The sequence below is a fragment of the Grus americana genome, chromosome 23, assembly GCF_028858705.1.
Source record: "Grus americana isolate bGruAme1 chromosome 23, bGruAme1.mat, whole genome shotgun sequence".
Lineage (NCBI taxonomy): Eukaryota > Metazoa > Chordata > Aves > Gruiformes > Gruidae > Grus > Grus americana.
The window spans coordinates 430,923-968,351 of NC_072874.1; the positions used below are offsets into that span (position 1 = coordinate 430,923).

At 55.3% G+C, this 537,429-nt stretch overlaps 38 protein-coding genes, 1 long non-coding RNA gene and 3 other non-coding genes across 128 annotated transcripts; 26 read left to right on the forward strand and 16 right to left on the reverse strand.

The window, feature by feature from the left end:
* Positions 1–4,613: 4,613 nt before the first annotated feature.
* On the reverse strand, positions 4,614–12,696 carry LOC129195843 (CYFIP-related Rac1 interactor A-like). 5 transcript variants are annotated; one of them, XM_054802428.1, is made up of 13 exons: positions 12,529–12,696; positions 9,680–9,764; positions 9,065–9,145; positions 7,685–7,764; positions 7,056–7,177; positions 6,873–6,978; positions 6,559–6,695; positions 6,301–6,378; positions 6,059–6,175; positions 5,869–5,948; positions 5,653–5,779; positions 5,359–5,429; positions 4,614–5,242 (listed from the first exon to the last, which is right to left on the reverse strand). In XM_054802428.1, exons 4-13 carry the CDS (start codon positions 7,755–7,757, stop codon positions 5,179–5,181), a joined length of 975 nt encoding a protein of 324 aa, XP_054658403.1. In that variant the 5' UTR covers positions 7,758–7,764; positions 9,065–9,145; positions 9,680–9,764; positions 12,529–12,696; the 3' UTR covers positions 4,614–5,178. The 5 variants fall into 5 exon arrangements, with proteins under 5 accessions (XP_054658403.1, XP_054658404.1, XP_054658405.1 ...); XM_054802429.1 differs by lacking the exon at positions 9,065–9,145; XM_054802430.1 differs by lacking the exon at positions 7,685–7,764.
* Positions 12,697–16,314: 3,618 nt separating this feature from the next.
* On the forward strand, positions 16,315–20,530 carry HPCAL4 (hippocalcin like 4). Its single transcript, XM_054802394.1, has 4 exons — positions 16,315–16,443; positions 18,286–18,455; positions 18,599–18,814; positions 19,090–20,530. Exons 2-4 carry the CDS (start codon positions 18,294–18,296, stop codon positions 19,285–19,287), a joined length of 576 nt encoding a protein of 191 aa, XP_054658369.1. The 5' UTR covers positions 16,315–16,443; positions 18,286–18,293; the 3' UTR covers positions 19,288–20,530.
* Positions 20,531–22,687: 2,157 nt separating this feature from the next.
* On the forward strand, positions 22,688–34,468 carry NT5C1A (5'-nucleotidase, cytosolic IA). Its single transcript, XM_054802399.1, has 6 exons — positions 22,688–22,909; positions 28,927–29,094; positions 29,932–30,061; positions 30,360–30,482; positions 30,927–31,111; positions 31,391–34,468. The coding sequence occupies exons 1-6, from the start codon at positions 22,805–22,807 to the stop codon at positions 31,754–31,756; spliced, it is 1,077 nt and encodes a 358-aa protein (XP_054658374.1). The 5' UTR covers positions 22,688–22,804; the 3' UTR covers positions 31,757–34,468.
* Positions 34,469–39,645: 5,177 nt separating this feature from the next.
* On the forward strand, positions 39,646–42,547 carry LOC129195894 (uncharacterized). The gene is made up of 3 exons (XR_008573989.1): positions 39,646–40,192; positions 40,852–41,017; positions 41,922–42,547. It is a non-coding gene; the product is annotated as an uncharacterized LOC129195894 (long non-coding RNA).
* A 4,997-nt stretch (positions 42,548–47,544) lies between these two features.
* Positions 47,545–56,927, forward strand: HEYL (hes related family bHLH transcription factor with YRPW motif like). The gene is made up of 5 exons (XM_054802724.1): positions 47,545–47,925; positions 51,639–51,705; positions 52,165–52,248; positions 52,734–52,815; positions 54,291–56,927. The coding sequence occupies exons 1-5, from the start codon at positions 47,846–47,848 to the stop codon at positions 54,956–54,958; spliced, it is 981 nt and encodes a 326-aa protein (XP_054658699.1). The 5' UTR covers positions 47,545–47,845; the 3' UTR covers positions 54,959–56,927.
* A 3,831-nt stretch (positions 56,928–60,758) lies between these two features.
* PABPC4 (poly(A) binding protein cytoplasmic 4) lies at positions 60,759–75,335 on the forward strand. 3 transcript variants are annotated; one of them, XM_054802534.1, is made up of 15 exons: positions 60,762–61,877; positions 67,849–68,042; positions 68,362–68,477; positions 68,957–69,096; positions 69,364–69,458; positions 70,065–70,202; positions 70,803–70,898; positions 71,400–71,672; positions 71,917–72,004; positions 72,178–72,297; positions 72,842–72,969; positions 73,606–73,699; positions 73,819–73,949; positions 74,038–74,137; positions 74,997–75,335. In XM_054802534.1, the coding sequence occupies exons 1-14, from the start codon at positions 61,685–61,687 to the stop codon at positions 74,122–74,124; spliced, it is 1,893 nt and encodes a 630-aa protein (XP_054658509.1). In that variant the 5' UTR covers positions 60,762–61,684; the 3' UTR covers positions 74,125–74,137; positions 74,997–75,335. The 3 variants fall into 3 exon arrangements, 2 of the variants coding, with proteins under 2 accessions (XP_054658509.1, XP_054658511.1); XM_054802536.1 differs by lacking the exon at positions 67,849–68,042 and having other exon boundaries at positions 61,711–61,877; XR_008573990.1 differs by lacking the exons at positions 71,400–71,672; positions 71,917–72,004; positions 72,178–72,297; ... (3 more) ...; positions 74,038–74,137; positions 74,997–75,335 and adding an exon at positions 70,552–70,671 and having other exon boundaries at positions 60,759–61,877.
* On the forward strand, positions 70,519–70,651 carry LOC129196003 (small nucleolar RNA SNORA55). The gene has a single exon (XR_008574013.1). It is a non-coding gene; the product is annotated as a small nucleolar RNA SNORA55 (small nucleolar RNA).
* On the forward strand, positions 71,173–71,305 carry LOC129196002 (small nucleolar RNA SNORA55). Its single transcript, XR_008574012.1, has one exon. It is a non-coding gene; the product is annotated as a small nucleolar RNA SNORA55 (small nucleolar RNA).
* Positions 72,405–72,537, forward strand: LOC129196001 (small nucleolar RNA SNORA55). Its single transcript, XR_008574011.1, has one exon. It is a non-coding gene; the product is annotated as a small nucleolar RNA SNORA55 (small nucleolar RNA).
* A 625-nt stretch (positions 75,336–75,960) lies between the features above and the next one.
* Positions 75,961–79,799, forward strand: PPIE (peptidylprolyl isomerase E). The gene is made up of 10 exons (XM_054802264.1): positions 75,961–76,030; positions 76,104–76,202; positions 76,416–76,459; positions 77,097–77,123; positions 77,321–77,402; positions 77,988–78,088; positions 78,215–78,338; positions 78,421–78,606; positions 79,184–79,326; positions 79,420–79,799. The coding sequence occupies exons 1-10, from the start codon at positions 76,000–76,002 to the stop codon at positions 79,486–79,488; spliced, it is 906 nt and encodes a 301-aa protein (XP_054658239.1). The 5' UTR covers positions 75,961–75,999; the 3' UTR covers positions 79,489–79,799.
* Positions 79,800–80,302: 503 nt separating this feature from the next.
* BMP8A (bone morphogenetic protein 8a) lies at positions 80,303–93,739 on the reverse strand. Its single transcript, XM_054802263.1, has 7 exons — positions 93,305–93,739; positions 86,296–86,488; positions 85,721–85,869; positions 84,758–84,952; positions 84,017–84,096; positions 83,561–83,671; positions 80,303–82,170 (listed from the first exon to the last, which is right to left on the reverse strand). Exons 1-7 carry the CDS (start codon positions 93,720–93,722, stop codon positions 82,021–82,023), a joined length of 1,296 nt encoding a protein of 431 aa, XP_054658238.1. The 5' UTR covers positions 93,723–93,739; the 3' UTR covers positions 80,303–82,020.
* A 756-nt stretch (positions 93,740–94,495) lies between these two features.
* Positions 94,496–238,666, reverse strand: MACF1 (microtubule actin crosslinking factor 1). 35 transcript variants are annotated; one of them, XM_054802251.1, is made up of 102 exons: positions 238,410–238,665; positions 202,898–202,959; positions 202,011–202,100; positions 200,985–201,089; positions 199,258–199,335; positions 197,409–197,501; positions 190,921–191,087; positions 189,619–189,731; positions 189,420–189,526; positions 188,814–188,933; positions 188,613–188,708; positions 188,232–188,359; positions 188,034–188,127; positions 187,185–187,339; positions 186,772–187,048; positions 186,199–186,327; positions 185,841–185,918; positions 185,541–185,702; positions 184,836–184,940; positions 184,156–184,251; positions 183,661–183,786; positions 181,374–181,526; positions 180,746–180,900; positions 180,247–180,373; positions 179,616–179,799; positions 179,120–179,289; positions 178,660–178,838; positions 178,342–178,480; positions 177,669–177,862; positions 177,329–177,491; positions 176,935–177,018; positions 176,717–176,824; positions 175,970–176,068; positions 175,638–175,790; positions 175,451–175,539; positions 174,888–175,023; positions 167,711–171,796; positions 166,499–167,368; positions 165,850–165,999; positions 165,246–165,461; positions 164,990–165,139; positions 163,953–164,186; positions 162,366–162,515; positions 162,040–162,273; positions 161,232–161,459; positions 160,310–160,831; positions 159,775–159,951; positions 159,146–159,272; positions 158,620–158,828; positions 157,933–158,250; positions 156,962–157,128; positions 155,690–155,846; positions 154,751–154,868; positions 153,235–153,297; positions 152,199–152,440; positions 151,587–151,716; positions 150,579–150,778; positions 149,375–149,870; positions 147,289–148,760; positions 127,686–127,847; positions 127,367–127,537; positions 126,259–126,425; positions 125,330–125,489; positions 124,566–124,892; positions 123,844–123,928; positions 122,694–122,935; positions 122,331–122,537; positions 121,409–121,528; positions 120,215–120,322; positions 119,630–119,848; positions 118,830–119,033; positions 118,028–118,036; positions 116,707–116,938; positions 115,764–115,990; positions 114,749–114,871; positions 114,542–114,643; positions 114,027–114,128; positions 113,747–113,920; positions 113,484–113,639; positions 113,130–113,327; positions 112,630–112,758; positions 112,136–112,309; positions 111,175–111,330; positions 110,830–111,036; positions 110,578–110,697; positions 110,179–110,348; positions 109,848–110,007; positions 108,970–109,164; positions 108,137–108,265; positions 107,913–108,056; positions 107,579–107,767; positions 107,119–107,236; positions 106,418–106,581; positions 105,061–105,223; positions 104,762–104,916; positions 104,433–104,507; positions 103,666–103,683; positions 101,277–101,394; positions 99,264–99,475; positions 98,552–98,662; positions 96,466–96,589; positions 94,496–96,097 (listed from the first exon to the last, which is right to left on the reverse strand). In XM_054802251.1, the coding sequence occupies exons 1-102, from the start codon at positions 238,627–238,629 to the stop codon at positions 95,838–95,840; spliced, it is 22,236 nt and encodes a 7,411-aa protein (XP_054658226.1). In that variant the 5' UTR covers positions 238,630–238,665; the 3' UTR covers positions 94,496–95,837. The 35 variants fall into 35 exon arrangements, with proteins under 35 accessions (XP_054658226.1, XP_054658203.1, XP_054658202.1 ...); XM_054802228.1 differs by having other exon boundaries at positions 163,959–164,186; positions 166,499–171,796; XM_054802227.1 differs by having other exon boundaries at positions 159,146–159,269; positions 166,499–171,796.
* Positions 238,667–245,813: 7,147 nt separating this feature from the next.
* On the reverse strand, positions 245,814–247,182 carry NDUFS5 (NADH:ubiquinone oxidoreductase subunit S5). Its single transcript, XM_054802459.1, has 2 exons — positions 246,827–247,182; positions 245,814–246,114 (listed from the first exon to the last, which is right to left on the reverse strand). Exons 1-2 carry the CDS (start codon positions 247,040–247,042, stop codon positions 246,010–246,012), a joined length of 321 nt encoding a protein of 106 aa, XP_054658434.1. The 5' UTR covers positions 247,043–247,182; the 3' UTR covers positions 245,814–246,009.
* Positions 247,183–248,174: 992 nt separating this feature from the next.
* On the reverse strand, positions 248,175–254,508 carry AZIN2 (antizyme inhibitor 2). 3 transcript variants are annotated; one of them, XM_054802005.1, is made up of 11 exons: positions 253,665–254,508; positions 253,056–253,170; positions 251,758–251,921; positions 251,484–251,657; positions 250,522–250,694; positions 250,285–250,416; positions 249,765–249,930; positions 249,483–249,645; positions 249,297–249,409; positions 248,799–249,013; positions 248,175–248,456 (listed from the first exon to the last, which is right to left on the reverse strand). In XM_054802005.1, exons 3-11 carry the CDS (start codon positions 251,851–251,853, stop codon positions 248,315–248,317), a joined length of 1,374 nt encoding a protein of 457 aa, XP_054657980.1. In that variant the 5' UTR covers positions 251,854–251,921; positions 253,056–253,170; positions 253,665–254,508; the 3' UTR covers positions 248,175–248,314. The 3 variants fall into 3 exon arrangements, with proteins under 3 accessions (XP_054657980.1, XP_054657979.1, XP_054657981.1); XM_054802004.1 differs by having other exon boundaries at positions 251,755–251,921; XM_054802006.1 differs by lacking the exons at positions 250,522–250,694; positions 251,758–251,921; positions 253,056–253,170; positions 253,665–254,508 and having other exon boundaries at positions 251,484–251,594.
* A 98-nt stretch (positions 254,509–254,606) lies between these two features.
* AK2 (adenylate kinase 2) lies at positions 254,607–262,045 on the forward strand. 2 transcript variants are annotated; one of them, XM_054802008.1, is made up of 7 exons: positions 254,607–254,765; positions 255,263–255,388; positions 257,261–257,371; positions 257,478–257,572; positions 258,270–258,342; positions 258,924–259,119; positions 261,218–262,045. In XM_054802008.1, exons 1-7 carry the CDS (start codon positions 254,652–254,654, stop codon positions 261,223–261,225), a joined length of 723 nt encoding a protein of 240 aa, XP_054657983.1. In that variant the 5' UTR covers positions 254,607–254,651; the 3' UTR covers positions 261,226–262,045. The 2 variants fall into 2 exon arrangements, with proteins under 2 accessions (XP_054657983.1, XP_054657982.1); XM_054802007.1 differs by having other exon boundaries at positions 258,924–262,045.
* Positions 262,046–262,125: 80 nt separating this feature from the next.
* On the forward strand, positions 262,126–289,893 carry RNF19B (ring finger protein 19B). 2 transcript variants are annotated; one of them, XM_054802003.1, is made up of 11 exons: positions 262,126–262,357; positions 264,065–264,227; positions 278,250–278,928; positions 283,355–283,560; positions 285,207–285,351; positions 285,817–285,979; positions 286,427–286,541; positions 287,071–287,211; positions 287,525–287,732; positions 288,525–288,656; positions 289,140–289,893. In XM_054802003.1, exons 3-11 carry the CDS (start codon positions 278,366–278,368, stop codon positions 289,606–289,608), a joined length of 2,142 nt encoding a protein of 713 aa, XP_054657978.1. In that variant the 5' UTR covers positions 262,126–262,357; positions 264,065–264,227; positions 278,250–278,365; the 3' UTR covers positions 289,609–289,893. The 2 variants fall into 2 exon arrangements, with proteins under 2 accessions (XP_054657978.1, XP_054657977.1); XM_054802002.1 differs by lacking the exons at positions 262,126–262,357; positions 264,065–264,227 and adding an exon at positions 264,362–264,452.
* A 1,129-nt stretch (positions 289,894–291,022) lies between these two features.
* Positions 291,023–293,254, forward strand: TMEM54 (transmembrane protein 54). The gene is made up of 6 exons (XM_054802591.1): positions 291,023–291,194; positions 291,815–292,008; positions 292,366–292,425; positions 292,604–292,792; positions 292,872–293,006; positions 293,162–293,254. Exons 1-6 carry the CDS (start codon positions 291,182–291,184, stop codon positions 293,252–293,254), a joined length of 684 nt encoding a protein of 227 aa, XP_054658566.1. The 5' UTR covers positions 291,023–291,181.
* Positions 293,255–293,296: 42 nt separating this feature from the next.
* Positions 293,297–297,340, reverse strand: HPCA (hippocalcin). 2 transcript variants are annotated; one of them, XM_054802425.1, is made up of 4 exons: positions 297,213–297,340; positions 295,297–295,758; positions 294,478–294,583; positions 293,297–294,191 (listed from the first exon to the last, which is right to left on the reverse strand). In XM_054802425.1, the coding sequence occupies exons 2-4, from the start codon at positions 295,672–295,674 to the stop codon at positions 294,094–294,096; spliced, it is 582 nt and encodes a 193-aa protein (XP_054658400.1). In that variant the 5' UTR covers positions 295,675–295,758; positions 297,213–297,340; the 3' UTR covers positions 293,297–294,093. The 2 variants fall into 2 exon arrangements, with proteins under 2 accessions (XP_054658400.1, XP_054658401.1); XM_054802426.1 differs by having other exon boundaries at positions 295,297–295,753; positions 297,213–297,270.
* An 8,261-nt stretch (positions 297,341–305,601) lies between these two features.
* FNDC5 (fibronectin type III domain containing 5) lies at positions 305,602–323,699 on the forward strand. Its single transcript, XM_054802596.1, has 6 exons — positions 305,602–306,040; positions 315,358–315,473; positions 315,777–315,975; positions 317,453–317,545; positions 321,005–321,138; positions 321,949–323,699. The coding sequence occupies exons 1-6, from the start codon at positions 305,962–305,964 to the stop codon at positions 321,988–321,990; spliced, it is 663 nt and encodes a 220-aa protein (XP_054658571.1). The 5' UTR covers positions 305,602–305,961; the 3' UTR covers positions 321,991–323,699.
* Positions 311,676–339,468, reverse strand: LOC129195917 (S100P-binding protein-like). Of its 2 annotated transcripts, XM_054802595.1 has the most exons (5): positions 339,404–339,467; positions 335,760–337,096; positions 335,443–335,537; positions 334,587–334,691; positions 319,265–319,377 (listed from the first exon to the last, which is right to left on the reverse strand). In XM_054802595.1, the coding sequence occupies exons 2-5, from the start codon at positions 336,957–336,959 to the stop codon at positions 319,278–319,280; spliced, it is 1,500 nt and encodes a 499-aa protein (XP_054658570.1). In that variant the 5' UTR covers positions 336,960–337,096; positions 339,404–339,467; the 3' UTR covers positions 319,265–319,277. The 2 variants fall into 2 exon arrangements, 1 of the variants encoding a protein (XP_054658570.1); XR_008573995.1 differs by lacking the exons at positions 319,265–319,377; positions 335,760–337,096 and adding an exon at positions 311,676–311,810 and having other exon boundaries at positions 339,404–339,468.
* Positions 339,469–339,593: 125 nt separating this feature from the next.
* On the forward strand, positions 339,594–344,818 carry YARS1 (tyrosyl-tRNA synthetase 1). The gene is made up of 14 exons (XM_054802699.1): positions 339,594–339,658; positions 339,741–339,805; positions 340,056–340,202; positions 340,309–340,484; positions 340,718–340,847; positions 341,148–341,228; positions 341,578–341,670; positions 341,860–341,995; positions 342,222–342,307; positions 342,644–342,779; positions 343,109–343,203; positions 343,340–343,533; positions 343,673–343,814; positions 344,043–344,818. Exons 1-14 carry the CDS (start codon positions 339,643–339,645, stop codon positions 344,151–344,153), a joined length of 1,608 nt encoding a protein of 535 aa, XP_054658674.1. The 5' UTR covers positions 339,594–339,642; the 3' UTR covers positions 344,154–344,818.
* A 310-nt stretch (positions 344,819–345,128) lies between these two features.
* KIAA1522 (KIAA1522 ortholog) lies at positions 345,129–369,147 on the reverse strand. Of its 3 annotated transcripts, none has more exons than XM_054802019.1 (7): positions 368,812–369,147; positions 351,183–351,338; positions 350,911–350,966; positions 349,595–349,712; positions 349,085–349,201; positions 346,063–348,969; positions 345,129–345,837 (listed from the first exon to the last, which is right to left on the reverse strand). In XM_054802019.1, the coding sequence occupies exons 1-7, from the start codon at positions 368,996–368,998 to the stop codon at positions 345,815–345,817; spliced, it is 3,564 nt and encodes a 1,187-aa protein (XP_054657994.1). In that variant the 5' UTR covers positions 368,999–369,147; the 3' UTR covers positions 345,129–345,814. The 3 variants fall into 3 exon arrangements, with proteins under 3 accessions (XP_054657994.1, XP_054657996.1, XP_054657997.1); XM_054802021.1 differs by lacking the exon at positions 368,812–369,147 and adding an exon at positions 361,424–361,659; XM_054802022.1 differs by lacking the exon at positions 368,812–369,147 and adding an exon at positions 352,842–353,212.
* Positions 369,148–374,037: 4,890 nt separating this feature from the next.
* On the forward strand, positions 374,038–382,234 carry SYNC (syncoilin, intermediate filament protein). 5 transcript variants are annotated; one of them, XM_054802039.1, is made up of 5 exons: positions 374,038–374,754; positions 374,844–375,094; positions 377,677–379,039; positions 380,317–380,441; positions 381,666–382,234. In XM_054802039.1, the coding sequence occupies exons 3-5, from the start codon at positions 377,684–377,686 to the stop codon at positions 381,724–381,726; spliced, it is 1,542 nt and encodes a 513-aa protein (XP_054658014.1). In that variant the 5' UTR covers positions 374,038–374,754; positions 374,844–375,094; positions 377,677–377,683; the 3' UTR covers positions 381,727–382,234. The 5 variants fall into 5 exon arrangements, with proteins under 5 accessions (XP_054658014.1, XP_054658013.1, XP_054658011.1 ...); XM_054802038.1 differs by having other exon boundaries at positions 374,038–375,094; XM_054802036.1 differs by lacking the exons at positions 374,038–374,754; positions 374,844–375,094 and adding an exon at positions 376,080–376,238.
* A 388-nt stretch (positions 382,235–382,622) lies between these two features.
* RBBP4 (RB binding protein 4, chromatin remodeling factor) lies at positions 382,623–391,346 on the reverse strand. 4 transcript variants are annotated; one of them, XM_054802049.1, is made up of 12 exons: positions 391,161–391,346; positions 390,076–390,223; positions 389,286–389,431; positions 387,837–388,010; positions 386,931–387,046; positions 386,611–386,771; positions 386,364–386,490; positions 386,174–386,251; positions 384,944–385,020; positions 384,771–384,828; positions 384,565–384,675; positions 382,623–383,723 (listed from the first exon to the last, which is right to left on the reverse strand). In XM_054802049.1, the coding sequence occupies exons 1-12, from the start codon at positions 391,174–391,176 to the stop codon at positions 383,658–383,660; spliced, it is 1,278 nt and encodes a 425-aa protein (XP_054658024.1). In that variant the 5' UTR covers positions 391,177–391,346; the 3' UTR covers positions 382,623–383,657. The 4 variants fall into 4 exon arrangements, with proteins under 4 accessions (XP_054658024.1, XP_054658026.1, XP_054658023.1 ...); XM_054802051.1 differs by having other exon boundaries at positions 390,076–390,220; positions 391,161–391,329; XM_054802048.1 differs by lacking the exon at positions 391,161–391,346 and adding an exon at positions 390,700–390,964.
* A 116-nt stretch (positions 391,347–391,462) lies between these two features.
* ZBTB8OS (zinc finger and BTB domain containing 8 opposite strand) lies at positions 391,463–397,470 on the forward strand. 9 transcript variants are annotated; one of them, XM_054802057.1, is made up of 9 exons: positions 391,463–391,732; positions 391,871–391,992; positions 393,063–393,245; positions 394,345–394,369; positions 394,949–395,070; positions 395,305–395,387; positions 395,801–395,853; positions 396,112–396,148; positions 396,842–397,470. In XM_054802057.1, exons 3-9 carry the CDS (start codon positions 393,158–393,160, stop codon positions 396,926–396,928), a joined length of 495 nt encoding a protein of 164 aa, XP_054658032.1. In that variant the 5' UTR covers positions 391,463–391,732; positions 391,871–391,992; positions 393,063–393,157; the 3' UTR covers positions 396,929–397,470. The 9 variants fall into 9 exon arrangements, with proteins under 9 accessions (XP_054658032.1, XP_054658035.1, XP_054658031.1 ...); XM_054802060.1 differs by having other exon boundaries at positions 391,871–391,977; positions 392,747–393,245; XM_054802056.1 differs by having other exon boundaries at positions 391,871–391,977.
* Positions 397,471–398,019: 549 nt separating this feature from the next.
* Positions 398,020–405,272, reverse strand: LOC129195723 (zinc finger and BTB domain-containing protein 8A-like). Of its 2 annotated transcripts, none has more exons than XM_054802024.1 (5): positions 404,259–405,272; positions 402,105–403,092; positions 401,024–401,193; positions 400,468–400,764; positions 398,020–398,645 (listed from the first exon to the last, which is right to left on the reverse strand). In XM_054802024.1, exons 1-5 carry the CDS (start codon positions 404,559–404,561, stop codon positions 398,559–398,561), a joined length of 1,845 nt encoding a protein of 614 aa, XP_054657999.1. In that variant the 5' UTR covers positions 404,562–405,272; the 3' UTR covers positions 398,020–398,558. The 2 variants fall into 2 exon arrangements, with proteins under 2 accessions (XP_054657999.1, XP_054657998.1); XM_054802023.1 differs by having other exon boundaries at positions 400,456–400,764.
* Positions 405,273–407,909: 2,637 nt separating this feature from the next.
* LOC129195727 (zinc finger and BTB domain-containing protein 8A-like) lies at positions 407,910–414,408 on the reverse strand. 2 transcript variants are annotated; one of them, XM_054802042.1, is made up of 5 exons: positions 414,253–414,408; positions 413,237–413,372; positions 412,088–413,055; positions 411,434–411,603; positions 407,910–411,026 (listed from the first exon to the last, which is right to left on the reverse strand). In XM_054802042.1, exons 2-5 carry the CDS (start codon positions 413,275–413,277, stop codon positions 410,694–410,696), a joined length of 1,512 nt encoding a protein of 503 aa, XP_054658017.1. In that variant the 5' UTR covers positions 413,278–413,372; positions 414,253–414,408; the 3' UTR covers positions 407,910–410,693. The 2 variants fall into 2 exon arrangements, with proteins under 2 accessions (XP_054658017.1, XP_054658018.1); XM_054802043.1 differs by lacking the exon at positions 413,237–413,372.
* Positions 414,409–421,776: 7,368 nt separating this feature from the next.
* ZBTB8B (zinc finger and BTB domain containing 8B) lies at positions 421,777–430,114 on the reverse strand. Of its 2 annotated transcripts, none has more exons than XM_054802054.1 (4): positions 430,037–430,114; positions 428,824–429,780; positions 426,001–426,179; positions 421,777–425,677 (listed from the first exon to the last, which is right to left on the reverse strand). In XM_054802054.1, exons 2-4 carry the CDS (start codon positions 429,767–429,769, stop codon positions 425,360–425,362), a joined length of 1,443 nt encoding a protein of 480 aa, XP_054658029.1. In that variant the 5' UTR covers positions 429,770–429,780; positions 430,037–430,114; the 3' UTR covers positions 421,777–425,359. The 2 variants fall into 2 exon arrangements, with proteins under 2 accessions (XP_054658029.1, XP_054658028.1); XM_054802053.1 differs by lacking the exon at positions 430,037–430,114 and having other exon boundaries at positions 428,824–429,274; positions 429,479–429,903.
* Positions 430,115–430,142: 28 nt separating this feature from the next.
* BSDC1 (BSD domain containing 1) lies at positions 430,143–438,059 on the forward strand. Of its 4 annotated transcripts, none has more exons than XM_054802047.1 (11): positions 430,143–430,203; positions 430,469–430,529; positions 431,244–431,360; positions 431,952–432,122; positions 432,232–432,286; positions 432,673–432,788; positions 433,177–433,245; positions 433,456–433,537; positions 433,729–434,268; positions 435,343–435,446; positions 436,036–438,059. In XM_054802047.1, exons 1-11 carry the CDS (start codon positions 430,193–430,195, stop codon positions 436,066–436,068), a joined length of 1,359 nt encoding a protein of 452 aa, XP_054658022.1. In that variant the 5' UTR covers positions 430,143–430,192; the 3' UTR covers positions 436,069–438,059. The 4 variants fall into 4 exon arrangements, with proteins under 4 accessions (XP_054658022.1, XP_054658019.1, XP_054658021.1 ...); XM_054802046.1 differs by having other exon boundaries at positions 430,164–430,203; positions 431,244–431,372; XM_054802044.1 differs by having other exon boundaries at positions 431,244–431,372; positions 435,343–438,059.
* Positions 438,060–438,338: 279 nt separating this feature from the next.
* Positions 438,339–439,758, reverse strand: TSSK3 (testis specific serine kinase 3). The gene is made up of 2 exons (XM_054802055.1): positions 439,421–439,758; positions 438,339–439,057 (listed from the first exon to the last, which is right to left on the reverse strand). Exons 1-2 carry the CDS (start codon positions 439,563–439,565, stop codon positions 438,396–438,398), a joined length of 807 nt encoding a protein of 268 aa, XP_054658030.1. The 5' UTR covers positions 439,566–439,758; the 3' UTR covers positions 438,339–438,395.
* Positions 439,737–440,579, forward strand: FAM229A (family with sequence similarity 229 member A). Its single transcript, XM_054802747.1, has 3 exons — positions 439,737–439,795; positions 439,912–440,049; positions 440,477–440,579. Exons 1-3 carry the CDS (start codon positions 439,737–439,739, stop codon positions 440,577–440,579), a joined length of 300 nt encoding a protein of 99 aa, XP_054658722.1.
* Positions 440,580–441,272: 693 nt separating this feature from the next.
* Positions 441,273–464,332, forward strand: KPNA6 (karyopherin subunit alpha 6). Of its 6 annotated transcripts, none has more exons than XM_054802033.1 (15): positions 441,398–441,497; positions 442,781–442,890; positions 453,518–453,744; positions 454,413–454,508; positions 454,799–454,898; positions 455,193–455,287; positions 456,352–456,483; positions 456,709–456,797; positions 457,840–457,939; positions 458,934–459,097; positions 459,926–460,004; positions 460,126–460,251; positions 460,839–460,966; positions 461,468–461,646; positions 462,656–464,332. In XM_054802033.1, exons 3-15 carry the CDS (start codon positions 453,523–453,525, stop codon positions 462,838–462,840), a joined length of 1,695 nt encoding a protein of 564 aa, XP_054658008.1. In that variant the 5' UTR covers positions 441,398–441,497; positions 442,781–442,890; positions 453,518–453,522; the 3' UTR covers positions 462,841–464,332. The 6 variants fall into 6 exon arrangements, with proteins under 6 accessions (XP_054658010.1, XP_054658007.1, XP_054658008.1 ...); XM_054802029.1 differs by lacking the exons at positions 441,398–441,497; positions 442,781–442,890 and adding exons at positions 443,849–444,549; positions 445,990–446,169; XM_054802034.1 differs by lacking the exons at positions 441,398–441,497; positions 442,781–442,890 and adding exons at positions 443,861–444,549; positions 445,990–446,169 and having other exon boundaries at positions 453,518–453,651.
* Positions 464,333–464,689: 357 nt separating this feature from the next.
* Positions 464,690–473,254, forward strand: TXLNA (taxilin alpha). Of its 4 annotated transcripts, XM_054802027.1 has the most exons (12): positions 464,690–464,961; positions 466,233–466,489; positions 467,309–467,647; positions 468,143–468,234; positions 469,201–469,371; positions 469,720–469,914; positions 470,086–470,205; positions 470,482–470,556; positions 471,083–471,175; positions 471,559–471,654; positions 472,072–472,444; positions 472,764–473,254. In XM_054802027.1, exons 2-11 carry the CDS (start codon positions 466,267–466,269, stop codon positions 472,420–472,422), a joined length of 1,755 nt encoding a protein of 584 aa, XP_054658002.1. In that variant the 5' UTR covers positions 464,690–464,961; positions 466,233–466,266; the 3' UTR covers positions 472,423–472,444; positions 472,764–473,254. The 4 variants fall into 4 exon arrangements, with proteins under 4 accessions (XP_054658002.1, XP_054658000.1, XP_054658003.1 ...); XM_054802025.1 differs by having other exon boundaries at positions 472,072–473,254; XM_054802028.1 differs by having other exon boundaries at positions 464,691–464,961; positions 466,233–466,384; positions 472,072–473,254.
* Positions 473,255–475,128: 1,874 nt separating this feature from the next.
* On the forward strand, positions 475,129–480,346 carry LOC129195749 (coiled-coil domain-containing protein 28B-like). 5 transcript variants are annotated; one of them, XR_008573956.1, is made up of 8 exons: positions 475,129–475,374; positions 476,528–476,682; positions 476,790–477,285; positions 477,660–477,803; positions 478,319–478,658; positions 478,864–478,982; positions 479,146–479,315; positions 479,440–480,346. XR_008573956.1 is itself a non-coding variant. In XM_054802119.1 (8 exons), the coding sequence occupies exons 2-8, from the start codon at positions 476,033–476,035 to the stop codon at positions 479,479–479,481; spliced, it is 1,113 nt and encodes a 370-aa protein (XP_054658094.1). In that variant the 5' UTR covers positions 475,262–475,374; positions 475,993–476,032; the 3' UTR covers positions 479,482–480,346. The 5 variants fall into 5 exon arrangements, 4 of the variants coding, with proteins under 4 accessions (XP_054658092.1, XP_054658094.1, XP_054658093.1 ...); XM_054802119.1 differs by lacking the exons at positions 476,790–477,285; positions 479,146–479,315 and adding exons at positions 475,993–476,187; positions 476,290–476,447 and having other exon boundaries at positions 475,262–475,374; XM_054802118.1 differs by lacking the exons at positions 475,129–475,374; positions 479,146–479,315 and adding exons at positions 475,869–476,187; positions 476,290–476,447.
* A 610-nt stretch (positions 480,347–480,956) lies between these two features.
* Positions 480,957–487,451, forward strand: DCDC2B (doublecortin domain containing 2B). The gene is made up of 8 exons (XM_054802748.1): positions 480,957–481,234; positions 482,862–483,080; positions 483,609–483,755; positions 484,203–484,242; positions 484,693–484,761; positions 484,925–485,114; positions 485,339–485,439; positions 486,790–487,451. The coding sequence occupies exons 1-8, from the start codon at positions 480,957–480,959 to the stop codon at positions 486,865–486,867; spliced, it is 1,122 nt and encodes a 373-aa protein (XP_054658723.1). The 3' UTR covers positions 486,868–487,451.
* A 365-nt stretch (positions 487,452–487,816) lies between these two features.
* Positions 487,817–490,544, reverse strand: TMEM234 (transmembrane protein 234). The gene is given in 6 exon segments (XM_054802123.1): positions 487,817–488,193; positions 488,916–489,008; positions 489,182–489,248; positions 489,679–489,830; positions 490,449–490,475; positions 490,478–490,544. Coding segments are annotated over 6 exon segments (468 nt in total). The 3' UTR covers positions 487,817–488,131.
* On the forward strand, positions 490,406–494,726 carry EIF3I (eukaryotic translation initiation factor 3 subunit I). Its single transcript, XM_054802121.1, has 11 exons — positions 490,406–490,545; positions 490,752–490,844; positions 490,968–491,055; positions 491,602–491,667; positions 492,055–492,204; positions 492,308–492,435; positions 492,713–492,823; positions 493,198–493,287; positions 493,636–493,709; positions 493,910–494,002; positions 494,309–494,726. The coding sequence occupies exons 1-11, from the start codon at positions 490,543–490,545 to the stop codon at positions 494,388–494,390; spliced, it is 978 nt and encodes a 325-aa protein (XP_054658096.1). The 5' UTR covers positions 490,406–490,542; the 3' UTR covers positions 494,391–494,726.
* A 266-nt stretch (positions 494,727–494,992) lies between these two features.
* Positions 494,993–500,159, reverse strand: LOC129195747 (myotubularin-related protein 9-like). 5 transcript variants are annotated; one of them, XM_054802109.1, is made up of 13 exons: positions 499,741–500,159; positions 498,863–499,143; positions 498,585–498,644; positions 498,220–498,328; positions 497,765–497,890; positions 497,462–497,635; positions 497,135–497,352; positions 496,836–496,997; positions 496,604–496,745; positions 496,285–496,505; positions 495,948–496,099; positions 495,748–495,811; positions 494,993–495,626 (listed from the first exon to the last, which is right to left on the reverse strand). In XM_054802109.1, exons 2-13 carry the CDS (start codon positions 499,057–499,059, stop codon positions 495,473–495,475), a joined length of 1,779 nt encoding a protein of 592 aa, XP_054658084.1. In that variant the 5' UTR covers positions 499,060–499,143; positions 499,741–500,159; the 3' UTR covers positions 494,993–495,472. The 5 variants fall into 5 exon arrangements, with proteins under 5 accessions (XP_054658084.1, XP_054658085.1, XP_054658087.1 ...); XM_054802110.1 differs by lacking the exon at positions 499,741–500,159 and adding an exon at positions 499,253–499,425; XM_054802112.1 differs by lacking the exon at positions 498,585–498,644.
* A 223-nt stretch (positions 500,160–500,382) lies between these two features.
* FAM167B (family with sequence similarity 167 member B) lies at positions 500,383–502,675 on the forward strand. The gene is made up of 2 exons (XM_054802122.1): positions 500,383–501,345; positions 502,065–502,675. Exons 1-2 carry the CDS (start codon positions 501,055–501,057, stop codon positions 502,326–502,328), a joined length of 555 nt encoding a protein of 184 aa, XP_054658097.1. The 5' UTR covers positions 500,383–501,054; the 3' UTR covers positions 502,329–502,675.
* A 1,349-nt stretch (positions 502,676–504,024) lies between these two features.
* LCK (LCK proto-oncogene, Src family tyrosine kinase) lies at positions 504,025–513,386 on the forward strand. 2 transcript variants are annotated; one of them, XM_054802115.1, is made up of 13 exons: positions 504,025–504,222; positions 507,316–507,422; positions 507,540–507,621; positions 507,706–507,796; positions 507,937–508,035; positions 508,174–508,277; positions 508,388–508,537; positions 509,624–509,776; positions 510,829–511,008; positions 511,431–511,507; positions 511,609–511,762; positions 512,240–512,371; positions 512,683–513,386. In XM_054802115.1, exons 2-13 carry the CDS (start codon positions 507,321–507,323, stop codon positions 512,883–512,885), a joined length of 1,527 nt encoding a protein of 508 aa, XP_054658090.1. In that variant the 5' UTR covers positions 504,025–504,222; positions 507,316–507,320; the 3' UTR covers positions 512,886–513,386. The 2 variants fall into 2 exon arrangements, with proteins under 2 accessions (XP_054658090.1, XP_054658089.1); XM_054802114.1 differs by having other exon boundaries at positions 507,540–507,796.
* Positions 513,387–513,935: 549 nt separating this feature from the next.
* On the forward strand, positions 513,936–529,941 carry HDAC1 (histone deacetylase 1). Its single transcript, XM_054802564.1, has 14 exons — positions 513,936–514,063; positions 518,168–518,280; positions 518,721–518,838; positions 521,847–521,921; positions 523,111–523,249; positions 523,877–524,018; positions 525,234–525,326; positions 525,601–525,709; positions 525,832–525,972; positions 526,444–526,552; positions 526,658–526,788; positions 527,545–527,691; positions 527,799–527,847; positions 528,233–529,941. The coding sequence occupies exons 1-14, from the start codon at positions 514,015–514,017 to the stop codon at positions 528,258–528,260; spliced, it is 1,443 nt and encodes a 480-aa protein (XP_054658539.1). The 5' UTR covers positions 513,936–514,014; the 3' UTR covers positions 528,261–529,941.
* A 1,940-nt stretch (positions 529,942–531,881) lies between these two features.
* On the reverse strand, positions 531,882–533,851 carry MARCKSL1 (MARCKS like 1). The gene is made up of 2 exons (XM_054802738.1): positions 533,658–533,851; positions 531,882–533,248 (listed from the first exon to the last, which is right to left on the reverse strand). Exons 1-2 carry the CDS (start codon positions 533,751–533,753, stop codon positions 532,625–532,627), a joined length of 720 nt encoding a protein of 239 aa, XP_054658713.1. The 5' UTR covers positions 533,754–533,851; the 3' UTR covers positions 531,882–532,624.
* Between the last annotated feature and the right edge of the window lie 3,578 nt (positions 533,852–537,429).

The following is a 537,429-nucleotide window of genomic DNA, read 5'->3' on the forward strand; positions in this document are numbered from 1 at the left end:
GTTAAACAGGAACTTGGAAATGATCTCATCAAGTTTGCAACAGATGAGTCTGTCCTAGTTAAAGCTGAATTCCCAGGGGTTTACACTGTGGTTTGGCAGTGGGAACTGGCCCTGCATTTGAATCTGAGTTGCTGAGCAGCAAATTCCTTGTGCCACGTCCATGAGGCACTTGGTCTCAGCAGCATTGTTCCTGGAGGATGCGAGCCCTGTCTGCACCACCGCTCTTCCCGGCGTGCCACTCTGGTGAAACCGGGAGGGTCTTTTCCAGGGCATTTGGCATTCTTCTTGGCAATGCAATCAAGATGGTTCCTCCCGGGAGGGTTTTGGGTTGGCAGAGCACAAATTTTTCCTTCGGCCACTTGCGATACACCATGTGGCGAGAACCATCTCCCAGGGCTCAGCCTGCGAGGGGAAGGGCTGCGTGGGTGGATCTGCCATGGCAGGCTCTGGGGATGCCTGCTCTGGTGGGGATTAGATTAAACCTCCAGTTTGTGTTCCTCAGCACTGAATTATTTCTGTAACGCTCTGTGGGGCGGCTGCCTTGGGCTGTTTGATAGGGGCATGGGGTGGCTTGGGAGCTTGGACTAAAGGGAATATGCAGGGAAGAGCTGGGAGTTTGGGTTGTCTTTTCTCTGGCAGCGTTGGGCAGAGCTGGGCATCAACTTTGAAATGCTGGGTGCCCCATTTGTGTTGCTGGGTCTATCTGCAGGGCCAGCTGAACCTCTTCTCCAGCCCAGACTTGTTTGCCATCCATGCTGACTCAAGCGTATGTGGATATGGGTTCAGCCCAGTGCTGGAGCACATGGCCAGGGGGTTGTGGCGTGGAACCATGGTCTCCTGGCCTGGATGGGTGAGGAAGCAGGCGAGGCCGGGTGTAAAGCCCCATTTGCCACCGATGTGCTGAGTGTGGTGGTCTGATAGACGGTGTGGACGTGTTGAGTCATCTCCCCAGGCCAGGCTGGATCATCGGGGCAGCTCTGTGAATGAGGGGTGGGATTATCTGCTCTGTCTCCTGAGTGCAGTCAGATGACCATACTGTTAGAAATGGATTTAATATCCTTAATCGGTTTAATATGAACTTTGTTATCCCCACAGAGAAATGTTATTCCTCTACCACAATAGCTGTTAGTCTGCCTGTTGTGTTCACGAGCCTGCTCATAACGGGCTGTGCTGTAGCCACTGTTGGGCAGGGTTTCCCAAGCCTTCCCCCTGCTCTGTGCCACCCACTGCAGCGCCTTGTTTTTGGGAGTAGCGGCTCCCACGTGTCCCAGGAGAACGGGGGTCTGGCACAATTCCTTGTTCATACTGTGTCTGGACTGGTAAAGGAAGGTGGCAGCGTGCCCTGGTCCTGCCAGCAGCAAGAAGCAGGTGAGTTTGCTTTCTCTGAGAGGTAAGGATTGTCAGTTGAGGACAGGGCTTTTTATTTATGTAGAGCTAGGGCCAGCATCCCTGCCATGGTTTGCTCTCCAAGGCAGAAGCTGGTGTCTGTTGCACCTCTGCCGTTTGAAGGACTCAAGGCACGGACTGGGGTCGAGCTTCTGCCAAGGATCGCACCAGTTCCTGGTGCCGGCACACGTTTTTTAGCTCCTGCTCCTGTTGCTCCGGGCCCTGCCCACCTCCCTGGCCCCCTGCAGAAGGGACAAACAATGCAAAATAGCTCTCCAGTCCGGCCAGGGCTCGCTGAGAAAGTTGTTGTGGTCTCAGGTTTCAGGCTGCTGTCAGTGCGGAGGTTTGGGGATGGGGAATGGCACTTCACTCCATCTGCCCTCCGCTAATCCCCAGACAAACGCAGCTCTTCCATCTGTGCAGCCGGAGCCGCCAAGCCCATCACACCAGCCACTTAATCTAAATGGCTTTGGCCAAAGATAAGGTCATTAATTACACTGGGATTAGAAAACAGTACAGGCCTGGCATGGCTTGGCTCGCCATCACAGACCTCGGCGCCCTGGCCCGGCTGAGCGTCGCAGCTGGAGGGCTTGAGCCTGAAGAGACCCGTGCCCTTGCTGCCACGGCATCGTCCCTGTGGTGCTGCCTGTCCTCGGGGGTGTCCCTTCACCTGGGTGCTGCTGTTTTGGCACAGCACTGGGGTGAGCTCCTGTCCCTGGCCACCGGCAGGGCTGGGTGCCAGGCGGAGTTGGGGACACCCTTGGGAGGAATGCAGGGGTCATGGCAGCCAGTGGTGCCCCAATCCTCACTTCTGGCAGCGGGAGGTACACGGGCAGCATCCCGCCATCTGCATCCCCATCGCTTACTGTCTCCAGCCTTCACCCTTCCGTGGCATCGCATGGAGCTTGGCCCCGACTCGCTGCCTGTGCAGGAAGGTTGGGCTGACCGAGCCCTGCTGCTCTTGCTTGCGGCCGCCATCCCAAGCTCAAAGCAGCCAAAGCCCCTTTGATCTCAGACCCAATGTCTGTCCCTGATGTTCGAGGACTTGGGCTTGCTTCTGTTTCCTCCACTTTTTGGTTCCCTTTTCTTACTGTGTTTTGGCTGTAAAATGCTTCGATCTGCTCATCCTGCTGGAAATTTCTCATTGGTGCGGTGCTGCCCTTCACTGGGGTCGGATGTGCCGCCTGTTCTCCCCACAGGGTGCTGCGTGGGGACAGTGGGGCTGAAGCTGCAGATGTGGCATGAGTTTGGCTTTAGCCCTCCCCTTGTAAGGAAGAGGCAGCACTGCGGGGGGCCAGGGAGGGACGTCAGGGGCGGCCGGGCTGTGGCTCTGCACCAGGAGCCAGCCGGCACCAGGGACCTGTGGCACAGCTGCCATCTCGCCTGGCACCAGTGACCAGCTGGTGTCCGTGCCCATGTTCACTGGTAGGTTTAAAGGGTCCATCTGTCCTTTAACTCCTGCTAGACGTCCTGGGTGCTGACACTGTCCCAGCTCTTCCCACCCCAGTTCCCACACTGCGGGGGACGATCCTGCGCCAGTGCCTTGGACGGGCTGGGCACTGTCACCTGGTGTCACCTGGGGACGGTGGCTCCTGCAGACACGCGGCAGCTGCAGCCACTGAACCAAGCTGTGTCCTGGCCTCATCTTCAGCTTCCAGGTGGGATCATTGTGCTGTGGAGCACCAGGGAGATTTAATGAAGCCCTGGGTGATTGGCTCAGCGAGAGGGAGCCCTTGGGGTCAGCAGGGCTGGCTGCCACCGCCGCCATCGCAGCGCTGGTGGGTGAAGGTAACTAATGGGGAAACTGAGGCACAGCTGGTGCACAGAGTTGCTCTGAGAGCTGCTGGGGCTGGGAGCAGGGCAGGGCGTTTCAGATTCTGTGGCCCATCTGGTGTCTCGGCGGCGTTTTGGGCGGGCTGCAGGGAAGCCGTGTTGCAAGAGCCTAAAAATAAAAGGAGCTGTTGGCCGAGGTTGTGCAACAGCGTGCGTGTCCCGCGCAGCGCGGGAGTTTGGCGGCTTTGGCGGCAAAGCCTGGGTGTATGTGGCTGGATCCTGGCATCGGGCCTGGGAAATGCCAGTATCCAAAGGGCTGGGGGCTGCCAGGTCTTCCCCTTTCTTTGTCCCCTTCTTGTGCTGCCCGTGAGCCCCTGAGGCTGCCATGGCTGGAGGGGGCTGGTGGGTACCTATGAAGGTTTGGGGACGTGGGGGCTGAGCCAGGCTGCAGCAGGCAGGTGGGCAGGATGGGTGTCCCTGTGTTGGCACCCTGAGCAATTCACTGGGGGGTCTGGAGGCCAGGGGGGGTCTGGAGCCCAGGGGGCTGCGAGGAACTTCCCCCTGTACCCTCCAGCGCACCCCCCAAGGCAGCAGCAGTCACCTGTTGCACAGGTGGGGAAACTGAGGCACGGGCATGCCACCAGGGAGGGCTCTGGGGTGCTGGTGCCACACACAGGGTGCCCGTTGTCCCCTGGCAGTGCAGGGGGCCGTGCGGGGCAGCGAGGGGGGCTGGCAGTGCTGGCAGCTGCCTGCAGCCGCCTGGCAGGAAAGGCCGCGGGAAGGAGAGCACCGTCCGGCTGGCGGGACACCAAACCCTGGGGGACTTGGCCCCGTGCCCCTGGAGCGTGGCCGTGGCAGGGGGAGCCCTGGGCTGTCCCCGTGGGGGGTGATGCAGCCCCCGCCAAGGGCTGGCACAGAGCCTCGTGCTGCAGGGTGCCCATCGGGGCCTCGCTGAGCTTGGGGGGGCTGCGGGTAGGGGGCTGAGGTCGAGTGGGTCTCCCCACGATGGGGCTGGGACGAGGGGGGCCGCTGGGGCTGCTTTGTCACGGTGCCACAGGGCCATCTGCCGGCAAAGGCACGGGCCCTCTGGCAGCCAGCCATGGCCTCCAGCAGCCTCCCAGTCCTCCCAGTCTGCAGCGGCTGGGGCACTGGGGCAGGAGGGTGCCCTGGATGGGCTGGCTTGGGGGCAGCCGGGGGGGGAAATGGCCCCACCATGGGAGGGGGCCAACCTGGTAGTCCCTCCAGGAGCTCCTGGTCACCAGCAGTGTCACTGTGGGGCTGAGACGTGGCTGAGAGACGCTTCCCAGGGCGTCACAGAGGGGAGACGTGGTCCCTGGGGGGGGGGGGCAGTCCCTGGGGTGTCACAGACGGGACCCACAAAGGCCAGGCACGGTGGTCTGGGTGCCTCCAGCCAGTGCGGCGCAGGATGGGACGCAGCAGAGATGGCCCCGATCTGGCCACAAACAGATTAAATGTCATTTTATTTCACACCCAAAAAAAAATGTAGAAAAGAAGAGGTGAGTGGAGATTTAATTGCTCATATTAAAAATCTACCAAGTGAGACTGAGCCGTTTCCACCAGAGTCAGTGCAGATCTGCAGGGATGCTTATTCCTCCTCCTCTGCAGCCAGATGCTCGGGGACGAGGATGGGGACGGGGCGACGCCTGCCCCTTTCCCCCCACCCCAAGGTGCCCCCGTGCCATGGGCGCTCGCTGCCACCAGCCCCATCGGCGCATCCCTGCCCGCGTCCATCCTGCCCGGCCCCAGCACCCCCAGCACGATGTCCCCACAGTGCCACCCCCACCTTGTGTCCAGTAATCGGGTGCTGATTTGGGGGGTGGGAAGGAGGAGCAGGACCGTATTTGGGGGTGGCCTTGGGCCTTTTTGATTTTCTTTTTGTATTTCTGTGTATTTCTTATTGTCCCTTTTCCCTCTGTAGAAAATGAGCGATATGGTCATGGGCGTAGGTGACACGGTGACGTGTGTGAGGTCGGGGTGGCTCTGGCGGCCGCCCTGCGCTCACTGCAGCAGGGCCCGGATCTGTTTGGATGTGGTGTCATCATTGAGGTGCCGAGTGGTGTACCTGGATGGAGAGGGGATGGTCACCCCACGGCACCCCAACCTGCTCTGCTGCCACCATCCCACAGCACCAGTGGGGGATGCCAGGTACCCCCCGTGTCCCCCAGCCTCCTGGCTCACCTCAGTGCGTTCAGGAGCCCTTCGGTGCTGGTTGAGGGTTGGTCTTTCAAGACTTTGATGCAGCCTTTCATCTGGTGGGGGGAGCGAGAGAGGCAATGAGCACCCAGATGTGCCATGGGGGGCTGCTTCCCTTCCTCCCCATCCTCCTCCTTGGTGCCTGAGGGGATGAGTTCCCCTCTGGACCAGCTCAGACAGAGATGTCCCCACAGGGGACATCCAGGGAGAGGGACGCCCCAGGCATCACAGCTGCACTGGGATGAGCAGGACGGCTGTGACCCCCCCATGGCCACTCACATCGATCTTGGAGGTCTTGGCGAAGGCCCCCACGGGGTGGACGTGGTCATAGAGGATGATGACGCCGACCATCACCCGCATGCAGAAGAGGAGGGTCTCAGTGTTGGTGAAGCGGCTCCGGTACTCCCTGTGCCAGGAGAGGGGTTGGCTGAGCCCAGGTGGGCGGCAGAGGGACCCAAGCACTGAGATGTGTCCCCCACCATGCGGGGTACTCACGGGGTCTCCAGCATCACCCTGCAGACACAGGCCATGGTGCTCAGGCAGTCGGTCGTGTCCTCGATCGGGAGAGTCTTGTTCTGAAACCCAACAGGTCCTGGCTGCTGTTTTCCCCTCCTGATCCCCGCACGGTGCCAGGGCTGGAGGGGGGCTCCCCCCTGCCCTGAGGGTCCCCCCCAGCCTCGCTCACCTCCGAAACGAACTTGGTGGTGGCATTGCTGAGCGTTTTGAGCATGGGGGTGGCCTCGGCATAGAAGAGGGACATCCTGTTGGCCATCTCGTTGTTCACCTCGCTCTCCGCATCCAGCTGCAGGGTGGGATGATGGGGGCCGTTGGGGTGGCTGACCCCCCACCCCAAGCCCTGCCCAGTCCTGTGACCCCCCCCCAGGAGAGGCCATCCCGGGGCTGGGGGGAATGGCATTGTCCTCTGACCTGCAGGTTGTTAATGCGATTTCGGCTGATGGTCCTTCTGTAGTAGCTGAAGTCATTCTGGATGGCGGGGTTGGTCATCTGCAGAGGGGAGTCCCGTGTTAGGGGCTGGGATGGGGGCCACAGCCAGCTCGGTGTGCTCAGGATGAGCTTTGGGGGTCCCAAGGGACTGTGCTGGCTCACAGCTTTTGCACGGTCCCAGTGTGGGGATCCTGTGGGCCCCCCAGCCCTCATCCCAGCTGGCAGGGCACGGGGAGGTACCTTGAGCTCATCGAAGCTGAGGGTGAAGTGGAGGATCTCGGCGAACTGCTTGGCCAAGGCTTGCTCCCGCTCGAGGTGCTGGGTTGGGGCGTACGGGGGGCTGGTGAGGGCCTCCAGCAGGCTCCGCAGGGCGTTCTCTGGGGACGAAGCACTGCTGGTCCCCGGCCCCGGCTGGGGAAACTGAGGCACGGGGCAGCACAGCATCCGCACCATGGCCAGGGCTCCCCTCAACCTGCCCCGTTCCTGCATCCGGGGAGGGATGTGGGATGCAACAAGGGGATGCGGGGAAGGGGTCAGGGGCTCGGGGCACTCACCCAGCCGCAGGGAGAACTCATAGAAGCGTTTCAGCTTGGCAACGAGGGGGCAGACGGCACTCCAGGCTCTCTCCTGCAGCCGCAGGTCCCCGGGGTTTTGGATGGCCTGTGGCGGGGAGAGCACCAGCAGTTGCCCCAAGCCATGGTGGGTGGGTGGGCAGCGGGTGCCAGGGCTGCACCCACCTCTCGGATCTCCTGCCCAGCGCCCGTGTAGGACTGCAGCTCGGCCAGGATGGCCTGCGCCTCCTCCAGCACGGCGTTCACCTGGTTCCACACCGCTGTCTCAGCCTCCGTTGGCTGCGCATCTGCAGGGCAGTGCCCCGGGGAGAGAAACCCGGAGGGCTCTGAGTGGGGCCCCAGGCGGCGAGAGCCGGAGCAGGGGGCCAGCACCCCAACCCGTGGCTCTCCCGCCAGCCCACAGCCCTTCCTGCCGGGTTTCTCCCCCCGGTCCGTCTCCTTGCCCGAGCTTGAGCCAAGCCGCAGAGGAGGGGCAGGTGGGGGTATGTCCTGGCTGCCCTGTGACCACGGTCCTGCTCACGGGGGTCCCCGAGCAGCCCCCAGCCCTGGGCTGGCCCCAACGGGCTGCAAAATGCCCCCGGGAAGAGGTGCGGAGCGATAGTCCCCGGCCATGGGTCTGCCCTGGTGGCTGCAGTCCCCCCTCCCCGGGGAGACCCCCGGACGGCAAAGGTGGGGGGACGACGTCTGGGATGGGCGCGATGCGATGGGCGATGGGTACAAGAACTCAAAATGGCGTGGATGTGGAACTCAGAATAAGTACGAAACAAAAAAGGAAAATAAAAATCCCATCTCACTTTCAAAGTCAAGGAAAAAATTAGGGCCTTGGTCAAGTTCGTTATAAGTCAACACTTTAAGAAGGTTCCCCATGTGAAACCTGCAAGAGAAGAAACAAGAGGAAAAAAGCATGATGGTGAGGTGGTGCTCGGGGAAGAGGTGCTGGGCTGTGGGCAGCGGCCAGCGGCAGCCAGAGCCCCTGTCCTCCCCCCGTTGCTCCCCAGGGGCTCGAGGAGCTCCCAGCCGGCCGTCGGTGACCCCGCGGCTGCTCCCAGCCCCGGGCTGCAGCCTCTTCCCCCCCTTGATGGTGATGAGCGCTGGCGGATGGGGTGATGGAGAGGAAGGAGCGAAGGGAGGAGAGAGATGCCGGGCTCCGGCGAGGAGGGCGAAGCGGTGAGTGAGTCCCCAAAGTCTTGGCTATGGGCATCCCCCCTCTAGCTGTGGGGCCAGCCCTGAAATTGGGGGTCCTGGGGAGCCCCCACAGCCCCATCCCCGGGGGCTGTGGAGGGGGCTGGAGGCAGGCGACGGTTGTGCTGCTTCAAAGGACCCACGAGGAGCTGGGAGGTCCCCTGCTGTGGGAGCAGGGTGGCTGCGTGACCCCAGCCCCACACCCCAACCCCGGCTATTTTGGGATGTGCCGGTACCGGAGGCAGTGTGGTGAAGTGCGTGTGGTCTCTCCCCGCTGGGGCGAGCGGTTGCTGCTGCACTATTTTTACCCCCCTCGATCTCGCTCTGAGCTGTGCCCCAGGAGGAAGAGGGGGAGAAGGAGGAAGGTGAGGCCACGGGGCTGCGCTGGGTCTGACACCCTGCTGCGGTGGCCACCATCTCCCGTACGTGTCCAGCCTGGGAGGTCCATGAGCCACGCTCTCCTGTCCCAGTTAGCCCAGGCCAGCGGGAAGCTGGGGCACGTCCCCAGGGCTGGACCAGGGTCCCCATTCCCATCCCTCGGACGCAGGCTGCGATCACTGCGCTGCCCCTCCCGGCAGGGCAGGCGGCACGGATCCTTCCCTCCTCATTCCCCGGCATCCCCGGCCTCCGGGCTGTCTCCACCGTGGCGGTGGCAGGAGACATGCCGCACGGCTACCTGATGCCATTGACTCTAACAAAAGCGGACATGTGTCTGAGGTCCTCGTGGGCCAGGTCCTGCTGCCAGGACACATCATCCTGCATCCCTGCCACTCGGCCAGGGACATCTCCCCGTGCTTTCAGGGATGGGACATTTCTCGGGGTCCCGCTCCCCTGCCCCATTCAGCCCTTCACGGGACGTGTCTGGGGCTGCCCCGAGGTGCCTGGGGACACAGGGCTGCTTAGGGACGTGGTGCCTGTCCCCGTCTTCCAGAGAGCAGCCGTGGCGGCGGCCCCGGCCCCCTCCCCGCACCCACCCTGCTCACGGGACTTACTTTCAAAATCCAGGAAAAAATGAGGACAGTTTTCTAAATCTTTGCCCAATACCTTTATCAGGTTGCCCATGGCCAGCAGACCTGAGCGAGAGAAACAGAACAGAGTGGAACAGCACCGGCGCTGCCGGCCGGACACCCCAGCATGCCCGAGCCCCCGCTGCTGTGGCACCTACCTGCACCCGTCCTGCCGGGCTCTGCACCCCGTGGCCCTGCTGTCCCCAGCCCGCACCCTCCCAGCTGGGGTGTGCGGGTGTGAGCATTCGCCGAAACTTGGCGGCTCTCCCCAGCACTTCTGCTGCTGCCGTTTGCCGAGGCGGGGAGGGAAGCGGGGTGTGGGTTTGCAAGCACTGTGCTTCCTGTGGGCGCCCCTGGCTGCACCACCTCCCCCAAGGCACCCCGGTTCCCCAGCCCCCCCGTGCTCAGCCAGGGGATGGGGGGCTGCCCCAGGAGACCCCCGTGGGGTTGTGCCAGTTCCCCCAGGTGATGGGGCTAGGCATCCCCCACGGACAGGGAAAGACCCCAATTGGGATTTCTGCCCCACAGACCCGGTTTGGGGGTCTGGTGCCCACACTGGAGCATCCCACCCACCCCATGGCCATGGCCCCGGGTCCTTACCTCTGTGCCCGGTGTGGCGGCGGCAGCTACGGCAGGAGCAGGGGCTGTGCCACCCACCTGAATCACTTCATGGGCCAGCAGGGACCTGCGGGCAGGAGGGCGAGAGGGTCAGGGTGCTCCGCTGGGCACCTCCCTGCCCCGGGGACCCACCGGTGGGTGACCAGGTGGGGAAGCACGGCCGGACACTGGGTCCCCCTGCCCCAGCTTGCAGCCCCACGTGCCACCGCCGGCCTTCACCTTATTTGCCTCAATTATTTTTTTATTGCCAACAGCCGGTGTCGCTGGGAGCTTGCCAGGCACCGGCTGAGCATCCCCTTGCCTCCGCACCCCTCGGGGGACCTGCCAGCTCGGGGACAACCCTGGGGCCAAGCCATCTGTCCCTATCCTCCTCAGGGACGCCAAGACCCCCCAGAATGACTTTCCCGGTGCCGCTGGCTGGGTTTGCTCTTTTCCGTGTGTTGCATGAAGATCCCTTTATGTCGCCGATGAGCTGCAACCCAAATCCTGCAGGCACCGGGATGCTCCCCTGGTTGCCCCATCCCCCACATTTCCTACAGGGATGGGGGGGGGGTGTCTGGGCTGGCCCCATAGTGTTAGTGGGCTCTGAGAAGCAGCCGTGGGATTCAGCAGGTTGTAATTAAGCGCTTGGGTTTAATTAACATGGCTGGGGAGGGGAGAGGGGCAGCTGGAGGAGGCAGCAGCAGTAGGGAGGGATGGGGCTGCTGCCCCCCAGCCCAGGGCTTTCCTGCTCAGCCCTGGTGCAGTCCTTTGGTATCAACAGCGATGGCTCTGTCTTCCCCCTCCTCCTTTTCCTCCTGGGCCCGGTAAGCAGTTGCTTTACACTGGGGCTCCATGGGATGCACCAGCTTGATGCCGAAACGCAAGCTGCTTTGGAGGAGCCAGGGCACCCAGGTTCCCCACCACACATCCCTGCCTCGGTTTCCCCACGTGTGGTGGGTGCTTGTACCCCACAGTGGGGCATAAAGATGCCCAGGTCTGCCCTGGTGCAGCGACCCTGGGGTTCATCCCACTGGGTGCTGGGGTGTTTTGGAGGGGTGCTGGGCCATGTGGGGTGGTACTGGAGGGGCCCTGGGGTGCCCCAGGCAGCCGGCCAGGTGGGAGATTCGCACCCGCTCTGCTGAGGGATTTGCATAAACGCTGTGATCAGCGTGCGGGCGTCCTCGTGCCCGCGCCACGGTTGTCCTTGGTGGGTGTCTTGGGGCTGGGGTTTGTCACCGCTGAACTCTGCCTGTGCCCAGGGAGGGGGCACAGACGCATCCCCGTGGTCCCCAGCGTGGGGATGCCCTGGCACGAGGCCTGAGCCATGGTACGGGGGGGATCGGTGCTGGGTGGGAAGACAGGGATTGCTGCAGCCCCCTGGCCTGGCGGGGTGGCTCTGCTCGGGGTTCGGTGCCGATTGGCAGCGCTTCCTTGGCCCAGGTACCTACGCCCCGTGGTGGCCCTTGACCCTGGGGGCCACAGCACATTCTCGGGTGGCTTTCAAGGACAGCAAGGGGCTCCCTCCATTGTGGGTTGCCCTTCGCTGCAACACCAAACCAGGGGAATCGCGCACCCCAAATCCGCCAGGAAAGACACCCCATGCTGGGACCGCTCTTGCACAGGGGTGCGCTGCTGGAGGAGAGCTGCCTGTGAGGGGCGCGGGGCTGGAGGCAGCGGGGTCCCCCCCCAGCCACACCCGAGGTGGCCCCGGGTTTTGTCCCTCCCTGCGGTGGCCTCCCTGTGCCCCTGCTCCGGTACCTGCTCCTCTTCCCCTGAGCATCCTGCCCCATGGGGACCCCATGACAGTTGTCATCTCCATGGGGACATCCCAGCCGACAGGGTGAAACCCCCCCTTCCTGCTTCAGGCAGGGCCAAATCCTGTACCCAGGAGCATCGCCCCCCCCAGCCGGCGGTGCCCAGGCTGGCCATGCTGAGGGGGCAGCAGTGCCCTCGGATCAGGCCATCCCTGTGTCACCTGGGGCTGTTTTGGGGCTGTGCCCCTTTGCTGCCAGTGCAGCATTGCTGTGGGCACCGCAGCCTGGTGCAGCGCCGCACCCCCAGCCGCGGGCTGGGTCCCCCTTCCCCTTGGCTCGGCTTTGCACCCCGCGCCCCCCCCTTACCCACTGGGTGCCCGAGCCAGCGTCCACCGCCACTGCTGAGCCCCTCCTGCCACTGCCCCCCACCCACAGCCGCACTGTCACCGCTGCAGCCGTGGCAGGGTCAGATGCGCGGTGCCTGGAGGATTTTTCATGGGGGCACCTTATCCCGGGAACCTGGGTGCCGGGGCCAGATCCTGCCCCAGGATGAGCGAGGGCACCCCCCAGCACTGCCCAGGGTGGGGTTGGGGCTTCCTGGGGCTGTCACCTCCCCCAGTCTGGTGACCTCCCTGGCTGGACAGAGGCATGAATCCCCCCTGCAAGGGGCTGGGTGCCCCCCAAGCGGGGCTGGTGGGGTGCCAGGGGGTCTCCCCTCTGCCTTGCTGCGGCTGCGGGCGAGTAGCAGGATTTACCGCAGGGCTGCCAGGGAGCTGAGCCGCAGCACCCAGCCGGCGCGGGTGAGCACCCAGCCATTGCCTCTGCACCCACCCAGGGCCACCTCGGGGCTGCAGCATCCCACGGGGGGAGGAGGGGGGAAGCTGCACCCACCCCATCACCCCCAGTCCTGGGGACACCCAGCAAGTGTTGGATGCACCGGGCTGGGGGTGCAAAGGGAGAACAGGGCCCCCCTGAGAGCGGCCGCTATTGTTTTTGGGTCCCCAAGGGAGGCAGCCAGCTGCTTCCACCGCCCCCCACCCTGCTCTCAGGCCTGGTGGCACCCCTGTCCCCGTCCCCGTGGCGGCCCTTGCTCACCGTGGCGGTGGGGATCTTGCAGCGTGGGCAGGCGGTGGCCACTGCTGGTTGTCTGCGGATGCTGCCGGAGCGCGGGGTGTCGGGGAAGAGCCGCCCGCCGCCTGCGTGAGCCGCCCTGCGCCAGCTGCCGAATGCACCACAAAGACCACCATAGCCCCTCGGCCCCCCCCCTCCCCACGCCACTGGTGACGGTGACGTCTCAAGTGTGAGGGAGACAGGGATGCTTAACCCCCTGCGTGCCGGCTGGCAAACCTCTGCAGCCTGCCCGGGTGAGGGGCCTGGGTCCCGCCAGGGTGCTGCTCCCTGGTTTTGAGGGACAGGTGACACCCACTGGGTGCCTGCCTGCCCCCCACCCCCCACCCCACCCCTGCCACCCCACTCTGGCGGAGCCAGCTCGGCTCAGCCTGGCTACCCGCCCTGAGCAAGGGGAGGGAAGCCCCAAATTCAAATTCTCCTTTGCTCCTGCCCCAGCCCATGGACAGCACTGCTTCCCCCCGGCCCCCCTCTCCAGGGAGGGGGACAGCCACCAAACCCACCCGGTGCCACTGCCACAGGGCCAAACCAAACGTGTGCCCCGGGAACCCCATTTTGGCGAGGCAACGCCAGCCATTCCCCCTCGGCTCCCCCTGCCCAGGGCCAGGAGGGGTTTGGACAGAGTTTTCCAGCACGGAGCTGTTCCCACGGGGTGATGCTCTGACCAGGGAGGTGGGAAGCAGGTGAGGAACCCCAAAATTGGAGTATTTCTGCTTTTTTTACCCTGCACTTCCTTTTCCCAGGCCAGTGCTGAGCATCGCGGTAGGGACGTCAAGCGGGACCCCCAGTGTTGTGGTGACCCCAGGTCTGGTTTGCCCAGCAGCACCCAGAGGTGCCCCCCAGGGACATGGTGCAGGTGACAGCAGCTCCTTGCTCCTTTACAAGGGCATTTCTGCGCAGCAAAGCACGGCATGGGTGCCCACCCTACACCCCCCCCGCCAATGCTGGCCAGGGCACCCGGCACCAAACCTCGGCCCTGGGGCACAGCGGGCAGGGAAGGGATCTGCTCCAGGAAGGCGAGCGGCGGGGGGAAGGCTGAGGCCGCTGGTGGGGGTACGCAGCCCAAAGGGAGGGAGTGGCAGAAGAAATGAGTGAGCAAGTGAGAAATCCCCATTTTGCTCCAAAACTCTCTGCAAACCACAACTCAACCCCCAACGCTGCCCACAGCGGGGCTGGCACTGGCTTCCCCTTGGGCACATGTACTTGTGGATGTGCCATCCACAGGGGGGCTGCGCCAAGGGAGAAGCCACCCAGAGCCCATCCCGATGTCCCAGCGTGTGCCCATGGCCCACCATGCTCGGGCCATGTGGCTGCTGCCCAGCACGTTGCTGGAGAATGGGGGATTTTCTGGGGTTGCACTGGCTGTGAGCGGTGTGCCCTGTCCCGAAGGGACGCTGTCCGTTCCTGTCCCCAGCCCTGCCCAGCTGATCCCACCCTGGGTGACGGGTCCTGCCCAGGACTGTGTCATGAGGACACTCATGGGAGAAGAGTGGGGGGGGCACAGAGGGGCTGGCTGTGCCACCGGCACCCCGAGCACGGCTGGTGTCACAGCCGGGTGATCCAGAAGCGGGCAGGACAAGGGCTCTCGGGAGGCCGGGAAGAGCCTCCTGAGCGGTGACTGCTGCTCCCCACGGCTCCCAGCGGTTTGGGGGGCTGATCCTGCTGCAGCAGCCCAGGGCAGCAGGGTGCTGTGGCTGCGGGCCCCCCCCCGTTTGGTCACTGCCCCCCAAGCCGTGCTGGTGCAGCCCGTAGCCGCTGGGGGAAGCTGCAGCCCTTTGCATTCGGCAGCGCCGCCGGATAACAAAGTTTTTAGGAACGGGTGAGGCCCTGGCAGCTCTGCACCCCGGGGACCCCAGGGCCAGGAGCTGGGGTGATACTGCTGCGGGAGTGGGGAGCAGAAGGCTGCCAGGGAGCCAGCACTGCCTGCAGAGCCGGGTCCCCCGGATAGCCTGCTGCCCCCCCTGCAATCCTGGGGCCAATGTCCCAGCTGAGCCTGGGCTCATGTTAGGGCTTGGGGTGCCCTGATCTGGGTGTTGGGCTTAGCTGGGTGCTCCAGCCCATGTTCTCAGGGCCACCAATGCCACCAGCCCTGCATGAGCCCGGGCATCTCCCCAGCGCCAGGACTCAGGGTGTCGCAGCTCCAAAAGTGCGGACACCCTGCTACCCCACATCTGCCCTTGTCCCCATTCCCTGTCCCCAGGGTGTCCCTGTCACACCCCAGCCTGGTGCTCCCGGGCTCTTACAGCCGCCCCATGTCCCTTCAGTACACCCTGTCCTATGAGCTGAGCTGTGCCGGTCTCAGCCATGGCAGCCATGCTGCATCAATTAAGCCCTCATTAATTTTTCAGTCCCCCTGCGCACCCTGCACGCAGGCAGTTTGCAGTGGTGCTAATTGATGTCTTCTCTACTTAAGCATGTAAGAACTGGCAGCAGGTTGCCCAGCCAGCACGGGGTGGGGGGTGTGTGTGGGTTCGTCCCCCCCCACATTCTCGGGGAGGCTCATGGAGAGGCTTTGGGGCCAGACAGAACCATGCGCCCAGTGCCCGGCAGAGGCTGCTGGAGTGGCCCAAAAGCCGTGGGGGTGAATCACCCCACCTTGGGTGGGGATCCAGCCCTAGATAGGGGCACAGTGCAGGGATGCCATGTCTGGCTTTGGGGGTCCCAGCCCTCCTGCCCGCAGGGTGGGTTGCTGATGGATCCCTGCAGCCGCACTGCATACACACAGGTGCAAATATTTGTGTCTTTTTGTAAACCAGCCCTCTCTCACCTCTGGCTGGGGCAGTTTCTGCAGCTTCATGCAGCCACCTCCACAGTGAGGGTGGGCACACCTGAGAGCAGGGCTGGGCCAGGGGATGCTGAGCCATGGGGAAGGGCAGAGCACCCCATGGCACCCCATAACCCCACTGGGGACCAGGATGGGGACCAGCCCTGGCTGGACGGAGACTTCATCCGGGCTCAGTGGCCACCAGCTGCAGAGGGGCTGCTGCGGGTGGGCCTGGTGGCACCGTGATCACAGCAGGATGGCCAAGGTCAGAGGGAAGCGCCGCCAGCAATTGCCATGGAAACTCTCCATTCGGTTCTGGAAATCAGAGCAGTTTTCTCAGCCCTTTCCCCTCTGTGCTTCAGCTGCAGCTCTGTCCAGCAAGGAGGACCGAGGTGTGTCCTGGTGTTCCCTCAGTGCAGGCAGCGCAGGGCCCTTCGCTGGGTGCCTGGCAGGGGGATGCAGGCAGCGTGGTCTCTGCTGGCCCCTGCCAGCCCTGAAGCACACCAAGGGAAGAGGACTTAGGGGTGTTTTGGGATGAGCCACCACCAGGGACAGGAGCCAGAGCCAGGTGAGTGGGGCAGAGTGAGGAAGAGGAGGAAGTAGAGAAGTAGCAACAGAGAGCGACAGGAGGGGCAGGGGCAGGGAGAGCAGGGGGGGTCTGCTCAAGGCTGGGGACCACACAGGCACCTTCAGGCAGGCAGGACTGGCAGCGTCCCTGGTGCTGAACCCAGCACCCCCCGCATCCCACTGCCAGCATCCCCCCTGCAACCTGGTACCCCCTCACCCCCCATCCCGGTCCCAGCGTCCTCCCCAGCATCCCCTCCACTCTCCCCTCCAGCATCCCCCAGGGTCCCAGCCCCAGTTGCCCTCCCAGCATCCCAGTACCCCCCCAGTATCCCACCTCGCATCTCTCCCCCGCGGCCCCTCCCGGTTGATTGACAGCACTCCCAGCCAATGGGCTAACGTTGCCGCCGGGGGGGGGGGCGGGCGGCCTGCGGCTACAAGAGGGGCGGGAGCGGCGGGGGCAGAGCCGGCGGGCTGGACCGTGGCCCCTCCGGTACCGGCACCGCGCCCCGCCCGGCTCCGCCGAGCCGCCGCCCGCCCGCGCCATACAACAGGTAAGGGCCGTCGGGGCCGTCGGTGCCCCCCCGCCCCGCCCCGCTCCGCTCCGGGGCTGGGACAGGTTTTCTCCCGCCGGGACCCGGTTCCCTGGCGCGGAGCTGCCGTCGGGGTAGGTGCCCGGAGCCGCCTTGTCCTCGGGAGTCGGTTCCAGCGGGTGTCGGGGCCAGTGCCCGGGAGCTGCCCCCCCGGGTGGGCAGAGCAGCCCCCGCACCCCCGAGGGCTGCTGCCCCCAGCCCGGCCGCCCCATCCATCCCCTGGGGCTGCGTCCTGCCCCCACTCCCTGCTCCCTCCCAGGGTGCTGGGCTGTCAGGGTGCTGCTGGGAGCTGGGTGCCCTGCACTGCCCAGGGTGCAGATCCGGGGGGATGACCTGTGGCCACCTGCCTCCGTCCTGGTTTGGGACCAGCAGCCAGTGACTGATGATGACATTGGTGCTTTGAGATGAGTGGTTTGTGTCAAGCGTGTGATGGCCCTTCTGGCTGCTGGCCCCAGCAGCTGTCCCTGCTGTCCCCTGCCCTGGCACGGCCTCTGGTGGGCCCTGGTCAGAAAAGGGACTTGAGGTCTATGGACTGAGGAAGACTCTGCTTGTGTCCCGGCCTCTTTGAGGGCTTCACTTGCAGGATAATGTGTGGTGATTCTAGCAAAGGTGAGAGGTTCCATCCACCTGCCAGCATGGCTGGTGGGAGATGCAGGAGGACACGAGCATGGCACATGGTGGGGATTAATTGCTCCCTGTAGGTTAGAGCCAGGCTGCGGTGCCGGGAGGGCTCATGCAGCTCCGCAGCTGAGCTTAGGATTGCTGGGGAAGTGTCGTGCTCCGTGGGTGTCCGGATGTTTCCTCGGCTCTGGCTGCCGAGGGGTGGTGGGTTAAGCGCCGCCGTGGCAGACGGCGACAGATGCTGGTGGGATGATGGGGCAGGAAGCAGCCTCTGCCTGTGGGATTAGCTGGGAGTGGGGCTGGCTGGGAGCATGAGGAGCCCCACGTTGCTGCAGGGGGAGGCTTGCACCCATCCCAGGGTACCCCGATGTCCCCCAAGCCCACATGGCTAGGAAATCAGATGCTCGGAAAGGAGATGGTGCTTGGTTGGGCTCCAGGTGAACTTCTACTCAACTTTATGGAGAGAGAAGCTCCAGTAGCTCTCAGCAAACCATCTGCCGCTCAGGCTGAGCGGTGCTGGCAGCCAAGGCTGCGTGGGAGCGGGCACGGCGTGTATCGGAGCAGCTCTGCGTCCTGCCCACGCAGCTGCGGGCTTGTCAGCACTCCAGCGCACTGGGCTGTGGGCAGCCCTGCGTCAGAGAGGTGCCTGGTCACAGACCCCATCCTCACCAAGGGCTGGCCAGGAGCGGGTTGGGCATTGCTGTTTCCGGCTGGATGCTGCAAGTCAGATGGTGCCGGTGAGGTCTTTTCCTGCTTTAATGACAAACTTGTGTTACCTCTTCTTTGTCCCATCCTTACAGAGGGCAGCTGGATATCATGGTCTAGTAAAGTGAATTCTGGGTCTTTGGTTGCTTTTTGAGTGTTTTTCTGCAGCGCAAAGGGAGCCAGCCTAGGAGAGGGAGGGGACTGAAGGCGATGCTGCTGGCTGCACTGGTGGGCTGCCCCAGGGCCAGCTCCTGCACATCTCCAGCAGCAAGGGCCACAGCTGAGCACAAGCATTGCGCCTGTCCTCAGTGCCACAGTCACGGTCACTGTCCCAGCGTTTGACGGTGCATGGACACTCATCAGCTCTAGTGTGGGAAGAAGCAAGCGGAGTCGGCCAGCTGCTGGGGTGGAGGAGGGCTGGGGAGCACCAGCCCTCCCCATGCCTGGTGTGTAGGACCCGTGTATTTTCCCTCCCAGGGGCAGCCATGGGCAAGCACAGCAGCAAGCTGGCCCCAGAGATGCTGGATGACCTGGTGAGGAGCACAGAATTCAGTGAGCAGGAGCTGAAGCAGTGGTACAAGGGCTTTCTCAAGGACTGTCCCACTGGCATCCTCAACCTGGAGGAATTCCAGCAGCTCTACATCAAGGTGGGCTCCAGCCGAGGGCTCGAGTGCTGCCTGCGGGGCTGGAGCACCCTGCTCTTGCTGGGGCAAGGGTGCTGCTTTGGGTGCAGCCTCCACACCGAGCTCCCTCTCCCCATTTGGATCTCTCTCTTCTCTCCTCCCTGCAGTTCTTCCCCTACGGAGATGCCTCCAAGTTTGCCCAGCACGCTTTCCGCACCTTCGACAAGAATGGTGATGGGACCATCGACTTCAGGGAGTTCATCTGTGCCCTGTCTGTCACCTCCAGGGGCACCTTTGAGCAGAAGCTCAACTGGGCCTTTGAGATGTACGACCTGGATGGGGACGGGAAGATCACGCGCTTAGAGATGCTGGAGATCATTGAGGTACTGATGCTTAAAATCAGCAAGGGTAACTTGCTTTTTTCCAGGCTTTTCACAGCTATTGGGTCCCTTATGGCACCAAAGAATGAGTTTTCCTGCCCAGAGTCTTGTCTGAAAGGTAGCTGGTGTGCACCTGATTGTAGCCATGCAGCAGCATAGCTCATGCCAGCAGCTAACTGGGTCCCAGCAGAGCAGCAATCCTGTCCCCTGCCTTGTCCTGGGACCTTCTGCTCATCCAACATTCCCTCTCTGGTACTTTGCTTCTCTTCTTGCTCCAGGCCATTTACAAGATGGTGGGGACTGTGATCATGATGAGGATGAACCAAGATGGGCTGACGCCCCAGCAACGTGTTGACAAGATCTTCACAAAGATGGACAAGGACAAGGATGACCAGATCTCCCTGGAGGAGTTCAAGGAGGCAGCAAAGAGCGACCCCTCCATCGTCCTCCTCCTGCAGTGTGACATGCAGAAATAGAGCCCTGGGGGCTCATTGCTGGACTGGCTGCAGCCAAACTCTGCTCCCTGTGATGGTTTCCATCCTTAATTACTGCTGAGTCCCTCCGTGCTCGCTTGGCCCCAGGCATGAGTCACGCTCCATCCCTCCTGCTACCCATCTGCCTCTGCTCTCGGCTGCATCCTGAGCAGCCCACAGTCCATGGGCTGTAGCTCTCCCTTGATGGGTAGAGCCTGCTCTGGGTATTGCCAGCTTGAGGTTACCCCCAAATCAACCCTCTCCCATCCTGGAGCTGGACTCCCTGCATCTGGTGGCAAGCATCCTGGCTCCCCAAGGCCAACTGCTCCCCCACCCCTGCTGCTCCTCCCTGCTTTCCCCCACTGTTCTGCCTGGCCCATTCCCTGATCCTAACTGAAACCAGCTCTTTCCCCTTTCTGCTGATCCCCCCTCATTGCTTGTGATGTCTCCAGGGAGGCTGAAAAGTCCCAAGTCCTGGCCCTGGTCTCTCCTTCACTGGCAATTCCCTACAAGGCTGCCCAGAGGGGCCAGGGCGGGCCCAGGGTGCTGGGAAGCTCAGGCAGGGTGCTGCACCCTCCCTGAGGGCTCGCTGCCTTGGCTTCTTCTGCCTGGCTTTAGCTTTTCCACCTCTGCTTTTCCTGCTGGGAACGACCAGGGCTGGTCAGGGGACTTTAGGGGAGAGAAGTGTCCAAGGCCTCCCCTGGATGTGGCCAGTGTCTGATCCCAGAAGCCACCTTCCACCCCATCACCTGTGTGAGCTGGCAGAGCAAGTGGGTGACCTCCACAACTGCCCCAGCAGCATCTTGGATGCTCTGTGGAGTTTCTGACTCTCCTGGATATTGAGGCGATGCCTCGGGTCCCAAATAAAAGGCAGGGGCTGCCAGACTTCTCTGTGGGCTGCCCTGGGGCAAGGTCACAACTGTGGATGTTGAAGACATGTCCTGGTGTGTGGTGCTACTGTGGGGACTTGGTGGGTCCTGGATTGGGGCTGTGGAGAGGTGTGGCTGGGTTCTGTACCTGCTGAGCCTCCTGGCAAGGCTCTGAGGCCACAAGAAACATGTCTGTCTCCTTCCACCCCCCATCCCAGCCTGCTGCCTCCATCCCTCCTGCTCCAGGACAGGAATATTGTGACAGATCGGTATTTAGTCTGTACATTGTGGTGTTGATGATTGTAATATCTGTTAGGAGATGGTGAAGTTGTTATCTATTTTTTTTTTTTAATGGAAAAATAAACTGTCCCACATGCGTGGTGTTCCCCCCACATGGCTTACTGGGGGGCAGCTGGCTGCTGCAGCTATGGGGACAGTGAGATGACAACACTGCCCTCCTGAGCATCGTTTATGGGTCTCATCTGAGCCTGTGACACCCCAAGGGATGGGGAAGCCCTTGGGGACAGTGTGGTGGTGCTCAGCCTGGGAAGCCTTGAGGATGGGTGAAAGTGTAACTTCAGCCACGCAGTCAGCTCTGGGGAAGGGAATGTTATCTCTTGGTGAGAATAGGACCAGACATCCCTGGTCTGTGCTGGAAATAGGTCTTAACCAGGAGCCTGGATCCTGGCTGTTCCCTTCATTTGGGACTGGGCATAGCCAGAGGACCTGGTGGCTTTGTCCTGGGCCCCATTCCAGCCAGCACCATCAGCAACTGGGACCTGCTGTCACTGTGTCTTTGTCATTTTTCTCAGCCTCCTCTTCTCCACCCCCATCTTCCTTGCATGTATTTTCCTCTGGCCTTTCTTCTCCATCAGCAGCCTGCAGAGACGGTGGCTGTTGCTAAGGAGCTCTCACCAACTTTAACTACTCTTCTCTGTAGTTAATCAGGCAGGGCTGGCTCCTCGGCAGCAGCGCTGGCTCCTGGCTCTGCGGTGCCGCTCACCCCCCTCCTCCTGGATCCAGCATGTGGGGAGATGTGTGGCTTGGCTTCTGCCCTGCATATCACCAGCATCTCATCTGTCCTGCAGCAGCCAGCACCTGAGCACAGAGATGGGAGGATGCCAAAACCATAGCAGTGTGCGTATTTTTAGGAGTGCTGCTGAGGGAGAGCTCTGCACCTTGGGTTTGGCTGCCATGCTCGCCTGGGCTGTCCAGGAGTGAGCGTGTGTCTTTGCAGCTCAGCAGTGCCTGGGGAAGGAGGGATGGGGCAGGTCATCCCTGCTCTGTGGGAGCCTGGGGACGTGCCAGGGCTGCTGTCCGAAAGAGCAGCAACTCAAGCTCGAGAAGGGACTCGGAGAATAGCTTTGGTGATCCTGGGGCCTGTGAAGCTCCTGCTTCCCTTGGGGCCACCCCAGAGGAAGCTCAGGCGGTTCCCAGGGGGGACCTGCAAAGGCCTTTGGGAAAGGGAGTCTTTGAGGCTGAAATGATGCTAAACTCCCAGAAGGGCATCCCAAAGGGTTTGGGATCCAGACAGCTGGGTGAGCCCTGGACCCAACCCTGTTCACCAGCACCTGGCCTCCCCTGGCTCTGCTCTCCCGGGTGAACCTCAGAGCAAGCGAGGTTGTGTTTGATCCCTCTCATGGCTATGGATATGGGGGCCCTCAAGGCTGTGGTCGGTAGGGAGGGTTGGTGTTCAGCTGCTGGCATGAGCTTTGGGCAAAACTCTTCTGCTGGCCTTGGTGCTGGGGCCAGGTGAGATGAGGTGGGACACTCCATCACATTCCTGGCTGCTGAGTTTTGGTCTCTGGGGCACACTCCCCACTCCCTGAGAGTCTCAGGGCTGGGGGGGGGGGGGGGTGTGTCCTGCTGGTCATGGTGCAGTTTTCATCCTGAACTGAAAGCTGGGCTCTATGCATAGCTCTGTGGCTGGACTCAATCCCACCAGCACTCGTGGGAGACCATATAGTGAAGAACATTAATTCAATATCCACACTCACTCCATTAGCAAGCACACAGCGCAGGTTTCCCTGGCATGGAGCAGAGTACGAGCATGCCAGTAACCCGCTATGCAGCCACCGCCACGGCTGCTCCTTCCCCTCCGGCTCGTGGTGCTAATCACCCTTGTGCCCTTCCAGTCACCCAGTCCCCGGCATCCATCGGTGTGAGGATGGGCAAACCCAGACCAAACGACACCCCCCACACCCCCCCCACCCCGCCCAATGCTCTCGGGACGAGAGTGAGCTGGTGTCTCCCGTGGGTGCCCTGTCACCCTGCTCCCGTGTGCCCCCGGCTCTCTGCTGATGGCACCTTCCTCCCCCAGCCCCTTCGCTCCCCGGGGCTGACTCTGCCCTGCAGTGCCTGCGGAGCGCTCCCGCCTCCATCCTCCGCCAGCACCCCGGTATTTAAGGGAGTGTTGGGAAGGGTGCGGCGGCGGGGCGGGTTCGGTCCCGGTCCCGAAGAGGTTAAGCCGTGTCCCGGTGGGCTGAAACCCCGGAGCTTCATGGGATGCCTTATAAAGCGCGCTCCGCCGGCCCGGCAGCGGCTCCGGGAGCTCCCGGTACGCGCGGACCCGCCACAGCCGCGCACGGACCTGCAGCAGCCCCGGAGCCGCCCGTGCCCCGGAGCCGCCCGTGCCCCGGAGCCGCCGCGCTATGGAGCCTCCGGGCACCGCCGGGGCGCCGGGCGCGGCGGGGCGGCCCTGGGAGGAGGCCAAGGCTTTCTACGATAACCTCGCCCCCAAGAAGAAGCCCAAATCGGTGAGAACCCCCGGGGTGCCGAGCCGGACAGCGCTCCCCACCCCGGAGGGAACCAGCCCCTCTGGGTGCCCCCGGGTGCACCATCTGCTCTGGTTGCCTCCCCCTGCATGCCCCATCTCCTCCAGGTCCCCCTGGGTCTCTCCAGGTGCCCCATCTCCTGTGGGTTCTCTGGGGTCCTCCTGGGTGCCCTGTCTTCTCTGGGTTCTTCTGTGGATCCCTCTGGGTCTCTCTGGGTGCCCCATCTCCTGTGGGTTCTCTGGGGTTCCCCTGAGTGTCTGTGTTCTCTTTGATCCCCTTCTCTGTCCAGGTCCTTGGGGAAGCCCCGTGTCTCTCCAGATGCTGCCAGTCCTCCATGGCATCCCTGGGTTGCCCTTGGTTGCCTGAGTTCTCTCCAGATCCCCCCAGTCTCTGGGTCTCCCTGGGTTCCTGCAGGTCCCTGGGGTGTTTCCGGGTCCCTCCTGGGCTGAGGTGTCCTTGCGGAGCAGCTCGGTGCCCTGTGAGCCACCTGTGCCAAGGTGGGAGACCCTGCCAGGGGCAGGAGGGGTGGCAGCGGTGGAGCAGGGGGACAACCCGGGGGCCGAATCCCTGCCCGGGGCAGCGGGGTGTTGCAGGGGTGTAGCCACCCCTGCCAGGCTCGCCTGCTCCAGGAGATTAGAGGGAAAGCCAGTGTTATCTAACCAGGGCTGAGCCTGCCGGGTTTAAACATGGGAGTGCCTGGAAGTGCTGCCGTATCTCAGAATAGCTGTGGCAGCGTTGGGCTGGCAGCCTGGCAGGGCTGGGGGCTGTGCCCTGGGAAGGGCTGGCCCTGCAGCCTGTGAGCCCACCCAGTCATAGCCATCCTCGGGGCTCTGGGTCCCCCCAAAGCGTGGGGCTCCAGCAGAGGTCCTGCCCACAGCGATGTCGGGAGCCCAGTGGCACCCGGTGCTTTTCGCAGTGAAGTTCAGTGTGTCTGACCTCTCCGGCGAGGGGAGATGGCCAAGTCCTTGCTCTGTGGACCCCTGTGCTTTCCCCACTGGGGACCTGGCTGCAGCCCCTGGTCCTGCCGACTGGCAGCGCTGCTGCCTCCCTGCTCCTCAGGGGAGAGGGACCGACTGGCTTGGTGGTGGGATGTGGCTGGTTGTCTTTCATGCTGTGCTTTCAGTCTCCTGTGGATGTTGGTCCAGGCTCTTCCTCCTCTTCTTGCAGTGAGCTCAGTGACCAGCACACCCGTCTTTGCTGTACAGATGGGGAAACTGAGGCACAGGGCAGCGATGTGGTTGGCTTGCATAGCAAACCAGTGGCAGAGCTGAGATCAGGCGCTCGGACCCTGAAGTTAGGCTGTGCCATCCACCCATGCGGGGCTGGGGCTGATGCCCGCGGTGCCTGCCCGGCCCCGTGCCCCTGTGCCGGCTCCATGCCTGCGGCCAGGCGGCTTGGCTGCCCTCACACACAGCTGGGCTGCCCTGCCCTGCCAGGCAGCTGTCACACCCCGTGATGGATGGCTGCAGAGCGCTTTTCTGTATTATAAATAATGCGTTTGGAAAACTCAAAAACATCTGAGCCATTGCCCTGAACTTTAATCTGATCCCGAACGGGGGGCTCGCGGCTGCCCAGGGCTCCCTTGTGCACATGGGCAATGGAGTTTGTTGTCGTCCGTCTGCGCCCTTGCAGGTGCCGGTTCTGTCGTCCTCTCGGCTGAATATCTCTGCCAGCCAGAGCAGGTACCAGTGCGGGAGCAGGCACGAGCCAGGGGCTGCTTCCACCTGGAGATGGGCTGTAAGATGGCAGGAGGCAGGGTGATTTTGGGGAGCATTCCTGGGGAGCCCATTTCTGGCTGAGGAGTGGGTTAAATGGGGCATCCCTGCAGCCCACGGGGCTCCCCGCTTTGCAGGGGTCTCCGTTCTTCCCACGCCCCAGCTCCCACGCCTGCTCCGGCCTCACTCCTGCCAGCTGGGGAGGTCAGCGATGAGACTTGTCACTCTTCAGCAATGCGGAAAATGTCCCCCAGCCTCTCCAGTGACGCCGCATGGGGAGGAGAGGCTGGGTCGGTGGGAGCTGGCCTTCTCCTAGCTCCACTTCTCTGGGTGCCCTGCTCGTCCCCTGCCCTGCCAGTACCCTGCACCTGCAGGGACCCATCCAGCTCACCAGGGTGCCTCATTTTTGGGATGCTTTAGCTGGGGTGGGGACCATGCTTGACCCTGGAGCAAGCCCTTCTCCCTTTTCTGTGTCCAAATCTCATGCCAAAATTCACCTCCAAGTTTTGAATTTGGCCACAAGGATTTGGTCTTTTGCAGCATCTAGGGAAGTGCCTGGAGCTGCCGGAGTTCCTCCAGGTTTTTAGGATCAAGGTGGGTCCAGCAGATTCAGCCTCAGGCAATGCAAAAGGATCTGCTGCATCAGGGGGTGTGGAATGGGGTCCCCACTGTGGCCCTTGCCGCAGCGCCAGCCAGTGGTGGCCTCCCGGGTGGCAGTGAAGCCACTGGTGTTGGGTGCCACTGTGGGCACCTGTGGCTGTTGTGGGTGGGAGGGCACGGCCCCGCTGCGCATCCCGGGAGCACATGGGATTTCCAAATGTCTGCCTCTAATCCTTGGGGGGCTGCTTAGGATTTACATGCGATTAGGAGAGTGATTTAAAGGCCTGCCAGCTGTTGGGTCTGCAGAGGAAAATGCGCCATTTCCAGTTGCTACTGGAATCTGCCTTTACCCCAAAACCGGGGTGTTTGGGTCTGGGATGGGTTTTGCACTGGAGCCTGCTGGAAAGGTCACTTCTGAGATGGGGTTTGGACCTCGAGGACCAACTGAAGCTGTGCTAAGGGCTGATGTTCCTCTTCAGAGGGCAGGACAAGTCCCTGCTCGTCCTTCCCGTGTGGCTGAGCCTGGGGATGGGTTGGGATGGGATCTTTCCCCCGTGCTGCCCAGCTCGCACTTCTGTTAAACACATCATTCATTGATGTTCAGGATGGGGCTGGATCTGACCTTCCTGTGGGAAGGGAGGAAAGGAGAGGAGCTCACCATGAATCCCCAGGCAGCAAATTCAGTTGGATTCAGCTGAGCAGAGCCCCACAGCCGCTTCCTGGGCTTGTGTTGGATGATGAGCTTTCATCAACCTTGGCCGACCTTGGATGCTGCTCTCAGGGTAAAACGGGGTTTGTCATTCAGAGTGCCCAAGCCCGCCGGAGCAGGACGCTGTGTTGGGATGGGGTGCTGCGCAGGCTCCACCACGGCTCGCGGGACTAAATGCATCCCGACGAGGACTGCGAGTGGGACCCCTCCCATGCACATACTTCCTGTTAAAAATGAAGTGTGTTTTCCCCCAAAACTGTGATGTTCCAAGGCAAAGAGGTGTTTGTTGGGTTGTTCACAGTGCTCTGACAGGAGGATTTGAGGTGCTGCGGTTCCTGTAGCACTGTGACTTTTTAAAGCCCATTTTTCAATGTAGTAAAGATCATCTGCAGTACTAGTGGGGATGGAGAAGCATCCAAACAACCCCGGGAGGGAATGCTTCCAAAGGAAACCTCCACTTCAAAGAAAATGTCAAAATACGGCTCCTTCTGTAAGGCAGAGCAGAATTGTCTTATTTTTTAAATGTCAGCATTTCCCAGAGAACAGCAGGGCTGTCCCAGCCCAGCCAGAGCTGGGAGCTGTGTTAGTGCCCAGGTGAGACTTTCCTGCAGAAAGTGCTCCAAAGGTGCAAATCTTCCTTGGCAGAGGCAAACAGGATTCGGCAAGTCCCATTCCCTGAGGCCGGGCTTCCCGCCTGCAGGCAGCTGGGGCTCCAGCAGCCCACGCTGGGGCAGAGTTAGGGCCCCAGGCTTACGGTTATTTTTATTGCTGTGTTTATTACCTCTTAAATTAACCTCCTGGAGGCTGATGCCTTTAAATGGCAGGGAAGGGACCTTGAGCAGCCTGTTACTGTTGCACAAGATGCCTGGGCTCCTGGCACCCGGGATGCAAGGTGTGTGTCGCAGGGAGATAGAGATGCAAATTTAGGCTGGGCACCCGGCTAGGCTCAGCTTATGGCCCTGCACATGCGTCTCACCCCCTTGACCATGCCTCTGTGCTGTGTGTGCTGCTGACCTACTTTCTCTGCTGGGGATCCTCCTGCAGGGCTGGCTGTGGAGGATGTTCTGCCCTGCGGTCCGACAGGGACCAGGGAAAAAACACCCGGCAGCTCTCCTACGTACCCAGATAAATAACCCAGCACTGCAGGGACTCGGGAGCAGCATGGAGCAGCAGGACTCCTTGCTGAAGGCTAATGACCGGATGTCCTAAGACCTTTAATAGTTATTAATATTTTCAGCTAATAAATGGCCCATGACACCAGAGTTATTAATTAATGAGATGGAGTGCCAAGACTTGGCCCGTGACAAGTTAATAGCTAACACCCCACCGGGTAGCTAAATGTAAGATAAGGACCTGGTTGTGGATCACTGGTGGGACCAATGCTGGTGTCGCTGATGAGCTTCTGCGTGGACCTGGGTGATCCTGCGTGGCCTGGGGATTGTTCACCTGCTTTCTCAAAAGAGCCGCTTCCAGATGGGACCTTATTTCTCTGCAAAAGCCATGGGAAAGGGATCCCTCTGGCAACAGTGATGTTCTCAGCCTGAGCTAATCTGTGTCTAGTCCTAATCGCCCACTGCTTAATCTGCTTGCTGGGGATTTTGGGTGCTGGTGCGGCCTTGGAGAGGTGTCTGGGACCGACCACGCTGCAGAGCTGGCCTCGGGCACCGCTGACGGGGATGTGTGGTGCTGGGAATGGCATGGGGGCTGCCATTGACTCACTCCTGGGTGCGTCTCCATGCTGGGCAGGATCAACGGGGCTGGGATGGGGCAGAGCGAGTCCCAGGGCAGACCCAGCCCTGCGGGGAGTGAAGATCCCCAGTGCGGATGGGGTACCTTGTCTTTGCCAGGCTGCTGTTGCTGTAAAGCTCGGCCCTAGGCAGGGTGGGAGCTTGAACTTTGGAGCACCTGGGTGTGTGGAGCAGCTGGCGAAGGCGTCGTCCTGCCGCTGGGCAAACCGCATTGCCGGAGGATTACTCACGGGGCAAGGTGCTACATGAGGATCCTGGAAATCACAGAGGAGCTGAGGGTGAGGTGTTTCTGAAGTGCTGATGGCCTGGATTTCACAGGCTCCCTGCGGAGATGAATCCCTGAGCGCAGCCAGAGAGCGTGCGGGCTGGGACTGCTCCCAGGGAGCATCCCCCGTGCGAGCGCCCCAGCCCTGTCCTGCTCCTGGGACTCGCTGCAGGCAGAGCCTGCTGGGGATGGGGCTGCCTGCGCCACTGTGCCTCCTTAGGATTTGCTGTTCTGAGAGCGAGGATTTCTTGTTGGCCATCAGTAATGAATTTGCTTTCATGCTTGCAAATGAGTGATGGGGATTAACACCCCTCTGCCCTCCAAAGGGAGAGGGAGGACGAGCGGGGGTCAAGATGAGATTGACTTTCATGGTGTCTCCTCTCTCACTGCCAAGTCCCACTAGAGGCCCCTTGTTGACTTCAGTGGATTTTGGATCAAGCCCTCGAACATTAATAATAATGACTCATAAATCATTGCTTGCACCACCTGTTTGTCATGTTTCCGCCCACAATAACTGTATCAAGTGTTTTTATAAGCTGAGCTGGCACGGGCTGTTTGTCACATCTGGACAGCATCGTGGGAGTGCGGATCTGGCCGAGCCACAGTGTGTGGTTTTTCCTGGCTGGGAGGGAGAAAGCCACACAAATTCCTTCTGCGTGGGGTTGAGTGGTTCTCCTGGGGTAGCACGTTGGGTCCGGATGGGTCCTGGGAGCCTGTTTGCAGTGGGAGGGCTTGGGCACGGTGCAAGCAGCAGAAAAAGGCTCTTGGGTATCCCAAATGTGTGGGGACGGTGCATCAGGAAGCATTGGAAGATCAGGGTTGCAGCTGCCCCATTATCCTCCAAATCGCTATGGAAGTGTCACCCACCCCGTGGGCTTTCATGCTGAAGGTTAACAGATACTTTCTTGGGCAGCGGGGCTGAGTGCAGGGGCTGCCTCCCCATTTTCCCCCTTTCCCTGCAGCCAAAGCCCGAGAATGCCATCACCATTGCGGTGTCATCGCGAGCGCTTTTCCGCATGGAGGAGGAGCAGAAGATTTACAACGAGCAAGGGGTGGAGGCCTATGTGAAATACCAACTGGACCATGAGAACGAGCCCTTCCTCCCCGGCGCTGCCTTCCCCTTTGTCAAGGTGAGCATCTGCCCACCTAAGCTGAATCTGCGCTGTGGTCCTGGCCCGAAAGCTTTGGGGAGAGGGGAGTGCTAAGGAGTGCTTGCGTGGGGAGGGATGGGAAAGGAGCTGCGTGGTGGAAGGGATATAGCCACAGAGCAAACAGAGGTCAAATAAACCTCCTGGCAAGTGATGCGCTTCTTCCAGGACTGAGGAAAAGCTGAATTTTCCAAATTGGCAACTGAGCCTAAGAATTGAAGAAATCATCTCATTGGATCATATTTAAAATTTCTCTTTAGAGAATTCTCATCTCTTTTTTTTTTTTTTAATTACAATTTATTTATTCTTTTAAATTGACTGAATTTAGCCTAGCTACAGAGTCGGCCAATTTCTAATTTTGACATGTTGAAAGGAAGCACTTCAAACTTCAAAAATATTTTCCAATTTCTGCCTCGGTTCCACTGGATTTAGTGCAGTTTTGTCTGCTGGCCCTCACTGAAGCAATCTCTTGCCCGTTCCCAATGAATAAACTAATCCACTTGGAGAGGAGAGACTTGTTCCATTCCTGATTGCTTGAAAAACACTTATCTGTAACTTTGAGCTAATTTATTCTCGTCTCCTAAGAAAAATTTGAAACCTTTTGTGTTTGAAAATAGAAGAGTTAGCTATGTGTTTTTTCCCCTGCAAATCAGTCTCTTTTTCCCAGCTAAAGCTGCTTGCTGATGTCAGCTTGGCTCAGGGTGTAGTTGGGGTTGGGCCACATCCCTGGTTTTGGTGAAGTGTTTTGCTCAGTGAAAAGGGGGTGAGGGCCACGCCGGGGGCTCACTGACACCCCACCACCACCCTCGGGCGCTGCAGGCACTGGAAGCAGTGAACGCGCAGCTGCGTGAGCTCTACCCCGACAGCGAGGAGCTCTTCGACATTGTCCTCATGACCAACAACCATGCCCAGGTTGGGGTTCGCTTGATCAACAGCATCAACCACTACGGTAAGCTCAGAGCAAAGCTGTCCTTTGCGCGGGTGCTGCCAGCTTTTGGGCAGCAGGATGAGGAGACGCTTTCTCCTGTCTCCTACCAAACGACAAGCTGAGCCCACTTTTCCCAGTTTTCCTGGGCTTTGAGTGGAAGCTGGCTGGTGGTGAAGATGCTCTGGCCGCCGGCAATGCTGTTTAACGGTGGTACCAAAATTAGCCCCCATCCTGCCGACTCTTGGGAGCCCATGGGGGAGCAGTGCCAAGGCTTGTTTGGGGGGCAATCAAGCTCACACTGGTGTCCGTCCGCCCTCAGATCTGTTCATCGAGAGGTTCTGCATGACGGGAGGGAACAGCCCCATCTGTTACCTCAAGGCCTATCACACCAACCTCTACCTCTCCTCCGATGCCGAGAAAGTGAGTGGGGCCATTGAAGAGGGTGAGTCTGGGGTCCAGCTTGGTGGGGGACAGCTGGGGGGGAACCTGGAGCCCTCAGGGGGTTGGTGCCAGGAGCGATAGCTCCAATGTCCCTGTGCCTATGCCAATGTGCAGCTAGGGTCTGCCTTGTCCCACATCCCATCCTTGATGATCCAAAAAGCCTCTAGTTTCCATAGGAATAAGGCTTTCCTCAAGCTCCACACCTCTTCCAAGGCAAAGGCACTGTTTTTCCCTGTTAATTTTATATGCAAAGGGAGGTTTTTCATCTGGGGATTTGTTTTTGCTGTAAAAGGTCTCGGGGCCAAGCTGCAGGCACTACTGGGTGCGTGCATTTCCTTGCAGTGTTTGCTTCCAGCCCATTGTGTTTTGCTGTGCTCAACAGATGAGCCATGAGACTGGGTCCTTGGGTAACTGTCACCTCTTGCCTTCTGCTTTACCTCCACAGGGATCGCTGCAGCCACCATCTTCAGCCCCAGCAAAGACCTGGAGGTGTCGGAGAACCAGCTGCGGGTGGCATTCGACGGTGACGCCGTGCTCTTCTCTGATGAGTCGGAGCAGATCGTGAAGGCTCATGGCTTGGACATGTTCTTTGAGCACGAAAAGGCTCACGAGAACAAGCCTCTGGCACAGGTAGTGCTGGGGTGCAGCCAGAAAAAGCCTCTGGGAGAGAGATAGTCCACAGGGATGCTCTTGCCTCTGGGAACAAGCCAGGGATCTGCATATGGAGTGTGAAATGGAGTGGGTCAGCAGCCTGGTACGGCTGGATTTGGCCCACAGGATGGCTGCGGCCGGCCCCTCGCTGTCATTTCTGGGGGCTTACGGGGAGAGGGGATCAGCCAGGATGTCTGGCTCTGCTGGGACTGGGTGCCTGGAGGTCTTGGGAGTGATGGTTTCTTCTTGCTTTGGCAGGGACCCCTGAAGGGCTTCCTGGAGGCCCTGGGGAAGCTGCAGAAGAAGTTCTATTCCAAGGGGCTGAGGATGGAGTGTCCCATTCGCACCTACCTGGTCACTGCCAGGAGCGCGGCCAGCTCGGGAGCCCGGGCCCTAAAGACTCTGCGCAGCTGGGGCCTGGAGACGGATGAGGCTTTGTTCCTGGCCGGGGCTCCCAAGGGACCACTGCTGAAGAAGATCCGTCCTCACATCTTCTTTGATGACCAGATGTTCCACGTGGAGGGAGCCAAGGAGATGGGCACCATTGCTGCCCACGTCCCCTACGGCGTCGCCCAGAAGCACAAGCGGCCAACGCAGGAGAAGCAAACCCCGAACAGCAAGTAGAGGAGCTGGCTACGTCCCGTGGCCCCTGGCGTGTTGCTTCACCCCGTGCACCACGCTCTGACCTGGGTTGTGGTCTGCAAGGCAGAGAGCATTTGCCACGGCGAGCACGAGGTTATTCCCCGTCGGGAGCCTTGTCGGGGGCACGGATGGAGGAAGGGGCTGACGAAAGGCTTCCTTTCGCCTCTGTTTTTGTTGAAACGTTGTGGTGTTGTCCCCGTGGGGCTGGAGGATCCCCTGCGCCGGGCAGCCCCGTGAGCCATTTCCCCATTCTTCTGCGCTTGCTTCAGGCAAAATCCTTCGAGGATGGATCTCGCCTTTTGTGGACTGTTTGTGCCAGGCAGGTTTAACCTATTGGTATTTCTTTAAAACCCCAGGTAATTTCCAAAGCCTTTGATTTCCAAAGCAAATGTTCAGTCTCAACTGTTGAACTGGAAAGTTGGGAGCGCACAAAACCCCTTCTTGCACTTTGAAACAAAATCTTGTCCCTCTTAACTAAAATTACATCATAATACTTTTCCTTAACAGACCCAGCCCCTCCTCCTCAACCAGAAAATCTTTCATGTCTTTGTCCTTTCACCAAGATTTTGTCAGCTGAACAGCTTTCCTTTCATGCACTAAAATTTGGAAAAAAAGGAAACAAACACTTATATATTAAAAAAAAATAATAATCCTGTTTCCTGCTTGGAGCTTTGGGCTAGTGTATTGTTGGCCCAGGTTTTTAAATTTTGGTTTCACAGTTGCATGAGTTAGCACTTAAAAATAATAATCTCTGAGGCATCCAAAGCCCAGCTCTTGTGTGAGCCATCCAGGGTCCGCAGACACATGCCTAGGGCTTGAATTAAGTTAAAAGCAGGCCCTAATACATTAGGGACATCATTTGAAGTCCATTTAGGTAAATCTGCAGAGAATTTCAGCCTGGGGGCTTTAATTAAGGGATTTTTTTTTTTCCCCCTTTCTAGACTGAGCCCATATGAGTTGATAATGTTTTTCTCCTTAGCTTCTTAAAACCTCTGGTGTTTCCTAAAATAGACATCTCTGCTAGTGATGCTGTGAGAGAGAACCAAATCTCCGATTAAAAAACAGGGAATCAATTGAAGAGCTGCTCCAAAATCGGTGTGAAAATCACACTGACATTTCTGCACAAAGCCTTGTCCCGAGGGATGCTCTCAGGAGAAAAATTTAAAGATTACTTCTTTCTTGTGGGTTTTTTTTCTTTCTTTCTTTTTTTTTTTTTCTCCATGGCTGGGCACGAAGGATGCCCGGCATTATCAGACAGCAGTTTTCTACAAACACCAACTCCATGGGCTGAAGTTTTCCAAGGTATGTGTGTGCCTCTGGCTTGACTTTGCAGGGAGGTTTCAGCTAAAACAGCTCAGCCCTTCCCGACAGTGAGGCTAGAGCTCAAGTTATCGCACTTTTGATGAATATATAAAAGCTAGTGAAGCCTTCAGTGGCTTGGGAGACTGTTTTCTCATTACACTAAATCCTGCTCTGGCAGTGAAAAGCAAATTGCACTTCCCCCCCCCCCCGAACTATTTCGCTTTGATAGACTGTTATTTGTCACGTCTGGGTGACAAGCACCTTAGAAGAAGGTCTGAAATCCAAACAAACAAACAAAAGTCTTGAAAGAAATTAGTATCTCAGTAACACATCTGTTAATATACAAGTTTATAAAAAGGTCCTGTCTTTTTATAATGTGAAGCCCAGATATTGGGATCTGAACGCTATCTCGGAGACCTTTTTGGCAGCTGGGAGGGGGAGAACAGCTTGGCCTCCCAGTAAACATTTCCAAGGTGTTTCCTGAAGATCGCATCATGGAAGCCCAGCCAAGCCCAACTTGCAAACGGGCTGCACCGGGGCTTCCCGCCAACGCGGGAGGTGATGTTGCAAGAGGAATAGGGCTGTCAGCAAGCCCTTAGGAACCCCCGGCCAGGGCAGCGTGCCCGTGGGATCGGATACAGGGTGTGAGCACAGCCACTGGGGATGGGGGCTTGCACCGGGTGCCATGGGGGATGCGGGGTGTTGGCAGGGCTGGGCTGTGCAGGGGGAGATGCCCTGTCTGAAGGTGCTGTTAGCTCCAGGGAAGCAATGTGTTTTGGGGCACGGATGTGGATCTCAGCAGCTTTCAGTACTGCTGTTCCAGGTCTCGAGATGCACAGGGAGCTGCGTGCAAGCTGGGGGGCACTGTGCGGGCAGGAGTTTTAGTGATGCTGCTTAGGGTCCTCCTGCTGCCAGGCAGCTTAGGGGCTCGCTGGGAGACTTGGGGCTCTGGAAATGGGTCCCAGGTGAGGTAGACCTCCTTTGGCACCTCCTGAGTCCTTCCAGTGTGGGGAGGATTTTCCATTCCTGCAACAGCTGCCCCATTTGCTCTTATCCACATGGCTTCCTACCTTTTTTTTTTTTTCTCCATCACTATAACTGGCGGATGTGGATTTAGTGCTTGTGTACTTTGCCTGTGTGCACATCTGTGACATCCCCTCGGGCTGGGGGAACGATGTGCTCCTCAGGACCGGCTGGGCACATCTCCCATCCCGATGGACCGGTGCGGTTGTGCCTCTTGTGCTGCGCTGGCCAACAACTGGACTTTCCTGCTGTGTGTTGTTGCTGTGGGTTTCATTTCATTGTCCTCTGGTGGTTTTTTTCTTGTGAATGGACTGCCATGTTAATGAAATCCCTCTGGGTGTTTTTCTGTAATAAACTGTGTTGGTCCCAGCCTGGCTCTCTGTGTTGCCATTCTCACAATGGGTATTTTGGCTCCCTGGTGCAGCCGACAAGAGAGTCTGGGGTCCCTGCTTGGGACCTCCCAGGTTTTATGGTGAAGGGGTGGGGGTGATGAGAAGGAAAAGGGCTTTCTCGCATTTAAGGGAATTCAGAAAATGTAATAAAAGCAGCTACCTGGGAACTGGAGACGTCTGGGAGAGGTGGGATTCCAGAGTTGAGAGATGTGCTGTGATACAGCTGCCTCCCCCTGCTTCGTGAACAGGCTTTTATTGTAACCTGGACTCGTGATGAAGTCCTGGATAAAAATACAATTTGGCAGAAGACTTCTGTCAACTTGATCTTCTCCCAGCCAACAGGTGGGAGGCAGCAAAAGCTTTTTAGAGGAGATTTATTGCTGCTGAAGTACTGGGTTTATCCGAATAGCGACACTGCAGTTCTGGTGTTAGCTCCTCCCTGCCAGTAAGGAGAACAGATGGGTTAAGGGGAAGCAAATTCTCCATCCGTCACCAAATACGGCCAAGGAATGTCCGTAGGCCCCAGGGCAGCACCTCTGCTGTGGGTGTTCGTCTAAGGGATGGATGGCCCTTGGTTGAGAGCATTCTTGTGCAGCCTTGTTTGCTGGGACGCCTTCCCCATGCCCATCCCCAACGCTGGATGTTCTTCCACCAGATCCCTCTGTGTTCCTCAGTGGTTGGTATTGGGGCTGGCGCTGCTTAACATTTTTACCGTTAACATCTTTGATATGGATAGTGGGATCGAGTGCACCCTCAGCAAGTTTGCTGATGATACCAAGCTGTGTGGTCAACATGCTGGAAGGAAGGGATGCTGTCCAGAGGGACCTGGACAGGCTGGAGAGGTGGGACCATGTGAACCGCATGAAGTTCAACAAGGGCAATTATTGCGTCCAGCTATGGGGTCCCCAGGATAAGGAGCTGTTGGAGTGAGTCCAGAGGCGGCCACGAAGATGATCAGAAGGCTGGAGCACCTCTGCTATGGAGACAGGCTGAGAGAGTTGGGGTTGTTCAGCCTGGAGAAGAGAAGGCTGCGGGGAGACCTTAAAGCACTTTCCAGTACCTAAAGAGGCTACAGGAAAGCTGGAGAGGGGCTGTTGCAAGGGCATGGAGTGACAGGACGAGGGGTAATGCAGCCTTAAGCCGAAGGAGGGGAGATTTAGATTAGATATAAGAAAGAAATCCTTCCCTGTGAGGGTGCTGAGGCCCTGGCACAGGGTGCCCAGAGAAGCTGTGGCTGCCCCTGGCTCCCTGGCAGTGTTCAAGGCCAGGCTGGATGGGGCTTTGGGCAAGCTGGGCTAGTGGAGGGTGTCCCTGCCCATGGCAGGGGTTTGGAACTAGATGGGCTTTAAGGTCCCTTCCAACCCAAACTGTTCTGTGATTCTATGGAAAAAAAATCAAATTCCAGCACCGATAAAGCCCATGCTGCACCAGTGAAGGTCCAGGTGGGCCCACCCAGCTGTGAGAGGTCTGAATGTCTACACCAAGTCTTCACACAAAGACCACTACAGCCCTTGACTCGCTATTGGTGACCAGCGTTAGCAGTGGGGCCAAGGAGTCAACGGGTCATGGAGAGACATGGGCCAAGGCCATGCAGGGAGGGAAGGGGGAGGTTTGTGCAGTTGGATCTGTGATGTCTTGTTATTGGTTTGCTGCAAGCCTGAGGTTTTGTTTCTGTTGCCTGTTTTCTGAGCTTTTTCCCTTCATCAGGCATCGAAGGGCTTTGCAATGAGCGTGCTTTAAAATAAAGAACATGAAGGAGGAGAAAGCGGAGGCAGAGCTGATGGAGAATTATGCTGCCACTCAGCTATTGTCAGCGCAGATGTTCACAAGGTAATCATGGCCTTTGAATAGCAAGAACCGCTTTTCATGACAAATCCAGGATTTAACCCCAAGAACTTGTGCGGCCTCTTGGTGAGGGTGTGTTGCTCCTGATGACCAGCTGCATGGCAGGGAGGTCGAGCAGAGCATGGACTCTGCTCTCCTGGTCCTCAAGTATGTAGGGAAAGTCATGACACCTCCCTGCCTCGGTTTCCCCATCACCATAACAGAGATCAGAATGATCCAGAGGTAACATCAGGTCTGGAGGGTGACTCCAGCTCCTTGCAGAAGATGAGCAGAAATCCAGGAATGCTCTCAAGTGCAGCAAAACCCTGTATCTCTGTGGTGATGCCTGCATGCCCAGCAGCAGGTCCCAGTGTGCAGGGGCCATGCAAACACAAAGCTGTCCCGACAACCCCACAGTGTTGGCCATGAGGGGTCTCAGGGGACTCCACCCTGTCCCTGCAGCGCATTTAATTTTACGTCCTTTCTGGAGTGCAGAATAGGAGCCAACAAATGTGAGCAGGGACCTGCAGCCATCCCAGGAGGCTAAAATGTCAGGGCAGGGGACCTGGTGACAGGGTGACAGAAACACCCGGAGTTGGAAGAATAGATAAGACGACCTGGCGGCAAGAGAACAAGCAAAGGGCACTCGCTATCAGCGCTAGCGGGGCCATGCCAGGATTTGGACAGCCTGACCATCTCGTTCCTTCGACACCGCTATTTATAGCAGTGTTCGCTGATGCCTCTGTCACTGGAGCCTAAAATGGTTCCCCCGTGTGCACCCGGGGCGGCTGAGATCAGCCATCCCGTGCTGGGGAGGCCACCAACGAAGCAGTGACTCAACGGAGCATGTGTGAAGCTGCTCATTGCCCTGCTGACGGAGGAACCCGGCATCTCCCTCTGCCAAGAGGCAGCTCCACGCTGGGCCAGCTCCTTGGAAGATGCACCAGACGGTTTCTGCTTAAGGCTTGGCCCCTCTCCAGGAAGAATCAGTGGGGTAGACCCACCTTCCACTCTGCTTCTTCCTTCCCCCACCAGAACTGGGGCTTGTCCAGCTCTGTCTGGGAGCCAGCAGTTTCCACAGCTTGATGTTGGTCCTTAAGGTAGCTGTGGGGACAGATCTGTGCATTGCCCTCGCTGGTGGAAATAACCCTTTGGTTACGGAGCTGGAGCAAAATGCAAGAGGGCAAAAAACTTGTAACTGCAGAGGAAATATGCCCTGTTCCCCGCCTGGAGATCTGCCTTTTAAAAAAACTGCTTCGTTTTCCCAGTTCTACCCCAGCCAGTGAGCGATGGAGGCGGAGATCTCTCTGTCCTGGTGTTTTCCCATTCCTGCAGCGAAAGCTTCGTTACCAGGGCTGCACTTCAAAGCTTTGCTGGCAGCGCTGTGCCAGATAGGACTGTGCACATAATCCCACCGAGGAGGAGAGGAGGGGGTCTCTGCAGCCCTGGGGCTACAGATGCCAGGCAAGTATGGCTGCACCCACCAGGGAGCGATGGCCAGCCCCACGCTGCTGCAAGTTTGGCACAACTCATGCCAAATCTTCTGATTGAATGACTTGAGGGGAGATGGGCATTAGTGTTTCAAAAAAAAAAAAATCCTCAGGGATAGCTTTCAGGAGTCCTGCACGCAGGATCGGACTTCTGCTTGTTTTCTCTCAGGGCAAATTGCATGGTTATCCTTTCTCTCTGTGGCAAAAAGGAGATGCAGAGCCCAGGACCAGCTTTGAATTTTTAAGCTTCACACGGTGGGAGCTCCCATCCCGTCGGCCGGCAGTACCCACGAGCAGCCCCGCAGCTGGAACCGGCCTGTGCTTGTGTCCTTGTCACCGTGGCCGTCAGCAGCAAGCAGGGAGCAGCGGTTCTCCCCTTGAGATAAAGCATTCAGGGATGGTGCAAGTCAGCATCCGCAGGCAGCGGAGTTGACACCATCCCACCCTGAAACAGGGACCACTTCCAGTCACAGCCACTAGACCACCACCTTCCAAAATGCTGCCCAGATGCGGCAAAGCCCTGAGCGAGGACCAGCAGAGTCTTTATCTGGGGAATCCTGTGAGAGGGAGGATAAATGAGGGAAAATTTGCTTTGATTGTCCAGTGAGGGAAACCTGGTTTTACCGGCCGCACACGGTGCTTGCTTCTGGGCTGCGTCTGTCGGGAGTTTGTGCATGGGTGGAAGTGGTCATGCGTGCTGGAAATTCATGTCTATCCTGGCAGGGATGCGTTTAGCCCTGGGAATGGCGAGCCTGTTTCTGCGGCCACGGTCACGGGGACAAGGACGGGGACTGTGACGGTTGTGGTGCCGAGTGGGTGCCACGAGAGGGCGTGAAGGGCTGCGTGGCCAGAGCGTGCGATGGCGGCAGGCGTCCCCCTCACAGGCATCCCCCTCCCAGGTGTCCTTCGTGGGCCAATGTGCTCCAAGTGGCATCGCCACCTTCCACCGTGCCGCCTGTTGCTCCTTCCCCTTCAGGTGTGTATTTGGGGAGTGTGTGAGCAAGCATCTGCCTCAGCACAGCCCCGGTGGCCATCTTAGCCCCCAAAACGGTCCCAATCCACCACCTCATGGGGTATGTCCTCCATGGGGAAGGGCAGCGGCTTGAAGCCCACCAAGCTGGGAATGGAGAGGTTTTCCTCAGCGCCAACTCCAGCATGGGGCACCATGTCTGTAAGTGCCAGTGTGGCACTGAGGTACAGCCACTGTCTTGGGCACTATGGTGCTGAGGCAGGACTGCCATCTCGGGTGCCACGGCAAGGCTGCCATCTCAGGCACCTTGTCAGTCGGGGTGACCAGGCTGGGGGGCCACCCTGCACAGCATGGCTGGGGTGATGGGGGTCTTTCCTTTCCTGCTGGCTGTATAAACAGGCCCCTGCTTCCTCGGCGGCTGGGCAGCCTCCTCCAGGTGCGGCTGGGAATCATTAGGAGCTCTCCGCGCCGGGCTGAGTGTGGGAACTGGAAGAGAAAGCTGGAGAGAGGCCTTCTTTCATCTCCCCACTCCCTCCTCCCCCTGTGTCTGCCAAGCCTGGCTTCCTTTTGAATCCTTTAGCTTGTGCCAAGCGAGAGAGAAGGGGGCGGGGGGGGGGGGGAATAAAGAGAAAAAGGGAAGGAAAAAAAAAACCAAACCCACAGGAATGTGTCCAGGGATCTGGCTTCATTCAGGCTGCTGAGCCCTGAATGCCCCGGCTCCTGCTTGGGAAGCCGGAGGGAGGGAGGCCGCGGCCGCCCCCACGATGGAGGCAGGGGGAAAACAAACAGGGAAGCGGCATTTGTGCGGCGGCTGTTACCACAGTGACTGACAAAGGGCTGTCTGGGAGGGGGCCATGGCCGCGTCCCCCCTGCCGCGGGGCTGGGGAGACGGGAGTGCCAGGTCAGGGCGCCCCGAGTCCCGCGGGGGGAGCGAGGGCTCTTGGCGTCTGGGCGAAGCCCGGGCCGCATTTCATCCCGGCGTGGGGACGTGGTGCCCAGACAGACGCCCTTGTGTCGGGCCCGTCTCGCAGTACAAAGGCGACAGGGCTGCTCGCAGGGAGGGCGCGAGGGGGAGGGCGGGAGGCTTTTCTCCGGCGCTTTGGGAGGATGGTTTTTTGACTCACTGCCGACTTTATTTCCAGCAAATTAATAATTTCCTCTCGCGGCAACAATGTTGGCCTGTGTGTGCGTGCGTGCGTGTGTGTGTCGGTGTCTCCCAGTGCCCTCCCAACCGCGTTTCCCCCCCTCCCTGCTGCGTACAGAGGGTCCGCGCTGCTTGCAGCGGACTTCCTCCGTCCTCATCCTCAGCTGGGCTTCTTCCAGCTGTGTGTAACTGTCCGACTCAGTCCAGCTGTGACAGCCGCCGCCTTGGGAGCATCCTGGCAGGAGCGCTGGGCCCTGGCTATGAACTGATGATGTGAGTGACGGAGATGGCGGGGAAGCACGTTGGGTGGCAGGGAGGGACGGCGCAGCGCTTGGCGTAAACGGGAAAGCGAGCAGGCAAGCAAGCACGCGGGGCAGCCACCAGCACACAGGGTGCTGGAGATGCAGGGTAGCTGCAGGACAAACCCAGCGCGCCGGACGGGAGCACCAGCCACCCCAGCTGCTGCAAAGCGCCAGGCACTTATTCTCGTGGTGGTATGTGTCACCCAAGAGTACTTGCATAGCTGTGCACGCTCACATGAGCCCATGCACACACGCTTGCCGCTCCTCACGGCGGCAGCCTGCTCGCGCACACACCTCCCTGCATGCCGTGGCTGTGCTCTGTGCACGCTCCCTACGCATTCGCTCCCATCACCCTGCAACCTGTTCCCACACCGCCCTGCCTGCATGGCTGCCTGGAAATGCGCAGGGCTGCCTGTGTGCCCGTCGCAGCACAGATACCTCTCTCTTGTGCGGGCACACAATATGGCACACGGTATCAGGAGATCTTCTGGGAACACAGTCCATTCCTCTGGCAGCATTGTGTTTTGTTCCTTATTTATATCCCCGGGGTGGTGCCACAGGTGGGCAATTGTTCCAGCTGACAGCCTGAAAGGCAAAGAAACAAGATTTAACTTCCTGCTATTCAATTAGAGAAAGTGAGCATTCATCACCAGCTGCTGGCTGCTGGCAGGAACAGACCCACCCGCCGCGGCGGGCGCAGGAAAAGCTCTCCTCCGCAGGAAAGTGGCCTGCCACCGTGGGCACGGCAGGCTCCCCGCACGGCCCGGCTGCCAGCGCTGCTCCAAAGAGCCTCGAGGTAAGGCTGGATGTTTCCCCTCCCATCCTGCACTGCCGTCGATGTTCTCTCCTGCGTTTGTTTTTGGGAAGGAGATTGCCTGTTCAAAGCAGGCGTGTAGAAAGCACTGGCGTGGGCTGGGGGGACGCTAAGCGGGGAGCAGCCATGCAAGGAGGGAAAGCCACGAGCTTGCAGTGCGGGAGGGAACAGCAGCACAGCGGCTTCCCCCAGGCCAGCCCCGTTGCTGCAGGTTCAGCCTCTGCCCTGAACTGCACAATCCCTGACCCTGGGGCCTCTGTGGCTGAGGGCTGGCGGCTTTGCGAGCCCTTTGGACGTGCACTTCCCTCCTCTGTGCTTGAAGCTTGTCTTTACCGAGCCAGCCGACACCGGGTGGTGTGTGGAGGGGCAGGGGATGATCCCCATCTCTACTGAATGAGGACCCAGAGCCTCCTTGTCCCTATTTCCCCACACATGTGTGCACTCCCTCATGGTATTTTCTAGGCTGGCAAGGGAGGAGAGAATGCACACTCGTGCCAGCTCCTTGCCTGGTAACAAGCCTGCTTCCATCTTCCCCTGCGCTGACTCTGAGCCACCCACGCAGCACCCGCTCACCAGCGCCTCGTGGAAACCCCTGCAGTGCCCGACTGCAGCAAGGAGCCACGGGGCTTTCAGGGGCTCCCTGGCAGCTCCACGTGCCAGGACCCCAAGGCCATTCCTGCTCCATTTCCTTTCCTCGCTCTTCCCCTCCTCAGGCCGATCCAATTGGAGAAGAGTCTCCCGCTGCCTCCTCTCCCGTCCCTTCCCCGTGCCATCTGTCCCCGGCACAGCGACAACTTCACAGCTCTGTGCTGGTGGTGTTTCTGCTAAAGGTCCTTTTGTGCACCTCTTAGCTGGCTCTCTATTTTTAATCCTTCTGTCTCCACAGGGACTCGGGGTATCTTCCAAGCTGGTTGTGATCATCAGGGATACAGTTGGAATCCGTTTCACATTGCTGCACCAAGCCACATGCACACGTATATGTTCACATGCCTACACGCACGCCGGCTGCCGTGCCAGACTTTGCAGCACTGTCACTCTCCCCTGCTTGAGAAGACAGGCGCCCCGTCGGGTAGGACCGAGCTGAGCACAGCACCTCGCACGAACATCGGTTATTACCCCAGACTAGGAAGGTAACACGCTGCAGCCAAGACAATCAACAGCAATTAGTCCTTTTGGGAACTCGATGTGAAATGCTGCAGAGGCTTTTCTGTGCGTGCCGATTGCTCTTCCTCCGGTCCTTTGGAAGTGATGCGAGTTGGACATGCCAAACCACTGGTCATGTCTGAGCAAAACTTGGTGCCTCGTGTCATTTCCATGCGGCTGGGAGGGCTGGGGGGGATGTCTGTGAATGTTAAAGGCACTTGTGTACCCAAGCAGTGAACGCACATGCTGTCATTACCTCTGCAATGCCATCTGGCCAGCAGCAATGCAGCTAGAACCAGGGCTGTGCGCAGAACATTTTACAACAGAAAGCAATTAACCGAATAAAGCCCTTTTTAAAATCCAGTAATTAAAAACAGTCCCTCCCCCTTGTTTTCCTTTTAAGCTGAAAGTTGCTGTTTACTCATTTGCTTTACAAAGTGTGCCTTGTTGTGGCTTCAGAAGAAATGAAAGTTTGAAGTGGTTAGAGAAGAAAGGCTTTGGGGCTGGTGCGTTCCAGGCAGGGTGGAGGGGCAGGGGCTCTCCAGCCTGGCTTGTTTGTATTTGTTCTTGTCTACTCACAAGATCGCTAAACACACATTTAACAAGTGGTGAAACTGTCTACCAGCCTGATCTCTCCCAGGGTTCATGAGAAGAGGCCTGGCACATTAGCCTTGCTGGGGGAAGGGGAGGGGGGGAACAGGCCTTTTGAAGGGTTGGTGTTTTGGGGCTGAGGGAGGGAAGGGCTCCTGGTGCAGGCCAAGTCGCAAACAAAGGCATTGTGTTCCCCGGAGCCCTGGGGACTGGCCCTGGGGGAAGGCCAGGGCCTGGCTTCACCAGCCATCGGTTTTCCCATCCCAGCTCCTCTTGTTGCTGTAGTCGGGTGCAGCCTTACGGCCATCCGTCTCCTTCCAGCACCCGGAGGCAGGATGGGGCTGGCACCTCCAGAGTGGGCTCAGCCTGCCCGTGACAGCCAAGGAGCCCACCACCGCATGGAGGGCTGCAGCGTTCATGCAGACCACCCCGTACTGCAGCAGCCCACCTTGTTGGCATTGCCATCTCCAGGTCCCAAACACGAGTGAGGAGCAGACCTGTGTCCACCGATGGTAAGTTTCTGGGCCCTCTCTGTGTAGCCACAGGGGAGCCCTGACCGCGGTTTGGGCTCCTGGACGAGCCAGTAACCCTGGCTGTCAGCAGGGCTGGTGCAATATTAATTATCACTCATCACTGCTTCTCTGTAAAGTGAGTGCCCAGTGCATTAGCATCATTATGGGTGGGGAAACTGAGGCATATCAAGGGCAGTCAGGACTAAAATGCTGGCGTCGTCTGACACTAACCGTCGGGATGCACTGCTGACTCTGGAGCAGGAAGGCAATCCTGTTCCTGGCTGTCCTCCAGCCCTGCTGACCTGGGGATGCAGTGACAGAGCCGCCTTATGCCTGGCATTCACGGCTGCGGGTCCCAGCCTTGCCCTGGATGTGGGCTCAGGGGGACAAGCACCATCTTGCAGGGCAGAAGCTCTTGCAGAGAGCACAGCACCTCCAAGGTGTCCCGGCAGGTGCAGCCTCATGGTGCCCCATCCCACGGGGTTTGCACAGCTACCCGAGCTGAGCCGCATTCCTGGCTGCGGCGGCAGGGCCGGGCGCAGACCTGCCGCGGGGCAATAGGCGTGAGGACACAGACAGCGGTGCCAGGGCAGCAAGGGTAGCACCGAGTTTCAGTCGGGCCCCGAGCAGATGCAGGATCTGCCCTGTCCCTGCCTGGGGAAGGGTGAGGCCATGGGTTTGTGGGAAAATGTTGTTTTTCCCTCCCCTGGACTGCCCCTAGCAGTCGGCTGGGCCGGCTCTGAATTGCGTGGGCCGGGGAAGTGGGGGGGGTTAACAATTGTAGCGCCTCTGGCTTGGAGCGGAGCCACGGCAAACAATCCTCTCCTGGCCGCGCTCCAGATCTGACAAAACATGGAGGTGATATCGTATTTGTACCTACACGCTTTCATCCCAAAAGCCCTGCGTGATTCTCCCGTCTGTGATGAATCCCTCTGCTTAGCCACAGAACAAGACAGCCCATCCACAGCACTGCAGCCAGGAATTCCGTCCAGCATCCCTGCGAGGCCTCTGCTTTTGAAATTACAGCTGTGGATCTGGCAGCCAGTGGTGGGACCTGAGGTTAGGAGGTGATGTTGACTGAAGACGTGCGGACAGGGCATTCCAGGCATGCACGGGGTTAAATCAGAGGTGTCAGTTCACGGGGAGGTAACAGATGTCCTGCTCTTCACTGCCTCTGGCTTTCCAGAAGCATTGCCCTCCCTCCCACATTCCAGCTGCTGCAGCTTTTCACAGCTGGCTGCTCTCCGGGGACATTTCCCAGAGCTGAGCAGGAGGGAGAGGAGGGAGCAGCCGTGGTCCCAGCATGGGAGGGGGGTTGGTGGCTGGGCTGACCATCACCCCCCCCCCCCCCCCCCAGGGAACTTTGGGCTGGAGCCCTTCACCCCCCCCAGGAGCGGGCTGGCACAGGCAAACCTGGGCAATCCCAGGTCCCTGGCAGGGATCCACCCTCAGCCCTGGCCTGGAGAGTTTTTCCTGCTGCAGAGAAGGGACATCAATCTTTGCAGCTCACTTATTCCTTGGCCTCCAAAGCAGGGTAGCCAATTAGTGCTGGGTGTGATGGATGGCTTAGCCCCGTCCTCGTGACACCCGTCCTCTGGAAACAGCTCTCACCACGCAGAGGCACAACTAGCCATAGTGGGGGGCGGCTCTCGCCAGCCTCCGGAGTTCCAGAGGGTCTCACAGGGGTCCCAGGGACAGGGACAGGCACTGCAGCAGTGCTTGCTGAGCTCCCAGAGACCGTGCAGGAGGGGAAACAGCCCTGAACGCTGGGCCGGGGTTGATAATTCAGGACCTGGGGAGAGATTTCCTCTAATAATTCCCTGGCTTGGCTGTGGCAAAGCCCATAGCTCTCTGGGGAAGAGGAGACCGGCTCTGCGTTGGTCACCCACTGTTTGTGGCTCTGCGCTTGGGGCCAGGCTTTGCCACCGCAGGAAAGCGTACTGTGGGAATAGCTTGCACGGACGCTCGGTGAGAGGCAAGCAGGCAGCAGAAACCCCATTTCTGCACTTAGACCCCATCTCCCCTTCCCCAGCATCGCCCCTCGCCCGCTCTCTCCCGTGAGACGTGGGTGATGCTTACTGAAACCCGGCTTCCCTTGCATGCAGCTAAGCCCATTTAATCCTTCCCTGTTGTCTCCATTGAACCGACCTGTGAGGGGTCTCAGCACCCGTCTCTGCTTCCGCTCCTGCTCCACCACCACGCAGCTAATCCTGGGGTGGTTCAGATGGCCCTCGCGATCCCCCGGGACTCACCAGGGGCGATTATAAACGACTCTTCAGGAGCACAGGCTGGAAAACGGATCCGATTACAGGAGAAGTGGGTTTCGGGGGGCCCCCACTCTGTTCATAATGAAGTGTAATCCTAGAAAAACATGTTGCCAATTACACTTCAATTGAACCCAGATAATGATGCTTAGACAAGGCCCAGAAAAGACGGAGTCTGGACAGTGAATTCCTTTCTAATGGAGAAGAAAAGTGTTCCTCCGTGGCAGGTCTGGGCTCCGCTTGGTTCAGGCTCATTGTGATATGAGCAAGAGCCTGAAATAACCAATCTCTGGATCCCATTTAAATGGTTTTATCAGTGGAAAGAGTATTAATCTCTCAAAACCACATGTTTATGGGAAGTTTAGTTTGGAGATGTACGTATTTTTAACTGAAATCACTTTGGAAAGGGAGGAGGAGTGGGTCTCAAAATTGCTAAAATAACACATTTCTAATTCTTCTAGTTCAAAGTAACTTTTCATTTTGAAATATAAGCTAATAACAGCTCGGTTTCTTGACCAGTTTTTATAGTGAAAATTAAAACAAAACATCAAAATTACAGAAACAAAGTGCTATAACCTAAAGCAAATGTTTTATTCTCATTTTTCTGGGGGGTTTACAAACACTTCTGAGACATCAGCTTTCCACTCCAACGCAGGATGGCTCGCTCGGGTCTCTGTTGTTTTAGTTTGGGAGTGAGGACGGTGTGGTTCAGTCTCAAAAAATGGTCACGGGGGCCGTGTGCGCAGGGCTGGGCAGGTGTGGGCAAAGGGCAGGCGGTGGCTGGGATGTGTAGCTGGCGTTTGGCTTTTACGGGAGCTGCTCGCAAGGTGCTGGGGGATTGCAGCCGTCCTGGGGTTGGCGGGTGCAGCGCGGGTGAGCTGGCAGAGATGGCTGAGGCAGATAGGGAGCACCCGACCACGCGGCTGGGCGCCTCCTCACATGGGAGACGGGTGGTGGGGTGGCTTGGCTGGCCTGAGCGGCGACGGGCTGTTATCGCCGCCACGGTCTTTGCAAAAAGGCTTTGGGAAACCCACGTGTTGCCAGATCTCAGGGCTGATATATATATTTTTTTTTTCCAAAATAAAAGGCATTATTTTTGTACTGTGAACCTCCACTTCAGCGCTCTCCCTCCTCCTCTTTCTCTCTCCCACACGCACACGTTTTTGCTGCCTTAGGGGATTTTAGCAGCGCAGGGCTCTGAAAAACAGACTCCTACCTCCTTCCCACAAGCTCAGGGAAAGCAAGATGCTCCCTAGATGCTGGGCTGCGGGTCAAAGTTTCCAGCATTATGGAATGAGACAAGAAAACAGCAATTCATCCTAGTGTCATAAAATCTAAAGTTGGGCTTTGGTCCGTTTGTTTTACAGGGTAGGTCTCAAATGCCCTGGCAGTGCCATGAGCTGGCACTCGAAGATGCTCCAAGGCTGTGGGAGCGTTGCAGGAGGCTGAGCTCCTGGCGGGACCACCGCAGCATGGTACCAGGGTGCCGGACCCATCCTGATGCCTCCAAGCATGGTGCCACCTCTGCCATCCCGGCCCTCGGCTGTGGCCGCTGATTAATCCCAGGCGAGGGCCCTTTGAGCGGCGTCCTCAAACAGCACCGCGCTTCAAATAAGCTGGTTTCCATCTGAATCATAAGTCTCCAAAAGTGCCTGCGCCGCGCAGAGCCGGGCAGACATGTGTGTGCGTGTGGGGCTGGATGTTGATTTTTCCCTGAAACAACTCAAGGCTTTATCAGTCCCATCTCTTTCCCACGGTTTTCTGTTGCCAGTGAGGTCACTGGTCCCTTTAAACTGGGGCTGAGGCCAATGTGCAGCGGGTGGAAGGGGGGCCGTGGGGAGAAGGGGGGCCGTGGGCTGAAGCGGGGGACATGAGACGGTTCACACAGACTGTTCCTTTTACAGGAAGACTTGGGATTTCGACCAGCGAGCGGGAGGAGGAGGCGGCGGGGGCGGGGGGGGGGCCTGGGAACCTGGGAGCGCCGGCGCGGCCGCGTAATCCGTCACTCCCGGGAGATGTCTCATTAACCCATTAACCAGGGAGGTTGGGGACGTGCTGGGAGGAGAGCGAGGGAGAAGCCGGGGGTGTGAAAGGCAGAGTGCGGGCAGGGGAGGAGCCGTGCGAGGCAGGCACGCACTGGGGCCAGCTCCTCCGCGCAGCCCGGGGAGGGACGGCACTTCCCCGAGGACGGCGGGGAAGAACTGCGGTGACCTCCGGGGACACGCGTGGGGTAGCAGCGTCGAGCCCACCCGCCTCTCCCCCAGCGCCCCGCGGGGAGCGGCCGCCCGGCGCCGCCGAGGATGAAGCGGCTGTGCGAGGAGAGCTCGTCCGACACGGAGTCGGACGGCACCATCGACGTGGGCCGGGAGGAGGAGTACAGGTGAGGACACGCTGCCCGCGGCAGCTCCCTCCACGGGGGACGGGTCCTTCCCACGGCGGCCAGGGCGATGGGACGAAGTTTTGGGTTTTGGGGTCCCTGCTGCGGGGCAGCTCGGCATCCTGCGGGGAGCCCAGGCGGGAGCGGGGTCCCCGGCACCGGGCACGGCGCTCGCAGCAGCTCCCTGCGAGGTTCTCGGGTCGGCGCTTTGCCGGGGCATGGCACGGGAGAGCTGCCGGGTCCCGGCTCCGCCGCGGACTCACCGGGAGTCGCCTGGCACCCCGGTTTAACCCCTTCGGGCTCGGCCGGTCCTGGGCCGGGCCGGGGGCAAGCTGGATCGCTCCAGCGTGCAAGTGTGGGCTGATGCTGGCGTTAGGACTGACCCCGCAAGGAAACCCAAGTCGTATTACAGGGATTAAAGCTGTGTTACGAGCTGATCGCATTCAAGAAAATACCTCATTAAAGCCAGAGCAATTACCGCCTTCTGCCCGGTGGGGAAAAGGGCAGCTCTGATCTTCGTTAGCGGGAGTCCGGTTGCTCCCCGAGATGGGGCAGTGCCCCCCCCTCCAGTAAAGGCACCCGTCTGCTGCCTGGGTGCCGCTGCAAGTCCCAGCGATCCAAGGTCTCCCAGGGAATGTGGGAGAAGCGAGGAGGTTTTTGCATGAGAAACGCTTCTGCTCTGCTGAGGCATTTGTAATGCACCAGCTGGGGCTTTGATCTTTATTACCGAGGGAGCCCGTGCAGTCTGGCCGGCGAAGGGTGCCCCGTTTTAAGCTGCGCTGAGTCTCGCAGTTCACAGGCTCCATCCCATCACTGCTCAGCTGCAGTTTCGGCTCCGGGGCTTTGCTGCTTGGTGAACTAGTGAGGACAGGACCTCTGCGTGAATCCCCAGCAATGTCCTCCGGCTTTGTACCACGTTCCCCTGGGCTGCAGCTCTGCTGGCAAAGGGCATCCCCAGCTGCCGCCTGCAGCCCGGGTTCCCATGCTGTGTCAGCCGTTCGCGGGCGTGCTTGGGCTCCGAACACACAGACAGTGCTGGGGATGAAGTAAGGGCTCTGTTATTTGTTCTCATCCAGAAATCAGCAGCTTTTGAACTTTCTTTTTTTCCCCCCAGTAGCCAAGTGTCCCTCTCCCTCTATGTTCAGCAAGGCCCCAGATGAATTCATTTCCTTTTGCTGCTTGGTATTCTGAGTGGAGAAGTTGCCCTGCCTGGTGCCGAGCTCAGGTTCGGTAGAATCAGGCATATCTGACACGTAATGTCCTGCACAAATTCACTGCCCCCTTATGCAGTTTCCAATTGCATCAATATTTAATGCACCTTCCTGCTGCGGACAAAATATATCCCACCTCTTTACCTCAGTGCAGCGCACTGAGCCTATAGTACCCCGATGGATGAAATAGAGGAATTGTTGTAATATTTTATTTCAGTGAAGAGTAACGATGAATTTCTGATCTCTCTCTGGTGCTGCTAATATGTTTGTCTTCTCAAGCTAGTCATAGAACTGGGTAGCACTGAGATCTGGTGGTATTTGTATACATTTGTGTTGTTGTTCATGTCACACAAACACATGGCCAAAAGAACTGTTCCTGCCCTGACAAGTTTACACCCTGAGTAATGCAGTCCCGCATGGGATGCTGGTGGATCGGGCAAAATGAAACACTTCCAGGTGGGGAGCGAGGATAGACTAGGGCAGAGGGAGGCAGTCGGGCGGTCTGGCCAGGGTTCCCAGCCCATTATCCATCGGTCTCGTGGTTTGGGCAAACCAGTTCCCCTGTAGAGCAGGGATGAGTCACTCCGGGTGTGAGGCTTGGTTCAGTGCGTGCAGCAAGTTTAGACTCTGGGGTCACTGCAGAAGTGCAAGATATTGCTTGGTTTGGGGCTGTTTTTTTTCTTTTTGTTTTGAGTAAACAGCCAAAGTTATGCTGTAAATTATAAAATCGAGAAATACAGAAATTTTAATCATCAGAGAATATAGTTATGGTATCTTTTATGTGGTTCGAATCTGTCAAACATTTTTAAAATACATTTTGCAGTAAACTAGGTCTTTATATCCACATCTGGAACCGTAGCTCACAGAGAGCAACGCGTTCGGACAGCTCTGCAAAGAGAGTTTCAAAATTCACTGCTACAGACTCCTTGAGTACGTACTCCGCGTTCCTGCACTGCCAGGCGAATTCAGTACCTACCCCCTGCACGTAAAACACCCCAGCGTCCGCGCAGAGCCCGTTTTCACATCATACGTGCATTTATGTATACTGGCAGCGCATGTTCGTACTTGTGAAGCCAGCCAGCACCTATGCCCAGAGAAAGCCCACCCAGCAGACATTCAAATAGGGTACCTGTATGAAGATGAGTGGAGCAGTCAGTAGAAGAATGTGTTATTTTGTCTGATTGTGTAAAACCACTTCTGAAAGCACCTTGCTTGGGCCTAACAAAATGCCTTTTTAATGGGCTGAGTTTGGGCTAGTTTTTGGCTTGCTGTGCAGACAGCACTGTCTCTGCAGAAACATCCTTAATAGACTGCTATTAAAGTGCTTCGTCAAACTGAAAAATATTTTGATTTGACAGGGTGAACCCAAATGCCCCTTTCCAGATTTGTATGCCTTACGCGGTCTCCGGGTCCCTCCAGAGCTCTGTGCTGGCTGGGGTTGCAGACTGCCGTCTCGCCTGTGTGTTAACATCCCTGCACCGAGTTTCGTAAGGCACAGACAGAGCCCCGAGCCAGTCCCGCTTTCCAGAGGCAGAAACCCTCCTCAGGGGAGGTGGAAGGTGGCCCAGCCGGCCTCCCCCCGAGCAGAGGGGTTTTCCTCCAAGGAGTTTCCCCACATCTGGTTATCCATCCTTACGGAGACTTCACCCCCGTGGGGACCTAAGGATTGAACTTTGCCTCCCCATGCATGTCTAGTGCTGACCTTTGGTGTTTTTAGCCTCACCCGTGCCCACCAGGCACAGGATGGTTTGTGGGAGCCTTCTCTTTAGCCTGTCCCCCTCCGTGTCCCTTGAGCCAGAGCTGGTCCCCAGGGCTGTCGGCCAGCAGACAAGGTCCCTGCTCCGTCACCTCCTGCTGAGTGTTTCCCCTTTCCAGGTCCTGGCCCCTCTCTGTCTGGTTCAGGGGCATCCATGCATTCAGAATATCATGGCCCACCCCAAAAACTGTGGTTTGTGAAGCGACTTTCCAGGAAGCCCTCAGAAACCACATCAACGCTGCCGTTAGCCTCACCCTGAGAAGCGACCAGCCCTTTGCTGCCGCCCTGGGTGGGAGCTCAGATACGTGTTCGTGCTATCGCAGCTCTGAGATGCAAAGCCCTGCAGACAGGGCAGGCTCAGACACGAGAGTCGGGAGGTTCGCACATGGAGGAAAAAAAGGGCCACAACTCCAGAGCTCGAATCGCTGCTTTTCCAGCCCCATGGCGATGCCAGCACGGGCTGAGATCGAAGGAGATGTGTGCCTGGTAGTGGATGGGCAGTTTGGTGCAGAAATCTGTCCCAGGCTGGTGGGAGACTCTTGGAGGGGAGAGAGTGGGATTTGAGTCTCTGCTTGGCTCCCTGTCCCCAATTCCTGAGCTCTGTGTTGTGGGTAAAAATGAGATGGGAACCACAGAAGACATTATTCAGGGGAGGGAAACTGCAGATGGCAAACGTGTGTAAAGCATATGTGCAACAGAGGTTTCATTCCAGCTAGCACAAGAAACGATTCCCTCTTTTTCCTTTCCAGCCATGTTTCCAGGTCTGTGTCTCCCACTACGACATCTCAGATACAAGCCAGGAAGAAGCGGAGAGGGGTGAGCCTCATTTGTGTTGACCAGGGTGGTTGTGCTGTGTCTCCCCGGGGGGTGAGGCTGGTCGCAGCCGTGTACCAGGGCTCCCCGTGCAGTGGGGTGCTGTTGGCACGTCCTTACTGTGTGGACACAAAGAAAAATCGACTTTACGCCATTCCCTGCTCCATCTCCTTCCTGCAGAACTCCCCCCACAGCCAGTTGGAGATTTTTTGCAGAGGTTTGGCCTCAAATCTGGCACAAAGGGGTGGGGATAGGGGTGGAGGAGAGCGATTTCACCTGTGCTTATTGCACCAGTCCGTTAATGTTTCTTTGCTCAGCTTTTGCACCCAAAACATTTACTTCTACGGCCCTGTTCAAAGCACCTCTCTCAACCTGCCATAGCTGTTAATGAGGGCTTTAAACCCGTGAGCAGTGGCCATAAATGACTCTGGTTTCTTCTCTCCGCTTGGAAATCTCCCGCAGATCATTGAGAAGCGGCGCCGTGACCGTATCAACAGCAGCCTCTCCGAACTGCGGCGCCTGGTGCCCACCGCCTTCGAGAAGCAGGTGTGTGTGTGTCCATGATTTCCACCCATCCTCCGGTGCGGGCTGCGTTTCAGCAGTGTAAGGGTAGGGCCCTCAGAATGAGAAAGTCTGGAGCATTGCTGTGTCTTTCTTATCATCATCACTTCAGGGAGTAAGTAGGTGGTGAAACTGGGTGGTAAAACAATATTAACAAATATTCAGGAGCCCCAGGGAGAATAAATTCAATCCAGAAAGTATTTTGTAGATATGAAGATGCACAGAAATGGGGATTTTCAATTTGCGTCAGGGGAATCTTGGGAAGGAGCTCCATTTTCTATTCGCTTGATGTGAAAACCAGAGCCAATGGAATGGATGGATGCCCTGCTCCAATCTGAGCACTCCTGAGCTTCAGGAAGGTTTCGGGGAGGAGGTCACGGGGAAAAACCCAGCTCCTGAGAGGCACAAAACCCTAGACCATAAAATGATGAATTGCTCTTTTTTTTTTTTTTTTCGCTCCCAACACACAGGGGTCTTCCAAGCTGGAGAAGGCAGAAATTCTACAAATGACAGTAGATCACTTGAAAATGCTTCACGCCACTGGAGGAACAGGTAAGAACTGCTCTTATAAGCATATGGGTGAGGCAAAGGTGAAAACTTGGAAGGAAAATTTCTCATCAGCCTCAGCAGCAATATCTTGGTGTGCCTTGCTGACACCAGCCAGCACCAAAATGAAGGCTGCCCTGCCTGCTTCTCAAGGGAAATATTTTTTGAGGAATTGCAGATGGATGTTTCCTGCCCTCTTGTTTTTCTTATGTCTAACATATGGGTCAGCATCCCATGCGTACATTTGGAAGACTAGGGTATGCGGGATAGCGAGTCCCAAAGACCCACAGGACGGCACCACTGCTGTTGTCACACACCCTGCTAAAAGCCAGACATGCGTTTAGTCCTGCTCAGAAATGGAGCCTGCTTCCAGAAAAATGATATTAAACTCTTTACCTCCTCCCTGGGATACATTTCTTGCAGAGGCTGAATTCTGCATGGGGACTCTGCAAATAAACAAGGCTTTTTTCCTTTTCTGTTCTTTTTTTTTTTTTTTTTTCCGTGTGTGTCTCTTGGTTGTTATAAGAAGAGAGAGGGAGCCCTGTGCAAAATTCAACAAAGGTCTTATTTGTACTGAGACCTCAGTACAGACCCTCTGTCCTGTTCCAGTTAACAGGATGGAGATCACAGCTCCAGTACAGAAGCCTCTGGCTTGCTTACCACCCATTTTTGGCTTGCTGGGGACATTGCTGGCATCCAGGCTTTGGTTCAGAGCTGTAACTTGGTCTGGAACATTTGTTTAGATATTCAGTTTGACTGCACTGCAACAAAGGGCTGTATTGTCACGAGAGACCCTGTCAAGCAAAGTGGTCCAGTGCTTCACTGTGCAGTGGCATTCTCTGCTTTATTGCTTATCGTCTCATGAAGCTGCAAGTAGGGAGCGGAAGCCTAAAAATCAACCATTGGTTGTATTTTATCTCGCTGATTTTTGTGGCTTTGAGCTTTCTCAGCCCAGCGGTTTTGGTTCTGCCACTGTCTTGTATGTCCTACAGCTGGACATATGTTTAAATGAAGTAAAAAGATTGGGACGCAGGCAGAGGAAAATGGTGCTAAGCTGTGCATCGAGGAGACACGGTATCCCCCTGTTCTGCAAGACTGGGGATGGTCCATTTGCAAAGAGGAACCCAGTGCCCATCCAGCCCACAGTCATGTCTCCAGCAGCGATAACTGATAGAGTCCAATAGGAGAAATTTCTTCCTTCCTGAGCACAGTTAATGAAACCTCTTACTCATCTCACATGCTGGAGTAAGAGGCTTCATGACCCTGGCAGTTTTATCCCGATGAGATAACCACAGATGCTATTCTCACGCACACAAACGTCCAGTCCTTTCGGACACCCACTTGGCTATCTGCTTCAGTAATATCACATGGCAGCAAAGTGCCTCAAGTGAAATACACAGTGCATTAGAGAGGGTAGTGAAATCAAAGCACATTCCTGAGCTCTGCATGGACTTACTGACACCCATGTCCTCTCTCTACAGGCTTCTTAGATGCTCGAGCTCTGGCCGTGGATTACAGGAGTATTGGCTTCCGCGAATGTCTCACTGAAGTTGTCAGGTACCTGGGCATCCTCGAGGGCCAAAACACCGCTGACCCCATCCGGCTGCGACTCCTCTCCCACCTGAATAATTACGTGGCAGAAATGGAGCCTTCGCCTGTGGCCACTTCCCTCCTGCCCATCCAGACCTGGCCATGGTCCTTCCTCCACAGCGCTGCTGGCCCCGTGCAGATTCCCAGGAGGGAGGCTGCTCCCGCTCCGGTTGTTTTGACTGCATCTTCTCTGGCTTACCCAAGCCCCACTGTGAGGCCAGCCCCGCTTCGCCGTGTCCCCAGCGACATGCTGCCGTCCCGCCGAAGCTTCCTGGCCAGCAGGATGGCCTCTTCCAGCCGGAGGGCCCGAGGGACGGGCTCATCTGCAGCCGTGGCAGCCGTGCCCAGGATGCCGTCGCCAGCGGGTGTGTTGAGAGAGGGTTCGTCCAAGAGCAGCCAAATCGCGACGTTCCTTTTCTCGCCAGCCTCCGTCGGCGTCCCTGTTCCACCGGCTTACACGGCGCCTCCCACCTTGGGTGCTACCGCGCAGGGACCCGGGATCAGGGTTGGGACATCCAGGATCTGCCGCTCCTGGGCAACTGAAATCGGGGCTTTCTGACCCTCCCCTCCCCTTCGGAGACAGGAATTCTTCAGCACTCATTGCCCACAGGCCTAAGAACAAACTCAGCTGAAAAGGCATCTTTCCTGCTTTGCAGAAGCCAAGGATCCATAAAGAAAATTCTCTTTACTCTTCCCTCCCTCCCTCACACTGCCTTCCTTGCCTCACCATCACGTCCTCTCCCTTGTGATGCCTGCAGACGTAAATCACATCCAATTCGATGCACTTGTCTGCACGCGGCTGCACTCCAGATCCTTCCAGCTACAAGGGAGGGGGCACATGCAGATCCCAACACTGTTCCTCCTCCAGCAAACCCCTCTGCAGAGCTCAGTGTTGCTCTCCTTTGGAAAACAGCCAGCCTTGAAATACTGTCTTATTTCCTTGGGGACTCAGAGCTGCCAGGCAGAGACTTGCTCATGCTGATTCCCTGCGATGCGTCCCCCAGCTGCAGCACCTAATTTTGGTGTGGTGGGACGGACACAGCTCACCCCCCTCCCCAGCACTGCTGGCACCCCGCAAGGCAGGCTAGAGCTCCCCCGGCTCCCTTAGCGAATTGCCTGCCTGCTAATCCCCACGCTTTCCTCACTGCATTACCAGCTTTTCCCACTTATGTGCCCTTAAGGTGGAGTGAGGCAACAGCTTAACAGAACTCGTTCCCACAGCCGAGCTGAAATACCATCGTGTCTGCAGGGCCTGTGCCGGGTCCCTGCACAAACCGTGCAGGCGCAGCCGGCCAGGCCGCCTGGGCAGAGGGAGGCTTCTGCAGCCCTTGCTCCGCACAGAGGTGTGAAGAGGCGAGACAGAGGATTTCAAAGGGACGTCTGTCATGGAGGGGAAGGCTCTCACGGCCAAAGTGAGAAGAAAAGGCCTTTCCCTCTGCCGGTCTCCCCGCTGGAGCCGTCTCTCCTCCGTCCCCTGCTGAACAGCCGTGACTGCAAAGGAGGTGGAATGGGTCCGACCAGCCTGCATTTGAAGTGCCTCCCTCGTTCTCTCTCAGCCCTGCATCCCTCACCCTCTCTTCCCACAATGTCTCTGTTTTCTTTCTTCAGCACCATGTTTTGGTCTCGCATTGCTCATCCCTCTCCTTGGGCTGGGACCAAAACCCACCGAGGTTTCACCACAGACCTTTGCAAGCTCTGGGTCTGCACTTGTCCTGATTCCTGAGAGCTTTTTCTGCCTTGGCCTGCATGCCCCTAGATAACTGATGCAGCAGATATGCCTCTGGTCTTCCAGCTGTCCTCCTCTCCTCTCTTCTTTGGGCAGAAAAGAACAGAAACCTAAAGTTCTCGAGCCACCCTGCTCCTGTCCACGTCCCTAACTCCCATGGTGGCTGGGGCAGGGTCTCACAGTGGTCCCCCTCATCTGAACAGCCCCTGCTCCCTGTATCTGTGCCTTGACTTGCTGGGATACACGTGCGGAATAGCCTGCATCCAGCTGTATACCCATCCCAAGGAGTCTCACCCACCTCTACAGCACTGTGACACGAAAAGAGAGAAAAGTGTGGAAAGGTCAGCACAAAGAAAGTTAAAAAAGAGGGAGAATATCTCTCTCGAATGGGAGAGGCTCTCCCCACGCCTCAGGTCGAAGGCGCAGCCGGTTAGACTGTGTGGATGAGCTGGTGGTTGCGTTCCTACAGATTGTATCTGCATGTCGATGTATGTATCTGCTATTGTTTTGGAAGTGAGTCCCTCCCAGTTGTTTTGATGAATGTCATCGCACTTAACGCACAGAAATGCCTCCGCTACTTCTCCTCACTTTGTCCTGAAGTGCCAGAATCAGCCAGGAACAACATATTCCCTTTTAATAAAGTCAGAGGAGGTCTTCGTGGACCTTGGTTGTTCCTGCAGCTGGTTGGCACACTAGAGCTCACAGCAAGTAGCCCGGCCTCACTTTACACTGTGCAGAGCTGTTAGATTCACGAGCTGTGACATCCAGCAAAGGTGTCAAATAAAGTCTTTCAAACCCCTGTCCTGGTTGTGAAATGTCATGTTGATGTGAATCTATTCTGCTAATCCAGCCTGCTTGGATGACTGCTAGTTTTGCGGCAGGTGAGCTTTTGTTCCTGAAAAGCTTCAAAACAGGTAAGATGTAGCTTGTAAGGTGACATCCTGGTCGTTTTATAGCTGCCATTCTTGGTAACTGGTTCCATGACTTTTTACTTTGCAAACCACTACGTGAGTCAAAATCAGCTGGGGAGTCAGTAAATGCTTGCCCTGAGATTGGCAATAATCCATGGCTCGAGAACAAATCATTTAATTTAGCTACCAACGTCCAGAAAAATGTCAGGGAACAAATTGGGTCCAGCAGAGCCTTGCAGCCAGACTCCAAGGGCTTGCCTCGGTCTCCTGACCCTTTGCAAGCAGGACCAGAATAACCCCTGCTGCTTCTTGCTGTCGGGAAGCGCTTTGGACTAAACAAAGAGCCGCAGCTGAGAGCTTGTTTCTGTTCTGAGGAAAAGACCAGTAAATGATCCTGCTCGTGAAAGATGCTGGGAGAATTTTCCAGGGAATGGTGGGAATTCAACTTCCTTTCCCATAACTCCTTCTCGCTCCAAAATGCCTTTCAAAACCGCCCATAAATCCTTGCCTTAAGTGCTGCGTTGGGAATTGCTGGAAGGGAGCAACTGCAGCTGTGATGGAGTAACGCAGCATCCGTCTGGAAGCGGAGAGAAACTTCAAGAGCAATAATAGGGCTATTGATGACGGGTCGTCCCGCTGGTGCCTGGGCTGCCCCGACCCGGCTGGAGGCGGCGGTGGGAGCTCTGTGCTCTGGTGTGGCCTTAGCCAGAGAGAGGAACCAAATTACCCTCTGTGGGAGGCAGGCATACAAACCAGCCCCGCGGGCTACAGTGGTAAAACAAAACAGACAGTGAAAAAAACCCCAACACTTCCTGATCTCTGCTGATCAAACAGGAGCCGGACGGGTGGGAGGGCATCAGTTCAGGCCCGTGGGGTTTTCTCCCCACAGCAATATGGTGATTAGAGCGGTAGCCTGGGACTGAGGCTTCATTTTTTCCCCCAGGGTTTTCTTTAGCCTAAATGTCTTCTCTAACACATCCTGGCAACTTTTGATCTACCCTGTAGGGGAAATCCCTGAACTCTTCGCGCACTCTCTTCATCCTTGTTCTTCAGGCAAAAAAAACATAACAAAGAGGCCTATGGGAACGCGTGGGCTGCGTTCAGCGCGGTCCGGCTGGGGTTGTTAAACACCGCTCCAGCTCCCACAGCAGCGAGGCTGGAAAGAAACAGGGTCGGTCCCAATGAACGAGCCTTAGCCTGCAAATTGGAGGGGACAAGGCCACTTCCAGGCTGCAGGAGAGTTGCTATGCAGCAGGTGCTCCAGCAGCGAGCGAGTTCTGCTCTCCCAAATTCCCCTGCATGAGAAATGTTGCTTATCTCAGTTCTGCTATCGCCTGCCCTGGGTGAAACGCTCTCTTTCCCTCCTCTGTTTTTCTGTTTGTGGTGCAATCCCGGCCTGCCCTCTGCTGGTAAAATCCCAAAGCTATGCAGGAGAAATCCTAAAGCAGGGTCAGCGTTTGGTTGAAAACTTGCCATATGTGTGGAAAAATGGATGATCTTTTATGACAGACATCAGCGACTGAGACACCACTCAGAGACAGGGTAGCAGAGCGGCTCGGGAGGCCTCTCAGTGATGGGTCTCACTCCTGTGTCATCGATGAGGATGGCGAGATGAAGACATTAAAAGATGTAACCTTTGCTCCAGGCACTGCTGAAGGGCTTGAGAGGGTGAACGGGGTGGGGGGGGATCTTGGGCATCACTAGTCACCAGGAGCAGCTGCACTCATGTGTTGAGGGTACCGAGAGCAGTTTTAGGAGGGTACCCCCAGCCCACCGGTCCATGTTGGGAGTGAAAAGGACCGAGGAGGACACAGGACTGTAGCTGTCTGCGTGGTGTCCCCTGGGAGGGGACACAAATGTCAATAAATGTGTTTCAAATAAAAGCCATTCTCAGTGTAGCCACAGTGGCTGCTTGCAGCCAAAGGGCGTTTTATGGGGAAACATGTTCTTCGAGCTCTGCTGTGTTTTAACTTTAGATGTCAGAGCCGGAGCCACTCCGAACTCCTTCCATGGCGAGATGCCTGTCTCAGCCTGTGGTCTCCCAGCTGAGGAGATGCCAGGCTGCGGAGGACCGAGCCATGAAACAGCGGCAGGCACCAGGCACAATCCCACCAGTGTGTACCAGTGCTGCCACCCAGCACTGCCGGCTCTTGGGAGGAAGATGATGATCTCAGGAGAAGAACGATTTGTGTCTTTAGAAAATAACCTGGACTGAAAATACTGCAAAATACTACAATTTACTTTGCTATTGTTACTTTTTATTCTGCTACTCTTGATTATTCCACTGTAATGAAGGGCTAGGTTTCATATCCCATTTTTATGATAACATCGTATCCCAATTTTAAAGCAAATGAAAGGCGAAACGACGAGTCACAGCAGACCAGCTACCAGCCTCTGTAGACTTAGCCCCCCTTAACAGGAGATCCATGGTGCCTGAAGGTCACTGATGAATCACCGAATCCCGTGCTGCTGTGTCCTCACGCTCTGCTGAAGATGCTGTAAATAATTACGGGTCTCCCCAGTGCTGAATCTCGTGAGCGTGAAGCTGTGGGACAGTGGAGGGGCGTGAATCCCTCTCTTGTTCCAGCGGCTTTCTTCTGCGTTTGGGGTTGTTCAGCCCTCACCCTGGGAAGAGGGACTGACTGTTCGCTTCCACGGGGAGACGTCGAGGACCCTTGCTCCTGCTCCACGGCGGCCCGTGATGTCAGCTGGCACAGCGCCGGGGCTGCTGCGGGAACTCGTACTTATTCGAGGAAAAATTATGCTCTGAAGAGGAGGATGGAGATTGCTTTGGGAACAGCTCCAGCTATGGCTGCTCCTCATCGCACTGCCAGTGACACCTCCAAAACCATAGCTTGGAGCAGCGAGAAAAAATTTATCCCAGAGGAATTATTTGCTCTCCCAGCGCGTTCCTCTGCTCGTCCTGCTCCTTGCCCTGGTCCCAGCTCTCTCCAGGAGTCGCCACTTGGCCCCTTGTGTTTCGTGATGGAACTGAGCTGCCCCACAAGACATCTGCCTATGGAGGATGGGGATGGGAAACAACTCCAAAAACTCTCTTCTGGGGGTGTTGCTGTGGGTGCATGTCCCTGCCAGGATTGTTTTGCCCTAAATCTGGCCCACCGTCCTCGTGCAGGGACAAGAGTTTGGTGCTGCTCAAGCTGTCATGGAACCGGTACGTGGACTGAGCTGCGAGACTGCACAGCTCTTCTCCAAATGCTGCCTGGGTGCCATTTTGCATGGTAACCACATAGATTGATAGGGTTAAGAAGGTGCCGTGCTTATTTATTGGGTGGGTTGCTGGTTTGGGGGAGGTGGACATCCCTGAGAGGTGAGGGGTGGGTGTTGTTGGGCAGCCTGAGGAAAACCAGGTCTTGCTGAGGAGCAGCGAGGGGCTGGGGTCTGAAGGGGAGCGCCTGGCTGCGTGTTCATTGTGAGGGGCCAGAACCACTCCGGGGATTTGGGATTCGGAAAGAAATGGAGGCCCAGCTTGTCCTGGGGCACTTGAGGAGGCCGGAGCCAGGGCAACGGCAGGGCAACCCTGAGGGGCCATACGCCGCCATGTCCCCGCTGAGGGTCGTAAACTGCCGACCCCAAAATGGCGGGCGGGGCTGCCGCAGCGGGAGGACGCCCCGCCCCGAGCCCCCTCAGCCCGGTCTGGCCCCGCCCCTCCGCCCGCCCGAGCAGCGGTCCTCCTCCCCGCTGGGGTCGCTGCAGCGGGCGGCGGCGGCGCGTCGGGCGGCGGGGGTCGCTCCCCGCCGGGCCTCGCCGCCTCCTCTCCGCGGCACGGCGGCCCGCTCACGCCGCGGCGGCGGCTATAAAGGGGCGCCCGCCGCCCGCTGCCGCCTCTCCGTTCGCCGGGCCGCAGCGCGTGAGTCGGTGTCGGGCCCAGCGCCGCCCCGGGCCGGGACCGCAACGCCGGGAGGGCAGGGAGGGCACGGGGAAGCGCGGGGGCGCCGGGCGAGCGCGGCTCCGGCCCGCTCCCTCCTGTCAGCCCGGCCGCCCCTCTGGGCGCTCAACCGCCGCCTCGGCCGCGTGTTGTTTATTGCCCCACCAGATCCGATCTATTTTATATATATATAAAATACAAGCCCAGCAGAGAAGATTTAATTTTAAAAGAAAGATTCGTATAAATATATATATTAGAGAGACGATTATTTTTCCTATTTTTTTAATTTTTTTTTAAACCTCAGAAAATCAAACGGCCTCTGCTGTGGAGATTTGGGGCTAAATTAGACTATTAAAGCAAAGTAAGGGACGTGGTTTTAGGGAGGTCGAGGAGGGTTTTGTCCCAGAGCTGACGGGAGAAACGCTGAGGAGCTGGTGTGTGAATTCTGGCTGCATATCCTAGCCCCGCTCTCCTGGACGTTTAACTTTGTTTTTTGCTGATTTTTCAGGCCTCTCCTCTCCCCGCAGCCGCTCTCTGTCCCGGGGCCTGGCGTGGCAGAGCTGCCGGTGCCCCCCACTGCGCCCTCCCTCCGGTCACTGGCCTCCTGCCAGCCCCCCTGTTTCTGCAGGTTTCCGTTTAGTGAGGCTTTTAAATAAGACTTTGAGTTCTACCCCAGTTTAAATATTTACAAAAAGATTGACTTAAAGAAACCCCAGAATAAAACCTTCTTAGTTCCTGGTGGGAGTGCGTGCTGGGTGGAAGATGAACACGGCTGCCAGCAGCTACCCGATGGCATCGCTGTACGTGGGTGACCTGCACCCAGATGTCACCGAGGCCATGCTCTACGAGAAGTTCAGCCCTGCTGGGCCTGTTCTCTCGATTCGGGTCTGCAGGGATATGATCACCCGCCGGTCCCTTGGGTATGCCTACGTCAACTTCCAGCAGCCAGCAGATGGTAAGTGACTTATAGAACTACGTCTATGGCTTTTTTTCTTCACTTTTATTCACTTTTTTCCATTAATCCACGCTGCTGTTCGGTGTATTGCCATGAAACTGCTTACCAAAATGTTACAGTTACAGGGTAAGTAATCACTTGCAAGTAACTGAAGCTGGAATATTTTTACTGCTCGGTGTCTACAAAATACTCAGCAAATGCACATCTTGGTAACATCTCTGATAGATAGGCCTATTTCTCTCTTACTTACATTAAACTTTGGACACTTGGGTTTGTTCCAGCTCGCATAAGAGAGTAATCTCCACTCTGTTCCCCTTTGTGTAGGTTTGGGCTATTTGTCAGTCCTAGCAGAAAAAGTTCAGAGTGGTCAGCCCTGGCTGAATGCTCCGTTTCACTGGCTGAACCTCTGGCTGCCTGCTCATTCCAATTTAATATTTGGGAGATCTGGTGGACTGCAGGTGCTGTGTGTCCAGTCTGGGAAGTGATATTCTGGTATTAAAGGGAAAGAAGATGCGTTGTTCAACGCATGGGAAACCAGGTTGTCTTGCATGCAGAAGTCAGGTTGATTTGCTCTTGCCAGACTGTCTCTTTTTTTTATATAGTTTAATTTGGCTCCTGCTCAAGTAGGTATTTCAGAGCTGAAGCAGCAGCAGTAGCATGTGAGAGATGAGACAGAAGAGGTCATTTTGGAACATGTCTTTTCTGGAAGAAAAATGGGTCAGGGTTTTCTGCCCTAGTTTTCAGAGTCTTTGTTGACTGGTGCCAAGTTTATTGTTCTGTGCTGTGATTTAGCAGTATCTATATGTGATGGAGACATCCAAAGGATAGATGAGTCAACTTTTCCCTTTAATTCAGAATCAATTCAGAACCACACAGACTTCAGCAGCAAGTAAACTTTCCTTTAGCCTGTAGTAGGTTAACCTGCTTTACATTTTTACAGACGGCAGAGTGGTCTGTTTGTTGCGCAGGGTAATATATTGACTTTGGATCAAAGTATTTGTTGTGTAGAAAACAAACATTATTACAAAATTATATTTCTGCAAGCTAGCAGGGTCTCTGGGATTGAGTTCTTGGCTGGAATGTGTGGGATTTCGGGTAGTCTGTTGTGACTGTGTGCCATCCTAGCTTTCATCCTCTCTCCCAGGTCAGAGGGCCTTCTGCATGCCCTTTCCTTGGGATGCTGACTGATCTGATTGAGCACTTGTGATTCTTTCTCTTGCCAGGCTGATAAAAAGCTGTCTTGCACCCCAGTGCATAATTTCTCATTCATGGAACTCTCAGAAGTGCTTTTTATGCAGGCTAAGCAATGTATTTGTGCGTTTTAAAACTTTTCAGTGAGAAGGAAAGAACCTGAGAGCTGGTGTATGTGGTCCTCTCCTGCTCTGATGAACCTGTCTGCTCTGACTCCCTCTTATAAAACCGCCTTGGTACATTCACGTGCTGTACAAGCAAAGGTACAGTTAGTTACCTGGGCTCACCTGCCTTTGTCTAGGCTATGATCTCATTTTTGCAGGATAAGAGAAATAAAAACAAGCAGCAGAAATAAAGCCAAGAAGGAACTCGTAGCTCAGATTAGATAAATGTTGGAGAGATGGGATGCAAAAATATAAAGTTCTCTCTAAGTAGAGAAGACATGTATGATATGTGTAGTTACGATGTTAAAAGGGAAGGGTGGCTAGTCAAATGTGCTTGCTTTAGCAGAAAGAAGTTCTGCACCTCATGCAAATATGAAGACAGGTGGCCTTACAATATATTTCAAGGTAATCTTTTATGGTAATAAATAGGCAGGAATTTAGAGGGAGGTTGCATCATTCTGGGCTCCTGGAGAGGCAGCAGACATTTTAGGAAGTCCCAGTACTTGAAGTGATACTTTGACAAAGTAAGTGGTGTCTTGTTACTGGTATGTCTTAGAAGGTCAAGTGATTTAAACCTAATCATTGAATTAATATTGGGAAGGAGAAATATTCAAACTCCTACTGTCCTCATTGAGGTCTCTTCTGAAAAGCTTCTTATTTCTTCTGTCTGGCAAACTGCAGCATGTGTTACTTTGCATAAGTAAAAAACAGCTGCTGTACTAAATGTAACACAGAACATAAACAGGTAACTTTGGAAAGGTGAGCCTGTTGGTGGTGTGTTGTGGTCGCCCCAAAACAAAGACCTGAATGTGAAGAATATAATTCTTATCGTCAAATGCAGAAATTTGGCTTTTGTTTTCAAGGTGGCAGTATTTGCTGCTGCCTGCACGAGGGCTTTCTGAAGGGAGGAGGGATCTGGATTTTCTTCCAGGAATGCGTAATCAGAAGTGCATTTTGACCTCATTTTATTAAATCTGTGAAAAGATGGGGGTGTTCTGTAGTGCTGTAGGGATCTGTTTTGATTATGGGTGATAGCAGATGCTAGAAAAATGCCATGTAAAAGTGATCAGGAAGCTTTGTGCTCTGAAAACTTGTAGGGAAGTTCTTGTGGACACATTGTTAGTATGCTTGAAGGGGTGGTAGGTGTTAAGTTAATATATGATAGCATTTCCCTGGCACCTTTTGTGGAAGGATGAGTGCTTCATAAATCTGAAGAAAACAATGTTTAACTTTTTTGTGTGGTAAAGAGGACTCTGTCCATATGACTAGAGAAAGACTATAGAGCAAGTCAAGTAGCCAGAACTCTTCCCCATTGTGTGGGGCCACCAGGAAACCACACTGTCCCATCCTGAATGTGTTCTGTACTTTGAGTTCCTGTGTCTGAATTGATTCAAAGCTTGCACTTTTTCTTACATTTTTGTTAGCTAATGGAGCGATGCTTGACCCTGGAAGGGGTTACTTTCTGCACATGCATTGTCTAACTGGTAGTCTGCTGCAGAGAGGTTATTTTTAGTGAAAATAAGCTCTGCTGTTTTCGATTGCAGTTCTTTGGCGAGGTAACCAGTGAATACTGAATACTGAATCTGTCATACTGTGATAGACAGATTAAGGAAATGTTTCAAAGTTCTGGCTAGGTCAGGCTCAGCTGTAGTTGGTAATATTTATTCTTTTTGACTGTGAAGAAGGGAAAGAAAACAAACTCATTTCATTTGAAAGAAAAGCTGAATTTCCTTTTTCATGTGTTCCTCATGCAATTCAATTGCATTCCAGGGTTTCATAACATTGACAACAGTTATGACATGACAACTCAGATAATGAAGCAGAGAAACTTTAATATGGCTGTAGAGATAAGGTGTTCCAAAGTACAGAGAAAACAGAACATTTCCCAAGCCAAGAAGGAACTCAGAGCTGGGATTAAGATAAGTGTCTCTGAAGACAGGTGTAGAAGAGAGTATAGATAAACTCTTTGTCTCTTCCTTAAAGAGAAGACCTGTGTAATGTAAATGCAGGTATGAAGTTAAAAGGGAGGAGTGATTACTTATATATGCTTCATTGCCAACAGCCTTTTGTTCTAACTTCAGTGATCAAGGGATTTAAGTCTGTTCTGTATGCAACCTCTCTTTTTAAAAAACTAAGTGGTTAAATTTGTACTATGTGCTTTTGTTGTTGGGTCTTTTTTGCTTAGTGATGTGAGAGCCCAGAGGTTTGTGGAGCTGCCATCTTTGCAGAATAAAACTCCTTGTGCAGAGTTTCTCATGGGTGAATCTGTGTGTGTGTGCGTGTGGTTATCTTTGTGCTGCTCAACCATGGTTGCTAATTCCAGCATTGTGTTAGCTCTGCATCAGGGACCCTGTAAGGGAGATTAATTACTTTGAGGCCTGAGGCAAACTGCAAGGAGTATTCATATGCTTTCCCTATCTAGAGGGCTATGGAAGTGGAATTAAAAGGAAGCCTGAAAGGAGTTAAGAGTGTGTAAATGTTATATATGAGCTGCAGTTGAGTCTGCTGGAAGGATGACAGGAACCAGTGGGAGAGAAACAGATATAGGAACTGAAATGGCTGAAGCTTTGTGGCTTAAATAGAAGAAAATGAGAAGGTGTTTGCTCAGATTAAGGAAATGAATCAGATGTGCTTAGTCTGAGTCATTCACATAACTCATGCTGATCTTTTACAGGATTTCTTAGGTCCTGGTGTAATGTGATTGCATTTCCACCTGTGGATATGACAGACCTTCCTCAAATCAGAACATCCATCTAGGGCTTTCTTACACCATTGCTCACAAGAAGTGTCTGAGTGAATTTCAAGCAGGGTATAATAATAGAGTGGAATACTAGCAAGCTATTGAAAGAGCAGTGCAAAAGTATCTGCTTAAGTATATGCTTAGGAAGCTTGAAAGAACTTGGGAGTAAGTTCAGAACTAGCCTGTATCTCAGTAGCTGCTGCAAAGTGTTTCACGGTTCCCTCTGGTTGCATGCCACTGCTTCATCTGCTTGTCACCTTTCAGCAGGAGCCCTGTTTCTGCTGCAAATGGTATATACAACTAGCTTGTGTCCTTGCCAACACATACTTCTGGAGGACCTCTCCCTGCTATAAATAAACACTGCCAGATTTGACAAGCTAGACCAAGTTGCCTGCTGAAGTGCCTACCAGGAATGGACTGCAGGAAGAACCTCAGTTGCATTGATTCAGAGTAGATTCTGAGGAATCATCTTAGCATGGCAGTTAATTGCATTTAACACCTTTGACTAAACAGAGCTAGTAGAGTTATAGCAAGTGTAACTTTCGTCCTTAATTTTTTTTTTTTGCAAGTGTGACTGCTTCAAGAATGAAGTCCATCAGAATTTGTTTTCCAGCTGGGGACATGTGTGAAGGACTGGGGAAAATGGTGACAACAGCACTTCAATTTAAAAAGCAACAACAAGAAAAAACACTTTCAAAGCACGTGAAAAATTCTGAGAAACTTCATGCAGTAGTTGAAACTGACTCTGGGGGTAGGGACACTTGTAAGGCAATGTCTCACTGGAGTTCCTAGAGATTGTTCCATGAAATGCTGAGTAGTTACTCTGTTTGCACTAGCAGTCAGATGAGAGAAGGTGCTTGAATTGGCATTTTCCTTGAATTTGCTGCTCCTGAAGTAATCAGCAAGTATCATTGCATGAAGGTGGTCTGGAAGAATTGAGACAAACAAATTTGGAAGACTTGGGTTCTGCCCTGTTAATATTCCTCGATTTTAATGCCTATTTCCCTGCTTCATGCTGGGAATTAACAGCCTGTCTTTTTCTCTGTGCACTCCATGCTGGGAGTGTTTTCTGGCACAGAAGAGTCCCAAGCATCTCAATTTTATGAACAAGATCCTAATGTGTATACGTAATGATCCTTTTAATATATCAGTAGGTAGCAGAAATAGAATCGTGGGGGGGATTTCAGTGTAGGTTAGAATGACAGTGCTTGGGATTTTAGAATTTACATAAACACTTCCCTGTTAATAAGATCAGGTATATGGACTTTTTTCCAGAGTTTTGTCCACTCTTGACATCATCTTTAGATTGAGCAACTTGGGAATAATTTTTTGGCCACATAAGTTATAGAGGCTGACTCATGTCTTCTGCCCAGCCAGCCATGTGTTCATGCACATTTTCCCTGACCTGACAGGGAGATCATCCTTTTCTCTTAATAGAAATCAGTATGGGTAGATGTGAGCTTCATGAAAAGCAGGCAAGCCAAACAGTCCCTTTTGTTACTTCCCTTTTTTCCCCCACGGTTTCCTGTATTTCCTTTCGTTCTTTGAGTGCAACAATTTACCATTTGTAATAGTTAAGAATGTAACTAATAAACCCCAAGCCTTTTGACATTCATTTTGCTGTGGATGTTAAAACATTACTATCATGTAAACTTAAAATAGTCTATTAAACCTATTATATACTTAAGTATATCTAGTGACCGTGCTGCAAAGACCTCCCTTGAAACATTGAGTTAGTCGTTGAAATTGGTTGCCCGTGATATTACCCCAGATGTTTCCATGAGCTGAGCAAAATTCAGAGAAAACTATCACCCACATGATGGAAACCTTTATTCTTTAACAAACCACAGAAATCTGTTCTTGACTTCTCTTGCAGCTGAGCGTGCTCTAGATACCATGAATTTTGATGTGATCAAAGGAAAACCCATTCGCATCATGTGGTCTCAGAGGGACCCCTCCTTGAGGAAATCAGGGGTTGGGAATGTCTTCATTAAGAACCTGGACAAATCCATTGATAACAAGGCACTTTATGACACATTCTCAGCGTTTGGGAATATTTTGTCCTGCAAGGTGAGATGTGGTTACTTTATCCAGTTCTGTTATAGGGGTGACACGATCAGACACATCCAGCGTAGGAAGCGAAAGGGACACGTTTCACTGAGTGAGGAGTGGAGTCTCTAAAAGGCAGAGTTGACCAAAAGGTCAGGGATAGCTGCAGTTATGTTAGATTTGGTCGTGAGGTGTGCAAGTCTGAAACGCACATAACGTCTTCCTAGTGTTGACCCTTGGCAGTAACCTATTTTTGCGTGCTGGCCTTGTGTGTCTGAGTGTGACAGAGGAGAAAATGTGTTCAGAGAGTTGACGTTTTGTTTTCCTTCCACATGTCTAGGTGGTGTGTGATGAGAATGGCTCTAAGGGCTACGCATTTGTGCACTTTGAGACCCAGGATGCTGCAGATAGAGCCATCGAGAAGATGAACGGCATGCTGCTAAACGACCGCAAAGTGTGAGTGTCACAGCCAGAAGCAGCAACGATCGCATGAACCGTGATCCATCTCGGTATTAACAGGGACACACAAGGCACTGGTTCTCCTGGCCCAAGCCTTGGCCTGCTACCTCTCCACTACAGGGCTGGTGAGTGACCCTGCCCAAGCCATGGCCTGCTACCCCTCCATTACAGGGCTGGTGGGTTTCCCTAACCAAGCCTTGATTTGCTACCTTTCGCTAGTGGGCTGGGGTGGGTTTCTGTGGCCAGTACTCTCTCCACTGCAGAGCTGGGTGGGCATCCTTGTCCGACTCTCTGCCATAAGATAGGTGATTTTTCTGGTTGATCTGCAGCCTGTTTGTCCTTCTCCTGTCACCCTTTCTTGTCCCTGTTCCCAGCTTCTACTACACACTCATTTTTTGCCCCTCACTGCAAATCACACGTTGTTTTTCCACACTTGGAAACAAGCTGCTTATTGGGATTTTCATTCTTTCTTACAGATTTGTTGGGAGATTCAAGTCTCGTAAAGAGCGGGAGGCTGAGTTGGGAGCCAAGGCAAAGGAATTCACCAATGTTTATATTAAAAACTTTGGGGATGACATGGATGATGAAAGACTAAAGGAGCTCTTCAGCAAATATGGTAAATACAGAAACACTTTTAATGAGGCTGTGAATTTCATGACCCATGGTAATTTAGCAGTGCTGCTGCCAGCCGTGTAGCTCTGTGGGTCACTTTGAGGCTGGGGAATACAAAGAGTTGAGATGTGAGTAGCAGTTGTGCCAAATGGTGGACAGGAAGCAGAGGCTGACCAACAGATGAGGGAGAGAAGGCTGGGGCTGTTATATGGAATTTAATAGTCTTGAAATGGTTTTATGGTATTTTATTAACCCTGTCCCTTGGTAACAGGTAAAACTCTGAGTGTTAAAGTGATGACAGACCCTACCGGAAAATCCAAAGGCTTTGGCTTTGTGAGCTTTGAAAAGCATGAAGATGCTAACAAGGTATGACTTTATGCTGCTTGGGTATTTTCAGAGAAGAAAAACTTACTTGGTTTATCATAGGAGCCTGTTACTAAAATGAGAGAAGATTCTACCTCAGACATAACCTCTTCTAGATGTGGGCACTTAGAAACCTTTTGCACCTTACTAGCTTGACATTCAAGGGTAACTTGGCATTTCTCCAGGTTACTAGATCCACACAGAACACAGCGGTATAAACAAGAATGTTAATTGCTGAAGAAGTACTACAATGCAGGGCTTCACCAGGAGGAAGCCTTCTAGAGTGAAAACATCGCTTAGAAATGGTCTTTTGTAAGCAGAATGCTTGTTAAAATTTGGCCTTAATTGCAAGAAGGAGTGGAGATAAATTCACAAGTTGCTGTTAAACCAGCATCTACAGTGGTGGTGTCAGCATGGTCTCTCCTGATAACTTCAGTTTGTCTTTAATTAGCCTGTTACACAGAAGCAGTGCAAAGGTAATACGGCAATCTTGGTTTATTGGCTACCAGGCAGGGATACAATGTGAGCTTTGGACAGTCCTGTTCTTAACAGGATCAGGTGCTGTCTTGTTTCAGCAGTTGACAGGTTCCTCTTGAACCCTCTATCCAGGCAGTAGAAGAAATGAACGGGAAGGACATCAATGGGAAAATGGTATTTGTAGGCCGAGCACAGAAGAAGGTTGAGCGCCAGGCAGAGCTGAAACGGAAGTTTGAACAGCTAAAACAAGAGAGACTCAGCCGGTACCAGGTAAATCATCTGTTCCTTTTCTGAACTTAAACACTGTTTTCAGTCTTTTGGCAGGAATTGAAAGGAGTTGGCAAAGTAGTCGGTCACTGTCCTATGAGAGATCCTGGGAGTTAAAATGTAAAGGCAATTTCATGGTGTTTGGGTGCAAAAGGGGCATCAGGTCATAGTCTTGGCAGTGAAGTGTTTAGGAGGACATGAGAAAAGTCATGCAGTTTCCTGTAGTTTAAAATGGGGATACCTAGAAGGATGGAAGGAGGCAGCGTAACCCTATACTGTTGTCTCTAATTTATGGCAAAACTGGGTGATGTCAGAGATCGCATCTGAATCTTTCCCACTCCTTGTGATACAGTGCTGGACTGGGGACACATGATGCAAGAGGAAAGCAGAGGAAATCCAGACAAGCTCCCTGTCACCGCAGTGGGACTTGTCTCTACGCCTTTGCAACATTTATCGCCTTCAGCTTTGGGTGGTACGAAAGGAACATTATGCTAAATTAAGAGTTTTCAGGCAAATTACAGCTCTGGCAGATGGATGCTAACAGTTGATATGCTCAAGATTTTCTTTAATGTTATGAATGTCTTGCTGTTTTCTCCCTTCTAGGGTGTTAACCTATACATTAAAAACCTAGATGACACTATAGATGATGAAAAACTGAGGAAGGAATTCTCACCATTTGGGTCAATAACGAGTGCCAAGGTACTGTGGGGTTTGGGGGTATTTGGATTTTAAAGCCTGAAGAAGGAACTGGCAGTGGTGTGGGATTGAAGGACAGTTCTTGTATTCCCTGGTCACTGTGGTCCTGAGAACATCTGGACTAGTAAATACACAGATTTCTTGGGGTCTCGGTGGGATTTTACAGAAAACTTGCTTCATTCCCTCATGAAAAGGAGGCAGGAAGTGGCAAACATGCTTGTTTGATATGACTCCCAGTAAGCATGCACTGGCATTTCCCTATGCGCGTTCAGCGGTTGCACCAAATCTTTCCCATTCCTTACTGTGCAGTGTGGGCCTGGGGACACATGGTGCTTACAGAAAAGCAGAGTAAATCCAGACAGGTGACTTTTCATTCATCGAGTACCTGTCTCTACACCTCTGCAACAGTTCTGTCCTACCTGCCTGAAATCTGACCTTAAAAATACGGATTCTTAGGCCAAGTTCTTGTAATGGTACTCCACTAGCAATTGATCTTTACTGCAGGTGATGCTGGAAGATGGACGGAGCAAAGGGTTTGGCTTTGTCTGCTTTTCCTCTCCAGAGGAAGCTACAAAAGCTGTGACAGAGATGAACGGGCGAATTGTGGGCTCAAAGCCATTGTATGTTGCACTTGCACAAAGGAAAGAAGAGCGGAAGGCCCATCTAACTAATCAGTACATGCAGCGCATTGCTGGGATGAGAGCCTTGCCTGCCAACACCATCATTAATCAGTTCCAGCCTGCTGCTGGGGGATACTTCATGCCTGCTGTGCCCCAGGTAAGCTGAGCTAGTGTGGTTTTTCAGCCTGTCTTGGACCTTTGATGGTTCAGCTGCAATAATCTCATTGAGCCTTTCTTATGCCTGTAAGCAAATCACCCCTAATGAGGGGTGCAGTGAGTGGAGTTAATTCTGTGACTTCCCAGCTGCCTGTTCTCTTAATGTGAACTGAGCGTTGAGTCCTGGCAACAATGCTTGTTAGTCACTTAGATGTTGCCTCTGAGCTTGTCTGATCTTTCTTCAGGCTCAGAGCAGACCCACTTACTATGCACCTAATCAAATGACGCAGATGAGACCCAACCCACGCTGGCAGCAAGGGGGAAGACCTCAAGGTGAGCGTGCTAGAGACAGTATTTTGGTTGTATGACCCTCTTGGCTGTACTTTCCAACAAGAACAATGCACGCTTTCCTTTCCGTGCACAACCCCAGCCTGCTTTCTGCAGCTGACTGTCCTGATTTGCCAGTCAGTTCCGTTTTGAGGATTTCCCCTCGCTTCTTCCATTAGGCTTCCAGGGAATGCCAAATGCCATGCGCCAGTCTGGACCACGGCCAGCGCTGCGCCATCTGGCCCCTGCCGGCAATGCTCCGGCCTCTCGTGGCCTCCCTGCCGCTGCCCAGCGAGTTGGTAAGGTGTCTGCCTTCCAGGCTCTTCCCCTTGTCTGTGAGGGAGGGGGATGCTGTCGAGAGTTGACTTCTACTTCCAAAGGCCACCTGGAGCAAGGGGCAGAGACAGCACCTGAATCTTTCCTGTTCCTTGCTGTGCAGTGCAGGTCTGGGGACAGTTGGTGCTACAGCACAGCAGTGGAAATCCAGATGGGTTGCTTTCCACTGGTTTGGAACTCATCTCTACACCTCTGCAACATTTACCACACAATTTAAAAAAAAAAAAAAGGCTCTGTAGGTCATGGATATTGTTTTCAGAGTAAAGCATCCAAATTTGTTTTATTCCAGTGATTAACTAGAAAATATCTTAAATGCAGGATGTGGAATGCATGGTTTAGTTTGGGTAGAATAGCCCCTTCCTAAAGTAGCCAGTTGCATTCTTGGAGACACTAGTTTCTAAAGAAATATTAGACTGTGCAGGGCATAGTCTGAATTCAGCAGTTAATATCAGACGTCACAACTTGTGTGTTGCTACAGGTGCTTGTAATTGTTCTCTTCCTTTGCAGGCGTTGGCACCACAGCGCAGAATTTAGCTCCTCGTCCGCCTGTAGCTGCCCCTGCTCCCAGAGCTGTTCCTCCCTATAAATATGCCTCAAGTGTTCGCAGCCCCCACCCAGCTGTACAGCCTTTGCAGGTAACAAAGGGGCTGGGGCTGTGAAGTCCCTGCAGTTACTGCAGTCCAACAGGTTTTACATGCAACTGAAGTGTTCTTACAGAAACTTCAAGCTACTCTTATAACCCAGACAGGCATCGTAATTTGGAATTTAAAAACCTGGCAGTTGTACCTTTGCTGGGGCAGCCTGGTTGGTTTATGTGTCTTCTACTTGCAAACCCTTTTTCACCCAGATTTGCTGTAAGGATATTTTTCTTGGTTCTTTGCTTTCCCATTTTGCAACCATTTGTTCTCTCACCTCTTTGCCAAATCCTCACCAGAATATCATTGAAGGCATAGTTTGCTTCTCCCATAAACCTCTGCATTGTACAGAAAGAGCAAGTTCCATGCCTGATTTCTCATTTGCGATATTTATCTCACAATGTTTGATCTAGTTTTTGTAAGACATTTACAGACATTAGGGGGTTTTTGAGTTCAGGACTTGGAGGGAGCATGTTTGTGAACCAAGGGCACCTTATCTGTCCTTTTCTGAAACTTAAGTCTGCTATAGGCTTGACAAAGATTGTGTTTTAGAAGGAGGGAGTATCTTACTGTCTCTAGATATGAAGCAATCAGCCTAGTATCTATTTCAGAACCCTCATGTATGTCATTCTATAGGCACCTCAGCCTGCAGTACATGTGCAGGGACAGGAACCGCTAACGGCCTCCATGCTGGCTGCTGCCCCTCCCCAAGAGCAGAAACAGATGCTGGGTAAGTGCAACTCCAGTTCTGACAGACTGTTTTGCTTTGGAAATCCCCTCAGGTCTCAAAGATGACTTTTTAATTGAAACTCTGCTGTCTGAACTCTTTTTTTTTTTTTTTTCGCCCAGGAGAACGTTTGTTCCCTCTGATTCAAGCTATGCACCCCAGCCTTGCAGGGAAGATCACAGGAATGCTGCTAGAGATTGACAACTCAGAGCTGCTGCACATGCTAGAGTCTCCAGAGTCCCTCCGGTCAAAGGTAAACTGGGCTGTTCCTTTAGATGGAGTGAACTGTGGGAGGTTTTGGTCAAGAGAGCAGGTCTCACCAGATAACTTGTCTCCCTGAGGTGGAGGAGGCTGTTGCAGTGTTGCAGGCTCACCAAGCCAAGAAAGAAGCTGCCCAGAAGGTGGGCGTAGTTGCTGCTACCTCTTAAACCAGGAAGACTGGTGAGTGTCTCGGTCCTTAGCTTTGCTTAAAAGCGTCCAGAATCAGACTAAAGTGTGATCATTAGTGAACGCTGCAAGTCTGGAGGCCCATGTAGGTCTGGGTGCTGCACTTTGCTTTTAGTCCACTCTTTAACAAACAAAACAAACTCCCTAATGGAATCTTTAATATAGAAGCTTTAAGAAATATTCTTCAGAAATCTTACTTTAATTAAGCATCAGAAAGATGTTGTGTAAGTCCCTGAAGTGTTCCTAGCAGTCAACATGTCAAGGAAGGAATAATGTATTGATGAGTCTTGTGAAACTGCTAATCTGGGAAATAAAATGACACACCAGATGCTCTAGTAACTTTGAGGCTAAATAGGCTGTTAATGCCCATCCCTTATCCTGACAATCGTCTGCCTACAGTACATATTAAAGTGCTGGTGTCGGGAGTGTCATTTCACTGCATAGGTCTGTCTCCTGTGTTTGGAGCTGGCTCTTGGTTAACTTCTGAACAAGGTTTTTGGTTCCTTGAATGCCTCGTCTCACTTTTAATGATTCATTTTTCTGTGGCTTGTCTGGAATTGCCATCTTCAGCACTTTTTGTGAAGCTTGTTGTGGTCAGATGTCCCAACTCAAAATGGTGAAGAAATTAAGGTTCTTATTTTCATCCATGCGTTTCTCAGTGGCTCCAGGCCCTGGCTTCTCTGCTAAAGACTTGGAGTTTCTTGCCAGATGATCAGAAATGGATGTTATCCACAGCTGCTAACAGCTTCTCTGTATATGTTGGTGTCATTATGGTCTGTAACACTGGAAAGAAAGCTCAGTAGCCTGGAGTGAGGCGTGCTGTACGTGGGTAATGTGTCATCTCTTCCTATAGGATGCAAAGAAGCCAAATAACCCCTTTCTAGACATCAGCTCAAGATGTTTGAAGATTCTTCACTGTCCTGCAGATCTCAATGCCATGCATCATATCACATAGTTCTATTGCATTTTGTAAATTAATCTTTAAGATCATATTTAAAAAGCCAACTCTGAAGCTCTAGTTTTCCAAAACCAGAACTGGGCTTGCAAGCTTTCCCTTTGGGGTCAGAACAGAGCTGTCCTTTGTGTCTTTTAAGCAGGACATGGAGGATTTTAGGTTGAAAGTATTTCATGGTTTTGGTTTTAACTGAAAAATCCAGTTTGGAAAGTCTGGAAAGCATTTATCAATAAAGGAGTAAAAACTTTCACTGTGTCTGTAATTTTTTTCTCTAGATTTGATAAGTAAATGTGATGTGGCTTAGTAAAAATAAACTGGCAGGTAGTTGTCATGATGATACATCAAAATTGTGATTTAATGGGATTATTCTGCTTGTTAACTTTAGCCAGTCACTGTTCTGAAGCAGCTGTGTTGAAATTTGCCACAGGATGATTATGTTGGGTTGGTTCGTGTCGGTATGGCAGATGACTGAGGGGCGATCAATAGGAGGGTTGGGGAGGTATCTTTCAAGTGAAGTGCAAAAGGAGTTTGGCTTCGTCGTCTGCACGAGAGGAGATGCTTTGTTCTTTGTGTGTCTTTGCGTTTTCAGCTGGATGTTTTCTTTAAGGGTATTTTATACTCTGAAGGTGGCTGCATTTTGGCAGTGGGGTTCGTAAATGATTTGTAAACTCTTGGGGTGATCCTTTGGGATAAAAAGCGTGAAGAGGAGCAGTCAGCCCGGACACTGCAGCTGCTTCTGCAGAAGGAAGGGGGGCAGCAAACCGCCTTGTTTATCCTGGGGGGGACTGAGGCTGGGAACGCACCGGACGCTGGCGGCCCGTGGGTGGAAGCAGCGCCCTGCCCTTTCCCGCGGCGGGGCGGGGCCAGCGCGCGGTTCCGGGGCGGGGCGGGCGGAGGGAAGATGGCCGCCACCAAGCGGGTGCTGTACGTGGGTGAGTGCCGGGGCCGGGGGCGTCCCCGAGCGGGGCCGGGGGCCGCAGGCGGTGACCGCTGTCCGCCCCGCAGGCGGGCTGGCGGAGGAGGTGGACGAGAAGGTGCTGCACGCCGCCTTCATCCCCTTCGGGGACATCACCGACATCCAGATCCCGCTGGACTACGAGACGGGTGCGTGGCCCGGGGCGGCGGGTCCCGGCCGGGGGCGGGGGCGGGTCCCGGCCGGGGGACGCTGCGGCCCGTCGGGGCATCCCCTCGGTTAAGGTGGGAGCGAGCTCTCCCGGGCGGTTTTCCCCGGGCGCGGACGGGACCCAACCGCTGCTGGGTCGCCGTGGGACCGGTGTGCCTGCTGCCCGTGACCGCTGTGCTTCCCTCCCTCTCCAGAAAAGCACCGGGGGTTCGCCTTCATCGAGTTTGAGCTGGCTGAGGTGAGAAAGGGGCAAATACCTGAGCTGCTTGGACCCTCCTCTTCCTCCCTTGGCGTTTTTGGGCTGGATCCTCTTCCCGCCAGGACAGCGGCGTTGCGGTTGATGGAGGCAGGCGGGGGTTACCTGCCTCAGCCTCGGGTCTTCCCCAGCAGCGGGACCTGCTGTGCTGCCTCTCGAGTTCCCGCTTTTCCCATTTTTTTTTTTTTTTGGGCTGAAGCACGGCCACTGCTGGCGCAAACTGCTGTCCTGCTGTTCTTGGAGCTCAGCAGCAGCGGGGGGGTTCCTGCCTTCGTGGGCAGCACTGGCTGTTGTATATTCACCATCTTATAATCTGTCCTGGGCTTCATACACCAGATCTCTCCTCCTCTCTCAAATACTGGTGTAAGTGATAAAGCACTGTACGTAAAATGAGTTTACTGGATGGGTTGTGGGAAAAGGAGCCCCAGATACTGGTTTAGATATGGCTCTTGCAAGATCCATCAGTTTTTACAACCCCGGGGTAGAAGAGGTTTAGGAAAACTGTCCTTTGGCAATCTTTTTTGCAACGAAACACTGGGGCACGTATATGCTGAGCCTCATTTTTAAAGGCAGAGAGAGAAGAAATGATAATAATGATTTTCTTTGGCTTTCTTGGCAGGATGCAGCAGCAGCTATTGACAACATGGTACGGACCCTGTTCCCGCTGTCCCATGGAGACGTGTGGCTTTGCCGTCTTCCCAGTAGCACAGAGTGAGGCCCTATGTGCTGTGGGCTACATAGAGAGAGCAAGCTCTGTTCTTCTCTGACCTCTGCAGGGATTTGGGGGGCACGGTGATTTTTTTACCTTTTGGTGGGTTTTGTTGTGCTTTTTCCCCTCTGCAGAACGAATCTGAGCTCTTTGGCAGGACAATTCGTGTGAACTTGGCCAAACCAATGCGAATTAAAGAAGGATCATCCAGGCCTGGTGAGTTGGTGCCTGGGAGTGGGGAGCATCCCCGCGGATGTTCAGAGCTTCGTGCATCAGCCTTTCTGCTGTCCCGGACCCTGAGGCCGAGACCTCTGCTCTGCCTCCCATTTGGGGATCTCAAGGATCTGCGCAGCATCCTAATAACCAAATAACTTAATAACCAAATAATCAAAAATACTCCTCAATTCCTTGGACAGAAACACTCTTGGCTGCATTTCTAATTGCCTTCACGTCCTCTGACAGGGGGCACAGCACACACACACGTGCCAGGCAAAATTACCCACAGATCTGGCCACATCTGTAAAAGCAGTTGTGCTGCGTAGGGGTAGTTGCAGCAAACAGGAACACGCTTGCCCTGCCCAGTGATGCGTCGTGCGTCTGGGAGGAAGAAGAGATGACTTTGCCCCTTGTTTCCCTGCATCCTGTGTCTTTTGGGGCAGGCTGCTGCCAGCTGAGTGATCCCATGCCTTGGGTGCAATCCTGCTGCCAGTGCCGTGCTGTGCCCTGACCTGTGCAGCTGCATGCTTCCTCACACCTGGCCCTTCGGTTCCTGTGCTCTGACCCTTCCTTTTGCCGTTGCAGTCTGGTCAGATGATGACTGGCTGAAGAAGTTTTCAGGGAAGACGCTGGAGGAGAGCACAGAGGAGGCAGGAGCAGAGGCCCCCAAACCAGAGGTGCAGGAGGTAGGAAAAACAACTGGAGCCATCTGTATCCCTGCTGTCCCAAAGGCTGAGAGTGCAAGCCCAGCTGTCTCTGGAGGCAGAGCAGAGGAATGTCATCTCAACTTGCTTTTTTCTTTTCCTGCCCAGGGCGAGCCTCCTGCCAAGAAATCCCGGGCCAACCCTCAGGTTTACATGGACATCAAGATTGGAAATAAACCTGCAGGGCGGCTGCAGATCCTCCTGCGCTCAGACGTGGTGCCCATGACCGTAGGTGAGGAGAGGGTCAGCCTCCCCAGCGTGGTGGCTTCCAGCTGTGACACAGCTCTCACCTCTCTCCCCTTGCCCCTGAACAGAGAATTTCCGCTGCCTCTGCACCCACGAGAAAGGCTTCGGCTTCAAAGGGAGCAGCTTCCACCGCATCATCCCCCAGTTCATGTGCCAGGCTGGTGACTTCACCAACCATAACGGCACCGGAGGCAAATCCATCTATGGGAAGAAATTTGATGATGAAAACTTCATTCTCAAACACACAGGGCCAGGTAGGACCAACTCCCTGCTGGGGCTGGAGAGCAAAATGTCTCAACATCATTTAGGGGCTGTTTTTACCTGGACCACGTTGATAGTAGTCACCCTGAATTATAATCTGTGTTGGCCAAATGCTTCTGCCATGGTGTAATCTGTCACGGTCAGACCATCGTGTATTAGCAAGCAGAAGTGCATCGTTCTCTTTCCATCCACGTGCTGTTAATTTCCAGTGTTACAGAATGGAGAAAGCATTTTGAAGCTGCTTTCCTGTTTGATTTTTAAAGGAGGAAAGTCACAGCATGACTATGAAAAGCAGCGAAAAGCCAGCAGGTTTATCTCCATACAAACAGCTTTTCTATTAGTGCAACTAAAGATGAGCAGTCTCTACCCCATTCCATCTTTCACGCTTGCAGTTGCTTTTCTCTCAGCGTAATTGGTTTCCACCAGTTTCTATGGCATTTAATATTCAGAGGCTCTCCTAAAACCGGCAGCGCTTTGCAGAGCATGGGACTGGGTTTGGGTCGAAGTAGAAGCTCGTGCTGGAGCTCATCACTCCCTCCCCAGCCATAACACAACACTTTTTGATCACAGGGCTGTTATCGATGGCAAACTCAGGCCCAAACACCAACGGCTCCCAGTTCTTCATCACTTGCGACAAAACAGACTGGCTGGACGGGAAGCACGTGGTGTTCGGTGAGGTGACGGAGGGCATGGACGTGGTGCGGCAGATTGAGGTAGATGCTGGCAGCGGGGTGGTTGGGGCAGAGCCCACCTCCTTCCTGCCCTTGGACTTCGTGCCTTTAATTCCTGCTGCTCTTTTCTCAAAGGCTCAGGGCAGCAAAGACGGGAAACCGAAGCAGAAGGTGATTATCTCGGACTGCGGGGAGTGCCCGTGAGCTCAGCTCTTGGAAGGGGCTGGATGGGGGGGAGCCTGGCCAGGAGGGGCCGGGGAACCACCTGGGGTGGGACAGCCCTGCAACCCCCCCCCGGCAGTGCCCAGCTCCCGCGGCTTCTGTCAACATTTTCCTACAAAGCTTGGTGCGAACGTGCCTGTGGACAGCTCTGCAGGGGGTCCGACCCACCCGAGGATAAATCGCTGTTCAGCCTGCGCCATCCTGTGCTGCCCCGAGCGGGGCAGGGCTGGTTCTGCTGCTGTGTTTGGGAAAGGCTTTGGATTTACTAAAAATAAAACCTAGTTTTAAAAATACAGAGGACCTACCCCTGGCCGTTGAATCTTCACCGGGTGAGGATGGTGTTTGCTTTTAAGCAAAGATGCTTTTTTTGCGTTTGCTCTCATCTTCTCAAATCCGGTGCCTAAATCCTGGCTCTGGGGGAAGTTGCCCGTGCCAGGGTAAGAAAAACGGAGCTGAATGTGTCGCGCTGCCTGTTCCAGCAGCAGGATCTCGTGGAGGTGGTTCTGGCCGGTCCCTGGCTCTGTAGTGTCCTTTCCCATCAGCAGAGGGAGGCAGGTCCCTGGCTGGGAATCCAGCCTGGTCTGACTCCCATCTCCATCGAGCAGGAGGGCATTCACTGGGATGTGTAAGTGGGAGAAGAAGATCAGGATGAGAAGCACCAGGAAATGAAGAAACCCTTTGGGTGATAATAAAGGAAAAAAAAGCGATGATGCTGTAGGAAGGGGTTTAATTTCCAAACTCTGGTTTGCAGAGTGGGATAGATGCGTACCTTTATAGTTCCCATTGGTGGGTAGCTCTGGCTGTGCCCCGTGAAGGTAACCACATCGTTGGAAAGTGATTGATTTGGGGTTTCCTATGAAATTACAGCACTGGGTACTTCTCGGAATGCATGTTTGCGGGGAGGAAGGGATGTGTAATTCTGAGTTTGTGCAGGTGTTCGCAGGAGGGCTGGGGCTGTCAGGGCAGAGACGAAGGTTGGGGTTTAGGGGATATTTTTAAGAGCTTGTGCAATTGGGGATTTTAAGTTTCACCAATGCAGCCGCTCACAGATCAGGGGTGTTGCTTTTGCATAATAAACACCGGGTTGCTTTTATTCACTTGCTGATTTCCCACACTTTGGGGGTCGTGCATTGCCCTACAGCTGGGACAAGGTAGGATACAGGTGCTCGGAGGTGATACCTGACAAACAGACAAACCAACCCAGCATTTCCCTTCCTGGCTCCCTTCTTTTTGTTGTTTAAGTCTCAAATTTTTGAAGACAGACCTTGCAGAAATCTTCAGCAACACCTGAAGCAGAGAGCACCCTTGCTCGATGGAGTCGGTGGAAGCCGTGGGCCTTCTCTCTGCAGAAGGCACCACGTCGCATGAAGCCACGATCACATCCTGAGCTGTATTTTGTGTGGAATTGGTAAATTAAATCTTTCTAAAGAGGCAAGACCTTTTCTCAGGAAGCCAGGCATTGGCAGGGAGTAGGTCCTTCTTACTTTGGTGGGTTTATTGGGATTTTTTTCCTTTGTATTTGGCTAAGCCGGGTTCATTATTTGTTCAGTGACACAAGGTTCCCTGGGTGCCCGAGCTGCAAAACAGCCCAGGCCCTTTCCTTTTAAAATCAGAGCAAATAAATAAGTTAAATAAGTGCAAATAGCCCAGGGAAGCTGCCTGGGGCTGTTGTGAATCCACAGGAAGCATCCACTGGTGAACACAGCTGCTCTCCCAGCAGGGAGACACAGTCTGACCCAAACCTTGCATCACAGCGCTTTGGCGGGGTTTATTTTCAAGCAAATAGGTACAATTTTAGCCAATCCTGAGTATTTTTTTCATTGCGAAATCCCATCAACCGAACAGAGCGCTGCTGTGCCGTGACATTTATTAAAAAACAAACAGCAAGAGAAATTAGGTGTTTACTTTCCAAACTAGGCGTTTATTTTATAACAGTGTCTTAGCTCAATATGGATTTTTACTTTTTTTTTTTCCAACCGGCTGAGTTTTGTGAACTTTAAGTAAACAGGAGCGGGTTAGTCAGCCAGCTACTTAATTAGCTGACGGTGTTTTCATTAAGGGAATTAAAAGCGCTGGTTAGAGGTGAGTGAGTTAGACATACATGGCTAGAAACAGCTCAATCCCAGAGCAACTCAGATGCTGCCTCCCTCGTCCTAACTACCCTTCAGCCCAAACTGCCTCTGCGAACACCGGAGACGGCAGCAGCCTGTGAGCCAGCAGCGCCAGGGGAAAACACAGCGCCCGCGAACAAAACAGACACGTAACCAGCCGCAAAGCCTCTCTTTCCTATATGTATATATATGTCTGTGTCTCATTAAATGTCGTACGAGAATAAAAGTTTTATATTATTTACATCCACTTCTAGGAAGGGGTGGGAGGGATTTATTTTTATTATTTATTATTATTAATGGACTTTGCTATGATGAAACTCCTTTTCCACACACGCGGCAGAACCCCAGTGTCACATTTCTCCGGTGGAGATGGGACGGGACGTTCAGGGACGGGATCCGGCCGTCAGTGGCAGCCGCACGATTTCACCACCATGTTGCGGTGTTTCTTGAGGATGACGTTGTTGTTGCTGTCGTAGTAGAGGACGGAGGTGGCGCTGAGCTTCGTGGGGGCACAGCACGCCTTGGGCACGGCCTCGGGCTTCATCAGGTGGACCTGGGGGACGGATGGAGCCCGTGAGCGTCGGCAAACGCGGCTCCAGGCAGAAGTAAAAGAAAAAAACAACATCAAACCAGCTCTTAACTGCAAAAAAGCCTGGGTGAATGGGGAGATTATTTCCAGCTTTTTGGAAAAATATTTATTCTAAACTCTGGGCAGTCCTTGCTGCAGTTTATATTGGATCAGGGCTCGTGGCACTGCGTGGGCCAGGCAGCCCCTTCATTAATTTGGGATTTCTGGACCCTTTTCTCACTGTAAATAGGCAAATGACTGAAAAAATAAAATAATCAGTGCAGCGCAGGTTTCACCGCTGCGTGGGTGGGGGGTGCCAGATGCTGTTGCAATAGAGATTTTTCCTTCGGGGCTCAGCGCCGCCCCAAATTTAACATATTGCACTAAAATCTGAAGTACACAACACCTTTCTGAACGCGACTCTCCTGCTCATTCATCCCCTGCTCGGGACACGCGTTATCCCAGTAATTTGCCGTACAGTGTAAGCTGGGAGGTTCACAGGCTGCCGGACGCACGCAGCCCTTGCTGCCTTTACCCGACATGTGCGATTAATTTATTGCAGGGGCAGCCGAGCTCTCCCAGTTCGGAAGTCCGGTGTTTTTGCTGTCAAACCCTGCTATTTGCAGCATCAGCCGGGGCTGGCACAGCTTCCCCGGCCGCGTTTGCCCTGGCGCTTCCCAGAAGGGCTGGATCCGGGCGCCAGGTGATTCACATCCTGCCCAAACGGCTCTGTTTTGGGAAAAATGTTGGGTTTAGGGGGCGATGGGTGGGTGTAAGGGGGAAGGGGACCCCTCCCTGCTGCTGCCGGGATCGTGCCCAGCCCTGGATGGGGCCTCTGGCAGCTTCGTTAATGCAAAAATTAAACCCCACCAGGCGACACCTTCAAAGGCTCAGCGGAGGACTCGGCGCTCCCTGTAATTAACTGCGAACACCGGAGCCGGTGTGACTCTGCCATTGGGAAATCAAACACTCACAGGGCAGGAAATTCCAGAAATTAAAGCACCGGCTGGGATGCAGGGTGGGTTTGGGAAAAACGGGGCATTAAAGCCTTCCTGCTTGGAATATGCTGAGCCCAACATTTGGGTGCTTTGTGGGACCTCAGACCAAACCCTCACGCACGGCTGGTGAGGAGGATGCAAGGGCGACACGATGCCCTTCCCCGCCAGCTGACAGGGGAGCACCCACCCAGATGTGCACGCACCCACCGACACTGCACTGGGAGCTGGAGCTAATCTGCACCCTCTGACCTAAGCACTCCCAAACACAGGCTGCTCAACCCCAAATCCAGCTCTCCATCGGGACCTGCTGGGCTCCGACTGCTCCCCCAGAACCCCCAGCGTCCCCCCCCGGAGCTGCCATCGCGGGTTGCACCGACCAGGGACTGCAGGATGGCGTGGTTGGTGGCGTTCATGCAGGAGTCCAGGGGGAAGGCGCACTCCCCCTCGCAGTAGTAGGCTGAGTATCCCTGCGGGGCGATCACCCAGTCCTGAAGAAAAAAGAAAAAAAAGAAAAAAAAATTTACACTGGTTACGCCGTGGGCTTCACCCTTTCTGCACCCCTTCATCCATCCCCCACCTGCACAAACAACCCAGCCGGCTCCTCCCCGCGTGGCTGTGCCAGCAGCAAGGGTTTATTTTGATTTTTCGGACAGAGCCATGAGTTGTTCAGGGTCACCGGTGGGGTTTGGGGTTGTGGCAGTTCATGTTTGCCTTCCCAGCTCCCGCGATGGGGCTGCGGCATCTCCTGGCTGCCCCGCGCTGCTGCGAAGCTGGTGGGGGGGGGCAACGATGGGGGGTTTTTTTTGCATTCGCTTCTCCCGGTAGATAAGTACCAGCCAACCGAGGTCCTGAAAGCTGACGTAGAGCTCGTGGCGCCGGCAGACCTGCCGCCCGTCCGCAGCCTGGACGTCGTCTGCGGAAGAAGGGAACAGGCAGCAGCAGCCCCTCGGCGTCCTGACCACCCCCTCACCCCCCCCCGGCTGCAGCACATAAGGGTGGGATTGAACAGCCCGGACGATCGGGGTTAGGCCAGAACAAAGGAAGAGGAGCCTCCGTGGCTGCACGAAAGGAAAAGAAACTTCAGACCAGCCTGGAATTTATTGCTCCAACGCTGGGACACGGGGACTCAGCCTGGGAAGGGCTAAATCCAGCCCTGCTCATGGTGGAACTGGCTTCGAGGGTTTCCCAAGCTAAATGAGTTTGGGAGAGCTGCGGCGTCTCACTTCCCTCCTGCCTGAGCGGCCTCCCGGGGCCGTGACACCCTCCCGGGGCGATGCCCTCCCAGGGTGGCTTCAAAACTGAGGGCAATGATGCAAAAAAGTCCAATATTCAGGTATTCCCCAAACCCCACGAAAAACCGTCACCTCGAGGGTGCCCACCCCAGAGCCACTGCACCTCCCGAACTGCAAACGACCCCAATCCTAAAAGCCCAGCGCTCTTTGCTCCACTTGCCCTGGAGATGCATTTCTGGGCCAAAATTGGGACCAGGTACTAACAAAAGGTCCCACGATCGTGGCAGCAGCAGAGCCCGGCGATGTCCATAGGGATCGCGTCTCGCCCTGCAAAGCTCTTACCAAAAATTCCCGGCAGCTTGTTTGGATGCGGGAGGTCGTTCGTCTTCTTGGGCTGCCGCCTCCTCGGGGGTTTGGCCGCCCGCGTAACACGCGCAGGGCTGGGGCTCGCCCGGAAAAATGTGACCATGAAGGGCTGCTTGGATCGGGGCCCCCGGCGCCCCAGCAGCCCCGCCGAGCCCGGGTCGACGCTGTGCCCTGCAGGGATGGGACCACGCGTGGGTTTGCTCTCAGAATGAACTCATTCGGTTAAAGCAAGGAAAAAAAAAAAATGGGAAATTTGCAGTGGAAAGATGTGGTTTTGGCATCCTGAGTGGCCAGACCACCCCAGGGCTCCTGCTCTGCTGTTCCCCCCCACCTCCCCTGGGTGGGTGTATGATGGGCAGCTCACAGAGGTGATACGGCCTCATCCTGCACGGCCACCACCACATGGTCACGTAGAGCAATTCAAGGATTAAAACCAAGTGAGACCCAAGTGACTGATTTTCCCATCGGCACCGGGGAGGAAAGCTCGGTGCGCTGGGAGGGAAGGGGATGGACGGAGCGTTAGCGGCTGCCATTTCTCCTCCCGTGGGAGCGGAGCTGGTCTTCGTGTACCTGCGCACCTGCAAATGGCACCTTTGGAGCAGATTTGACCCCTTGGTGAGAAGAGGGTTGATCCTCTGGCAGGTACGGGAGGATCCCTCCAGGTAAGGAGTTCATTAAGTGCTAATGGCGTTATTACAGCCCACACCAGGCGCACCATTAGCATTAACGCCTTTGGGAGGCTTCGCCATCAGCGCTTGCCTGCAAACCCAGAGCTGCCGACTCCTGGCGCCCGCTGTTCTCCATCGCAGCTGGAAATTTAAAATTGCAGCAGACGAACACACACTAACCCCCACCCGCTGCGGCACCATGAGGGGGTAGGAGGACTCCAGTTCCTGGGGATTTGGCCCCAAACGCTGCAGGTGGGTTAGGCAGGCTTACCGTCATCTGTCTCCACGTAGAGTCGCAGCCCCAGGTTGTATTTCCGATCCACTAACCAGTGGTTGCTGGCAGCTGTGACGTCAAACACCAGCCAGCCCTCGGTCCCAGCACGCAGGTCCTGGACATCCAGCAGGAACAGGTCAGACTCCCTGTGGAAATGGGGAAAAAAACCTGAAGCAGGTGAGTAATAGCACCCAAAGGGCATCAGCACCAGCAATAATTCACGGAAATGACTCCTTGGTGCCTGTGTCCATACAGGTCCCGGCACAGCAGAGTCAGGATGGCGGCTCCCGGTGCCTACGGCTGTGCCGGACATGATGGTGACACCCTGACAGCTGTCCTGGGAAAAGCATCCTCCCAGCCCCGGCCGAAAAGCTGGGGTGTGGCATTGCCCGGTGGGAACAGCTGGCGCAGCGGTGCTGCGTCCCTCGGCATTTGCATGGTGGTGGGAAGGGAAAATGCCAGGGCTGGTGCTCACCGGCGGCCCCAGCCCCGTCTCCATCCCCAACATCTTCATTCCCGTCCCCATCCTCATCCCCGTTTCCACCACCTTACTCCCATCCCCACGCCCTCACCTGTTGGAGTGCTCGGCAGCGATCTCGTAGATGCTGACGTGGAGGGTGTTGTTGGCATGACGGGTGACACCCCGCGCCTTGTAGATGCGAAACTCGGCAGCCGTCACCGACTCGCCCATGGGCACCTGGGTCAGGTCGAACCTGAACTCCTTCCAGTACGGCTTCGGGGAGAAGATGTCCCGGTCCTGCTCGACTGTGGAGCAAAGGGGTCAGGGAGGGCCATGCCGGGTGCTCGCCACGCTGCCGGCCACCCCGACAGCCTGATCAGCCTGCAGCTCCCCGAGTCCCACTGACCCGATTTGCCCCCGATTTGGGGACAGACCCCACTGGCTCCAGGCCCCTCACCCCGCTGAGCTCTTGGCTGCTGCAAATTCCCCTCTCTCCTCTCCCGAGAGTTTTAGTCTTGATGCAACCCCCGCCCCCCCGGCCCCGGTTTGGCACAAGCCCCCCCAGCTTTATTCTGCTGTAAACCCAGCAGCCTCCCAGACCTCTTTCTTTATTATTAATTAAAAATAAATAAATAAAAAATTAAAAGCATGAAGGCTTCTCTATGGTGGGAGCACAGCGAAGCTGCCCCTTGTGCTGCGATTTAGGGGCTGCAGCCCTTTGCACTTCTCCAAAGGGTGAAAAACCCACCCAAAAATCCAAGCTTTGGGGGGCAGCGGGACTATCTGGAGCAGGAATCGGGGTTTTCCCAAGCTTTTCTGGCACCAGGTGCTCAGGGGACAAAATTCGGACAGCCTGGGGCGTCACAAGTCCCCTCTCCCCTGCAGGCTTTGGGCTGCTGGAACGTAAAGATTTTTCAGCCAAGGGGAGACTGAGGGTGGGGGATTGTCAGGTCACTGCTCTGTAAAAATAAAACCTCGCTTTTAACTGAAAATACCTACTTTTCTGCAGCAATCTAGTGCATGTTGGGAAAGGAAAAAAAAATCTGTTTTGTTTTTTTTTTTATTAAGTCCATAAAGAAAAAACTGCCGTCTGTCTTTACTGTAATGCAGCCCCACACAGTTTCTCTAATATGTAATTATTTTCTTCAAATTGTTCTTTAAAAATATTCCAGGCTGCCATGACTGAATATAATTAAAGTGATTAAAGCTCCTCCTCCTTCAGGCACAAAAGCAACATAACAAATCTGACCCAGCGCTTACTTTTAAAAATAAAACAAACAAATGATTAAATAAATAAAATCGCATGTTTTAAATGCAATTTTTAACTGATTCCGGGAGGGGGGAGAGAAACTAGTCCAAATTGAATAGACCATAAAGTTGCCGTCCTCGTTTGTATGGGGGGAGCAGCGTGGCGCATCTCTCCAAAATGACATTTTAAATTATGCATCTGTGGAATTTTTTTTTTATTATTTTTTTCCTTTTTTTTCTTTTTTTAAAAACCCCCACATTCCCTCCAGCTACTGGGCTCACCACAAGTTATGTTATAAAAAGAGCCCAGGGCCAGGCGGGCAGGGGCGGATGCGGAGAGCGCTTCCTGCTCCCGCGGGGAGGCTGCCGGCCAGCTGCGGGCGGGAGGATGCTGCGGGGAGCTGGATTCGGCCCGTGCACCCTCTCGGGGGGGACACAGCGGCCCCCCAACCCCGCTGCAGCCCCTCGGGGGCTCCCCGGCCCTTTTCTGCATTTCCCTTTCTTCCACTGACCATTGCTGATGGTTTAACGCTCCTGGGCCACTAAAGATGCTGCTGAGGGTGTTGATGTTTCATGGCTCTTGGAAAATCCTTAAATCCCCCCAAAACACAACCAGAGGAATCCTATCCTTTTTTTTTTTTTTTTTTTTTTCCCCCACTGATAAACCCCCAGTGAGACGTCCCGCAGTCTGTCCAGGGCACACCCAGGTACAGAGCGGTGTCTCCTTGGGTATTTTCGGTCAGCCGGGTATTTCATGGGTCACTTGGGTCTCCCCTTTGCTCCCTGGCATCAGGTGAGACCCAACCAGATTAAATACCGGCTCAGAAACCACCGCGACCTTCATGGGCTGAGTGTCTTCGGCAAAGCGATGCTGCAGCACTGGGACACCCTGTCCGGGGACGAGAACCGCTAAAGGCAACTGCAATTAGCTGTGCACCTTGATGAACCAAATGAGCTGCACTTAACAGCAAGCTGCCTAGTATTTGGGATGAGAGACTAGGAGGAATCCCAGCTTTCTCCTCCGTTTTGTGGAGCAGAAGAGGGGACCCCCTTGGAAGAGCAGGACCGAGGGCGAAGCGTCCTCTCCTGTGCCGACACGGGGTTATCGCAGCACAGGAGGGCGATGGGGATGGGACCGGCTGCACGGCGTTCAGCAAACAGCAACCCGCGTTGATGATAAGCAGGTTGGGGGAGGTTTAATATCGCTGTGTTTTCTGGCAAAATTAGAGATGACTGCAAAATTACAGCTCTGCGGTGGGGGAGTGCACGTCGCATCCCGAAAGCACCCAGCGCCCTTTACCCAGGCAGCAACGTGGGTGCTAAAATGCTGCTGGTGCTGGGGGGGCTTGCGGGGCGATGGGCCCTCCCCGGCCGGCCGGGAGCCCGTCGTGCCTGGGAGCCTGCTATTGATTCGAGGCGGGTTGACTCAGCCACACCGCCAACCCTCAATTATCTGTGGGCGGATTATCCGGATTGCGGATGAGACACACTAAAAAAACCCAACCCAAGCTCTTTGCTCTCCTTGCCCCCTCCTTTGGCATTTACCGTCTCGCCCCTAAGACCCGCTGCATCTTTCCCCAAAGCCGAATGCCACGACTATGCTGTGTCCTCCCACCAACCTCCCCAAAAATAATAAAAAAAAATATGATATACATATATAAATGGCTGTGGGGCCATGCAAGCCCTGGCAGGGGATGCCCAGCTCCGTCCAGGTTAAGCCCCACTGTCTCCCAGCCCCAGCGCACTCCCGATCTCTTCCCAAAACGGGGTGACGGGGCTGCCTGCCCTTCGTCCTGCTCCCCAGGTTATTTTTAGCTACACTTTTTCACTGTAAACTTTCTCTGCTTCTATAAACTGCGCATCATTTGTAATTACTGGTCCTGGCTGCTCCCGATGGTCCCCATGATCATTTCAGACACTAAATTAAAAGGAAATGCCAGGATATTCAACCACATCAAGTACTCTGAATCCTAAAATAGGTTTAAAGGAGATGCAAGGAAGATGGTATCCTTCACTTGCAAGCAGGAAAAAATAAGCTCCGGAGGCTTTCCGAAGCGGAGAGACATTTAAGAGTTATCCCAAGCACCGTGAAATGCCGCCGAGCCTCTGGCAGGCTCCTGCGTCGACTCACACGTGCTTCCTCCATCCTCCCAAGATGAACGTCGGGAGGTGCAGACATGGGGCTCAGCATCGGGCACCCCCAGCTGCACGTGGCTGTGAGGCAGCCTTGGCTCCTGCTCGCGCCCCCCCCGCTCCCCCAGAGCACCGAGAGCACGGTGTCACACGGGGATTTTTATTTGCAAAGTTTTTTCCTACTTAAAATGCACGGCAGGTGCATACGAGCACCGACACCTCTGCACGGGCTCGTCCTGTGCTGCTGGAAAACGCTCCCACGTCTCTCAGCTGTGCCGGGTTTTCCGGTGAAGCCGCTGCAGATGCCCAGAGGTGAAGGTGCAAACGGCTGCAAAATGAAGTCAGGAGTGGGAAAATCCTGACCCTGCCGCTGACAGCGGTTGGATTTCGGTGGGAATTGTGTGGAGGCGAAGGTGAGCACCCGCACGGGCACGGAGGCTGGCAGCGGGTGATGCTCTGCCGGATGCTCTGGGGAGCGGAGCAGCACACCCCACCTCCCTGCCTAAATTAAAGGGGTTGCGTGAGCTCCCACCCCGCACTAATGGCTCCCTGCTGCGCCCGGGGCCCTGCAGCTATTTTTTTCGCAAAGGTGGCAGCGAGCGCTGCCCTGCCTGCCTTCCCCAGCGCTCCCCGGGAAGCAAATCCAGTGAAGCCGGGGTTTGCCAGAAAGATGTCCAGCCGCGGGCAGAGCTGCCCCACCGCTTCATCCGAATTGGCTGCGGCGGGGGGAGTCTGGCCGCATCCCGGAGCAGCGGCGGACGCCGGCAGGGAAAGGGAGGATGTGTGTGTTGTGGTGCTGACGGGCAGTCGCGGGGGGCTCGGGCATGCTGCAGCACTGCAATCCTCTGCCTCACCTTCCCGTTACAAACCTCTCTGCTCTGTGATTATACACTGCGTGTAACTGTGACTCACGGCTGGTGGCTCAGCCCTGGCCAAGAAGAAATCGCAAAGCCCATCCTTACCCCAGGCTTAAAAATACAACCCACCTGACTCCTTCAGTTAGCGCACAGAAATAGAATGGGTCAGTGTTTTATGTTCACGCCGAGGGGCAGCAAGCAGGATGGGACGGGTGGAACCATCATCACCAAACCCAACCAAAGGTGCCTGGTGGCCACCCATCACCTGGAGACCCTCACTGCCCCCGGTCCCACCACCTGCCCAGGCCAGCAGGCAGGCAGGGTGCTCTGCCTGCCCAACCCAGGACATGTCTGTGTGCCGGGGAGGTTTGTCATTTCCCCTTCCCAGGAAAAAGGTGTGCCGTTGGGAGCCGCGCTCTGGCCCCGCTCACACAGGGCTACACGGGGTGGCTGGGAGCAAAGAGGTCCAAGTGCCCAATGGAGCATCGACTTACCCCATTTGCATGTCCCATCAGGGCAATTGTGCAGCAAATTATGCATGCAAATGAAAGCTAGCCTTCTCCCACAAAAATTTATTTAATTAACATGAAGGGGCTGACGAAGCCACAGAAATCAAAGCCATTCAAATTGAAGGCTGGAACTGTGTTCCCCAACTCTCCTGGCTGCTCCAGGAGCACCGGGAAGGGGAGCGGCACCAGCACCCCTGTGCCAGCACCAACGCCTCCCGGGTGGCTCCCCAGCCCCCTCAAACAGCCCACCCTGGCTGTCATCAAGCCTGGCCATTTTAAAGAAGTTTTTGGTGCTTGTGTGTTGAGTGCTGAGGGGAGCTGGGATTTGGTGCCCCAGTAGCTTCATCCCTCAGTCTCAGCTTCCCTGGGATACTGAGCCCCCACAGCCCTAAGGACTCTAGTGGGAGGTGGGTGCTGGGTGCCTGCACCCATGGGCACCCCTGACCACCGCCCAGAGCAGCAGGGTCTGTCCCAGGGAGCTCCCTGGCCTCTTTACATCCACATGTGGCACAGGGGATGTAAGAATGGATGGAGAAGACTTGGGAGATGCCGCCACAGCCCTCCCTCACCTCCTCCCGAGGGTGCAGGTGCCCTCCCTGCCTGGGGTCTCCAGGGCGAGTTTCTCCCCATGCTCTGTGCATTGGCTGTGGGGGATCCCGTGCGGGGCAGAAAGGGGCCCTGTCTGGTCCCTGGTGCTCCATGGTGAGGCAACTTCCCATTGCACGCCCTTCGGCACACCACAGGGCAGCAGCCAAATCTGGCCTTGCTCTGGGGAGGGATTCCCCCAGCCCAGGACACCAGCCACGTCTTCAGCTCAGGGGCCAGGGTGCTGCTCCATGCCTACTAATACCCCCTGCCCCACACCTTGTTCCCCCAGCCTTTTGCTGATGCTCCCCCAAAAGCGTTCTGGTTGGCCTGGAGAGGGACACCCGAACAGCCCTTAAAGCAATGAGCAGAGGCAAGGAAAACCGCGAATCCAAATTCCTGGTCCACACATCCCGCTGGGTCCAGGCCACCCCGGTGCCTGCCCTTGTGGGGGGGACCCCTCGCGCCTTGAGTGCTCATGGCCCCACTGATGCTGGCTGGAAATAGCTCTGCTTTTGCTGCCACTCACGCAACCGCCTGGAAATAGGCTGGTGGCTGGAGCCCGGCATTGCTCAGTAACCAGCTGGACGGGATTCCAGCAATAATTAGCAACCTTGAGGATTTTATTTTGAACCGTGATTCAGTGTCCCACCGCGGGTAATTTGGTCCACCCTGCTGCTGGCACGAGAATGCTACTGGCCTGCCTGCATGTCCCGCTCACTCTGCAACCAGTTCATGCGTGCCCACCGAAATGGGGAGTGCAGGGTGGGCAACGCAGCTCCTAGGAGCAGGAGCCCATCTCATCCCAGGGTGGTTTCCAGCCTCTCTCCGCTGCATTACGATGGAGACAGCGTTCAGGGGAAGCAGCTCAGTTCATTGCAACTTGGGGACAAACTCACGGAGGTGACCCAGCCCACTGGCCCCTCAGCACACCCTCACTGCGTGACTTTCCCCATCTCCATCTCCATTTTTTTTTAAGCAGAGCTGGGTTTCGTGCCAAGGTGCCGCGCAGCCTGCCAGGGACCACGGCGGCTCTCTCCCAGCACCCTGGGTGCAGCCCCATGGCCACCGTGTCCCTCGTGGCCGCTTTCCCATGGTTATTGAGCTCAGCTCTGTGCACAAGAGGCTTTGCTGAAACAGGGACGCGCCCCCGGGACCGAGGGATGCTCGGAGCCGTCGGAACAGCAGCTGTGGTCCCCTGCCTGCAGCAAGGGCTGAGCCAGGACGAGCTTCGGGTCGGGGTCAGTTCGGCAGCCCGGGCTGGGCTGGCAGCGGGGCTCCGTGCCGTGCCCAGCCCCGACAGTGCGGCCGCCGCAGCCCCGTGCGTCCCGTCCCGTCCCGCCGTGCGCGGCTCCCGGTGCCCCCCGGTGCCCCCCCGGGCGCTGCGGGCGACGACCCCGAGAGCCCCGGGACCGCTGCGCTGTGCGGGGGCTCGGCGGCCGCCTCCGCCCCCGGGTCCTGCCGGTGCGCCCCGGTCCCCCCCGGTGCCCCCCCCCCCCCCCCGCCCGCAGGCTCCGGTCCCGTCTGTGCGCCTGGGCTGCTCCGGTCCCCCCCGGTCCGTTCGTGTGCTCCGGTCCTGCCCAAGCCGCCTGGATCCCTCCGCGGGCTTCAGTCCCTCCGGTCCCCCCCTCCCCCGTCTCCCCGGTCCTGCCAAAGCCGCCCGGATCCTGACCGCACGCCCCGGTCCCCCCGTGCTCCCGCAGGCTCCGGTCCTCCCGGTGCTCCTCTGTGTCCCCCCCACCCCCCTGGAGCCTCCGCACGCTCCTGTCCCCCCCGGTGCCGCACGTACCCAGATTGACGAGGCTGACAACGGTGTCGGCGCGGCTGACGACGCTACCGGGCGGGGGGCTCTGGGTGCTGAGCCCGGTAAGCACCGGTCGCGACACCGCCGCCTCCTCCTCCTCCGCCTCCTCCTCGCCGGCCACGGCGTGGTAGAGATCGAGCATGAAGAGCGGCGCGGCGGCGGCGGGGGCGCGGGCGGCGGCGGGGGGCCGGGGCCGGGGCCGGCCGGGCAGCCCCAGCACGGCCAGGATCTCCCGCTGCACGTCGCGCCGTTCGCCGCCGCTGAGCCGCCGCTGGAGGAAACCGGCGGCGTGGAGGCGGCGACGGAGGACGCTGCCGCTGCCCAGCTGGCAGAGCACCGCCGCCACCCAGAGCAGTGCCAGGGCACCCAGAGGACCCCGGCCCGCCGCCGCCCCGCGCCCCATGGCACCGCCGCCGACCGGGCGGCCGCACCCCCCACCCCCCCCACCCCCCGCCCGCACGGTGCGGTCCCGGTCCCGGTCCCGGCGGGGCGAGGGAAAGGGACGGTCCCACCAGCGGCGCCGCCCCGGCCACGGCTCCGGGACGCCCCGGCCCTCCCCGCCCAGAGGCCCTGGGGAACGGGGCGCATCGCTGGGCACGTGAGCCCGTGGGCAGCCCCCCCCCCCAGGGATGCTGATCACCCTCGTGGGGACTCAGACCCCTACACACCTGAACCCACGGGCACCCATCCCTAGGGACGCTCACCCTCGTGGGCACCCAAAGCCTTGAGCACCCCCACCCCCCCCGTGGGCACTCATGGCCACCCAAACCCATGGGCACCCACCCCCATTGACACCCAAACCCATGGGCACCCACCCTGTGCATCCGCCCTCACAGGCACCCATCCCCATGGGCGCCCCCCCCCACAACGGGTACTCACCCTGAGCACCCACCTCACCCACACCCAACCCCACCACGCACACACCTCGCCCTCTTACTGGCAAACACCCGCTCCAACAGCTACCCTCACCGGTGGGCACCCACCTCGCCACCACACCACGGAGCATCCTCGCCAGCACCCACCCAGACCTTTTAATTTTGGGGCTGGTGGTTCCCTGCTCCGTTCTGCGAGGAAACCTGCGTGCAGACACCCCGTGGCTGGCACAGCCGTTGCCTCCCTGCACGGGATAAACAGCTCCAGCTCTCACACTTAAAAAGTTAACACGGTGGAATAAAGTAGGAGGCAAGATTGTTTATTACCGCAAGCAATTTTAATACAAAAATGTGTCTGGTTTTTAAACAATTCATTGGTAGAGCTTCAGTTTTGCCTCAATTTAAACCAATTGAGAGAATCACACAGCAACACGGTCAGAGCCGGAGAGGAACAATATTTAATAAATACAGGAACTCTGGAGAGCCCTCTCCCCCGGCCCGTCTCCTGGTCACTTGGTCAGTTTGATTTTATTACAAAGAAAAGTAGCGTACAAAAGCGAGACAGGACTTGTAGCAAGTGTGCTGGTGAGACTCATTTCAAGGACAAGCAACTGTGCGTGTAAGTCCAGATTTCTTCTAGGAGCAGAGGTCACATCAATCTCAGCCTGGTTGGAAGTGGAATGACCAGTTAAATAATAAATAGGAAAAAGAGATGCAGATAAATAGCGATTCTGTAAGGAACATCTTGGGTCGGTCTCTTAGGCCATCAATCCAGAAGAATCCTCTAATTTGTAGGACCCACCACCGCTAAGGGATGTATCTGAGTGATCCAGACCTGCAATCTTACCAGCGTGCTCTCCTCTGGCCAGCTTCAGCGTGAACCCCCTCCCCAAACCCATCACCATGTGTTTGTTCTTTAAAAACGAAGTTATTGGGACAGTATTTTCAAGACAGCAATTGTCATGGCCTTCGCTGTAGGGTGTGCAAATTTTATTCAGTCAAACTCCGCTTTCATCAGGTAAAACCACATAGCTTTAAAAAAATGGAAACATAAGCCCCAAGTCCCCTCACCTCATGTTTCTCTGGTTGAGGTATCTGTGATTTACAAAAAGAGAGTTCCTTGAACACTGTAGGATTCAGGTCTTTGCTTTTAAATATAATTTACCTTGCTGAGACAGCAAGTTAAGTTTATAAAGATGCATTTAGGAAACAATCCTAAAAGATAAAGCAGGTTTGCACCCTGCACCGCGCAGAAATCCTATTTATATTTTAGTTTTTCTTTACACTTTCACATCTTGACCTTTTTTGCTTCCTTTTTTTTCCTTTTTCTTTTTTTTTCTTTTTTTTTTTTCTTTCTTTCTCTCCCACATTTCAGTTTTCCAGGCCCCTCTCTGAACAGGGGTCACCGAGAGGCAATTTTTATCTACATAAATATTCACATGAAAATAGTAACTTACAAAAAAAAAAAAAAAAAAGAAAAAAAAAACAAACCCCAAATAAGGCAGCTTCATAACACAACTTTCTTTTACACTTTTAACAATATAGTTTCTCCCATTTAGAATAAATATACATCCAATGTACGTAGCAGGGTTAAAAACTGGACACAGGTTGGGTTTTCTTTCTTTCAGGAGGGCGTGGGTACAGTATTATCTTTTAGGGCCTGGAGTTTTTGGGGTGGCAGTGGTCGTTTTCTTGGACATGGTTGGGATTTTGGAGGGTTTGGCCATCCCCCGGCGCGAGCCGCCCTGCCCGCCGGCCACGCTGCTCTCCGAAGTGTCCGAGCACGCCGACTGCGTTTCCAGCAGGTCAAAATCGGAGGCGTCGCTTCCCCGCCGGCTGCTGGCCCGGCTCCCCGTGCGGCTCCCGGCGCGGCTGGTGGGACGACTGGCCGTTGTTTTTTTAGGATCTGCAAGGGGAGCCGAGAGTGCTGTGAGCAGGGGGAGGAGGAGCAGCAGCCTTCCTCCCCCTCCCCGGACCGATCGGCACCCAAATCCCCAGCACCGCTGCGGCTGCTTTCAACCACCCGCCCAGCACCCCTGGAACAGGCCTTTCATCATCAGGACCGATGAATTCCTCGGCTTTTAACGAAGCAGCAGCAAGCCCTCGCACTGCGAAACCGCTGTGGCATCCCCTGTCCCAGGCAGGGACACAGCGGCGGGCATCACCCTCTCCGACTCATTCTGGACTCCTCAAATATTTAATACTTTCTCTGCCAATTTAAGCAGCCAAATAGGAGCAGCGGCAGGAATTTTTCGGTCTTTGCACCTAACTTACCTGCCCGACTGGTTTTGGCACCTGTAGAGACTGGTGAGGAGCTGTTACTGGTGTCCCCAGCCAGGGAGGTTCGGCTGGAGTGGAAGGTGGGTCGCTTCAGCTTGCTGCCCGCGGAGGGGGTCACCTTGGGAGGAAGCACACACAGAGCATCGTTTAGGTGTCACCTGGGCCATAACGGGCCGAGAGCACGTCCGAGACCAGTACCCCGGCGAAAAGATTTTGTCATTTCAGAAACATCCATCTTAACGGTCAAGGAGAACACAAGCTGTCGTTTCAGCAACGGTTCGTAAAACAGAAAAAAGCCTGGAGCCTGAAAATTTGGAGGGCAACGGCAGTTTGTGCGTTTCAGGCTGATACGCAGCTATTTCTAAGCGTTTGGGAAAAAAATAATATAAAAGCAAAGCCGCTCTCCATCCAGAGGAGGACAGCAGCATCTGGGCTTGAAAGCTCCCCAAGGAGAAAGTGAAATCTTGCAAAACCAGGTATTTTAGCACGTAAGCAGCTCAGGATCATTTTGGAAGGTCAAATACAACGCAGTGTCTTGAGGAACTCATCCCGTTGTAGGGAGGCATCAGCGCAGCGTGAGTCTGCGAGGCTGGGGGACATCGCCTTGCTGCCAGAGCCCCGGGCAGGTCCGTGCACCCACCCCCAAGGGCGGACAAATTTGAGCAGCGAGACACCAGCGACGAACAGGGACTCAAAAGGCAGCGAATCAGCTTGGGTCGCATCCTGAAACGGCGCTTTCCCCGACCTTTAAGATGTTGTAAATGCAGACGAAGGGGGTGGAGAAGCAGCATAACAGGCAGCTCTGCTCCCGCCGCTGCGGAAGAAAGCGAAGGGGCGAAGGGGCAGGTGCCGGCAGGGCGAGGGCACCTGGATCCAGTCGGAACGGAACGGGCAGCTCCAGTTTCTAGAACATCAACCAAAGGTCTGGGTTTGGGGCAGCGCTGCAGGAAAAGTGACTGCCCGTGGTGTCCCCGGTCCCCCGGGGCTTGGGGAGGCAGCGCTGCAGGACGGCTCCAGCCCAACCGCATCCCCGGACAGAGGTACGTTAATATCGGAGGGCATTTCCCAATGAGCTTTAAAGCAACAGCTGGAGAAGTCTCTTTCCATCCCCTGCAATTTTGTGGGGGGTTTTTTTTTTTTTTTTTTGAAACTTAAAAATCTTGAAATGTCATAAAACTGGAGCTGCAGAAGGGGAGAGGGCGATGGAAGAAGGGCAGCCAAGCAGTGGGCTCCCCTTCGGGCACCGGGGAATTAAAATCCATTAACACGTGATTGCAAAGGTACCATTTTCATCATCAGAGATTTCGATTCTCGTCCTCGATCCTATTTTATAAACAAGTTAACAGCAGCAAGCAGGCAATTTAAGGCAACTGGGGAAGTGCTCCTGACATTCTGATGATTTAAAATAAATCCTTTTCTGCGTGAAAGCACCGCCGAGCAAGACGCAGTTATCTTGCCAGCGCACACCACCACTCAGTGAATCACCAAGATCTACCAGGTATTTTTCTCATCACTGATTCACAAGGTCAGGAAAGTCCGCGAGGAAGCTGAAGCTTTAGGGAGATCAAACAAAAGTCTCAGCCCGAATTCATCCTCCTGGGAGCATCAAGCCGGTGCCGGTGCCGGACACACCATATGTGCTTCAACACAGTGATAAATACAAGCGCTTCATAAAAATGAAGGCAATGTGGTTACTGTGCATGCGCTGTAGCTGATTTTCAAGTCTCAACTCGGCTGCTGGATTTCAATTTTTGAAAGCCAAACACGGCCGCTTTTCAATGCTTAAGAGCTATTAAAGCTTGGAAAATTTTTGCTTTTTAAAGCACAAGAGGATAAACGTCGCTCTCTTGGTTTAAAAGCAGGTAAATGTGAATCGCAAGCCGTCATGCTTTATTCGACGTATTATTTATTCCGAGTTAGAAACCTATGAAAAACGCTAACAGTCGGAGCGTTAGCGGTGCTAACAAGCGCTGCTCTACCACAAGGAAAGCGTTAAAACAGGCAAGGGAGCAGAATTTCTCCGTGCCAGCGGCACTCTGGCCTGTCAGCAGGTCCTCAGGGCTGCGAGACCATACTCTACCTCGGCGCTCGAGAGCTGGAAGTCGGAATAATCGAATCCCCTCAGGGGGGTGCTCGCTTTACTGTTTATCAACCAGGGTTTGTCATAACATCGAGAGAAGTGATGTGGAGTCTGTGAAATGGAAAATCCAAGGGGGGGGGGGGGGGGAAGAGGTGGAAGTGAGTGAAGAAAAAAAAAAAAGAAAGAAAAAAAACAAAACGGGAAAGTATCTGGAATGGGGGGAAACGGCACTAAAATGAAACGAGAACCAAACAGGAAATATGTAAATTAAAATAAAGGGGAAAAACCCAAACAGATGATGAAATAAAACATGCACGGGCAGACGAAATGGTGGGAAAAGAGAGACGACGGGCGACGGCTTCTTCCTGCGTGCCAGCCAGACACCACGGCTGCGGCACAGCCCTGCCTTGGGGACCAGGAGCCTTCGGCTGCACGGCGAGAGCCGGGGACCCTCCACGAGCACCCAGCTTGGGCTGAAAACCTGTCCTGCACCATCCCACCCCACCCCATCCATCCTGCGTGGACAAGCAGGGTTGGTTCTTACTGCAGGCACCACGAACGTCTAGAGACCACAGTAAGCATCAAGCCCCCAAGCCCCAACCTTCCTCCTCCTCCTCACACCTCCCGCAGCTCCTCGTCTCGCCGGGACAGGTTTGGAGGCCGCCGGTTTCTAAAGGAGAGGAAAGAGGAAGGCTTCACGCGCAAACCCCACCTTGGCTCCGCTGGCCGGAGTTGCGGGAGAGGATGGCATGGAGGCGCAGCTGTGGTTGCTCTGGCTGGCGCTGGAACTGGATCGCGTCGGGGAGGCTGCCCGCGAGGATGGTTTTGATCTTCGGCCTCGCGATCGGAACGGTGTCATTCCCTGGGAGGCCCCCTCTGGCAAGATGAATTTCTCTCGGAGTTCAAGGTTGGTCCGTCCTCGTGCTGGAAAGGGACAAAAGGAGAGGAGACCTGAGGTTCGCGGGAACCCGGTGGTGTTACGGGGGCTCAGGCGGCTCTGGGGATGTGGCGTCTCCCAAAGCCCATCTCCGAGGGTGAGCGGATGGCAGTGAGATCGTCCCAGCTCTCGCTCTGCCCTAACCACCTCCTGCCACAGAGTAGCTCTTTGAGAAATTATCCGACAAAAAGCTGCCCGAGGCCCATGAATTCATACTGGATGCTCTGTTATTCTCTAGCGTCTTGGGGAAAGCAATCCCGATGGACTTTAAACATGGCACGTTGCAACAGCGGCCGATGTCACCTTTAACATAGCTTAAGAATAGTAAGAGCAGCTTTGAAGGGTTGCGATTCTGCGCGCTCACAGCTCTGGGCAGCTCTTCGCCAGTTTTGGGGGAGGAGAGAAATGGCCACCACCCATTAACAGCCTTTAAAATTTTCACCCGAACGCCCCAAAGAGCTGGAGGGTCTCCCTTCGACAAGCGAGGGGCAACCAAGCAGAACGAAGGTCTGTGGACTTCAGCTCCTGGGCCAGCCGATGCACGCCAACGTGTTTCACACTCACGGCATCTGAACAGAGAGCGAGGGCGTGCACCGAGCCCTACGGGACACGGGAACGGTTTTAGAGTCGACGCAATATGGGACCAGAAAGCCAAGTAAGCAATTGCAGAAGGGAAGCACCACGCTGAGATAACCGAGGGATGGAAATAACCTCGATGTCGGCACCGTAAAACAGCTGTTGCAAAGCATGAACGGGAGAGGCCGGAGGAGCAGGAAAACCCTGAAGGTTCCCCAAAGCAAGCGGCACACGCTGTAAATCATGCTGCTTTCAGCAACAGCCGTTAGGCAGCAGGAGCAAGGAACGGTTCGGCAGCAGCTTGAAGATGACATATCCGAAGCAATTAACATCTTGGAGACCCCAGTGAGACAGGGACATATGGAGTACAGACCTAAGCTCTCCAAAATACGCAGTGAGCTGCTATTAAATGCTCCTTTCCTGCTGGAGTAAGGGGGCAGGAAGGTGGGGCTCTGGTCCCCTCTCACGGTGCCTGCCCTCCTCTTTGCCAGGGCAGAGCTGCTCACCCCACCATCCTCCCTGTGAACCGCCCTGGGGGATGCTCCTGCGAGGGCTCCCGGCTGCGTGGAGCAGAGATTGGCATTTCTGGTGGGAGAACAGGTCAGATTCCTGCTTTCTTGCCCCTTGATGCACTTAATTCCTGGCCATCCCCCTTGCTAATCCTTCTCTGTCCCCCGGTCACAGCTCTCAGCCGGTCACGGCAGAGCATCGCTTCCAGCCCCACAGCTCTGACCATGATGAAACCTCAAGAATAAAGGTTTTGGGAAGGAGGCGATCCTGGTTCTCCGTGCCCATGATACGCAACCCTGGTCTGTGTTATCCCAAGCGTCCCTTCCAAACGCGCCCCACTAAACCAGCTCCAGCGGACACTGCTCAGCCCTAAAAGCCGAAGATCGAGGCGGCTTCAAAGGGAAGCCGAGACCCCCAGCACAGCAATGCAGCTCCACTTGCTGGGGTCTTAAAAACAAGAAACACAACTCTTCCCTCTTCTCCTCCCAAGACACCAGGCTACACGCTGCGAGATTTGCTGCGGTATCATCAAATCTCACAATTTAAAGTTCTATCGTTTGCTTTGGATCAGTTCTCTCCAGCTCCTGCCTGTGGTTTGGATAACCCACTCTGGTACTGGTCATTCACAGAGCAGACAAGTTCTCAAACTCCCTTTACTGGGCAAGACGACCCCAGTCGTATAAAACCCAGGGATTGCCTTACCTCTGCAAGGATCATTCTTCACTAAAAATTCGTCCAGGGCCATCCATCCTCCACCGACGCGAACCATGACCGTGCTCCGCAGGATACGGACCAGCCGCAGCTGCTGGGAATCGCCGAACTGTGGAGCCAAGAAACAGTTCAGACAAGGGGAACGCAACAAGGGACACTCGGCTCCTTCCCGCAGCGGGCTGCACCAGGGCAAAGCTACTGGAAATGCTCTGTGTGGTCCCGAACGCTCTTATTGATCTACTGAATATTTTAAAGGTTTCTCCAGACAGGTTCATCTGGGATAAGTGCAGGCTAGTACCAATTTACAGGAGTTTTTCTGCTGCGTAATTTTAAGATGATGAAACTATTCAAATCCTTTAGTTTTAAAGCTGGAAAGAGAGAATTTTTTCGAGCAGCGAATGAGAATTTGGAATTTGTTTTTTGGATGGGTTTTCTCAGCCAGAATTGTAGCTTTTCTTTTTAATCACGAAGGAAATAGAGGCTGGCAACGCAATGACCGTCCTGGTGTAGCCCACGTGGAAAAGAGCCGGCTGATTCAGATCACTGAGTGCTGGTGAATCAGCGAGGCAAGCAGTGCTGTGTCACCGCTGAGCGAGAAACCTCTCATCATCAAGTCTGAAGTCCAGGGATTTCACCGAGCCTCAGACTTGACCCCACCAGCCAGAAAGCCCCCGCCGCAGAGATCGCCCAGCGAGTGCAGAGTGATGGGAATCCAGGCAGGAATCCCGCAGCAATGTTGATTAGTGATTGCAAATGTTCATTAGTGATTTTAAATACCTGCAATTTCAAACAAGTGCACCCTGACTCAGAAGCATGTGCCTGTTTTTCAAAGCTCCCTAAATGTCCTGGACAGGCAAGGCCAGGCTCCTGGTTGCCCTCTGCACGGGGCAGGCAGCAGAGCCGGTGCAGGACACCGGGAGCCTTGCTTGGATGTAGCAGCTCTGCATCCAGGTCTACAGAGCACCTGCTGTGACGGGAAGATGGAGGAACCAGCCTTTGGAAGCAAGACCTTCTTCAGAATCATTAAAAAAAGGAAAAAAAAAAAAAAAAAAAAAAAAAGAGCAACATTTTCCCTGGGCGGATAAGAATGCAAAAACCAAGAGATTAAATGAAAACGGAGAGTGCGAAGCCACACTGAGACGGGTCACGGCAGGCAGAGGGGCAGGAGGCGACAGCATCTCCAACCCTGCTTCCTGCGGGGCATGGGACCCTGGACTGTGCTGGTGGGTCTCCCTGCTCGGGGCCCCTACCAAAACATGCTCGCCCCGGTGTCGCGGTGAAAGAGCTGCCACAGCCGCGCTCGGCACGGCCATGGTGTCTGCGGGCAGGGAGGAGGGCAGGGCAGCTGCCTTCCCTCTCTCTGGGCTCTGCGTGTCCTTCAAGAGCTAGTTCTGCACCCGGGAAAACCAGGGACAAATCAATTCTCATTTCCACTGCCACACTGACATCATTTTACAGTTGCTGTCGAAAATTCTTCTATAATCACTGTCTAAATTAAAGCCAGAGCTCTCTTGGATCCATCCACTTTGGACGTTCAAGTTTCTTTTGGGGCATGTTTTTGGTAGAGCACCATCCTTTCACATGGAAAACACCACGCTTTTCTGTTTGAGCGGGGAACAGTGGGCACATCGTAACGGGATGCGATGCTCCAGTCCCGCTAAAAGAAGAGCTCTGCCCACCCCGAACCAGCTGGCACTCACGCACGCCGCACTGCTCATCCCGGGCCACGACAGTAACGAGTAACGGGGATACATGCAGGTTTCGTAAGCCTTGCTCCAGTTAGGAGTTACTCAGTGGGTGTAGCGGGGATGAGGGTTTAGTTATCGTTACCTACGGGATTAAAGGGGTGGACCCAGCATTCTCATTCCACAGCAACTGCGATCCAAACCCACCAGAGCCTGGTACAGCCCTCGTGCAGGTAGCTGTACCCCCGTGACTTCATCCGGGCTGGCCGTCCCCGAGGGACAGTCCCGGGCACGAGCCCGCCTGTACCCCACCGCTCCCTGCCACAGGGTGCTGTGGTTTGAAACTGGTTACCATCAACACCCCCAATGCATCTGAGAAAGGAGCCTACGAGAGAAAAATCTCCCTATTTTTGTCAAATCGTGCTTTTTTCCATTGAACTTTTCCCGTTTTTTCTGCCCAATGAATTTTTCCCTTTTTTCTGCCCAATGCAATTTTTTTTTTTCCGGGTGGCCCCCCCAGCTCAGGCACTCCTCTGTACCAGGCTCTGCTAAACAGCGCTCACAGATCACATCCTCCCACAGCAACAAAGGACAGAGCAGCATCATGGACACACAAAGCTATGTTCGTTAAAGAAAAAAGAAAAAAAAAAAAAAAAAAAAAGAGGTGAGAGACAGCATTGCAAGGCAAACTGTACCTGATTGCCGAGGAAGAACTACGGAGGGAGAGGAGTTGTGGAAGGAGAGGGGATGGGGGGGAAGGAAAGGCGAGAGGAAAAGGAGGGGAAAGAAAAACAAGAAAAACATTTATGGCATTAACAGTGCAATAATCATGAAAACTGTTAACTGCAGGTAGTTAGAAATCCGTGGGGTTTACGCTATGTGGGTGTAAGGTAGAAGGTTGGGGAGCCCGGGGCCGGTGCAGCCGGGGGGTGAGTGCCGCAGCTCGGCTCCTCCCGGCCGGAGCATCAGCCCCAAAGCCAGCGGGCAGGAAAGCGGGCAGCTCCGCCGCCAGCTCGATTCACCAGTTCACCTCGGCGAGCGATGTGAAACACAAACAGCCAGCCCGTTACAAAGAGATTCTTTAAGGAAATTATTCTCCCTTCTTCGGGAGCGAGCTAAGAAAAACACAGGCGTAAGGTACACTCATCCATGAGGAAAACTTCAAGGGCGGCTGCCGGCAGAGTGAATGCAGCGTTTCACGGGGCCGGCGGGCCGGCTGCCCCAGAACAGGGCCACTTTTATACTCTCCCGATTCGGGGAACGCCCTGGGGCGAGGACGGTGCTGGGCAAACACGGCTCAGCCGCCTCCCCCGGGAGCCGGCATGCCGGAGGACGAGGTCTCCATCTCACCCTGGGGGGGTCCCCGCGCCAGGCTGGGCACCCCGTGGGTGATCCCTCCCCGGGCGGGAAGGGGGAGCAGGGTTTGTGCCGCCGGGGCGGCGTTCGGCCCCCTCTGCCTTACCCGGTATTTGTTCTCGCCGATCTGCTCCACTTGAAACCTCTTGGCACACTTGCACTGGGCCACTTGCCTGGTGACCTGCCATCACCAACAAGAGAGGTAAGGGACCCGGATTTTGGGAATCTCCCCCAGTACAAGGCGCTGCTGGGATAACACACAGCCCTAAGCAGCTTTTGCTTCGAGCACACGGTAGGTATTGGCGGTGTTCAGGTGAATTATTTTGGCTCAGCACCGACATGATCCTTGCCCCCCCCTCCTCGTCTTCCTCAGTGCCAACCCGCGGCATGAACCACCCCCACACCCCCGAGCGCCCGTCTCTTTCGGTGCTTTACCTCATCTTCGATCTTGTCGGCGTCAGTGGTGGGGCGGTAGGCATCCTTGTTGGGATGGAGAGCAGCCACAAACTCGTAGTAATCGATGTAGCCGTCGCCATCACGGTCAAAGATGTCGGCCACCGCGGTCATCTCCAGCTTTGTGGTGGGGAATTCTGGAAGGAGAAAGAAATGAGCAACTGATGCAGGGACCTCACTCCTCAGAGCACGGTCTGCATCTCAGTCCTGGAGCAGGGACAACCTCTTGTCACACCGAGGTGGCCGTTTTCCAAGCTCATTTCAGGCAGACAGGGACTTACTAGAGGCCAGGATGCCATCGATAAACTCCTGCCGGGTGATCTTCCCATCTTGGTCTTTGTCGATGCGCCGGAAGAAGTCCATGACCCGGGATTTCTTGTGGTTCATCCAGCGCATATACTTCTTTCGCCAGACATCGAAGTCAAAGTTTGCAAATTCCTTCAACTGGAAGGAAACCCGCGAGAGTCAGGAGGGGAAAATCCCCGAAGGGGCAGCACCCCCGGCTCTACAGCACCCAAAGCCACCAGCCTGCAGGTGAGCCCGTGCCCGAGCTCCCGATGCTAACGCTCACCACCCGCCCTCCCGGGAAAGTTAATCTGGGTTTATCCAGACGACCCCCGTTAACGAGGGGGCCGCTCAAATCGACTTTCCAGAACAGAAGGACACACAGCGTAGCCGACAGCCACCACGTTGGACCGCGCGTCACGGAACCATTGACACGGGATGCAGCATCCCCCACGGCGGGATACGTACACATATGCAGAGATACCAGCTACTTGCACACAGACACACACACACATCCCCTGTCTCCGCTCGGGAATTTGGGGATACTTCCTCGCCTGGGATTTTGCCTAACGACTCGCCAGGCTCTGCCCGGGAGGAAAACCCATTGCTGGCATCGTTTTGGGCACGCGTCTTCCCTCTCCCTTTCCCTCTAAGCAGCCGAGAAGGGATTTCTTGCTCATCTTCCAGGTGAGACAGCAGCCGGGGCACGCCTCAGCTCTGCGAACCCTGTGGCTCTGCCACCAGCCTCTGATGAGCCGCTCACCCTCCAATTTACATTAACACTCTTTTTATCCCCCCCCCCCAATGATCCCACCAGCTAAAGCAGCTCACAGCAAGGTAATGCAACAGTTTTTAGCACTTTTTTTTCCTTTCCCCTCTAAACATTCTTGGAGTTAAAAGCAACAAAGAAAAAACATTAATACGTATAAACTGAACTGACCTACAGCAAAAGCAACAAAAAACAAAAACACTCACTTCTGGGCATAGCTGCTTTGTTAAGCATAAACAAAAACAAAAATTACATTAGATGTTTGGAAAAGATATAGACAGTAATTGTTAAACTAATTACTAGGAGTAAAGCAGGCCTGGCTGTCATTACCTCTACAGATACCGACTGCAGGGGCACAAAGAAGTTCATTAACGTGCAGTTAATTACAGAAGGTAGTTTTCAGCCTTAATATTTTAGGAATATTTTTTTTTCTTTTTCATTTTCAGAAAGGCAGCAGTAACCGTCTGCAAGAGCTGGGCAATTCAAGAGGCAGCACTGATTTAAAACTCTTCTCGCACCTCTCCGGCGAGCAACCCCCCAGCACCGTTCCCCCTCCCCGGTCCAGAGCAGTCGGTGGCCGTTACCTCCTCCAGTCTGTCCAGGGCATCGTTGAGCTTCCGCTGCCGCTCCAGCGCCAGCAGCCAGACCTGCTGCCAGCGAGCCGAGAGCTGGTTAATCCGCGGGTTCTTTGTTTCCGACTGGGAGATAATGGGCATACTGGGAGGGGCGGCCTGACTCAAGGATTTTCCTGGGGAAAAAAAGGGGAGAAAAGGAATTGGTCGAGCTGGTGTTGATGGGTTCGGCAAGTCTGAGCGAGCGGTTCAGGAAAGAGCGGCAATGAAATACATTTCATTTCTCAAACAGAAAGCCTCCCACGGCCTCGCTGGCTGCTCTCCGAAGGGAAGCAGTGACCCCATGCAGGAGGATGGGGTGACGGACGGTTTTACACCCAAACCCCCGCAGCGCGCCCTTCGCACTCGGGAATTCACATTGGCTTCAGGGAACAACATAAAAAAAGACCCCAAAAAACCTCGTCACAAAGCCACTGCAGAGGGAAGAGAAAAGCAGCGACGAACTTCCCCAGGCGCAGCACAGCCCGGCACGGGCCTTTGGGTAAATGCCACCTGGATCCTCCCCTCCTAACAAGTTTCAACTGCCTTCCTGGTGGCTGTCAATGCAGGATGCCTTCTTAATTGATAATCAAAGTTAATTAGTTTCCTATGCGTTTCATTTCCTCCCATCGTAGCACGTTTTGCTGAAAGCTGCGTATCGAGCGGAGACATACTGTTGCTGCGGGACTTCTCGATGAAAGGTCCGTGGGGGGGCTCCGTAGCTTTCCTCTTGTACGTCTTCGTGACCCGGTCCACGTCTGGCTGTTTCCGTGTCATCTCCTCCATAAAGGACTGTCAAAACACAGAAGGGACAGGAGAACCTTTGCAGTTTTGAAATGTTTTTGGTCTCCAGCTGCTGTCGCTCCAGATCCTTGCTGGGACATGGAAAACCCAAGGAGGAGATGGGAACACTGGCCACAAACCCCCATCACCAGTGATTAAGCTATTGCACAGCGCTGGCTTGGATCTGCAAGCGTTGGAGTTTGTCCCCTTGCCCCCAGGTGACAGCTCTGGTCGGGTTTAATAGGGACTTCCAGAGAAGACAATGCCTCCTCCATGGAGGGGCAGGAATAAACTCCCCCCCCCCGCCCCGTGCCTCTTCCAAGTGCCTGCTGTGCTCGGCACTGGGCTCACCTGGTGTTCGGAGATGAGGGCTTTGACCTGATCGATATTTTGTGGCGTGGGCTCTTGGTCCCGCTGGATCAGGGTTGTCTCAGCCCACTGGATCCAAGCCAGGAGCTCTTCCAGAAGCTCTGCGTTCGCCACCAGCTCGGAAAGCGCAGACTCCAGTCTCTGCTGGTGCTGCTTCGCCCACGTGAGAACCTGTCGGAAACACAGAGACGACCGTCAGCCCGGGGTGGGAAACCAGGGGCGGGAATCAACACCATGTGCAACGACGGCCATCCTTGGCAGCTGCGTCCGCCACCGCCTCTCACCATCAGCCTGGAACAAAGCCTGGTGGACTCACCTCCTCGAACCTGGCTCGGATGATGGTGATCCAGTGTTTGATCGTGGTGATGCAGTCGGGATGGCAGGCGGCCAGGATGACCTCCCCCATGCCCACCGCCGCGTTCACGTCCACTCTCTTCTCCTCCACTTTCTTCATGAACTCCTGAAAGGCCCAAATGAATTACTTTGCAATATTCTCCCCAACACATTTTGCTCGGGTTGCGTTTCAGAGCTCCCCAGTACCTTGTGTGCGTCAATGAGGGACTGCAACGCTTCGGCGTCGTCGGGAAGCGCTCCCCGAAAGCGCAGGGACTGCTCTGCCTCTGAGAGCCACTCCAGCAGCATGTGCACGGCCGTCCGGAACTCCTCTGCCTGCGGCGACAAAAGCACAGGCGTTAGCCCTCCTCCTCCTGAAACGGGCCACTCAATTCACTGCTGAGAGCTGCAGAGACAAAGGGCTGAAAGGGACTTTAAAAAGCAAATAAAAAAAGGGGAAATAAGGCCTGTCTGTGGGCCCAGGTTCGGGCAGCGCCAGCAGACGGGTCCCAAGCGGCCGGGCACCTCCCCTTCGGCGTTAGCGGCACTGTAGAACTAGATGTTTATTAAAACAGCACAGCTACCTGTGTTCTGACCAGTTTGGCACCTGGGTAGTTTATTCTGTAAATTGACTACTTGACATAAATCCTACTTAAGAGCCTTTTGACCTGTATTTTTTTTTTTTTTAAAGCTCCAGGCTAGGTCTCTGTCTTGCACTGGACATTAGCAAACACCAGCCTGGACAGCCTGACCATCGTTCTATTCCCGCTGTGCACATCAGTGAGATCTTTTCATCCTCTTTTTTCAAATCAGCCTTTACCAGCTCTTCTTTGGGGAAAAGAATAAGTAAATGACTGACCCTAACCCACTGCTTTGCAGTTCTCACTGGTAACTCCTGCAGGGCTGGGGTGTCCTGCTCGGCCAGGAGACCAGTCCCCGGGCAAAATGTCTTCGCTGATGTGTGTGTTGACCTCTGGGCACAAGCCTGTAGCCCCAACGAAGCTCTCCAAGACTGCTTCCACCCTTAGCCTTCTGCTCACCTGCTTCAAGGCCTGTTCCAGACGGGTTTGTTTGGACACGGACAGCTTGCACACCGTGTCCCATCGGTTGCTCAGCTCCTGCAGCTGCACCTTCACCCAGGTTGTGTCATCCCGGCTGTTCTCGATGAGCTCCCGGCCGGAGCGTTTGAGCACCTGCACCGTCCCCGTGCGCTTCCCCAGCTCCTTCTGGAAGACCTGGAGGGAGAGAGGACAGAACCCAGCGGGTTGTTTCACGTGGGGAATAAAGCAGGGGGCACATCTGAAATAGTTTGTAACGCGGGTTTTGCACCCACATCAGGGATCCACCACAACCGGTGTGACGGGAGAGCAGGCAGGCAGGGAGCTAGGCAGCACAGGCAGCTCCTGAGCGTGTTTTGGTGTAAGTGCACGTGGGCAGGAGCCCCAACTTTCCACCCTGACAGAAGCAGTTGTGACCTGGAGCAGGCAAGCTCTAGCCCAGGAGCTCCAGCAGCAACGCAACGGCTGCCCTGAACAGATGTCCAAGCCCTGTCCGTGGATTTCAACATGTGACCTAATCCAAACCCAGGAGCGCCAGTCTCCAAGACACGCTGGAGAGAACTGCCAAGACCAAAGTTTATAGACGACTACAAATTCAGTCACCTTTTCAAAACTAAACCCTCAACAGATCTGACTGATAGCATCTCAGAAGAACAGAGCTCCAGCTCCTGTAACCTACGGGAAAGTTTCTTCCCACTCGTTCCCCTTGGTTTTGCCCTCCTTGTCCACCACAGCAAAGCAAAACAGCGAGACACGCAGCTCTGCAGCAACGCGCCAACTCTGGCTCCTCCGTTCTTTGGCTCTTGGGGAAGACAAACCCCACTCATGTCCCAGAGAAGAGCTGGAAAAGGTGTTCTCACCTTGTGAGCATCCATCAGGTTCATGACCAGATCCAGGTCACCATGGACAGGCTGGTCTTCAGCTAACTGGGGTTCCACCTTGTAGAGCCAGTCCACCAAGGCCTGCAGCGCATCCATGAACTGGCCAGAGAACAAGAGGGCTTCTTCCAGCTTGTGCTGCCTGCAAAACAAACATCCCCGTGAACTTCCACGAACAAACTCACCTCCTTTTCTCATATCCCAGTGACTTCCTCCAGCCACCCCATGAAATCCCCCCCCCCTCCTCTGCTCTCCACTTTGATGAGTCCTCGGCAAACAAGCGCTGTTGGTACAATGTTGGGGCTGGACTTACCTTTCCACAGATTTGCCGCACACTGTGTCCCACTTATCCCGGACTTCTCCCAGTAAATTGTCCAGCTTTTGAGTGTCATCTGGAAGCAAGGCTTTTTCTTTGAGGGCTCTGCCTGTTCTGATGGTGGTGTCGTAGACGGGCTGCTTTCCCCCCAGCGTCTTCTGGAACTCCTGGGAACCGGAGAGAAAACAGAACTGTTTTGGAAAGCCTGGCTTTGGCTTTCTGAAGATACACGGTGCTTGTGAAGATCCCCAGCTGAACGTTTCCCATGGCAGCGGTAAGCGTGGACGTGCCTTTCCCCTGTCCTGATGGCAGGGGAGGTGCTGCCCTGCTCCCCCTCCCGACAAAGCCCCCTTCCACCCAGTGTCCAGCACTGGTCTCGCTTTGGCAAAGCTCTACCTTGTGTTTTGAGAGCTGGAGCTTGATTTTATCAGGATCATTGGAGATCTCCAGCTCCGAGTCCAGGTGATTCTCTGCGTCCTCCAGCCAATCAATCAGTTTCTTCCAAGCTTCGTGGAACTGCAAAGAAACAGGATCAAGTCTGAAACTCAACACTGGTGGTGTCCCCAGTCCCTTTGTGGTGTTGGGACCTCCTGTCCTCCAAGGTTGGCCATACTTTGGGGTCTGTCGCACCCTTCCCATGGTTCTCACCTGCTTCGCTCGCTTCCTGGCATCATCAAGAGCCCGTCCCCGCTCCACCGAGCGCTGGACGACCTTCTCCCAGCGGGACTGGACGCTCACCAGCAGGTTCTTGATCAACACCACGTCCTGCTTTTGACTGAGAAACTTCAGCTGGTTCCCTGTTTGATCCAGCTCGATGATGCGGTCCCGATGAGCATTCACCTCGTTGGCGAACACCTGCAAACGGCAAAGATATCCTCTTATCCGTAAGGGAGCTGGATGTGCCTGCGAGCAGCCCGTGGGTGCAGGGAAGATGAGGTGCCACCCTTGTTCCCTCCATCCCGGGGAGCCGTTGGGTGCTGACGGCGCCGGTACCTTGTGCTCGTCAATCTGGGCCAGCACGGCGGCGAGGATGAGGCTGGCCGGGGGTGCGATGTTCAGGCTCTGCTCGGCCAGCGTGAGCCAGTTGATGAAGTCCTGGAGGGAGTTCTGGAAGTCCGTGGCCAGGGCCAGCGCTTCCTCCAGCTTCGCCTGCCGCAGCGGGGAGGGAGGGAGAAAGGGGGGGGGGGGAAACAAAACCAAAACACAACACAGAGGGTGAGAGCTCACGATCTGCAGTTTCGCAGACAGAGGCAGCCTTTGTGTCCCCGCCGAAACGCCCCTCCAACAGGAACCTCGTCGCTTCGGCCCGGGAACGCGACTTGTTTACCAAGGGGAGGGGGTTTCGGTGAAAGCCACCGCTTTCTTTCAAAACAAGAAGCGCCCATGAAAAGGGAGACCTTCATCAGCACACGAGCAGCTGCGTCACCCTCAGCTTCCCAAGAAAGGGATCGCCATGGGGAGAGCGGCTCGGTAAATGAGGTGGGTGATATTTCGACGGCAACAGCTGCAGCACCGCAAATTTATTCTGGGCTGAGGCCACCACGTCCCTTGTTTTATCTCATCACCGGCCAAAAGCCTAGGATGGAGTCAGCTCAGAGGAGGACTTGGCCTGATGTCTCACAGAGGACCAACAAAGCCTGCCTTTCAGAGCCACAGGAGCCTTCTTCCCCCCTCTCCTCTAAATTAACCCAAAAAGCAATTTTACTCTCATTTTCTGTGTGATTTAACCAACTCTGACGACTATCTAGAAAAAAAAAATCTAACAGCTTGATGCTCTGAGACAGCACCACCTGAAAGACAAACTCAACCTGTGCAACCAAGAGAGAGCTTGTCAAAAAAACCCCAAAACCCCCAGCCCTGACCGACTCCATCCCTCTTAGGAAAGCAGAACGGCAAAGCAGGGAGCAACTGCTGTCGGACCAGCTCGTGGAGCAAGGGTGGACACCAACTCTACCTTTCTCTCTTCCATCTTGGTGCTGACCAGACACCATTTCTGCTCCAGCAGCGCTACGCTCTGCTCCGTCTTTGAGCCAGAGCCAGAGTCGTCGCGGTTCAGCAGCATCAGTCGCCCCTTGGCCAGCAGCTGACTGTAGACGTCCTCCTTGGCTTTGAGCTGGCTGTACAGCTCCTGCAAGGGAGGCATCACCAGGGCGTTAGACAAAGGAAGAGCTCGGAGAAGGGCCAGGTCTCACTGCGAACCAAGGTGACGAGAAAATGAGGTTCAGGGCAGGCAGAAAAGTGACAGCAGCGTGTCGCTTTGAGCAGAGAAAGGTGGTTAAAGCATCTCGATGCTTGTCCCAGGCATCAAGTGCAAAATTATCTGTGAGAAGAGACCAGAGAAGCACTCTTCTTCCCATCAGGCATAGAAGGGAGAAGTTTGGATGCTGATATTTGACAGACAGGAGCTTGCTGGATTAAAAGCATTAAAACTCTCTCCTAAGAAATTACCATGTGGGCATTGAGTTGCTCCCGGGCAGTTTCTGGCAGACCTCCTGTGGGTTTTGATGCCGACAATTGGCTCTCCATCCTCGTTAGCCACAGGAGGAAGTCTTCAATCTCACCATGGAAACCCTGGGCCTGTTCGGGAACACATAATCAGCCGCGGATCAGATGACATCAGCCACCATTGATCATGCGCCAGAGTTAACGCTGCGTTTGCTTCCAAACCAGATAAAGAGGCAGAGCCGGATGCACCAGCGCGTTAAGGAAGGTTACACACGGTACCTCCTTAACCACGCGGGTTGTGCCCGGACCCCGCTGTGCCCCTGGCCAGGCACCCAAACACTCCAGGACTGAGAGTTAAACGAAAAACTTGCATTGAAAAACAAAAAAAAAATCCCAGTGTGTCTAACTCCTTCCCCCTTCGTTTCCCCGCAAAGCGAAGGGGGAAGCGGACCCTCAGCAGCTCTCCGCGGCACAGGGGGGTACCCCCGACGCATCTCCCCGACCTGCTGGAGCGTGGACTGCAGCTGCTGCTCCCTCTCCTCCGTCTTCTGCAGCACCGACTCCCAGCACGAATTCAGCTTCTCCAGGCGGTTTCGCAGGCTGCTCGCGTCGTCCCCTGCGCTCGACTCCAGGAGCTCGTTGCCCGCTTTGTTCACCGTCTCCACGGTCGCTTGGTGGGCCAGGACGTCGTTCTTCAGCACCTACACGAGACGTGGTGGGTAAACGTTGGGTTCCTCTAAAACACCCTGTTAGTGCCTGCATGCTCTCATGGACTTGAACCAGCTCAAAACCTTCATGAGAAATAAAATCCTGCAACGGGAATAGACTAAAAACGGACCCGGAGTGGGAGTACTCACATGGTGCTTCGCGAGTTCAACCTCGATGACTTTTGGGTCTCCGTTGATGGGTTTTTGCGCGTCGAGCAGCTCCTCGGTGTGGGTCAGCCAGGCCATCAGCTCCGCCAACGCGTGCTGGAACTGCCCAAGTGCCAGAAGAGCGGCTTCTAACTTATGCTGGGCAAGGACAGGGATGGGAAAAGGAAAATTTAAGTTGGGAAGGAGCGGGAGCATCCCAGTGACCTTCAACCCCGCACTTCTGAGAGCCCAGATCATCTCTCTACCTGTCTGTGAGCAATTTTCTCGCCCAAATTCTCCCAGAGGTGCTTCAGCTCTGTCAGTGGTTCCTTTATGATGTCTCTGTCTGTCTCATCTGTAGCTTTTTTTAGCATCAGTTCACCTTGGTGATTAAGCTTTTCCATTTCAATCTGCTGCTGGTAAACCTCCATTTTAAACTCCTGCCAAAACAAGCAGGACAAAAACCAGAACAAAATGAATCATTGGAGCGCAAGCTCTGCCACGCAAAGCAAGCGCTGAAGAACTGGTCCCACTCCGCCCGCGTACCTTCATCTCGTTCATTTGCTCCTTCACCGTGTTGAGGTCCGTGCCGACGGGAGACATGTTGCAGAGTTTGATCACGGCGTTATCCAGCCAGTCAAACATGGCCTGAAACGAGTGCAGACACCGTCAGCAAAGGGAACGCCAAGCAGCCTTCTCCCTGCAGCCGATCGGGGAAGCGGGGCAGGTGTCTGCATCACCCCGCAACCAGGAAACTTGTCTTTCGGGGCCGAGATGCCTGCTTGGCCAGCACTCGCTTCTGCAAGCTCTTTCGGGCAGCCAGGCTCATCCTGCTGCTTCGTGCAGAAGTGAAGAGAGATTTGGGAAGACGAGCGCAATTAAATATCTGCTCTTCCTTGGAGCCTGCTGTTGAGCTCAGGCTCTAACAGAGGCTGCAAACACTCGCCCAGGAGATGTTTTCTGCTTTGCATTAGTGCAAATCCCAGTACAACTCCACGGAGAGGACTCGCAGTGGCGTTCCCAAGGTCTACCCAACCCACGCAAGCAGCCCTGCCTCTTACTTGAAGCGTATCTTGGTATTGCACAGCCGACTGCATGGCCTCTTCAAGCTTTTCAAGCCTCTCCTTCCAGGTTTTGTTTAGATTTTCCCACGCATTGTTCATCTGCGGAACACAAGATTGCCCACAAAATTCGTTAGGCTCTTCTACCGGAGCTGCCACTGGCTCCTACCTGATTTTATCTGAAGGAGAGGCTGCTGGTTTTCCTACCTCATCAATGCTCTTTTTCACTTCTGGTTTCTCAGTTTCGCCACAGGCAAAAATTAAATCAGTTCCAAGGAGTCGGATGAACTCCAGCTCTTCATGCAAGCCGTCCGTCTCCTCTTTAATAGTCTGCATGTAACACAGTGACAAAAAACAAATGGTTATTATTAAATGCTCTCCCAAAACTGCTCCATGAACAGGAGGGCTAAACCGCTCCCCAACATTGCCACCACCAACCTGGTCTGCTCCCACCTCTGGCCACAGTGGCAATGCTGCTGTTTGGGGGAACTAAAATAAGAATATCTGTATTTAGCTTGACGTGTGCCTCACTGCCTGGCTCAAGATGTTGTTTACAAGAGATGGACTGTTTACAGGAGTATTTTGTCAACACAGGAATTAGGTTTTGAGACTCAAAAGTTGCAAACCAAAGTCAGAATGGTTATAAAAAGGAAATAGCAACAACAAACTTAGCGAAGCATAAAGAAACATCCCTGCTGCCCGAGGTCCAAGTCAAGTCAAATCCACCTGAAGTGGATTTCACCACTTATATGAAACAACCAAACGATAACATAAAATCCAAGCCCATCCAGCTTTACACTTATCTCCGGTCTAACCAAAATCTAAATATACACTTCCCACGCTAGACAGCACTCGGATGCCTCTTCTGAGACTGGGAGCAGAACCGTGCAAACTTCCACATCACTCAAAACAAGTGGGCACACAAATCTGACCGCACACTTGATGAGCTTCCCAAAACAGCAGCAGATAAAGTGATTTAAGTATCATTTCCTCGTCTGGAACAGGGGGTGGGGGTGGTGGGGAGGGATATGTGAATTACACTTCTGGTTTTTAACTTGCAGTTCCAAATTGCAGTGGAAATAACATTTCATAATCCGAAACTGCCTACAAAACTGTTTTACAGCCACTTCTGGCCATGCTCGTATCGAAGATCTGTCCCAGTTTAGCTCACAAGCTGGGTGCAGACAAGTTCCACACAGGGGTACCGTCCCATGGTCCTCACCTCTGCCGCTTCCACCTGCTGCTTGATGATGGAGGGGTCAATGCCTGGGCTCTCCAGGTCATGAACGATGTCCTGCGTGTCTTTGATGGTAGTCAGGAGGGCTGCCATGTCGTACCAGAACTTCTCTGCGAGCTCCAGGACGTCAAGGAACTTCATTTCACGTTCCTCCGCCCGAGCTTTGATGTCTTCCCAGAAGAAGACCATCTGATCCAACTTATCATGGATTACTAAGGAAGGGAATGAAAACATTCAGTGAAGAAGGAAACCTTTGTACAACTCCAAAGCATTCTGCAAACACTTTCCACTGAGAAATAGCCAATGGAATATTCAAATGGGAATTAAAGATGACCAGGACTATCAGAGCATTAACTCAGAGATACTGAGGGACATGAGAAACTCCAGCTTGCAGAAATAAAGCCTTTATTTATGTGCAGGCAAGCTCAGGGCAAATTTGCCCACACACTCTCCCCTCCAACGAACCTCTGTTCTGACCACCTCTAGCGTGAAGTCTACGCTCGCTCAGTCCATGAGCTGGCTGTTGAGCTGCCAAGAAAGGTGCCAATTAGTGCCAATCGTGTTGACAGGTCTCTTTGTGCTGGGGATGTTCCTTCCCTCCATTAGACGCTGAATCGACACCAACAAATCATTTCACAGAGGGCCACCGACGGTTGCCACAAGAGACCAGCTCAGGCTGACGGCTCAGCTCTGCCTGAGCAGCCACAAATACTTCTTTCTCCTCCGGCTGATACCACCCTGTCTGCTCCACATGGAAGCAGGTACCAGATATCTGCATGCAGAGAACTTGTCCTTCCTCCTCAGGCCAAGAGACCCTCCAAAATACACCCCTGGGACATCAGAGCCTCCCTAACAGCGACGGAGCCACGGTTTGGGTAGCAGAAGTCGGGCAGTGCTACCAGCCCAGCCAAAACCTCCTCGGAGATACCTTTTGCTGCCAGGTCCTTATCCGCTCCCTGCGATCGGCCGATCAGCTCTTCCCCACGGCGTTTCAGAGCCTCAAAGGAGGGCTGCAGCTTCTCCAGCTCCACGGTGGCGTTTTTGTTCTCGCTAATGCACTCCCGGATCTTATCGACCTCGGCGGGGATGAGGGGCGGCATGCGCAGGCGGGAGGAGAGGGTCTCCAGCGTCTCCAGCATGGGCTCGATCTTATCGTGGAACTGGAGAAGAACAAGTCCATTAGGGCAGGCAAGACGAGATTAAGCAACGTCGCATCTCTCCCTGCGTGTGCAACAGCCCTTAGCGCTGCGCCCAGCGGCCTCTCGGAGAGGACAAACATTGCCTGCAACAGCAATTAAACCTGCAGCCTCCTGTTCACGCCTGCCTCTGCTTTCCTCTGCTGCCAACAGCCCCAGGCTGCACCGGCTCAAACCATACGTCAGCCGTACAGCCTCACAGCGCCGGCACGGGCAACTGTGAACCAAACACGGCAGCGATTTGTCACCGGATTCAACTGTACAAAATTCACATTTTTGACCACTCTCCCACTTCTTGCGGACGGACAGCATGGCAAGAAAACCCAATCCTGTTTGTTTGAGTATCTGCGCAAAGATGCTGCTGGAAAAGCGCCCGTGTTTGGTGCTGACTGAAATCTCCGCTCGGTGCAAGGTCAGCAAGAAAACCGTCCCGGCAGGAGATGGTGGAAGGCTGCATGCACACGGGGAGGAGCGAGGTGCCAGGAGCTGGGGCTTCAACAAAAGCAGAACCAGAAAGCCAAGAGTGAGAGAGGAAGGGGGTCTAGCAGGGTTTGTTATTATTTTTTTAAAAAAGAAAAGTCAGCTTTGGCCTTAAAGATCCCAAACCCCCTCTCTGCTGGTGAGAAGGACGGCTCTGCACTCTGGCTGCCAGCTCAGGTCCCTCTCTGCAGGCGGTCCCCAGGTCCCAGGCTCTAACAGCAGAGAGGAGACGAGCTCTGGGTGCAAAGCTGATCAGGAGCACGCTGGCTCAGCCAACAAGCAGGAGCAAACCGGCAAGTCCAGCTAGAGCGAAAAGCTCCGCGCATCAGTGTAAACCGCTCTGAAAGCAAAACCTCTGCTTTGCAGGAAGCACTCCCAGCGGCAGCTGGCCACGGCAGAGACCAGGTGGCAATGCAACAAAAGCCATCTCAGAAACGTGATTTCAGGCCCCCAGAGTTAATTTTTAAGCACGTTCTGCTGAGCTGTGCACGGACCACAAATAAAAGTCCGGGTGTAAAATAGAATCGGCCCAAAGAAAGAGTGTAAATGAACGTCTGCGGTGGTGGGGCTTACCTCCGTAATCTGCAATGGTGGGGCGCAGTCAACACAAGAATGAAATGGGACCATGTGGGGAGGACGGGCACAGGCAGCAACACACACAGATAACACATTCCACAATGGGAGTGAGAGATGAGACGGGAGGGGAGTGTGGGGGGAAAAACTCGGAGTTAATACAAGTGCAAACCAAGAGAAGTGACTACACAATACAGGAATAAAAAAAATAAACACCCAGACATGACAAAAACCAACTGTGCTACAGTAACATGGGGTGAAATGAAACATAGCTAGGGGTCATAAACCCTCAGCGGCAGAAACTCTTCGCCCCCTTTCTGGACTTTAGCACCTACGCTCTCTGCCCTTCCTTTCCTATCTCTGCTCCTGCAGTCACCGAGCTCCTCTGGAGATGCCCAGACCCTGGAGACGACCATCAACTCTCCCATACAAAGGGTCCCGTGGCCGTTCACTGCGCACACAGCTTATCAGAAATCAAACTTATCTCTCTAAGCTCCTTCAAGAGGCCCTCCGGGCCCTTCCAACCTTGGGTGGATGCCAGAACAGCCCCTTTGAACGAGCATCATTATTGAGGCTGTAAAAATTTATTACCCTATTTACTATGTCAAGATTCAAACGCCTTCTCCACTGCTTTTGCAGCCAGTGCTGAGCGGCAGGAAACTACCCTGGAGGTGTCTGACCACGCTGTGACTTATAAAGGGTTTTACAATCGTAACACTCAGAATAAAACCGCATTTCAAAGCACACAGCTTCCCCAGGGGTCCATGATAAGATGACTCGGCTCCTTTGCACGCCAGCGTACCTGGGTGGACTGCGAGACGGCTTCGTCGAGCGCAAGAGCCCGCTGACACACCTCCTCCTTGATTTTGGCATACATGGCCTCAGCCGTCGCGTATTTTTTCTGCACCATCTCCCCTTCCTCGGGGTTGAGGTCCTTGAGCTGCGGTCCGATTTTCAGCAGCTTGTCAATATGAGGCTTATGTTCAGCAATGGACTCTCGCAGTTGCTAGGAAATAGAGGGGAAAAAAATACATTTGTTTAGAAATCTATTGAAAGCCGCTGCCTATTTATTTCACGCAACACTCCAAGAGCAGCGATCGTATCTGGTAGTGAACTTGCACTGTGGATTTCTTGAGCCAGCATCTGCCAAGCACATGGCACTCGGCTCTTCCTAACATGGCTACGGCTCTGCACGCGCCGGCACGCCGCCCGGCACGGCTCCTTCCCCGGCACGGCCGGCTCCTGACCCTCCCCACAGCCCCACGGGGGGACACCGCTGAGAAAACTCACTTTGCAGCTCTCTACCCTAAAAGCACAAAGCGGTTCTCCCTGCCACAATCGGGCAGGAGATCCGAAGGCAGCCAGGCTCCCTTGGGCGCAATCTGTATTTTAGTATGAAGCGCTCCAACGTAAGTAGTGATTTCCACATGGTACGCTCACGGCACACTTGTATGACATAGGCAGGATTCCCAAAAAGAAGAGAATGGGGATAAATATCAGAAAACTTCAGAAAAAAGGCACTCTCGCCCCTGCGAGCGCTGCGCCTGCGTTTAAGGCAGAAGAACCGACGGCGCGGGAGATGCAAACGCCGCGTCCTCTTACCCTCATGTCCTCCTGCTGCTGCTTGAGCTGCTCGTGATCGATGGCCGGAGGGGGCAGCTGGGAGATGAGGGCTTGTGTCTCCTCGATCCATGGGTTCAGCTCCTCATAGGTCTCCCAGAACTGGTTGACCAGGACCTGGGCACGCTCCAAGCGAGCGTAGCGCTCCGAGTTGAGCTGGCTCACGGCTTCGTACTGTTGCACCAGGGACTCTGTTTTCTCCTAAAAAAAAAAAAAAAAAAAAAAAGGAGGGAGGAGAGTTACAGCGAGGGATGCAAAAGGGCCCAGGAGAAGTGCCAGCTGCACGCTGCGAGCTGGAAGAGCAGGAGGTGCCTTTGGTGGCCTTCCACGCGTGCAAGCTGTAATTCCAATTAAAGCAGCCTCAGAAATCTCCGCTATCCCCCCCCCATCCCCAAACACTGCAATAAAAATATGCAATAAAGGAGAGTAATAAATGTAGAGAGATTTCTGCTAACGCTGGTGGGAATTACTAAAGATGGAGTAATTTTAAACTACTTCAGCCTGTGCAAGAGCTGAGCATTAGCCTCTCTCCCCTCCCAGTCTCTCCCGTCGCAGAGGGAGGCTCACCTGGAGCACAGCTTTCTGTTCCTCGCCACACGTCCCAAAGATCTCATTGCGCTGGCTGAACAGTTCATCCATGGAGTCTTTGTGCCGAATAATGTCGATGGAAAAAGCCTGCAGAAAGGAAACGTCCAAAGAAAGGAAAGAAATCAGAGCCGAGCCCAAGCTCTCCCCCCAGCCCATCCACGGGACCCTCCTGCCTGCGCAGAGACCGCGCAAAACTCAGCAGAAGCGTCCTGCGGCACACTGAAAACCTGGCTGAAAATGCAGATTACTGCATGTTTTTCTCGTGACTCATCTACATCGACCTCTCTCTCAAAGGCCTGAGAAAGCTCTTAAAATGAGGTATCAGTCCACTTCCACACCCAGGGTCCTCACTGGAAGAAAAGCTCCACCATCCATCGTTAAACGCCTGAAACGATGCTCTCCAGAACTGCATCTACCAATAACTTTGCGATTCCCAAGGTCCACGCGATTAACAGCGGGAAGCCAAGCTCAGCTCAATTTAACTTAATGCTTGACGGTTTAGTCCCCCTCCCTTATAACAATGTCTTATTTTTCTTTTTCTTTTTTTTTTTTTTTAAATCCAATAAGCCTGTATGCTGCTCTGATTGCCAAGGCTGGTAAGGGAAGAAAAGGGCCGTTTATTTAAAGTGCACGTTCTTTCAGGCATGAGCTCATCTCAAAGATATAAAAAAACCCCCAGCGTCTCTTTGTTCCACGTCTGGCTGCCGGGAGGGATACGAGGAGTCCCCCACTGCAAGGAACAATGAGCAAAAAGCAAATGTAAAAGCACCCTCATTAATCAATATATACATTTCTCTAAGCTATTCCGGCTGCCAGCGCCTGCAAGACGCAGGCTGAGCTTGCTCCGGCAGCCGCAGGGAAAGCCTTCGAAAGGAGCGGCTCTCTCGAGGGGAGGCCAGGCAAGAGCATCCCTCCAGCCCTAAATGGCCGTGCAAATTTTCGGCTCCTGCAAACGGGCAGGAGGCTTTTTCCTTCAGAAGCCCAACACTTCATTTCTCTAAATCCTCTTCCTTCCTCGTTTTTTTCTTTTACTTACCACAGACAAGTGTTGCATCCCTCCTGGTGCTCTGTGCTCAGCAACCCAAAGCCCAGAAGCCTCTCCAGGGTAAAGCTGCCCCTTCCCAGACGCCAGCCCATCACCCAAACCGCATCCCTCCTCGCTGCCCCACGTACCTTCTGCACCTGCAGCTGAGCCGTCGTCTGGTCTTGCTCCAGGCGGATGGGACCGAGAGCCATCAGCTTCCTCTTGGTCTCAGCCACCCAGGCCAGCTCCGCGTCGGCCGCCTGCTCGTACTGGTGCACGGGAAAGCACAGCGCAGGTTAGCGATGGGCAGACGGGTCGGAGCATGGGGCAAACCAGGAGACATGGGGGGACCCAGCGGGGCACGAACGCCTCGCCCAGGCGTGCAAAGGTGGGGAGGAGAAAGGGACACTGGGGTGGACACAGGTTTCTGACTCCAAGCTCCCCTCCAAGGAGCAGCAGCCACTGTCCCACAGCTGGCAGCTCCTGCAGCTGGTTCTGGGGCACGGAGCATCACTGCAATGCAGGCGCTCGAAGCGGCGGAGCAGCCACCCTTCCCTACGCCTCTACTACACGACCATTTTGCTCGCACGTTCAGCTTGGTGGAGTCAGCGCTCAAAGCCAGCGAGGGCAGTTATTCACGGCGCTCCACAGCCTCCTCTCCAGGCAGGACAAACCTTTTTTGAGAGGGCTGTTCACCTGGAACAAATCCCTGTGCTATCACAACAGGGGATGATGTTTTTCCAGGCCAGAAAGTCACCTATCATCGGCTTTGCACCATCCGCATCACCCACGCAAGCGAAAGCCTGCAGGCAGGATAACGCGGTGCTGCGCCGGAGCTATCCTACCCAAACCACCCACAACGGGACGGGTCAGAAACCAGCCCCGCTGCCACACGCCGCTGGTGGGGCCCGTTCATTTCTTGGCGTTCCCGATGGGATTTGGCCCTCCCGTCTGGCTGTGCTTGCTATCCTTCCCGCCGCCATCGCGCTGTGCGGGCCGGAGCGGTGCTGAGCCGCTCGCTCCCGCTCTCCCAAGAAAACCCATCAGCCTCTGGTGGGGTTATTAAATTACCTGTTGAGACCTCTGAATAGCAGCATCGATTTCTTCCACCCTCTGCTTGACGGTGTCACTGACCAGCTTGTAGCGCTCGTTGGTGTCCGACACGAGTTTATCCAGCCCTTCGCGGGCTCGCCAGGGAACCAGCTCCAAGAGAGCTCGGCTCACCTCGTTCACCGTGTCCAGGACAAGCCTGTGCTCCATCACCTCCTTCTTCAGCTCCTGTGGAAGGCACCCATGGACACGTGTCCTTCTCAGCGCTCCGCAGGTTGACATCCCTCTCCAGCTCCTCCCCGGCCTCTCAAAACAGCGAGCAAACCCCCGCCGGCTCCCACCCTCACGTCCCCATCGCCCGGGTGCTGCTCTGCCAGCCCCCACCTTTTGCCTCTGCTGGAACTGGGGTATCTGCTCGCCGGAGGGGGACTGTCCCCCGCTGGAAGCCAGCTCGTCCTCCACTTCGCTCATCCAGCCGGTGAGCTCCTCGTGTGTGGACTGGAACTTGGTGGCCAGCTGCCGAGCCTGCTCCAGCGTGCGCAGCGCCTTGGTGCTGGCAGCGGTGATGTCCGAATAGCGGGTCTTAATTCCATCCAGCTTCTCCTGGATCAGCAACACCTCCTCCCCTGCGAGACAGCAGCAAGGGGCAGATGATGCTGGGCTGGGGGGGAGCTGCAAGAAGGTTTAAGCAGCCACTTGCCCTATTCCCCCCCATTTTAAATAGCTAATTGCAGCCTCACTTTTCTTCGTATCAGTGCAACTTAGCAGTCTATTTTTACAGCCAGGAAGCTACTCTCAGAGCTGACATTTTCTACCAGCCAGCGTAACGTCCACCTCCTCCCTGGAATAGGAAGGAATCCTGCTGCGAAACCTGGCTTCGCCACAAGCCCCAAAGCCACCACAACCCAGTTCTCAACTAACGTGTCACAGCTCCAAGAAAAAAAGGTCCAGTTCACTCTTTACTGCTATTTTCGAGCGGGCAAGAAACTGCAAGCCAAATTCTTTGTAATCACTCTTCCTGCTACACGGCTCCCACAAGGACAGAGGTCTGTACATCTGCTCCGAGCAGACCACATCTGAAGGAAATGCATCGCCCCGACCTCTCTTCCCACTCGTAAACATAAACTCACACCCACGTGGCAACAGCAACAACTGCTCAGTATGGGAAAGCGATATTAGGAAAGGGCTGGGTGTATTTTTAACCTCTTTCCATGTGATTTAGCAGCTGGATGCAATAAGAAAACCCTCCATTGTGTTGCACAGCGCTGAGCATCACCTCGCCGGCGGTGGGAATCGCCCGCTCAAGAAGCTGCGAGGTTGGTACTCGGGATTTACTAAGCTGGAGTGCTCGTGGCTCGGCATCCAGGTCTGGATGCAAAACAGCTACTTTGGGAAATTTGACCTGAGGGAGAACAGCCTTCCCCGAACAAGGGATCACTGCAGAGCACGGACTTCCCAGGGATGACCATGCGGAGGACGGGGGGCTTCCCAGACCCCCCACGTGGGCCAGAGCACACTCAGCTCTTTGCGTTACCTGTGGTTTGCTTCAGAAGAGCTTGCCCGTTTCTAATGGCTTGGTCCACGTTCTTCTTCCTGTTCACAATTTCCTCGTTCAAAGCCTGGAGAGAAAGGCAAATCGGGGTTACCCGTCTGCAGGCAGGTCCCCCAGTGCTGGCAGAGCACGAACTGCTTCTACCGAGCACGGGAAGGGTGGACAACAGATCTGATACTTGTCCAGTCAACCTTCTCCTGCTACGGGACTTACTGGGACTTCTGGGACCCAAAGGCTCAAATCCTAGAGCAAACCCATCCCAACCCGTTGGGTATGTGTTACCAAAGAACTCGTCCTTGTATTAGCCATAACCTCACTCTTGAAAAGAGCTTGCACGGCCCCCGGGGAGCGGAAGCAGACGGCTTCCTCGGTGGCCAGCCTGGCTTGGAAAACCCACCGGGCTTTTGAAGCTCTCATTCTTGGAAACAGCATCCAGCTTTCTAAAGGCACGGGGTGGCCAAGTCTGCTCAGACATTGTTCACAAAGCAAATGAATCATTTGAAGTTTCCCCGCCCCGGGAAACCCATTTTTGGGGCCACAATTATTGTTTTTAACACATGAAATCTCTTTACGCTTCTCCAAGCTTAGAAGAGAACCAAGAGTGGAACAAGCTTTGCAAAATTAAAGTCAGACCAGAAATAAAAATAAAACCAGATAAATGCAACAAAATAAACAACATAAACATGGAAGAAAATGGAAAATACCAGCTGGTCGGCATGCTGCTTCTGCAGGACGTCCCGTTTGTAATCCTTTACGGATACCGAGCCGAGCTTGTCCTCGACCTCAGCCAGCCAGTTGAGCACTTCCACCTCCTCCTCCCCAAAGAGCCTGGCGTTAGACAGCGCCTGATCCAGCAGCGCTGCCTTCCGGCAGCACCGGTCGTGGACCTCGCCGTAGCGGGTCTGCAGAGAGTCTAGCTTCTCTGCCAGCAGCCTCCGCTCAGCGGCACAGCTCAGGGAGGAGAGGGACTGCCCGACACCGACCGCCCGAGACACGTCGGCCGCGTGGCTTTCTATCTCTTCCTCTAGAGCCTGAATGCCGGGAGGATAAAATGGACAACAGAAAGGAAAATGAGTGGAAAAAATGGATTAAAAAAAACCCAAACCAAACATAGAAGGGGAAAACAGAAACAATGAATGCAACTGAAGGAATGAAGGAGACACAAAACCCACCCGTGAATGGGCAAACTTCATCAAAATAAATAAAGTTTAAACGAAACAGAAGAACAGGAATGGTTTTTCTATCCAGAGCCAGATACATTTGCTGCAAGGTGCAAAGGCGTCAGTTTAACATTTACCCACACCGGCGGGTTGGGGTTTGCAGCCTCCTCTGTACGTAAAGCAGCCCGGGTAACTCCTCAGTACTTGTTTGTGCCAAAAACCCCCTCGCCGTGGCAGAAACACCCACCTGAGTGGGACCTGACACCAACCACCTCCATCGGCAGCTCCCGTTCACGTGGGGCTCCTACCTTGTGCCGACTGATCTGCTGCTGGATTTTGGCGGTCTGGGTACCGATGGGCTCCGAGTTGGCCAGTTTCTTCTCTGTCACTGACAGCCAGTCCGACACGGGCTCCGTGGTTTCGTGGAACTGTTTCGCCAGGACCAAGATGTCCTCCAGCTGCTTCTGCCTATAGTAAGGACATAATAAACCAGTGAGGAGCAGCTCCCCGTTGCAGCCAGGCATGGGAAGCAGCTTAGAGCGATGGGAAGAGGGAACCAAAGCAGCCCTGATCAGAGCAAGGGCAATTGCAAAATAAGCTTTTTCCTGCAGCTGTGACTTTGGGGTCCAGTTCATCCCCTGGGGAAGGCAGCAGAAAGGCTCCCGCTTTGTGCTGCTTTTCTGCTGTTCCTATCACTATCGCGGAGATCCTCAGATGTGCTCAGCTTGTGGCCAGGCTCTCGGTGTTTCAGAGCTGCTGAGCTTCTGTTCAAAGACAGCCCGGCAGCGGTGCAAGATGGACAGTCCATCTAGTTGGCAGTGGTTGAAAATACTGGGAGGTCAAATCTGGACCTCAGAAGTGACTTTATAACCTCAAATATTAGCTTATGTAGCAACAAGCAACTCATAAACAAGATTCAGGCAGCAGAAAGGTGTCAACAGGATGTTGCTGCTGAAGCTAAACGTTAACGCTTAAAGGAATAAAAATAACATCCATCCCCTGCAGGGAATTTATTTAATCTGAGCTCTTCCCTGCCATTGTAAACCACCGCTATCAACTTCAGCTCCCAAACAGGCTTTGATTTCTCATGTTTTCCAGCTGTTTCCATGTTTCCAGGATGTATCTGCACACAAATCTCCGCCAGCTTCCCGCGTGTTGCAACCCCAAGCTCCGGGGCACCGTGAATCGCCAGACGAGCTGGCCCCGTGTTTTTGGCCGGCAGGACGGAGCCTCTCACCTGCCCACGGCCCTGCCCAGCAGCCCTGCCCAGCGGCGCTCCAGGCTCTCCAGCTGGCCCACGATCTTCTCCCGATCCGCGGGCTCGGCCGACTGCGCGATCCGGCCGCCCTCGGCTTGGATCATCTCAACGGTGGCTTTGCGATCGTCCAGGAGTCGCTGGAGGAGCTTTAGCATCAGCAGTGAAACAAAGGAGGATAAAAGTTACTGGATTGGATCAGCAAGAACCTCTTCTAGCTCTCGGAGAGATCAAATCTCTAATTGTGGCTGAAAACCACCAAAAGCACAGGGCTGAGACCAAAGCCAGCCCAGCGGGACAGCCTCTGCCACCAAAACCAGTTAAAAAAAAATAAATAATATAATAATACACTTTAACTTTTGGTCAGCCCTGAAGTGGTCAGGCAGTTGGACTAAACGATCACTGTAGGTCCCTTCCAACTGAAATATTCTATTCTATTCTAAAAGAGATTCAAAGCACTTCTGTGCCAGAGAGGTTTTCAGAGGCTTCCCCATCACCCCCTCAAACTTAGCGAGTTTTTAACTTCCACTTTAAATAAATTTCCTCTTCAAAGTCTCAATACATCAGACCAAGCCTCGGTAAGAATTCATTTCTAAATATTTTACTGCGACCACACTTGAACTTTCATCTGCCTGCTCACAAGGGCAGGCACCAACCCAGGCTGTTATCTCTGCAAACACCGGCACGCCTCGGGTCGGTTCTTACAGTTCGTACATTCGTTTTGTCCAAATACCCAAACCGGTACGTACAACGCCAGCTTGCTCCTGACGCAGCAGAATTACCAGCACAAACAAAACCCAGGGCTGGAAAAACACGGCCGACCAGCAAAACCAGCAGCAAACTTCAAGAGGCAATGGGACAATAAAGTAACGCTGGTGATTTCGACGATGGAGATAGGGAGTGCGAGCAAACGAGTTGCCTGTTTATTACATTAGAATTCGGGGAACCACTAGAAGAGCCACCGTGAAAGAAGCAGGCTTGTGGACATCCCAGCTACGCCTTGTCTGGTACAGCTGGACCCCCAAAATATTGTCTGGCTGTCCAGAGCTCCCCCTCCCATCGAGCCAGCCCTTGCCCTGTGCTTGCTCACCTTCTGCTCCTGGATCTGGGCTTTCACCACCTTGTACTCCGCAGAAGGAGGTTTCTGGTTGGAGATGAGCTCCTCGGTGTCCGCCAGCCAGCTCAGCAACGGCTCCAGGGCGTCCTGAAACTTCCCGCAGTGCAACAGGGCCTCTTGCAGCTGAGCAACTCTCTGGGCCACCTGCACCCCAAACACAACCCCATCGCATGGTCAGGCTGGTGACGCATCGACGCTGGAGCCTCAGCAACCTGTTGATGACCCCCCCTTCTTCTACCAGACCCCAATGAGGTCACGAGAAACCAGTTACAGCCCCTCCCCACGCTCTGACCTTCTTGTTGAGGGTGTTCCAGCGGGTGTTGATTTCTTCCATGTCATGCTCCAGCCCTTGGACGTCACAGTTTTTCCCGGCGCTTTGGATGAGTCCTTGACCAACGCCATTGACTTGCTGTAGTTTTAGCTGGAGAGGATCCACTTGCTCCTTCTGGAACAGCTGGGGATGGGAAGGGTGGGACAGAAAAGGTATTTATAACCCGCGAGCTGCTCTTACAGCCCCTCCACCATTCAACAGATACCACAGGCTTTCTTCTCTAGAGAAGATGCGGTAGCTACTCGCACTGATTTTATTAGAGTTGTGCAAGTTTGTCTAAACTCCTCCCTCGCCTTGACCCCGTAACACAGATGTCACAGGCATTTGTGGGTGTGGAGCGCAGCTTGGGATCTGTGTGTGTCCACCTCTGCTTTTGAATGGGTAAATCCCCTTTTTTTCCAAGCACCGGAGTGAGGTGGAGAGAGCAAATCGGGGAAGAAATGAGAGCATCGGCTCTGGTCAGCCATCAGATTGGGAAATAATGCTCCTGGGGAAAAACCCAAAGCAATTCTCGCAGCGATGCCATTGAGAACAGGGACCCGACATCGCACGAGTTTTGTTAACCACGAAATTACAGACACCGAGAAGCTAGCTGTATTTCGAAAGGCAAAGGCAATAGGCAATTAATGTGCTAGTCATTTACCGCTCCACATATTTGGCATGGTCCCGCCTGGGAATCCTGTGGGGAACGGCTTTTTAAACCAGAAAAGATTTGATAGGGAAGGGGGAGGAGAAGCTCCCCATTGTAAAGAGAGGCAGCAGGGAAAATCCTGTTTCTGCCCAGGAGGTAAGTGCTCTTCATCAGAGCGGCGGATCTGACGCGGCCGCACAGCCCGGTCCTGCAGGACAAGCCTGCTGCGTCCCCACCAGCCCCCAAAAAAAGGGAGCGGAGTCCGTCATCGCTTACTCTGGTCCCTCGGACCACGAGCCCATCCAGAGCACAGGTCACCCAGCGCTGGGCAGGATCAGAGCCCTCGGCTCTGTCGCAACATCTTCTCTTTGGAAAGCAGAGGGGATCGCAGCCAGCCGCCTGCTTTCTCGAGCGTGCCTCCTCCTCGCGTGCCCGAGAATACTGACGGCATCGACAAATTCCCACTCGGATGCAAGACCTCTCCCGGCAGAGCAGGGCTCGTGGATGGCACAGCTCTCCAGACACGGCAATCGCTTTGCCTCCGAAGGAACGCAAGGCAGGCAAAAAACCCCAAACACAAAAAAACACCCCCCAAAAAAGTTCTCAGCTTGAGCAAGAGGAGCTGCCTTGACTTCCTCTGCACCGTTTTCAAAGAAAAAGGCATTTCTTCCCATCGGAGCTCAGCTACTCGAGGGCAGGGAGGTATCGCCCCAGGACACGAAGCGAAGGGTGTGCTGGCAGACGTTGTCCAGAGCTGTTTGCTCAGGGAGAATTGTGCCACGGTTATAAGAAATAAATGGTGACATGAAATCACCGATTCCCCGGCCGCTTCTCCCGTTACCGTTTATATATGGAGCTGGCCGTTAGAGCAGCCAAACCCACGACAGGACCAGGCTGATAAGTCTGGCATGCCGGGCTGCGTCCGAGCCCTCCGCATGCTGCAAAAACAAACGCCAGGGCTTTGAAGCAGCCGGGCAGGGACGGAGCCCCGCAGAAAGCCCGGCCATCAGACCACGGACACCTGCAACGCCCGAATCGGTACAGCCCGAGAGCGCGACGCTGCGCAAGGATCGTTACAAAGATCATCACACTAACGGCCCGAGGAGCGAGCGTGTCAAACGCGCTCGTTTTTCTTTGCTTGTGAAAGATTGCAGGGATTTAGTTTGTTAACCTCACCGTGACTCAGCTTCAAAACAAATATTTAACGTACACCCTTTGCTGGGCAGGGACAGGCGCAGAGCGAGGTGTCCTGCCCAGGCGAAGCGGCTGGACGGACATCTTGGCAAGCAGAAGGACATCTGCTCCACCTCCTCCTCGCTTCCAGAAAAGCTTCCCAAAGCATCCCCTCGCTTTCTGCTTCCCTCATCTCCCGGGCAGCCGCGCTCCTTAACCCCGCCGCTGCCGAACGCAGAGCCCGGCCCCGTGGTGGGAAGAACCGGCAGCGCCCAGGCATCGCCCCGGTGCTGCCGACGGCTTGAACAGCGTTCAAGAAGATTTATGGGGTTAACAATCAGAGACGGCGCACGTAAAATAAGGGTCCGACCAGCAAGGATGCGCTGACACCAGAGCGGTGAAACTCAGACAACAGACGTACAACAGCAAGAACCCGACAGCTCTTCTTCCTCGCCAGGGTCCACCCCGGGTGCCCCAGCCTGTGCTCACACGGACCCCCCCACGTGAAAGAATGTCTCCAAGCCCCTCCACGTGCACCTCTCAAACGGGCGGCAAAGCCCAAAGGATGAGTAATTGCTACCGAATAGGGATTTTTGGTGCTGACTAACTTCTGATGTCTCCTTAGTGATATTTCTCCTAATCCAGATGGCAGTAAATCAGCGCTCGGCTGTGGGAACTCCACCACCGAGGTCTCTCCAGGCGAAAGCCACCAGCACAGCACGGTAAAGCAAATCCCCGAGCGCCAGAGAGAATTCGAGCCCCTTCCTGTGTGTGTTCAGAGCCCCAGCACCTTATTATTGCTCACTTAAAAAGCTACAGAAAGCGGTGACTGCACAGGACAGGAATTATTTGCACTTAATTTGTTTTACAGGATTTTCTCTTCTGATATATTTTCTGCTTCTAAGATGGGAACCACCCTGCCAGGGTCCAGCAAGTAGGTTTTTCTGAAGCCTGTCATTTACATCTGAGTGACCATAATGTACTTTAATAAGTCGAAAAAATTTAAGACAATAGCTTAGGTCATCAAGCAGCAATAGTCTTTTGCCTCCCCCACTTATAAAAACACACAATTCCCCCTCCCCAAAACTTTCTGCCTGCCAAATTCAAGCCAAACTCAGGAGGGAGAAGCTGTTTGGAAGCCTGAACACTGCAGACTGTGGCTGTGAGTTACTGAGCGGGCTCCCATCTCCCACCCACCCCTCAAGTGCAAAATAAAGCAATTTCCGCGCCTGAACCCCCCCCTCCCCGTCTGCGAGCGCCTGAGCAACAAATACCTCGTTATCTGGAACGAATCCATCTGGTAGAGCAGGAGGCCCTTCTGCGATGAGAGCGGTGGTGGGGGGTCCCTCCGTGCCTGCGGGCACCTCTCCCTCGCCGGGCGCCGGGCAAGGAGCATCCCCGCGGCTGGGGGGATGGAGGGTGTCCCCCGGCACGGCCCCGGGGAGGGTTTGTGCGGTGGGTGCCGCGGTGGAGGGTGCACCCAGCAGCACGTGCAGCTCTAGGGTGGTGGGTCCTTCCGAGGGGGGTGGGAAAGCGGAGGGGGGATCCTCTGTGCCCGGCGGCATGGAGGCACTGTCCCAAGCTGCCGCCTCCACTGCGGGTGCTCTCGCAATGGGGTCATCCTCCAAAGCCAGTGCTTCGGTGGATAGGCGCTCCAGGATGGGCGGCACAACCACGTTGGCAAAGTCATCTGTATCCCCCAAGGCCACTACCGGCTCCCCCGCTGCCAGCGGCGCAGGGCCACCACCGAGATCCCTGATGTCGAGTGCGTCGGCCGCTTGCGGTGGCACAGTGGCAACAGGCACATCAGCAAATGGTGGTGGGGCATCCAGAAGCTCTTCCACCGCCAAGGGCATGGCAGTGGTGGTGGCATCTGGAGGCGGGTGCTCAATACACGGTTCTTCAGCATCCACGCTTGGATGCCCAGTGGCTGGCGGTGTCTCCTGAGCCTGGGGCTCTGGGACAGCCACATCCCCTGGTGCTGGTGGGTCGGCTGGAGCAGAAAGCCCCCCAACATCCCATGGGACGGTATCGGGAACAGGCTGTCCCGCAATGGGCAACATGCTGGGAGGTTCTTCTGGGGCAGCCGGGCTGGCAGCACAGGGGAGTCCCTCACCCAGCACCACGGTACTGCACTGTGCTGCCGGCCGGTCCTCCCAGCCACAGGCAAACAGCAAATCCAGATCTCCCGGCTGCAGGATGGCTGCCGCTGCCTCCCCGTGCACGACGGCCACCTCCACGGGGGACCCCTCAGTGTGAGCAGCCCCTTCCAGAGCCAGGCCCTGGCCGAGGGGAACTGTTTCCCATGGGAAGTCCTCAACAGGCACCCGCGACATCACTGGCACCTCGGAGCCCAGCTCTGATGCAGAGCCGGTGTGGAAAGCAGGCAGAGAGCCATGGTGAGCATCCCCGTGTTCTGACAGACGAGTCTGGCCCTCAGCTCCATCGCCCTCTGATCCTAAATCTGTGGCCGCCTCCTCAGAAACCAGTTCTGGGACATCCCAGTTAGACAGCTCGGTCCTTCCAGGCAGAAGGTGATGGTTCCTGGGTAGGTCTGTCCCCTCGACACTGGCTTCGTTGTGCTGCGGGGGGGACTGTGGCTCCTCTGCCGCTGTGTCAGGAGCTAGGGGCTGGCAGGGGGACGCTCGGCTGGGACAGATCTCCTCGGGAAGCTGCACTACCTCCCCGTCAGGAACCAGCGAGTCTCGGTTATCTTCACCCCACCCCACCGGAGCGCTGGGGTAACCAGCTCCCTCCAAGCCAGAGGCTGGATGTGTGCCCATCTCAGGAGATGACATCCCACCAGCCACCAGCACCGCCACCATGTAATCGTCCATGAGCTCTGGGTCCACCAGTGGGTCAGGTGCATCATCCTCCTCCACTGGTGCTGGAGAGCACTGCCGGAGGGAGCCCGATCCCGCCACGGCCAGGGGGCTGGGTGAGGCCCCTCCGTCCGAGTCCGTCGGGGTGACGGCCGAGGTGTCCCTTTCTGAGAAAGGCTCTGTCGCCGGCTCCAGCATGCTCAGCACCTGCGAGCTGCAGGTGACATCAAAGTCCTCCAGATCTGACACCACGGCAGAGTCTGAAGCACTGACGTCCAAAGGGGCTGTACGCTGACACGCTTCGACCACCGCCCCGGCCAGTTTGGCTGAATCTGGGTCCAGCCCCTCTGAGTCCATCGGGGAGACCTGAACCTCTACGTGGGCAAGGACAACCCCATCGCCCTCGTCCTCGTTCAGGCACTGCTCTTCCAGCTCCAGGAACATCTGCACTGAGTCCGTGTCGGACAACTCAGGGCCCGTGGGGCTGGCTGAGCGCTCCGAACCTGGAGCGAAGTCCTCGACCTCGCACTGCACCGCCACGTCCTCGGTACAGCACGTGCTGCCGGTGAGGGGGCTGCCGGCACCCCCCGGGGACGTGCAGGACCGGGAGGTCCCCGGGCTGGGGGCAGAGCTGTCTGCGGGAGCAGAAAATTGTTCCCTTTCTTCAGAAATATCTGCCAAGCAACAGCTCTTTTTCTCCTCTGCCACCAAAACAGCCTTTCCTCTCTCTGACAGTGTCGCCTCCTCCCACTCCTCCATCATCACCCAGCGCTCATCCTCCTCAAATCTCAGCTCAGACTCCGTTTTCTCCCTGAGATTGGAGGTGATGAGAATATCCAGTCCCGCATCCAGCAGCTCTTCGCTAAGGCACGGAGAGAGGTTGACATTCTCCACCGTACAGTCCGATTCGGAGGCCTCCAGGGTCTCCTGGTGCCCATCGCTGAGGCTTCCCTTGATGAAATTCTTCCTGGCTCGCGGCCAGGTGGCACTGGGGAGCCGGTGAGCCCTGGCCAGGTCCCCGACGTGACCGCGGCCGTCGCTCAGCAGGGGCTGGCGCTCATCCCGGGGACCACCATAGCCGTCCGCACCGAACTGCTTGGCCGATAGAGCCTCTGCCACACCGGATGACTTGGAGACGTGCTCCAAGGTGAGAGACTCGGACATGGGCTCACCGTGGTCGGGCTGGCCCGGGCGCTCGGCGAGCATGGCGCTTGACTCCCGTTTATCCCGCAGGGAAGGGTTGGAGGCGCCCGCTTCCGACACCTCGCTCAGCGAAGCCCCCATCCTTTCCGCAAATTCAGTGAAGTTCGGCGGCATGAAGGATTTCCACGACCGCCGGTTGACGTTCTCCTTCCTCTCGGGGTTCGGTCGTCTCCTTGGCGGAGCCGGTGCTGGTTTGGAGACGTCACTGCTGAGCTTCAGCGCATCGAAGATGACTCGCTCGTCCAACTTCTTCGTTTCTGGCGCCCTGGACTCAAAGACGTTGGCAGCTCCCAGCGTCCCGTTGCTGGATATGGTGCTGCCATCCCCCTTGCCGAGGGTGCTCTTAGAAAGCTGGTTGAGCTTCGATCCCTGATCGATTTGCTCGTTAATTCTCATCGTGTCGTATATCGACCTCTGGGGCACGTAGCAATCCTCTATATAACCATCCTCCTCCTCACCCTTCCCCAGACAAGTGCGGTTCTGCCGTAAACAGTCTGGCCGGCTCAGTGGTTTGCCCATGCTCTCGTCCTTACGGGTGACGAAACCGCCCCGGCAACCTTTCGCCCGCCGCTGCAGGAAGCATCACACGGCCAGCAGGTCCCAAACCCGCCGCGGCAGACTCTAATCCCAAAGCAGCGACGCTACGGGGACAGGAGGGTGCGCCGGCAGCACCGCGCCGGCTCAGCAGCCCGACCGCCGGTCCCGAGCAGCGAAACAGCCCATCTCATCCCCCCGACCCCCCTGAAAAAACCCCATCCATCAGCAAAAACCATCCAAATCCGGCAGCTTCGATAAAAGTATTCCCAATCGCCGTTTGCGACAGTAACCGCGGAGGAGTTGGAAGCTCTGAAATTATCCCGTTCGTCCTTCTTTAATAACAAAGGCACTGCTTGTCCCGGCCGCTCACGTATCGCAGCCCGAGCGGCTCCTCACATTTTCTGCCCAGCTCTAAGTCCCGTGGAAGTCCAGCTGGTCTGAATTAGCCTCTCCCCCCGACTCTCGTGTTTTCATTTGAACTGAGCTTGTCAGCGGATATTCGTGCAAGTTTAAACACAGGAAGTTCTTCATTCAGGGCAAACTCGGAGGTTTCCTGTCTCAAAAACATGATGGCATTGTTGTTCCCATCACCCCACCGCGACACCCGGGGCCACCGAGAACCACTGAACCCCCAAATCCAGCCGGTTGCCGCGCGGCAGTTGGGGCACGCCGCGGAGTCCTGCGGCGGTGGAGGAAGGCTGCTGGGTCTTCGCTTTTTTTTTTTTTCCTCTTTCTCCCCAGGAAAAAAAAAAAAAAAGGCTGTAAAACGCATCCAAAAATGGCAAGGGGACGGAGCGGCACGAAATCCCCCAAGTTGCCGGGAGCCGGTGGGGGGGCGACGGGGAGCAGCCGCGGCCGGAGGCTCCTGCTGCTTCTTCCTCTTCCTCCTCCTCCTCCTCCCGGCCCCTCTCGCACTAACTTTCCCGGCGGCCGGCGGCGGGCTGCGGCGGCTCCGCGCCGCCGGGCGGCCCGGCCATGGCGGGGGGGCGGCGGGGAGGGCGCGGGGGCCGGTCCCCGGGGCGGGGGAGGGGACACACCGGGGCCGCCCTCCCCTTCCCCTTCTTCCCCTTCCCCGCCGCTCTCTCCCTTTTGTGCGCGGCTCAGCGGCCGGGCCGGGGGCGGGGGGCTCCGCGTCGCCCCCGCGGGCAGCCCCCGGCCGGCGCGGCGGGATGCATGGCGCGCCCGGGCCGCTGCCTTCCTCCTCCTCCTCCTCCTCCTCCTCCTCCTCCTCTTCCGCCGCCGCCGCCCGCTCTCCTTCCCGCCGGCGGAACAAAAGGCCGAGCCGCACAGGCCGCCGCACGCCCCGGCCCCGCCGCCAGCACCGGGCTCCCGCGGAGCTGCCAGCCCCGGCGGAGGGCGGGGGGAGGCGGGGGCGGGCGGGGGGGCGGCGCCGCGGGGCGGAGCGGGGCGGGAGCGGCGGGAGCAGCGGGGCCGCCCCCTCCCCGGGCGCCGCGGCCCCTTCCAGCCCCCTCCGCGACCGGCCCCCCGCCCCCCCTTTCACCAGGCCCGGGAAGGGGGCACCGGAGCCCGACCGGGGGGGGGGGGGTCGGGGTGTCTCCGCGGCCGGCGGCAGCCCGGGGCTGGCCCCTTCCCCGCCCCGCCGGGGCTGGCCCCTCCTCCGGGGGGAGGCGGCAGCCCCCGACAAAGAGCAGCAACGCCCTGGCTCGGCGGCGGCTCCGGCTCCCCCCGCGCACCGGCCCCGCCGAGCCGCGCTCCCCCGGCCCTTTGTCCGCGCCCGGCCCCGGGTTTTCCCCGAAACGGCGCCTGAAGGCGTTTCCCAGCTGGGAGGGGGCCCGGCCCCCACCCCGGGTCCCCCTTCCCCTCACACCCACTCCTGCACAAAGAACCGAGTTATTAAACCACCAAAAAAAAAAAAACCCAACCCCAACCCCAAAACCCCAAACCAGCCCCAAAGTACCATTCTTGCCTTCCCCAAAGCCGCGTCGCTCTGCCAGCGGCACCAACCGCTCTGCCAAAAACCCACCCGCAACTTGCCACCGCACGGCTTGCTGGCTGCAGGCTCCTCTTCCTAAAAACTAATTTTTACAGCCCCAGCTCTGGGTCAGCAACACGTTCCCCCCATCCCGAGCCCCGTCACCCTCTTTTTCCCCACCGACCCTCGGGTTTAAGAGATGGGGAACATTTAAGACGGCTGCTGTGGGGCTGGGAGAGGGAGGCAGCCCGGGTGCATGAATCACCGCTGCGAAGTGATGCTGAGGGAAGTCACAGACTTGGGAGAGAAAACAGGAGGGCTTGAAACAGCCTCCACGCATCTCCAGGCAACAATCCGCCCCACCAGCCACCCTGCCTGCTACTTCAGGGATGAATTATAACATCGGGATAAAAATATGAAAGGCCAGGCAGGTGCTTAATACATAAAAGCGTGCACCCAGATAGTGCCAGTGCTGGGAGACGGTGACCTCGGTCTGCATTTTGCCGTGCCATAGCTTCGCCAAAAACCCTCCTGAGAAGCTGAAGCCAAGGGCAAGATCAAAAGCCTGATTTTTCGGACGCGCTGCAGGTGCCTGCTGTCTCGAAAAACACTGGGGCTTGGCCAAGGTCATGGCACAGCTGTGGTGGGAGCCTGGCTTCCCTGTCCCCAAGCCCTCGGACCCTTCGTCCCTGGCACCAACCGCACATGCAGCAGCTCCAGCACCGTAGCCCCCAAGGATCTTTTTTCCCTATGGAAAGATGGGAACGGACCTTCTGTGGAAGGGGAGGGTTCGGGGCTGAGGAGGAGGAACGCCCGTTAATTGGCCCGAAGCACTCAGTGGGGCTGGTCGCACACCGGGAAATCTTTGGAAACCCCTTTTCTTATTGCCATGATTAAATATGACCAAGGGAAAAAGCGGGAGGTGGGGAGGGAACAGGGACGTGGGAGGGGGTGTAGGAGCAGCCCCCGGCAGCCCCCTTGCCCATCCATGGCTGCGTCCTCCACGGTCCCCCAAGCCCTCCCAGACGGACGGTCAGGGCTGGCCCTGCAGCCTCCTCCAGCCCCGGCTGCCAACGCTGCAAGAGCATCCCAAGGCCCAGATTTTTATACTTGGCGGGGGACGCACCAGCTCTTGGTCCGCGTTATTAATCCAGCGCAGCTGAAACAACAAGAGAAGGACGGCCGTGCCGTGCCAGCGCTCCGGCAAAGCCGCCCCCGGCTCCCCTGCTACCACCTTGGCCAGGAGCTGGCGGAGCAGGAGCAGGACCGTTACTGCTCCGGGGCCCCTCCGCGAGGAATCCCAGGCATCCGGGCTGGGGCGCGGAGGCTTTTTGTTCCACTGCGAAGAAGGAACGATCTCGACGTGGAGCTGCCGTTTCACAGCCAGAAATTCTTTTCCCATTTCCTCACCGAGTCACGTGCCAGAAGCAAGCCAAGTCTTCCTCCAACACATCTCCCCCCCAAAAAAAAACCCATTAGGGAAATATTCGGCAAGTACTAAAGCCAATTAAAAACCTGCTGTGCCTGGCCTGAAGATCCCAGCCCGAGCTCTTTGCAGGTTCCCCAAGTCATGGCTTTAAGCCACCAAGTGCCACCCCAGCGATGGGGACAGAAGCCGAAGGGTGCTGGGAATTGCAGCTTCAGGGCTTTGTGTTGGTACGAGGGAAGGAGGGGGCAGGACGGGAAGGTCCTGTCTGAATTTTTGTCCTTTCCAGCGTCTCCGAGCGGCTGCAGCACGCGGAGCCTTGCCAGCAGCAAGCGCCGGGACTGAAATAAATGGCTGAGAGAGCTTCAGCCCCGCAGCCCTGAGCTCAGGAGAGCGTGTCTGCTCGCTTCGCAGCTCACCGGACCTGCGGCGCAGCGGCGGTGGGCAGAACGGACCACCAGGACCCCTCATCTGGCTTTTGTTCCGTCACCAAACCTCCTCTCGCCTGCCCCGCTACCAGCACGTTTTGGCCAAACCCGAGTTGGGGTTCATGGCTGCGGATGATGCACTCGGGCGCTGGGATGCTCGTGCTCCGGCAGCCAGCCCGCCGCGGGGAGAGGACCGAACCCGAGGGCTGCCACCCAGCCCAGCCCCACCCGTGCCCCCCCCAGGCCATCCACCGGCCACATCCTGCAGACAAAGACCCTCAGCTAAAACCCACCGGGAGGTTCTCCCAGACTTGCTCCAAGTACGGGCACCCCCATGCATTTCCCAGACCTGTAGGTTTCAAACTTTCCTCATATGGCCACCGGCCCCGGAGCGCGGGGACGCGTGCCTTCCCCGTCACAGGGTGATGTCACCCTGTTTACGACTGCATTACATCCTGCCCGCCGCTGCTGCCACTGTTTACATGGGAAAGCAGTATTTGGAAACCAATATATTTTTAGCTTTCTTTTAATGCATCTCAGCAGCTGGAAATGAGGGACCTGTGTTGTGTGACGAGCAAGAGAGCCCCGAGACAGCTCAAGATCTCTGATGGACACGTCGCTAGTGAGCCCAGGGTACAACCAAGGGCCTTCTTCATCCTCAAAGCTCCTTTTTAAATCTTCACCTTGGTGCCCTCCTGCCCTGGGCAGTGCAGCACCCGCTCACCCAGCGTGGCCGAGGGTGGATGCAGAACTCCTCCCGCCTTTGCATCGTGAGCTTTTGTCCCTACGGGTTTTGCTGACTGCGTCCCCCGTGTCCAACTCCGTGCGGGTCACCAAGCTGGTGGTGGCAGGAGGAACCACAGGGTCGGGACATGGCGCCACATCGAAACAAGACGGAGGGGATAAACCCCGAGAGCCTCCAGCCCGACGGAGGGACCCGGGGTGGGTTTCAGCCTCCCCCAGACACCATGATAAAAGCACAAAGCCAAATCGCACCGCCCCAAAAATCTGCCTTGGAAACCGCTTTTTAGGTTTCGCTGGGATTTTTACCAGAGGATTCATGGTTTTTTTAAAGCCTTTGCTGCATTTGTCGGAAGGTCTGAGGGATTTCTTTATCTCCCTTTCAGTGCCGTTGCTCTCCGAAACTCGCTGCTTTTGCCAATTCTTTGCAACTGCCGTTTTGGTGCCGCGTGGGCAAGCCGAGCTCCCAGCCTGCGCCAGGCGACAGCACCCGGGCTAATCCCATCCCAGCATGCCGGGCTGGGTGCTCCCTTATCCCCTCGCCTTACAGCTGACTTCAAACCGATTCCATGTCAGGCCCCCGCCACCACGCAATCCCTCTCTTCAAAGGCTACGGCCGTTCGTGACGCAGGGAGCCAGCGCGTCTTTCAAGCAGCGATTTGCAACCTGTACCCCGTTAATTCGGGACTTTCCTCCACAGGGCTGTGGGAGGAAAACCTCGGCTGGCTCCATGGGGGTCTGCACCTCCACTGGGAAAGTTTTAAAGAGGTTAAAAACCAAACTCACAGAGAAACGTTCTGCAGTTTGGATGTACAGATGCAGTGAGCACTGCGTTTTTTTAATTTATTTTATTTTTCCACGGGTGCAGGAGCTGCACCATGCTGCTTTCCCTGCAAGGCAGCTAATATAGATGTTGGTATAAATAATTCTCCCGAATAAAGCCTGGAGCCCACGTGTTACGGCAGCGCTCAGGCACAGTCCCACACCGTGGCATTCGGTACTCGATTGCCGCAGAGCCTGGGGCTCCCCTGGGACCCCATCTATATACACAGAACACCCCAAAACAGCCCCAGAGTAAGCCAGGCTGGGACTGTGAGCGAAGGGTAGAGCCACGTGCCGGGGTGGTGCGTCCTCACGGCCGGGGCTCGGCTGGGCACAGGAGGTGCAATCTGCTGAAATGCCCATTTTTGTCCTCAGCTTCCCAGTTTTCCTGCAAATTCCCCTCCGTGGCTGCCAGGCTTTGCTCTGGTGCTGCACGAGGATGGATGAAGCACCCTGGGCTCTCCGGCCATCCCGCCCCATGCTGCCAGTGCCCCAGCACCCACGGCAGGGTGCTGCCACCCTGGGCAAATGGGAAACTGCAGAAGCTGCTCCTCGCCTGGTGCCAGAGTAATCAGGGACAGCAGGGAGAGCCGAGGGATGGGGTGATTAATAAACTGCTCTGGAGGCTCTTTAGGAAGTGAGGTAAGTGTGTTATCATCCAGAGAATCCTCTGGATGGGAGACATTTTAAACCACTCCTTCAGCAGAAGAATTGGCAATTGTTCTCGAAACACTGTGGTGACTAATCCAAGCCCGAGCCCTTCCCCAGAGAAGCCCCCGTCTGCTCCTGACCCAGTGGCCACAGTCACTCCCTGCCCCAGAGGAGAACGGTGCTCGGACACCACGAGCGATGAGAAAGTCCTGTGCCGGCTCCACCACGAGCTTCCCCACGGATCCCCCCTCCATGGCCGTGCCCCGCTGGGACCGGGCTCCTCTCCCTCCTCTGCTCAGCCCTTGCAGACAAAAAGCTTCCCATCTCCTCCTCTCTGGATCCTCAGCTCTCCCGGTCTTATGCAAAGCTGGTATTTTTAGTATCTCCTGGAAACGCTGCAAAGTGTCACCACCACCAGCTAACGAGCGCTCCTGCGAGAGGACATTCCTACGGCCATCTCCCTCAGCTGAGACCTGGCAGGGTCATCAAAGCATCTGCAAGTGGGTGGCTTTGGAGCAGTGTCCCACGCCAGCTCCTGAAAGGGACCATTTGATCACAGCCTAATTGTTTTACAGTCAAGAAAAAAAGAAAAAGCGCCTCGCTATGATTTAGTTGGTCTCAGCAGCTCTCGGCTTAATTCGCTCTTGTTCTCGGCTTGCTCGGGATCCGGGAAGCGCCTGTGCCTCTTGCCCGCCCGCTGAGAAGTCAAGGTCAAAACCCATCCGCGCCTCGCTGATGAACGAGCGCGCCGGCAACGCTCCCTTCAGGGAGGCCGAGGTCCGGGGCCACGTTTGCTCTTTCCTTTGCGATCAAATTTATTTCCAAGGAACGAGGAGGCTGCAGGGGCCGCTCGCGCTCAAGTGCCTCTTGTGCAAACACGTTTATTTCCAACGCCCCCAGATTACCAGGTTAGAAGTGCACCGAACACCACCGAGGCCTTGCAGCTCTGCTCGGGCCGCTCGCCCCAGCCAGGGCCGGTGACAGCCCCGTCACCCGGCACAGCCTGCGCTTATCACCCCCCATTTATCATCCTCTTCTCCAACAAGGGGAGATGGTGCCTTTAAGGCAGCTTAACAGCTGTCAGAGAGGAGGCATTTCTGCGTGTGTTGCTGATGCTCAAAATACTAGCCAGAGATACTTTAAGTAGGTCTGGAAAGCGTTCAACGAGAAGACACCGTGGTGCAGCCTGTCCCCGCTCCCAGCCCAGTCCCACCCAGCTGCTCCCAACTGGACGCCTGTCGGGAGCCGCACGCATTCCTCCGGGGGCACAGAAGGGTTAAAAATACCCTCGGCCGGGCTGGGGCACAGCAAGTGGCAGTGTCCCCTCCCTGCCCCATCCCATCCCAGAAACCCACCTCCCCTCTCCCACCCGCCCCTGAAGCCCCCCGCCGGCGATGCACCCCCAGCTACGGGGTCTTCGGCTACATGAGCGGGTGTGGAGTTACCAAAAAAGCTTCCCTGGAGGCCCGGGCCGGGTGCTCGGGCATCGCCTGCGAGCACACGTGCCTGCTAGCAGCAGCTAACGTGCCATCTCGAGAAATTAAGTAAATGCTTTGGTGTAAACACCTCGCCTCATCAGCACACGGATTCGTTCCAACCCTCTGGTTCAGCCCTGCGATCCCGAGATGGGATGCCGGTTTTCCTCTGCCCGTCCCGGAGAGCGGCTCTGCAGCGGCAGGAGCAGAGCTGCCGGTCCCCGAGACAGGATCACAGAATCATTCAGGTTGGAAAAGACCCATAAGATCATCATAAGTGTATCTCACAGAGGAAGATCACAAAAAGCCACTTGTGCAATCAGGGACCGCGCTCGTCCCCAGCCCACCGAGGACTGCACTCTGCAAGCGTAAATGGGATAAACTTCTGGGCAGAAACCACCCATTTCGGTCCTCCTGTAAAATAACCACCATGAAACACCGCACGGCACTGGGCAGCCAAGTCCCCGTCCCATCTCTCCCCCTGCAACGACAACAGCTCACGCGGGGGATGCGATGCCCGTGAGCTCCCTTGTACCCCGCCACGGCCACGTGCCGCCGGCAGCCCCCTCTCCCGAAAAGCAGCATCCTCGGGCAGCGGCACCTGGGAGAAACCGAGGGGCACCGGGCACGAGGCAAGCGGTTATTAGCAACAGCGGCACTTCTGATGGCTCCGTTGAGTCAGCTCCCCGGCTGAAAGGTTGGGGGAATTAAGAGAGTCATAAATAGAGCGCCAAAGAAAGCCACCGCAAAGGGGGGCAGCGGCAGGGAGGGCGCGGGAGGGAGCACGCGTGGGCTCCTGACGAGCGCCGGCTAATTGCTCCTTTTACTTCGGGTGAAGCGGGGAGGACCCGGAGCAGGATCAGACAGAGCAGCATCTGAATGGCAAGATGACTAATGCTGTTCAGGGCTTTACTCACTCACTGCATCACCCCTACTGGGATTTATTTCCTTTTTTTTTTTTATTTAAGCAGACAAAGAGGGTGCTGGAGGCGCAAGGGCTCCGCAGGCCCCGGACGACCTGACCTGCTCTAAAATAAAATGGGAGTTTCAGTTATTGCTGTCTAGGGATTCTCCCTCCCCCTCTCCATCCTCCAGCATGAAACCTTTATTGGCGTGAAGGAGCGGTGCCCGAGTTCACTGCATTGAGCAACTCCGGTTTCAAATGACTCCCCAAAAGATCCGTGGCGGGAGGAGAGGCAGCAGCCCGAAATCCCGTCTCCTCCCTCCGCTCCCCGCAACCTGCCCTGGCAAAGCCATCGCCCGCGAGGGTCGGATGCGGCAGGTCCCTTGCTCCCCGCGGCAGACCCCCTCCTGCTCCCCGCTCCTCCCCGGCCGGGGCGAGGGTGGGGTTTAATTAACACTCGGAGGCGAGATGCAGGATAAGCGGCACGGCGTGTGCCAGCTGCGGCAGGTCCCGGCTCGCCGGCATTCCTCCACCGTGCCCCAACGCCGCCAGCAGACGTGGGGCGATGCGCAGCTGTGGTGACGGCGGAGCACTGGGAGGGGTCCGGCAAGTTGCCGGAGGTCCAGCCACACGCAGAGGCGTCACCACGCGTCTTCCCCTGCGCCAATTTGAACGCGATGGCGACCGTCTGGTTATGTCGAGTTTGATTATTTTAATTTCCTTGGGTTTCATTTTGGGTCAAGTTCTCCAGACTCTTGCAGAAATCCCTTCTGGTCATTGAGCACAACTCAGAAGGAAGACAGGCTGCCCCGTTCCTGCTCTCATCTTTGTCACGGGCAGCAAAGCGTCCCCAGAAAACCAAAACCACGCTGGCATGATACGACTGGGGAGGCAAGGGCATCCTTCCACTCCCGAGCATCGCTCTGTATTGCAGCAAGCCTAAAAATCTCTGCTAGCGCCTTTGACCCAGGGCTGAGCGTTACAATCTGCTTTGTAGGTGAAATGTGGCAACGTTAAGAGTTTCTCCAAAACCAACACGGTGAATCAAAGGGTCCCAGCTCAGAACTGCCGATGCTAAGTGCTGGCCAGGCTTTGAAACCCAAGTTCAAAATCCACTGTATAAAAGATAAACAAAACCCAGGCTTGAGCTCCCTTAGCCAGGAGGCCAAGCTACCCCAGCACAGATTCCTTCCCAAAACCCACCAAAGAACTGGATCCCACCAGCCCTCCACGGCCCCAGCCGATGGATGCTCCTTGGCCAGACAGGACGAGCCCACGCCTGGGGCTTCTGGGCTCCAACCCAAAACCTCAGCTCTGCTTCTTGGGCGTGCAAAGGAAGAGCAGCCCCTCGCACTTGTGAACGGCACAAGCTTTACCCGAAGCACAGCATTCATTTCCCTGTCTTTCGGGAGGAGAGGTTGTAACTTGGGGTCTTCTAGCTGAGGGGCTGCTGATGTTGGAGAAAACCCCTGCGCCTTTGCGTGACCCCGCGTCTCTCATCCGTACCCGGGGAATCGCTTCCCTGGGGAATTCTGCTGTTTGCTAAACTGAATCAACATAGCTGTTATGTTTAGTAACATTTCAACTGTTGCTCATTTGATTCCAGTCATTAAAATTTAATATTACTGTAAGCTTTGAGAAACCTGAGCTGACAGCAGAGCGGAGGGGGAAGAAATGTCCCGGCCTGAAAGCTCCTGCGAGGAGCTCTCGCTGGCGGCTGCCGCTTGTCCCTCGAGCCGAAGAGCCCGACTCGGCCGTGTGATGCTCGTGGAGATGCAGCGCAGCAAGATTCTTCCAACTGTCAGTACTCTCTCGTACAAAAAAGGGGCTTTTCAGAGAGGCGGCAATGGAAACAGTCACTTGGGTTGAACTCATGCTGAAGACCTGGAGTTAGGGATGAGGTGCCTTTGCTCTGGCAGCTTAACGTAAGCTAAACCCATGCTGTTTCTTCTGCGGCATAGCTGTATCTGAAGCGATCCGTCGGGATGTCCCTTTGGGCACAGACTCCAAACCACAGAAATGCGTTTCAGCTGCACTTGATCTCACCATAAAACCAGGGGTTAAAACGGCTAAAAGTCTCTTCCGGATGGGTTTCCTACGATCCTCTAACGGGGCGGTGCTCAGAACCAGTCCCTACCTAGTTTCCCCCACCCCCCGAAGGCCAGGTCCACCCCGCATTGCCGTCCTGGCTTCCGATGGCCGTGGGTGCTGGTGTGGGCTCAGCCCCGCGGTGTAGCCATCCCCACCGTCGTACCCCCTCGCTGAACCGAAACACCTCCTGCAAACAAAGCTTCCCCCCTCCCCGAGCAAGATCCGACAGCTGCTTCCCAGCCTCCCACCCCTGAGAAACCCGGCCAGGAGCCGCACTTAGAGCGGGAGAGGGCTCATCCCTCCCGTAGCCAGGATTAGTCCCTCTGTGACCTGGGAAAGGGGCTGGGGGGGAGAGAGAGCAAACTCATGGGTGGCAGTTCTCCAAAAGTTAAGGGTTTGTTGTAGGTTGTGGCCTTTTGGGGCAAGTTTGAGGGGTGTTTGCGGGCAGGAAAAGGAAAATATATGGGAAGCTTCAAGTATAAGCTGCTTCAAAAGTCATCTGTTCACGGCCTCCACCAGAGCCTTCAATATATCTTCTTTATTAAAATCTGGACACAATGAGTCCAGAAGTGCCCACCTTTGTCAGGGCTGCATTGGCAACTTGCCTGGAGCCCTGGGGCCATGCCTAATTTGCATCTCATTTACACAGATGTTCATTAAAATTAATGCCTTAAGACATGATATCTGCCTGCGTTTGAGCCTTCTGGACAGACAGACCGCGACCGCTCCTGGAGAGCCCCGGCCACCCCATCCTCCTCCTCATGCTCAGCTGCATCGTCCCCACGTCGCCCTGGGGAGCGGTGCCCGGCCGAGGAGCTGCCCCGGTCCCCCCGGACACGCCGTGCACGCATCTCATTTGCGATCCAAGAAGGGAGACAGTTGTGACATTGTCTTAGGCGCTGAGAAATAAAAGCCTGGTGCAACCAAGAAAAGCCCCCCCGCGCTCCTCGCTTCCCCCAGAGCCCAAGCCAGACTTCACCGCTCTCCCTCCCGTGCGTATGGAGCGCAGACGGCTCCCGCCCGTACGCTGTGCTGCCCTTCCACGTGCAGATCGGTATCCAGGATTACATTTCCCCTTAGAGAGAACCGTAAGGTGAGGCTCTGCAAGGATCTGCTCTGCAACATTTACGATTTGTGCAGAAATGCTTGCTCTCTGGATGAACCGTTCACGGGAGGAATGCTGCTGCGTAACCGTGATTGCTCCATCCACGCTTCTCGCTTCTCCCCCATTTTATTCTCAGCCATTACACGGCAAAACCCTACCGTCGCCGCTCCGACTTTCATTCTTCCACGAACAAAGACCCCGACTGCACTGTGCGGCCCGCGAACGACTCCCGGTAAGGACACGTCACCCCCCCAAAGCACCTCTGGCTCACGCGGCCCAGGCCACCGTTGTCTTACAGCGTCATCCTCAAGGTCACGGAGATACAGACCGTTTGGCAGCGCTAGGACGGGTCCGGCTGTGCCTGCCAGCCCCGCTCGCCAGCCCGGCCAGCCGAGCAATCCGCACCGGTGCTGGGGTTCGCCGTCGTTTCTAATGAGCGCTGCTCAGCTGGGAGTAATCCCTTGCTCTGCGGGAAAGTTTCGCTGGTTTTAAGGACTAGAAACTCTTTTTTTGGACATATTTGTTCCAAGCGACTGTGTGGTGTTTAAGGATGAAGTTAAATCCTTCCCACCAACGCAAAAGGCCGCCCAACACAAGAGTTAACAGCAACGCGACCAGTGGAGTTTGAGTTTGCCCCGTAAGTAACACTTCCAACCTCTTTTTTTTGGATAAGCAATCCCCAAACCAGAAATACCTTGTCCTGGTGAAGGTTTCACAGAGCTATTAAGCGGTGGAACGGGATCAATTAGCCATGAGATGAAAAAGCAAATGGCTGTAAAAATGCCTCCCCCTCCCAGCCCCCATTAACACCAGGAAACGAGCAGCCAGATGTAAATCAGCCCAATCATCAGCTACGGAGCACATCAGTAATAGAAGTTTCACAGCAAGAGAATTTCTAAGCAGTATTAATATAATTAATGTAGTGTAACAGCATGACCCAACACCATAATACTGTACAGAAAAAATAATATCAAGCACACTCCAACTCCTCCCCTCTCACAGCATTTCATGCAAGCCTTGACATCTCTGTCAGATCTTTGCTGGAAACATGAACGGCCCACGGCAAAACTTTGCCTTGGGTTTATTCCCCGTGTGCGTCCCTCATCCCACACTTTATCTGTGGCTTTATTTGTACCCAAGAACCCCAAAATGGATGGATGTACGTCCCAGATGGAGTGAACAACAAGCAGGAGTGGCGGAGCAGGTAGAAGGACCTGCAGGATGATCTGATCTGGACTAGGCGCTCAGATGATGCCAACTTACAGTTCAGATGGACTCAAAAACATCCCTCCCTCCCCCAAAACCTAAACGCCGACCGCCTCTACAAGCCCAGGAGGTACCGGCACACCAACATTGCACAACACAAGGACAACAGGGAAAAGGTTTTTCTCCTCCCAATCACAAAATCTGCACCTTTCACCGCAGACTATCAACTCCAGCAGTTGATCTTATGCTCTCCAGACTGAGGAGATTTCACCACACCAAAAATGCTGACATTGCAGCAACGAGCAATGAAGCCGCGATAGCTTGAAGACCGGAGGTCCTACACAAAAGACCACAACACTAGACAAACCTTCAAACACCAAATACCACTTCAGAAACATCATAGCATAAAGGCTTACCTTGAAGTCTGCCAACTGCTGGTTGATGGTTTCCACCTCTGTTCCCACCACCCACTGCAACGCCTCGTTCTCCTCTGCCGCGGCTGTCATGTGGGTCAGCTCCTTCAGCCTGCTGTAGAAGTCCTCGACGCGAGACAGTGTCGTTTCTACCTGCTCCTGACGGTTCTTGCCTCTCTCTGTCAGTTTGCTGCACTGTTTATTCAGCGTCTCCAACTCACGTTTCAGTCCTAATAAATCGGGGCTTCCTTCATCCTCCAGCATCTTCTTACACTCACTTTCAGAAGCTTCGATGTCAGACTTCAGCCTGTGGAGTTTGCCCAGGAACGTGCGAACGTCCTCTGCTTGGGACTGAAGGCTGTCAGAGTCTCTCCCGATGGGGCCCATGCTGTCCAGCTCATCATCAAGATCCGCCAGTTGAGAGAACATCTCCCTCACCCGATTATTGAATTGGCCGATCCCCTCAAGCTTGTTTTCCATGAGCGTACAGCAGTCGTTTACTTTCTGCTTCACAGCTTTGAAGTCCTGCTGAGCCACCTCAGCTTGGCTTAAGAGTTGGGAACAGTCAGACCCATCTGGGGCATCTTCTACTAGACCCTGAGTGAAGTTTTTCAGATAATCCACTTGTGGCTCCAGGGCCTGCAGCACCTCCTGCTGTGCCCTGAGCTTCTCCAAATTCTTGTTGCTGCAGGCTTGCGGCCCTAGCGCATCATAGATCTCCAGCTGGTGCTTCGCCCCTTCCAGCTTCTTCTCAATGTTCTTGAAGCTCTCTTGAAACTCCTTGAGCCTCTGTGACATTTCTTCAATAGAACCAGTCTTGGCTTGCAGCTCTTCTGTGATGGCATCCATCTTCTGATTGATGCCAGCCTTCTCATCCCGAACGTCATCCTCATCAGTTTGAGAAGCATCAATCAGGATGTCAGCAGCACTGTTCAGCATCTCCAGCAAGGAGCGGCGCTTGTCCACGTCGCTCAGCATAGCCTTTGATCTCAGAAGAGTCGCCTCCAGCTGCACCGGATCCAGAGTTACTTCCAGCTCTGACATCTTTGCCTTGCAGTCCTCCACCCAAGGCAGGAGGTCCTCTGTGTGCCGTTGGTACTTCTGAGCTTTCTGCAAACAGTCCTTGAGCTTCGAGTGTCTATCGGCAGCCTGCTTGCTGAGCTCTTCCCAGTGCGTTTTGAGGCCGACCAGCTGGTTTTGCAGAGTGGTCTTCTCCTCCCCAGGCTGGACAGAAAGCAGCAAAGATTCTCCCTCGGCTACAATCATCTCGTAGGAGCCACTGTGTTGGTTGAGGCTCTTCTGGAACTCTTCTTGTTCCTGAATTTGGCTCTGTAGCCTCTCCAGTTTAGCTGAAATAGGTTGGCTCTGAGCTTGCTGGCACAGTTTGTCATCCAGCCAGGTCCTGAGTTCATCAAACATATGCTGGAACTGCTGGGAACTTGCAAGCGCAGTCTGCAGTCGGTTCATCCGGTCGGCTGAAATGGAAATAAGATTAGAGCGCGACAATTAAGCTGAAATCAAATAAGCAAAGTGCAATTATTTAAAATCATCTCAGATGCACCAACTGTGTTTTGATTAACAGGAAGGAGTTTTCCATTGCATCACTAGCCTTTTTGCTCGCTGATTCATAAATTTCTTAAGTAGTAACAGGCAATGATAACGCAGGAGTCTCAGTTCTCCTGACCATTCTCTGAATGCAACCTCCTAGAAACCAGATGAGGCATCCCAAGGTTATAGGGTGGCCACTGGTCTTCTCCGTGCCCCATTCTGAATTTAGGAACCAGTTGTTGGGGTTTTTTTCCAAGCACAGCACATGCCACACTGCTCTGCAAGCCAGGCGGCCTTGTTGAAGAGCCACATCATTGGGACTAAACATCTCTACTCGCTCTCCAGGCTCAGGTATGTCTGGAGTGTGAACTTCCCTGTGCTTAGTCCCACATAAAACACCCATGAAACACCCTAAAAAATGATAAATGGTGCTTCCCCTATTATTCTTAGAAACTTAGTGATGGGAGAGCCCTTTGGCAAAAAGCAGGAGTGGAGTTCAACATCCCGACATCACTTAAGCACCTTCTCCGCTCTGTCTCACCTGCCAGGTCTTCCAGCCCTTTGAGAGGAAGCGCCACCGTCTCCAGACGTTTCCTTAACTCGTCTTTGAGATACTGCTCCCCGATCAGGACAGAGAGGCCATCACAGAGGGTCTGAGCCTCTGTGATCTCCTCTTCCAGCTGCTCCAGGTCCGAACGGATCTCACTGGTTTCCTCCAGCTGCTGTTTCACGGCGTCGGGCTGCGTGCTGATGGCAGACTGGCTGCTCAGGCGCTGCCCAACCGCCTTCACCTTCTCAGAGAGGCCCTGGAGGAGCTCCTGGTACTGGGTGCTTTTCACTATGGCTTGGTCAATCTGGCTGGAGCGGGAGTTGAGGCGTTCTGTTAGCTCAGACCATTTCTGATTAACTCCTTGCAGCTCTTCCCGCACCTGGCTAGTGGATGGAGAAACATCTCCAGGGCCAGTCAAGATGCTCTGAGCTGCCTGGTTGAGCTGCTCATGCTGTTGTCTACGAGCTTCAAATTCCTTCAGCATAAACTGGAACAGAAATAACATAAAAATGTTTGCATAAAACTGACAGCTCCGAGTACACACAGTCAAAACAAACCAGACCTCCAGGCGCTTTATCCAGCCCACAGAACCAGTAGGAAGAGCCCTGGGGTGGGACGGCAACCGGGCGATTTGCTGTGACCTTGCAACTTAAAAAGCTGGGAGGGGTCTGCCACCCCAGTACTTTGCTCTCTCTCTTATTTGTCCTACTGCTGAGTAATGTAACATAAACCAGTTAGATGGGAAGGAAATCTAATTATGTTAACTGGGGCATTTTATGTGATGATGTGGCCGGTTACAGACACGTTAGGATTTGGAAGCAGGAGGTACGGAAAGGGCAGGCTGCCAGGCGGAGGGGCAGCATTAGCAAGTCCTGCAGAGCATCAGCGCAGGTCTCGTCTAAAGCAATTGCACTCTCCAAGAGGGGCCAAGTGATTCACTGATGAGTCAATCCAGTGCGGGGAAGGGAGCTCGAGCGCTGCACCCCTTTCCAGTTAGTCACAGTAGTTTGTGCTCAGCGGGGTTTGGAGGACTTGGAAGAGGAGCCACGAGGTCTCCCAACACTCGCTGCACGGCAGAGCACTTGCAAGACAAATAACTCCGAGGGCAATCTTCCACCTCACACACTGGATGAGACGCCCTCCCCTCCTTGTCCCGAACCCGCCCTGGAAGAGGCGCGCGCAGCTCCCGGCTCACCTGGACCTGCTGCTTCTGCGCGTTCAGCATGTTTGGGTCGATGGAGAGAGGTCCCAGCACGCTCATCATCAGCTCCTTCTCCATGAGCCAGGGGCGCAGCTGGGCTTCGGCAGCCTGGAAGCTGGCCAGCTGGTTCGCCGACTCCTCCAGCTTCTGCTGCCGCTCGGCCGTCGCTTGGCTGGCTCTTTCCCACCTGCAATCTGAAGCACGGGCTGCGTTGGCGGTGGTCGCGCTCCCGGCCAACCCACCCCTCCATCGAGAAGGTTTTCTTACCCTCCCCATGGTTTCCCCGATGGGAAACCTCCTCCGCTTTTCCATAAAACTAGCGTGGCTCTATTCACTCTCCATCTAATAAGCCGTTACCCATTTCTAATGGCTACGTGGTCTTGAAGCTCATAGGAAAAAAAAAAACCTCGCAAGCAGGATTTCTGCGCTCTAATCACTACTGCCATGAGCTGGTCTGACCTTGGGTGAGCCATCTCACATCCCTGGCTCGATAAATGAGGATACTTTCATGTGTATCAGTCCTCACACAGCACGTTCAGATCTCCCAGATGGAGAACTCCGTAAACGCGTCCCTGCTATTTCAAAGAAGAGAATCTCTGGGCTTCTTTTTAAATACACACTCTTGTTTAGTCAACATTTCATTACCTAGGATAGCCTTACTAATGATTAGAATTTTATATCAAGCGGTGAAGCTTTTAATCAAAATAATCAACCCATGTCGCTAATCCTTTTTTTTATGCCTTTTTTTTTTTAAAAAAGAAGTAATTTAAGGAGGCAAGTCTTTAAAATATACATCCATCATAGAGATTTCATTAATCACGACAGTACTCATCTCAGGAACACCTTGTACACCAGACAGCTTGGAGATAAGCTCGCTATTTACTGAATTTTAATTAGACATGACTCTGCTCTGCTGTGACTTTGGAATCGCCCTGCAATCCCAAACCACTTCTAATGTGATGTTTCAAGACAGAAGCCTCACTAAGTGCTTCAGGCACTTACTCAGGTCTTCCTGCATCTTCTTCCAGTTTGTTGCTTCTGGAGAATCTGGATATTTCTCCAGCAAGCCAGAAAGTGCTTCCTTTACCTTCTGGATCTTCCCAGAATTCTGTTCCAATTCAGCCAGAAACGCCTAGAAAATAATCATGTGAACTCCTTGAGATACAGGGCAAAAGAATGAAATCACCGGGTAGGAACGAAGCAGCAGCTACAAGCCGGAATTAGACAATTTCTGTTCTTGCTCTTTAATGAAATCACTTTATTTTATTAGCAATATCATGAACTAACTTGGCTCTGAGAGCAGGGAAAGAAAGGCTGGGAATTGCTTTCCAGGAAAAGTTGGAGCGACCCAGAAACAAGGGCTAGAGATAAGCTCCCTTCCCCTGAGCCAAACGCTTGAGAGCAACAGGTCTGAAAGCAAAGAGGCCGAGCACAGCGCGTGGGCTCCTGCTCCACGAACCCGCCCGTGATCCCTTCTGGGGAAAGCCCTTTAACCCAGGGCAGGTCCTCGTTGCTAATCCTTCTAGTCCCGCTGCAGCAGAGCACATCTCTGAGGACCTTTGGGAGGAGATGCTCAGATCCCCGCTTTTTTTTTCGCTCTGAAAGAGAAATTACCTTGTTGTGCTCAGCCTGGGCTCTCATCGTCTCCGTCTTGGTGGGCGAGGAAGAGGCGTCCAGCTCCGACAGCGTTCGTTCCTTCGACTCCAGCCACTTCAACATCGAGCTTGCCTCCTCTTGCACTTCTTCCATCTTCTCCAGCATAGCCGAGAGCTGCTGCTGGCGTTCCTGCAGCGCCGCGCCAAGGCCCTGGTACCGCCGGGTCACGTCCGACACATCGCACTGGATCTCGGTCAGATCTGTTCCCAAAGAGCAGCCTGAGGTGAGGACCGCCGCCTGCGCCGCCCGTCCTGAGCCGGACTCTCAGGTACTAATCGAGCCCCGGGCAGCCACAGCCGGCCAAGCAGCAGGAGCAAGAGGCCACGCTGCCGTCCGTCTGTCTGCAGGGCAATGTCGGGTTATCCTCACCTCTCGTGCCACAGGGGCCTTTCCAGCTGCACCATCTATGTATGCTGACAGTTTGCAAACAAAGCAAATGCCGTCGTGCTTGTGAGACTGATGCAAGCTGAGCCCCCCTTTCGCAATGTCACTGCTAATACAGTGCTAAATAATTTGACATCAAAATGTAAAGCCATTTTATGCACCTATTACCTCGTTGAACTGGCGAACTAACAGCAGATAACGGGCAATAATTAAAATTGCTCTTCAAACTGAAGGGTCGGACGCCGTTCTAATCCCTTAGAACCAATAAATTTAATTGCAGGCCTTAAAACGATCTCCCATTCATCAGCTTTTACCACCACCTGACAGGGCGTCAGGGTGCTGTCACTCCCCAAAGCTGCCCCTCTCCGTCCTTCAGCCTGACCTACGTCCTCCATCACCGCCTGCCCGTCCCGCGGCTCTGGCTGCCGCGCAGCACGGCTGAGAATTCGCAAGCCTATTTGCAGGCTCATTTCCCTTGCGCTGGGATGCTGACGGCATCACGTTGTGGTTTATATTCTCACAGATGGAAATGCACAGACAAAAACAGACAGGGAGACGGTGAGGCGGCCTCGGCATGCGCGTGCCGGCACAGCGGTGACAGCGAGCTCACCTTTGCACGTGTGGTATCCATTCACGCTGCCTACCGACCCTCCCGGAGCGGGCAGCGCGGCACCTGAGCAGAGGGGATGGGGACAGACAGAGGGACAAGACAGACGCATTAGGAATGCGGACAGCAAGCGATGAACGGCCCCCACGACACGGACCACACCGGCCACCAAGCACAGACGCGGCATTTCCACCGGCCCACCCGCCTGGCGCCGATAAACCCACCGGCTCGGCGTCCAGCGATCGGCATTAGCTGGATTTGGAGCCCGTTTATTTCTGCTCCTCCCGACACGCCCGCGCCCCTCGCTTTCCTGGAGCTGCTCCTGCATCCCTGGCCCAGCGGCAGAAGAGCTGAAGCCGCCCGGGGCTGGGCACCTCTCCCAACATCGCCCAGGGCGGACCGTCACACCGGGGACCACCGGCCATCTCTCCACGCCTGGAAACTGCTACCCTGAGCATGATTTTGTGAATTATAATATCAAGTTAGACTGCTGAATGCCCTCCCTGAGGAGATTAACTCCCCTGAAGAGATTAACTCCTCCATATTCTCCTTTCCTTACGGGAGGAAGCTATTTAAACCCGCCTTGGTGCACAGACGTGCTCTCTTTGCCAAGGGGCTCCGCGCAGGATGCGTCAGTGTCCCCTCCCCGGACACCAGATATCGCAGCTACGTTCACAACCAAAGAGGGGTTGAACAGAAACATTATTGGGTAAATCTGTCTCTCTCTAACCACACATTTTAAAGCTTTCATGGATGTAAGGGGCTGCAGGTCCGGTCACCCCCCATGGTCACCCACAACAAGCCTCTCCCCACTTCTCTTGGAGGTTTCCCACCAAACTGCTCATCCAGTTAACCCCATGAAACATATCTAGTCTGTGAGTTCCCATGAATGCCCATCAACGATAAGAGCCCAGGGACTTGTTCTCAGGAGCTGGAAGACATCTTTCAGTTGGTTTCCAAACGAACCAGACATAATCTCATTGCTTCACAGACTTGAAGCCAAAAAAGTAAATCACGTCTGAATATCGCAGTCTTAAATTTCATCCAGATACGAAACCCAAATGCTGGAGTTTGATTAAAATCCTCCAGCCCTCAGGAGGCTGAAGCACATCACCAAAAGCAGGAGCCGCCTCCACGAGCTCCCTGCGGGGCCGAGAGCCCGGACCCCCGCGCTGCGGCAGCCTGAAGCTCCCATGCTCCATCCGAGCAGTGGCACGCGTCCCCACGCTGGGCTCATGGCAAACGCAGGGCAATTCAGTGCTCGTTATGGTACGGCAAATGAAGCCAAGTTGGCGGGCTCCGAGAGCTCGGCTGATGTGTTAATGCAACGAGCAGCAGCGACTCGACCACGGGGCTGAGACTCACGACACTCACACCATCTCTGGTCCTCTGAAATTTGTTAAAAAGGGGAAATAACCCCAATTTTTTGCTTGAGGCGGGCTCAGAGAAGATGCAGCAGCGAGAGCAAACAGAGCGCCGAGGAAGGAGGCATCCTCAGGAGAGCCGGGCTGCGACTCACCTGCCTTGGACGGGGTGTCGGGGGCCGTGATCTCCACGATCAGGTTTTCCAGGAGGGTCCCTCTGCGGCCGATCTCCTCCACCTGGGCCCCCTTCCCCTTCCACTCCTCCAGGAGATCCTGCTCAAAAGCAAAGGCCGGGATCGGAGGCTGCGCTTGCCCCGCCACAGCCCTCCTTCCTCGCCTGCCCGTCACCTCTGCGGTGACTCAGTGGGGTGGCACCGGGACACGGCACCCGCGGAACTGGCAAAGGGCGCACCGGCACACGGCAAGCAGGCTGCGCTGGGGAGGTGGGTGTCTTTACGTTTATTTTTGTCGGGGGGAATCAAAGAGTGAAAAGCTCTTCCCTAACTAGCAGGTCTGTCGCAGGAAACCTTCTTCTCCCTCCTACTCTTTCGGGGACCTCCCTCCTCCTCTCGACACAAGCCAGCCTCACGCGAGTCCAGTCCCCACAGCTTTTGGCAGAGCCGCGGCGTGCTGGAGCCCGGCGGCGTGCCGTGGGTGACTCAGCAGACGCTGCTCTGCCTCCGAGTCAAACCCTTGGCGTATCCTGACTTAAAGCATCACGGTGCTGGAGAGGAGCGGGGGCTCGGATGACGGGAAGCCGCCTTCCAAGTCTAGCAAGTGGAAACACTCAGCAAAAACTGAGTGTGCTCGGTTCTCCCACTCCTAAATCCCTGCCCCGAGCAGGCAGGCGGAGGGAAGGGAAACCAGGCAGTGCCCAGGAGAACCTCGTGCTGCTCCCTCCTCCGCAAGCCAGGGACCGCTGGGCACGGGCACACACCAGGGGCTGCAGCCCAGCAGCGAGTACAGGGGAGCCCAGGATTCCTGAGGCCCTAAAACACCTTCCAGGACTCTGCTTCCTGGGATTTATTCCACGTTCCAGCGTTTCTACACCAGCTGCCAACTTTCCCGGTCTGGTTCCAGCTCCTTCTGCCCACCTGGATCTGCTGCTTGCGCTTGTGCAGCTCCTGGGTGCCCAGGGAGGTGTCGGCAGGCGGCATTTTGCCTTCGCTCTCCCTCAGCCACTTCCTCACGGCCCCGACCAGCTTCCGAAATTCATCCAGTTGCTCCTGGCAGGACGACGCATCCTTTTCTCTGAGAGTGAAAAGGTTTCAGAGAGTCAGAGCTCGTGCTTTGCCTTGCAATTACCCTCGCTTGAATGTAGCACAGTTGTCTCTCTAGAAGCCCTTCTTTTTATTATTATTATTAGATGTTGCTTAGGAACAGCGCACGCAGAGCTAGCCAAAGCGGGGTGCACGCCGCAGCCTGTCCCTCGCTGCTGCTGGCCCCCCCCAAACCGCAGCCGGTGGCACTTTTGGGGCCGCTCCGGCACCATCGCGGGACCACCACAGCCAACCCGCGCCGCCTTTGCACCGGGCTCTTTGTCCCGGCGGGGGGAGCGAAGCTTTCGGGAAGACAGGGCTCATTCATGCCGTCTCGCCCCAGCCAGCTGCAGCCCGGGGGAGGCCAGGCTGCGTCGCCCCTCCTCCCCGGCCACAGCTCTCATCTATTCAGCCCGTCCCGGAGGAACAAGGCAGCCCCCCGGACGGGAGCCACGGGCCCCTCCGGCTCGCCCTCGCCGACTGCAGCTGCGAGCAGCCTGCACGGGGCCGGCTGGAGGCGGTTCTCTGTGCGACACTGAATTTCTGGGGGTTATTATGAGATTCATCTGCTTTTCCCCATCACCTCCCCTGTATTCGCCAGGGAGGCTGGAGATACAGCCTGGGAGGTGTGACCCCCCGGGGACACAGGCGAGCTGTCGCTCCGACCTTGCTCAGGCTGCGATGGCCGAGTCGAGCTCAGGCTGCTGCTAAAGCTCCCCTTTATGCCCACTTTAGGGGACTCTGGGGACAGGCTGCTCTGCTGTCACCTCCCGGAGAGCACGCCTGGGGCTGATCCCCCGCCAGCACCCTGCTCCCCTCCGGCAAGACGCTCTGGGATGGAGCTGCGGCAGCCCACACGCCGGGAAACGCACGAACGCCAGCTCCTGCAGCACCAGGAATTTTTCACAACGCCCCCAGCCAAGGCTTTTTATAAAGCGTCAGCTGGAGCATGCTGCCTTACGTCTCCGGGCGTGGGAGGAGGGAGGCAGGAAGAGTTCGCTCGTGCCCCCCCGCCACGGAAAGAAGATCTCCACGGGGTCTTGCTCCGACCATGATGCCACCGCCAAACTCCGCTCCCCAGGGGACGGCTGGGTCCCTGGGACTCACCTCTCTTTGGCCACCCTCTGCAGCTGCAGGAAGTCCTTCTTCAGGCTCTGCAGCTTCTCCTGCTGCTGGGAGGTGCTGGGGGCGAAGCCGCAGGAGCTCAGCTCCGCAGCCAGGTGCTCCAGGACGGCCAGGTCCTCCTGGTGCTGCCTCATCTCCGAATTCAGTTCCTGCCAAGAGCAAAGGGCGATGCTGATGGTGCCCTGGCCAGCAGACTCGAGCAGAGGGGATGAACCAGACAGCCCTGCGTCCCGGCGAGCTGGAGAGACCCTCTGCGGGCAGCACCACGAATTGCACCAGTGCCGAAGGGCAGCACGGCTCAGTCCCACCCGCTCCTCCAGCTCTGCCTCAGCAAATACTTCAAGCAGCTGGTGGGTACAAGTCCCACCTTCCCCGGCGCTGGTGTAAGGCCGTGCAGTGAATGGGACGGGGGGCACTAGACCAAGCCAAATCAACTCCCCCACAGCACAAGTGTCCGGTTTTACACCAACTTAGAGCATTTCTGAGGCTGTGGTCAAACCACCACCCGTAGCAGAGCACTTGTAGGAAGCCAGAGGAAGGAATCCCGTGCAGCCGTGAGCGGCCACTGGGATCCACGGCATCTCCGAGGGCTTTGTCACATCCTGCGCTGTGCTTACTGCCAACGCTCGGGCGTTTCGCTGTATTAACCCGGTGGAGTCTTTAATTGCTAAAACCTTGCTATATTTGGACTGGGCCCTAACAGCCTGGCTAGAGATCCCTTCCGAAAACCAGCCTGGCTCCAGGGAGATGCCATTCCCTTCTCTCACTGCTGGAAAACAGCCTCAGCTGCTCCCTGCCACGCTCTCTTCCCCAGGCAAAGAGCCAGCACAGGTCCTGCAGATCCTGCCAACCTGGGAGTGAACCAGGGACTGTTTGCCCAGGAAGAAATCATTGCAGAACGGCCCTGCCCTAAAACCCCAACACAGGTGGAGTCTTCTCCCCCTGCATCTCACCTGGATGTGCTGGGAGAAGTGAGCGATGTCCCGGTCCGGCTGGTTCCCGGATGCCAACATCCGCGCTCTGCTCTCCGTGAACTGCTGCAACTTCTCCGAGAGCTGCTCGTACTGCTCGACCTTCGGGAGGAGGCCCTTCAACGCGTCCTCCCTCTCCCGCTGCTGCTGGCACAGCCTGCCGAAATGCTCCGTCACCTCTGCCAGCTTGCCCTGCAGGGCAGAGGCCGTGGGGCTGTCTGCCGCCGCCATGAACCGTGTCACCATCTCACGGGTGGCTTCCAGGCAGCTCTTCTGCCTGGCGATGTCCTGCTTCAGCTTCTGTGGCAAGCACACACAGAAAGGATGCCATTTTAGGAAGGCTATTGAGCAAAAGGGAACTGGCTGCCCTTAGAAAAGAATAGTCAGGCAAGAATAGTTTTCTATCCTGGTTTTCCCTTCCTTTCTGATCTCCCCAACCTCTGCCTCTCCCCGGTGCCTGCTATCTAAGCCCTGCTTGTCAGCAGAAGAGAGACTTTCAACAGGTCTGTGCCCTGGCTTAAAGAAATTAAGTAAAGGTTCTGCTCATAGCGCTTTTTAGGGCTTTTTGTGCTTTCAGAATACTGTAGCTAAGCCCCAGCAACTCCCTGCACGACTCAGGTCCTGCAGACAGCCGTGTTTGAGGCGGGGGAGCTCAGGGACCAGCCTTACCGCACTCGTGGCAAGCGAGTCCTGGATGGAGGCAGAGGAGAGCGCGGCCGGCTGCTCTCCCTCCAGGCTCTTCTCGATCTGAGCCACTGACTGGAGGAGGCTCTCCAGGCTCTCCTGGACGCTCTGCGACTGGGCGATGGATTTCTGCAGCAGGTCCGAGCGCTCGGCCATCTGCTGGGAGAGGCTCTGGAAGCGGCTCACGATGGCATCTGCAGAGTTCAGTGCACAGGAGAATCAGCGGCGAAGAGCTTCTCACTTGCAAGGACCATGTGTGGCTCCTGCCAAACTCTCACTGATGATGAATTCCCATCCCCGAATTCGGCAGTGAGAGAGGGACCCCGACACAAACAGCCAAACTGGATCACGGCCCTCCCCATGTGCAAATGCAAACCTTGAGGACGTGTTGCTCTGCGCCTTTGCCCCACCTTCCCCAAAAGCGGGAGCCTTCACCTTTCCTCCCTCCCTGGTTGGTTTTCACGCTCTCCCCATCCATCCCTGCTAACGCAGGCGCTGCTTTGCTCCGTACCTGTTGTTTCCTGGACGTGCCCGTGGTCCGGGGCTGGCTCCCCTTGTACGTCCAGCAGAGACCGAGCCGCTTTCTGGAGCTTCTCCACCGGCACCTGCTGCTCAGCGAGGTCTCCCTGCAGCTGCTGCTTTGACACGAGACAGGGCAAAGTCACCGGTGGGTCAGACCTTCACCTGCGGGGAGCTCGGTGCTCCGTTTAAACCCTCCTGAGGGATCTTGTTCACTTAATCACAGAATCATTAAGAAAAATAATAACGTAGGTTGGAAGGTCTGACCCCACGCCGTGAGCAGGGCTGACTTCAGAGCTGGATCAGTGGGTCTGGGCTGTCCCAGCACCCAGCCACCCTCATGGGGGAGGAATGTCCCCTCATGTCCCGCTGGGATGTCCCCTGCAGCAGTCTGTGACTGCAGCCCCGCGTCCTTGCTCTGAGCACCTCTCACAAGAGTCTGGCTCCACCTGATCTGCAGCGCCGGGACCTGCCGAGCCTGCCGGCACATCTTTGCCCTCAACCAGCAAAAAAAGAGCGAATGGATGGAGTCTCTTCCCTGCTGCTGACTTCTCAGAGCAGCAGCCAAATTCCCACACAGGCTCCAGCGCTCCCCCAGGAGATCAGCCAAGGACCCCGTACCTTAGCGCTGGCGAGCTGCTCTTGCAGAACGGCTGGATCCGAAGAAACCGTCTCCGAGAGCAGTTTCCCAACGGCAGCTTCGCTCTCCTGCAGCCACATCCTGAGAGACTCTGCCACCTCCTGGAACTGCTGGTAGTGATCCAGCAAGGTGTTCAGGTGGGAGCCCAGCTTGGTGCACTGCAAAGGAGCAACAAGACATAACAGGAGGATGCAGACAAGCACAGAGAAACCTGGGCGCCGCTGGAATATGCACAGAAATCAGCAAGAAAGAACAAACAACTAACAAAACCCAATCTTGCCATATGTGGTAAAGGAATTACAGGAGGCAACATGCAGACTGACACCAAGACAGGGGGTGTTACTCCTACCCAAGCCCTGAAGAAGACAATTCTTGTCCTACAATCTACAAATGTGCTAGAAGTCCAGCCAGACACCTGAGAGAAACATCCCTCTGCCAGCCCTGCTTGCTCAACGTGCGCAGGAAGAAAACAGCACCCGGGGTTCCACTCCCAGCCTTGCAAAGCCCTCCTCGTACCTTGGAGTGCAACGTGGTGTATCTCTGCGTCGCATCCTCCAGCTTGCTCTTGACCACGCTCCCGGACGCCAGCAGCTGGGACCCTGCGTCCCCGGCAGCTCCCTCCGCATCCAGCACCTTCTGCCCCGACATGGTAACGAACCGCAGGTCGCCTTTGTGGGAGATCACGTCTTCCGAGAAGCTCCCCTGCCGCAGGAGCAGCTGCCGGAGGGCCGCGGGGTCGCTGTCGCCCTTGTACATCCCCTCCAGATCCTGCTCCGCTTGCTTCAGCCAAGCCTCGAACTCCCCGTGATCCCGCAAGAACTTCTGCAGCTCGTCCCGCAGGACTTGCACTTGCTTCAGCCGCGTCTCCGACTGCGAGAAGGAAGCCGCGTACTGGTCCTTCAGCTCTGCCAGCCGGCCCTGGAGCCGGTCCCGCTCCTCCCCAGCCAGGCTGTGGCCATGCTTGTCCAGGAAAGCCTGCGCCGACTGCGTGGCCAGGATGACGTCCTGCTGCTGGGACAGCAGCTCCTGGTGCTGGGCCTGAGAGCAAAGGTGACGCTTGCGACCGAGGGTCTCTGCCCACCAGCACCCAGCGGGTGCAGCGAGGCCACGCGCGTGACTGAGCCCCCGCACCCTCCTACAGCGCTAGCAAGGTGGGGGAACACCCCAAGGCTGGGACTCCCACAGAAGAGTGACCCCTTTTCTGCCCACGAAGCTTCTCTCGTTACCCTGATTGCACCGTGCTGCGGCACCCACCCACCACCACAGTGTGCGTGTCCTCCAGGAAGCCAGGCAGGGACTTCCCAGTCTCCTGTATGGAAAATCACCCTGAAGACGTGTTCCTCCCTGCCAGACCCATCTCACACCCCATCCTGCTCCCAGCACCTGGAGGCAGGGGCAGTGCAGAAAGCTTTGAGAGGGGTGAGGTGTCGGTCCTGACCTTCAGCCTCTCGTATTGCTCATCCAGGCTCTCGGCAGCGCTGCCTGCTCCCGCGACGCGGCTGTCGGGGACGTCCGGAGCCCCTGTCCCTGCTCGCGCCCCTGGCGCTTGCTCGATGGGGTGCACTCTGTACTCCAGGAGCCCTCCCTTCTGCTCCAGCGATGCCACCCAGTTCAAAAGGGAATCGATCTTATTGCTGTTCTCCTCCAGCTCTTTGGCAGCTTTCACCTGAAGGCACAAAGGCTCCAGATAAGACTGGCCCAGTTTATGCATGTTCAGCAAACGGTTGCATGGCGGAGGGAGACAAAAGTCAACAGAAGGAAAAACCCTGAACGGTTTTCCAGCCACGGCAAACATCTGAGACACTCACAGACCTTCAAAACACTTTGTGGCTCTCTGAAAGGGGGGAAGGTGCAAAGAAGCTGTGAATAAACTCAGCCCCTCTGCTACACTGCATTTCTAACCCTGATACAACCCACCCCGAAGGACTGCAACTCCGCGCATGCAGGCGTGGGCATCGCAGGCTCACGCTCCCATTGAAGGTTGGCCCAAAGGCAGCACAAGGTGCCTTTTACTCCTCGTTTCCTCCACAGCCAGCTCAGCTGTGGCTGCAACTCTCACGGCATTTCACAAGAGAAATGCCTGGCGGGGGGACACCTCACCCGGGGGACAGACGGGAAGGAACAAATTGCTTTATGCTGCATCACCCAGACGACTGCCAGGACCCCGAATGAATCTGATTGCACTGACTGGACCTCACAGTCCACCTCAAGCAGAGCCCGGGGGGCTGCAGCTCCCTGCGTGTTACCTTTTCAGTCTCCTGCTGCACTGCAGCAGTCACAGCGCTCTCCAGCTCCTTCTGGGCCATCTCCGTCCTCTCCTGCAGGGACCGGTACTGCTCCCTGGCACGCTGGAGCTTCTCCTGCAGTGCTGCCAGCTCCCCAGGCTCCATCTTCGCCTTGTTCTCCTCCAAAAACTCCTCTGTGCTTTTCAGGATGCTGGCGAATGAGGCAGCTCGGGTGTGCATGTTCCTCTGCAGCTCCTAGACAGACGATGCCGTAAGGCTCTACACGCTCCCGAGGCAGCGCCGAGTCTCTCTGCCTTCTGATCCCTGTTTTTTCCTAAAGCACTGACCTTAACATCGCTTTGCCTCTGCTGCAAGGCGGACAGGTCCCCTTCGCTGGCTGCTCTCTGCTGCTCAGCCAGCGTGTCCTCCGCCTGGCACAGCCAGCGGCTCAGCTCGGCCAGGCTCTGCGCCCGGGCTGCCTGCTGCTCCTGCAGCGTCTGCGGGCAGAGGGAAGGGGACAGGGGACAGTTAGTGCCGGTGCTGCACCTCCGGTCACGCACGTCGCTGAAAAGCAAGGCGAGAGGTTACAGCTGGAGCATCTCCTGAAGATGAGGATGCAGCACAGAAAGCGGCTTTGGCAGCTCTACACGTGCTTCCTCTCCCTCTCAGGCTCGCACGCTGCGGGAACGGGGCTGAGGTGCCGAGTCCCTGCCGAGCAGGAGCTGCTCACTGCACGTTTGCCGCCGTTTGAGCAGGGTTCTCTCAATCCGCTCTTTGAGAAGCCCGTTCAGCTCCACGTGGAGCCACGCTCCAGGACCTGCACTCCTCTCTCGGGAGAGCTCAACCAGAAGTTTCTGTGCCTTTTCCATTCAACCTTAGAAACATTAAAACGGCAGCAGAAACTCATCTAATGAGAGGTGACAACAACCTGAGGTCAGGTAGCACCACTGCGGAGCCCCAAACAACCTAAGTAGGCTGGTTTTTTGATCCTGGGGTGGGAGAGGGAGCCCGGGAGAGAGAAAGCGTTTCTGTGGCTGATCCAGCTCCTCCGTTTTGCTGCCAGAGCACAATACAGAAGCGCCTGTTTGAGCAATTGAGCATGATGTGACCTGAGAGTCCCTGCAACGTTCCTGTTCCCCTTTCCTAGGGGAGATAAAGGGTTTTGAGTTTCACTGGGCATTTCAGCAAGGTGATGTACAAACTTGTGCAAAACACTGTGCTTGTTTCTCCCAGTCATAAGACAAACAACAGAAGCAAATTGAAAGAGCCTTCTTAAGAGCTCTTCAGCTGCAAAGCGAGTTCTTCTTGGGTTAGGATGGGCGCACACTCAATCTGAAAAAGCAAAGCAAACTGGTTAATATACACACACACACACTCCAGAAAGGACAGGCAAGAGTTACAGAGAGCAACTGTTAATAAAAAACACATTAATCCTGGCTTGAATAAGAGGATCCATGCAGTGACGGGTGCTGCGGCAATGGCAGCAGAGACCTGAGGACTTGCTTGTGCAGCTGCCTGCTGCCTTGAGACATCTGGGACAGCAATACCTGACTTGTGCGGTGGAAATAAGACATTAGAACTGCCAGGTGTCTGTGGTGGCCCCTCTGCACGGGGATTTTCTGGTGGGGTTACAGAGACCAGGGTTTATTCCACCCGGCCCAAAGCATCTCGATGACTAGCAGAGGACTGCCCGGCTGTGCTACCCAGACCTCGGCAGGGCTCCGTCTTTTGGGAGGAAAGCGATTTTCTGCCTGGGAGTTACGTGGTAGGAAGAAGACAGACTTTAGAGGAAGATCATGATGTGCAATGAGAAGTCGTAAACTGTGAGTGGCATGCACATGAAATCCCAGATACGAAGTGTCTCAGCGCACGTTCTTGTGGCCGGGAAGCGCTTCAGCGAGCAAACTGCGGCCAGGAAGCAGATGTCTCACAACCTTCACCTGATCCGTCTGCTCCACTTGCTGGAGACAGACCTGCAGGACCTCCACGCGGGTTGTCACGCGCTCCGACAGGTCCCGGAAAGCCTTCTGCAGCTCATTGAGCAGCCTCAGCAGCTGCCTGCTCTGCTGAGGGGTCAGGTCCTGGGCGTGCTCAGAGATAAGGAACTGGATGTCGAAGGCAGTGGCGTCGAGCTGAGACTTGGTGTCAGCGAGGGGCTCTTTCAGCTCCTGAACGGGAGAGAAAAGACCTGTCAGGCAAAATGATTCTGCAGCCAGGGCTTTCCTGCACGGCCAGCTTCAGATGGGACATGCGGACAGGCAGCAGCGTGCACCCAGAAAAAAAGTGCTTCGTCAGCACAACGACATAGTCCAGAAACCCCACGATGCTCCCAAAAGCACACTCAGCATCGAGGGGACAGTGTCGCACTGCAGCAATTTTCCAACGCTCCTCTGCACCAGGCGTCCAGCACCTCACAAGGTTGCTCAGACCACACGTGTAGGGCTGCCCTTGGGTCTGAAGATGACCTGGAGCTGCCAGCAGCCCCGTCCGGTCCATGGTGACTCCATGTGCCACCACTGGCTCTCGAAGCCTTCGATCCCCTGACTTCACTGCCAAGGCGCTACCAGCAAACAGGAGGTGCTGAACCGACCAAATCTTGAAAGCTATAGCTGGAAGATGAATAAATGTGGAGGGGAGCCTGGGCTCCTCATACAGTTGATGAAGACCAGGGCAGGTGTGATGGAGGAAGCAGCTCTCTCCTCAACAGCCTGACGGGAATCCTTCCCTGGCGCTCAGCCCCCACCACACACCTGCATTTGAGCATGTTCCCCAAACAGCCAAAGCAGATCGTTCGTGTATGGTGGAAACAAATGACTTTGGAGCAAAACCAATATTGTTGCTCCTCCTGCAACACAGGATAAGGGCAAACCCTTGGTAGGCTCCAGGAGGGAAGCAGAATTAAAAGCTTCTCCTCCACGCAGCGGACAGCAACTTCATCAGCCAGAAGGATTAGGGGCATTGCCATGGTTACCTTGTAGTGTTGCAGGCAGCGACTCAAGCTGTTTGCATCAGTCGCGTGGTGGTAATCGCTGCCGTCCAGCGACTCTGCGGTGCCAGAGACCCAGCTCAGCAGCTCCTGGAGTTTGCCCTGGAGAGTCTCGTGATGTGCCAGGATTTTAGCCTTAAAAAGAGAAACGCGTCATTTAAAGAAGGAGCAGAGCGCTCCAGGGAAGGCAAGTTGGGATGCTCGGGGGGCAGCAGGCAGCGGGGACAGTTGCCAGCTCTACCTTTTCGGTTTCTGCCGCCCCGCGAAGGTTTTGCAGCCGGGACTCCAGGACATCGCTCGCAGAGCTCAGAGACTTCTGGAGGTTCTTGGCATCCTTCTCCAAAGCCTTCAGTAATTGCTCAGGGACTTCTTCAGGGGGGTTGGCCACAATCCACTTCACGGCGTCCAACTCCTGATTCACTGGGAAGCTCAGCTCCTGCAGCTCGGCATCCAGGGCCTGAGGCAAGACAGCATCGTTATGTCTAAGATACGGTGACTTCATCTTCCCACTGCCAAAACTGAGGAAAGGTTTTGGAGACCCAGCTCCAAACACTGCGTCTATCTCCTAGAAGATTCATTCCCATCCTCCAGCCCCGCTCAGCTGCCAGCACTCGCTTGTCTTTCTCCAGGCTGTAAAATTCATTTCAGCCAAGCTTAGGTTACTGTCTAAGCAGGGAGAAGAAGGTGAGCCAGAGGCAGTGCCAGAGCTGGGAGGGATGAGGTTTGCATATAAATGCCTGTTAAACCTGAGACTAACCTCCCCAGCTGGCTCCCAGAAGCAGGGGAGAGGAGGGATGAGCTCTGTCCTACCTAACGCAGGCCAAGCCTGGCCAAGCCTGGCTCACCTCTGCCTGCTGCAGCAGGTCATGCAGGGCTGCCAAATTTTGCTCTGCTGGTTGGACCCGCTTGATTCTCATCTCGATATCTCGGAGCATGGAGAGATAGGATATCAGCTTCTCATCGTGCTCCAGACACATCTTCTTGCTGAACATGATCTACAGAATCAAGCAGTAAAACAAAACCTCAGATTTAGACAGAAAAGAAAACAAAAGATTATATATTATTCTTTTTTCAAAGAAGAAATCTGTTAATAACATTCCAGGGACTTTCCACTCGCTAGCCTTATCTGCAAGATTTACTACAGGAAAAATAAAACGTGGCTCTTTTTCCAACATAAGCTTATAAATGGCAAGAGATCTCGGGTCTTACAGTAAAAGTGCCAAAAAAGAGTCCTACTTATTAGTCATTTAGAAGTAATGCTCTAGCAAAAAAAAGCCACAACTAAGCCTTGAGTATTTTCAGTCATACGTCAGTGGGTCCTCTGCCAAATCCATCGCAGCTGATACTGCAACATCAAGCTCAAAAATCTACTTCTCATGTTCTGGCTGTCCTCTGTGCTGAGGACCTCAGACAGATTTAACATCAAACGCACACAAATAGCTCATTTAAAAAAAAAAAAAAAAAAAGATGAAATAGCAAAAAGCATCAATTTACCTGGGCTGGTCTTGTGGATTCCCTCGAGGTTTCCAGCAGCTCCCCCTCCACTATCACAGGTAAGAGCAAGCCCCGATCACCAGGACCCGGCTGCCTGCTCCTCTCCTGGGGCGCTTCTCCTTGGGATTTTGGGGGGACGCGGGCATCTCCTTGGCCTGTGCTCATCTCCACTCTTTGCTCTCGCCGTGTCTCTTCTCCAAGCTCAAGGACTGCAGAGGTTTCCTGCACTTCTCTGGGTTCCTCTCTGATAATTAATTCATCGGGCAGTTCGGCTGCTGCAGGGGCTGCACTGGACACATCACTGGTGGTTTCCACCTTGGTGTCTTCCTGCGTCATCCCCTCCTCCGGGCTAAATGCCACCGAGGAATCATCATAATTGCTGATCCCACCTTTCATCGACTCTCGAGCTTCCCCTTGTCCTGGTGGGACAGGGAACACCTGACCACCAGCGAGGTTTTCTTCATCCTTCTCAGAAATTAGCTTTTCTTTTTCATCCCTGTTGCTCTCTGGGTGCTTTCGCTTGGCTGTGTCTCTTGCCAACCCGGCAGTACTCTTGGTGGTGGTTTCAGGTTTTGGTTCTGGTGTGCTTGAGATGAAGTCCTCTTCCTCCTTCTCCTTCTTCCTTGGAATTTCTTTGGAAATCAGAAGAGGAAGGGACTGCTTTTCTGCAGAAGATTTCTCCAGCTGAGTGCTGTCTCCTGGGATACCAGTCTGCTTTGCTTTCTTCTTCTTGCTTTTCTGTTTTTGGGTAGCTTTTAGCTCAGTTTCACTTGTTTTTTCTTGATCAACTGGACCTTCTGCACCCAGTCTTGGGGGCTTTTCTTCCATGTGCTTGACAGTTTTCTTACCTGCAAGCTTGTCTCCTGCAGGCTTCATAGGGGCGATAACCCCAGGGGGCTCTGCAGACTCTGCAGGACCCATCTCTGCCTTCCCTCGACCCACAGTAACAGATCCCCTCGGGGCAGCCGGTGTTACCTGGTCCGGGCTGCCCGCTCGCTCTCCCTGCTCAGAAGCCACCACTGCACCTTCTTCACCAGCCACAACTCCCTCTGCACTTACAAACCCTCTCCTCCTCCTCCTCTCCCCACCATCCTCCGCACTGCAAAGCTCCTCCGTGTCCAAGAACAACTGCTCTTTCTCCAATCCCTCCCCTGTCTCTGTCCCTCGATCTACTACTGCTCTCCTCGATTCCTTCCCCCAAGCTGCTCTCACCTGGAAGGTGCTTTTTGCAGTCCCTTCTTCCACAGCCCTTACTGCCACCGTCTCTTCAGGGAGAGATGCTGTGCGTAACACCAAGGGGTACTCTGGAATCAGTTCGACCTTTTCTTGGGGATGATGCGTTACACCATGCTCGGAAGTTTCTTGAGGTTTTGATTTCCCTTCTGTCGGTGTCGCTGGGCATCTCTCGGCAGCAGCGGCTGCACCTCCAGCCATGTCGTAGCTCACGGTTTCGGCTCCAGCTTTGTGCTCAGCATCATCAGACTTCTTAGCAGCACTGGTAGAGACGATGACATCTTCCTCTTTTGGAGATAATTTTTCCTTTTTTTCCTGGAAAAGGTGGTGTTTATCTACTTTGCAGACCTCAGAACCATATTTGCTTTCGGGTATTTCTGCCTCCTGAAGAGTGGCAGCTAATTTTTGGCTAATCAGTTCTTTTTCAACAGCTTCCTTTAAACTCAATCTTTTCCCACTGCTAGCATCAACAATTCCCCCAGTCCTCATCTGGTTGGTGGCGATGAGTTTGGCCATCTCCTCGTCCAGCAGCCCTCGCTCCACTGCAGCCCTCAGGGAGAGCCTCTTGCTGACAGTCCCCTCCACGACCCCCCCGCTGTCTGCCTGAGCCTGCAGCAACCGCAGAGTGGGCACAAGGTCCACCTTCCCCAGCGTCACCGCCTCGGCGCACGTCAGCTTGTTCCCCGTCACCTCATCCTTGATGGCTCTGAAGGGATGGACCTCCAGATACCTCTGCCCAGATTCAATGTCAATTTTACACTTCTTTATGAACTCCGAGTAGGGAACAATCATGCAGCTCTCGGGATCTACAATTCCTTCTTGCATTTCTGAAGATGACAGGACTTTCTCCACGACCTGCTCGGGCAGCAAGCCCTCCCGTACCGCTTGACAGAGTGCCATTCTCTGGCCAGAAGCAGGATCAAAAATGCTTCCACTCCCAGCCTGGATTTCTTGCACTTTCCTCTGGAAGTCCGGACTAACGAGCCCTAACGACACTGCCTGGGGCAAGGGCAGTTTCTCCTTTGTAACAGGATGAACGTAGTCCTGCAGGCACATACTTTCAGCTTTTGTGAGTTCGTTACATAAATCTTGATCAATCAAACCATGTTTCATTGCATCCTTTACAGAAAGCCTCATTCCAGACACGTGATGGATGATTCCTCCGTCAGCAATCTGCTTGGTCAAGACCTGAAAAGCTTTTTCCTTTTCCAGGAGCCCTTTTTCAACAGACTGTGCAACAGTCAAAGGCTGCTTGGTTTTAGGATCCACAATTCCACTGGTCTCTGCTTGTAAGCTCATGAGCTTCTGCCTGGTCACCTCATCAGTGCCCTTCCCTTTGGAAGCCTTCTCCAGCTTGACCAGCTCTTTCTGACTTGTTGGCTCTATGAGGCCCAGATTTGAAGCCAAAGTGACCGATATTTTTTTGCCACGTTTCAAATCAACGATCCCTCCAGTAACCACTTGCCCTTCCAAGATCCTCATTGCCGTTTCCTTGTCCAGAAGGCCAACGGCAGCGGCATCCTTGATAGAGTAGACAAAGTTATTGCCTGGGTCAAGAACGCCACTTATCGCTTTGTCAGATGCAAGTACCTTCTGGAGAAGCTTCTCATCCATCAGACCTTCTTCAATGACGTCCTTGATGGTTAATGATTCACATGTTTGTGAGTCAAAGAAGCCACTGAACATCTTCATTTTCTCCATTAGTTTCACAGCTGTGTGGCTGGGCACCGCTCCACAGGCTACTGCTTCGTTCAGAAGAAGAGTCTTGCCTGTCTGCTCATGGATTATGCCACCACTTTGGAGCTGCGTTAAGAGCATTTCCAAAGTGTCCTCTGCTTCCTGCTCTGCAGGGGCTGGCAGGGAAGTCTCATCAACGCTCTCATCACCTAATACTTCTTCCCCTTCTCCTTGTTCCACTTCCAATATACTTCCAATGTTTTCCCTTTGCCTCTCTGTTTGCTCTGTCTCTCCAGTTTTAGGGAGCACATCATCTTCTCCTCCCAGCATGCCATTCTCAATTGCTTCCTCATTTAGCAAATGAATCTCTCTAACATCTTCTGCCTCTAGTTCAAGTTCCTCCACACCCTGAGACCTCTCTGCCATGATTTCCAGTCTATCTCTACTTTCTGAAACATCCATCGATATGCAGATTTCACTTTTCACAACTACTGCCCCACTTTGCGATGCGCTCCTCTGATCTTCAATACTTCCCACTCCATCTACTGCAGTAGTCTTGGACTCTTCTTCTGCCTCAATCATCACTTCCTCTGTTTCTCCGAATCCACTACCACGGTCGCTGGGACGTCCTGGCATCGATAATTTTACCTGATGTTTGTCCTTGCTTGTAGAAGCTACGTGCTCTCTTCCAAATTCAGCATCAGTTTCACTCTTGATGGTGGCCTCTCTGGTACAAATCTGCTCTTGTTCCTCCACAAGCAGGATATCTTCTGCATCCTCCAACAGGAGGCTTTCAAGTCCCATCACCACCTCCCCATTCTCCAAAGCAGTTCTGGGTGGCAGGACCTTTTCGCTTTGTTCTTTTGAAGGAGCAAATGGAAACTCAAGCTGCTGCGAAGCCAAGCCATTGCAAGGCTCTCTTTCAAGAGCTGCATTTGCCTTTATCTCCTGAAAGCCTTCACTCCCTTCCACCAGGTGTGCACAGGACCCATTTTCCTGGGTTTGGATGAGGGCTTTAGTGAGATTGTTCAATTCTCCATCTACTAAGAGCAGCTTCTGGCCGTCATGGATGTTGATGTAGCTGTGGGTCATCAAGTGGAACATCAGCCTGTCGTCATCACTCCTTAGCGGAGGGTCACTTTGCTCTTTGTGACCTGTGGGACTCCTTCCAGAAGGGCTCTGGCCATGCCTGCTTCTGCTTGGAGAGCCAGCAAGCTGCACACTGGCCATGACATCAGGTATGACTGTTGATTTCAGCTTCTTCGCCACATCTCTCTCCAAGATGCCATGTTCAACTGCTTTCTTCCAGGACACCACCTCAGTGGTTTCTGGTATAAAGACAGCCTTAATGAGTTGCCTCTTGCTGAGAATCTTGTAAACCAGCTCCGTAGACAGAATTCCTTGCTCTAAAGCATCTGCAACTGGGACAATCTCCCCCGTCTCTGGCCACAGGAGCCCCATGAAGGACCACAGGGATTCCAGGACCACCAATGCAATCCTTGGTGCTACCAACTCTTTCCTCACAGCTTCATCAACTGTCAGTCTCTTTCCCGTGACGGTATCGATGATGCCACCTGTCTGAAGCTGCCGGATAAGAAGTGTGCATGCTAAATCCTGGTCAATTAAATTATGTCTCACGGCCTCGTCCACGGTCAGCCTATGCCCTGTCCTGGGGTCAACAATGCCACCAGCAAAGAGTTGGGCTTCCAGCAACCTGATCATTACCTGCCTGTCTATCAGCCCTTCCTGGATGGCACGGAAGATGTTGACTTTTTTGCCCGATTTCAAGCTCACCACCCCACCCGCCAGCTGCTCGACCGGGAGCAGCCTCAGTCCAGTCTCATGGTGGATGACGCACCGGTACATGAGCTCGAACAGGCTGATTTTCTCAGCGGTGTTGGGGTCAATCAAATCTTTGCCACCCTCCAGGTGAGACAGAAGTCTGGAATAAAGCTGGGGGGTAAGGAGCCTTTCTTGCATCGCTGTCTCCATGCTGATTCTGCCCTGATGGACTTTAAAGCCCCCAGTGATGAGCTCAGCTTCAAGAATCTTTAGCCCAATGCTCTCACTGATCCTCCCCTCTTCTATCGCAGCAACGACAGGTAGGAGCTGCCTCCCTTCACGTCTGACTTCTTTCACCCGGTGGAGAGCATCCTTCAATTCCTGCAGCACCTGGAACGTCCTGAGATCGATGATGTTTCTTGCCAGACCTTCCTCCAAGGAGAGTTTCTCATTGGTCTCTGGAACAACTAAGTCAGATGTGATAACCTGGGCCTCCAAGAGGACGAGGCCAGTGTCCTGATCTATAAGACCTCTCTGCATGGCACCAAAGACAGGGAATATTTCTACCGTGCCAAGGTCGATCACTCCTGCTACTGCTTCGCTGCCCTAGAACAGAAAGAAAAGGGAAAGAATTAAATCAAAATCTAACATTTCCAGCACTCGGGTTGCATGAATTCCAGGGAGGTCTCAGTTTCCCATAAAAGTTTAAAAACCCTAAACAGACTAGAAAGTGAGTCCCGAAGTGTTTGAAATGCAACTCCAAAGGCATCACAGCACACAAATTGGTGCATTTGCCACCTTGCACATTGCCAGCAAGTTTTAATGCTCATCTAAGTCCATCACCCAGGGCAGCACCGAGATGCTTCGAACATCCACCAACAGTAACGCAGCAAAGCGGCAAGCAGCAAAACCCAGAAGTGCTCCTAATGCTCCACGGAGAAAGAGAGGGAAGGAGACCAACAAGCACACCAAAACCATTCCACAACTCCAGTTTTAAAAAGTAAAGACAACACGAATCCCACTGCGTACTCATAGAGGAGAAAAAAAAACAACCCAGAGATGTCCACTTCAGGGTATCTAGGAATTTCTCCCAGCGCAGCTTCCACGTTGACTCCTGCCATGCTTTAAATCCTGCACATCCCAAGCAGATCTCAAGTGCCAGGACGGCCGGGGAACACCACCGAGCCCCGCGCCATGGAGCAGCTCCCCAGCCACGCAGACCGGCCATGCATTAGGGCAGGGGGGCTGCATGCAGGGCAGCTCCCCCAGCACGACCACCGACACCCGCTCTGCCCGGCTCCAGCACCTCGAAGTAGCCGTGCTCTTCAGACGGGGCAAGGGGGAAAATCTAAGAAGTTGGAGGCCCCAGCACGGAAACAGTGACAGACTGGGAACAGACCATCTACTCTGGTGTTTCTGGAGGGGCTTTTTCTCTTCTTGCTGGTATCCCCACAGGGAGGGTCAGAATTAAGATGATAAAGAGTAACAGCTCCTTGGACGTTTGCGTTTGGCTGGGTGTAAGGTTGGCGCAAGCACTAAAAGATTTTTGTGGGCATAGGGAGGAAGGAATCGGGATTGCAGAACGAATTCCTTTCGCATCCCCAACACCCTCTGGTTTTGTTTTAATCAGTGAGTCTAACAGCACAGGCGGCTGGGGGTGCTTTGTAGCTGCGGCACAGCTCGGTGACGGCACCGCAGAGGACGCAGCCTCCGCCAGGCTGGTTTGCAGACCCCCCCCACTGCCTTTGCTGCGGGGTGAACCTGCTGGAAAACCCTAAGCTCTCCACCATCATCGCCAGATCTGACATGCACGTTTGGAGACGACAAGCCGTGAAAAGACAGAGAAGAGGAGGGGAGGGGAAAAAAAGAGAAAGATAAAAAAGGAGATGGGAGGGAGGGGGGTAAAAGGCTTTTACTTACCCGAGTTGCAGGGTGTGCCTTGAGCAGTTAAAGACAGAGCCTTATGGAGCAGTTCAGCCGTATCACACACAGTGTAAAGCTTGGTGTTAGCGTCCAGCATGCGACTGTTTTGTTTGCAAAAAGAACCCCACACACAGGTCGTCCTCTTTCACTTTGTGTGTTTTGTTTGTTTAAATCCCGGAGGGTTAGTTAAACTTGTAAGCAAGGATGTCAGTTAATCTTAAAAACAGTTGACATGAAACACAAACTGTACAGGGACACATCATGCTCAATTTAGCGCGTTCTGCTTTGCATTTTTTGTCTTTTATAACTTCTCTCTGACAGTTGGATGTTTCCAGCAAGCAAATGTTAAGAGTTCCTCATGCTCCCTCTACAGTGAAGCAACTGCACCGCACAAGAGCCGCAGGGATCATCTCGTAGATGGGGATCTACGGTGAAGCCCCGCTGCCATCTCTCGTTTTGTTCCCTGGGCTTTGTCGAGAGCGTGAGTGAAAACTGTTCCAGCCCGGGGCCCAAAGCGCGCTCATGCTGTACGAAAACAGCCTGGCGAGCCCTGGAGAAGGCTTTTGCTATAAAGTTATTTTCCTGCCTGGGGGGGAGGAAAAGGGAAAGGAAGAAGCATCCTTTCCATCGGCAGGCTGCTCTCGGCTGCTCTCCTGGCACCAGAGGCATCAAAGCCGTGATGGCTTAGTGGCAACTAAGGGGTCGCTTTGCTCACCGTAAGCTCGCTGCTGCCAGCACGAGGGCTAAAGGGCTTGCAACAGGAAGCGTTCACTGCACTGAGTCACCCGAAATGTGCTATGAAGTCCAATTTGGAGAGAAACACTGTGTGCTTAGGTGAAAGCGGGACAGGCGGATTTCAAAGCAGCAGCCCCGTCGCCTTCTTCCCGTGAGCGGCTCGAACAGGGCTTCACTCACGGACCCAACAGCCACAACCTGCGTCACACGTCCAGATCTGAGCGGGCCGTTGCTTCAGAGTACAGGGAGCCAGCAAGCAAACACACAAATATATCCATCGACACATGTATATACACTTAGATAACACATACACGTATATCTGTGAATGACCGAAGACAGCTCATAACAGAGGCAATAAGGATGCGCTTTCAGCCCTCCCCACCCAACGAAACAAGGACGGGGACTGGCGGGAGCGCTGGTGGATGTGAACAGGGAGTGGGTCCAGCCACGGGCCGTGAAGGTCTCCCGGGTCAGCCGAGGGACAGGATGAAGCAGTCACCTCTGCTGTGGAGAGCAGCTTCACTCAACCACAGCTGAGACAAACCTCTTGCCAGATCCCGAGATACACGAGACCGCACGGGCAACTGCCCTTCTGCAGAAACCCACCTTCTCGTGTCTCCTGCACGCAGGCAGCCTGCGAGACGGAGCTCCCTGCGGTTAAAGCACCGAGAGGGCATTGCTCAGAGGACACAGATTTGCTAAGGGGACTGTTTCCAGGACAGAAGTCCATCTGTGTCCTTGCCCACCAACGGTGAACAAGCCAACCCTTGTGCACAGGGCAGAGCTCTGATGAAAACCATTGCAAAGGACGACCTGGAAGGCAGCAGGTAAACGGCTCCTGCTTGGCCTCCACCCCAGCCTGGACGCTTCAGGTGACGCATGGACAGAAAAGAAGGGAGGGCAACCACGTGCAAGTAAGAAAGTCGACGGGCCGTGAGCGGCTGGCCGCCACGAGACACGCAACCAAGCAAAACCTTTTTTCAGACCTTGAGGAGTGCCCTGTGCCCGTGCGGCCACGGGACTGAGCGGGGACCAGTACCTTGTGCTCTGTCTCCTGAGCCAGCTGGCTCTGGAGCTGCTGGAGCTGCTCCGTGGAGTCGCTGCAGAGCGCCTGGTAGGTCTCCTTCAGAGCACCGATCTGAGCAGAAATTTGTTCCTTCTCCAGATGGGAAAGCCTGCAAGGGGAAAGGGAAATCTCTCAGGGAAACTGCACAAACCAGCTTCAAGCTCTGCAAAATTAACACATTCTGGGGAAGGAAAAGGCCAAATCCACCACGAGTCCCTTCTTCCCACTGCCACTGTCACTCCTTGCCTGGCTCAGCTAAAACTTGCAAGGGCTCAGCAGAGCATCATAACGATCAAATCCCCAAATATAAGGGGTTGGATCACTACTAAAGGGGATTAATATTGTCCCAGCAGGATAAATGGGTTGCGTATTTCATAGCTCTTCTTGCAGGTGAGAAAAAAAGACAACTTTCGTGTGCAGCTTGTATCTGTTTTCAATGGGAGTGGGGCACTGGACCCCAGGGACACCAGCCCACCAGCACAGGCTCTAAGGTAGCTCAGCTTTCCCTGCCTGGCCCTTCCTCGGGCCACACTCACTTGTGACTGTGTTTTGCCAGGAAGATTTGTGAAGTTTTGATGGCCTCAGAGACCTGCTCCTTCTTTGCAGCCAGCTCCTCATTCAGGGCCTGTCAAAAAAATGAAAGAAAGAAAGAAAGAAGTTTAATTCAGCTGTGGAAAAAGAGCAGAAGTTAAACAACTTGCCTGACGGTTGCCCCCAGTCTACCTGCTGCTCCGAGATGGATTTCTCGATGTCGCCCAGCTCTCTGCTCCCGGCAGCAGCCATCCTGCCTTGCGTGCTCTGCTTCAAGCCCAGGGCCCAGCCCAGGAGCTCCTTCACCTTGTCCACATGCTCCTGCTTCTCCTCCTCCACTACTTTCTGCAAACAGAGGAGGGAGGAAGATAACCGCGTCAAAGGGGTCCCAGATTTCCAAAGGCAGAGAGGATCTCGGGAGCAGCGCCCAAGGCGTAACCTGAACATGGAGCAGCGTCCTTGGGGGCGTTAGGAAACGAGCCCGCACGTTTTGAATAGAGTTCAGTTCCATACATCGCCCTTACCTCCTCCTCCTCCAGCCGCCGGAGAGCATCGCTGATGTACTTCACGTGCTGCGTGGTTAACGTTACCAGAGCTGTATAGCGAGTCCGCAAGTCCATGAACTGCGAAGGGAGAAAGGGAGAAACGGGGCGCATCAGTCACGACCGGCAGATCCAGAGCGACGTGCTTTACTGTACACGACACGGATGCACCATCTCTCGCTTGGGAAGCCCCCCAGGCACCTCGCAGACCCGGTACGGCATCAATGAAATGCAGCGAGTCTGACGGGGAGGGTTGTGGCCACACACGGCATGCTGCACAACACTGGAGCGAAGGGGAGACTCCGGTCACGGACACTGGGGCGGATGCTCAACTCTTACAAAGGGGGCTAGCGGGATCTTTAATATCCACACGGAGCAGACAGGACCTCGGGTCCCTAAAGGTCTCATCCCAAAGATCCACACACAGTAACGCCGCATGGCGCTCTGGTTATTTACCTCGCAAGGCTGAAGGGCTGAGCCGACCCCGCTGGATTTGACCCAGGGGTTCCCAGGAGTCTAGGTATTTCATACCTGGTGCTTAGAGCACTAAGCCATCCTCTCTGGCTATTGGAAAAAACAGCGAGGGTGGAAACTTTATGTACACAAGAGAGTTCAGCAGAAAGGAGCTCATTTCACCGAGGCTGCTCGGCGGTTTGCTCGGCGTCGAAGAACCCCTCCCGCACAATTTCTCCCTCGCAAGGGCGGGTGGGTGGGCCGGCGCGCTCCTACCTCCTGCGTGATGGCATCCGAGGACGAGAGCATGCGACGGCGTTTCATGGGAGACTTCTGCTGCGACTCGACAAACGCCCTGTACGTCATGAGCTGCAACTCATAGTCCTGCAAACGCAACCGGGGTGGAGAGACATGGAACACGTGAGATGCAAACTGTGCTGGGGCCGTTTCTGCCCAGCCAGCCTTATCTAGGTGCAGCAGGAGGGAACCTGTACCTTGACGGCAGCCGAGTACTGCTGGGAGAATTTCTGACACTGGTCCAGTTTGGCTTGATTTTTCTCGATTTCTGCAGCCAAAGCCTTCAAGAAAATTCAAAGTGAAGATGGTTGTCAGGATAGCTGCCGCAGGTGGTGGGCTGAATTTCAGTCCCCATCCCTCCCCCTTTGGGTAAACTCTTTATACTCTTCAATTTTTTTATGCAAGGCCTCATGTCCACCTCAAGCTAAGCAGAGTTTCTCTGCTTCCCAGACACCCAGCTCAATCCTGCGGCCTCCTCCCCACTGTTTCATATTTTTAAGCTCACAGATGAAAAGATTTTAGTAAAAGAAAAGAAAGGACGCGGTCACTGCAACGACCACACCATCGAGACACCACAAGGTCCTGCCTTACCGTCTGCTGGCTCAGCTGCTCCGACAGCACCCGGCTGTCCTCCGCCTGCCCAGGCTTCATCAGCTCCTGCTGGACCGTGATCTCCTCGATCCAGTGGATTAGGGCACTGTGGCACTGCCGGTAATCACTCAGCACCTCCTGGATGCTCTCCAGCTCCGCGTGGCTGAGAGAAGAACCAAGACAAATAAGAAGAGGGCAAAAAGCCACCGTAGGCTATAGGGATTATCCCGGCCACCAGTGGGAATCCCATCTGGAAAAATATTGCTGCTAAGAAGCCTGACCCAAGCTCTCAGCTGAAGCATGAAAGTAAATCTGTGAAAGGAGACAGGAGGTTTCTCACCGGGTCTCAATCTGGGCACAGACTCGCTGCCAGCGGTCCCACAGCTGGCTTCCCTTCTCCTGATAGCGCTCAAGGTCGATGCTGCGCTCTTGTCTCAGCCGGTACAGCTGCTCTCCCACCGCCTTTGCTTTTGCCATCTCTTCCTCCAACGTGGAGAAGACGGAGCTCTTGTCCTTCACTTCTCCAAGCCATTGCTGCAAAACCAGCAAGAGACAGCACCGGTTCAGCGTCACGGAAAGCAAAAGGCACATTAAGTCAGAGATGCCTTCCAGCCCGGAGCTGACAAGCCTGAGAAGCGGTTTATCCTCCCGCTCTCCTTAACCCGCAAAGAACTGGCTGATTACAGGAGGTGCAAAATGGAGAGGACCATGTTCCCAGCTTGCAGCGAGTCAGATTGGTTCAGCCCCTGTCCTACAGCCCCTGTAGCTGCCAAGATGCTCACGTGTGTCAGCACGTGCCCTACAAGAGAGGGCACAAGCCGCAGCAGCTCCTTCACCTTTACAAAGCAATAAGGGATCACATAAGCGCACAAAATCCTCCCGGCTGCTACATCGAGGCAAGAAAAACGGCGTACAGTACAAATTCAGCAGAGAAAGGGAAAGACCCTGCTCGACAAACGCCAAAGCTTTGGCCAGTTTCTGCCTGCCCACCTCAGGAAGCGAACACCACCAACCTGTAACGCCGTTCTGTGAGACTGAATAGCCGCCAGGTCAGCGGGGACTGCCTCCTCTTGGCTCAGCTTAACCTCGTACCCTTTCACCAGAGACTCCGCTCCTTGGGTGTTACGAATAATGACATCAACTGTCTTCAACCTGGCAAATCAAACAGAGGCAGCACAATGACATCCAAAATTTCGCAGAGATCCTCTTGATCGCGAGGCTGCTTGCACCATGTGCCACAGTGGGACGGAGCTCAGGCCAGAAGAAAGGGCTTCAGCAGAATCAGGCAGATACAAAAAGGTATTTGGGGAGAAAGGCACGTCCTGACTCACTTGTCCAGGTAGATGGAAGACAGCCCATACATCTGGTCCATCTTGTTCACCACCAAGTCCAGTTCAGAACGCAAGTGGGGCGTGCTGGACCCCGCGGGTGCCTTGTCGAGGAAGCTGTAGCATCTCTCAGAAACAAACCGCAGGTCCGATTGCAGCCGCTGCAGATCCTCCTGCATGCGCTACAGGAGGAAGGGAAAGAACATGAAAGGAGAGCCCAAGCAGGTGGAGAAAAAGCAGGATTGTCCTTGGCAAAGGAGATGGGCATGAAATGAAGCAGGGAGCCCACCCAGAAAGGTTTTCTGCTACTTTCTGTGCAGCAAGATCCTCTTGAACCCCACACAGTCATGCACCCACCACCCACACATTCACCCTGGAAAACTTAAAAGCTGGTTTTGGTGCTTGCTAAAGACCAGCGGCCACCACCTCTCTCCCCTCCACATCTCACAGCAGCAGGACTGACCTCCTGCTCTGCAATGCGGATGGTGTTTTCCTGGATAGTATCACCATCTGCTCGGGCGCTGCTTGGGGACTGGATTCGGTTCACTAGCCTCTGCTCACACTCCTCCAGACGCAGACGGATGTTCTTCAGCTCTGAGAGATATGTCCTGGCAACGGTCTCATCCTTGTCCTCTGCAAGTGACAGACAAACCAAAACAGCAGCTCAAACAACTCCAGCCGGTGTCTGCCCCAAATGGGACCCGCCGGGAGCCCATCTCCAACAATAGTAGGGTGAGAGGACTCAGCAGTTAAACCGAAGCGGCAAAGCCAAGCCCCCTCTGCAGGAATATTGCTGGACAAAGGCCGAGCACTTGAATGGATGGAGAAAAAAGGAGAGCAGCTGCTCATACCATCAACTAGCTAGCTCAGAAAAAAAGAGAAAATGAAGCCATCCCATAAATCCTTTGTTTATGAGTCCCCACAGCTCCTGGTTAATCCATCAGCCCTTTGAAGCTCACCGTTCTCCATGGACTCCAGCAGCTGCCGGATGTGTTCCTTGGAAGACTCCACTTCCTCCTCCAGGCGCAGCCGGTCCGACACAGAGAAGAGCTCCGAGTCCCGGCTGTCCTGCAGGAAGTCCTCGTAGTGCGCCTGGAGGCTCTTCATGGCTTGCTGGCACTCCCCTTGCGCTAAGGATCTGAGCTGCAGGTGGAAAAGCAGCACGTCAAACCACTGGGAACAACTTCCTACCCATCACCTGAAGCCACCCTCCCCGGCTTAATCACCTTCGTTTGCCAACTGAGTATTTCCTCTTCAGAGGAGAAGAGACAAGCTCCCCTGTATCAGCCTCACGCCTCCCTCCAGCCTCGCTCGCTCCCTAATGAAACCCTAAGTCCACAACCTCTTATGCGAATTACAGTTCAGCAGCGAACTGCTGATGCTCTTTTTGTTGGGAAAAACTGCACTGGTTTTGCAGAGAACCCCCAAGCTCAGGTTTTGCCACCGTTCAAGGTGCAAAGACCCTTGACTTCCCCAACCTTGCAGTCTCTGGTCTCCCCTTTAACACCTCCCTTCCTCCTCAGCCACAGGAGGAAGCCCGGGCAGTGAGCAACGCAGCCCCGGAGCCAGGCAGAGAAGTTCCTGCTGTACCTTTTCCATGCTGAAGCTCTGCACCAGGGCTATGTCCTTCCGCAGGTAGTTCCAGGAGATGAGACTCTTTGTGTTCATGTGGAGCTGGTGCCAGAGCGCCATCACTTTCTGGTACAACTGTTCTACCCTGCAAAGGGAAGGAGCAGATCCGTCAGCCCTGGACCTCCCCAGCACGCTCAGCCCTGACGCTGTTAGTCCACCAGCCAGCCAGCAGCCCCTCAGGGCAGCGACCCCAGGCCCACGATGCTCCTGCCGTTCAGTGCCAGCGATCTCTCCTCCCAAACCCCCATTTTCTCTTTTGCAAGCTACTACAACAGTTGCTGCCATGGAGTTGCAGTCGTAAAACCACGAGGGATTCCTTCCCTTGCCCCGAATCAGCTGTGCCACCCACTCCTGTTCCTCCACCCCCAGCTCCTCTCCCATTCCCACCCCAGAGCCATCCCCTCCCGTGCCACCAACCCCCTCCCCATCTCCCCCACAGCACAGAGCACCAAGTTACCTGTTGGCCATCTCAATGGCCTCTTTGTTGGGCGGGGGGATCAGGAAGCAGACAGAGGGCACCATGGCCTCGTTCCCCGTGGGGCTGATCACCTTCCACTTGGTCCTCTGGGAATTGTCCTCCAGCACGCACTCGTCGTTCCTGCAGATGGTGATCTGCGGCGGCACCAACGCCACCCGGCCCATCAGAAACCAGCAGCGGGGCTGCACACGCCTCCCCTCGCTGCCAGCACCCCTCCTGGGGGCGAGCCAGCTGTCATAAATCTATAGATACAGATCTTTTAATCAAGCAAAAGCCTGGTGTAGTGCCAAGCAGTGCAGCACACTCGTGTCTGGAGAGGAAGGGACAAGGAAGTTAAACGGAGTTGGCTACCGCCCATGTGCCTGTTTGGCTGAGGCTGATGAAGCCCATCTTCCTTGGGGAAAAGGAGTTTAGCTCCTGCCCAGAATAAATCTGACACATGGAAATCTGCTCTGGGAAAAACAGCCGTGCTATTTCCCTCCTCCTGCCTTCCCACTCCGTTCCTGCTTTCCATTGACAGACACCACGGAGCTCATCCTCCACGATCACAGGCGTTGCTCCCCTGCCTCCCCATTCAAAGTCACCCCATCGTCCTTCCAGTGCTCACCTCGATCTGCCGATAGTCACAAACAGCCTTGATGGGGATCGTGCTCTTCACAACGTGCTCCGGGTTCCTGGGCCGGAGCTGAACAATGGTTTTGGACCGTCCCACCAGGCTGGCAACGGAGCTCTTGGACTGAATGAGCTGCTCCTTCTCGTCCTGGCAGAAAGAAGGACGGAGGACGGGTTGCTCAAGGCAGGGGAGAGGAGGTCTGTCCCAGCATCTCGGCACCCCCCACCCCAACGCTGGCCTGCAAGAGCTACGCTGGGATCTCAAGGGTTCAATAAACACGTCAGGAGGATCCTGCTGCCCTGAGGGGATGGGAAGAAGGGTCAGGAGAGATGGGATGGAAGAGAGATCTGATGTCAAGTCAGCGGTGGGACCTCTCCACTACTACTCCCACTGCCCTGCAAAGCTGCATGCACGCCTCTGGCTCTTTTGCTGCTAGGACAAGAAAACACTGTTTTTCAAAAGGGAACAAAAGAGAACACAGCATACACCAAAATTAAAGGCCCAGGAGGTGTAAGCGGCCAAGAGCAGGACAAGCTCCAGCCCAAAGCCAGGGATGTTCAGTTGTCTGGCAGAGACACGACAGAAGCATGCTCCCTTTTCTAAAGCAAAGGATGAAGGCATGTTTAAACCAAGGGCTGGAATGGGGAAACGATGAATTATGTGGATAAAACATCTCAGGAGAAGGGGCTAGTGGTGGAGTGATCGCACAGGTCTCTGGGTTTGGGTAGAAATTTGCTGGTTGGAGGAAGGTAATTGATTCCCACAAGTCCCTGCTGGGTTCGGTGATGGGACAACCCAGGGACCTGGTGGCAAAGCTCCCCCAGAACAGCCTCCGCCATCGATGGAGACGTGTGCGGATCACGACACTGGCAGCTTGTGTGGTTAGTGGCAGCTCAGCCCATTCCGGCTGCAAAAATTTAAAAAGGATCCCAGGAAAATGTTCTCCCTCATGCTTGGTACTCTCAGGGTTAGTTAGTGTGCTAACAACAGTGGAAGATAATTTAATGATTTAAAAAAAAAAAAAAAAGAATAAATGATTAAATAAACTACCTGTGCCTGTCCCAGGGAGCATGATTGGAAGAAATACAACTTTAACTTATTAGGTAAGAAAGAGTAATATAGCTGAGCTCAGGGCAGCTGCCCCAGTCCTGGGACAGTGGCCACTCTCTGGCTGCCCGGACCAGCCTCTCCCACCCCGGACGGCGCCTGCCAGGCTCCTGGCGTTGCAGGGCTTGCAAACAGGGACCCCAGGAGCCAGGCTGGCTGCTCCGTGTCCTGGCAGCGCTGGAGGACAGACCAGGACAACCCCGAGATCAGAACAGAGAGGATGGGACCTCCCAGGCCTCCAGGAGAGAAGACGGCGAGCCCTAGCCCAGCTGATGCACCCATCACAAACACCCAGTAACGGCGTGCCAGCTTCACTGGGACATGCTGGAAATCAGTGGTGTGCCCTAAGAGCAAAGCCACCTGCCTCCGCACCCTCAAATGTCACCTCCTTCCACATCCACCGGCGGCTCAGCGGTCATCCCACAGCCCAAATCCTCCCCCATCCCTGGTTTCAAGCACCACCTGATGCTTTGTTCTTTGGGTTTTGTTTTTAGGTCGGCTTTTTTTCCAGGCCAATTCGGACAAGCAGATCACAGCGCGATTGCCCATCATCTGCTCTCTGCCACGCCGCAGCTAAGCCAGGCCACGTGTTCAGAGATCAGCGCTGCCGAGCCCCCGAGGCCCCGTCCCCGGTCGGGCTGCCCTGGCTCTCCCCTCACCGGCATAGCGCGATGGATTAACAGCGGATTTGGTCTGGATAAAGAGCACACGTTTCTCCGCATCCCAGCACACTCCTAGCAAGCACCAGCTCGAAAGCAGAAAAAGGAGCATCCTACGGCTCTGCCTGATGCCTCCATCAGCAGAACACGACCGGCTCCACGCCGACCAGGGTGGCACGATGGGCATGAACCAGCTCAGATGTTTTACTTTTCCACATTTCAAGCCATGAGCTTGCACAGATAGCGCGTGCCGCCTGCGCTTCACCCCGAGGATACAGAAAGATGCTGCCCAGCGCCTCTAAACAAGAACGGCCCTGCAACAACCGAGATCCGGCTACCATCAGCAGCGTTACAGCCACGCAGCCTGCACCCCGTGGCCACGTACGAAAGCGTGCAGCAAGCAGCTCCGATGAAAAGCAGAACATCAACCCAGATGGGGAAACAAACCACGTCACACAAAACCGCATCGCTGCGGGAATAAAACGAGCCCATTTGGGGGATGTCGGAGAACCCACCATGGAGTCCTGCAGCAGGTCCTCCAGCCGCGTCACGCTCGTGTTGTGGTCGCAAGAATACTTCCTCTTGATGGAGTCCTGCAGGTTGCGCAGGTAGGTCTCCGACTCCCGGGCATCGCTGAAGAACTGCAAAGGCAAAGAGGGTGAGGGAAACCTGCGCAAATCCACCGAGCAGCCAACGGCACGCTGCAGGCAAGGGACTACCCCAACATCTCAACCCGCAGCTCCCGACGCTATTCTGGCCTCAGGGCTGCAAGGGCAGCGAGCATCCCACACGGATGGCCAGAACTAGAGGGAAGTTGATCCCTTCTGTCCTAGCGAGACAGCCCCAGAGAGCAGCTACGGAGAAGGAGATGGTTCAGGAGAAAGCAGCCCCCATGACCACCACAAATCCCTCGTTCCCTCTCCCCCAGAGGGAGCAGCAGCGTATGAAGCCCACGCAGCGGGACGCAGCGGATGGTGACCAGGGAAGTTTGGGCTGTCCCTCCCAAGTACCTGGAAATAGGCAGCGTTCTCCTTCACGTGCTGTTCCACACACAGGCAGAGCTGCTTAATCCACTGCCACTGAGTCTGCACGGCAGCGCTGTAGGCCTGACAAACACACACACCAAACGGCGATGACTAACGAGCGTTTACCAGCCAGGAGGGTCACAGGAAGGACACAGCTACAGCCAGACAAATATACAGAAACGGGCACGATCTGGCTGCAACCAGGAGGGTTTGGACAGGACAGGAGACGATGCCGGGGGCTGCAGCAGGCACAGGTTTGTTTTCTCCCACCCCAGAGAGAAACACCAGGTAGAAACATGTCCCCGCAGCCCTTTGCTTCACCACCGCGGTTTTCCTGCAAGCCTGGATAACTCCAGGCGAGCCGAGGCCATTCCCTGCATCGCCTCGCTGCAGGAAAAGGCTCGTGCTCTGTACAAGCGTATCTGTGCCCTAATTTGAGGTGGGGATTATTTGGGAACGGCCTCGAGCTTCTCATTGTGCTCCCCAGAATAAGCCAGCTCTATCACTGCACTGATGTTCCTCTGCCACCATAAAACCCTTCATCAGCCCTGGCTGTCCGTAAGGGCACCCTGGGGTGGGGCAGCAAGTTTCCCAATCCCGGGTGAGACGATTTGCTGCCAGACGATTCTCGGGGCTCCTCCCGGCCCCTCCGCGTCCCTGCTCACCTCTACGGTTTGCTTGGCCGGGTGGTTCTCCAGGGACAGCAGCTCGGCTGTGTCTTGGAGGGAGCGGAAGATGTCCTGCTTCTCTTCCAGCTCCGTCGTCAGCTCCTGCACAAAGGATACAAGTCCAAATCTTGGCTACGGGGAGCAGCCTGCACGTGGAGCACGCGTCCGACTAACACAACGTGCAGAATGGGAGCGGATCTCAGGGAACCAGCACGGCTGGTGGGAGCCCTGCAGCCGATTCCCATCGGGATGCCTCCTGTGCACCAACACACGGGGCGGATGTAACACAGATACTGGAAACCTGCCCGGGGACCTCTTCAGTTCCAGACAGTGTGATTATGGAAAGACAGCAATTTATTTATACTGTGTTAAAGAGCAATCAATTTTCCTCTTTTGCCCATACTTCCCCCCTCCCCCCAGCTAGTTAAGGATGCCTTTAGTTCAAGTAGTGCTAAAAAGTCATCTTTTGATGCCTTTTCGATTGAAACGCAATTGAACAGACACATTTTGCACCTTCTGCTCTAGGGAGAGCTCTTTCATCAGCCGCACTCATGCACTACAAGCTCAGTGACTTGGGAGGGAGCATCAAACCCCTGGGGACTTCAGGTCTGTGAGTAGCTGAAGGTCCCACAGCGGATCAAAAGCAGCAGCAGCGCAACCAAGAGAGCACCCGTCCCACCAGCCCTGCCTGGGGTCACTCACCAAGAAGTAGTTTCTCTTGGCTGCAATGTTAGGGTTGTTGTCGCTCCAGTCGTAGGCCAGTTCCTCCTCCTCCTTCTCATTCAGCCAAATCAGCTCAGCGGTGGCCCGAGACACGAACCCGTGTAAGCTCTGGAGGTGTCTCAGTCGGAAGCTCGAGGTTTCCTGAACACAACAAAGTGTGATTCCTCTTCCCTGCTCTGAAGGCAATCGGGTTCTTTTCCCCTCCGCAGCGTCGGAGCAGGGATGCTCAGGGGCAGGGATGCACCCACGCTCCCCGGGCAGTGCTCGAGGCCCACTCACCATCAGCTTGCAGTACTGCGTCTCCAGCTTGCCAAGCGTCTCCGTGTAGCTAGCGCGGAAATTCTGAGACATTTTACCCTGAAGGATGAAAAAATGCTCCTGTTACCCGACACAGGATGGCATCACTTTGAAACCCCATCTCCAGATCTTTCTCCCCAGCTTTGCGGGAGGAAGAGGAGGCACAGAAGACGGCTCAGGGCAGCAGCCTCCTGTGCCAGCCCAGCGTTAATTCAGAAGCTCCGTCTTTAAAAAAAATCTCTGCCTCAGGCACCTTTACCCACAAGAGCCGATCCCGATGCCCTCACCTTCCCGTCCACGTTGTGCCACGCACTGTGTCACCCAGGCTGTGCCACCATACCTCGTACATCCTGGCCTCCTTTACGCTGGAGCCCAGGTCCTCCACGCTGGTGTGGACGTGCCGCTGGGTCTCCAGCTGGGTTTCCACACTCGGCAGGTCGCTCCCCCACTCTGCCCGCTCCAGTCTCATCTGAAACAGGCCAAGAGGTCCAAGTCAGCACTCCTCATCTGCAGGAGCATATCTCAAAAGGACACGAGGGCAAGGAAACCTTGAGGTCGCTCAAGAGGGAATGAACACCACATCAATTCCGGTGGAAGGTCCTAAAGCTCCAACACTGAACGATTTCCAGGACAGTCTACACAAGCTTCATAAGACCACATAAGAGCAAAGGACTGACTGGATCAGAACAGATTTGCTTTCAGCTTTCAAAGGATCTTCTGATACCCATTGAACAGCAGGATCAGAAGAGAGAAAACCCAACTCAAGACAAAAGTATTGGTGGTCTCCAGAAACTCTAAACCATCAAAACAATTATTCACAGATAAAGGTAGGATAAAGCCCAGACCAGGTTCCTACCTGCCCACATCAGCATGAGCAGAGACAGGTAATTTGGCCCAGAGAGGCAGCACTCACCTGCATTTCCTCCACCCAGGCCAGCAGCTCGTACACAAACCGGAGGCTGCCTTCGTCTTCGGTAGAGGAGATGGCCACCAGCTCTGTCCTGGTCATGGGCTTCCGGAACCAGGAGGCAGACGTGGTGTGCAGCCCTTTCGTCAGGGACTCGCCCTTCAAGTGCGTCGTGCTCAGCATGGAAGGAGGCACCAGCTCCAGGGTGGAGAAGTGGCCTTTCCTGTAGAGGTTAGTGCATTCCAGCCTCAGTGTCACCAGCTCGTCTTGCAGCCGCATGATCCTGGAGGAGCAAGCAAGGCATGGGTAAGAAGATGCACACACGCTCTCTCCTTCACAGCAGAGGGGAGGAGCCCCGTGCATCAGCCCCCGACCACACTTCTCCACCCATAGACCATCTCGGACACAGCCCCTCTCACCTGAACGCCAGCTCCTCCAGCTGGTAATAATTCTCATCCCGAAGGATCTGCACATCCACCTGCAGCTGGCGGATGAGCCCCTCACACTCCTGCAGATACACGACCACGTCGGATTCATACTGCACCGGCTGGCCCGACTCCAGGTGAGCAGCGTCCTGCACCGAGAGAGGAGACTGAGGGCTGGGTCCCTTCGGCCCAGGCACGTGGGCAGAGAGAACGGGATGGCAGCCCACCATCAACTTCCAGACCAAAAGGACCTTTTAATCCTCAAGCTTGACCTGAGCAGAGGAACATCAGTTCATCACTCATCCCACACCCAGGACATCCCAGCTCCTGCAGATGAACTGAGAGCTGCTCACGACAGATGGGCTCCCATGGTTAGTCCCACGGACAGTCATTTAAACGTGCATCTCATTTCTACTCCCTACCCAGGTAGCTACAGTCTGCAACCGAGTCTTTCCTGCCAGTCTTTTAGGCTAATAAAACAAATTGATGGGTTTTTTAAGCCTCATTATACAACAAGCTTTCCCAGAGCTGCAGTTCTTCTCCAAGCCAGCACCCCTGCAGCCGTCCAGCCTCGCTAGCTGCACCCCCAGAGGCAGAGTGCTGCACAGCAGGGCTGATCCCCTGCCCCCCTGTCCCCAAGGTCCTCAAGCTCTAAATCACCAGGTACCCACTGCCTCTACAGCCCCTCCGGGACGGGCTCAACGTCAGAAGAGAAAGGAAAGCTGTCCAAGAGAGCCCACCACCCCACGCAGAAGAGAGGGGCAGATATGGGCAGAAGAGGCAGGAAAACAAAATGAACAAACAAAAAAATTAGGAAGGGGAAAATAACACCCCCCTACTCACAGCTTGTAGCGTGTTCTTCGCAAGAGTGAGTTTTTCTTCACAGCTCAGAGCACCGTTCTGGATTTTGTTAGCGATTTGTAGCAGCAATTCCAGCCTGCAATGACAGGGGGAAAGAGAATGAGAGAAAGGCTTTGGATGCCCCTCCAGCCCGGGGACATCCCCGCAGGGCACTCTGTCTGCCGTGAGCAGAGCACTGACCTCTCCACCGCCGGCCGCAGGAGCTTCTCGCGCTCCAGCATCTCTATGATGAGCTTGCCCCACTCCTCCTCCACGTCATTGGGGTGGTACCCCTGGGGCAACTTGATGCGTCCAAATTCAATCCATACCTGGGGAAAACATAACAGAACGGCATTTCCTACCTCCTCGAGCTGGCGAGAGAGAAATTACAGCAAGGAATGTGGGACTATAAGGCAATAGCTCTGCCTTCGCTCCTGCAGCACGCTGCTTGCTACCTCATTTACCCTGAGGGTTATTTCCACTTCCCCTTTCCAAAATAAACCTGAACTGAGCACATCTGGGTCTTGCTAAAAGCACAACACTCCCACCTACAAGCCTCTGGGTAGCCACGATGATACTTACCTCTAACAGTTTGTAGAGCTCCTCTATCCTTCCTTTTTCCTGCTCCTTTGCTGGGATTTCAGTTTCTTTGAAGTGTATGTATTGGTTATAAAGTGCCTGGGATGAGAAAGGCTCATCAGAATCCACCCTGGGGAACACCACCACTCAGCTCTCGGCGCCGAGCACACGGGACGCTGCAGAGGGACCTCGTCCAGGACCTACCTTTAGCTCTACAGGGTTGTGGGGGAAGGATTTATCTGACATGAGTATCGTGTGCTGCTTGATCCATGAGATGAGGGACTCCACACGGCTCTGGTACTCCAGCCACCTCGAATCCACCTCCTGCGGGGCGAGAGCATCCTTGCAGAGCACTGCCGGTGCGCAGGTCTCCGCAGGGGAGAGGCAGAGCCCAGCCCTGCCGACCAGCACGGCCCCGAGCAGAGCACGGAGGGGACCCAGGTGCCATCGTCACAGCTACAGGGTGGACCGGTCGCCTGTGCCTCCCTGCAGCGACGCCTTCCCAGGTACAGGGAGGAGGAGGATGAGGAGGATCCTCCTTGCAAGCTGCTCCCTGGAAGCCAGCTCAGCTTTCCAATGAGCTCAACACCCGTGGCCAAACCCGCAGAGCCTGGAGAACACCGTGGCCCTGCAGGCACGCTGGCAGTTCTCAGGGCAGACACACTAACAGGGAAGCTCCTTCCTCCCCCCCAGCTTCTACCACCCATTGGCCATCTGCTACGGCAGATGTGGAACCTCCAAACCCTTCCTGCAACATCCGGCTGCCTCCCGAGCCGCTGTCCCAGCCTCCCAACCCGCAGCGATGCTTACGATAGCGCTGATCCCTTCTCCTCCCTCGGGGACTTTGGGAAAGGCATCGTAGATTGAAGACACGTAAGTTATCACGGATTTCTCATCCGGAGAGGGGACGTCCACGTCTGGCAAGGGGGAAGCAGAAAGGCAGTGAGGAACGGGAGCAGGCAGAGGGGTCGGCATCTCTCCACGCCACCCACTTCCCCCGGCCGCTCACCTTCGGCATCCAGCAGCCGCGTGACCCCCAGCCGCTCAGCGATCTCAAAGGCCTGCTCCAGGTTCTCCCGGTTGCTCTGGATCTGCACCCTCTCCATGTCCACCAGATCTGGCCTGCAAGACACACATCAGAGTTGCAACGCCAGCAAAGAGCAGACGGTGCCCAGGGCAGAGCATCCCGGATGGGCAGTGCTGCCTCGGGCGGCTCCCGAGGGCTCGTCTGAGCCCCTGTCCCAGGCTGGTGGCTCTCCGAGGGGACGGGGCTGCAGCACGTCCCCAGCTCATCAGGCTGTGAACGAAAACCTCTCACGCTCCTCTGGGACCTGCCCTCTCCAGCACCCGCTCTGTACCCCGCGTGCCAGGCTGGGACTGCCAGCCCTCCCTGGAAGGAGGAGGACCAAACAGCCCCAAAGCGGGGTGGTTACACCTCTCCGGAGGACGTGGGCCTCTGTCCGCAGCAGCGCGGTGGGGAGGCAGGAGGCACGGGTGCTGCCAGCCCCGTGCCAGGAGGAAACACGGCAACAGAACAACGCCAGCAAGCTGCAGCACAAACGAGCGCAGGGGAGCCAGGAAAATCCCAGCCCCTGCACACCGCGCCATCCCAGCGAGGTCTGTTGCCACCACGCACCCCACCTCCTGCCTGCTCCTGCCTGCAGAAGCCTTGCCTGTCCTTCCCTGCTAAACCCTGCCCGCTCCTCCCGGCCACGAGCGAGCACAGAGCAGCACGGGAAGGCAGAGCTATTTCCAGCTACCAGGAGATGCTTTCTCACGGGGCCTTTGCTGTTCTCTGCAGGCACTCAAAGCCGTGCCAAGTCCCCTTGACCTGGCAGCCGGGGTAGAAGCTGACTCGCTGCCTACGCTGAGCGGGCGGAAGGTGTGTGGGGCTGTGCTGTGTCTCAAGGAACTGTGAGAGGTTTAATTGCTGCTCAGGAGAGCTCCGAGACCCTTGGATGAAAGCGCGGATGGAAGTGCTGCTATTCATGGAGAGCAGAACGGGCAGCAGCGAGACACGAAGTGCTGCAGCGCTCCCATACTCCAGAATTTCAAAGCTTTGCTTTTTTGCCTCTCTCTCCAACCTCATTCAAGATGTTTTATCTTGCAGCCTGATGTATTTGCTGCTCTTTCCAAGCACCCACCTCCCAGCTACCTGGCAGAAGGAATGATTTCCAGGTAAAAGAGACATTGCTCCCTGCAAGCCTCACCTACATCTCCAAGCACAGACCATCACCAACCAGAGTGGTGGGCAGGGACCCCTGGGAGGTCCCCAGCCCTTCCTCCCCCCCCGCCGCTCCTTCCTGCCTACCTGTATCTGTGGATGAGCGCATTGAACATCTTCCCATCGCTCCAGCATGATGAGAAGTTGGTGCACTTCACCCCGATGTAACCCGCCGTCACCTTCTGTGTCCACAGAAGCAGCTTCTCCTTGGCCGACATGTCCCCCGACTCCCCGCTGATGTAGATGTCGGAGATCTGTAAGGAAGCGGCACAGACATGGGGTGATGTGGGAGGAGGAACGACCACCAGACGTGTCCAGTTTCCAGGAACTTGTCCGAGACCTGGGAGCTGCCAGGAAGGGCAGGAGGAAACTCCTGGTCACCACTGGGGAGAGGGGACCCTACAGCCCACAAACTTGGGAATGGGCCATCAGACCGGCAGGAGAGCGCCGGGGTGCCGAGGCGTGGCGTGGTTCGGACAGCCTGCAGGTCCAGGCAGGCACAGACGTTTGCCAACACCATTTCACAGGGCACGAGGTGTTCCTCGGCCACAGCCCAGCCCAGCCAGCACAGGAGCTGCCACCGCCGGACCCCGGCGTCCTACGACCGCCCAGCTCAGCGGAGCCGCTCCTCCGCCCAGGCTCCGGTCCTGGGAGCGGCTGCTGCCACACGTGCTCCGAGCGCTCCGGAGAGCAGCGCTGCGCAGCCGGCAGCCCACGGCACGCCCCGGCACGTTACACCAGCGCCGTTTCCCCCAGCCAGGGCTTGGGGTGCAGCTTGCCGGGAACACAACGCCATGGCGAGACGGGGACCTAGGGGGTCTCTTCCCACCCTGAACACGCTGAGCCGACAGCTCTGATGTGCACCCTCCTGTACAAACCCACTCCGCTGCCCGCTCCTGCCCAGCACCCGCTGTGAGGAGCCCCAGCACCCTTGCACACCGGGGCTGACGCAAGAATGGTTGGCCCCGTCCAGCAGCACCCATGGCTGGGCAGCACGGCAGCGCCCGAGACGGGACCGCTGACACCATCTCTCGCCGGGGCTGCCAGCAGATTCTCCACCTGGAGCATCATGTTGTAAAAGAAAAAAAAAAAAAAAAAACCCCAAGAAAACAACTTAAGGAGTGGAAAAGAGCGCTCAGAAGTGCTGTTTGAGAAGACGCACAGGACAGAGGTCTCACCTCGACCTCCAGCCAGCGGAGTCACTTGGAGCGAGGCCACCAGCTCCATCCCGGGGGGAAAAGGCAAGGATGGGGAGAAGGCTGTCGTGTCCCCTCACCGTGCTGGGAGAGGCAGGTGCAGGGGGTGCTGGCGGCAGGGGTGCCGTGACCCACTTCCCCAACAAAAGAGACCGACAGTCGCAGATCCCTCAGACAGATGCATGGGACTGGCTGCAAATCCCAGACTTGCACGTGACAAAACGCACGTGTCTCCGCATGCCAGCATATTTCTGATTGGCACGGCTTCCTCCTCACCCACCCCACCCCCAGCTCCCCAATTAGTACCACTACCTCCCCTTAATTAAGGGGCAGACAAAGGGGAGGATGTGAGCCTCGCGTATTTTCTGGGGCGCCTGGAGAAAGGCAACTGGGGCTGTTTGCTCGCTGGATTCCTCCTCCCGACACTGCAGGGAGACGGTGTGCCAGGACCAGCCCCACCCGCCGTCCCTCTGAGCCCCCTCCATCCAGAAAACACCCAGTTGCTCTATTCCCCCCCAAAATACACCCGGTCGGGTGCTGGCATTGCACGGGTCCCAGCTGCCAGACATCCCTTTGCAGGCAGGACGCAGGGACCTGCAGCATTAGAGCCACGCCGTGCCGCTCCTCCCGCCTCTCCCGCCGGCAGGGAGGATGCTGCCGAGGCACGGCACAGCACGGCGAGCGGCGGTGTAATTGGTATGCTGCAGCTCACCTCCCTCTCCCGAGCCTGATACGCTCATCACACACAAAACTGCTCTTTGTCAGCGGCTGCCACACCGCCGGCGCTGCCTTTAACTCCTCCAGCCCCGCGGGCTGGGTTTCCTTAGGGATGCTGGGACCCGGCAGCGGAGCCCGGATGGGGTGATGCACCGGGTGAGCAGCAGGATGGGACCCTCCACACCGGCAGGGAGGGACCCACAAACCTCTGCCTGCCCAGCACCCCCTTATTGATTACCTGGCAGTTCTTAATTAACAGCGGGATGAAACCTTCTGCAAACCCACCCATCGGTGATGCCCCACCTGAGCTCTCCTGCGCTGCTGCCCATCGGGGAGCTCCTTGCAGCACCCAGCTCAGATAATTCCTTTATTTTTAATCATCACACAGCACTGGGGTACTCCAACTGCTGGGCCTTTCCCCGAGGGCATCCTTGCAGGAGACCCTCCTAGAGCAGCACTTATGGAGGTGCAGGATGCGGCACCAGCTCCACCCTCCTTTCTTCACATGTCTGTGTCAGGACAAAGATTTAGGGAGGCACCGGCGAGAAGAGAGAGCAGAAACTCGCAGGATCTGGGGCCAAACCCTTCCAACATCGGCCTCGCGCACCAAGCAACCAGTGGCAGGACGCTGAAGGCCGGATGGTGGCTGTGACACCGGTCCCAGCCCAGCAGAGGTATCGGGGGGCAACAGCCCCTTTCCTGCCCCTCCAACCACGCGCGTGTCCTGGGGCGTGCAGAGCTCGGCCAAACCCGGAGGTGCCTTCAGCCCACCCTGCCACCCCCAAAGGGTGACTGCCAAACAGCAACGGGCTCCAAAACCAAACACAGCATCATCCCCTCCTCTTCCTCTTGGAGCCCCCTCGGAGCAGGCAGAGCCCCCACACCTCCACGTTCACCCGCCCAGGAGCTGGGCGCAGGCAGTGAGACGAGGACACCCCAAACTGGCGCCCGACCCAGCAGCCCCGAGGGCGCATGTGCCACCGGTGCCAGCAAGCGTGCTGCCGACGGCAAACACACCGGCTCCGGTGAGAGCTGCTCTCTGGCCACCCGTGCCGGGAGCAGAGGACAGGACGGTTGGTCCCTGGGGGATGCTTTCCCAGCAGAGCTGCTCGTAGGGGAAAAAGCTTCGGGAGCTTTCGGCACCAGAGTCCTCCCCCCGCGCTCAGCACGAGGTTGCACCTCACCGGGATGACCGTCCCCATGGGCCACCAGGATCTGGGGTCCACTGAACCAGGTCCCCCCACCCCGCTCCAAAAGGGATGAGGGTACACACAGACACTGACCATTCCTCCAGCTGTCCCCGAGCTCCCCCTCCGAGCCCAGCCCTCCGCAGCGAGCCTGCAGCCGCCTTCAGAGGGAGACACCGTGGTCCCACCAGCTCCAGCACCCTTGGCCGGCCGGCGTGCCGGGTCGCTGCCGTACCCCGAGGAGCTCTGGACCGCACCACCACTGCGCCCGCTGAAGGAGGACGGGCTGCGGGAGGCCGGCAGTCCATGCCCATCTCCCTCCCCGGCCCGAGACGATGGCAGCCCCGAGGTTCTCCCCATGCTGGGGTTTTCTAGCTGATCCACCATTGGGGACGGCGTAGACAGCTCCGAAATGGTGCCTGGCTCTGCGGAGGAGGAGCAGGTCCACGCGGCGCTGGAGCTGGGGTTGTTGCTGCCTCCTCTCCCCCAGGCATCCAGGGTGCTGCCGGGCCCCGGCTCCCGGCTCTTCGCTGGCTCCTCGCCGGCCACGGCACTCGGAGGGGACAGGAGCCCCTCTGCACGGCCATCGGTCCCCCCGCGCAGGGGCAGCAGCACGGCCCGGCGGCTGCCCGTACCGCTCCTCTGCAGCTCGACCAGCCGGCTCACCGCCTTCTCGCAGTCCTTCTCAGCCGGGTTCTCCAGCAAGCGAGCGATGACGGTGGTGCCTTCCTCGGGGAAAGCCCCTGCCGCACCCGGCTGCCGCGGCTCCAGCACCAGGCGAGCTTTCTGCACCTCCCCCTGAAACCGCTCCTTCACCTGCACGATGAGTCCAGGGTGCAGGGCTGCCGGGTTGGGGTCCCCTCCACGACACCGGCTCCCAGCAGGTCCCTCTCCTCCCTCCTGCCGGGGGGCTGCCTTCGACTTCGGCGCCTCCTCATCCTCAGCCACCTCCGGCGCCGGGGGCTCCTCCTGTGGGGCTGCCTCCAGCATCGCTCTCCTCTTCCCCCTCCGCCTCCGTTTAAAGCGGACCCTTTTTTTGGGAGACAGGGGCGCCTTTCCCGCAGCTTTTTCTTTCGGCTCTTTAACACAGCCCAGAGAATTCCCCATCTCCTCCTCAGCGCCGGCAGTAACACAGCTAAGCGAGTTGCCGGCTCCCAAATAAATCCCGAGCCGGGCTTCATCGGATCAAATGCACGCCGTACACCGTGCCGCGGACTGCCCCTCGCCGCCGCTCCCTCCCGCCAGCCCTGCCGCTGCCGCCGCCGCTCCAGACAGCCATCTTACAGCCTGGGCGCCGCGAGAAGACAAATTCAAAGCATCTCACTGCAGTTCAGAAATCACTTGACCTAAAAGCAGAGGGAGCGGGGATTGGCTGCGGCGTCCTTCTCTCCAAATATGAGGTAATTGGAGCACGGCCCTTGCCAACACAAACAGGGGGCAGGAATCAGGCAGCGGAGCGGGGAGGGGGAGCGGGAGAGGATGGGGAGCGGGGGGATAAAAAACACAAAACCCGGGGAAGGTTGGCAAAGGTAGCATAAAGGAAGGGGTGGGAGAGAAATGGGGGAAAAAAAAGCAGGGAGGAGTCAGAGCGGCTCTGCATGCATGCCAACGGGGACGCAGAGCTGCCGTGCCGGCTCCCGCAGGGGTGTTTCTCTCCAATTCCAGAGGTTTGCTCCTTAATTCTTAATGCCCAGAGCTCCAAGAGACCGGCTCACACACCCACCCTCCTGCCAGGCTCACCTGGCTCGGAGCACGGAGGGGCAGCCTGTGGTGCCCCGGGGAGCTGGCATCGCTTCAGGGAGCCGCAGTTGCAGGGTCCCAACAGGCTACAACAGCGCCGGTGCTGCTGTCCCAGCGCGGCCCCACGTCCTGCCTCCCTCCTGCAGCTCCCACCCCGAACGCCACCGAGGGCAGGGGTTCGAGGAGCACGCAGCATCCCGACTCCTCTCGCCAGCTCGGAGGGACCAGAGAAGGGTAACACATGCCAAAAGCAGGGACAAGACAGAAAACAGGGAGCGGGGGACACCGGTCCACCCCGAACCCCTCCCCAGGGCTCTCCCAGCCACCTGCCCCCGGGCAGCGGCACCGGGACACGGGAGATTAAGAGGTTCACAATAGAGCTACAACCCCAGAAAAAATCCGTTAGCGCAGGCGGGGAGAGGACGCGCAGGCTCGCCGGCACCAGCCCAGCTCCCCTGGGGGCCCTCCCCCACCGTCACCCGCCCCGTCCCCCACGGCAGGGTGGCAGCGTCCCCTCCCAGCTGGGTGCGGAGGGGACCCGGCAGCTCCTGCTTGGCCTCTGCCATCCCCTCTCTGGTCCCCCGCAGCTGAGCACGCACCAAGGCAGGGCCACCCCGAGGACAACAAGGACGGGATGCCACCAGCCAGGCCCCACCGGAGACGACGGTGACTCATCAGCATCCAGCCCCTGCTCGACCCCAGCTGCTTCCCAAGGCCGGGACACCATCAGAGCGCCTCGTCAGCAGCCGTACGCTCAATTATCCCCACGCTCCCCCTCCAAAAGCCTCCTCCTGAGAAATACAGGTCAGGAGGGGCTTGCCCGGGGCACGAGGCCAGCCTGGCCACGCCGGCACGGGGCACACGCATGGCCCAGCCGAGGTGGCAGCTCCCTGGGGTGCTGCCCACTCATTCTCCAAAAATTAAAAGCGAGGTCTCAAAGCCAGTGCTAGTGTCATCTGGAAGACACCAGCGGGGATACGGCAGGGAGCCGGGACGCAGCAGCTCCCAGGGACTCTGTCTTGTGACGGAGACGGCCCCAGAGCTAACGCCACACCGCTAACGAGCTGCTGGCAGCAGCACCGCTGAGCAAGCCCCGCGTGCCAACACACTGGTGGCATTAGGGGCCATGCATTGTCCCCCTGAGGACATCAAAGCTACAACCAGATAATTTGAGGCTATGAAAGACCCGAGACCCTGTTTTGCAAGAGCATCTATAGCACACAATTGCTGGAGATGGACCTAAGTGCGTTCCTCAGCTGGGTCAGAGAGCTTCTCCCATCCCTGACCTGAACTGCTGTCACGTAGCTGACATTTTCCATCTCAATGAAAGATCCTGTGGCTGTGCCAACCGCCCCAAGGACCGGGAGCATCTCGGGATAACAGCCCTGCACAGGCGTGAGCTCAGCCTGGCCCCCATGGCCCCCTCCAAATTTGCTCTTCTCCTCCAGAGACTTCAGCTGAGCAAACATCTACCACCAACAACCCTGGTGCCAACCGGGAGGCCACTGCACACAGCCCATCATTAATGATTTCATTATGTAAATGATGAGAAAAGGGCATTGCTATTCTCTGACACCAGCCTCCACGACACCACGACATGTGTTGATCCTCCAGACTGATCTGCGTGCTGGCATCGCCACGAAACACACGGAGAGACGGATGCCAGCGTCCCCGGAAGACAACGCGCTTCCGCCATCCACCCCGCGTCCTTCAGCAAGAAACTCTCGTGACCTACCTGGAAGTGGAGGATGATCGTCCATATGAGCCCCAGGGTGAGCTTGGGGTTGCCATCCGTAATGTCATCATTGCGAATATTCACCAGTTTCACCTGAAAGAGAAGCAACAGGGTCAAAGCTCCCCGTCAGCCTCACCCACAGGGAGCAGGGGGACATGTCCCCAACCACGCTGTCCCCAGGGTCACCCCAGCCACTCCAGCAGGGAGCAGACACAAAGACCCCGGTGCTTCCCCAAGAGGCAGCAAGGCCACCCCATGCCCTGGCTCAGGAAGCGGGGAAAGAAGGACTTCACACATCTCTAGCACTCTCCATCTAGAAGTGCTTTCCCAGCACTTAAGGGCTTTATTTCAGCTCACATGGAGAAGTGCCTTGTCCCCGCAGCCCTGAGCACTAGTGCATAATTTAATAGCTACAGACCACAGAGCATGGTTAAAAGAGGATGGCCGAGCTTTATTAACTCCCTCCTGGGTTCAAACCCAAGCTGCTAATCAATCAGCCCTAACAAAGGCAGAAACGCCAGCGTTGCCCTTGCTGCGGGTCCTTCCCCAGCACCCACCGAAAGTCCCCGTCCTGGCAGACTCCAGCCCCATGCAGTTCGAGCTGCTCCCTCCTGGCTGCTTTGCTCTAGGGGTGGTTTAAACACAGTCCCTGAACCCCATGGAGATGCCTGCAGCACCGAGAACACCAGCCTGGGCACCTCCAGCAGACGCACACCGGAGCAGTGCTGCCCGGTTACTACTCCTGCCCTCCTTGCAGCAGCCTTCCCGGGAGCTGCCACATGCTTTGGGCTCTTCTCCCCCGGCTGGGCTCCCCACGGGGGTGTCCCCGCTCCCCAGCACTCAATGGGACCCCACAATCTCTAGCAGGAGCATCTGGGGTAAGAAGTCCCAGCAAGGCGGCTGTCACCCAACCATCACGCTTCAAAGGAAAAAGCTGTTTCATCCAAGTAGAGAAACAAGCTCCCAAGAGCCGCCGGCAAAATGTCTCTATCAAGGGGCTGGGGAGGAGCGGGGCGGGGCGTTGGAAGCAGCTCACCCTCCCTGGAGTGGGGCATGTGCTCAAATTTATTCAGTGCCCTCGGGCCAGCAGAGAGAGAAAAATCTCTGCTTCAGCATGAATTGGTACAATTTATCATCGTCTCGGTGTTTCTGGGGAGAATCGTGATGAGGAGACCTGACCAAACAGGCGGAACAGGACACCCGGCCCCAGGGGCTGCGGGGGTTTCACCTGCAGAGCCAACAAGTCTCGGGATGCATCCCACTGCTCCGGGCGGGATCTGCCCTGGGGTGCGGAGGATGCTCGGTCCCTGCCAGCTGCACAGGCGCAGCAGGGTCAGCACCTCCCAAAAGCTCGGCGGAGGGAACCTGCCCTCTGAAAGCCGAAGGATGGCAAGTCCGCGCTGCGTCCGGAGGGGGGATGCTGCACAAAGAGGCACCAGCCCATGGGTGCGTGGGGCTGAGCAGGAGCCAGCTGCTTCATCTGCCCCAAAGCCGGTGGGAAGGCATGGACACGCCGCAGCCTCCCACCCCACCGCCGGGATCTGCCGGGGAGCCCTGGGTGAGGCTTTTGGGGTGCAGAAGTGACCGTGACATTTGCAAACCCTTTCCCAGAACTGGAGTCCAGTCCCTCATTTTGATACTTGATTTTGTGCTGCACGGGTGGTTCTGAGAGCACACAACGCCTACGGGGGAAAGTCCCCTGACAACTGTCCTCAACCAGCACCGTGGGGACGGGCGCACCGCGGCACAGGCTGACGCTGCTTCTCGACACCCTTCTTGAGGCCCGGCCAGGAGAAAGAACCACAAATCACCCAGCTCTGCTTCTGGGTGAACCTACATCAGCCCTTACCTGTCGCTGCTTCAGGAAATCCAGGGCGATCTGCACGTTCTGCAGCCGGTGGAAACGCATCCGTCCCTTCTCACGCGGCTGCAAGAGAGAGACGGCAGCTTCAGGTCAGGCTCGTGGGGCCGGGCCGGCAGCACCCCGCATGCACAGCCACCCCCCGCATGCCCCCGGGAGCCGCCTGCAGCAGCCCCCCACGCTCAGCGTGCTGGTGTGACCCGCCGCGCACTCCACACTCCCTGCGCTATCTTCTTGCTCTGGAGGCAAATAAAGTCATCGCTACGCACGATCCTGCTGAAAGAGGGCAAAGAGGCCGCGGTGGGCATGGAGGTGGGAAGACCCCGAGATCTCGACCTCCTCTGAGTGCCACGAGACCCCGAGGGTCGGCACCCAGGCTCTGAGCCGGGCGCTGCATGGCTGCCGGCAGGATTGGCTCAGCCTCTGGATCCCAGGGCAGGATCTCACCCATCCCATGGGAAGAGGGCTCAGCAGAGAGAGCTTTACCCGAGCGGGTACAGAGTCCGACCCACCCAGGCGGAAGCAGAGCAGGTCTGCTCCGCAGCAGGACATGAGGACCTGGGCAGGGACTGGCCACGGGTCCCCACTGATGGCGGAGAAACCCTGACCTCAGCACCAGCCCCGGCAGAGCCGGGTCGGCTCCTCCCGCGCGCGGGCAGGGGCTGCTGCTCCACGCACCGTCTCTGAACCCTCGGGGAGGGGAGACAGGAGATGTCCTGGGCTGTGCCCATCGCCGCTGCTGCAGGCGGGGGATTTTCCGAGGTACCCGATGGCTGAGCTGTGGCCAGGGGAAGGGCACAGGATGCTGGGTCTGCTTTGAATCAGGAGCGGGAGGATCGATGCCCAAATCCTGATCCCAGCCACAATATGAGGTGTCACCAGGATGCTCTGCACTGCTAGGACACCCCAAGTCCTCTGAGCCACCTTCCTTCCCCAGCCTGAAGGGGAAGAGCTGTCCCTGCAAGGGGAACATCTCCAGGGCTGCAGGGAACCGGAGCCTGGCAGGAAGGTGCTACAGCCCCTCCTGTGCTGCTCCAGGTGGGAGGTGACACCATGCACCAGGGAATCGTCACCCAGAGCAAGGGCGCAGGAAAACACACCTTCTCCTAGACCTGAGCAAGGTTTTGGGGTCTGGTCCCTTCGAGGTAACCCTCAGCTGGGGCTGGGCTGCGCTCGCTCCCACCTCCACTCACATGCACGGGGTCACCGGTTGTGCCCTGGACCCCACGGTGACACCAGCCCCCCAAGAAGGTGCCTGTGCCCGGAGCCTGTCCATGCAGTGTGAGGTGAGCAGCCATTGCAGCGGCCCCCCAGGACCGAGCAGGCGGGAGCCCGGCCGGGAGCAGCGTGCAGGACCCGTCCCTGTCCCCTCCCGCCCCGTGGGGGGGACACATGCTGTCACACCAGGTGGGTGGCGTGCCCTGACTGCGGGCCGACACTGCAATGCACGCACAGATAATCCAGGTAACGTGAACACAGCCCGGTAACGAGGACCGCGGCATCAGGTGTATCTCCGCTCTTGCAGCTTCCCCTCCGCAGACCCTCGCTTGGGGCGACCGCCCCGGGCGAGTTGGGTGGGTTTGATCAAAAACCCCAGCTAAAACCAAAGCGAGGGGAAGGTCGGAGCCCCCAGTGACGCTGGGCTGCACTGGACTATCTGACGGCACTCCAGTGTCCGCCAGGCATACGCTGCGGCCGGGGCAGACTCAACCTACTTCTTCATCATCATCATCTTCCTCCTCACGCTCTTCGCTGCTTGCACGGCACCAGGCCGGCGCTCTCACCAGGCGAAGGCTCCTCTGAACTGGCGGCTCTATTTGCTAACGAGGAGGGGAGGGACAGCGGCGACGGGAGGGTGACACAACAGGGAGACAGAATGGAAACCAAAATGCAACACCCGGGTAAAAGGAGAAACAAAAGAGCGGGGACGAAGGTGGCTGGATCTCCGGCACACCCTGGGCTCGAGCACAGAAATTTCCCCCCACCGGCTTTGAAAGCCGAAGTGAAGAGAAGGAAGCTGTCTGGATCACAAGTAGCTCGATTCAATTTTTCAGCCCCCACAAAAACTGATTTGGCATCTCTGGAGGGTAACGGAAGGAGTTAGGAGATCTTTTCCCAGATCTTATTTTAGGGGAAAGCTAAAATAATTCCTGCTGTGCTACGGCTGTTGCAGCAATCGGGATCTTCCCAGAGCTGAGTGAATGTGTCAGTCTGAGGAGGAGGAGGAGAAAGGAGGGGGACTCTACGCTGCTCAGGATGCAGGAAGAGGTTTGCACGCCACCGACTGCTACAAATCCAGCTCGTGCAGAAGCTGAGCATGGGGCAGGAGCGAGGAGCGTGCCCTCTGCCCAACCTGAGCTAAACTGCTGGGCACATGGTCACAGAAGCAGTTTTAGTCAAAGCCATTATTATCCCTTATTTCAAATACGGAGCCAAATCTAGAAGATGAAGGCATGTGAGCCCTCACAAAAAGACGGCTCTACCCAGGGCACTGTAAGTCAGCGGCTTTAATCACACGCTTTGGTGGTATCCAAGAGACCAGCCTGGGGAACACAGGTTGGAGTGAAAATAAATAAAATAACGATAATAACAATAACAATAATAATAATAAAAGAAACAACGACACACATTTGAAAACAAAACTATGGCATAAGAAATGACAGCTGATGGCTGGGAGCGGAGGGAGGACGGAGGGGGCTCGGGGCGGGCAGCAGCATCGCTGCCCAGCCCTGGGGACTTACCAGCTTCACTCCCGACAGCACCTCCAGGAGGGAGATGAGGTTGTGGCCATCTCGCAAGTCTTCGTAGAGGTCGTTGATGTGCTTGCGCACCTGCGGAGAGCCAGGGAGGAGGAAGACCCTCAGGGGTCCGCTCGCCTCCTGCGCTCCCCCACTGTTTGCCAGAGCACGGGAGGAAGGCAGCGGTGTTTGCAAGCAGACGTCCCCCTCCAAGCCGTGTGCGTTTAAAATGGTTATTCCAGAATTCACAGAATCCCAGACTGATTTGGGTTGAAGGAACTTCACACCCACCCAGTGCCACCCCTGCCATGGGCAGGGACCCCCTCCACTAGCCCAGGTTGCCCAAAGCCCCATCCAACCTGGCCTTGAACACTGCCAGGGAGCCAGGGGCAGCCACAGCTTCTCTGGGCACCCTGTGCCAGGGCCTCAGCACCCAGGTTAATCCTGCTCAGCTACCTACAGCTGCAAGCATCTCCCTTTGCACACTTTGGGGCTCCTCTCCACGCAGGAGCACCCCTCAAAAGACAAAAAAGCCCCTTTGTCCTGGCAAGGGAGGTTCGAGGGGGGAGCAGCCTCACCTTGGGACCCCCTCCTTCGCCCCGGCTGCCCCCGAGCCCCATGTTAAAGCAAGGACCAGGCGCTCGGGAGGCAAATGTAATAAAAAGGGCGGCGTGGAGATGTTACAGTGCCCTCCAAAGGCACCGGGCACTTTTCCACCGCAACCATCTCTGCTCTGAGTACAGACACGTATGAACACTCAAAAGCAATGCAAAAATTCCGAGACAAAAAAAAAAAAAAAAAAAAAAAGGCATTTATCTGCCAGTCCTGAGCCCGAACGGACAGACAGACGGTCGTTTAACTAGCTTTATAATAAAATACGTGACTCTTACCTTCATCAAGTGTTTATTGACCCATTTAGTGAAGGTTTTCTTTTGGACTCTGTCCCGTTCATCTGTCAAAAGAAGACAAAGGCAGCTCTCGGTCAGTGTTTCTCATGCAGAAACTCAAATGACTTTGAAATGAGGGGAAGAGACAGAAGAATCGCCGTCGGTGCCAGGACCGCCGGACGGATCCTGCACCCGCGCAGGGGAACAGAGGCTGCTTATTCACGGGTTACTGCGGGACGGAGCCGTTCACGTGGCTCCGACGTCTCGCTTGGGCAGGGTGTAGGAGCAGCCACACAGCTAGAACAAAATGCACTGCTTTTTGGGGGGAATATAGTGTTATTCGAATAAAAGCAGCGTGGATGATTGGGATGGGTACAGCTGCAGCTGGCAGTGGCAACAGAATGCATCCCCTTGGCCGGGACAACTGCGCCTCCTCGTCCCCCCCGGGGAGGCAGCGCAGGGACGGAGGTGGGATTTGCCCGAGCCCCCCGGCGTTAGGAGGGTGTTCCCCTCCGCTGCCCACTCCCGGGAGGTTTAGCACATTACATAAACCCCACAGATGTCCTGTAACAGGCCTGGGCCGGGCAGCAGCAGCGTGTGCAATTAGCAGCTTACTCTGTCGCTGTATTTTTGGTTCATTGGATTGGCAGGATTTAATGTTTATTTCTGTCCCACGGCTCAGCCGAGGGTGCCCTGGGCAGACGCTGGGAGCTCCGAACACCAGCGGGACAGGGTGACAATGTGGGTCCCATCCCCGGGGAGCAGCAGGGGTGTCCACCAGCCCCACGGGGTGACGGGACGGGAGCTTCGCGGTGACGCCAAAGCGGCAACGTGGGATGGAGAAGCTGCCGGCAGGCTTTGCTCTGCCTGTTCTCAGTGCAAAAAAATATCATCATGTAAAAAACAAAGGCGAAAGGAGAGGGCCACATGCTGCAGGGTCCCGTGGGGCGCAGGGGGGCCCTGCTCAGCCCCCACCTCCCAACGTCTGGGCAGCGAGGATGGCTCAGGGCAACCCCGGCAGCCAGCCCCACACCAAACGGGATTGCCAGGTTTTAGTAACAGAGTGCCTCGGTACCGACCCATGGCACATGACCCCAAGCTCCCGAGCGCTGCCCCATCCAGCCCAGGGGATCCCTGGGACAGAGTGGACAAAAACGGACAAAACCTGCTACCCCAAGACATCCCTTTGATGCCACGGTCCACCAGGAAGAAGCACCCCTTGCTTTGGTTTTAAGCCAAAAATCAAGAAAAAGGAAAAAAACCCAGCATCTCTCAGCTCGGGCTGCCCAGCCGTGCCACGTGTCCTGCCGGGATGGCACTATCCAACATCCCTCCTCCTCCTCATCCACCCCACGGCGTCCCCCATCCAAAAGCACTGCAGTAAAACACGTGGCACGTGGCCGGTGAAGCCTTCCATGCCTCCCCCGCACCACGCTCCATCCCACGGCCAAGGCACGTAACCAGGTGCCAAAACTATCCACCGGCTGAACCACAGCCGCCCTCGCTCCCCACCCTGCCAGGCTCCGGCCTCGGCACGGCTTCCCGGCACGATGCAGCCGAGCCATGGTGCTGCCGCCTGGCACCGCCAGCCACCGCCTGCAATAGGAAGCCACGTCACTCCCACGTGCGGGACCTTTTTAGGGACATTTCCTATACCTGACCCCCCCCGGAGCCACGGTGCCGGGTCCCTTTCCAACCCCAGCATTAATTTGGGGTGGATAAAGCTTGAGCCGTCCCCTGGCCATGGCGCAGCGCCAGCGGCACAGCGGGGGCTGCCTGCAGGCCGGGAAGGAGAGGGCCGTGGGTACTAACCGATGCAACACATCCGGCACACCAGGCACGCACTCAGCCGCCTCTCCTCCCCGGAGAGATGCCACCTCTCCATCGCCCAAGCCGGGGATGGGGAGCGCTGGGTCCCGGCAAAGCGGAGGCTGCCTCCCGGCTCCTGGGGAAGGGTCTTCTGGCGGCACCACCCGCTCGCTGACCTTGGCCCCAGCGGGCGCGGGTGGGTGACTTTTCGGCTGCAGCTCCTCCCACCGCACCACTTCCTACACCCGCTGCCCCCAGCGCAGACACGGGCTGTTCCTCCTCCGTGGCATCGCCGCAAACCCCGCCGCAACGTCAACGGCTTCCCCGGGTGCTCCCAGCCGAGGGTACCACCGGCACGGCAGCTCTGCGCCAGCAAAATCCTCACCGTCCCACGGTCCCGATGGCCGGCAAAGCCGCTCAGAAAGCTCCCAGCGAGGAAGGGCAGAGCTGCTCCCTCCAGCAAGCGACCGAAAGGCAGTGCAGAGCGTGGTGCAGCTCCCGGCAGCAGAGAACCGGCAGGCTGTGGGTACGGACGCAGGCTGGCCCCGCGGAGCCGGGCGCTGCCCCGCCAGTAGGCTCTTGGCTTGTTTTTCCTCGTCTTGTTTTCCAGTTAATTGCACCGGGGACGGGACGGACAATGCCGAGCTGTTCTCCCCGCTCCCGCCTGCTCGCCCACAGCTTCTGCCCAAATCATTTCCCGGGTCTGAAGCGCCGGAGCCGGGACCCGGCCGCAGCCCCTCTCGGCATGCAGGGAGATAACGGGGGCCTCCTTATCACACCTCTCTTCCTTTTCTTCTAAATATAATCCCTCTGCAGACCTTCTGCCAGCAGGAGCCCCGCCGCCCCGGCCAGGAGGGCGAGAGGAGCCGGGCTGCTGCCGGGGGAAGGTGGGAGCGTGTCCCCGAGCATCACAGGGAGCACACGGGGACGGGGGCGCGTCACCAAGTCCCGCACCGAAAATCTGCAGCCAGGCACCTCTGATGCCAGATCCAGGGGGTGCCTGCAGGCCAGCGGCTCCTTTGTACGCTCCCTCTTCCCATCTCCTGCAGAAATGGGGGGTTTTCCTTCTTTTTTTTTGCCCCGTCTCACCACCTTTGGGTGGTTCCTGGGCTCTAACCAGATTACACCTCCCCACCCTGCGCCCGCGCTATCGTCTGAGCTAATAATAATGCACAGTTACTTGCACTGCAAGCTTATCTCTCCCTGGCTAATCTTTTCCAGAGTCACCCTGATAAGCAACTTGTTGCAATCCCCCCCCGTGCTTGTCCTCTCCCCTGTCTCTAGCAGGGGTTCACTGGCCCCAGCCACCCAAAACCACCCTGTCACCAGCCAGGGACAGTGAGCAGAGGTGACGGTCCAGGCAGGGCACGGCCAGAGGGAAGGTTACGGCGACCAAAGGGAATCCACACCGCTCGGAAGACAAGCCAGCAGCGGGCGAGGGCAGGAGAGGCTGACTTGACTGCGGAGCCTCGGGTCCCCCCACACGCAGGGCACGGAGCAAAGGCTGGTGGCGTGACACAGGGAACATCGCCGGTGAACAGAGACCCTGCTGCCAGCGGCACCAGTGAAAACCTCACGCCTTGACTGGACGCGCCCACGTGCCGCACAACCATTCGACGGTTTCCAGCGCCGCCGATGCTATCGGAGCTGCACGGATGCTTCCAGCTGCGAAGCGCTTTCGTGTTGCTGCTTTCCCAAGACAGGTGAGACTCACAGAGATGAAAACGCGGACTAGCCAGGCAACAACCTGGCCTGAGCCCAGCTGAGCCGGAGCTATGCTGTCCCCTTCTCTATCCCTGCCCAGGGGTGCAGGGACCACGGCGGGACGGCCCGGGGGTGCTGAGACCTGCCCCGGCTGCTCCCCGGTGCAAGCGAGGAGCAGGGTTCCGCTGTCTGCGCCTCCGCTGCCTGCATCTCTACAGGACCACGCGTGCTGTTTAATTCCCTCCCCACCTCCTCTCCCCCCGTTGCACATCAGAGCGCAGTCCATTGCTCCTAGAAACGGGGATCCCAAAGGCACCGTCTGCCATCCCCCACAGCAGCGTGAATCCCCCACAGAGGGGCCAGAAGCAGCAAGGACCAAGGAGCAGAGGTGGCCGCATGAGGAGAAGGCGGGTTTTAAGGTTTTCCCACTGCTGTTGGTCCCCTGAGCAAACCCAGCTAGTGACGGCGAACAAGGAAAACCATCCCAGCCCACAGCTGGTTTCCAGTGCCCCGAAACCAGGGGCATCAGCTGAGCATGGGAAGAAAAACTCCCACTCACCATCCCGCCAGACCCCAGGGTCTCCAGGCACTTGCCATCATCACTGGGAGGGCTCCCACGGGCACCGGAGACCCTCCCGCCGCCACCGTAACACCCTGCACAGACATTCCCCCCGCCGTTTGCCCACGGCAGCCTCTGTCCTGGCAGCATGCCTGTACCCAGCAGCTCCCAACGCGCCCGGCCAGGAGCTGCCGCTCGCCCCAGGATCTCTCCTCCATCATCGCTGGCCCCGCTCGCTGTCAGACTCCATCACCGTTCTCCTCCTCCTGCCTCCGGCTGAGAGAGCCCGGTCCCAGCCCCGGGCGCTGGTGGGACAGAGGGTGCCCGGCCAGGACAGAGGGGCTGGGACCGGGCTCTCCGGTGCTCCCCTTGGCCATCGTTGGGAGGGGGCGTGGGGTTTCAGTGTCCCCCACCGGCTCTTTCAGCCTCTCCTGCTGCAATGAAGCCTGGAAGCGGCTCCCAAGTTTTCTGCTCCTGTTCACTAATTCCTGCTAAAGCGGAAGGAATACAGGAGATGTCGGACAGGGCACTGTGCTGGATGAGCTCGCAGAAATCTTGAGGGCATCTCCAAGCCCATGCTCAGCGTGAAAGCGGCTCTGTGCATTAAGCAGCGAGAGCCAGCTGTGGGGTGAAGGAGGGGTTTGCTACGTATAAATGTCTAGAAACAAATTTTGAAAGCATTGAAACCCACCACTTTGGCTTTGAACTCCTTCAGGGCAAGCAAAGAATGGGAATGCGCTTTTTTTTTTTTTTTTTTTTAAAATGTGGTACTTTTAAGATAGGGGATATGCAGAAAACCTGGCTGGCTCAGGAGCACAAGGTATTTAAAATGTGCTGGCTGCCAACTCATGGGCTGACATAATCCATCATGACAACAGAGCCGACCGGGCAGGATTTACAGAGCCTTTCGAAACAGGGAAACGGCGCCTGATTCAGCCTGGAAGAATGCACAAGAGATACCTGCGGTGGAAAACTGTCCAGCACCCGGATATTTAATGGGCGAGACACCTGAAGCGGCGATGCAAAGGAGACCTGGGCGAGCACTGCAGGGCAACAAAACCTGCTGCAAGATGACCCCCATCTTCCAGGATGCTGTGTCCGTGGGGTGGGTATTACCTGACCTTTACTGGGAAGGAGCGACGAAGGAAAACAGTGAACACACTTGCTGCTCGCAACACTCGCACCAGAATTTTTTTCCAAAAAGGACGGATTTCTGTAGGGTGAAGCAGCAGGTCGACACGGTACAGGAGGAGACAGGGAGATGGGAATCGGCCAGGAGGTCCCTGGATGGAACCGAGCATGTCGCTGCACAGCGCTGCCCAGACACCGACATTAATTAAGTGGATGGGGGACGGCCGGTCAACAGAACTGCAGCAAGGCTGGGTTTAATGGGTAACAGGGCATATTTCTGCATGTTTGTGCAACTCAATATCTCTCTCCCGCTAGTTTTGGGGGAGGAAGGAAGAAGCGTATCCCAAAGCAATATTTCGGGAAAAGTCCCCGCGCGCTGCCTGGGCTCTGCAGTCCCGCCCCTTTGCATGGAAAAAGAGAAAGAAAAGGGGGAATCAGTCACGGACGTGGGGAAAAGGCCCCGTGCGGAGGCACAGGCGAGAACAAGCCCTGCTGGGGGGGAAAAAAAAAAAAGAGGGAGGAATGAAAACAAACAAATCCCAGGAGACAGAGGCTGGGACAGAGAAGGAGCTACTGAGTCCTTGTCCGTGGCCCGGAGCTATCGCACATCCCTGTAACAAATCCTCGCCCTCCTCAGGCAGCGGTCATGTGCAAGCCCTATTTTGGGAAACTGAGGCAGGGTCAGCCCCAGCTGCTCAGCGAGCCCGTGCCAGCGCCGGGAGGAGCTCCCAGGGCCACGTCTTGCCGCTGCTGGCATCGGTGGCTAACCGAGACACTGCTGTCACAGCGAGCGGTGGGAGGGACGCTCGCCCGCGCCGTGGCAGGAGCCGGGAGGCAAAACACCAGCCACATGTCACGGGCTTGTGCGGAGACAAAAAACAGCCTCATCCCCAGCGAGACATCCCCCATCCCAGCCGCTCCCAACCCCACGTGTGCTGGGAACGGGTGGCGAGACCAAATTTAGGCACCAAAACCTCTGCTCCCCCCCCCCCACCATGGGGACCAGGACCACCGGGAGGATCCCCACAGCTGCGTCCTCCCCCCTCCTCCTCACCGGCCGCGTCTGCCCCTGCCCGTGCCACAGCCGCGGCTCTCGGGGAGGGAAGACAAGCCGTGACCCTTGCAGGCAGCACGCCGGCCATCTTAGTGCCTCTCCCCCCGCGGGGGCCGCCCGTACCTTCTCTGCTCCGGCTCCTCCAGTACAGGACGCCGGCGATGCCCAGGACGTGGCTCAGGACAAAGGCGGCGGGCGGCAGATAGGAGCTCTCCGAAAGAGGCATCGTCTCCTACTCCCGGCCCGCTATCCCGAGCCGGGCTCGGAATTTCTTTCTCTCGAAGTTGCCGCTGCTGGAGCCCGGCATCGCCGGGAAGGCGAGGGGACGGGGGGGCCGGAGCTGCTGCCTGCAGAAACTTCCGAAACTTCCTGCCTGCACGGCTGCCTCCAGCTGGCTGCGTCCCTGGGGCGTCCCCGGGGCTGGCAGGGCTCGAGGACAGCCAGCGTCGCCGGGACGGGGCCAAGGGAGATTTGGGAGCTCGGGGAAGGGGCGGGTAGAGGGAGAAAGCGAGCGTCAGGCCGGCTCAAACATCTTTCCTCAGCGTTCCCTCGGCCAAACTTCATCCCCCCCCCACTCCGGGGGCACAGACGTCATCTCCTCAATTTCCATTCCCAGCCCCGCTGCGGCTCCGGCGGCCGCGGCGAAGGGGGGATCGGCGGGAGCAGCTGCTGCGCCGGCACCACCGCAACACCCCGCTCCTCACGGGGGGCTCGGGAGCCGCACAAACCCCCCCCCAGCTGTGGGTGACAGCCAGCAGCCCAGCCCAGGGTCCCCTGCCCGCAGACTGCCCGGCGATGCTGACACACTGAGGGCAGGCAGGATCGAGGGGGGAGCGGCTGGGAGATGCGGGCAGCGCTTCGGTAGCGTTCGAGTGGCAGCAGGCAGCTGCCTGCTGGGACTCAGGACCCCGTGCTGGACCCAGCACCAGTCTGCTCGCAGGAAACCCTCTGCCCAGCAGCAGGGGCAAAAGCGAAGGCAGCCGAACTTTGGCTTCTGGGAGTCAGGTACCCCAAGCACGTTGCCCTCGCCCTCCCTGGATGCCCAGAGATAACCGTATTAACTCCAGGACACCCCCAGAGCCCACGGGGAAATACCCACAAAAGATGCTCTAACAGCAAAGGCAAAGGTTCATCCTCCTCCCAGCCCTTCCTGCAGCCAGGAGCCCTGCTCGCCGCCACCGTCGCGTCGTGCGCCGTGAGACTTTGCAGCCCAACCCCGTTTATTAACGGGCAGTTTCGCTTCTTTTCAGAGCCATTTCCGGCAGCAGAGATACAGAAACAGCACAGGGAAACCGAGAGCGGCAAGCCCTGCCGCGGCACGACTGTTATATCCCCCGGCCCGTTTGCCACCGTAACCACAGGCAAACCGGGCAGGGAGGTTCCTTACAAAGCCCGTTTTGCTTCCTGAGCCCATCATGTGCCGGGTGCTCCTGGCAGCTCCTGGAGGGAAGAAACTTGCTCTTAGATAGCAAGTTGTACAGAATGAAACGCTCGTTTTTTGCCTTTACCTTCCCAGAAGGGCTCAGACAAGAGCAGTCTGTTCTGCTGCCAGCGCTCACAGCAGAGGGGAAAAGCGTTAAGGGGAGGACAGCACACCGCAGCCTGGCCGCAGACCTGTGAAACCGCAGCCCGGCTCAGGCTTTGCTCACGGAGAGAGCTGGGAGCCCAGGCTCGTACGTGGCCAGCACCGGGTCAGTCGCCATCCGGCAGCACCGGCTCTGCAGCATGGGGCGGTGAAACCACACGAGATCTGGGGCGTCAACCAGATGCAAGCAGAGATTTGTGTTATATTTATAACCCCTGAGCAGCTCTCCAAACCCAACAGCCACAAGCTGGCCAGGCCCACCAAGAAAACCGTATCAAGTAAAACGTGACGGACCCAAACGTTGCACCGCTCCACGGGGGACCTGCACCACCCGCGACCTCCTAACGCCGCTCGGGCTAATGCGAGACGGGCGATAGAAAACAGAGAGAGTTACCCCGGGGCTCGGCGCTGTTGCAATGTATTTTCCAGAGCTTCAGCCCTGCCTGGATGAAAAATATCCCAGCATAGTTTTCATCTAAAGCAATCTGCTTTCTGTTAAGGCAGGGGAAGCGTTGCAGAGTAACGACCTGCCGGCAGGCACGAGGCCACCATAAATGGCCCCGCGGTTCGGCCCCGAGTGGGGCAGTTAGTGCCCTGCAAAGCAGACGGCGGCGGCGGCGGCTGGGATGTGCCGGGGAAAAGGCTCCGGGAAGCAGGAGCTAGTTTTCCCCATCCCCTCACCCCAGCTGCACCCATGGGTGCTCAGCCGCTCCTGTGCTTCCTGGGTGCTGTATGCACAGAGGGGCCAATAAAACGCACGGAGCGCTGCCAGCTGCTCCAGCCGGACAAGCCTTCAGGCAACAGAAACTCTTCAAATACATGTATAAATATATATATAATCATATAGAACTATTTACCTTTAGATATATAAATAACGTACATTTCAATACATACAAACACATCCCTCCCCTGCCCCAGGAACACCAGTGGTCCCCCACTCCACCCCACTGGGGTTCACGTGGTTCCCCCCTTTCCTTCCCGCGCTCGGCACAGCCCAGCCCGGCCGCCTCTCGCCGCTGCAGGAAGCCGATAACGGCGGCAGCAGACACGGGGCGCAGGGAGCCAACGGCAGGTTTCGGGGTGACCCACCGGGGCTCTGGGAGCCACCCAGCCCCGGATGCAGCCGCCAGCACCCCCTGCTCACGGGGGGGGGGGGGGGGGGGGGGGGGAAGCAGCCTGAGGCCTCCCCCTCTCCCCGGAAACCGCCCCATGCACCCGAAACACAAACAGCTCGGTTTAGCTCCTTGCAAGGCGGCTTTTGCAGCTTCAACTGTCGCCTCGGCCCAGAAAGGAAAGGGGTGGGGAGAGGACGCGTATCTCCTGCCTTCACAGGAATTTGGGGAGCGGCGAGGCTGTGCCCCCTCGCGGGGGGGGGGTCCCCACCTTGCAGGGCACCCCCCTGTTTCATGGGGTGCCCTGTGCAGCATTTTACAGCCCCGTGCATCACCCAAACCGGTGTTACCCCCATCGCTGCCCCCTGTCCCCCCCACCAGCGCCCTGCCTGGGTTTTAGGGGACCCCACGGGTCAGCTCTGGGGACGGGAGCTGCCCCAGCCCCCCCCCTCGCTCCAGCCGCGCCTCTCGCCCAGAGCTGAGTCACGCCTGGCTCCGGCCAAGCGTCTCGTGGGGCCGATCCCCCCCCCGCCATGCGCCTCCCCGGTGAGTAATGCTCAGCCGCCGCGGCCGCCGGCTCCGGCATCTCCTTATATGACTGGGGAAGCTGCCGGGCCGCGGCGCAGGGCGCAGCCAACGCTTCCCTCGGCGGGGAGGCACCCCGGCATGGGGGTGGGCGATGCCACGGGGATGCTCCTGCGTCCCGGGGGGGCCGTGGCCTCGTGGGATGCAGCGGAGGCCCCACGGGCTCCGGGCAGGCACACGTGTCCCAGCCCCGGGAGGTGACAGCCAGGTGGCACTGTGGAAACGCCGAAGCTGGGCGTTGGGGATGGCGGCCAGAGCCAGAGCGGGAACCCGGCAGCACCACACCTGGGTGAAGCATCTCTCCAGGCCTCTGCCTGTGCCCATGGCAGACGGGGGTCCCGGCCAGCGCCCCCAGCCAAGCCCCCCAAAGTCCCCCCCATCACCTGCAGCAGGCGCTGCCGGACGTGGAAACGGCCGTAGGCACAGCGGGGACCCTGCGCGCTTTTACAGAGGGGGGGTGTCTCTGCACCCAACAAACAGTGGGGTCACCCCACACCTGGCAGGGGACACCCCGCTCCCTGCAGCAGGGAAAAGTGCCCATCCGGCACCGGTGCTGAGCACACACAAACTTGTGACTGCAGTACAGGGCCCGGACTTCCTGCTGTGTTTCCTCTGCGACCCTTTCCCCTTTCTGTTGTTTTTTCCTCCTTTCTGGGAGCCTTAAGGGCAAATCTCGGTCACTTATGGAAGCGGCTGAGAACTGCCAAGGAGGGGAAGGAGACTCCAGGTTCTGGAGCAGGGATGCCCCAGGTAAGTCGCAGACACACGTCACCCGCTGCTCCCCGGCAGCAGGTCCTGCTCCAGCGCAGGGCGAGGGGCCCGGCTTGGCTCTGGCCTCCGTGGGGACTGGATGGGGGGCACAGCGCTCGAGCAAAGCCACTGTGCCCCTCACCCTGAGCCGGGGGGACCGAGTGCATGCCCCACGCTCAGCCACGGTTGTTTCTCCCCGGACCACAATTTCCCCCCACACACAAAACCCAGAGCTTGGCTAAGCACGCGGCATTGTGCCCTCCTTGCTAACAACGGCAAACGCTGCTGCGGACAGACAGACAGCTCAGCAAGACGCATCCCCGGCTGCTGAGCACATCCACACGTGCCGGCGCATCCCCTCCTGCCGGCAAGCACGGGCAGGGCCCTGCCGGGGCGCGGGGGCTCGCTCCACCCTGCCCGCGGCGCCAGGAGCCATGGGAAAGGAAAGCAAGAACAAAGATGACGTTTCTTGTGATCTGGGCTATTAAAAAACAAGGTGGAACGAGGCAGGTCGCTGCTCCCAGTGCTGCCCAGCGCATCCCTGCGGGACGAGCTCCTCACCTTTGACTAAAAAACCTCTCGTCTTGCCAGTGAATCACCCGCCCGTACGTGTGCGGGCAGAGCCGCCGATCCCCTCGCCATCCGGCGGGCCCCGACGCCGTGCCCTGCCCCGCACGCCTCCGGCTCCTGGCAGAGCAGGCGCATTCCCCACATTAAACATTTCCTTCTGGCTTTCATCATGCCGAAGTGGCCGTAGCTCTGCCAAGAAGGACAGGGACAAGTCTGCAGGCTCCCACACCAGCCCCTCGGCATTGACACTGAACTCCGGGGCTGCAAAAGGTCAAAAAAAAAAAAAAAAAATTGGGACTATGAAACCTCCCAGGGGGCAACGCTCCTCGTGGCTCTGGAAAAAACAACCTCCTCAACACTGTTTTTTGTGCAAATAGGGGGTTTGGCCCAGGAGAAGTGTCTGTGCGAGGGCTGAGGCTCCAAGTGCCCCCAATGTTTGTACAGGGTGCTCAAGCTGGGCTTACCTGTAACGACCGGGGCAGCACCATCCAGCCCAGGGTTCAGGGGCCGTCCTGTACTCGCCCCCCCCAGACCAGTACCTGCACCGAGAGGGCAGCACAAGTGAATATTTAACTGCAGATCTCTCGGCAGAGGAGCTGCCCAGGCTGCCAAAGGTCGGCTGGACACGGCAAAGCAAGGGGAGAGGGAAGGGGGCTGAACACGGGGAGCCTCGGACCCCCCACTGCCATCAGCGGTAAAATCTGAGCTCCAAGGAACCACAGAAAGGAAGCGCTGATAATAAAAGCAGAGATGTTCCCCTTTCCAGCAGACGTCTGGGCACCAAAATAAGAATTATATCTTAAAAAAACCCACCCTACTTCCCTTCCCATGGCAGAGCTGCCTCCCTGCAGCCGGTGCTGCTTCGGGGTGGCGGGTGGGACGCAGGACAGGACCCCGAGGATCACCTCACTGCTGGGAGGCGGAGGGCAGAGATAAGATGGTTCAAGGGAAGGCTGGAAGCAAACATCATTCCTACCGGTTTTCATTCTACAAAGCAAACAGCCGAGCTGGAACCGCCACCTGCTCACAGTTTAATCATTCCCCAGCAGCGTGGCTCAGCATCAACTTCTGCTCCGGGGCAGGAGTGGAAATCCCCCCGCACACCAGCAGTTACGGGGTCTACAGGAATGCGACATCCAAACTGGGGCTGCCCAAGGGGACCGACTCAGATAGGATGCACGGAGCCCACAGGAGGACCCAAGGCCTCCAGAAACTCTGAAATGACCCAAAAGGAGACCGTTTCCCTCTGCAGCACCAGCGGGGAGGTGTGCTTGCCCGGCCCCCCGCAGCTCTGCGGGAAGGAGAGCAGCCGGTGATCCCCAGGGCACCGCATGGAGCTCCAGCCTCCTTTTCTTGGTAGGGTTTGCTTTTTGGTGCCCCAGATTGAGCACCCTTCCCAGGGGTGTCCGTAGCAGCCAGCACTGCTGGCCCTGGTGCCCCCAGCGCAGGCAGAGTGCCCACCCCTCCACGCATCCGCTAAAGTGACCCAAGACACCCCCCCCCCCCCCAACACGGGGCATTGCTGAACCACGTGCACGCAACGCCGTCCCAGACACGTCTCATTCAGACCCTCTCCAACACCGCCCCAGCTCTTTAACCCTCCCTCAGCAGGAAACAAAGTGCATCACGCTGAAGAGGTGGCGAGGGTGACGTCACCGCTTCTTTCCCAGCGCTAAAAACCTCCATCAATCCGCCCGCCCGGCAGCCTCCCCAGATGACTGCTGAGGGCCGTTGGGTTTTTGCTGACACAGCGGTTCAGGCCGTGTCATTATTTCATCACTTCTCAGAAGCCTCCCCTGGTTTGTCACCCCTCCGAGGACGCCAGCAGGGAGCCATACCACGCTTGCTCATTAAATGATACCATGAAACTCACAGCCATGCACCCCGGGCTCCAGGAAAGCGATGAACACCACTGAGCTGGCATCGACTCGGTGGCATCGCCCTGCAAAGAAAGGGAAGGAGGGAGCAGGGGACAGGCAGTGGCCGGGTACCGGGGCACAGATAAAAGCTGCACGTCGGGAGGCAGACAGCCAAGCGGCAAGGGCAGCTCTCAATGCACGCGGAGCTGCTGAGCAAGAGGGAGGAGGTGAAGGCGGTACTGGAGGCGAGGAGGATGGGGATGCACGGGGGGGAGGAACAGCAAAGGTCTCCCGGCAGAAAACATTCCTGCTTTTTGGGAGTGAGCGGCACCGTCCCAGGTCTGGGCGCGGAGGAAGGCTTGCTCGCACACCCACGTGCAAGAGGACACACAGGTCTGCACGCTTTCCCAGGGGCCTGTGCTGACACGGTGAGGTGGCTCCTTTCCCAGGCCGGGGGAGGAGGAGGAAGGCGATGCCATCTCCGGGTCCCTCCCTGCCCCTCCGGCCACAGGGACAAGGCTGCACACCTCCACGGAGCCGCTGTCTCCACGGCTGGGTAAACACCCGCTCCGTAATTCCCAGCACGTCCCGCTGGCACCTCAGCAGAGAGAAAGCCGTGCAAAACCAAACCAAAATAAAACACGCCAGAAAAAGCCCCACCATGAGATTCGAGGCAGCCCCAGCGAAGGCGAGCAGCAGAGCCCTGTGCCAGAGAGCAGCCCAAGCCCTGGCCGCATCCTGCACCCACTCCCACCGCCTGCACAGGGGCTGAGCACCCGTAAACACCCCAAGTCCTGGAAAAATCCCCTGAATGAAGTCCCAGGCCCCAGTGCTTCTCGGAGGAGCCCGACCCCACAGCGGGGCAGCCAGTCGGGATACGGAGCTGCACCCCGGCACAGCGGAGCCCTGGGAGGGACCACGGGCAGCCGGGTCGGGGCCGTGGCGGTGGGACGGTCCTGAGCTGCTCAAGGCCAAGCTTTGCACTTCCCACAACAGCGGCTTAGGGAGCAGGAAAGCCGGGGGGCGGAGGGATCGCTGGCATCAAAACTCCTTTTCTACAGGCTAACAAAAGGCCCGGTGTCTCCGCAAAGAGGCTTGTTATTCCAACGCCAACCAAAGGCTGCCTGGCAGCCCGAGAAATAGGAAAACGTTAGGCTAGTGGGAACTGGCTGCGCTTTGTCTGGGGTGCGCTGTGTTTGCACAGGCTCCACGCAGCAGCTCACAGCGCGGGGGCATCAGGGACGGGCTCTTCCTGACCGGGCGGCCCAGGGAACCCCCCCCCGCCGGTGCTGGACCCCCTCGCCTCGCTCCCTGCAAATAGCGACGCAAAGCAGCAAGAGAAAAGGCAAGGGGAGCTCGCAGCCCAACGTGCCGGTAGGAAGCCGCGTCCCCCACTTCTGCTGCCTTCGGCCCCCTGGCTGCGCCCCGTAACGCAGCCCAGGGTTTGCCTCACCACACCGCAAACACGAGGACAGCTGGCGGACCTGCACCCCCCCAGCCTGCTCGGGACAGGAGCCGTGCAAAGGCCCCTCTTAGAAATGGCGGCTGAAGAGAAGCAAGCAGCCGATTCTCTTGTTTCCCCCCGCAAATGGAGGGCAGGCAGGCAGCCTTGAGCCCTGATCTCATTAGATGTCCCAAACTAAGCAGCATGAAACCTGATTAGCGCCGTGTGGGAGGTGGGAGAAGGGGCGGCAGTCTGCTCTGTCAGCCAGCCCCAGCACCCGCCGACCAAAGATGGGGGGGTCCCGGCACCCTGGGGAAGTCAGGGCTGGGGAGCAGGGCACCCAGAGCTCCACACACACAGCACCCTGTGCCTGCCCAGGATCTGGATGTGGCCCTGGTCCCTGCTCACTTGTCCGGAGCGTGAACATCCCTGGGGATGGTGCCCGCGGGCTCAGCCAGGGCTTTTCTCATGGCTGCACTGTGCTCCGAAGTGATGCTTCACCCCAGCTGCTGCTGCCAGCTCCTGGCCGGACCAGCCTCGGCGTGCAGCAGCAGAGAGGAATTTGGGATTAAAAACAACCCAAACCAAACAGGGGAAGGCAGGAGCCTGAAACCTCTGTTCCCTAGAGACCCGCTCTCCTGCAGAGAAACTTAATCCCCATTAAAACACAAATGAAATAATCCAGTTGCTAACATTTCTCTGCCTGCTTCGTTCCAGCACCTGCGCAGCACCAGATCTGCTGGATCCCACCAGCCTGGCCCAAGCCCCTCAGGTGCTCTCGGAGTGCTCAGTTGGACATTTCCGGAGCAAAAACCATCTCTGGCACCACGAGCACTGTGGTGGGAGAGCCGTAAATCGGCGGGGATCCTCAGTTAGGGCACAGCCCACGAGCCCCCCCCAGCCAGCCGTGCTCCCCAGGGGACACCTCGTGGGGTGGCTGTGCCGGAGGAGAGGTGCCCACCCTTTCCCGGGAGCAACTGGCCGCATCCTCCTCCCTGGCACGGGGACATGGGGCCAGGACAGCCACACGCTGGAAGAACCGAAACCCAGCGGGGCCTCCGCCCGCAGCGGCCAGGGCAGATGGTGGCCCCGGATCTCTTATCACCCCCGGCCACCTTGGGTGGCCCCGGCTGCTCCTCGGGGAAGCCATCACATGATGGGACGAAAGCAAACGGCGACGGCGGCGCACAGGGACGAGCCACAGCACCGCTCCGGTACCAGCCCCACCAGGATGCTGCTCCTGCCTCCTGCTCTGACCCCCCACCCCAGCACATCACATCTAAAAACCCCTCTGTTTCAATATCAGAAACCCAGCAGAGCTGGGCACACGCAGAGGCGTTAGGAAGAAGCACGGACCCACTCGTGGCTGCCTGGTCATGGGGAAAATCTGAGCCCGGTTCCCCTAGGGAAAACACACGGCAGTGACGAGGTCAGATGAAGCCAGATTAGCCGGCGTGCACAGGAGAAGGCCGAGAAGATGCTGGATTTCATCTGGCTGCCAAGTAAACAACAAAGTTCTCAGAAAATGAAACCAGCCGTCCTCGTGCCACTGGTAAAATTAACCCAGCAATAAATTTGTAATCAAATGGGTTTCCTGAGCCGAGCCCAAGGCTCTTGTCACCTCAGGGCTGTGACAGCCGCTGCCCCGGGAAACCCGAGATGGAGACTGTGCAGAAAAGCCGGGTGACCCCGAACCCACCGGGACAGCTGCTGTTGGGGCAGGGTCCATCCCGGAGCAGCATCCTTTGTCCCCAGCACGGATCCGGCAGAGCCTCCCAGCTCCATCACGGGGACCGGGATGCTCTCCAAGCCCTTCGCCCGGAGCCCGCGGGGCTGACAGCGATGGATGCTGGCACCGTGCCGGGGGTCAGGGGCCTGGACTTACACACACGGGCATTTACATATGAAATGCTCCCAGCTCCAATATCCGCTGCTGCCTCCACCTCCCTGGGGAGATGAATAGAGATGGGGGGAGACAAGGAGGCAGCAGCAAAGAAACCTCTCCGGCAATAAAACCTTCCTTTCCTCCAGCTCTGTCCAGCCCTGCAGCTCAAGGGCAGGCTGGCTGGGGCTGCTCTCAGCGCTGAAGAGCACACTTAGCTACGCGGCAAATGCCAAACCACGACAGCGAGGGACACGGCATGGCAGAGCTAACCGTAACCGCCTGCAAAGGTGGGCACCCCTTCTGTGCTCAAATGCCACGGGGAAGCACCCCAACAGTGTGAAAGGGGTGGCTGTGCCCACTCAAAGAGCCGTCTCACCTCCCACGAGCATGCCCTGCCCACAACGCGGTTTCCCCTCTCTCCCTGCCTGCACCACTTTCTGAATTAAAGCTGCAAAGGGCTGCGGTAAAGGCAGCTGGTGACAGCCAGTGAGTCGGCATCACTCAGGCTAGAGGCAGCAAAACAGACCAAAAACTACAGATTTGGCTTTTGGGGGATTCACCGCCCATGTTTTCGCATTCCCATTACAGACTCGCAAGAGTGGGGAGAGAAAACGCGCCGGGATGCAGGAGGCAGCGCAGGCGGGCAGCGCTCCCGGCAGGGCTCTGGGCAGCACCTGGAGAGGGGAAGGCTGCCAGATCAGCTCCTGCAACCAGTCACCTTGTAAATGCTATTAATAATGTCAGCTCGGCTCCTCGCACCTCGTTCTCGCAGGCAGGAGGAGAATTTGCCGAGTTGCAGCTGGAGACGGAGCCCGAACTCCCCCACGCCAGCGTGGGGACTTTAGCAGCGGCTCCAAAACGCAGAGGGGGGTCGCTGGCACCCAAGCCCAGCGCCTGCCCGTGCTCCGGCTGCCGAGGGGCTGCAGATTGGGGGGGACAAGTGCGGCTGTGGGACAGAGCCAGCCACCACCCCCGGCACGCCCAGCCAGCACACGGTGACTGGGGGCTCCTTTTACATTGATTCCCAGTGCCAGCTGCAGCGAGGCTCAGGAAAAATTTATGACGGACACCGCGCCAGCATAAGAAAGTGAATTATGTTACTCCTGGACACGATAACTCAGGGCAGCTGTCAGCCACAGAGCTGCGGGATTAACCCTTCGCGTCAGCCCCGGCAGCGGCACGGGAGGGTGGGGAGGCTGCCAGCCCGCAGGGTGACGACTCCCTTGGCTCCCTGCTAAATTAAACATTGAATTGATTCACCTTTGTTATACAGCGGGATCAGCTGGTGAAGCCCAGCTGTGCCGAGGCAGTGCTGTAAAAAGGGACAAGTCAATAAAAGTGTTATTAGATGACAGGCGATGGCATCCCAGGTGCCTTCTGCTTTCCTCTCCACCCTCCTTCCAGCAGGCAAATCCCAACAGTCTCTACAGCAGGATGAGGCTGGCTGGGAATCCTGGAGGAAAAAGCTTCTCTGACAGCAGGGAGGTGAAAAAAAAGAAAGAAACAAACAGGGAAAGAGCAAGGGAAGCATCCCCTCCTGCTGCAGCCAGAGCGCCAGGTAAATCGAGCTGCTGTCCCGCCGCCCCTGCGCCCGCAGCCCGGGCTCGCTGCCTGCAGCAGCGGGGACAACAGCCGCCGGCCTCCAGCCACCTGCCAGGGGCTGGCCCGGCACGATCCGGTGTCACAGCCGCCTCTCCGGGGACAGCCTGCGAGGCGGGAGAGGGCAGAGCAGCAGCAAAGAGGTTTGGAAAGGAGGGAAAAAAAAAAAAAAAAAAAAAAAAAGCATCGATCTGCACACGGGTGCCACTGTGCACCCACGGCCAGTGGGACCCACGCAGGCAAAAACACCGTCACCAGATCAGCCCCCGGCCCGCGGGAGCGGCAGCTGGCTCCATTCCCTTCAGCAGGATTTTGAGCTCAATTTCTTTTCCAGTGGTTATCTGCAGAGCAGCTTCCCCTGCCTCCCTGCGCTACTTACGGGGCTGGGTTACTGCTGCCCCAGCGCTCGCTTTGTGCCCAGACACACCGCTCGAAATCCAAATAAAAGACAAAAGAGGGAAATGGAGCGGAGCCATGGAGAGCACCACCCCCTCCCGGCTGCCTCCACGGGAAGCCGGCGACTCCTCGACGTCCCGGGGGACTCGATTTGCCTCGATGGGCGATGGATGGCAGATGGTCAGGCTCTGCTGGAGCCCTTGGAGGCGGCGATGCTGGAGCAGCTCAGCCTGTCTCCATGCTGCACATCCACGCCGCGGAGGGCGAGAAATACCTTTCAGGGTGCCGAGTCCATCCAGGAACTTCTTGTACTTCTCCAAGTTCATTTTCCAGACGAGCTCACCCTGCCCTTCAGCAGGGTGACATCGAGGTGCCCACAAGCCCCAGTCGCCGTCACCAGCTCCGCAGCCCCGCCGCCATCGCCCTTTGACCACCCGCAAGCCCGGCTGCGGCACGGCCCTCGTGTTTCCTTATTTGATGAAGCGCATTAAAACCTCCCATGACCGAGGCCACCCCCCTTTTTTGCAAATGAGCCCAGCGCTAACAGCAAGTGCCCTGCACCATCAGGGCTCCCGGCATCCCTTACCCCCCCCCACGCCGGAGGTTTCAGGGATTGTATGTCCCGGGGATATTTCCAGCAAAGAGCACGTTCGAGGGAATTGGGAGGGGAAGGAGAAAAAAAAAAACCCAACCAGCTTTAAGACTTGCAGGCAGAGGACGGGGAAAACGCAGACAGTGGGCAGAGCGCAGGGTCCTCGTGGGAAAAGCCAACCTGGTGACTCTGCCACCAGCGTGGGAGAAGACACCAGAAAATTGCCATGAAGTGTTGGAATAAAGGGCCAGGTGAGACCCAGGAGCAGGTGGGGGCCGGATCCCTCCTGCTCTTGCCCCTGCTGCTCGCCATGTGCTCACCCTGCACCGGCAGCGAGGTGCTCACGAAGCCAAAAAGGAGATTTACTGGTTTTAAAGGTTTTTTTGGCAGCAGGAGCCAGCCCAACATGATACAAGGGGATCCAAGCACCTGCCCCGCTCATCACTGCCCTTCGGCAGGACTGGTGTCCGTTGGGCACGTCCCTGGGTTTCCATCAAATCAAATAATAACTAACATCACCACCATTACGTGTTGAAATGCGCGTGCCAGGGGCAGATCACGCTCTCCCTGTGTCACCCCGCTGCCTCTTCACAAAGATCCCAGCGATTGAGCAAGACCCACCGCACGGTGCGGGATCTGCCCACCCGGGCTTTGGCACGGCCGGCACCTCCCGGCAGAGCCCTCCTGGCACACCCGCGTGGAGTTTGAGCTGCTGGAGGGAGAGGAGAGAAACCAGAGTGCGGATCTGCTGCAGGAGCCAAATCGCCCCCCAGAAACCAGGGATGGCAGCTCCTCACATCTCGGCGAGGAGACTCCCCTTGTCCATGGGCACCGGCACATGAATCCCCGGCTCCTTCACCGCGTGCTGGGGGAGCGGATCCACCCGTCCCCAAAGCAAGCAGCATCCCATGGCAATGGCCCACATTATCCACAAAAACATTAATCAAACCTTTTTGCTCATCCAAGCGACCCCGGAGGGGGACACAGGGCCCAGCTCCTCTGCAGACAGATGGACAGACACCCACCTCCCTGGGGACAGACGTGCACCGGCAGTATCGCTTTCCTTCGCGAGCGGAGCAAACCCCGCAGGCCAGTTGCCGCCTGTGCCCCCGACAGCTGTCTGCCCAGGAACCGGGGAGCCAAAACAGCTCCGGGACCTCCGAGGGGGAAACGTGGGGAGGTGGCAAGGTGCGTCCCCCCCACCGCCCCCCGTGCTCCAACTACACCGGGGACCTCTGCACCACCCGCACCCACCGCCGGGCTCGGGTGGGATGGAGGTGACACCCAGAGGACCCGCTGCCATCAAAGGGAGCTGCCCAAACCCCGGGGGACGTGTGGGTCCGCAGCAGTCAGGACGGGCGTCTGTTCGTCCCGGCGAAAGGGAGCCGATCCGATCACCAGCGAGCGGCCACACGGAACAGCCCGGCTGTGCCGGCCTCCACCGAGGATTCACCGCAGCACTGGTTGGCGGCCGCCGGCGGCAGCCCTCGCCTGCCAGCACACCGTAGCCCGACTGCCGCCCCGGCATCGCAGGGCCACTCCTGCGGACACCCCCCCACGCCTCCCGGCGGAGCCGGGAGCAGAGTGAAGTCGTTGTGAGAAGCCAAGTTGTCACCACTAAAAATAGCACAATGGAATTTTCCTCTAAAGAAAAAAAAACACAGAAAAAAAGGAAAAGAAAAAACCCAACACTTTCTTGCTGACAAAGGAAGTGAGGAACAGCCCTGTGGAAGGGGCGCAGGGGTCTCCATCTCCTTGGCCCCCCGCGCCAGGAACTGGCCTCACGTGGGCACGGAGGGCAGAGCCCAGCACGGGGGAGCGGGCAGCGCTGCCAACACCCCCCGCTTCATTTATCTCCATCCTCCCCTTCCCAGCAAGGAGGGGAGACCAGGCACCGCCAGGACGGCCACCGGCCATGGCAAGCAGGCAGCCGCTCTGAAGTTACAGCAGCAGGAGGGAGAGGCGGCTGCCCCAGGCGAGCCCTGGCCCCCCCAGCACCCCGACTCTCCCTCCAGCGCCCACCGTGGCTTTGTACCTCCAGGGTGATAAGGGCACCCCCACGCTTGCAGGGGGTTCAGTGCCTCACTCCTGCCCCACTCCCTAACGTGCCATTAACGCCAAAGCAGGTCAGCGGAGTGGGAAGGCAGCCCCACACCCGCCGGGCCCCCCAAACCCCTGGGTGATGGGGAGAAGGGCGCTTCCCTCCTCCCACCCCAAGGGGATTAAGGGGAAGCAGGTCTGATGCCGCCAGACTCCATCCACAAGCATCCCGGCTCCCTCTCGCCATCGGGAACGCCAGGAATTCCTGGCGCAGGGAGGATCGCTCCAGCTGGCTAGATCAGCGCCCCGGGGCCGGGGGGAATTGGGGGGAGCTCCCGGGACGGCCACCGCACACCCGGCCGGCTGAGGAATCCCAGCATCTCCCAGCCCGGCAACTGCCCTCCACAGCAAGAACGAGAAGCATCCCAAACAGCCGGCGAGGATGAAATATCTCCACGTGCAGCGTCTGGAGCCGCCTGCAATAAAACCTCCAGCGCCGTGGCTGTCCCCGCCGCCCTCACCCTGGGGCAGTGCCCCAAGGGGGGGGTTTGCTCCCCGATGTGCACGCAAGTGGGGGAAACAGTGGGGGACCAGGCTGCCCTTCCCCACCATCACCAGCAGCGGGCTAGAGGCCGTTCACACCGTGCCAAGGATGTTGGCAGAGCCAGGGTGCCGACGCGTGACCCGCAGCAGGAGCAAGCCCAGGGTGTGGGATGCATTCATTGTAGGAGAGCCTCGCCGGCACGGCTGCATCATCACTGCCCCAGAGGGGACACAGCGATGGCCACGGCCACACCAGCTGTCCCCAGCATCACTCATAGCGGTCCTCGTATCAAGTGAGCGATGCTCGAACCAGGGAGGTGGTGCAGGGGCTGCTAATTCATGCTAATTAGCTGGCAGGGCAGCTGCCGGCAGCATGTGCAGTGTGGGACCGCGGGGCTGGGAGACAGCCTGGCCCTGCTTTGCATGGAAAGAAGTCGCTCCCGCTGGATAGTTTTACCAGGACGGCTCTTGTAGCAAAACTGCCCAAGGTCAATGCGAATCTTACTGCCACGGGAGCCCTTGTATACAGTTTCCTGCAGGGAAAAATAAGCTGCTGGCAAAAGCACTTCTGAAAGGCCACCGTGGACCCGAACAGCGATTAATAAAAACCAGGACAGAAGTTACACCCTTATTTGACACAACCAGAAGTCAGCACAAACATCCCACCGGGACTGAAGCTGAGGTGCAGCTCCACGGTCACGCAGAAGTGGGGCAGCAAGGGCAGAGCAAGGGGTTGGGAGCAGAACAGGGAGAGGAGAAGACTCATGTGGGTGCTGTAGAGGTGTAAAACCCAGCATCCGTCACCCGTGGGAGGCTGGCAAAGCTTCCCCAGCATTGGTAAAAAAATGCTTGGTCCGAGCAGAGGAGGGCAGGGAGAGCAGGCAGCCACTGCAAGCGGCACAGGCACAGCGCCAGCCCCGTGGCCTGCACCGGACGGCTTGGACTCGCCGGAGGGAAAGAGGGTCCAACAGGAAATGAAAAATGGAAATGCAGCATGTCATGCGCAGGGAAACAACAAAAAAACCATGATTGTACTCTCGCAGCACCCAGCCAGCGGCCCTGAACTCGCCGGTCCAGATCGGTGATAAACCGGGGGGTGACGGGGGGCACTGCTGGCGCTGCAAGGACCAGGCATGAACACAAGACGCTCGTTGCAGACAAACTCGTCTCAGTGCTGCCGGTACCCATGGATACGGGCTCCCATCGGCACGGTCAGAGCCTGCTCCGACGGTCCATCCCGCCAGCCCTCCTGCCAGGATCAGCATCCCACTTCTCACTCCAAATCTCCCAAGCCATCTTGCCCAACAGCCCTCCCCACCTCCCTGCTTCCAGGAATCGCTGGGCTTATCTGACCCAGAGGCAGGGCACACATCTCAGATCACATCCAAGGACTCAGTTTACCATGTTCACAGCCAGACGTACACCAAATCTGATCACCCAGCCTCCCAGCCCCACCACACATCTCAGGAAGCTGATGCTGGAGGATCCCCCTCTCCCCAGCCTCTACACCGGGTGGGATCCATCCAGACACAAAAAAACCCACGACATGAGCTTGGAAATGAAACTTTCTGGCTTATTAACACAAGCATCCTTTGCATGCTTTACAAAAGCTGCCGTGCAGGGGACCTCCTCGGTGGTTTCCATCTCCAAGCTGGAGGCTGTTAGAACCCCCCCAAACCCCGGCAGCGGGCCCAGCCCCTCCAGACAAGGGCAGTGCTGAGATGTTAAATCCAGAGCTTCCAGCAAGCCCAAAGAAAGAGCATCTGGAAGGAGAAGGGGGAGCTCGAGGTCAGCGTCCAGCAGGGATGCCGCAAGCCTGGCCGCTTGGGACGGGGACTGCCCAGGCAGGGGACCACGCTGCCGGCAGGGCCAGCACCCGCAGGCAGCAGGCAAAACCTGCCGGGAAGCGGCTCTCCTCCCCGTGCCGCGCAGACCAGCACCCTGCCTCCACCCCCTGCTCTCCCACCGCCACCCAGCAGCGGCTCCGCTGGTTCCCACCCCACCCGCAGACTCCGACAGGATGGGAGAGGCACAAGCAACCGGTCGGGGTGCGGAGAGGAGCCGGTTTGTAGGTCCTGCCCACGGGCCCACGAAGGCTGGCTCCGCACCGCCGTGCCGGGCAGGGGGGCACGTCGTGGGTGACAGCAACCGCCAGCCACAGAAATTAGGGCTGCCGTCCTGGTCCCGGGTGTGCCATCGCACCCACCGCTGCACCACCTCGCCCCGCAGGCAGCGATTGCCTCATCTGCCCTGGAAAACTCAGCTGGCCTTGGCAGGATCCATCCACGGAGCAGAGCTTCCCAAGGCAGCGACACCCAGGGTACGGCCGAGCCGCAGGGAAGAGCGTGGAAGGGCTGGATTTGTGCTCAGGAGAGTGGTCCCACCCCAACGAGCGCAGCCCCAAGGAAACATCGTCCCCCGGGGTGAGCAGAGCCTGCACCAGGCATCAGCCAGCCCTGCCCACACTCCCCATCGCGGCCGCGCATCAGAGGCTGCTCATGGAAACCCATCCCCGGGGAACAGTAATGAGAATGTATTTGTGCTCCTTTCCAGAGAAAGGACAGATTCAAACCGACACTGCCCCGGTCACCCCCGTCAAACCGCAGACACCGCAATGCTGAAGGCTGAGCGGTCGCAAATCCCACCCCGGGTGCCGACTCTGCTCCCCAGCACCCACCCGACACGGCTGCCCTTGGCCCAGCCTTGGGTGGGATCGAAGCACCGTCCAAAACCTTCCTTCCAGGGCGTCCCTGGCCGAGCAGAGCCCCAGGAGGAGCCGCACGGCTTCCCAGCGCTGCCCCGTGCGTCCTCCCCGCTGCCCCACGCCTGTCCAGCCCCCGTGCTCCAGCCGGCGGCGAAACACTGCCCCGTGCAGGAACCGCCTCGGCCACAGCAGCCGGCCTGAGCCCACAGCCCCGGGAAGGGCTCCCGGCCACTTCGTGCAGGAGAGATGGGGCAAAAAATGGCTTTATCAGGGCAGCCCCAGCACAGAGCAGCTTCTTCACACCCACCCCGAGCTCGGGTACAGCCTCTCCCTGCACGGGGACAGGAGAAACTGCTTCCACAGCCTGGATTTATCTGTTTCAGTTGCATATAAAGGGACTTATCACCCTGGTATTCAAACAATGGGGTTAAGACCCTTTAAATTTAAATAAAACTTCTTTTTCTACTTCCATCTGGGAGGTTTTGTGCCGCTGGCATCAGCCATGGTATGTCCAGAGCAGTCTAAACTTAGCTGACACAAGCTAGACGAGCCTGGAAAGGAGGTTGGCCAGAAACCAGCAGACGGAGGTCAAAGACTCCAGTCTCGCCCCAAAGCGTGAGCCGGGAAGGAAAAGGCTCCGACGGGAACGCGTGCAGGCAGTGCTGAGAAGAGGAGCGAGAGAACAGCGCGAACCCTTTCCGAACGCTCGGCTCGGCAGCGAGCTGGCCGCTGAAACGAGATCAAAGCACTCGGTGCCGGCACTGTACACTGTCGGGAGCCATGCCACATCCTGGTGCCCGTGCCAGAGAGGTACCACGGATGCCGCCACCTTGCACGGGCACCCACCGTCCCAGCCTCCCTGGGGGCTTTTCTCTCCGGACCAGAAGCACGTGGAAATGAGGAGCAGCCCACAGCCCCAGGACCTGCGAGCAGGGCTCAGCCATGGTCCCGGTTCATCAGCGGGGCGCCGGCACGACGACGGCAATTGCAAATGCTTCCACTGATTTTGTGAGCGGGGATGCCAGCGGGCTGGGGGGAGGCACGCGCCTCTCGGCGAGGCCAGCCCAGCCCAGGAGGCACCGTCGGGTGCTTGGGATGGCGATGACTCCACCGCGAAGGCAGCAGAAAGCCGGCCGGGTGTGGCGGGGTGGATCCTCTCACCTGAGAAACCACCAACTTCATTTCCCTGTTAGCCAAAACAAACACAAGCAAAACAGCATCTTCCACCGCGCACTCGGGCTCCACCTCGGACACCGGGGTCCGGCCATCCCTGCAGGCAGCCCAAGGCTCCTGCCACCTTCTTAAGCCCCCCTCGATCTCTGGTCCGCCCGTCCCCTACCAGGGAAGCCAGCAACTCCCATGTGCATCCCAAAAAAAAAATAATCAGCATTCTCCAGTCCGATGGTGGAAAGCCCCGTGGCTTCCAGCCCAGCTTTCCCCCACGCTTGCTCAAGCCAGGGACTGTCCGCTCCGACGGCGGCCCTCAGCCACCCTCTTCCCGGCTGATGAAGAGGAAGAAGGGCTTCCTGCCCCCGGTGAGGAATCACCGCCACGTCGCCGGTCCCGTCAGCGCTCTCACAGACCGCAGAGGCCTCAGCATCACTCAGGAACGATGTTTATGTTTGTGGGATGAAATCCCGGCGGCAGTGGCCCCGTGTCAGGAGGTGGCCACATGCTGCCAGGCTGGCACAGCCACTCGGCTGCAACAACCGGGCACCCATGGCAAGGGGTCTTCAAGCCCTAGGGTCCAGACACCTCTACTGGTATTTCTTATAGCAGAAAACAAGGGAGGAGAAAAAAAAAAAAAAAAAACCCAAAGAGTTTCTGCACAGATGGGCATGGCCAGGACTGCTGCCCACCACCAGGAAGGCTCCAGTCCCACGAGGAGGGGTCCAACACGCTCTGGTTCATTTATACAAGCGTCCCACACCTCTTCTGCCCGCCCCGGGCTCTCCTCCAGTCCCTGGGAAGGTTGTCCCCTCCCTAACAGGAGTCAGGTCAGGCAGACAAGGTGACAAGCCATCCCGTGGTGTCCCAGTCCAAACAAGCCAGGCCACGTGCCGGGCACCACGGAGCGGGCAGAGACAGCACCGGGGGTGGGAAAGGGCTTCTCTGACCCTACAGCTCCAGGTTTCTACCCGCAATCACAAAAAGGGTTAATTATCGAAAAGAAAGGATTTCACCAAGATTGATTAGTTAATGTTTACAGTGCTCTGAACAGGGAAAGCGTGACCTGTGCTCTGAGCAGAGCCTGGCAGTGCTGCCTGCACCCTTGCGCTGCCTACACCCCCGGGGGCTGCTGCAGCGTGGAGCCATGTGCGGGCTCTTGCTTCCTGAGGGGACAGTGAGGGTCAGCATCCTCCAAAACACGATGGGAGGTATGCGCCGTGGGAACCCAGAGCAGCCCTCGGACGCTGAGCCCCACTCGGCATGCCGTGCGCCCGTGGGAGGACGGACCAGGGCTTCCCTTCCTGCCCAGACCCCTCTGACTGGCAGCAGCATCCAGAGGGGCCCCCAAAAGCTGTGCTGTCACCTCCTGCGCTGCTGCCATCATTCTCACCAGCACCTGCGGCAGCAGCTCTGCACGTCCCAGCATGTGCTGCAGCACCGCGATCCAGCGATGAGGCAAGAGGGGCTGGAAGCCGCTCCGTGCCGTGCCTCCCCGGCGCAGCCCTGGGAAACTGGCCCACTGGCTTTCAGCTGGGCCGGACTGGTGAAGGTCTTGGCGCTAGAGACCTTCCAGCTGCCGGGCACCGTTCGGGACAGCACAGCCCGGTGGGTACTGTGCCCCCCCCAGCCGAAGGAAGCCACGATCAGGGCAGCTCCGCCATGCTCCAAGCACTGCGAGGTGGCATCGGAGCCCACCCCCCCCAAATCCCCCCCTTGAGCCCCATTCCCATCCCCTCGCTCAACCGACCCCCTTGGGACCAGGGCGCAGCGTCACGCAGCACCCAGCACCGGGTCTGCCGGCAGCAGGGCCGGGTGCCCCCGCAGCGCCCACGCCAGCTCGCGGCGCTGATGCAAACCTTCCCCAGCACGCCTGGGAGCGGGAGCAACACGGCAAGCACCGGCACCGCAGCGATGCAGCACACCTACCCGGCACCCCGGCAGCTCTCCTCTGCCTACCGTGGGTGTTTTTATAAAGAAAGAAATCACGGGGATCTGCCAGATGATTAACCCCTGCTCGTCAGAGACGGGCAGGATTCGTAGCTCCCTGTGCCAGCTCTGGGACCCTTCCGCCGATCTCCTTGTCTCCAGACCTGCCCCGACTTGTTCGATGGTGGAGGCCCCGCTGCTCAGACTGGGGTTTTTTTAGGCAATTTTCTACTAGAAATAGAGTGGAGCTAACAGAAATGCAGGGAGACGTCTGCAATCCTGGCTTCCACAGCACCAAACGTCCTCCTTGCCCTCCGACGGCGCGACCGGTGCCACCAGTGCCGGGTCCCGGATGCGGCGGATACAGGGTGACCACCGCAAGCTGGACACCAACCCTACGGGTCTCCCCACACAGCTCGGTCCCCAGCAGTCACGTTTCAGTGAAAACTCTCCATTTTTTGCAGGATTAAGAGGGGGAGGGGACAAGCCATAGGAAAACTTGTTCCGGACAGGAAAAACTGAACTGTTCACAGGAGCTGCAGCGGGGGAGAGCAAGGAAGAGACAACACAACCCCCAGTTCTGAGCCAAACCACCCAAACTGGAGGCTCCCACCCAGCCCTCACAGTGCAGGTAGGACATCCCAGGAGGGGGCGGGAAGCTGGGAAGGGGTCAAGGCAAAGAATTTTATACAGTATAAACGCTCATTTCCCCTACACCAAACAGGCACCACAAACAAGAGCAAACAACACCCAGCAGGATGTTTCCAAGTGACTACCAGCTTTCTGCCATAACCTGGTGTAGAAACTAGGTTTTACCTAAAAAGCCCTCCTTCCCAGGGGAACCTGGCCGCTCAACGAAGGCACCAACAGCCGGAGCACGGGGCGGGCGAGGGGGGACCCAGCCCAGCGCCGCCAACCAGCGGTGCCCCAGCTGGACCGGCACGGACAGGCACTGTAATTTCATTTTCTTTTTTGGAACAAAGCAAACCAATGCAAACGCAGCTCTTTCCATGCCAGCCGCTGGCACCCGCCGTACCGTTTCCTCTGCGTCTCCACACTGAACCCAACTACATCAAAGAGGCTTTTTATTAATAAAAGTTTGTCAAGTACTTGGACAAGCCCAAGTCACGTTATCCAGCGCCTTTCCAAGGCGCCCGAAGAGGCTTTTATTCCCCGCTCCATGTGAAAGCGGAGCGAAGCTGCGCGTTTCTCCCACCTCTGGGAGGTTTGAGTGGCACCCCCTGAATCGGGGAGCCGGGGAATCCATTATTCCCCTTTCTCTGCAGGCAGAAAGGAAAAGGAAACGGGCGCCGCAAGCGCCTGGCTCCTCTCGACTCGGCCATCCGCATTTTAAAGAGACTTGGCTGCTAAACTTACAAACCAGAGCGCTAGGAGCCCTGTGGGGCTGAAATCTGGGCTCCAAGACAAGTCTCTCTCTGCAGCACAGAGGAAAAAAAAAATAATAATAATAAGAATGGAAACGCACGCAACTCCCGGAGTCGAGCCACTGACATCAAAACTGCATACTCACTGCCGGTACCGGCACAGCTGCCGACACGGTGGCCTGGGGAGCACGTTGGCCCTTCGTCCCTGCCCAGCTACCGCTCAGGGACAGGGAGCCCGGTCCCGGGGGGGAGTATGGGAACACCGGGGCAGCCGGAGCAGGGACGGGGGACGACGGGTCCCCACGTACCTTACGCCACCCTGGGGCAAGGGCGCAGGGATGATGGATGCTGTGGTGCTCAGAGCGGTGAGGCGGGGTGCTGGGATGCCAAGCAGCCCACGCTGGGGACACAGGGACCCCGTGACCCCGGGAACCCCACGCAGGGACACTGAGCCCCCGGGCAGCCCACGCTGGGGATGTGGGGACCCCGGGAACCCCACGCAGGGGACTCCAGGGCCGCTCATCCCTTGGGCACCCCACGCAGTTCAGGTGCCGGGACACTCAGACCCCGGGCACCCCACGCAGGGGACACCCGAGACGCTCGGACGCCAGGTACCCCACGCAGGGCACACCCCCGCTCTGGGCACTCCATGCGGGGACACCGCGGACACCCGGACCCCGCCGCCCCACGCAGGGGACGCTGGGCCCCCCGGGCACGCTCACCCCCGCCACCCCGCCGGAGCAGGGCCCCACGCGGAGGTCCCCGACGCCTCGGCCGTGGGCGCAGAGGACGGCGCCGGCTCAGCCCCGGTGGGGCGGCCCCGCCGCGCTCCAGGCCCCACAGCGGGCCCCGCCGGCCGCGGTACCTTTGTAGCGCTCCAGCACGTCCTCGTAGGCCTGGACGAACTCCTTCTCCTGGCTGCGGTTGGCCGGGAGCAGCCCCGGCACGTACCCGGCCATGGCGGCCTTTGTGCCGCGGCCTCCGTGCAGCTGCCGGCGGCGGCGGCCAGGGCCGGTCTGCGCTCACACCGCTTCCGCCCGCGCCGCCGCCCCGACCCGCGGCCCCGCCCACGACCGGCGGGCACGCCCCCGGGCCCCGCCCTCCCCGAGGGCCGCCCCGCCCCGCCATTGGCCACGCCCCGCCGTTGGCCACGCCCCCGGCCCCCGCCCCGGCCCCGCCGCGCCCCCTGGCGGCAGCGCGAGGCAGCCCCGCGCGGGAGGGGCCGGGGGCAGCGGGGGGGGGGGCGCGGGGGGGGGCGCGGGCGGTGACAGCGCGGTGTGCGCACAGAGCTCAGCTCCCCGGCGGGAACCAGTGCCCCCAGTACAGCCCAGTGCCGGAACAGTGCCCCCAGTGCCACCAGTGCCACCAGTGCCCCCAGTACAGCCCAGTGCCGGAACAGTGCCCCCAGTACAGCCCAGTGCCACCAGTGCCACCAGTGCCCCCAGTGCCACCAGTGCCACCAGTGCCCCCAGTACAGCCCAGTGCCGGAACAGTGCCACCAGTACAGCCCAGTGCCACCAGTGCCACCAGTGCCACCAGTACAGCCCAGTGCCGGAACAGTGCCACCAGTACAGCCCAGTGCCACCAGTGCCACCAGTGCCCCCAGTACAGCCCAGTGCCGGAACAGTGCCCCCAGTGCCCCCAGTGCCACCAGTGCCCCCAGTACAGCCCAGTGCCGGAACAGTGCCACCAGTGCCCCCAGTGCCACCAGTGCCCCCAGTACAGCCCAGTGCCGGAACAGTGCCCCCAGTGCCACCAGTGCCACCAGTGCCCCCAGTACAGCCCAGTGCCGGAACAGTGCCACCAGTACAGCCCAGTGCCACCAGTGCCACCAGTGCCACCAGTACAGCCCAGTGCCGGAACAGTGCACCCAGTACAGCCCAGTGCCACCAGTGCCACCAGTACAGCCCAGTGCCGGAACAGTGCCACCAGTACAGCCCAGTGCCACCAGTGCCACCAGTGCCCCCAGTACAGCCCAGTGCCGGAACAGTGCCCCCAGTGCCCCCAGTGCCACCAGTGCCCCCAGTACAGCCCAGTGTCACCAGTGTGCCCAGTGCCACCAGTGCAGCCAGTGCACCCAGTGCCCCCAGTGCCACCAGTACAGCCCAGTGCTGGAACAGTGCCCCCCAGTACAGCCCAGTGCCACCAGTGCGCCCAGTGCCACCAGTGCCCCCAGTACAGCCCAGTGCCACCAGTACAGCCCGGTGCCCCCAGTGCCACCAGTGCACCCAGTGCACCCAGTGGCACCAGTACAGCCCAGTGCACCCCAGTGCCACCAGTGCCACCAGTGCCACCAGTGCACCCAGTGCCACCAGTACAGCCCAGTGCCACCAGTGCACTCCAGTGCAGCCCAGCATCTCCCAGTGCAACAAGGGCATTACTTCCCAGTGCACCCAGTGCTCTCCACGCAACAAAAGCGCTGCTTCCCACTGTGCCCAGAACACTGCACCCCAGTGCCTCCCAGTGCCTCCCAGTGCTCCTCAGCGCACCCAAGCGGGGAAACATCTCCGCTGCCCCCAGCCCCGCCGCCCACCAGGACCAGGGGTCCCGCTCCTGCCCCGCGCCCGAGGCCAGCCGGGCGGGCAGCTGCTTCAGAGGGCGATGCCAAATTCCGGGGCACCCCACACCCCCCGCCAGCACGGGGGGGCATCGGCTCTGCGGGGGTCGCAGTGACCCTGGCTGGAGCCGGGCTGTGAGCGAGGGCAGCCCCGCATCGCCCCAGCCACCTTTCACCCATGGGGTGCCGGACACTATCAGCCCCCCCCCCCGCCGAAATACCCCACGGGGTCTTTTAACTCAGCACCGTGCGCGGGCGAAGGCCCAGGACGAGTCAGACGCTGCCGGGGACGGGGTGCGCGGGAGGGACCCCTGCTCCGGCTTTGCAAAACCTCCTTTATTTCGGGCTGAGTTTGGCAGGGATTTACCCCCCGGGGTGTTACCGATGGGGGGGGGGGTGTCTGTCCCCGCTGCCACCGGGTGCCGCAGCCCCCGTCCCCGCAGCCTCCCGCCGGGTCACAGGGAGCACGGGGGATGCACGGAGAGAGCCAGGTCCCGCAGCATCGTGGGGGGCCCCTCGGCATCACCGGGGGACTTTGGGGGACGGGAGGGACCCCGCCAAGGGGCAGAGCGGTGCCAGGGGCAAACCCCATGGGGAAACAGGGATGGGGCGCAGAGCCAAACCAGCCTGGCACCCCCAGAAACCCCGCTCAGCCCCCCAGCCTCCAGCCCGCCCCGCGATTCTGGATGTGGCAGAGCGAACCCCCCCGCAGAACCAGCCGTTACGGGGGCACGAGGGTGGCCGTCCCCAGGCCAGGGGGCACCCCGGGCCCCCCAACACCCGGCACCCCCCCTCAGCCCACAGGCACCCCCTCACGGTGACCCCAGGCCGCATCCAGCCCCCCCGGGCAGCCCCCCCCCCCCCCCGCCCACCGGGGCAAATCCCGGCCTTTTTTGGCCAACGCAAGATGTTGCTTTTTCACCCTGGCTGCGCCGTTCCCATGGCAACCGGAGGGCCAGGCTCCGCCAGCTGGGTAACCATGGCAACGAGAAAAGCCCCATCCCGCTCAGCGCAGACAACGTCCTGTGTCTCCCCACCATCACCCAGGGGCCCCCCCAAACCTCCCGGCGGCCCCGTGGGGTGGTGGGGGCTGCACCCCGCATCCCGCTGGGGAACGGCGAGGGGCCGCCAGCAGCAGCCACCATCCTCCTCCTCCTCCTCCTCCTCCTCCTCCTCCTCCTCCTCCTCCCCCCCCTGCAGCCCCCGGTCTGGGGGGGGGGTTGTTTACACAAACCATCGCCCTCTCCCCAGCTTCGGAGGCATCTCCCCTTCACCACAGTGCCTTAATTAGGAAAAGTAATTAACGTCACACGGAGCGCCGGTGCCCGGCTGCATCCCCGGCAGTGCCTCCATGGGGACGAGGGTTTCAATCCGGGCTACCGAGCCGGCGCGGCGGCCTCGTGGCAGGGCCGCCTTTGTGCCCGGCGGTGCGGCGGCAGGGCGGCTGTCCTGGGCGGCAGAGCATCCCGCCACGCACGGCACGGGGGACGCGGCTCCTCCGGCTCTGCCCCCGCGAAGCCGCCCTGCCGAGGTGCCTGCGCAACGTCCGTCTGACCCCAAAATGCCTTCCCGGGGAAAGGGGCAACCGCCGGCCAGCTGGCACTTCTTCCTCACTCCTCCTCGGGCAGCGGCTCGAAATCTGCCCCGGCTCCCCGGGCGGGTTTGCTGCTCCCGAGGCAGCGGAGAGTACGGAGGTTTGTTCCCACATCCCCGAGGATGAGGCACATCTCCCCCCCGCTCAGCAAACGCCTCTGCCAGCGCCTGGGGTGACGCTCCCGAATGACAAAGGACTCCCAGGAGCCTTTTCAAACCGGCGAAGCACAGCCCTTGGAAAACCCCCGCCATGTCCCCCCCGTCACCCCCCCCCCCGTCACCCCTGCTTGCTGCCTCTCGCCCATCACCCCTCGCACCCTTGCCCCCCCCCCCGGCCCCTCGCACCCCAGCACCACCCCAGCTCCCCACCAGCAGACCGTGACCCCTGGCAGGATCGAGTGCCAACAGGTTTAGGATGAAAGAGCCTTTTCTTCCAAAAGCAGCTCCCCCCTCCAGCCACCACCCTCTGCCAAGCGGCCGGAGCCAGACAGAGCGATGCGGGGCCAAGGGCCGGACTCTGACCCCCCACGTCCCTCTTCTCCTCTGCCTCCCCCGTGCCACCGCCTCACAGGGAGACGCCAGCGAAGCAGGGAACGGCTCCAGAGGTTGCCTGGGGACCCGGCCCAGCGCCGGGGGTACCAAAGGTGCGGGCACAGCCAGCCTGGGGAGGGGAGCAGCGTGTCCCAGCCCCCCGCGCCGCAGCGCCGGCACCTCCCGGCACGTCCCCTTCCCTGGGCACGGCCGCATCCTCCTCCCCTTGGCTCTGATGGCCAGAAGGGATGCAGAGACTGTCAGACCCGGGGGCAGCGAGGAGGAAGAGCAGCCCAGACCCACGTGTCTCCCCAAAACCACCGAGGTGCTCACGCTCCTGCACCGCCTCTGCAAGGTCCATGGCCGGGCGCGGGACAGGGCTGGCTCACCGGTGCCCCTTCCTGGGGGTCCCAGGGACCTGAGCCCCGTCCCCCTCCCCAGGCACACCGAGAGGTGCCAGCACCCCCCGGCACATCCCACCAGCCGCCGTCCCCAGTCCCCGGCACAGCCCGGTCCCCAAGCCCCGCGGCAGGGACAGGCACCGGGGCGGCCGGCACGCTGCAGACGGTCCCGCTGAATAATGCAAGGGTCTGAATCAATATTTCAGCTCATTTTCAAACCTGGTGACACAAAACTGTCTCCGAACTCTTTCTTCCCAGCTCAGCACTGTCTAACTGCGCCTCGTGAGTTATTTTTAATGGGGAATCTGCATGAGACCAGATTTTGTGACATCCCCCTGCCTTTAATCACGGGCTGGATCCAGCCAGCATGACGACAAGCGCTCGGCATCCCGGGCAGGGGGGGAGAACCACAGCTGGGGAAATGGCTGTGTCTCAGCAGGGTCCGGCCCCGGGGCGTGGGAGGGTGCTCAGCACCCAGCAGGATGGGGCTTTCAGGGCAGAGCTGGTCCATGAGCAGTGATGGGTTTGGGAGCTGCGGGTGCTCGGTGCTGGCCCGGTGGGGCCCCGGCAGCCCGGCCACCTCCCAGCCTCGGTGCTGGCGTTTGGGGCAGGGCCGGCCGCACCCTGCGCATTTGCTTCCCCCAGCCCCAGACAGCGCGTTTTCAAGAACCATCATTTGAAACAACTGGTTCTTCCTGCCCAGAGATGCCTGCGAGCCGGGACGGCACAACCCGCCCAAGTGGCACCGCGGCACAGCCAGAGCCGCGTGCACCCCCCGTGCCCGTGCAGGCAGGCAGGGAGGGCAGGCAGGGAGGGCAGGCAGCCAGCATCCCGCTACCGCTGCTGCCCTGGTGGGATCTGCCCATGTGCCGGGTGCTGCAGACACACAGGGGCTGGGGTCCATCTGCTCCCCAGTGCTCCCAGTCTGAATCCCCGCAGGGTGCGGAGCCCAGCACTGGGGCAATTTGCCCATCGGCTGGGGGCTGGCAGGGGCAGGCAGGGGCAGGCAGGGCAGAGCGGGCACCTCAGGAGCTTGCCGCCCTCGTGCACGCCTCCACCAGCGAGATGAAAGCCGGGCCCCGAGGTTCCCTTGGGGCAGCAGCTGGGAACAGCCCGGCCAGGGCTCGGCGGGGCCCCTCGGCACGGCCCCGAATCCCGTTTGCTCTGGCAGGAGCGGATCAAAGGCCCCGGGGGTGCGGGGAGAAGGGGCCAGACCTGGGCAGCCGCAGATCAAAGCCTGACGGCCGTTTGTCCTGGGGTGAAGAAGCAAATCCCAGCTCCGATGCCTGGGGCCACCACCTTGAGCAAAGCTCCTCCATCCTCCCTCCCGGCAGCCCCGAGCGGGGTCCCCGTCAGTCCCATCAGCCGGCGCTTGGAGAAGGAGCCATCAGCCACGGTGGGTCCATCCCTGCCTTTGTTTCTCCTTCCCGTTCCCGTCCCTTCCCCCAGGGTGTGACAGCAGCCAGCGGGCACCGTGGTGGCGGTGCAGGCGAAGGGACGCACGGGGCAGCGTCCCCTCCACGACGCAGCAGCGCGGGGACCCCGGGGCGTCCCAATGACCACAGCAATGGGGCTGCCACCGCGGCGAAGGAGCAGCCTCAGCTCCATCAGCCAGGCGGGAATCACAAACCTCCCAGAGCAAATTCCTCCCCGGAGTCTGGCCAAGGGCATTGTTACACCAAGGAGCCACTCAGCCCTTAATTAGGCATTTTAATGTCACCCAAGCCAAGCACTGGAGGTGCCCAGTCATCCCTTAACCCCAGCGTGCTGAGGGTATGAACAACCCGCCGCGAGCCCTGCCCATACAGGACAAAGCCATCGCAGAGCCGAACCGCCACCCCGGCCCTTGGCCATCAAGGGCCACATCCATCCTTCCCTCCCCTCCCCATCCCTCCCATCCCCAGGCTCCCTGGGGAGCAGTGGGGGACAGGGACGTCCCCAAGACCACCTCAGCCACCGCGGGGGTAGCCCAGGGACCCCCATCTCCCCATCCTTGGGGGGGACCCACCGCACAACAGGGCACTGCCTTACCTGCAACCCTGACGACAGCCCTCTCGGCCGGGTCCAGCACCGAGTCCTGGCTCTTCCGTTTCCTCTGCTCATGGAGGGGTAAATTCCAGGGCAAGGTGTCCCCAGGGGGGCAGGGGGAGAGGCTGCCCGAGCGCTCGCTGCGGTAGGAGCGCTCGCTCCGACACGACCGCTCACTCCGGCACGACCGCTCGCTGAGGGTCTCCTCGTCGGAGGACGACATGGCCCACGGTGCGGGCAGGAGGGCGGGCAGGACGTCCCCGCGGGCAGCAGCCTGCAGAAGGAGCAAACAGCACGTGACGCCAGGCCTCCGGCCGCGGCTCCCTCCCCACCACGGGTGCTCGGGGTGACGGAGAAGGGACTGTCCTGCCACGGACGGCTCTGGCCTCGCACCAGTGGCCAAGCACCCTGCTGGGCAGGTGAACCGGTCCTCCCAGAGCTCCCAAACGCCACCTCTTGCTGCTCTGATGGCTGGGGCTCCTGGGCACGGGGACGGTGGCACAGCCACCCCTCTGCCAGCAAAGCTCACGCTGGCATCCCCGGCACTGGCTCATTCCCACAACGCAAAGACCAACCTTTTGGGTTCGATTTCTTTGTGCTCGGTACAAGAAGCAGCCATCAGATCGGCACTGCCCTTTGTACCTGCAGTTTTTTCCCTCTCAGAGCTTTAAAAATCTTATTAATCGTAATAGGGGAAAATGGTAGGGCTTTCTGTAGCACACAGGGAGCGAGCTGTGCCGCGTACACACGCTGGGCAAATAAGCACCTTGCATGAGACATATTTAAAATAATTCTCATTGTGTCCTCTAGCTCGACCAGGAAAAATGCACATGAAATGACTGAGACTCCTACAACCGATGTGCCGCGGCAGAGGAGCCGCCTCCATCGCGCAGAGCCTTTCCTTATTATCATCATTTAATCAGCAAAACAGGAACAAAGAGACCCAAAAAAACATGGAAAGAAAGGGAAAAAGGATTCCATGAGTCATTCACCCCCCCATTGAAAAGCTGCAAAAAATGAATCGTGGCCAAAAACCCTCATCTCCCCTGGCAGCCCCGACGCCTGCACTGAGGGGCTCAGCCCTCGCCTTGGTTTTGGGGGACACGCGGGTGTGCGGCTGGGGGGGGCTGCGGGTCCGGGGGGGGCTCGGTGCCCGGGGAGAGGCAGGGCCGGGGGCCGCGGGGGCTGGAGCCCGGCTCTGCGGAGCGGGCAGGGGGTGCAGCAGGTGCGGGAGGCAGCGGGGTGCGGGCACGGCTCTGCGGGGGCACACGGGGCTGGCCTGGCTCCCCCCGGGACCTGCCCTCCCCCCCCGCCCGCATCCTCCGGTGCCCGCAGCCCAGCCCAGCCCCGGCGGCTGCTGCCCCCCTTTCCCTCCCCGTCCCCATCCCCATCCGCCGCTTTCCCCGCTCCATCCCCGCTCCGTCCCCGCTCCATCCCCACCTCCTGCCCTTCCCGCTCCATCCCCGCTCCATCCGCCGCCCTTCCCCGGTCCCTCCCCGGTGCGCACCCCCCTGCCCGCAGCCCCGGCCCCGCTCACCCCCCCGGCGGCTGGGCGCGGGCAGGACGCGGCGCTCCCGGTGCCGCCGCCGCTCCCGGCCCGGTCGTGCGCTCCCGGTACGGCGGCTCCCGGCCCGGCCCCGCCGTGCGCTCCCGCCGCCGCGGCGCCTCCCCCGGCCCGGCCCGGCCCTGCCCACCGGGGCGGCACGGAGCGGCGGGGGGGTCCCGGCCGCCTCCCGCCCCGCGCAGCTCCGGGACCGGCCCCGGCGCCCGCCCCTGCGCCCAACCCGGCACCCACCGCCCCGGGCACCCCCGGCCCGGCCCCGGGCACCCAGCCACCCCCCACCACGGGCTCTCCCCGACCCACCCTGCGCCCCACAACCTGCCCCGCGCTCCGCAGGGCACCCCGATGCCTGCCACCTCCCCGGGCTGCCCCTACCCCACTCTGTACCCCCATTGCACAGGAGTCCCCCCAAACCACCCAGCAGCTCCCCATAGCCCCCAGGCACCCCCCTTCACCCCCCAGCACGCCCCTCTGCCCCGTCCTCTGGATGTCCCCAGGCCCAGGGTAATCAGAGTACCCATCGATTGGGGCCAGCAGCCCTGACGGGACCATGGCGGGGGGGGACATGAGCAGGGCACGGGGGACGTGAGCAGGGACAGGCATGGAAAGGGCTGGAGGGCTGCGCTGCGAAAGCCGGGTGCTGCCCAGGGCCTCACCTGCGGGGCAGCAAGGCATCCCAGCCCCAGCCGAGTCAGTACCGGCAGCAGCCGTGGCGCAGGCAGGGTCACCAGCAGCAGCCCGAAGGGGTGGCTGAGCTGCAGGACAGCCCCAGCCGCCTGGCAGGAGTGAAGCAGGATAAACCGCTCCGGCTGATGGCAGATCCAGCCGCCTCGCACCGACGGCGGGACCCAGCGAGCAGCAGCACGGCGCCACGGCCCCGGGCCAGCATGGCTGCTCCCGCTGCGTTGCACGCGGCCGGGCCAAGCTCGTCGCCCCAGTTCCCCCGGGGTCTTGGCGCAGCCGGCGGCCCCGCGGGTGTCTCTCCCCCAGCAGTTTTCAGATCTCATCCCAACGCGTCCCTCTGCTTCCCGGCGGCTGTTTCCCTGAGTACCTCCGGCGAGGGGGTGGGACGCAGTGGAGGACACGGCACAGGGTGTGGTGACACTCTGCTCTTGGACACTTGGGATGTGGCTGTGAAAGAGCACGCGTCGCCCTGCAGCCCTGCCTGGTCGGATCCAGGGACGGGGAGAGCAGCGCAGGAGGAAGCACTTGGTCAAAACCCCGAGTTTGCACCGGTGGGATGTATCGAGTGCACAGATGCAGCGGCCAAGGCCTCGCAGGCACAAGCACCGGCTGGTAACGAGGGCACGAGCTCCCCAGGACCCAGGAGCCCCGATAATGCTGTGGCCAGGCCGGACTGGTGCTGGGGCGCTGTGGAAAATGGTGCCCTCGTGGGCCGGCACCAGCCCTGCCGCCCCGGCGCTGCTTTCTCTTCACTCCCCCTGTGCAGGTCTTGCGCCTCTTGAGCGGGTGGTCGGGTCCATGCTGGGCACTGATGGGTAAATGCAGCTGCTGTGCTCAAGCGGGGGCTGTAGGTCCCGGCACCGCGAGGGACCCCAAAATCCGTGAGGGCCGGGGAGTGGGGAGGGCTCGTCCCACTGGAGCCAGCGGCCTCAGACGCGTTGGGAGGAGGAAAGCGCCCAAAGAGCCAGACGCTGCTCGTGCCGTTCCCAAAGCTCCCGGACAGGTTGGGCAGCTCAGCCGCCTCTCTGCGACGCGCGGAGGCCCCCGGCTGATGGCCCTGCCAGCCCGGCCGCGGTTCCCCTGGCACCCGGTACACACCGGGGCAACGGGCAAGATGCCCCCCCCGCCCCCACCCACCACGGCCGGGCACCGCTCACCCTCGGGCCATGAAACACACGGGACGGGGAGCTGCGCGCCCTGGCTGCAGGGTGACGTGTCCCTTGGTCACCCTGTGCTCGGTGCCACCGGCCGGGCTCTGGCCTCCTCCCTCGCGGCGCCCTCAGAGCAAACCTGGCCGACCCAAGCCGAAGCGAGGGCGGCCGGGAGATGGTGCCTGTCCCAGCCTGCGCAGATTTCACACCCGGAACGTGTTTCCAGAAATCCCTCGCAGCGCCCGGCGGCGCCAGATTATTCCTGCTGCAGATCTGGGTTAAGATCGTGCGCTGTTTTGCCTACGTGGGGATGGGGAATCATTATTTCAGGAGGAAGGCAGGGGGCCCTCCCTAAATCATTTCATCTCCCCGTCCCTGCGCTGTACAGCAGGACCATGGGGACCCCCCTCCCTGCCGGGGCTTTGGGGACCCCCACCCGAGGGTGCCGAGACCTTGGGGTCCCGCTTGGTGTCTGTGGGGGCGCGGGGAGACGTCTCCTGGGGCCGCAGGTACAGATCAGCCAGGACAGTCCCCCCTCCCTCATTAAAACCTTCGCCCAAGCCCGCAGATGAAACCTGCCTTTTCCCTTGACTTTTGATAAATTATTCATCTCCCGAGAGTTGTTTGTTCCTCCTCTCAGAGGAGCTGCAGACACTGCCGGAGGCTCCCGGCACATCCGGGGCTGCGGGAGCTGCAGGAGGTGGGGGCTCCCCCGCTCCCCGGCCCCCAGCTCCCACTCCCGGGCGGCTGAGGGTTATAGGAAATTGGGAACGGGGGAGCTGGGGGGAGGGAAAGCCGCTGGGAAAGCAGCTGGTGAGCGACACGAACGCTGCCCTCGCCGGTTCCTGCCTGGCCGAGGCCGTGCCGGCGGCAGAAGCGGCTCCCTGGGCTCTCGGTGCCTCCCACCCCACCAGGACATGGCTTTGCCCCGTGCCAGAAAACCAACAGAAAAGCAAACAGCGAAACAGAAATTTGGATCTACCACGTGCCCCGCAGTGAACTACGTTCAGAAGCTGACGATGCTCCAAATCCCTTTTGCCTGGGGGAACTCGGTCGGGATGATAGGACGCATTTTCGATCGCTGCCGCTCACAGCCAGAACCTCGGCCGCGGTCATCTCCTGCCAGAGCTGGGAGGTGGGGTTTTTTGTTTTCTTCTCTCTCCATAAATTTGATCATTTTCATCAGGTCTTTGGTTATTTTCCTTATTGGCTGAAATTTCTAATAGAGCTTTTAACTACGACAAATAGATCCGCTCCTCCCAGTCCCCCCTGTTCACCGCTTGCCCTTGGCTGCGTTAACATCCTTCGCCAGAACAATTAGATTTTGGATGGATCTAAAGAGCCCCTCGGGAGCAGGAGCGCTTCGATACATTTCAGTATTTCCTCCCACATCTGGACAGCTTGATGAGTCATTTTTGACACCAGCAAATTGCCGGGTTTTTTGCTGAGCCCTTCTCCCCGCCCCCCCCCCAAAAAAAGGAAACAGGAGGGTAATTAATCACCATGCATAACGAGCAGTTATGCAGTTGCAATGGGGGGTGGGGGGTGCAGGTGCAGGGGCTCCTGCAGATTTGATGTCCCGGTCAGCCCTGCTCCCCAAATTTCACATTTGATGTCCTGGCTGGCCCCGCTCCCCAAATTTCTGTCCTTGGTGGGAAGCCAGGGGAAGCGTGGTCCGGCTCAGTGAGGAGATGGCTCGGGGCACGCCAGCCCACCGGGTGCGGGCGCTTCCCCCCGCGCCAGCCCAGCCCTTTCTGGACATCGGTCCCCGTGTCCCCCACCCACGCAGCCCCTCCCCGCAGCCCCCACGGCCGGCTCTCTGCTGCAGATAAAGGCTCTGCGGCCAGCGCGCAGTTCGATTTCTATGCCCGGCTGCGGTTTTCCCTCTTGGTTCATCGTTTATTAGTTCTGACGGCTGGTGGCTCTGGCAGCCACCCCACAGAGCCCGCAGCCCTCGTGCCGGGAGCCTCTCGGGGCATTTTCACCTGAAACCGTTCACATTCCTGCCCATTTCTTCACGCTGCTGTTGCGTCTTTCTGGTGTTTCCTCTGCTGCTGCCCGGGGAGCTCCCCCTCGCCTGCTTTTATAGCCAAAACACTGTAATCCACCCGAGCGTCGGCAGCAGGACCTAAGTTTTCCTCTGCTGAAACTAATCACCACCAAACAGTTTTCATATTTGAAAGCGCCAAACAAAATCCCTGAGGATTATCAGCCCGTTACACGCAGGGAGAGCAGCTCCCCGTCTCTGGCAGCCTGGGGCCTCATCGGATCTGGATGTCGGGGCTCTGCGATGCCGCCGTCCCCCAGCGCCTGCCCCGCCAGGGAGAAAAGCCAGGATGGCTGCAGCCATGAGCTAGCCCGGGCAGAGGGAACCCATCCAGGCCTGGGGGAAGGGAAAAAGCTCCCGGCAGCGCTTGGAAAGGCCGGTTTGGAGGGAGCAGCAGAAATCCCGAAGAGGCCAAACCCCGCTGGGACGGCGCCTGTGAGACCACAGCCCACACGGAACTGGGGTGAAAACCGGGGAAGCGTTTCTTCCAGCTCACTTTGTTCAGCCACGTGTAAATAACAAAACCCTCCCGGCTCAGGTCCCTGCCCTGGGCACTGCAGGACGGCACAGGGGCAGGGCAGAGAGCCCCGAAAACACAGCGCCCAGCTGTGGCCCGCCACATCCCAGGGTGCAGCTCTGGGGTGCCCAGAGCGAGGGCTCTGCGAGCCTCTTCCCACACCCAGGAGGGATCCAGGTGCCCACCGAGGGGTCCGGCCCCCCAGGAGCTCTGTGGGCACAGGAAGGGTCCCAGCCAGGAGTTTGGGTTTTTGCTGCTGTCACAGTTCACGTCAGGCGATACTTTAACTTCAAGCTCTCAAAATCTAAAGACACACCTCATCAAACCAGCTGGTCTCCCCCACCAGGTTAATCATTCACAAGGTGTTTGGAGAAAGAGGAGAGCTGCCTGTGGCCCGAGAGAGAGGACATCTCAGCTGGAGACAAACGCGGAGGGGCGCGTCTGACGTACTGCTGATCCACGGACAACAGCGTCGGCAGGGCGGGAGTCGGAGACCTGTGTCTGCCAGGAGTGACAGCCCGGCGAGGGGCACCGGCCATCTCTGCCTGCCGGCGGTTACACCGCGCTCGGGTCAGTGTTTATCATCCCGCTGTGGGGATTTGCGAGGATCAGGAAACCAATGGGCTTCACCTGCATCAAAGATTAAGCATTAAAGCCACAATCACCGGTATTAAAAACATGGATTAAAGCTCAGATCTGTCCCCTCTCTACTTCCAGGCACTCACCTGCTTTAATGCCGTTACAAAACCGTGCTGGATTTGGAGGGAACAGGGGGAAGTATTCCCCTGGGGAAGGGAGGAACACCAGCTGCGCAGGCGGGTCCTGCTGCCAGGGCACGGCACGGAGGGACGAACCACCCCGGCCGTGCCAGGGCTGCCCACCAGCCGCCATCAGCAGGGCCCAGCGCTGCTGCAGCGCTCAATGGATCCCGCTGACACACGGGATTTCAAAGCAAAGCCCCCAGCGAGGAGATCTGCCACTGAAAGGGCAGGAGAGAAACCGAACCCATCTGCTACCCCCCTCAATTGGGGTGGGAGTTGTTTTAACAAGGTTTTCACCTCGTACACCACTGCCAGCTGGAGAGCGACTGGGAACAGCCCAGCACACACCAGTCCCATGTGCTGGCTGTAAATTACGATGAAGTTTTGCAGGACAAGCTTGGATAGCTGAGGTTTTTTATTCTTTCAGGGTATTCCTCCCATTTCCAGCAGCGATTGCCGCCTGGGAGGCCTGCCTGCACGTCAGCAGGAGGGACAGGCTGCAAGCACAAAGGGAGAACTCGCGACGGTCTGTGGCCCCAGGAGCATTTGACCTCCTCAAGGGCACGTCCCCAGCACCACTGCGGTGCTTTAGGGTGTCTCAACGGCTCCCCTGGCAGCGCTGCTACAGAGACAGAGCCTCAGGCCATGCTTTACTCAGGAAAAAGAAAGACAAGACCGAGCCAAACGCTGTTCTGAAGGAGACATTTACTAGCCCAAGCGATGCCCGACGCTGGTGCCATTCCCCTTCAGCAGAGGCCGGGCTCCCACGCAGACCCCACCCCACAGCCACAGCGTAACCCGGTTGTGCCGCAGGTTTTCTTCCCAGAGGAGTTCCACGTCAACGACTCCACAGGTGACCAAGGGTCACGTTCCCCCCACAAATCAAGGCCGCGACTCCTCTTTGCCCTTGTGGTAGTCGGGCGGCGTGTACTTCCCTTCCTTGATCATCTTGTCCCTCTGCTCGAGGATGGTTCTCAGCCGCACAGCCTGGCAAAGGGCACACGAGAGGGTGGGGGCAGTCAGGAAGCACTTACGTGGTCTCCAGTGCAGGTCCCGCCAGCCCCCCAGAAGCTGCATGCATGTGGCACCCGCACTAACCCTCGCACACCTAATGCGCAGGTTTGCACCTTCTGCCAGAGACTTTTGGGCTCTCAGGCTGTTGCGACACATTTTACTACTGCTGGTAACCGGGTTTCCAGCCCACAGCTGCCCAGGCAGTGCTTTCTCCCATTGCTGCTGCGGCTGAGGACTGACCGTAGCTGCCGCTGGCGAGGAGGAGGGCCCTGCAGGCAGGGAGGAAGGCTCTGCGGATGCCAGAGCCCTGCTGCTACCACAGCCCACACCACCCCTTGGGGAAGGGGCTGCTGCAGGGCCAGGCCCCCCACTCGCGCTGGGTAAGGAACGCTGCCTGCCCGCTGCCAGCTGGGAGGTGATGCCCGGTGGCTCCAGGCAGCGCCAAGGCAGGGTGCCCAGTGACCAGGAACACCCTTGGCAGCGCTGCCCACCCCGATCCCCCTCTCCAGCCTGGGGCCCCAGACCTCAAGAGCTTGGCCTGGACTCTCATCACCCGCTCCCCAGCTCAGCCCTGCACCTCAGGTCTCCCCAGCCCGGCCCTGGCGCCCCAGCGTCCCGTCCCTCCCCCAGCTCGGCCCGGGCCCTCCAGAGCCCCCTGCCCGCACCCCCGCCCGGCCGCACTCACCAGCTTGGTGCGGTGCATGCACTCCATGAAGTCTTCGTACTCGGGCTGGCACTCGCGGCGGGCCCGGGTCTGGCCCAGGCCGTGCCCGCACTCCACCCACTCCCGCTCGAAGGCGTGACAGGCCCCGGCCTTGGCGTAGGGCTGCGGCATGCTCTGCCGCAGCAACCACCGGTCCACATCGATGCCTAGCTGTCGCTGCAGCTCCCAGAACGGCATGGCTCCGCGCCTGTCGCGACACGGACGCTGTCACGATACCGACACCCCCAGGGCCGGCCCCTCCCGCCGCGCCTCACGGACCCGCAACCGCCGCCGTCCTTCACGGGCCTTTCGCGACGCTGCCCGCCGCCAAGCGCAACCGCAGCCCGCGACACCCGCGTCGCGCTTTACGGCTGGGCGGCTCCGGCGGAGCCAACGAGACGAGCGGCACGAGCGACCTTCCCCGCTGCAGCGCGCCCTAGCGAGGCGGAGGGAACACCGCCCGCCGCGCCCCAGCGCCCCCTGCCGGCCGCTGCGAGACCCTCGGAGCCCCCCCGTGCTCCCAGCGCCCCGCCCAGCACCGCGCGCTGCCAGCGCCCCCCAGAGCCCCCCGTGTCCCCAGAGCCCCCCAGAGCCCCCCGTGTCCCCAGTGTCCCCAGAGCCCCCCGTGTCCCCAGAGCCCCCCAGTGTCCCCAGTGTCCCCAGAGCCCCCAGTGTCCCCAGAGCCCCCCAGTGTCCCCCAGAGCCCCCCAGTGTCCCCAGTGTCCCCAGAGCCCCCCAGTGTCCCCAGAGCCCCCAGTGTCCCCCAGTGTCCCCAGAGCCCCCCAGTGTCCCCACCCCATGCTGCAGGGTGCTCCCGGTGCCCCCCAGTCTCTGGCTCTCAGGGTCTCACAGTGTCGCCGTGTTTTGGCTCCTATGGGCTCCTGGTTCCCCATCTCCCCCCACTGCAGTGCTGTAGCTCTGTGGGACCCTCCCCGTCCCATGGGCAGGGGGCTTCGTTAGGGCTGACGAGAGCTCGGGGACCGCAGGTCTTCCCCCCACGTCCCAGAACCCATCCCCCTATTTCCATACCCCCCCTCCCCGAAATCCCAGGGGTCCCTCTGGATGCCAGAACACACAGCGTCCAAGGTTTGGGTGAAGGACCTCAGCTTCCCTAATGAGCAAAGCCTCGTTATGCAGCCAATTGCTTATTGCAGACCGATTCTCCACCACCTTCAGCGCAGGGCAGGGAGGAAGAGCCGGGGGCTTCCTCGTACGAAACCCCGAGCCACGCTGGACAGCCATTCATTTCCGTAACTCTCAAAAAAAAAGAAACCCAAACCTGCCGGGCACCACTCGCCCACCCCTTTAGTAGGCACACGACACCGCACGAGCAGGAGGAACGGGATTTATGGTGAACACTTCAAAGTCCTCGCCGCGGGTCCCCGTGAGAGCGGAGCGGGGCGATGCCGGCGGCAGACAGGGCGGGAGGCATGGGACCTTTACCCCCCCAAACCCTGGTACCGGCGTTGCTCAGATGATGCTGGCCGGAGCGAAGACAGGGGTGACACACAGCGTCTCCGCCATCTCCCAGCCGCAGGACAGCGGGGCGCAGACGCTCTCGCGGTCATCTTCTGTTTGCGGTGGCTTTCCCTGGAAGAGCTGGACGGCTTTCCTGCAAGAGGGAGACACCCGACGGGGAGCAAGGGGGAGCAGCCCCTCCCGAAATGCTGCAGGATGTGCTCGGGCAAGGGGGAGCTCAGGGGCTCTCATGTCCCCCAGAGCCGAGCCGAGCTGCCTCTGGCTTCCCCAGTGAAAAACTGGCTCAAGTCTGTCAATATTTTAAAAAAATGTGAGTTTTCCCTCCAAGGCCAGGTTTCTACCCCGAATCTCCAGGTTCTAGGGCTCAGATTTGATCCTCTCCCTTGAGCAAAGAGCCCAGTTGGAGGGGAAGCCAGCGTCTCCCGTGGGATTCAGCCTTGCCCCCTCGCCCCGCTCGCCCAGGACCATCTCTTACCAGGCCATGCGGGACATGGCATAGGTGATCTGCGGCTGGGGACACCCCCCAGGCGAGGAGGAGGTTGCGATGGTGTAGGCACCCATGTCCTCAAAAATCAACCAGTCCCCGACGTGCAGCTCAGGCAGCTCCAGGCCGTCGGCAATGCGATCCTCCGTGTGTGCTGGGGGGCCCCGGAGGCTGCTGCTGCGCGAGGGGTGGTCTGGGCAGGGTCTCTGCAGGGGAGAGATGGAGCGGGCGCAGAGGAGGAGGAGGATGCACCAGTGCCACAGTGACCTCCTTCGTCTCCACTCGCCCCAAAGTCTGACCCCAGGAGCCCACGGACTCTGGCTACGGCCCTGCTGGTACACCGCCATGGCCTCTTCCCCACGGCCTCCGCTCTGCTCCGGCATGGAGCCGGGGGTCAGCCAGGAGGAAGGGCGGGCAGGGGTGGGTGAGGTGACGGGACGCAATGCGAGGGACCTGCTGGGGTCTCCTTGAGCTGGGCCAGACTCTCACCTTGTGCAGCTGAGGTCTGGGGCAGGGACTGTCAAACAGGAGGCAGCTGAAGGTGCCGTAGATGCCATCGTTGAGGTGATACACCAGGCTATTCTTGCCGCCAGACTCTTCCTCTGCGGGGGGAGCAGGGAGAGGGTTGAGGGGGGCTCGGGGACATCAGCGGCCCCATCCCATCATCCCACCTACCGTCAGAGCCAGGCTGCTCCGCAGGAACCTCTTCCATGGCAGTGATGCTGGCAGCTAAGGTGAAGGCAGAGGTGACGTAGTATCGCCCCGGTCTCGCGATGATCTCCACCCCGCAGCCGTCTGGGAAATACAAGTCCAAGGCAGAGTTTATCACGGCAGCGATCTGGATGGGAAGAAGATGTTCCCCCTCGGTTAGCTCGGTCCCTCTGCAGGGAGCCAGACCCAGTGAGACCCTCCAGCCTCGTGCTCTGCCTGCAAGTGCAGGCATTGGGAGCCACGTACCTCTTTGAACTGGGCTCTGGTGTCCTCGGTGCCGGGGAATCCCCCTCCGATGTCCAGGAGGTGCATCCGGTAGCCCAGCTCTGTGCCCACCTCAATGGCCAGCTGCGCCGCGGCCACAGACCGAGCGAAGGCCTGGGGCTCCAGACCGCAGCTCCCAAGGTGAAAGCTGAGGGCACAATCCCTGTTTCAGCAGGGCTCGCCCATCCCCAGAGAGCAGCGAGGGGACCTGGCACTGGGATTATCACTCACTGCGGGCAGCTCTGCACTTCCCACACACCATCCCAAGCCAGACTGCCAAGCCGGCCCTGCAGAGCCCCCCCAGACCCTCTCTGAGGGCCAAACATGCCCCAAATTGGTCCCAAAAAGGGTCAGTCTCCCCAGATGCAGCCTCCACCTCACTCCCAGCCAGAGCAGCCGGCGGCTCCATGGAGCCCTGCGCTGTTCCGGCAAGGCAGAGCTCCCCACGGTCCCCTCCAACACGGACCGAGCACCCCTATGGAAAAAGGACCACGTGCTGTACCTGATGCCAACAACCTCCACAGCCTGCTCCTTCGCTGTCTCTAGCAGGTGTCGGCAGGACTTGAGCGTGGTCCCAAACGTCATGTTGGGATGGGCGGAGGGGCTGGAGTCAGCAGCAATACCCAACAACATCCTGCAGAGCAAAGCCACACTGTGTTGAGGGGTCTTCAGACCCTCCGTCACCTCCCAGCCATCTCCCCAGCTCCCGCTCCAGCCCCCCCACTCCAATGACACCCGCCTGGCACGAGGGTGGCTCCTGGCCACCTTGCTCAGCTCCACCTCGTTGTCGAAGGTCATCAGCTGCACGCTGCGGCTGGCTGCGTATTTGATGTGGGCAACCTGCTTGCAGGGGCTGCTGTAGAAGATCTTATCAGCTGGGACTCCGATGCTTTGAACCCGTGCAATCTCTGCCTGCAGAGAAACGGCACGTGTGCAGGCAGGTGCAGGCAGGTCCCCGGGACCGTCGCTGCCCGTACCTGGCCGCAGTCAGCCTCGGGGCTCAGCCAGCTTGCAGCATTGCAAAGGGCAAACCGCCGGCATTGCAGCCTGGGTTTTTCAGGGAAAATCCGCGAGATCTCAAAGGGATCACAGTGGACTTTGTCGTGGCAGGGGCAGGTTGCGGTAAGGTGTTTACAAGCGGCATGAGACCAGGAGGAGAGAAAACAAGTGGGGTTAGCAGGCGTGGGTTTGGCGCGCGTGTCCCCTGTGAGCTGCAGTGAGGGTCACGGCCGCAGCGCTGGTCTGAGCTGTCACGACTCTTTGCACTTTCTCCTCCTGGTAACACGTCCTGTTTAATTACGTACAAGTTAAGTGGCTTAACTTTGGATCCTCCCTGGGAATCTGGCTGCGAGCGAATGAGAAGCAGGAGGGAGCAGGGAGCTCTAGGCTCAGCCTGAAAGGCCCCAAGAGTTGGACGGCTGCGGCAGTGGCCCCCAGGGATGTGCCTTGCCACCAGCCAAGCCTGCCAGCCAGGACACCAGGTAGAGTCAGGAATGTCGGTCAAAAGGAACAAGCCTGAGTCACCAGAGAGAGAACACGGGGATTTTGGGGCTGCATCGGGAGGGTTTTGACAGCAGAGGGAGACTCCTGCCCCTGTAAATGTCATCTAGTGAGTGGAAAAAGGGAAGGAAGGTGAGCTCTGCCACTCTCCCACAAACGCCCAAAGGATGCTCGCCCCGAGCTGTCCTCCCACAGCCCTACCTTGGTGGTACAGGCAAAGCCTGCCCCCAGCTCAGCCAGCAGCCGTATCACTCCTTCACTGCCGTTGCACTTGACCGGGAAGTAGGGTTTCACACGAGGCAAGGCCTTCAGGAAATGCAGGTGTTTCTTCACAATGTCCCCAAGGTCTGCCACGAAGAAGGCTTGCTGGTCACTCTAGGAGAAAGCTGGAGTGAGCAGCAGTCGCCTCCCCACAACCGTCTCTGCCAAGGGGGTGCTGGCTGCCGGGGAGCAGCAGAGCCGCAGCCCTTACCACCTGGCACAGCTCCACAAGGAGGTTCTCCAGGAGGTCTCTGGTGGTGAAGCCCTCCTCCACCATCATGAAATTGGATTCGTTCAAGTACCCGTTCATGGTCAAGGTGTGACAATGCCAGTTTAAAGCCTCCTCGAGTAGGGTATAGCTTCTAAGTATGCAGCATGCTGGAAAAAGAAAGGGAATATTAGAGGCAGGGCCCAGAAGTTCCACCAGCGTACAGCACCCAGTCTGCACCCTGAGGTGCTCCCCGTCCCTCCCACGGGCCGTACATGGCAGCACTGCCCTGGGTAGAGCTCTCTGCTGCTCTCCTCCAAACCAGCACCTCAGCTGAGAGCCTGACGGTGGGTTAAAGCATCTTCTCCAGGGGGAGAAGACGCATTTCTCTGCAGTTCAGAGCTTCGTTTTGGCACAGAGCAGCCCTGTCTTCTTCAGCAGCGGTCCAGGCACCAACACAGTTAACAACAAAGCCAATTTCACTGCAAAACGGATAGCCTATAAATGCCAGAACATGTCCCTTCACGCTCCGGCATGTAGCTAGATCTGCTTTACATTGCGTGGGGTGAAGTTCCCTTGTGGTTTCCAAATAGCTGAGTCTCACGGGCCCACCTTCCATGAAAGGGAGGCATCTTTAAAGAGCACAGCTGGTGCCGACTGGCCTGGGGATGCTCTGGATCCATGCTGTGGTTCCAGTTTCGCCTCTCTCCCATGGCACGGGGTGTGGAACAGGGGGACAAGTTACGCTGCACAGTGTTTCCCGGCTCACGCACTTAGCAGAGCTTTATCTTTAAGCTTGCACACTTAGTGTTAATAATCTCCTCCCCTGGTTCCAGCCCATCCCATAACCCAAGGAGCTGAAAACCTAGCACGGGCTCGCATGAAACATTTCCACTCCAATAATCCAGGTCTTACAGGAACACAGTCCCTCTGATCTGAAGCGAGCAGGAGACAGAGGTTTCATTTCTCAGAGCTGCACACCACCTCCTCCTCCTCTGCAGAGACCAACTTAGGACATTTCAGAGGGGCACTAGGAGAAAGACCACGCTGACCCCGGAGCGGCAGGGTGTTGTAATGCATTGAGCAAGCACCAACGGCAAATTCCAAAGATGGGGAATGGGGAGAAAAACTGGGCTTTGAAGCTCTTAGAGCTTCATACTTGGGAAAGGAGAGCAACTCCTCCAGCCTTACACTTCACTCCCCAAAGAAATTGCTAACCAGCACCCAGCCCGCCCTGGTTGGGCACAGAAATGATGAGCAATTAAGTGGGTCATTCCTGCCAGCCCTGGGCATCCCCTCCTTACCAAGGTCCAACGCCTCGCTCCTGGGTGACTAGGATTGCTGCCAGGGGGGCCCCCCGAGGAACGCCGAGCTCCCGCAGCACCCCGAGGTGTAGCTGTTGCTGGGGGTCCAAGGTCTCTGGGGAGAGGCAGTGCAAGGGGTTAACGAGGGAGAGGGGCACCTCTCCCACCCACCGTTCCCAAAACTCAGCATCCGCAGGCATCCCTCGCGAGCCCCCTCCTCACTGTGTCAGGCAAGCCAGCTTCCCAGCAGCCCCGTGCGGCCCCCCCCACCCCGTTACCTTAGAAAGCATTTAAACTGATTATGCCCATGGGTCTCCCAAGAGAATGAACCGGCCCCAGTGGCGGCTGTTTGTCCTGCCCTGCTTCCCTGCCTGCCCCAAACCCTTGGACCAGCTACCCCTGCAGAGGGGTTGGGGGGCTCTGCACCCCTTGTTCCCAGCGCCCCCCTCCCTGCTCTGCCTCACAACCGTGGCCATGGCAACCAAACCCAGCCACCTCATTGGCTGAGCTGCCTCCAAGCATCCTTCATCCCTTTCGGGGAATGCTTCTCTCCTCGCTCACCCCCTCCCAGGGCTGGGACTGCCCCCCACAGACGCTCTGGGTTCTCACCGTGTCCCCGCCGTGCCGGCAGCTCATCCCCAGCCCGACAATGCGGAGCGTTGCGAGCCTGCCTGCAGCTCAGCCCTGGTGCAAGGGCGCTCCTGGCTGCGCGTGCATCGCATGCGCAGGGACCCTCGGGGGGAAGAGAGCCAAAAATACCTCCAAAATACTGCTGCCAGGGAAACCAGGCTTCCTGCAGATTAAAGGCTGAGCAGCGCCTGTTTGGCTGGGACATCGGCGGAGGTAGTCGGGAAGACCTCAGGGACTGATTCTGTCCTTGTGCTGCTGCTGGCAGTTTCGGTGGGTTTCCCGGCAGCAGATCCAGCTGTGCCATGCATGCGGATGCCCCGTCTGGTCCATCAGTCGTGTCTTTGCTTGCATTTGTGCACTTGGAAACGGTTCCACTGCTCCATCCCACAAACACCACAGGCTGAGCAGGGAACTTTTATCCTCCTCTTGTTAATTCGCAACTCCCTCTCTGGTGCCGCTGAGGAGACATTCTGTGTGGGGAGGGGTAGCTGCCCCCGCTGAGGAGGTGACAGGGACCCACGTATCCCGGGTTCTGGTATTTAACTCTGTGGTCTTGGCTTTGCCACGGGCTCTCCTGGCAACCAGGGCCAAGGACGCTCCTGCCCCCCGTGAGACCCTGGCCCGTTGCCCCGGTGCTCTGGCCCAGCGCCCAGCCCTGCGCCGCGCAGGATGGGGGGGAGCCGTGCAGAGGGCACCGCACGGGGAGGAGGGCAGAGAGCCACCGTGCCTCGGCAGCGCGGCGCAGAGCCCCGCAGTGCCCACGGAGCCGTGCGGTGACGCACTGCACACGCACCGCGGCGCGGGGCACTCACCCCACGCGGGGGCCGGCGGCACACGCAGCACCGCCTGACCCCGCCCACTCCCCGCGTAACCCCGCCCACTCCCCGCGTAACCCCGCCCACGAGGCGCACGGCCCCGACGTCGCCGCCCCCTGGCCGCGGGGCGGGCGCGCAGTCGGTGGCGGCCATGGCTCCGAGCGCGCAGGCGGGGGGCGGCCGCGGGCAGGCCCCGGGCCCGGGGCTCCGGCAGGGCATCCGTGCCGTCCTGCTGGGGCCGCCCGGCGCCGGCAAGGGCACGCAGGTGAGGGGGTACTGGGGTGAGGGGGTACGCGGGGGTCCCGGACCGCCTCCCGGGAGCGGCCGGCGGGAACGGGCCACCCGGCCCTCCCCCGGCCCAGCGTCTGAGCCCCCGCCTGGAGGGACGCGGGCGTCCGGCCCCCCTTCCCCCGCCGAGGGACGGGGGGCGTGCGGCCTTGCCCCGCTCCGGAGGGCCCCGGACCTCCTTTCCCCCGGGGGCTCAGGCATACGGCCCGCCCCCGCCCCCCGGGCCACCTCAGGGTGCCGGGGCCCTCTGTCCCGGGCCCGCTCTCTCGGCCCCGCTCCCGGAGCACCGGGCCCCCAGGGCTGTGTGCCGGGCCCTGCCACGTGCTGGCCGGTCACAGCCCGTCCTGCCGCGGCGGAGCGGGGACAAGGCCCCACCGGGACGGGGGGCCCGACCGCCGGCTGGGCCTCAGCCCCCGAGGCGCTGCCTCCCACACCGTCCCGGCGAGCTCACCTCACGTCTGTCCTCTCCCGCAGGCTCCCAAACTGGCCGAGACCTACTGCGTGTGCCACCTGGCAACCGGGGACATGCTGCGGGCCATGGTGGCTTCGGGGTCCGAGCTGGGCAAGCGGCTCAAAGAGACGATGGATGCGGGGAAGCTGGTGGGTAGTAGGAGATGTGCTGGGAGGGGACATGGCCTGGCAGCACCTGGGATGACAGCAGTCAAAATCCACCTCCTAATTAGTGACAAAACACAATTAGTGGAGGAGGGGGTGTGGGGTTTCCCTCTCATTATCTTGCAGGAGATACACCCTATAAAAACATTGGTGCTATTCAAAATTGCTCCTTGCTTACCAGCAGCCTCTCTGTCCCTGGGCTGGTTCTTTCTGCCATGGCGCTTTTACGTTGGTGGGGTACAGTCTGGGTTGTGGCTCTGGAACGGTAGTTGAGGTGAAGGTGTATCCTTGGAGCTGCAGCATGTACAGCCGTGCTTTGCGGCTCCTGTGTCCCTTCACGTCACACCGGGACTCCTGTGGGGTGGAAGAGTTTGTTCAGAGGGTTCTTTTACACCCCAGCTCTTGCATAAATGCTTGTACCTGTAAGGTGAAAATGGACTTGAGGGTGTTGCTGTGGTAGTTGCAGCGGGTGCTGTGCAATGCTGTGTGAAAGAGTCACTTTGGATCCCCCAGAGACAAGAGCTAGGATCTTTGACATATTCATTTTCTGAGAATTTTATCATCTTACCAAAGTAACTGAAATATCTTGGGGAAACTTGAAGGACAGCAAATGGCAGTGACTTGCCCCAAAGCTAAGTGGTGTGGGGCAGATCTTGGGCATCGCTCCTGGCTGTCACAGGCTCGTAACACCCCACGGAGAATCTGCAGGCCACGGGTGGGAAGAGCGATGTGACTTATCTCCAGCCTTCGCTCAAAGCTTGCATTGCAACATCGAGTCTGCAATATCCCAGCTGGTTATGAAAGATAGGGATGTTATCTGGCAAGGCTGCTGGTATCTGCCACGTGTGTGTGGCAGCCGGCACCGGGCTGCTCCGCAGGTATATCCCGGCAGCGTACTCTGGCTCCAAGATAACTCGGCTGGGAGCCCAGCAGCGTTCAGAGCCTGGGATGGGTTTTTACGCCCAATTACAAAGCAGGACCACTTTCTCCGAAACGGGTAATCAGGAAAGCACAGAAGTGACTTCTTGTTTCACCCAAACTGCCTCGTGCCTGTACTCTTCCCGCTCCAGGGCTCTTGTTTATGTGTGCTGTGACAGTCTGATCCCCAGTCCTGCTGGGTCCCAGCTGTATGCGCTGGAGAAAACAGCGCTGCTGAGGAGAGCTACTCTCAAATAAACAGCTATTGTTGGGGCTGCAGTGTCTGTTAGTACTTTCCAAGTGCTGCAGTGTAGAAAAGGCACTAATCCCAGCGGTATGCCGAGATGGTGATGGGGGGGGAAACTATCCAGCGAGGCCAGAGCTTGTCAGCAGCTATTGGGCATTTACCTTCGCACAAGTTTTACGAGAGTCAATGAGCAATTCTCCTGCTTTGCCCTTCCTGCCAGGCCTGCTTACTGAGGGGGATGTGTGGGTGAAGGTACAAAGTAACAGGAAATAAAGGTTATGTCGATATTTTCTATTGTGAATTGGTTTAAAAAAAAAAATCTAGGGAGTTTGTCTTCAAGCTGACGGTCACCCTTGAAATACAGCAACCTTTGTAACAGTGAGGTTACGGCACTGGTCCAAGTCCCTGCACAGGCTGGAGCGTCCCTGGCGTGAAATGTCTCATTAGCCACATCTTGGTGTTGACACCTGTGGCAGGGAGTGCTTCCCTGGCGTGGGCAGGTCTGCACACGCAGTTTTCGCCCTGTTAACAGCAGTGCCCTGCGCTGCGGCTGCTGCCTCTGGGACCAGGAACAGCTGTAAAAAGGGTCTGATGCAGCCCGGGTGCTGGCGTGGGTACAGCAGCTCTGGAGGCAGCGGTGCGTAAAATCGGGGTGTCCCTCCTGACTGTGTGCCCGTCTCTCCTCTCCGCAGGTGAGTGACGAGATGGTGGTGGAGCTGATTGAGAACAACCTCGACTCCCCTCCCTGCAAGAACGGCTTCCTCCTGGATGGCTTCCCACGCACGGTGAAGCAGGCTGAAATGGTACGTGAGCTCCTGTTCGGGGACTGCTCTGGCATCTCCTCCTTCCCCAGAGATGGGTCCCTCGGCTGTGCCTCTGTCCCGCTGAGCTGGGTGTTTTCTGTTGCAGCTGGATGAGCTCCTGGAGAAGAGGAGAGAGAAGCTGGACTCTGTCATTGAGTTCAGCATCCCCGACTCCTTGCTCATCCGGAGAATCACTGGACGGTAATTATTCTCTCCCAAACACTCAGTGCACAGGGTGGGATTTCCTAGTTTAGGGGAGAACATCCTAATTTTGGATCCTCGTGTCATTCTCACAGTGTTTAGGGCTAGCCGTGATGCTGGTCTGTGTCAGACTTCTGCTCTCTTTGAGCCTTCCTGCCCTGATTCCTGGCCTGCTCTCCCGTGCCTGAGCCAGCCTTGACCAGAGCCCCTTCCCTGCCTATAAATAGAGGTTGCTGATACGAATCAGTGTCCTTGATGACCCAGCTCGGCCTTTAAGCCTGGTGTCTGACAGCTAATGCCTTTGTGCTCTCGTTTCTCTGGAGCTGTTACTGCTCCCTTACGCAGGACATCGCATACGCGTCTGGGCACTGCTGAACATCCTGACCGGGGTCAGTCGTGGCTGTGCAGGCACACGGGCGTCTCCCGCTGTTTGCTGTTGCACTGTCACACCTCCAGGAGCCAGCCCCCTTCCCCAGTAAAGCATGAAGTAAAAATCCCTTCTCCATCTCCTAGCGCAGCTGCTTTTTTCAAGTGTTTAAAGAGGCCCTTGGTACAGAAATAGCTGGAAGAGATTTTTCTTAATAGAGAGAGTCTAACTGGGTTGCTATTGCAGATGTTTCTGTGCTGCTGAGTGGCAGGTTCAGGAGACCTTGTCCTGACATCAGGCTACTTTGCTGACACTTGCTTTCTGTCTTAGGCTGATTCACCCAGCGAGTGGCCGCTCTTATCACGAGGAGTTCAGACCCCCGAAAGAGCACATGAAGGACGATGTATGTGAGCTCCCAAGCCTGCAGCTTACGTTGCTTTGGGTTTAGCTGATGCTTTGCAGCATCCCTGGAAAACCTCCTTTCTTTCCTTCTCTCATACCTTCTGTCCTGGCTTTCTGGGGAGCGTGGGGAGCTGCCTGGGCAGCCTGAGCTGACGGCACCATGGGGAGCGAGGCCTGGAGGGATGAGTGAAGGGCATGGCCGTTCTGCGGAGCTGGCTTGGGCTCTGCCAGCCTCAGACCTTGTTGGACTCTGTCCATAGCTGAAGTTGCAGTGGGTTGCGACTGGCTTCCCTCCTGGGAAGCAACTGTAGCTGGTGTCTGTTCTCGAGGCTCCTTTTAGCAAGCAGAATGGTGCGTGGGGGAAAGACCATGAATCCCTTCTCTCTTCAGTGACTGCTCTGGGACTCGGTGAAGCTGCCCTGGGTTCGCCCCGCTCCCCTGTGCAGGCCTGAGGACTTGTCTCTGCAGCTCTGCGTTGTAACCTGTCCCAGAGGAGGGAGCAGGGGTTGTCACAGCTGCGGAGAGAAGGGGGGAGCTTGGCAGGCTGCAGCTGGCTGGAGACTGTCCCCTTGCTTCTCCCAGGTCACTGGAGAGCCCCTGATCCGCCGATCGGACGATAACGAAACAGCCTTGAAAACCCGCCTGAAGGCCTATCACACGCAGACCTCTCCCCTGGTGTCCTACTACAGCAAGCGAGGGATCCATACGGCGGTGGATGCCTCCCAGTCTCCCGACGTGGTGTTTGCTAGCATCCTGGCAGCCTTCTCGAGAGCAACATGTAAAGACCTGGTTATGTTCATTTAGGGCTCTGTCCCTCCCAGGATGGAGCTCTCCCTTCTTTCTCTGTCTCTCCATCTCTATCTCTGTCTCTTTGGGGATAGGGAGGGTGAAGAGCTAAGCAGAGTAGAAGAGGAGGGGACTAGATGATGCAGCCCAGGACAGGGCTGTGCTAATTCTCTATTAAACAAGCTGTTAACGGTCTCTATCTCAGTATATGTGAATGTCGGTCTGTCTGCGGATGCTGGAGATCTCACCCCTAGAGGTCGCAGCGAGCCAGAGCACCCGCTGCCAGAGATGGGGTTTGCACCCCTTTGGGTCAAAAAGCTTTTGTTTCATTCTAGAGCTGTAGCTCCCTGGAAGGAGCTGTACTTTCAGCTCCTCCTGGCTGCTCCACAGGGGATTAGCAGAAGGTTGGAGATCAGGGCTGAGCAGTGGGGACGAAGGACCTTCACGGGGTGCCAGATAGGTAATGCTTTCTGGCTGCAGGAAACGAAACACGGGGTTGCTTGTGGGAAGCGTGTGAAGGGCTGCGTGTGTGTTGGCTCGGGGAGCAGATGTGGGAGGGATGGCTCGGCTGTGCACTGCTGCTCAGGGCTTGGTGAGAACTTGCTCTTGTTGTACATGTGTGGGATGGCAGGTTACCTGAGAGCACAGTCTGTCTTCTGTTCTGATGGGGCCTGTGGGGCAGACAGAGGGTGGCTGAGAGCTAGGGGTTTTCAGCCACTCATTTTTGGCCCCCAATACAGCAAATATTAGTGAGATCCTTTTTGCTTTTTTTAATAACATGAAGTTTCTAATCAGAGTCTGACAGTCACTGTGTGTGGCAAGTTGGGATCTCCTGAGGACAAGGAAAGGACTTGGGTTTTATCTCTTCACTCTTGCCTTGGCTTTGGCCAAGCAGACGAAGGTGTGTTGAGCTTCTCCTGATCCCAAAGGCTAAATAAAGCCTTATTGCAAAACAAATGATTTTTCAAGGCCTGAGAGACAGCGTTATTAACCACTGGCTTCATGTGCCCTTGAGCCAACGACCTTCGTTATGAGATCATGGAAATGTACTTGTTCCTTGAGCAAATCAAACAGCTCCATCAGGCGCTCTGTTTGAGGACACCATGTGCAGTGTGGTTAGTGCCCCGGCTTCTTGGGGCTGTTACGCTGCTGTATGGTGACCCTGCACGGCTGGCGATGACCTTTGCCCATGCAGGTTTCCAGTCCTTCCTTGAGGATCCCGCTGTAAATGCAGATTGGCCCAGATGAAGCTTTGTCCTTTGGCCTTCCATGTATGTTTACTGATTTAGTGTTGTCGAGTACCCTCCTCTTTTGAGGAGATGGCCTCTCTCCTTCCTGTGCACTGAGCTGCTGTGGGCTGTGTGTCCAGAGCAGATGCCTAATTCTCAGGAATCCCGTGCTCTTTTTCTTGATAATTTCTCTTTAGTCTGAAAATCACTCTGTGTCCTTGTGCGTCCTTTCCAGGGAAACAACCTCTTCCCTTCCAGCAAACTGGAAATAACACCAGGAACTGAAAGCAGTTGCTGACTTGTTGCTCTTGAAAGCACGTGACTGCGGGGAGAGAGGGTTCAAAAGTAAACGGCGCTGGTTTCGTCAGCAGCCTGCAGTCCCCTGAGATCCCCCAGATGGCTGTTGCCTTGTTGATCGTCTCTGGCTTTTCCGTGAAAGGGCAGCCCCCGGCGCGTGGCCTGAGCGGGGAGGTTGGGATAGTGCTTAGCATGGGACTGCTGTGCTCCAGGGTAGTGGAGAGGAAAGTGTGTTAGAGCTGTCACGGCATCTCGATGACTGTAAAGGAATTCTGAGTGGAAGTAGCTTTTGTTTTGGCATCTCGAGAGAGTTAAAGGACAGCTGCAGCCCCGTAAGTGCTGCCGTAATGGCAGGAGGGGTTCCTGGCCAGTTGGTGTTCCTGGATTTGGTCATGGTTTTACTCCACAGCAAGAACAATGTGTTCTTCCACTCTCCGTTCCGTTCCCCCTTTGCGCTCACTCTACATCCAGCTCACCAGCCTTTTTCTGCCATAAACCATGATTAATTTTGGTTGTTTTTTTTCCCCTAAATCTATTTTTTTTCTTTGTTCCCATTTATTCCAGCTGAGTGACTCCGTGAACCAGATGAGAGACCACCAAACGCTGCACGCTCTGCTACATCACCCATTGCAGCCCTCCCCTGGGTGCAGGGGAGGCAGGGAGGGCAGCTGGGAGGGGGTTCAGATTGATGGGAGGGGAATAAGGAGGTGGTAGACAAGGGGCTTGGGGGCTGATTTGGTTGGGTTTTGTTTGGATTTCTTATTCAGGAGAATCATTGTGAAGAGGAGATGGTCTTCTCCTTAGAAATCACAGTTTGGGGAGGCAAAACAATTGTACAGAGTGAAATATCTCTGCCAGCAATCAGACGTGGGTCCTTGACCTGTTAGGAGGGTAGGACTAGATGCCGTTCCAGGCTTCTCCAGGACTTTCAGGGCTTCTTTCATGGGCTCTTAATACTCTGAGGCCACTGCAAGGTTTGCTGTGATTTTTCTAAAGTTGCTTCCTGTCAGCGAGGACCAAAACGAACAAATGACTCATCATTTCTGAAACGGAAAGGAAAAAAAGATGCCATGGTCTTTTCCTGGAAGTTTTATTGTTCTTGTCCTGCTGCATTCCTAAACCCTGGCATAGAGACTTCTCAAGGTTTCTCTGCTGCTGAACAGAGGGGCTGCGGCTCTAGTCCAAGCCTGCCTTACTTGGCAACAGGGTGGCTTTTCTGTGATCTTGACCAAGCTGGAATTCACACAATTCTGAAGAAATGCAAAAGAGACTTTTTTTTTAATTGACTGCAAAAATAACACTTAATTGGGTTTTTTTTTGCATTTCTTTTTAGATCAAATGGTGCCTTGTCTAACCTCTGAATCAATAATAAAATAACCCCTTTACATTTTGTATCTGTTGCTGTGTCCTCTTTGACCTGCAGACAGCGTGGAAGACAAGAGGAGGCAGATGACAGCAGAGCCGACTAACAATTGAGCTGGGTGGATCCTCGGGCCTGATCCTATCTCAAGGATGTTGTTCTGTGCAGTTGAAAAAATGGCTTGTAACTTCTTTTATCTCTTTTCCTTGCTGAGTGTGTTCCAACGCTTTATATCACCATAGCGATGGTGTCTTTTGCTGCTTTTCTCTCTCCTGTTTCTTCATGCATGATGCTGAAAGCACTGAGCCCCTGTGTGTCCTGACCCCGGTCAGAGCTCCTTTCAGGTATTTAACTTATGTAATTCCTAGCCTTTCCCCCCTCCTTTTGCATCGCTGGTGTGCGGAGGAGCTGATGTTGTTTCCTCCTCTCCTCCTGCAGTAACTGGAAGCCCCATGTTGTGTCTTTTGTTCTGCTTATTTGCTTTCTGCCTCTCGTACCTTGTTGCATCCCTCTCCCTTCCCCTCCACCGGTGCCTCCCTCTAGCTACACAGGGCAAAAAAATCTCTTAACCCAAGAAACGAGAGCATTTCCTGGCCTCCCTTTATCCTGCCTCCACAGGGACTCTGACCTTCTGAGGTGTCTCAGAGGAAGGCTGTTCTTGATGAGCTGATGGAGGGTCGTTGTTTTTCCGCAATGCCCTTGGTACCCCCCTTGCAGCCCTGCTTGTGTCCAGGGCTTTGTTTTAGGCACTGTGGACAGGCACCAGAAAGGGTCAGGCTGCATGTGCCCATTTCCTCCAGAAATGACTGGTTTCTTCAGCATAATTGGGCTCTCTTCTCCGCCATTCAGTCTCTCTGTCCTCTGGCGTTTTTATTACCTCTCTGTACCTCCGATTAGCATTCTCTCCCTTTTGAAGGCAAGCTTGTGCCTCCCTGGTGTTTGTGGTGTTCTTCCCTTGTTTCTTTTGATGATGGATGTTAAACCATGCTTTTCCTCCTTGTTTGGGATTGTGCTCTCTGCTACTTGCCTGCTGTTTTAAAAACCTGTTCTGCCTGCTTCTCCTGGCTTTCTAGTACGTGGGATGGAGAAGTCTTGGCTCCTCTGAGCTGGGCTTATTCCATTTGATCCTCACCTAGGTGTGGAGCGTGAAATGAATTGTTGGGGTGCTGTGGGAAAGGCTGCTGTGGGGAGGCTGGTTAGCTCTGAGCCTACGTCCTTTGTAGTTGGATCTGTTCCGTGACCTGTCTCTGTCACGTTGACCTTGAATGTTTTCCGCAGCACGTGATGCTCTGCAGGTGCTGTAAATTCCTTCTGTCCAACGATTTCACTCCAGCAAGCTGCTTATCAGGCACTCTTTTGAAAACTGTATTCATATTTCATACACACAATTATTCAGCAACTATAAAAGGGGAAAGTTCCTATTTATAGCACAAAGACCAGCATCAAATAGGACACTGAATTCTCACTGATAGAGGAAGTGACCTGTTCTCTAATGCAGCAATATTTCTGCTGAAAAGAAACAGCATCTTGGGGGGGGGGAAGGGGGAAGAGATGAAAAGCCCTGGGCCATCTCTTTCCATTAAAAATGTGCTGCAGTCCTAAAAATATAGTATCTGCCCTTCTCCCTTCCTGATGAAACCATCTGCAAAAGAAAGATTGCAGAAAAGCCTTTCACTGTGGATTTGCGGTTATTAATGAGTCCACTGACTCCTGATGGTCTGGTTTGGAGCTGGTCTTAAGCTTCTGATCGATACCTGTTCTCTGACCTTGGCCTGGGAGCGAGGAGCAGGCACTACAGTGTGTCTGCTGTGGGCAAGTAGCACAAATCCCATGTCAGTAGAGAGTTTGTACAGTCACGGTACCCATGTGCACAGCCCTGAAATGGAAAGAGCATGTTGGGCTGAGGAACAAAGAACTGGCTGAGAGCAATGAATGGAGGGGGTGGAAAGGTGGGAAGAGCGCTGGGGACACGGGTGGTAACTGCTGCGGAGAAGGAGAGCGCCTTTTTGTCTGAGCCTGCTCCCCATGACTGCCTCTGCTCTCCCTTCCAGGTACGTTGAGCCACGGCTTCCCCCAAGGCTGTACTGGTGTCCCTGGCCTTTGCCCGCCGCTGTTCCCTGCTGTCACCCTGTCCTTCCCGCGGTCTCCGGGCTCTTTGGGAAGAGCTGCAGTGGGCGATACCAAGCGAGGCCTTGGGAGGTGGAGGACCAGAGGGTGGGATTCCCCCTCCTGTCACTGTGGCAACCGTTGGGAAGGGAAGCGGCTGGGTGTGATGGGGAGGCTGCGTGGCGTGGAGGGGTGTGATGGGGAGGCTGTGGAGGCAGGGCTGCGCTGACATCACACCGGGGAGGTGGCGCAGAGGGAAGGGGAGTGGGAAAGGGAGAGCCAGGGAGACTGCGGAGGGGCGAGCGCTGCATCGGGAGTGGGCTCCAGGGTGAGGTAAGAGACGCGGCAAGGGTCAGGGTGGGCTCTGCAAGCAGCTGCGGGATCAGAGTCTGCCTCGGCATCTTTCTGGCTAACGTGCTGATGTGGGATGGCTCTCGGGCAGCAGCAATATTATACAACAGCCTGGCACAGCAGGGCTTGGTTCTTGGACAGTGAGACAGGGTCAGAGCCTGGCTGGCTGGTGCAGAAGCTGCAAATGCTTTCCCCCAGGATACCAGTGTGTGTCACTGACACTGCTGGGAAGAGCCAGGAGTACCTGAAATTCCAGGATGGGCTAAAGGGAGAAGGGGACCAGAGTTCCCTTTTGGGATTAGAGCACAAATCATTGATGAAATGAATTAGAAGTTTGGAGACCTGGTCCCCCTGAGCTGCATCTAGCTAATAGGAGTCTGTAAGCGGAGCTGGTGCACTGGGACCGAGCTCAGCAGTGTGCGTTTGGGGTAGGAATCCTAAACTACGCATCTCCAGCAGCCTCGGCACTTACCCTGCCTGTGCAGGAAGCAATAGTTCTGGGGAAGGCAGCCAGGTGCACAATTATTGCCGGGAGTTCTCTGGATGTGGATCTTGGGGATCTCCAGACCTGGAAGGCAAAATAACAGAGTCCTTGAAAACCGCTCTGGATGTCGTATTGCCTTTTAGCGTAACGGTTGCGTAACGGGATCCGATCTGCTAGTGGAGAGAACAAGGGGTGGCGGTCACCTCTGTGCTCCGCAGCATCCCAGTGGTACCGATGTGCTGTGCTGGCGCGTGGCCCTGGGTTGAATTTCATCTCTCTTCCTAATCCAAAAGCTGGGCTCATTCTTTAAAAAGCTGGTGGGTTTACAGCTCCGATTCCACAGCAGGGACTTTACACCTACACACAAGCTAGGCAGCAGTGCCCTGCCGTATGTTAGCAAACTAGAAAGTGAGTTCATTAGCACCCACTCAATCTGTGCTAACCTGCCTTTTGCCCGTCAGGATCCTCAATGTGTATCTGACTGAGGAAAATACACCTGGGGTCAGAGCCTGGTGCTGGTAACCCCTGCGGGTGTCAGAAACCAGTACTGGGGTGGAGATGAAAGAAGCACAAAGCAGAAACTCAGTAGGGCTGAAGAAACCTCGTTTGAAATCCAAGACCAGGGAGAGGCCAGTGCTCCTGTCACAACCGTTTTGTTGAAATAACTTTCACGTTTCTTGTGTTTCGCATGTCATTGAAAGGGCTGGGGGCAGCAGTGGGGCCGTGGAGAAATGCGGCCAGGAATGCTTGAGTGTACGTGAGAGAGCAGAATCGCAGTGAGGAGCGTAAATATGGTGTAATCAGGGAAGGCTATTGCTGCGAGATGCGCGATCCTCCCCCACGAAGGCACAGATGCTGGGTCTATAGGGAGCGTTCGGGAGTGGCCCGGGGGGGCCCTACTGCTGCTTGTTTTATGGTAACTCTGCAAACAGCATCAGCTTGTGCTGCTGTGTGGGACTTCTGTGGGTGCAACGGGTCGGAGGCTTTTAGGAGCAGGCTGTGGCGGTGTCAGCCAGGTGGCTGTGTGGCCAGCTGCGTTTCATGCCGTGACGTGGGCAGGCAGGGGAGGAGAGGACCTGCTAGCAGCCCTCTGTGCCAGCCCTCAGTGCTGCTCAGGGCAGCTGTGGCGGGGGGGAGCCAGCTCTGGATGGGCCCAGGCACTCCCAAATGAGACCTTGCCAGGCACGGCCTGAACCAGGCTCCCGGGAGCAGTTTGGGAAGGGCGCGGGGAGGAGTTAATGCTGCTTTTCTGCAGCTTCAGTCCCTGAGGTTGCAGTTCTGCGTGGCAGCTAGGACTGCTTCTAAGTCATGTTTCAACTTGATTTTTTTCAAGATTATTCAAAATTTAGTGGGCGAGTAGCACCAGGACCTCCTACAAGCAGAAAGGCCGAGTCAACCCTGGTAGTTCTTGACCTCCGCTGCTCAGCTGGCTCTCCTTGCTGTTCTCCCTATACTTGCCTACACTGCAAAAGGGATGGTCATGTGAATATTACACAGCCTGGCATCAGCACATCAGCTGAGTCTCTGACATGCTCCTAGGGCTTTCATGCGGTTCTGTTCCACAGCCGTGCTGTATTACCTGCGCCTCTGGTCCCTACCATAGTCTATCACTGCTAGATATACAGTAATATAAAAATACAATAAATGGGAACTTGTGCTCTGCTGGGTGTTGGTACCCAGCCTGCCACACAAACCCTCCTGGGAAAAGAGGGCTGTGGAGCTGCCAGCCTCTGCAGAGGCTGGGGCACCCGCTGCCCTTGTGCCAGTGCCCAGAGAGGGCCCTGGGAGCTGAGCCAGGTCCTGTGGGACACCTGAATCCTTCCTGTTCCACAGTCCGTCTTAGCCATGGCTCGGCTGCAATGAATGTTTTCCAGTTCCTTTGGCAGGGGTGCACCCAGGCACTTGCAGGCGCCTACCTTGTGTTTGTTTTCACTCCTTATCTGGTACCGCTGAGAGCAGGCAGCGCTGCAGCTGAGTCAAGGAGAGCAGGCTGGGGTGTTCCCATGCTTCCTGGGCCACCCTGGAGTCCCCTCTATCCTCTCCCTAAACCCAGGCTGAAATTTCCTTCTGCTGAGGCAGCCATTTGTTTAATAGCTGAGGTTACTTGAGTAATCAATAGTTCTCTGGTTTCCAACAGAAATATTATCCCTTTAGCTAAATCAGCATTTCTATCTTTGTTATAAACCCGGCCTTATCTCTCAGCTCTGGGGGGATCTAGGTGCGTTCCCAACCTACCTGCGCAGAACCCTGCTCCTTTTTTTTCTTCCTGCCAGTGTCGCTTTTCCCCTTTGAGGTTAAGCAAGAAGGGCTGGAAGCACACGGAGAAATTGCTGGAGCCGTTTGAATCTCTTCAGTCTCAGCCCCTCTCTTGGCTCTGCCCCAACGGCTCATTCTCTGTGCTTGCTTCTCTGAGGCGGGCAGTGAGGACCGAGTCAATGGGATCTTCGTGGCCAAGGGCATTGCTGATATAACTCCCAGTCCATGGGCTCCAGGAGAACTTGGCTCAGCCGCTGCCAGCAGAAGAAAAACTGTTCCCATCACACAGCAGGACCTGTGTCCCAGAGAACCAAGGCTGGAAGACAGGGTGCCCACAGAAAGGCTCCATGGCTGCAAATAAATTTTCCTTGCAAACAGGCAAAGGCACCAACTCCCTGGAGCTGGATTTCAACTGGTTCCATCCCGGGCAGCCAAAGGCTGGGCTGTGGCTCTGGGCTCCAGTTTCCTCTGACTGAAGGAGGCCACAGGGTTTGTTCTGCTGCTGGGGCAGTTGATGAAACACCCTCGCTGTGCATTGTTAGCATCTCTGCACATCTCTGTTATTTCCAAACCAGAAAAGGTCACAGAGACCCAAGAGAAACCCACTTCCCTCCTTCACTGGAGCTCCTCTTTCTGCCTCGCACATGCTTTTGTTGCCATCTCTCACTTGCCAAATGCAGGAACAAACACTGGGGTTTGGCAGAGCTCAAAGCCTTGGCTTGTCGGATGGGAAAGAGGCGTTCTTGGTCCTCAGCCCGGGGACGGGGCTCTGCTCCACGTCCACTGCCAGGTTCTCCAGAAATATTGGTGCTCGTCCCATGCTGAGAACACTGTTCTTACATGTCTGGGGATGGGCAGCACCCCTGGGTGCTGGGCTGTGAATCCTGCAGGAGATCTGTGGAAAATGGGTGGGAATAGCTGGAACAGGACCCAGAGCTATGTGATCCCCAGCATGTTGCTGTGGCTGAGCTGCACGTACAGTGGGAAGCGCAGGAGTCAGCGCTGCCTTGAGAGGCTTTTCCCCAAATATGCATGGCAGCAGGGCTGCAGGGAAGGGCAGAGGGAGGCCGTGGAAAGTCAGGCTGTCTCTGCTTTGTTTAAATAGGGCTGTTATTGCCAACAGTTGCCCCCTGAGAGACTGCAGGGCTTATGCTGGGGAGGAATCCTGTAACTCGGAGACAGCTGCGAGGCACTTGGCAGCTACTGCACTTTTTTGGGTGCTCAGGGGAACTGGTATGGCAGCCTGGATCAGAGAGGGCAGGGCTGGGCAGATGAGAGACGGTCAGAGCTGCTGCCTCGCTGTTAGAAGGATGCTGTGGAACAAACAGCAGCGCCTGATTCCAGAGAAGCATTTGAGGTCTCAGTGTGCACTGATCACCCCAGAAACCTCCTACTCAACTTTCTGCTGTGCACAGTCCAGCCTCCTCAGCACAGGGGCTAGTTTGCTTAAACACTGGCTAAGGCAACCCACAGATGAGATCAGCCCCAGAGAGGGAAGAGGGTTTCTCATGGTGGTGGAGGGGTGAGGGAGAGGAGGGAGGAAGAAGAGGAATTTCCTGGCTGGTAAAGGTGGGCTCTGCTGGAAGAGAAGTTAGAGAGAATGAGCTTGTGGTCATGGCATCGGGCCGGGGGGAGGAATGGGTGGGTCAGCGGCAAACCCGGGCAGGACAAACCCCCTTCACCTTTCCGTGCTGGCCCAGGAACAAAGGACGCACCAAACTACAGCTCCCCTCTCCCCTCGCCCACCTCGTTCTGCTGCAGAGAGAACAAAGCCCTGGGGGAGCAGCCCGGGACTGAACAGGGCTGAGGGCAAGGGGCTTGGCAACCCGGGGTCAGCCTGGGGAAAGAACATCTGAGATGAGGGAACCCTGATCGAGCTGATTTTCAAAGTGAGATGCTCATACATTTCCCACCTGGTTAGTGCTGGCTCAGCCCTCTGGAAAATGACACCCGTTTTCCTTGCTGCGGGGCCAGAGGGCTGTGCTGGGAGTGCTCTGCTGCTCTCCCGTCCCGGCTGCAGGCGGGAGGTGCTGCTGGCAGGGCCTAGAATCACTCTTTCCCCTTTTCACAGCTGTTGCTGGTTATGAAAATGGGAATGTTCCCCAGCCAGTTCTCGGGAGGAACTGCCCTTTCCAGGGCTGACCGCATGGGCCGTTTCTTCCTCTTCCCACCTCCTGACAGCAGTCACAGATTTGGGTACGTTCTAGTCTTGGCGAAGCACTGCCCTTCCCTGCTCCTCTTCCTCACATGGCGCACAGGAGAGGCCCGTGGCCTGGGAAGGGTGGGATGTTTGTTCCTTGGCCTCGGATCAATACCATTCTTGAGCCAATCCTCTTCCCAAGGCACAAAGAAAGAAATGAGAATCACTCTCACCAGTCCTGCTGCGGGGATTTATACCCCAAGCTGTCAGTCTGCAAGTAAACCTTGTTCCTAGCAGAAAGATGCTGACACCAGCTACCGTCCCTTCTCCCCACAGCGCATGATGGAGATCACACTTTGCAGGACAGCGGCACATCGTGGCATCTTGCAGGAAAGCCATTATTTCTTGTCGCATCTGATGCAGAGGCCAAATGAGTGTCCACAGCGTGGACAAGGGAACACAGGGCAAAGCTTAGCACAGACAGGAAGGAAGCAGCAGGGCTTATCGCTACTGGAAGCTGCGGGCATCCGAAGCTGAGCAAGATTTGCAAAGGAGTCCAGCATCTTTGCAGGCAGTGAGACTATGCAGAAGTTACCACCGACTGCAGTTGCAGCAAGGTAGGAAACCCCAGGGTTCAGAGCTTAAGCCAGTTTCTAAGAGAAAAGAGCAGAACTAGCAGGAAAGGGAAATGACTCCACGCCGGCTTACTGGCACCGGCCCTGCAGCAGCCAGCCTTGGCTACGCAGAGGACGCTGACAGCACAGAACCAGGTGGATTCAGGCCACGTCCTACCCAGCAGGTTGAGAGTTCCTTGGAAAGCCCAAATGGTGCAGCCGAGCTAATTCAGAAAGACGTTGTCTGGCCAATGCTAAGGTCAGTCTGAGTAACTCTTTCCACCCTCTCTTCCAGTTTTGTTGTGTGGTGAGGCAGGAAGCTGAAAACTCCCCGGGACCCCAGGCAGAGGTCGGAGAGCAGGCGACCGCCCTGGTTCTGAGTAACCGATGAGTTCCCTGCACTCAGTTCCCTTCCTGACTCCTAATGGCACACAACAACAAAATTTCCTTGCTCTTTATTTCAGAGCTCAGGGAAAATTTCTGCCATCAGCACTGAGTGAAATAAAAAGTTGGTAAATTCAGGAGGAAATGTGGCTTCACACAGCAAGGTGCTAACCTTTGGAATCGTTTTGAGTTGATTAAGCCAAATACGATAACTGGCTTGGAAATATCCCGATGGTTTTATGACCTTTAGTAAAGTCTACTTCTGTACCCAGACAAGGGTCGCCAGACCACTCCAAGACATGACCAGATCCCCATAGGGGGATAAGGAAAGAATTCTCTTCCTGTCCTTCCCCATCTTGTTGTAATTGCCATTGCTCAGTTTTTGTAAAGCACAGGAATTGCCCCCGGCCAGAGCAGCGTGGCTGGAGCGCCGAGTACCCCCCACGGCCTGTTCCCATGAGCCCCACTTGGGTATGAGAACGATCTCTGTGTTACAGCACTTCTGGAGGTGCTGAGGTGGTGTCTTGGAAACTTTGCCTCCGAGACAGAGTGTTACTCGGGGGAAAGAAGTACAACATCTGTGCCCAGGAGCAGTGCAGGGGTTAAGTCCCATGCTAACGTTCTCCCAGATGGTTCTGAAGAGACCTGAGAGATTTGTGTCTCTCCCCATGGTGGCAGTGACCTCCTGGCAAGCGAGGGAGTGTGGATGTTTCTCTTCCACTGCCAAACAGTCCCTTTCCATTTTTCTTATTTTGCTTTCACTGTCCTCAGCCCCAGTGCAGGGCTGTGAAGGTTGGGTGGTGGCTCTAAGAGGGTGTTCCTTCACAGTCACCTACCCGTGGCCGTTGCTGAAGGGGCTCCACATAAGGAGAGACCCTGCTGAGTGGAGTTATGCTCTTGTCCTTGGAAGTTCCACCGAGACCTTTCTCTTCCCAGGTGTTAACTGGTGCTTTGTGGGATGGAGGCTCAAACCTCCTCTGAAGCCAAGGAACCGTAGGGACAGGCTTCAGCCACCACCTGCCCATGACAGCGGGTCCCTCTGGTGCTCAGTTCACTGGAGCCTTCTCCCACTAGCAGGTCACTGCGAGCAAAGGATTATACCCTGGCAACAGGGACACTGCAACATGCAGGCCCCAAAACTGCAGCGCCTGCTCCACTCCACAGCAAAATAGGTCGTGCATCAGCAAATGAAAAAGGACAGATGGTGTCTGCTAATACAGCTTAGTTTATGGCCTGCAGGATTAACTCACTAGTTGTCATGTCTGCAGAAAATAGGAAATGGGTGGGTCGGGTGGAGGAAACGTGTGGTGTGCCCAGCCCTACCTGTGTTTGTAGGATGCACCAGCTGGGAAGGATGTCAGAGATGCTGTGGGGTTTTGAGATGCTGCTGAAGAGCTGCCAGTGCCTCTTTGGGCACTAGAGCTAGTGCCTCATACCAAACCTTCCCATCCAGCTCTGCTTCCCACACTCCCGTTGCAAGGGTCAGCACAGTGGGGAGAAAGATGCTGATCCATGCAGGGACCCCCAGCAGAGACAGGGACACCGTTTGTGGTCTCTGTCCCCGTAACAGCTCTGCTGGAGAAGCCCACAGCTTCCTGTCCTGTGCCAGCTGCAGGACAGCCTCCAGTTCAGCCTTTTGAACTCCCAAGTGCCCACGTGTCTGCAGGAGTGAGACAGAAAGCTGAGGCAGAAGCCTCAGGTCTTTTCAATGCGTTCTCTGTGACACACTGTTCTCCTTTCCTGGAAACCAGGCCAGTGCCTCACTCTGTTCTCCTTGCAGAAATCGAGCCCCATGCCAGTGCTCTAGCTTCTCTGCATCTGCTCTCTTGAGGGCAGAATGAACCCTTCCTCGGTCCTCCTGGAGATTTCACCTTGATCCTTGCTGCCTCTCCTGTGGCCAGGTTTGCTCACATCCTGCAAGATGCTGAGCACCCCAAAAAAAAAGCTGCCATCAGGCAGTGAGGAGAGAGGACAGCCTCCAGAGCCAGCGCTAGGTTCCTGCCCCATCACGCCATCTCCGTGCCTCTTGCTGGTGGCACCTGGCTCTCCCCACTGAGTGCCCAGCCAAGGCCACCCTGGCACAGCGTGCCCTGGACAGGCAGCTGCCTGCTGCCATCAGAGGTGTTTGTCACCCCCACCTTCTTTTAGCCGCAACCAGCTGTCACAGGCACTGGGGTTTTCTCCAGTGACTAATTTGCCTGTGTTTATGCCAACACCAAACACATAATTGTCTGTTTAACAACTCGGGTGAGGAGGGAGTCTGGCTGCTTCCTCATACTGTAGGGATCAGACCAGCACTTTCCTGATGGCAGCTCCCTACTGTGCTAAACCTTCTCAGTTATAAATCCCCTGTCATTAAGGACAGCAGGTCACCAGTAAGAGTGAATCGAGAGCGGGGATCATTGGTACTTGTATCGCCAAAGCTGTACAGTGAGTGTGCAGGACAGCAGGTGTGTAAAGAAATCAGAACAGCCTGTGCTTTCATTACAAAAGGAAATGCTGCTTTTGTAGAGGGGAAAAGCATGTCAGATTACTATTATAAGTTATTGCTTAACGGTCCCTACCTTTGCGTCATTGCTGAAGCAGATGGTAGTTATCGTTGCGTCCCTGTTCGGGGTCTCCTTTCAATGCACGTGTGTCAGCAACGGGGCCGAGCCCGTGGCCCTCCTGGCTGGAGGAGACAGGATGGTGAGCTACGCAAACCTCCAAGTTCTTCCCCCTCAAAATCTCCTCACCTCCCACTCTTTTATCAGCTGCTGACAAGACTTGCCATGTGTGTAGGCGGCTCCCAAGCTTACAAGACGATTCCCCACTCCCCCCCACCTCCATCCATGGAAGCATTCAGAATTTCGAGGAGGGGGAGCGCGGTGTTCCTCCGTCTGCAGGCCTGTTCTGCAAGGGACGCGCGATGCCTTCAGAGAGCTCCATGTGGTATCTCTCTCCCAGGATTTCACATGACAGCATCTTTCCCGGAAAGTCACAGCAGGGAGTGGAAGATTGCTGTGCTGTGCGTGTGGGTGTTAGGAGGGAGCAGAGTGGGACGGGGAGATGGAGGGGAGAGGAGGTGTAACCGCAGAGTAAACCAGAACAATCCTCTTGGAAGAGCCTTGAATTTCTGATCCCAGGGCTCCCATCTCCTGCCTTTTGCTCTTCATTTAAAAGAATGTCAATCCTTGTTAAGTCCAGCAGAGAAAAAGGGAGTCAGGCAGAATCATCTCTTCCGTCCCTGAACACATCTCAGGGGACCACGAGAAGCAAACAGAACATGAACTAACTAGATCAACCCAGAAAGTGTGTGCAGATATGCACACTGGGGAGAGCCCTCCCCAGCCACTGGTGTCTTCCCTGGAGAGACATAAACGGCCGTTAATGACATCTCCGTCTGAGAAATGATCAGAGTGCATGTCATTACAAACCAGTGTTTCCCCAGGGCCCTGGCAGAAAATGACCCCAATGAGATTCAGTTCTTGAATACACAGCTGCTACCTCGTGAATGCAAAGCATCCCTCGCCACAGATCTCAAAGCTCTCAGGGTTAAGCTTCACTGAGCCCCTGTGACAGACCACGACTGCCATCCCTGCTCTGCACACAGGGGAGCTGGGGCGCGAGGAGGAGGAAGGGAAGCCCACGTGCTCCTGGCATGACTTTTCAAGGCAGGGAGCCAGGACAAGAACCCCCCATTGCACTTCTGAGAGGTTTAACAGTACCTTTGTGCTACCGGGGTCTGTCTGTCCGTCTCACCTCCGTCTAGATGCTGTGACTACAGCAACCTCTCAGGTTTGTCTGCAGGGTGTCACAGCACCTACCTGGCTCTGCCCCGTGGCAGATCCTCAGGAGACGGACCCTTGAAACTGTCATCTGCGTTTTGGCACTGGTGAATCCTCATGCATCCGGATCCCTTTAACAGCCCTGGCTGCTCCACCTGAGCAGGGCCAAAGGTCTCAACCTGCCCAGCGAGACTGGAGCTGAGTCATTCCAGAGTGCCTCTGTCTGGCACAACAAGGAAGAATTCCTGGTGTAAAGCTGTTTCCCTCCTTCCCCCATGTCATCCTGTCTGTGGCTATTTCAGAAAGCAGCAGCGTGAGCTGGATTTTCTCTAAACTCCATCTGCTCTGAACACAACCCATGAATGACCACCCATCCCTGCCTGGGTAAAGAGGGAGAAACCCTGCAGAGACCCATGTACTTCTAGAGAAAACAGTCTGTTCCAGGGAGGGGTTCACACCTCGGTGCCAGAATGACCTGGAGGTTTCAGGCAGATTGAATCTTTGTGTGTCCCGAAATAGCTGTTTCAACATCCCCCTGCGTCCTGCGGGCCAGGGACAAGAGCAACAGGCAGTTATTCACCATCGCTGTGCTATCTGAGTAACCAGGAAAGGGAGGGCAGGCAAAGGGGACGTGGTAGGAGCCAGAGTTTCTGTTTTATCGGCTGCAAACCAAAGCCAGCGTGCCTGCCTGCCAGCACCCCATCGCGGCAATATTCCCGGCCACGGCACACCCCAGTCCCTCCATGCAAATACTCCCAGTCTGAGAACTGAGTTTCACAATCTCTTCCCGGCAGCCAGCCTCTGCTTTCACTCTCTGAATTACGAAGGGGAGTTTTCATTACGTCACCAGAGGCTCTTCCTCCTCGAAGCCAGTGACAGAGCTGTCACTCTGCTTTGCGGGGGTTTTTGGGGTGTGGGTGGCTGGGGTATTTCTCTGGAAAGTGGCCCTGTGTCTCCCAAAGGAAGTTCAGCCCAGCCCAGCGTCGCCCGCTGCTCCATCCAGGCTGGGAACGGCACCGTGGTGCCTGGACAAAGCATGCCCCGCACTGCTGCTGGAAGCCTTCCTGGGAGATACGGCACTTTCAGGCGGTTTTAAAAGTCGCCTGTGCCAAATCCTGCCCTGATTTAAGCAGCGGGGTTGGAAGTCAGCAGTCTTCCAGCTTTCTGCCAGCGTAAGCAAGAGCAAATTTGCCTATCAGAGCTGGGATTTGCAGAGCGGTTCACTGAAGTGTTTGAATTCTCTCCCTTTTTGTTTGTTTTTGTTGTTTGTTTTTTTTAATCTTTTCAAATATCCCTTAGATAAACGGTCAGACTGGTGACGGTTTCCCTGCAGCCCCAGGGAGGAGCTGAGCTGATCTCACTCCCAATCCGGTGACTTTCCAACCAGCCTCTTTCCTCCCCTCCCTGGCAGCCCACTTCCGTGCCCTGTCCTTCCCAGCCCCAGCTCCTGGCTGGGTTTGGTTGTTGGTTTTTTTTTTTTTCCCTAGTTTGAATCAAAACAAACTACTGGGTTCAAACTGCTCCCTAGTCAGGAACGTGCTGAGCAGGAGCCTCTGCTCCTGGCAAGGGCTATGGAAACTCACCACGGAGAAACACCTCAGCCACGGAGAACTTGTTTTCAAGTAGATGGTATGTCTGGACCACGGCAGGGTCAGGACAGTTGGAAGTCTATCTCCGAGCTCCATAAAAGCACTGAATTCCCTTAAACATATAAAGACCGGCAAGAGGTCTGCACAGCTTGGGAGCAGGGCAGATGGCTCTGAAGTCAGCGTGAGCCCCTTGGATTTACCCTGGTCTCCCCCAGCTTTGTTTGTATCATGATTCCTCATATAAGGGAATGAAGAGTCATTTCTGCCCCATCAGCACGTTGCGAGCTGATGCCTTTCCCAGGGACTCCAGATGGTTTTGCTCTCTGTCTCTCTGCGTCTGCGCTACTGGAAATTCAGGCCTGTCTCACATTAGCTTTTGAGATGAAACCTTCCCACAATTAGTTACAGTCTGTGCTCTTGCGCCGCAAAGGACGTAGGGCTGAGCTGTCAGAGCGCTGTCTGGGAGATCCGTCCCACACACAAGTCCTGTTCAGGTTTCTCTATTTCAGTCAGGAGTGTAATTTTTCTAGCGAAATCATCAAACCAAGACAGTCTCTGCTGCAGATGGGTAGCGACAGCCATTTAAAGATGCCTCATACCTTGCCCATTTCAGACAGGAATAGCTAATTTCAATATAATCTTGTTTTATACTGGTACAACATTTCTCCTTTCTTTCTCTGGCCTTCCTTTCCCACTAGTGAAATTGGGAGAGGATCCTTTTGTGTGTCGGTGCATTCCAGGGGCTCCAAACGAAAGGTGTCAGAGAAATGCTAAGCATCTTCACGCCAGCCCCTGCCCATGACCTGCCAGGGACCGGAGCTCAGCAACTCACACCGCTCAGGGGCAACGCGCTCCGCAGACACCCTTGTAGCATCCCTGCCTCTCATGGAGCAGAACTGTTTGGCTCCCTTGCTAAATTAGCGTGCTGATAACAGGGGTCTTGATCCCAGGCGGGAATTTAACACTCTGAGGCCAATTCTAAGCATGGGCCAAAACTTAGAGCTGGGCCAAAGCTGTGTGTGTGTTGTGGCAGGAATGCTGGAGCACAGCAGAGGTGAGGGAGAGCTGATAAATGTCTGGGGAACGTAAGCTCTAGGGAAGGACTCGGGTGCAGCAGGCATCTTGGGATAAGCACTAAGTGAGGGTGTATGGCAGGCACAGAATTAATGAAGAAAAGCATAGGGAAGGTAATGAGAGCTGAAGGGTGTTTGGAGAGGAGGAAGCTTCATTTGGGTGCTCTTACACAGGTGATTTACTCCTCTGTGCCTTCATTCACCCATCCATCAAATGGGGAGGTGTCATCATTATCTCTGCTGTACCGACAGGCACGGGGTCTTTGCCTACAGCAAGTCAGGCAGTGCGAGCACAGAGATCCAGGTGCTTTCAGCTGTCAGCCTGGGTTGGGTTTGCTAAACCTTGTTCTCCACCCCAGAGGCACTGAGCAGGGCCCTCCGCAGCCGGGAAGGAGCCTGGTAATAACTATGCAAATAGGCTTTGCTGAGAGAAATGATTTCAGGAATGGCGATAGCTGGAAGACAGCGATGAAGCCACACTTGTCTTGTCACATGAATAACCACAGCCTGTCCAGTCAGGAGCTGAGAGTCTACAGGGAAAGCAGCCCCTTCTGTGCCGATTTAACGTGCACTTCATAGACAGAGCAGATCTTTCTGCTTCGCCTCCCCTGCATAGTAAGAGGCAGTGTCCTTCCCGTGAGCTTATCTGCCTTTCAACAGGAGATGAGGTTGGCAGACCCCCGTGGGCATGGGGGAACCCTGGACGGAAATGGAGGCTTTTAAATTTCTGCATGACTGCAGCGAGAACGTGGGTTGTAGTGTCAGTGCCTCTGTACGAAAGAGGCCAGACCCCGCACTCGGGGAAGGGTTCATGGGTGAGTAAATCTCCACGACTCTTCACACGTATTACAAAGGAGGGCGACGCAGCGAGGGACAAGACCCCCAAGCAGGATGAATGCACTCAGAGGGGACTCCTGTGGGTATAGACCCCCCTCTCCACCAAGAGACACCTTAAAAAGCAAACTGCCCAGGGGGGAACAGCCCCCCCGGCCCAGGAGAGCACCAGGCCCTTTCACGACCCTCCGTTAATGCCAGGCCCGGGACGGAGAGGAGCCCCGGGCTGGGCGAGGCCAGCAGGCCGGGATGGCCCACTCCGGGTGGGCAGCAATGCTTCGGGCAAGCCCTGCGGCCCGTTCGGTGCTGAGGAGAGCCAGGCTTTGCAGAGGGGAGCGCAGCGGTACCACGCTACCCCACGCCGCCGAGGTAGTTCAGAGCCACTTGGAGCACCGCTGCCCGGGAACGGGAACGGGAACGGGAACGGGAACGGGAACGGGAACGGGAACGGGAACGGGAACGGGAACGGGAACGGGAACGGGGCCCACAGCCTTCAGGCCTGCCTGGGGGCGCTGCCCGCAACCAAAATGGCGGCACCGGCGGCAGCGCCCTCTGACGGGCGGGGCGGGGCGCCTGCGCAGTGGGCGGGGCGGGCGCGGTGCCGCACTCACTCGGCCCCGGGGCCGCTGTCGTTGCAGCGCGGCGGAGGTAGCGCTCGGTGGGACGCGGCGCTCGGAGCCCCCTCAGCCCTCGGGACGACCCTCGCGATTTGAACGCCGTCGACTGGTAACCAACCGCTCCGGTGCCGGCAGCCATGGGCTCTGAGCGGGACTCCGAGTCGCCGCGGTCCTCCTCCATCCACTCGGCCGCCGCCAAGTGCCCGAAGCCCGGCCGCCGCCGCCGCCTCTCCTTCCAGAGCGTCTTCTCCGCCGCCGCCGCCTCCGCCGCGGGCGGCCGCCGCCGCGCCAAGGCCGAACCGCCTCCCGCCGCTCCGCCGCCGCCTCCCGCCGCCCCGCCGGCCCCGCCGCCGCCCCCGCCGCCCGCCGAGGAGGCTCCGGTGGTCCCGGAGGGTGGCGGCGAGGAGGAGTTGGAGTGCCCGCTGTGCCTGGTGCGGCAGCCGGCGGAGAACGCCCCGCGGCTGCTGTCGTGCCCGCACCGGTCGTGCGGGGCCTGCCTGCGGCAGTACCTCCGCATCGAGATCACCGAGTCCCGCGTCAACATCTGCTGCCCCGAGTGCAGCGAGCGCCTCAACCCCGCCGACATCCGCCGCCTCCTCCGCGATTCCCCGCACCTCGTCGCCAAGTACGAGGAGTTCATGCTGCGCCGCTGCCTCGCCGCTGACCCCGACTGCCGCTGGTGCCCGGCCCCCGACTGCGGGTGAGTGACGGCGGGGCGCGGTGTCCCGGGGGGTGCTGCCCCCTCCGGCCTGGGGCGGCCTGGGGAGGGGGGGCCGCTGTCCCCGGGGGGTGCTGCCCCGGCCATCCGGCCTGGGGTGGCTCAGGGAAGGGGGACCCCCACCCTGGTGGGGTGCTGCTTGTCCCCAGCACGTCCTGGGGGTGGCATCCTGCCTGGGATGGGCCTGGACCCACGGTCCTGCTGGGGTGCTGCCTGTCCCCACCTGGGTCCCAGGGCAGCGCAGGGAGGGGTGGCTCACCCCCAGTGGGGTGCTGCTGCTGATACACGCTTCTGGTCCTACTGAGTTCCACGAAGAACCCTCGTTGCAGGTGTTCTTTGCTCGCCTGTCAGCGGTCTCTTCAGGACCATTGATGGGCCTTGCGTACCAAAATGACACTCCGTCTATCCCTACCACCTTGCTGGGACTTGACCTTGAGGATTGTGGAAGTACAGACAAATCAAGTATGAGTGATAGGACTTGAAGGGGGTTTTAGCTGAGCCATTGTTTCCCTAATTTAAAAGAAAGCTGTTTTTCTGCACAAATAGGAAGCATGGAGTTTCCCGGCCACATGTGTCACTGCGAACTGTGGGGACAGTGCATGGGGACACCCTGCAGCTTCCACGCTGGGGAAGAAGGAACCGTAAACGGTCACTTTTTCCCAGTGAGGATGTGAGTGCATGGCACAGAGGAGTGATGTTGACTCATTATCCATTGCCTAAGTGAGGAAATGTCTGTCTGTCCAGAAGTCAGCCCAGCCAGGCTCGATGACTTTATAGTTTTCTGTGTGTTGCTTTCATTTTCTCTTCTCTTTTCCTTCAAATGAACTCTGTTAGGTTTCTATTTGAGCGTAAGCCAAAGCTGCCTGGAAAAGGGCTTTGTTCAGGAAACTTAGAGAAGTGCTGTGAAGTTTAGCTAGAACTCAGCTTGGATTGCAATTCTGGGTAGCAAGAAGATGAAAGGAAAATCTGACTTGTAGTCACAATGGAAAGCGTGGTGGGAGGGAGGGTTGTGAAGATTTAATCAGAGCGTTGTAATAGCCTTCCTATGCAAATTGGTTAGCCTGGCTCGGGTTACCCACTTCACAGCCTTGTATAAGGGCTTGTTTCTTCAGAGGGCGATGTTAATAGCGAACAACAGCTTTGCTCCTTTCTGAAGCAAAATCAAGTGCTGGATCCTGATATTTCAGTAGCACTGGGGATAGGATCAGGGAGATAGAGCAGGTTATGCTGTCTGCAGAGCAATACCGGAGGGAATGTCCCTGCTGTTAACCAGCTAGAGAAAATCCTGTTCCTGCTTACCGAATCTCAGCTCTTTGGCTGCTGTGATATTTATCCGTGCTCAGGATAAGGTGTAAATGCAACGTACGTCACCCAGGCTGTCTGGTCGGAAGGAGCCGGTCCCAGCATGGCCTGGAGGGCGTTGCCTCTTTGATAGTAACCCAGCCTGAGTCTGATCCAACCATTGCTTTGGGGAGTTTGGGCACACCGGTGTCACACACAGCTCTTCGTGCGAGCAGCTGCCTCCTCCCCGATTAGCTGGTTAGCAGGGTGAGCCAGGTGACATGCACGGGCGTCCTCCTCTGAGCTGCCTGGCAGAAGCAAGAAGTGACCCTGGGGCTGTCGGAGACCGGGCAGCTCTCATGGAGCAGAGCTGCTAGTGCGTCTGGAGCACTCGAACAAAGGCTGTTGGAATCAGTCCTCCGGCAGGGAGAGGAATTAGTCACCCTATTCATTCTTCCTAGCCAGCTTGTGTCGCTGTGCTGATGTAAAGTCAGGGTATGAATTATTTACGGTGGGCTTTCCCACCGTAGTAATGCCAGTGAACCGAGCAGGAGCATAGGGCTGGGGGCACGGCGATGCTCGGCACTGGGTGTCACCCGCCGCCGAGGTGATGGCAGTGAGGGGCTGCTGGGCGGTGGCGGATGAAACCCCAGGCGTGTGGCACGCAGCATCCTGTGCCTTCCACGCGTACCGCAGTCTTTCGTAAATGAAAGAGCTGGGCTGTGCTGCCGGGGAGGAGGAGGAGGACCAACACACCACCAGTGCGCGTTGCCATGGAAACACTGGTCAATTGATGCGCCATCAATCGCAATACAAATCATTTTCTGTGTTTGCAGCTTTGTGGTGGTTTTTTTTTTTTCCTCGCTACAGTCAGGTGGCATCGCTGTCTAGTATTCGTCACACTGCATCTCTCCTAGGAGTTTGGGAGAATAACAGAACCTTTAAAGAAACGGAGCTGTGTAGGCTGAGCTCGGTGAATGAGGCTGGAGGCAACTGATGAGGCTCTGACTCCTGCGGAGCAGCAGGAGGGGGAGCGGGGGGAACTCGTGGCCATCCAAGGAGTGGGCTGGAAGCAGAGCTGTGCAATTCCCGGGGTCTCAGGAAGACGCTGTCGTTGCTGCCTGGGGAAAAGTCAGAGTTTCCCTTTTTGTCTGCTGGGGTTGAGCCTGGAAGCGGCTGTTTAATGCAGTGATGTGTCTGAGGTTGGGTGAAGAGGGGGCATGCATTGGTCCAGATCCTGCCGGCTAATCCTAGGCACGTCGCTTCAACAGCCTCTGTCTAGTCGACCTTGAATTCGGAGATGTGTTATTCTTTCCCTGATAGACAGCTCTGTAGTTTGTTTCCCCACAAACTTGGGGGGCTTGTTCATTATATTTGCCACTTCAGCTCTAGGAATAAAATATAAATGGTGGGAATTTTCATTTCTCATAGGATTTGCTCCAGTGTCTAAAAAAAACCCCACCCCTGCATCTCTAATGAGGGGTTAATTTGGAGCATGGGATTGCTTAATATATTACACTGAGCTTTCCCAGCCTGCTGTTAGGGTTTGAAATAGCAGCATGTCATAACACAGCTGGTCAGATGAAGCTTTTGTTTTTGCCAGGGCGAGGTCTTCGGCTGTATGATAGTAGCAGGGTAAGGATGCTTAGTGGAATCTTCCCTAGACAAGATGCATAGGAGTCAATGTGGGTCAAGTTTGTCCCCCCCAAGCCCCCAGGCCATCTGTATCCCATCTCTCCTCCAATACTGGCTTCACGTGCAGGAGCGTGCAGCCGTTGATGCACGCGGAGACTCTGTAGTCGTGCCTGCCAGCCCTGTGCTCGGCACAGAGATGCTGTTTCTTTGGCGATTATGTCGTACCCGGGCAGGATGAAGTTGCTCGAACTCCCACGGGATATGAATCATTGTGGTATGACACATTCAGTGGTTCTCACGCTGCTGCCTCTGAGAAGAGGCAATACAACTTGAGCTACACAAGCTCTAAATATAAAACCTTAAATAGGAGTTATTCTTCTCTGACCGCTAACAGAAATACTGAGGATGATCAACAAAAATACCCTTTGCCATACTGGTGTCGCAGAAATGGAAGGCACTTCTGGAATTGCTCAGTTCAGCCCTTGCCAGTGGAAACAACCTCATCCTTGATGACCCTAAGTCAGCTTTCCTACAGCGGCGCTTGGTGACGGTGCTTAGGCTTGTGTACACAGCACGCTTCCTTCTGGAAGCATCACACTGCTACCAGAAAAAGTGAGCTGGTTGAGCATCCCGACTCTGCCCTCCTTCTCTTGCACGTTCAGTTGTTTTTACTCAAGTTTGGGCTTACTCCGGAGGCAGAGCATTGTTCTTCACTGCTTGTTAAAAAAGGAAATTCTGTGGAGATCAAGAAGAGCTTGCTTCTTGAGACAGGTGCACGTGCAAACCCCTGTTTTTCCCCTTTTTGTAGAATAATTCAGTTGATAGAAGTGCCCAGGACAACCTCAGCTTTCCTAGACTCCTCTGGGCTGTATTACATCCACCCCTGTGCCTGTCCTAGGGAAGCGAGGTGTGTGTGTTTAGCCACGGGTGCCTGGAGAGAGCAGCACGAGCCTGTCCTGGCAGCCCGAATCGGCGGCAGCAGCAAGCTGTTAGCAGGGAGTACTGGGCAAGACAAAGCTGCTCTGTCTGAATTGACAGTGAGAACTGCCAGCAGTTATTGAGGAGAGAATTCAGTGTTGTAAGCTGTCTGTATAAAAGGTATCTGCCCCAAGTAACCCAATTAGCACTACTTAATTTCAGGCCCTGCAGTGCAAGCCACAGGACTGGAGAGAGCAGGAATTTGTCTAGCGTGCAGGCTGCTGCTGTGCAGACAGCGATCAGAACGGAGCTGAAAGAAGTGAGATGGGAGCGGTGGGCTGACTGCCTGCTTTGCTGACCTGCCCCGCGGGGCAACGGTGCCGCAGGCTCCAGGGGTGAAAGGACGCGTCGCTCGGCGTAGCCTGAGGTCTCTCAACCAGCTGCTTTGAGCAGAACAGCTCAGGCAGCGATAGCCTCCTGGGCCGCCCCTGGGCGGGCTGGATTAAAAGGATCACCGGACTGTCGCTTGATGACTTTGTCTTTTGCTAATTCACCCGGTGTCTTCCTTCTCCAGTTACGCGGTTATTGCCTACGGCTGTGCCAGCTGCCCCAAGCTGACCTGCGAGAGGGACGGCTGCCAGACGGAGTTCTGCTATCACTGCAAACAGATATGGCATCCCAACCAAACCTGCGACATGGCCCGCCAGCAAAGGGCACAGACGCTCCGAGTACGAACCAAGCACACGTCGGGCCTCAGTTACGGACAGGAATCCGGGCCGGGTATGGATTCACGTGGGTTTTTTGGTTACTTGGTGCTGTGGTTCTGCCTGTGAAGCTGAGAACGAGCCACCTGTGTGCCAAACCCCCTCCTGTGGAAGCAGGGGGGTGTTAGTGCCCTGTGAGGAACACTGCTGAGGGTCTCCAGCAGCCACGGGTGAGGACAGCTGTGAAACTCAGAGTCGTTTCCCCTTCTCGTGCATGTTAGAACAAATCTGGCGGGCTTCTCCAAGAATGCAGAACAGATCAGTAGGTGACGACGTGCTTTAAGTCCTTCCGCGTCACGGCAGCTCCCCTCATCCGCCCCAGCTAGGCTTGTGGCTGTTTTGATCTTGGATGTTCTTGCTTCTTGCTGATCTAAACCCTGAACAAATAGGCACTTTTTAGCCTTGCAACTTCAAATTTGTCTGCTGCGGTAGTAAAAAGTAGCATTCATGCCTAGCTGAGTGTGGGGAGCCTCGCTCTGTGCACTGTTAGGTGTTAGTAATGTCAGGTACAGAAAAAATGCCAACCCACAGACTCCTACGCTGCCTGGTAGGAGCTACTGTGTCTACTGAGTTAGTGTTCATTAAAAATAACTGTATTGACTCTGGAAGTGGGCAGTAAGGCCATTTCATGAAGTCCTGCCCTACCCCCAAACAAAACACCCTACTTTTCCTTCTGTATCAGGAGTTAAAATGTTAATACACATCCTTCTAACGGAGCCATCGTGGGTGGTTCAGAGGTGGCTTAGTGGTACGTCGAGATTCAATATGCCCCAGTGAGAGGGCCCTGATAATGGTCAGCACAGATGCTACCACGGCCTGTGATACATACCAGCAAGCAAAAATAGTTTCTGAGTTTTTTCACCCTTTTAAAGGAGATCCCTGCCAGGAAGAGCTTAGCACTTAGCCACTGAAAGGGAGGTTCTTGAGACAGTGGTTTTTCCCCACCCCATTCTTGCTGGATTCAGTTTAGTGATTAATAAGGTGCGAGCAGATCTCAGCAGCTGGATTTCATATTGTCAAGTGGTGCAGAAGCTGCCAGCAAAGCCCTGAACCACCGCACAGCCATTGCGTAACTGCGATCAGATGACGCTTGACTTAAGGAAGAGATGAAGGACCTTTATCCTGCTCTGCCAGCAGCAAACTGGGGACTGGACAGCCTCCGCGCCGGACTGCCGTGTGCGGCTGCAGACCTGGTTCCCCTTTTGGCTGCTTCTGAAGGGCAGGGTTGGAGTTTCTCCGATGCCTTGTTCTCCCAAGTGTTCTGTCATTCTTGGCCCGTGAATCACCTTAGTGGAGCAATTTAGCAATGGTTTGTTCTTACGCTGTTGCCTTGGCTAGCACAGGGCAGGTAGGACTTGTTCCCAGCATTTAAGCATGTTCTGGAATACATCCTGTTCGAGGCTAGAATGGGCTTTTAAAGCGAGTGTTGTTCTTGGTCCTGCTGTTCAGGCAAATGGCTTTGGTGGCATCTGCCTCATCAACGTTATCTTCTTGCTCTGAAGATAAACTAAAGATACAACCATCCCCGCTTTATCTGCGATTAGTGAAGGTGTTCTGCCCCCACAAAAACCAAGGGTTTCAATCCATAACGAGAACCCCCTCATTGATTCTTCATACTCACAGCACAGAGTCCAACTCGATCCCGTGCTTTTTCCCCCGTAGCTGATGACATCAAGCCATGTCCGCGTTGCAGTGCTTACATCATCAAGATGAACGATGGGAGCTGCAACCACATGACGTGTGCAGTGTGTGGCTGTGAGTTCTGCTGGCTCTGTATGAAGGAGATCTCGGATCTGCATTACCTCAGGTGAGGAGGGGAGCGGCACGCCTGGATTCCTGCCGGTGGGATGGGACGCGCTTCTCTGAGGCTGGTTGGAGGAGTTCACTTTGTGTGTTGGCCTTTCATCCTCCTGCCTCTCCAGTTAGTCAGCAGAATTTCAAATTTTTCTTCTTTCTGCCCCAGAGCTGAACTTTCTTCCCAATTTACAGTATGAGGATGCTCTTCCACACCAAGAAAAGCTCCTCCTGATACAGTTGTGTTTGAGAGCTCTTGGCATACTGGGTGCTAAACATAGGCCTGGTAGTGTGATAATCACCTTGATGAGCAAATTAATCTTGATGGGGGGGAAAAAGAGGGAAACCTTTTTTGTGCTGTCTACACAAACTTGTTCCTAAGTTTCGGGGTTTGTTCACGTGGAAACTGAACTTGGGGTTCTCAGGAATGCTTGGGAACTGCTGCGGTGCTGATGTCATTTCTCTTCCTTTCATTAAGCCCCTCCGGCTGTACATTCTGGGGCAAAAAGCCATGGAGTCGTAAAAAGAAGATTCTCTGGCAGCTTGGCACATTGATCGGTGCTCCTGTAGGCATTTCCCTCATCGCCGGCATAGCCATTCCTGCTATGGTCATTGGCATCCCTGTGTACGTTGGGAGGAAGGTAAGTGTGGAGAGCAGAAGGCTGGTGCTGAAGGGTTTGGGGCGTTCTCTGTACTCGAGAAATTTAGAGCTGATACGAAGGGCGGATCTTGTCATAGAACCAAAATTCAGCTGTCTCTTCTAAACCTTGTCTTATCTTTTGGGCTTTGTGTGGGGAAAGGGAAGGCTGCCGCCCCAAACTGCGTGATGATGTTGTGTGTCTGTACTGATAAAGAGGTGTTGAGAGGGAAGAAATGGCATGTCAGCACTATATTTGTAGCTGCTTCTTTTTCATAAACACAGACCCACTTGCTAGATCTGATCTGCGAGGAGATCAGTGGTCAAGATGAGGTTCTTTAAGGGCTAATGCAGCTGACAAGGCTGTAAAATCACAAGATTATTAATGTCTTCTGCTGGTGGTGGCTCACGACCAGGCTCTGTTCTCACCTGGTGCTTCTCCTTCCATCAGATCCACAGCAGGTATGAGGGAAAGAAAACCTCTAAGCACAAGAGGAACTTGGCCATTACTGGTGGGGTCACCTTGTCTGTCATTGCCTCTCCAGTCATCGCTGCTGTCAGTGTTGGTAAGTGGGCACAGTCCCTTTCCCTTCTGGTGGGCCAGTAGTCACTGAGACAGATGGGTAGCCCAGCCCTGTGAGGTGGGGGGTGGCCAAAGGACACTTTGCAGGCTGCTGCTGTGTGTTCTTCTGGGCACATCCCTCCGTTTCACATCCAGGCTGCACGTTCTCATGGGCTTGAGTTGGCCTGGAGCCACCACTGGGCTTGTCTGGAGCACCAGTTGCCTGTGCCACAGCCCATGGTGGAGTCCTTGACGCACGGAGCTGTCTCTTATCAGCCACCAAACCGGTCCATGGGTGGCTTGGGGGTCCAGCTGAGGCTGGCTGTGCTCTTGGGGTTCCCTCATTCTGCACTGCAGCAGCACAAGCCAAGGGCTCCTCCGCTGTCTCTCTGCAAAGTTGTGAACAAGAACCTGTCTGTGTTAAAAGCAGCACAAATATAACTGAAAGAGTCCCTACCCCAATGAGTCCTTTCTGTCTGGCCAAGCCAGGTCAGCCTTAAGCTCCTCTTAACTCAGCGCGTCCTACCCTCCAGGTATCGGAGTCCCCATCATGCTGGCTTACGTCTATGGTGTTGTGCCGATCTCGCTGTGCCGAGGCGGTGGCTGTGGAGTTAGCACCGCCAACGGAAAGGGTGTGAAAATTGAGTTTGATGAAGATGATGGACCGATCACAGGTAATGTGATAACTGGGGAAGGGGGTGAAGCGAGTCCGTGTCATTGCCTCTTGTAATGAAACGGTCGGGGGCCTTAAAAGCTCCCAAATCTGAACGTCTCTCTTTACCTGGGTTTGGCTAGAAGCAGTTATTTGCTTCAGTCTTCTGCTGGTGATCGGCTGTGTAGCTCTCAAAGCAAACTCTCAGCTCTTCCTTGCCCTGGATGAGGCAGGGAGGCAGTCTGAGACGAAACACATGCTGTCTGACCCCCGGCGCCATCGCAGCCGGACAGTTCCCTTGCTGATTCCAGTTCCTGTGCTGTCCTTCCCCACAGTGGCTGATGCGTGGCGAGCCCTGAAGAACCCCAGCATTGGCGAAAGCAGCATTGAGGGGTTGACCAGTGTGCTGAGCACCAGCGGCAGCCCCACCGATGGGCTCAGCGTGATGCAGGGCAACTACAGCGAGACGGCCAGCTTCGCCGCCCTCTCGGGCGGTACCCTGAGTGGCGGTGTCCTCTTGGGAGGCAAGGGGAAGTACAGCAGGTAACTGAACTCATGGGCACGGCAAGACACAGGGGTAGAGGCTCCCAAGGCCGGTGTTGGTTGAGGAGGCTTATTTTGGGGAGCTCTTCAGGACTGTGAGCGGTCCTTCTTCGACCTGGGAGTTGCGTCCTAGTATTTTTACTTCTTGGTCTGTTGTAGCATAACCAGTCTCAGCAGACCAGGCTGCTTCTGGAGTCAGCACTAGGCTGGTTCTTGCAAGGAGAACAAAAGATAAACACGTTTCTGTCCCTGCTGAGCTCCTTGAAACTGCAGAGCTGATGCTTCAGATTAATTGGGAACAGTGCAGAGATGCTCCGTGGCCTGCTTAAAGATCTTCTAGTCCTCTTATCCCAGCCTAAAAGTTTTGATGTTTCCTGTTCCCTAATGGCCTATAGCAAGCAGGGTCACTGCTTTCCAAGTCAGGAGGTTACATCACAGTTTTCCTCTAAACTTGCCTGTGAGTCAGTTTGCTGGATAATTAGAGACACGTGTTGATATGGCAGCCAGGATATAATCATGGCTGTGCGCTAGATCTGGAAATCTGTTCTTCGTGGGAATTGCGTGAGTCATAGATATAAACACAACTTTACCTTCGTCATGGAAAACAGAATGGGTTTACCTGAATGGAGCCAAAAATGAGACTAAATGGGAGGAACCATTGGGGTTAAACTCTGTCATGCCAACCTGCGCCAGCACAGAGGGCCTCTTGCTTTCCCATGAGGAACAGTGACGCCTTGGTGCCCCTCGGGGACCATCTCAGGCATTTCTGAGGAATCCTCCTTTCTTCTGCAGGCTGGAAGTTCAGGCAGATGTCCAGAAGGAGATTTTCCCCAAAGACTCAGTCAGCTTGGGGGCTATCAGCGACAACGCCAGCACTCGAGCCATGGCTGGTTCCATCATCAGCTCCTACAACCCCCAGGACAGGTAGGAGGACATGCGATGGTGAGAAGAGTGTTGGTAGTGGGTGTCCTGGAAAAATCTGTGCTCTGCGAGGTGCTGCTGTGGGGGAGGATGACTGTAGTTGCAGCAGCCCGCTCTTCTGTAGCAGGGGAGTGGATTGATCCTTTTACTCGCACAGAAGGAGGACTGGGGACAATTTGGGAGCAGCCTCCATGGGTGATGTGGACGCTGAGGAGGGGAGCTGCAGCCCAAGACCCTCAAGGTCTGTTCCTGGCTGCTCACGGGGACTCTGGTGCTTTCCCAGTTCGGTTCCTGGCTCAGCCTGGGGATGATGTGGGCTGCTGTCAGGAGGACTCGAGGAGAGCACCGAGTGGTGGTGTTCCCCAGATGCCGTGGGGTGATGAGCAGCATCTTGCTCATATTTGGGAAGCGTGATGCAGTGCACGGTGGTGACCCAGTTGAACCCAGTGGCTGTGCCCAGTAATGTAAGGGCGTTTGTTTCTGCAGGGAGTGCAATAACATGGAGATCCAGGTGGACATTGAAGCCAAACCAAGTCACTACCAGCTGGCCAGTGGCAGCAGTACGGAGGACTCTCTGCATGTCCACACCCAAATGGCAGAGAATGAGGAAGAGGAGGAGGAGGAAGAGGAGGATGGTGAGCAGGAGCAGACGTGCAAACACCAAAGCTGTGAGCAAAAGGACTGCATTGCCAGCAAAACCTGGGACATCACCCTGGCCCAGCCTGAGAGCATACGGAGCGACCTGGAGAGCTCCGACAGTCAGTCGGACGACGTGCCAGACATTACCTCGGATGAGTGCGACTCCCCCCACTCTCAGACTGCAGCAGCCTGCCCGCAGACCCCCAAAGCTAGAGGTGCCGAGAGCCCAAGTGCCCACCTGAGCCACTGTGCCCAAGCCGAGGGCTGCAGGCTGGATGAGATAGTCAAACTGGAGTGCATCGAAGCCAGAGTATGAACTGGCCTCCTCCTGAAAAGCACACTCGCTGTCGTTGCATCTTTTGGGGCAGGGTTGTGTCCGTGTTGGCTTCTGTTTGCGATTCTCCAGGCGGCTCCCCAGCCTTGCCTCGGGGAGTTGCTGTTTCTTACATGACAAAAAAGAAAAAGGAAAAAAAAAAAAAATCCCCCGCCCTCTTTTGTTTTAATTTATTGGTTCAAGCTCTGTGAGATGTGTAAGAGTGTAAATATGTACGTGTGTCTGTATGTCTGCAAACATCCTAAGGGACTATTTGAATAAAGACTCTGGTTGTCATTTGACTTGCATCCAGCTCGTCCTTTCCAGAGATGTACGGTGAAACCCTCTGGCTGCCTTTGCCCTGTGCTCGAGCATTTGTAAACACTGCCCTAGCCCATGGCATGGGGAAAAGGGGGGCATCTCCTCTTCTGCCTCTAGAAAGCGTGGTGTGACAGCCTTGGTCTGGGGACGGTGTGTGTGCCACACGGCTGCAGAGGCTGGACCTGCTTTGCTCTGAAGCTGTAGCAGGGAGAGGTCCCTCTTCTCCTCCCTCCCTGTGCAGCAGGGCTGTGTACAGGTTAAAAGAGGGGAAGGACGGGGGCTGACACTGTGCTGGGCAAGGTCCCAGCGCTGCCGCGTGTAAGGGATCTGGGCTGGTGGCTCAGGCGGGATGTTAGGGACAAGTGCCTTTGAGCCCTTCCCCAGCCCAGGAGCCAAGGCTGCAGCGCTGTCCCTGTAATGAAATTGTTGGTGCCTCATGGCTGCAGAGAGCATCGCTTAGCACACCTCTCCCACGAGCGAGGGAGGTCTCCACCTCGGCAAGCCGTTGTCCCCAGCCCCTCTTACTCAGTCTCTTGCTATCAGTAATTTCCCTGGAAGCTTTACTGGGGTGATTGTCACCACACCGGCTCCTCTGAGTCACCTTCTGGGAAGTTGGCACCAGCCCTGACTCCTCTGCTTTTCTGCAGGTTGGTCCCTGACGGTGCTGGTCTCTGCCCTGTGGTCTGGCAGCATCCCACCCCGAGGGGCTGCCCCTTCCCAGACCCTCAGCCTGTGGCCTCGGACCTGTCCGGCTGGATCCCAACCTGCTGCCATCGCTGTAGGGCGGACCAACCCGAGTGTGCCGGGGAGGTGGGGATGGATGGGGAAGGGGATGAGGCGGTGTGGCGTGGTGTATTGGCACGGCATGGCACGGTGTGGCGTGGCGTATCGGCACGGTGTGGCATGGCGTATCGGCACGGCATGGCACAGCATGCCACTGCCTGGCTGCCGGCTCAGCAGCAAGGGGAGCACGGGTGGGGACAGGGCTGTGCTTCCCCTTGGCGGAAGCAGACGAAGGTGGAGTTATCCCTTTGTTCCTGCCGCGGAGCTGGTCCGACAGGAATTGGAGTAGCAGTGGGGTGCAGCAGGCGAGCAGCTCTGGTGGCCTGGTCCTGGTGCTGGTCCTGGGGCCAGTCCTGGTCCTGCCCAGCACGTGGGGACCCCGATGGATCCGGCTGCCAGCCTGGGGGCTGAGGGCAGGGCAGGTCCCAGGGGTGTTGAGGGACTCTGATGGCCTCATCCCAGCCTGGTGAAGATGTGTCAAGTGGGTAAGTCCAGGGCTGGTGCGGTGATCGTGATGGGAGGGTGCCCCTGCCCTGCCCACGGCTCCAGCACTGCCCTCCTGCAGGGGAAACTGAGGCAGGGAGGGAGGGGAACTGAGGGGCTCGAATGGGGTCAGGGACGGAGCTGGGCTGAGCACCTGGGTGATGATGGGTGCGCGAGGAGAGTGGCCCCAGGGTGGGTCCCGACGGGGGAACAGCCTGGCTGCGGCTGCGGTCACCCCTCAAAGCGCCGGGTGCCAAACCCCAGCGCTGGAGCAGTCATTTATGGGCAGCTGCTGTCCCAGAGCTTCCTCATTGCTCCGGGCAGCCCCGGCCCTTCCCAGCCCCGTCGCGGACGCCTGTCTCCACGGCTGCTGGCCCTGCGCCGCTGCCCCGGCCCCAGGAGAGCCCGTTGGAGCGGTGGTTTGCATACCTGGGCTGCCGGCGGCTGCCACCGCGTCGCCTCCTGCCTCGTCCCCCGCCAGCACGGGGCACGTCCCCCGGGCTGTCCCCAAATGCCCTGTGCCTGTGCTGAGCGTGGTGCGAGGGCAGGAGGGATGGCTGGGTGCTGGGCACCCTGCACCGCGCAGCCTCCTCGCCCAGCCCTCCTCTCCCCTCTGTCTCAGGCCACCTCGATCCCGGCAGCCACCAAAGGGTCCTCATGAAAACGGGCCTCATCCTCCTCATCATCGGGCACCTCAACTTCATCACCGGCGCCTTCGTCCACGGCACCGTCCTCCGCTTCATGGTCACCCCCCGGGACGCCATCTCCCTGCAGTACGTCGTCACCAATGCCGCCTCCGTCATCTCCGCGCTGCTGGTACCGCAGGGTGCGGGATGGGGGGTACGGGGGGGGTATGGCGGGGCATGGGGTGCGTCTGGGGTGGATGCAGATGCGGGCAGGGTGGGCGGGAGGTGGGAAGCAGGAGGATGCAGGATGGGCACTGCTCTTTCTCCCCTTCCCTGCTCTAAATAAGACTTTCTAGCACAAAACTAGGGGGGTTAATTGCCCAGGGACTTGTCACTGGGTGGAGGCTGGGGGCGATGGAGCATTGCCCCCCACGATGCCGAATTGGCTGGATGAGCTTTCCGGGACAATGTCAACAGGGAAAGGGGACTGATGTCCCCGGGGCAGGCGGGTGCCGTGTGTCGCTGACCTCCCCGCGCTTCCTCACAGACCATCTCCTGTGGAACAGCCGCCCTCATGCTGTCCCGCTACCTCGCCCCCGCCGCCCTAGTAAGCACCCCGGGCCCCGCAGCGCCTCGCCCAGCACCCATCAGGCTGCAGCCATCCCATGGAGCACGCACAGCCGCCACGTCCCCTCGCTCGGGGACCGTCCCCGGGCAGGGAGCCTGGACGGGCGGCTGTGCGCAACCCTGGTTCACCACGCTGCCTCTTCTCTCCCCTCCTGCAGAAATGGGCGGTTTTCGCCCTGAGCACCAGCAGCAGCCTGGGCTGCCTGTCCTGCCTGCTGGGGCTGGCCGTCGCCATCGGGCTGACGCTGGGCAGCCAGGGCCGCGTGCTGCTGACCCCCTGCACCGTCGCCAATGTCACCCTCGCCCCGGTCTCCCGCGAGTGCCCCTTCGATCCCACTCGTGTCTATGTGAGTCCCCAGTGGGCTGCGGATACCTGCACTGGGGATGGGGGGGATGTGCGAGGACCTGACGCCCTGTTTCATGCAGAGCTCCACGCTGTCCCTCTGGGCCATCTCCCTCCTGCTCAACTCAATGGAGATTGTCTTCGGCATCCGCTGCCTCTTGCTCACCCTCGATCTCCTCCACCTCGGCCGCGGCTGCCGTGGGGCGCTCCGAAGGAAGGTGACTCCTGGTCCCCGGGCTCGGCACTCACCTGCATCCGTGCGGGGCTGGGACGGACCCATCTGGGCTTGGGGGCTCCGGGACAGGGGTAGGATTTGCTGACCTGAAGCTTTTGGCCCCCCGGTCCTGCTCTCAGTGGTCTCTCTGGCTTGCAGGTCTCCTTGCAGGCAGCTCCCGCGGAGAGCCCCGACCCCGGGCAGTGGCTGGGCTTGCTGAGGCTGGACAGTGCGGAAACCGCCCGGCTCTGAGCGGCACCCGAGGGTCGACCCCGTGGATGTGCCCCAGCCAGCCCTGCCCTGTCCCAGCACCTGCATAGCCCCGTGACAGGACCCGGCTGCCCCCCCGCCCAGCTATCGGGTGGACACGGCCCCTGGACGCCACCAGCCAAGACACATGAGCCCATCCCCATGGCCTCGGGTCACCTGGGGTTGCAGTGAGGGAAGTGACCAGGCTGGATCCGGACCCTGCAGGGAGGAACTTTCCCCTCGGCATCGATGGTCCCTTTCCCACCACTGACTGCACTGACACAAACTTTATTCTGCAGGTTTTAAAAGACCAGAAGCACGGCCCCTCCCCGTGACCCCCACCCGTGCACTGGCCGTGGGGCTGTGGGGAAGGGGCTGGCCTGGCCCCATGGCCGTGTGTACATGCGTGGGGGTGCTGGGGGGCCCCCAAGCCACCGCGTCTTCGTCCCCTGGACCGTGTGTCCGTGCCTGCCGGAGATGCAGCGGTGGCTTCGCTGCCAGCCTTTCCTGCCGGGCTGGGTTGTCCTCCTGCTCCCAGCCCCCGGTGCTGGGGGGGGACTGTCCTCACTCGGGGCAGACCCTGCCTCCGTCCTCCTTCCCCCAGCTGAGCCAGGGCAGGAGCCCCCCCCGGTGATGGGGACCATCCCCCCTGGGCTCCCCCTTGCCCCAGCCGGGCTCCAGCTCTCTCCCCGCAAGGGGCCGTGGGGGGCCGGCAGCGGGGACCGCAGAGCCTGGGCAGGGGACAGTGGCAGTGGCCGGCTGCAGGGTCGGGGGGTGGTGTGGAGCCGTGGGGAGCCGTGGGAGCCATGGGGACTGTGGGGGTCTGCGGGGGTTCACGGGGCTCAGAGCTGCGCGGCGCCGCTGGGGTCGCACTGCAGCAGGCGCACGATGGACGGGTCGCTCTTGGCACCTTTGATGAACTCCTCCAGCGAGAGCTTGCCTGTGGGGGGGACACGGCTCAGCCCAGCGGCCACCACCCCAACCCGGGTGCATGCATGGAACCAGAGACCTCCCAGCACCGCGGACACCCACCCGCCTGCCGCAAGCACCCTGGGGTCCTCTCCCTGGGCTGTGGGAGCACAGTGAGCCCCTCTGGCTGCCGGAGCTCCCCCTGGCCACCCCAGCGGATGCGAGCCATTTAATCAGCGCGTGTGCGGCTCCTTCTAAGACCCCTGGATTTAGCCATGAGACCTTTCCCTTAATCCCCTCCATCTCCTCTCATTTACCATCATTATTAGTATCCATCTGTCGGAAGATTTTTTCCGTTCTTTTCTCCGGAGTCGATTCATCTTCGGGCATGTTCATCACGGAGGAGACCATTTTGTAGATGGCCTGGGAGAGGGAGACAGGGATGAGGGTGGGTGCAAGGTGGGTGCCTGCCACTGCCCACCTGAGACAGGGGACTGAGCTCTGGGCTTCGCTGCCCTGGGAATGGGGCTGGCGTTTAACACCCTCCCCATGCGATCAGGCTATAGGGAGCTTTAGCTCCCAGCAGCCGGGGACGATGCAAGCGGCAGCCCCAGGGAAACAACCCGGCTGCGGGAGGCAGATGGGAGCTGCTCCTGCAGGGAGGAGATGCCCACCGAGATGTCACCGCAATGGCCTCACAAGTCACCTTCTGATGCCGATGCCGCCGGGCTGGGGTCTGGGCAAGGAGAGCATCTCCTGTCCATGGCTGCATCCTCTGGCCGCACGTCCCTCTGCCCCCGGGGTGCTCAGGGCTGCATCCACCCAGCCCTCCCCAGGAGCACGGTGAGCGGGGCCAGCAGGAAGAGTCCCGGGACGGGGTGTCAAAGGGATGTGCCCAGGATGGGGAAGGACCAGGGGATGCCCTGGGGTAGATCCCTGCAGCCGCAGAGCTCAGCGAGCGGCTCTGCAGACAGCAATAGGCTCCATCCCAGGCACTGTCAAGCTCTGTGCCGGGGGTAACGCGGGCTGCACGTCCCCGGCCTGCCTGCATCCTGGGAGGGGACGGCCACCGTCATGCCAGGGTGACACGCAGGATCACACGCTAGGAGCTGCAGAGGGATGAGGGGGCCCGGTACCTGCACGATCTCCAGCATCTCCTCCCGACTGATGTAGCCGTTGCCATCCAGGTCGTACATGCTGAAGGCCCACATGAGCTTCTGCTCCAGCTTCCCGCGGGAGGTGACGCTCAGCGCGATGATGAACTCTCGGAAGTCGATGGTGCCGTCGCCGTTGGTGTCAAAGGTGCGGAAGACGTGCTCGGCGAACTTGGAGGCGTCACCGTAGGGGAAGAAGTTGGCGTAGATCTTCTTGAACTCCTCCACGTTGAGGATGCCCGAGGGACAGTCCTTCAAGAAGCCCTTGTACCAGCCCTGCAGCTCCAGGTCGGAGAACTCGGTGTTTTCCCGCAGGTCCTGGAGCATCTCAGGGCGCAGTTTGCTGTTCTGCTTCCCCATGCCGCTGGGACACGCCGGCCGTCCCGGGGGACGAGTGCTGCAGTGAGAGAGGCGCCTGGCCCGGCTCGGGGGGGTCCCTCTGCGCTACAGGAGGGGAGAGGGATGGGGCAGCGCTCCCTGGCAGCCCCCGGACACCCAGGCGGACGCGGACGCTGATGCAGCCCCCTCCATCCCCGCCGTCCTCTCTGAGCCGTCAGGGCCAGCCCCGGGGACCACCCAGTGCTGGGCAGCGCCAGCCCCCTTGCATTTGCATAATAAGTCCTTATAGCTCATTTGCATAATATATAGGCGCTGCACAGCTGGCATCAGGAGGGCAGAGCAGCCTGGAGGAGGGGAAGGGGCCGGATTCAGCCCCGGCGGTGGGCTGGCTGGGGCTCTGGGTCCAGCCCGGCTTTGGGGCTGGCGGGATCTGGGTCAGCTCCCTTGGAGGGAGGGTTATTTTCAGCTCCTCCGCTGCCGCCGTTAATATTTGATGCCTCCGGCTGGCACTGGAGCCCCGGGGAGGGCCGGGGGCTGCAGGTGCCCGCTCAGGGTCCCCCCGCTCCTCGCTTCAGGGTGCCCACACGCCTGGGGGATCCAGCGCACCCCATCCCGCCGGGACCACCCCTGAGGAGCGCAGAGGGGCCGGGAGGAGGTCAGGGTGGGTGCGCAGCATCTGGCTACACACCCCAGGTCCCCACGCTGGGAGATCTGGGGGGGACCTTAACCTGCTGCCCCCACCCCAGGTTGTGTTGTGACCCCTGTGTGGGGAGAGGATGGGCTCGGGGGGCTTCATCAGTGCGTGGGGGGCTTCAGTGCCTGGAGCACCCTCTGTCTTGCCCAAAGTAGGGAGGGGCCCCAGCACCTGCAAAGCCCCCATCCTTTGGGGTTGCGGGGCGAACAGGACTCCCCAAGAGGAGCAGCCCAGTAGGGCTGCACTCCCCAGTTACAGGGGGCTGGGACCCCACAGTGTCTCTCCATCACCCCTCCCCACAGCTCCAGCAGCCCAAGGGAGGATCTGTGTGTCCCCACACCATTCAGGGGTCCCCAGCCGGGGCCCCCCAGGGCTGGCACGACCCCCAGCCCCGCTGCCCGGGAGGCTGTGCCCCCTCCCCACTGCCCAGGGCAGCTCCGGCCGCTGGAAGGGGAGCCCGCGGGGGGCTCAGCGCCCCGAGAGGGGTTTGCAGTGCGCCCCCCCCCCAAAGAGGGCACCTCCGGAAGGGTGGTTGGGCACCCCCAGGGAAGACGGTCCCGGGGGGGAGGGTTACAGGGGATTTCCCCCAAACCAGGCACCCCCGGAGAGAGGAGGGTCGCCGGGGACACACCCAAGGAAAGATCCCCGGGGGGGGGGATTACCAGGCACCCCCGTAAGATGCGGCGGGGCGGGGGGGGGCACAGGGCACCCCCGCAAGATGCGGCGGGGCGGGGGGGGGCTCTGCAGCCGCCGGCGGGAAGGGACGTGCCCGCGGGCTGGGTCCGTGCCGGTGCCCGGGTCTCCCCGGTCCCCCAGTGTCCCCCCGGTGGCCCCCCCGGGTCCTCCCGTCCCCGCCGCCTCCTACCTGCCCGGGGACGAGCTGCCGCCGCCGCCGCCGTGCGCCAACGCAGCCCGGGAGCGCCCGCCGGTAGTGCCCGCCGCAGCGCCGGGCTGCGGGGGGGGGGGCACCGGCACCGGGGGGCACTGGCTGCGGGGGGGGCACCGGGTGCACCGGCAGCAGCCCCCCCAGGATTCCCCACCCGCCCCGAGGCCCCACGCACACACCCCCATCCCCCCCGGGACACTGCCCCACACAGCTCCCTGCCGTGGGGCTCGGGGTGCAGCCCCTGGTCCCCCCAAAGCTGGGAGACCCCTATTTCACTGGCAAGGGCTGGGGCGGCTCTGGGAGCACTGGGAGCACTGGGAGCACGCCAGCGTTGCTACATTGGCACACCAGGCAGGCGAGGCGGCTGCGGCCATCTCCATCCAGGAGGCAGGGTCTCGGGCTGCCTGCAGACCCCCGCAGACACGACGTGCCCTTCAAGGACTCTGTCATAGATGTCACTTGTCCCTTCTTTCTGTGGGGTGCCATGAGGTGGGGGGGACCACTGTGTCCATGTGCCACCCCTGCCATCACACCTGCCTGGCCCCATCCCGCCCCCTCACAAAGAGCCGCTGCCCCAGGACACCGGCCGGGGTGGTCCCCGCAGGGGCAGAGCGAGCCAGGGGCTGCAGGGATCCCCCCATGCACCCCTCGGGCATCCCCAGCTCCCGGACACAGGCTTAGCCATCACCTTTGCGCTGGCCCAAGGTGCCAAGCCGGGTGTTTGGGGGCTGGAAGGGGACATTTTGGGTTGAGTGTCCCCAGAACACAGCTGGGGACTGATGTGATGCGGCATCGCAGCATCCAGGACTGGAGCAAAGCGGCTTGTGACAGCTGCCTCAAGCACCGGGAAAAGGCTCCGGTGGAGGCAGGTGCTCGCTACAAGGAGGTGCCATTCCCGGCAGGTTTTCCTGCGTTCCTGCACCAGCTCCATCCATTTGCAAAGCCCGGGACTGCTCAGCAATGCCACAGGGAGCAGATGGCAGGGGCAGATGGGAGGAAGAGGCACTCTCCTCCGAATTACACAAATAAACACGCATAAAGTGATTAAACCCACAGCCCCATCGCAGGTCTGGGGAGAACAGGGAAGGGACTGGGGTGGCTGCTGTGGAACATGTTGCTGGGAGGAAGGACCACTTGAGAGACCCAGGACGGGGCTAATTCATCCCAAAATCTCCTGGGCACTGAGATCAGTGAGGCTGAGAGGCTGCAGGTGTCTGTCGAGGGAGAGCTGGCACCTCCAGGCCTAAAACACCAACCTGGAGCAGGGCAGGAGATGGGAACCGGCCCTGATAAAGTGGCCGAAATCCCCAGGCACATTTTGGAGCACCAATGGCCAGCACTTGCCTGAACCGTTGCCAGGCCGGTGCAGGGACCCAGCCCGTGGTGCTGGCCCGAGAGGACCACAGGGACCTCGCTGTACCTCAGGAGCAAGCAGTTATTACTAATAAAGGCAATATTGGTCTCTCATTGTGGGTTTTTTCCCCTTTATTAATAGCCCCATGGAGGCACCATGCCCCTGCCTGTTGCTGGGGGACTGGAGGACCAGAGCCCTGCACAGGCTCCCTCCTGCCCTTCACCTGCACCTTTTGGTGCTGAGCCTCCTCCTCAGCGCTGCCGTCTCCCCATCAATTCCTTCTCACCCTCCACATCGCAGCAGCTGTGTCCATCCCCCAGCCTGATCAAGGGTCTGGCGGCTCCACGGGGCCAGGAACCCTCCGTGGGGTCCAGGCAGGGGTCCAGGCATCAACCCCAAGGGGTGTTTTGGGAATGGGACTGGGCTGGAAACAAGGGAACTGGCGATGAGAGCTGCTGCGGTGGTGTCTCCCCCCCATCCCATGTAGGAAAGATGTTTGGAGAGGGGTATGGGATGGGGACTGGAACTGGGGCCCTGGTGTGAGCAGAAAGGGAGACATTTGTGCTCTCAGGGCTGAAGGCATCCCGGGGGGCTGGAGCCAGGCACCCCCTGCGCTGGGCAATGCCCCCACACGCAGAGGTGCTGTTGGCGATGCTGGGAGGAAGGGCCGGGACCCCTCGATGGTGGGGGTGCCATTTCCCCTCTGATAAGCTTCATATCTATTTTAATCCCCCTCTGCATGAGTGACAGAGGGCACAACTGACGCAGGCTGATTTGAAAGCATCCCATTTCCGACTCAACCCCGGCCCTAAACCCACCTAATCCCCTGCGCTGGAATGGATTGCAGGAGGGAGAGAGGATAATATGGGGCGCGGGCAGAGCCGTACTCTGCCATCGAACACCAAGTGATTTCCAGGGTCCCTGGGGTTGGGGGTGAATGACCCCCAGCCCATCCCCTCTGGCTCCTCATCCCTGCCACCCCAAAGCCTCGGGGTTTTTCAGCTCACAGCCCCCTCCATCGCCCCTTGTTCCTTGCAGCAGTGCTGGGCACACCGACTCATGCTCCTGTTGGCTGGTTTGGGGGCTCAGCTGTGTGTGGGGGGGAGCAGAACCATTCCCTGGGGGTGCCAGAGCCCCAAAACAGCCAGGGCAGGGAGCAGGGCTGGCTCAGGGCTGGCTCCCGCTGGCCCCAGCCTTGTGGCCAAGCCCCCAGCAGAGATGCTGCCAGGAGGATGCTGAAATGGCCGCGGGCGCCGCTGCGACGTCTTCCCCACTGCCGGTGAGGAGAAACGTGAGGTGTTGGTGATACCCTGGCTGGGAGATTCCCCCTCCTCTTCCTCCTCCGTCGCCTTCTTGTTCTCCTTCTCCTCTTCAGGGGGATTTCTGCAGGAATTTCCTGCGTTGCCATAGCAGCCATGAAGCCCCTGAGGCTTCTCTGCAGCAGGGAGGGTGGGATGGGGCTGCAGGTGGGACCCCGTGCCCTGCCCCGGGGGTGACACACACCCCACCGAGCGTGTCCCTGTGCCCGGGCACACAGGGCAGCCGTGTCTGGGGAGAGGGAGTGTGCACAGCTCCGCACAAACGCATGCAAGCAGGGCAGCGTGTGTTGGTGTCAGCTCTGGCGCGGCCCCGGCTGCCATCCCCGAGCTGGCAGGGCTCGGTGGTGCTCGAGGTGCCCGGGGCTCGGCACACGATGGCGGGACGTTCAGGGGCTTTGGTGATTTGGGCTCCAGCATCGGCCGCCCCGGCCTCGCCAGCCCCACGTGCCGGCAGGAACATCCTCACGTGTGGCGGAGCCCAGGCATGGCCGGGGTGGCTGTGGGTGCCCCGGGATCGTGCCCTAAGGAGGGTCAGTGCCCGGCAGACAAACAGGCACCATCCCCGTGACCGTCCCCGTAGCCTGGCGGGGTACTGGGAGGGGAAAGGGCAAAGCAAGAGGGGCTCAGCCCCTGGCTGTACCAGAAAACCCCACCAGGGTCTTCCCGTTACCCTGCAGACCCCTCTCTGGGGGCCCACACTGACCCCAGAGCTTGTCCCCGTCCCCACGCCAGGCACGGCCCTGCGGAGGACACAGTGAAGGTAAGCAGAGCCGTGGCGGGGGCGTGGGGCAGGGGCTGCGGGAATAGCCGAGGATTAAAAGCAAATGCCCAGATAATGAGGATCTTTACTAAAAAGCCCATTTGTATAATTTAAATCTCTAATAGGCTTCCTGGAATACAAAGCCCTTTGTGATGCCCGATCTCATCTGGATCAGGAGCCGCTCGCCCGCTAAACCTTGACTTAGCACCGCGGGGGTGCAGGGACGTTTCATAACTGCGCGGCTTCATCCCACGTCCCCACGTCCCCGTGTCCCTGCGATGCCCACGCTGCTGCCCTGAAGCACGTAGAGCTCACCTTGCTCGGCCAGCCAAGGTCGGGGCTCTTGGGGACACGTGGCCTGGTCCCCGTGGGGCACACGGGTGTTGGCACCTGGACACGTGTGTCCAGCTGTGCCGTGACACGGAGCTGGGACGTGTTTTGGGGCAGTTCGGGTACAAATGGGTCCTCAGTTGTATAAATGGCCATGCAGGGGGTGGCTGCAGCAGGGTCGGGAGGGGACGTGTGCTGTGGGCATCTTGGTGCCCAGTTTTCTGTGCCACCTTCCCCGGCAGCGTCTGCAGAGGCACAAAACCTCAAAGGGTTTCCCCGCCATGGAGGCAGTTTGTCACCATGCCTGGAGGGTTGCAGGGCTCCCCGAATCGTGGTGGGGACAGCCCAGGGCCAGGGTCTGCCCCAGCTCATCCTGCCCGGGTGCTGGGGCCGCTGGCAGGGATGGCTGAGCAAATCCAAACCAGGATTTGCTGGGGGGCTGCAGCACGTCCCTGCTGTGTCCCCCCCATGGGGCTCGAGGGTTTCAGAGGTGACACCGGGGAGGTGACGGCCCCGTTGATGCAGAAATAGGTGAGATGGGGGGGGTCTGGGCACCCAGAGGGGTCTGGACTCAGCCTTGGCCCTTGTCCCCCCCGCAGGGGTTAAACGCCATCGCCGCTGCCACCAGTGCCGCCAGTGCCGCCAGTGCTGCCAGTACCTCCAGTCCCACCAGTGCCACCAGTACAGCCCAGTGCCTCCAGTCCCACCAGTGCTGCCAGTGCCGCCAGTGCAGCCAGTGCCGCCAGTACCTCCAGTCCCACCAGTGCCACCAGTGCCACCAGTACAGCCCAGTGCCTCCAGTCCCACCAGTGCCACCAGTGCCACCAGTGCAGCCAGTGCCGCCAGTGCCTCCAATCCCACCAGTGCCACCAGTACAGCCCAGTGCCACCAGTGCCACCAGTGCCACCAGTGCAGCCAGTGCCACCAGTGCCACCAGTGCCACCAGTGCCACCAGTGCCGCCAGTGCCGCCAGTGTCACCAGTGCCACCGCCACGCGCGAGCCCGGGGCTCCCCCTCGTGGCATCTCTCCCCATCTCACGGGGTGACCGAGGAGCCACGGGGACCCGGGGGGCAGAGGCAGCCGGGAGAGCGGGCCCGGGGGGTCCTGGGCGGGGGGCTCCGAGCCGGGGGACGAGGGGTCCGAGCCGGGGGGGGGGGGGGGGGCACGCTCCCCCTGCGGCCATCCCCGCCGGACCCCAGCCCCCTGCGGCAGGACCCCGCGGGACGCGTCTGGGCGTGGGGCCGGGGTGTTGGGGGATCCCCTCCCGGGGCGACCGGAGGGACTGGTGGGGGGGGTCCCGGCTGGGGTCCCCCGGCGCTGCGCGGGGCCGGTCCCGCCGCGGGGTGTCGGCAGGTGGCAGCAGCGGCCTTCGGCAGCACCCGGCCAGCCCGGCACCCCCTGCATCCCGCAGCACCCCCTTGCACCCTGCGTCACCCCCTGCATCCAGAGAGCATCCCCTGAACCCCGCAGCATCCTGCACAGCACCCCCCTGCACTGCACAGCACCCTGCACAGCTCCGTCTGCCCAGCACCGCACCCTGGCACCCCCCTGCAGCACCCAGCACCCTGTGCAGCCCCCCGTGCAGCTCTCCCCTTTGCGTGTGTCCCCTCCGACGTGCAGGGTCCCCCCAGGGCACAGGGTCCCCCCGACACACCAGGCAGGAGCCCCTGGGAGCCGGGGAGGGGGGGGCAGAGCCAGGTGAGTGGCCACGCAGGTGATGCGCTGCCGGGTGTGCTCTGCGATGGGGTGCAGGGTGCCTTCACCTCGAGGGCTCAGGGTGCTGCAGGGAGGTGCAGGCGATGGTTCGGGGTGACCACGCTGCTCCTGGGGCACGACTGTGGCTCGGGGGGGTGGCAGGGCTAGGGAGCAGCAGCACAGGGTCCCCCGGATCTGCCAACACCCCTCTGTCCCACCATCGTCCCCTGGGGACCCCAGGGCTGGGACCGTCCCGCTGGGGAACAACAGGAACATCACCACGCACCACATCCATTTCTCTCATGGGAGGCAGCCCGGGCCAAAAAGGGCCCCTTGCAAACGGCCTTAACCCCTCAGCGCTGACTCAGGGACCGTTTTCTGTGTCACGGGGACGTGGTCTCAGTGCTCGGCCCCCGCCCGCGCCTGGCCCAGCATATTTAGGGTGAGGTGGGACAGGATGGGGACTGGATGTGAGGAGGGGGACGGCTGGTGGCCTCCCAGGTGTCCGTCTGGTGATGCGAGGAGCGACTGGCGAGCCTAAGCACGTAATTAGAGCTGTGATTTAATTGGCACGCTGGGGACGTGTGATGGGCATTGCGTGACTTGAATAGTGACGCGCCGGTAGGGGCTGGGGAGGTGGAGGACGCTCCGCACCAGGAGGCAACCGGAGCCCAGAGGGAACTGGGGGGAGCCAGGACACCCCGAAAGGCCTTGCCCAGTGGTGGGAAGGTAGAGGGGACAGGGAAGGGATGAGCGCAGCATGGGCTGCCCCGTGCACCCGGAGGCAGCTGGGACCTGACCCCGGGAGAGGACCTCAGTGCCATGGCGATGTCCCGGGGAATCTGCCAAGGGCAGCAGAAGTCATGGGGCTGGAAAAGAGCAAACATGTCCCTTTTATTTGAAAAGGGGGAAAGGAAAAGCCAGGGAAAATCTTCTTGTGGGAGCCTGGGAAGTAGTGGGGTGATGCGGACCAGCCCTCTCACATCTGTCAGGAGCAGCTGGGGCAAAACGTCGGCCGTCCTGCTTGCTGGGGCCTGGCCTCGGCTCGCTGTCGCCTCACAGGGTCCAGCCCAGACGGCACCTTCCTTGGGCCAACGGGGCAGTCTGGCTGCAGGGAGTTACTGGTTTTGTGTGACAATCCCTCCATCTCACAGCTGCCGGGGGGATTTGGGGCTCCCTGCGCAGAGGCAGGGAAACGCTGCTGCCGGCAGCGTGGAGACACAGCCTGCTGCGACCTCCGCTTTGCGTTTCTGAGGGAGCCATTTCGGCTGCATCTGCCTCGGAGCTGAGGGCTCGCGGTCCTGCTCTGGGTGCGCAGTCCATGGGGGGAGAACCAGCGGGAGCCCAGCACGCAATGGAGTCTCTGCCCAGCCTCGTGCTCCGGTGAGGGAAGGCCCAGGGGAAGCAGGAGCCCGGCCTGCAGCCACCCCTGCATGGCTGTGCCCAAATCCCGGCTCCATCAGCTGGGCTCACCCAGCCCAGCCACACACGGCTGGATTTGCAGTGGGCACCGAGCTCAGCGCAGGCTGCTCCAGCGAAGGGCTGAGTCCCCCCCACCAGCCCGGGGCTTCTGCTCCTCCCCAGCACCTTCTCCGCTGCTGAAGTGATGAAATTTTAATCTGCTGCCAGGCAGGAGATGAAAGGGAGGTACCGCAGGCACTTCCCTGGGAAGCAGCCGGCTGCAGTCAAGCGCCTCGGCACTGTGATGGGGTCTGGCGCAGGCACAGCCCCGGCACCGCGACGCAGATGCCATGCTGGGAATTATCATCATCTCAGGCTTAGGAAAGAGAGTGGTGGAGTGGCACAGGGCTGGGATTTGGCAGGACAGGGTTGTCTCCTGGCTCTGGTGGAGGCTTTTTGGGTCACTCTTGGGCGATGGGTGCCTGTTGCTCCTCCAGGAAGGGGCTTTGGTGCATGGGGAGACACTGGGAGCTCTGCAGATCTCCTCTACATGAGGGGACCCCTCAGCTGGGGCTTCTCTCCCGTGATTCACAAGCACGGCCACGGTCTGCGCGTGGCCGAAGGGTCCCCAGCACCACTGTGGGAGGACGGGAAGGGGAAGGCAGCAGAGGCTGCCAGCACTGAGCCCCTTGCGCCCGATTTACTCCTCGCCTCGTCTGGCGTGGCTCTGTTGACGCCGCTGGTGCAGAGCGGACTCCATAAATCAAACCACAGGGACCAGGCTTAGCATAACCGAGAGGACCCCGCTGATGTTCCTGGGAGCCCCCGGGCCACACCGCGGTCCCTGGCAGGCGGCAGCACATCAACACCCCGGGCCAGCCAGACGTGGAGTGAGCGATGCCGCCCAGACACACGGCCCAGACCGTGCCGCCTCCTGCCCACAGCGTGGCTGGGTGCTCCCAGCCGGACCCGTCCGTGTGTGCCGGGACCTGTATCCCTGCCCGCGGGCACCCTGCGGCCACCACAGCTGGCGGGGCCACCCTGGGCCGTCACGGCCGGACCCTCGCAGGGGCAGGACGCCTCAGGCTGCGGTGGCCGGAGCAGGGTCCCCCCATCCAGCATCGCACGGTTTGGCAGCTGGTCGCTGAGCTGGGGAAACGGCTTTTATTCCCTTCAGCTAGTTGTCATAAATCAGAGCGCTGCCGGCTTCATTAACCGGGGGGCACGGCTAATTCCAGAAGCTCATCTAATCCTCATTACCTCGGAATTTAGAGCCCGGCGACTCGCAGGGGGGTGAAAGCCCGGCGGTAAAATGTCACCGCTGCTGCGCTCGGGGGCTCGTCCCGGGGCGAGAGCCCATCGCCTTTCCCCGGCGGGGGTTCGGCGGGGAGCAGCCCCCGGCAGGGCTGGGCCGGGCCGCGGGGTGTGCCGGGACCCCGGCGGGGGCGCGAGGGGCGGGACGGGGAAACTGAGGCAGGCAACGGGGCCGGGCTGGGCGGGGGGCCCGAGCCGCCCCCGTCCCGCCGCCCCCGGGGGCCGGGGGAGGGACCGGAGCGGGGCTGCCCGGCGCTGCAGCGGGCGGAGCCGGGGCTCGGCGGGGCCGCGCCCGCCCCCGCCTCCCGGCCGAGCCCAGCCGTACCGTACCGAACCGAGCCGTGCCGGGCGCTACCGAGCCGTGCCGAGCCGTGCCGAGCCGTGCCGAGCGCCGCCGAGCCCCGCCGAGCCCCGCCGCACCGGGCGGTACCGGGCCGCGGCGCTCTCCGCGGTGCTGAACGGCGCCGCCGCGCCCGCAGGACGCGCCGCCGGCGGGGCCCTGCCCGGCCCGGCCCGGAGCGGCTCGGCCCGGCGCGGCGCGGCGGCCGCGGGGGATGGAGCCCTTCCTCGGCTGCACCGGCGCCGCGCTCCTGCTCTGCTTCAGCTACGCCGGTCTGCGCCCGGTGGAGGCAGGTAAGGGCCGCCGGGGCCCGGGGAGGGGCTGCCCGGGTTGCAGGGAGGAGGGGAGGGGGCTTCGGCGGGGGGAGTCCCCCGGTGCGCACGGGTGGGAGCAGCGGGTGAAGCGTGGGCGCTGCGTGGAGCGCGGCCGGGCAGGGCTGCGCCGAGGGGACGGAGTCTGGGGGCATCGCCGGCCGGGACTTTGTCGGTAATTGGGTTCGGAAGAGACGGGAGATTTCGGACACGCAGCCCCGGGGCGCCGGTCTCGGGAAGCGCCGAGGTCTCGCCCCCACCGTGTCCCAGCGTGGGTGCTCACAGCCGGCCCTGGGGAAGGCGGCTCGTAGAAATGTGGCATGAAAACAGGGGCTTGGGGAGAGCGAACAGAGACCCTCGCCCAGCGCCGGGCACGGGGGAGGCAAAGGCTCTCCTGCCCCGGAGCAGCGGTGCCTGCTCATGTCTGGGGCTGAACTAGAGCAGAGGAGGCAAAACCAGATCTGCTGTGCCAACGCCTCGGCACGTTAGCCTGGGCAATCCCCCTCCCCGACTCCTGCTCAGCCCCAGGCTGCCCGGGGCCCAGCCAGGCACTGCCCGGAGCCCTGTGAGCTCCTGAGGCAGCACTGCCGCCCCAGAGGAACTGCCTCTTCCAGGGCACAGCACACCCCGGCCACATCAAACCAGGCCCCTTCGAGCTGTGCGGGTCCTCTGAACTGGGGGATCTCTCGGGAAGGCAAAGGTCCCCATGAGTTAGCTCTGATTTTGGAGCGAACGGGACGTGCTCAGATCCACTCTCCTCCCCTGCATCAGCTGGGCTGAGCCTTCGCTCGAGCACCCCACGCGTGGGTGCCGCGTCTCGGCAGGTGCTGGTGGGTGCTCCCCGTGAGCCCTCGCCCCGTCAGGCAGCACCAGCCCAAGCCAGACGCCCTCCCCGGCTCGTCTCCCTCGCTGGCTGCAAGATGCTGGTGGAACAGCTGCTTTGATTTGCAAAACGCTGATTGCCAGAATATCTTGCATTCCAGGAGGCTGGGGGTGACTATTAGGGATGCAGAACTCTGGGGAGTGGAAATTCCTGTGCCCGAGCCAGCCCCGGGAGTTGCTGGAGTTACATTCGCCCCTGTCCTGCCTGCGCCGGGGCCGCAGCAACCCCCCGAATGCCTTCGGCTCTGACACGCATCCTTGGCCAGACATCGGCACTCTGAAGTTGCCATTTCACAACTGACAGACCCGGGGAGATAAATGCAACATTCCCAAAAGGAGGGAGCGATGGGGAAAACACCGTGGCACAATGGAGGCATCTGCAATTGTAACAGCCCTCCCGATTTTCTGTAAACTAGGCCACTTCCCCTGCTCTTCCTTATCCTTGAATCACCTCAGTCAGCGCCTGAGAGTAAACATGGAGTTGTGTCCCTGCCCAAAACCGCCTTCTGCTCCCGTCTTACAGGCAGCGTTTCTGTACCGTAAGGTGTCCGTGCCACATTACGAGCCGGGCAGCTCTGTGAACAGGGATAGCTGCCCTGTCTCGTGGCTACGGCATGCGGTGGGGGGGCAGGAGACTCGGTTCTCGGCTCTGATGAAGCTGCATGACCTTGGTGCTGTGCCATGCACCCCCGCTGCCTCCTCTTTCTGTGGTCTCCTTCACCGAGGGTTGTGATGTGCTCTCCCCGCACCCCGGCGAGGCAGCGAACTTGTACTGTCCCTGTTTTTCTGAGAAGGAAAAGGGGAATGAAGGTATGGAGTGATTTTCCCAAGGTCACACAGAGGTAGCAGCAGCATCACCACCAGCTCTGTGTCCCCAGTCCTACCCAACGATGTGGCCACATGGCCGCCAAGGCAGGCAAACCAAGAGTCATGGGGGAAGCCTGTGGAGAGGAAACCGTCCCCAGCGGGGTCAGGCAGGGATGGGGGCTCGGCCGTCCCTCCGCTTTGGACCCAGAGCTCGTGCAAGTGGGTTTCAAATAAAGCCGGTTGTGAGAGGTGAGAGCTGCTGTCCCCGGGAGAGGACCCGAGCGGACCACTGCAAATTCCCCTGCTGATGCAGCAGCGAGGGCTGGCGAGTGAAGGGCAGAGCACGGACCCCGTTCTGAAAGGGAGGGTTGGCCAGTCAGGACCTTGCCTTTTGGCAAGGCGATGCCAAGGTAAGCAAGAGGGGGAAGCAGGACCAGGAGGACAAGGTAGCTGAGAAATAACCTCTACACTAACGCTCTTTGATAGCCCCCAGCATCCCACCAGTGCCGGGTGGGTGAAGCCCTCCAACCCACTCCTACTGCTGCCTGCTCGAGAGGGTCCCTGAGAAAACATTCAGGATGGTTGGCAAGTCAGAAATACAATTTAATTTTGCCACAGTGCTTGCTCTGGCAGCGGGATGGCCTGCCCTGCCCAGCCTGCATGGTCCGAGGCGCCAGCAGCCCCCCCCTCGTTAGGCAGAGCTAATGAAGAGGGAGGTGAGCTGGGCTGGGCTTGGCGGCGCAGGGCTGCTGTTAAGGGCTGTAAGAGCAGCAGGACGATGCTGCGTAACGATGACGAAAGACCCCAAAATAGGCCACGACCCCTGCAACTTGCCAGGGCAAACAGCATCCCCGCAAGGTGCCTGCCTGTAGAGCAACTCGAGTCAGGTTTATTTCTGCGAGATGGAGGGGAAATTCAGCACGCTGCTGTGGCGGAGGGAAAACTTCACCCTCCAGCACAGCTCTCAGCCTTCCAAGAAGCCCCTCAACAGCTCCTCCACCTCCACTGCCCAAAAAGGGGCCAAATCCACCTGGATTCTGGTCGCTGCTCCACTTTAAAGCAGCTCAGTGCTCTTGCGCCTCTCCTGCGTGTTCTCATGCCCTGAGCCACTCCGCAAGCCAGGCTCCTCTTCCTCTGGGGAGGTGGGTCTCCATCCTCACCTCCCAGACAGCCCCACCAGCCGTGGGGGGAAGGAGAGCAAAGCGAAGGTGACAACCAGACTGCAGCTGCTCTTTCCCGACCTGTGTCTCGCCGGGCACGCTCCCCTCCTCCTCCGAGCCGCGGGAACTGAGCTCACCTGAAGTCTGGCAGGATCAAAACCAGAGGCGAGCGATAGGCTCGGCGCGCACGAGAAAGCAGTGATCGGTCTGACAGCTATTTGGAGATGGCAAACCAACCCACTCCGGCCCCTTCCCGTCTCATGGAAGCCACGGAGATTCCTGGCCAGCTAACGGATGGCGTAAGCGCTTTATTGATTCCTGCATTCAGCGTAGGAGAGATTTAATTGCAATATGGAGGTTTCTAACCTCAGTGTCAGCCTCTCAGCAGGGATGTTGCTGTGCAAAGCAGCCAAGGTTGTGCCATCCTCTTCCAAATACCGTCTCCTGCTGGGAATATACATGTGGAAAACGGAGATCCCTCCCAGAGAGGGGCACGCTCGCACACGGAAACCACGCACAGGCACCGTGGCAGGATCCAAAAGCAACTTTCATGGAGTGGTACCCATGTACTGGGACTGAATATGGCCTCATCCTTTTGGCATTTATTGTCACATAAACCCCTCCTGGTTCGTATAGTACCCAGAGGCCAAATTAAGGCCTGACTCAAGTATAATTCAGTTCAAAGCAGAAATGTACCGAGCAACAAAGCGTGCAAGTCTTTGTGTGTGTGCAGAGCTGGACTGGGACCAGTCAGCAAACTCCCGGGAGAGGTATGGGTACTGGTGTCCAGCACTGGCCGGGAAGCTCCGGGGCTTGCTCACCCTCTCTGCCTCTGACAGATTTCTCTCTTATTTCTCTAATATTATGTAGGTGGGGGCTGAGAAGAGCTAGGAAAGACCACGGTACCCAGTCCTCCCCGGACATTTGGGTCCTGGATAAAACATGCCACAGCAATGGCGCGGCTCTGGGCTGGCAGCATTAAAACCCAAGTCATGGCATTGGTGAGACCTGAGCGAATCCTGCCCGGCTTCAGGACTCAGAGAGTTGGAGCTTTGGCAGGACGGGACACTCTCCAAAGTCGAAATGCCCCTTCCTCCTGCCCTGAGGAACTCCTGATAGCTGGGCTGGACACAGCGAGCATCTCCGTGCTCCCTGAAAGGGCTCCATCCTCCTCGACAGCATTTCCACCTGTACGTTTGGGCACCCACTCACTGAGGAATCGGCGATAGGGCCGGGGGGGGGGCATCGGAGGCGGCCGGCCTATTAATATCCCATTTGTAGAGAGGAGTGGGCGGTCAGCAGGAAATAACTGCCTCTTTCCCAGACTGCAGAACCCCTGGTTGGTCTTTCTGCGCTTTGAAATTCTCAGAGCTTAGTAAACAGCCCTGCTTCCCATGCGGCCGGGAGCGGGGTGGCAGCGGTGGGCCCTGCTCCCTCCCACTCTCCTGCAGGCTCCCTTCATTAAAACACTCGGGGAAGCTGAACGGCGCGCCAGCCCTCCCTACATACCCCATAAAGCTGACAAGCAATTATATCCACTGAAGGGAGCCATGCTGGGAGAGCAAAGAAAGGCTCAGAAAGGCAGGGAAAGCAGGTCTTTTTGTACCCACGCTCAGGGAGCGGGCAGCAGTGCTCTGCCAAGAACGTCACACAGGAACTTACGGGATGCTCCTTCCCCTTGCAGGTCATGTCCTTCCATCTCCTGTGCCCGCAGGGAAGGTTGCGGTGCAGGAACAAAGGGCTACTGGGATTTAAGGCTGACATTCACCGCTTCCCGCAGGAAAGGGCAGGCAGCTCGCAGGTGGATAGCACTGAATGAGCCGCTTCAGAGCCTCGGCAGGCACTCTGCTCGCTGGGCCATGTCCTGGGGGCTCTGAAGCAGCTGAGCCTTTCAGAGCAGGAAAGGAGCTGCTTGTGGGAAAGGAGCTAACTGAATTGGAAAATGCTGTGACTACAGCGTAGCCTTGTCCACAGAGGAAGCAACTGCACTTCACTCCAGGCACGTCCAAGCAGCTGGAGTTTCCAGGACAGCTGAATTCAGAAGGAGCAGATTTGGGGGAGCCTGGGGAGATAAATCCAGGAACAGGCTCTAATTCCAAACCCATAGCCTGGCCACAGGGCTCAGCTGGCAGAGGTGACCTCCGAGAGTGTGAGCTTTCCACAGATTCATCCTTTTACTCTAAGCAATGGTTCCCCTGGCAGCTTGCGTGGCTAAAGGCAGCAAGCCAGCTCTCACCCCCAGCCCCACCGTAAGGGCTCATGGCAGAAGGTACAAATTGAGACTGGCCTCAAAGAGAGACACAGCAGTAGGGAGAGGGACCGCAGCAGAGGAGCCAGGAGCTCTGAGCATCACCCAGTGATGTCTTTGGGGCCTGGGGACCTCCCTGACCCTAGAGGTGCCGGGCAAGACACCCTGGTGTCTTGTAAGTCCCCTTTGCTCACCCCACCACCCCCAATCTGCAGTTTGTCCCTTGCAGGTGACAGCAGCAGTGGCATGGGGTCAAAGCTTCTCCCCTCTCATTTTCCCTCCCCACCTTGTCCATGCTACAGCTCCGATGGTGAAGTCAACATAAGGGGAAGGCGGGTGGTTTCCTCTTCCTTGTGCCAGCAGCTGCTGCGTCGACAATGAAAAGCCAGGGAGTAATCAGCCCAAAGCTGTAGGTGTGGGTTGGTTTGTTTTTTCTCTCTCTCAAATAAAAGTCCATTAATAATCAGCAAAGCGTTTAATGAGAGGCTAGAAGGAGTTCTCAGCATTAAGAGGGGATTAAGGGTAATCTTCACTGCTCATGCCTCCTTGCTGTGCGGAGGCGGTTCTGACCTGTTCTTGCCAAAAGGGCCTAAGGCAGAGCTGGGACACACGGCTCTGGGGGATGTAGGGCTGCGACTCACCTGATGAAGGGTCCCTGTGGGAAGGAAACAAGACATGGTTTAAGCATGATCGATTTTGAAGCAGCCATTCACGTTTAAAAATCATCATGATTTCCTCTTTAACTGATTGGGGCTCCCCCTTAAAGAGGGGGCTGCAAGTTCTGCTGACACGAACACGAGAGCATCTCTTCATTTGAGCACACAGCTCTAATTCAAATTTGGCCAAACAGATCCTCTGCCAGTTTGCAAAGTGTGATTTGCTCCGGCAGGCATCGCAGCCTCTGCGCTGGGATGAAGCTAAACTGATAAACCAGAAATCTTGTACCATATGGGTCCCTTACAGACCAGCCAGGGAATGTGCTGTCCTCAGCGTCTCTGGAGTAAACATGCATGAGAAGGGTTTGATGCACAGCATGTTCCTTGCTATCTCGCCCGCAGTGGGGAAGGAACTCGCCGCTGGGGCCATCCCACCCTCTGTGCCTGCTCCCAGAACACCAGTGGCTTCCCTGGCCACCGCAGGCACAGAAGCAAAGTTTCCAGGAATTGCATGTGACTCTAGAAGGAACCAAACATTTGGATTTGGCACCTCAAGGCCCTGCTAGAGATGCTGACCCCCAGCTGGGAAACAGAAATTACATCTTCCTCCCCTGACCTCAGCCGGACTGGCACTACAAAGAGCTGCAACTGGCCCAGGGAGCCAAAAGCGGCGTGGAACATCTTGGAACAGTGATTAGATTTTAGAAAGTCATGATCTCATCACACATCTCCTGGGAGCAGGGAGAAAAGCATCCTCATGGATTAAAATTTTGGTTCCAAATTATTCACTCGGCTCTGGGAGCAGGAAACTCATTTTCCTGCCTTTGTATTTCTGTCAAACGCTGTGCTTAATTCTCTTTTCATATCACTTTTATACTGGTTTGACACCACTGATTTATGTGTAGCTACTCTTAATCTGTGGTAGTGAAAGGAAAGGCACACTCAGATCTGCTGTCCTAGATTTTACTGTATTATCTGCTAACTTCAACTACCCCACCTCTCTCGCAGGTATTAGTATGAAGGGGGTCTCTAGAGCGCTCTGGACCATCCAGAGCAGCAGATTTCTCCCCAGCCTACACTCAGAGTCCTGCTTTGCAGGCTTCGAGCCCTGGGTTGCAGCTTTGCCAAGTGCTTCTCTTCTGCCTCGCAGCCCTCCCACCCTCTCTCACCAATTCCCAGAGACGTTGTTTGCTCTTCTCCAGCTCTGCTAGGTCTTCCCAACTCCCCCACATTTTAGGTCATCAGGAAACTTAAGACACTTTTTATGCTGTGCCTCCCTCAAGGTCATAAATTTCAAAGGGGACTCGAGCACCAAGTGGGGTGTGCTGTACGTTCCTGTTTCCCAGCCCAAAGCTTTTTCCCTGATACTCTGCTCTCTGTTCCTGGTTAATTAACCTCTTTTCAAAGCCCTCCTCAGACTAAGCTGGGTAACTCAGTGGTAGCTCCTAAAAAAAAAAATTAGCTCCTAAAAATACACAGGAAAGACAGCCATGCCGGGATTTAACTGTACAGCTGTACTTTGAGAAGGGCGAAGTGCCTGGCTGCAGCTGGAGACTGTTTTGTCTCCCATCTCTCAACTCCGTCATGTCCTCCGTATGTTCTAGCAAATTCATCAGGCATGACTCAGAGACCTTCCCTGTACACATTCCCATCTGCTGACTGCCCCTTCCTAAAATTAGACGCTACTCTGGTTGGCACACGGGTTCAGTCATGGGGGAAGGTGAGGAGCTGCAGACCCACGTCCCTTCCTTGTGCCAGCAGGGAGCTGAGTCCGGAAGGGATGGGTGTTCAGGCTGAGAAGGGTGATCCATCTCCCCTGCTCAGCGTGTCCTTGCAGTGGAGGATGATAAATGTTTCTGTTCTCTGAGAGCTGGCTGGAGACCACTGCCCCATCTCATGAAGGCCATCCCCTGAGAGATAAGAGTGCTCTGGGTCAATACTGACTCGATCAGCTACTCCAGAGAGGAAGGACACCCTTCCCTATGAAATCCCGGAGACCACAATTGCTTGCTGCTCCTCCTTGTGAAGTCCCAAATTAATGCAAACTTAGCCATGCAACTTTCAGTGATCTTTTTGCTCACTGAAGGACTCGCTAGAATCAGTCTGGGTCCGAACGGCTTGTCCAGGCATCCTATTCCGAAGGGTCTCACTGGTGGATGTGGGTCTCCCACCTGCCAGAAAGGGGAGCTCTGCAGGCCGGACTCTGGGTGGTGTTTGGGGAGGAGAGAAAGGAGTAAGGTCATCACTCTGTTAAGTGTAGAACAGCACTGACCTTGAGCTAGAGTATTCTGTGCTCACATTATTTTCTCTATTCCCGGGGGAGCATTCACCAGCAGTGAAGTCAGTTGTTAGGAGACACTGACACTACAGCTAGAATATTTTCGGCCACATTCAGGCGGCTGGGACTGACTATAAATCCAACAAGTGTTACTGGAGACGTGCACACATGCATCCTTCTTTCACTGTTGACCTCAGCCCCAGCCCCAGAAGGGCAGTGTTGTGCAATGGTTACAAAACAATAAAAGCATTATTCTTTGATGAGAATCAGAAAAAATGACTCTTTCTCAGCCTACTGACCTCCTGGGGATAGTCAGAGTCCTAGCAGTCTCGTTAGTATTTACTGCCTTTGGGTTCGGAGCACAAGCTGGAGACTGTGAATTAAATTTGACCAGAGGAGAGGGAACAGGAGTCCAACCTGCTGCACAGAGCACTGGAAGGACCGTGCCAAGCCTACAAGGTAAACCCTTCCCCCCGAGATCCCAAGCCTGCGTCGCTGCCTTGGGAAGAGGCTCCCGGTGAGGGTGTGCAGAAGCCCAGCTGGTACATCAGAGCCCAGTTCGCCTCGGCAAGGCTGGCAGCTACGCAGATCCACCCTGCAGTTGGGAACTCAGCTGTGGAGTTGGGAATAAACACTAAACACGGAGCCTCGGGCTACTGCTTTCATGGCCTGCCCCTTTCACATTACAGTGGTCCAGCGTGTTCTGTCCTGTTAGCTGTAAGCGGATGGTTACTGGATGTCCTCCGACCATTGGAGAGACAGCTCATCAGCCGCAAAATGTGTACAAAATTTTTTCTGTCAAACTAACACAGAAAAGCAAAAGAAACACTCCCATTTGCTACTCCTGAATTTCAAACCTCCAGAGTGCTCATCAAAGCGTTCAGTTTTCATAGTTCCAAGGCAGATTTTGCATTTCCTCCCAGCTGTCACTGTCAGACCATAATAGGAAACAACAGACAAAATGTGGTACGTGGCTGGGAAGGATGAGATGAATGAGCTACTCGGTGGTCTGCTGTGTTGTCAAAAGAAACTGTTTCCAAGGGTCAGATATTTCACATATGTCTAACGCAACTCGCATTCTCAGCAGAGATCTCCTCACTGGTAATTAAGACATGGAATACCTGCAATTTCCAGGTCTCATATCCAGAACCACATCCGGGAAGGACCAGGAACAAAGTCCTTCCCCGCTCCCTTCCTTGCCCTTGCTCTGTCTCCTGCCTGAGGCTGTGACTTTGCCTCAGTCAAGGCTCTGCTCTCCCTCCTTGCAGACAGCCCGTCGGCTCCAGTAAATGTCACAGTCAAACACCTGAAAGCCAACTCAGCCGTCGTGACTTGGGATGTTCTGGAAGATGAAGTTGTCATTGGATTTGCAATTTCCCAACAGGTATGGTGCCGAGTTACCCAGTTTCGGTCATTGTTCATCCTCACCCCAGGTCCCCTCGGTTTCCAAATTCTCTTGCTGCAGTTTAAGCCCATTCCTTCTCGTCCTGTCCCTCGTGGTCTGGGAGGGGACTTGGCTTCCCGTCCTCTTTGCAGCAGCGCTTCATGTATTAGTAGCTGCAGAGAGGAAAGGGTCCGACGGTCTCCATGTCCGTGGTGGACAGGGCAGGAAGCAGTGGTCTTAGATGACAGCAGTGCACATGGGAGGCCTCTCGACCACTCTGTGCTCTCCTCTCTCGGCTTCCAGAAGAAGGACGTGCGGATGCTGCGCTTCATCCAGGAGGTGAACACCACCACCCGCTCCTGTGCCCTCTGGGACCTAGAGGAGGACACTGAGTACATTGTGCATGTCCAGTCCATCAGCATCCAAGGCCAGAGCCCTGCCAGTGAGCCAGTCCTCTTCAAGACCCCCAGGGAAGCTGAGAAACTAGCCTCTAAAAATAAAGGCAAGTGTGGGTGAGTTCCTGTGTGGCCCCTGGGACGCCCAGGCAGTGTAGGCTCTTCAAAGAGGAAAGCAGTCTCCCGTGCAATGAGAACAGCTGGGTTAAATGCACACAGGGCCGAGTGCCCTCTCCCAGCCCCGCGTGGACAAGCGGGATGCCCCAAGTGTACCCAGCAGACAGGGCTGACGGGTGCACAAAATGACAGGGAGATGCTGCCGAAGGCTGGCTGTTCATTTCTCCTCTTTCAGATGAGATTTAACAGGCAAAGTGAGGAGGAGAAGGTTTCCAGATCAGGAGCTGTGTGTCCAGCAACCTTGCAAGTGGAGAATGTCAGGAGAATTTCAGGAGCAGCCTGTGAACTGATGTGGAAACAGACCCCTGGTTGGCACTGGGCACGCCACCTCTGTGCTCCCAGGGCACTCAGGGGGGATTCACTGAGCCTCCTGCGCCTGGATTCCAGGACAGCAGGGGGAAACATACCCAGAGACTGCCACATTTCTTACATTTCAAATATTTCTGCCAAATCAGAGAATCACAGAAAGCTGAGGTTGGCAGGGACCTCTTGAGATCACCTAGTCCAAACCCCTGCTCAAGTAGAGCAAGTTGTCCAAGATCATGTCCAGTTGGGTTTTCAGTATCTCCATGGGGGAAATCAGGCACTTCCTCACCGGCAGCTCCTTCACTTGTTCCTTTTAAGCCAAGTCAGATTGTTGAAGGTTTTCTGTCAGGAAGAATCTCTGCTACAAAAAGGGCTAGGGAGTAGAGGGGTCTGGGATATAAAGGGTTACTGCCTGCCTACTGAGGACCCAGCCTGTTGCAGGGCTTTTGGCCGTGGTGCCTAGGATGTTGTGAGTTCCTGACTCTTTCTGCTAAAATGATTTGGTGTCTGTAAATACCGAATTGCTGTTCATCTGAAAGCACTAAGAGGAGCACTGCTTCCCTCCCTGGAGGCCTGAACTGTAATCTTCTTAGTGCTTTGAAGCCAAGGAAGCGCATTACGCCCTGCAAAAAGGTTCTACTCATTTCTGAATCCCATGGCTCCGCTGAAAAATATCATGCCAGGCTCCACACTCCTGAGCTGGGAGAGGAACCGCTGAAGCATGCAAGGCTTTGTGACAGGCACAGACGGCACTAACAGAGACCAGAGACAGAGCACAGCGTGCCGCCACGGGGCCAGATAACATGTGGACTTACCCCACGGCAGCTCCTTTGTGGTAACCCCCTGTTGATCCTGTCTCACTGCTCCTCCCTCACCCCATCTCCTGCAGGTTGTCAGGGGCAGTTGCAGCAGAGCAGCTGATGCTCTGCATGTTCAAAGCGCAGCTCGTGCTGCTGGCATGACCGACGGGCAAGGACTCTCTCCCTGCTAGCTTTGACCCCGACGCACTGATGATTTGAGTCAAGGGCGCTGTTAAACCAGTGTCTGGTGCAGCCCGAGCCGTGCGGTTAGGTTTCATGATCTCTCTTTCCCCTTGCGCAGATGAGGTGACAATGAAGGAGATGGCGAAGAAAAACCAACAGCTGCGAGCAGGGGAAATTCTCATCATTGTTGTGGTGTTGTTTATGTGGGCAGGTCAGTTCAATCTTTCTGTCAAAAGTATGTAATATCCCTAGGGCCTGCTGCCTTGCTTGGTTTGCATGTGTTATCATGTAAGACCTGAAAAGAAACTCTTCCTCCCATCGCGCGTACCGTATATTCAGCTGTAAGGGCACCTCGGTTCCCTCTGCAGCGTCACAAGCCAGGCAGTGCCAAAAACAGGTGCATCGGTGATCTGATCTGGTCCAGAAGGAAGTAGATAATGGACTTGATGAACCAATTGCCTAATTCCCCATGGCTAATCCTGTAATCTCAATTTTTCCAGAATGCACTGATGATAAATGCCCTCAGCCATCCAAGAGGATGCTTTGAGCCCTTCAAATGATACAGGTCACTGTAATTATCTGGCTATTATATGACTCCAACTCTCATGCAAAACAGAAATTTAAGAGTTTCGCTCTCAACACCCACTATTATGTATATGCTAAAACCCACTTAAAAATCAATTAAAATAACGGAAGCATTGAAAGAACAAATGGCCCCCAAACATCAAAACACCAATAAACCCAGATCGTCTCAACATCCACTGTTAAAATACAAAGAATAGTACTTAACAGGAAGAGCAGCAACACTAGCAGAAACATATTAACTGAAAGGAAGGAAACATCTACATGAGCTTAGGACAGTGGGAGGAGGAAGGACTAGCATTAGCCAAAAGCTGTGATCCAAAAGGGTACTTTGGAGGTAAACCTTTGGCAATTTTTAAAAATTCCACCCTGCTCCTCCTTACAACTTGCAGCCATTAATCCTTTTAATCCAAGCGGAGGCTCTGCTACAAGATGGCTGCTGTACTATATGAGTTTATAAGCACGACCGCATGCCCAGCTGCAACCCAGAGCACCCGGTGCTGCGGGAGGTGCAGTAACGCCATCCTAGGGCCGCTTTGCTGTGCGATGCGATGGGCACAGCTAGGCACATACACTAACGCAGCCTCTAACGGAGCACAAGATAAACGTGCTCCTTCAATACGAAGATCCCCCACTATGACTTTTTGTAATATGTACAAATATATAAATTAAATTTCCAAAGAGAACCAAGAGTTTCTGACATGAGTTTGGGACCGCGTTTCAATACAGCTTATAGCAAATTGTACAGAGGGCAGACCTCGCTCGTATGTTTTAAACTAGCAAATAGGGAGAGGCAAATGCCTCTGACTCCTGTTCCAACAGCTTAGCATGTCTGAAGTGGCTGCAGCCAGCCCTTCAGCTTGTTCAGTTTGGAAATTACATGCATGAGTTAATGGGAAATAAAGTTTGCACATGTTTGTTTTCTATTGGGAGCCCCAGCCTCCCCTGGCTGCCAGTCAGCTGCTGCTCCTGCTGCAACGTAAAACATTAATGAAACAACATTTGCTCCCTGCAAGTCACACAGCACGTTGCCCAAGGGAGGATGGTTCAGGTGACCCAAGGAAATGGGCAGGCCAGGAAATTAGCACTACGGTAAATCTATGATCCATAAAAGACAACCTTTGCCACTCGGTATTTAGTCCTCTTGTCCCAGGCAAAGCACTTTTCCACGCGCACAGGGTGTAAACAGAGAATTTTCCTTGGTCAGAAGGAAACCCACCACAATAGGACTGAGTGGCCGATGACTCTGACAACTTGTAGTTTCAGTGGTGAGCATAACGTTATGTCCTTTAAAGACAGTGGTCTGCCATCTCTGCTGCTGTAAACTGTAACAATCCTGAACTGATAGGGGTTGCATCAGTTTACTCCAACAGAGGATTTGGCCCCTTTATACTAGATTCTGCTGAGATGAGATTCCTCCAGGGAGAGATGTGAAGAGGAAACCAGTCACCGATCTGAGATCTGTCACAAAAGAGGGAGAGGGAGGGATTAACTCTGTCCTGTATAGTTCTGCAACATTTCTTACAAGTGAATCCAGGTGACACAGAATCAGACCCACGTACAGCATTTTTTTGCCCTGGAAAGTCCTGAGTTTACCATGTGTTATTTGCATCTCCAGAGACTGGACAGCGATTACAGTTAAAGATGATAATCAAATGAAAAACTAAACTAAATTAAAAGGTTTCCAAAACCTCTAGTCCATTATCTTTTCAGCATTTATGTCAAGTTTTAGCTGTGCACATTCAAATTTAAATGCCCTGCCAGTAAAAACAATCATGAATAATTACATGAAGCAACTGAACAACTGATTCATCTCCCACTGTAGTATAATCTAAAACTCAGATCAGCGTCTGAAGAAAGAATTTGCTAATACCACAATTTCCCTTCTAGACAGATGACTTACGTTTAAAAACAAAAGTGTGTGTGGGATGAAATCTCTCTACATCTGGTGGGTTCTTTACGAAGTCTCAATGTACAAAAACCTCCTTCCAGCTCTTAACCTGGCCTGGCCATAACCTGAATGTATGACAATGCTTTAGCAAACGTGAACTGGAATCGGTCTGTGCCCAGGGCTCTGAACTGAGATAAGACTCAAGGTCTTGTGCTGTCTGTATTTCTGGTATTGTTCACAGCACTTTGCTTCTCTGTGCCTCAGTTTTACCATCAGAAATCACAGAAGGTGTGACTATGGCAGATGTTAACCTATTCTCCTAGGATCAGCCATTCGTTCACATACGCAAGAAAGAATTTGGACCACTGCGTTTATCAGTAACACCTGGGGGCAGCTGCCATAACAACACCTTGCTTTATAAAGCAGTTTGTGATGATCTGGTGAAAGCTTTACATATGTTATGCTATTAGGGGAGCTGGAATATTTTTCAGTAAGGGAGAAGCAGCATCTGCCTGGGTCTACTTAACCTCCGTGTTTGGAATCTACAGGCAGAGAAGTTATTTGGTCAAAATGTCACAGAAAAGCTTCTGAGAAAGACATCTGCAGTCTTCTCATGTGTCATGGCTGCCCCTGCTTTTCTCTTCACGTGCTTGCGTGTGCGGAAGGAAATTTCCACTGGCAGCTTTTGCTGCCGTCACTATTGCATATTTGCAGATGTTGTCCTGCTGCTCAAAAGGCCACATGCAGGCAGGTACGGTACCTGCCTCTCATCTGCCAGCACCAGCTCCTTCTCTTCACCCCAGAGGAGAAAGATCAGAGGACACATTTTCACTAACCAGAAATTTCAGGAGCTCCTGCATTTGCAAAGCAAAGATCCCATTTAACCGCATGGTTAGTGTTGATCACTATCCAAACATAAGGCTTAAAACACTTGTCCCATTTAATGACAGGGAAGTTGGAATATAATTAATCTTCTGTCCTTCTGTCTAACTGGTTTTGCATGGAATTAGGCATCAAGAAGGAAACAGCCAGAGGGTGACTAGCTGTGTTAGAAAATGAACCTTAGGAACAATTGTGAATGCTGCTGAGATCTCTACCAGAAGGCACAAAGCTGGCTGGCAAGCAAGGGATCTCTGATCTCTGCAGGCTCCAGGGGCTGAGCTCATTTGTGTGATCACTAATGCTTTTTCCTGTTAGGGGTGATCGCCCTGTTTTGCAGACAGTACGATATCATCAAAGATAATGAGCCAAATAACAGCAAGGAGAAAGTCAAGAGCGCCTCAGAGAACAGCACTCCCGAGCACCAGAGCGGAGGGCTCCTCCACAGCAAGGTGAGACGCTGCTGGCACGCAGTGGGGGACAGGGCAGACAATCAACTTCCAGCTGGGCCTCAGCTAAATTACCCAAAAAGCAGCCCCTGTTAAACATCCAGTTGGGATGCAGAAAGGAAACACCCCTTCACATCCACACATGCCAGTACCACAGCTTCGTTAGTGGTCTGAGCCTCCCAGGCGCATCAGGGCACCAGCACTTCATTCCCACCGCTGGATTAGCCTGCATGTCCATCAGTAAAACAGATTTTAATCCGTATTTCTAAAATATCTGAACATCTTGAGAAGAAAAATGCACCCAGCGATGCTGCAGTCCCTGAGCTGCTTGGGTCCTTACCCCCACAGCAGCCCTTAGGTGACATGGTAAAGGGGATATTACTCTTGCAATTAGCTGAAGAGCTGATCAGCAGGAGCGTGGCTGGTAATACACGTAATGTTAAAGGTATGCCATAGCCAGAATGTAAGCAGTCTCAAGCCTATAATTTATACCAACTTATTTCAATGAATTTAACTTTCTTGTGTTTCTATTCACAAGTTGCACTCTGGCATATCTCCACCACTTCCCATTTACTTATCATTTGAAATAGTCCACTAATCCGTGCTCATTCAGAAACAGACAGTGATGAACCACACAACCCTAAAGCCTCAACTCTGGCCCTTTTTCGTTACCCCGAGGGGATGGGAACAAGACCTTTTATCAAAACAAAAACTGACCAGCACACTGCACTGATCTCTGATGTGGGGTTTTTTTGTCCTCTCTCTAGCAATTCCTATACATCCTTTCTTCCTTTGTCTCCTCTTCTCTTCTAGTTTCCAAAAAACAAGCCCTCAGTGAATATCATTGAAGCGTGACAGCCTGCCATCTGATAGATGGACTCCATTCCTCACTCTCACTTTCTGCCTCTGAGCCTTGATGACTAGGGAGGTGAAATTTTGTTGGAGCAATTTGGAAAGAGACCTAGTGATTGTCACTTGCTGGCATACACCTCCTTGCCTGTGTTCTGCAAAACATCTGGCCAGAAAGAAAAATCCTGCAAAAACCCCCTGAAACCCAAACAAACAATTAAGATGGAAAAGCATCAGTGAGACAAGCTGCTGCCGGTGAGCCGGTACTGGACTCATGAATCACCTGGGCTGGAGCAACTTCTCACGCACTCCTCTCCACCCTCACACTCTGTCTTCTGGAACAATTTTCCTGTCTTTGGAAATGTACAAGGTTTCGTTGTATCTTTATTTTGTCTCACTGACACTACATCTTGACAGTATTAACCTGAGCTCAGGCATCAGTCACTGTCACTCCTCTCCAAGCAAGAAAGGAGGAAAGCTCATTGCAGACACGACTAGCAACCAGATTTCGGCTGCTGTGTGCTCTTGGCTTGCTTTGTTCCATTGATGCGTGTTGTGTAACACATCTTGCAGGTGGGTTTTTAAAACAAAAAAAAAAAAAAAAAAAAGAAAAAAGGCATACCCCAGTTTCCATTCCCACTGCGAGAACCTCCCTGGTTGTTCTCCAGTTAGGCTGTCTCCACCATTGCTGTCTCTCCTATCTCACACTGGTGCTCTTCGTCTCAGATAATTGGGGCACACCAAACACTGAGGCATAAACCAATGTGAGGGGACACCAGAAGCTGTTATTTAGCTTCCAGGATAATTTCGACCATTTTCTTCATGGTATTTTCAGCTGGGCCTGAGTCCACCACCAGTGTGATAAAAGGTCCATTAAAATGTAGCCAGTCAGCAAAAACAAAGAAAAAAAAAGAAAAAAAACTCATGATATTGGTTGCTATGCAAGGTCTCCAGTGGCAATAGCTATTTATTGTGAAAGGCTCTTGCCTAAGGGACCTTTCTCTGAGGGCTTAAGTTCTTAAATTGCGTCTTTTAGTAGGGTTCCTGTGGGAAGGTCTGGTTCTCCTTACACGTCCTGTCTGCACTATTTTTGTGACGTTGTAATGCCAGGTATCTGCTGGAGGCAGTCCTCCATAAAAAGGATGGTGACGAATGGAAAAGGGGTTGGACTTCTCTCTTAAGTGCTTGATGTTTGTAAGCTGACAGGATCCCTGGGATTGCTGGTGCTCTGGAAGCTGGTAGATGCAAGTCCATCACATGGAAAAGATTTACTCTTTGTAGTGTGCCATGGGGTATCTGTATTTATTTAATTACTCCACAAGAACCACTCCATATGCACTAGGGGATGAGGCAAGATCCTACTTGTTCCATCACATACCAAGACAGGTTGGCCTGCACTTGGATGAGCCTGGTTTAAAACTCCCTGCAAAGAAATAGGCTGGCAGTAACAGTTCAGCTATCTCTCCTCTTCCACTGTCACCAGCCTTTCCAAAATAGTTGATCTGGGAGAAAGGCGCTGGAATTCCGCTTGCAGATGTGTTGGTGAACAAGCAAGGGCTTCCCTTGTGCCAGTTTCAGAAGGCAGGCCAACCCCAAAGGTCTCTTCAGTGGATCCTCTGCCAGAACACACTCCTCCATCACCAAGAGGGAGAGGTCAACACCTCTGATACAGACAGAGCAATAAACATTTTATAATGTACAATAAAAGATTAAAGGCATAACTTGTGTCCTTGTAACATCTGAATTTAGTAATATTTCATCTTTGCCTGCTTTGGGCAGACCACACACAGTAGAACAGGGGGACTTTCTCTTTATTTCCCAGGAACTACAGCATAAAATGTTTTCTCAATGTCTGGGTGTAGAAAACCAGAAAGGTTCACCAGAGTTCGCTCAGGCTGCAGGACGAGAAGGGGGGGGGGGAATCTTGCAACATAAATAGCACTACGGCCATACCTAGCAAGATTCTTCAGACATGTCTGTTATCTCCTAAGAAAGAAATGTCATTTGGAATCCATACCCCTGTAAAGGGAGATTTCGGACAGATGGTACAGCATGTGCAAAACGATAAGGGAGATGCTCTCTCATAATCCTAGAGCAGACAGCCAAGCAAGCAGCCCTCAGAAGCCTGCTAGTGAGGAAATGCAGCCTGGTAATTTGGCAGGTTGGGGGGGTGGAAGGTTGTATGTCTGTTTTTAAAGACCATTGTCCCTGGGAATTCAGACCATATCCCCTTTTTTACAGTAACTGTTGTTCCCTAGTGACAGGTTTAAACTATTTCTTTCCTAACAGATGTGCTCGCTCCTTGTTTGATAGAAAAGAGGAATTAAAATGTGAAGCATAAGTGTTCATTCAGAGTTAAGTAGTCACATCATAATGTGGCAGGAGGTAAAAGGGTTATCATTATGTTCCATAACTATAGGCTTTAAAGGTAAAGTAATAACGCTATTAGTGAGCAGGAACAAATGTAGGCTGGCAGCAACTCAACTTGTCAGAGAGAGACTCCAAGCTATCCAATTCAAGTGATCCTCTTAAAGGAAATGTTTTCAGCAACTATGAAGTGATGTAGTAAGTCCACATTAGGAAAAGGCGTTTTCCATTATAGGGGAAGAAAGTTACTTAAGATCTTACTTTTCTGAGAGTCACAACCATCAAAGCTTTAACTGCTCTTTTGGTATCAACTTCTACTGCAACCCATTGAGAATCAGAAACCATTAAGGCTCTGGGCCTGCGTGACTTCAAGCCTAAGCCCATCTTCAGAATAGATAACTTATTCTCATCAACAGTTGCCGAAAGATACTCCTGAGGTGTTTTACAGTCAATAAAGGGAAGAGATCAAGACAAAAAAACCACAAGACGGCGCCGAGGAAAGTCATGTTGGGCCACAGAACACACCCTGAAGGCCACCCACATTTCCCCGCATGTTTTTGCCTGACTGCTGGTTTTGACTGGTTGTTGGAAGCAGGAGCTAGGAAAGGGAGGTTTCAATAAATACTGAAAAGCAGCAAGTGGGAGTGGGCTGGCATGACAGGGATCCCAGGGAGCCCTGTAAGAACCGATTCCCCACCGAACTCAAAAGCAAAGGAAAGCAGCCCTCTGGCTGGCTCTGCCGATGCCGTGCAGCCCCTGGGGACTAATCCTGTTCATTTCCAAGAATCAGCGGAGCAGAGACTATGGGCACAGTAAGGAGCAAGAGGCTGAAAACAGAACCCTTTGCCAATAGCTGTGGTGCGTGTTTAAAGTTAAGCACCACTTGCCTTCATCCTTTCAAGCACTGTAATATTATGCCTACAAGTACAATTTAGCCAATATATTCCTCCCCCACGAGTTTAGTAAAATGGAGCCGCAGGAGGCGGTGTGGAGCAAACAATCCTGCACAGCATGTCCTTCCAACTCACAACACCCAGCGCCATACACTTCTCACCACCTCCCTCTGTACAACAAGCAGCAGCACAAGCTCTGTTCTCTGTCTCCTCGGAGGAAAATGAGAACATTAGGCATTTTATCCCCTGACAGTTCAATAGCATCAGAGGGGGAAACACCTACACGACAGAAAGTGTTAGTATAATCTCAGCTGGTAACGACTTTCTGGAGGAGATGTAAATGGAGAAGAACAGACTGCTAATGCCAGTATTTGCCAAAGACATTAAAGGTTACATCACTCAAAAGTGTATGTCACAGCTGCACATCCATTTTGCTGATAAAAATATGGCAATTCATTGACTGGGTAGTCAGACTTCCCTTCCCAAGGAGAGAGTTGAAGATTATACCATATGTTATACCAAATGTAATTTCCCCAGATTTGCAGAAAAGCTTCCTAACAACATGTAATGAGCTATTACTGGCTAGTCTGGAAGCAGAAGCCTAGCTGACCAAATTCAATCAGCTTTCTAGCATTTGTTAAAAAGCTGTATGATCAACACGCTTGTTATGCTAAAATATGTTCTGTTTCCTCCACAAATCTGGTGTCTATTAAATCGTCTGATGACCTTATAGATTAAAATGATGATGTTCCTACTTGTTAGTGCTTTAGCTCACACGTCTCGAGGAAAGCGAGCTGGATTCTCTTTCAGCTCGTGCATCAGCATCAATTTTGTTTAACTAAGTTCCAAATGAAGAATCTTTATTATTAGCAACAGAACCAGGAAAGACACAGCTTGAATTTTAGATCCCAGATGGAGTCAGCAAAGTTGGCAGCCAGAAAAGCCAGCTTTTTGCCTGCAATCTGAACACACTGGATGCGGAGTCATTGAGTAGCAATAATGACATAGCCCCATGATGCCATTTGACACTTTCCAGCACATCGCTGTCCTTTTTAACTGACAAAAACCCCCACACTTAGTGCCACCAACTGCTAAACATAATCTATTTATACCATCCAGACCTGTTTTGCAGAGGATGCAACCAGCATAGTACTAGACATCCTCTCAAATCAAAGGGAGAATATTATCAGCTCCCACTTTTGCTTTACATTTCAGGACTTAGTTTCTTTCTCCCATTACAAGACATTTCTCCCTTACAAGACAAAAGTAGGAAAGAGTTGGTTAGCTTTCGAGAGGATGGCAGAAAAAGCCACGCAGTGGTTTAATTTCAGCCTCATTGTTTTGTAGCTGCTGTTGTTAGAGTACAATACATTGATGAATTTTATTAAATTTTTAACTTTAAGACATCTCAAAGTGCTCACGCAGGGCTTGCACAAAACAGTCTCTTCCAGTCATATCTGATGTTGCTGGATTCTACTACAGCAAAAATCATAAACAGAGGCCTTGGCTACACTCTAGCAGCCAACATGCAGTATGTCCTTCCATGAAGGCTTAATACACAATTTCTCCCTCCCCTTGCAGTACCTCTATGCAACAGAGCACATACGAATCCTGGTTGCAATGTCAAAGAATGAAATCTTCAGCAATAAGGCTGCCCAGAAGCCTAAAGCCTTCGCAAAGTGCAGAGCTGCTCTGTGGCAGTGTTCATTTACGAGAGATTTACATTCACAAAGGCCACAAAACACACATTCAGGCGGAGGTACCCACTTCTGCCCAAGGTTCTCCAGCACAGAGAAGCTGGTGTTACACACAGCACACGTCCAGACACCATCATCTTGTTGTCATGGTAAGGTGCTGTCTGTTCAGAATCATTTCATTTTCTCAGCCTGGCTGAACCGGCAACAGAATGTCTGCTTTAAGGGAAGGCTAATATAAATAACATCCTGACTGCTATGCATCACTTCATAAAAATCTCATCAAGAGATATATAACAAAATCAAGACAGCTAGCATCAAAATCTCCGAACGCATAAAAGGCAACACCTCAGCACGCACAGCAAAGGGAGCAGATTGCCTGTGGTCTTCCTACCGCTCTGCTCCTGCTCCGTTATATCATTGCTGATCAGCAGCGACCATCGATCACTGGTTGAGACAGAGCTTCACTATCCCAGCAGTATGTGACTGCAACAGCTGCCGCCAGGCCTGCATTGCTTCTGGGCCTTCAAAGAGCCAGTCTGTTAGCATTTTAATATCAGATAAACCCTCCAGCAGGCAAGAGAGTCTGCTTTCGCAAGGGGAGGGGGGGAAATAGGCTCTGCAGTCAGACTCCTGCTATCCCTCTTGCTGCTTTAAAATAACCGGAACAAGGAGATTTGAAGCAAACTTCTTCATTATGTGTGTTAGGAGGAGGTGGACTTTACAGATATGACAACAACCTGGACAGCATGTGAAACTGTCTTCAGGACCACAAGTAAAGTATTCCTTTTTCAGAGAAGTCTCTTCAATTTAATACGTGAGATTCAGTGGTTTAAAAGACAACAGCCACCACACACTAATAACCCCCACACTACCCAGTCAATGGCTGCCAAGGGATGTCACCTTCCCTTTCCATGCAAGGCTCTCTGCGAGCAAAATTTACAGTGGTAAAAGTCACACGAGAAGCTATGCTGGCATTAAGAACACGTTAATAACTGGTGAAGATCAGTTACTGACACAAAGCCCTGCCACTGGGCATGCATCACCCACGCCTGTAAAACCCATCAGAAAAATAGACATCCCCTGCCCCACAAAATTGCTGTACATGGGTTACTTCGTTAATGGAGGCAGTATTATCGAGGAGTTAGTGCAGTCAGGCAGTACCAGGCTCTGTTCCAAGCTTCACTGCTTATCCTTTGGACAAATTACTTTGATTCTCAGCGCCTCAGTCTCTGCACATCTAGGACAGTGACAAACTTTGCTCGGTTTTTAAAGCCACTTCCTCCTGTCCCACTCTGGATTGGAGAGGTGCTATGGAAAGGCAAAATAATAAAATATATGAACCACAATGGTGAAAAACATTAGTGCTGTACCTAAACTTTATTTCTTTAAAATCACAGTAGCCAAAAGTGTCACCAAACATTTCAAATTACTATAATAAAAATACGGTACAATTTCCTCCATGAATAAACCTAATTTGCTCTCTGAAATCCACTTACTAAAGCCTAAAGGATTCCTAAGGCCTGTGCAGGCCCTGCTAGCACCCCTGGGAAGAGCATTTTGCAGAAGATCAACCTGTTTTACAAATCCTCCAAATAATTTGGAGTTTCCACGCTCTGTCAGGGAAGGAGATGGAGGCAGCAGGGAGACCACTAGTTGCTGTGGAACTGCGTAGCTTAAATGAACACGAGGTCACACCCTTCTGGGCACTCCAGAAAGCAGACAAGTGAAAGGGGAGAGCCTCACAATAACACAGCAGAAAAGAAAACTACATCTAACAGGTGCAAAATATTTACAAACTGAAGTGCAAACATCATGACACTTTTACAGAAAAGTTACAAATGAAACCACAAGTAAAAACAGTCAAAGGAGGAGGCAAACTTTTCAGGGACAGAAACAACAGAACAAGACAAGACATACCCAAACCAGGTAAATCAACAGCTGCTCCTGAGTTGACAGTAAACTAACATAACTTTGTCTTTGCCAAACGCAGGGGGACAGCAGCCACAAGCTGTTTTTACAATTTAATACCTTAATGTTATTCAATGGGAGCCAAATCACTGTAGGAGATTTAATGCCAAGGTTTAGGTCCAAGTAAAGAAAAGTTTTTCCACTTCAAAGCACATTTTCCAGTTTCCATCATTGAAATACTACATCCTCACATCCAGCATGCAATCTTGCCTCTTGAACACCAACTACATTTGTTACCTACTCTGTGAGGAGGTTGTTTTTGGTTCAAAGGATAACACTGATGCAAAACATAGAAGCTACCTATACGAAACAGATCACATTTAAATTGCACTTCAAAAACAGTTCCAAATGTTTCTCGCAGAAGCTTCCACTGGCCTTATTAAAAATGGATCATAAAATAACTTATGAAAATACAAGCCACTCAAAACCAGAACAATTAAGAACCACCCTAAATGCAGAATAAGAACAAGCACAGTCCCTCAGCAGCAAAATCAGACGTTAGAAAAGGCTGTGACAGGGCTACGCTGGAAGTGGTCAGGAATGTTCTAGAAATGGTGGTGTTTGGCCAAGTCCTTGCTCACCCACTGTGTAAGGCTGTACTTTTGGGTGGGTTTCTTGGTGGACCTTGGGTAATTTCTGCAAAAGTAAGTAAAATAGTTAAAAACAAACAGAAGCATGAGAGGCTTGAACAGCATCTTGTCTGAAAATGCCTTCCCCATTCCTTGGGGATTGCAGCTGGTACCCAATTTTCTTGTTATGAGGTTTTAAAAGGAAAATCACATTATAAGGCTGCACCTCGGTAAGTAACAATATGAAAGTTTAAAGAGTGTCCTTTCAGGAACACTGCCTTGTGTTTTGTTACCTTCTTTGCAAAGCTCTTTTCTCCCAGCCCAGCAGGAAGGCTGAGGGTTCCACTACACACCAGTTTAAACAAGAGGTAAATTTTCCTCAAAGTGCTGTACACATGTTAAATACTCTCACTTGCTACATCTAAGCACGTTCTGAAATAACAAGACAAAACCCCACAAACTTTAAGCAGTCTTACAGGAGTAAGATTAAAAACCAAATTACATTTCAATGAGCTTAGTTATCTCCAGGCCTCAAAGTGTTACAAAGCTTTTCCACATCATTAGAGGCTGCTTTGCCCCTTCTGCATTTTGGAAAAAATGCCACTCTGCTATCTTACTTTTTTCCTCAGTTGTGCAGAGGCATCAGCATAACTCAGGAAATAGCATTTCTAAACCGCAGACCCATCTGAAGGAGCACAACCAACCACAGGGGTCACACTCCTGCAAAAACATGATCAAAATAGTTGGTTTGAAGAAGGAGCATCTGGCTGGCGGAGGGTCATCACATCTCCAACACAAAGAGTTTCATTTCTACAGCAGTTGCTCAGCAAGAGCAGCCAGTGACCAGATAAGTCTCAAGCCAAAGCAACTTGTTCATGCGAACAGCTGGGGAGAGATACCTTTATTACACTCAATGTATATTTACTTTAAGTTCAGAAAAGCTATGTTGGGAATGGATCATACAGGCTGCTCCCTAGAGTTACACGGGTCAGAGCACCAAACTTTTGCTCATCACTCGAGCGCTCCAACACCACCGATCGTACAGCCAGTGCTGTTTGTGTACACAGAACAAGCACCTTCATTCAAAACAGCAGATCTGAAGGCCTCATGTAGCAAATCCTTGGCAAGAGATGGTTTAGCAGAATGCAAGAATCCTTGAATTTGTGGCACAAAATATGAAACAACCAGTAACTCCAACCTTGCTGCTCACTCAGAATAGGTACTACAGCTCAGTGAAAGGCAACTTCCTCAGAATATTGCCCTTGCTGAAGTCCACTTTTCAAGGTGCTCTCAGTACAGAACAGCATGTGTCCTTGCCCAGTTGAAACTCAAAGGTTTTTCCATCCTGCCGCTGCAGTCATGTGATTAATGTGAATCACAGTTCTGCGTAACACTTCTTTTCCAGGGAACACAGCGTCTCTTGAGCAAATCCAGGTCTCCTTCATAAACTGCAGAATCAGCTTTTATTTACCCAAAGGAATAACATCTTGTCCAAAAAAGATACTTCTTGAAGAGATTTCAGAAGTGGTCTTGAAAAATCCATGTTTTCAGGCTGGATTGTTTGGGAGGAGGGGAGGCACTCCAAGACAGCTAACGAAAGGCAAACTCACACACAACAGTTCATATGGTCTGCAAAAAGCTGATGCAAGATGTGTGTGTGACTAGAAGAAATCTCAACTTTTCACAAGTTCTCAGCCTTTCTATACAGCAGTCCCCCTTCCCTGGCCAGAGTCACAGTCTAAATGTGTCACAGAAACAGGGGGGTCATTTCCTACTGTTGGGGTGCACCCTTCACCCCTGCACCTGAGGGAAGACACGAAGTTGTGCAAACTACCACCACAACTCACAAGTATTTCACATCAGTAAGAGGTTTGAGCTCTTCTACGAGAGGCAAAGTCGCAGGAGCAGACTAACCCTATCAAGTATTTGGAGTGACCTGTTAGTGCAGTGCCTCACGTAACTATCTAACCCAGGGCTCAGAGTAAGAATCCTTGTGGCCATTTCAAATGAGGAAGGGGGACAATGACACCTTAGATAAGTGAACTGCCATGGAACAGAACTTAAAACATTTTGATTTCTTTCTCCTCAGGCACAGTCCACACCCCATCCTTCCACAACAGGTGAGACCAAACTACAGATTTAAGATGAGATTTTCAGGCAAGTTCCACTCTCATTTAGAAACCAGGAGCTCTGATTATCTCAGCAAAAGTACCTGCAAACTGAAGCCATGTGGTTTGTCACTCGAGAAGCCCCTGGACCAGCAGTGTAGCCCAGGGAGCATCACACTCTGCTGAGAACAGCTAAGTCCTCCCACCACTCCCCGCACAGTAAGCCTCCTTGCAATCTGCTTTATCAGTTCCTACCCCATCCCTACTCCAAACCCCATCTCACATCCCTTTTGAAATTTAGTGTTTGTAGGTGGATTTCATTTGCTTTGAAGTGAAATCTTCCTCCTAGGCTCAGCCATAAATGTAATTCCTCCTTTACGTCAGCCCAGTCCAAGTCCTGTACCTTCCCTGCATGCTTTCCACTCAAGCAAAATGAGTTTGGGCAGGTAAGAACTGTTTCAAGATTAAAGTTTTTTTCCCTCAGCCAGCTCAATATCAATCAACAGACCAGACTCTTTCAAGGCAAAGTCTGCTAGCACAGCATTCATTTGTATTTCACAGATTTGTTTCTCCTTGTGTTCCCATATACCATTCTCCCTTTCCATCACCTTAAACCTGGGGTGCCTGTTTTTTTTAAAGATATCGATCTTTGTTATTACAGTAAGACCAGATGGTCTGTGACTCTTTATATTTCCATCCTCCTCTCCCTTTGATTCAAGAAGGATCCAAGAAAACAATTTATCAGGTTTCTCTGAGGTTGTAAGAAGTCTGATAAAATTGCTAAGCATCATAAACCTCTACCAAACAAACCAAGCCTCAAGGAGAGCTCCTGGTGGAGTCCTGCTAGCAGAAGCACTCAGAGACAGCAGAGGTTGGAGGTCAGACAGGAGCTAGCTCAGCTTCCCAGGTACCCAGGGTGCACGACTCTCCAAATAACACGAGAATACTTGTCTGACAGCAGGTGGTGCAAGCGCTATCCCACATGCACAATTGCAACGTTAACGACCTGCGAAAGCAGATCTCCTGAAGTACAGATGTTTGGGTGGAAACCAAGAGAAGGTTATGTTTAGAGAAGGAAATGGTTTTTCTGTTAAGTTTGTCCTTCCCCTGCCCATTTAAAAACAGGGCCATCCAGCTACAGACATCACCGAGGACAAGACATGTGCTTGTTCTTGTTAGCAGAGTGCTAACATCCAATGCCAAGAGTCACAATTATAAAAGCAGGAGCCTCATTACTTCTGTAGACTGATACAGAACCAAGCAGAATTGCCGAGGAGGATCTCATCAAGAAGGATATGATTCTATTTACTGTTGGATAAAGGGCAATAATGAAGTGTGAATGCTAACAAATGGTCAGCTGGCAGAAATCTTTTGTGGTCAATTATCAGTTTCAGCCACCCATTTCCAAGCAGATGTTCAAATCACATCTCATTTTTACATCTGCTACAACGCAGCCTCAGCAGCATTTAGATTCCTATGGGAAGCTACAAATAAATTTATCTATTCAGACTGAATATCCTCTAGAAACTAGAATGAGAGGAAGAACAACCAGAACCACGGGTTATCTCCCAACTCACTTGAGATGGCTAGACGTGAAAAATTTACCCTGAATTTCTTCCAACTAGTCAATATTCAAAGATTGCACATGCGGCAGCCAGTGCAACACACTCACCCAACACAGATATAAGAAAATTGTATTTATAGAGAACCTGCAAGTGCAGGATACCATGCAGATAAGTGAAAAGATAAAGGCTCTGCTGTAGCCAGCCTGTAATTCACCCAGACAACATATGAGCAAGAAGCAAGAGACAGGATACAAGGAAGAGCAGACAGATCATGTAGGAGAGGGGATGGCAAAGTCAAACACTACCACAAGACAAATGCCAGGAGATTTGCAATACAAAACAGAGCTAAGTATCTGTAGCAGCAATATATTAGTTACTGCTTCCCAACGGCAATTCCCTTGCTGTCTCTGAAACCTGCTAATTTTCCTTTAGGAATTTCTTGGTATCATTCTGCATTTCTGCCTCTCCTACGCAAATGATACACAAGACATGGCTGCAGATCCAGGTGCACAGAAGTACCATACAGGGTCAAAGTCAGCTCACTGAGGTGGTTTTTCTGTGACAACTGGGAAAGCCCACGCTGTCTGTCAGGCTGAATTCCAAGCCTACAGCTATTTGGAATAAGAGAGGTTTGCACTAATAAGAAAATCAAATTGTGTGCATCGCAGACAATGTTCTTCCCCAGCAAAATAGATCTCTATTTCACTCACCAGCCTTGTTCATTTGGAACTCCTGCCTGATTTTCTGTGACTCAGAACATACGTCTTGCATTTTTAATTTGAAAGGAAGAGAAAACAGGCCATTTTAGCTTTCGTTCCGTAGTCCCTTCTGCATTACTTATGCTGTATTCATACACTGGAAAGCAGCCCTGTGGCTACGCAGCTGTTCGTGCTGCCCAGATAAGTGCAGGCTCCATGCAATGAGCCACAAAACTGTCAGTTTCTTATAACTCTCAAGAAATGACAATTACTGCACCCATGAACACTCAGAATAACCACAGTGGGAGGCCATCTCTGGAAGCTACCAGAACACTCTTTGCCCTTCAGAACATCCCTGTCCTACCCATCAGATACTGCTCTTCAGCTGATATCCATACCTGCTCCTTACAGACACCTTCCTTTAAACCCTTGCAGCTGATAGCTCTTGGATGACAACGTTGAGAGGAGCAATGTGTAGAAGGTGTCAATAGTAAATCCAAATCTCAGCACTTAAGCTAAATACTCCCTGAGTCTGCGCACATAGCTGTGGACTGATAAGAACAAGTTACTGCCCAACACGACAAGCCAGAGCTCAGCTCTACTCCTCACAGGTAACACGCGCCTGTTTTGTGGTGCTCCCAAAAAATACAAGTTCAGCAATCCTCCTGCTAGGATATCCATCCTCCACTCTGCCCTCCCCACCAGCACGGCCTTACCCCATCCCACCCGGGGGTTACCTGGTGTAGGAGCTACTGTTTTCTTCATATGGACGTGCATGCTCTGGATAAAAGTGTTTCTTTTGCTCAAGCTCTGCTTCCAAAATGCATGTCCATTGATTCAGTCTTTAAAATAAAAGACAGCAATTTTTTTTTTAGACAATTTGTCAAATTAGGTTACAGAAGACAGAGAGGACAAAGCATGCTATAGAACTAGTACAGACATGAACTTCTTGTAGCACTATTCCACGACTGCAAAAATAAAAGTATTTATTTGAATAAAACTGCAAAGATAACATACTGAGAGCAAAGCAGGCGAGAGCGTCAGCTGAGTGAACCAGCAAGTCACTGTCCTGGTTAACAAGCTAGGAACCTGTAGCGAGCTGTAGATTTTTTTCATGTTACTCAAGGCCACACTGGGAACAGCCACACACAGAACACGTGAGTGCAGCAGGTCCGCAGCAGCCACAGGGAAGAACCACCAAACTGAGCAGAAGACAACCAGCAGCCACAGGGAAGAACCACCAAACTGAGCAGAAGACAACCACCCCTGCGCAGCAACCAGTGCTGCTCTGCTGCTGCCATCTGCTGGAAACCACTCCAGAAGGAGAGCAGCCACCAAGCCAAGCCAGCACAAACATCTCCTTCTGCCCAGGAATGTGTTGACCACCTTCCTTCCCATTTGGACCAGCCCTATATTCTTCCCTCTCTTACAGTATCTTACAGGGTGAAATATTAAGAACTTTTCCCACCATTTAAGTGCACCTTAGGAAAAAAATAGAGAAAAACAGCAGCACGCAACCAACCAAACCGGTTTGGGAAACTGCTGGGATATTTTTCAGAGTGCAAAGGCATTTAAAGGCTCCTAAGAAATTACCTTTCCTCCTTCTGTGGCACAGCAATGACTTTGCCTGGCTTCTTCCCACTGGTTATCTCTTCCTGCCCAATCTGGCCTACAGCTGTATCACTTAACTAGAAAGATAAGGAAAGAGGGGATTAACACCTAATAGAAAATCATTCCATGTAAGTCTTGCTTATACAGTTATATGAAAACCACACTTTCCTCCACTTGAAAAACCCTCCGTTACTGTGTAAAAATGCACACTCGTGTGCATATGGACATTACTGGAAGTACAAATCAAAAGGAGTGGAATGAAAACCATTTTAGTTACAAGAATTAAGATGTGTGTTTACTTTAATGCTGTTTGATGGCTGTTCAACTTCTGAAAATTCCTGCCCCCCATCGTCCTCTGGAGAGTCTAAATTCCTTGAAAAACAGCTCTTTGTTGCTTTGGAAAGTTCTTGGTTCCTGGACCCAGCAGACAGCATGGGACACCTCGGCAACACAGGTGCTGAACTCTCCTCAGCTGCGCTCTGGCCACAGGCAAGGCCAGAAGAGGGCATGGATCTTTCCACACCATCACCACAGAAGCGAGACACATCTCTGCTTGCAAAGGGAATCCTTCCCAGGTGATCCTGCCTCCAGCTTTGCCAGCCATTAGACATCAGCCCCTCCGAGGATTCTTCAGGAACAGAGCTACTACCAGTTTTATCATATTCTAGGCAATCATTTGTGATTGCTTCTGAAGCTTCTCTTTCTGCTTCCTCCAAACAATTGTCCTCCAGAGGCAGATCTACATAGTCAGCATCAATGGGGCTGAGACTCAGAAGCTCCTGAATATCAAGGTCAAATAACATGCAAGTTACTTGGGCTGACTGCAGATGGTTCTCATCCAAACTAGCACTTTCATTCAAAAGGCTGGGATAACATTCAGAACCGACTGAAGAACACTCTCTGGACAGAGGTTCATTTGGTTTCTCTGCGATCTCTGAGGTTACGTTTGCATCGTCACTGATGACTGATGCCCCAGTGCAGCTGCTGCCCTCCTCCTTTTCACTCTCTCCATTTACATTTTGGCTCAGAGCGCTTTTTGTAGTTAGGTACTGCTCAGATTCCACACAATCATCTGCCAAGATTTCCTGGATCTCTTCCTCAGTGTAATTGAAAGGAGAATTCCCTTCTTCGCTGTCTGACAGTTCCAACAAGGAGTCATCTGGCTCGCTATCATCAAAACATCTGGTTGTATCTAGAGAGATGGCTACATCATTGTATTTTGATGCAGCAGAACTGGCAACAAGGTCATTGTGACCAGTATCATCCAAAAAACAAGAGGATCCTTGAAAGCAGGCAGAATCTGGGGAAGAGAGCAGCAGTTTCTCTGCTGGATTGGGAGTGCTACAGAGGTGACTCAACACACAAGCTTTCTTAGCTGACTGCAGGGCCTGAACCTGCTCTGCTGAATCCAACAGCCTTTTGGCCCTGGGAATTGTACTATGAACAGTAGGTTTAAATTCATGACAAAGACCAAAGGCATGAGGGGAATGGTCATCCATGCTGCTGTCGGTTCCTGTATCTCAGTGACCCTGTGCCTTCTGCTTACGGCTCTAGAAGCCTGTTCTGAATTTCATCCGATCCTGGTGCCCTTTGATCAGCCCTTTCAGACAAGAAATCAGCAACAGTCAGCTCCAACCTGCCAGCAAAAGACAATATCTGAAATAAAAGAAACTCAGCTGTTTTCCGAAGGTGCAGTAGTATAAGGGGGAAGGCAAAAACACTAGGTCAGGCACAACAATTTTAACCCCCTGGTCTCTGTTACCTCAGCTCCTGACCATTTTAGGTCTTAACCACATGTAACAACCACCAGTCCCTCATTCCGTGAGTGTTCTCACCCACAAGGTTGTTAGGCTTTATCAAGCTGGACTAATACAAGCCCAAATCATCACCACAGTCTGCACCATCTCCTCCAAAGCTGCTGTCAATCAGTTGTTCTAACACCAGATACCAGTATTGACAAATTATATTCTTTACAACCTTCCATTTAAAGTACAGAGTGCACTTCAGGTGTTAAATCAAGCCTCACAGACCTCGCCCATCTCCCAACCCCCACCTCCGTCCTTCAAAGACACTAAACAAATAGTCTTTTTCAGGTTAGGAAAAAGTGAGCAACGGAAGAGTGACTCGGAGCTACGAGAACATTCAGCAGCGTATTAGTCACTAACATACAAAACATAGATTATAATGAAAGATCACAAGATAAAGAACCTTCCTTCCTGTAAAATTCAATAGTTTAAAAGTATTCACAAACAAAACCTGTTTTCCTTTGCGTGAGGACTCACTAACATGTATCTTTTGACTTGAAAGCCCTGCATTTGACTTTCGTCCTGCATTTGACTTTCACCCAGCAGGAGAATCTGGGCTAAGGAAAGGTATTTCCTGTCCTCTTTGACCAACAGATTTAAAGGAACACCTTTTGTCTTTCTGTTTCTTTGACTACTTACTGCTTTCAAAAAAGGGGTGTGTGGGTGTGGGTGTGTTACCTACTCCAGGAATAAACCCCAGGCAGTTCTGCTGCCTCCTCTTGTTATTCACTCCAAATAATAAAAATCAGCACCTTCAGAATAATGCTGTAACCACACTGAATAAAGAAAATACCACAGGAATCAGCAACATACATTCAAAACCTATACAAGAACATACAGAGCCATGAGCAGTCCTCACCAGATAGCACTTGCCTGGAGTTCTGCCGTTTAGCTACAAGTGCTCAAGTGCTTCAAAGAGAAATAAAATACAAAAATAAACTAAACATAGATTTAGCCCTACAGAGTGTAGCAGTCTAAAAATCTAGCTCCTAACCAATAAGGACTTGAAAGAGAACCAAATGCGTTAAGCCTTTTTGCTGGAACAAAAAGTGCATTTGGAGATGTTTACATGTTCAGCTTACAGAAAAGGAAATGGCTTCTTTGCTGCCATGACCTTCCCAATTCACCTGACAGCAACCTACACTGGGTCTGTACTTTCAGCCCTACATCAACTGATTCTGGAAGCAGAACTCTGGTAACTATGCGACTGATGATGCACAAACCGACATGAGGCCAGACAAAGCCCCCCTGCTATTCCCTCTAGAACTGTGTGTTGAATCCAGGGGCTGTTTGGGGATTTACACCAGGGTAATGCTCCGTTAACAGTTTAAATGGCTCTTAAAAGCGATGTAAGACAAGGCTGCCTGCCTCTCACTCCTGCTTGTACAGTCAGACCACGCTGGAGCCAGCTCACCCCCATGCGCAAAGGCACCAGCCACAGACAGGCCATTCTTCTAGGGGCTGCCAAAGGAAGGCTCTTTGCAAAGTTACACACGCTTTATGTGTGTTTCTAGCACAGCTTCAGTAGATAAGGAGGTCAAAAGACAAAGCTACTGAGAAACACAGCGCAGCCGTGACTCGTGGACTGGCCACCTTGCCCCCTCCACTGCCCGCAGCCGGACACAGATCTCACAAGCCTGCAGCGCTGCTGGGATCTGCTCCCTGAGGGAACGGGGAGCAGGGGGCACCTGCCAGAGGAAACAATCACGGGCCACAGGGCAACAGTCCCCTCAGCCCCGTGCTCTGCCCTCCACATGAGAGAGCTCCTCCCAAAGAGCGGAATCTCCAGACGCAGGGACCCTGCTCTCCTCTCACCCCGGAGCACCACGGCAAATCCCAGCCGCTCTCCTCCGCAGCTCCCTGGCCTCGCCCTAAGCCACGGCTTCACTCGTACATGCTACGGGCCTGCCCCTGCCTCAGCGGCCGCCTCTCCGCTCCCCCTGCCGCGGGCACCGCCCCGGGCCGCCCATCTCGCCGCCTCAGAGCTGCGCGGGGCCGAAGCCGCCCCGAAGGAGGAGCCCGGTCCGCCCCCAGCTCCTCCTCCCGGCCAGCCCAGGCGGCGGGTGTTCCCCCGAGCCCCGACCCGGAAAGAGAAGTTAAACCCCCCCTAAATAAATAAACAAAGAACTACAATAGACCAATGAACCGCCAGGGCCTCGGCCGGGCCTGGCGGCAGAACGGGCCGCGCTGCGCTCACCCGCCGCCATCTTAACGGCGGAGTGGCCCGGCCTCCCCCGCGCGAGGCACCGCCTCATTGGCGGAGCGCGGCAGGTCCCGCCCCAACGCCCGGCGCGCCCCGCCCTCTCTGATCGGCAGCTCGGTGCTCGACGAGCGGAAGTGACGTCCAGGCGCGGCAGGCGAGCGCCGAACGGAGCTGATGCAACCCGGGGAAGGTTGGTGGGGCTGGGCCGGGGGAGCCGGGCAGGGCCTGGGCACCGGGCAGGGCCTCCGGTAACGCTGTTTCCTTCCTTGCAGCCGCCGCCATGGAGGCCGCGCCCGGCCCGCAGGAGAAGTATCACCTCATCACCCGAAACCTGCAGGTACTGGGCGGGGATCGGGGCCGGGGCAGGCCGGGGGGGGGGGGGGATCAGGGATGGGGAAGGCCCTGGGTGTAGCGGAGGGGACCTGCATCAGTCTCTGGACCCGGCCGGAGCCCCGGGGACGTGCTGCCTGCGGGATGGGCTGGAGCCCGGGCACGGCCCGTCCACCGGCCCACGTCCTCCCCCAGCCACCCCAGCGTGTTCCCGGGGAGGCTCAGCCGTGCCGGGTGTGTGTCTCGACCCTCCACAGGAGGTGCTGGGGGAGGATAAGCTCATGGCCATCCTGAAGGAGCGAGAGTTGAAGATTTACTGGGGGACTGCCACCACGGGCAAGCCGCATGTGGCCTACTTTGTGCCCATGTCCAAGATCGCAGACTTCCTGAAGGCTGGGTGTGAGGTAGGTGGCCAGGCTGGGAGCTCAGACCCTGCAGGACTTTGTCACCACACCGGGAACATGCTGTTCCCCTGAGCCGTGCAGCACTGACTGTCCCCCTCCGTACTAGGTGACAATACTCTTTGCTGACCTCCATGCTTACCTAGACAACATGAAGGCCCCCTGGGAGCTGCTGGAGTTACGCACCCGCTATTACGAGAACGTGATCAAAGCCATGCTGGAGAGCATTGGGGTGCCCCTGGAAAAGCTGAAGTTCGTCCGGGGCACTGACTACCAGCTCAGCAGGTGAGTCCTGGGGTGTCTGGTCCTCTTGGGAAGGAAAAGCCCGACCTGGGGCTCTGCCATTCCTGAGCTTGCCCTGTTGCTGAGCCTGCTCCCAGGCACTGTCCTTCAGGGAACAAAGCAAAGGTGCCCCCAGGCCTCGGCTTCTCTTGATGTGGCCAGAACCAGCGTTTGCGTGAAGTGGCTGTAAGAGATGTCCCCGTCCCTGGTGTTCACAGTGCTGTCCCTTCCCCCAGGGAGTACACGCTGGACGTGTACCGCCTCTCATCCGTGGTGACGCAACACGATGCGAAGAAGGCGGGAGCGGAGGTGGTGAAGCAGGTGGAGCACCCCTTGCTGAGCGGTTTGCTCTACCCAGGCCTGCAGGTGCGTCACGGCGAGGCAGGTCAGCAGAGCCTCTTGGCCAGGGAGGTGCTGGACAAAGCTAGGACCGCAGGGACGCGGGAGGCAGAATGCCAAAGTCGTTATACTCCACCCCGATATTACACCTGGCAGCAGCACAAAGCATAACCCGAGCACAGAGCTGCTTTTCCAGTGACTCTGGCTGGCTGCAGGGCAGCAGAGGCTGGGCAGATCCCAGGGGATGAGCAGGATTTCTGAGGGTTAAGCACAGCTGGAGTGCAGAGTTTTGAGTCCAGTCTCAAGGCTGTGTGTGTCTCTCCGCAGGCCCTGGATGAGGAGTACCTCAAGGTCGATGCACAGTTTGGAGGGGTTGATCAGAGGAAGATATTCACCTTTGCAGAGAAGGTGAGGAACGGGGGTGTTTGTGAGCCCTCTGCGATGCTGGTGCCTGGCTCAGGGCTCGAACACTCGCTAATCCGTTGGGAGAAACACGTCTGTGATTTTGGTTGGCACAACGGGGCTCTTCACAGCTCCTGCTGCTGCTGTCATGGTCCATAGGGTTCCGGTGTGCAAAATAGTGCTGCCACATGTCCCTGACTGTGCCTGTCAGTGCCTTGTGAACCTGTGACAGCTTGCTGGGTCCTGTTATTCTGGGTCCCCAAGTTATCTGGAGCCGGGAGCAAACAGGGATTGTGAGTTAAAGGTGATCTTCAGAAGAGGACAGTCCGTGACTCGCCTCCTTACTTTTTCCCAGTACCTTCCTTCCCTGGGCTATGCCAAGCGCGTCCATTTGATGAACCCGATGGTTCCTGGTCTGACAGGCAGCAAAATGAGCTCATCAGAAGAGGTTGGTCCCTGAATGGTGGCTGTGGTCAGGGGTTCTGCGGGAGGACGGGTTAATAGCCGCACCCCAAGAGAAGGCGTCTTCTCCCTCCGCTCACACTGGGGTCTAAGAAGAAGTTGCAGCAACTCCAGCACGAGTTGTCTCTTTTGGGCGAGAGGTTGGGTAAAGGGTTGCAGAAATCTCTTCCTGCAGGACTCAAAGATTGACCTTCTGGACCGCAAGGAGGACGTGAAGAAGAAGTTGAAGAAGGCTTTCTGCGAGCCAGGGAACGTGGAGAACAACGGTGTCCTCTCCTTCATCAAGCATGTCCTCTTTCCCCTCAAGTCAGGTGAGGGACTCCCCACGCTCGGGCGCTGGGGCTGGTTTTCCCTGTGGGTAAGGGGAAGGGACGGGAGCGTGTGTCCCCCTGAAGCCAGCTGCCCCGAGTCCCCCTCCCCAGCCCCTGCTGCAATCCCCTCGGCTCTTGGGCATGGTGGGGCGGGTGGTTTATCTGGCTGAGCAGGGGATGAGTCTCCACTTTGGTTTATCTGAGCCTTAAAATCTGTGTGTCGCAGAGTTTGTGGTTCTGCGAGAAGAAAAATGGGGAGGAAACAAAACCTACACAGCCTATGAGGCCCTGGAGAAGGACTTTGCTGAGCAGGTGAGTGCCGGGAGGGACTGAACCCTCTCCCTGTCCCTGAGGCTCCCAAGAGCAACCGTGGCGGGGGGGCTCTGAGCAGCAGTGGAAGATCTGCCCCGGGAAGAGGTGTGGAGCAGAGCGTGGCCCAGTGGCTGTGGGGTGGCAGGGTGCTCCCAGCCTCCAGAAGAGGGGCTCTGTTTTCCGAGGGGGGATCAGTCCGAGTGCTGGGGTTCATCTCCCCGCCCTGCATGGTCTCCAGTTCCTACCTCTCTGGCCTCAGATCAGTGACTCAGATTCTGCTTCTTCCCCTGCCTGGGAGGAAACCCTGCAGGAACCTGTCTGTGTGTCGCAATACAGGTCGTGCATCCCGGAGACCTGAAGAACTCGGTGGAAGTGGCCCTGAACAAACTGCTTGACCCCATCAGAGAGAAATTCAACAGCCTAGAACTGAAGCAGCTGACCAACGCAGCGTATCCCAACCCATCCAAAGCCAGTAAGGAGCTGCTGGGAGCTTGGGGAAGCGGGGCCCTGGCCATGCAGGGCTGGGTGGGAGAGAGTCCCTGCAGGGGCTGAGGTTAGAGAGAAGTTCTGAAACTTCAGTCTTGGGAGCAGCCCCGGAGAGCATTAGGAAGGATGAGGAAAGGCCAATGCCAGGGCTGTTTGCCTGCCCCAGAGAGGACAGATGCCAGTAATCTCTGGTGCTTGAGAGGCCAGCAAAGCGGAGGAGGGACTGTGCTCTGTGGTATAAAGACAAGTAGGGAATTCAGAGAGCCCCAGGGCCACCACCCTGGGTTTATGCTGAGTGTTCCCTTTGCACTGCAGAGCCTGCAGAGAAGAGTACCAAGAACTCAGAGCCGGAGAACGTGGTCCCATCCCGGCTGGACATTCGCGTTGGCAAAGTGATCAGTGTGGAAAAGGTATGGGCACAACGGGGAGAGGGGAGTAACCTTCCCACATAGAGACACGGGCACTCGGTCGGGGGGGGGGGGTCCTGCCCCCTTCTCTGCCACCTCAGTCCCCTCCCCTGCTCCTCACCTTGCCTCTCCTTGGCAGCACCCGGACGCCGACAGCCTGTATGTGGAGAAGATCGATGTGGGCGAGCCTGAGCCCCGCACCGTGGTCAGTGGCCTGGTGCAGTTTGTCCCCAAGGAGCAGCTGCAGGACAGGCTGGTGGTGCTGCTTTGCAACCTCAGGCCCCAGAAGATGAGGGGTGTGGAGTCGCAGGGCATGGTGCTGTGTGCCTCCAGGTGAGGGAGGGGGGCATCGGGGCCATACCCTTCCAGGGGTGCAATCTGGACCCCCTTCTCCTGCCCCAGAGCCTGGTGGTGCTGTGGGGCAGGTGAGTGCCGCCTCGGGGTGACTCTGCTTCCTCCACACCCTCGGCAGCGTGGGGGAGCCACGGCAGGTGGAGCCCCTGGACCCGCCGGCCGGGTGCTGCGCTGGGGAGCGCGTCTACGTGGAGGGCTACGAGGGCGGGGAGCCCGACGACGAGCTCAAGCCGAAGAAGAAGGTCTTTGAGAAGCTGCAGGTGAGGGGCTCGTCGGAGTAGCTGGGGCTCCAGGCGACGAGTGGGGCGGTGGTTGGATGCTGCTGGCCCCACCTCTGGGTGACCCCAAATTCGCTATTTGCCGCTCAGTGCCCTTGTTTGCTACTGACAGCAAAGCCGTGGAGACAAACCTCCCCGCTGGCTGAGCAAGGTGCCGCTGCCCTGCCGGCAGGCCAGGCCTAACCCTGCCTCCCCTGCTCTGCTCCCCAGGCCGACTTCCGCGTCTCCGAGGACTGTGTCGCCCAGTGGAAGCAGAGAAACTTCCTGACCAAGCTGGGGAGAGTCTCCTGTAAAAGCCTGAAGGGAGGGAGCATCAGCTAACAAGCACCAGAGCTCGCGCCTCCTGCCTGGCCCCCTCCACTACCTCAGCCAGGTTCTCCTCCCGTCTCTTGCCATCTCCTCCCCAGCGCCCCGAGCCAGGGGCTCAGCCCCGCGGGACCTGGGGGCTCTGGGACTGAATTTGCAGCTTCCTACCTGGAGAGCTGCCGCCACCATCCCCCTCGCCCTGGGCCTGCTCAGCCAGGGTCCGTGCCTCGACTGCGGGCCAGCTCTGGGGACTCACGGTGGCACCACACCTAAGGGACCTGTGTGACTTTGTGCCCGTGGCCTCAGGCTCTACGCTGGGGCCATTGGCTCGCTCCCAGTTGTGCCATGGACCGGACACCCTGCCCGCTGCTCCTGACTGGGATGGCACGTGCGGGTGCTGCAGCGAGGGCAGAAAGGGAAGGCTGCTTGCTCAAACTTGTGTTGCTGCTAAGGGAGCTGGGGGGCAGCTGCCTGGCAGCCAGGTGGGCCCCGTCCCCTGCTCTGCCCGGGCTCCCCCTGCTCCGCGCTCGGCCTGCCCGGGGCCGGGGCTGCTGCTGGTGCTGCTCTGCACCGCCGGCAGGTCCATCCTGAGCCCGTGGGGGGCCGTGGGGGGTGTGGGCCTTAAACACTGACTTGGGAACCATCTGTCTGTCGTAAACTCAAATAAAAAGTCGAGCTGACTGTGCCTGGGTGTGCCTCTCTGTCCGGGGGATGGTGGCTGAGCTGGCAGCCAGCCCTGCTCCTGTGTTTAGTGCTGCCCCAGCCCTCTGCCCAGCCTGCAGCCGTGCCAGGAGCTAGCCCTCTCGGGGTCTCTGCTTGCCCAAGAGCTTGACACCGCCGGGAAGGGCTGCTGCCACGTGTGGCAAGGCCGTGGCCGTAAGCCAGGAAGCACAGGAGGCCGCAAGCTTCGGTCATCATTTTTACCAGCCAGGTACAGAGCTCTGAGCAGCTACTCGGCGGCAGAGGGTCGGTTGCGTTTGGTTTGGTTTGTTGTTTGGTTTTTTTTTTTTTTTACAATCAAGGAAATCAAAATGTGACCCAAGTTTACAGAAATAGAAATCGAGGCTCTACCCCAGAGCCCAGGACCTGAAGACCAGCTCGCGGGGCAGCTGGGCTCTCCCCCACCCTGTGGCCAGCGGGCAGAGATCGGTGCTGGCCAACAGCCCCCGCTTGCCCTTCCGCCAAGGGCTGAGGCCCCGATCCCTCCCAGCGCCTCTGTCCAGCCCTGCTGCTGCTGCCCCCATTCCCCTGGGTGCTGCCATGGCTGAAGCCTTCCCGTTCCCGCCTCCAAAGTGCTTCGATTCCTCATGGGCCTGGCTGGCCGGGAGTGGAGCGGCTCCAGCTCCAGCGTCTTCGGCCCCCGCACTCCTCTCCGTGTGGCTGCTCTGCTCCGCACGCGCAAACCAAGCGGCAGCCCGGCAGGGAGGAGGTGCTGGCTCTGGGCATGGGCCTCGAATCCAGTACAAAAAAAAAAAAAGGCAAAATAAAGCTGTAGTACTTAGGAAAGTGAAACCAACACCATTTTTGCATAAATATCATCAAGGCCGTGGAGGCTAAGGCTGTTTGCTTCCTGTATTAAGTTAGTCACCAGTTCCACACTCGTCCGTTGACCTGCCCAGGTCCCTGAGAGATTTGGATTCCTGTCCGCGGGGGCACCAGTCCTGCAGCTTCGTCCTTCAGGCCGTCTCTCCCCGTCCATCTGCAAGGCAGGAGGGAAGAGCCCGTCAGCCACCCTGTGCTCCAGCTTCCCACAGCCCTGCCCCACGGCTGGGCTCTCCCGGCCGTCCTGGTGCCACCCTAGCCCTGCCACAGCCTGCGTGCTGTGCTGGGAGCCTATAGCTCAGGAGCCTATAGCTCAGGAGAACGAGCACCTACAGCGGCATCATCCCACGGCGGGGCTGAACCAGGCCCCTGTCCCACGTACCTTGTGCGGGGAGGCTCTGAGCCGTCGGCTCCACGGCACTCCTGCCCTCCGTCCCCGAGGCCGCCGTCCCTGCCGGCTCGCTCTTAGTCCTGCTCTCGTCCGCTGGCACTGCCTTGGCCTTCCCGTCCGGCACAGGGGAGCCCAGCGCCTCTGTCCCCGGTGCCTTTGGGCTCAGGGGGGAAGGAGCTGGCCCCGGGCCAAGCGAAGGCTTCTTGGCTACCGGAGGGGGCATCTTGCTGGGTTTTCGGTGGGCTTGCACCTTGCCAGGGCCCTGCTGGGTGGCAGCCGGGGCTGCCGAGCGCTGCCCCGAGAAATTCATCAGCTCGGCCACCAAGTTCCTCTTCAGGTCGGCCTGCGCCTCGGGGGACGAGGCCGTCTCGATCACCAGCTTCTTGGAGCTCTTGGCGAAGATGAAGCTGGCGGTGGAGGCTGGCGACTTGTGCCTGGGGGAGAGCTGGCCGTCCCCGGGGGGGGCCTCAGGGCCGGGCAGAGCCGCTCTGCTGCCCGGCGGCTTCTCCGCAGCCTCGCCGGAGGACAAGGCGGCTGCCTTGAGATGCACGGCGTGGTGGAGCTGGTTCGAAGGCACCGCATCTTTGGCAGGAGGGGGCTGCCGCATGGACAGGGACCGGCGGACGGGCTTCTGGGGTGCCGGTCGCTCCTCGGCACCGGCACCAGCCCCGGCAGGCGGCTCCACGTTCACGGAGCGCAGCCGCACCATCTGCAGCAGCGAGGGCGTGACGATGGGCAGGCTGGCGTCCTCCTTGGGCACCGGGCCGCTCTTGCTCCGCGATGCCGGCTCCTTCTTGGCGTCCGCCCGGGGGCCGTTGGCTGCCTTCTTAAGGCTGGTTTGGGGAGGTGGAGCCAGAGCCGAGGGTGGTGGGAGAGGCGGCGGTGGGGGCACGGCAGCCTCGGGAGGAGGCTCAGCATGGGATGGCGGCTGCGGTGCCCCGGCCAGTGGGCCTTGCTGCTGGCTGCGTGAGGAGACGGTGGCCAAGAATGAGGAAGACGCAGCCCCTGGGCTTGGCGCCACTTTCTGCCCGGCCGCCGGAGCCGGTGCGGCATCGGGCAGGCTGGAGAGATAGGCTTCATCCGGAGGGGGGAAGTCTGCCATGGACAGGTCATGCTCCTCGGGAGCCGGCGGAGGTGGTGGGGGCCAGGCGGCATCGACGGGGGCCTCGCTGGCGGCCTGGGGGCTCCCCTCCACCTTCTTCACCGGCGGAGGAGGCGGGTGGTAGGCAGGCGGCGGCGATGGCGGTGGAGACTTGCTGCTGGGCTTGGCCGAGGGCTCCTGGCCGGCAGTGCTGGGCACCGGTGGGCTCGGCGAGGGGAGGAGGGGGCCGGCGGGGGCCATGGGCTGCTGGGGCTTGGTGGGTGGTGGGGAGAAGGGAGCGGGCACCTTGGGGTGCGGCGGGATGATGAACCGGTCTGAGCGGCAGGGCAGTGTCTCGTGGGGAGCCGGGTCTGAGGCTGAGGAGGAGATGGAGGTGAGGGAGGAGGACACGGAGAGTGCAGGTGACTGCAGGGAGCAGACCCGGTCCGGCTTCTGGGGCTGAGCCCTGCCCGGGGACACAGATGGGGGTCCCAGCCCCTTGGCGGGCAGCGTGGGCGTCCCGCTCTGGCTGGAGTAGCCACTGGAGGGGGACATGGTGCGGTCAGACCCGTCCGGGCAGCTCCACTTGGACGGAGCCTGGGGCTCCATCAGCACCACCGTCACCCCAGGGCTGCCCCGCGAGGCCTCGGGGGAGCTGGTGCCGGCCAGGCTCTCGGAGCGGAGGCTGCTGGTCTCGCTCAGCGACGACGGGGAGAAGACCTCATCCTCGGCCGTGGGGCTGAAGGGCTCGTGGCGTGCGGCCCAGGGCACGCTGCTCTCCCGCTGGGACCGCCGGTCGGGCTTGGGGGGCAGCCCCAGCACCTTGGGCTCCCCCTCGGCTTTCTGGTACAGCGAGTAGGTCCTGCGAGGGGGGGCCGGGGGCTTCTTCATCTTCCTGAGGGAGACGCTGCGGGTGGAGGAGCGCTCGCTGGCCATGCTGCCTGTGTCCGAGCCCTCCGCCTGGCTGCTCGTGCTGTAGGCGGGGGATGCCCGGCCGCTGCTGCCCCCCACGGCCAGGAGCCCGGGGGCCACAGGCGTGTGGCTGGCAGCAGGCTTGGAGCAGGAGCTGGCGAAGCTGTTGGAGCTGTAGATGCTGACTTGGTCGGTGTTGGAGCAAGCCACGGCATCTGCCTCACTGTACGGCCCTGCCTCGGGCTGCCGGCGGTCAGAGCCACCCTGGGAGGAGATGGTGGAGCTGTTGGAGACGATGGTCTCTGTGGACTGCGAGTGGCTCCAGTTGTCACTGGAGGAGGAAGGCTCGCGGCTGCGGGTGCCGTGCTCTGAGAAGCGAGCGAGGGAGCGCACTGAGGCCGGGCTGGAGGACACCAGGCTGCAGCGGCTCAGCGTCCGCACGCTGCTCCGGGTCAGGGCCACCACGTCCACCATGGGTGGCAGGATGGCGTTGGGGATGATCTTGGACATGTAGGTGCCCTGGGGTGAGATGGACATGACGGGGCTCAGCAGCTCCGGGGGGCTGGCGTTGGTGGTCATGCCCGGCACGGCTAGTGACTTCGGCCTCACCATGGGCGACAGCTTGGCCGCCGTCTTCCTCCCCAGCAACGTGTCGTCGTAATAAACCCGGTTGATGTGCTTCTGCAGGGCCGCGTCCGCCTCCTCCAAGGCTCCCAGGCAGACACGGGCGCCCCCGGGGACAGCCAGCGTCTGCAGTTTCCCGTCGATGGTGGGGATGCGGATGGCGTCGCCGGAGACCTGCCCGCCATTCAGCAAGACCTGCGGCGTGGGGCTGCCACCGCGCCCTGCCTGCCCTCGGCCATCACCATCGGGGCATCCTTTGGCTTCCCGGCTGTTCCTGAGACCTGGGAGCAGGAAGAGACAAACCCCGCGTGATCCCAAGGCAGACGCACCGAGCCAAGGCAGAGCCTGGGGAACAGGACCGGACCCTAAAGCCCCTCCCTTGCCCCCGACACTTACCCAGCTCCTTCTGGACATGCTGGGGGATGCCCAGCACCGTTGTCCTCCTCTCCTTCCTCTTCTTGCCAGCCCTCTCCGAGGATTTGGGAAAGGAGTCGTGCGGTCGGAAGGTGGAACCTGCGAGAGGCATGAGCGGGTCCAGCCGGTGTGAGGGGGACCCTGGCCAGGGCGTCCCCAGCATCCCCCGCCCCAGCACCCCCCCAGCTGCCGGAGATGCCCCAGGATGAGCCGGCCTCAGGCAGAGCCCGGAGAGGAACCAGCAGCTGCCAAACAGCCGCACAGTCTGAGCAGGGAGGAGACGGTGTCTGTCCAACCGTCTGTCCCCCTCGCCCAGCCCAGCCCAACCCTCTGACTCAGAGCTGCTCTCTTCTCTCCAAGGGTCCCCAAATCCCCACACTGGCTCGGGGCCACGCCAGCTCTGAGCCCAGAAGCCCCCCAGGTTTCCTGCCAGGCCCCTCAGCCCCCCTTAGCTCGCATCCCCCAGCCCTTCAGCCCCCGCCAGCTGAGTACCTTTCCGCTGGATCATCTCGGAGCGGATGGAGAGGGCGTCCTCGGAGGTGCTGTTCGTGGCACAGGAGGCCGTCCGGCTCCGGAAGGACACGCTGTCATCCTCCAAGGATGCGCAGGACTGCGTGGGCAGAGAGCGGGCTCAGGCGGACCCCAGGCTGCGGGAAGGGAGCTGCCCTGGTCCCCACCAGGCCCCTTCTCCGCCGCAAACTGACTCTGCAGCCCAGCGCTGCCGAGACAAAAGCTTCTCCGAGGGCCAAAGGCTGAGTCAGCCACGCCGGCATCCAGAGTCCTCCCACCAGGAGCAGGGCTGGGAGCAGCCCCAGGGACCCCGCGTGGCCTCGCAGCCCCCCAGAAAGCAGGCAAGCTGGGGTCCAGCCCACCGGAGGAGCACCCGAGGGAACCTCCGGCCTCGCCACCGTGCCAAGCCAAAAATGACGCCAAAGCTGCGCCCAGCCCTGCTGCACCCCAGAGCCCGGGGCTGGAGGGCTGCCATGGCTGGGAGAGGGGCTGGGGCGGGGGGGCACGGGGACAGGCAGGCAGCAACGCAGCCGCACCGGGGACCCACCACACGTGCACGCCCCCCTGGGCACGGCCGGCAGCACGGCCCCATGATGGGCACGGCTTTTGGTGTCCCTCCATCCTGCTAAAGCATCTCTTGGCGCAGGCGGAGGTCGGGATGAGACACATCAGCGCGAACCACCCCCCAACCCCTCCACCACGCTGCCCTGAGCCGGCCCTGCTCCCCCCGCGGCTCTGCCTGCCCGGGGGCTCCGGGCCCCCCGCTTCCAAGGGGTCAAGGGGGCCGAGAGCCAGCGGGAGGCAGCGGCTTGAGCAAACACGGGCGGGTGAGGCGCTGGCAGCAGGGTCAGGGCCCTGGGAAGCGGCAAACCCCAGCTCAGCCAAGAGAGTGGGAGTTTCTCCTCGTCAGCGGCCAGGGAGGGGCCCGGCCACGGGGCTGGATATGGCCAACGGTTGCACCGCCCCGTCACCCCACCTTGCCAGGGGACACGAGTGGGGTGGGAGCGGGGGGACAGAGGCACAGTGGGGGTCCCAGGGCAGAGCCCCGCAAGGCAGGGCAGGACGTGCCGAGGCTGCGGACAGGGACAGCTGCCCGTCATGGGGCAAAAGGGATGACACCGAGGGACGCACGGCCCCTTCCCGCCCAACAAACCCCCCCAGCCACGGCTGGTTCCCTGTCTGCCCCCAGCCCCCAAACACCACCGGGGGGGATGACGGAGAGGCCGCCCTGTGTCCCCTCAGCCCCAGGGCACCCCGAGAGCGCTGCGGGGCAGAGCCGGCTCCTCGATAGGGCTCACCTGGAGGCTGCTGGTGTCCCCGTGGTCCCAGGCACTTTTGGTCTGCTTCTGCTTCTCTGCAGAGGGAAGACGGGGTAAATCCCTCCGGGGGAGCCACCAGCCAGCGAAACGGCTGCCGAGTCCGGCAGTGCCACCCGCACACCCCCAGCCACTGCTGCCAGCGCCGGTGCTGGACTCTGGTCAGCCCCATCGCGCCACCCCCGCAGTCGGGCCAGCCAGGAGCTGTGTCCTCCGCTGTGTCCCTGGGCCACCCCGGGGCTGGGGACACCTACCCTGGTGCTGCAGGGACTTCAGTCCCTGCTGAGCCTGGTTGTGCAGCTCCTCCAGGTGCGGGGGCCGTGTGCTGGGGAAGAAGACGTTGTCGGGGCATTCCTCGCCCGCCGTGTACTGCACGCTCAGCCGCTTCTCGGCATCGCCCTTGGCAGCGCCTGCAGAGACAGAGGGGTCAGCTTGGCTCGGGGGGCACACGGCCGCGCTCCCATCGACGTCCCCACCCTGCAGGACACAGCCCCAGCGGGACGGGCGAAGCGCCGGGTGATGACAGCTGGCCTGGGATGACGTTATCCTGCTCATCTCCGAATCGGACACTGGAAACGCCGTGCGAGACGTCGCATCCCGCAGTTCTGCCCAGCCAGTCGGTACGCCAGAGCCGGGCTGTCACCACCACGAAGCCGCAGGGTTTTCTCCCCACCGGCCAGAGCGGAGCTGGGGCACAGCACCGCCCTTCTCCCCAGTGCCTTCGTTAGGAGCAAACGAGGCAGCGAGCCGTGCGGGGCCGCGGGCAGCTCAGCACAGAAGGGGCAGCAAGGGGGGAATAAACGAGGATAGGAAGATGACGACTTTCTCTTTGGAGGGTTGCATCATCCCCAGGCTTTGCAAAGCACCCTGAGAGCAGGGACCCACCCCGTGCCCAGGCTGGCTGAGAACTGCACAGGTGAGGGAAACTGAGGCACGGTCTGGCATGGAGGCCCCAGAGGCTGCTGAATCCCCGCTCCCAGCCCCCCGGGTGCTGGGGACCCCCCGTGCCATACCACGGCCAGCATGGGGCCCTCCACGCCCCATATTGCAGCCCTCTCCCTGCAAACCACCACCAGCACCCTGGGACGCCCAGGACCAGCTCCGGGCCCTTGCTGGGTGCTGCGCCTGGCATTGCCCAGCCAGGGGACCGCAGGCACAGCCCTGCCTGCTCCTGCCTGCCTGCTCCTGCCTGCCGCGAAGCCTCAAACTCTTCCTGCCTGGAAAAAAACAACTTCAGGCTGAGGAAGGGAAGGGTGAGCACAGGAAACCGGCAGGGCTGGCGGCAGCACCCCAGGGACACGGGGGGTACCCGCTGCTCAGCATCACCGGTGCCACGCACCCATCCCCTGTCCCCCGTCCCCCCCATCCCCTCCCAGCCAGCCCGGCCAGGCAGCCAGGCGGCCGCGCTCTGGTGCACAAAGGAGCAGGCCCTGAACAATGGAGCCGGCCCGCCCTGCCGCGCCATGCCGCCACGCCGGCCTCTGCCTCCGCCGGCACCCATGGCACGGCGAGCAGGCACCGGGGGCACGGCCAAGCCAGGAGAGCGGGTGGCATTGCAGGGGACCCCTGTGCTGGCACAGGGTCCCCGCAGGGGACACGAGACACCCACAGCCCCCCCAACATCATGTTGCCCTTCCCCTAAGCCCTTTTCTCCCACAATTTTGGCAGCCCCTTGCCCGACATCCCCCCCCAGCACACTCAGAGCCGCCTTCCGGCGAGAGGAGCGCAGTGATTTATTCTGTTAACCTCCCAGCGGACGAGGCCAGGGCCGGGGTGACCTTCCCTGCCCTCCCCCTGGGGTGGCAGCCCCCCTGCCCGCTGCGGGTGGGCGAGCGCCCAGTGCCGGGCAGGCGGGGGTCCTGGCGGGCAGGGGTTGTGTAAGGACAAGGCGCTGCTCCCTCCCGCTCACTCACCCTTCTTCTTGAAGAAAGCCAGAAGCGAGGAGAGGTTCCTGCCCATGAAAACCACCATGGTGGCCGGGGAGAGAGCCTGGTCCCCGCAGGAGCGGGGGCTCCGATGCCCCCCACGGAGGCTGTGCCTATTGTGCTGGCGCGGCTCTCGCCCAGCCGTGTGCCGGCGAGGCGGATGCCGGTGGCCCCCAGCTCCGCCACTCCGTCCTCATCCGTGCAGCAGGAGGATGCTCGACCGGGCAAAGAGGCTCCGGCGCAGCTGCCTGCGCGCGGGGAGAAGCCTGACCCCGGGGACGGCTGTGCGGTGGCAGGAGGGGACAGCCCCAGCTGCGCCCACCGTGCTCCTCGGTCATGGGAGGAGGAGAGCGGGGGCCCCTCCTCTGGCCTCCCTGCTTGTCCCCAGCCCTCCCGCCTCCTCCCACGCACGGCACAGCCGGCACGGATCCTTCCTGCTGGGCTCAGGGCCAGGATTTCCCCAACTCCCCCCCTCTTGCACCCCTGGGAACCCCCAGGACCCTCCTCGCCTGCTCCCTGCTGAGCACAGCATCCCTGCAAACCAGTTGCTTGCTTCCAGGGCGGCCAACTGGGAGGAGCTGGGGGGCTTCTCCTCCGGCAAGCACCAGCCCTTGGGATATGGCACAGCACAGCCAACGGTGCCGGCACTGCCCCTCCTCATCCACCCCCGGTGCCCCCCAGGACCCGGTGCCCACCGCAGCCCCACCAGCCCCGCCAGGGAGATCCCTGCTCCCGGCACAGCTCAGCCCGCCACGGGGGGACACGAGCCATCACGGGGCAAAGGCAGCTTGTCCTTAGGGACGGGGTGGCCAGCACGGCTACGTCACGGTCACAAGAGCCGGTGGCGCTGGGGGACAACAAGATCTCGGACCAGTCTAACCAGTAGTTCCAGCTGCTGGCACGGGGGCACGTGAAGGCAGGGGCAGAATGGCCGGGTGGTCAGGTACTGGCACAGACCGTGGCACTGACGGCCACCCATCCCCACCGCACAAGGTGCCGCGTGTTCCCGGGGCGGTGGGTGCCGGGGACCCCCGCGCCATCTGGCAGGCAGCAGGCAGGCTGCCTGCGGCAGCGGTGCCCCACGCAGAAAGGGAATTTGCCCTGTCCATCAGCCCTGGTGCCCAACGCCTCAGGGGACTCCATCCCTCCCATTTCCAGGCATTTTGCCCCAAAAGGTGAAGAGCTCCCAGTATTTACCCAGCGGGCAGGGCCGTCCTTGTGCCAGCCAGAAGCCGACGTGTCAAACCCTCCTTCCCCTGCCCTGCCATCTCCCCACGGGCTGTGCCCAGGGTTTACTGCGGCAGGACAGAGGTCGGGCTGCAGACGGAGCAGCGTTACCCAAAGCAGAGAGCGAGGGGCCCACCAGACCCCAGGCGTTCAACGTGCAGCCCAAGGGACACTTTGACCTTGCAAAGGGCACCTCTGTGTCCCCGGCCGGGGAGCTCCGGGCTTAGCGAGGATTTCTTCCCCTGCGTCTCCTACGTGCCCGTAACAGCAAACACAAGCAGCGCCCTGCAGCCCTGCTATGCATAACCCAGCACCCTGCCTCCAGCACGGGCAGGACTGGCCCCGCTGCCCACACGCTCACCCAGAAGGTGCCGGTGGCTGCAGGCAGACGCTCCCCAGCTCTTTTCACAGCACAAGTGGAAAAGGGACATAATTAAAGGGCTGAGGATGCACAAAGCGGGCAGCCACGTGCTGCGCTGAACGCTGCCCTCTCCTCCCCGGGCAGCCCGTCACGAGCCCCAGCGAGGGCCACAGCTGCCAGCGGGCAAACGCAGCCGAGAGTGATGCCGGGTCCGGCCCTCGGGGATGGCACGTCCGGCTCTACCCGCACGGATGGGGCTGCACCCGAGACCCCCCCTGCACAGCACCGGCAGCTCTGCGAGGTCCCGTGGGTAAAGGGGGACAGTCCCCCCCGTGCTGCCGCGCCAGGGCCCAGGAACAGCTGAGCTGCAGCCCCGCGGGTCTGCTGATGGCAGCACACGGGGAAGCTGCTGCTCGGGGCTGTAAGGACGTTCCCAGGTGCCAGCACACAGCCCGTCCCTGCTCCTTCTCCCCGTATGTGGCCCCTGTGAGGACCCAAAGACCGTCCCTTGCTGACAGAGGGACGTGTCACTCTCCCGAGCAGGACACCCCTGCGGCTCGGGGCAGGAGGAGCTCAGCATCGCTGGCTGCAGTCACCCAAAGGATAATCCGGGCAGGACGCCGCGGCCACCGCCCAGCCGGGGCAGGAGCACTGCCTGGCCACGGAGGAGCTTCGTGCCGAGGGCTGATGCTGGGGAGCGTGGCAGCGTGCGAAGAGCAGCCTCCGCTTCTCCTCCCACTGCCTGTGACCTTCGCTACCGCGTCCTCCTCGCCCAGCCAGCCTCGCCCCAGCTCTGTCAATACATGGCGAAACCTGCTGCAAAAGGGACTGGAAAAGGGGGCAAAGCTGCGGGGGGGAGAGAGGCCTGATCCTGCGGCAGAGGCTGCAGATCTTGGTGGGCCAAGGAAGCCGACGCAGCTGCAGCCGGTGCCGGTAGCAACACGCCCGGTCGGAGCTGGCGTCCCGTCCTTCGTGCATTCCTTGCGATGCGCCCTGGATCACCCCGTCCCCTCCAGGCTCAGCGGTGCTGATCTGACACACGTGCCTCGTCCACACGTGGCAGTGGGATCCTCCCAGAGAAGGAGCCGGAGGCTTCCCAGGGCCGGGCGCTCTCTCAAGGACGGTCTCCCTGCCTCAGAGCTGGTATCAGCCGCTACCAGTGCCAGGGATGGTCTGGAGGGAGCAAAGCACGCCTGCAGCAAGGCAAGGCGATATGAACGGGCAGAGAACCCCGGGCACCCTGCCTTCAGCTCTGCCTGCTCCGCTCTGTGCCGGCGGAGAGGGGCTGGAGGGCCCCGGGGTGGGAATGGGAACGGCTGCACAAGGCAGAGACCGGAGCTGAGACCCCGAGGTCCTGAGGCCGTACGGCCCTGGACCAGTGATGCTGCAAGTGCGATACGGTGCCGGCTCAGCTCCCTCCAGGAGCTGGTTTAGCCACGATGCTGCTCTTCACGCAGGGAGAGCCGGAGGAGGAAATCCTGGCTCCTGTCCCCCTCCTCGCCAGGCCCGTGCCTCCTGCAAGCAGCAGGTTTGGCCGGACTCAGCTGCAAACATCCATCTCTGCCTGCACGGCACTGCCCCGACTTGCCTTCTCGTGTGCCGCGGCGGGTCCTGCGGCAGGAGGCAGGGAACAGGCAGCGCGGCTCCCTGCCCGCCCCTTCCACCGCCACTGACTCACCGGAGAAAAATGGGGAGGAGGGGGGAGCTGGCAGGCGGGAGGGAAGGGGCTGCGAGGTCCCCAGGGGAGGAAGGGCAGGAGAACCTGTCTGCGTGTGTCCTCCTGCTCACGGGATGGAGACCTCGCCTCCCTTCTCCCGGCAGCCAGGGCGGCGCAGACCCCACGGGCTCGATGCTCTCCCACCACTTTGGGGTCCCTTCCCACCGGGCGCTGCTCCCCGGCATTGGCCAGCACCATCCAGGCGTGCACCCAGGCTTGGGGACCGCTCTGCCCCTCCGTGCTGGAGAGGGGCAAAGTGGCACTTGCCTGCAGATGCTGTAAGCGTGGACAATGCCTGGGGGGTGCACCACGAGCCCCAGCCCCGAGAGCCCCAGGGCAGCACGTGGACCCTGCCACAGCTGCGAGAGCCCCCACGCTCTGCTCCAGCATCCAGCCCCTCTGCAGCAGCATCCAGCCCCTCCGTCCTGCTCCCTGACACCCGCCCGTGCCGCCCTGCCCCACCTCTGCTCCCTTATCCTCGGCTGGCGAGGAAGGCTGGGGGCCCGGGGGCTGCGTCCCTGCTGGAGGCGACCAGCCCGGCCACCCTCGCTCCCCGAGCCCTTGCTGTCTCTGCACAGGATCCGTGCCCTGGGACACGCCGCGGGACCGCGCTCTCTCCAAGCAGGATAAGAGCACAATAATATTTACCGTGGCTCTGGCCACGCAGCCCCCCGCCGCCAGCCCAGGGGCTGCAGCCTGCCCTCAGCATCGCTCGGGGGCTGCTGCTTCAGCCAGGAAAACATCTCCGCAAAGCAAATAAACACAACCCGATCTGTGCCGCTGGCTCGACTCTCAAACACGATCCCACGCAGAGGCAGAAATAAAATTAATTTCGAATGGGAAAACAAACTTGGGTCGTTTCTCTTCCCTCTAAATCACGGCACAGAAAACTGCACTGCATCGCCCCGGTGAGCCGACGGGCCACGGCAAAGGAGCCATCGTGGGGTGAAACCCGCTCAGAGGAGAGCCGTCCTGCGGCCAGTCTGGCGGCTGCTGTCATGGCAGGAGCGCACGTGGTTGTGCAACGGGGCTGCACCGCAGCCGACGCGGCCCTGACCTCGCTGCTGCCCCACACGTGCCCCACGGGCAGCCCGTGCGGTGACACGCAACGTCTCCTGTTCCGTGTGTAATCACAGACCCGGGGCAAGGGTCTGGCAGCAGCCCACGGCGGGGGTCCCAGCACCGCAGAGGGAGGCAGGATCACCCCAACGCGCCCCGCTCCCATCCCCAGCCCCTGTTGCAGCCCAGCGAGCCTCCGTCCCCACCCCGCGCTCGTCCCCTCCCCAGAGAAGCCACCAAACAGGTTTGAAGGTAAATAACAGCCTTCGCCGGCCGGGAGCCGGATCCAGGCAGGAATGGCCCAGATGGGGAGATGCGGGGCGGGAGAGGGCGGCGGGTAGAGCCTCGGGAGCGACGCGGGGCCGGGGAGGCAACGCCGGCGGCACGCACGGCCGGGGACAGGCCACCAGCACCTCCTCCCTCCCCGGAGCTATGCCAAAGTCCACAGCTTTATTACAGCCCTGCTTCACCTTCCCTCCGTGTCCTCTCCTCCACCTCCCATGCACGCCACCGCCACGGCGCCTGCGCGGTTCCCTGCCACGGTGCTCGGAGCTGGCTGCGTCCCCACGGCGCGTGCCGTCATGCCCGGCGTGTTTGCAGGGTACCGAGGGTGCTCTGTACATGGCAAGGCGTGCCTGTCGCAGCAGGTACTTGGCTCCACGCAGGAGCAAATCCAGGAGATGGATTAGGGACAAGACCTTGCAGGTTTTTCCGTGCACGGATCCACCATCCTGCAGGCAGCACCCAACTCCGCTCCTGCCTGCGGATCTCTCGCTCGGCAGCACTGGCAGGAGCCGGCGAGGAAGTGCCAAGGAGCCGCCGATCCTCCACCGGGGATGGAGACGGACACGGCGATGTGGGATCAGGGGAGGAGATGGGAGAGGAGCTGTCAGACGGGGCTGGGGCTGCCTCCGAAATGCGCGGCGGGGGGGAAGGGATAAGCAGCAGCAGAACAGCAGGTCCCATCCCTGCCTCTCGGTGACTGGGCGCCTGCCAAGTGGGCACGGCACGGCATGTCGGAGCCGAGCGCTGGAGGCGGCTGCCTGCCCGGGACACCCGCAGATCACCTCCTCCCTGCTCCGGCTCTGCTCCAGAAGCAGGAGGGGGCACGGGAAGGGCTCAGCCCTCCCAGCCGGCAGCAGGATGCCAGCAGGCGAGTCCGGCAGCCCGGCGTGCCGGTGCCTGGAGAAAGCGCCTGTGTAAATCTCGGCGCGTCCCCCACCGGGGCGGGCCCCTGCCCTTATCTGCTCCCCCGGCTGTTTGCGGAGCCGGCCCAGCGTGGGTCTGGCACGAAGAGCGGCTGCGAAGGAGAAAAGACGCCCAGAGCTGCTCAGCCCACCCTGGAGCTGCACGGCAAGAGCTGGGGCTACCGAGAGCCTCCACCACCGGCCCCCCCAGCTAGGGCAGGCACCGGCACCTGCTGCCGGGGAGCCTCGTGGCCATGGGTCACGCCTCCCCCCAAACCTGCCTCCCCCCAGGGCATCTGCCCCTGCAACCTGCCCCAGCACCCACCGACGGGGACGCGGGTGCCGGGGGACCCCGCACCTAGGGAGCCCCGCACCGGATGCAGCCGCATCCCTGCTGAGTCCGTGGGGCGCAGCCTGGCCGGCCGCCACGTTCCTCCACCCTGACTCAGCAGGGCCCGGCAGGGCCGTCCTGATAAGGAGGAGATAAGAGGCTTCGGTCTCCCTGGTGCTCAAGGACCTTCCCCAGCAGCTCCGGCTGCAGACCAGCCCGGGGAGGAGAGGCAGGGGATGCACCCCACAGCACGGGACGGGGACGGGGACGCGTGGGCTTGGCACTGGGGAAGCAGCGAGGCCCAGGCAGAGAGCAAAGCGGCAGGGAGCGGGTTGCAGGCAGCTGCCTGCAGCGGGTAGAGCGATCCTGGCAGCCCTCGGCCATGCTCCCAAGGCTCCCGCCTGGCCAACGCTGGCCCTGGGGATCACTGCCCTGGCCCGTCAGGATCAACAGGCAGCGGGTGCCCACGCCGCCCCGCACATGGCAGAAGCACAAAGGCAGCTGCCGATGCCTGCCCGGGCCTGACCTGCCGGCCGTGGGCACGGCGGGGCCAAACTGGTGCTCCCAAGCAGCTGGGGATGGAGAGATGCGAACGGGGGGTTACTGGTCCAGTTGCCTGCAATATGCAATTAGCCGGTGACCCAAAATCCAGATGCACCCAGGGTCTCGGTGAGGGGCAGGGACGAGATGAGAGTGACTGCGGGGCCCTGTCCGGCGAGTGCCGGCACACCCTGCCCCCAGCCGGTGATCCCGACTGTGCCCTCCGAAATGCTGAAGCGACACAATGCAAATTCTTTTGCTTTGTGGCCGCCGCACCGTTGCCATGGAGCCGCCGCAGAGAACAAACACAACTCGCCCCATGTTTTCTCATCACCTTCCACCCCACGGCTTTCGGCCCCAGCGCCGGCCCTCGCCTTGCAGGATCTGCCCCGGCTGTAGTGGACGGTCCCACATCACACCCATTTCAGAGCATCCAAAACGGAGCAGGGCTTCTCCCGGCCAGCCCTGGGGAAGGGCAGCAGTGGTGGCACGCAGCCCTGGCAGCCCCGCAGTCCTGGTCCAGGGACTAGCAAGGGCCACCCAAGCCTGGCGGGGGGATGGAGGGGAGACGGAGCTCCGGATGGGGATGGCACAAGGAAAGGGCAAGGACTGCGCCAGGGATGCTCCCACGAGCCCCCAAACCAACTCTCTCAGAGACGTGGCTCACCCCATCGTCTGCGCCGCTGCGGTTGAGGGTGGAGGCAAAGGGACGGCATCCGGCGGAGCCAGAGAAGAGCAGGAGCCCGGCTACGACACAGCCTGGCCAGTGGCAGCCAGCCCTTCCTGCATGGACACCACGACAAGAGGATGACTTCGGTGGAGAGGAGAGCGCAGTCAGCCAGCGAGGAGAGGCGGACAGCAGAGAATCTGCGGCAAAGGAGATGCCGGCCCTGTGCGGCCATGGGCAATTGGTGACACAGCTCCTGCCTCAGTTTCCCCAGGTGCCAAGCGGATACTGCCAGACAGGGCATTTCAGCACCCTCTCCGTGCGCCTGCAGGGTCTCCCCATCCCGGCCCTCGCCTCTCCGGGGCAGTTTCGCTCGGCATGGCTGCTCCCCAAGCCTGCGAGAGGACTCCAGACCCTGCTCACCCTGCGGCCAGCTTGGCTCACCGCCCCTGGGCAGCTGCTGACTGTAAAGACCGAGGGAAATGGGACAGCGGGGCTGGGGATCCCCTGGGGCTGGCAGGAGAAAACTGCCTGGTTCCCACCCCCCAGACCCACTAACCCCGCTCCGACCGACCCCGGGCCCCTGCCCACAAGCCTGGCAAGTCCCCTCCCCAATTCAGGCCGGTCTGGGGATGCGGGGACGGTTTAACAACGTCAGCGGGCAAATGGGCAGCCCCGGCATGGGGACGACGTTACTGTGAGAGACCTTCGCTGCTCTCACCGCCCCGCTCCGACGGAGGAACCGTGGAAGGAGATTCCTGGGACTGGGCACCCCGTGGGGCTGACAGTTCAATACGTGGGTCCAGGCTGGCGTGGGACCCTTTCCCCTGCTCCTCTTCCCCGCAGAAAAGAGCTCCCGCTGCCCCTGCCTCCTCCTGGGCTTATCAGTTGCATCCGCGGAGCCAGAGCAGAAAGCAGCAGAGCGATCGGTGCGTGGACAGACAGACAGACACACGCAGAGCGAGGTGGGCAAGCTGCGCAGGACGGACGCAGCTGGGAGCAGCCTGGTGCTCTCTGCAAACACTCCCAGGTCCCTGGGGCACAGCGAGGGAAACTGAGGCACGGGATGGGAGCAGAGGCCGGGAGGAAGGCAATGCCGGCGGCCCCGGGTCCCTGCTCCAACCGCTGGCACGCCGCTTAGAAAAACAAATCGGTAACTAATTCAGCGGACGATCCCCGTCCCGATAGCGCAGGCGAGCCGACAGCTGGTCCCCGGCATGCGGGCACAGCCCCCATGCGCAGCCGGAGGTTCTTCCCCAGCTCCAGCACCTGGGGTCAGAGGGCCTGATCCTGCCCCCCCCCCGCCCCAAGATGAGGACAGGGGAGAGCGAAGGCTCCAGCTGCAGCAGCTCAGCTCCTGCCCAGCCCCACGCCGGGGTGGGGGAGAGCAGAGGCAGCAAACTTTGCTGGTGCGACCCCCCCAAAAGGCACCGAGCCGGGACCCCCCGCCACCCCTCCCCGAGCAGCCCCATGGCTCCTACCTGCCCCCGGCTTCCCAGCGCGGCCAAAGGGCCAGGAAGAGCCGGCCTTGATCCCTGCCGGGCTCCTCTTGCGGTGCGCGTTGCCCATGAGGCCGCTCTCGCCCTCCACCGCGGCCGGGTGGAGGAGGCCGGGGCGCTACATGGCGGAGCCGAGCGGGCTCCGGCGTGGCCCGGGTGGCCGCGGGGAGACGACGGCTCTCAGCCACCGGCTCCCATCCCTCCGGCTCCGGCGGAGCTCAGCTCTCGCAGGCGGCCGTGCCGGAGCCAATGGTACAGGCAGAGAGGAGGGGCCTGCCGGGATCGCCCGTCGGATCCCACGGCACCCTCCCAGCCCCATCCCTCCGGCGGGGACGCGTGGGTGCCACAGCCAGGCCGAGCGGGCAAAGGGAGACCCCCGGTCCCCAAACGTCCCCAAACATCGGGACAGCCGGGCACAGCGCTGGCCTCCGGCCCCGCTCCCGCCTCCCCTGGAGTTCGCCACGCTCTGCCGAGCTGCCGCCGTTTCTGCCTGTCCCTGAGCACAGCTCCGACAACCGAGGCAACGGCCCCCCCCGACTCTTAGGGGGTCCCAGCCCCGCGGGGACACCCCGGCCACGCCTGGCACGGAGTGGCCAAGGCTAGAGCTGGACTTCCAAGGCTGGAGCAGATCGCCCGAGGATGCGGGCTGGGTCCGGCTGTTGCCCAACCTCAGGGCGAGCGCCCACACGCCCGTGGGTGGGTGTTAACCCCCTGCCACCCTCTCCACGGTCACTCCTGTCTCTGGGGCAAGTCACAGCCGGGCGAGCCGTGAGGACACCCGCATTCACGTCAGCTCACACCGCCGGCATCTCCTTCCCATGCCCTCCCCGGGTGCACCCCGGCTTCCCCCTGCTCCGGACCCCGCTCCAGCTGCACGGGGTTTTGCGAGCGTGGAGCCGGCTGGGGCTGGCAGGGGAAAAGCAGCTCGGTGCACGGGCAGCCGCAACTGCTGCCCACGCTGCACGGACGAGCCTCGCCACTGCCCGTTCTGAAACGCGTGAGCCGGGCAAGCAGCCTGCCCCCTCCCAAGCCTGGCTTTCCCTCCTGATTTTTAATTAGAACATTAAATGCTGTGAGGGCAGGGAGGGGTCAGCCGGCCAGGCGGTGGGCAATTCCTGCTGGCAATGTTTATGTTCCTTAGGTGATTCATCAAAGACTGGGATAAATAGGAAGGAGGGGTTTGTGGGAAAGGCACAAAATTCGGGAGATGATAAAAAAAAAAAAAAAAATTAAAATCAACCGGCAGCTCTGTCCTGACCTCCCAAGGTGATCAGTAATAAATTAATCCTTGGACTTCAGTCTCCTCCTCTGCAAAGGAAACAGCGAGGGTTCAGTTTCCCACCAGCTTGGTTCGCTGCCCAAAAGGCACACTCAGCAGGGCAGGGACCGCCAGCGCCACGGACGGTGCCTGGCACCAGGGCGGCTGTGCCCATGTCCCCACGCGTTTGCTGCCCTGTCTGCTGTGGGAGCTGTTAAGGGAACGGGGGATCCGGTGGGAAGCTATTCCCTGTTTCCCATTGCTGGCTGTACGCAGCTCAAGGCACAGCCTTTCCATCTTGGGGCAGGTGGGACAAAACACGGACACGGTCACAAGTGCAACAGAGTCAAAGGTCTCTGCCCGGCGACTCGGGGAGATGAATTTTCCCCTGGGCTGCAGGAGTCAGGTCGGGGGCATCTCCAGCCGGGGACAGGGCTTCCTCCCGCTGCCAGCACCTCCTGGGCCTCCCTGGGGCGTACGTCCCCTCACAGCAGCTCCAAAACAGGGTGCACGGACCCCCCGGGCCACTCGGTCCCCTTCCCCGGTGACGCAGGGGGCTCTTCTGCAGTCACACACGACAGCTTTCCCAGCAAAGCACTTTTATGTCTCTCCCAGCAAGAAGAGGAGAGGCTGGAGCCTGCGACTGCCCCAGATATGACAAGACACTTCCCCCTCCGCTCCCAAAACAGACGCCCTCCGTGCCAGCGCCTGCCTAGCGAACGTGGCCACCACTAGCACCGAAGCTTCACCGCCCCCGGCTGCAGCAAGCCGCGGCCTCGGAGGTGCCGAGGGGGCTCCGAGAGGGAGCCGAGCCCCAGGAACCCAGCAAAGCCCACGCGTGCCGTAAATACCAAGGGGCTAACGGGGCAACTCGCAGCCACGGGGCAACCCAGCTCCTCCTGGGTCCCGCGTTTCAGTCCCTGCCGTAGCTGGGGGGCTGAGAGCAGCACGGGCAGCCCCAGCATCCCCGCAGACCCCACTGGCCTGCATCGCTGCCCCATCGCTGCTTTGGGACACAAACCCCTCTGAAACCCGCGGGCAAGGCTGCACGGCCGGCCAGCCGCTCTCGTCCTTCATCCCAGACCTGGGATTAAAGCGTTTGCAGCTTCCCCAGCGTGCAATTCCCGGCACAGCGGGCACGCTCCAAAACCCAGTTGGGAGAGAGGGGAACCGGGAGCACGAGATGCTGACTGCAGGCAGAGTCTCTTCTCCGGGCCATAACCCCCCGGTTTTACTCACTGAGAGCACTCTGATAATACCAAGGAGCTAGGAGCCGGGGGGGCAGAATCTGCCCATGAGATACAGATCTCGTCATCACGGCGTGACTGCTTCAAGCACATCTGATCCTCCCAAAGTCACGCGTCCCTCGGTCAGACCAGACAGGCCAAGCGTGGGGTGGTGGGGACCCCTCTGTGCTGGCACGGGGGAAGGATCCGTCCCTCCTGGTGTTTTCTGAACCTGATCCCGTCACCAAGCAAACGCGGAGCAGGGGCCGAGCTGCCTGAATGAGAAAGGAATTCAGCCCTTGTTCCCTTCACAGGGAAGTAAAGCTCAGCGAGGCAAAGGTAACACAAAAACCCCACTTGAGATCCCCAATCATTAACAGAAATACATAACCAGAAAGGTTTCAGAGGATTTCCTGCTCAAGCCGGAGTCCAGGCCGGCTCTGCCGATGACAGCTCCAGCCCGCAGAAGCAGAGGGAGCTCGGGTCCCTGCTCCGGGTAAGGGATTTTTTATCCGTGCATGGCAGGAGCCACAGGGACCAGCCCAGGGCTCCGGCTCCTGCTTGGCAGGGAAATGCTTTTTCACTTCATCGTTGCCCAGCTCTTCACCTTCCGACGGCTTATGTTCCCATCGCTGCTGGAGTGAAAGTCAATGATGATATTGTCTTATGAAATTAGACCTTCCTTCTGAAGCGAAATATGACTCTGGTGAAATAGTTTTATCGGATCTTATGGAACGTTATTTGCAAGAGTAATTCTTCCAGTTGTCTCCAGGTGGAATAGCTGTGGTTGCAGACACACCTCTCTTTGTTCGCAGAGCCGCTCACCATTGCCAGTTCAGGCCAGCCAGGGGATTCCTGCTGCTCACATTTTCAGAAGTGTCACTCTTTGCCTTTTGCAGATTAACAAATTCATTCCCACACACGCACGGGAACAATCCCAGGGAGCGGGAGGTGCGGGGGCAGCGGGCAGCAGTGCCTACACCTCTCCTCCCTCCTTTGACTCGAAAAGCTCAGGACTAAAACACAAAGCCTGTGTTTACACCAAACCACGTGCCACGCAGCAGCAGAGGACGGGGGAAATGAAGGGTCCGGGCAGATTTCACATCTCGGTTATTATCAGAGCAACACGCAGGGACAGCCCAGCCCCAAATTGCCACGAGGATTCACGTGCGTCTCCAACGCCCCACGGCGTCGAGCCCGGTGCCGCCGGCACGATCCCCACCGCAGCCCAGCCCCTGCCAGTCGCTGCTCACCGCGCCGCTGCCGGCTCACCACGCACACGGCGAAGCCGCCCCGCAGGGTTTTCAACAAGCGCTTGCTCATGTTATGAAGCAGCTGTGCGCATTTAAAGCTTTATTTTTAACATCACAGTGACCCCCCCAGTCAGGAAATCTGTTGCTGCCAGACTAAGCTGGCATCAAAAGGGGACAAAAAAAAAAAACCACCAACAACCCTAATTTAATATTTCTGGAACATCGATTCCTTTACTTCATCACGGAATTAAGAAGAATATTGCGAAACCCAGATAAAGCACTAGCCAAAAGCTGGACTAAAACCACTCGCAGGCAGCAGGACTCCACCACCGCGCGCTCGGGGAGCTGGGGAGCGGGCCAGGCTCGCTGCTGCCGCACCGCTGAGGGTTAACAGGCTGCCTTCATCCGGGGGGCTGCAGGCAGCGCTCACAGCGAGGAAGAGAAAGCTTTCAGCTTTCTTGCTCCCAGCTTCCACCAGGAAAAAGCAGCCGCACAGAGCAAACCGGAGCCGGCCGAGCCAATTCCTTGCTCCGCGGTAGACCCTCGGTACAGCCCAGCCGCTCTCCCCACCTCGGTTCCCATCCCAGGGGGAAATCACTCCTCGGCCTCCAGAGGTTATTGTGGAAATAAATGCGCTCGGAATCGCGCGGTGCTTGGACACCACGGGGCCGGGGCCATGGAGGTGCTCAGAGCAGACGGGCTGTGTACAGGTAGAACAGCCCGGGGCTGGCAGCACCCCGGCAACCACTGCACACCCCGGGACGGGGCGTTACAGCTTGCAGCAGGAATTATCTCGCGGCGAAGAGTTGCACCAGCGTAAAAAGGGGACGCTGCAGCCAGCGGGGCCCGTTCGCACAAACAGGGCTGAGCACCCAGTTGGGAGACGGGAGAGGACTCGGCTTCCAGCTGGGATGGAGCCATCCCCCGCTCGGCATAAAGCCGCTGGTGTTCCCCCCGCCAGAGAGGTGGCCTGAAACTCGCCCATGAGCAGGATTAGTGCGTCTTTCCTCTACACAGCTCAGCTGTTTGAGCGGCCAGAGATGGGATCTCTGATTAGATGGACCCACGGGTTTGATCCAAAGTGGAAATGCTTTCATCCTCCTGCTCCCATGATTTCAGTGCTGAGCAATTCCGACCTCGCCGACAGCCAGGTTGTGAACGGGCAGATGCCCAGGCTGAGGAACCAGTCCCGACCCGCAGCTCCCTGGGATGGCTTCCCTCCCTCCCCAGCGAGCCATCCCAAGACCCTGCATGGCCCCTCCCCACTCCCCCACAGCCGGGACGCACCGGGGATGGTCGGACGTGCCCTGTCCCCCCCCAGGACCAAAGCCATTTGTGGGAGCAGCGGGGTGACGGGGAGCTGCCGGGTCCCCCCAGCTCTGCGCAGACACAGGGGGAAAGCGAGCGCACCCAGAGCCCACAGGGACCTGCTGAAGATCTCCCCTCTCCCCTTCCCACAGTCCCAGCTGATGTTTGGAAAAATTCCTGGGCTGGGGCTGAGCCCGGCCGGCTCCTGCTCTGCGAGGGCTTGTGGTGTCGGCAGCGAGGCTGATGCAGCCTCCGGGCAGGTCAGAGCTTCCCGCCGTGGCGGCCGACGCCGCGCACGCAGCCCTGCAGCCGCATTCAGAAGGTGGCCGGCGCTCGGTGCCGCCAGAGCCGACACTCCTTCCACTTCCACAGCTCAGCCCAAGCTGCTGCTCGAGGCATCCCGACCCCGTCATACAGGGAAGCGTTATCCCCCATCTCGCGGGGAAGGATGCCGGTAACCCTGGCGTGTGCTGGCGGTGTCCTGAGGACGCTCGTGGCCACAGCCAGGCCAGAGGCAGTTAAGCAGGGTGGGGCTCCCGGCACGCTCTGCACGCTGGAAGTGCACGGGGAGGGTGATTCAATCATGCACGCAAGCTGCAACCATTGCACATCCGCGCTGCTTCCCCGCTGCACGCCACCGAGCAAGCGGCGGCGTGGTGGAACGTGGCACCTCCCAGCCCCGTGCACGCCAAGCGGGCTGCCGCGGGCTGCCAGCGCAGCCGAAAGCACAGCCTGGAGACGAAGGGTCCTGCAGCCCCTCCAGCACCAGCACGGACCACGGGCAGGCGGGCGCTCGGGACAGCTCTCCCGGACACGGGGACATCTAATTGAATGGCGTGGCGGCAGCACGGTGACAGAGCCGCGGCTGACACGAGCGGCACGAGCACGCTGCTTCGGCGGGGTGCGCTTGGAGGGACGGCACGGCGAGCGGGCTGGAGGTCCCTGAGCTGCAACCCTGACGGGCAGTGACTTCGCATTTCGAAGATTAGCTGGTGAATGTTAAAACTTTAGGGGAAAAAAAAAAAAAAAGGGATGGCAGAGCTGCTAGGGGCGTTTCTGCGCTGTAGAGAGGAACATCACATGCTCCGGCACATCTCATTTTTTCTGCTCAGGTTTCAGCGTCGGGCTGTGGCAGCAGCGTCCACGCACAGCGGGCCGGGAGGGAGGCGCCGGCAGCATCCGATGGACCGGCTAAGCAGAGAGCTCAGCCTCTGCCCAAGACACTTTTGCCTTTCCACGACCACTCCTCTCCTATCCGAGATCTCCCTGCGCTTCTCCAAGTGGTAAATGTGCCTGCATGCAGTCCTGCATGCCTGGAAATTCACTCCCCAGGGCAAATCGAGGAAGAAAGTCCCAGGCTACGGCATCCATCTGCATTTCGGTGCTGCAGGAGCGGCCTCTCCCTTGGCAAGAGCGCGGTGACGTCCCTGCCGGAGGTGCCCTGCAGGGAGGGCAGTGGCGTGACGCGGAGGGTGTCCCCGATAACATGGGGCAGGAGGGGCTGAGCCCCTCTCCGCTGCACGGGATGATACCTCCAGTGACTGCTGCCTCGCCGGGACACCTACTACTGCAAAATAACCGCGCCGAGGAGACGGGCATGACCAGACACGCAACCACCCATCGCTCTGCTGAAGGTCCCGGCCCACGGGGCCCCATAACTTGGCCCCGGGGCAGTGAAGAGAGGGCACCCACAGCGCCTTCCGCTGCAGGATCGTCCTGCTCAAGGAGGCAGGGATGTGGCTGGGCTATGGAGGCAGCACCCCGCAAACTGGCCGGGGCGAGGGCCATATCTAGGACCGGAAGGGCCACACCTGGAGCAAGCAAACACCCTGCCCAGAAGGAGGAGGAGGCGGCAGCGGCTGGCGTCCCTCCAGGTTTCCCTCAGCCCCAGTGACCTTCTGACTCAGCGGAGAGAGAACCTACCCAGCGAACTGGCACCAGCCCTCGGGGCAGGGGTGAGATCGCACCGGGGACTGCCGGATCCGGCCTGCCGCCGTGGCCACCACAGCGACGGCCACCAGGGCCACCGCAGCCACCACCTCCACCCCGCTTCAGCCACCCCCGCTGCCACCACAGCCAGCGCCTCCGCCCCTCCTTGGCCACCACCATGACCCTCCTTGGCCACCACCTTGACCCCTCCTTGGCCACCACCTTGACTCTTTTTCGGCCACCGCTGCGACACCTCTTTGGCTACCTCCACGGCCACCCCCTCGAGCCCTCCTTGGCCACCACCGTGACCCCTCCTTGCCCACCTCCACGGCCACCCCCCCGAGCCCTCCTTGGCCACCCCCCCGCCCGCTCCTCGCCCACCCCCCCGCCCCTCACCTCGTCCCTCCGCCCCGGCCGGGGGGCTGCTGTCCTTGTGCCGCCGCCGCCGGCCGCGGAGCCAGCTGAAAGCCCGGCGCAGCGAACCCGCCCGGGCCTTCTTCCGCCGGGGGGGATCCGCCACCGAGCCGCCGCCCCGCTCCGGCTCCCGCTCGCCGCCCGCCGCAGGTGCAGCCCCGGCGGACATGGCCGCGGCGGGCAGCGCCCCGCACCGCCCCGCACCGCCGGCAGCCGCTGCCCATAGGGCCGGGCCCGCCCGGCTCCAGCTGCAGCCCCGGCCCCGGCTCCGGCCCCGACCCCGCTCCGGGCTCCCGCCGAGCGCCCGGCGCCGACGGAAAGTTTCTGCGGGGCGGGGCCGGGCTGCGGGAGGCCCCGCCCGCACCGGCCCCCGCCCCCCCCCGCCCGCCCGCAGGTGGCTCCGGTGGCGGGGGGGGGACACGGGACCGTGCCGGGACGGTGCGGGGACCCTGTCCTTAATGCCTCCGGGGTGTCTCCAGGGCAAGGGCAGGTTCCCCCCCGGCTCCCCCCGCCCCCCCGGGGCTCCCCACGATGTGCCCCCCCCCCCCCCGGTGAGTCCCGGCTTTGTCCCCTCGGGACTCGCACTCTGCGCGGGGGGACAGTGTGGGGACAGCCGGGGGCTGCTCTCACCCCTTGGGACCCTCCATTTCCCGCCCCCACTCCTTCCCCGGGGTGCTGAGCATCAGCGGGAGAGAGCCGGAGCAGAACGGTTTGTGCAGGACCGGAGGAGTAATTACAGCATCGTCATCCCCCGGAGCCCTGGGCTGCAGATCCCGGCTGTCCCTGTCCCCAGGAGAGGCCCAGTACCGGCGGCCGTGTCCTGCCCTTGCCCTCTCCCCGCAGCCACCACCGATTTCTCACCTGACGGGCACGAGGGTGACGCTTGCCATGTCACCGCCGACGGCAGCGCCCGGGGGGACACGGCTCTCCCGAACAGCAGCCGACCTGGGCGTACCTGACACTACCAACACGCTCCCGTGAAACACCCTGTGCCACGCTCCTTCTCGTTGCTAACGATAAATCAGCTCCTGAAAATGAAATGACACGGGCGGGGGGGGAGTTCGGCCGCTTGACGTGGCTCTACCAGCCTCTGCCTGCGGCCGAGAGCGCGCCTGGGAGCTGGCCCGGGAATGGCAGCGGCTCTCATAAAAGATTTTGCCACTTGTTACGAGCCTGCGTTGCTCAGGAGCACGACCACGTGAATCTGGCTGCAAGGGGACGACAAGATGCACGAGAGCCGGGGCCAAAGCAGTGACACGTCCCGGCGGCGAGCAGGTCGGTGGCAGGACACGACGCAAAGCCGGAGGCCGTGAGCCTGGCGAGAAAACAGGTGATTTCTGCTGCATTTCCACACTCTCAGCTCAGCAGGGTTTGGGTCCCTGTGCGGATGCGTTTCCTGATGTGAAAAGCTGCAGCATTGCATTTAAGCCGCATCCTTCCCGGAGGCTCACAAGGGCCTGGCCGCATGCCCGGAGGAGTTTGCCAACCACTGGAAATGACTAGAAGAATTTATAAAGCAAGAAGCCTGTCCATCCCGTAGGCTTCCCGGCGTGTTGCTGTCTCCTGTGGGATTCGGGCACCGGCACCGTGTGTCTGGTGGGCTGTGCAAACCTGAGCATCCCGCTGCTGCTCGGTGCAACCAGCGATCGGGGATGGGGATGCAACACCGAACCCGGGTGACGATGCCCGCAGAAGGGATGGGGCTCGCTGTGCTTTTGTGTCTCTGCCTCTCATTCCCCCCTTCAACTCCCTGAACCCGGATTGGAGACCTAAATGAGCGCTGAAACAACGGGGCAGCGATTTCCTGGTGCCGCCCTGCCCCCCCATGATCCCAGGGGAACGGCTCCTTCCCAGGGCGAGGGCTGAGCGTGCCACTGCTCCCCAAGGCTTTGCTCACCCACGTCGAGGTGAACTGCGCTGCGGAAAAGCTAATCCCCAATTAGGGTGTTTGTGTTGACTTTCCGCCGCCGGCTCCAACTTCCGAGTCGTTGGCCTCCAAAAAAAGATCCTGGTTTTCACATCTTACCCCTCCTCAGATGGCAGCAGAACCAGTTTGAAAAATATATTTGGGCACAGTTATGGGGCATTGTCCAAATAATCGCAGCGAGAGGGAGAGTATCCGTTACTCTCCGGGGAGAGCTCTTGTCAGGCGGGAGAGTAAAGTAGAAGAGGAAGGTGAAGAGGAAGGTCATCATCAGCTTTCCCTCCGTTACAGTCCCGGTCCTGGCAGAGAAGGGAAGTCTAGGGGCTCTCTAAAGCACCAGCCCTTGTGCAGTGCCCCAGAAAGCTTCACCCGCTCCCCAGAGAGCTCCAGCGCCGGCAGCGTGCCGGGGTACCCAGCTGGATAACTCATTTTCCGCTTGCACGGCCAAGATGGTCACAAGGATGCCGGGCGCCTCGCAGGGAGAGCAGCCAGTGGAGCTCAGCTCCCGCGAGGCCAAGGCAGAGGCAGGCAGGGGGGGGGGGGGCAGAGAGGCGGGGTGCTGCCGCCGGCCCTAAGAGCCCCCCGTGCCTGATCCCCGGGGAGGTGAGATCCCAAATGGCACCTAAGGGTGCCAAAACATGTCGGCCACCAGCTGCGGCATCAGCAGCCGCCAAAGCTCCTGCCCCTCGCGCAGGGACGGCACAAGCTCGGTGCAGCCGGTGCGTTGGGGTGTGCTCAGCCCCTCCTCTGCCCCCGTTCCCTTCCCCTCTCCAGGGCAGCGGGAGGGATGGCTGCTCCCTCATTACTCATTAATGCCTCCGGCACTCGCGGGCAGCGGGGACAAGGTCCTCACGCGGCTGCCCCGGCCTCGCTGAGCCCCACGGGTGCCACTTCCCACCCTGCTGAGTCCTCAAACAGGAGCTGCTTGCTCCAAATCCCTCCCTCAGGGACTGGAGCCGGAGCCGGAGCCGCTGCTCCCCGTTGCTTGCCCCGGGATATGGAAAAACCCAGTGACGAGCCCTCTCGGCTGGCGCGCGGGCAGCAGCGACCCTGCTAGCGATCGTTGGGACACGGGGACTCTTTGCTGCAGTGCTTAAAATCAGCGCTGCCATCACTCTTGTAAAAACGGGTTTTATAAAAGGAAGAAAGCTGGAGAGGGGCTGGTGCCAAGGGCAGGGAGTGCCAGGCCAAGGGGAATGGCCTGAAGCTGCAGGAGGGGAGATGGAGATGGGATGTGAGGCAGAAATCCTTCCCTGTGAGGGTGCTGAGGCCCTGGCACAGGGTGCCCAGAGAAGCTGTGGCTGCCCCTGGCTCCCTGGCAGGGTTCAAGGCCAGGTTGGATGGGGCTTTGGGCAACCTGGGCTAGTGGAGGGGGTCCCTGCCCGTGGCAGGGGTGGCACTGGGTGGGTGTGAAGTTCCTTCAACTCAAATGGTGCTGTGATTCTGTGCCATGGACACCTCAGCTGATTTGCCCCATAAGTGCCCCGCAGGCGAGCGGCAGGCGCTCCATGGGGTTGATGGTACACGGCAGCCCCTCACCCGGGGTGTGAAATTCCCCGGCACAGCTGGAGCACGGCTGGCAGCCAGCAGCTCCAGGAGGGAGCTGGGGGAAGAGGGGGACGTCACCAAAACCAGATGTCCATCACCGCTGCTTCAAAGGCGCCTTCAGGCCTGACCCCGCCACGTCAGCCCCTACCAGCTCCCTCGCACAAGCACACAGGCTGCTAATAACACAGGGCGCTTGTTGCAATGACTGCGTGTTACGGGGCTGTTTGTGCACGCGGAGCTGTGCGCATACGTGCACGTGCACATACATGCACACAGACACATGCACACGCACACACCATGGTGGACATCGCAGGAGTGTGGCCGAGCTGCTTGGGACACACGCACACGCAGGGGCTGCCGTGGGAGCGGCCGGGACAGGCAGCCCGGCCGCGAATGTTTAAAACCCGATATCTTGGCTGAGCAAAGGTGAAGCCAGAGGAGCGGTGCGCTGGCGGGGGCTCCGGTGCTTGGTCCCTGCAGCCGGACCCCTTACCCATCCCCGCTCCCCTGGCTGAGCCGGCGTCTCCCTCGGGAGCAGCTATGGCAGGAACGGCGCTTTCCTTGGCCCCCTTGCCGCAGGGCAGAGCGGGACCTGGCACCCAGATAAGCAGGAGCCGCCGGCGCCTGTGGGCAGAGGGTCTGGCCCTGCTCGCTGGAGCTCCAAGGTCCCTGCAGGGCAGACGGTGCCTTCGGGCTCCCCCTTTCATCTCTGCCCCAGCTGGGCACGTGCCCACGCTGCACTCCTCTTCGTCCCCCCCTCTTCTTCCTCTCCCGACTCCTCTGGCCCCACTGGGCAACCTCACCTCCCCCTCGCAGGATCTGTCCTGAGCCTCTTTGCCCGGGCCAGGGCACCGGGAGTTTTGCAATGGGTCTGGCATCTCCGTGGCGGGTGCGTGATGACCCCCCAGCTCCCGGGACTCAGCCACGGTGCTCACCCTGTGCCAGCTCCCACAGCGGTATCCCCGTGGCACCCTGCATCCCTGCTGGCGGTGGGCCCCAATGGGGGGTCACCCCAGCTCTTCAGCTGGGGAAACTGAGGCAGGAGGCAAAACAAGCCAGGCTGTTCCCAAGTGGCCGGTGGCATCCAACCCCCCAGGCTCGGGCAAATGCCCCCCAGCTGCCGTCCCCATGCAGCCACGGCCGCTTCAGCTTCATCTGGGGACCCCCTACCCCCCCAGGGCGAAGGGGCCACCTTGCGAGGGCCGGGCAGGAGCGGGCGCACGGTGCCGCCGCCCTCCAAGCCAGGATCCGTCCCTGGAAGCGTTCCCGGCTCCGGCGATGAATCACATTTTTCCCCGGAGATCAGATTTCAGCTCCTGCGCACGGGGCGCCGGATCCGCACCGCTCACCCTGCCGCAGCCGGACCCCGCACGCCCTCGGCAAGCAGAGCCGCGGTGAGCCGCGTGCGGAGGGCACCGGGCTGGCACTATCGCCCAGGTTCGCCACCGCTAAATCCCATCGACGCTGGGGTTTGGGCAGGCTGGGCACCCCACGGTGCCGCCGGCATTGCCGGAGCCTCCGGCCAAGGAGGCCCCGAAGTTTGGGCAACCTCCCCGGTGCCTCAAGCCTGTCCCTAAGGGTTGGGGGGGCAGAGCGCGGGGACGGAGCCATCGCACGGCCGTGGCAGTGTCAAGATGGTGGTGCCAGGGTGGTGAGGCCGTGGTGCCGGCTCCGTCCCTGCCCTGGGGCAGATCTGCTGTGCGTGACGGGAAGGAAAAATCCACCAGGAAGGGGGACGGCAGCACCAGCACCAGGTCACCGGAGGGGAGGCAAAGGGAACCACGGCTGCTCTTCGCTCCCCACAGCCCCCTTCAGCCGCTCGCCAGCTCCGTGCCGGGGACACCGCGGCGGCAGGGCAGGGCCGTGACCGGAGCCGCCGCCATTTATTCTAACAGCCAGAACATTTCGTTTCTCGAATACTCTCCTGCCTTTTGCTTTCCCTTGTGGCAGTGCCGCCGATAACTGCCCACGAGCTCTGTTTACCGGAGCAAAGTCCACTCTGGCTCGCACACGACGGCGTCTCTCCGTGCTGGCCGGACCCAGCGCTTGCCCGCGGCCGGCCGGGCTCTGCCGAGCGCATCGGGGTCCGGCTGCTGACACCCGAGCCGGCCGTTGCCTGGTTATATCCACAAAACAGCCCCGCGCCGGGGCCGGGGTATCCTCTTACGGAGCAGAGAACAGCTGAGCCTCTTCAATCCGCACCCTGCCCTTGGCAGCTCATCAGATAAACCCCAGCCGGGGCTCGGCAGCGCCGCTGCCATCGTCCCCTCCGTCCCCTACAAGGGTTTGTTGGACCCAGCCCGCACGACCTGCAGGTTTCTCCCCTTGGCAGTTTCAGCTTTAGATATATATTTATACGCGCAACTTGTGCGAATTAACAGCATTCCTCTCCTATTGAGTCAAAAGTCTCGGCGCAAACAGAGGCGCTTCATGGAAAAAAAGAGAAAAAGAAGGTGGGACGTGCTGAAAAAAGCAACAGGATCAAAAAAAAAAAAAAAAAAAAGAAAAAAAACCCACCCAAATCTCCCTTTTCCTTTTAAAGCTCTGTTCCCAGGAGATGGACAAGCGCAGTTATTTTAAACCTGATTCCAGCAGCCCGGCAGCGAGCAAGGCACGGGCAAGGTGGTGGTGACGGTGTTGGTGACGCAGGGACGGGGTGGCACTGGGCAATGTTGCCAGCTGCGGTGCTCGTTGCTGGGCGATTTTGGGGCACGTAAGCTGGTGACTTCCTGAGCGGCGAGCGCTGACTTCCTGAGCTGTGGCGGCAGCGGGCAGGATCGGGCTCTGGCGGAGGTAGGCTCGGTGGGGTCTAATACCGCGGGGGGCGGCCGGACCGTTGGTTGTGCCGTGACCCCGGGCTGTCGCACCCGTCCCAACACGGACGTATATCTAAAATATGTATTTTAGATAAATATATGCTAAGAATATAACCACCGAAGGGTCGGTTTGGGATGCCGCGGAGTGGGGAGGATGGGGATGGGCACCACGGGAAAGCAGAGCTGCAGGGATGGTGGGTGAGCAGAGGTGGAAAACCGCATCTCTGGGCAGCGAGGGCGGCAGCGAGGGCAGCGTCGCTGCCAGGCGCCCGGGAGTGTGGCCACAGCCACCGTGGGCCTTCGCAGAGTGAAATGCCACCGTCTCTGTCCCCAAAACAGAGGGGACAGGGGAGGCAGGGCCGGGGTTATGGGTGGAAGGGGAAGCGGAAGCTGCGCTCTGATGTTGTGGGGTGTTTGTGGGGCCAGCCTGGGGCATCTAAAGAACCCTGAGATATTGCTATTCAATACATGAATATGCTTTAATAAATACCGAGGGGAGTGCAGCACCCTGCTGCCAGCACCCTCGAGCACCCCGCTCTGTGCACAGGATGAGGCCGCAGCATTCGGCGGCCATGCGCTGCACCCTCCAGCATTTCCCCTTCCAGCCGCCCGCGTCGGCGGCGGACCCCGCGCAGCCCAGGGGACCCCGCCGTCCCCATCCCAGCCCCTCGCGTCCTGCCTGGCACCCCGGTGGGACGGAGCCCCGCCGCTCCCGGGAAGGAGCCCCCAGCTCTGCGGGAAGGGACTGGTTTGAGGCTGCACAAAGCAAAACCTCACCTTAAATCACGGGTGGGAACAGCCGGAGTGGGATGGGGAGCTGCGGGGGATGCTCCCCAGGGATGCGGGCTGGCTGCAGCCAACCCCTGCGGCTGCCTCTGCTAGGGATGCGGGCGGCTTGGCCTTCCCCGCCCTCCTCTTCCTCCTCCTCCTCCTCCTCCTCCTCCTCCTCTCCGGGGCGGAGGGAGGCAGCCACCCGCAGCTGGCACCGCAGGCGGTGGCCGGGTGAAGCGGCTGCTCGGAGGAGTCTGATTTCCAGCCCTGTTTATTAATAACCCCCCCCCGCCCCATGCTAAGCCCATGTGCAGCGCAGAGCCGGAGGTGCTGGGCTCCGGGGGAGGAAGGTAAGAGCCCCCCCGGGGCAAGCAGGGGGGAGCGGAGAAGGGGCCGGTGCCCGCCGGGGGGGGGGGAGGGGGGGGTCCCATGGGTGCGGGGGGGTCCCATGGGTGCAGGATCCTTGGAGAGGTGGGGGGCGTGGGGCAGGCAAGGGGGTTGCCAAAGCCTGGGGTGCAGGGATGGGGTGGGGGGAATTTGAGGTTCAGCACCCGGGGAGCATCCCTGGACCCTCAGGAGTGCGTGTGGGGGGGACACGGCCCCTTCGGGGTACCCAGGGGTGCTGCCCACCGGGGGCGGCTCTGGGACGAGGAGTGGCAGGCGGGAGCGAGCCCCCGCACCCTGCTGTGAGCGTGGGACGGCTGTCCTCCCCTCCTGCCCCGCCGATGCAAAGCAGAGCCGAGAACTTTTGAAAAATAAGCGCTGGCACCGCAGGAGGGCAAGGAAAAATGAAGCGGAGCCCTTTCCCCACCTTTCCAGGCGCTGCCCCCTCTCCGGCCCATGGGCCGTTGAGTCCGAGGCTGTGATGTGTCATCGCTGCTGAAAACTACCTTATTAGGAGAGAAAGTATCGGTGAAAATCAGTTCTTTCCTTAAAGCCGTTGCTGCGAGCCGAGGGCTGCCTGCGAATGCCAGCCTGCGCTCATTCCTTGGGGGATGACTAGACATGAGCTCAGCGGCGTGGTCGGGAGGTGAGAGCATCCTCCCGCCAAACCCACCAGCCCCAGCTCCTGGAAGCGGCAGGAAAAGCCCCAGCTCGTCCCCGAGGGTTGTCCTCTCCATCCTACCCCAAATAGCACCCGGCTGAACGTCAGACGGAGTATTTGGTGGTGGCAGCTGCAGGTACCGGGGCTGGGGATAATGACGGGATCGGATGACTCTGCAAAGCGGAGCTCGCCGGGCTCCTGCTGCAGAAACTGCCGCTTGCTCGGGTGCTGTGCATGCGGTGCTTTACTCCATCTCAGTCATCTCAGAGCCTGCCTGCGCTTTAGCAGCGCATTCCCTTGCCGTGAGGTTATGCTAATTGCTAAAATCTTGGCAAGTTTTACTGGGAGTGCCCGTGCTGGTCACACCGGTGCTGCTGGGGGCATCGGTAACAACACGGTGGCAGTTCCCATCGGCACCGGTGCAACTCCCGGTTTTGGGGGCCAGGTTTGCATCCCTCGCTCTTTCTCCGTGGCAGTCAGTCACTTTAAGAGGGTTTTCTTCCCTTGTTTCAGCCCATGCCAAAGCTGACAGTTCGGGTGGAAGGTGTCAGCAGAGCATGCAAGCGCAGCCTTGTCGGTTTGCACAGCCCCTGGGTGACACGGGGACGGTCACTGCAGTGGGGCCGCAGCAAGAGCACCCCCAGCTCCATCTGCTGCGGAGCACCCGCATCTCGCAGGGCGGAGAAGAAGGGCTGGGACCTGTTACACTCATTGCTCTGGTTCACGTGTCCTCTCCTTTCCAGGGACCTGATGGCAGAGCCTGAGCCCCCTCCAGAGCTGCAGCTGGATGAAGCCGGAGCATCCTCAGCCCCACAGGGAGCGGCTGCAGGCGCTGCTCCGCACCCGGACCTTTCGCACAGCCCGTTAGACCCAGCGGTGGGTATGGGGGTGACACCCGTGCACGTGGGCAGCCCAGACGCCTGCCGGGAGCTACGGGCAGACATCAGGGACGCTTCCTTGGAGCTAGACATGCCAGGGCCCCAGCTGGACGAGGATGCGGCCCAGACTGGGATCCTGCTGGACGTGGCAGGAATCCCACTGGACGTGGATGCAGATGGAGCAGAGATCCCACTGGATGTGGATGCAGCAGGGATCCCACTGGACGTGGATGCAGATGAAGCAGAGATCCCACTGGATGTGGATGCAGCAGGAATCCCGCTGGACGTGGATGCAGATGGAGCAGAGATCCCACTGGACGTGGATGCAGCAGGGATCCCGCTGGACGTGGATGCAGATGGAGCAGGGATCCCCCTGTACATGGACACGGATGGGGCAGGGATCCCAGCCGACACAGACCCAGGCGGGGCAGGGATCCCGCTGGACATGGATGCAGAGGGGGCAGGCGGCCCCCTGGACGCAGATGGCACAGAGCATCAGTGCCTGACCCTCGAGGAGCTGGGGGACTACTTCCAAGAGTGCATCGAAGCCGTCGAGCAGCTGGAGAAAGAGAGAGACAGCCTGATCGCAGAGCTTGCCCAGCTCCGGGAGCCGGCGCTGCAGGAGATCCGCCATGCCCACGAGGAGATCCAGGCGGCCTGCCGGCTGCTGGCCAAGGTGGAGCTGGAGAGGGACAACCTGAAGGATGAGATCCGGCAGATCAAGCAGAAGCTGTTCAAGGTGACAAAGGAGTGCGTGGCTTGCCAGTACCAGCTGGAGAGCCGGCGGCACGACCTCTCCCAGCACGCTGCTTACCGGGGCGAGCTGGAGACCCAGGCTGGGCAGCTCTCCGGAGAACTGTCCCGGCTGAAGGAGACCTGCGAGAAGGAGAAGGAGGTTTTGAGGCAGCGGTTGGAGACGCCACCGTGTCGGCAGGATAATCTGTACCTGCAGGAGAGTCGCCGGCTCTCCATGGAGTTTGAGAGCTTCGTGGCAGAGAGCCGGCGGGGTCTGGAGGAGCACTACGAGCCCCAGCTGCTGCGGCTGCTGGAGAGACGTGAGGCGGGGGCGAAGGCGCTGCAGGAGATGCAGGGGGAGATCCAGGAGATGAAGGAAGCCCTGCGGCCCTTGCAGGGGGAGGTCAGTCGGCTGCGGCTGCAGAACCGGAGCCTGGAGGAGCAGATCATCCTCGTCAAGCAGAAACGGGATGAAGAGGTCGGGCAGTACCGGGTACGCACCCCGGCTGGGCACCCCTCGCACCCTCCTGTTTAGAAAGTGGAAGTCATTGTTTCTAGCCGGTGAGGTGTGGATGCTGAAGGTCTTGCTCGCAGGGCCGAGGGGAGGAGCAGGGTGGATGAGGAAGGTGATGAGGTGGAATATCTCCTGCTGGGTAAAGTCAAACGCATCCCCTTCCCTGGCACGGGCCAGGCGAAGCAGCAGCCCCTGGGCGTAGGGCAAACCCAAGGTTACAGGCACGCGCAGGGGATTCGCCTGATGAGCTGCCAGAAAAATCCTTTCTCCTGAATATCTTCTCACTTGGTTTTGACCGGCTCCTCGGAAATGGCCCCAGCGAGCTGGGATGAGGTGGAGGGGACGGAGGGTTCCCTTCCCAGAGCGGTGGCAGAGCTGAGCGGTGCTGCTGAGCACAGGCACTTTCCCACAGCTTGCACTAGCAGAAGGGCTGAGCTAAGGTGCTGGGAAAAGTCAGTTTTAAACGAAGGAGGCTTTTCTTTACGATCCCAGCCCTGCCAGAGCAGATCCTGCCCTTCCCACCCCCAGGAAGGGTCCCACAGCCCAGGGACCAGGCTGCCTCCCGAGAGGGTTATTTCTGGCTGCGCCAGGCATCATGCCCCTGGCTCCTCGTCCCGAGAGAAAAGGCAATTCAATATCTACAAGAGCACATTTGGCAAAGAGGCTCCACAATTAATCTCCCCCGTTTCAACACTCCCTGTTCTCGGCTCGTAATCGCTGCCTCCTCCCAGTCTGGCTCTGAGCAGCTTCTGGAAGCTGGCGTGGCCCCTCCGTCACTTCTCCTCCATCGCTTCTCCTCCCTGCTGAGCGGGGGACCAAGGCACCAGACCCGCGACACTGCTCGTCTGGGATTTCGGGGTCCGCTCTCCCTTGGAGGACAGGACTTCGGGGCATCCCTGATGCGCCTCCACATTTTCTTTTTCCCAAATTCCTTGTTTATCTTCTCCCGAGTCATAGGTTTATGCAGTTCTGACAGCTTCTCAAAACACACACAAAGTCGTCTAGGGGACAAAACCAACCAGCCAAGAGAAGCGTAAGGACCCAACGCGTCACACCCCAGCCCGAGCTCCCACCTTTGTAATAAACCAAAGCTTTTTTGCAGAGGTTTTTTAAGACGGTGGTTGGCCAGCCATCAGCCTGGCTGCGCTTGTCCAGACCAACACCACCCGCAGGCAGAGCCCCCCGGGAGAGCTGAGTGCGGGCACCGAGACAGCCTTCCTCCCCAGCTCATCCAGTCTTGTCGTCTTACTCCCCAGGAACAGGTGGAGGAGCTGGAAGACAGGCTGAAGGAGCTGAAGAACGGGGTCCAGCTCCAGCAGCGCAAGAATCAGGAACTGGAGGAGCTGAGGACCAGCCTCCACCGGGAGCTCTCCATCTACAAGTCCGTTGGTGTCTCGTCCCCGCGGTGCAGAGGGGTTGGGTAGGGGCCGGGAGGAGGAGGATGGTGGAGAAGAGAGGCTGGTGGTCACACAGCTATCGGACACCACGGGCTTTTGCTCCTGGTTCCTGGACACGTGGCCGGTGTGTGAGCAAGGGGTCTGGTGGGGCAGCACAGCAGGAACTCCAGACACTTTTCCATCCAGCAAACAGGGGTTTGCTGGAAATTCATGTTCACAGGAGGAGTGGAGGTTGCTCTACCAGAAGCAGGTGGGGCAACTTAAAGTGCCCGTTTCCTTAGGAATATGTGGAAAGGAGCTGAGGTTTGGGAAACAGTGCTGGATGCTCTTCAGCGAGAGAGAACTACCTTCTGCTTGTAACTCCCTCCTGCTGGTTTCATTCAGGTCATCTTTACCACACGGGATTTTTTTAAAGCTCCAGAAAATGTCCCTAAGTTTGTGGACTATTTTACTGACCGAACTGCACAGTTATGTTATTCCAACCTCAGCTGTACGCACTCTCAACCATTTTCCGTAGCTTCACCATTACTTTAGTATTCTTTTTTTCCCCCCTTCCCCACCCAAACCTCCCCATGCAAGCGCACCACGGGAGGATATTCCCTACCACAAACGGGTGGTTTTCTTTACCCAGGTAAGACTTTAGCACGGTAAGCGCAGGGGAAGAGATCTCTGTTTCAGCCATTCCAAGATGTATTCATGAGAGTAACCACATTTCAGATCAGATCAGATCCCAACAGCCCCGTGTCTTTGCTGCTCGGGGTCCTTCTAAATCACACGCCTAAATCACGGGCCAATATTTAAGCCTGGGTGCAGCAGCACGGCCTCTTAACTCCTGGCAATCTGCTAATTGCCGTCCCTGGAAGCGATGGCGTGCAAGGCTTCTCGTGTGTCCGGACACCTCATTAAGTTTCACGTTTGCACCAGGGACCTCAGAGTTAAGTTCGGCTCCGAGCTGCCTTCCCTCGTAGCTCACACCAAAAATTACATTCCCTTCTGTTAAAGCTAGTTGGTTTGCCAAGGGCTCTGCAAGGGCTGGGCTAGGTCTGCTTGCTCACAAGACCATGTACTGAGCCAGTTTAAGTGTTTCCTAATTACTTTTCTTCCATACTGTGAAAAGAATGTTTTTTCTGAAATAACACGTCCCCCTTCCCCGTTTTCTCCAGCCAGGTAAATATTCAATAGCCTAAATTTACTTTCTACCCATACAGGGGCTGCTTAGAAATCTACGGCCACCTTTGCAAATCAGAAGAAAAAGCAGACCAGGACTGATGGGAACGCCGGACTTTTCCTCATTGTAGCAAAAGTAAAGGACAGAGGTAGCTGCAGGGGACATCTCCTCTTGCTGCTCGTCCCACCCGATGCGCAGCAGCTGCCCGAAGCCAGGAATACCAGAGAATCCTCAAGGTGCTGCTGTTAATCATGTAGTAAAACTGCTTTTCCACAGAGGAGCAGAAAAAAATAATACTTGCACTGAACAATGGACATATACGAAGAATAACAGATGTATGTTTTGCTGTGTTTGGAAAAAATGTATCTTGTTCCATAGGTGGATTGTATGAGACTGCACAGAAAGTAGTGTTCTGGAAGCCAGTGTCAGGGGGTTTGATTTTTTAAGTTTACATGCAAGAGAAGCTTTATCCTTTTAACAGGATTTTCTTTTGTATTTCAAGGGTCTCTGCTGTATTGTGACATGCTCCACCGTGGGCCACAGAAACTAGTTTGTGGAGAATAGGTTTCCACTTTATATAAAGTCTCACACTGAAAATAAAGGTTGGAGTTTAAGGATCCTTTTAATTCTCAAAGCTGCGTCACAAAGAGAAAACAACAAGCTTGTATGTCAAACCGAGGTACTTGTAAGGTATACAACTATTCTAACAAAAAAAGCAAAAAAAAAGCTAAAGGCAGACCCAAAATCCAGCCAGCAGCACACTTCAGCACATTCTTGGCTGCCTGGGGATAGTAAGTACTCATTTACTCATTTCACAAAGAAAGCAGCAGGAACAAGGGGAGAAGCGTCCGCACGCTACAAACTAAGGAATATCTTGTCTCCTACAGGTAGGAACTATGCCCTCGCTTTCTCTGCTTTCTGGAGAGGTACAGTTTACCCTTGAGAAAGCAGTTAACGCAGAAGAACACCAACACAAAAATCACAAAGCTACACAGCGTTTACGTAGAAAAAATTTATTCCATCTGAAGCACTTACACGCAATTAGTCATGAGGAGCATGGAGAGTAACAGGTTGCTGGTGGAATAGGACACCCTAGAGGGAGATGTGCAGGAACTAGTGGTCAAGGACTAACTCCTAAAAAAAGTAGTTTATCCACATTTAATTTGCTTTACAGATACCAGCTACCAATGCTGTTTTAGGTTACCGGGCATGCCATCTGTGGTACATCAGTTGGTAAAAACATACACCTTTACAACTTGGTGGCCCCAAGTTTTAAAAACCATTTCACAGAAAGGAAAGAAATATATGTGAAAACACAGCTCAAGAAACACACAATAGAGCAAAAATACATGGAAGGTGAACAATGCTCTGCAGGAATAGCTAACGAATCCAAACCGCTGTTGCCCAGCAGACAGGAGAAAGGGAAAGGAAGGAAGGAATGAAAAACCCAGAACTACCAGTAGAGACAAAAAATGTAGAAAGAAATCGTTCAAGTCAAAATCTGCAAGTCTGTTTTGTACCTGCAGAGGCAGAAAAATCCACGAGGTACAGATTAACTAAAGGAATTCCCAAGACTTCTGAGCTGTACTGAAGAGGACAAGACCTTCCACACTCCGTTTCTGATCTGCCAGTGGATTAACACTTGTATCATCTCCATTGGCTCAAGCACACTTTGGCAGCTCTACCGATTGAACTTTTGTTTAAATTAGGCAAAAACCCGCAGCTGTAGCAAGCTAAAGACAGAAGAAGAAAAACCAACAAACCCAAGTTTGCTCTGTGTGATGAAGGCAGCTAAAATGGGACAGCCAGCCCTCTACGCAAGAGGAAATCTGAGCAAGGAGCTACAGCACGGAACCGGCTAAGCCCTTTTCTGAGGGAGCACGCACCGTCTGGGTTTAAACGCCTGTTGATGGTATCTACAGAAGGATGGCCGAACACAAAGTCTACGTGTGTCTCAAAACCAGTGTTAAGTCAATATCAGGGTTGAGAGGGAAGAGAAGGAAAAAGACTAAAAACAGGAAAAGGTTGTCATCTAGGATCCTTGACCTTCTGGATCCACACTTCCTTCAGGGTCTTCATCGTTATATATGTTCTCCGCCTGCAAGACAGAGATGGAGGAACGGAAGAAGCACTTACCACCATGTTGAACAAGATTCCATCCGCTACACCACTTCAAAAAGCTGTGGCAGTTTTTCATCTGCAGTTTTTCCATCTGTATCACCCACCCCTGATCTCTCAAGCCCATTTGACATTAAAGTAGTAACACAAACGACCTTTTTCGTAAACAGCCACGTCTCCAAAACGCTTCATAAATACCCTGTAAGTTACTGCAGCTTATGAGAATCTGCAATCGTGTATACATTTAGTATACATCCTCTACTTTGCAGCAGCACTTTCCAAAAGATCTATATGGAAGGCTGCCAGGAACAAAGCCTCTGTGAACCAATTTACAGATAAAAATTAGGAGTATGATTTTGTCAAAGGTCATTCAAACAACACAAGATTGTTTTCCAAAACCTTCAACAGCTGGTAATTTAGGGCCAGCAAACTCTTCCTATTCACCACTGCTCCTCTCCATCCTCAGGAGGACATTTATATCATTTGCAAAGATTTAATTCTGTAAGACAGTAACTAACAGAAACCTCAATTTCACCATTGGTTCTCACATACACTGTTTTCATTCAAACACAGAAGGGAAAAATTTGCTTCTACACCAGTACTTGCTTTCTTTTTAAATCATGAGAAACATAAACCAGCTTATGAGTATTTGTAAACCATTGTTTCAACCGAACCTAAAGTGGATTTCACTATTCCTTTTAGATTTAGGCAGTGCTACAAAGCAAGCCATGCCAAGAGCTGTAAAGTCAGGAATTATGAAATCCAGGCAGTTCGACACCATCTCTCATCTTCCACTTCCTGTACGTTCCCCAGCAACTTACCATTTGCCAGACTTGCATGATATTATCTTCTGATACAGAACAAATTACCCAGGGTTCATTTGGATTCCAGGAGAAGTCAGATATCTTTGCAGTATGACCACCATGGATAAACTAGTATTGGGGAAACAAAAAGGGGAATGTTTTCAAATCTACATCGCAGAGATGAATAACGGGTCAAAACAAGCAATGAGATTCAAAAGACATACCAACAGCTCAGGGGGACCGTCCTCAGCATCTTCAGGGGATTGCTCTTCTCCAATTTTACTGTAAAAAAAAAAGGGAGGAAAAATGAAAAGGTGGGGGTTTGTTTGGTTTTTGAAGTGTGATGCAATTCATCAACAGTATTTTGTCAGGACAACGTGGCTAATTTGGGATTTACCTCAAGTCCCAAACATTTAGCCGGCGGTCAGTGCCACTGGAGGCCAATATAGTTTCATTATGGGGAGACCACTGAACCTACAGACAAGGATGAATTTAGAAAGGCAGTTAGTTTGAAAAGCTGTAACGTGACAGACAGTCACAACAAATATCACTGTATTTTGTATCATGAAAGCTCTATGAGAATTCAAATTGATGATAACTTGAAATAGGAATATGCCCAATACTAACATGCTAACACAGGAGGTAGGTTTGTGAACGTTTGTACACTAACAGAGCATTTGAGCACCGACAAGGCACCACACGTGACTCTTCCCCTAACAAAGACCACGTGTTACGAAGCGCAAACAGCTCTCAAGAATATTAGCTGCTCCTTACCTTAATAAGGACTGCACAAATATAAACTACGGACTCCTTAAGCAGTAGGTACGGTTTACACATGAAAAGAAATCACTGTAACTAAGCTTAACCGCCCAAAAGCTCACATTTACTACTTCTGCTGGAGACAAATCTCCAAAAACATATCACTTAATAGGATCACAGGATTAGAAAAGAACACATAATTCTGCAAACTAACCTGACATTTCAAGATTCCATGTGTAATTTTATTTAGAGGTAACTACAGTTAAGTAGTAATCCTTCTACCAAAAAAAAAAATCTCTACATATTTTTCTTCTGAGTCATGCATGAGTTAGAAATGGAAATATTGTATCTGCTAAGCACGTGCTACCCATGATGTTAACATTCTATATTTACACCAGCAAAATTAGCAATTGTTCGTTGTCACAGGACGTTCTGGTGATCCCCTTTGATGGGTACTGGCTAAAGCCTTCCTACAGGACCAAGCTGAGCAGGTGACAACGCTGCAACCATTTCACTGTGCCTCCCTGCTTCAATCTGCTGCCATGAATAATTTACCTTTACTCCACACTGCTAGCGTTTCACCCTTATGTTGTGGTTAAAGCTCTCGACCATTTGCTTGTTACATTCTGCCCCTGGCCCTCTGGACATTCTTACCTGTACTGGAGCTCTACCCCACACAGAGCGCTACACAGCGCCACAACAATAAGCCAGAAAAATTAGAAGCAGATGAGAGAAAAGAATATAGGAGTTTTTAAGTGCAAGTACATTTAATAAAAACACAGAGCGGAAAAGAATGGTTTTCATTTTTTCCAGACAGCTAAGTAGAACTAAGTCTATGTGCATAAAAGATAAAGACATTTTGTTATACCTGAAATATTTCATCTTTATGTGATTCAAAGGAGTGCAACTTCAGTTTTAGGTTCCTCAAGTCCCATAGAGCAACAGTCTAGTAAAAACCAAAACAAAACCAACATTTTTTGTTGAAGTAACCAATATATACTTCCACATTTACACATCAGAAACTAAACAAGTATGTTCCAAGTTCAAGGCAGATGTACCTTATCAGCTGATCCTGTAGCCAGGATAAACTCACTATAGGGATTGAAAGAGAGGCAGTTGACTTCAGCTGTGTGAGCATCCACTGAATGACTGGGCTTGGAGGTGTTGTTTGACCGAGTATCCCAACTGTAAGGGCAAAACATGGAATTGGAACAAAGGTTTATATCCCATTTTACTGAGGGACTAAGGAGCAGATGGGGAAGCAAGAGGGACAGAAGCAGTTTCTGAAGATATTATGCCACTTACATCATGAGCTTCTGATCATCAGCAACAGATCCAAAAAGAGATTCATGGAGCAGGTGCCAAGATACATCTTCCACTACTGCTGTATGCCCTGTGAAGATGGTCTTTGCATCCACCACTTTGCCTTCTTTTGGAACAGCACTAATATCCCACAAGCAAATGGTCTTTAAAAAAAATAAAAAATTTTAAAATTGCATCTTTAGACAGACACTCTTTACCTCTCCTACCTCCTCTGCCTCATAAAACCCCAAACACCACATTTTTGACCTTTGCCAAGGGACACAAAGTACAGACTGTACCCCAGCTGTATTTAAAGTACTCACATGATCATCAGAAGCACTGAGCAAATGCCCACTCAGGTTTGGATTCCATGACAGCCCATAACCTTCCTTCTGGTGTCCACGAAGACGCAAATCAGGGTTACACTCTCCAGAAGGGTCTGTAAAGAGGCAGTATAAGAACGCCAGTGCCCAGTGTTGTTTCCAGTACATCCTGGAATACCCGGCATTAAGTTTTACTGTGCTTTACCAAACTTTGCTTTGACATTTTCAATAGGATCCCTCTCTGTCCTTTGGACCATTTCCCCCAACCGAAGAGTCACCTCATTAAAACAGAACGCACTGAGACAACACAGAGCAGTTTGTCTTCCGAGCTTAACAGAAGCACACTGCAGATTTTTCCAACCTGCTATTTATTTTTTTTGGCTGGATGACCTAGCAATGGTCCATTCTAAATTAGTGCTATAGTACCTGTGGTATTTTTCTTTCTCTCATCATCTCCAATCACACTTTGGAAGTGAGAAAGGCACTTCTGATCCTCCCCGCCAAGCGCCAGAACTAGTTACTCTATATGATCTTGACAACTTCATCAGTAAATGACTGTTAATATCCTTACAGGATATCAGGACAACAGCTAGGCTACCCAACAAATCATAGAGTTTCCAAAAAGCCACCTTCCACCACCCCAAATACCAACACATACAGTGACAGGACAAAACATACAAAAAAGAACAAAAGGAAAAAAAGCATACCTTGCTATTGTTACATATTGGATACATAGGTCTAAGCTTCATATAGAATAACCTTTTACACTAAATACCTACTTTCTCCTAAAATCACGAGTGATATGCAATCCACAAGACTTTTTAACCTCTTTTTCACTACATCAACCGTTTCTTAAGGAAGGGCTGGCTGATCTCTGAAGCACAGCCATAACAAAGAAGCAGACACCTGGTTTAGAAGGGTGTTTGGTGTAATCAAAGACAAGGACATCGCTGGATGGAGTCTTCGTAGCGATGATACACGGGTTCTGTGGCATGTAACGTGCTCTGTTCACTTCTCCCTCGTGATTTATCTTGATTTCAATTTCAATTTTTCCACTAACCGACCCAAAGCCTCCAAACTCTGGAAATAAGAATTTTGTAGTTGTAAATAATAAGCCCGTTTCAGATCAAGACACAAAGATCCAGACTCAATTACTGGTACTGCCAAGCACTTATTTTGAAAGAGTAGTCACAAGAACATCTGTAACTGAAAGAATCCAGTTTTCGAATGGCATGTTGTTTTAAAAATCTGTATTTGTAACATCAGAATGGCTAAGGTTAAAGACCATTTCTTCCTCAATTTTTTTTACTATTTCAAATGTAACAACACAAGCTCCAAGTTTATCGTATCTAAAACGCTTACCTGTAAGGAAAACGTGTTGTACATTTGAAACAGATGTGTTGTAACTGCACTTTCAAATATAACAAAAATCGGTACTGCAGAATATGCAAAGTTCTGGTAAAAACAAATTGCTACATTTAAGATATGGGACTGTAACATAACTTAGTAAAGTTACCTTAGAAGTAAAGTCAGACTAACTTAGCATTTCACAGAATTGTACAGCACCGTTCTAGCAAAAAGAGGGAGTTTGTTTTGTTTTTAAATTGGAGTAGTATATTTTTGAGAAACACTAAAATAGAATAGAAACAAAGTACTTATTAGACAACGTTGTGTTCATGAATAACTCTAAGAAGCCCAAAGATCAAAATACTAATTGCACAAGCCCGGCTTCCGGCAAAAAGAAGAGCAAACATTGGATCATTAAGGACTTTCACCGGGTAGAAAGACTGATTCAGCCAAGTAAAAATGAGAAATGTCTAACTTGTACCAAAGCTGACAGCCAACTAAGATTACAGAAAGCATTGAATTCAAGTCTGATATACCAAGCAAAACACAACAATCTTTTTATCCAAGGGAGGCTGGCACAACTATCAGACAGCAGAATTCAGACAACAGAAGAACATTTGAAATGTTACACTCCTCAAATAAAATATTTTTTTTATGTGAGTGATTTTCTCACTGGAAGAGTTTATGTAATGCAAAAGTGATAATAAAAATACCAATAAGCAGTTCTCCATGAAATTCAATGCCAACTCCTGATGAGAAATAGGTAGGGGTGAGGTTCCCCTCCCCCCCTTCTTTTTTCATCATTGCATTATTAAGACATTACATACATTCAAAAAACACAGTATTTGTCTACTGAGTAAGGGTACCACTTAGAAATAAACTTATCAAAGTTTAGAAGTAATATCTGAACTTTGCTGCCTGAACTTTAAGGAAAGACAAATATGCTATCGAGAAGGGAGGGGAAAAAACAGTTAAAACTCCCCCTGGTCCACATCTTTGGTCCCTTACCTCCTTTCTCACTATCATAGTGTGAAGCATCAAACTGCGCGTCATCGTTAGGCAACTGCACGCTAGCTATCACAAGATGATTTTGTTCATCTGAAGTGTGGGTCCCCAGGACTAGCCGGTGAATACTGAAATCTTTGCCTTCAGGTCTGCAAGGGAAGAGAGTTACATGAGAAATAAAAGAAGGGTTTTACACAAATACTGAGCTGATTCCAACTTTTTTTTTTTGATGACAGCTTCTAACACTAATAACACTAAAGTTATCATTGCTCTCCTGCTCCAACACCAAACTCGCTTCCTCCAGAGGAAATCACTTATCATAACTCCAGATCTCAACCTAAAACTCTCAGAGCACAACACTCTGACAGACCACCATTCCCGTGCCTGCCTTTAAGACACCTTAGCAGCTCCTCCTGAGGGGCACAAACATTCACTGCAAGCAGAACATTGTTACAGAAGCTTAGGACAAAATGGTGGTTATACAGAAATTATATCTAGTTCTAATAAGCAAAAAACTTACTGAAAAATAAAGGGAAGGGTGAAGCTAGAAGAAGAAAAACATAGAAACCTATCTTCTCAGTAATAGAAGACATTTTTCCAAATTAAACATGTCTGTACTGATTATCTCTCTGGTGGTCACAGTTCTCAATTTGCTGTTGGCAAGGTAAGGGTACAAACAGCGATTAAGACAGAAAGAAATCACATACTGCCTTACTTTAACAAAAAGTGATCCTAGATTTACTATTTATTCTGCTTTTAAAAAAAATAAGTAAAAGCAAAAGGATCACTTTACCTTGTTACATCAGGAAGCCACTGAGCAGTCAAGCTGGGCCATTCCAGAGCGTGGGTCATTACCAAATCGTATAAGAAGGGAGTATTCTTTTTCCATATTTTATACTCTTCATTGATCACACGTTCTTCCACTGCATCATCAAAGGCTGCTAAAGATTTTTTTTAAAAAAATGCATACGATTAGCCTTTATGAATATATTTACAACGTATGCGCACCACTGTGAGTGGGGACTGAATAAAGAGCCAACAACATCACACCCTGGTTTGCTGTTACGACTGCTCTATTAAAGTAGTTGCTAGACGATTAAAAATCCTCTTGTTGCACATGCTAATCCTTGTTTCTGAATGCAAGGCCCGGAATTAATATTAACCATGTCAAATTTCATCATCTCAACAGAAGCAGCATAATAAAATTCTAAAGGTTGGTGTCACAGGATACTGTGACGGAACCGCAAAGATGTTCGAATGCAGGAGGTCCAACAACCGCTGTTAAATACAGCGGTCTGGGTGCAGCCTTGAACTACCAGTTCCCAAAAATCCAGTTTCCCAAGGCTCCTTCTGTCGCCTTGTTCCTCTCACGCACTTTCTCACACCATCTGCTACCAGCTAACGAAAACGAGCGCACCCACGGAACATGGCTGTGTGGCCGGTGACATCTCTTTGTCTGCACCGGAGCTGCCCACACTCCTCACAGGGCACGGCATTTCCGCGGCCCTCCCCGCTTACACCAGCCCACCCGGTCACCAGCCTCTACCGGGCGGAGGGATCCGGGCTCCCCCCCGACCCCGGGCAGGGCCCGGCCCGGCCCGCTCCACCCCACCCCGGGCGGCGTCACCGACTCGGCGCGCCGGGCCACAGGCCTCCCCCTGCGCGGCCCGGGGGCGATGGGGGGAGGCGGCGGCGGCCGCGTGGCGCGGCGGGCCATGCCCGGGGGGGGACCGGCGGGCCCCGCCCTCGCGCGCCCCCTGGCGGAGACGCCCCCGCTCCCCTCAGACCGGCGGCCGTTGCAGGATGGCGGGGGGGGGGGGGGGCCTACCCCGCGCCTCACGGAGCCCTGAGCGGAGGAGGCCGCGCCGCGAGCCCTACCTTCCTTGTCCGCCATGGCGGGGCGGGGGGAGCGGGGCGGCTGCGGGGCGCAAGGCGGGGCGGGCTGGGCGAGGCGGGCGGCCGGTTCCTCCGCTCCCTGCTCGGACCCCTCCGGCCGCGGCTCTATTGTTTCCTGCCCCCGCTGCGTGCCGCTCCGACGCCGCGCACCCCTTCGCGCGCCAACGCCGACCAATCGCCACCCGCCGCCGGGCCGCGACCGCCAATCGGTGAGAGGCACGGGGCGGGGACAAGGGGCAGACGAGCGCGCTCGGCGGTCACGTGGGAGCACGGCCGGGAAGAAGGCGGGGGGAGGAGGGCGCCGCTGAAGCTCCCTTGGGAGCCGCCATTTTCCGGAGGGGAAGGGGAGGGCGGTGTGCGCCCCTCGCTCGGCTCTTAAAGCGGCAGCACCCCGCGCTGTGGGGCGGTTCAGGTTGTGGTTCCAGTTTCGGCTTCTTTTCCTTAGCGAGATCCCGGTTTGAGGGCGGGAAGGCCTGTGGCTACGGCCGCCGTTTCCTCTGGTCACCACATCCGTGGGCAGACGTGTCGGGACAGGACAGGACCGGACTGGACTGGTGCGTGTGTGGGGCTGAGGCCCGGCCCTCCCTGTCTCCGCACAGGGCTGCCCGGAAACCTTCGGAGTATCCTCAGCTTGCTCTTGCGTTATTAATTGTCTATAATCGCTAATAACTTTCCTTTTTCCCCTAATTCAGTGCAGCGGTGAGCCCTGCTTGGTATGTAGCTGGTTCTGATCGGCCTGCTGTGGGTAACTTGGCGTGATCTGCCGTGGATCTGACCGTCCGCAGTCAAGGTTTCACAGGTTTAAAATCAAAACGTGTGTTCCTCTGGGTTTATTCCCCTAGAGGAGCATTGGCTTCTCAATTTCAGACTTCTCTTCCCGACATCCCTAGACCCTTATCTGAAAATAGAAGCTGGAAATCCCGTGTAGTCTGTTTCTAAGCCTTGGAGCAAGAGCCACTCCTGCTTAAAACTAGTCTTGATGATGTTACGTGCTATCTATAAATTTGCATCTGTCATTTGCATTATTTATGGTAGTCTTGGGCTCAGCTGTGGATAAATCTTTTAATGCACAAAAATATTAAGAAAGAGTGAGAATGGCTATATCTGGAAATCTAGGGAGTTCTAGGCCGAGGAAAATTAATTAGCCTGAATTAATCAGGTTCTCCAGTTTGTGTCTGTTAGACTTACAAATGAAAGCTTGCATGAAACTGAGCGACTGCTAAGATCTGGTCTGAGATTTAGACTTTAAAATAGGGATTTAATGCAGTTCTTGCTTTAAAAATGTAACTAATAAAAGACATTCTGCAAGAAAAGAAACACAGGACAACTGCTGCATGTGTGACGGGTCATACTGGCCATGCATGTGTTTCCAGGATTGAAGCCTTAAATGCATTCCCTGTCCTAAGAGAAAGCTAGACTTTTTTTCCTAAAGAAAAATAGCATGTAAGGCGACAGATCTTCCTTCCTGTCACGTCTTAGGGTTTGGAGGCAATGCAAATTTCTGCTTGCTGTGTAATGTACCAGTGGGCTCATTACTTGTCATTATTATGGTATTTTATTATTTGAAGATCAATAAAATGCTTGGTGGAGGAAGAGGAAGCAGCATAGTTGTTCCCAGAAGAGGCCAAAGCCCACACTTTCTGTAAGGACTGTAACCCCTTGGCTTCACAGGCTGAACGTAACTCGTATGAGTTAACGAGGCAAGTGGTGGAGGATTGAACTCTGAACTTCCTCCATCTCCCAGTGACAGTTTTGATCGCACACAACTTAAATGACATGCCTTTAGTGTCTAGTTTTGGAGACCTGAGCCTGTCTACAACGGTTAGCAAACTGCTATCAGGTGTAAAAGGGAACTGGGAGGCAATTCTCCCTTTTCTACCGCAGCATCCCATGGGCAGCCTGGCAGGGTTGAAGCCCTCGTACGTGGCCGTGTTTCCTACCACCAGGAAGTGAGTGAGGTTTGCTCAAGCCCAGCAGCTATGGCAGCTGATGAGAGAGACTACAACCTGACGGAGGAGCAGAAGGCAATCAAAGCCAAATACCCACCGCTCAATAAGAAGTATGAATGTGAGTTATTTTTAATGCTAATCGTGTTACAGCGTATGTGTGACAACGCAATCGTGAGGGGGAGGGAGGGGAAGGAAGCTTTTTCTACCTCTCTTCTATAGGAAGAGATATTCCAGAGTGTATTGCCCTTGTGTGTGGTATCTTTTTCTCCTACATGCCCTACTAAAAGATCATTATCTCTCCCCTGGAATGTCTTGTAAGAACGTGTCAAGCAAGTGGGTGAAAGCCCAAGGGCTAGCTTAAGGCGCCCACAGGAGATCATTCAGTGTCTGTTTTCTATTTGAGCCAGGTCTGTGTCTATAACTCTGTTAGAATATATATTTTTAGGATGCGTTCAGATCTTTATTTGATAGCAGTGCAGAAGTATGGTGACATACTACAATAGTCATGCTGTTTCCATAACTGGAAGAGGTTTTATTCTTCTTTTACATCCACTGGAATTTGTTTGCTGTAGAGACCGTTGTTGAGAATCCATTAATAGCATATGAACGACCTAAACAGCATCAAAACAGTCTTACAGTCGTGGCATTTATTTTACATCCCAAGTTAGCTCTGTTTCTCTAAATGAATATAAATGATGTTCATGTAAAACTTGATACGTCCTACCTTACTAGCAAAGAATGGCTTCTATTTTGTATGACATACTTTTTTTTAATGTGCGTTTTTGGGTGTGGACAGGTATGTTTCTCCACTGAGCTGGAAATATTTGCAAATATCATCCTCTGCATGAATAATTTTCAGTCCTGCAGACTTCAGCAAAAACTGTTTACTCCTGGTTAAAGTTCCTTTTTATTGCAGTTAACTTGTAGAAGCCTGTTGTGTTACAACAGCCATACCTTGCGCACAGTGCTGTACACATAGGGCACTGACATAATTATATTAAAGACTGTTTTTCTACTTGGCAGAAATAATCCAAAATTCCACCTGTGCTAACTTTCTCTAATATACTGGAAAACAGATTATCAGTGTTTCACATCTGAAAATGAACGCAAAAAGTTCCTGTTATAACAACAATATCTGATTTGCTTTTTTTTAATCTTGATTTTTAAAATATGTTTGGTGATGTCATGCCTTTTTTTTTTTTTTTCTTCCCCCTCAGATTTGGATCACACAGCAGATGTGCAGTAAGTATGGGCAACTGGGATTTCACAATATGACAAACTGATTCTTTCTTACACTGCTATAAATCTGGAATACCTGTTGAAGACTGGTTGCAGATGTATACCTTACAGAACTATGAAATGTCATGCACTGGGGTTTTTTGATGGTTTGCTTTGTTTCTGCTCTTGGGAGAGCACAGAATCTGTGTTTGGTTTCTTTTCTAATATAATATGCCTATGGTGCTTCTGATTAAGCCTCTGTTATTTGGAAGTGTCTTTTGAAATATTTTTCTTTCTTTCCCCTTAAACCAAATTTCTTTTGAGTAGTCCATTTTTATGGATATCAATTAGCCATATTAGGAAAGAACTTTCTTATTGTCTGGTAAAACATTTATTTTCCATATTCTCCCAAGAAACTTCTCACAAACCACAATTAAAATCTCTGTAATCTGCGCAAATGTGTAGGTGTAGAAAAGCAAGCATTTTTGTTCATTCACTTCCTCTGCATTAATTCTCATGTTCTGTTTTCTCACCTCCATAATACTTTGGGATTTTTTTTTTTCCTTTTGTTATGGTCTGGTAAGTTATCCCCTGTCTTTTTAGGCTACATGCCTGGGGAGACACTTTGGAAGAAGCGTTTGAGCAGTGCGTTATGGCCATGTTTGGCTACATGACTGACACAGAGACTGTGGAACCTGTGGATACAGTAGAGGTAGAGGCAGAAGGTAAGGCTGCACTGACTTTTCACATTGGAACTGTATGAACCCTGAGGGAGAAGGGTACCAAAATTTTGAATCTTTAGATGTAATTTTGTTGCAGTTAATTAAAATCTAATTAAGCATCGCTAATCTGAATCTTCTAATAGTGCAGAAGCTGTACATCTGACATACTCTTAAAAATATTTGGGTGTTCTTGCTGAGGCAATCAACTGATTTATCTTCTCTTCTTCAATCCTGCAGGACATGACATGTTGTCTCTTCTCTTCCACTTCTTGGATGAGTGGCTGTATAAATTCAGTGCTAATGAGTTCTTTATACCCAGGGTAAGTGTCCTGTTTTGTTTGTTTTTCATTTGTAGGTCGAGGCTATTCTCTGATAATACCAGCTCTGAAAGCAATGTTACTTTAGGGGGGGAAAAAAGGGACACAACAAATCACTTAAGCAATTTAGTTCTCACGTGGAGAATTGAAAATACCAGGGCAGAAAGACTGGAGAAGCAAATTGTTAAGATTTGTTAGCAGAAACACCAGTAATTAGCTGCCATTATACGCTGGGGGTATCTCTGCTGCCTGCCTGTTCCAAGCAGCAGTGTATCTCTTTGAGGCTGCTCAGATTCTCTGGGTTTAGATTCTATTTAAACAGTGGAATATAACCCTTGTAAATGGCATTTACTGCGATTTTCTGCCTGAAGATAGAAGATGTTACTGACTTATTTCTCCTCTTGCTTTCTCTGCAGGAGGTGAAAGTGCTTTACATTGACCGAATGCAATTCAAAATAAGATCAATTGGGTGAGCTTAAACGATCGGTTGAGTAATGAATATCTTTACTGAAAATGCATGTATTACCTTCAGAGTCACCACTCTGAAATACCATGATGTGCTGGAGTCATGCATTCTAAAAAGTGAATTGTGGACTTTTTTTTTTTTTTTTTCCTTTGAGGCTTTAAATGAAAATTGCACTGTCCTATGCTCATCAGTGAAACTAATTATAACATTTGATAAATATTCCCAAAATTCCAACCGCTTCTCTTCTTTTTGCCTTTAAAGGTGGGGAGAAGAGTTCTCTTTATCCAAACACCCTCAGGTATGCAGTGGTTGATCTTTACATCTTTTTTAGGGGTAGGATGGGGAGGGATGGTGTCCTTTAAATCAGGCCTCAAAGTTCTCAAGATTTCCAAGTATAAAAACATCTGAATGGTATCACAGGCACTAAAGATCTTGCTTTTTGCCTGGTTTTTGTGAATGCATTCCTGAAACTGTTGACCTGAGCACCTGATGCTTCCCTGGCACTAGCAAAACTCAACAGTTGGATTCCTTTTTGTGATGCTGATCACACAGTAAACCAATCTATATTCAGAATGTGTACATGGGTTTGGTTTTCACACTATTATCGCAGCTTTTTGCTTAGTCAGTTACTGCCTTTTTTTCCCTCTAAAGAATTACTAGAAGCAAATCCTTATCTCCCCGGCAGCTCTTTCGTTGTGTCAGTATTAGCATAGCAAATATTGATGCTCTGTCAGAGGCGAGAGGGGGGAATTTGTAGTATTCAAGAGGCAATAAAATAAGGGAAGAGTTACTTACTCGCTATTTGGCCTGGCCAAGCCTTTGCCATTAGTATGTCAACTTTTTTATTCATCTGAACAGTTACAGCTTTTTGGGGAGAAACACTATTAAACTGGATAGCATTTGTAGAAGGTGATAAATACTGTAAACTATCATGAACTGCTACAAGGGACATCATTTAGAAAATCCATGCTTTTGTGACTTTTCTCTCTAGGGCACAGAGGTGAAAGCCATAACATACTCGGCAATGCAGATCTGTGAAGATGAAAAGCCAGAAGTCTTTGTCATCATTGATATTTAAAGCAAGAGAAGTGTGGTCGAGTGGATGCTTATCACCAGTTGGAAAAAGTCCCTTGAAAACTGTAATCCCTGTGGAAGTAACTAAGGAGTTGGCAAATTCAAATTGAACGGAGTAATTGCGGGAAATGTCAGCCTCTGTTTTGACTTGAGGATGGTGAGCCAGACCAATTCCTGCATGCCAGGAAAAGAAGAACTAGTTGGGGTTTGGGGGGTGTTGAGAAGAAGAAAGGGTGTTGTAGGGGTTGAAAGTCTCTCAGAAATGCTAATAGTCTGCTTTTGAGACTGATACCTGTGTTAGTATGAACTAAACAGAGAAATTAGTGGAGCTGCTAACTAAAATACTACCTTTTTTGTAGGGTGGCAGGAGATAATGTTAATCTGTGTGATTTAATTTGCAGATTTAAATACTCTAATTCTGAGGTGACATCCCTTCTCCGTATTGTATAAAGGGTCCCAAATAAATGTAGGGGGTTGTATTTAATGTAAAAACATTTCAGACTGTTCAAAGGACACCTAAGAAAATATACCAATTAAAAAAACAAACCACCACACCTTCTGTACTACTTAAAAAAAAAAAAAAAAGTCGTACCAGCAGGTGGTGCTGAGTTGCTGTAAATAAATTTCCACATGAAATCCTAAAGCATGTGGAATCCTACATTAGGTATGTGGAATCCTAATAACTCCTATTATCGCTCGAAAAAGTAGGCAGCTTCGCTGCTGCGTAGAAAGGGATGCTCCAGACTCCGCAGGGTCAGTCCCAGCCACATCTGGCGAAAGCGGGTTCTCTTCTTTTAAAAAGCAGGTGATTTGAATCAGCTTCTGTCTTCCTTCAGAAAGGACAATATGGACAATCCTTTAATGTCAAAGGATTATGGATTTCAGTTCACCGAATCAGAATTAATAATCATCAAAAGTGTGTGTTTTAAATCCCAGGACCAAACCCGTGCGTTTCCTGCCATTGCTATGTAAGCGTGAGGGGCACAGTGAGGGAGGGTTGGTGCTGGCCTGACTTTGCCTCCTTGCAAATGCTACAGGTGCCTTGCCTCTGGAGGTAGACCTCATCCTTATTTTGTTGTAAAGTCATCTTAAAAAGATGTGGTTTTATTTCCATATTGTGAAGAGCAAGGGATAAAATCCCTTTTATTTTTTGAGAAAGCTTCAATGCTGAAATAAAACTCATGACTGAAAGAACCTAGGGATTTGTGTGTGAATAACTTTTGCTAGTGGGTTTTTAACACCATTACATTACGCTTGTGCTTTGTTCTTTGCCAAGGTGGGCAGACTTTGTAAGAATGACGATACACCTATTTTGTGGTACAAAAATGCATGATTTTTCACACACTGGGTTTTCTTCCCTCCTCAGGAGCACCCCCAGGGCTCCAGCACATGCCCGCTGTGGCGACACGCTGGACACAGCGGCGCTGTGGAGGAAGAGCGAGGCCTGGGCGTTGTTCGGGATGACCGGCTCCAGGCCTTCCCTCCACACGGCAAACCACCCGAGCCCACGGGGAGCTGACCGCCATGGCGGGCGGTGCCGCCGCCCCTCAGCCGGGCAGAGCGCGGCTACCGCCCCTCGGCAGCGGCTTTGACACCTCATTGGCTGGTTGGGTCAGCCGACTGGGGTTAGCCAATCAGGCGTCGAGTTGAGGCGGCTTTGTTCTCCACAGAGCCTGAGGAGGCGGCGGCTGGGCTGGCGTCTTTTCGTTCTGCCCAGCTCTCTACAATGGGAAAAGAGAAACTTAGGTAGTTAAAATTGAATTGTAGAAGTGCTGAGGTGCCCTTTGTATACCATTGGTAACACAGTAAAGTGTGCTTTTAGAAATGGTGATAGGAACTTGCTAGAAAAACATTTGGAATTAACTAAGTAAGTGTTACTCTAATTTTTTTTCAGTATTTATTAAGCATTTGTTATAAAATGCCTTAAATTTGCCTTGTTCCATTTCTAGAGCTGTGGGAGTGACAGGTTTTCTGGAAAAAGTTCTGTTCTCCCACTGTGTTACAGGAGGCCCATTGCTGGCTGGGGGTTGAGAGCTGGGGCCCACTGAGACAATTAACTACCTGAAAGTGATTAATTCGAAAACATGCTTTAACTGCAAACCCTTGTTTTCTTGCTGTTTGTTGAGCAGGCTCTGTAGGCTTGCCCTGTTCTCACTTTTCCCTAGGTATCTGTTAATGGCAACTATTGGAGACAGGGAGAACCTTGATGTGAATCAATATGGCTGTTCTTAAATTCTCTACAGGGAATTTTTGCTTGCTCGGCAGTAACCTCAGGCTACAGATGCTGCTAATACGAAAGGAAACGTAGCATAAAATGAGACATGAGACCAAACAGTGACTCTTTATCAAGAGTACCTACTGTGAATGCCATTCTCTGCTCTCACTCGGAGTGTTTCTTCTATACATTCTGAGATACTTTTTTAATCATTTTAGTACTAAGCATTTTCAGTTTCTCTAGCAAATGATTCTCTGACCAAATGGCTAGGAAAAATTGTTTACTAAAAAAAGCTAAAGAGACTCCAGAATTACAAAGGGTGCTTAAACTGTAAGGGAAATTGTCCTTATAAACAAATATTTTTATGCTGACTGCCAAGCAGCCATTAAGCATCTTAAATTCATATGAGCAGGAAAGGCTTTTTAAAGTAGTTCAATGATCTAAGTCACAAGTGTCCCACTGAAATTAAAGGGACTTGTCCTCTTTATTATCTTAGCATAAGATAGACAGGAGTTTAAGCAAATCTTGCACCAGTCCTGGAAAAAAATGGAAAAAACCTGACAACTGTACTTGCAGTGATTGCACTTTTATTTCCTTGGAACCACGTTAGTGTATCTTTGTTTAAAATTCACAGTACAAAACCACTGAATATCTGAAAAGGCAAACTCATACTATCTAAGTGCACTATAGATGCTCTGTTCGTTATTCTACCCTGTATGGCTGTGTGTATTGTTTAAAACTAATCATGCTTTTTCTGAACTCTAAGAAGCAGAAAGCTCACTCAGAAAACAAAGCTCTCATAAATAGGTTCTTCAGCAGGAAGAATTCAATTTGTTTTCTCCTTTCTTACCAAGTTTCTGAAGTGTATATACACGTTAATTACAGTGTCAACAAAAATGTGGTTTACATCTCTTAGCTGCTTACTTTAGGAAGACTTTTTCAAAGCAAATTATCAATATTTGCTTTTAAAAAAATCCATATTGTATAGAATCTTTGTAGAACTGTAAAATGGTTCACACTTTCATTATGAACAGGAGCTCTGAGCAAGTCTTTGATGAAATGTAAACCAATTCTTCTAAATAGTTTCCAGATAACAAGTACTTTCTGGATGATATTTAGAAGTTACACTGTTGCATGTCTGTAAGTACAAAATAGCTTGTTTGTAGTCCATATTTTGCTTCTTATTATAGAATTTTAGTAATACTTCATTTTCATGAAAGTAATAAACCAGCATTAGTTGGTAGGACACAAGTAATTTAATCTTGAATACAACAGCAACAAATACACGAACAGATCTACCTAAGATTTGGTTTCACCTTTTCATCTACCTCCTCTGGAATATCATCATTAACGTGTCGGACAACCAAATTATATGGTTCCTCCTCCACTGTCTCTTCATCTGATTTCTGTTCCTCTTCCAAAGCCCATTTGGAACGTTTGTTTCCAGTGGAGGAGACAGGAGAATGTTCTGCATCTAAATCGTCGGGGATGCTGTCAAAATTAGCTTCTGCTAGACACTTATGGCACAGTCTGTAGCGTCTTGTTCCTTGCTGAACAACACATCCTGTTAGGTCAGTTACGTGACGCTTGCATTTTCTACAGATCAGTTTGCCAGCTTGATGTATCTAAAGAGATTCAAAATTTGAAAATGTCAGTGTTCATCCAAAAGCAGATTTTTTTTTTAATTTAGAAAAAGAAAATTCACTGAACCATTCTAAAAAAATGACATTAAAAATATAATTTGCCAATTTAAATAATGAATAATTAAAGATGATGTGCAGCTAGGATGCTTTTCTGGTATTAGTTCTGGAAATGACTGAACAGCTGGTACCAGTAAATTTTGTGGGGTTTTTCTAGGCTGAATCTCCGACTGAAACAGCGTACCGTTTGGAAGTGGTTACGTAAATGCTCTAGTCGGGTGAACCTTTTCCCACACGCTTCACACGGGTACGGTCGCTCCCCAGTGTGACACCGAAGATGTCGCTTCAGGTCTGCTCGTCGTTTCACTGTATGTGTACAGAAGGGGCATTTGAATCGCATCCGAGGGAGGTCATCTGTTACAGAGAAATACAGGTAAAATGTCAAATATCAGTAATCTTTGTTTATATAGTAGTTTGATTAATTGCTCAGCTTAAATAACCAGCAGTTCATTTTTCCTCTGGTCTGTCACTAAATAAGAAAAATCCCATGATATAATTCCCCAAACGCAGTATTTCTTACTGAATGTGTTGAACGGGCATTTGATAGTGTATTCTTTCTTAGGGTATTTTTTTGATATACAGATGATCATAAATACATAGCTATAACACATAGTCATCATATCTGCCTCTTTTATAATCTCTATGTAATACACTAGGATGCCCAAAGTCTTAAAAATATGCAAATATAATAAAATACAGGTACATTAGTTTCCAAAGGAATGCACATAAGAATACACTTGTCAACTTTATTCCACCATCTCAGGCACGTGCTGTCAGTCCATCAAGAGCTCAGATGTAGTGTAGCCAAAACTCGTGAAGTTTGGGCTGATTTGGACCTTAAGGGAAAGGCGGTGTCCCGCCAGCGACAGGACCTTCTCTTGCAAAGGACTTAGGCTGGATTTAGGTGGAATGCCGCTGTCACTGCCAGGTATTGGGGGTATTACAAGAGAAATTCAGTCCTTCAGGTCTCCAAGTCAATGATAGCTCTTGAGGCTTCACTAAACTCCACTTGAGTCCAAATAATCTGGCGTGTATTGGTTTAACTTACAGAATACCTGAGTTAAGATCTCTGATTCTAATTCTCGTGCCCTATTCTGGCTTCAAAGCTTCTCATTGTTAGGCACTATAATCAAGTACATCAAGAAAATAATCTGCAACTCTAGGCATCATTTTGCTTTTCATGCAGCCATACAAATTCTCTCCAAAAGAACATTGGAATTCTTCCAAAAAAAGACAAACTTTGCAAAACCATATGTATTTTTTACCTTTGTTCCAACTACTCATTACACCTAAAATTGTGGGCATTGAGGTGTACAGTTCTTCTGCTTTTAATTCCATGAACTCGGAAGTTCTTGCAAGTTCTTGTTCTAGCTGAGCAACAGACCACCTCTTTGGTATCACTTCCGATTCGTGACTATATCCATAATCATCATGATCAACATCATTCTCTGCATCAAATTCAACCTCCCTTCTAACCCGAGAGATGTGGCTGGAATCTGATGTGCTGCAACCTCCGCCGGCCCGCTCAGCTTTGTTTGATTTACACTGCACAAAATCACGGGGCTGTGACAGTCCAAGGTGCTTTCGGCGCTTTCTCGTTGAGCCCTGTTTTCTGCCTCTTTTTGATAGCTGTGTTTCTGCCCGCTGAAGAATCACCTGTGAGGACAGATAGCTGCTGTAACCACTCCAGGAATTTTCATTCACCGGATTAGCCTTTTCATCCGGGATTGAATAGGAACGCCTGGGATTGCTCTTTGCTTTCCTTCTTGACTGATAAAGAGATGGATGAGCAGGTTCACTGTTTGTACTTTTGGCTGAAAGGCTGAGGTAATGATCCTTCTCCTTTTCATTAATATCCAGTGAGGACTTAATGAATGTCTTACAGACATTAAGAATATCTGTCATCTGTAGATAGCTAGCAGCCGACATGACTTCGATCACATTTTGACCAGTTAAAGACAATATGCCCGAATACACAAAGTCCAGGATAACCATAAATGTCTCTGGAGAGAAAACCTCAAAAGTAGCCGTCGCTGGCTGAGTCGTCTCCTTTGAGCTCTGCGAAAGGAGCATTTTGAAATAGCCGCTGCTGGCAAACAGCACATTGCGATGTGCTTTAAAGACCTTTCCCTCAACCAGGATATTGCAGTCGCAGAACAAGTCTTGCTTCCGTTGTTCGTTGAGCTGCTCTAGGAGGTGAAACTGATGGGAAGAAATCTCCATGCCAGTCCAGGAGTAACAGGGAGTCTTGCTCTAAAGTAAAAAGCAAGTATAATTGTGACAATCTCAACCAATGTTGCTGAATCCTATTTTAAAGAGATGAGCTCTATTTTAAAAAACATGAAAATGGTGCCTGTTACCACATTCCCAGTGTATCTCCAACCTCCCTGCAGCCCCTACCCCACAGAACAACAGGAGAGAAGAAACTGAACAACTCTAAAAGAGGTGAAAAGATGCCTCAGCAGGATTACTGCGTATCCTAAAAGAATTAAGATTACATCGACGATGACGTGAACGGCTCACAGACTGAGAAAAAGAACTTCGCTCTGCTGTGGGGAATGCCGCGGCTGGCCAGAGAGCCCGTGCCTTAAACTCGTCTGCTGCGGGCACAGCCCGGGCCAGAGCGCATCAGGACCGCACGGGAAGGCGGTGGCAGAGCCCCGGCGGCCGCAGCCCTCCCGGCCCGGGCTCCCCCGGCATTGGCGGAGGCCGCCGTCACTCACCCGCACGCCCGTCCGAATTGGCCGCTCGGCCATGGGGAGCCCGGGACGCCCGACGGCGCCGGACCCGCCCGCCAAAGCGCGGAGGCGCCTCCTGGCTTCGCGGGCTGCCGCCCCCGCTCCCGCCGCGGGGACCGCGGCACCAGCGCCCGCCGGCGTTCCGGGCGGCTGCGAGCTCCCCTCCGCCGGGCCGAGCCGAGCCGAGCCGGACCGGGCGTGCAGCCCGCTGCCACCCGCGTTAGCGGAGCCCCGGCTGCCGCTCCGCCGGCTCCGCGGGAGCTCCCCGCCACGCTGCTGCCGCCGCCGCCGCCGCCCGGTGCCGGGCACCCGGCGTGGCCCGAGCCGCTCCCGCCCCGGCTGCCCGCAGCCTCCCCGCGCTGGCAGCGCCCCAGCCGCCCCCTTGCGCGGCCCCTCTCGCCGCGCACCCGCCGCCCGCTCCTACTCCCGCGCAGCCCTTTGTTGCCGCGCCTGGCTCCTTACAGCCGCGCCCGGGGCTGCAAATGGCGCCCGCGTAGGACGCTGTGCAGCCCGAGGAACGATCGGTTCCAAGGGGCAGCTGCCAGCGGGCCGTCGCACGCGGACCCCGGCGCCCTCGGAGACTGCGGAGCCCGGGGACGCCCTCGCAGCAGCCCGCTCCTAGCCGCCTTCAGCCCGGGCGCCCTGTCCGACCTATCGGTGTACAGCACAACCGCCACTCACCGGCTGGGTCCTGCGGGCGGCTGCCGCTGAGCCGAGGGGAGCGGGCGGTGGATGCGAGGTCCCCGGCCCCGCGTCGGGGCTCGCGGTGGCTGAAGGCGACGCGCTGGTCCCGCAGCCCCGAGCCCTGGAAGCCCGAACGTGAGAGAAACAAAAGGTATTTGCTGACGTGGGCGTTGGACAGAGACGCCCGAGGGCTGGGGACACAATTAAAGGGGCAACGCACCGATTGCCGGCGCAGCCCAGCGGCTTCCTCTGCCTGCTCGCCTTGCAGTCGGGGCTGCTCGCCTCTTCCCACACCCACATGCTGTCCGGGAGGCCCACAACCTTACCGCAGACAATGCATTGTTATTGTTAAAGGCCTGTCTAGATATCTTTGTAAGTAAGTGGAAGGAAGGCACCAGCTGAATGGGAAATATCTGTAGTTCTGTGGCGTAGGATTTATTACATTACTTAATATAGCAGCATTTTTATAACAGGGAAGTTTTGTATTCAAACAATGGAGATAATCCTAAACCAAAGTACTGCAAGTGGGAGTGCAATACGACAGATTATCCATTTTCCCCTTCTTTGTGGAAAAAGAAAATCAAATCAGGATGCCCGTTAGAATACAAAACACTTTCAATCTTGCGCCTGTTAGAAGATGAGACACTTCCAATCTTGTTTCTCGAGATCATTGAGTAATTTTGAGAAGGAACAACTGCAGGTCATCTGGTACTGTCCCCTCCTCAAAGCAGGCTCAGTTAGAACATGGAAAATGAACAGTTCCCATTTGCACAGTAAAAAGTGTCAGGTCGGAGTGTGGCAGAGAACTTCATTAGTGTTTGATTTAGTACAACAGCTAAGCCAAGATACAGGAGTCTTTTCCCTGCCACTCCTCCCAGTTTTTCCTTACAGAATTTCTTCTTCTGTGTTGGTACTATGTTTAAAATTCTTAATGCACCAAATAAGATGTGCGTCTGCATTTCAAGAGTTAAATGGGATGAAAGGTTACACTAACTCCAATCTGGGAGGTTTTTTAAGTTAAACAGTATAGAAAATATTCAATCAAATGGTATTATAAGCTTTTCTTAGTAGCTTTTGAAATTATACCCATCACTCAACAGACATACAGACTGTTGGTACTGATTTATACCTAATGGGAAAAGTACATTGAAAAGTCTGGAGGCAAGGACTGGATGATTGTAAGATCCTTTTCTTCAAAACTCAACCTTTTTGGCTAGAATTTTCTTCTATTTCTTTCTCGTATATGTTGCCTTCCAACTAATAGTAACCTTGTAGTTGGCTTCTGACTTTCCTGAGATGTTCCAGAAAAAACAAAAAGCGTTGGAATGCCTGTACTAGGATATTGAACTACTCTTACAATTCTGCTGTACTTATTCATGTAGAAACAAAAGGAATACAGAATTAACTACTTGGATGCTTTGGGTATTATAATTTACATTTCTCTACCTTGCAAATGGTTAGAAGTCCCCCAGTGCCAGCTTGGCCTCATCACATAGATACTGTCCTCAGCAGTTCACTGAAGTAGTTCCTTATGAATTTGTAAACTCATTAAATAAACCCTAAATTCATGTGCTTATTCCAGTCTGACTGCTGCTATCTTTAGCCTGAAGGCCTCAATTAAAATATAATTGAATAAGCCTTTTTCTTAGGATAAATTCAACTAAACAAGTCTAGTTTAGCTGTAATCCTCACTTAACGCAAATCTCAACTCTGCTAGCCCTCAGCAGTTAAGGTTTTAGATAGACATTCAACTCTATAGTATTGTGGTTATGCTGACAGACACTAATGATTGTCAGAGGGGGGTCTGGGCACAGTCAGTGACTCAGCTGTAGCCAGATGGTAGGTCAGGCATTTTTCAGCTAAATCAAGGTCCATTTAAATAATAAATGGGGCTGAAGATATAGTGCTATTAGGCCCTGTCTACTCCATCTGAAGTTCAAAGCCAAGTATTTCTGCAGACAAAGAGACCAAAATATAAGAAAGGTAGACATTGGCATGGCTAGATAATGGGATAACCTCTGACAACGACCAGATGCTTCAGGGAAGAAATGTAGTATATTCCATAATAATTTCACATCCAATCGAGAGGTTTTTTTCCCAAAGTTATCACTGAAAAATTGAGAGGGGTCCCAAAATCCTGGAGGATGGAGTATTTCTTCTGAAGAGCCAGGAGTAAAGGAAGGATGACACATGTAGCAGTCAGTGTCAGTCCTCCACTAGAGATCAGTGGGCTTACAGATATTTTCAAAGCTCACAATAAATCAATATTTTTGCGCCTTTTTTTTTTTTTTTTAAATCTCAGTTCTTTAGAACTGGAATAGAATGTATGCTAAAAGGTTGTAAAAGGAGATTCATTCTGAAGTTGTGTTTTGGGGTCTCTGGGGGTTTTTGTATTAATTTTGGAAAAAACCAAACAGCTGAACCTTTAAGATAAGGACAAGTGTCATTTTTTGGGATAGTAAATACAGAAGTTTACATAATTTAATGGAAAACAAAAAAGTGGGATATGATGTGAAGGAGAAAAACCAATCAAGTATCACACAAGTCATAGGTTTATGTGGCAGGTAGAATTCCATAAGAAATACCTAAAAAGGGGGAAAGAGAAATGTTTTTTAATTAAGTCTTTCAGCCTTTGAAAGGATGGCAAGGGAGTTGCCAGAAAATAAGGATAGTTAAAGGTGAGACACTAAACAGAGGATGAGGAATCTATGTCTTCACTCTTGACCGTGGTTTTGTGAACAAAATGATAAACACAAGCCAAGCAAAAAGAGGCAGGCTTTCAGTGACAAAGGACAGAGGAGAGAAACGGACAAAGACACCATGATTGAACAGAAAGCAGAGATATAAAAAGGAATGTCTCTTGAAGTGGACATCCCTGCAATGTTAGTCAGATGAAATGGGGAATGGAAAAGCAAGTGACAAGAGAATGATGTATTGAAACCCCGTGAATAATCAAAACATGCATTAAGAAGTAGTATCTAAGAGCATTCAAAGCAACATGAAGAAGATGAAAGAAGCACAAGGAAAAATAAAAAGGCAAAAAACAATTTGAGAAGAATCATAGCACTGTTGGTCCTAGGGGAGCTGTGAATGTCTAGTCCCACCTCCCACAGGAAGAAGGCCAGCACCAAGATCAGATCAGCCATGGCTTTGTCTAGCCAAGGGTTGAACACTTGTAAGGACGACCATCTCTGAAGCTGCTTTCTGAACAGCGTGTCCCAATGCTGCACTACAATTTAAACCTCTCAGACTGTGATTTGGATGTACGGAGGCAGGACAGAAACAATCTGAATGGATCAATAGTAGCAGAATTCAGTACAGTTTTGTACAGCCGTCTCTAGCATTTAAAGATAAAATCAGGTGTCCTACTTGTGACTTGGCAAAGTTCAGAAAACAACACATTCAAATCAGTTATTGGCAGGTCAATTAAATTCTGTGGGAACAACCCTATATGGTCTTTGCTTTCCTCCTTCAGAAGAAGGAAAATGTTACTTCTGCTAATGAGCGGTATGTGATCCTAACAGGAGTGTGAAGACGACAGTCATCAGAGGCAATGCAAGGAGATGAAAAGAAAACAAACAGGATTACTTTCATTTAGAGAAAAGCAAAATATATGACTATGTAAAATGAAGGACGTAGAAAATATAAGGCACTTAACATTTATCTTGTCTTGCAATACAAAAATAAGGGAACAACAACTGAAATTAAGGCAACAAATGTAAAAATGGTAACCGTTTTAAAATACAAAATGTAATTGACCTGTGGGAATTGCAGTCTTGAGCTAAAACTCCAAGCTTAATAAGATACTTTAAAAATTACTACAGATATCTAGTTATGCTACTGAGAATAACATATAAAAATGGCAAAACCCCTTGTTTGCCAGGCAAATCAACAGTTAATCTGCCTATATTTAAAAAGGAAATGTCTTAATATGGATAGATTGTTCCATTTGCCCATTATAGCCACTTCACATCTTTTTCTGAAGCATCTGGTCCTCAGTATTCTTAGATTTATGATACCTAATTAGATTGAGTATTGATCCAAAAATCCCTTTGCTTCTAAAAATACCCCCAAGCATACCAAAATACTTAATAGTCTCACCTTTACCGTTGGCAGTTAAGATTCCAGGCCCTAGAGTGACACTTTATTTTCCCCTCCCCTTAATCCATCCCCAAACACACACACAGACTAATCCCAGCCACTTTGTATTCTGGGACAGCAGGCACTGATACCTAGAATTTATTGCGCGTTTCAGCAAGCATTTTCTCTTGAAATTTGACCAAAGTCATTCCATATTCTTTTATATATTTCTTTGTTCTAGATTTGATTTAGTTAAGGTTGCTCAGGAATATTTCTTAGCCATTTAATAATATGCATTTTAGGAGTAATAAGCTCCAAGAAATTAACCAGCTGTTTCATATCAAGTCCATTTTGTGGACTGCTGACCAAAGTGTAACATAAAATCGAGGCAATTGTAAGTCTTGCTTGGAAAAGATGTTTTCATATGGGTCATCAGAAAGTTTTCTAAGTTCCCCCCTTCCGCCCCCCTCCCCAAGTCTAAACCAATGGAAGATAATTTTTGTAGGAGTAATAAAATACCAGTTCTTGTCTCCTTAGAACATAGAAGCAGGCTGCCTCTTGTCAGCCCTGCGCGTTTGAGGGGAAGGGTGCTTAATGCCTACACTGTGAACTTAGTAGGAAGCGCTCGAGCTGTCATTTAAGAGACTTGTAGGCTGGCCATCTGCAGCCTGGAATGAAAATGCTGCACACTCTGGTAATGATGATACTAGTAAGGCTATACAGTTTTTACACAAATAAAAATAAAATAGTGACTTTTTAGCTGTCCCTGGGAAAAGATTATATACTATATATATGGGATTGTTCTGTAATTACTCCCGGGTTTCAGCCAAACATGCTTACAAAGTTGTAAAAAAGGAAAAAAAAAAGTTTTCTAAGCCTATACCCATTGAGTTCGATGATCACGGGATGAAGACTGTATTAATACTCAGGACTGTCCATGAAAATACAGAGTAAAAGCACCTCCGGAGCATACTTCTGCTCCTCTCCTGTTCACAGTCCTGGTTAAGATAAACTCACTAAGTAACAAAAAATGGCTTATTTTGTTATAGAAGTAAACTTTCTTCATCTCATCTCTTGTAGTCTAGTTGTCAGTAAAATTACACAAATACGGTATCTAGAACTTCCAGTAGATCTTGTTCTCACTGGCATACAGTACAGACTGAAAAAGCTTAAATTATGTTCTCTTGGTGACCAAATGACTTTGGAAGTATATAAATTGATGATTCCATCTTAAAACTCATCAGTTTAAATTGAGTACAGGTCAATACAAACAAGAGTAGTCAATGGTTTCAGATGGAAAATCTCATCAGTTGCATTTCTAATGATATCGTATATATACTGTACAAATTGTTCTGCCACTGCTATCGGCAAATAAAAGGGGGACAAAAAGAGAGAAAACAACAGCTAAAGTAACCTTGTAAGGATTGTTCCTTTCACGTTGGCAGGGAGAAGCTGACACTGCCATTGGCAGTGCTGCAGATGCAGGGCTACCACTCACATCAGTCTGGCACTTTGGAGAGGTTTAAAAAAAAAAAAAATACAGTATTTTACTAGTGCTTATTAAAGCACACCCCAGTCTGAGTTCCCAGTTTTCATAAAGAATAAAACATCTACTGGCATCAATTAATGATCCATACTTGTAATTATTTTATATCTGATGTGTTGACTAGGACTAGGATTCATGTGTTTATTTTCTTTTAAAGAAATAGGTCTTGAATGCATGATCTGCTAAAGATTCTCCTTATTCTAATAAATTTTACAAGAAAGTGCTTTTCCAGATGAATGTGCTAAAACATTTTTATATGCTTTTTCTTAAATAGCTGCCTTTTGTCCTTATCATAATACGAAGACTTCATGAAATTTTGTGGAAGATTATCTTCATTTCTGAGTACTGAAGAGAGGTTTTCTTTATATTCTGGTGTTTGGGGTGTTTATACTTTGTTTATCGCCAGATGATATTAACATATAAACCCCACATCTCTGCAAGTTTAAAAACCGGGCAATTTACAGTGCTGTGTGACTTTTTTTTTAAAGTATTGACACCTCACTTCCATGAAAGAGGTTTTGAGAAGTGACCCATTGTCTACTATAAAAAGTTATCCATGTAGTACTTCAGTTTCCTTGTTCATCCATTATTTAAGGATGGATTATTTCTAATGAAGCAAAGTATGGGTATTCTGATAACAAAACTCAGCATGAACTCAATGGCACGTCCATAAATACATGCAAGTCTGGACCTGTTCAAGAGAAACCAAGACGTCTCTGTACGATTAACAACAGGCTGGTGGAGGGCTTGTGGTCAAGACAGTACATTCTCCTCCTTACATGGAATTCCTAATTCTTCTCTTGCAACTACCTAATATTTGGTTTTACTTCCTTTTCATCTGCTTCGTCCTCACTGTCATCAACTTGCTGAATGACCAGGTCGGTTGACCCATCCTCCACAATCTCCACATCAGATCTGTTGTCTTCCCCATAGTGCCACCTGGAATCCTTATCCCCATCTTGTGGAAATTCAAGGGGTGCTTCAGCCTCCAAGTCAATGCGAATACTGTCTATGCCAGCTTCAGCCAAACACTCATTACAGAGTCTGTAACGTCTTGTCCCCTCTTGGACCACTTGTCCTGTTAGCTCAGTCACGTGGCGTTTGCACTTTCTGCAGATAGGCTTACAAGCCTGATGAATCTGGGAAAATCGAAATTAATAAATTTGATAACGTATCCACAAAGAAGTGGTTTTTTTAAGATGACAAAAAAGGGCTGGAGTAGCCTCAAATGGTACTGTTAACTCATTTGGAGAGACAGTCATCAAATGTTCAGAATGAAACAATCACAGGCGCTGTAATTGCCCACTTAAGCTCTATTACAGAACTTGCATAGAGCAGTACCTTTGCAAGCCACCAATTAACAAAGAAATTCATCCCCTTTCATACAAATTATGCTTCAAATTGACTTCAACAAAACCAGATTAATTTTCTATTACCTCTTCTTTACAGCAGTCAGTATATCAACCAGATACACTTGTACTGTGTTTAATTATACTGAGACAGATTTACACATTAAACAAATCATGCAGTTACTAAAAATACATACTGTTCGAAAATGGCTACTAAGGTGATCTAGCCTGCTAAATCTTTTCCCACATGCCTCACAAGGGTAAGGGCGCTCTCCTGTATGACAGCGAAGGTGACGCTTTAGGTCCGCTTTTCTTTTCACCACATGAGTGCAGAACGGGCACTTGAATCTCATCCTGGGCAGATCATCTGTTAGAAATTAATGCGATTAAAAAAAATTAAGTCATAATATGTCTAGTCATGTAATGCTCTAGGAAAAGGTTTTCTATGCTTAGAATAGTAAATCGCTTCTATTAGAAAAAATACTATCATAGATCTTTTCAAGCACAAAGATCTTGTGTTTTCCTGTAAATTACACAGGAGTGCAACAAAAGGAGTGGACCGTTAGCTATGTTAAAATGAATTTTAAAATATCCCAAAAGATCACGACTTAAATTTGTGAGATGAAGCTGTAGAGACACTAAAGATTATCTATTTTGAAAGGGTAGTTTTAATAAACCAGGTACTTCAATCATTCTCAATTATTAAAAAATAAGAGTTAAACTTTCCAAACTTACATTTCTGGACAACACAGATGTCTTTTTGGCAATCGTACACTCGTTCAGTAAAGCCCATTTTCTCACCAAACAATTAACAGACAACGGTGCACCTACAGCATTAAACTAACTCTTACCTTCAGCCCAGCTTCCCATGACACCCAGAATCGAGGGCATGCTCGCGTATGGCTCATCTGCTTTTGAAGACTTCGATTTACTAGAAGAACGGGGCGATTCATGTTCCTGCTGTGACACAGCCAAGCTCCTTGGTATCACGTCAGACCCTTGGCTGTACTGGTATCCCACATGAGGGGATTCAACTTCTGTTTCAATCTGAACTTGCTCCTCAGACTGAGCAATATGGCCAGCAGGCTCGGCAGCCCTGTCCTCCAGTTTGCTTGATTTATAGTGAGGAATGTCAGGAGGTTGCTGCAGTCCCAGGTGCCGGGATTTCTTTATGGAATCCTGCCTTTGCTCATGTTTGGACAGCTGTTGCTGGGCATTTCTTTGAGAAGTCGGATAGTAGCTGAAATTACTCCAAGCGTTTCCACCCATCATACATGTCCCTTGATCTGGACTTAAGTGCGAATGCGGGGGGCTGCTTTCTGCCCTCCAGCCTGTGCTGTACAAGCAGGATCGGTCCACACCGTTTGAATTTACATCTTTGTCTGACAGACTGAAGTAGCGATCTTTCTCCTTTTCACTGATGTCCAGCGATGACTTAATGAACGTTTTACACACACTGATAACATCGGTCATCTGCAGATAGCTAGCAGCCGACATGACTTCAATGACATTCTGACCAGTGAGAGACAGTTTGCCTGAATACACAAAATCTAGAATAACTGTAAATGTGTCAGGAGAAAATGCCTGGAAAGTAGCTGTCGTCGGCTGAGTCGTCTCCTTCGAGCTCTGCGAAAGGAGCATTTTGAAATAGCCGCTGCTGGCAAACAGCACATTGCGATGTGCTTTAAAGACCTTTCCCTCAACCAGGATATTGCAGTCACAGAACAAGTCTTGCCTGCGCTGCTCATTTAGTTGCTGCAAGAGGTGAAACTGGTGAGAAGAAATCTCCATTCCAGAAAAGATGAAATGAAGCGTCGTTCTAAAAAATAAAGAAAATAATTACAGGGTCTTGACTTCAGCGTTGTACAACTCAGCTAAGGATGTCAGATATTTTTATAATCTTATTTATTTAAATCTATAAATATATTTAAATTACAGTAGGCACAACCGTGCATTCTTTTTCCAAGTAGAAAAGAGTGATGAAGAAGCCAAACCAGTACCCGTTATTTGGCAGAGACGTGTGCGCTACAGCAAGGGGCATCTCCTTCCTAAGGATGCGGGATAGGGTGTGCGCAACCCGCTGGCAGCTGCACCGCCTTCAGACATTCTCCAATGAGATGAGGAGCCCTCCAGCAGCTGCGGTTGAGGACCGTGTCCATGAGCCGACGTGACCGCATCGCCCCGGTCCGGCCGGGCTCAAACCGCCGCCGCCGAAGGGACCAGAAATGGAAAGGCGGCAGAGCCCCGGCGGCCGCAGCCCTCCCGGCCCGGGCTCCCCCGGCATTGGCGGAGGCCGCCGTCACTCACCCGCACGCCCGTCCGAATTGGCCGCTCGGCCATGGGGAGCCCGGGACGCCCGACGGCGCCGGACCCGCCCGCCAAAGCGCGGAGGCGCCTCCTGGCTTCGCGGGCTGCCGCCCCCGCTCCCGCCGCGGGGACCGCGGCACCAGCGCCCGCCGGCGTTCCGGGCGGCTGCGAGCTCCCCTCCGCCGGGCCGAGCCGAGCCGAGCCGGACCGGGCGTGCAGCCCGCTGCCACCCGCGTTAGCGGAGCCCCGGCTGCCGCTCCGCCGGCTCCGCGGGAGCTCCCCGCCACGCTGCTGCCGCCGCCGCCCGGTGCCGGGCACCCGGCGTGGCCCGAGCCGCTCCCGCCCCGGCTGCCCGCAGCCTCCCCGCGCTGGCAGCGCCCCAGCCGCCCCCTTGCGCGGCCCCTCTCGCCGCGCACCCGCCGCCCGCTCCTACTCCCGCGCAGCCCTTTGTTGCCGCGCCTGGCTCCTTACAGCCGCGCCCGGGGCTGCAAATGGCGCCCGCGTAGGACGCTGTGCAGCCCGAGGAACGATCGGTTCCAAGGGGCAGCTGCCAGCGGGCCGTCGCACGCGGACCCCGGCGCCCTCGGAGACTGCGGAGCCCGGGGCCGTCGCTCGGTGCCTCTCGCAGCACGGCTCGCTCCGGGGCCGTTTCCGCCCCCAAATCCCAACGCCCTGTCTGGCCTGCCGGCGTGCTAGAGCCGCCACTCACCGGCTGGGTCCTGCGGGCGGCTGCCGCTGAGCCGAGGGGAGCGGGCGGTGGATGCGAGGTCCCCGGCCCCGCGTCGGGGCTCGCGGTGGCTGAAGGCGACGCGCTGGTCCCGCAGCCCCGAGCCCTGGAAGCCCGAACGTGAGAGAAACAAAAGGTATTTGCTGACGTGGGCGTTGGACAGAGACGCCCGAGGGCTGGGGACACAATTAAAGGGGCAACGCACCGATTGCCGGCGCAGCCCAGCGGCTTCCTCTGCCTGCTCGCCTTGCAGTCTGGGCTGCTCGCCTCTTCCCACACCCACATGCTGTCCGGGAGGGGATGTGATGCCCTAGATGCTTCCTTCTCACACCTTTATGTATAGCATATTTGATGACCCAAATCCTTCTTTAACACGCTTGCAGCTTCCTCAAAAGGAGATGTAACGTTTATTTTCTTTTCCCGTTCATATCTGTTATCTTCTGAAAAAAAACATGTCTGAAATCCTAGTACCTGAACCTCTCACCTTCTCTCTCACTCTAAGTTTGGTATCTTTCTCCTTCCTCTTCTTGCCACCAGGGTCTTTCCTGTGTTCTTGACGCCCTGGTTATTTCTCATAAATATTTGTTTTCCCATGGAAGCTGTTCTGCCATAGCCATGTCCTTTGTGTCCTTGTTAGCCTTCCCTCCCATAAACTGAAGACATTCCATCTTGAAACAATCTACGTTCCTTTCCCCACTGTAGCAAAATGGGAAAGAGATCTAAAGACACTTTCCTCTGATAGTTACAAACATTCTACCAGTATACCATATACATTTATTCATATTCAATTTACACCCATTTATATCATAATATTTTTCACCAGCTTAACTCCTTTTTAATAAACTTCCATAGTTTTGTAGATTCCGTCTCCTTTCAAATGCAGGCCACACTTAAAATCTTTCATGAGACCCATTCTGCTTGCGTAAGACTCCACTCTGTACCTGAGCAGCTTAAATTAATCATTCTTGGCCATGAAAGTGATTGGAATTTACACAGTATTTCGCATGAATCTTTTCAGTCCAATGGGCAATGGTGTTAATTATCAACTGAAAACATTTCAGTGTTCTGTACCTACAACTGACCAGCCCTTTCCAGCCATGTCACATTGCTGGTCCATACTCATCCTCTGATCAGTGTCACCTGCAAATTTCATGTAATTTATCTTGCTTTTACATCAAATCCTAAAGAATATATGAGCAGAACTGGTGCCAAACTCAGCCCAGAGGACCATTAGCATCTTTGTCCTTGTCGTTCCCCTTTCAGGGTAATGTACCACAACCCTAGCACCCAGCTTCTCGCGGCTCTTACCATTAATTAATAGTGCTCACCTGCCTGTTGAATACTGTATCCAGCCCCAGGGTCACTCCTTTCAAAGAGCAAACCTATAATGCTTCAGAGAGGGAAAAGAGAAATTATAAAAGTCTGGCACAGCTTTGTACAAATGTCTGTAGAGTCAGAGATGCCCGAACTAGGAAAAAAATAAAGCACCTGAGATAAATGGAAATCTGTAAAATCATGAGAAGATCAATAGGGACTGATTGGTCACTGCTTATTGCAGCACAAGAGGAAGGCGATAGCAAACGAAGCTAGCAGGTGGCAGAGCAAACACGAGGATGTGGTTCTGTGCATAATGTGTAGTTAGGCTCTGGAACTGCTTGCCATAGGCTGTTGTGGATGTGAAATGTTTGTGACTATTACAGGGCTGTACCAGACGTGGTCATGAGAGAGACTTGAGAGCTGCATGTAGAAATGCCCTGTGCCTTCAGAAGTCCTCAAGTCACAAACTGTAGGAGACTGGAAGAGTATTCAGGTAAAAATACTGCTTGTGGTGTTCTTCCATAGAGCAACTGATTTTGTCTCAAAAGTGTCAAGCTGGCAAATTTCATAGAATTTAGTCTACTGCCAACTAACATAAACTTTCAATTACTAATTCTGGTATTGAGAAATAAGGAAGACAAACAATTAAACAATCATTTAGATTGTTTAATATAAACCAGAAAATTTATTTGCAGTGTCAGGTTTTAATACTACTTTAATTAATTCCTCTAAAGTTTGATTTTGCCTGTCAATTCAACTAAATAGCACCCCTGTTTATAATATTTTATAATATAAAAATATTCTACATATTTTTTTCAGATCTGTGCCCTAATTATTTCATCTGCTGAAAACTTCCTTTTGAAAAGAATTATTTGTAGATATTTGGTCTGTTTGACTTAGCTGACTTTTCAGGTAATTGGTACTTTCACTCATATACCAGAGAGTGCGGCGCTTGGTAGTTTGTATCAATAGTAATAGGATCTCAAGGGTTCTCCATCTGCTAGGAACAGGTAATAGAATTTTAAAAGTAGGGAAAAAAATGCAGTGGTATCTAGAGTAGCTTAATTAGAATTTTTAAAGATGTTGCAAGTGCTTTACTTAGAATACTTCAGAAACCTTGCCCAGGAATCTGCTCGCTAGGAACGGCCATGGAACAGACTTTGGTTTTCTCTGATTTTGTCCTGTTTTGCACAATAATACATCACAAACAATCCACTGAGTCTAGAAATGTATTTATTTTGTCATTTCTAAATTTCAGAGTTACTGTTTCTAGCCAAGAAAGTTCCACTTAAGTTGAGATATTGTTTGGAGAGTTTATCCAATGGGAATAAACTTGGCAGCTATGTGGAGGAGGTGCTTCTCACAGTATCAGCAGGAGCAGCGTTACAAAGCAAGACTAATAGTCTGCTTTTCAGAGAATAATTTACAAATTACTTTAAAAAATGATATTGTTAGTGCTGATACAAAAATTAACATAAATTTTGCATTGTCTTATTAAAAGATTAAAAGATTTCAGTTTTCCTTAAAATAAATGTTTCTGAAAAATCACAGACTTCAGTTATGGTATATTTTCTGAATTTAAATATATAGTGAAATTTCTTGCCAAAGAAAACTCAAGACCATATACTGGAACAACCAAAGTACCATAGTTCAAAGACTGACATGCATTGATTCACAAGATTAATTTGTTGGAGTTGCAATGGATTTTTCCCAAATGTGCAAGTAAAGTAAATATGCATTTAGCAAGGGTTTGGGGTTTTTTATTTATTTTAAAAATATAAGTAAAATTGCATATAACCTTGGGCTAAAGCAACGCAATTTCTTTCCTTTTTCTACCATTGAAGAAATAGCTGCAATTCTTTTCCACTAGATCAGAAATGTACCATTCTTGGGGAAATAATTAGTTGCCTTTTTTTTTCCCCCCACTGGATCTAAAAATGCATTTAGTGAGAAAATGTGAACAGCAGGAATTTTAATCCATGCTCTTGCAAAAATTGTTGCTTTTAAAATAGTGTTATACCTCTTACAGGAAAAGTAATTTTCTGAGAACATTTTGTTTGTTTAAAAGCTTTGGAGAAAATGTGTGTGACATAAAAATATATATTTTTTTAGTAGTTCATAGGTGAGTTGCTAATTGTTCCATGTCAGGAAACCTGCCAGGGTTACAGGACCTAATGCCCTGAGGAATACAAAGTATGCAAGATAAGACCATATCCCCATCATAATGAAAGAGCTTTTCAAGTTATGCAGAAGCGGCCTGGAGACAGGGGAATAAGCAAGACACCAGAAATGAATTAAGAATGAGTTTACAATTTTCATTTAATACATGGCCAGCTTATGTTTGGCTTTAGTTCGTTTGCCTCAGCATCATCTTTACTGACATCAGCTGTCCCCGTGACAAAGCCAGTAGACTCACCCACAATTTCTGTAATTCAGTTGTCTTCATGAAGATCCCGAGCTGCATCCTTGTTGTCTTCTAGTACAAATACAAATGTTTGTTCATCTTCCAGGTCACCAGGAGATCACTTCATTTTTCAAAATGAAAAGGAAACCATAATACACTGTCCTTAAAATTTTGAGTGCAGGGAGGAATCTTCCATCTGCCATTACCCCTCACAGAGGCTGAGATGGCCATCGTCTGACCAGAATTTACAGCTTGGGAAAAGTCTGGGATTCCATGGCAGTGTTAACAGAGGCTGCACAAGCATCTCAGCAGAACTTGGCAGTAGCTTCCTCTATGCTAGGAACCCAAAATCCTAATCCTGTACCAATAGAATTAAATTAAATACTTGTTAGATTTATTCTTATCTTCAACCCAGCCTCCCTCAACACCTAAAATTCTACTTGCAGACAGCTCATCTATGTTGATGACTTAGACCTTGATCTAAACAATTCATTCTCCCCAAATCATTAGTAAGCTCCCTGACAACTCTCCTCTCCCTCGATTGTGCTGCACTCCCGCTTTCCTTCTCCCACAGCGGGAGTCCTTTTCACTGAGGATGGTAACAACCCAGTTGTTATCCTCAGAGTACCCACTGGCTTCAGTGCCCCACATCTTTCACAGAAAAAATGTATACTTACTGTGAGATTAGTATTTATTTAATGTTTTCTGTTCTTTAACTATAAAAGAACCAGACTACATACAATATAAACATATATAGAACATACACAAATTAACATACAATAAAGACAAATTCAGTAATGCACCACTGTAGAAAAAACATTACAAAAAGCACTTAAAGATTTGATCCCCACTCCTTACAAAGGGTAAATTGCCTGTATGGTGGTGATGCACGTTAATTCTCAACTTTGGTTCAATTTGATTTTTCTCTCTTCTACCCTGACACAAATGCTCACAGACATCTTAATATCAGGACAGGTCCCCTTGCAGATCTGGCAGCTTGTGGTAAAACATCAGTGCAACTTCTCTATTTGTGATCTGCGGAAAAAGTCCACTTATTCAATCTGGAAAGGTCTGCTGGGTTCGCACTGCTACCCAGATTGTACTCGGAATTGTATGAATGCTGCCAAGCTATCTTTTGTAAAATACTGTAAAGACCCACGATTCAGAACTTTGCTCAATCTTTTTCCCACATAGAACTATTGATCCCAAATACCCGTGGAAGCAGATCACCTGATATCAGTCCCTTCTTTCGCTCCCTAGCACCATCTTTCTCATCAAAATAATCTGCTTAACATTGGATACTGTTTCTTCTTTGTTTTGGTGTTTGGTTTGGTTTTTTTTAAAGTGCCCTTATTTTACTTGTACTGGAGCGCTTTTTAAAAAGTCATAATCTCCTATGTTTAAAAGTTCAGTAATCAGAAGAAGAGTTAAAACAGTAAAAAATGTAAAAAAATGTAAACGGTGGATATTCAGAGAAAGTTGGAGTAACTGAATTTCAGATAAATCAGATTCAGATGGTATGAATGAAAATGCTATTGTACCAATTGGTGGTTTTGGACAATTTACTTTTGATTGAACTACACCACTGATCTGTCCGGAGATACTGCGTTAACTGGCAACATTCACACACTGGTTTTCAAAAGTGAAAAAGAAAATCTTCCTCTCCTGCCTCAACAAATATACAGCATCTTGTTTAATAACACAGTGCTGTTACTGTACTGGCTTTCACTTGCACAGATCCTGGAACAACCTTGGAGATTTACGAAGATCCTTGAATCTACCCATAAATCCATCTGCATGATGGTATCTAAAATAAACAGGTTCTAAAATCAGGGCTTCTCCCCAAAGTGTTAACTCCTGTTTAGTTTAGTGAGTGTTTTAGTTTTCAGTTTTATACAGGAGGAGAGAAGAATCCTCCAAGTCTCCAAAGACTGAGGTATTCAAAATTTTTTCTGCTCTAGAAATAGCTGTTATAGCTACCGATAACTATTATTTACCAACAAAAGATGTCTGACTTGTATTAGAAACACAAACAACTACAAGAAAACAATTTTAAAGCAAGCTTCCTGTGTTTGAGTATTACACACTGGTCTAGGTCAGAGCTCACATACTTTAGTTATTAACAACTAAACAAGACAGAATTTGAAAAATCAGGTGCACAGTCATTGGCTCTAAAATTAAATTTGTATTCACATAATTCCCCTCCAACCCAAAAAGAAGCCAGAAGCTAAAAATTAAAATAAGCCTTGCCACTGAAGAACTTCGAGAATTTCTAAGAGCTGATTTGGCTTCTAATTCTGAAAAACTGTCAATGTATGCTTAAGTTTTACCCTTATAACTATTCTCGTGGTCAATGGGACCGATCATGTGTGCCTAAGCCTTCATAGGACTTAGCTGCTTATGGTAAAAGCGTGTAAGAAGCAGAGACTCCTGTATTTTGTCAGTTAAAATATTTTGTATCTCACTTGGCAGTACAAAGTTTAAAGCCTAGCACATTGCCTTTGGGTATTTGGGGATGGCATTTAAAATTGCTGTGTACAGCACGTTGTTTTGAGAGGGAGGGTTTTTTTGGGGGGAGGGGGGGGGTGGTTGTTTTGATTTTTGGCTGGTGGTGGTGTGGGATTTTTTCTGTTTAATTTACTCATATCCAGACATCTGCCTATAACCATTTAATAAAAACAACAAAAAAAGTTGATATATGCACTGGTTGTATTTTACTGAAAGTGCTCCGCTGACCTACATGGCAGAGATGATGACATCTTGTAACTCCAGACTTAAAAGCAGCTTGTGTGGGCATGCACACCACACGTATGTGTATAAATGGAGCCGCTGGCAAGGTTTTAACAACTTTGTGCCCTTTATATTCTCATACATGTCACTAATATTTCTAGATATGTAGAAAATCTGAATTTCAAACAATCCAACAAAAGGCAAAACCCAGACTGTCTTCAGTTGTTTGGTTGACATGTTAACAGCGGCCTTGAAGAGAAGAAATGCAATTTTTACGTGCACATTAAAGGGCACTGTCAACTTAAGTTGGATCCAAAAATCTTTAATACTAAAACCAAAGTTTTGATGATTTACAAAAAATAATAAAGAAGTTTAGAAATATGAATAATTCCCAGGCACTTCTGAAACAAAAATGTATAAACCTAAAGATGCCAATAAAATAAAAGTGAACAGATTTCACCGTTCAAAAGAAAAGTGAAAATAAAGAAGGTGTTATTACATTTTTCATTGATTCAGAATATTCTAAATCAACAGATAAATACTGTTTTTAAATATCATAGTCTGTAAAAGCAGGTTTAAAGAAGTCTGTTTGTGAAATATCCAACATAATTCAAAATTATTTAGAAAGAGTATTTGGGAGTCTGTTCCCCCCACCCGCATGCATTTTATTGTCGGCATTTGACAGCATTTTCTTGTAGCTAGGATCAGAAACTGCTTCCCAGTTGTACGGATTTTTCTCACCCAGCATGAAAAATGAAAAGCTTTAAAAAGAGTTTAAAAAGTTAAGATGATTATAAAAATACAAAAACTAGTAGGGAAACAAAGTCAGTGTTAATAATATAAAAGATTTTCTAAAAAAAACCCAACCCAGCTGGCTGGGTTTTAAATTGACAGCATCCTTTTAATCCTTTCCTACCAAGAATCTGATTCTTGCTTGCAAAGTGTCTGTCACCCAGAATGGATATATTAATTTTTAATTCCCAGAAATTGAAATGTGAGCATTAATCTAGACACTCTCAGGTTTAATCAGTCAACTTTAGAATGGCAAGAAAATCAAAGCAACCCTCTCAGAGAGTTTTATTTTCTAGACAATCAAAAAGCTCCAGAATGCTCCAAGATCCACAAATATAGTTAAGTCACTGCTACAAATAAGGTTCGGTTTATAAGAATTTGTCATTTAAACTAGACTAAAGGACTTCAGTTATGAAACTGCCTTACAAAACATCAGTAAATTAAATAACCACATTTGGAAGATTTACAAGGTCTTGCACCAAGAGGTTAAATGCGCTATGAATACCAGTGCAGCATGTATTCCTTTAGTGAAATACAGTGCAATTATGTGCAAAAGTACGTTAAAACGTATACTCCTAAACAAAGTCAATTACGTAGAGCTAAGACTTTAAGATATGTAGTCTGCATGGCCTTTAAAAAACCTTTGAGAATGAGATTATACTAGAAATAACTTTCCTAAAAACATTATTTTTGTTTCTTCATTAAGCACCATAGGAATATTTTAAAACAGCTACATCATTTTCTCAAAGCTTGTAGAGGCTGGATCTACAATGGAAGATTTCAGGAAAAACATCCAAAAACGAAATGGAAAGCACAGCAAACAGGTTTACATGAACATCTGGTCACAAGAATGTGGATAAACTACATCCTCTTCTAAATACAAAGGTTGAAGGACTCCACTGAAAACAAAGCAGCACAATATGACAGATCAACAGGAAACATCGATTTTGGTGGTCACTTTCAACCTGGAACGGGACCGGCGTACCCCCCACCCGCACCCCTTACCCAGTGTTACACAAACCTTAACACAGCTCCATTCTCTATGCACAAGACACACAAGAACGATCTCTAAGACCAAAAAAAGGTTGAAGTAAAATTGCTGAAGGTCTCTGCAGTCATTCCTGCAGCTCTTACTACACACCGACTTTCGCAAGAGGTTCATTTTCCCCACTCCGAATGTCTTCACAGTTTCAGAGTTCGCTAGCCCGCACCTCAGCACGGCTCAGCCATATAAGAAGCTAAATCTTCTGGCAGTTTAATTGTGGCGCACTAGCCAGAACCACGCTCAGCTGATATTCCATATCTAGTGGCCTCTACCAATATTTACAACGAGGTGGCATCTTCATGCTAGAATGACCAGAAATTGGGATGCCTGGTAACTAAATATCCTTTTGGATTCCTATTTACATTCTTACTCCACTTCCATTAGCAAGTCAGTCTCCTAACAAACACAGATCGAGTGACTCTCTTTCAGGTGTTCTCACACACAAAAGTTCTCCCTTTATCAGATAAGCAGATACAAAAAAAAATGCCCTCTGATGTTGGGCGTACTCAACAAAAATAGGGCAGTAGTCCAAAAGACTCGCCCTGGTAGGCTGGAGGTGGCATTTTCAAACTTGCTGGCATGATTTCCAAGGCCACATTTTGCTCAGATTTTCAAAAGTGCTAAGGACCCAAAACCACAGCAGGATTTTCAAAGGAGCTCAGCTCCAAATCTGGCATCGACATGAGTTGTCTCTTTGATGGTCTTAATCTAGATGACTAAAATAGGGGCAATAAAGCCCTGAATTTTTTAGAAGATCTTGTCCCAGCATTGTTTTTCTATGATGATTTGCGTCACTATGATACTGTTCAGCTACCACAAACTCAGATTTACAGATGACCTGGAATAGGGACCACTGAAAGCTTATGCAACTTCAGTTACAGAAAATAAACGTAGCACGTGATGCCAGCATCTTCTTGTGAAGGTGGCACTCGTCAAGATCTTAGACCAGACCATTTCAAAATAAGTCTCTTTACTAGCGATTCATGAAAACAGTGGAAGGTAAAAAGACTTGTTTAAAAAGAAGCTTGTTTCTTCTTTCCTCATCCTACCTGATCTGGCAATGAGTTCTTAACTGCAATTGTGATATCACCTCTCACAAGTAAATTCCGACATCACTATAGGACTACTGTTCCACTGTAGGAGGAAGCAGATAGAGAAGCTGAATTGTTCTTTTTCAGTATGTAAAACAAAAGCACAAGGTATGCAAAAAAACCCCAAGAACTGGTTAAATCAGAGGGCTCTTTGTTTTTTTAGGTTCCATCTAATGTTTGCCAAGTGTAAAGTCTTTACACTAAAAACTTCCAGAAGCACTGTCTTGTTAAGTGGGAGGAACTGCTCATCCCTTGTCAGCCATGTCCATCTACAGGCTTCTGATCTAGCACTTACTCCAGCTAGACAGGCTCAAACAATTTGCCTTTTCATGAAACGCTTATGAACAACATAGTAAAGAAGCATTAACAGTCTTATTTCACAGTATATTTCAGTTTTGTCTCTTCATTAGGAAACAGTAGGTTACCTATAAGCAAACAGGCTTTCTCTTGGTGGTGTGTTTTCTTCTAAAGCTTCCCAGCTTGGTTTTTTGATAGCTTATATCAACTCGGTACTGGAAAGATGAAAAAAAATCTCACCTCCTTTGGAAGCCAACCTTTATCTATCCCAGCAAAGAAACATGAGGTCCGCACTGAAGAGGTTTTTTAAAAAAAATAAAACAGTACTTGGATAAATTCACATGACAACATAAAACCGTGAGAAGGATCACCAAAGACTAAAAGAAAATATAGTAAAAGAAAAGGATTTGCATACAAAGAGGCTAGTAAAAATTTCTGAGATGTCCTACCCAATTGTTTCAAAAAGGGTATTTAGAGCTGTTTGATATGCATAGCTCAGACATGGATATTTAACTGCTCCTCAGCTACATCAGCTGTCAATCTGGCTATTTAATCACTAGAATCAGAATTCCCAAGTACCCTGATTGACAGCTTTTAACTTCTACTGTAAAAAGCTGAAGAAAATTGGGCAGTTTGCTTAGTCTAAACCAAGAAACCAGGACACTAGCCACCATAATGTGTGCTTAATTATTTCTTAAGCCAAGGCTACTAATGTCAACTTGACACTAAAGACACATCTGAAGATCTGTAGTCCAAGCTCTTCAGAGAGGAAGATGTAGTAAAAACAATTCAGAAAGAGAAACTCATTCTCTAAATACCTGCAATTAAGGACACGTGACATATATTTATTCTTACTGTCTATGCCTGCAGCAGCAGCATATTTTTGCTATCCTGGTTTGTCTGTCCTGGTTTCCAGGTCAAATCCAGTCTAAGCAAACAGTTAAGGTTTACACTTCAGATAACAGTGTCCTAATACAGAAGGATCACAACTTAGTTTAGAAAAGTCCCAAGGCAATGGATGAAAACTACATTTCTTTTCATGTAATCTTCAGAGAGAAGATGGTGCCCCTTTCAGATCTGGGATTAAGGACCATGACAGCATTACTTGAAGAAACCTGTTATCAAAACAAAACAGAAATGTTCCGCCTGCAAAATCAAAACTAGGAGGCAGAGACACCACTGGAAATTGCTCAAGTATAACCTCTGTGAACCCCAGACAGAAGATTCTTCACAGATTTCTGGTGCACAGCACTGAAAACTTAAGAGTATTAAAAATTCCAATTCTCCCTACTCTTCTATTAAAAAACAGAATAATAAAAACCAGCACAGTTGGTTGGGCAAATACGCAGTTTTCCATTGCAGACTGACCACTGCCAGGGAGACACTTTAAATCCTCCCACTCTCCTCGCACTGCTACATAAGTGTTTCTCGGTCTGATAAGCTCCTGTGGATTTCCTGCTTGTCATCACCATCGGCATCATCATCATCAGCGGGATCGTTCTCCTCTCCAGACTCCACATATATGGGCCAATCGTTATCCGCATCCCCCTTCTCTTGGCCTTCTGATGAAGGTTCCATTAGGCTGAGGTTAATGGGCATCGAGTCCTCGTGGGTAGTGGTCACACAAGTGCAGCTGTCGCACAAGCCAAAGCGTCGTAATCCTTGAGACAGGCTGCTCGTGAACGTTCTCCTGCAACCTTTACAGATAATCGGCTTGTTCGATCGATGCACCTGAAGTTAAAAATAAAACATGATGGTAAAAAAGGCAATCTGCCTTCTTGCTTTAGCTCCTTCTGGGGTGCTGCTTTGCATTTAATCCTAGAAGAGAAAAACATCTACGCTGAAGCTAAAGGGCAGATGATCCCATCACATTTCCAGCAATAAAAACATTTGGGGCTACGTAAGTACTAATGAACATACCAGTAGCCTAAACTTAGTATTAGAGAAGTTTATCTCACGTTGGCAACAATCATTTTGTCCAACATATTTTGGGAAATACGACTGGGAAACGCCAAAAACTTTAAAAAAATTTACTGATAGTCTTTCAAACTTACACTTAAAGCGTGACTCCGAAGGTGTTCCTGCCGAGTGAAACGTTTCCCGCACGTCTCACAGGGATAGGGTCTCTCGCCTGTGTGAGAGCGAATGTGCCGTTTTAGTATTCCTTTCTGTTTAGCCGTGTAGGGACAGAACGGACATTTGTGAAGCTTGATTGGCACAACTAACACATCACCTTTTGAAAGAAAACACAACGCGTTAGACCAGGCAGTTCACCAACATTAGCTATGTTGGCTTCATATCCTCCTTGCTGCACATCTGAGTCAAGATAATTGACTTTCCCCTCTTTTTGTGTTTGGCTTACCTGGAATTTCTGTAGGTTGTGCAATTTCAGAAGACATTCATGCAGCTGCAGATGATCCAGTCCCTTGAAAATCAGCTTGCCTATACTTACACAGCTGATACTCTAAGGGAGTTGGCTCACAACAGAAAAACAAATAAATTTTACTTTAAGAAGCCATTTAATTAAGTGCCCAAAATTTGCTTTTAGTGCAGTGGGGTCTCTGCACTATCTCAGCCATAGAAAATTTCCTACTTTCTTTTCTTTTCTTTTTTTTTTTCCCCTAAAGGTACCATTAGCATTAAACAGCGTTAGAAACTAAAATCTTTAACACAAATTACAGGTAGAAGTATACTGTGCAATGTTTCCCATATGCTTTTACAATGTGCATAAATTTAGATGCGAGGAACCCATCAAAAAAAATGAATGCTTGTTTCTACTGCCATTCACTTTAGCCTTTCTATTGGTAATAACAAGATGAAGGACTCCGATACGTTTGCTGATATTTTACTTTTCCTAAAATCATACTACATACACACAAGTAATATGTAATTTATGAAGTCAGATGCAAAGAGAATTAAATTTGAAGATCACATTTTACATGGGAATTGCCAAGCTTTTCAGTGTCAGCCCAGATGCGAGCTTCCTTCCCAGCGTAAAGGTTGAGATGTTATACTGAAAGATTAGTTTTCCCTGTTTCAGGTACTGATTCGGGAAAGTGTTTGCATTAACAGTTACACCAAAGGAGGTGGAGCTGTAGAACATTCCTTGCACTAAAAAAAAAAAAAAAAAAAAAAAGGAGTGTCTAGTATTAATGTGTGACTTATCTCACCTAATTTTGGACCTTCCCAAGTACTGCTAATCCCTGCTGGACATTTAGAGCTCTGTTTAAAAAAAGAAAAGCAGTTCTTAGCCCTGCCTTGCTTCCAGGCTCTCTAGAGGAGCCTGTTTACCCTCCATCAGCTGGGAAAGGGACCAGGATGACTGGAACAGACGTGGACACTTGAAAGCAAGTGGTATTTATCTCATCCGTCAGCCTGAATGCACGAGAGCGCTGTTCTTTTATCAGGGCTTTGCATTTCTCATTCCTGCTGTCTTGTGAAAATTCTTAAGATAGCGGGAGCACTAAAAGCTGAGAAGAGATACTACCATTCTACTAAATGCTTACACTGTTCAGTTTTAGCAGAGAAATATAAGAATGCAAAGTTTGGTGGTTTTTCCCCACTATTTAAAGCATACCTACCATTAACATTTCTAATACGTTGTCATAACACCTGATGTTCTCCATCAAATTCTAGAACCATTTCCCTTTTAACGATTCAGTAACACTCTGAGGATTTTAAAGAGGGAAAAAAGTAAGCCACATTTGTGTGTTAGATGCTCTTGCCTCGCTACACGTCAAAAGCCATCGGCATGATCTGGTGACAGCACTCTGTTCCCATAACTTTCATCTTTTGGTGACTGTAAGACTGGATTTGTGATTTTATCAGATTCCTTATTTTAAAGCAGTGAGAGATAATATTGGGTTTATGGACTTTAAGATCACACATGCATGCTTGAGCTGCAATGACATGAATGTAAGCTTGCTATCTAGAGCAGAACATTCAGTGAAAGATCTCCTCTCTGTGGCCCACACCATTATTCCATTTGTCACATCCTGAACGACGGCACTTGGTTTGTCAGTCACCTCCCATCTTCGTAAGGCAGTTTGGCCGAGGCAAGCTGTGCGGCGACATTACCGTAAGCAGATAAAATGCCCAAATCCTTATTGTCCACTTCAGGAGAAACGCATATGGACGTGATCTTCTTCTCCTCCAGGTCCCTGACATCGCTGCTGGGAGACATTCCTGCCAGCGCAAGATATCCCACCAGGCGCTGGGCTTGGGAAAGCAGCAGAACCCCGGGTGACCAGCAGCTGAAAAGCGAGTTTGCCTCTAGACGTAAAAGTTAAGTCTCGTCTTTCTGCAATACCACAGAGTTTAAAGCTTTCAGTGCTCTTAAAGAATTTCTAGGGATTGCTCAGTATTGAATAAAACTGATTTCTGCCCTTTCAAAGTTCAAAGTAAGAGCGAGCAAACAGACTATCCTCCAGCAGCCAATGAGCTGGCAGGAGCCCCAGTGGAGTAAGTTACTTCTGGTCTGTCGGGTTCGACAGCAGATCCCTCTTGTGGCAGCTCAACTTATCTTTCCGATTCCTCTTTATAACACTAATGTCACGAGAGGAAGATTCATTTTAAAAATTCGCCTGCCATTCAACAGGGTCCCAAATGAGATTGTTTATTAAAGCAGCATCACCAATACCAAGCTTCAGGATCTGTTGCAAATAGACTGTAAAAGCTCTCAGAAATACTTACCTCCCAAGTGCTGCACTGAATAAATGAGTACAGCTTTCTTTTGAAGTCCAGAACAATAGTTTATTTTGCTACGGCATAATATTCAGCAATATATTCCTGAACAAGAACGAGAGTAACAAAGGAAGTCGCACAACTAAGCAGTTTTCTCCTCAATTGCACAGACTACGCCCCCCGAGTCCTCTCACCTGTGTCCTCACCATACCAGTCGCTGTGAATGTCCATCATGGAACTCATGGCTACCCCTGCATCCTCTGGCCTACCCTCAAAGCCCCGGACAAAGTGATGAACCACATCATCCTTTCTCTGAGCTGAGCTGTTGCGCAACAGGGCCTCTAGGAATTGTTTCATGTGATAGTTATTGCAGGCCAGGTCCATCGCCTGCCCGCCGTGCAGCCCCTCTTCCATCTGCTCGAGGGACAACGGAGTCGGATACTGCGGCAGCCGTTCACCCACTTCTACCTCTACTTCGTCCGAGTCAAACTCTACTTTGGGTTCCACCCCCTTGGGCAGCGAAGAATTGGCGTCGTCTGGAGAGTCGCTGCTCGCGGGGTCTCTGACCACAAGCTCCAGGGGATGGCAGCTGCTGCACTCACCGCAGGGAGGATCTCTCTGGCAATCCGAAATCCTTTCCTTCTCCTGCAGGGAAGAGACAGAGGCAGAGCACTGGCTCTTTGAGCCGTACGAGGTGCCCTCTCTCGCAGAGCTAGCGCTCCCGCTATCAGCCTGATAGAAAGCGGCTTCTCTCTCTATTTTCCTGCAAATATCTAACGACGACCTTATATACGTTTTGCAGAAGTTGACCACATCGGTCATCTGCAAATAGCTAGCCGCAGACATCACCTCGATAACGTTTTCCCCGCAGAGATCTAGCTTCCCGGAATAAAGGAAGTCCAGGATGATGGAGAAGGCCTCCGAGGTGACGATGTCCAGAGAGGCGGTGCTGTGGCGTCCGCTGTCTTGGATGTAGTGAATCAGCAGGGCTCGGAAATAGCCGCTGTTGGCGAACAAAATGTTTTTGTGCGCTTTGAAGATCCTCCCCTCCACGATAATGCTGCAGTCGCAGAAGAAGTCCCTCTTGCGCTGCTCGTTGAGCTCCCCCAGAAGCTTGGTGTAGTACGACTGCATCTCCATCGCTCCCGCCGCTGCCAGGGCCGACGAGAAGGCACCGTCAGCAGGAGGGCTCCCGCGGACCCGCCGCCTCCCACCAGCCTCTCCCCAGGGCCGCGGGGAGCTCCTGGGCGCCGGGAGCCGGAGGCGCCGGGAGCGGCCGCGCCACCTCCCCGCCGGGCAGACACCCCCCCCACCCCACCCCCGGCCCCGGAGGTTCTTCCTTCCCGGTACCGGGCGTGCCCCGGAACGCGACCCCCGCCCCGCGCCGACGGCCGCTCAGCCCCTCACCACCGCCTCTCGCCGCCCGCTCCCGCCCGGCCACCGTAGCGCCGGCCGCCCTCCGGGAGGAGGAGAGGGAAGTGACGTCACGGGGAGGCACGGCCCGCGGGGGCGGGGCCTGCGGGGTGAGGGGTCGGTAAATATTGGTGACGTCAGGCTGCCAAGATGGCGGAAGGGTGAGTTCGGTACCGCTGAGGGGCCGGGGGGGCGGCGGCGGCGGCGGGAGCGGGGCCGGCCTCGGGGGGCGGTGGGGCCACGGGGCCTGGACCGCGGCCTGGGCCGGGCTGGAGCGGGCCGGAGAGAGAGAGGGCGGGCGGGCAGGCAGGGTGCGGGCGGGCAGGCAGGCAGGCAGGGTGCGGGCCCGGCTCTGGTGGGGCCCGGCTCTGGTGGGGCCCGGCTCTGGTGGGGCCCGGCCCGCCTGACGCGCGTGTCCCGTGGCAGGGAGGACGCGGGCTGGTGGCGGAGCTGGCTGCAGCAGAGCTACCAAGCCGTCAAGGAGAAGGTAGGACGGGATGGGGCGGGCCTGCGGGGGGGCCCCGGGACCCGCTGCCCAGGGGTCGGTGGGCTGAGGGAGCCGCGGCGCTGGCCGGCTCCCTGCGAGCGCTGCATCGCGCTCTCCGCTGTGCTGGGCTGTGGGCTTTGTCAGCAACGGCTCTGATGCCTTCCGAGCCTGGCCTTAGCGACTGCCTGATGCCCGGTGGGGTGTGCGGCTGTCGCGCAGCCCGTGACCCCGGGAAGGGGGCTGATCGGTACGTGTGGAGGGATTTCGGATGAATTTGTGATAGCTCAGGGAGCCGGGGACCTGACCGCTGCGCTGGGATCTTACGGCTCGGGGAAGCAGCTTTGGTCTCTGTTGATGTGAAAATCACCACCTGGGCAGGGAGGGCATGTGCTTGCAGCATTGCTTTCTGAGGTGTAACTTCCTGCCTGTGACAGCATTGTTAATTATACACAAATCTCAGAACAAGACTTTTCCTAACATGTATTTTTCCTATTTTAGCTTAGAAAAACCCCACTGTAACATGTTTTGGGCATAGCTGTTTCCCGTTGTAGTTCTGGTTATTAGTCTTACCCGTTGCATGAGTTGGGGTAGGGGCTCAGCTGGGTTAAAGGCTCTGGCACTTTAATCTTGGTAATGTGCCAGGTGTTCCCAGAGTGACTGTGGCTTTGTGGGAGAGCAAAAAGATTACACAATCTATCTGTTGTCTTCTTACAGTCCACAGAAGCTTTGGAATTCATGAAACGGGACCTGGCTGAGTTCACCCAAGTAGTGCAGCATGACACAGCCTGCACTATCGCTGCTACGGCCAGCGTGGTTAAGGACAAGCTGTCAGTGAGTATAGGAGTAAGAGAGCTGGGATTCTTGTTGCAGAAAGCGATGGGGATGGGGATGAATAAGATGTTTCCTGCCTCTGAGGACACGATCCTCTGAACAAACCCCAACATATAACCATGAGCTTCAGGTTTCAGATTTTCTCCTCGGCGCAGGTTTGGTGCCGAGCACTGTGTGGGATTTCCTTGCTGTAGCGGTGAGGAACCTCTGGAGATGCGTGGGGAAAGGTTCCCTGTGCTTTCCCTCTCCCTGTGTGCCGTGTAGGTGGGATGCTGGCGGTGTCGCTGTAGTATGACATCAGATCTCCGCACAAGCTGTCAGCCTTAGCCCTGCACAGCTGCTGCTGTGACAGTCCAACCCCTAGACCAGCCAGTCCGCGAACCTGGCTGTGTCCTTCCCCCACAGCCACCTGAGGCTGGTGCCTGCCCCCACACCCTTCTGGCCCAGCCCTGGCCACACAGTCGCTGCCTCAGCATTTTTTTGTAGGCAGAGACATCTTGCTTCCTTAAAGGAACCTATCCAGAACAGACTGAGACTTGTCCTGCTGCTGCAGGCACTGTTACTTACACTGTGCTGCTTTTTCTCTTCAAGAGGACAGAAGGTTCCTCAGGTGCGACAGAAAAGGTGAGGAAAGGGCTCTCTGACTTCCTGGGTGTCATCTCGGACACGTTTGCTCCCTCTCCGGATAAGACCATTGACTGCGATGTCATAACACTGATGGCAACACCCACAGGTACCACAGAGCCCTATGACAGTGCCAAGGTGAGTGCCCCGTTCTGGAGCTTCTCTCCGGGATGTGGAGTCCCGAGCCCTGCTCTCTGGGGATTCTGCCGCTCTGCTGACGGCTCTGCCCCTGTGCCTTCTCCTCCAGGCTCGCCTCTACAGCCTCCAGTCAGACCCGGCCACCTACTGCAATGAACCTGATGGTACGGGGGGGCTTGGCCCGAGCAAAGCTGGGCCTTGGTGTGGGGTCTGTGGGCCATCCTGAACTGGCCGGAGCCTTTTGCCAGCAAGCGTGCTGGCTCGATTGTAGATGGGCTCACTGTTTATGGAGAGCAGATCTGTCTGTTGCAGCTTAGACTGGGAGTTTGCTGGGTCAGTTTAAACTGCCGCTACAGCTGGCACTATGTGCCCTTGTGCTGGCAGAGGACCCACGACGTGGGGTGGGCTCAGAGACCCACGTCTCCCTCCTCCTATGCCCCTTTTTCACCCCAGCTGGTCTGGTCTGTAGCACCTTTCCAATGAAACTTCCCTAAACTGTTCCTGCCTTGTTTGTGCCGAGGACAGTTATCTCTGTGCTTGTCCTGTACAGGCCCTGCTGAGCTCCTTGAGGCCTGGCTCTCTCAGTTTAACCTAGAGGAGAAGAAAGGGGAGATCGCGGAGCTGCTGGCAACCAGCCCTTCCATCCGGGCTCTCTACACTAAAATGGTAAGGCCTTTCCTGGCTCCTGTAGTGGGCAAGTTCTGACTTGGGATCTGGTGCAGTGTAGCCCTGAGCTGTTTGAACCCTGGAGTTGGTGTTAGAAAGGATTGTGGTTGCACGGCAAACTGGCACAGCAATACCAGGCAGCATATTGTATTATTCTTCTCTGCTTGTTTGTCACTGGTCTGAAAAAGAAGTTCCTCTGTAGCTGATGTGTGTCTGAGTGTCTTCCCATGCGTACCCGGGGCTTGGTCCCGAGTCTGTGCACCTGAAAATGCAGGTGCCTTGCACAGGTTATGAGGGTAGCTGCGAGCCTCAGGAGGAGAGAGGAGTAAGGCAGCAACTGCAGCCCTCCCTCTGAAGTGACTCATGGTGTTTCCTGTGTCACTGCCAGGTCCCGGTGGCTGTTTCCCATTCTGAATTCTGGCAGCGCTACTTCTATAAGGTGCATCGCTTGGAGCAGGTATGTCAGGAGGTGGGTGCCTCCCCCAGGGGGTGGGTGCTCCAGCCAGGGAGCTCTCTAATGCAGACCAAAGAGGGAGAAGATACTTTTCCTGGAAAGGCAGGGATCTGGGCTGCCTTGTCTGTGTCCTCCCTGTCACTGACGCTGAAGTGCCTGGGGGAAGAAGGGACTTGAGGACGTGAGCGGCTGCTGACGCAGAATTCCCTGCAGGATGAAGCCCGGAGGGAGGCTCTGAAGCAGCGAGCGGAGCAGAGCATTCACCAAGAGGAGCCAGCCTGGGAAGAGGATGAAGGTGGGTCGGATGGTTGGGGATCTGCAGGAGGGCTCGTGCAGACCTTGGCAGGTCTCAGTTAGAGAGGGTGGTGGCTACTCCTCGCTCCCACAGATTTCAGCTCCCAGCCCAGCTACAGCCAACCCTGCTGCACTGTCAGCTGCTGCTGCGCTTGCTGAAACATCTCTCACTTCTCTTCTGCCTTCCTACAGAGGAGTTCTTGGGGATGTCACCCCTGCCTTGTGCAAACGTGAAATTTCCAGAAGCAGCAGAGAAAGAATCTGCCCCTGCAGCCCTGGAGGGAAGCCACCCCACTGCTCAGAAGGGACCCTCAGAGGAAAGCTGGGCCGTCCTCCCTCCGGAGCCGGCCCCAGCGGAGGGGAGCCCCTCTGAGAGCAGTGAGAGCATCTCCCTTGTGACTCAGATTGCAAACCCTGCCTCTGTGCCCGCTGCACAGCTACAGACTGGAGCACAACCAGCCGGGGCCGGAGACCTCTCCCAGAGGCTGCTGGAGGCCACCTCAGAAGAGCAGAGCTCCCTGCGAAAGCCCCCAGAACCTGGTCACCTTTCTGCACCTGCCCGGGAGTCGGCAGCATCCTCAGAACAACCGGCTGTTACGGAGCTCAAAGAGGTGGAGAGCAAAGCCCAGGGCAGGACAGAGACTCTGAAAGAGGAAGGACCAACAGATCTACGAGTCTTTGAGCTGAACTCGGACAGTGGGAAATCCACTCCCTCCAACAACGGCAAGAAAGGTGTGTATGTGAGGTCGGCACAGGGCCTGGAAACCACCTGCTGGGGGCGGCAGCTTTGGGGGAAAGGGCTCCGATTTTGTGATGATGGGGGAGGAGAAAAGGGGTTTTGCCAAAATCACCCAGGAAGGTTAGATCCAATGGCCAGAACTAAAGTGGAAGCAATTCCTTGTGCTGTTGGGCAGGGTCAAGTTGGTCACTTCAGGTGGTGACGATCTGCTCTGGGCAGGCTGCTGGCTGGTGCTGCAGCTGGCTCTGGCCTGAGCCTTCTCCTGAGCCCTGTTCCTGCTGCGCCCTCAGGGGAGTGGAGGGTGAGACTCCTCTAGGACCTGAGGAGGGATGTGTTGCAGCTCTGGCTGATACTACAAACCTTTCACCACAGGGGATTCTGCCTTCAGCAGAGCCTGCTGCAGGTCTCCCACAATAACGGTTATGTGGGTTATAGGATTATAAAGCCACTGGAAGCAACCAAAGCTCCAGCTAGGTGGCCAAGTATCGTGAACTGGGCCTGTGAGCAGAATTAAATTAGGCAAGAAATCAAAAGTCTGTCAGCTGAACAGGATAGACCTTTGGTCCCTGGCCTGCTGGGTACGGGGGCAAGGCTGTGGTCTGTGTAGGAAAAGTGTTTCCTTCCTTCTGCATGTCACCCCTGGGAGCGTCCCTGCTCCTCCTCTGCCCCAGGAGGTTGTTCTTTCTGTTGGGGACTATGGCAGTCTCCATATCTAAGTCACTCTTGTTATTCCTTATCTGTTGCACTTTCTGTGTGACTGAAGCGTGACACATCCTAGTTCTCCTAGGCCAGAGGAGAACATGTTTCAGCATTCACCTCTCCCACTTGTTCTGAACCGGCCCTTGCTGCGAGGGAAGTGCAGTTCAGTCTCTGTTAGCGAGCTGCCAGCCCAGCAGCCTGCTCTTGGGAACGGGGGAGGTTTCCTCTCCTCGGGCAGACTGCGGTAGATCTGAGCCTTGTGAGTGCCAGGGCTTTGCGGGCCTGCTTGGGCAACTGTGCATTTTGGCCAGAGTGTCCGGAGAACATGTGCTGCTCTGACAGCTCAGTCGTGATGTTTGTGGTTACAGGCTCCAGCACTGATATCAGCGAGGACTGGGAAAAGGACTTTGATTTGGACATGACTGAGGAGGAGGTGCAGCTGGCGCTCTCGAAGGTGGAAGTGTCTGGGGAGGTGAGTCAGGGGGAGGTGCTCGCTCAAACAGGCAAGAAGGTTGCTCCCAGAAACCATCGGCAACTCCTTGGGGTGATGCTGCATGAGCTCTGTCATCACTGGGTGCTTCCCCTGGGAGGAGGAGAGAGGCTGCAGTGCCTCAGAGCAAGGGGGTGAATCCCTCAGCTTGAGCCCCGCTTCCAGCCCCTGTGCTGGCGCCAGGGCTGTGCCGCACGTTTCAGCGAGACGTGGCTGCTGCTGGCCTGGCAGGGCAGCGCTGCAGCAGGCAGCTGCCTGCCTAGAGTGGCTCGCAGGAGGCTTCTCAAAGGTGTGATTTGCTCTTTGAGGCCACAGGCTTAGCTTGGGATCTCACCGTGGGAGTCGTGGGTGTGAGCTGGAGCAGAGAGTGGCTGTTTGGACGTGCTTAAAGAGGGATGAGCGTTCAAGTTCCCCAAGGGAAATGGAGCAAGCAAATCCCTGCTGTGAGGGTGTGGGAGCATGGGGATGTGTCAAGCTTTGCACTGACTCGGGTGCCCTGGGCAGGAGGATCTGTTGGCAGATGGCTGTTGAGTTACAGAAACAGATGGAGAGGTGTTACTCTTGTTTGCAGCTGGAAGACGAAGAGTGGGAAGACTGGGAATAAAACGCCTGCTTCCAGTGTGTGTCACAGGCTCATTTCCACCATCGAATGTGAATTAAATCACGGACTGGCTGTTCCTTTCTGTGTAACTGTGCTGGGGATTGCAGCTCCAGGCTGGAGGAGTTTCATTCCTGCTAAATCCTGTGGGCAACTCAAGTGACCCCTTCGGACCGGGAGGAGGAGGAGGAAGCAGGAGTTCACTCGTACACTTAGCTGCTAGGGAGCCCATCTTCTTAGTAGGTCCTAGAGACTGGCCAAGCCAAAACCGACTGCCCCGAAAGTGTCGGGCAGAGGCAGATGCAATGCAGTGCGGGGTCCACGGGCCGAGCTGGGCACTTGGACACCTGGCAGGATTGTTTGGTGCCACCAGACTGCCAGCTGGCTGATTGCTTGTGTGTGTGCGCGTGTAATCTACAGTACAGCAGTTCAAAGGCTCTTGGATGCGAGCTGTGTCCGCGCACTTGCTGCTCCGCGCTGCTGGCCAGGCCTTCCCTGGAGAAAGCCCCTGTGCAGCGAGTGGCCAGGGCCTGGAGATGCTGCAGTAGAAGCCCCTTCTGCTGTGCCACTCTGCTGCAGAGGAAGGCAGTTGGCTTGTGGCTTTGACCCAAAGGCCATGCTGGAAGGAGCCAAGCTCCCTGCCAAACCCTGAGCTTCTGCCTGCCTTTTCGTCTTGGGAGCTTTTTTTTAATGGAAACTCCCATTTCCTGCTGCAAGAGCAGCAGCTCCTCGAGGAGCCGAGGCCTGCTGCTTCCCCCTTTGCAGCTGCACTGCCTTCCTCTACTGGGTTTTGTGTACTTCTCGTTACATTTTCCAAGCAAAGTACTTGTGGCTTGCTCTCACTTGAGCCCTTCTGGGCAGGTGGTGATTTGGGGCACCCTGGGAGCAGAACCCCTCTGTTGCGGTGCCCAGTTCAGCCCTCGCAAAGCCCCTGTCTGGCCCACTGACCGCTTTAACCTCCGAGGCAGAAGCACCCATGTGTGGGTGGTACCGTGTCTGTCCCCTGCTCTGCCCCTGCCTCGTGTCCCACCTGTGCCGGGCCCCACGGCCACCAGGGTCCCAAGCCTCGCTGTGCTCGCTTGAGTTCCTTCACTTAAGCCCCCCTGTGACTGCTTGCAATGCTTCCTTCGGACCCACGGCCTCTCTTTTTGGGGCAGTTCCCTTCTAATGGCACGAGATGCTCCTCAGTGGATGTTGCTAATCAATACACAGCTATCCTAAAGGGACAGAGCCCTCGCTGCTGTCTCTGGCCTTTTGGGTGGTGGGTTTATATGTGCTACCTTTGTCCTCCTGCCCCTTCCAGGGCTGCCTCATCGGAGCTCTGGGTTTCCTTCTGGTTTTGGATAGCATTAGCCCAGGTGCACTTGGAAGAGTTGGGGTTTTAGGTTTGGGTCTTGTGGGTTTCCCCCCCCCCCCCCGCTTTGGGGAGATTCTCAAATGCAGCTGCCCACACAGGTGGATTTGTGGCAGCAGTGGCGTCGGGCACTTACACGAGAGCACATCTGTCCTGCAAAACCTACGAGGGCTGGAGACTGAGCTACAACTCACCTCCTGCTCGGTGGGCAGCGAGCTCAGCAGAGCTCTGAAACGTGCTGCAGCCTCACCGTGTCCTGGGCGCAAATTTAGCTGTAGCGGGAAAACCTGTTGTGGGTAGGTGACACCAGTGGGGTGTCAGGGCATGGGAGTTCCCGTTCCCTCGGGGTTTGATGATACAAGTGGCTGCTGGATCCCTGGGCTGCAGCAGAGCTCTGAGGGTGCAATGCTCTCATCTGTGTCACTTTTTTCCCCCCCTCTTTTTTTCTCTTTAGTCAAATTAACCGTTTGGTTGTCTGTGCAATATTCTCTGTTCTGAACTATTCTGCATCTCCCTGAGCCTTTTCTAGCTGGGGTGAAAACCAGGAACAATTCTAACAGCTGGTAGTTTTGTAACGATGACTTTCTCCAAACCTTTTACAAACTTGCAGTTAACAGCAATTAAAGGAATTCTACAGACTCGCTGCCTGTGTCGGGTGTTCTCATTTCCTTTGCTGGCGGGATGGGGACGGCTGCCTCAAGAGGGTCTGCGTGTCAGCTGCTTTAAATTTCCCTTTCTCCCACCTGCTTCAGGGGAGGTTTGCTTAACTGGGGAAGGTGGATCTGCACTGCCCCAAGCTGCTTGGAGCTCTGGCTTGCCCCATTCCCCACTGCTGATGGCCGATAAAAATGACTGAGTATGAACCAGACCTTGTCTCTGCCAACCTGTGGGGCTGGGATAGATGGGAAACGCTGACCTTCAAATTTATCATCATTTTAGAAACAATTGTTCCATTTGGGGAGAGCAGGGCGAGTCCCTCTCAGGGGTTAGTCAGCCACGGGTGTCTGCTGACCCCCTCGATGGAGGGTCTCAGGGTCATGTCTGGTTCCAGGAGCATTTTCAGGAGGTTCTGGCACTCCTTGGAGATCCCCAGATGCCTGGGGACAGAGATGCCTTTCTGCTGCTGGTGCAGCATCTTGGGGATGTCGGTGTCATCAAAGGGCAGGTGGGCACAGAGCAGGACATAGAGGATGACGCCCGTGCTCCAGACATCGCCCTTACAGCTGTCGTGGGGCATGCCCTGCAGCACCTCGGGCGCCGCGTAGGCTGTGCTGCCGCAGAAGGTCCAGCTCAGCTCCCTGCAGTCCCTGGGGAGCAGCTTGGCGAAGCCAAAATCCGTCAGCTTCAAGGTGTGGCCCTGCAGCAGGGCGTTCTCACATTTGAGGTCGCGGTGGGCCACCCCGCAGCCGTGGCAGTACCGGATGGCCTCGACCAGCTGGCAGAAGAGTGCCCTGGCACGGGGCTCGGGCAGGGGACCCTCACGGAGCACGTAGTCAAAGATGTCCCCATCTTCCGCCAGCTCCATCACGAGGCAGATCTTCCCCTCTGCAGACTCCAGCATCTCATGCACGTGGATGATGTTCCTGTGGTCCAAGCGCGTGACGATCTGGAGCTCTCGGGGCAGGAACCTCTGAATAAACTCTGCCAAGAGAGGAGGCGGGTTTGCTCACTGGGATGTGCCCGAGCTGCTGGGACTCGGCAGAGGGAGGGAAGGTCGTTCCCGGGGTGCCTGGTTCCTTACCAGGGGCACCATTCCCCGAGGGATGCTTGTGGAGGGGGGATGCTGGGCTCTGCCAGCACTTTGCCATCCTTGCAGCCACCTGAACAGGTCCTGACCCTCAGGCCATGGTTCCCGGGCTGTTCTGCTGGACCCCCCCAGCACCCCCGCGCCCCCCTGTCTGCTCTCAGGCAGTGAGTTTGGGAAACGAGATTTCTGCTGAGGATTAAAAGCCTCCAGGGAGGGAAAATGCCTCAGCCTGGAGCTCTTTTGGGGTCAATTCTTACCTTCTGGGCTTTCCTTCTTATCAATTATTTTAATTGCCACTTTCTTCTGGTGCTTTTGGGAGAAAGCCTCCTTCACTTTGGAGTACATCCCCTCCCCAATGGTCCTGCCAAGCTGGTAGCCATTGGCAAGCAAAAACCCCTCCATGTCCTCATGCGGGTTGGGACACTTCACTCCTTCAGTTCATCCCACAGCAACTTCAAAACAGCATCTCAGCGCCCGGGAGCACCCGCAGCACCCCGGGGGGGCACAGAGGAACCTTTGAAAACCCAAGGGTGCCATTGTGATGCAGCCGACACTGCGTCAGTCAGGTGGCAGATGCGCAGCAAGGTGGGGGACAGGCTGGAACGCCCTCTTGGTGAGTGGGGGCTCTTGGGGTGGGCAGTGCGGACATCACGGGGCTGGCTGGGGTCCCCTCATGCTCCCCTGTGCTTTTGCCATTGCTGGGGGGCCCGCGCTTGCCCGGCTCACCCACCCGCTCCTCTCTGGTCAGACGCATCCAGGGCCTGGACATGAGCTCCCAGCAGTCACCGCAGGCTCGGAGGTTCCCCATCGAGGCAGGTGACTGTCCCAGCTCAGCTGTGCCTCCCGAAACGCAGGAGCCGGTAGGCGCTGAGAGGTCTGTGGGAAGGTAAGGGGGTCCAGGACACCCTGTGGGGTACAGGGTCTGGCCCTGGCACAGCCGCGCCGTGTCCCGATCACACCAACCAGGTTCCTGCTCCAGGAAATGCCGCTTGTTTTGCTCCTGAAAGCGTCGTCTGATGGTTGAACCCCTCCTTGCCCTGGGACAGGACAGGCTCTGCCTGCGGCTGCCAGCAGGCTTTGTCGGGGCAGGCAGCGTCCTGTGATGTGCTGTGCCGTGCCGTGCTGTGCTGTATCAGACAACGCTGTGTCATGCCACGCCAGATCAGACAACGCCGTGCCATGCCATGCCATATCAGACAATGCCGTGCCATGCCACGCCGTATCAGACAGTGCCGTGCCGTGCCGTACCATGCTGGCTCACATCAGGCCATTCCATGCCGTGCCGCTGGACTCACCCCGCTCTCTCCCCACAGGCAGCTCCGGCGATGCCCCGGCAGCCACTGCCTGACGCTGCCCAACGTCCCCATTGACGTGTTCATCGCCATGGGAGGCAGCGGCAGGCCGCGCACCGCCTGATGGCCCCCGCACCGGTGCCACGCATCTGGCGTCCGCAGCCAGCCCCGGAGCTGCCGAGCTGCCAAGGACACCGATCGGTGACAGACTTTATAATAAAAAGACATCTTTGAGCGTTTCTGTGCTCAAAACCTGCGCATGGTGCGTCAGCCACGGAGGGTCGTGGGGTGAGAGGGGACACGAGGGGACGGGGTGTGAAAGGAGGGGACACGAGGGGTGGGACACGAGTGACGGGACACGAGTGATGGGACACGAGGGACAGGGTGTGAGGGGAGGGGACACGAGGGACGGGACACGAGGGATGGGGTGTGAGGGGTGGGACATGAGTGATGGGACACGAGGGACGGGGTGTGAGGGGAGGGGACACGAGTGACAGGACACGAGTGACGGGCTGTGAGGGGCAGGACACGAGTGACGGGACATGAGGGGCGGGACACGAGTGACGGGACACGAGTGACGGGCTGTGAGGGTTGGGACACGAGTGATGGGACACGAGGGACGGGGTGTGAGGGGAGGGGACACGAGGGACAGGACACGAGTGACGGGACACGAGTGACGGGCTGTGAGGGGCGGGACACGAGTGACAGGACACGAGTGACAGGACACGAGTGACGGGACACGAGTGACGGGCTGTGAGGGGTGGGACACGGGGACGTGCGGCACGAGGGACGCCACGCCACGACCAGCCCTGGTCCTCCCCGCCGCCCCCGTCCGCTGGGGGCGCCAGAGCGCCGCGGGCCCCGCGGGCCAGAGCGGCCCCGCCCCGCTCCGCCCCTGCCGCTTTAAGGGGCGGGGCGCCCACGGCGCGGGGGAGGTTTGTCCCGTTCCGGCCGCCGTCGCTCCCCTCGCCCTCCCTCTCCCCGGGCCCGCCATATTGTGGCCGCCGCAGCTCGGGAGCCGCCGCCTGAGGAGCCGCGATGGGTGAGGGCGGGCGCGGTCCCGCCGGCCGGGGCGCCCCGGCAGCGGGCGGGGGGTGCGCGGGGAGGGGAGGAGAAGCCGCCCCGCCAGTCGCGGAGGGGGCCGCAGCCTGTCCTGGTGCCGCCCGCGCCCCTCACCGGGGCTCCGGGCGCCTCCCCTCAGCGGCGGCGGGCCGGCCTGGCGGGGCGGGGGGCTGCGGGCCCGGCCGCCGCCGCTGAGTCATCCCGCTGCCGGCACGGTGGGGCCTTCCCCGGGCAGGGCCCCGCGCAGCCCGCTGTCTGCTGCCCGGCGGCGGAGCCGGGGCTCGGGGCGGCCCTGCGGGGGTCCCTGCGGCGGGGGGGGACGACGACGACGTTTTGCTGAGGGGTTTCCCGGGGCCGGGGCCCCGTTCTGCCCCAGCCGAGCAGCCAGGCCGCTGGACAGGGGTGTTGCTGGGGGTTTCTTTGCCCTCTGAGCAGCGCTAACAGGGACTTGGTGACCCGCAGCCCGGTCTCTGGGCTGCTCCGGGTGGAGGAAGGGGAGCAGCGGGGGCGATTCAAGGCGGTAATATTCTGGGTATTGGGGATCGGTTCTGCCGCAGGCACCAAGGTAAAAGCCTTGAGAAGGCAGCGGTGGTGGAAAGGAACTGCTGCGACTAAAGCTTCATCAGAGTGCCTGTGGCATGCTGTCAGATCTCCGATCTTTCGTTCATTTAAATTCTGAAGCTTGTAAGAGTTTAGAACCAAGCTCAAGTGAGATCCTACTATGCTGTTCGCTGTTGTAATAACGCAGCGGGGCCTTGGCTATTGTAGCTTTTATAAGAGAAAACTTGAGCAGCAGTGTCAACAGGAGCTTGCCAGGGCTGTCCCTGTGCAGCATGTCGCCATGGACAATATAAGCAAATGCTCCTGACGCCGTGCAGGGAAGGAGTGTGGTGGAGGAGTTTGTTTGCGTGTTTATAACCAATACCACTAAATATACTTAAAGGTTTAGAGCGGTAGCAGATAGCTCTCTCTGTTAGCTACAAATAAATCCTAACTGAGTATTGCCCTTCAAAAAGTACTTTAATGACAGCAGACTCTCTTTGTCCCTCTTGGTGTAGCCTGAAATTGAAACTCCCTACTCAGGGAGGAGAGGTGTCGCTTTCTTGAGGCTTCAGGTAGTACGACAGGGTTTGAAAGGATGAGGTGAATGGGAGAGCCAAGCCTGTAGCAGGCATATTCTCTATAAAGCAGAGTTAGGATCCTCTGGGAAGTAAGGATTAAGGTCTTATTAATTTTTCACCTACGATATTGTCTTTTAACTAGACTTGCCTTCAGAAAAAATGCCTTTTGGAGTGGGATGCTGCTTGATCAAAATGATCTCATCAGAAACTCTCCTGCTGTCCTCAAATCCCCGCTGTGATGTTCCAGGAAAAGTTAGTGGCCGCAAGTCTGTGTATGCAACGGCTGCAGCACCTCCCAGGCCAGAACAGCTTTGAAAACTTAATTTATAGCTTGAGATGTAAAACCTTGACTGGCAACTTTGAGTAGAAAAATGTCCTCGGGCCTGTTGGTGAATGTCTGAAAACTGCCTGTGTTACCTGGAGCTGGGGACGTTCCTGCAAAGGAGCTTCCCGTCCCTCCCCACCACTGCCTCCCCGTTTCCTCTTGGAGTTTGAAGCAGGCATTTTCTGACAGCAAGAATTTAATACTCCCCTCATTTGATTTATCCTAATGTAACTTTTTCTTAACTTTAAAAATGAACTAAGACTGCTCTTTTGTTTTTTAGGTTAATAGGACTAAAAGGTGGCAGCATAACCTTGTTACCCCGTCTTGTATGGTGCAGGTTGAGGGTGCTGAAGTGTTTGTAAGCAGTAGTGGTATTGGTCTTGCCCGTGTAGTTAGAAATGCTCATCAGTACATTCTTCGTTTGCTATGCAAATGACAGGTCTAAATGCCTTTATAGTGCTATTTAGCCTGTGGAGCAGTATGTAATGCTCAATTCTTCATAAAACTTTTGTGGTTGATGAATTTAACTAGTTCTTTGGCTATTTGGCTTTGTTTGCTTGTGTTCAGGAGAGCAAACATGAACTTTGTAAAGGGGAGCTTGATCATTGAAATAGCTACTGTAATAGGGAAAGTACTAATTCCTTCAGCCTTTCAGCTTTAAGCTATTGTGCTAGTGAGGACCAGATAAACTCAAATTTGCTTAGCAAATCAGACAGTACTGTTTGTTTCTGGAGCAAAGCACATGTTGGGACGGATGAGCTTTGTGGAATTTTATAGCCCTCTAATTGTCTCTGACTATTGCTGGTTGGTTTTAACCTCCTATAGCTCTCATGGGTTAAGTTTGAGTTGACTTAGTCAAAGAGTTAATCCCTGTTTTAAGAACTGTTACAAAGGACTCTGAGCCCAGGTGACAGACTGTTGGACTTGATCAGTCCACTCTTAAGGAAATCTGAATGTCTTGGAATAGGTAAATCAGGTTGAAAAGGATTTAAAGCCCCCGAATCTCAGATTTTTGGGGGTGAAAAGATCAGGAGGAGGTCCAGTTGAAATTAACATGTATTGAGAACTGGACTGAGAAACAGATGGGTTCTTTTTACATCAGGGCACAGATAGCCTAAAAGGAATCCTAATCTCAGACTGATCCTTGTCAAGGACAAGTACGCTGTAGGACTGTTAATTTTCCCCAAAGAGAATTTTTGCTTTTCCCTTCCCCCTCCGCAGCCAGCACCATCAGCGAAGCTGTTGCACATTCCAGTAGTGCTATCACATCGCTGGCTCCTAGTAGCTAAACCAGAAGGGAACGAGCCAATGGTGGCTGCTGCACCAGACAGCCAAATAGCTGCATGGATAAGCGTTTTACTAGCACAGCGTGTCCTGTGTTTGAAGCGCCCAGCCAGGGGATGGTGGCAGGCTGAGTTTAAGACACCTCTGAAAGTTAACTGACTCTGTGTGTGCTTATTTGTAGTAAATGCTCAAGTAACCTGTGTGAGAACGTGGAAGCAGCAGAGCAAACATGCAAAACAGACCTGCATGAGTAACAGGACGACAGAACCTGGCCACTTCTCCAGGGTTTAACAGCAGCTGGGGTAATTCCAGGGCTGTAGAGGAAAAGCCTTGAGTTGCTGCTTGTTTGGCAGGACTTGTTATGTAGTTGTTCTTCTCCTGTAAACACAACTGTTTAACTTCCTTATCAAAGTGACAGGTTCAATATAATAATCTGTTCTTGGCTGATTTCTGGTGGCAATTCAGAGCTGTCTCTTTATACACTGTGTACAAGTAATTCAGCTACTTTTAGATACAAATTAAGTTGGCCATAATGAGTATTTAACGAGTACAGATTACTTAGGCTTCCCTTTCTATGGTCTCGATTGAAATCATTAAGTTGTCCTGGACACACTTTTTCTAGAAGAGGATCCTCTTAGGAAGAACCTTTATGCTGTGTTGTAAAGCAAGCACTTAAACTCTTAAGAATTGATTGAAGACGTGTCTCTAGAATGCTGTAAAATACATTACATGTCTGAGTTTCAGAAGAATGTTTCTGTTCTAAAAGTTAAGGAATTTTCACAAATGGGAGGTAGAAGGAACAAAATTCACATAAGGACTGCTAATTATAAAGTGACACTTTACATGTACAAGGAAACCAGTGATTAATGCTGATATATGTGGCTATATGGAGAGAGGCTTTAGATTTTGAAACACTTCAGAAATGCCTGGCACTGGTTTGTTGTCATTGTATTGAATGTTTTTTGTTCACTTAAAGCAGCAGCTTTGGTGATAGTTTGACAAAGTAAGAATCAATGAGAGGATGAATGTAGAAGTGGCTAGAGACTTTCTTTTCAGTTGTAAGAAGGAGGTAGCAATAAGAAATTATGTTCAAAACTGACATGCCATGCTTAAATGCTGAATGAAGTTTCTAGGGTTTCACTGTCAGCGTGTCCTTGTGAGCTGTATTGAGTAGGTGACTACAGAAATAGCAAGTTTTTGAGTTACAAATGTTAACTATTAAGCCTTCTGGAGAAGTGCGGGATTGTGAAGCAGTAATGTGTAGTCAGCCTAATGTCCAGTGCCTACTACGACTTGTGTGTGCAGCCTCAGAAGATGATTGGCATGTTCTTACAGGCCTCTCCTTCCCAGAGCCAAAAATATCACAAATGCTTTGATTTATTTTTTTGAAGAAATGCCTCAGTAACTGTAATTGCAGATAGCTTAAACATCACATGTAGTCTTTAACATTGTCAGGGAAGATGGCTGGAGTTTTAAACCTCTGATTTAGCACTGCTAGCTTGTTCTTCTAAAGGTTCATTTTCTTTGTGTGATCCAAACTGCTCTGTCTACTGCTACTGAATCGGTTTATTTCAACTGTGTTTTAATCCTGGATGGAACACAGGGGTCCTGCAGAGAAAGACACCTACCAGCCTACTGTCCTGGTGACTGCTGCAGAGGAATCCCAATTTGTCTTCGGTGTCTCAACCTCCTTGAGGGGGGTGGTGACCTATATGAATTTGTGGTTTATTTCTATCTCTCAGCAGCTTGGTCAGTCTGAGAAAATACGAGGAGACCGAGGGCAGCAAAGAGCAGTAACCGTTCCTGTGCTGCTGGTAGATACTTCTTGCAGCAGGATGTGATGCTGTAGGAATATGTATTTAGCTCGGAGCCTGTGCCAGTGGGGAGGCAGGAGGAGATGGGACGTTCTTCTGGGTTTTCAGGTAACTAATGAAACAAAGAAACTTTCTGCCAGGTAGGATAAACCCAAAGAATATAGCCAGCAAGGCTTGTCACATGAAATTTAGTAGTTCATTGATTGTGTTTTGCTATTACTTGTCAAATTTAGGGAGATTTAATTGTAACTGATTGAGTTTATACTGTTGCAGGAAAACTTAGGTTGGAAGGGGCCTTTGGAGGTCATCTGGCCCAGTGCTTGCTCAGAGCTGGGCAGCTTTGAAATGTACCCAGCAGGCACTTAATTGGCAGATCGGTGCTGATGGAGTTCATCAAGTGTATTCATTTCCACTTGTATAATTCTCCTACTCCAAGACACAGCTGTCAGTCTGCCAGCCTGGCCAGGCTTTGCCTTAGATATGTGTCTTATGCCCAGCACAGAACTGTAATAGATACCTTATGAAGATTACCTTTGTGAAAGGGTGTTTTGGCTTAAAAAAGGCCTTGTCAGATCTGTCAGTGTAACTGTTTCTCTGCTCTGTCGCTTTGGTCTGACTCAGCAGCACAAGTCCTGATTTAGACATGTGAGTCCCTGCAGTGACTCAGCTTGGAGGCTTTAATCAGCAGCTGAAAAAATGTTTGAAGCAAATAATTTCTGTAATGCAGAGAAATGGGAAGAGCGTCATCTGGAAAGAAGCACGGTTGGATTTCTGATCCAGTAAGAAACCGTTATAGTCTTGGTGTGGCAGTAATGACCCTGGAATTAGTTTTCTGGTTAAACTGCTGTTGGCTTTTACACAGATGTTTTCAGGGTTGAGGGCTCCGCTGAGCCTGCAAAGTCAAACTTTGACACTGTTTTTCCTTTAAGTGGTAAATACCATCTCATCATTCAGTATATAAGGATGAGTGTGGCTACCTGGTCTAGTAGTTCCTTGGTTTACATGACAACTGGAGGATCTTTTTCTTCAGCAAAGCCAACCTTTTCCAACAAAGCCTAGTGCAGGAGCCAAATTCCTTCCATCCCCTGGGGGGGTTTCCTTTCCACAAGGAAAAAGGTCTTGTTCATATGAGCTTCATCCATAAGTCTGACGGCTCCTGTAGCTCTTGTAAGAGGATTCTCAGCTCACAGAACACCTGAAGTAGTTCCCAGTATGAATTATTAGCTTAATGAAGCCTTGCTTTGGTTTTAATGGACCAATTTTTATTAATAATGTGATTCCAAAGGTGTTAGCTTCCAGAAATTGTTGGCATGGGAACTTTTTAATGTTTATGTCAAAGATGTGCTATATGCTAGGTGGCAAGATCACATAGTGGAATTAAAATCCTACTTAGGCCATTTGTTTCTCTGCAGAGACAAAGGAAGAATAATGGAGAAGTTGATTTGTTTCATGTGGCCTTTTAATAGTGTGAATTTTGAGGATGTAAAACAGTCTTCTAAAGTTATAAAAATGTGTTTTAGCTCATTGATGCTTTGCAATCCTGAAAGGTGTGTCGGTATTGGGCTTACATGTATGTTTGATACAGACCTGGAAAGGCAACCAATTGCTTCATGTTCTGAAATGACCTTAGCAGATCACTGCAGCAACTTACTCATGCCTGGTTAACAGTGAGCACAGTTACTTGTCTGATATTGGCCTTATCTCTCTCTTTGGCTCAGGATGGTGGAGATGCATCTAAACTCATGTTTCTTTTTGAGTCTCAGTCCTTGTTTGTATCTAGTTGGGTATTGGCTTCATCTGTTCTCACTAAACTGGAGTTAAAGGCTTCCCTTGAGCACATCACCCTGTGTAGCCACTGTGTAGCTAAGAATTAAAAGGTAATGCTTCTGGCACTTAGTATGTGTTCCCTTTTGGTCTTTCTGCCAAGTTCTCCAATTGCTGGTGTTTTCCTCAGGACAGAGGAGTCTCTCTGAGCCAGGACTAGCAAGTGTTTTGCTTTGTAGTGAGCCTTACCTCTACCTGATCTCTGAGGTGTTTGAACAAAACTTTCCATAGCTGTGCTCTATTAAAGCAAGTTATCAAACATGTACAAACAAATTTCAGTATTTGTCCTGCAGAGCCAGGGTTACCTGCTGTTATGTGTTCAGGATCTAGAAATAAATCTTTATATATTCAGGCTGATAATCCTTAGATCTATTTAATGTGTTATGTTAGCACTGAAATTAATGTCTGATTTGGCATCTTGGGGCTAATAGCAGATCTGATTGGAGGTGCAGAGCTTGGATGCTCAATAGGAGAAGTATTGAAATGCAAATAGTGTCACTTTTTTTTTTTCCCTGTGGAGCTGCTGTGTATAAAGTTCACTAATGCAGGGAAGTACTTGGCTACAAAAGGCACTGACTTAGGGAACTATGTGAGCTCAGGGGATTCCTAGAACAGAAGTGATATTTTGTCCAGGCTCAGTCAGAACACTATTTTCAATGGAGTCAGTCTTGCAAGTCTGAGTTTATTGTTTTCTTGAGTGACCTCTGTGAGGTTTTGGTGTAAATAGCAGGTTCTCAACTGCTCTTCATATTTGGAAACAGTGTTAAAACTCTTGTAGATTTGTGGAACTGTCTGGTCTGCAGAGGCGTTGGGAAGAGATGGGTTGAAAGCTCTGCAGACTCAGTTTTTTAACACTCAGTACAAGCTTTTACCTCTGCAGTTTTTAATTCTGCCCTAGGGAAGGTGAATCAGACTGAAGAGGTTGAGGTGATGCACACAGGAATGGCAACAGACTGCTGAGGAAACTTGGGCACTTCAGAGGGCCTTCCAGTAGTCGGTTCTAACTGGCCAGTGAAAAAGGAAAAGGTAGAGATTGTGCTTTTCCAGGGTAATCCAAGGAATGCTGAACTTGGAGGAAACCAGGTTCCTAGAAAACTAGGCCGTCTCTTGCAGCAGGAGGCTAGGATGGTAGGAATGAAGTTTGTTTCAGGCAAGGGCCTGAAACATAAGTAGCTGAACTGGCTTTTGCTGTTTTTGGAAAAGCTATGTTACTGTTTCCACTGGTGGAGGAGGTGCCTCATTCTAATTCTGTCCTAATTCTTCTTGTTTTACTTACTTTTCTAACAACATATTCATGCTGTGCTGATTATTCTGGTAGAACAGGGCAAGCTCTGGCCCTTGCCGAACAGTCCTGCTCCCACACAGGCGTACTTCTGCAGACAGGGTTGAGCTTAGCTTGTTGTCTGAGCAGCTCTGGGGGTGAAAATACGGTTTTATGCCTGTTGTGAAGGGATGATGCTGTGACTGTGGTGGCTGGCCATACTATCCAAATGCCTGCCTATCCGTCTTGTGTTGCCATCTACTGAGATATTTGGAAGATGTGCAGTAAGCTTATCCTCTTTCTTCAGCAAGTTGTTAGATGGGCTTGCAGCACTGTGCCCCAGGCACCTGTGTTTGGGTGCCACCAGCCTTTCCCCATCAGGTGTATGGGTACCAGTACCTGGCGTGCCAGGAGGACGGTCGGGGGGTGGCTTCTGGGGAGAGATAAGTGGTGAGCAGGCTGCAGACGCTGCCAGAACAGTTTATCTGGTGTGCAGTCTGTTTGGTGTGGTCTCGGGGGGGGGGGGGGGGGGGGGAAGGGTTACCCGAAGCAGCTGCAGGCTGCACAAATTGCTCCGGGTGAGCTGCTGTGGTATAGAAGGAAAAAGCCTTATTGCCCAGCTTCCTTGTAGAGCTGCAGGTAAGTTTGGAGCCCTGGAGTTCTGGCTGGAACAACATCAGAACAACTTTGTAATTCTAGGGTGTGAGCTGATACTATCTTCACTTAAAGCAGGGCTTAGCTGGTTCTTAGAGAAGAAAAACCTTTCCTAGGAGAGGTGCTGTCCTGGTAGGACAGCATTTTGTAGAGGTTAAGGTGACTGCCTAAATGCAGTAGCTAAAACTTTTGAGCAGTTAAAGAAACTTGCTCTAGTAAAGTTTCCCTTGCCACTTTACAGTCGAGAGCCTTTCTGTAAAAGCAAATCTTCAGACCAACAATGTTAAGACGCAAAGTGAAAATCCGTGGCTTGAGTATCTTCTGTGCATCACTCATCTGTGAGCAGATGATTACTTTCCCTAATTTGACAGTCCGGGATACTCTGATAGTCTGATTTAGTGGGATTGTTTTGCGGGTATTCACACTGATAGAATTTGAGTTACTAGTTAACGACAAAGCCTGACTTGCAGATATACTGAATGAGCTACATGTTTTGCACTGAAACACTACAAGTAAAGAATTTGAACGTGCCTGGCATCCCCCTGTCTGTTTTGTTTCATGTGTTTGGGCTTGCTGCAGTTTGTAGTGCCTACAGCATCTGCTGAGCTCACAGTGAAGTCATAATCCTGCATTTGTGGTATTCATCCATTGCCATGGAAATGGGGTGTAATGTAACAAATTAGCATTCTAATGTCATTAAAGTATTGACATAGATGATGGACTGGAAAAAGTCAATGGAAATAATCTGAAGAGATAAATGTGTGCAAGAGAAAATAGAAAATCAAGTGCCAGAGAGACTGTTGAACAGTGACGTGCTGTTACACAGCTGATGTGAAAAAAAAATCACTCTTCAGGGGCAGTTGTACCTTTGGGGTTTCCCTGCAGTGTAATGGTGGTGTTGATGCTCTGGAAATAAAGCCTTAAACTACAAGGTGTTGGGTGTGCTGGGTGTGCTCTGAGACCTCGCAGCATGGCCGAGTGTCTCTGGCTGTTTGCTGGACACCCGGAGCAGGGCCCAGGGTGTGCCCAGCTGAGTGGGGTTGTGCAAGTTGGGAGGCAGCTGAACTGTCATGTCACTTAGCTATGTGTATGACTAACTGGCTGGTAATCCTGTGTATACTGTTAAGTCAATCGCTTTTTCTTCCTCCTGTTCTTGAAAACTACCTTTTAATTGGAGCCTTTGCCTTCCAAAGGAAGGTAGCAAATTTGTCTTTGTTAGGGATTCTGTTGTAATCTTCAGAATTAAGCCAGCAACTCTTATTCTTTTGTGCGGCTGTATCAGCCGTTAGTGTTGGGTAGTAATATGAATATGCTGACAGAGCAGTGGTAGTTAAATGCATTTCCTGAAGTAAAATCTATATGTAAATGATACACCTTGCTACTGTGTGATCAGATATAAAGCCCTAAAGCCTGTAGATTCTTTTAAAGTCTTCTATCTTCTGAATTAGCTGCTTTTGAGTTAAAAATAATAATAAAATTCTTTCCTCCATTCTTGGCATACAGTGCTGCTGAGAAGAGGGATGGGCAAGTGAGAGCAATTGCATAGTTCCTGTGATCTTCAATCCCTGCTTTTCTTTGCCATGTAAATGGTCTTTTAGAATGAGAAAAGTGCTGTCAGATACCTTTAGAAACAGGCCAGCTATTCCTCTGAACTTCCATCTTGTGAGAAATGAACTCGGGGAAAATATTAATGGTTTAATACAGGCTTCGCACTGAGGCTGTCAGCAAGGTATAGTCCCACTACCGTGTTGAGTGTGGTGTAAGTGCCTTGGTTTTATGAGGACAGACCTTATAAAATGGGGTACTGAGGAAAGGGACTAAAGGTAAACTTCTGTAAGAAGTCAAGGCTCAAGATCTTACAAGACCAACTGTAACTTGATTGCTTCGACCCTACAATCAGTTTTGAGGCTGTATGCCTTTTCCTTAGTGGTGCTCAGCATGACATAATCCCCTTTTCTTGTAACTTCTGGCCATTTACTGTGCCCTAAGCAAGTTACTGAAAAAGTAACTGGAATAGCACTGGAATACTGCTGGGGAGTTGTGGTCGGTGGTTTCTTTTTAGCTTCAGAGGTGCCCATGAACTTGCAACCCGTTGTGCCGCACCTCCTCGAGCATGGTGTCGTCTCTGGGTGCAGTTGTCGGTTGCTGAGCTTCACAACTGTTTCACAACTCTGGAGGGCATGGGGTCGGGGCTCTTTGCCAGGGACATGCATCTCTATTGCAGCGTAAACAACCAGAGGAACTTGGGTTTTGGTGGGCTTTTTCTTTACCTGTTGCCTTTCAGAAGAATGTCCTCTTGATGTTTTGGCTAGGGAAGAGAATACCCTTTCAGAAAGCAGATGCTGTGAAATGGAGTCTATTTCACAGTGCTTGGTGTCTTTTTAGCTATTTTTGGGAAATTATAGACCTGAAAGTATTTTGTTTCCTCTCCTGTTAAAATATGAATTCTTCCAGTTGTTTTCTTTCCATAGGAATGAAATGTTGGATATTTGTACATCGTACATGTCTTTTCTGGGCTTGGCTGTGGGCTTTCCTTGTAGGAGGGCAGTAAGGTCTGAAGCTTCTCCGGCTGATCTTGGAAGGGCTCCAGAATGGCTGGAGGCAGTTGATAAGTCGGACTGAAACTTTCTGTAAGCAGCGTGGCTGAGGAGCACTTAAAGTTTGAAAGAGGAGGGGTAAGGAGATAACACTGCAAACTTTCACAGGACACTTCTTCCACCTGCCCTTAGCAGTTGGAAGAAAACAGAGATATTGATGTCCAGCAGACTCCTGGAGAGGAGTAAGTTGGTCTCAGGGTTAATCGGCACTCTGGTGCTGTGTATCATGATTGCTTCCTTCCCATCCTGAGGAAGGCCGAGATGTTAAGCAAATAATCTGTATCATAAATAGGAGAAAGGGAGAGTTTGGAAAGATGTAAAAAGGAGTTGAGACGGGCAAAGCAGTGGATTGCAGGTGAGGGATTGATATCCTTCTGTGCTCGGGTTACTGCTTGGCCCTGGAGGTCTTTAACTGTGCCAAATAGTGGAGTGTCACTTCCCTGACAAGGAGGCAAATACACAAGTAATCAAGTTTGAAGTACTGCATTAGTCAGATATGAAGCAGCAAAATAAGTAGGTCAGGTACTGAACACTTGCAGTAACCTGGCAGGACAAACATGGCCTATACGTTATGTACCTTGCCTTTTGCAAGGGTTTTTTTATTGTTCTTCTAAAATCAAGGCCTCAGTTTACTGAAAGTTCTGTTGGATTTTTGCCATACACAGTGCTTCTCCTGATCGGGGTGGGGGGGAAGAAAAAAAATCAAGGTGTGATTTATGTCATGATAATACAAGGGAAATAATTTCTGCTGAAAACTAAAGTAAAATTTAGTTATGCACCTCCTGAGGACAGTGAAGCTGTTTGAGTAGAAGCCTTTCGTATAGGTAACGTGCTCGATATTGTGAAGTTGGGTCCGGGTTCCTTTCAGAACAGTAAATCTTCTCTTATGCTTCCTAGAAACTTTGTAACACTCTTGCCATAACAGCCTATCACATGAACTAAGGTTAGGACCACATTCTAACTTGAAGCTTCTACTTTAGTGTTTGAGACCAGCTCTTGCAAATAAGTCTCTTTAATCTGGGTATTCCATGTGCACGGACTTCCTTGTCAGAAAGGACATGTGGGTAACGGGGCAGAGAGTGACAAGAAATCTGAGGCAGGTATCTTTTCCTCTTCACAGAAACCATGGCGAGTCCTGCAAAGGATAACTATCGAATGAAGAGTTACAAGAACAAAGCCCTAAATCCCGAGGAAATGCGTCGGAGAAGAGAAGAGGAGGGAATTCAACTGCGCAAACAGAAACGAGAGCAACAGGTAACTGTCATCTTGACTAGCTTGTGTACAGCCTTAACACAACCAGGATTGTGCTGCTGCCAAACTGGAATCTTCAAGGATCTGTGCATTAAGGTTCGTTGGCAGTCCTTTTATTTTTTTCCTGTTCTAACTGAGATCTTGCTTTTCTTTTTTTCTTTGTACCTAGTACAGAGTAGCTCACGTCAAGAGCTCTCCAAGCACTTTGTCCTTGGGGTACTGGAGGTTTTTGTTCACAGATCCTTGTTTTTAAGGTGTTTTTTTAAAATTTTTTTTGTTAATCGGTGAATGGGGTTATTTGCTCAAGAAGCAGGAAGGGTAAGTGAAAGTTTGGGCTGTACGTATTTCTTAACTCTGAGCTGTCTCTTTTTTTTTTGGCTTGGAGGTCTAGGAGAGTAAGAGGTGATTCCCAGGTGATGTACGTGGCTCAGATGAAATGTTTGCTCTATTAGTGCGTCATCTACAAGCTGCCTTCTCCCCAGTTTCCCTAACAAGTTAGGGAAAATTCTGCACTTGCCTGTACCAATGTCTCAGCAACTTGGGCATTTGCATATCTGAGGGCAAGACTTAGCATGTTTTATTATTGGGGTTTGTATGCCAAACTAGTCCTCAGAGTGCAGAGCTGTTATTAATGACTACTTTTCTATTCAAGTTGTGTTTAGTCTAGCTGATGGTATCTTGTTTGAGGAACAAGAATGTCTAGTTATGAAGACTGTTCATCATTGCTTTCTAATAATGAGTCCTGCATTTTTGTTCTCTGCCAGCTCTTCAAAAGAAGAAACGTGGAGTTGATCAATGAAGATGCCTCTATGTTTGATAGTCTCCTTGTGGATTCCTATGTTAGTTCCACAACATGTGGGGTAAGGTGCCTTTCCTTCTTGCAATTGTGCTGTCAGATAGATTTAGTGCTGTGGACTGCATAGAAGTGACAAACCTCAATGTTTTTGTTTTCTCACTTTTGAGAAGGTTGCAAATATTACTACAGTGAACTGGGAAAGTCTGCCAGGAAGTAAATAGTGTGCTGTAATCTGAAATTGTGAATCTTATGATTTTGTGCTTAGCCAGTAATCCAGGTAGGCTGTTGTGACTGTGGTACCTTAATCTTAGCGGGAAGTGAAACCGTTGTTCTGTCTCCTGTGTCTCTTTTCAGGAGGGGGTGATCACAAGAGAGATGGTAGAGATGCTTTTCTCAGATGACCCTGACCTACAGCTAGCAACCACTCAGAAATTCAGGAAGTTACTTTCCAAAGGTAAAAATAACTCACCTTATCCCTTGCCATAGGATCTGACATAGCCTTTCTTTTGCAAGCATTTGTGCATGTGTATTGCTGTACAGCAGCTTAGCAGTTTTGAGCTGGGGGAAAGAAAGTTATAATCTAGAAACTTAATCTAATTTATTGATTACAGTTGTGCAGAAAGTGATTCTGGAGAGTTGGCCTGCCGAGTGCAGTACAGCTTGAGATCATTCAATTCAGTAATAGTTCATGCTTGTTTTTCACGTGTGTTGACCTATGTACTGTTTTGACACTGCCTTGGTATTTCAGAGCCAAATCCTCCAATAGATGAAGTGATAAACACTCAGGGAGTGGTGGACAGATTTGTGGAATTCCTGAAAAGAAGTGAAAATTGCACGCTACAGGTAAAGGAGATTGTGTTTGAATTCTTCATGGCATGTAGCTGTTCAACCTTCATGGTGTATGAACTTGAACCACAGATGTTATCAGGGAGAAGTGATGTCTTGAACCCAAAAGATACAGATTATATGATGTATACGAGAAGAAAAAGATACCTTGTAACGCTTGGGCAGAAAAAGGAAATTATAAGTTGCTCTAAACTAAATTTTTGGAAGAATGCTGGCAAAGACATAGTCCAGCTGCAGGGGAAGAGAATTTGGCCTTCCTGTGTTTCATTTTCTGCTGGGAGCTAGGGGAGCCATGGTATAAATGTGTGGAAAAACCTCCATTATTGGAGCTTTAAGTACAGGCTAAGAGTCTTAGAAATGGCTTAGGTGGTGCTGATCCTGCTGTGGGGCAGAGGGATGGACTAGATGGCTTCTTGAGATTCCTTCCTGCTTGGTAGTACCTACAGTTACTTTGTAGGGGTTAAAGATGCTTCCATACATGGAATTGGATCGGAGTTGATGACTGCCTTCATCTTTCTTCTTGCCCTCTGGCCCAAGGCCATGTATCATAAGGGCTTACTTGCAAGAACTACTGAATGGAAATCTGGTTTTAAACCAAAGAATGAGTGTCTAAAGAAGGGAACTCGCTGCTCAGCTTCACTTGAACTCAAGGCGTCTTTGTGATGTTAGCCAGATGAGAGGGTGGGCTAGAACTGGCCAGTCTGCACTAGATATAGAAAACTTTCTACTCCACATTTGTTTACACACTACGTCTTCACTTTTCTTGCTGGAAAATAGTTGTATAGGTGAAGTGATGTGGCGTGACTGACAGTGATGTCTTTGCTTACTAATCCTTTGAGAAGCTGTGGCCTCTGAGAAGGCATTTAGCAGATGTGGCTTTTTTATTGATCGAGAAAATAAAATCCTTTGAGTATTGAGGTGTTTTGTTGTGATACGCTTTCTTTCTCTCACCACCCTTTTGCAGTAGTTGAAAGAACTATAGCCAAAGTTTAATGGCAAATATTTTGCCATTAAATCTGGATTATTTGATTCATGCTTTCTCATTTATTTGCTTGTTTCAGTTTGAAGCAGCGTGGGCACTGACGAATATTGCATCAGGAACTTCCCAACAAACAAAAATAGTAATTGAGGCTGGGGCAGTTCCTATATTTATAGAGCTATTAAACTCTGACTTTGAGGATGTTCAGGAACAGGTAAGGTTCACTTCTTTGGGGTTACGGAGAGAACCACAGTGGGTCGCACATGAATGAAATGCAGTGTTTAAAATGAGTGACCAGTGTCTAACAACTGGCTTCAGACCACAAATTGAAGTATTGTTTGCCTGGAATTATGGGGAAAATCCTTTCTTAGCACACTACTCTCTTCTTCCTCTGTTCAGAAACTGTGTGAATGCTAAAACTGTTGCTGTTTCCTTTCAGGCTGTCTGGGCATTGGGGAACATTGCTGGAGACAGCTCTGTGTGTAGAGATTATGTCCTTAACTGCGCTATTCTTCCTCCCTTATTAATGTGAGTAGCCATGAATACTTGCCAATACAGTTCTTGAAGTCCCGTTGTGCTATAGCAGAGCAACATTTGAGCTGGGGGAATAGATTTCCCCAGCAATGTGTGGTAATATTCACTGGGAATCAAACCATTGGTACCAATAAAACTGGCAGTTCAGACAAGTATCTGATAAAGAGAGCGGGACTTGGTAGATAACATGCCTTCTCACAAAACTTTACACCGCTCTGAATCTGAAGCAGGTGCTGTTGAAGCAGGTGCTGTTGCAGTGCACTTGTCTTCCTGAAGTTACAGGGCTTGCTGTTTCACTGTGTGTCCCTCCAGATGCCTGCTCTTTGTGCTTATGCTGCGGATTTCAGGTGCTTGTCTGAGTGGGCTCCTCTAGGAATAAGGAAAGGGAGCAGGTCTCTACATGCCACCTCGCCTCTGCAGCTCTTGTGTGGTGCAGACCCACCATAGTCAGAAGACGTTTGTCAGGAGTGTGCTCTCAAGTGCTGTCCACTGCTCTGGAAAGAATTAATCTTTACTTTATCCTGTCCTTGGCAAACCGATGCTTTGTCACAAGTGACTTGGATTGTTATACTGCTACTTCTGTCAGTCACCTGTCTGCAGTCATGGCTGGCTGAGTCCTGCGGGCCGAGGACTTCACTGTCCTCAGAGTTGAGAGGCAGCAATTTGTATCAGCTCCTCTCCAGTGAGGACCGTCTGACCTCAGAGAGGGGTATGAGTGTCTGCCTGGGATGAATTTGAACTTGGAACTGCATTTGACTAACTTACCCTTCCTTCTGCACTTATCTAATGTGGAACTGGCCTTCCTGACTCATGGCACTTGACGATGTTAGGAAAAATAGCTATTTATCCTGAGAAGTAGTTGCATGTCACTCCTCTTCTTGCTTATTGAGAGGCTCAGGTGACAAACAGCATGGCTTGAGCTACAGCAAGTGGAATAGTGGTTTTACTTTCTTAAAATTATACTAGTTTTCCTTCTTTTGATTCCCTTTCTGGCTTCCACATCAAGGATTATAATTCATGGTAATTGTCTCTTTAGGCTCCTTACGAAGTCCACCAGGTTGACAATGACACGAAATGCTGTCTGGGCCTTGTCAAACTTGTGCAGAGGAAAGAGTCCACCACCTGAATTTGATAAGGTGAGAATAAAAGCTGCCTTGGCAGACAGGTGATGGGGAGACACCTAGTTAAGATGTTTGTCTAAATTGATTTTGGCTGTTGGACTCCTGTAAGTCATTCCGAGAGGGAACAGGGTGTGAGGTTCTTCCTGCTGAGGTTGATCTTGCTCCTCAGCAGATAAAGTTTGAGTGCTTGTTTAATTTTCTGCCAACCTTTCTGCCTGGCTCTATTGGCAGCCCATCAGCTGGACCCCTCAAGGGGCAAGCCCAGGCTTCTCTGAACTTTTTTGTTATGAACTCTGGAAGTTTGAGACTTCACTCAAATTGTGACTAAAAACTTGATTCCGAGACATTTAAATGCTACAAAACAGGACTCCCATATCTACATGGGAGCTGTGGTAGCTTTCTTCTTTCCCTTTCCTGGTGTGCTACTGGCATTAACAAAAGTTCTGCTGGCCCTTCAGATGTCTCATCCTTCTTTGATCTTAAACCATTTTTGTTCTACCAATGTGATTCACTTTTTTTTTTTTAAATGAAAGCTCGCTTCTTAAAGCTGGGAAGCCTGTGGTGAGGGATGAAATCCGAATTGAGTGTAAATATAAAACCTTTTAGAAATGATTGAAGTACTCAGAGGTGTAACTGTTGATGGTTGCTGCTCTGAATACTGAGCTATTTAGGGTTCTTAAGGGTAAGAAATGGAGCAGTGCTCTTACATAAGAAATGTAAGGAGCTTCCAAATGGTAGCATGCACAGTAGCACTTGTCTCAGGAGTCTAGACTTGCTCCAAGAGGAAGGGATGTAATGTTAGTTTAGCAAGAAAGCTGTTGAGAACTTTAGACACTGATTATGAGGTATGTGAACCAGCAAGGGAAGCTGCTGACTTCAGGGAAGGAAACAGTGGACATTCAAGACGTGTTATCTTGCCAGTCAGTGTAGCCACATGGTGCTTGCATGCAAATGTGGTGGTCCTTGACAGAACGTGACTAACCTTCTGGGGCGGTGGCTGTTGTTGTAGGTATCTCCCTGCCTGCCAGTGTTGTCCCGGTTATTATTCAACAGTGACTCCGACTTGCTGGCAGATGCGTGCTGGGCTCTTTCCTACTTATCAGATGGCCCCAATGAGAAAATTCAAGCAGTTATTGACTCGGGAGTGTGTCGGCGACTGGTGGAGCTGTTAATGTAAGTGTCTTGTCTTGCTGCTTCAGCCCAGTCAGACTGGGAAGCATGTGACTGAGCATGAGTTTGTATCAAAACCCATCAGAGTGCTCTTTCCACCTCTTATGGGCACTTAGCTGACTTTGGAGCAGTTGTGTAGGAGGGTCTGAAGCAGGTTGAGAGCTGTAGTTTACTGGCTTTTGTTTCTGAGAGGCTGAGTATTTTCTAGTGCAGTAATGCTATTAATACTGTATGCTAGGAAGAACTTATTAAAGAGAGATTGGACTGATGCTTCTGGTCTGTGAAAGGAGAGAGGACTGCAGAGTGTCTTGTGCTCTCAAACTTCAAATATGCTTACAGAAGCCTGGTTACTAGGCAGATCAAAGATGGCAAGAATAGTGTTTAGCAAAAGTCAGCCTGGCTTTGTTTCTTTGACATCTGTATGGAAATTTGGACAAAAATGTTTGCTGGCTCTGGTTTGAATGGGGCTCTAACATCTGCAGAATTGATAGAACTGCAAGATACTTGCTTCCAAAACTATCCTGAAAATTTCTGGGTGTTCATTGGGTTAACAACATCTTTGTTCAGGAAGGTGATGAAGGTGAGGTCTGTAATTAAACTGAAGATGATGGAGTCAGTACATTAAGGATGAAAACACGTCTGAATTGCAAGTTTGTCTTCAGTCTCTGCTTATCCAGGGGCAATACAGTCAACTTATTGTATGTTTCTGTGTGCTAGGGGATGGAATTCTGAGTAAATAATGCAGATGAAATACCAGAGAGAAACTTCTGAACATCCAAATGCACATGATCTGATAGATTTGGGTTTGTCCTTGCACCATTTTTCCTGCAGGCACAATGACTACAAAGTGGCCTCCCCAGCTTTGCGAGCAGTTGGCAATATTGTGACAGGGGATGACATCCAGACCCAGGTGAGGGGAAACAACTGTCTTGCAGGGAAATGCAGTGCCTGTATAGCATATTCACTGTGTGAAAATAGAAAATATTTAACGCTGATACTGGTGAGCTGACTTCTGCTTTCTTTCCCGAAAGGTGATTCTGAACTGTTCAGCCTTGCCTTGTCTCCTTCACTTATTAAGTAGTCCCAAGGAGTCAATCAGGAAAGAAGCCTGCTGGACCATATCTAACATCACAGCAGGAAACAGAGCACAAATACAGGTACAGTTTTCTCCAGCCCACCTGTAGTGATCCTAGATTCCAAGCTCTGCATTAAGAATTTGCAACTTTTTTTTCTTGTCTGACACTCAGAGGCTGGTTTTGTTCACATCTCTTACTCTGCAGTAATTTGCTGCTCCCAGCCATCTGCCAAATGAGAGTTAAAAAAAGCTTGTTAATTGTACCAACAAATACTAGGCTGAAATGAGTCCCACAGGTTGGATTGTTGGAATAAGAGGAGATACAGCCCCTATTTCTCCGTGCTCAATTAGAGATACCCCTTTGAAAAGCTGGAGCTTGTTGAGTTTTAATTATCCTTTTAATGACCTACATACAGAGGCAGTTAAGTGATGAAAGCATTCCTATGGTATTGATGCAATAATAGGGATTGTCTACTGTGCTAGTTATGGAATTGAATCTTATGTTAATAGGATTTGCCTGAGGAATAAAATGGAGGAATCGCTGAAGGGTATAGCTTGGAAAGCTCTTTTGCGTTGGAAAACGGAGGTAGAGGTTTCTTTCAGGTACTTAACAGCCTCTGAGAAACTGCGTTGCCAATTCAACCACTTCTTGTGACTCTTTCTCCTCAGGCAGTCATAGATGCAAACATTTTCCCGGTACTGATAGAAATCCTGCAGAAAGCTGAATTCCGCACGAGGAAGGAGGCAGCATGGGCTATTACAAATGCAACGTCAGGAGGAACTCCCGAGCAGATCAGGTACTCCCTGTGGCTCCTCTTGGGGGAAATCTGTCTGAATGCATGGTAGCTTTGTCTTTATGGGGACTGCAAGGCAAGTAGCAAGGGAGTAATTTGGAGAACCTCTGAGAGAGTACCTGAGACATAGGCAAAGCTACAGCTGGATCATATACTGTGTTATAAATTCCTTCTGAATAAGGATAAACTAGTCCAAACTGCTTCCCTGCCCTTAGATAGCTTAGACTAGGCTAAATGTCCAAATTTGACAGATTAAAGTCCAGTGGGGACTTAATCTGAGTAGCAGCTGGATTTCAAAGGGAGCTAGCAGGTTTCTTAAAAGAGGGGGAGTGTATACAAATGCAAATAAGTCCATAAAAATTAACCTTGCAAAACAGTAAAAATATATTTTAAGGTAACTTTTTGTATTCTTAGTTTGACTCATTTCCCTTGCTCTAACTGAGCAAAGGTGATGCTTGCTAGATGCTGAACAGCGAGTGTATGTTGTTGGTGCTCTCTCCTCAGATACTTGGTAAACTTGGGTTGTATCAAGCCTCTTTGTGACCTGCTGACTGTCATGGACTCCAAGATTGTTCAGGTGGCATTGAACGGCCTAGAGAACATCCTGAGGCTTGGAGAGCAGGAAGCCAACCAGAGTGGGACAGGCATCAACCCGTACTGTAGCCTGATTGAGGAGGCCTATGGTAGGTTGTGGCTGTGGTGCCCTTGGTGCTGTTGATTCTGAACACAAGATGCATTGAAAGGTGTCTGCTAGTTTTGTTGGTTGCTTTTCTGCTCTGCTAAAGGATTTAGTATATTCCAAATTAGCTGATATTTATTCCAATAGTCTGCTTTTAGACTCTTACGATTGGGCATAGGACGAAATGCTTGTAAATAAAACTCATCGTACTTCTGATCCAAGCTTCCTAGAGCTGGAGGCCAAGCTGATAATTGTGGCTCCCATCATTTGGGAGTATTAATCGGAAATAAGCTCAGCTAAGTAAGAAGTGACACTTCTGGGTCTGATTGCGCTAACTGTGCCCAGTTGTATGCTGTAGATGTACAGTGGAAATCCAGAGAGACTCAGATTTTCCCTGGAGTGACTTAATTTGGTGGGTGTTTTTGTCCTGCTCTCGATGCTTTGAGGAGCAGTTTCTATTTTGGTCTGAAACTCCTTGTGTGCTGCCAGTGTCTGACTTGCCCTCTCACTGACTGTTAAGCTGTGTGTCCTGATTCTCCCAGTAAGAATAATTCTTGAAATTCTTGAGAGTATATCGTGCTTGATGCTTTCTGTTCAGCAGTGCATTTAATTAGGACAGCTAAACCTGTTGCTGCCCTTCTGCTGGAGGCTACTGGGACAGGCCCTGCTTCCTTCCCCTCCTTACTCCCTGCAACTACCAAAGTGTTTGCAGCCAGTTGTTTTAATCTCACTGAAATCTGGTTTAGTCTCCAGCAGAGAGCTGGGAGCACATCCGCTTTGGCTGTGTCAGCTAAACCTACTATTGAAAAGACGTTAATGCTGCCTGATACAGATGAAATGTGCAAATAGCTCTGGAATGGTTAGTTTTAGATGTCAGTGCTGCTTGCAAAATGCAAATTTACCACAGACAAAGGTCTTGCAGTGGATAGGGGCAAGGGTGGAGGATGGATGTGGGATGGTGTAAATATCAGGATCTCCTTGTTTCATTGCATTCCATTCTTTTTTCCTCCAAGGTTTGGATAAGATAGAGTTCCTACAGAGCCATGAGAACCAAGAGATCTACCAGAAGGCCTTTGACCTGATTGAGCACTACTTTGGAGTAGAAGATGACTCCAGTTTAGCTCCCCAGGTAGATGAGAACCAGCAGCAATTCATCTTCAAGCAACCTGAAGCCCCCATGGAAGGTTTCCAGCTATAATGTGTCCGGGGAGGGAAAAGAACACCACAAACTTGCCGGAAAACAACTGGGAGCAGCTGATTGTCCCATCCCCTTCTTGTGAATGGAAGGCTGAACACCCACTCCACCTGTTAGGAAACAGTTCTTCAAACAACTAGAAACAGTGCTTTGTCCTCGTGGAGAGAAGGGGATACTCTTACACTTTTTTCTTTTTGCTGCTGCATACATGTCTTTAAAGCAGGCATCTGGGTGGAGGAAGGACACTGAGGTAACAGATTGCACCTCTTGGTGTTTTTTTTTTCTTTGTGGTGATCTCTCCCAAATGTCACTTCTTACCTCGGGTACTTAATTGAGATTTCAGCATTGGGTTGGGTAAGAACACAAATAGAAAGTAAGCATTCTCACAACAATAATTCTGGAAACCTGGGTTGAGCTATTTAATTTTTTTGCACATGTTACTCTTTATTAAAGACTCTAATTTGCCAAGAGCAAAGTTTAGCCCTGGCCTTTCTGCAACCCTCCTTCAGCGGACAGTCCTGTTGAACCTGGGCCAAGTTTCCCCTGAAATATACTGTAAACGGACAGAGAAACGGGAAGTTCTCCCACTCCTGGGAAGATTTTTTTTTTCTGGGGGGAAGGCTTCTTCCCTTTGTCTAGATTTTTGGTTTTGTTTTTTGATGAACTGCTAGTGGTATTTACAAGGAGAAAAAAAAAAGCAACAAGACCCCAAAGATGGTAACTATGAAGAGGGCAGGATGCTTGGGTGGTTTTTGAAACAGGAAGCACAGCTGCCGTTGCACAGGCTTTGTTTGCATTGCTACTGACTGAAGTCACAGAACTGTTGAAATGGTGAAAACCCATCTTCATCTTTACTTGAAATACTATTTTTTTTTTCCATGAGAACATGTTTTGAGTTCTGGGTTGTGGTTTTTTCTGACTTGGGTTGGGGTGGATCACTGTATGGGTCAGAGGAAGAGGATGTGTTGTGTGCGGTGTTAACTTCAGTAGCAACAGGCCTGAGTTTTCAGGTTTACCTCCTGCTCACAGTTGGATCATGTACATTTTACTTCAAAAAAAAAAAAGTCAAATCTCTGTATTTTTTATATTATATATAGGTAGATATTTGTCTAATTGGGCTTCAGAGAAAAATATATATGAAATTTCTGTAACTTATGTAAATAGAGCACTGTGAGGCAGGCACACCTGGAAACGACGGCCCCAGCTCACTCACTGGTTGTCCTGCTTCTTTTCCTCTGTTTACTCACGTACTGTATAAGCGAACATAGAGCTGTCTTAACCTCCTCTGCCACCTTTGAGTTACTTAGCCAAGATTTCATTCACCACAAGAGAACGCACGAGGCTGTGGAGAACAAATGCGCTTCTGGGCTGCGGGGGGAGAGAGCCGGCCGCCGGTGTGTGCCGGCCGCTGAGGCCTGCCCGGGGGTGAGGAGCCAAAGCTCCGCTGTGATGAGTCCTTTATTGTGAAACGAATAAACTCCATCTGTGCAGTTGACTGGGCTGTGGCAGACGTCTCTGGATGCGTGCACCTTCTGCTCCCGGGGGGCGGGGCTGGGACCCCTTCTCCTGCCGGGACTGCGGCTCTACCGGGACTTCGCTCCCCAGCGCCTCAGGCGCGGAGCGTCCCCGGGCCGGGCTGCGCGGGGCACGCCGGGAGGTGGCGCGGGGCACGCCGGGAGCTGTAGTTCGCGGGGCACGCCGGGAGCTGTAGTTCCCAGCCGCCCCCCGCGCAGGGCATGTCGGGAGCTGTAGTCCGCGGGGCCGCCCGCCGCGGCTGCCGCTTCTCCCCGGTCTTTCCCGGCACGCCCCGCGGCTCCCCGTCGCTGATTGGGCGGTGGCGCGGCCCGGCGCATGCGCAGCGCGCACCCGGTGGGAGGCCCGGGCCGGAGCCGCTTCCCTCAGCGCGGAGGCCGGCGGGAGGCGGGGGGAGCCGGGCGGGGCGCTGCGGGCACCGGCACCGCTATCGGCACCGGCGGGGCCGCGCGGCACGGGGAGGGGGCCGCTCCGTCCTCCCTCCCCTCCCCCTTCCCTCCGATGTACCGGGGTGCCGCCGGGTCCTGCGCGCTGATTGGCTAAGGAGAGAGGGGAGACCTGCGTCAGACCGCTGGAGCTGACGCCACGGGGGTGCGTGCATTACGTCACTGCGGTGCTGGAGGGGGGGGGAAGACGTGTGTCTGCTTTTGACGTCATTGGGGGGTCATGCGGGGTGAAGGCAGGGGCATTAACGGGGGCGGGAGGGGTACGGCCGGGAGGTCGGTGCTAATTAGGGACGGGGCAGAAATATTAACGAGGGCAGTGCGGCAGGTTCGGGCCGGCCGGGGGGGGCAGCGGCTGCCCAGGCGGCCGCGTCAGGGGGGGCTGGGGGGGGGCGAGGGCCGCGGCAGGGTCGGAGCGGTCGCCTCTCACCCGCGGTGGGTGCGTGGGGGGGTTGCGGAGCCGGTTATCGCCCGCCGCAGCCTCGGGAAGCGCACGGGAGTTGCGCTATTTACGGCAGCGGAGGGAAAAAAGAGCGCCCGAGGCTCCGTGAGTGCGGTGAAGCCGCGCTGCCAGGCCGCCGTGGGAGGGGGCACGGCCTCCAGCCTGCACGTGGGTGGATGACACATGTGCTTGGCTGCCGCCGCCGCTAATTTTCTCTTACGTTTTTCCTTCGTTAGCCCCGTCCTGGGCTGTTTTCTGAGGAAAAGCCGAGGTTGCTGCGTAACTGCTGCAAAATGGCAAGAGAAGGTGTTCCCCGCTTCTCGTGGAACCATCCCTTCCCTCTAGACTAGGAGCATCGGCCGCTTCTGCTCCCTAATTAGCGTCATAACTAGAGCAGAGGGTGCGGGTGGGAAGGGCGAGAACGAACATCCCCTGCGGAGGGAGAGAGGACGAGGAGAGAGGAGCCAGGATTTGGGCTCGGTCTGTTGGCGCTGGCACGTGGCAATACTGGTTAATCCTTTTGGCGCTGAGCACCGGGGAGCTGTGGGCTTTCCTCAGCCAGGTACGCGGTTTTACTCAGTGTTGACCTTTCTGCTGTTGAGGCTCTGGTCTCCAGGTCTCTGTCAGTGTGCGCAGACCGCTCTGAGTTTTGAAATCCAAGACTGAAACAGGGTGGGGGTAAGAGGGAAGGACAGCCAGGGCCGAGAAGGCTGTGCCCAGCGGATTAGGGAAACTGCACACTGTGAGTTGGGAGACGCTGCGTTGCTCTCGGAGGATAACTCCTCAGCTGGAAGAGGAGTTATCCTGATATGGAGACCCTTGCAAGTGAGGTGCAAATCAAAAACCAAACGATGCTTTCCTCAGCACAGAGCCTCTGCCGAGAACAAGTTCCTTCCCAGTCCAGGTTACTGACTTCTAAAATCCTTCAAACTGTTACTTCTTAAAATTAAGAATAGTTGCTGTTTCTCTTTTTGTAGGGTTTGTCAAGACTGAGTGGGGAGAAAGGTCGTGATGAAGAACCAAGGCGGGGAGACCAAAGCAGCCCCGCGGCCTGCCAGCTCTTCCAAAATGAGCAGTGGGCTGGCGCTGGAGGAAGGCGACTCGTCGGAGGCTGCAGCACCCCTGGAAGGTGGGGAATCCCCAGGGCCTGGGGTGCGCCGCTCCCTGCCCGCGGCTGATGGCAGTGCTGGCAGTGCTGGCAGCCCTGGCAGCGAGGCACAGGAAACGCGTGAGGGTGGGTTTTGAGCCTGGAAAGAGCCAGGCTGGTGCTCTCTGTATGAACGGGCTGCTGTATCCAGCTCTTTTTACTTGTAGAACAGCAGCTGTGATTTCCGGGGCAGAAAATCCTGGTTTCTTCCTATTTCTGTGTGCGTACAGTTCTGAAGTAGTTCCCACTTCCTGACCAAAGCATGGAGTTGATCCTCACCTGAAAATGATGGGTCGTTTATCGTTGCTTAGACCTTCAGAGTCCCGTTCAGCAAATGTCAGACACCTCTTTGCTTGGGGCAGCGTTATGTTGAGTGACCTGCCCTGTTACTGGCACGTCATAAAAATAATTCTCTGGAAGATGAAAACTGATGGATGTGCTGCCTGGTCTTTTCGCAAGCATCCACTGTCAGGGATAAGATGCATTTGATCTGAGACAGTACAGCTGCTCTTGCATGTGAGGAGAGAGGCTAACCCAGGTTTAAAAATCTATTTTAATGTAAAGAAGCCTGGCTCTGGGGATGTTAGCAGGCAGTTCCTATGAGGGGAAGCTCACGCAGAACCTGCTTTCATTAAAGGCTGGTGGGGAGGGGGCGGATTTTTGCTCTTGACAGATGTCAGGGGCTTGGTCATGCTCTCGGGATCAAAAGAGAGGCTGTTAGGAATGCACCTCCATTGTCAGGGCAGCTGGCTGGAGATGCAGCCGGAACAAAGCAGCTTATGTTGCGGGAAGTTTAGCCAGCCCTGGTGCAGTGGGGTGCTCGGGAAACCTTCCCTTTGCCGGGTGTTTATAGAGACCAGGGAATAGACAGTGTGGGGGAAGCCTTACGCTTTTGTGTTCCCACAGCTCCTCTTGCGCAGGAGGACACCAAGTCCTCCCGGCCTGCTGTGCGTGACGTCTCCGAAGAGCTCAGCAGGCAGCTTGAGGACATCCTGAACACGTACTGTGTGGATGCCAGCCAGGAGGGCCCGGGCGAGGACGGCGGGCAGAGCGAGCCTGCGGAGCCGGAAGAAGCCGAGAAGTGTCGTAGCGAGTCCCCGAGGAACGGTGAGCAGGAGACGGGCAGCCCCGAGATGAACGGGGAGAAGGAAAGCACGAAGGGGACTGAAGAGTTTCGACCCAGCGAGGAGTGTGGGGAGCGGGATCAGAAGAAGGCTCAGGAAAAGAAGAAAGCCAAGGGCCTAGGTAAGAGGCTCGCTGCTCTGGTTGCGCCGCCAGCCTGAGAACTTGGGTACAGACGTTGATTTTATACAGCACTAATTGCCCTCAGTGAAATAAGCGCCTTGGGCACGTGATGTGCAGCGGTGTTTGGGAACGGTACAGCGTTGTGTTTTGTGGGGTGTGAGGAAATGTGCCGAGTGCTGCAAAGGCACCGACAGCTCCTGGGTGCTGCTGCAGCCTCTGAATTCTGTGGATTTCTCTTCTGCTGGATGCAACTCTTCCCTAGCCAGCCCAGCGTGGTTTTCCGCTCTGAAAACCAGGTCTCTCCCCAGCTGCTTCAATTGTTCACCCGCTGTATGCGGTGAAATCTGTGGGGCAGAGCCCTGAGGAGGAGATGGTAGCTGTGGCCCAGGGCAGGTGCGGCTGTGAGCTCTGGTTTGTCTCTCCTGCCTTTGCCCTTATGAGCCAGAACTCCGAGTGATTTTATTTTATTTATTTTAATTCTGTGTCTCATTCCAGGGAAAGAAATCACTTTGCTGATGCAGACGCTGAACACCCTGAGCACGCCAGAGGAGAAACTGGCAGCACTGTGCAAGAAATACGCTGAGCTGGTGAGTGCGTATTCCTTCGTTTCTGGGGCTGGGGGAGGACGCTGCAGCAGCGAGCGCGGGAGCTGCTTGAGGAGGCGGAAGATGGCTGTAGATTTTTTTTTTTCTTGATATTAAGAAGGACAGTCCAGGAACACACGTGTAGCTTTGCAGTGATGTTCTGGGATCTCTGCGGTGCTGGAGATCCAAATATCAGAGGATGGATGTTGCTTGGTCCAGCCAGGCATTGTTTGCAGAAGCGTAAGCACGGACGGGAGTATTTTTGGCAAATCTGCATGTAAGAGGGCTTCAGATCTGTTTTCTCTCTGCTCCTCTAACGCAGAAGCCGCATCCTGTCCCAGGAGGGTACTGTGGCCAGGTCTGTTCTGCTGAGCCCGTGTGTCCCGCTCTGCCTGTGGGCAGGGCTGTGCTGAGAGTTGGCCGGCCCAACCGTGACAGAGGCTCGCACGGATACGTCTCCTGTCTCCACCACTCAGTTGCTGCATTTCTCTTGATAATTTCTGAGCAAGAAGTGCGTTTTTGGCAGAGTCACCCTGCTGCTGCGTGTACAGCCGTACAAAACACACAACATCTGATGCCATGTTTAACCAGAGCTAGTCCCAGGCACAGATCTAGTTCTGTGCAGGGATCCAGTACAGAGAGGAGGTGTGGGACTGTCTGTGCATGTCCGAAGTGGACGCGTTCAGGTTTTCCCTGTGCTCAGAGCTCTGCTCCATTTGAGCAACATGCGTGTGGAGGTGCTGGATGAACGTGCAGGTCTTTCAGATTCCAGCAGGACAGGAGTTCAGGAAGGAGCAGGGCCCTGTCCAGGGCACCTTGGGCTCTGCGTCAGTCCTGCTCTGCTCAAAAGTGGCATCTTTTGCGTTATAAAGCTCTTGCCGCCCTCGCAGAGCACAGAGAGCAGCATCGGCCCATCATATTGCCATGGTCTGTCTTGCTGCATCTGTGCCCTTTGCTCCCCTGTCCCAGCTGGAGGAGCACCGTAACTCCCAGAAACAGATGAAGATCTTGCAGAAGAAGCAGACGCAGCTGGTGCAAGAGAAGGACCACCTGCAGAGCGAGCACAGCAAGGCCATTCTGGCCCGCAGCAAGCTGGAGAGCCTGTGCCGCGAGCTCCAGAGACACAACCGCACCCTCAAGGCAAGTGTCTCCCGGGCACTGTTCCAGGAGCTGCTTCATCCCGAGCACTTGGATCACCTGTGGTGGGGCTGCGAGCTATTTTGGCAAACTTACCTTTACCAGTGATTGCCCAGAGTCCAGTGTTTTAATTTTGCTGTTGAGCCATCATCCTGCACTGTGCCTGAGTGTTATTTCAGGGTATATTCACTGGAGAAAGGGAGGGGAAAGGCCCAAAGTCCCTTCCGGGTTGATACAAGGAGCAGTGGGAGGCTGGGCGGGTTCAGAGCGTCACAGTTTGGGCAGTTTGCTCACCTACCTGCCTGGCACAGCAGCTGACACGTCCCTGCTGTCTCTGCCCTCCTCACGCAGGAGGAAGGTGTCCAGCGTGCGCGGGAGGAAGAGGAGAAGCGGAAGGAGGTGACATCCCACTTCCAGGTGACGCTGAACGACATCCAGCTCCAGATGGAGCAGCACAACGAGAGGAACTCCAAGCTGCGCCAGGAGAACATGGAGCTGGCAGAGCGGCTTAAGAAGCTCATCGAGCAGTACGAGCTGCGGGAGGAGGTGCGTCAGGGTGGGAGACCTGGTGTAGGGTCCTTCACCTGCCCAGGGAAGCGTTTCTGCTGGTGGAGGGGGGAAGGGGGCTCCGGGCTCTGGGCTCTGCCCTTGGGTCGCTGCCTGGGCAGCAAGGGCCTGGCTGAGCGTGTCAATGACCGGTGGTGTTTCCCTTGGCAGCACATCGACAAGGTGTTCAAACACAAGGACCTGCAGCAGCAGCTGGTGGATGCCAAGCTCCAGCAGGCGCAGGAAATGCTGAAGGAGGCAGAGGAGAGACACCAGCGGGAGAAGGACTTTGTAAGTCTTAGAGCGGTTCTCTGATGGTCGCGATTGCTTTGCTTTTTGCCTTGTCCCTCTGTGGAGGCTTGTTACCGTTGGATCCCTGAGTGCGGAGCCCAAATCAGATCAGGCATGTCTGGCAGTGACCGTTTCCCTGAGCAAGGCTGGAGCCCTGCTCTGCCCTTCGGGTTTCTCCCAGCCCGTTCCCATCTCCAGGCCAAATGCTGGCTGTGCAGGGGCATGTTGAGAACCTTCCTTGGTGGCAGCCTGGTAACTGCTTTTGCTCTTCCTTAGCTGCTGAAGGAAGCTGTGGAATCGCAGAGGATGTGTGAGCTGATGAAGCAGCAGGAGACCCATCTCAAGCAGCAGGTGAGTTACCCAGTCTGGGTGCTCAGCCTGGTAATTTGGGTTTTTTCCTTCCTCCCTAAGCAGGGAACAACCCAGAGTTCCTTAACTGGGAAAACGCAGAGTCAGGATTGCTCCTGAGTTTGGTGTTGGTGAGCCTGTGTCAGCACAGTGTGGGCTGACTTCCTTCAGCAATTCTGCCTTCTGGGAGCAAGGGGCCTTTGTTTTTATGAGCACGTTTCCCACTGCTGGGAGCAGTCCTGTGATCATACCTTGCTGAATCAGACCCAGCAAGTGCCTCCTGCCAAGGCCGGAGACATTTGCAGAGCGCATCAGTCTCTGAGGTTGTTTTCCTTAGCAAAGAATTTTTCCACATTCTCCAGTACCTAATGTTGCCAGAGCAGCTCTGTTGCGCCAGGTTGTTTGTCGTGAAGTCCAGTCACAAGATAACTAGCTCACTTCTTGGCTGACATCTCCCCTCTCCTGGGGAAGGCTGTCAGGAGGTGCCAAGGGGAGCAGTGAGGAGCTGTAACCCTGTCTCTCCCTGCAGCTGGCTCTCTACACAGAGAAGTTCGAAGAATTCCAGAACACCCTTTCCAAAAGCAGCGAAGTGTTCACGACATTTAAACAGGAGATGGAGAAGGTGGGTAACGCTTCTGCTGCCCTGCAGAGCTTGCGTGGGCTGGAGGCACTGCCTGCCTCTCCTTCATGCTTCTGTGAGCTGGAAAAGCCACAGCTGTGTTAGTTTTGCTTAGTTTTGCTGGTATTAAGATTGATGCCGTCCTTGCACGGTGACTTCTGTGTCCCACCTGTGTCAGAACAAGCAGCGCTACCCCTGTTTGTTGTTACCTGGTCGTTGTTGTTTCCCTCTGGTGAAGCTGACTGCAGCAACACAAGTTTCCCAGGACAGCGGAATCTCGCTGTCTCCGCTGGGGAAGTGGGTGCCCATTTGAGGACACATGAGATGTAACTGCAGCGCTCTGCCTCTGGCTTATTTGTTCCCTTTTTGTCACTGTGATTCTGTAGATGACGAAGAAAATCAAGAAGCTGGAGAAAGAGACCACTATGTACCGCTCTCGCTGGGAGAGCAGCAACAAGGCTCTCTTGGAAATGGCTGAAGAGGTGAGGAGGCTCTGGCTGTTCTCTGCAGAGGCAGCTGGAGCAGCGTGGTGTTGGGCCGGAGATGAGGGGCAGCAGGACAGCTTCTGTCTCATGGCAGGCAGGCTGGGTGGGGGGTTGTGTTTTCCCCTTCGGATTGATTTCCTTCCCTGTACGTGCTGGTTGGAGCCCTCTGTCACGTGGCAAAGTGATGGTTAATTAGTGCAGAGGTGTGCGGAAGAAGTCAGACGGTCGTCGGCGCTTGGCCTCTGTGGGGGCAAGGGAGGAAAGCAGCAGTGACGATAGGATCAGGTTCTTTGAATGCCAAATGTTTCGTCACAAGTATTTTCCCCTCGAACTTCCCTCTGGGGTTTCATCTCTCTCCCTTTCTGCCCCTCTGTCCCCAGCGTGGTGGAGTCTGAACTGCCTCTCTATTTGCAGAAAACCCTTCGGGACAAAGAGTTAGAGGGACTTCAGGTGAAAATCCAGCGTTTGGAGAAACTGTGCCGAGCCCTGCAAACGGAGCGCAACGACCTCAATAAGAAGGTGCAGGACCTGTGTGCCCATGCGCCCCGGGCAGACACGGACCTGTTGGAGCCTTTGAAGGATCCATCCCGGGACGGCTCCGAGGCAGCGGCGGGAGGCGTTCCAGCAGAGCAGCGCCTGGCCGAGGATTGCCTTCACTCAGGAAAGCCGACGCACAGCACGGATCCTGCGGAGAGCCCGGGAGAACTGAGCATAGGAGCCTTGGGGCAGAGCGGGACTGAGGAGGGCCCTCAGGGCGCTGACTGAGCCCCTGGTGCGGTAGGCAGAGGTAGGGAGAGGGAGGGTGACGTGAATGTTTCCATAGACTCGACCTGATGCCCCTCTCCTGGTGCTTGGACAGGCGTGAGAGGACGGCCCTCCTGGGGATTGGAGATTCCTAGCTTAGGTTTTTGGAGGGTTTTTAAAATTTTATATATATATATATATGATATATATATGAAATATAAAATATGTGCAGGGCAACGTACACTTTATATATGGATATACATGAAAACTAGAATGACCCACCTCCCTGCGTGTGCGTGAATAACTAATATATGGAGACTCAACTGATCGTCCCTTTCACTAAAAGACCTTGTCATTGGCAGGCTGCGACTCCCCTAAAACCTAGCGCAGCTCAGGAGGGCAGGCGCGGGGATCTGCCCCGGCACGCAGCGCTGGGACAGCCGGACGCGTCGCCGCCTCCACCTTCACAGCGACTCTGGCATCGAGTGAAAGCAAACGAGCTGAGCAGGGGAGAACCGAAGCGTTTCCCAGCGCTGCATTCTCCCTCCCTCCTCTGCGTCAGGCAGGAGGGAGCTCCTGAACTCGCTCTTGTTTTCTTGTGCCCTGGCTGGCAGCTCTCTCCTGCGTGAGCTGAGCAAACGAGGGTGAAAGAGGCCGTTTCCCCTCCTCCGTGTGGGTTTTGCGTATTGAACGGGGACAAAGAGAAGCAAATGGGGGGGTGCCCGTTCGCCCAGGCCTCCCGCAGGGCCTTTGCTCTTCCCAGAACCTGCCAATGTCTCAGTAGCCTTATGATTCACAGTTGCCTCTTTGCTATACGCACATGTGCACAAGTGTATTAAACAGTTAATCCAAAGGTCTAATTCCCAAGTGTTTTGCACTAGCGCGTGTGATCAGTTGTGCAAGGGGACGGGGAGGTTCCACCTGAGCTCCTCCGCCCCTGCGTCAGGACCTCCCCGGCCCATCCCTCGGCACCGAGCTGGGGCTCCGGGAGGATCAAACCCACGTCTGCTCCACCTCCTGCTGCTGAAGCCGAATCGCCGGGACCAGCACAAGGACCGTGCTGCAGGCTGGTCCCTTCCGCAGCCTCAGGCGCCCGCAGGCCCTCCGGTCTGGCTGTGCCAGTGCCAGCGCAGCCCCCCTCCTCCTCTCCCTCTCTGCTTTCTCAGAGGAGCATCTCCCAAGTGCCGCTGTGGCTGGAGGGTCCCTGCGGCCTCTGCCCGCTCACCCAAAGGACCCTGTTGTGCTGGGAGGGTTTATGGACCGGCCTGGGGCCTGCTGGCATAGGGCTTGGGGGATTTCTCCTTAGTTTCTCAAGACGCTCTGCTTTCAGTGTTCTTTTGGGAGACCTCTACTTGCTTGGAAACCTTGCTGCAGCTTCTCTTTACAACGGACTTTATTTTCAGCGTTGCCTTCCTTTTGCTTGAAGCTGAAGCGAGCTGGCTGGAGCCGTTCCTCACAGTGGACGCGTTCAGCGGAACAGCTTTGGTTTTCTCTTCTGGCAACACAGCTGCTCTTGCGTCTTCTCTCCGCGATTGTACGGTGCCCTCGCAAAGGACCTGCCTGGCTGCCAGGGGAGCCACCCGCGGGAGGTGCCTCCGCATCCTCCTGTCCTCCACGGGGACTCCAGCAAGTTCAGATCTAACGAACGTGGCCGTCTGTGGCAGAGACGGGCTCTAACGAGTTGCCACAGAGCCGCAGTCTTGAACATCCACTGGGCTGCGTTCCCCGAGCTGAGCATGACTTTGTCTTATGGCCCCTCGCTGTCAGTGTTGCTCCTCCGGCGCAGGGACATGTTGGCCTCTGGAAGGAGCCGGCAGGAGCCCCCGGAGCCCCCGAGCGAGTGAACGATGCTGTGGCTGGGTGGGACCACCCTGTTTCCAGCAGCCAGGTTGAACGAGGGCTGCAGCTGGGCTCTGGACTTCTTGCTCTTTCAGTAAAAGAAAAACCTCTTAGAAACTGTCACCAACCCCTTTTTTTTTTCCCCTCTTTCTCCCTGTTACGGTACAGATAACCTCTGCGGGGGCTATTGTATGTCTCTTTGTATCCAATAGAAATGCACCCACCCTCGCTGCTGCTGCCTCTGTGGTTTCTCATTCGTTAGGCCACGAAGATTTGGGGCGCTGGGCTGTGGGGAGGGAGCGGGGAGGTCACATCAGCCCCCCAGGCACGGCTTTCCCCGCTCCCAGGGCCTGGCCCTGCCTTCCCAGCGGTGCTGGGGAGGGGGGTGGCTGGCAGGGACCTTCTGCCGCAGAGGTGACGGGACATCCCTGTCCCCGGGACCCCCGGCTCGGGGTGTCTCGCGTCCAGCTCTCCCTGCCCACAAGCTGGGGCAGCCACCAAGAGCCATGTATGGTGTCAGACCCCCCTGCCCTGCGGGTCCTGGTACTGGTGGTATCGAACCCCTGATGGCGTCACCATTGGCTCCAAAATGTCTAAGATTGGCTTAAAGTCTGGCAAGGATTTAAATAAGAAGCTGCGTACAGTTCTGCATACGCTGGGGGACGGGACTGGTCTTTAATCTCGCCCCAGTGCGAGGGCTGGAGGCTCGTTCCTGCGGAGGCGGATCTGGTGGTGCCGGAGGGGACTCGGGGTAAAGCGGGGCAGCTGAGGGGGTGGCAGGCGGTGACCCCAGGGAGGCCCGTGGGAGGGGACCCCACAGCCCACGCTGGGCCCTCGCTGTGCCAACGTGGCCGCTGGGCCCTGCCCTCTCCCCGGCACCCGTGTGGAGCTGGTGCTGAGGCGGGGGCCAGGCCCCGTTATCCTGCACGCCGCACGGGCAGCCGGTGTCCGGCAGCGCCCCTGCCCTGGGGACACGCCAGAGGAAGTTCCCTTTCCCTTTAAATGCAAATCCCAGCCCCGGGGCTGCAGGGACGGGTGTCCGGCGGGGACGGGTGTCCGGTGGGCTCGGGGTGTCCGGCGGGCTCAGGGACGCGGCCGGGTCAGCACCACAGGCCAGACCAGGGCCTGGCGCAGGTCAGTCCCCCCGCACGGCCGTGGCGCTCGGGGAGGGCGGCCGGAAGCTGCGGACAAAGGGGCTCCCGCAGCCGCTGCCGGCAGCCCCATCCTGCCGCCACAAAGGGCCCCGGGGACACGGGGCTGCTTGGCTGGTGTCCAGGGGTGACGGGGCCCCCACGATCTCTGTCTCGCTCTCGCACGCGTGGTCGAAATCCTCTTTTCTGCAGCACTGGGGAAGACGCTGAAAGCCAAGGCCAGGCTGGCAGCTCCCAGCTGCTGCTCAGGCCTCGGCTTTGTTCTGTGCCACGATGCTCCAGCACGGCCTGAGCCCGGCTGCTGGCACCCACGGAGGGGGTCCGAGCTCCTGGCTTCAGCCTTCCTGCCACCGCAGAGCCGTGGTGCAGCCCGCGGAGCCCTGCTGCGGCTCAGCCATGGCCATGGCCGGCACGCTGCTGCACTGAGGGTCCCGGGGCCCCTTGGCCATGCCATGGGCTGAGGCAGGAGGGGTGGCACCGCCCCGAGTGCTGCTCCCGGGGGCACCCCGATCCCCGCCAGCTCGGGCAGACACATCCTCTCTGGAGACAAGAGGCCCCGCGCAGGGAAGGAGCCGCCAAGAGCTGTGTGCATCCTGTGCAGGGTCCCCGCTCTGCGGCTCCGGTGCCCTGCACCCTTCAGGATGGAGGACCGGAGGAAGAAGCGGAGCCCCAACGCCTGCCTGGCCCAGCCGGCACCCGCTGGGGCCCCGCGGCCACTGCCCCCCAGCAAGAGCACGTCTTTTGCGCTGCCGCTGCCCACCCTGCCCTCGCCCAGGCAGCGTGCCCGGCTCAGGCGGTCAGTGCCGGCACGGGGGGTGACCACCAGCCCCCCCATGGCCCCTCCGGTGCGGGGCCAGCCAGGGCCCGGGCGACGCCAGCCCCTCTGTTCCCCATGCAGAACAAGCAAGGAGCGGGTCCGGGCGGGCGGCGTGGGGGCGGCGCGGGGGGCCCCGCTGCAGCACAGCTTCCTCACCGACGTCTCTGACGTCTGCGAGATGGAGGGGGGGCTGCTCAGCCTCCTCAGCGACTTCCACTCTGGAAAGCTGCAGGCCTTTGGTGAGGGGCTGGGGGTCGGTGGGGGCCAGGGGAGTCTGGGGGGGCCGGCAGGCCGTGACAGCTCCCGCCCGTGGGCGCAGGGAAGGAGTGCTCCTTCGAGCAGCTGGAGCACGTGCGGGAGATGCAGGAGAAGCTGGCGCGGCTCCACTTCGGCCTCGACGTCTGTGTGGAGGAGCTGCCCGAGGAGCAGAAGAAGGCGGCGGCCGACAGGAACCTGGACCAGCTGCTGGCACACGTGAGCGTCACCCCTCACCCCCGGTGTGGCCCTGCTGCCATGACCGGGATCCCCACTGGCCCTGGCCTCCCCGCTGGCGCCTCAGCCTCTGCCTTTGCCTCCCACAGCTGGAGGAGCTCAGCAGCTCCATGTATCCTGGGCGTGGGGGGGGGGGGCGATGGCGGTGACAGTGGTGGCCGTGGTGGCGGTGAAGGGGGATGGCGCTGGCCCTTGACCCACGCTCAGACAGAAGCTGCACCTGGCCGAGAGCCCCGACCCCGAGGACGCGGCAGCCTGACGAAGCGCCCGGCCCGGCTGGGGGGCGGCCGCCACCGGAGACCCCACGGGATCGCCACACCGGGGCCACCCCCCCCCCGCGGACGGGCCGACGGAGGCGACACCGGTCGGGCCCTGCGAGGCCAACACCGCCCCCCCCCCGCCGCCATTTTGGTGGGACCCGCAGTGACGGGGGGCGGGGCCTGGCGGGGCGCGTGCCCGCCCCCCGCCTCGTCGCGGCCGGATGACGCCATCAGGGGGCGCCCGGTTGCCGTGGCGGCGGCCATGGCGGCGCTGGGGCTGCAGGCGGAGGAGCGGCGGCTGCTCCGTGCCGTGACCCGCCTGCAGGTGGGGGCCCGCCCGGGATGGGGGGGTCTTGGCGGGGGGGCCCGGCTGGGAGGGGGTCCCCGTGGGGAGGACACCCGTGAGGGAATGTGGCTGGAGGGGGGGTCGCCGCGGGGGAGCGCGGCTGGACGGGGACGTGGCGGGGAAGGGTGGGGGCTGCACAGCTGGAGGGGGGGTCCCGGGGGCAACCGCGGGGGGCCGTCGGGGGGGGCGGGGGCCTTGATCCGGCCGGCGCTGCCTCATTAAAACCTGCCTTGGCTCAGACGTGGGACGCGTTTGCTCCTTGTGCGCCAGGCCGCGTCCCCCGGGGTGCCTGGGCAGGGGGCGGCGGGGGGGCTCTCACCGGCTCCAGCGGCACCTCTGCCCCGTGCCCGCAGGCCGGCGTCAGGGGCTACCTGCTGCGGAAGCGGTTTCGGAGCCTGCGGACGGAGTACGAGGAGGTGGTGCGGGAGATCGAAGGAGACCTGAGCCAGCTGGAGTGGAGGGGACGGTTCCTGCCGCGGCCTGTGTTTGTCCCCGAGGTCCGTGTGTCAGGACGGCTGGGGGCTTCGACAGCCCCGTCTGGGGGGGAGCACTGGGGAACGGCGGATCCGTGCGGTGGTGTGGCGGGGCAGACGATGTTTTTGCAGCGCAGTCCCAGGAACCTGTGCTCCTACTGAATTAAACCCAACAATTCCATAGCCAAGGCCTGTAAGACTCCCCCTCACTTGTGCCCCTGAGACCCCACACTGAGGGTTTCTTCCTGCGGGTGAAGCTCAGCCTCAGGTCAAATGCCCGACCCATGCAGGTGACTCCTGGGGGTGTTGTCCCTGGGCACCCACCTCACTCGGTCGTACGGAACAGCCGGGCCCTCCTGCGGTGGCTAAGCACCGCTCTCTAATGTTTTTACCACTTCTGGAAGGAAAGCCCTTAGAAAATTCAGGGTGGTTCAAAGCAGAGCATGTTGGTGTCACGGCAGGAGTGGGACAGAGCCACCTTTCAGATCTTTATATTTTCTTTTCCTTATATTTCAATCTCTCGCACGTTGCCCCTTTAGAAGCCAACACAAGGGAAGTGTTCAGGTCCGCGGGAGGCTGTGCCAAGCAATGAGACCAGCGCAGAAAAACTGCAAGAGGAGCCGGACACCTCTGAACCAGAACGGGACTGGGGCTGCAGCAGTGTGAAACCTACAGCCCGGCTGCAAAGCGAGAAAGAAATGAGCTCCACGGGTGAAGGCGATGTAGCGAGCCCCCCAAATCTCAGGGCTGATGCCGATAAGTGCACTGAAAAGGGGTGCAGCGCCCCAGCAGAGAGCGAGGACCAGCAGAATGACAGCAACGTGTCTGCTGTGTGGGACAGCGCTGTCCTGGAGGCAGAATCCCTGGAAGCCAGCCTGGGTAAGAGACGGGAGCTGGCACACAGCCTGCGCTCTCCTGTGTGGTCTGAAGGACCTGGTGCTGAGTGCAGGGGGCGCAGCAGGTCCTTGGGGAACCAAAACCTTGAGAATATCCTGGAGAGGTTAGAATAACTCAGTGCAGGAGAGACGGTAATGCAATCTGAATCTTTCTTCTAATAATAGGTTAATATTCCATTTCTTTGTAGAAATTCCACTTGAGGACATAAAGGATCTTCCTCAAACTCGGTCTGGTCTCCAGTCCTACAGAAATCACTTGATCATGGAGTTGCTGTGGTTGCAACAAGCTATCGTCAGCCGTAAAAACGTAAGGGCCTGACCCTGCCTCTTCCGAAAGAGTGTCTCTGCCTGTCTGCAGCCAGAGCGGTGCCGTCTGTGGTGGGGCTGGGGCTGGCTCAGTTACCCAGGGATTGGACTGGATGACAGCAGTGTCCTTTTTTTTTTTTTTTAACTTCTCTGGGGAATGGTAGGAAAAGGGATGATGAAGGCGAATAGGAGCTGTTTAGATCTGGTTACAAGCTTCGTTCCTGGCCTGCTACAGAGACGTTGTTACTGGGATAACTATCCTGGCTACACAGCGCAGCAGTAGGTACCGAGGCACTGGCTCCCATAGCGAGCTGCCGTTTGCATTGCTGGAAAGGTGAGACTTGTGCATCTTCTGGCCAAGTGCAATGATTCTGCTCGTTAATCTGCAAGGGTGGGTTCTTTCCTACTTCCAGTCTCTGGGATTTAATCATTAATACTTGATTTTCTTTCTCTTGAAGTACTTGATGCTGAAACAGAGGCTGGGCACTCCTGACCCATAGGAGGGCATTCCCGAGCATGTGGGGCACTGATGTTGGTGCAGAGCTGCAGCACCGCCGTCGTGACATGACCTCACGGACAGCAGCAGCTTAGGGGAACTCCAGCTCCCTGAGTTGATGTTTTCCACTTCAGATGAATGTGGCAAGAAAGCCTTTTATTTATTTCAAATGGGAATTTTGGTCAAAGCAAAGATTAAACGTCACTGTGCAGCCAAGGAGGTGGTTGTGTGTCCTGGAGGGAGTCCCAGGGAGACCTCCTTCCAGAAGAACCCTGTTTCCGTTGGCTGGGCTAGGGGAGAACTCTGGTGGAACTAAAATGCCTGAAGGCAGCAGATGCTTTGAACCTGCAGGAACAAGCTCTTCTCCGCTGATTTGCGGGTGACCCATATCGGTATCTGAGCTGTGTATTTGGGGTGGCTCTGCAATATCTGGGATCTCCCAAGGGCTCGTGGTAGGCTTTGGGGAATACCTAGTTGCAAGAATAAGTTAGGAGGAGAGTTCCCCAACTTTCATGTGCAGTTGGTGGGGAGCAATGGCACATCAAACTTGACCTTCAGGAGATGAGGCTTGGTTCCCAACTTGCACGTCTCTGGCCACGGTAATACCTCTCTGTGTGGCAGAGTCACCTGGACTGGTGCTTGAGGGGGCAAGTAAGGACTTACAGGGTTTGGCGCTTTGTCCATATGCTGCTGTGGTTCAGGACCATTCGAGGTCCCTCAGAAAGTTCCCTACTGTGACCCCAAGTCTTCCGTGCAAACGCTCGGCGTTCCTGCTGCCTGAACGGTCGCTCTTGCCATATGGCAGATGTATCCTTCTGTTCCTCAATGATGCCGATTTGTTTGTGAATAAAAAGTTTTCCTGACGCTCATCTCTGAATCTGTTCCTGTCTGGCCTGCCTTCCTCTCCCAGGAAGAGCCAGGTGAATCCATGGTCCGTTTCAACCCGTGGCAACCTGTTCAGTGCAAAGAGCGGTGTGCCTGCTGAGATGAGGTTTGTCTGATACACGCAGGACAGAAACCTATTGTTCTCACGCAGGTAGCAAGTGATGGCAAGGGGGTGACGGCTTCTGGATAGCGCTGCTCTGCATGGGATGTGAACCGCTGCCATAAAGATAGTGGCACTTACTGTACCTCCAGGCTGGTTAATCTGAGCCTGGTGGCCACAGTGGCTAGCGAGGGAGCTCACAGTACTTGGCGTTTAAGGATTACAGAGCTGTGTGGTTCCTGGTTCTCAAGTAGAAAGGTGCTCTGCAAGTTGTTTGATGTGGCCTCCAGACTGGCCCACAACTTCCTCCTGCTGGGCCTGCGTCCATGGAGACAGCCGGTCGCACCAGACCGTGCTGGGAAGGGACGGCAGAACGCAAGAGCGGCTGGTCGGAAGGGCCTGGGCTTGGTGGGAGGCTGGCCGGGGCTCTCCTCCGCGCCCCACGTTGGTCTCTTTGCCCCTCTGGTCAGTGGGGCTCGCTTGATCCCTGGGGGATGAGCTCCTGTGGCTTAGCTCTGGCACCTCCAGCCAAGAATGTGGTGGTGTATCGCAATGGTGACCCCTTCTTCCCTGGGAGGAAGTTTGTAGTGAACCAGCGGCGGTTCCTGACCTTTGAGGCATTTCTGAATGAGGTGACCAAGAGCATTCGTGCGCCCTTGGCTGTGAGGAACCTCTACACACCCAGGCATGGCCACCACGTCGCTGAGCTGGGGGACCTGCAGGACGGGTGCCAGTATGTGGCTGCGGGCTTTGAAAAGTTCAAAAGGCTTGAGTGAGTAGACGGACCTTTGGGCTCTGGGTTTGGTAAGCAGCTGTAGATCACCTCCACGGGGGATGTATTGGGGCGTGAATGGAAAAAGAAGAGGTAAGAGGGGTACAAACCCAACGAAAACCAGACCGATTAATTTATTTTCCTACTGGAAACTACTGGAGGTGTTCCAGATCACATGGAAAATGCAAATATTCCTGATAAGGTCACTTGTCTCTCAGAAGAAAACATGTTGGGGGAGGCATGCCTTCTCTGGCAGGATGTTGTGATCGGTGCTGCTCTGCTTTCCGTGCACTTTGTTTTGTGGCGTGTGGGAGGTTCTGCTGCCCGCTTCCTTGGCTGAGCTGGCAGTCGCGCTGTCTCCACTGACAAATACTTTTGCTTTGGTTTGATGGAGGTATTTTGTTTTCTAATCCTGCACAAAGTAGACCTGTTTTGGTCCATCCTGAAATACAGAGGGTTAAAGAGGTTTTTGTGGCATCGCTTGGCTCTTGAGGGGGTGTGTGTGAGGTGAATTTTACTCCCTGGCGTGTATTGCATTTTGTTGAGGAGGTGCTCCAGGCTGCATTAACACCACTCAGCCCTTGGAGCTATGATCAGTAACACAAAGGAATAAAACGTTCTGGGTGTCTTTAGCATGGGGATCTGCAATGGTCAGTATTCAGCTGGGAATTTCTTAATTAACTTAGACTGAAGTTCTGGGACACCATGAGGTGAGGCACCCAGAGAATCGTTTCAGAAGTGACCCAAATAAGTCACCCACATGTCTGGTGGTGATGCACCGAGGCAGAGCAGCGTGTCGTTTTCTCACTGCTCTTCAGTAAGCCACGGCCCAGTTGCTATGTGGCAACGTTGTCTTGTTCTCACAGCTATTTAAATCACGGAAGGAAGGAGCTCCGCGGGACAAGGAACAGCAAGGGTCTGCAGGTGAGTCCCTGAGCTGAGCACAGGCAGGCGGGAACGCAGGTGATAAAACTGAATCATAGAATCATAGAATCTTTAAGGTTGGAAAAGACCTCTAGGATCATCAAGTCCAACCGTCAAATTTCCAACTGAAGTGGAAATTTAAGGCTGCGAGGTGCTGGGTGGAGATCAGGCCAAAGCGCTACAGGAATCAGTAGGACATGTGTGAGACAGTGCAGGGGCTGCTGCTGCGTGCCTTCCACCCCACTCAGAGGTTCGCTGGCAATTCTGGAACGTGCTCAGCTATGTGAAGAGCCTCCCCAGCCTTGGTGTTGCTGACAACAAACCCCACCTAGCAGCAGCAAGCCTAAAGGCAGGGCTGGCAGTGTCCCCAGGGCTGGCGGTGTCCCGCCGGCAGCTCCTGATGGAGAAAAGGGAACAGCCCTGGAGGCTCCGTGCCAGGGCTGTCACTGTTCTTGTGCACTGAACTCGGTCTCTAGTTCCGCACTGTAGCTCCCTGGAAGCCGAACGTCTTGGTGCGATGGCAGAAGCACACCCACCTGCCCTGCACAATTCAGTAAGTGCCTTGGTGTTTTCTCCTTGGAGGTTCTCTGGGAATGTTTTTGGGGGCTGGAGGAGGGAATTTCTCTGTGAGATCCTGGGAATGCTGCCTCACAGGGACAATTCCCAGCTTCTGCCTGAAATATTTGCTGTAAATACTGCCCAGGCACCAGTGGCTGGCTTTTTTCACCCCCATCTTTCACAGCTGCAGGAACACTGGCTCATCGCATGCTCTGGGTTGTTTCTACTGCAGTGTTTTCCGGAATGGGGATTTGCTGAGCCCTCCTTTCCCACTGTCTCTCTCCAAGAGCACCCCACTGCAGTGGGACGTACTCCTGGCCGTGCTGACAGAGAAAGCCGATCTGCGCAGCGGAGCTGTTAACAAGTGGGTATCCAGAAAAGGCGCTGCTGGCTCCCCTTTCCCGATGTCCAGAACATGAGCAGCTCTGATTAGCACAGAGGACTGGGAGTTCAGACAGCCATTTCCAGTCTGCTTTTGCAAACTCATTTGCTTTCCACGTTTTCCCATCTTTAAATTAGGGATAACCCCAATGTCCTGGGTGCTCTGTGAGGAGGGCTGATGATGCTGGTGTCCAGTGAAAAAGCAATAAGCAAGCAGTAAAATGTGGCATAAAAAGGGGTTTATGACTAGAGAGAGGGGTTTTATGCAACAAATACAGCCTAGCTTCTCCTCATACATCTATTTACTGACACCCAAGGAAAAAGCTGAGATCTACTGCAGCTCACTGATCACTGGGTGTAATGTTTCTGTGCACTTCCTTGGAGTAATGCTAAGAATGAGCCTCTCTGACTTGCCTCGGTCCTGTTTATCACTTTGCACGTTTGCTTCCACACTGAGGCGTTGCTCACAGTCTTGTGACAGTTCTGAACCCTTTGCTGTCTCTTCCTCGAGGCTCTGCAGGATGGATGGAACCCAGGTGTCTGGTGGGGAGGAGCTGGTGAATGGCGATTACTATGTGGCAGTGGGAAATGAGGAGTACAAAAAACTGCCTTACTTTGAGCTACTGGTGCCCCAGGATTCTGCGTGCAGAACACTGAGGTATGTAGACTGTGGCCAAGTGGTTTAAAGAATCCTCTCCGTGGTAGTCTTCAGCTAAAGCCATCTTTTTTTGCAGCCCTCCTGTTCAGCGCTGTCTGCTTCAAAACTTGAGTTTTGCTTCATGTGTTGGAAGTTTAGGAAGAAGGAATGTGTTTTCAAAGCTTTTGGTGTAAGGGTTAGTCCCTGAAATCTAGAGTTCAGTGGCAGAGAAAGCAAGTGGCTTGGTTGCTTCTCAGTTAAGTGTTCATCAAGCACGGAGGAGCACCTGCATTGCACGTCACAGGCCTGTGGTGGGCAGTGTGATTTAACGGGAATGTGTGGAGTGTGCTCTGCCTGTCCTGAGAAAAAAAACCTTCGGGGGCCCTCTCTTATGGGAAAAGGGGAGATCCTGCCTTCCTACAGCTGACTTCTGCCTGACATTGAGAATCTGCTGCTTCTTTGTTACAGGAACCACCCAAACAGCAGGCACAAAAAGTACCGCAGAAGGGTAGGTGGTTCAGCTGGCACGGGACTGTTTGTGCTATGATCGCGGTTCCTTTGTGCAGGCATCCCTCCGTGAACAGTGGATGTGTATGGCCATCTCCATTCCCAATTGCCATGGCTATGGCCTCCTTGCTTGGTACTGTTCCCAAAGGAGAGGAGCTGGAGACAGCTACGTGGCCAGAACACATTTGAATTAAATCTTGCTGCCTGAAGAAGAACTCCTAAAGTTGGCCTCGCTTACCTCTTCTGCTTTTTGGCTGATGGGCAGGGAGAATTCATTCTGGAGCTAGGACATCTTTCCTGCTCACTGTGGGAGTAAAATGCCCAAGAGAGAGCACAGATGCAGCAGCTGGGCTGTCCTGGATTGTCCATTGAAACGTGCGTTTATGCTATCTGTGCTATTTGCTTATAACTTTTCCTTTTTCCTGTTTTGTTTTGTTTTGTTTGTTTTCAGTTTCGTGAACTCTGTGCCACCTCCCAGGACACAGCTGGTAATTCTGCTCTTGCTGAACCACCTCAACAGGTAGTAGTGACTGCAAAAAGTGTTGTATGTGTTCCCTGTACCTGTTTCACTTGTAATATCGACTTAAAACAGGGGAAAGTTGCAGTGTTTAGGGGATTGCCCTGCAAAACTTCTCTTGTTTTATAAACTGCTTTATCAAGAAGTGTGTGATGAATACTTTCAGCTGGACAGTCGCAGGGTGCAGACCACAGGAGCTGCAGAGAAAGACAAGATCCCAGCTGCTTTTCCACAACTGCAAAGGCAAGCCAGGAAATCTTGCCTCAAAGAGGAAGAGTCCATTTTCCATGCCAAGCCTGTCCGTGCGGGGCGAAACAGAAGGAGCAACAGGAATGTGCAGCACTGGCCTGATCAAGGTAAAGGACACTGCTGCAAATTGTAGAGGAAGACTGGCTTTACTTTGATGCTAAAGGACAAAATACCTGCAGATGTACTGAAATAAAGCAGTGAAGCAGCCAACAACTTCTGTATTTCTGCTTCTTTCCTCTCCTCACCTGGGTATATTTCTGTAGCCTCAGCGTGACCAGGCCACGGCCATCTGCAATACCCGTTGAACAACTTTCTTTTCCTCTCCTCACAGAAGAAAGTGTTTATAAAGCCACAGACCCTAGGAAGGAGGTGCGAGGTGCCCAGGAAGTAAAAGAGGACGAATGCACAAGGGTGGACGTACCCACTGATCAGGTATGAGGAATGATTTTCTGCCCTGGTTAGGAGTCTCACAGCTGCAGGGTAGTACTCGTGGTCCCACTAGAATCTCTCTGTGCTGCAGGTTTTGCACAGCAGGGAGGCCAACTCCAAGAGCCGGCCCATGAGAACACATCAGTCAATAGTTTATAGCAGTTGCTTGGGGAAGTCCTTCAGTTTTTTCACTTGTTTTAAGTCCTATTGGTTAGGTTTGCGAAGCACTGTGCTTCTCTCTGCAATGTGTAAAGATGAAAGTAACCACTAGGGGGAACTTCAGAAACCAGAGGACAGCGTGTAACTGCAGGGCTTTACATTTTCAGAAAGCTCAGATTGTCATCTGGGTAATGAACATTTCCCTTCTGGAATGTGAGTTACAGCTCCCCACTGCAGTAAGGATATAAAAAGCTTTCCTAGATTTTTTTGTGCGTACTACTTCTATCCTTACTCCTGTTCCAGAGAGTTGCAGAAGAACTTATACCAAAAGCCAAAATGATACACCACAGTAAAGTATTTCTTCCACTTAATGGTTCTACGCAGTATGTAAGATCCTTCCTGGCTGTGCTCAGATTTCTTACACTAAAACTCAGTTGCCCCAAATATAACTTGTTAAGCAGAAGGTGCTTGTAGCCAGGTGAAGCTCAGAAGCTGGCATGGAATAAACATGTAATTCCTAAAATGACTGAACACATTTATTAGACAGTAACAAGTTTAAGCTCTTTTTTTAAAAGGGAAAAAAAGTAGTTCTTTTTGTTTTAAAACAAAATTCTGTGTGAAAAATATCTGCAGCGTGCTTATTGTTTGTAGCGTAATAGTGTTTTAAACTTTTCAGGAGGACATTTAGAATTGATGTAATGGGATGACATGCACTATGTTTTAGGTGATTCACCATTCTGCCTAGGTAGTCTCTTTGGATTAATTAGAACTTCAAAGCAACACAACTCCTTTGAACTTTAATTTGAGAAAGCCTTAGTGAAGAGTTGGGTAATGGTTCCTGACTTCTTGGCTCACTGAGGCCTGGTGTGCTGTGTTTGCTTTAGAGGCTGGGCCAGCATTTCTCCATGGGGTGGGTACTCTGTGCCGCTGCTTTCTGTCAGCCTTTCCCCCCGCCCAGGACTACACTGCTATACAGTTGTTGTTACTTGAGTGTCACAGCTCTCCTCTGCAGTGGGAGAGGATCATTAGGCATTAAATAAACTACCTTTGAATTTAACATTGAGACCCAGGTTTGCATACCAAAGCCATAGTGAGAGTGGAAATGGAATCCAGGAATTTAGTTCCAGAATCTTTCTGTAATTGTGAAGTGCTACAATGTAAACTGTATTTCTTTCTCATATTAAAAAAAAAAAGGCACAGGCTACAGACAAATCACAAAAGACTGTGGCAAGGAAAAGGGATGCCAGTGACTCGGAGGATGAAAAGCACTGAATGACGTTCCCCTTGGCAGCAAAGAGCTCTGAAGACTTCGCAAAGGGACCATGACAGGAGAGGGACACTTAGGTACATGGCTATCTGCAAGGCATCTGCAGGGCTAGATTTCTGTAACACCACAGACTGGCCCAGCTTTTAGGTTAATTGACCAACTCTTCTAAATTCACCCTCATCATCTGTGCTTGAGAAGCAGAGTACCAGCGAACAAAGAATGAGATGCACAATTTCGTTAAATAATTAAGACCTTCCTCCTTTCCTTATCTCTATGGTGTGGCAGAGGAGATGGCTGCTTTTCTGAACTCTAATTAAACCCATTTGTATCTGAACCTGGGAAGGAAGAATTACAAAATAGAATATATGCCTTTATAACAGAATGTCTGCCAGGAAGTTTATTCTCTCTCAGATACTTCTTATGAAGAGATTTCATCGCATCATTGTCCCTCTGATTTGGAATGCTTAGAAATGTGTACAGCAATCAAACCTGTTCCCCAAGCTATACGCATTTTGTTTCTGTTAACTTGTTTTAGGAGCATCTGCCTGATTTAGGAGAAGTCATAGTAATAAACAGCTCTTGTATTAACCCTCTTTGTGCAAGGCTTTCTGTATTTCCCTCCCTAGTGTTTCTGATTTAATTACAAGGGTAACAAAGATTTTTTCTTCTGTGATCTACCTGGTATTTTGGACTGATAATTTCACTGAAGAGAAAAACACCCTTTCTTCCCAAGGGCCAAACCGCACTGTTGTTGTTTTGCAGATGAGAGGCATTCTACCAGGCTCTAGTGGAGAAAAATCCACGTGGTAACCTCCGTGTAAGGGGCTGTGCAGTGTGACCTGGTGCTTTGCAGCTGAGCGCAGCGAAGGAAACCCTTTTCACGTGCTCAGCCACGAAAGGGAGAGTTCCTAAACAGATTCCTTCTACAGAAAAAACAGTTGGTCCCAGCAGTTCTAGTTGAACGATTTATTAACCATTTATTATCCCTCCAGTGCTGAACAAGACAATTCAATCATCCTTGCCTTGAAACACCCACAAAAAAAATCCCTTAAGACATTAAATAGGATGTCCTTGCAACACACCTTGTTCTACCCTGGTGCTCAGGGAATACAGCCCACGTTTTCCTGTCTTTCAACATCCTCACATCAAAAAACAGCTTCCTAGGTCCAACCGAGCCAATTGGTCTGCCGCTGAGCCAGAAGCCCTCCCTTCAGCCACAGGGGTTACCTGTGAACAGGTTCTCTTCCTCTGCTTCTCACTGCATTTCCTTCACAAACCAGCAACGCAGAGCGTGACTCCTAGGACGGTGAGCAGCATTCCTGCTGCAGCCCCTATAGAAATGAACAATATCGTCTTGGGAACTTGCATAATTCAACACTAATCAGTCAGACCTTGTCATTGCTAAATAGATGATGCTCAGGTATCACGGTGAATGGGATAGCATAAATTTCCAGATAGATATGACCTGGACCAGGCAAGTTCTGAGGGGGTCTGGATGTTTGGCTTGCCTGCGTACACTGGGCAAAGCATGTTTCTAAGAAAATGTTGCTGATGTTGTACGTCTGGCTAGCAAGAACTAGGCTTAAACAACAAAAAAACCACTTTAGTGTATTCCTACAGCTATTGTGCCAGGTCCTGGTGATGTGAAGCTTTAAAGTTTCCTGCCATTTTTTGACTTTGAGCGGGGTAATGTTATTGTGGGATGTAAGGGAAGGAAAAAAGGATGGGTGGTGACATTTGGAGGCTTACGGGGCATCCCTTTTTCCATGGTGGACATATTATTTAGTCCTTCCCTTATGGTTAAATATCTAGTTAGGTAAAGGTTCAGGCCTGTAAACTTGTCCTGGTTAGCTTAGATAGTTCTATCTTCAAATTTACTAGCCCTTCCCGCTTACACATCCATTTTGCTTCCTTTTCAGCTTCTGTAGCAAGAGCTACTACTTATGTAGTGTGGGTATTTGCTGTTTTTCAGAAGACCAGAAGGTAGCCCACGCTATTAGTCAGCAAACAGATGCAGGAGACAACGTGAGGAAATGTTTTAAGTGTAACTTACTTTTACCACCAATGTCCTCTCCCAGAATCTTCCCCGTCACCAGCGTGACTATCAAAGCCAGGGAGTTACAGAGTGGTACTGCCAGGGACAGATCTGAAATTGAAAAACAGTTTAAAATGGATAATCGTGTACAAATTGTAAGACACTTGTTTTATTGATTATTAAAAGACAGCTGCTTGAAATTTGCTGGGTCACCAGACTAATTGATAACACTGCTCCTCCCAAAATTCTGATCAACCCCCTCCATGAAAGCAACGAGAACTAACCTGCAGATGCCAAGGTGAGATAGAAGAGGAGAGATCCACCTTGATTGAGCAGAAACGGCACCATGTACTGCAGGAAGAACACAGACCTCTCAGTGGCTGCTTGCAAACCCACCGTGTACCCCCAGTGAGCGGGCAGTGAAGGAGCCCACACCTGCTCGCCCTGTGCCGTGTTTGGCAGCGGAATCGCATTTCCGGCTGCCAGTCACAAGCTACTCAACGTCTCCGTTCCCCAGTCTGCAGAAGGCAGATTATTTCATGCAACATATGAGGGCTAATGACCTGCTGTCTACAAAAGCAGTCTCAATTATACATGGGAAGAGCAGTGCTCTAGGCAATTAAATGAAATATTACTAAGGATAAAGAATTCTGATGATATATGGAATATTTAACAGTTTAAGTAAAAGTATCAAGTCCAGAAGTAAAGAAGTAGGAACGACCCCAAAGGCAGTTTGACACCCAGTTACCTCCCTGGCCCGGGAGCCCAGACAGGGTCGCACCTTGTAGTTGAGGCCCAGGAAGCGGATCTCGGCCAGCAGCTGCTGCAGGCGGCCCTGGCACTGCACCTCCTCCAGCCCCGCCGCGCCTGTCCGCAGGAACGGCCCGGTGCTGCCCCACAGCACGGCCACCAGCATCAGCGCCACTGCTTCTCCTGCGGCACAGCCTCAGCTCAGTGGCCTGGTGGTCCCAGGGGAACACCAGCCTGGTCTGCCATCACTGCCCTCAGCCTGCACCGGGTCAGCCTGGTCTCATCTCCCTGCACGGGGCCTGTCCTGGTCCACCACTATCCCCCATCAGGGACAGCCTTCGCCAGCCCAGCTCACTGCTGTCTCCCATGGTGAGGGACTCCACTCCGGGCCTGCTGCCGCATCCCCCTCAGGGAAGGCCCCTCGCAGGGCCTGGCCTGCAGCCGCACTCCCTCAAGGAAAGCACCTCAGCCAGCCGAGCCCATGGCCACATTCCCCTCCCAGGGAAGGTCCCACCGCAGGCCCAGCCTGTGGCCATATTTCCTCTTCAGGGAAGGCCTCACAGCTGATCAAACCCACGGCCACGTCCCCCCTCAGAGAAGGCCCCACACGGGTCCAGGCCGTGGTCTTGTTCCACCCTCAGGGAAGACCTCCCGGGGCCCTGCCTGCCGCCACACCCCCCCCTCAGGGAAGGCCCCACAGGGCTTCGGCCGATTGCTATTTCCCTTCCCAAGGGAAGGCCCCGCTCAGAGCAGACCCTTCCCCGCCCGGTAACGATCTCCCTCTCAGCCCCGGAAACTCACCCACGGGCGCCATAGCGACGGTGACGTATTTCCGTCCCGCGCACCCTCTGACCCGGAAGCGATCGCGAGGCTCTCTCGCCTCAGCGTTGCCGCCATGGTGAGAACGGGGCCGGGACCGGGACCGGGCCGAGGGTAGGGACCGGTGGTCGGGCGGTGAAGGGCCCCCGCGACGGGGCTCCTGGGCCGCGGGGGAGGGCGGGGGGCGGCAGTCTGCCGCCCCCCGCCCTCCCCCGCGGCCCAGGAGCCCCGTCGCGGGGGCCAAGGCCTCGCCTGAGGTATTAAATGGCGTCTCCCCCCTCGCAGAAGCCCATCCTGCTACAGGGCCATGAGCGCTCCATCACGCAGATCAAGTACAACCGGGAGGGAGACCTGCTTTTCACCGTGGCTAAGGATCCTGTGAGTTCGATGTCCCTTCTCCCCCCTCCTGCCCCCAAGCCGACCCCACCGCGATAATTGATTATCAGTCCTGTTAATTAATCCGCGTGGTAAGAGGGGTGCTCGGTTGTTTTCTTCTCCCAGATTGTCAATGTTTGGTATTCAGTGAATGGAGAGAGGCTCGGCACCTACAATGGCCACACGGGAGCCGTCTGGTGCGTGGATGCAGACTGTATCCTTTGATCACACAAACCAGTTTGTCTGTCCCACGTGTTTTCTTTACAGCGATTCACTTGAGCTGATCCCTCTCAGCTGCTGCACTCTTTCCTCTTGAAGAAGAGCATGGGGGCGATACAGCATGTTTAACTCTTCTGCTGTCTTTCCCTTATTCCATCTTTTGGGTATTTTTCTTCCCGGGCTGTCGTTTGGAATAATGTCCACTCCTGTTTGTGCGTCATCGCTTTTGCTGTGGTGGCCCTGGGAGCTTGGGGAAGGTGTCCGAGTTGCACAAGGTCTTCCATCGCCAATGTGGGCAGCAGTTAGTGGAGACGGCAACATGCAAAGATCGTGTTAATGCAAGAGCTGGAACCTTTTTCTTTAATGTTTCAAGAGGAAAGTTGTGGGTTTTGTAACGGGAGCACTTGGACTCTGTGTCTGGAACTGGAGTTATTGTGTAATCTCTGTAATTTTTAATCTTGTGTATAAGTATTCTCTGGGGATTTAGACAGTAGCTTTTTGGGGCTGAGCACACACTGGTATTCCCTAACTGGTGACCTAGGGGACACACGACATGTGCTCACTGGCTCTGCGGATAACAGCTGTCGGCTCTGGGACTGTGAAACAGGTAAGATAAGGCTCCTCTCTTCCCTCATAGCTGTGTTTGAGTCACAGGTCTGTCCTGCTGCGAAGTCTGCTAAGTTTGGAGTGTGCAGTGGCAGCACAACGTGCTTGTTCGCCCCTCTGAAAGAGCTCTGAATCTGGACTTGGACTGCTGGAGGGGAGGGTTTGTTTATGTGCCTGGTTTCTAGTGAATATTTAGTGAATTTACTCGCTTTACAAATCTGGGGTTAGTGCTTGCAGGTCACCGAACCTGCTTGTCAGCTATGCCCGATGCTCATGCTGTCATCCTCCCTCTGGCCCTGCCATTTGGCTGCTTGTTTGGCTGCTCCTTGTCATTAACCTTGCAGCGAAAGACCGCTGCAGTGACTGACGGTTTCTGCTCTGTGTTCAGGAAAGCAGCTTGCTCTGGTGAAGACCAGCTCGGCGGTGAGGACATGCGGCTTTGACTTTGGAGGAAACATCATCATGTTTTCCACAGACAAGCAGATGGGATATCAGTGTTTTGTGAGCTTCTTTGACCTCCGGGACCCCAGCCAGATTGGTGAGGAATCCGGGCTAGTGCATGCACCAGGGAATAAGAGGAAGCGTTGATCACCAGAGCCGGTGCCACTGTGTCTGTCTTTCTGTCTCCTTCCTTCCTGCAGAGAACAACGAGCCTTACATGAAAATCCCCTGCAGTGATTCTAAAATCACAAGTGCTGTGTGGGGCCCTCTGGGAGAGTTCATCATCGCAGGACATGAGAGCGGAGAGCTGAACCAGTTCAGTGCCAAGGTCAGTCTGATAAGGAACAGCATCTCCCTCGGGCAGCAGTGCCTGGGGGAGGATATCACAGCGTTCCTGTTGTGGTCATGGGACAGAATATGGGCTTTTTGGCTCAAACCAGCAGCCTCATGGAAGGATAGTTAAAATATGCGGCTCCCTTGAGCAAGGCTGATATACCAACATCTGCCCCGCTGCTGACAGCGACATCTAAACTTTTTAATGGAGAAGTCACGTGGATGCTCACTTCACTTGCCAGCGTGCTGAAACTGCCTTCTTTACCCTTCAGTCAGGGGAGCAGCTTTCAAACATCAAGGAGCACACCAAGCAAATCAACGATATTCAGACCTCCAGGGACATGACCATGTTCATCACCGCCTCCAAGGACAACACGGCCAAGGTGAGGCTTCTCCTCAGAAACGCAGTGGGCTCTGGGTATTATCTCAGAGCCGTGGCTATCACAGAGGTTTGCTCCTTAGGAAGTTAAGTGTAAAGTTGAAGCTTAGTGAGAAAGTTCAATGAGAAAAGGGAGATGCCACCACATTAAATTAAGAAACAATATTGCCAAAACGAAGGCTGCAGTTGCTACCTCCAGAAGATGATAGAGGTGCGATTTACCTTAGGCCAGTATTTTGGGATTCTGGGGAAATGTTTTTGGGATTTGGGTGCCCATGAGCAACTGTAGAGCTAACATCTGCCCAGCAGCCAGATTTGTGCGAGTTAATCGGGCTGCCAGCCCTTTTGCAGAATAACGCTCTCCTTTTTGCCTCCTAGCTATTTGATTGCACGTCACTCGAGCATTTGAAGACGTTCCGGACGGAGCGACCGGTGAACTCTGCTGCACTCTCCCCCATTTTTGATCACGTAAGAATGAGCTTGCTCATTGTAATGGTCTTTCTGTGACTCCTGTGTTGTCCCAGGTAGCTGGAAGGCAGAGTGATGTCAGTCCAGCTAAAAAACATGACTGAGGGATGGATCTGGGGAGCTTTACTGCGGTCTGGTGCATGGAACAAGGCTTTGTGTCCTCTGATCTTCAAATGAGTGTGTCTGGGAGGCGGAAACTTCCCTGGGGCTGGAGTCGGGCTTGCTCCTGAGTTCGTGGGATCCGTTGGGTTGTGGGAGGCTTCCCCAAGGCTCGGTTCCCTCCTCTCGGGGCTGCCGCCAGGCGTGCTGTAAGCAGCCCTGAAGTGTTGTGGCTTCTCTCCTTTGCAGGTCGTGCTTGGTGGTGGGCAAGAGGCCATGGATGTGACCACGACCTCCACCAGGATTGGCAAATTTGAGGCGAGGTTGGTCCTTTTCCTCTGGCAGGGTCGAGTCCTCACCTGGAAGACTCCTGAGAGCCCAGGGGTGCTGCTCCTTGAGCATCTCGCTCCTGGCAGTGTTGGAGGAGTCACTAAACTTGCAGAGCTTTTTTTGAGGAAACCCTGATTGTATCCCTAACCAGACTCCCGACTTCTTTTGATAATTTAAATCTTGCTTCTCCCAGGTTCTTCCACTTGGCTTTTGAAGAAGAGTTTGGCAGAGTGAAGGGTCACTTTGGTCCAATAAATAGCGTTGCTTTTCACCCCGACGGGAAGAGGTGAGGATCTCTGTGGGTCTTGCAGCGTGTCCCAGTTAAGCCTAGCCCACTTGCGGGTTAGGATCTGGCTGGGCTCACAGGAGCCCTGCAGTGGGAACGGAGCCAGCACCTTCCTTAAAGGAAGGCTGGCCGGGGGGCTCACACTTATGTCCTATTGCACATTTTGGCTGCGTCACTGATACTTTTTCTGTCCTGTGACTTCTTTCATAGTTTTTGGAGGGGGTTGTGAGAACAAACTCCACTACTGGTATAAACCTAGACTCCTGACAACATCAGTGACTTTATCTTGTCTTTCCTCCCGTACAGTTACAGCAGCGGGGGTGAGGATGGCTACGTTCGCATCCATTACTTCGATCCCCAGTACTTCGAGTTTGAATTTGAAGCTTAAAGGAGGACTTCCTCCCTCTCCTCTTCCCTTTCCTTTTCCAATTCGTTGGCTCCCGTGCAGAACTGTTGTAAGGCCTGAAGTTAATCTGCTCCGCAGGAGGCAGCGAGAAGCAGTTAGCAGCAAACTTGGGGCTGGCTGCGTGAAGGTGGGGAACTAGAAACCCAACCGGCTGAAAAGGGCAGGACTGGATTTCACAGGAGGTGGTGAAGGCGAGGAAGGGAGTTGGGTTGGCTGCCTGCCTGCCCCTGGGGATGCTAGCTTCCTCCTGGGCATATTTATACATCAGGGGAGAAAAAAAATCATCAAGAAATAAATAGAAATATTTTATAAACACAAGGTAAAGCACCTCTGTCGGTTTGTTTGGTTTTTGTTTTGGCCTGGAACAAAACAAACCTGAGCACTTTGCTTTCCTGGCTCTGGTGGCAGTGCCTTGCTCCCCACCCGTGGGCAGACAGCAGGGCTCTTTTACTCTGTCCGCCCCAGGTGCATTCTTTCCTGGAGACAACCTGCAGCTATGGTTTGGGTCCAGCCCTAATGTGTGAACAGGCTGGAAGTGCGGCAGCCAGTCATTGTTTTCCAGACGACACACACGCGCCCAGTTCTGGTGCTTTGTTTATTTGCTGGGCTGACCCTGAGCCAATTTTTCTCATGGAACAGTTATTTCCTGCACTAGTGGGCTTGTGTTGCAAAGCCTCATCCTTCCAGCCCTCCTGCCCTGCGTCCGGCTGGCTGGAGGGGTGGTTTGTATCTTTCCTTCCTCGAAACTGGGTTCAAGGGCAGATTTCCCGGGCTGCCTCCCAGCTCAGCGCGACTGACGCAACACTTAAACTGCAGCCAGCGTGCCCTTTGTGGGGAGGGTGTTGCGGGTTTGTTTTTTGCTGTGCTGACGGTGCTGGGCAGGGGCTGCGGGCCGGGCACGCTGTGGTGGGAGCTGCCGGAGGCCGATGCTGCTGGGCACATTGACCTCCCGCTGCCTCCTGCCCCTCTGCTCCAGGTACAAGGGCTGCTGAAATCCCACGGGGAAGGAGCCCCGCTTGCAAAGGAAGTGCGGAAAGCAGGCCTGGGCTGTGAGAGAGACCGCTTTACTGAAACAAGCTCAGTCTGCGGAGCCCGGAGGCTGTGAAAGGGGGAGTCCGCACCCCCCTCCATCTCCGACCTGTCCTCCAGGCTCCGCGGGGCGTGTGTCCCGCACAGCGCTTCCCACGGAAAGCTGCAGCGTCACCTTGGTCCGGAAGCCTGTGGGGACCGAATCGCCGTTCACCTTTTGTCCTCTGTCTGGGCAGCAGGGTCGGAGAGGGAGCGGCTCAGCCTGTTCCCCGCGCTCTCCTTGACGGGGGCGTCGTTGCCCTCTACTAACCGCTGGATCTCTGCCCAGGCCTCGTCCAGGTACTGGGATGAACGGATCCAGCGGAAGAACAAACCTAGGAGAGAAGGGGGCTGTGCGTTACTTCAGCCGTGCCGTAGCCCCGTCAAGAGAAGGAAAAGCAGAGCGGCTTTCCCTCACCCAGCCCAGATCAGAGCTAAAGCTGGGTTTTGCGAGCGCTGGACCAAGCTTACCCTGCCAGAGCTGGATGCTCTGGGGTTCGACAGAGGGCCAGATGACCAGGGCGTTGTGCGAGTAGAGAGGGTTCAGGTACTTCTTCTTCTCCCCAGGCTGGTTCAGCCAGGCCCAGAGGGAGTGCGTTTTCTCCTTCACTTTACACAGGCACCTACGGGAGAGGTGAGACACATTTTAGTCCCTGCTGGGGTTCGTGGGGCTAAGTTTGAGCCAAGCTGTGACCGGGAGGGTTTTGCTGTGCCCCATCCGTGAAGGCAGGGTCAGCCCCAGGACGCAGGGTCACAACGGTGACCATGGCATTGGGACGCGGCTGTCCCCGCCTCCCGCCACGCTCACCTCTCTTTCTCGTTGTTGCAGAGGAAGGTGCCGTAGGCAGAGGCGTAGGCGTTGTCGAAGAGGGTGAGGAGGAGGCGCTCGCTGAACTCCAGGGAGAAGGGGAACTGGCGGCTCAGCTGCCACACGCAGTCGAGGAAGAGGAGGAAAAGCGGCGCCTCCTGCTTCAGCCGGGCGTGGGAGTAGGCAGAGCGGGCGCAGCGGAGGTGGAAGGGATGGCCGGCCTGCGGGACCCCCCCGAGGGGGATAACAGTGGTGAAGGGGAGCTGGGGGGGCCCAGCAGGGCTCGGGTCCTCAGCCCCCTCAGGACCGCTGCTCTCACCTCGATCCACTCCCGCTCCAGCAGCCCCTGGAAGCCCACCAGTGTGCGGCAGGATGGGTCCAGGATCACCTGGGCCAGCGCCGTCACCAGCAGCGTCGTGTCCGTCCCCTCCGTCCCGTGCACCAGCACGCTGGCCTCCTCCCTACGGGCAAGCGCGGGCGGTCGGGGCGATGCCAGCGAGAGCTTGGCAAGGGGGGGGAGCGGGGCACTGGGGGCAGCAGAGCCCCCTTACCTGTCCATGCACTGCGCGGCCAGGCAGGCCGTGCTCAGGGCTGCCTTGACGTGGCTCAGCCAGCGGCAGCTCTCCAGCCGGCTCAGCCACCGGTCCATGTTGATCGAGGTGTCGTTGCAGGCTTCCACCAGCTTAATGAAGCTCTCCTGCAGCGGGCGGCCTCTGGGAGGGGAGGAAAGTGGTGCCAGGGGCTTGGCAAGGTTTTTTGGGGGGGGGGGGGGTTGGAGTCCCCATGCCATTGGCAGAGCAGCCTGATCGCCCCTGTCATGAAAGTGCCAGGCCTCAGCACAGCCCCTCACCTCTCCAGGGGCCGGTGCAGCCTCCTCCACTGTGGGTAGGAGGACTTGGGCTCTGTGCCCCCCCCCGTCATCCGAGCCTGCTTTGCTGCCTGCGCCGACCGCGTGTCGATGATAAAGCCCCGTTCCCCCTCGTCCAGGACCGTCCCCAGCAGCTTCTCATCCTCACGACAGCGCTTTCGGTTGGGGCCCGTCAGCGGCTGGCTGCTGCGGAGCATCGCCTGTGGGGTGAGGGATGGTGGGCAGCTGGGGGGCACCGGGGGAACCCCACAGGACTTCAAGCCGCCTTCGCCCGAGGGGACGAGGGGCAGGACGGGGAGATGGACTCACGGTGCCGTTCTTGGGGTGGTAATAGCTGAGGACGGGGAATCGCCCGCCCTGACGGAAACGGGCAGCCTTCCGCAAGGCGTCATCGTCCACCGCCGCCGGCACGATGACGGCAGGAGGGTACGTGGGGCAGGTGGTGAAATCCTTGTTGACGTCGGTCAGCCGCCACTGGTTTGTCTGGGGGAGAGGCGGGGTGGGGGGGCTGCCTCGGGTGCCTCCCGGGCAGCGTGAGCCCCCGCGGGCAGCCCAGCATGGGTGGGGGGAGTCGCTTCCCAGCTCAGCCGGGTGCCTCCCCTCCAGGCTCACCTGCGAGGCGATCTGTTGGAAGTACTGCTCGAGGGGGAAAAGGTGCCATCCTTCCTCGAGCTTCAGGCTCTGGGGTCTGTAGAAGAACGGGTACATCATCATCACGGAGTCCACCGAGGAGAGGGCCTGGAGCAGGAGCAAAGGTGGAGCTGGTCATGGGTGGGGAGCACGGAGATGGCTGGGAATGTCCCCACCGTGTCCCCAGGGCAGCCTCTGCAAACCCCATCTCCGTTCCCCGCTCCTGGCCGTGTCCCAGCTGCGAGCGAGGGCTGGGCAGGCAGGTGCCAGCACCACCAGCCCCGTGGGCACCTTGTGCCAGCACCAGCCGGGAGCTGAGTGTTTACCCACGTTAATGACAGAGCGAGAGCAAACACTGCAGGCAGCAGCTTTCTCCTGCCAACCCTTTGCACCCCGGCACGGCTTGGGCCAGGCTCTCCAGCCGCCCGGGAGCTCACCTCGATGGAGCTGGCGATGTTGAGACACTCCTCCATGCCCGGGATCTCCAGCTGCAGCACCTTCAGGTCTTTGCACCGGAGCGTGATGGTGCCGGAGGAGCCGGCGAGCCTGAGGGAGGCAGGAGGGGGTCAGGGCTGGCTGTAGGTCCGTGCACGCAGACAGACACGCAGACAGACGCGTGACAGCGGGAGGGCTGTGCGGGTGCCGAATCGCTGGCTCTCATCCGGCACTGGTGGCACGCCTGTCTGAAGCCAGGACTTCCACCATCTCCCTGCCCGGGGCCCGGCGGGCACCGCGGTGCTTAGCACAAAGCCGGGTGCTGCCGGGCGGGTTAGCAGAGCCGAGAGAGTGTTAAAAGCCAAACCTGGTGTCTTGCGGGGAGCCGTTAGTCCAGGGGGGCTGGTACCAGCCTAAATTCTGCACTCTGAGGCACGGAGGAGAAGAGGAGGTCAACGCCTGCTGCCACGAGCATCCCCCGGCGTGGGCCGTGGGGAAGAGGAGGGATGGGGCTCTGTGGGCAGCGCCGTGGAGCGGCCGTGCTCTGCCACGGGCACCGGGAGAGCAGCGGGGAATCTCCTCCAGCTAAGGCAGGGGTGACACCGCTAGAAGGGAGCTCGGGGCCCCCCACGGGGAGAGACCCACCTCTTCTCCACGGCATCCACGTTGCGGATGAGCAGCCAGAGCTCCACAGTGCCGGGCTGGGCGTCCCCCCCGGGGCAGGAGGAGAGGAGCAGGTGGTGGCTGGTGATGCACAGGGTGCCCTTCACCGCCGGCAGCCCCACGCACGACAGCAGCACGCTCTCCACCGTCGCCGTCTTGATCAGCTCGGAGAACTCCATGGCGGTGCCGGTGGCCGCCGAGCCCCAGCGTAGCCTGCCTCCGCCGAGCCCAGGGGCCTGCCGCCAGCGGCTGCTGCTGCGGGGCTGGAGGAAGAAAGGGGAAATCCTGCAGCTGCACGGCCCAGCCTGGAAACCCCCTCTTCCCCCTGCGTCACGCAGGGCCCTATAGCCTCACCCCCCCCTTCGTGTTTACATTGTCAGCTATAGCATATGGAGCTTCCTCGCCGCACAACGCAGCCCAGCGCGACTTATTTCCTGCTCTGGCAACGCTGTCGTTGCAGATGGGGAAACTGAGGCACGGCGCAGAGGGGGCTGAGCTGGCTCCGGGCTCCCTGGCAGTGCCCGGACCCCGAGCCGGGTGCCCCGTGCCTGGTGCTGCCTGCGCTGCGGGGGGCAGAGGGGGAATTTGGTGGCTGGTGAAAACGCAACCGCTGCCTCGCAGGGAGCAGCTCGGGGGCCTTCCCTGCCTGCGGCGGGGGCTGTACGGTGCCGCACCGAGCGCTGCCAGACCCCCGGGCACCAGCCTGACCGCGGCTCCCACGGGCTCTGCCTGCACCCACAGCCACCCCCGGGCCCGGGGATGCAGGAGAAGCTGCTGCCAAGCGCCCCGGGTGAGGAGGAGGAGGAGGAGGAGGGTGAGCGGCTGGCAGCGCTGCCTGCCCCGGCCACCCCTGTGCTTACCTGCTCGGGCTCGGCGGCAAGAGGGGACCTCGGGGTGCAAGTGGGGACCTCGGGGTGCAAGCGGGGGACAGAGGGGTGCAAGCGGGGGACCTCAGAGTGCAAACAGGGAACTGTTGGGCATAAGCAGGGGACGTCAGCGTGCAAGCAGCGATGTCAGGGTGCAAGCGGGGGGCCTTGGGGTGCAAGCAGCGATCTCAGGGTGCAAGCGGGGGAGCTCGGGGTGCAAGCAGGGGAGCTCGGGGTGCAAGCAGGGAGGCGGGCGATGCCCCGCACAGCCCTGCCATGCCGGCGGGGACGGCGGCTCGGCGCTGGGCTCCGCGCCCGGCGGATGTCGGGTTTAAGGTGGCCCGGCCCCGGTGCGGCTCCGGCAGACGGACAGCGGGTCCGGGGCCGCCGGGTCCTGCCGCCGTGGACGGGCGCTCCGCTCCTCGGGGAGGGGGGCGCGGGAGGGTCCGGGGGCTCCCGGGGGGCTCCCCGTGGGGTGCGAGAGCGAGGGGACACGCATGGGGCCGTGGGAAGGGACACGCGAGGGGACGCGGGGCATCGCGGCGCAGCACGGGCGCTGCACGCAGGGTCTGTGGGGCCGACTCCGGGGGGGCTGGAGGGCACGGGGGGGGCATCCCCGGGGCAGGCGGTGCCCGTGGGCTGCAGGAGAAACCCGTAACCCACCGCCGCTGCTCCCGGACCCGCCCCGGGCAGCGCTTGCACCGCCGGGCGGGGGGGGTGGGGGGCTCGGGGGGGGCAGCGGCCGGATCCTGACCCGGTTCCACCTTAACGGCCCGTCCGGGATGCGGGACCCCAGCTGCCCCCCGGCTCCTCGCCCCGTCCCCCCCCCCCGGTTTCGTTTTCCTTCCTGGGGCTCTTCTGCCCGCCCCCCCCCTCCCCGGGCCGGGTGCGGGAGGGCGGCGGCGCCCGGAGATAAATCATCCCCGCTCCTCCTTGCCAGGACGTCCCGGTGGAGGCTTCCTCCGGGGGAACAGGGAGTCTCCTCCCAGCTGGAGACAATAATGCTAAAAAAGAAAAGAAAAGGAAAAAAAAAAACAAAACAACCCAAAAAACCAAACCCACCACCGAACAAACCCAAACCCCTCCTTTGCACTGCTCTGGATAAGGAAAGTTCCTGCCCGTTCGAATTGTCCTTTATTGTCCTGGAGGTGAATAAACAGCCAGGACTCGGGTGCAGCTGTGGGGGGTGGGTGGGTGTCTGCGGTTAGGGTGCTTTTTGCCCTGTGGGTGTAGCGGCTCTCTTTGCACAGGGGTTTTGAGAGGAGAGGGGTCACCCAAGGGTTTTGGGGGGCTCTGGTGGGTGCCACCATGCCCTTTGGCCAGCTGAAGTTCAAGGAGCTGGGTGAGGAGGAGCCCACCTGGGAGGAAGAGAGCCTGGACAGCGTGAAGGCGCTGACGGCCAAGCTGAAGCTGCAGACGCGGAGACCTTCCTACCTGGAGTGGGAAGCCCGGGTGCGGGGGCAGCCCTGGCGCAGCCGGACCCCTGGGGAGGTGCGGAGGGCAGAGCAGGGCCCTGGGCACCCTGAGGATGAGCGGGATGGTGGCGTCTGTGGCTTTGCCACCATGGAATCAGCTCTGGAGTGGCTCAGGACGGAGCTGGTGAGTAGCTGCTGGTGGGATGGGGGGCACGAGGGGTGGGCAAGGGCTGAGCCCCGAGGCAGGGACGGGGCCACAGGGCAGCTCTGTGCAGAGGGAACGCTTGCAGCCTGACCTCACGCAGCAGTGACGGTGTGTGCCGGGGCCAGGGTGCTCCAGCTGCAGCGTTGTCACCGAAATCTGGGAATAAACTGATTCTATAGTTTCTGTTTCACGGCCCCCATCCCACGGTTACAGCGTGGTGCTTTTGCTCCTTTGCCCAGCATGGCCAGTGAATGTGGATTTTTGCGCGTGTGGCTCTGCAGTGCCGCAGCTCTGCCCGTGTCCCCTGCACGGTGCCAGGGGTTACAGCTCTGTCAAGGTCTGCACTTGTCACCCCTTCCTGCCTGCTCTGCTGGTGGCACGGCTGTGGTGGACTTCATAGGTGTGGCACAGCCGCAGTGGCTTTCATGGGGTGGCACAGGCAGCAACAGCCACACGGGTACAAATCCACGGGCATCTGAGCTGGCTCCGGGCTGTGACCCCAGCACAGACCCTGTGCCGAGCCCGGGACTGTGTGCGGGGGCTCTGCGCTGATCCCAGGGCCACGTGTGCACGTGGTCCCCGGTGGGTTTGTGCCCTGGCCAAGCCCCAGCCCTGCTGCCCCCCAGCATCCCCGGTGCGTGGGCAGCTGACCCCACGGCCGGTCCCACTCTGGCCCTGATGCCCGTCTCCCCGTACAGCGGGAGATGCAGGCTGCGGACCAGCGCCTGGCACAGCAGCTGATGCGCCTGCGGGCGCAGCTGCACCGGCTGAAGGTGGAGCAGGCCTGCCACCAGCACAAGGAGATGCTGGACGATGCTACCTTCGGCCTCGAGGGCTGTGAGGAAGACTCCGACCTGCTCTGCAACATCCCGCCCAAGGCTGCCTTCCTGCTCTCCATGCCGCTCAAGCACATCGGCGTCACCCGCATGAACATCAACTCCCGACGGTTCTCCCTCTGCTGAGCGCAGTGGGACCCCATGCACCGCTCAGCTCCAAGCCCAGATGGGAGCCTCGTGGCCACCCATGGGTGCGTCCGGACCTGGTGGGGCTTGCGGATCCCTCCCAAAGTGCCTGGGGGACTGCGGAGCTGCTGCCGGGGCTGAGCTCCCTCGGGGCAGGCAGTGCTGAGCCGTGGTGCTGCCAGCCCGGTCCCGGGGCAGTGCCGTGCCCAGTGGCATGGGAAATGCCACCATCCCGATCGGGCACAGGGTGTTTTGGGGCACCCAGTGCCTTGTCCCTAAGGATGGTGGGGTCAACTACAGTGGAAAATGTGGGGAGCAGCCATTTGTAGAGGAATAAAAGGAGGAGAAGGTGAGAGCTGATGTTTTTTCCTTTTGTTGCATGCACCCGGGCGCCTGCCTGCGCCTCCAGATGTGGCATCTCTGCTTTGGGACCTCGTTGCCAGCCTCTCCCCGGGTGCCCCTGGCAGCGGGTGGGTGTTTGGGCTGTGCCATTGCAGGAAATGCTTGTCACCAAACCATCTGCGAATGGAGGGGTTGTTTTTGAGGCTTGAGGCTGGGAGGTGGTGGGGGCCGTGCTCAGCATTTGGCAGCCCCTGTGCCCGTGTCCTGCCCCACCTCCTGACTCCCTGCAGTGCTGCGCCGGGCGCAGGAGGGACCCCGGGGGTCCCTGGGGCTGGCAATGCTGCCCTCACCGGAGGGGTTTGCTTTTGGCTTTTTCCTTTCCTCCATTAACAGCAAACCCTTTACAAAAGAAGTTGCTGCTTGGGGATGCGACTTTCGCAGAACGCCTCTTGCAGGCGGTGCCAGGGAAGCAGTGGGGTGACCCAGAGATAATTTGGGGGGGGCTGCTTCTCCTTCCCAGGGTAGCAGCATGACCCGAGGAGAACCCGATGTGCACCCCGAGGCTGAGACGCCCCAGGGCCTGGCAGCGCTCCCCACCACGCCTCGCCCGGAGCGGCAGGGGCATTGGCGAGCACGATGGCAGCAGGGCTGCGTGGCTGTCCCTGGGACACGTCCCTGCCAGGGTGGATGCTACCACCGTGCTACCACCACGGCGTTCCCCCCAGCTGCTGCAGCCCCCCCCCCCCGACGCAGCTGGGCTTCCTGCCCGTGCCTCTGCTGAGCAGCCGGCAGGTACCTGTGGCTTCGTGTTTGATCGCAAAAGCCAAGACAATAGTGTTGTGGTTGCTCTGCTCCGAGCTGTAAAAACACAGGGCTGGCAGCCTGGCTGGGGCAGAACGTGTCACCTCGGCTTTAGCCACTGTCACCGTGGCTCTCAGGGTGCCGGGGTCTGGGGTGACCTGGTGGTGACGGCCAAACGGGGGGCTGTCGGGTGCAGGATGAGTCCTGCAACCTGTGTAGGGTCTGACGGGGTCAGGGGTGGTCACCGAGCACTGGAGAGGGGACAGCACAGGGGACCAGGGAGCTCAGCTAGCCTGGGAGGCGGGTGACAAACCCCTGTCCATCGCCGGCCCCTCGCAGCACATCTCCCAGCCCGTGGGACCCGCTCCCCCACTGCCGAGGGGCTCAGCATCCCCTTGCCCACCCAGTCCCTGGGGATTGGTGGCCAGGGGCACCCAGAACAGGGGCCCTCCATGCTGGGGATGGCAGGAAGCCATCGGGTTTTGTCACTAGCTCTTGTGGTTGTGCGCAAGCTGCGAACCAGCTTCTCTAGAGTTTGCTCATGAGGCAGGAAACCAGGGCAGGCGGAGAGCAAGAGTGAGCGGCGGCAGCGGGGAGCACGCACCCGCGTGCGGGGGGCTCGTCTCTGCTCCCCAGAGGGTCGCCGCGCTCCTGCCAGGGATGGGGAGGATGTGAGCGGGGACGGCACCTTCACTGCTCTGCTGGGCCATGGGAGTCTGAGAGCGGCTGGTCCTCGCCTCGCTGCCAACAGGTAACGGGGCCCTGGGGGGCAAGAGGGTTTGCACCCTCCAGATGGGAGCTGGGGACCACCCGGGTGCCCGCAGAGGATGGGGGTCCCATGGCACTCTCCGAGGTTGCCCCTCAGAGGGATGGAAATGGGGGTTCAGGTTCATCGCTGCAGGGGAACGTGAGCGCTGGTGCGCGGGCGAGGGATGGGGGGAGCAGGGCTGTGCTCCCCACTCCTTTGTGGCCTCCCAGTCGGGAGCGAAAGCCGCTGCCCCGGTGCCCTCTGCCCACCTGGGGGGCCAGCCCGGGATGGGAGCGCTGGCCCCCTCACAGGGCTCTCCCGAGCCTCCATTTCCAGGGCAAAGCAGGAGTTTTGTCCCCGAGGCCAGGCTCTCACCTGCCCGGCTGTGGGCGAGAGCAGCTTAGGGTCAGGCAGCAGTTTGGTGCTGGTCCACTGGGGTCCGCTGCCCACTTTGGGGGGTTCAGGCGCTGAGATACGCCTGTTTGCGGTGCTGTCTCAGTCCAAACACCTCCCCGCTGCAATGGAAGCTTTGGGGCCGTGGCACTTTGCCTCTCTGCGAGGCTCTGCCAGCGCGGGGGCTTCACCGTACGGCTGGGTCACAGCTGGCTCGGGGACATCCAGGACACCCCGGTGAGCCGTGAAGAGCATCGGGGACGGGGTCAGCCCAGCCTTCATCCCTCCCCATGCCCGCCTACTCTTGTGAACACACCAACTGGACCTGGCCAAAGAAGCGTGGGCAGAAGGGCCGGCACGGGGCAGCTCCTCCAGCAAGAGCCAGGGGGGGTCCAGACACGCTCTCGAGCAAAGCCGGGGAGACGCACACACACGGCTGTGCAAGGACACGCGTAGACACCTCTCCGGGGACACGGCAAGGCACGGGGTAGAGGCGCCCACACATCCCTCCCAGGCAGCCTTCGCACGAGAAATTCGGTTGCACAGATGCAGTCACAAAACCCGACTTCAAACACCCCGTTTCACCGGCGTGGCCCTCGCACAGTGCAGGTGAAACGGCTGCTTGGTGGAAATTACGCTGTGGCTTGAGTACATAAGAAGAAAAGGCACAATAGCAGCACCTCCCTCCCCACCCCGGCTTCATGCAGGAAGGAAAAAACACCTCCTGGCACCGCTCGCCTTTGGTAAAGGCGTTTGAAGGGCTGCGGCAGGTCTGGGAGAGCGGGGGCTTCTCCTCTGCGGGGGCCAGGGTTGTGCTCGGGGCTGGGAATGGGCTTTGCTGCTGCCCGGGCATCGCCGGGGCCTCGCCTGCTCCTCCTGCCTGCGTCCGGGCAGCGCAGCATGGCCGAGCCCGTTCTTGGGTGCCAAAGTGTGTTCCCAAGCGTCACTGGAAGCGGAAGGCTGGATGCTAAAAACCAGGGTCCCCAAAGCAGCATTGCACAGCATGGGGGTTTGCTTGTCTGCCCTCTCCTCACCAAAATTGCCCGTTACCTGCTCCCGTCGGCCGCCGTGGCAGTGGGCACCCCGGGGCGGCACCGTGGGGACGACCCCTGCGTCCCTGCCATGGATGCGCTGAGCTGTCCCCAAGGGAGGGGGCTCCTGGTCTGCAGAACCAGCCCTGGCAGCGCGGGCTGGGGGGTTCTGGCCGGCAGCAGGCTCTGATGGCTGGGGCTGGCGGCACCCTGGGGACCCCGCACCCTCCCTGGGGACCCCCTGTGAGGCTCTTCCCTGTGTCCCCAGCTACCCATGTGGGTGCTCACTCAAACGAACCCCTGCTGCCGTGCCCTCCCCAGCGTTACGGTGAGGTGGATTTAAGTGAGTGCTTGTGAAAACAGAGCGGTGCAATGGCTCCCGGGTAGGAAACCCAGGAGAAAACGGTGCCGGCAGCGCCAGCAGCTCCCGGGGCTCAGCCAGCCCGCCGGGGACTGGTCTTGCTGCAGGGCACGGCAGGGATGGGGACCCTCGCAGCTGCACCACCTCGCTGCCAGATAAGAGCTCCCGCTCGGCATTTGTGAAAGCGGCCGCTGATTTTGGGTGCCAGGGCAGAGACACCTGGGCTGGCTGTTGGCAGCACGGGGCTCCCAGCCCTGCCGTTGGCACCCGGCGCCTGTGGAAACCGCACCGGGGCCCCCAAAGAGCCCCCAGAGCTGCTGGGCAGAGCCTGGAAAAGAGGGTTTGGGGGCCAGGTCTCAGTGGAAACAAATCCTGGTGGTGTAGGTGATTCTGTGGAAGGGCCATGGGCCACCATTTCCACATGACACACTGACGGGGCTCCCGGCTCCGTGTCACGCTCGGCTTCCACAGGAAGACGAGAGCTGCCTGGGTGGTTTTCAGAGCCCACGCAATGCTTGTGGCATCGCTGCCAGGCCACCCCGGTGCCCGCGCCACGGCGCCGGGGACCCTGGGGCACAGCCCTGCACTGGCTTGGTGTCACCGTGGCCAGGGCTGATGGCTGAGATTGGGGGGTCCTTGATGTTTCGGGGGCTACTGCCGAAGATGAGAGGACCCTGAGCAGGGACGGGGGTTTAAAGCGCATCCCTGATGTAAGAGAAACAGGAGCACAGCAACGGGGCCGAAGGCACGGCGAGGGGGGAGGCTAACGAGAGCCCCATGGGAGAAGGAAATCGGAGGCGATGCAGCGTGGGTGGGTGAGAGCTTGCATCCACCTCTGACCCCAAGGAGCTGCTTTTAGGGCCGAGGAGGTGCCTGGTCCAGCCAAACCTCACAAAACGTGTGTCGCAGGGCCATGCAAGGACGTATTAATTGCTAATGGGATATTAATGATCAGACTGTTATCTAGATGGAGAATGCAGGGATCAGCCCAAGGGCCGCAGGGTGGGAAGGAGCTGGCAAAGGAGGCAACGCCAGGCTGTGCCGGTGGGAAACGGGAGCCTCAGGCTGGGCACTAATTGCTTTCAGTGTTTTTAATTAACAAAGCCAGAACAAAATGAGGACAGAATATGGCTGGTGACAGTAAGTCAGGGGATGCCCCTGACTTCAGCAGAGGACCTGGGGACTGTGCGGTTCGGGCCACGCGATGTGGGCAGGCAGAGGGACGCATGGGGATGTGCTGGAGTGGGAGGAGAGGCAAGGCTGGGGCTGGGGGTGCGAAGGCTTCCCTCACCGCCTCTCGTCCCCCTGCAGCCACCATGGGCTGCTGCTGCAGCTCGGACTATGACGAGGACTGGATCGAGAACATCGACATTTGTGAGCACTGCAATTACCCCATCGAGCCCAACAGCAAGCGCCAGGTGAGGAGGGGGGCGAGTGGACCCCCCGTCCCGGTGGCCAAACGCCTCCGGAGGTGGCCGTGGGATGGCCAAACCCTGGGAAGGCGAGGGCTCACAGGGCTCCTCGTCCCCTCGCAGAGGCTGATCCGCAACGGCTCCGAGGTGCAAGACCCCCTGGTGTCCTATGAGGCCACATCTCCGCCGTGCTCCCCCCTGCAAGGTAAGGGCCAGCCACAGCAGGGGGTGGCTGTGGACACCCCCCCAGTTGGCCACGGCCACCCTGCCCCTCCGCTTGTCCTCCCAGATAAGCTGGTGGTGGCCCTGTACAACTACGAGCCCAAGCACGATGGGGACCTGGGGCTGCGGAAGGGCGAGAAGCTCCGCATCCTGGAGGAGTAAGCGAGCGCCGACGGCGTCCCAGCACCAGCGCCGTCATGACCCTGCGGCTCCCTGGCTGGCGTCCTGGTGCTGCCGGGGGGGGCCCGTGCGGGGTCCTGGTAGCCAGGGAGGGTCTCACCTTGCTGTGTCCTCGCAGGAGCGGGGAGTGGTGGAAGGCGCAGTCGCTCACCACCGGCCAGGAGGGTTTGATCCCCTACAACTTTGTGGCCACGGTGAACAGCCTGGAGCCTGAGCCGTGAGTAGGGGTTGAGAAGGAGCCGTGCTCCGGCAGGAGCTGTGCTGGCACGGGGAAAGGTGCCAGGAGTATCCCTGAAGTGCTGATGGGTGAAGGTGGCCTGACCCCCCCAGCCCTAACCCTGCTCCATGTCCCCAGGTGGTTCTTCAAAAGCATCAGCCGCAAGGATGCGGAGCGGCAGCTCCTGGCGTCGGGCAACACGCACGGCTCCTTCCTCATCCGGGAGAGCGAGACCTCCAAAGGTACCGTCCCGCGGGTCCTGCCGGCATCTCTGCTGTGGGCACTGGGAAAGTGCTGGGGAGCACAGGAGGAGTGTTGGGGTCCCGCACCCACATGGTCCCACATCTCCCAGGCTCCTACTCACTGTCGGTGAGGGACTTCGACCAGAACCAAGGAGAGATGGTGAAGCACTACAAGATCCGCAACATGGATAACGGCGGGTACTACATCTCCCCCCGCGTCACCTTCAGCAGCTTGCACGAGCTGGTGGAGTATTACACACGTACGTGTCGTCCAGGGGCTGGTCCTGCCTGCGGGCAGGGGACGGGATGGAGACGGGATGGGATGGGATGGGGATGGGATGGGATGGGATGGGGATGGGATGGGGATGGGGATGGGGATGGGATGGGATGGGATGGGGATGGGGATGGGGATGGGGATGGGATGGGATGGGGATGGGATGGGGATGGGGATGGGGATGGGGATGGGGATGGGATGGGATGGGGATGGGATGGGGATGGGATGGGATGGGATGGGATGGGGATGGGATGGGGATGGGGACGGGGATGGGGACGGGGATGGGATGGGGATGGGGACGGGGATGGGATGGGATGGGGATGGGATGGGGATGGGATGGGATGGGGATGGGGATGGGGAGGGGATGGGATGGGATGGGGATGGGATGGGGATGGGATGGGGATGGGATGGGGATGGGATGGGGATGGGGATGGGATGGGGATGGGGATGGGATGGGATGGGGATGGGATGGGATGGGATGGGGATGGGATGGGGATGGGGATGGGATGGGGATGGGGATGGGATGGGATGGGGATGGGATGGGATGGGATGGGGATGGGGTTGGGATGGGATGGGGATGGGATGGGGATGGGGATGGGATGGGGATGGGATGGGATGGGAAGGGATGGGGATGGGGTGGGATGGGGTGGGATGGGGATGGGATGGGGATGGGGATGGGATGGGGATGGGATGGGATGGGAAGGGATGGGGATGGGATGGGATGGGGTGGGATGGGGATGGGATGGGGATGGGGATGGGATGGGGATGGGATGGGATGGGGATGGGATGGGATGGGAAGGGATGGGGTGGGATGGGGATGGGGATGGGATGGGGATGGGGATGGGATGGGGATGGGATGGGATGGGAAGGGATGGGGATGGGATGGGATGGGGTGGGATGGGGATGGGGATGGGGATGGGATGGGGTGGGATGGGGATGGGGATGGGATGGGGTGGGATGGGGATGGGATGGGATGAGCAGGACACACTGCCCCAGTGTCATTAGCTTGTGCTGGGTGTCCTGTGCCCTCTGCCTGCATTTGATGCTGCCTCTGCCTGCCCCTGTGCCACAGGCAGCTCCGACGGGCTGTGCACCCGCCTCGGCAAGCCCTGCCGGACCCAGAAGCCGCAGAAGCCGTGGTGGCAGGATGAGTGGGAGGTGCCGCGGGAGTCGCTGAAGCTGGTGGAGAAGCTGGGAGCGGGGCAGTTTGGAGAAGTCTGGATGGGTGAGTCAGGGTGAAACTGGGGTGCTTCCTCCTGGATGAGGGGTGCGGGCAGTATCAGCTCGGCCCTGTGGCATCCTTGGCCCGGGGATCTCGCATGGAGCAGCCAGCACAGCCCCAAACGTGGGACCTTGGCTTTTTACAAGGCCCCTGGACGAAGGGAGAAAACCAGCAGCTGGAGCAGCCCAGGGACAGCTCTGGTTTACTCAGAGCAGCCCGAGCTTCGCCCCTCTCCCATCCCTGGCCACCCGGACCCCCGCACTGCTGCCAGCATGGGTGTGCTGGTGCAGGCGTGCACGCACGGGGGCTGCACCATGTCCTCATCCAGCTGGGCTCCGCTCGCCGTGAGAGCAGCTGTCGGCTTTGGCACGGGGCCCGCGAGCACCGTGCGTGGCCCCGCGTGGGAAACGGCCCTTGTTGTGGCTGTTGCTGCCAGGCTGGGAGCAGCCGGGGGCTCGGAGGCAGCGCCAGGCATTGAGTGTGCTGCGACCCAGCCACAGAAGCACCTCCTGCTCCCCAGGTGCCGTAGCGCGGAAGGCTCGGGGCTGCCCCGCTCCCCTCCATCCTGCCCCACAGCCCCAGAGCAGGGTCCCTGCCTTTGCTCCCAGGGGTGCTGGCCATCCCCCAAAGTCCCCTCCGGGTACCAGGCAGGAGCCAGGCAGGAGCATCGCTGCCCAGCTCCCCCACCTGCTCAAAGCCCAGCAACCAAAAGCTTCCTTTGCTTCTGGTGGCTGAAAGCCACATGTAAAAATATCTGCCTGGTGGGTTAAAATGGGGTTACAGATTTTTGCCCAGGAGGTGGCCAGCACAGAGCTGTGATTGTCTCCAAAAGCCCTCTGGCCCTGCTGCAACAGTCCTCCAGGGCACAAGGGTCCTCTGCCCATCTTCAGCCAGCCTTTGCAATCCCCAACATCTCTCGCTCGTGCCGTCTCGGGTTGGGATGCTCTAGATCCACAGAGCAGCCCCCACGCCTGCCTCCCTGGCCAGCACCGCTATTGCCACGCATCCCCCGGCCATGCCCGCTGATGGGGTCCCTCTGCCCCATCTCTCCGCAGGTTTCTACAATGGTCACACCAAGGTGGCCATCAAAAACCTGAAGCAGGGCAGCATGTCACCCAGCGCCTTCCTGGCAGAGGCCAACCTCATGAAGAACCTGCAGCACCCGCGGCTGGTGCGGCTCTACGCCGTGGTGACGAAGGAACCCATCTACATCATCACGGAGTACATGGAGAAGGGTGAGGGCACCTGGGCGCTGCTCGCCGTAGGTGGGGGGCTGGGGGCTGTCAAGAGCCGTGGTCCCTTCAGCTCTTGGCCATTCCCATCCAGCGGTCAGTGCTGGCTTTTGTTTATTGAGCTGCTTTTAGCATCCTTTGCCTCTCTGCTCTCTGCCTTTTCCATCACGGCTCTCCCACTGGCTGGGAGCTCGGGGGTCAGCCCTGGCAAGGGGAAAAGGACCTTGCAGGCAGGGTGGTTTCCTGCCCAGCCACTCCTGCCTGCTTTCCGGGGGGTGCGAGATGCCCAGCCCCACATTCGGTGTTGTGCTGGGGGCCGGTGCCCCAGTGAACCCATTGCTGCAACACCCAGCCCCAACAGGCAGCATGGGCAGGGGAGGCAGCGCCTGCCTGCCTTCCGCTGAGACCTGCTGCCTTCATTGCAGGCAGCCTCGTGGACTTCCTCAAGACCTCGGAAGGAGTCAAGCTCACCATCAACAAACTGCTGGACATGGCCGCGCAGGTGAGGGAGGACGGAGTCGCGGGGCTGCTGGTGGAGAGGAATCTGCTGGGGCTGCCCTGCTCGGGCTGGTGGCTATTAATTGCAATTACTCGGAACTGCAGATCGCCGAAGGCATGGCCTTCATCGAGGCCAAGAACTACATCCACCGCGACCTGCGGGCTGCCAACATCCTCGTGTCAGACACCCTGTGCTGCAAAATCGCCGACTTCGGGCTGGCCCGCCTCATCGAGGACAACGAGTACACAGCTCGCGAGGGTGCGTCCCCCGTTGCCTCGGCCCCTCACGTGCCCCCACCGAGCCCCGCTCTTGGGGTGCACACAGCTTGGGGCCACAAGAGGAGGAAACCCCCACGCACCCCCGGGCTCTTGCGGGGGTCCCACGGGAGCTGCAGGATGGTGCGCAGCCCCCAGAGAGGGGAGCAGCCGGAGGGGGGCTGCAGGACCCCATATACTCTCCTGACTCTGCTTTTGGTGGGGTGACAGCCCTATCTGGTGGCTACTGCAGGAACAGACATGCTGGCCCGCTGCAGGGGTGCCAGCCGCGCCCGGGGGGCTCTGAGCCGGCCAAGTTGGGGGGGGGCAGAGGGGACCTGGCTGTCACCAAAGCCAGCTGGTCCCCACGTGTACAGCAGGGACAGAGGGTGACTCGGGGTTGTCACATCAGGTTAAACAGAGAGGGATGGTTCCAGCTCAGCCGTAACGTTTTCTTTTCTCCTCTCCTGCTGTTTTTCAGGGGCTAAATTCCCCATTAAGTGGACGGCACCAGAGGCTATTAATTACGGGACTTTCACAATCAAGTCTGATGTCTGGTCGTTCGGCATCCTGCTCACAGAGATCGTCACCTACGGCCGGATCCCGTATCCAGGTCAGGATTTCCCAGCAGCCGCGCAGCAGAAGGGCTCGCACACGCACGCAAGCGCACACCCACGAGTGTGTGCATGCACTCCCGCACGCACACACACGCTCCCAGCCGCCCCATCTGGCTCCCTTCCCTGCCAGCCCGCAGTGGTTTCGACCGCTTCCCGATGCACATGGCCAGCCACGGCCCAAAAGCCACCAGGGCTTTCAGAGGCAGTAGAGGGTGAAGGAAGCTTCCCCGTGGGATTTGCAAATGTAGGGTGCTGCTTGGGACACGGGGGTGACCCAAATTCAGTGTCGTGCGCGTTGTCCTCGCAGGGATGACCAACCCTGAGGTGATACAGAACCTGGAGCGTGGTTACCGCATGCCGCAGCCGGACAACTGCCCGCAGGAGCTGTACGAACTGATGATGCAGTGCTGGAAGGAGAAGCCTGAGGAACGTCCCACCTTTGACTACATGAAGAGTGTCCTGGAGGACTTCTTCACTGCCACCGAGGGCCAGTACCAGCAGCAGCCATGAGGACCCCAGCAGCAGCTGGGACACCCTCGCGTTGGGGTGTCCGGGGGTGCTCCCCCTGCACCGGGTCCCCGCAGACTCCATACACGTCGCCCCGGGGGCATTGGTGAGCGCTGCCTGGACCTCAGCAGTAAAGATTTGAAGCGCTTCAACTCTTTGGAGCAGCGGATTTCACCCCCCTGGAAGGCGACGGACGGCTAAAGCCAACAAGTGACTCCAAAGAGTGGGGGGTGGGTGCGTGGGGGCCCCGTGGGTGCCCACCACAGTCCCTGCGCTTGCCTGGGCGCAAACCCAGGCTCCAGCCCCAGGCGGGGCCACGCCAGCCCTCACCCCTCTGGCTGGGCCTCGCCTCCTCCTTCGCCCCGGTGATGGCCGATACCCCCCCGCGAGCGATGGCTGCCCCGACTCTTGGCCGTGGGACACTCTTTCTTCCCCCATGGGGTTTGCAGGACTTGTCCCGTAACCGCCGTCGCATCTTGGGGAAATAAAGGCCTTTGCACCGGCGGTGGCTGCAGGGCCTCGCTGTGGCCCTGGGGAGGCCAGGCCGCCATGGGGCAAGTGGGGTGATGCCCTGAGGGGATGGAGCCCACTCACACCAACCCCACGCCGGGGTGCTGCTGGGGGCCCGAGGCCCCTCTCACGCTGTGCGAGACCCCCACGGTCCCGCTCTCGCTGACCTCGGGTGGGACAAGATGGGGCCTGGGAAGTGGTGGAGGCCACAACCGTGACTCCCCCCCCCGCCCCGCGATGGTTCAGCCCCACCTGGCATTTCCCCTCACCCACCCTCCCCCCCCGCGAATGGTTCCGCCCCGCCCACCTGGACCCTCTCCCCGTTTGCCCCCCCCCCCCGCCCCAGCGATGGTGCATCCCGCGCGGCCCCGCCCCCGCGGCAGTGGTACAGCCCACGCACGCTCCGCCTAGCCTGCTAGCTCCCCCTCGCCCGCTCTTTCCCACCGTCGCGATTTTCTATTGGTCGGTCGACGGGAGCGGGCGGAGCGCCCCTCCCCGATAGGTCGGAGGCCGCGCGGGGGCGGGGCAGGTGGGGCGGTGGGGCCCGGGCCCCGGGGCGGGCCGGGTTGGGTTGGGTTGCGCGGTGCGGCGGTAGGGTCTGTCGCTGTGGGGAGGCAGGAAAATGGCGCTGACGCAGGGGACCAAGCGGAAAGTCTGCTACTACTACGACGGTGAGGGGCTGTGGGTCACCGGCGGGGGCGGCCACAGGGATCACCGGGCCGCGGGGGGAGGGAGGGGTCCCGCGGCGGGGGGGCGCCGGTGGGGCCTGAGGGGGCACCGGGGGTGGGAGGAGGGGAGGCGGGGATGGGGGCGGGGGTTGAGGAGGGCAATGGGAGGCGCTGGGGGAGGTAATGGGGGCTGCGGGGGGGGGGGGGCTGGGGGTCACTGGGGACGGGGGGTGAGGGGTTGGCTCGGGGAGGGTAATGGGGGTCACTGGAGGACGTGGAGGGGGGGGCTACGGGTGGTGGGGGGTCACCGGGAAATGCGGTGGGGCTGGGGGCTGCCCTGAGGGTGGTGGGAGGGGTAATGGGGGTCACTGGGGGGCAGGGGGTGCGCTGGGGGCTAGAGGGATGGATAGTGTGGGCACTGGAGGATGTGGGAGGGCTGGGGGCTGCGGGAGGGGGCAGGGAGCAGTAGGGGCATGGGGATGGGGGGGCAGGGTTATGTGGGGACTGCAGTGGGGTTGGGGGAATGGGGGACACTGGAGGGCATAGGAAGGATATGGGGAGCACTGGAGAGGAGAAAGGGAAGTGTGAGGGGAAAGGGAGGGGTGCAGTATTGGGAGAGATGGGGGGTAGAATAGGATGGGAGGTGTGGAGGTCTAAGGACTGTAGAGGTGGGGAAGGGCTGTGAAGGGCCCAGGATGGTGAGAGAGGCTTTGGGAGCTGTGCTGAGATGCTGAAGAAGGGTTCTGGGAGGATGGGGAGATGCTGGGGGACAGGACGGGTTGCGGGGAGATGAAGCCTCCTTGAGCCGTGTTAAGAGGAAGAGGTGCTCCTGAAGCTCCTGTTGCTGTCAAACAAGGGACAAACCTGAAGGTGTTGGGAGCCAGACCGACTGCGTGGTTGTTTGCAGGGAGTTCCTGTGTCTAGGAGCATTGTTTAGTTCTGGCTCCAAACTTGGCTGGATTGTAGTCTGGCTTTTTTTTTTTTTCTCCTTTTTTTTTTTTTCTCCTTTTTTTCTTTTTACGAGGCTGGGGAAGCACAGCTTTGGGGCTCTATAGTCATCCCATTGGGGTAGGGAAGTAACAGGGTGTTAGAGTTGGCCAAATCCCAAACTGGGTATCTTGTGCGGCTTCCCTGCTTCTACCCCATAGTCTGTGGGAGAAATCACAGTTGTATTGCCTCTATGTGTTCACAGCTGCCTCCCCTTTGGAGGGGCAACTTGGTGCCTCAGTGATGGGCGAGCTCATTTTTAATAGTATGTGTTTGCTCTCTGTGAAAGGTATTGTGCAATTCTCTATTTCATCGTGGGTTTCAGTTTGTGAAATCAAATAAAAAACTTTTTCTCACTAATTTTTCCTGGTAAGTGGATGTGCTCGGTGTTCAGGCAGTAAAGCAGGCTCTTTTAAACTGCTGTGTGTGTCACGCATATAGCGAGGGCTTTTATTTCTCTAGAAAAGTAAATCTAAGCGGTAAGTTTGCAACCTGTGATGACAGTCCTGCAGGGTCTCTGACTCAGATGGTGTCTTCAGGAGGGCAGGGTGAGGACAAATCTGAATTAGAGCAAAACCGAGCCTGATTTCACCACACAACTGATCTCTGTGCAACATCCATCATATGAAAATATAAAATATAGGAGCCCTGGGCCCTAAAATGCCTAGTTTAAACTTAAGAGTGCTTGCAGGAAGTGCCAGAATGCCATACATGCGCACACGACCTGAATGTTGAAAAGAAATGGTCTCTATGTCCAAACTTATCCCTGTCCTTGGAATATAACGTATTCGCAAAGAAGCTTGTCAGTTTTCGAACGAGCTCTAATCTTTATAGGCACATGGTGATGTCTTAAATATGGAACAACCAGTCATTTTGCTTGAAAATGCTAAGCAGAGGCGCTATCCTTGTAGTCTTTATTGCATGGTAACTACACAAAGTTAGTGTTATACACTCTTGTCTATAGCTGCCCTTGCTAATTTACTCTGTGGTGAGGTTTCTGTGCCTTGTTTCCCCTACTCTTTTACAAGCGGCTGGCAAACATCCACAGCATCCTAGGGTGAAAGTGTGCTTTTATTGTCAGGGAAGGCATAATCTGCAGTTGTGGCAGGCTAGTTTGTTAGGGTTATTTTCCATGCAGGGAGGTTAGAGCAGCACAATCTAGTGTGGTAATTCCCTGAAGGGAGGTCCCTGAGCACTGTTTTGGATGGTGTGTGGGTCTCTTCCTTCAGTCATGAATTTCGGATGGCAGGAGGATGTCTGGTGCTGGAGAAGGAACCTGGGCTGCAGGGAAGGGTCTAGGTGGGATGGAGAGGATGAGGAAAAGGTAATCGGATATTGTAAGGGTCCTTCCTGGAAATCCTCAGGGGTGCTGAGGGTGTGTGTGAGGGTTTGAACTGGAACAGTAACTTCTCCTTTATTAGCTCTCCTTATAGGGACTTGTTTAACCCTAGCAGACAGGAAGAGGTATCTGTTAAATTCACACACTTTTAATTTGCACTGACGTCCACGAGCAGACAAGCTCATCCGCTGCTCTGTAGGACTTGTGGTGGGATGTGTTTAGCAGAGTGAGCAGGCTCTGGAAGTCGGAAGTCGGGGTTTGCCCAGGGCGTTTCACTGACAGCCTGAGGTGAAGATGATGATGATTTTTCAAAGCTTCTTGTATTTTTGTGCTTTTATTTTCTAGATAGGGTCTTGAGCATCTCTTAGTGAGTTCCGCAAAGCTTGATTTAACCTGATTTTACTGTAGGGATAATTGCCCCAGAAAAAATACCTTTGTACAAACAACACCCTGTTTCACCGTAGCGCCACGAACGGGTGAACTCCAGCAGCAGAATTGTTTGGGTGTGGGATTCACACCGTTTGCATCTACTTTGAAAATAGGGCCATGTCCATAGGAGGAAAAACTACAGCTGTGTGCTGTGAGAAAGATTGGTGATGAAATATTAATAGTCCCAACTGAGTCACCAGCCAGACCGGATTGGGTCTCCTGCTTCCTAAACTGATCAGGAGTTGTACAACTACATGAACAACTTAGTCTGGCTTCCCAAGAAAATGAGGCTTGCGTGATATTGCTGCTGTGTGTAGCTGGCTGTGCGTTTCCTGCTCTTGACAAATGTTGAGTCTGTGCCTCTCACAGCCAAATCAGGCGGGAGGCAGAAATTTGAAAGTCAAATTTCTGTAAGTTTCATGAAAATAAGTATCCTGGGAGAAGAGGGGAAAAAACCCTAATTAGCGGCGCCTACTGTGGGAGAGTGCAGCATCAGCTCAGCTTTTGCTAGGTAGGAAATAATCCGCATGGGGAGATGACCCGTGGGATATATTTGCAGGAAGCTAACTTCATTTCCACTGGTGCCTGTAGGATAGCTCCTCAGGTGCATCTGCGTGGCAGTGCGGTTGGTAGAGGCTGGGATGCTTCTGAAGAATTTCAAGCAATAATAAAGGGTGAATACAATTGAGAAGCTGTAAAACTACAGTTGTGCTGGTGTTTGCTTATTGACAGAATTAGCTGCTTTGTGTCTCGTTTCTGTTAGGTAAAGAGTAAGAAACTGAGGCAAAGAGGCTACGTGCTCTGTCTGATGAGTCATTGTCTGAGCTGGGATTAAACTTGCATGCCTCTTGGCGTGCGGGTTTCTGCTCAGAGTATGGTTGCATTTCTCCGTGAAACCTATGAGCTCTGTAGATGTGAGCTATCATAGTGGACCTGAACTGCCTGGAGAGGACATTGGAGAGCTGTCGTTTGCTGAGCGAGGACAGGAAAATGTGGCGCCCAAAGCTCCTCCTGCCCGAGAAAGCTGGAGCTCCCTCTTTACTTGGGCAGCGTGATGTTAGTTGCTCAGACTCTACCTGGATTGCCTTCCCCAGAACTGGCATTAAAAACTTCCTTGTCTGGCCATACCCCAATTTCCAAATATCTGTCTTACTTGAGTCTAGGATAAATTTTTCTGAATCCATGGAGATACCTGTGCAAACAAGGTGGGAGACCCTATCCCTGTTAACAGATGCACTGCTAAAGGCCAGATAAAATGACAGATCACCTAATGGCTCTTGTGGCTCAGCTGTGATTCTGTTTGAAGGAATTCATAGTTTTCCCTGCTGTAACAAAATAATTTCTGCTCCTAGGTGATGTTGGAAACTACTATTATGGGCAAGGACATCCAATGAAACCCCACAGGATCCGGATGACCCACAACCTACTGCTGAACTATGGCCTCTACAGGAAGATGGAGATATATGTAAGTGTAGGGCTGGTCATGAAGAGAAACGTATATGAAAGATCTCAGTTTACGTGTCAGGTTTTAATTTTGATGCTTCAGACTCATAAGTTCTCTGTTGATGAGCCAAAGGAGAAAGGAAAAAAACCCAATCAACAGTTGTTCTGATTTATTTCTGCTTTCTTCTGATTGCTTGTAGTAAGATGTTCTTTGCTTCAGATAAGCTTTGGAGACTGGAAAATTGCTTTTCTCCCTGTAACTTAAATATTTTCTTTCTCTAGATGTGTAATACATTCCAGTCTCCAGTAATGGCGTTCTTGCCTTTGAAAATAAGTTTCTTTTGTTTAATGCTGCTGGTTTGACTTTTTTGCTGTTCTTGGGACTAAATCGGAGATTGGAAATCGAAATTAGGGAGAGAAATGTGTTTCAAAACAAGCCTTGCTCTTTTTTTGTCTTTGCAGCGCCCTCACAAGGCAAACGCAGAAGAAATGACCAAGTACCACAGTGATGACTACATAAAATTTCTGAGATCTATTCGCCCCGATAACATGTCTGAGTACAGCAAGCAGATGCAAAGATGTAAGCTATGCATGCGTTTAGTGCTGTAGTTCCTGCCAGTGTTAAAATCTGTGGTTCTGGGAACCCTAGGCCAACTTTAGAGGTTTGTGATAAAAAGAGTAGGAAGAACCATGGGAAGTTGTCTTTCACCTGACTTTGGTTTTGATTTTTCTGGTAAATCAAGCATTTTAAAACTGGGTCCCTCTCTCAAGCCCATATGCCAAAATGCTGAGGAAGACCCTTTGACCTGGCTATCTTTTTTTGGTCTTGTGTTTTGATGGGAACTCTTCCAAATTGCCTTCCTGGCTGGGAGATGACTGAACTACTCCATTTATGAGGTGTGTGTATTCTGTGTAATTGCTTATCTTTAACCAGGGCTATTGGGGTGGGAATCGTGTAATTTAAAACAAACAAACAAAAAAACCCCCAACTCATCAATTGTGTCCAAAATCTTCAGTAACCCTCAAGGATTTTCAGGGCAATGGCAGTTTGGAAGTGGGAGAGGGTTGAGATGCACAGTGATACCTGTCCACTTTTGTCCGAATGGTTTATTTTTTGAGCTGATCTCTTTTTCCTAACCTCTCTGGTGCGTGGAATTGCTCTTTAATGGCGACTTTGATGTTACAGAAACCTTTTTTTTGTCTCTCTGCAACTCTGGGATGATGTTTTTGGCAATGACTGTGGCAAACTAGGTTTCTAGCAAGTATAGAGAAATAGTGGAGAAGGCTCAACGTTCATTTAAACAGTATTTTAGTCTCGCACACTGCAATCCTCAAGAGCAGAAAAAAATTGTTAGCCCGTGGGATTCATTTATGTGGAGTAAGTGCAATCTCCAATTTAGAAGAAATATGGGTCTCGAGTCTGAAGTAGAGGGACTTGGAAATCTGGTATGAGCTGAAGGGGACAGATATTAAGGCACAAGCTTGTAAGAGGAATGGGTAATATCGTTCATGAGTAATATACAGTGAAAGACTTCCTACGGTAAATGATATGCCTTAATATACCAAATGACATATACCAAAGTACATATTTACACAAACTGAACTGTTTACCCCTGAAGCAGATATGGCTCATAAACACCCACTCTACTCTCTCTGGTAGTCAACATTTTCTGTACCGTACTTCCACAGAACTATTTTTACCTGAAGGAGGCAAAATATGAAAACTAATCTTAAACATGTGGAGGACGGAGCTTTTCTTCCACAAGACCTGCGAAATAGTAGCCTCTGCGTAGCTGGAGAACTAGCACGGGAGGCTCAGAACAGAAATTAGGGATACAGGAGGCAAGGTCACTGCTCCCAAGTACAGTGGCAGGTCTCTGTAGCCTGCTTGGTGCTTCAGCTTTCCTTTTGAGGGAAGGATAGCTGCTATGAATTCCGTAAGGATGGTTCCACCTTTAATACTGGGCTCTCTCTGGTTGCGCTCTCCCAGATAGGAAGTTCCTAACCCACCCGCTGCAGGGAAGAAGGAGCATCTGTGCCTCTCATCTTCCACCAGAGCTTTATGCCTCTAGTCAAGTGATTGAACCCTGTTACTAATATCCCTCCTTAGTAGTCCTGGCTGCTTTGAATCTTCTGGTGGGAAGAAGCCCAATTGGCTTCTGTTTACACAGAAGCTCTTGTCTTTGCCAGGTATAGCAGAGGGGCATCCTCAAATACTGTCAGTGCTGCCCACAAAGTTCTGAGGGGCAGTAAAGGTAATGAACAGTCTCTAATTTCATTCTGCTAATGCCATGTTGCCTGCCTGAGGACTTGGAAAGACTGCTCTGTAACCTAAAGGGCAAGAAGTTTAATTTGTTATAATGGGAAGCATGCAGAAATTGATGGCTTAACTTCTCACTTAACAGGGCAAGCTTCCAACCATCCCTTTGAATTAATTATTCAAACTCTGCCAGTTGCCGTGCCCTGCTGAAACAATTGGAAAGCGGGAACAATTGCTTCCTTCTGAGTCTCCTGATGGGTATCGTCCTTTTCAGAGATCCCTGTCTCGAACTAGGACCATTCAAACTCCCTTATCACACAGTCTTTGTGGAGACTGCAAGAACTGTGGTGGTTGTGCCTTTTTCCTTAAGCACAGAAGTAAACAGTCTACAGAAGTTGTTACAAAATACAAATTTGTTTGTTTGTAAAAGCAAATCTTGAAAAATCTAGATTCAATAGGAGTCTGTTGTTACTGGGTTTATTTTTAATCATGAAACTACTTACAGTAGAAATTTATCCAGGCCAAAACTACAGTACAGCTGAGAACTTAAAAACTGACTGTCCAATGTGAAGTAAAAGGAATGTACAAAGTGTAACAGAAGAGATGTGGGTGTAAACTTCTTGTCCAGTACACGCCACTATCTCCCATCTCCGCACTTTCTCCTGCAGCACTGGTGGTATTTGCTTTCTCAGCTCCTTGTCAGCAATGCAGCAGGAAACAGGAGCAAAAACCTTTCCCACTTGCTGTGGGGTTGTGTAATGGAGCTCGGTGTCAGCTCTGTAGTCAGAAACAGCACTATTTCCCCCAGAAGGCCCGTGTGGGGTAGCGAGGGGTGCTGGCCCCCATTTTGCACAGCTTGCATGTGCCCTTGGTGACCAGCATGTGCTGCCGGGGCAAAGCAGAATACTATAAATGTGCTGTCTCAACAAGCACCGCTTGAGTTGCTGCTAAGGATGAGTATCGGTATTACAAAGCTCTTATTGATAGCATCTCCCCTCCGCCCACTCATTTTCCAGCGTGATTGACTGGTTTCGGGATCCCTCGTAGCGCACCCCAGTAGATGGCGTGCCGCTCTTGCCAGAGCTCCTGGGACCTGCTTTCACATTTTCTTGCAAGTCAGGAGCATCTTCTCCACAGCAACAACCTTTTTGCCTTATCAGGCAATCCTCAGGTTGATTACGTGAATGTTTTATGATTTGTGTGTGGTATTTTGTTGTTTAAAATGTTTGATCTCTTAATCTGTTTAGCTTTTTAAATCAGAGTGGCGGCGTAAGCTTTGCCATTTATTTGTGGTTTTGTCTTACTAGCTCTTTTGTATTCTTTTCAAGTTAATGTTGGGGAAGACTGCCCTGTGTTTGATGGGTTGTTTGAGTTTTGTCAGCTCTCTGCTGGAGGCTCAGTTGGTAAGCTCACATGTTGTACATTCTTTTCTTTTTCTCTTAAGCAGATGTATGTAATGTAGCTCTGTCTAGGAAATAAATTGTTGTAGGTGGTGGTGGGGAAGCCCTGTGAACCTATTTCTGATTTCCTTAATAATTAGATCCGGATTTCTTCCTATGCGAGAGTTCAAGTCTTTTGCATATTGACAGATCCCTCAACATTTGTTAAGCATATCTTCATTAATCTGGGTTACTTCACTGAATGTATGAAGGACTTCGTAAGTGGTATAACAACATCACCAGCAATAGAGTTAAAACAAAACCGCAGCAGCAACAGGGGTTTAATAAAAAAAAATCAACGTGAGCTTTACAGAAAAAAAGTTGTAAAAACCTTGCTTTGGACAGGCATAACCTGGAAAGGAGAGAAAAGGGTTACTTTATCCATTGTTTTTAACAAAAAGCCACTGTCTCTGGACATGAAGCAAAATAGAACCTGAAAGGTTTCAGTAAGCTCCCTGAAAGCTGCAACATTTAAAACGCTTTCACTGTTTTCAAATACTTTGCGGAACTGCGCTACTGTGCATAGGCGTTCAAGCTTTGTGGCTGCTGCTCCCACAATGACATCTACAAGTCTTTATTTCCTGTAAGGCAGTTCAGCAGCACATACAAGTACTGACTGCAGCATTTTTTGTAGTAGCTCTATGCTCTCTGGTCCCATGGCTGTAGATTCCACAGAATATATAATTTGTTTTGATCCTGGGAGACTTGCAAAATTTGCAGAAAGTTTATGAAGGGGTTGGGGGAAGAGAACTTCCTTTGCCTAAATGTATATTCAGTGAATGACCTAAATATATGTTGGATAAAACCTTTCATTAAAATCTTTTGTTTGGGGCACTGAGAAATCTAGACTGTCTTCAACTGTGACCCCAGCTAGAATGCTATGGACTTGTTTGTGCAGATTTCATGCTTTGAGGCAAAAGTGGGAAGCAGTGAAAAGTGCGCGCGAGTGAAATAGAGGCTGTGTTTCTCTTCCCTTGCCTTTTGTTAGTTTGTTGAGACATCCAGCGTTAAACCCTTGGGCTTGTGCTTTGTCAAGTACCCGAACGCACACATAAACAATGATGTGATCATAAGGGACCAGCGCTTTGCCCCTCGGTCTCTGTCATGGGGCCTTTGCTCTTGGGCTGACGTTTTGTAATTCTTTTCCCAACAGCCAGTGCTGTGAAGCTGAACAAGCAACAGACAGATATTGCTGTGAATTGGGCAGGAGGCCTTCACCACGCTAAAAAGTCGGAGGCTTCTGGCTTCTGTTATGTCAACGATATCGTCTTAGCTATCTTGGAGCTCCTAAAGTACGGGCAGTACTATTTACCCCTTTTGTTTACCAATTCTGCTGCATTTCCTCTGAGTCTTTAGCGCTTTCTTCCCAGCCTGCTCTTTTTGTTGGGTTTTTTTTTAGCTGTGTTTTCCCAGGAGGGCTTAGTCAGCTATCTTTTGGGGTGCAGTGCCCTCTCTCCCAAAGGGCTATGTCTAACTGTGGCATTGTGCAGGAGGCAGAAGGCTTGGACCAGTGTGTGGTTGCTCTTAGGCCCTTCTCTACCGCCACCCTGGAACAGGCAGCACAGCTATATATGCGATGGCTTTTGGTTGAAGCCAAACCTCAGTGGGAGGCTTGGACATAAAAATGCAGTCTGTTGGCTGAATCTGAATAAACTGAGTTGAGTCTGCCTTCAAAGATCAGTTACAGCAGCAAAAGCCACTTTATTTTCCTCTGTGGTTCTGTTCCACTGCTGACCAAGGCACATCTCCGTTCTCTGCAGCTCTTTTGCTTGTAGGCTCCGGAGAGAGAGCGAGCTGCCTGGTAGCTCTGCAGCCTGGGGATTAGCACCAAGTTCCTTGCTCTCTTCCCATTTGCTCTGCTGGTGAAGGCAGTTTCTGCTCTGAAGAAATGCAGTATTTTGACCCCTTTCTGATCCTAGGTATCACCAGAGAGTGCTGTATATTGACATTGATATTCACCATGGAGATGGCGTGGAGGAAGCCTTTTACACCACAGACCGCGTCATGACCGTTTCCTTCCATAAGTACGGAGAATACTTCCCAGGAACAGGGGACCTGCGGGTGAGAACAAAGGCTTAGTAGAAAATTACCCTGAAATTTGGTCTTGTCCATCTGTTTGCTGACATACTAATTTAACTAAAATCACTGCTTTCCTGGTTTTTCCTGCTCTCAAAGTGGCATCCTTTTTCTGAGGGCAAAGGTGTATATGTGAGGCAGATGGCTTGGCTCCTGTGTGCTTTGTTCCTGTGATCATAGCCTGTACAGTAATAAAACCAAGGCTTTGATATCAGTCTCTTAGCAGCCTTCTGGTGGGATTATGCTCAGAAAAGTGACTCTGAAGATGACATGTTGGTCATCCGTAGCTACTTGCAAATGAAGCTTGGTCACACAAGCTCTTGGGTGAAAGTTTGAGGGAGTACTTCTCTGTGTGTTGGTTTATCTTGTGTGCATTTCCTCCTATGAGTCAGTTGTGCATATTAATGAATCGTGGCATTAACTGTGGCACTCTTTCGGGTTAGCTACAGGTGTGGTTGGCTTTGTGACTTCTGACATTGTCAGAATGCTTTTCTCAGGGGTGAAAGGTTCTTTACCTTTTCTTGCATGCTTTTTAGCAGAATGACATTTTTCTAATCTAAATTCTCTTGTTTTCCACTTGTGAGTTGTATTTTTTTCAGCCCTGCCCAGAGTTTGGCACTGGTGTTGTGAACTTGTGTGCAGCTGCAGCATTCTTCCCTGGTGCAGCTGGTCTGCAGCATAAATGAAATAATTATTTTTTTATAAAACACTCGGGTATGAGAGAGATAATGGAAATGTAAAAAATACATATATTCTTTTAAAATAAAAATAAATTCCTCCACTTACTAGACTGCACAATCACCGTCAACTGGTATTTTGAGCTGTGCATCTCTGCAGTGTACAGGTTTGGAACTAGAATTTTGACTGCCAGTTCTATTGCTGTGTGAGAGAGTGGCTCTTGCCAGTGAAATGAGAGCCTGTGTGCTCACAGCAACAGCAACATGAAAGTGGTGACAGTAGTAGATTTTTTTTCTCTGAGCGCTGGGGGCCAAATGTACCCACTTACGCCAAATAAGCTGTTGTTGGAGTCAACTGACTCTTGCTGCCTTTTGCCGGGACAGTATTCATCCGTGACAGCCTAGGCTTGCAGTCGGATGACCTCTGGAATCCCAGACTTCCCTTCCTAATTTAGGGCACTATTTGTGTGTTGCATTTGGTTCTCTGGTGACTTGTGGTTTCTCCTGTCTCTCGCTCTAATAGGATATTGGTGCAGGCAAAGGCAAGTACTACGCTGTCAACTATCCCCTGCGGGACGGAATTGATGATGAGTCCTATGAAGCAATATTCAAGCCGGTAAGTGAAGACATCTTTGCTGAGTGATTCTTTGTGGATCATACTTTGTCATTCTTTGGGGAGACTGATTCTTTAGGGGCTGTATTCCTCCCTAACAATTGCAGCCTGTGGTCAGTAAGCTTCTCTTTGTAAGAGCCTCAGTATTACCGATATAGGGGAGTCAGCAGCTGTGGGAACACTAGGGATGTCTTCGTGTCACTTGCTGACATGGGCATTACTGTGTTGCTGTGACGCTGTCTTGCAGAGAGCATGTAACAACGAGTTTCTTGTTTAGGTGATATCTAAAGTGATGGAGACGTTCCAGCCTAGCGCAGTTGTCTTGCAGTGCGGGTCAGATTCTCTGTCAGGGGACAGGCTGGGTTGTTTTAATCTGACCATCAAAGGTAAGAGTACTGTCCAGTGCCTGTGTCCACCTGGCATCACTAATATCATTAGATTTCATTGAAAAGTTTGTTGTTCTTACGCCACGAGGCTATGACCTTTTCCCCCACTGCTTTTGCTGCAGGTCATGCCAAGTGTGTGGAGTTTGTGAAAAGTTTTAATTTGCCTATGCTGATGCTGGGAGGAGGTGGCTATACGATCCGCAACGTGGCTAGATGCTGGACCTATGAGACTGCTGTGGCTTTGGACACTGAAATTCCCAATGGTAATTCTCCCCTGGAGCCTTTGAAGCAAGACTAAGGGACAATGACACTCTAGTAACAGAGCTCATGGAAATGATGTTGCTGTGGGAGAGGCAGCAATCCTAAGATGTTTCATTAGCTCTTGATTATTACTGTGGAAGAGCTTTTGGATGCCCTGATTTGCAGTAGCTATTCTTGTTTGCATTCTAGTCCTGTAGCTCTCCCCTCCAGCAAAAGATACCCAGCAGCCTTGCTGTCTTACTGAAACAAGATGACCTTCTACTGAAAACTTTTGTGTGCACTGATAGTGTTTAAGCTTTGACTGCACTGTTGCTAAGTTGTCTGCTTTGGTCTGAATTCAGGCTAGGAGCGCTTCAGCTCCTAGGCCTAGGTAAACGCAGTCGTGCTTTTCTGTAGAAGTACAATGTGTTTGTGGTATTTTGTCACCAGTCCAGTGGTAATTTGGTGTTTATTCCTCTTTAACTTGCCTGCAGAGCTTCCATATAATGACTATTTTGAGTACTTTGGACCAGACTTTAAGCTCCACATCAGTCCTTCGAACATGACTAACCAGAATACCAATGAGTATCTTGAGAAGATCAAGTAAGTGTTTGCTCCTCTTCCTGAGACCGACACCTTCTACTGGGGGTTTCGCAGCTGCGGGTGGCGTCTTGCTGACGGAGGTGTTCCTTTCCTGGCTGGCTCTAGGCAACGTCTCTTTGAGAATCTGCGCATGCTGCCTCATGCCCCTGGCGTCCAGATGCAGCCAATTCCTGAGGATGCTGTTCAGGAAGACAGTGGAGATGAAGAGGAAGAAGATCCTGAGAAACGCATTTCAAGTATGTGCTTGTCTCTGGCATTGCCCGGCTGAGAAGCATACTGTTCAGAGCCCGTGGGTGCAAAACTGAACAGGATCAGTTAGCTGGAGAAGCGTGCAGGCCCTAAACTGAGTTAGCCTAGTTAAAGAGAGGAGGATTTACGATTTAGGTATATCTCTATTCTGGAGTTCTTCAGTTTGAATCTGTTCCCACCTTTCTGATTGTTTTTGTAAGGTAAAGCAATGATGCTAGGCACTGCAGAGCTGATAGATTTCTTTTTCCTTGGAGAAATGGCGCTGTTGCCAGACGATTTCCATAATGGGAGAACCTAGGCTTTAATGTGAGAACTTAAACAGTTCCTGTGATGTAGGTGCTATGACAGAGTACTTTCTGGGAGACTGTCAGGTTTGATCCCAGAAGTTGTCTTCCACAGTGAAAATGCTAGTTTATATCCAGATTGGCTGATGGCCTTCAGATCTGGCAGACAGGTTTTCTCAGTGTGAGGTTGGTTAACCTGCTTATGCTGTCAAGTCTAGACATCACACTGTACCTAATCCAAGTCATACATGTGATCTCGGATCTTAAGCATGAGCAGTTAGGAGTGATGCATTAAAAGATACGGCAGGTAGAAAGATAAAGTGTTTTTATCGTGGCCTAATTCTGACTTACGTAGGCTCGTTAGTTCATTCCAGTGTGTAGATGTACTTGCAGAAGTTAGTGCTTGGAGTCTCATGACTTAAATCTGCTGAAACAACCTCTTGTCCTCTTCGCACTCAGTCCGCAATTCTGATAAAAGAATATCCTGTGATGAAGAATTCTCTGACTCTGAAGATGAAGGGGAAGGAGGGCGCAAAAATGTTGCCAACTTTAAGAAGGCTAAACGTGTGAAAACAGAAGAGGAAAAGGAGGAAGAGGAGAAGAAAGGTAAGCATGAGAGCTAGGACTGGAAGCTCTCCCAGCTCTGTGGAACTTTACCTGGCCTCTACTTCCTTACTGTACTACTGTGTGTCTTTTTTTTTCTGTTTTCCTAGATGAGAAAGAAGAGGAAAAAGCAAAAGAGGAGAAAGCAGAACCCAAAGGGTGAGTCCTGTCTCCTGGCACAACTATTAAATGGCTGTGCCTGTACTTCCATGTGCATCTGCCCGTGCCCCCAGTGGGATGTTGCACAACTTGAGGGGTTGGAGGAGAGATGTGGTAATTCGGAAGGCTTTATCACAGGCTCTTAACGGGAAGAAGTTTACATGTGTAGAACAGCACGTCTGATAAAGCGCTGTGAGAGCAGAGCCCTCAGTGAAAAGGCCTTAAAAATACTGCGCCTTCATTCGGCAACACATTACGTGTTTTAGATGAAGGTGGGCTGTATAAGCGGCATTTTTTAAGTTTGTGGCTCTGGCTTGTTCTTAAAGCTTGCACACAGCCCGAATTGCTCGTTTAAATCAAATTTCTTCACTGCTTGTTTCCACAGGGTGAAGGAAGAGACAAAATCCACCTAAGATGGCTGCAGCTGGACAGTATGTCAGTGTGTAGTTGTCATAGGTTAGCTTCTCTGGTTGCCTCCCATTCCACAGGATTTATATTTTATATATGTTTCTGTATATATTTCTATATAAATATATAAATGACTTGAGAATTGTAAATTATTCCTTGCTGCACTCCGCTGGGAGCAGATAGGGAGGATTCTGCGGAGTAGACAGACCTGCACTGCCCAGATTTGGTGACTGGGAAGTTTCACTCTTGCCTTCCACTGCCTCCTTAGTGTGTCTTTAAAAAAATCACTTCCTTTCTTTACTCTCTCCTCTGACATAACCACCCTTGGAAAAGAATAAGTAGAAGTAGTATTTGCATTTCAGGTTAGGTGGAAAGATGGCCATGAAAATTTTTTCTTTTTTTTCTCTCTCTCTCTCTTTTTTTTTTTTTTTTTTTTTAATTATTATTGTGGGAGAACATGAGTTCCCAAATGAAGCCTGTGAGAGACTGACTATTCCTTTGGTCTTCAGTTTGATTCCACCGTAGCAAGTAACTGCAAGCTGGTGCCGCTTCTCAGGGTCAAATAGTGCAGTTCTTGAATAGAGTTGGCTACCTCCCTGCAGCAAACTTGTGGAAAGAGACGAAGCAGCTTAAAAGCGATCTGAAAAGCGCTTTAGTGAATCAGCCCAAGAGCCCTGCAGGTGCAGATCTGGAAAATGCAAAATGAAAATCACCCTAATGTGGTGGTTAACATTTTCCAAGATCTTGCAGATCCAGTTAGTGTGACAGCATTATACATCTCGAGTAAGAGAAGAGATGAAATTTTTATACCTTTTTTTTCTATACCTATGCCCCTCTTTGGGGGAGGAAGTGAGTTACTGCCCGTTTGGCTGCCTGCTTTGCTTTTCTTGCTTGTTCTGCCCTCGGCTCCACATGCTGTAATTTGCTTCCTCAGTACTGACTGGTGTCCTAGGCTGAAACCTCTGCAGAAGCTCCCAATTCCTCTAAAGGCCAGACCGCACCGAGCCTGGCTGAAACCTCTTGTCGATGTCACTTGCTGAAAAACTCTTCTCTGAAGTGAAGTACAAATGTTTTCCAATTGAACCTTTCCTCCCTCTTGCTCTCAAGGCCAGTAAATATGGAGAACCTTTTTATCAGCCTCTGAGCTGTTATCTTTATAAGGGAACAGCAGATGGGGCTCTGTACATTTTTATAACTACTCCTCTTCCTACTCCCACGCATTATCTCACACCCAAAAGTCTTTTGTGACCAGAACTGGCCTTTCCTTTGCATCTTGTTTTGTACAGCTGATCATTAGATGAGCTTTTGGTGAAATGCTTTGCAGAAGTTTTGCAGGCAGTTTTGGCTCGCTGCTCTCCTTTCTCAGGGGGATTCCTCTGTCCATAAGAGGATCTGTACCTCCCACGGAGCGCTGCTGATGGTTTCAACTCTAATAATGCTGCTAACTTAACACAGGTTATTTTTTAAATGTTTTATTTTTTTAAATACTTTTTTTCCCTTTTCCACCGTGAGTTTTTTAGTCTTTTTGGATCTGAGTGACATGTCACTCCTGCTCTTCAGTGTTTGTATGTGAAGCGAGAGAGATCAGTGTATCTTTGTGTCTGGGGGGGAAATATATTGTGGTTTTTTAAAGATGCTTTTATTTTGAATTTTGAGAATCTTTGTAATAAAACTGGTACATTTCTATGGTTGGTGTGAGTTTGTGCTTGGTTAGAGTGGGAGTTTAGTTTGTTTTTCATGTTTGGAAAATGGTGCAGTACCTCAATCACGATGTGGTGTAGGTCCCAACAAGAAAAAATCTTTGGGAAGAAAGGTGAGGCGAGGTGTGATTTCCGCCCCCCCCTCCTCCCTTCCCCTCTTTTCACAAAGAGGGCTAGATGTGTTGATTCAAGTGCATCCACTGAAGCATTTTATTTGGAACATAATCTGTGCTGCATGTGAAAGTTTGTTTCTGTTTCTTTTGTGGATATTTGTTCTCCCCCCCTCTGTTTTATAAAATAGCCTTGAAATTCTCCTTGTGACCTTTCTCTCCAGAAAAGGTAAGTTAAAATACCACGAATTTTCTTTGCTCGCAGTTCTCTTTCTAAATTACAGCTGGGGTCTCAGCCAGCAGCATGGCTGATGCTAATTGGGTTTGTGGTTTGTTTGGAGTTACAGTACTTCACACAGCTGATGCTCTGAAAGCAATGCTAATCTAGAAAAGGAATAATAAGTTATGGGAAGGGAGTATCTTTTGCATGGACTTAAGTGGGTTTTATCTGGTATTCAAGTGAAAAAAATTCTTTAACATAATTAGGAGCAGGTTAATTCTGCAACTGAGTAGTGATCACACCAGAAATGGACACAAAAGGTTCATAAGCCAAATCTGCTGTTTATGTAGTTAAAAAAAAAAAGCTTTGTGTGGCACAGTTTACTTTCATTGCTGTAGTAATAGTCCAGGAAACTTAGTTATCCTTTTCACCATAGCAGACAATTAAAATCCTCTCCTCCTTGCACAAAACCGACCGTAGAATTCCAGTTACCCCTACCAGCTCGCGCGTGCCAGTGAACCGCCGTCCTCTTCTCCTCCAGTGTTTCTTAAAATGGCTGCCGCGATGCCGACGGCAGCTCCCTGGCAGATGCATGGAGCCCCGGATCTCGGCTGGAGCACAATGCAGCCATGTCTCGCACAACAGACTGTGAGCAATCTTGGAAATAATTTGCACATTGCGGTGCCTACATTTAAAATACCTTTTTTTTTTTTCTCCTCTTTTTGCCCCTCTAATGACTAGGGATGAATACCTTGCTGCATCTGGAAGCAGGTCACTTGCTTTAGCTTCCCGCTATCGCTAGGAAGATGCGCTGCATAAAATGAAGAGTTTTTGGCCATTTCCACCTACATCAAGGGCTACAGAAGAGCTGTGCTGGTCCTCGCCACAGTGGTGCCAGTTGGGCAAACAACAGTCCATTGCTTTTCTCCATCATCTCTGCCAGCCGAAACAGCAGGGGCAGGTGATTAGATGGGAATTAGGTGCAGGCCATTAAATGGAGGGGCTGTGCACTGCTGCAGCAGCCTAAGCTGCTGACAGAGCCTTTGGGCTCTGAGCTGCTGGAGAAGGACAGTGCTCCTTCCTTCTGCTGCATGCCTGGCTCGGGGGGGGAAATCACCTCTAGCCCTGTGCAGATCACAGGAGAAAGGGTAGTGGCACCCATTGTGCCTTCACTTTCTCTTTGGAAGTACAGCTTCATTCCCAGTGCATAGTTCTTGTGCTCTAGCATGTCTTTTCAGGAAAGAGGAGCCAAATTTTTTTTTTTTAAATTAAACCAAGCTTAAAATGGGCATTTCCCTCTGTACAGGAAAAGACTTGAGGTTTTTTTCTCCCCCCCCCCCCCAAATCAAGTTAAATTTCTAAGAAAACAGGTACTGAGCAGCCAGCTGAAGGGTGATCCTAAGGTAGTGACAAGAGGCTTGTGTGAGAAAGTCCTTTGTGGCTGTAGCTCTACATCTGCTGCAAGTCAATTAACTGCGAGCAGAGCCAGGGCTGGAGTGATTAAATGCAGCAGCTGGTGAACTAAATAAGCCACTGCTATCTTCCTTCCCTGGCCCTCGTCTGGCATCCAGGACAAGAAGGACTCAAGCTCACCCATGAAGGGGTCACCATTTATTCCTTTCAAGTGTTACAATAAGCCCATACAGCTTTTTTTTTTAGAAGTTAGAAAATTGCAAATCAAGTGTTTTGGCCATTAAAAAAATTATTTACAGAGAAAAGAATGTTGTTTCACATTATACAGCTGGCAGGCCCCCTCCCTCCACCCCACACCCTGAAAGTTATTTATCCCTCAGAAGCAGAATTAAACACAGCGGACTTACAAGCTTTATGGTTTTAAGCCAATAGTAAGACATTATAAAAACCCTAACTAGATTAGCTTTTAAACCATTGATTTCTATAAAAAGCACAAAATACTTTAAATGAAGTCAGAACCAGGAATGTAAACTGAGAAAAAAGAATCCATTGAACAGTCACTGGCTTGCTGGGCTTCAAAGGCTGCTGGGGCAGAGTGGGGACAGTCAGGAGGCCAGCAGAGATACCAGAGCGGGATGCGAGATCTGGGTTCTTACAAACTGTAAATTCCAGTTATGTCCAGGATAGTCTTCCTCCACAGTTTTAAAGGATTCAGGTAAAACTACTCCAAGCTGTGGTGGTGGGAATCCAAACCGGCTTTCTAATAGGGGAGCAGAAGAAATATCTCAAGGGGGGATGGATTTTAGAAAGCGTTGTCAGTTCTAGGTGGGATGGGGAGGTGTGAGGGCAAGGCAGCGAGTCCGTGGCGTTACCGGGATGGAGAGGATGGCGTAAGAGTCTTAAGTCAGGATGATGCCAAGTGGGCTCTACTCTTCCTTCTGCTCTCCTGCTGCCGGAGCTGTTGTAGGCTCAGGCCCCCCAGGTTTTGAGGGCTCCTCTGGTTTGGCTGTATCCCCCTGGCTTTCCCCTGGCTGCTGCTTCTCTTCCTCCTTGCTTCCCCCTGCTTCTGCATCCTCCCTCTTGGGCTCAGCTCCCTGCTGCCCATCCGCAGCAGGACTGCTCTCCCCGGGGCTGCCCTGCTCCTCTGCTGTCCCCTCCTCGGGGGGAGCGGACGGCTCCGTCCCGCTGGCCGAGCAAGCGGGGTTCTCCTCTCCCTTGGCCTCCGCCTTGCCTTGGTCCTCCGTGGGAGAGGACCCAGAGGAGTCCCCGGCTTCTTTCTTGTTCTTCCGAAACGAGATCCCGCTCAGCTTGAAGGATTTCTTGAACGAGAACTTCTTCTTCTTTTTGGGGGTGTCCTTGGGGGCTGCAGCACCCTCGGGTTTAGCATCCCCCCCTTCGGCGGGGGGAGCGGGCTCGATGGCATCCCCACCGCCCGGCTCGCCCTTGCTCTCCTCCTTGAGGGGTTCAGCCGAGCCGTTCCCGTTCAGGGGTGCCGCTTCACCGGCCGCCTTGGGCGTCATGTCCCCGTTGAACCTCAAATGGCCGTTCTCCTGCGGGGGGGGGGAGCGGAGCACCGCGTTAGGCACAGCCGGGACTCGGCACCCCCTCCCCAAAGCTCCGCACCCAGCCGAGGAACGGGGGTGCACGGGGAATGCACCGGCCATGGGTGCGGGGGTGCACCGGGGGCGGGGGGGTGTCAGTGCGCTGCCACCGGGCGGCGCCCGCGCTCCACACCCGGTCCCGGGGCGAGGCGGCGGACGGGGTCCCCGCCCGGTGCCGGGAGGGAGCCCGGGGCGCGGCGCGGGCGGTGCCGCATCCCTCGGTGCCCGCCGGGCAGGAGGGTTCCCCCGGGCCGCCACCGCCCCTTCCCCGCCGAGCGGCGACGGCGGCCGCCGCCTTTGTCCTCCCGCCCCGGCGGGGCGCACGGCGCGGCTCCCCGGTGCCCCCCCCGGTACCTACCTGCCCGTTGGCCTTGGCGGGCTCGGTGGCGGCGGCGTGGCCGGCCGGCGGGGCGCTGCCCTCCGCCTTGGCCGCCTTGGAGCCCTGGCTGCCCATGGTGCGGCACGTCGGGCGGACCCCGCCGCGGCGGCTGCGCTCGGCGGGCGAGCGGCGCCGAGAGGGAGTGGGGAGAGCCCCCCGCCGCCCCGGTAATAAGGCGCGGGGCGGGGGCGGGCCGCCGCCGAGCCCGCCCCGGGGGCGGAGGACGGGGATGGAGCCACCGCCCCGGCGGGGCCGGGGGGTACTGACGGCCGCCGTTCCTCCTCCCCGGCTGTGCGACCCCGGAGACCGGGGCAACCCTGGGCGGGGGGAGGCGGTGGGGAAGGGGAGCGGGGAGCCGCCCCCCACCCCAGCCCCCTCGCCCCCGGGGTGCTGCTCATCCCAGCCCCGACACCCCGGGGAGGGTCTGGTGGCACCACTTGTCCCAGCCCCGTCACCCCAGGATGCTGCTCATCCCATCCCCGTCACCCCTGGGGTGCCTCTGCCCCCAGCCCCGACACCCCGGGGAGGGTCCCACGGCACCAGTCCTCCCAGCCCCGTCACCCCCAGGACAGTCTCCCGGTGCAGCTTGCCCCAGTCCCCTCACCCCTGGGTACCGCTTCCCCCAGGGTACCGCTCACCCCAGCCCCATCAGTTCCCAGGGGGTCCTGCTGGGGGGCCGGGTTGTGCCATGGCTCCCCGCCTCGCTGTGCTCCCTGGCACACAGACTGGTAGGTTTTTTCCCCTCTGGGTCTTCCTTCTCTCTGCTTTCCCGGAAAGGGAGAGCTCAGGAGAAAAGAAAATGCAACCAAACCAAAGTGGATGCTGATGCTGGCGAGGGGCCTGCAGCTTCCCGGTGCTGCCAGGGCCACTGGCCACAGCCTCGCCGCGGCGTGGAGCCAGCAGTGCCCTTGGTGGACTCAATCTCCTCAGCACCCAGGCACAGCTGATTTCACGGGGGGGGGGAACCGACTCCCTAAATTGAGACCCTTTTGTGCCTCTCCAAGCCACCAGCATTCCCTGGCCAGCCTGCACCCCACTGGCAGCTGCAGCGGGCCACGCTCCCGTGTCCTGAGCCCCGTTCCAGGCACCCTGCCCCCCACTCCTGCCAAACCTGCCCCAGAGCCACTGCGGGCACGCGGGACCCCCCAGCACCCAGCTGCGCCGCAGAGTCCGCGCAGGATCAAGGCCAGCGTCTCCGAGAGGAAAACAATGTGCCGCTGTGTGCGCTCCACCAACAAGGTCATGTTTTGTCTCTGTCCTCCCTTCCCCCCCGGCACGCATCATCTCACCCCGTTGGAGCAAAATTTCCCTGTTAATTAAAACAGGCGGCATCTTCCTTATTGACTTTTGGTTGCCAGTTGATAAAGCCTTCGAATGGCTGCTGCTGGTCCATCCACCCGCGCCTTCGGCCATCTGCAAGATCAAGTTGCCCGAGCGGCCGTCGGGGCTGCAAAGGAGCCGCGGAGGGTGTACCCCGTTTAAAAGCACGCGCTTTTCAGAGCATAGCGAGGCTGTTTGCTTTGGGAAGACAAACGGTCCAAGCGAGTGTATTGAATTAGTCAGTAAACACGCTCTGTCTTCTGCCACTTGTTCCCGAGCGTAAGCTCCAGCCCAGTGTCCCCAGCCGTTACTGCTGGGAAACAAAACCTGGCAGAGCTGCGGCTGGTGAGCCCTTCCCTCTGCCCCAGCAGCCACCCGCCATCAGACAGCATCTGTGCCAACCCCACTTTTCTTCCCACCTTCGGGGAGTGATTTTCTGTCTCTCTGCAGAGGTTACTTTTGTCCTGGCTCTTCTCCACAGGGACGCGGAGAGTCCTGACACTGCTGTCCCATCCCAACCTATCCCATCCCGCCATGCTGCCCTGCTGCACGTTTCGGCTGTGCCGAGCAAACCCGAGCAAGTGCTGGCTTTGCAGCACCCATCCAAAACTGTCCATCCATGCACCAACCCCAAGATGCTCCCGTCCTCCTGCACTGGAGCCACAGGGGAGCCACTAAGGTGAGCAGCGCCGGCAACGCACCACCCACCTGCACCGTCCTCGCTGCGGGCACTGCGAGCTGGGCGGGGGCTCTGGGGTGCAGCCTTTGGGGTGACGGTGGCAGTCCTGGTGCGGCTTCGCCTGTCTGTTGGGTTGGGGGTGCGAATGTGTACCCTGTGCTGTGAAACGGGCTGCTTGCTGGAAAGATGTTTTCTGCAGTGGTGGGCTGGATGAGCGGGCTTGCTTATTTGGGAAGGGATTTATCGGGCTGGGGCCGGCAGGATGGCTGCGGTGCTGCCGCCGTGCTCTGTGCCGCTGGCTCGGCCAGGGCTCCTTGGCTCAGCCCCCCCCCCCATCTGCCGGCCCCTGCGCAAAGCCCAGGTCTCTTCTACGTTTTGCTGGAGGGGAGAAAGTGCTTTACACCCCGCTGCTCCCCTGCCACAGCGATCAGCGGGCAGCGCCGGAGTGATGGGAGGCAGATGTGATGTCTCTAAAGGGCAAACGTTAGCGTGATCAGACAGGTCAAGATGCAGAGCTGCTGGGGGGGGGGGGGGGGCAGCCCCCCGTCACCATCGGAGGCGACGCAGGAAACCTCGCATGCGGCTTTCTAGCGGCTTTCATCTCTGAGGAATCCCCAGTTGCCACATCTCTCTTGATCCCAGCTTTTCTTGAAAACCCTCTTCTGCAGCGCTGCGTAAGGGCTGTGTTTATAAATAGATGCGTTCCCCTGTGGATTCCCAAGCGTGCCTCCTCTTCCAAGGCCCCCGCTCCGCTGCAGATGTCTGTCCTGCCTGCACTGACGGCAGCAACATCAGGAGTGCTCAGCTGGCTCAGGAGCGGTGCTCAGTGCGGCCGTGCCGGCAGCTGCCGCTGGTGCCGGAGCCCCGGTGCTCCGTGGGGTGAGCATGGGTCCCCCCTGGGCAGACCCGGATGCTCCGGCTCCAGACGGGCTCCCCACTGGCTCCCAGGACTTTGGCTGCTCGGGAAGTGACGGGGATTTGCAGGGTGCAGGCAGACGGACAGATTACGGGTCTGTCTGCTCCTCTAGCAGATGGACGGGCAGACAAATCTGTCTGCCTCTCTGCGCGCTGCTCCTGCCTAAAAGGCCTCGGGGACACAAGATCTTTGCGGATGTTATTTTCCACTTTCCAGACCTACTTAAACTGTGTGCTGATTATTAATTTATTAGGTGTTAAGTGCTGACAGGCTGCAAGGCAGAGCAGCGAGCTCAGCCCCTGCACCAGGGGGGTGGAGTGGGGCAGGAGGGTGCAGTCCCCAGCCCCGTGCCCTGCTCCTGCCACCCGCTGTATTCCCCCAGCCCTTAACGAAGAATTAATGCAATTATTTATTCATGTATCTAGAGTCATTCACAAGCCTCTGATCATCTGCTTGAGGATTTTAACCGAGTTAGTGGGGGCCCAGCCAGGGCAACCAACAGCGCTGGGAATAAAGCAAAGGGATTTCCATATTGATTTATAAATAGCAAAGGAATTAGCTAATTAGATCACTCCAGGGAGAGAATTCCAGCAGGGAGAGTGCGGGGCCGGGCTGTGCTGTATGCAGGGACGGATGGTAATGCCTTCTGCCACCACGGCAGCTCCGGCATGGGAATGGCCCTTGCAAACAGCCCTCGGCTAAAAATAGTAACCACGCTGCTGGTGCTGCCGTGTCCGCCAACGATGCCCGCCCGTGGTTTGGCTTTCCCAGGCCCTGCGGTGCAGCTCCAGGACGTGGCCACCTACCTGGTCCACGGGGCGAGTGATGCTCTGGCT

Excerpts from the sequence above, each read along its gene's own strand:
- LOC129195843 (XM_054802427.1), bottom strand. The coding sequence starts at position 7,796 with ATGCTTTTTTCCTCTTGTTTCTTCTCTTGCAGGTTTCACATGGGGAAC. Across the intron at positions 6,379-6,558 it reads TCAGCTTCGATGAGCTCAAG|ATGACCAACCCCGCCATCCA; the intron begins GTACCTCCCCGT and ends TCCCCTCTGCAG. Across the intron at positions 5,243-5,358 it reads GGGCTCCTGAACGCACTGAG|GTACACCACTCGGCACCTCA; the intron begins GTGAGCCAGGAG and ends CTCTCCATCCAG.
- HPCAL4 (XM_054802394.1), top strand. The coding sequence starts at position 18,294 with ATGGGCAAGCACAGCAGCAAGCTGGCCCCAGAGATGCTGGATGACCTG. Across the intron at positions 18,456-18,598 it reads TCCAGCAGCTCTACATCAAG|TTCTTCCCCTACGGAGATGC; the intron begins GTGGGCTCCAGC and ends TCCTCCCTGCAG. Across the intron at positions 18,815-19,089 it reads AGATGCTGGAGATCATTGAG|GCCATTTACAAGATGGTGGG; the intron begins GTACTGATGCTT and ends TTCTTGCTCCAG.
- NT5C1A (XM_054802399.1), top strand. The coding sequence starts at position 22,805 with ATGGAGCCTCCGGGCACCGCCGGGGCGCCGGGCGCGGCGGGGCGGCCC. Across the intron at positions 22,910-28,926 it reads CCAAGAAGAAGCCCAAATCG|CCAAAGCCCGAGAATGCCAT; the intron begins GTGAGAACCCCC and ends CTTTCCCTGCAG. Across the intron at positions 30,062-30,359 it reads CAACAGCATCAACCACTACG|ATCTGTTCATCGAGAGGTTC; the intron begins GTAAGCTCAGAG and ends GTCCGCCCTCAG.
- HEYL (XM_054802724.1), top strand. The coding sequence starts at position 47,846 with ATGAAGCGGCTGTGCGAGGAGAGCTCGTCCGACACGGAGTCGGACGGC. Across the intron at positions 47,926-51,638 it reads GGCCGGGAGGAGGAGTACAG|CCATGTTTCCAGGTCTGTGT; the intron begins GTGAGGACACGC and ends TTTCCTTTCCAG. Across the intron at positions 52,816-54,290 it reads TCACGCCACTGGAGGAACAG|GCTTCTTAGATGCTCGAGCT; the intron begins GTAAGAACTGCT and ends CTCTCTCTACAG.
- PABPC4 (XM_054802534.1), top strand. The coding sequence starts at position 61,685 with ATGAACACGGCTGCCAGCAGCTACCCGATGGCATCGCTGTACGTGGGT. Across the intron at positions 73,700-73,818 it reads AGAGCAGAAACAGATGCTGG|GAGAACGTTTGTTCCCTCTG; the intron begins GTAAGTGCAACT and ends TTTTTCGCCCAG. Across the intron at positions 73,950-74,037 it reads CAGAGTCCCTCCGGTCAAAG|GTGGAGGAGGCTGTTGCAGT; the intron begins GTAAACTGGGCT and ends TGTCTCCCTGAG.
- PPIE (XM_054802264.1), top strand. The coding sequence starts at position 76,000 with ATGGCCGCCACCAAGCGGGTGCTGTACGTGG. Across the intron at positions 76,031-76,103 it reads CAAGCGGGTGCTGTACGTGG|GCGGGCTGGCGGAGGAGGTG; the intron begins GTGAGTGCCGGG and ends TCCGCCCCGCAG. Across the intron at positions 78,089-78,214 it reads CCAAACCAGAGGTGCAGGAG|GGCGAGCCTCCTGCCAAGAA; the intron begins GTAGGAAAAACA and ends TTTCCTGCCCAG.
- BMP8A (XM_054802263.1), bottom strand. The coding sequence starts at position 93,722 with ATGGGGCGCGGGGCGGCGGCGGGCCGGGGTCCTCTGGGTGCCCTGGCA. Across the intron at positions 85,870-86,295 it reads GCTGCCGAGCACTCCAACAG|GGAGTCTGACCTGTTCCTGC; the intron begins GTGAGGGCGTGG and ends CCATTTCCACAG. Across the intron at positions 84,097-84,757 it reads CAAGCTGCCGGGAATTTTTG|ACGACGTCCAGGCTGCGGAC; the intron begins GTAAGAGCTTTG and ends CTTCTTCCGCAG.
- MACF1 (XM_054802226.1), bottom strand. The coding sequence starts at position 238,629 with ATGTCGTCCTCCGACGAGGAGACCCTCAGCGAGCGGTCGTGCCGGAGT. Across the intron at positions 189,732-190,920 it reads GCGCTCATCCACAGATACAG|GCCAGATCTGGTGGACATGG; the intron begins GTAGGCAGGAAG and ends TGTGTCTTGCAG. Across the intron at positions 149,871-150,578 it reads CGCAGAAGCAGCAGGTCCAG|TTTATGCTGAAGGAATTTGA; the intron begins GTGAGCCGGGAG and ends TTTCTGTTCCAG.
- NDUFS5 (XM_054802459.1), bottom strand. The coding sequence starts at position 247,042 with ATGCCGTTCTGGGAGCTGCAGCGACAGCTAGGCATCGATGTGGACCGG. Across the intron at positions 246,115-246,826 it reads GCATGCACCGCACCAAGCTG|GCTGTGCGGCTGAGAACCAT; the intron begins GTGAGTGCGGCC and ends GCCCTTTGCCAG.
- AZIN2 (XM_054802004.1), bottom strand. The coding sequence starts at position 251,853 with ATGAACGGGTACTTGAACGAATCCAATTTCATGATGGTGGAGGAGGGC. Across the intron at positions 250,417-250,521 it reads AGGAGCCACCCTCGTGCCAG|GATGTTGTTGGGTATTGCTG; the intron begins GCGGGTGTCATT and ends TTTGCTCTGCAG. Across the intron at positions 249,410-249,482 it reads GGAGCAGCCTGGCTCTGACG|AGGAAGAGTCTGGCGGCAAG; the intron begins GTAGGTGGGATG and ends CTCCCCCCGCAG.
- AK2 (XM_054802007.1), top strand. The coding sequence starts at position 254,652 with ATGGCTCCGAGCGCGCAGGCGGGGGGCGGCCGCGGGCAGGCCCCGGGC. Across the intron at positions 254,766-255,262 it reads GCGCCGGCAAGGGCACGCAG|GCTCCCAAACTGGCCGAGAC; the intron begins GTGAGGGGGTAC and ends CCTCTCCCGCAG. Across the intron at positions 257,573-258,269 it reads ATCCGGAGAATCACTGGACG|GCTGATTCACCCAGCGAGTG; the intron begins GTAATTATTCTC and ends TTTCTGTCTTAG.
- RNF19B (XM_054802003.1), top strand. The coding sequence starts at position 278,366 with ATGGGCTCTGAGCGGGACTCCGAGTCGCCGCGGTCCTCCTCCATCCAC. Across the intron at positions 286,542-287,070 it reads CATCGCTGCTGTCAGTGTTG|GTATCGGAGTCCCCATCATG; the intron begins GTAAGTGGGCAC and ends CCTACCCTCCAG. Across the intron at positions 288,657-289,139 it reads TCCTACAACCCCCAGGACAG|GGAGTGCAATAACATGGAGA; the intron begins GTAGGAGGACAT and ends TTGTTTCTGCAG.
- TMEM54 (XM_054802591.1), top strand. Across the intron at positions 292,426-292,603 it reads ACCTCGCCCCCGCCGCCCTA|AAATGGGCGGTTTTCGCCCT; the intron begins GTAAGCACCCCG and ends CCCCTCCTGCAG. Across the intron at positions 293,007-293,161 it reads GTGGGGCGCTCCGAAGGAAG|GTCTCCTTGCAGGCAGCTCC; the intron begins GTGACTCCTGGT and ends TCTGGCTTGCAG.
- HPCA (XM_054802425.1), bottom strand. The coding sequence starts at position 295,674 with ATGGGGAAGCAGAACAGCAAACTGCGCCCTGAGATGCTCCAGGACCTG. Across the intron at positions 294,584-295,296 it reads AGATGCTGGAGATCGTGCAG|GCCATCTACAAAATGGTCTC; the intron begins GTACCGGGCCCC and ends TCCCTCTCCCAG. Across the intron at positions 294,192-294,477 it reads GATGGATACTAATAATGATG|GCAAGCTCTCGCTGGAGGAG; the intron begins GTAAATGAGAGG and ends TCCCCCCCACAG.
- FNDC5 (XM_054802596.1), top strand. The coding sequence starts at position 305,962 with ATGGAGCCCTTCCTCGGCTGCACCGGCGCCGCGCTCCTGCTCTGCTTC. Across the intron at positions 315,976-317,452 it reads ACTAGCCTCTAAAAATAAAG|ATGAGGTGACAATGAAGGAG; the intron begins GCAAGTGTGGGT and ends CCCCTTGCGCAG. Across the intron at positions 321,139-321,948 it reads GAGGGCTCCTCCACAGCAAG|TTTCCAAAAAACAAGCCCTC; the intron begins GTGAGACGCTGC and ends CTTCTCTTCTAG.
- LOC129195917 (XM_054802595.1), bottom strand. The coding sequence starts at position 336,959 with ATGGATGACCATTCCCCTCATGCCTTTGGTCTTTGTCATGAATTTAAA. Across the intron at positions 335,538-335,759 it reads AGCCATCAAACAGCATTAAA|TTAAGTGATACAGCTGTAGG; the intron begins GTAAACACACAT and ends TTATCTTTCTAG. Across the intron at positions 334,692-335,442 it reads GTGCCACAGAAGGAGGAAAG|ACTGAATCAATGGACATGCA; the intron begins GTAATTTCTTAG and ends TTTATTTTAAAG.
- YARS1 (XM_054802699.1), top strand. Across the intron at positions 341,671-341,859 it reads AAATGAGCTCATCAGAAGAG|GACTCAAAGATTGACCTTCT; the intron begins GTTGGTCCCTGA and ends CTCTTCCTGCAG. Across the intron at positions 342,308-342,643 it reads AGAAGGACTTTGCTGAGCAG|GTCGTGCATCCCGGAGACCT; the intron begins GTGAGTGCCGGG and ends GTCGCAATACAG.
- KIAA1522 (XM_054802019.1), bottom strand. The coding sequence starts at position 368,998 with ATGTCCGCCGGGGCTGCACCTGCGGCGGGCGGCGAGCGGGAGCCGGAG. Across the intron at positions 351,339-368,811 it reads GGCCGGGGCGGAGGGACGAG|GCGCTGCCAAGGGCGATGCC; the intron begins GTGAGGGGCGGG and ends CTGTCTCTGCAG. Across the intron at positions 349,713-350,910 it reads GGGACACCAGCAGCCTCCAG|TCCTGCGCATCCTTGGAGGA; the intron begins GTGAGCCCTATC and ends CTGCCCACGCAG.
- SYNC (XM_054802036.1), top strand. The coding sequence starts at position 376,195 with ATGTGCAGCGCAGAGCCGGAGGTGCTGGGCTCCGGGGGAGGAAG. Across the intron at positions 376,239-377,676 it reads CTGGGCTCCGGGGGAGGAAG|GGACCTGATGGCAGAGCCTG; the intron begins GTAAGAGCCCCC and ends TCTCCTTTCCAG. Across the intron at positions 380,442-381,665 it reads CGGGAGCTCTCCATCTACAA|GGGCTGCTTAGAAATCTACG; the intron begins GTCCGTTGGTGT and ends CTACCCATACAG.
- RBBP4 (XM_054802048.1), bottom strand. The coding sequence starts at position 390,778 with ATGCCGTGCCCTGTGAGGAGTGTGGGCAGCTCCGGTGCAGACAAAGAG. Across the intron at positions 386,772-386,930 it reads TCAGTGCTTCTGATGATCAT|ACCATTTGCTTGTGGGATAT; the intron begins GTGAGTACTTTA and ends TTTTTTTTAAAG. Across the intron at positions 383,724-384,564 it reads TCATGCAAGTCTGGCAAATG|GCGGAGAACATATATAACGA; the intron begins GTAAGTTGCTGG and ends TCTGTCTTGCAG.
- ZBTB8OS (XM_054802057.1), top strand. The coding sequence starts at position 393,158 with ATGGCAGCTGATGAGAGAGACTACAACCTGACGGAGGAGCAGAAGGCA. Across the intron at positions 394,370-394,948 it reads GATCACACAGCAGATGTGCA|GCTACATGCCTGGGGAGACA; the intron begins GTAAGTATGGGC and ends CTGTCTTTTTAG. Across the intron at positions 395,388-395,800 it reads ATGAGTTCTTTATACCCAGG|GAGGTGAAAGTGCTTTACAT; the intron begins GTAAGTGTCCTG and ends CTTTCTCTGCAG.
- LOC129195723 (XM_054802023.1), bottom strand. The coding sequence starts at position 404,561 with ATGTGGGTGTGGGAAGAGGCGAGCAGCCCCGACTGCAAGGCGAGCAGG. Across the intron at positions 400,765-401,023 it reads TACGTAACCACTTCCAAACG|ATACATCAAGCTGGCAAACT; the intron begins GTACGCTGTTTC and ends GAATCTCTTTAG. Across the intron at positions 398,646-400,455 it reads CAGAGGAGGTAGATGAAAAG|AGAGCTGGGCAGAACGAAAA; the intron begins GTGAAACCAAAT and ends TTCCCATTGTAG.
- LOC129195727 (XM_054802042.1), bottom strand. The coding sequence starts at position 413,277 with ATGCCCCTTGCTGTAGCGCACACGTCTCTGCCAAATAACGG. Across the intron at positions 411,604-412,087 it reads CATGGGAAGCTGGGCTGAAG|ATGATCTGCCCAGGATGAGA; the intron begins GTAAGAGTTAGT and ends AATTTCTAACAG. Across the intron at positions 411,027-411,433 it reads TTAGTAGCCATTTTCGAACA|ATTCATCAGGCTTGTAAGCC; the intron begins GTATGTATTTTT and ends CGATTTTCCCAG.
- ZBTB8B (XM_054802054.1), bottom strand. The coding sequence starts at position 429,769 with ATGGAGATGCAGTCGTACTACACCAAGCTTCTGGGGGAGCTCAACGAG. Across the intron at positions 426,180-428,823 it reads CTGGTATGGTGAGGACACAG|GTGATGTGTTAGTTGTGCCA; the intron begins GTGAGAGGACTC and ends TTCTTTCAAAAG. Across the intron at positions 425,678-426,000 it reads TTCGGAGTCACGCTTTAAGT|GTGCATCGATCGAACAAGCC; the intron begins GTAAGTTTGAAA and ends TTTTAACTTCAG.
- BSDC1 (XM_054802044.1), top strand. Across the intron at positions 431,373-431,951 it reads AGCTGTCAGTGAGTATAGGA|AGGACAGAAGGTTCCTCAGG; the intron begins GTAAGAGAGCTG and ends TTTCTCTTCAAG. Across the intron at positions 434,269-435,342 it reads CTCCAACAACGGCAAGAAAG|GCTCCAGCACTGATATCAGC; the intron begins GTGTGTATGTGA and ends TTGTGGTTACAG.
- TSSK3 (XM_054802055.1), bottom strand. The coding sequence starts at position 439,565 with ATGGAGGGGTTTTTGCTTGCCAATGGCTACCAGCTTGGCAGGACCATT. Across the intron at positions 439,058-439,420 it reads TAAGAAGGAAAGCCCAGAAG|AGTTTATTCAGAGGTTCCTG; the intron begins GTAAGAATTGAC and ends CTCTCTTGGCAG.
- FAM229A (XM_054802747.1), top strand. The coding sequence starts at position 439,737 with ATGCGCAGCAAGGTGGGGGACAGGCTGGAACGCCCTCTTGGTGAGTGG. Across the intron at positions 439,796-439,911 it reads GGTGAGTGGGGGCTCTTGGG|ACGCATCCAGGGCCTGGACA; the intron begins GTGGGCAGTGCG and ends CTCTCTGGTCAG. Across the intron at positions 440,050-440,476 it reads GCTGAGAGGTCTGTGGGAAG|GCAGCTCCGGCGATGCCCCG; the intron begins GTAAGGGGGTCC and ends CTCTCCCCACAG.
- KPNA6 (XM_054802029.1), top strand. The coding sequence starts at position 446,145 with ATGGGACGTTCTTCTGGGTTTTCAG. Across the intron at positions 457,940-458,933 it reads CACCACCTGAATTTGATAAG|GTATCTCCCTGCCTGCCAGT; the intron begins GTGAGAATAAAA and ends CTGTTGTTGTAG. Across the intron at positions 460,005-460,125 it reads GGGATGACATCCAGACCCAG|GTGATTCTGAACTGTTCAGC; the intron begins GTGAGGGGAAAC and ends CTTTCCCGAAAG.
- TXLNA (XM_054802025.1), top strand. The coding sequence starts at position 466,267 with ATGAAGAACCAAGGCGGGGAGACCAAAGCAGCCCCGCGGCCTGCCAGC. Across the intron at positions 466,490-467,308 it reads GGCACAGGAAACGCGTGAGG|CTCCTCTTGCGCAGGAGGAC; the intron begins GTGGGTTTTGAG and ends GTGTTCCCACAG. Across the intron at positions 471,176-471,558 it reads TTAAACAGGAGATGGAGAAG|ATGACGAAGAAAATCAAGAA; the intron begins GTGGGTAACGCT and ends GTGATTCTGTAG.
- LOC129195749 (XM_054802117.1), top strand. The coding sequence starts at position 475,243 with ATGCAAATCCCAGCCCCGGGGCTGCAGGGACGGGTGTCCGGCGGGGAC. Across the intron at positions 477,804-478,318 it reads GGCCTGTGTTTGTCCCCGAG|AAGCCAACACAAGGGAAGTG; the intron begins GTCCGTGTGTCA and ends TTGCCCCTTTAG. Across the intron at positions 478,983-479,439 it reads CTATCGTCAGCCGTAAAAAC|TACTTGATGCTGAAACAGAG; the intron begins GTAAGGGCCTGA and ends TTTCTCTTGAAG.
- DCDC2B (XM_054802748.1), top strand. The coding sequence starts at position 480,957 with ATGAGCTCCTGTGGCTTAGCTCTGGCACCTCCAGCCAAGAATGTGGTG. Across the intron at positions 483,081-483,608 it reads CGCAGCGGAGCTGTTAACAA|GCTCTGCAGGATGGATGGAA; the intron begins GTGGGTATCCAG and ends CTCTTCCTCGAG. Across the intron at positions 484,762-484,924 it reads TTGCTGAACCACCTCAACAG|CTGGACAGTCGCAGGGTGCA; the intron begins GTAGTAGTGACT and ends GAATACTTTCAG.
- EIF3I (XM_054802121.1), top strand. Across the intron at positions 490,845-490,967 it reads TCACCGTGGCTAAGGATCCT|ATTGTCAATGTTTGGTATTC; the intron begins GTGAGTTCGATG and ends TTCTTCTCCCAG. Across the intron at positions 494,003-494,308 it reads TTTCACCCCGACGGGAAGAG|TTACAGCAGCGGGGGTGAGG; the intron begins GTGAGGATCTCT and ends CCTCCCGTACAG.
- LOC129195747 (XM_054802109.1), bottom strand. The coding sequence starts at position 499,059 with ATGGAGTTCTCCGAGCTGATCAAGACGGCGACGGTGGAGAGCGTGCTG. Across the intron at positions 498,329-498,584 it reads GGCTCCCCGCAAGACACCAG|GCTCGCCGGCTCCTCCGGCA; the intron begins GTTTGGCTTTTA and ends TGCCTCCCTCAG. Across the intron at positions 496,998-497,134 it reads CTGCACCGGCCCCTGGAGAG|AGGCCGCCCGCTGCAGGAGA; the intron begins GTGAGGGGCTGT and ends CTCCCCTCCCAG.
- FAM167B (XM_054802122.1), top strand. The coding sequence starts at position 501,055 with ATGCCCTTTGGCCAGCTGAAGTTCAAGGAGCTGGGTGAGGAGGAGCCC. Across the intron at positions 501,346-502,064 it reads AGTGGCTCAGGACGGAGCTG|CGGGAGATGCAGGCTGCGGA; the intron begins GTGAGTAGCTGC and ends CTCCCCGTACAG.
- LCK (XM_054802114.1), top strand. The coding sequence starts at position 507,321 with ATGGGCTGCTGCTGCAGCTCGGACTATGACGAGGACTGGATCGAGAAC. Across the intron at positions 507,797-507,936 it reads AAGCTCCGCATCCTGGAGGA|GAGCGGGGAGTGGTGGAAGG; the intron begins GTAAGCGAGCGC and ends GTGTCCTCGCAG. Across the intron at positions 511,508-511,608 it reads TGCTGGACATGGCCGCGCAG|ATCGCCGAAGGCATGGCCTT; the intron begins GTGAGGGAGGAC and ends TCGGAACTGCAG.
- HDAC1 (XM_054802564.1), top strand. The coding sequence starts at position 514,015 with ATGGCGCTGACGCAGGGGACCAAGCGGAAAGTCTGCTACTACTACGAC. Across the intron at positions 518,281-518,720 it reads ACAGGAAGATGGAGATATAT|CGCCCTCACAAGGCAAACGC; the intron begins GTAAGTGTAGGG and ends TTGTCTTTGCAG. Across the intron at positions 518,839-521,846 it reads CAGCAAGCAGATGCAAAGAT|TTAATGTTGGGGAAGACTGC; the intron begins GTAAGCTATGCA and ends ATTCTTTTCAAG.
- MARCKSL1 (XM_054802738.1), bottom strand. The coding sequence starts at position 533,753 with ATGGGCAGCCAGGGCTCCAAGGCGGCCAAGGCGGAGGGCAGCGCCCCG. Across the intron at positions 533,249-533,657 it reads CCGCCAAGGCCAACGGGCAG|GAGAACGGCCATTTGAGGTT; the intron begins GTAGGTACCGGG and ends CCCCCCCCGCAG.